This window comes from Melanerpes formicivorus, unplaced genomic scaffold, assembly GCF_026170545.1.
Source record: "Melanerpes formicivorus ecotype bairdi unplaced genomic scaffold, bMelFor1.0.p_v2 SCAF_3, whole genome shotgun sequence".
Lineage (NCBI taxonomy): Eukaryota > Metazoa > Chordata > Aves > Piciformes > Picidae > Melanerpes > Melanerpes formicivorus.
In genome coordinates this window covers 18,894,532-19,471,247 of record NW_027142355.1, presented here as the reverse complement: position 1 = coordinate 19,471,247, position 576,716 = coordinate 18,894,532, and the positions used below count along the sequence as shown (strand labels likewise).

The 576,716-nt window shown below is 42.4% G+C and overlaps 9 protein-coding genes across 18 annotated transcripts; 5 read left to right on the top strand and 4 right to left on the bottom strand.

Moving 5' to 3' along the window:
- Window positions 1–5,405: 5,405 nt before the first annotated feature.
- On the bottom strand, window positions 5,406–107,488 carry FAM107B (family with sequence similarity 107 member B). Of its 3 annotated transcripts, XM_068168076.1 has the most exons (5): window positions 72,343–72,507; window positions 70,273–70,395; window positions 15,081–15,264; window positions 10,916–11,069; window positions 5,406–8,533 (listed from the first exon to the last, which is right to left on the bottom strand). In XM_068168076.1, the coding sequence occupies exons 3-5, from the start codon at window positions 15,206–15,208 to the stop codon at window positions 8,417–8,419; spliced, it is 399 nt and encodes a 132-aa protein (XP_068024177.1). In that variant the 5' UTR covers window positions 15,209–15,264; window positions 70,273–70,395; window positions 72,343–72,507; the 3' UTR covers window positions 5,406–8,416. The 3 variants fall into 3 exon arrangements, with proteins under 3 accessions (XP_068024177.1, XP_068024168.1, XP_068024187.1); XM_068168067.1 differs by lacking the exons at window positions 70,273–70,395; window positions 72,343–72,507 and adding an exon at window positions 107,410–107,488; XM_068168086.1 differs by lacking the exon at window positions 70,273–70,395.
- Window positions 107,489–166,380: 58,892 nt separating this feature from the next.
- Window positions 166,381–181,668, top strand: HSPA14 (heat shock protein family A (Hsp70) member 14). 2 transcript variants are annotated; one of them, XM_068168052.1, is made up of 14 exons: window positions 166,382–166,467; window positions 166,651–166,731; window positions 166,832–166,914; window positions 168,577–168,625; window positions 169,432–169,525; window positions 169,653–169,743; window positions 170,861–170,965; window positions 171,862–172,023; window positions 172,850–173,005; window positions 174,779–174,881; window positions 177,169–177,381; window positions 177,771–177,944; window positions 178,869–178,939; window positions 181,020–181,668. In XM_068168052.1, the coding sequence occupies exons 1-14, from the start codon at window positions 166,411–166,413 to the stop codon at window positions 181,096–181,098; spliced, it is 1,518 nt and encodes a 505-aa protein (XP_068024153.1). In that variant the 5' UTR covers window positions 166,382–166,410; the 3' UTR covers window positions 181,099–181,668. The 2 variants fall into 2 exon arrangements, with proteins under 2 accessions (XP_068024161.1, XP_068024153.1); XM_068168060.1 differs by lacking the exon at window positions 181,020–181,668 and having other exon boundaries at window positions 166,381–166,467; window positions 177,820–177,944.
- A 1,685-nt stretch (window positions 181,669–183,353) lies between these two features.
- On the top strand, window positions 183,354–194,921 carry SUV39H2 (SUV39H2 histone lysine methyltransferase). The gene is made up of 6 exons (XM_068168016.1): window positions 183,354–183,433; window positions 184,586–184,731; window positions 185,712–186,383; window positions 188,224–188,370; window positions 189,819–189,948; window positions 191,668–194,921. The coding sequence occupies exons 1-6, from the start codon at window positions 183,412–183,414 to the stop codon at window positions 191,775–191,777; spliced, it is 1,227 nt and encodes a 408-aa protein (XP_068024117.1). The 5' UTR covers window positions 183,354–183,411; the 3' UTR covers window positions 191,778–194,921.
- A 274-nt stretch (window positions 194,922–195,195) lies between these two features.
- Window positions 195,196–234,745, bottom strand: DCLRE1C (DNA cross-link repair 1C). 5 transcript variants are annotated; one of them, XM_068167970.1, is made up of 15 exons: window positions 234,543–234,745; window positions 205,963–206,170; window positions 205,818–205,869; window positions 205,064–205,148; window positions 203,224–203,283; window positions 203,091–203,146; window positions 202,334–202,435; window positions 202,005–202,077; window positions 201,703–201,843; window positions 201,077–201,178; window positions 200,356–200,489; window positions 200,151–200,205; window positions 199,224–199,312; window positions 198,296–198,396; window positions 195,196–197,465 (listed from the first exon to the last, which is right to left on the bottom strand). In XM_068167970.1, the coding sequence occupies exons 2-15, from the start codon at window positions 206,069–206,071 to the stop codon at window positions 196,498–196,500; spliced, it is 2,127 nt and encodes a 708-aa protein (XP_068024071.1). In that variant the 5' UTR covers window positions 206,072–206,170; window positions 234,543–234,745; the 3' UTR covers window positions 195,196–196,497. The 5 variants fall into 5 exon arrangements, with proteins under 5 accessions (XP_068024071.1, XP_068024103.1, XP_068024086.1 ...); XM_068168002.1 differs by lacking the exons at window positions 205,818–205,869; window positions 205,963–206,170; window positions 234,543–234,745 and adding an exon at window positions 204,373–204,516 and having other exon boundaries at window positions 205,064–205,151; XM_068167985.1 differs by lacking the exons at window positions 203,091–203,146; window positions 205,818–205,869; window positions 205,963–206,170; window positions 234,543–234,745 and adding an exon at window positions 204,373–204,516 and having other exon boundaries at window positions 205,064–205,151.
- Window positions 206,202–214,175, top strand: MEIG1 (meiosis/spermiogenesis associated 1). The gene is made up of 3 exons (XM_068168038.1): window positions 206,202–206,351; window positions 211,842–212,005; window positions 213,968–214,175. The coding sequence occupies exons 2-3, from the start codon at window positions 211,868–211,870 to the stop codon at window positions 214,094–214,096; spliced, it is 267 nt and encodes an 88-aa protein (XP_068024139.1). The 5' UTR covers window positions 206,202–206,351; window positions 211,842–211,867; the 3' UTR covers window positions 214,097–214,175.
- A 130-nt stretch (window positions 234,746–234,875) lies between the features above and the next one.
- TMEM243 (transmembrane protein 243) lies at window positions 234,876–242,935 on the top strand. The gene is made up of 4 exons (XM_068168027.1): window positions 234,876–235,020; window positions 240,247–240,297; window positions 241,184–241,288; window positions 242,460–242,935. The coding sequence occupies exons 1-4, from the start codon at window positions 234,943–234,945 to the stop codon at window positions 242,580–242,582; spliced, it is 357 nt and encodes a 118-aa protein (XP_068024128.1). The 5' UTR covers window positions 234,876–234,942; the 3' UTR covers window positions 242,583–242,935.
- A 38-nt stretch (window positions 242,936–242,973) lies between these two features.
- On the bottom strand, window positions 242,974–281,216 carry DMTF1 (cyclin D binding myb like transcription factor 1). The gene is made up of 17 exons (XM_068167960.1): window positions 281,075–281,216; window positions 272,639–272,755; window positions 270,936–271,055; window positions 269,936–270,030; window positions 269,122–269,236; window positions 264,150–264,226; window positions 262,059–262,216; window positions 261,256–261,288; window positions 260,043–260,152; window positions 258,826–259,054; window positions 257,088–257,239; window positions 255,375–255,590; window positions 252,205–252,290; window positions 251,385–251,546; window positions 250,259–250,645; window positions 245,179–245,326; window positions 242,974–244,376 (listed from the first exon to the last, which is right to left on the bottom strand). Exons 2-17 carry the CDS (start codon window positions 272,745–272,747, stop codon window positions 244,267–244,269), a joined length of 2,307 nt encoding a protein of 768 aa, XP_068024061.1. The 5' UTR covers window positions 272,748–272,755; window positions 281,075–281,216; the 3' UTR covers window positions 242,974–244,266.
- Window positions 281,217–323,167: 41,951 nt separating this feature from the next.
- On the top strand, window positions 323,168–432,534 carry ELAPOR2 (endosome-lysosome associated apoptosis and autophagy regulator family member 2). 2 transcript variants are annotated; one of them, XM_068167951.1, is made up of 22 exons: window positions 323,168–323,480; window positions 374,953–375,073; window positions 389,060–389,255; window positions 389,855–390,002; window positions 392,357–392,443; window positions 394,800–394,905; window positions 397,536–397,688; window positions 398,721–398,809; window positions 402,969–403,149; window positions 404,235–404,363; window positions 405,316–405,406; window positions 406,870–406,972; window positions 408,942–409,079; window positions 409,355–409,618; window positions 410,516–410,689; window positions 412,526–412,715; window positions 416,908–417,004; window positions 418,524–418,625; window positions 420,770–420,896; window positions 421,704–421,882; window positions 422,888–423,053; window positions 428,797–432,534. In XM_068167951.1, exons 1-22 carry the CDS (start codon window positions 323,364–323,366, stop codon window positions 428,830–428,832), a joined length of 2,994 nt encoding a protein of 997 aa, XP_068024052.1. In that variant the 5' UTR covers window positions 323,168–323,363; the 3' UTR covers window positions 428,833–432,534. The 2 variants fall into 2 exon arrangements, with proteins under 2 accessions (XP_068024052.1, XP_068024045.1); XM_068167944.1 differs by having other exon boundaries at window positions 428,688–432,533.
- A 3,651-nt stretch (window positions 432,535–436,185) lies between these two features.
- GRM3 (glutamate metabotropic receptor 3) lies at window positions 436,186–554,120 on the bottom strand. Of its 2 annotated transcripts, XM_068167934.1 has the most exons (7): window positions 553,447–554,120; window positions 552,783–552,921; window positions 489,515–490,118; window positions 476,468–477,323; window positions 448,079–449,145; window positions 442,448–442,622; window positions 436,186–436,729 (listed from the first exon to the last, which is right to left on the bottom strand). In XM_068167934.1, exons 3-7 carry the CDS (start codon window positions 489,980–489,982, stop codon window positions 436,656–436,658), a joined length of 2,640 nt encoding a protein of 879 aa, XP_068024035.1. In that variant the 5' UTR covers window positions 489,983–490,118; window positions 552,783–552,921; window positions 553,447–554,120; the 3' UTR covers window positions 436,186–436,655. The 2 variants fall into 2 exon arrangements, with proteins under 2 accessions (XP_068024035.1, XP_068024025.1); XM_068167924.1 differs by lacking the exon at window positions 552,783–552,921.
- Window positions 554,121–576,716: the final 22,596 nt, after the last annotated feature.

The following is a 576,716-nucleotide window of genomic DNA, read 5'->3' as shown; positions in this document are numbered from 1 at the left end:
ATAATATAGACAAGACTCTCAGGCTGCTAGTGGCCTTTTTGTTTCTCTCTAGAGTTTCCCCGTTGCCTTCTTACAACACATTTCATAGCCTTATTTTTAATACAGCACTGCATTACCTTAAAGGCTCTTCAGAAAACTCTGCTTTGTTTCTTTGTACAACAACCCCATGCAATGCCCCAGGCTTGGGGGGAGAGTGGTTGGAAAACTGCCCAGAAGGGAAAGACCTGGGCATGCTGACGGACAGATGGCTGAATATGAGCAAGCAGTGTTCTCAGGTGGCCAAGAAGGCTAACAGCATCCTGGCCTTTATTAAGAATAGTGTGGCCAGCAAGACCAGGGGAGGGATCACGTGGCACTGATGATGCCACACCTTGAGTGCTGTGTTCAGTTTTGGGGTCCTTACCACAAGAAGGACATTGAATTGCTGGAGCAAGTGCAGAGAAGGTCTATGAAGTTGGTGAAGGGTCTGGAGAACAGGTATTCTAAGGAGGCTGATGGGAGACATCACTCTCTACAACCATCTGAAAGGAGGTTACATCAAGGTGAGTGTTGGTGTCTTCTCCCTAGTAACAAGTGACAGGACCAGAATCGCCTTAATTAGGACCAGAGTTGCCAGAATTAGCTCAGGGTGCACCAGGGTTTAGACTGAATATTAGACGAAACTTCTTCACTAAAAGGATTTTCAACAGGCTCCCCAAGGGAGATGGTTGAATCTCCATCTCTGGGGGTGTTTAAAAGACACAGAAAAGTGGTTAAGGGACATAGTTTGGCATCAGATAACGGTTGGCCTCGATGGTCTTTGAGATGTTTTCCACCCAAAACGACTGTGTGACTATATTGTCTGACACCCCGCTCCGCACAGCCTTGCCCAGGAGGTGGCAGCAGCGTGTGACAGTTCAGAGCTGGCGGTGGGACCCAGCCCGGCCCCGCCCCGCAGCGCTCATCACTTCCCCACAGTTCAGTAGCTTCCCCTGGTGAAGGGGGGGGGGGTAAATAACCCCCACCGTAAATCATCCAAAGAGGCTTTTTATTGTTCCAGAGGAGAGTTAGGCTGGACATTAGGAAAAATTTCTGCACTAAAAGGGTTGTCAAACCCTGGAAAGGGCTGCCCAGGGAAGTGGTGGAGTCAGCGTCCCTGGAGGTTTTCAAGGAATGCGTGGAGATGCAGTTAGGGATGTGGTTGAATGGCCACGGTGGTCTTAGGTTGATGCTTGGACTCTAGGATCTTACAGTTTTTTCCCAACCAAAACAATTCTATGATTCTATGATTTTGTCCAGGGACTGCTTCTATCACTTTTAGGTTGCTAATCACACAACATACTTTTTGCATTCTCCTTTCCACCCCCTTTTTGGAGGCTTTAACCATCATGGACTTTCTTTTGAAGTGGACCTGTGAGATTGAAACTTTGCTGCAACCATATCAGTTGCTCATTGCTGCTTTCTCAAACATACATGCAGGAATTTTTATTCCTAACAGCTCCATCCCCCTGCACTCAGAGTATTTCTTCTCATTTCCACTCCCCACATGCCAAGGGCTCCATCTGGGTTTCCCTTCACTCTGCATGGCAGTGCTGTCATCAGCCTCAAACACCCATTTTAGGATCTATCTGAGGATTGCTCACTAATTAAAAGCTTTTCTTTACAAACCATCCCTGGGAAATAACCCAAAGGCAGGGAGACCTGAACAAGCAGCAAGAGCACAGCGTGAAACAACAGGGATCAAAAACACAAGGAGGCTCCGAAGTCAGGGCGGAGAGGGAGAGTGTGTAAAACATACACGAATCGGATGCGAACACAGGAACACAATGCTGCACACAGGCTGTGAAACATCCTCAGACTTCCTATTTAACCTTGGGTACAAGGGGCAAACCTCCATTGGTCAGGCACTCACCTTCCACTGTTTATTCTTCCTTCTTAGCACATTTTCCTCCCTACCCAACCAGCAATCCCTGCTCTTCAGCATCAAGATGGAGCAGATATGCCCACAAAGGGCCTTTCTAAGGCTGCTTAAGTAGTTTGCGGTTCTCCTTGGGTCTGGCTATCAGCACCTGAAATGCAGGAAACAGAGTTCTGCACCTCAACACAAGGAGAAATTTCTTTATGATGAGGGTGCTGGAGCACTGGAATAGGCTGCCCAGAGAGGTTGTGGAGTCTCCTTCTCTGGAGACTTTCAAAACCCATTTGGATTTGCTCAAGTGTGGCCTGGCCTGCCCCAGGTGATCTCTGGAGGCCCCTTCCAACCCCTAGCATTCTGTGACTACTGGTGCAAAACAGACGCAAGTTCCTTGCAACAATGACCAAAAATGCACAATCTGTGTTTTAAAGACCGATCACTCCTTGGTATCAAATGAGTTACTTCAATTTGTATTAGAAAAGAGGAAACCTCCTCTCCCAAACCAGTGGGTTCAAAGTACTGAGCTCACCATGCTTAGCAAATTCCCCAAAGCCACCTTTTTGCTGAGCTCAGCTCATGAAGTTGGTACCCTGAAATAATACAGAGAGCTGGATGAAGCTAAGTGCTGAAAATACACATCAGGGAAAATCACTCACTGTGGCCCACGACTGAAGCAGTGAGAGGCCTCCCAGGTTTGACAGTGTATGTTTGAAGGGCCTCTCTCTCTTCCTGCATCTACTGATGAAAACAAGTTCTTGATTAACTTTTCATTGGGGAATCTTTCAGGTTTCACTGACCAAAGGAGAGTTCAAGGACAGGTATCCTGTTGGACATAAACCCTTTTTCAGGGAGACCATTCTGGATGGGCTGGGCTGCTGTTCCTCGACTGCAGGTGGGATTCATTGCTCCACAGGCTGCTTCCTCTGCCTTTCCATACAGAGCAATGCTTCAGATGAACCCTGCTGAGGGGCTTAGGCTCACTTGCTGGGTGCCCTTTCATTTTCAAGCACAACGAAGCAGACTTGGTATTTCAACTGCATTATGAAAGATTTGTTTCTGAACAGCTGAAGAGAGAGAAAGAAGTACATTTCTCCTTCCCACCTAATCAGGCTGAAGTTCCCCAGTGCCAGCCTCAATCTGTGGTTAAATTGCTAATGCCATCCAGAGAGATTAGACTTGGGTACATAATAGAAGTTAATTCCAAAAATGATTACTGAGATAAGTACTACAGCTATAGTTGGAGACTGGCTCTTGAACTTCCCTCTCAGGTGCTTTGTCCTCCTCCTTAGCCGAGATACTACCTTCCCTACCACTGGCTGGTGTTTGGCCTTAGGCAGGTCCCTTTTCCCCAGCCCCCTATGGAGTCTTCATGTTCCCCCCTCCAGTGTCTTCATGTTCCCCTCCAGTGTCTCAGTGGTTCAACTGAGGACTCCATGGCACCAAGCAACAGATTTGACAAGCACAGTGGAGAGACATCAGCTCTTCATCAGTTTATGAACCACAAAGAGATTAAGGGCCAAATTTACTAATGGTATTCAGGTGCCTCCTCCTTCCTGGGGAGCAAAACCCCAGGTACAGGTGGTATCTGAATTACCAATCTTAAAAGTCCTTGGAAAGCAGATGTTGTTCCTTCTGAGTCAGGCATTGCAAGCTTCTATGCAATCAAGGAAGGGAGCCCTGCTCCATAGGGCTGATTTCTCTGCACTGATACCAATGAAAAGCAGATGATTAGCTCAAATTCATCTGTCTGAGGTTCAGCAAAATGGACTCCCCAATTAAAGAAGCAGAGAAAGAGTCTCCATTTAACCTTGAAGTGGCAATGAGGCAGCATGATAGATTCAGTGCAGTCTTTACCTACGTCTAAAGCAATGCCAAAAAATGGTCTATGAAAACAAGAATCGGATGTCTATGCTCTGTTACCATCACTAAATACTTCATCTGGCCATGGTTTCCACCACCTCCATCAAGGACAGTCATCCTTAATACTGACAAAGGCATCACAAACCTTTACTCCAACAGATGAAAGATGTCAAGTAGAAGACAGTTAACACAGTGGGGTGAGGGAAAAGATATCTTGTGTTTCCACTCTTGCAGGTCTCACTGGTTATGATCTTTCTGTGTCTTAGGAGCCAAACTTAACCTCCTGCTTTCACCTTAAAGATACCAGTTCTGATTGTACAGAAATTGCATTACTGAGGCTGTTCTGTCTTCAGCTGTCTTGCTCATTTTAATTGCAACTGGTCACCATAAGTGCCATCAGCCATTGGAGGCTATGAATGCCATCCACAGACCCTGTAATAGCAGCTAATGCCACAACCCATCTGCATATGGCCACAGAAGCTCAAGCAAAGCCCCCAGCAGATCAGGGCTTGCAAAGCCACATGACAAAACATATTAGCTCAATACAACCTAAGAGAGCATACAGAAGGAAGATCTTTTTTGCTGGACATGCTACAAAAGCAGATCACATGCCCTCACTGTTTTCTTTCTTGAGCTGGAGTGAAATATCAAAGAATAATTCAAAAATACACTTGGATATAATTGAGGTAAGAGAGCACAGGACAGTCTCCCCATCAGGTCAAAGAAACCCAACCCTTATTAACTCTCTGTTCCTTCTTACCTCCTTCACATCTGACAGCTCCTGGAGAAGGTCCAGCACCATTGTGAGCAATACCACCAGGAGCTACTCCACATGCTGAGCAGTTTCTGAAGGAAAAAACATTTCCTGACATTTGTTCTGAATTCACTGCTCCTCCTCTCATCCCCCATTTTGTTTCACTCCTGCTCCTCTTCAGTTCTCCCTCCATCACCACCTGCCCTCAGCTAATCATGGATAACAAGTAAGAGCTGAGGAGCCTTGTGGAGAATTGATGACCCACACCTGTTCCAGCCTGTTCCTCTCTGTTCCTGCTAATTTTCACGGTCTGCTGTTGATGCAGGATTTTGCTTTTAGAAATGGCACAGATAATCTGACCCTAACCCAGCAAATAATTTTCACATGTCCAAGTTTTTCCTTCTAGAACCACAAGCTTGAGCACTGGATAAATTAAAAGTACTTTTGCAGGACTGAACTCAGGACCAGCCTCCTTACCCTTTCCTCAATTACTTTTAGTAATTCAGTTCCAAGACTGAATTTTGCCTGGTGCACTGTGATGAAGTTTGCTGGATGGAGAATCATTTCTGACGGGAATCAAGTAATTGTGCAAGTGTCTCCTCATGCACCACCTCACCCTGCCTTAGCTGAACAGCTCCATAGTCTTTGAAGATTTTTCTGCTTCAAAACTATTCAAAAGAAAGACAAAGAGACACAAGAAGTTGTTGGGTGGTTTTTTCCCCTGACATGTAATTTGCCAGTAACTTCATATACAAACAAGCATGCAGTTTGAAGGAACCAAAAGTCACCATGATCTTGATACCTCCCCTCTGCATTGCAGAATTCTAAATAACCTGGATCATCTCAGCACAGTCCTAAGGTTTTGGGTCTTGGCAGGACATAACAGACACCACCACATACACCAAGCATGTAGCAGATTTTATTAAGCATAACTTTGGTTCTAAGTAATCCACCCTCATTCTTGTAATACCTTTAGTTAAAAACAATTATACAAGAGCAAATACAAAAAATATTAAATATGAAAACAAATCCATTAAGGCTCCCTTTTTATATTTATATATATTTATATATGTACACTCAAACAAGTGCAGATATTAACAGAAGGTTAAAGCCACCAAAAAAATTATGAACATTTCTACTACTACACTATCAAAAGCAAGAGTCTTAAAAAAGTACAAAGTGGTAAGTTAGTAATTTTCAAAATCACCCAAGTATTTGCTGGATTGCTTCAAACCCCACATAGCTAAAGGGCAGACCAGGAATTCCTTACACTCACCAGCAAAGCAGTTTCCTACTTGAACAGCCACACAGAACACTGTGGTATGATCGCCCATTTGAGGGTTGCCCACTCTAGCCCAATTCTGACTTTAAGGGCAAGCTTTTGCCTATTGAATTGACATGAAGGTGGCTGGGGTTCCTAGACTAAAGGGTCAGAAGAATTCAAAGATGTTCAAACACACACATCAATGTTCTGTTCACACAGAGAACTAATTCCAACTGAAAACAAAAACCTACTTCACGCTCTATGTACAAGGCAGTTTCTGGCCTCCTGTGTTCAGAAAGTCTATTCTGAATCACAAGCTAAAATGGAGAGAGAGCACAATGACTTCAGTCTTGAAGGGCCCAATCCAACAAAGTCACTGAAGTCAGAGAGTTTCCTGTCCTCCACTGACTCCAGTGCCATTTGGATTACACCAACTTCATTTCACTGTGCATACATGGTAGGATTGCCACGTTCACCAAGTGGAAAAGGCTGAAAAGGCCTGCTCAAGTCAGAGGAGGGTTCCCTCACAAATTCTAGACATTCCCATATTGAGCAGAAGTGGAAACCAGGAGGCATGAAGTTTGGTAGGGTGAGAACAGCTAAGATAAAATACAAGCATGACACGGAAGGCTCATGTCTAGTGTTGTCTGAACAACACAAAACAAACTCCATCAGTGCAAGTATTTGAATAATGTGCTGCCAGAAAGGAAGAGCCTCTCCTTCCAGAAGAAGGAGAGCAGAGGGAAGAACCTGCAACACTCAGGGTGTTCCTTTGTTGAGAAAACACATGGAAGAACCTTACATTTGGCCTTTTGTATATCCATAATCTGAACAGTCTGGTGGATCATCTTCACATTTAATCTTCTAGACATGAGTCACACTGCAAGTCTAAATCAATGGCAATACACTTATCACAATTCAATTAACTCTCAATCTGATTATGTGCTCATAAAAAATGCGTGGATCTTGACATACTGAAGTCTGTATCTAGGAAACATTTCTAATAGTGAGCATTTTGTCCCAAGTGCTATGCTGAAATTGTATTTAAAACATCCAACACAGGAAAGGCAAAAGGAACTAAAAACCAACCAACAAAACCTCCCCCATCACCTTTCACAATACAAACACACCACTGCTGATATTAGTAAAAAAGTGTTGTCAAACAGTTATGTCAAATGTAATTACAAAGTAGAAATTGTTTTGTTTAGCATCCTAAGGCAAAGAGTAGGATTAGATCCTCAGCTGATACAGACGAACATGGCTTCAGTGAGAACTAGGGCTGTGCTGACCTAAGAAGATGAGGATTTCTCCCCAGCTCCTGAAGCTATCTGCACCCATTCACACCAGGTTAAGAATTCTATAATCCTACATAAGTAATCTGCTCCCCCTGTTCCACTCTCCTCATCTCAGGCTCTCCTGGATAACTAGTAGTCATAAGCATGGAGGATCAGATTCTGCCATCCCTGCGCAAGCTGAGCAATATTTTGTTTAATGGCAAGTCACAGGGCAACTTGTGGAAAGGCAGAAGGCAACAGAATTGGGCTCTAAGACTCAGTGGTAACACACTTCCCTTCTTCCTTGAGGCTAAAGGAAGGATGGGATAAAATGACCCCCATTTTATGCCTCACATTAGGGAAAAAAAAATCCATTTCAGTAGATTACAATGATTAGTTTGGTCTGGCTTAAATGCTGCTCTGTGCAGGAACTGCAATGAGTTCCTGCAAATGAAGAGCAGAACCAATGGCAGATCAGATTCCTGACTTCAGCCCCAGCAAATGAGTTTAAACACTATCAAGTAATGTGTTAGCACTGTACTCAGATCAGCATGTTCTTGCAGGAGAAAGGCCACAAGAGCAAAGTAGGACTTCAGTACAAAAAACTAGAATACAGGTCATTTTGCACTGAGAGGTAAATTCACAGGTAGCACTGTACAGGCCTGTACACAATGGTGTGAGTTTAGAGACAGAGATCAATCAGCTTCTGGATTCTCCCTGGTGAGAGGATCATTAGATTTCTGCTCTTTCATAGCCCAAATTCTACATGCCAAACAGAGAGAAATAGGCTTTAAGGCTGCTTAGCTTTTCACTGCTGGTGAATTTTAAGCATTCTTATCTTGCCCACACCTAGTAGGGATAGGCAGCAGTGATCAACATACCTCACATCCTCCCAGGTTTGATTAAAATCTCAAACACAAATCATTGTGGGATACACACAGGCTGTAGGTCTAGATGGAGGAAATGCACAGCGAAGCTTCTTAAGATACCACAGGAGGATTTTTGTTCTGTTTTAAAGCAAAATATAATCTGCGTATCTCCACTACACTAGGATCACAAGAGATAAAGCAGTGCAATACTGAAGGAGTTTCTCTAGTATCCCTGGTTAAAATCTCTGAGTAAGCACATCAGACTGGTGCATGACACTGAGCTGACAGACAGACTCCTGATCCATCCATCCTGGAACTGCATTTGGCAAGTCGATCTGTTTCTGGTACTGTCTTTTACTCCACATGTCCCAGGAATTAAAAATCTCTTCTTCAGTAAGTGTCAGCTGGATGCTGCTGTTTTCCCTCTTGAGGGGCAAATCGGAGACAACTTGCAAAAGCCTCTCTCTGCAGGGAAGCTAGAAGCCTTAGCAGGTGCTGGCTCTAGGAGTCTGGTGCTTCTGCTGTCTCCTGGACCGTCCTCCTCAAGTTGCCCTTGACTTTGACAAATTCAGGTGCATTTTCCTGCTCTTCCTGTATCTTCTGTTGCTCCAGTTCAAGCTTCAAAGGGAATCACATAGGGGAAAAACAAACAAAAGATTGAAAAACAGAAAGACGTAAACCTGATCATTGAAACACAAGACAAAAAATTAAAGGCCATGCAAAATTCTTTAAACAGCTTCCTTTTTCTCATGGAAAAGAGAAAGTTCCCTTTCTTCGGGACTGTCTGTTCTCATAAATGATAAATCTTTTCAAATCCTTGGCTCTAACTTGTTCCAGGTGTCCACTTTTGCCAGATGTATAAGAAATCTGCAAGCCCCGAACAAGAACTTCAAACCAGAGAAGAGTATATTTAGATTGGATGTTAGGAACATGAGGGTAGTGGAATGCTGGAATAGGTTGCCCCAGGAAGGTAGCTGAGGCCCCATCCCTGGAGATGTGAGGCTTAACAGGGCTCTGGGCAGCCTGATCTAGTGGAGAATGTCCCTGTTCACTGCAGAAGAGTTGGATGAGATGACCTGTGGAGTCCCTTCCAACCCAAACCATTCCATGATTCTATAAGAACAAGTTGAAGCATTTTGGAAGAAAGTCTTGGGTATCTTCATTAAAGAAACAACAAAATTTCCTTTCTCTCACTTTTACAACAGTGCAAGGACAGATGTCCCTTGTGGGAGAACACAAGCAAGCACCTACTACTGAGCACACTTGTAGAATTTATTTCTGAGTGTCTGGGTATGAAACTCTGTATCTAACTTGAGCCTCTTTTGGTGTGTCTGTTTTGTCTATCACAAACAGCAACTAAAAAAATAACTGTAAAAACTTGCCTTGGCCCCCAGTTGTTCATTTTTGAGAAGTCATTCACTGACATTTTTAACACAGTTGGAGCTCCTGCTCATGCAGACATTCCAAATTACTATTTGAGGTAAGATGCTCTGCTCTATGGGGTAAGGCTATGCAGTGCCCATACAGAACATGGTTTGCCCATCATAGAATAAGGATTGCTTAGCAATCACAGAATCACAAAATAAATCAGTTGTAAGAGACCTCAAAGATCTTCCAGTCCAACCCTTGACCCAGCACTGAAGAGTCAACACTAAACCATGTCCCTAAGTGCCAGGTCTACATGCTGCTCGAACAGCGCCAGGGACAGTGACTCCAATCTACTTCAGTGAAGAAATAGTTCCTAATATCCAGCCTCGACCTCCCCTGGCACAGCTTGTAACCATTTCCTCTAGTCCTATCCTCCGTGAAGGCAGAATAAGTTGGCAGAAAGGAAGAAATGACCCTTTAGAAAACTAGTGAAAGCTGCTCAAAGGACTGAAAGGAGCTTCTTGATGTTTTGTTGGTATTTTTTAACAGACCAAGGTCTCCTTGGTTAATGGGGACCACTTACAGCTCACCTAAATAATCTCTCCTCCTTTTCTGTTTCACTAGCAATGGACATGCCTTGTTACCATAAATCATGGCAACCTCCCTCCATAAGCTGTGCTGTCAATTAATGCCATTGCCATGATTACAAAGTCATATCACTGTTTGCAAATGCCAGGTTTTTCCTCTTCTAGCAGAATTTTCTATTCTACATTATGTCCTTGGACAGCTCAGTTTCAAATCAAATCTTTCCACAAGTTGAACCATTTGAAGCCGGACCCTTAAGAGCAGGAAGGAAAACTGACAGGATAATACACTTCAACATACAACAGCTTTCTCCAGCTTTCTAAGTCCCGTTAAAAAAAGTACCCCAAACCCAAAACAATCATTGGATTACACCTCACTTTCAGCAGTCATTATTTTGGCTGAATTGATTTCCATTGAGAAGGAAACAGAAGAGCCTGTTTTAAAGCACTCATTTATTTTAAAATAAACACACTGCAGACAGATTTCTTTGCCTTAAGAGGCACAGAGACATTTGACTGTCCCTGCACCTAGCAGAAGCTTCACCACAATGAAGTGAATGAACTCCAGCTCTGTATCACCTCCACACTCAGGCCTGAGAATCTTTTCCATCATTTCAAACACCAGTGGGCTCACATGTTTGAAGGCTAGAACAGATCTTTTTAAAGTCACCTTGCCTCTTACATAATCCATAATTCATTAAGCATCTAGTTTTGATGCACTGCAGTCTAACAACTCTTCTTAGTGGATCCTCTCTTACTAGTTAGCCTAAAAAAGTTGACTAATTCACCACTGTCTCAATGGATAGATAATGTTAGTTCTTCACACACTCCTGTTGTCTGCAGCAGAATTCATTTGACCAAGGCAGACACCATAGGCAGTTCCTATAGATTAAGTGACAACAAATAAGTCATTGTAGAGTGTGAGCTGACTTCTGCTCAAGAAGATGCCTGTGTTTGATCAGAGGAAGTGTGCCAAAAAGCAGCTGCTCTTTCCTTTCTGACTGCAAAGGAATGGAGATGTGTGAGGTTATGTTATTCCCCATCTTACCTGTTCCAGTTTCTGCTGCCTTTTCAGTAGCTCTATTTCCAGGTCTGATTTCTTCTTTTGTGCTTCTTCTTCTTTTTGTTGTTTAATAACTTGATCTCGTTTCCTTTTCTCCATCACCTTCTGTAGTTCTGGTTTGTTCTGAGGTGCAAGACCCCTTCAAATTCAATGTGAAGAGTGGTGGGGGTAAAACAGTGAAGAAAGAGACCAATTTTAATTAGAAGAAATTCACACAGAATTGTAGACAGATTTTTCTAATGGCAAGGTAAAAGGAATATAAATAATTAAAAGAAAAACCCACAGAGACATTTGCCTGGTTTCTAACCAGAACTCTAAATGAGAATTTAAGCCATATCATTACTGAGGATACTTCCCTTTAACATGCTTCAGTGTTATCCAGAATGATCCAGTATTTCTCCTGGATAAATCAATGTTGTGACTTTAATTTTCAGTTTTTCCTCTATTTTTTTTCATTCCAGACTAAAAGATGAATAAAACCATCACACATCAAGACTATAGCAGAGCTAGAAACAAACTGTGGATAAAAATCTGGGTGATAACTCAGAGGGACTGTGTTCAGACATCCTGTGTAGGGTATTATACCCACAGAAGTTTGCATAGACACAACGAAAAAGTGGAGTTTCCCCTCTGTATTTTGCCACATCGCTCCTGGAAATGGTGGATTCTGTCCTTCCTTGAAAATGTGAGAGCTTTACCCATGCCTGTCTGTGAAGCTATTTCCAGTGAGAGCTCCCACTCAAAATCACAAAGAAGCTACAACAAGAAAAATCCAGACTAAAAAAAGTTGCAATCACCTTGGAGACTAGACAAAGAAGATTCTCCCTCTCGCATGACTCCAGCAACTACATCAAATAAATGATTCAAGCGTGTTCAGCACAAATTGCTTTCCATGTCAACTACTCTAAAATGGAAAAGCTTGCTCTTTGGGAAGATGCATGACTTACTTTATACAGACACACAGAGAGATGCACAACCACTCCTCCTTATTTTTGTGATTTCAGATGTTTCTTTTACATCCCTTATGCTGTGATGTTTTCAAAATTGTGTATGGTAAGACTCAAAGCCCTCTCTGCTATTCAGGTACTAGCATCACTTAAATCAGAGCAGAAAGACCTGAAATTTGCCTTTGTTATTATCAGTTCAACTTTTAAAATAATAAGCTTTCAGAAAGTGTATTTCTTTACCCTTTTCTACTTGCTATATAGCGGTACTTGCCTAATTCTTGCATTATATGCTCATCTGACAGCATGTCCAATAATACACTAAATTGCCATTTTGGTGGCATCTATGAATTACTCCATTTACTATGCAACACTCTATCCCTGTACATACTCTGACAGTAAAATCAAATATTTAGCAACACCAAATGCTGTTCCCTGTTTCTTATAATAGATCTTATGGCCCGAGTGCAACAGAATCTAGAATATTGTGGCTGTATTTTATGTTTCATGTTATTTTAATTACATTTTAACACATGAGTCAGGCAGAGAAGAGCTGGAGTGATTTTTTTATTGTTACTACTGGCTGAGCTGAATCAAGAGAAACTTCCATGTTGACAATCAGCAATCAAGACAGCCAGGGGCATGCTGCTACATAGTTATTATTTTAGGTAAAGCTGCGCCCTAACAAAGCAGAAGCACAGGTCTGGTTTAGATGTGCTGTAGCCACAACAGAGGGGACTTGCAGAAGATTACAGTAAATACAACACCTCAGTCTAATCAAGTGGAGGTGGTAGGCAGATCTGTAACAGAACAACTGTAACATCAATCCTGTTTCCACTCTCCTATGTAAAATGGAAAAGCAACAGGCAGCTACTGGATTAACTCAAGAGTGTTGTATCACCTCCTAGTGGTTAAATAAAAAGTCCTAAAGCTTTGATACAGAGTGAGTCAAGTGTGCTACAACACAAGGTAGAGCTGATGGGGTTAAAACCTCTGGAAGTGACAGGATCAATGCTCTCCAGAGCAAAAGAAGTTTAAGGTAAGTGACCAGGGCTTTGAGGTACCACTACTGGGATCTTTGTTTGCCCAAAACAACTATCATTTCTGCAGGTAAATAGCTACATTGGCTCAAGACACCAACAGACACTGCTCACAGTAGGCATGGAGAATGATGAGACCAGCACTGGCTGGTATCTACTAAAGATTCAGAAATGTCTGTTTAGGGCTGCCTGGTCCAAAAAGCTAAACTGCTGGTTTTCACAAACCAGTAAGGTGCATGTTAAGCCAGATTTCTCTAAGAGCATTAGAAGTTCAGCAGACATAGGACAGCGTGCAATAACAAAGGAGAACACAAGCCCAGTATTTACACTACCAAAAAGCCTCATATCAGAGCTCTGATATGAGCACAGAAGCACAGAAGACTAACCCCCTGCTCAAAAATATCAGATCTTCTGCTGGTGAAGATCCTCAAAATATTTCATTTCAGCACCAATAAATAGGAATCTAAAATTAAGAGCTGCAGCTAATCAAAACCATAGTGAGAGCAGAGCAGGTACTGAGGGCTACACACCTCCTCTGTGAAATAGGATATTCTCCCAGACGAAAACAACTCCATACTATTTTAAAGTGCTTTATGCTTTCATAAAGTTACAAGAAAAGAAAAATTAGTCTTGATTTACTGCAGCCTTCACAGTCCTTAGAATAAGATCACAAGCCAGGAGTCTTCAGCTATCTTTCTTTCTTGGTGCTGGGAGCTGACTCTGGTGTTTAATCCCATTAACAAAAAATGGGACAAACACCTACTTAGGCCAGTTTCTTTCAATTCAGTCAGCATTCTGTAAAACATTTCTAATTCTTCATCACTAAATAAATGTGTATTGTGTATGCAATTCATTTAGAATTAATTACCTAAGCCTAGCATTTGTGAGGATTTTGCTACTGCATGTAGAAATGACTGCTTCTCCCCTCAAAATACTACACTGCAGAGGAGAAAAACACCGAACAAAGAGAAATTTTCATAATGTGACACTTCCTGTTAAATAGGCAAACCCAGCTGTCCTGGAGTAGCAAAAGCAACAGCTTCCTCCTCTCCTTTATCAAGACCCTGGATCTCAAAAAAGCTTGAATGGCTGTTTCCAGCAACTATTCTCAAATGCACTCTCAAATACTGTTCTTCCATGTCTGTTGTGGATCTCCACACTCTTACCCTTTGCAAGGTCCATTTTGAACTTTTATGATGCACCAAATCCCTAACTGATGTAACAGTTTCTGTTTGTTTAAATGAAGGAACATGAAAAGGCTCAGTGGCTTTTCCTCCATTATGTGGTCTGGTCACTATTTTCTTATTTTCAATAAATGAGTTCTCATTAAAGACATTTAATACCAGAATTTCAGCTATTTCTAGCCCAAAAGCCTGACTCTAAGGTTGCTGAAATCAAGTTCCAGTTATTTACATCTTTAAAAGCAATATATAGTGCAACAGCTGTGCATCCTATCCAAGAATGAAAGAAACAGCATTTGCTTAACATACAAAGAAACCTTTGTGAAGTAGCAGAGCAAGCACCAGACTATCACACAGCATTGCAAGAAAGACCAAGTAAGTAGAGAGGTTTCATATGAAATCAAATATATGATTCACAACCTCAGTGTGCTGGGAACCATGAAAACCCACAAACTGTATCATCCTCCTGGTAAGAGCAAAATTTTGTCAAATACTTGATCAGGAGTTCAAGAAAGATTATAGTGCCCAGGTGGTGAATATGAAATATGACTGGGGACACAGAACTGCTTCCTCTTGAGACTGACCCTTTGTATGTAGTCACCAAAATGAAAAGGAGAAGTCTTTTGCAGCAGGCTTTTGCAGAGCAACTGCAATTCAAACAGAAATAAATGCCACAGTTAAGAACCACGGGTTCACAAAATATAGCTGGTTGAAAAAGACCTCGGCTATCATCCAGGCCAACCTTAGACCCAGCACTGAAGGGTCAACACTAAACCATGTCCCTAAGCACCAGGTCCACACACCACTTGAACACCTCCAGGGATGGTGACTCCACCACTGCTCTGGTGGAGTCCTTTCATCTTCAAGACCTGAATCACCCAAAAGCCTCTCCTGAGTTGTGAGAAAAATGTCACTTTGATGAAATTAAAGTTCAAGCTGTGTGTTTGGGGTGGGAAGCTAATACAAGTGAGTTTTAGCCTCTTACCTTTTCTGATTCATAAGCAGCTCTCTATGGAGATCTTGATGATTCCGGGATGACTTCACAGGATTAATTAATTTCTGAGGTCTAATTAACTCAGGATTGTCATCATCTATGTAGTCTGGCTCAGCCATAATCTTTCTTGGAATGGGATATGGATCTTTGGGTTCAGTGTCCTTGTTTGCAGTATCTGTAAAACAGGAGGAAAATGCAGTAAATCTACACTGAAAGGCCTTTTAAAAACGTATTAGAACATAAAGGCAGCACTGGTAAGAGTTATGCTTTTATTAGATTAATTTTGTCTGTAGTACACAAAGGCTCTCAGAGCAAACAGTTTGAAATAGACATTCATTTCAAGATGACATCATCTCCAAGAGCCTATATTCATTGACTTGGAGACACAGATTCCCCTCTTTTTAAGAACCTCGCAGATAATTTAAGCACATGAAGAGCCTTACTGATTTTAATAAGCCTACTGAGATGAAGCACTTTTAGATGAGCAATACCAAGATCCTGAAGACATTTAAAATACAATACAATACTCTGAATGAGTACCAAAACCATGCAGAGTCTCATTTTCTGCCATCAGTATCATGCCAGCTATAGGGAAATCTCCTTCTGTAGATAAAGCCTGAACTATACCAAGCAAAAGCTTCCACGTGGAAACTGCCATATCTGCAACTGTTGGAGTCAGAGACAGACTTCTGAGTGGAAAGTTAGGGGAGAAGAAGTCGGGTGAGCTTGTTTCTTAAAGGCTTCATTTCACCTGGTGAAAAATCTACAGAGATTCACAGATCTGAAGGCAGAGAAGTCCTGGTGATTTATATCATCTGGAAATGTGGCATTTTCCTATAGAAAACCTATCTGTATACCAAATCATAACTCTTCTAAACAACAGCTGACAAGCAAACTATGGTGTTCAAATGATTGGTATGTGATCACTCCCATTCCCTTCCCTTGAAAAGCCTCAGCCACAAAAAGTTCCCCATCTAAAATAAAACACATTCAGAGCACTTTTGCCTCCGCTCACTGTTCTAGATACACATCCTGCATGCAGAATCTGCAATTATCAGTTTGATGGAACATTGGCCCCTCAAAAAGACCCCAAAAAACAATCCCACAGCATGTGGGTTTACAGAGATGAATCAATGGGACATGAATGAAAAGACATGAGACCTCCCCACGAGCCTGACTGGCAGAACAGCTGAATGCCCTGCACGGTACAGGGCTATGACACAAATCAGACACTCGCTGGGATTTACTGCACATTTTCCAGTAAAAACTGAGTATGTGCTTTAATATAGAGTCCAGTTACCAGCCCTTCTCTCCCTCCCTCTCTCATTTCGTGGGCTGTGAAACCTAAATTTAACCTCAGTTTAATCCCTAAACTATTTTCTTTCATTAGGAATCTCATATTATTGCTCAGGTCTGATTCAAAATACACTTGATGCAGTGGAAAGATTTCCATTCGTACTTCAGTTCATTAATACTGACCAGGGCCACCATCGCCCCATTTGGGCTGCATGTACGCTTAGAGATGAAGAAGCAAAAGAACAGGACCAAGTTTTCAGCAGATGTAGGCAACACATTCTGGATGTGAATGTGTCCAGTGGACCCAACATAACCCTTTCAGCTCGTTTGTCTGAGTGGATGATGTGAATTATGTGCTTTATTGTGCTGCATCTCACATGCAATGTTTCTACAGAGCAAATTTGCTGAGAAACAGCTTACCAATATACAGCACACTCAGGGTGGCCCCTGCATTAGTTTTTTCAGGGCAAGTTTATATATAATGGTTTTTAACTTAGTGGGGGTGTTACTTCTCACAGGGACCTCTGAAACTATTATAAAACTTGCCCACAAGTTCAAACCTGTGTAAGTATATTGATGGACATGACATAAACCTCTTACTGACATTGATCGTGCAATAAAAATAATTCTCCTGTCAGAGTCCTTCTTGCTTCAATCAGGCAATCAGCTATCACCACAACTGCCAAATACACAGGATCATTGGAGAATAGAGGTCAGAAGAAACTCAGAAAATTACTAATTCAACCTCTTGCTGAGAGCAGGAATAGCTATCAGATCAGATCAAGCTGCTCAGGACTACGTGGTAAGATCCTGAAGTCCTCCAAGGCTGCCTAGCTTCTGTTGTTAACCCTGCTCACTTGTCTTCACAGTGAACTTTTTCCTCAGCTCTTGTTTCAACTCATGCCCATTGCCTCTCGCTCTCCAGTCATGACAACACTAAAAGGTCCTTCCAGGACTGGGGCACTGTTGTTGGGTTCCCACAACCCTGCCTCTGCTCCTGGCTGACCCAGCCCAGGACCCCTGCCTCGAACACAACACTTGCCCCTTGGTGCCTCTGCCCACCCTAGTGACCCTTTCCTGAACTCACACCTTACATCTCTCACTGTTTCATTGCATGCCATATTAAAAAAGACCCAAACACCAGTAAAAGCCCCAAACCACAGCATACCTCTCAACGCGTACCACTACACCACTAATACAAAGTGTGTGGAAGTCTGTTTACTGCAGTACCCTTCTTTTTTAAAATAAGGACCAAACAATTCACAGAATCACAGAATGTTAAGGGTTGGAAGGGAACCCAAAATATTATCCAGTCCAACCCCTGCTGCCAGAGCAGGTTCACCTAGGGCAGGTCACACAGGAACACATCTCGACAGGGGGAGACTCCACAGCCTCTCTGTGCAGCCTGTTCTGTCTTTTGCCACCCTCACAGTGGAAAAGATTTTCCTTATGTTCACCTGGAACCTCCTATGCTTCAGCTTGCACTCATTGCCCCTTGTCCTATCATTGGACATCACTGGGAAGAGCCTGGCTTTGTCCTCCCAACACTCACCCTTCACATATTTATAAACATGAACGAAGTCACCCCTCAGTCTCCCTCAGCCTTTCCGCAGAAGGGAGATGTTCCACTCCTGTCATCATCTTTGTGGCTCTGTGATGGATTCTTTTAAGCAGTTCCCTGAGGTCCTTCTTGAACTGAGGGGCCCAGATGTGGACATAATATTCCAGATTCATACTTCCCCAGTGTTCACATCAGACTTATCACACTTAAACCAACTCAAATATTACAAACCCAAACAATTCTACAATTCTATATCCAACCTCCACCCTAAACAAACCTGCTCTGCAAATACTCAGTTTTGTGTATTCCTCTATCAGTTCTGGGGCATGAGATGGGGCTGCAAGTTTTCTAGAAGGCATTTATCATTGCCAGATCTCATCTGAAAATAATCTGCTGCTTCTCTAAGGCAAGTCTTCTGTTTGCTCAGGCCAAGATGAAAACCACAGAATTCCTCTAAAACTGTCTATCCTAAACAGTGTATTAGTTTTTAACATGAGCCCCTGAAAAACAATTTGATTCAATTCTTTCTCAGAAAGTCTGATATAATATTTTGCAGCACATATGTTTGCTTATGTCAAGCCCATAAAAAGAAGTCTATTTGTTCTTCTTTCTTCTGTCCCATCTCTGTTTAAAAAAGAACACATCTTCAGCTCAGAGGTCAGGAATTGTGGTTTCCTAACGTAACATGAACTCTGCGGGCAGCAAACTTGAATGAATAAAACTCCCTTGGGAACAGAAGACGCTTTCCGTGTGTGATTAAGCTGCAAATTACTTCAGCTAGGATTTCCAAACAGAGGCAGTGAAATAGGGCATCTTGCTCCCACTCAGTGAGTCCTCTCACACCCTCTGTAACCCTCACTTTGGCAGAAGGCCCTCACCCAGTCCTGCAGAGTCACTGCGTAATGTTATATGCAAACAACACAATTAAGATAGCAAACATTTATGAAAAAAACCAGGCAGTTTCAAATGAAAAGGAGAGTAAGGCACCAAGGGTTCCCCACAACAGTGACAGGCAGGAACAGGGTAGCCCCAGAGTTTCATTCTGAGATTCAGGCTCACACCAATAAACCAGTCAAGCGTGACGACAGAATCTCTTGGAAGCCCTTACACAAAGTACAATCAATGTGCAAGCAAGAACAATTTAAAAAGTATTAATTCCACGAGTCTCTAGTGCTCATCACCACCAAAGTCACAGCTCACAAAGCTGCTTTCAGATCATCACTAGGTGCAGCAGTGGGATATTAATAATCCAAATAATCACTTAGCAGGAAAACGTTGTCTTAAGAGCATCTGAGAGGCTCCTTTCAACCATCTGCTTTCACAGGATCAATTAAGAAGGCACAATCTATTTCTGTGGTTCCTTCTTACCTTGTTCCAAAACAAAGGAAGGAGATTTGGATTCAGGTGATGTTTTAGCTTGGCTCCAGTTCAATGCACCCACTAATTTGACAGGTGCTTTCCCAGGGGATTTGCTGAATTAGCTGTTGCTGCACAAGAGGCACAAAAGCATTTATCTACCCTATTTTGTCCTGCTGAAGTAGCTCTCACAGACTTTGTCCGTGACTTCGTAAGTACACATGGATTTTCCTGGAGAAAGAACTCCTCAAACAGAGCAGCAAAGCAATTTCAGTATCCCACTAGACAAAGAAAATGCCTCTGTATAAAAATAACTTTAAGTATCCTCCCAGAGAGAAGTTTAATGTTTTCAGACACACTGATGCTCTTAAAGCAATCAAGAAGTACCATACTTGTACCTCAGTCTTGGAAGGCCAAATGATCACATACTTGCAATATTCTCATTTATTTTCTTTGGAACACAAGTAAATTCAGGGAGAACAGAAGGAACCCTTCAAGTTGATCATACTGAATAGATACAATCAAAGCAAGGTGTGTCAGCAGCATGCTAGTTCCTCAGGGGGAACATATCCCAGTACACATGTTTTCAGAGTGCATTCCCCCAGAGCTGTGTAAATGTTGTTCCTCAGCCACCAGTCCTGGGCTTGGTGTGCTCTGCTCTCAGTGTAGCTAGGGAAGAGATCCTTGGTTTAATTCCCTCTTAGCATTCTTTTGGTCATGGTGTAAGAGCAGCTGAGATGGTACAAGATGATCTGCTGCATTATTTAGGTTTTGTTTTAAGCCTCTGTTTATTGTGGTGACATGAGGCAGCACTGAAGGCGAGTGTGATGTTCCTTCTGTGCCCAGGGAAGTATCTGTGTAAGGACTAGGGTTCATCAGCATGGCTTAGACCCCGCTAAAACTTGTTTTTAGAGCCACTGAAGGCTGAAATTCGTTTCTCAAAACCCAGGAGGCTCTGTGGGGAGGTCTGGTATAAGCATCTGTGCTACAGTATCACTACCACCTCCTTCTCATCCTGGGAAAGGGCTCTCTGGGGTAGTGTAGGAGGTAGAAACCAATAAGGCAGAAAGACTCTTAAGTGTTAGTGTTTTGAGCTCGTGGTACTTTCCAGAGGGACTTCTAATCAGTTTCCAGTGGGCTTTGAAGGTTGGACTGGATGATCTTCGAGGTCTCTTCCAACCAGATATATTGAGTGATTCTGTTATTTATTTTTTTCAATGTCTGTAAAAAGGTTTTGTTTCAGCAAAAGCATCTTAATGGTAGTAAAACTGGAAACACACATCCAAAGGTTTACAGAGAGCCACTAGTGCTTTTAACAGATTCAAAGTAGACCTTAACAATGCCTGGTTAAGGATTCAGCAGCTGGCAGAGTTTCTGCTACAACAGGGCTCCCATGGCTTCTGCAAAAAAACCCTTGTGTTTATATGGCCTCCAGGGAATTCTTCAGACCAGAAATCACCCTCCACATATGGAATGTGAATATAAAAATTCTTGAGACACCATATATTTATGGTATTGCACATATATATGGCATTTTCACCCTTCAAATGATTCCCACAACTATTTCCAGCTGTGAAAGCAAAGGTAGAGTTGAGGCCTCTTAAAAAGCACATAAACAAATGCCTAAAAATACTGATGAACATCAAAACAACAGGCTAGCCCAGGAGCCACTAAGGATAAACTCATGTGATTTCCTCTTTGCCATAATAAATTTCTGCATTAGTATCTTCCACAGAGGCATTAGCTCAGACACTGAATACCTCCTGAAGATTTTATTCTCATAAAAAGCTTCACCATCTGCTCCGAGCTGTGCTATAAGCCATCAAATGCTATTTTTTTAAGACTTAACATTTTTAGCTCTTTAAACTACTGCATAGACTTGTGGTTTGTGACAAGTAACCCAAAGGCATTCTTTGAGAAGAAAGATGGTTTTACTCTCCCCCTTCTGATTTCCAGAGGAATTGGAATATAAAAATCTTTATCGCATCTCTGCTCCCATGTTACAAAACCAGCACTGTCCCACACTGGCCAGCTTGGGTGGAAAGCAGAGCTACTTAAATGCAGAGTGGGCTTTCCAGGCATCATCTCAGCTCTGTGTGTGAAAGTTCACCACTGCTATCTTTTTTATCTCTATGTTCCTGGTGCGGTAAAAGGCACGTGACTAGAGAGATTAACTTGATTAATCCTTGATTAGAGATACCGTTAATACCTTCCCACGGTTCAACCTTTAATTCAAAGTAAGAGTTCCTCAATGAGAAAGCAAAATACTCTTTCAAGACAAGATGTTCAAGCCAGCCATCATCCAATGGGTCTGTCTCCTACTTGCACCATTCTTCATGGCTAAAAGGGATGACAGGGTTTGGATCATGGCAAAGCAGAGCCAGATTTCCTGCACAAGGAAGGAAAATTCCTCCCAGCTCCTCATAGTTTGTTCAAAAAGGCTGCCTCTTCCCAGCTACAAGAAATTTGCTTCTAAATCAGGTGAGTGTCTTCACCTGCCTCAAAATCAAACATGTTAAGGGCAGCATGTACCTACTCTGTCACAGGCATCACTCATCGCATATCAACCTGTTACCAGATTACTTACTACATTATTAGTCTTCAAAGGAAATGAAAAACATCAGACTTTTAAACCCTTTGGCAGGCACCTGGCTTTTGTTTATGTATCCAATGGCCTTACTGATCTTAGGTAGGTTATTTTATGCCTATGTGCTCACACAGACAAAAGAATAGCCTCACCACAAGCTTCATCAAGGCCAATTTCACTGCTTTTTGTCATGCACTTCATAATTTGGAGACCCCAACAGACAAAACAAAGTAGCAAGAGTGAAAAACTCCTGCCCATACTATTCCAGAACTCAGAGCACCTTCCTTACACTGGGTATATTGATTAACAGCTTCATTGCCAATAAGAATGGTAGAAAACACAGACTTCTCTTGAGAACAAGGGTGTTCCTCTTGTTCAGAGCAGCCCAAAGCAGTCTCAGTGATGCCAAGGACATGGAGAAAAGCAGGGTTTTCTGGCTACTGAAACTGTTCCTGTTGTCACTTCAGAGGATAAAATGAACTAATCCACTCAAGATCTCAAGGAAATCCAGTTAATGCTCATTTTCATTCCTTAAGTGTGGCTGAGAGTACAATGTCAACAAAGTACATCCACTAGATGAGAAAACAGAAGAACACGGGTCATTGTAAAGATGTTTGCATTGGCACTGACACCTAAAGAGAGACAGAGTGCAAGATTTGGGGCAGTGCTCCACACTGTTAGAAGTCTCTCAAATGCAGAGATTCTTATGGCTCTCATTCAATTTAAACACCACCAGGCAGCCTCTGTTCCAGTACTTTGAAGTTCAGTCAAGTCTTGGGGGTTAAGGGAAGAGCCTAGATGCTCCCAGAGGCTGAGTAGTAAAGTGCAATGCTGATGAGAACAGAACAGCTGGGTCCTCTTGGTCTCTACTCTACTCGGAAGAGACGCAAAAAGGCACAGCTTTAAGAACAGCCTCACCCTATACTAAAATCACTATACCAAATGAGCTGGAAATTGTATTAATCCAAAAGAATTTTCCCTCAGGCTGCAATCTCCCTGCCACTAGCTCTGAAACCAGTTGAAAAGACCAACTCTGAATAGCTCATTTCTTTCTTTTCTTGCTCAGTTAAAGTGTTGGAAAGGTATCAATGCAGTTGTGTAATTAGAGGTGGAAGATGAGAGAATAAAAGTGCCTCTCCTTTCCTACAGTAACAGGAGATCTCTATGCAAGGTATGCTGTAAGAGCACTGGTAGAGAAGAAGATGGAGACTTTTGCTCACCACTACCATCAGAGCCTAGTTCCCATTTTTGCCAGATGCTGGCAAAACTTGGATATAGGCTTTTCCTGCAACAAGCTACTTGCCATCAAAGTTTTAATACAGGCAGTGGACAAGACAGAAAGAGAGGATGAAGCCTAGCACACTGTGTACAGCACCCATTTTCCCTAAATCCTGGTCAGTGCTCAACCCACTGCAACACCATGGTTCCAAACTGAGACTCATGGAAGATAAAATAGACTATGCACCTACACCACTGATTTCCACAAAAGGTCCTGCACATTTATTAAGGACTATAAATTCTCCATGTTAATTTTGTTCAGAGCTTTGAATCGTGATTGCTGAATTCTCTAGACAGGGCTGGGGACATGGAAAGCCATTCTGATGGCACGGAGAAGAGTCTGTGTTTTGCACACCTCTCATATCAAAGAGGCTTTTAGTAACTGTATTGCTTTCTTCCTGCAGAACAACAGCAGGTTGTGCACATCCCCTCTCACCTCCATCTCATATAATGTCATTTATTTGAAAGAAATAGATTATGACTACTCTGCTAAGACCTCAATTGGAGTACTGTGTCCACCTCTGGTGCCCTCAACACAGGAATAACGTGGACCTGATGGAGTGCATCCAGAGGAGGGCCACAAGAATGATCAGGAGGCTGGAACACCTCTGCTACAATAAGACAGGCTGAGGGAGCTGGGATTGATCAGCCTGAACAGAAGGCTCAAGGAAGACCTCATAGTGTCCTTCCAGTACCTGAAGGGAGCCTGCAAGAAAGCTGCAGAGGAACTGTTTACAAAGGCCTGGAGTGATAGGATGAGGGGCAATGGTTTGAAATGAGAGAAGAGTAGATTTACACTGCGTGTTAGGAACAAGTTCTCTAGCATGAGGGTGGTGGAACACTGGAACAGGCTGCCCACAGAGGTAGCTATGGCCCCATCCCTGGAGATATCTGTCAGATATTCAAGGTCAGGCTTGACAAGTCTCTTAGCAACCCGATCTAGTGGAGGATGTCCTTGCTGAACACAGGGGGTTGGACTAGGTGACCTTTGGAGGTCCCTTGCAACCCAAACCATTTTATCATTCTATGACTAGCAAAGGCATGCAACAGAATAACTATCTGGCTTTTAACAACACACTACAGAGGTAATTACTACGCTGCAGTAAACACAACTGTCAGGAGAAGATCACTGAAATTATACCTCCTAGGAAACACTCCACAGCACAGTTTGCAACTAGATTAATCCTAAAAGGTAACTAGTAATTAATTTATACATGGGTCAACAGTGATCCATATGTGATTCTGAAATGATGCATTTTAAGATTAGAAAAGCAAATAAAATCACTTTATAATCCCTGTAGCTACAGTGCACCAGCAATGTGCTGGACCAGTCCGTTTGGAAAACTCAATTAAAAATCAGGGCAGGCTTGGCTGAATCGAATTTAACTACATTAAATTATGGGATTTCATATGAAAACTGAGCCTGGATTCAAAATCAGAAGTCCAAAAAGAGTCAGAGGACAGTTTCCTCAGGGCTTTGCCATTGTAAACGTTAAGAACTATCAAACAGTGTCACCCAGTGGTAAAGGACTTCCTGCAGGCAGGCATGGAGTAGAAAAAGTGAGCAGGGACAAGGGGAAAGACTGACCCAAACCCATGTTTATTACACAACGTTAGAGGTTGGAAGGGACCTCAAAAGATCATCCAGTCCAACTCCCCTGCTAGAGCAGGACCACCTAGAGTAGGTCAGGCAGGAACGCAACGTCTCCAGTGAATGAGACTCCACAACCTGACTGTGCAGCCTGTTCCAGTGCTCTGTCACCCTCACAGTGAAAAAACTTTTCATTATGTTCACCTGGAACCTCCTATGCTCCAGTCTGCACCCACTGCTCCTTGTCCTATCCCTGGACATCACTGAAAAAGGCCTGGCTCTGTCCTCCTGACATTCACCCTTCACATATTTGTAAACATTAATGAGGTCACCCCTCAGTCTCCTCCAAGCTAAAGAGCTCCAGCACCCTCAGCCTTTCCTCATAAGGGAGAAGTTCCCTTAAAACCCCACTAAACTTAAAGAGCAAAGAGACTAAATCCCACATCAGTTTTGCAGAAAGTCTTGCTTCTAAGTCATGCTATTTCTGCAAACAGTATTAGAGGACAGTTACTTTTCAATTATGAAATGTTTAACACTAAAGAGGTGTATTTCTGAGGGACAAGGGGAAATACAGGGCAGTCAGTAGCCCCTTATTAATTGCAAGAGTGGTAACACTTCAAACATCTAACTGGAGAAGCTTAAAAGCAGACTGATGAATGTTCTTGAAATGTAGTTCACAGGGCTCCAGCAAGACTCTTCCAGGGAAGAAATAAACAGGTTGATAGTGACTGTTTCTGCACTTGTTCTGTATTTTCTTCACAAGATCTAGTGAGCAAGGTAAGCAACATGTCCCAGCAAGGCCAAGCAAAGCCCAGGAACAAAAGAGTGCAGGTCACACTCGTGAAACAGAAATCTTGTTTGGATGTTATCACAAAGAGCCCTAGTAATTCTTCAGCTGGGCAGAAGTGATGAAATTTTGGAGCAAGAGAAAAGGCAGGTACTTGGCATCCATGTAAATATAATTGGCACAGCAAACAGTTTTCTTATTTATTAAAAAAACAGGAAGTTAAAAAGCAAACGGAGCAGTAACAGCTACAAACTGGAGAGCTGCATATTGAGGCTGTCTTAAGAGCTCTCTGCTCATCTGATTTTTAAAAGGTTAAGATTAAGAACAGCCTAATCATCCTCTAAGCAACAAGTGTGGCAATGGTTTGAGAAATGTTGCTGACTGGGAACTGGGGCTAGAAAACAAATTCCTAAAATAAGGTGCACACTTTTAAAGTGAGTGGAATAAAACTCCAGATGTAGTAAAAGATTTATGTTCAACTGGATGGAGAGACCAAATTACAGGATCCTAATTATCCTTTCTAGTTTTACAAATTTATAAGCCTATGAATGCAATTAACAAGTATTTGCAAGGAGGGGCAGAAGATTGAAATCTCTGCATTAATCAGGTAGTTATGCATTCAGTAGCTACAACTGCAAAAACAAGACCAAGCAAGCCAAGTACTTCACACGCTGCCTAAGTTCCACCAGTACTGCAAATCCCCAAGTCTCGCCAGGGCTGGTGAACCTCTGGATTTTGGGTTGTGCCATGTGCTGTTCCTTACGGCATACCAGCATCCTGCTTGAAGTTAGAACACAGCACAATCTGCTGAGCTGTCACGCCTTCCCTTTGGGTGTTTCTGGATGACAACTCAAAAGGAACTCTACCACCCATAAAAGAAGCCCATTTTCAATCCATTTAAAAAATCTGACGTAATGAACACCACAGAGGCCACTGCAACTTGCCAGCTTCCTAAATATATTCATAGGTAGTTATGTAAAAGTTAAGTATTTCTTCAGATTGGGCAGATATGTATCAAATCCTTGCCAACTCAAGTTCCCTTCATTTTCTAGGAAGAAATCCCTCTCCTAGGAACTAAAGAAAAAAAGACCTTCCCTCCCTCTGCACCACCACCCCTCCCCACACACCCCTCTCAAAAAGAAAAAAAGAAGAAAAAAGAATCTGCACTAGTAAAGATTGCTGCTTGCTTTTCTTCTTTCTTTGGTGAAAAACAGCTCAGAACAAGCTCTGTTTTGACTTCTTAACACAAGAAGTATCTGTTCTTGGAAACAGAAAAGGAAATTAAAAGAAATCACATTCTTAAATCTATTGCTACTCTAAGCTAACACACTCCCAGCTTACAGGAAAGAAATAAAACCTTCACCTCAAGGAGTTAGTCTTGGCTCAGGCAACTAACTACATCCACATTCCTGCCTGCATCGTGTCCACAAAAAGACACCCTTCCCTGCCCAGACCTGTTTTATCCACTCTCAGCTGGCAGAGATGTATTTTAGGTATGTGGCTCCTCATTTTAACTCGGTCAAAAAGAGCATGACTACAAAGGCAGGGAAGAAAGACCTGAAGGAAAAGGCAAAAATAAGATGATCTCATCTTCCAAAGGTGAGGTGGAGCAAGAAATCAAAGAGAAGGCTGTTCCACAACATACTCATGACCTTAACCAAAAGCATGGGTCCCTAATGGCTTTAAAAGGGATGAGGAGGGGTAAGAATGTATGTCAGCCACAACAAGCCTCCGGGAAACATACACTACAGGAGGCAGTGCATACACCATATATAGTTCAGGACAGACAAACCTGGTATAGATGAAGCTATTGAACTGCAACAGTGAACAACAGGAGCCCTGCAAAAGAACAAGGGCATGCCACAGGCCATTGAACAGAAGAACATCATCTTCTCACTGTTTGATGGAAAAAATGAGAGTTCTGAAAACTAAGAATTTACAGAAAAAAACTGCAGAAAATGTTGACACTGGGTCACATCTGTCAAAGCTGGTGACTTTTTACATGCTCTTTATGAGCATCTACAATGAGCCACTTCTACTGCAACTTCCTAAATCAGGAAGCTGTGACACCAGGGCAGGGCTGAGTATCAGTCAGCACACCGCACATAAAAGGGTAGCAGAGTGTGCCTTGCTTCTCAGGCGGAAGGGCGTTGGTTTTAAAGAAGCATTGCCTCGATCTGAAGGGTGTGTTGATTGACGTGTGGCCTTTTAGCCTCCCTGGAATGAAGAATCCAGAATGTCAACACCTAAACCAGAAGCACTCACACAAGCATAGCATGTACACAAGGTACTTTTTAGCTTATACTCTGGCAGAAGAAATTAAGTCATGTATGGTGACATAAGACTGTTCCTAGAATGTTTTCTACATTATCTTCCTCTTCTGTTTTTCTTAGAAAGACTTGGAACTTCTTGAAGAGGTTCAGGAAGGGAGAAACTGACCACCACTCCCTAATCCCTGCAGAGAAGAACTTCTCAACAATTTCAAGTTGCTAACAAACAAAAGTAAGAAAGCAGAAAGATGACCCCAGTCTCTCAACAAAGGGATTGTTTGTTGAGCTTGTGATCTGGTGGCCGGAAAGGAATTTCCTACAATTGTTACCTATCTGCTTGACAGACCACCTGGAGGAAAGTCTCAGCTTGTCCTTCCTCAGCAGCACTCATGAAGGGGGTCAGCCATTCCACCAGAGTTGCTAGGACTGCTCTTCTACTCACACCCTTCTGCAGGGCTTTTGAAAGAGCTTTTGCTTTATGCACCACAGAAGTGGAACTGAACTGGACTTAAACTTGAGCTGGATGAACTGTTAAGTACAGAAGTTGAACATGCAAGAAACCTCTCAGTAGTTCTAAAAGGAAATGAAGGGATCTCCAGTAAACTGTTAAAACAAACCACCTGCACCCCAAAACATAGAATAGCTTAGGTTAGAAAGGACCTTGGAGGTCATCTACCTCAGTCTCCCAGCCATGGGCAGGGACGCTCAAGGCCCCATCCAGCCTAGTCTTGAACACCCTCAGGGAGGCAGCATCCATAACCTCCCTGGGCAACCTATTCCAGAGTCCCGTGACCCTCATACTGAGGTCTCATAAAGGAAAACAAAAAGTGCATATTCTCATCTCTTCACACTCAAAAATAAAGAAAAACCTTTTAAAAATCCACAAACCAAAGGGCAGCAAAACAAAGCACAGAGAACCAAGAAAGGGGCTTAAAGTCTTTGTTGCACGAGAAAAAGAACAAATACAGAAAAATCGTAATTAAAATTCCAACCAGCCTAGATGACACCATCTTTTCTACAAAGCACACCTCTGGCTTGCAGTCAGAAGACACTTAAACAAATGGTCATGGGTGAATGCTTGGCACTCCAGAACACAACACTGCCGTGTCACATAGAATCATAAAATGGGTTGGGTTGGAGGGGACCTGAAAAGGTCATCTAGTTCAACTTTCCTGCAGTCAGCAGGGATATCCTCCATTAGATCAGGTTGCTCAGAGCCTTATCGAGCCTGACCTTGAAGATCTCCAAGGATGGGACTTCAACTACTCTCTGGGCAACCCTCACGCTAAAGAACTTGTTCCTAACATCCAATCTCAATCTCTTCTTTGCTAATTTCAAACCATTGCACCTCATCCCTATCATTGCAGGCCTTCACAAACAGTCCCTCTACAGCCTTCTTGTAGGCCCCCTTCATGTACTGGAAGGCTGCTATTAGGTTTCATGGGAGCCTTCTCTTCAGCCTGAACAACTCCAGGTCCCTCAGTCTGTCCTCCTAGCAGAGGTTCTCCAGCCCCCTGATCATTTTCATAGCCAGGTACTTCTGTGTTGAGGGCACTAGAGCTGGACACAGTACTCCAGGTAAGACCTTACCAGAACAAAGTGGCAGAATCACCCCTGGCCATGCTTCTTTTGATGCAGCCTAGGATGCAACTGGCCTTCTGGGCTGCAAGTGCACACTGTTAGCTCATGTGGCATCCCAGTGACCACTGCCTTTTATGTTTCCTATTGTTAAATTACTGTTTTTGTCCATGACTGTGTAACCTACAAAGATGCTATGGACTTCCCAGAAGGAGAGGAATTGTCTTTGTGCTCACGGGTGAAAAGGGAACTGGTATTTGTGTAGGCACCCCACACATTCTGGATTCCTATGGTTGTGCCTCAAATACAGGAGAGGTGGTCTGCAAATGTGAGCAGTGTTTCTAAAAAATAAAAGGAGGAGGAAACTTCTTTCCTTTACTGTAAATTCTTGACCTGATACCAGTCCTATAAATCTGAGTAAAACAATCCAGCCTTCCACAACACCTTCAAACATTTTAACCCAAGTTGCTCAAGTTCCTACAAACATCACAGCTTGTCCATTGTCTTACAACACAATCACTTTCTCAACCTGCTACAACAAGTAGTGGAGAATTCCAGATTGCCCAAGTAGAAAATTAACATCTGCTTCTGTTTCTTTTTTAATTAGACAATCATGTTTTGCTGCGATTCACTGAGGATCTAAGTTTTAAAACTCAAAAAAGGCTACTGAGCAAGCGGAATTCATCAAAATATAAAGTGGGACCTGTTAATTAGAATGGGCTTGGTCACAGCAGAAGCTCGCTCACTCAGCAGGAAAGCTGCCCTGCAATTACAGCAACGGATTGAGCTGCGACAGAAGAGAGAGGCTCTATTCTCAGCTTTACCAAAAATTGGATTTGTGATGCTGAGCAAGTCACTGAGGCCTAAACTAATCTGGAACAGGTTGTGGTTGTCATCACAAGCCAACATGTTGGATACCAAATGCTGAGAGAGCAAGACAGGATTTTTTGGATGAGCAGATCAGTGAGGAGCATGGTAAATGATGACAACGCTGGGCTTTGTTCTATTATAGGCAGCATTTCATCAACAGTTTTGGAACCACTTCACGTTAAGCATTCTTTTTTTAGGACTGAAAAAACCTTATTATAGAATCAAGAGGCAAAATTCAAATAGGTAATTTGCTGAATGAAGTTTAGAAAGTGAAATTGCTGATGTTTAAAATAAGCTGCAAAGTTATGGATTAACACATAGACAGAAGAAAGTGTAGAAAATATGTCAGAGGCTGTGAACTTCCTGGTGCTGCAAAAGAAATGTCAGGGATTTATGAGTTTTATGCCTGAAGGCCCGATGCCATTTCCACCTCAAGCCTATTTGTATGAATTTCTTCCTTTCCAAGTTATTACCCAAGTCCCTAGTGTGTTCTTTTTTTGTTATTTGTCTACAGATTTATCATCTCAACAACAACAAAAGACACATTAAACACATGTTTTTTAAGCTGCACTAGCAAATAAATTCTCAAAAACGATTCCAGGATGAAGATCCACATTGAAAAGCCAGAACGAGAGCTGGAAGCCTGAGGGCTTTCCTATCCCACTGGTGAATACAGCATGTTCTTCTTAGGCATGTTAGTAGTAAGACAGAGACCTACTTATCAAAACCTGTCCTCTTTAAACCAGCCATGTGCTCCTCAACAGACTCAGTACTCAGCAGGATGTAAATACTGCATCTTCTTGTAGCCACTGTATCGATATGAGCTTCCCATGAACACTTGTGTTTAAGGTTACCACAAATGTTTGCTACAGTTAAATCCTGCTTCATAGAGAGAACGTTAACAGTCATCCTTTAGTACAAATGTTAATGAGTCAGTCAAAGCTTTTTTTCATATCATTGAGATACAGGATTCCTATCCATGGCATTGAACCAAGCAGCCTGCCTGCACAGAGGATGTCCCACCTGCTTTACCATTGATCTCAAAAAAGGAGCAGAGAAACACAAAAAAGGCACCATTCTTACTGCCAGACACTAACAGGATACACTTCCAGTTTAGAAATGCATTTGGTTATGAAAGCAAACAGGCTTTCCAAAGTAATCCAGGAGCCTTCCCCTGCACAGATTTGTCACAGATACTTGTTCTGTCACCTATAGGTTTTGCCAGCACTGCTGAGAGCAGCAACAGCACAGGTACCAATGTCACCAAACTATGACTGGAAAATGTTTACACATGGTGAAGGTGGCTTGAACACGGTGTTCACTCAACCAGATGTGCAGCTAAAGGATCTTCCCAGCAGATGACAGCTTGCTCCAGCCAGTCCCAAATCAGCTAACTGTGTAGCAACAATCCTATGCTGTACCCACATGAGCAAGCAGGCCCTGCAAGGAAGCAGAACCCCCAGAAGAGACATAAAGAATCAGCTGGGATCATGCAACTTCTGCCAGTGTAATGCCCTAGTGAAAATCAGCACACCTGTCTATGTAACAGTATCACATAAAGTTATTCTGAACTGGGATCAGCTGTACCAGCACAAACACCATCAGCTATATGCACCACTCCGGCCCTACAGACGAAGTAGCACAACTTGTAGGAAAAGGTTAGAACCTCAGTAACAATTAAGATCAGACTAAAATGTGTATGTAGAAAAGTGAAATATCTCTGTTAAGACCAGCTCCTTCATCTTTCATGATATAGGCAGCAATGACAAGGAATTACAAAGCCTGGAATGACAGGATTCCAATCTGCATTATTTAAAGAGAGTTTAATTAGAGCTCATGTTATACATTCATTTTACAAATATCAATTAGAACAACCTAATTGTCTACACACACTTGAACTTCTTGAGTCACCATGCTCCACAAGCTTGCAGACTACACAGAGGGCTGAATTGTTGCCCCATTTTCTATCTGATCTCTTCCTGGAAGCCATTGGCCCTTGAGGATTAGAAAATAGGAGAACTTTTAGAATTTCTACCTTTGCCCTCAGTCAGTGTTGCATCTCTCCAGAGAGACATGACCTTCATCTTGTCTTCTGCACAACAGTAACATCCTGCTCACATTTGAAGTAACTCTTCAGTTTAGGTTTTCCACACAAAAAAGACACCAGTTGTCACCTTTGTCCCTAAATATGCCTTGCTAGTACTGAGAACCTGTTTGCTGCCATGTTGGGCTGTATGAAATGTATCATTAAGTGTCTTTGGAGCAAGGTGACAGTCACCTCCATGATTTGTCAACATGGCATCACCTTGCATATAGCTACTAAGCTAACAACTACATAGTGTCAAGTTAAACACACTCTCTTCAGAGCCATTTCCATTCACAAACACACCTAATTAGACATCCACCCCAGGGCTTGGTGGAACAAACAAGAAGTCTTTGTAGTTGTACAGGGACACAGATTTTGATTCAGGAAGTATATGTCTGCAAATGAATTTTGATCTGCATCCTGCTGTGCTTGGTGTTTTCCTATGGCTCCTACTCAAGATAAACATTTACTGCCATTGAAAACTCAGCTCTTCCAGGGAAACAATGTTGAGTCAAATTCACATAGTGATTAAAAAAACCGTAAGACCATTAGAAGTTTGAAGCGAATGGATGAACTTTGCAGTGGGCTTACTAGAGTGCATGTCAACCAATGTGCCTGTCCTCCATCAGAAGTACCAGTAGGGAGATTAACAAATTAGTCAGTCATTTCCAGTAGAGTCAAAAGGGGAGTCTGTAGAGAGTAAAGCATGGGCTCTATCAGGGGGGAAAAAAAGAGATTTATGCACCATTTCAGAGTTCTTTAATCTCCCCTGGCGACCATTTCTATTGCTAGAGGATGTTAACATCCATTTTAGAGCAAATCTCTGAATGTGTCTTTTAAGTATCCCATCTCAAAATAATTCCTGTGGGAGAGCTGAATTGTTCCAACCTGTGCCTTTAAAGCCAGGAGGAGACAGTATGTTAAATGAGTAAGGCAAACAGACAGATGCACAAGGTAACAAGAATGTCATCCAAATTCTCACATCTTATTCTCCCATCTTTACATCAGATAAATCAATATTGTTCAGATGCAAACACTTCCTATTAATCCCACCCAAGACTTCAACTACAAACTGAAGACATCAACCACTTGTCTCCGTCTCACTTAAAACCTTTTATATATCCCACTCTAACCCTTGCTTGTACCATTACGATTATTACCTAATTATAAACAATAACTTCATTAAAACTTACATATTTATAGAAGGAATTGTGCCACCTACCTTTAGGCCTTTAACTGCTGTAGCTAAAATGGGAAAGCAAGCTCCTTATAGCATTAGCATGGCTACACAGAGGGCAAATCAAAGCAGCTATGTTGAGCACTAATGTCCAATATCATCGCCCTCAAGCAGCTTCCAGAGACACTTGCTTTCTTCTGCTGAGGTCATGAGAAGTCCAGACTCCCAAATTGTTTTTAATAGCAGTGTGAAAAAACAACCTCTTCAAAAATCAATATAGTTTGAAATTCCATCTCAAATATCACAAATTGCAGGGATGCTGAATGAATCAAACCTTCACTGCTTTCTGCAGTATCTCCAGGATGCCAGTTGCTTCCAAACTTTGCATACTGCATAATATAAAACCATGGCAAACACTCAGTTTCATCATTTCCTATATTATTCACTGCATTGTTTGCAATACCTTGTGGATTAGTTATCTAGATAACAAAATGTCTGCAAGTGCCATTAATGATGTTGGTCAAAAGTTCTCATCTAAAGAACCAGAGCAACATGCTCCTGCAATCTTCAGTGTGAGGGAAGCTGTGATGAAGAATTTGCCTTGCTACACAAAGGTGAAAAAAGCTCACCCTTCCTCCCTGTGCTGGGAGGTGACTGAAACACTTTGCAAATGTGAAAGTTCCATGATAGGGAAAAATAAGAGATGAAAGAGCTTTTGTATCTGGAAGACAAACTATTGAATAGAATGGAGAACACGGTCACAAAGTCTAACACATCTAAATCATCTTCATCTGAAATCCACTGAGGAGCCAGAACTTCCTACCAATCACTATATGAACTTACTATACAGTAAGTGCTATACCATGAAAATTATTTCTTAGTCCTGTATGTCGAAGTGCAATGCCATCAACGGTTGAACTCACTGTGGAGCCCAGTGGATCCTCAGTACTGATTGCTCAGAGGATGCACATACCCCATCTTCTCCTCAAGCACCCAAACATTGCCAGAAATATTCATCTCCTGGCACAGAAGTGGCTAGATAAACACCTAGAGCAGAGCGTGGCTAGAACAAAAACACAGTCACTAAGTGGGATGACAGACTTTACTTAACAGTAATATCTAAAAGATATGTACCCAGGCTAAGCTGGTCCAAGTCAATTTAGAGAAATTACCTGCTGAAGGGGGTCCAGAAGAGGACCATGATAATGATCAGAGGGATAGAAAACCTCTGCTGTGAGGAAAGGTTGAGAGAGCTGGAATTGTTCAGCCTGGAGAAGAGAAGGCTCCAAAGAGATTGTATGTATATATTTAATATATAAAGGGGGCTTATAAGAAAGATGGAGAAAGAGTTTTTACCAGGGTCTGTAGTGACAGGACAAGGGACAACAGTTTCAAATTCAAAGACAGGAGGTTTAGACTGGACATCGGGAAGACATTTTTTATGATGAGGATGTTCAAACACTGAAATAGGTTTCCCAGAGAAGCTCTGGATAGCACATCATTGGTAGTGTTGAAAGTCAGGTTGGATAGGGCTTTGAGCAGCATGATCTAGTGAAAGTTGTCCCTGCACTGCAGGGAAGTTGGACTAGATAAAATTTCAAGGTCCCTTCCAACACAAACTCTTCTGTGATTCTGTGACTGACCACTTTTATACAAGGATGTGATAAATATGGTTTTGAAGGTGCTTGTACTGATTGACAAAAGCAGTCCAATGTTGAAAGATGTACCACATCCAAAGTGACAGAGCCCTCTTGGACACAGGGCACTCACAAGTGAAGCAGAATTACTGTTCACCCGAACCACATATGTGACCATGTGTACCATCACCAGGCTCAGCCTGCACAGCTGGAAACATTTCATTTCTGTGCATCCCAGTTAAGAAAAAGGTTTCTACTTGAAGGATGTATGAACTGCACCACTGGAAACAGCAGTGGAAATATTTATGTTATTTCCAGGCCACCAAACACTCTGGATTCCAATTTGAGAAATGCCTTTAATGGAAGCATACCAAATGCCACTAAACACAAACATGCCTAAGCTGTGTCTCCAAGAGAGCTCTGTTTTTAAATTAACTTTGAGCATGTTCCAGCCTAAAAAGGGAGAAGAAAACAGAAGAAAAAAAAATGAGAAAAGAGGAAGAAGGTCTCTTTTGTGGCACTTTTTTCTGTGAACACAGGAAGAAGTAAGTGTTGGTACAAGCAGAAAGGAAGACAGATTTGCATCTCCCAGTTTCGAAACAAAGTGCTACCAGCAAAAGTATTAGATTATTGATGCAGAGAGAAAGGAAGTTGCAAAGCTGCTTAACATTTCAAGAAGCTGTGAGGCTTTTCACTCAGTGCTGTAGCTGGGGAAAATAAAAACATTCTTTGAGCAAGATTTAGTAACTCAATAATAAAAGTCAAATAGACTAAATGTTGCATCTGATGTTATAATTAAATTACAAAGTACTGATGGAATCATGCATGTTTTCCCCTCGTGTACCATACCCTGGGCAAAGATATGCTGTAGCTGTACACATTTCCTGTGTTATGAGTTAAAAGACAAGCCAAAATCACCCTTCCTGCAATGCTATCAAAAATCAAGGAAAACTACTCCAGGGATAAATCTGTCCCACAGACATTTTTTCAACGAAAATCAGTTTCAGAATAAATGTTACCAAAATAGGTCTGTGTTTTCATTCACCTTCCTGAAGCACCTCTTAAAAAACATATTGGAACAGAGAATTGACAGTATTAAACAGGCAGACACTTAGAAGAGAGTGGTTTGGAATACTCTGTTTCCAGGTGATCAATCTGACATTCTTACAGTAGTCTGGATTTGTGAGGGGCAGTTTTGGTAGTGCTGCTTCCTCCCCACCCCTCATCTTTGTTTTTTTTTTTGGTGGGGGTGGGAAGGGATTATGGGATTTTTTAAATTTGGGCTATGTATGGTTTGTTGTTGGGGTTTTTTAATACCTCAGTATCTGCATTCTTAAAAAAGGGCTACTTTATGTGCAGCTCAAACTGGATACCAAAAATTGAGTAGCTCAGAAATTACAGGTGTACTAAGAGAATCAGACCCATGCATTCATGAGGTGTCAAGTTTTTAGACCAAGATTACACAATCTGATGGAGTTTACTATAAATATCATCAGGTTAGACGCTCAGCTGGCATGAGCTGAAGCCAGGCTACTAAAATCAATTAATCTTCCTTAGCTTATCTGACTCACTCAGGGAATGTGGACAATATTAATATTAGAGTTCTCCACAGAATCATCTCTGCAGAAGTGCTGACAAGGGCAGTGGCCTCAGTTAACCTTCACACACAGTAGCACGACACCAGAGACCTGCATGAACGCACCCGTAACACTTCTCCCACAAAAGAGTGCACCAACTAAAATGATTAAAGAAGCCATAAAACACACACGTTGCTGAAAGCAATTTATCTACAGTAATTTTCACAGGGAGCAACCATTCTAATCACATTTCTGCAGAATCAGACCTCCAGGAGGCCTTTCATCCCTTGTTTGTCCTGTAGCACACCTACACATCCCTGTCATTTTCTCCTTCCTCAAACGTTTTGGAGTCAAAATCTTTCATTATTGATCTCAGTCCAAAACAAGATGATATTTAAACCCAGTTCTTCATCTCATTTTAAGCTCCAGATGTTGGCCTTTAATGCTAATAAATATATATTACACGGAATCTTAGAATGGCTTAGGCTAGAGGGGATCTTGAAGATCACCCACTCCAACCTCCCTGCCATGGGCAGGGATGCTTTTCAACTAGACTTGGCTGCTCAAGGCATCATCAAGCCTAGCATTAAACACCCTCAGGGAGGAGGCATCCACAGCCTAAGCAGCCTATTCCAGTCTCTCACTGAAGAACTTCTCCCTAAGATCCAGTGTAAACCTACCCTGCCTCAATTTAAAGCCATTCCCTCTTGTCCTACCGCTGGACACCCCTATGTAAAGTCCATCTCCAGCCTTCCTCTAGGAGCTCTTCAGGTATTGGAAGGCAGCTGTAAGGTTCCCCTGAAGTCTTCTCTCAACTGAACAACCCCAGCTCCCTCAGCCTATGCTCACTGCAGAGGTGTCCCAGCACCTGGATCACCCTCCTCTGCACTCACTCCAACAGCACTGTGTCCTTTTTACAACGGGGACACCAGAACTGGATGCAGTTTTCAAGGTAGGGTCTCACAAGAGCAAGGTAAGGGGGCAGAATCACCTCTCTTGACCTGCCTGTCACACTCCTCTTGATGCAGCCCAGGACACCATTTGCCTTCTGGGCTGCATGAGTGTACTGCCAGCTCATGGTGAGCTTCTCATCAACCAATGCACCCAAGTCTCTTTCTTCAGAGCTACATCCAACTGTCTGGTTAGTTCCTATATGACTACAGAGCTGAGTTTTTCCTAACATGGGCACAGCACAAGATATAAACAGGTAGGATTAATGATTATTTTAGAGGCTCTGTTCAACAGATCCTCATTGCAAGAGATATTTTTAGCACATCTGGAAGAGACCTCAGAGGTCATGAGAAAATCTGCAGTACTCTCATCAAAGCCATCCCCTCCATGAGAGGCACTGGGAGGCAGTAGGTGCACATACCCTCCTACTGCCATACAGAAAAGGCCACTGTGTTCCCAGACAGCACTATTCTCTCCAGTGTTGCTCTGACCAAGCCCATTTGCCATCCTCCAGCTTTTACAATCTCGTGTGATGTCCCCTTGTAACGGCCCAGGAACACGTACTTCTCCACCCCTCTGTTTTCCCACCAGCAAGTCACAAGCTCAGAAAAAAGTCCCATCGAGCAGACAGCTTCCAGCTCCCCTGTCCCCCAAACCTCCTGAGGCACAAATCCTGAGATGGGAGTCTGTGGAGGGAGGAAAGGGAGAGGATGGCGGGAAAAAGCACTAAATGTGCCATTTTGCAAGAAGAGTACTTGGGACAGTTCTCATCATCACTGCGTCCAGCTCTGGAGCCCTCAACACAAGAAGGGCATGGACCTAATGGAGCTGGTCTACAGGAGGACCAGGAGAATAATCAGTGGGCTGGAACACTTCTGCTACAAGGCCAGGCTAAAGGAGCTGCTCAGCCTGGAGAAGAGAAGGCTCCAGGAAGACCTAATAGCATCCTTCTAGTACCAGAAGTGAGCCTACAAGAAGGCTGCAGAGGGACTGTTTACAAAGGCCTGAAGTGATAGAATGAAGGGCAATGGTTTGAAATTAGAGGAGATTTACACTGTATGTTAAGAACAAGTTCTTTAGGATAAGGGTGGTGGAACACTGGAACAGGTTGCCCAGGGAGGTAGTTGAAGCCCCATCCCTAGAGAACTTCAAGGTCAGACTTGACAGGGCTCTGGGCAACCTAATCTAGTAGAGGATATCCCTGCTCACTGCAGGGTGGTTGACTAGATGACTTTTGCAGGTCCCTTCCAACCCAAACTGTTCTATGATTCTGTGATCACAGAACAATGCAGGACTAAGTGCTAGTGATGGTGCTTCAGTGGTAAGTTAAAGGGAGAAGGGTCTGGACATGAGATCCTAGTCTTAGGAAAAGGTTTTAGTTATTAAAGCAAAGTGTCTGCTCTTGTACTAAGGCACTAGTAACTTATTTAAGGATTTTTTTCTTCTACATCTTCCAGGCATGGCATCACTGGGATTGGTTTGGAAATGTTTCTATTGCTTCTGCCACAGACCTGAAAAGAGATTGCAAAGAGGTGTAACCCAGTCTCCTCATTGAGATTCCAAACCAGAAGACAGATTTTTGTTTTCCCCATACATTTCTTTGCATGCAATTACTCAGACAATTCATACTCCTCAATCTCCCAGGACAGAGTTTATTCCAGTAACTGAGAGGGCTTTTATTTTTTCTCTGACGTTCTGTCTTTCAGGGCAAGGTTACTTTTTGTGTCTATGATCCTTTTTCAATTATGCAAAAGCCAAGGCAATATTTTAATAAAAAATGCAACAACTCTATTGCTTATTTTTGTGGTCTGACATTTTAATTTCATGTCATAATGAGTCTAATCAATCTATCCTGCACTATACACATATCACATTCCTAACCAGTAGCAATTACCAATAGATATCCGATTTCTTTCTTCCAGAATTGTATAAAAATTAATGTCACTTGTCACAAAAAGAATTCAGACTACAAAGAGCAGCATACAAAACACTAAGTATTTTAATTTGACACCATTCTTCACACAGTTCTCAAATCAAAAGCAACAATGTTAAATTCTATTATTAGTCCTGCTTAGATCATCACTGAATAAAGGCATTAATGAGAAGGAGGCCTGCAAAGCACTGTCTTAGAAGCCATCAAACATAAAATTAAAACTGAACAATTTGGTCATCATGATGAAAATAAAAAGCTCAGTAAATCACATAATCACCAAGAAAAGGCTAAAGTACTGAACAAGAAGCATCTGTAGGGGTTCTGTTCTACTCTGCAGAAGCGACAGGTGGGATACCTCTTGGGTGACAAATGCACAAGTCTTCCCATGACCTATGTTAGTGATGTTGTACCCTGTGGTCAGGGAGCTGCACTGGCAGCTTTCCATCCCACAGCTCAAATTCTCACAGCTGCCCATGCATGGGACTTTCCTGCTGTCTTCCAACACACTTGCCCTTATTTTCTGAGAGGCAACAAACACAGTTGGCCCAGTTAAGCAGGAGGTGTCCTACCCTCAAGCCCTCCTGAAGACCCAACTGGTCTCACATTGGCAGCTGCAATAAAAACAACTGCTCCACTTCAGCAAGGATGGAGCATTTGCTGCAACAGTCAGCTCCGCCCTAGCTGATGGAAGTGGAAATGGAAATAGTAACATTTCTTTATACTGGTTACAGAAGTCCTGTCTTTAATTTCACTTAAAAACTTATCCCTGCTGATGAGGTTTGCTCACTTGGTGTGCCAGCCAAAAACAAAAATCCAAGAGGGAAAATAGGCTGTACAAGCTGGAATACCACTGAGATGTTCTGCAACTATGGCTTTTGTACCTGTATCACTAGAAGAGGCCATATCCCTCCTGAAGTATGCTGGCTCACAATCTCCCAAGTCAGAGCATTGGCCCAGTTTCAATTCCCAGCTCTGCCCATCACTCAAATCACATGCCAACTATGAAATAGCTGGGCACAGACCAAAAACTCAAGTGACTCTGCCTCAGCTCTCAACCACCTACTCAGATGTCACATCCATTTCAGAAAAACATCTACCTGTTCAGCATCTGTGTTAACGGGGAGAAAAAAGCTGAGTCTTGCAGATGTGCAAAGCTCAGACAACAATAAAACAATCACTGCTCAGATAAACTCTCAGGACATATTCTCAGTGAAAGATGGCATGAATTTTGTTTCCTCACAAGGCACCAAGACAGGCAGATAGTAATGCCTACTGCAAAATTGCCTCACAAAAAGCAAGTGACACAATGAGGCATCCAGGATATTTGGACATAGACTTGTTTAAGCTGAATCCCATGTAGCATATACAGGAGTGGAGTTGCAAGAACTGCACATTACCTTAAGTCTTGGACAAAATGCCTGTGGCCAGACATTCCAGGGATTTCCAGGGCTGACTTAGGAAAGTCTAACAGCTCACCAACTGCTACTGAAACCTATGTTGAATAAGAGGTTAGAAAACCACCAGGTAATCTCATATTAGGTCCCAACTCACCATTAAGCAATGTAACACAATAGGGAGGATCCAAGGAGTCTCCTTTATTCAAGCAATCCCTTGAGACCCAGTCCCTACGAGAGGGACAACAATTAAAAAGCACTCAGTAGCAAACCATTAACTTGCATTTGCAAAACCCCTTAAGTTTAATTTAGTACATGAATTTCTTGTCATTCCCACCTAAGTCCTTTATAAAAATCTGTGTATCAGCAAGTGCAGATTACTGGTTTTATTTTCATATACAATTTCAAATACAATCTAAATATTAACCAAATAAAATATAAACCAAGTATAATTATAAACTGAATATGATTGAAATAATGAAACAATTGCAGATTGCATACTGATAGTTATTCCTTTTTATATGTGTCTTACAAATACTGAGTAAATCAAAACTCAGAGAGAAATGCACACTGTGGGCCAGATCTGTCAGCAGGTATAAGTCAGCATGGTCTGACTGACACTTCATACATAATTACACTGCCAAATATTTGATGAAAAGAACTGAGTAGATGTCAACATATGCTTCATGTGAAACAGACAAGAATTAAATTAAGACTCAAGAACTGCATCATATGGTTTAAAAGGAAACCACACTACAAACACATGTGCAGGCCTGAAAAGAGGGGTATAAAACACAAGGAGCAGCTGCGGTCTGCTCCTTAGAAGGAAGATTAAACAGTAAGGGATACTATCATCCACTGCATCCAGAGAACTGGTTTTATACAGCTAGAAGGCTCGTTGCTCCAAAGCAGCTGCTTGAATATTCAGCTTGAAAGACAGAATATTCCTTGTGTTTTCTTTTGTTTGTCTTTTAGCTGTACTACTCAACCACTTGTGTTTCAAAAGGGACTGCAGTGCCTGTAGGCTGAGCGCGTGCCTGGTAAAAGCTTCACGTGGTTTATCTGGCACATCGACGGCGAGACCACAGCACTGCACCAATGCCAGAGACGCCTGGTAGCTGTCACACAGTTTTTGAGGGCATGGCTCAGTATGTCTGCATCAGCAGGGTGGTTGCACAGGAGCCATTTTCAGTGCTGGCTACTTTGTTCTAGAGACAAAGAAGGAAGCAGTTTGGCAGGAGACGGAACCTGGTACAGTTAGGAGAGCAGCAGATGACTCACATACTGCATAGATACACACAAGACTAGTCCATGCTAGTCAGAGCTGAGTATTACAGATAATAACTCCAACAGCCTGCATTAGATAGATACCAGGTTTGCAGCCTACACATCTGCCAGTTTTCTTGCTAGATACTGAAAACCAGCATACATCTAATCACTCATCAGCAATGATTCCCTTTCCTGCTTCAATCTTATGCAGTTTCATCTGACTCAAAAAAATAGTAATTACCAATATCTGATCTTTTTGCTGGAACAGTGGAACTAAATAACTGATACACTGAAACTTAAAAAAAACCAAAAACCAAACAAAAAGAGAATGCAAAAAATATTGATGTTCAACTGAAAAGAATTTCTAAAGCAATGACTCAGCTTAGAGTGTGGTTTTAAACGCGCACACACAGAGATTTTCCACATACTGAACTAATGCTACCTTGAACAAAAGATGTGCTCAGCTTCCCTTTGCAAAGCCCATCACACAAGCATCTAGTAAATACACAAACTGTAGTCTGATACAATATGGTAATTCTAATATTAAACAAAAGCTTGCCAGTGGAACACAAAACCTTCCTGGCACCCAGGCTGAAGCTGCGCATTTTCAAGGAAAGCTACCAGACCTTTCCTGGTGCAAATATTTCCCCTTTTATTTTTTTTGAGAGGAAAGGGAGAATTTTATGTTTAAAAGTTACTCTTTGAGAGGCATACACTGTTCTCTTAAACACTTTGAAATTAGGAAAAATCCATTTGTAATACTGCTCAGAAAATCTCCAGCCCGCCAAGTGAAGCAAGAACTCGATCAGAAAACCTGTGGACCTGCCCAAGTGTGACCAGCCTGTTAAAGGCAGAATCACATTTCCACATGGAAAATTTTAACATTATTATTACTAAATATGATATCTCAGATTCTTTTCCCCTATTTAATTTACAGTAATACATATACAGTCATCTCTGCTTGTTCATCTCTGCTTCTTCCATTAGAAAACAACAGGTAGCAGAGTCAAAGCCATGTTTAGAATAACCTGGATCACTTGAACTTCAGTATTGGAATTACCTGTAAGTATTCATTGCCTTCTGGTGTCTAAATAGTAAACATCCAGTTAAGAAATAACTAAAAGAGCGAGAGTTTATAGAAGCTACTCTTAAAAATGCTAAAAGCAATAAAGACTAAGATGTAGGAGGCCTACAAAAAGGATGAGGAGAGACTGATAACAAAGGCCTGTAGTGATAGGAATAGGGGCAATGGTTTGACATTAAAGAGTAGATTTAGGTTGGATATTAGGAACAAGTTCTCTAGCATGAGGGTGGTTGAATAGATTGCCCAGGGAGACAGTTGAGGCTGCATAGCTGGGGACCTTCAAGGTCAAGCTTGACAAGGCTCTGAGCAACCTGATCTAGTAGAAGATGTCCCTGCTCACTGCAGGGGGGTTGGACAAGAGCAACCTTTGGAGATCCCTTCCAACCCAAACCATTCTATGATTCTGTGACTATGATTCTAGTTCAAAATTGCTTGGGATTTGAGCATTCCCTCCCAGGTTCCCCAGAGGACCACAAGGAAACAGGCAGGCATGCACAGGGAAGAGCACAACAGGAAATACCTGCATGCGCTTCTCAGATTCATCTTTATCATAGGTCTTGTCTGCAAGGTAGCCAAAATTCCCATACACATCAGAACTGGGGAGGGAGGAAGGAAAGACTCAACTCTTGGGATGTTCCAGCACAAAAGTGTCATTAAGAATTATAATTATGAGCTAATTTACATTGGGGGAGGGGGTAAAAAAAAAAATCAAGCAAAGAACATCTGTTTGATATGGTTCCTAGATGGCAGGGGAGAGAAGCATTTATTCTGCCCCACCGATAGATTGTATAATCAGAGTGGTGGCCACTGTAGTAAATATAGTGAAGGAAAGCATTGCAGCTTCTTCCTTCTATCATTCTCTGCTATGGCACCCTCTGCCATCCAAAATTCCCACTCCTACTCACACCTTTACAAAATGTCAGTGCAGTGACTTTCTAGGAATTTGGGCCAAGCTCAAGAATCCCCATCTGTGCCAGTTGGAGGGGAATGAGATCAGACTGTAAATGCGTGGCAGGCTCCTAGCAGAGAGACAAGCGAGCACAGTTTGGATGCCTACAAAAGTCAGACCCAGCTTTCTTCATTCCAATTACAAACTTTAGGCTCACCTTTGTCTCGCTGCAATAAAGCATTCATATATTCAGTTCATCATCTATTTAGATTAAGTGCATGTATAGGCAAGCACTCTCAAGACACTTCATTAATCTACATTTACCTTAAAGATCTTTAGAATTGTAGACATGCATGCACAAGATGAGTTTTTCAAGACTTCAAAGCAATTAGGTCTTGAGAAAAGTGGCTTTGGTAGCAGAGTTATTTAAATAAATTCAAATCAAAGGTGTTTAAATCAGCACAAGACTTCTCATTAGGCAAGAGCATTTTTTTTTTTCCACTTTTAAGAGTTTTTTTTTTTAATTGCTTTGCTCTGTATTTAGGAGCATGCAGGTAGTCAGCTTGCAGGATGGTGCTCCTTGACAAACATCATAAGGACATAGAGCTGCTGGAGCGAGGCCAGAGAAGGGCCACAAAGATTAGCCAAGGGCTAGAACATCTCTGCTATGAGGATAGGCTACGGAAGCTGGGGTTGTTCAACCTAGTGAAGAGAAGACTTTGGGGTAACCTTATAGCTGCCTTCCAGTACATGAAGAGATCCTAGAGGAAGGCTGGAGAGGGACTTTTCATAAGGATGTCTAGCAGTAGGACAAGGGGGAATGGCTTTAAGATGAGGAAGAGTAGGTTTACACTGGATCTTAGGAAGAAGCTCTTCAGTACAAGGATGGTGACGCTCTGGAATAGATTTCCCAGAGAGGTTGTGGATGCCTCCTCCCTGGAGGTGTTCAAGGCCAGGTTGGATGAGACCAAGGAAACCTTCCATTAGACCAGGTTGCTCAAGGCCTCATTCAACTTGGCCTTGAACTTACAATCCTTTGTATAACAATAGTTAGATATGGTAGTTGGTGGTATTGTGGAAATACATACACAAAGACAAAACATCAGTCTTTCAAATACCTTGCAGACACAAACAGCAGAAACAGAAACTGAAGAGTACAGCAGCACACCCCCTTGAATCAAGTGCTGGAGCAAACCTAGGTCAGTGATTCCCTGACTGCTTGGAAGGAAGCAGCCAGACTAGACAAAGGCCACTTATGTCACAAAGAGTGCGTAAGTCACCTTCTGGAGGTGTTTCTCCCCACTAACTATCATGGCAGTCCAGGGCTAAAGCCAGGCACAGAACCCTGTAGTTGTCTACTGAACACTTCAAACTTTTTCTTTGGCAAAACAATGAACATTAAAAAACAAACAAACAAATGACAACAACAACAACCAAACAAAAAAACAGCACACAAAAACACAAACAGGAAAAAAAAAAAGGAAGAAAAAAACCACCATACAAAAACAAACAAACCAACACACAAACCCAAACCAAACCCAAAAAAACACCCAAACCCCACACAACCAGAAATCAAGCTACTGCTCAAAGCTATACGAAAACTTTGGTAGAATGGAAACTGAAGGCACATCATGCTAGTCCCAGTTGAGTCCTGGAAGATGAGCCCTTCTGCATTTGACCATCTACCACACTTCCATATGTGCAGGATTGTCAAATCATGCCTCCTTAAACTTGAACCAAAGACCTGAATCTTTCCATCAGTGCAAAAAAGGACGACCCTAACTCTGGCAGAGAATATTAGATATCCTTATAATCCCAAAGCGTCTTTCTTGCTTCCATCTATTTATTTTCCTTTTAAGTCCATGAATGGAGAATAAAAAGTCCATTTCTAGGCCAAGTCCATTTCTTGGGCACAAATGTGGCCAAGAAAAACAAGTGTGATTACATTCTGCATGGAGTTGAAAGGCCTGAAGCCTGCTGTTGTAAAACATACACATAAACACACAGACCTGTGTGTACACATATATATAGCCTTTGTTAACAATCAGAACGGATCTTGATAAGTCACTTCTATTTGATTGCATTTTACAGCGATTCTTGTAAAAAGCAGTTCCCAAATGTGCCATCTATTAAGAAAATATGTGAAAAAACAGTCTGATTGGCAGACTAAAGATGTAGGCTGAATGAGACATGAGCCTCTTTAGCACTAATGCCAGAAGATTCCCTCTCAACATCTGACATACTATTTGTTCTATTAGCTCTAAATCAACCGTTAATGTAATTTACATTAAAAATAGGACATTAGAAATTAATACAGATGATTTAGAACTGAAGTCATGCAAAGACAGCAATTTTTTAATGGACTTTCAGTTTGGAAGTGAATATTCCTGCCTGCTGCTGAACTGCTACAACAGTCCACAAGGACAGCACTAGATGTCTGTTGATATAATCATTAAGACTTCATTTACTAATTATTACAGAGTTGATTAACTTAAGCTTCCTTTTCCACTAACTGAATAGCACAAACTGCTTCCAACTGTTATGAGTTTAGATCCAAGTATATGAGCAAGGAACAACTCACTCATGCACTATCTAGAATTACAGCTTCACAGATGAAGGAAACTTTTTCAAATGGGGAAAGAAAAAGAAAAACTTAATACTTCACCCCAATCAGAAACTCACTTCACCTCAGATTAATTTAGAATTCATGAACCTTGAGTCAAGAAACTAAAAAAATAAAGTCTGACCCTTAAAAGGCTTTTGGGAAGCACGTGGTCCAAGGTCACAGAAATGTCAATTACAAGTCACAAATATGCCACCAGTAGAGATCCAAGAGTTTCCCTTCCAAGATGAAGACAATAACCCAACAAAAGAGAAGACACCATTCCAGCACCAAGCTGAATCAAGTCAGCCAGAGGCCTTTATCAGCAATCACACTGATTAGTAATGACAACAGAGGAACAGCTCTGCAGCCAAAGCCTGGGGCTGGCACAGCTCCCAGTGGGCCATTAACTCCAGCAGAACATTACAGTCACTTACACTCCATACTCACTGCAGGAGCCTTGCTAACATTTGTGTTTACTACTCCAGGTCAACACCAATAACATCACAGTCCTTACCTACTGAAAAGTGCTGCTCTACTCTTCCTTTAACCTTGCCCATGTTCTTGCAGCATTAAGGACATGCCTCTTATTCTACTAAAGTCTACTTTAGTCCAGAACATTGATGCTTTCTCACCTTCCAATATTTTTAGTGAATGCAACATTGGAAGAGTCAGAAATTTTTTCTTTTCTTTACCTTGACAAAACCTTTTTCCTCTAAGTATTTTGTAACAGGGCTGTTTCACAGCACCATTACTGGAAATGAGGGGTTTACGATGGAAATGGTGATGTAACCTTAAATATGGCACCAAGCTGCATAAAAACCTGTCATGCTTCTGGAAAGAAAAATGCATTTAAGATCTGAAAGTCTCCATCTTCATCATGAAGTGCATAGACTTCTGATGTACGCTCTCAAAAAGTTTTACTAGATGGGTCTGAGCACAGTGGCAATGAGGTGCAGTCTCCCTAAATTTGTTCAGCAGGCTCATAACTACCGGCAGAAGTGACCATCCTCATGCTAACAAGAGAAAGCTAAAAATCAGCACTAAATTAGAAACTTAGTTTTATGATCAGAAAAAGAATAAGGGAATAAAACTGATGTGAACAGGAGCCAGAGTGTTGCTCTCACTACCTGTCCATTGTACACTTAGTTATTCTTTGCCCAGCAAACCAGTGACTGTCATTATTACCTTCATTGCTTTGTTGTTAGCAAACTAGTTGTCCTCTATGGAAAATTACCAGCTTCAATGAATAGTGACCACTGTACTTCACACAAACTTTGGAAATTTTCAAATTGAGACAGTAAATCACCACTAGTCTCTGCACATAAGGGACGAGGCCAAGTGCAACCGAGATATAATGATGCTATTCTACTAAATCAGTAAAAGAACACTGAAGGGAAGTGAGAAAGGTTTGGCCTTAGCGAACATCTGAAAGTTAATAACCCAGATGAATGCTGCTATTACAAAGGAATTTAACAGAGTAGGTTTTTGAAATAAAACTGCTTACAACTAAAGTGCTGTGGATTATTTAAGATCTATACAAGCAAGAGGCACAAGACCTCAGCTAATCAGGAAGATGCTATAATAACATAACAGAGGCTGCAATTTATTCTGTGTTCACAGAGTATGGAATGTGCCATAAAATGAAATAATATATGGCAGTTTAGGCTAAGTGCCTCCTATTGCTGCCACACAAACTACACCTCCAGTGCCATGAGTGCCCAGCCCAGGGGGTGGACACAGGAAATAGCATATTTCAAACCCATAATGTCCTGCACCCTCTAAATCTATCAGCAAGGTCTCACACTTCCTCTTTCTTCTCTCCCTACTCCCGTGAGAGATGCTTCCTATCTGGTAATGGTGGGGGAGCATTTCAAGGCCTTTTAGGCCTGATTAGGTCTAATGCCAGGAGGAGAATAGGGAGGGGCAGTCTCAGACCTGGCCAGCCTAGCAGTCGAGCAGGGAAAGGGGAAGAAAGAGCCCTGGGGGTTTTGAGTGTACCCTCAGGGAGGGAGAAAGGGAAATGCTGGGAGGCTTCTGGGTATGCTGTAAGGGACTCTGTATCCTTTGGGTTTGTCACAATGCTTGTAGTTTCTGTAAAACACAACTGCTTTTCCATTTAAATTTTTCTGTCACTTCTGCAATCTATTTGTGAGAGTCTCATTTTTCTGCCCCAGTGGGAAGCAAGAGAGGATCTGCTTGGCCTCTTAACCGTGGACATAATAAACAAACTACCTGAATGTGCAGTTCTGAAATGATAACTCCTGAATTCCCCTCTTACATTACTGTGTATGCTGCAGATGAAACAAAGCAATGGAGAATAACAGGGCCATTTCCCCTCTTTTGAAAGGAAAACTCCACCACCATGAAACAGTAATAAAGATAATAAAAGCAACAGGCAAGACTAAGAGAGCAGAGAATTAAATGTATTAGTATGGATTCAAGCAGTTTATTTTCTATTCATGGATATTCTTTCCAAAGGGTATCATAGAAGCATTTTATGCTTAATAGATGCCATCACTGTGCAAATGTTATCTAAAATAAAGACTGATTTATTCTCAAGTACCAAAAAAATAAAACTCTACCAAGACAATTAAGTGGCTTCATTTTCCAATCTAAAGCCTGCACAAAAGGACATATGTGAGGAACAGCTGAAAGGGCAACAAAGCCGGTGAAGGGTCTGGAGAACAAGTCTTATGTGGAGTAGCTGAGGGAACTGGGGTTGTTTCATATGGAGAAGACAAGACTGAGGGGAGGCCTTATCATTCTCTCTGACTACCTGAAAGGAGGTTGTAGTGAGGTGGGTGTTGGTTTCTTCTCCCTAGTATCAACTGATAAAATGAGAGGAAATGGCCTGAAGTTGCACCAGGGGAAGTTTAGATTGGCTATTAGAAAATTTTCTGTACAGAAAAAGCAGTCAGGAACCAGAACAGGATGCCCAGGGAGGTAGTGGAGTCACTGTCCCTGAAGGCATTAAGAAAACATGTAGAGATGGCACTGCAGGACATGGTTTGATGGCCACGATGGTTTTAGAGAGATGGTTGGATTTGACCATCTTAGAGGTCTTTTCCAACCTTAATGACACCACAATTCTACAAAATACACACAAGTCCTTTACAACAGTGTCATATAAGACAGCTATATGCAGAATTCAAGGAGCAAAATGAAGTGTGGACCATGTGAAAGCCCTTTGATGTCAAAACGATTTAATAGAAGGTGAGTGCTACCAATGCTGAAGTATCATTTTAAATTACAAAGCAGTTATTAAAGTTTTGTTTTGATAACCTTGGTTAATGTGTTGGTGACCCTTGACTTCTCAGAGGAGAAGGCATGTGTATTATTAACTACCCTTCAAACGGCTTCAAGGGAAAAACCTCATCTGGATACACAAATCCTAGTGTTAGAGCCTTACAGAGAGACCAATCAATTCTTACTTCTCTCCCTTCTTCCTGCTTCTGGTTTACATGCTTGCAATACTTATGTTTTGAATATTTATCCCCAAATCAGTCTAGTTTACAGATAATTCATAGAATGGTTTGGGCTTGGAGGGACCTTAAAGATCATCTAGTTCCACACCCCCTGCCATGGGCAGAGACACCTTCCACTAGATTAGATCACTCAAGGCCTCAGGCAACCTGACCTTGAATACCTCCAGGGAGGGGCCATCCACAACCACGACCTCCCTGGGCAACCTGTTCCAGTGTCTTATCACTCTCATTGTAAAGAATTTCTTCATAATATCAGTCTAAATCTTCCCTCCTCAAGCTTCAATCCATTCCCCCTTGTCCTATCACTACAAACCCTTATCAGAAGTCCCTTCCCAGCTTTCTTGGAAGCCCCCTTCAGGTACTGAAAGGCTGCTCCAAGGTCTCCCTGGAGCCTTCTTTTCTCCAGGCTGAACAGCCCCAACGCTCAGAGCCTGTCTCCCTAGGGGAGATTCTCCAGTCTTCTAATCATCTTCATGGCCTCTTTTGGTTCTGCTCAAGCAGTTCAATGTCCTTCTTATAATGAGGGCACCAGAACTGGATGCAGCACTCCAGGTGGGGATCATGAGACAGGAGGGCAGGGGTGGGGGGGGAGAATGACCACCCTCATCCTGTTGGTCACACTTCTTTTGATGTAGCCCAGGATATATTAACTATAGAACCCTAATTAGGCCACACTAAGTCTCATTGTTTAAAATGCAAATTTTAATCCATAATTAATATGCCAACCAAGTCCTCTTTTGATTCCTTTTGCATAAATTACTCTCCCCCTTCTCCGGTCTCCATGACAGAGAATGTGGTTTGTTGACACTTTACTTCATGTCACTATCAGTCTCTTTTACCTACCCCCCCTGGAGCTAGGTAGTGTATTTAGATAGAAATGTCTTCAGGGGCTGCTTAGCAAAAACCACAGCAATCACATCCAGTTGGAACCGAAAATGCTATTTCTTCTACTTCAGATTAATAAGGATGATGGTGGGGAAATCGTTCCAGCTTTGGAAGGATGTAATGTACTTGAGACTTATTTCCTTTATTTACTGAGCAAACATGCAAAGAACCATGTGTTTCCCTCTAGCAAGCCAAAAAAGTCAGGAGAGAGTCATAGTGACTGAGACAGGTGACTGTGCAGGAATAGGTCCCTTTCCTGCCTATGTGTCTTGTGCGTATCCACATTTCTGCTGAAGGATGCTGGCCAAGCACAAACAGAAGGACGGTTGAGAGTAGCTCTGAAGAAAAAGACTTGGGCATGTTGATGGTTGAGAAGTTCAGCATGAACAGGCAGTGTGCTCATGCAGACCAGAAGGCAAATCATATCCTGGGCTGCATCAAAAGTGTGGCCAGTAGGTCAAGTGAGGTGATTCTGCCCCTTTACACTGCTCTTGTGAGACCCCATCTCAAATACTGCATCCAATTCTAGAGTTCCAATCACAAGGAGGACACAGAGTTGTTGACATGGACCATCTTTGTGTCCTTCCTCTGGACTCAAGTGCTGGAACACCTCTGCTATGAAAACAGACTGAGGGAGCTGGGGTTGTTCAGCCAAGAGAAGACTCCAGGGGAACCTTACAGCTGCCTTCCAATACCTGAAGGGGTCCTAGAGGAAGGCTGGAGAGGGACTTTTCATAGGATATCTAGCAATAGGACAAGGGGGAATGGTTTTAAGCTTCAGTACAAGGGTGGGGAGACTCTGGAACAGGTTGCCCAGGGAGGTTGTGGATGTCTCCTCCCTGGGGTGCTTAAGGCCAGATTGGAGGAGGCCTGGAGCAGCCAAGTCTATTTGTGAGGCATCCCTGCCTATGGGAGTGAGGCTGGAGGAGATGATCCCTAAGGTCCCTTCCAGCCTCTGCCATTCTGCTTCCCTTAGAGGTACCGTACTTTATACAAACTTTTTCAGTGGATGAATATCAGATGGTTAATAGTTTTCTGTACCAAAGGGAGCCAGGAAGCAGACTGTTAATGAAGCCTTTTAAATGGTACTCCACAAGCCCACAGGGTACTGGAAAGAGGCAGTGGAATGGGATCAGCAATTTTGTCTCCAAAAAAAGAGCCTCACTGGTACACCTGATCTATATTCTCCAACTCTGTGTTGAAGGACTAGCATAAATAATGGATCCATATTAACTGAATCTACAGGCATCCCACACTGGCAAGAAGTAATTTCCTCTCCTGTACTACTCCGTCACCAGCCACAGATGCTAAATATGATCCCAAATCACATCTGGTTTAGCTTCCATAAGGCCTTTTTCAGACCAGACTGCATCTTGCCAGCATCTCATGTTAGATTGCCATTTATTGGTTAGGGTGGTGAGGAGAAATCCAAGGTTTTAAATGACCAACACAACCCTCACCTTTGAAATCTAATTCAAAACAGCTTTAAGACTTCCTTCTTATGACTAATTCCCTTTATCCAGACATCTAGTAGATTTAAAATATAAAAATAATTTAAATAAAAAAAATCATAGCAAGCCTCAATTTTCAAACTTGTTTTTAACCAAGGTAGTGGTTGTTTGAAAACCCACAAGGGTTCTTTGTGATTTGCACATCTAAATAAGTTCTTACAGAGCTAGAGGCAACTTCTGCATATTCAAAGCTTGTAGTCTGTGGATTTCAGTGTTTTATATCAAGAGCAAAGTATATGCAGGTTTGAAATAATCCTATGCCTCCATTTTCCAACTCAGCTAAAAAGGCCAAGACACATCAAAAGAGAACACCCTGGTGTTCATCTGTATCCTAGAAATGAACAGATGCTAAAAATGAAAACTATTAAGCAGAAATCTTGATTCTTAAATATTTGTATCATTTTCTGTTTCATTTATTCTCCGCAGAAGGGTTGCTGTAACATGAGCCTTTTGTTTGCTGAAGAAACAGATGACACCACTAATTGGCTGCATAGAACAAACACTTACTCAGATTCTTTATTACACATGGAAAATGACTCAGCTCTGATGTTCTAAGTGAGCACATTTTCAGCTGTTATTCCTGTCAAGGTTGCACCAGACACAGGTGAGGGCAAAGTAAGGTCACAAAGCCATCAAAGCAAAACTGATTTTATTTACTCAGATAAAATCACTTGAAGCAAGCTGGGCACAAAGTGGAACAGACATTTGGTTTATAAACCCAATTTACAAATTTATAATTAACCCAAGTTAGCAATTTGATTATTTTTGGTCCCAATTCCGAGATTTTAAAACTAGTAGAGTTACCCTTTTCTATCTCAGTCGCATTCCTGACCCTTCCTCTCTTTCTTAGCTTTGGAATAACTACTTATTGAAGTGAAATACCAAATTACTAAATTGAGTAATTTGTTTTTTTTAAACTTCAAAAATAGTGCCAACCTCTTTACCAGTACATCTTAACACAAATATTTGAGGCAGGGGAAACCTTAAGATGCTTAGACCAGGGAGGTTAAGTTAGACTGAGTATTTTATTATAGCTAAACTACTAATTTATTGTAAACTCACTTGTAAATAAGATTTCCCCCCATTACTTTTATGTGTTTCTATTCCAGTTTAAATTAATATTTTGATCTACACAATCCTAAAGACTTATCCCCACATATACCTTCAACAGAATACTCCAAGATCTCTAAATGGACCAACCAAAATCACAAGGTTTTTCATCCTGAGCCAGGTCTTTGCTATCTTGAATTTAGTTATTGTTTACATCTTATATCCACAACAGAGAAGATAAAATACACTCTTCTGACTTCTACTTGGACAAGACTCACTCCTGTATCGCGACACTGGTAGGATGGATGCTAATACCACAAAACAAAGGCACAAACGTGGTGGATGTTTCCATATGTCACTGAGCTACTGCTTAACAGCAGAGCAGTGAAGACCACAGCAGTGCACCCAGAGCAGGCTCAGATTCATGTCAGACTTACATGCAACAGAAAGTCCTCAGGCTCTGCACACCTACTCTTCCCTGGAGAAACAGAAAATGATTCTTCAAGAGGCACACTGTCCCAAGAGCTGAAGTCTTCTTTTTCTCCCTGTTACAGCCCAGCTACCTGCATTCGGCTGCTGCAGGCCCTTCTTTCCTGCCTACCTTTTAGCTGCACCTTCACTGGCAATAACAGAAACCACCTGGCTCTCTAGATCAGATAGCAGAAGCTGTCCTCATCACCCTGCAACAGCTGTCACCCTTTTCCCCCCCTCACCTCTCTTTTCCCACCACCCCATATCAGCCCTGCTCTGAGGGTCTAGCACACGAATCAGTAATTGCAGGGGGGGGCACACAGCTGCAGCCTGGAAGGTTCTAGTGTCTGAAGCAGTCCTGCACAGAGAGGTGGAACCACCTTGAAATCTCAGCCCATGTTGGCTAAAAAACACAAAGCAAACATTGGATTGCATGCCTCTGTGTACACACCAGAAGAGGAGGCAAAAGATGGTCAAAAAGATATGGCTGCGTTAAGTGACTGTAGGATGTTTGGGTGCAAATGACGAAGTGCCAGGGGGACAGGCCAGAGGCTTGTGAAGCACAGCAGATGGACAGCCAAGATGGGGTAACAGCGAAACCTGAACTGGTTTAATTGGTTCCTTCTTATAAAATAGTTATAAAAAGAAATGTGAGATTACAGGACCAGGTGAAACCATCATGCTAATAAAACACAGGAAACTATTGATCTCAGTAAGAGCCATTTACTGAATGCATACAGAGAACTAAGTGTACAGGACTCAAACATCATTTGCTTTTTTTTAAACACACACAGTTTCATGTAAAAGTCAAACAAGAATTGGAGAGAACTCGTACCCAAATGATTCTGCAGCAATCATGAATTCACCAACGTTCCAAAGGCAGAAGATACCAAAGCTTTTCCTGCTTGAATACAAGGCTGATCATTTTAAAAAGCTCTTCATGGCCTGACAAAGTGACTTAGACAACATGACACCATCTCAAAGAACAGGTAGAACATAAGGAGATCAGAGAGAAAAAGGAGGAGGAAAACAAGAAAGAAAATGAAGACATATACAATTAGTGTTTTTAATTCCCATGACTGACTGCACAACTGAGGTCCCTTTACATTTCAGCATCATTAACACAGAAAGCAAAAAAGCAAAACAAGAATACAAAAGGAGAAACACAGTTTACTTAACAAGGTCTGCAATAGATCCTGGCACATCTCTCCCTCAGGATAAAATCAAATATAACATTTTTAAAAGGCACTTACCACAGGATTTTGTAACTATGGGATGATGCTTTCATGCCACTGAGCATTACGTGTGGTTACAAAAATTCAGATCAGATGCACACACCCGAAGTTAGAAATTTAAGCAGGATTTTGCCAGAACCAGTCAAACATTTTCCTTTATTTCCACAGCTGCTGAAAGGTATTATCAGATCCACAGTCTACCATGTCCAAGTTTTCCTGGCTTTTGAAGTGATCCACACTTCCTGCTTAAGGCTTAAACTGGAATGGATGTTTAACTCATTTCAGAGAGTCCATTTAGACATCTCTCTTTATAAAAAGTTTAAATTGTTCGGCTAAGAAGCAGTGTCTTTTTACCCCAAGATGCTATTCCAGTAGTGGTTATATAAATAGCATGAACTAAAAACAGGGAAAGGAACCAAAGTGTTTTGTAACTAACACAGAAGAAGGTTTTGGGTTGTTTTCATAAAGTTCAAACTGGAGAAGTTTTATGACTTAAGTCAAACGAATGCAAAAGAGTTTGCAGAAGGAAGGTTTCCATTAAACAGATCTGAACTGGTTGAACAGTAATTTGAGCTCTGTATGAGCTCACTTTTTGCTGTGCCAGTCAGCAGTGAAGCAAAAACTTCACAAAACACAGGAGGGAACTGATGACAGATGAGAGAGCAAGAGGCAATGCAGGGGCCATCTCTGAGATAATTACCTAGCACTGTATCACAGCCTGCCATGACAGAGCCTTGCCCATATTTTAAAAGCAAGAAACAAACAGCACTTAAAAGGATATTATTTCACTTGAGTATCAAACCAGGAAATAAAAGAAGTGAGATGAAAGAATATGATGCATTTTCCTGTGCCTCAAGGAGCAGCCCTGGGAAGGGGTTCTCAACACAATCTTCATGATCACAAGGGCTCTCCATCTGTACAGAATAGGATGAAGCTTCCTTTCCCCCACCCTCTGTTGGCTGTCATCTGGGCTGCTATCAGCTGTGGCAACCCCTCCCCCCCAGGATATGGTGAAACTGTAAGGCAGCTCTGAACAGCTAACATCCAGCAAGCCCCAACTGCTTTAGGGTGTGAGAGAGAGACCCTGGCTTAGAGTCATCATCTACCTGCACTTGTAAGTCAGTTCTGATTCACAGCAAAATAATTTTCTTGGCGGTGAACAGCACCTACTAAACAAGCAAACTGGACAACAATAGAATCAGAAACAAACCTGGGCAGACTTTACAAGCAAAGTCAGCAGGAGTCCTGCTGCAGGATCCATACCTTTTGTAAAGAGGTGATTTTAAATACAGCTTGGCTAGATAAAGATGACTCTTCAGAACACTAGTGCAAACATGCAAATATAACCTGAATAACCCTCAACTGTGTAACCTTTTCTTTACATACAGTCACTCACTAGACATTTTTACATCCAATTGGATGAAAATGTAAATGGAAGTGTAAGCATTTTTGATAAGACATAATAATGACTTAGGAAGGTCTTTGATTTCTATTTATTACATGGGCAAGAGGCCAGAGAGAGCATTTAGTTAATTGAAGTTTTATGGATAGTAGAAAGTTGCCCATTACAAACACCCTTCTCCCTTCCCCACTCCCCATGTGGTTCTTAACATTCCCTTTCTGTACAAATCAAAAGGTAACTATGTAACTGCCTGCAAGATCCAAATAAAATAAGCAACTGCTAAAACAAATAAAATAAACCCCAAATTCTTCATTCAATGTAACCATCCTCGTAGAAAGACTAACACACAGATGAAATGGGAAAGAACCTTGCCTAGCCTGTTGAGTGGAAATGCTGTATTGAAAAGGTAAGGTAATAAGTAAAATAAATAAAAGGCAATAAATAAATAAAGAAGAAAAACAAACACAACCAAATAACAACAACAAAACCCAAAACAAAACCAATTTAAAAAAAGGCAGGAAGTAGGAAAAAATAATGAGATCCTTACACCCTGTAAGTTGGCCAAATGTATCAACTCTTGTTCTATTTGTTTTTCATGTGTTACTCACTAGGCATGCTGGTGCACTGGGAAGAACACCAGATAAAACATGTGGTTATTGGCCAGCAGAGACAATGCAGTTAGAACACCAGCTCGGGTCTGCAGACACTTTCCCTAATAACTATTTCCTATCTAAGCAAAGACTGATTTTACCTGATGTGACAGGCCACTGACACAAAGAAACTGCTTTACAATGATGTCTGACTGTAAAAAACACAAAACCCACAGCCAATGTATATTCACTCTGGGCCTACTGATTTCATATGAGTGTGTCTAAGTTTCCACTTCCTGTAAAGGTGATCTTTATCTTTCAGTCATACAACCCAGCAATATGTTGAATTCAGCGGTTAGTCTTTCAGCTCAAAGGCCTGCAGCTAGGTTACAAAATAGCCAAGTTTCCTATCCCTTCTAGTTTTCAAGACTTTGTGATGAATATGTCATTGAATTACAGGAGTAGCTCATCCAGTTACAAAAACCTTCCAAGAGGAAGTGATAAATACAGAATTAACCAGGTTGGAAAAGACCTTCAAGATGATCAAGTCCAACCTATCAACCAACACCATCTCATCAACTAAACCATGGCACTAAGTGCCTCATCCAGTCACTTTTTAAACACTTCCAGTAACAGTGACTCCACCACCTCCCTGGGCAGCCCATTCCAATGGTCAATCACACTTTCTGTGAAGAATTTCTTCCTAATATCCAGCCTAAACCTCCCCTGGCACAGATTGAGACTGTGTTCTCTTCTTTTGTTGGTGGTTGTAGCCAGGTAGGGGTTGGTCTCTGTTGGTCAATCTCCCTTCAGGTAGTTGTAGAGAGAATAAGGTCTCACCTGAGCCTCCTCTTCTCCAGGCTAAGCAGCCCCAGCTCCCTCAGCCTCTCCTCATAGGGCTTGTGTTCCAAACCCCTCACCAACTTTGTTGCCCTTCTCTGGACACGTTCCAGCAACTCAACAGCTTTCCTAAACTGAGGAGACCAGAACTGGACACAAGACTCAAGGTGTGGCCTAACCAGTGCTGAGTACAAGGGAACAATGACTTCCCTGCTCCTGCTGGCCACACTGTTCCTGATATAGGCCAGGATGCCATTGGCCTCCTGGACCACCTAGGCACACTGATGGCTCATGTTCAGCCTACTATCAACCAGTACCCCCAGGTCCCTCTCTGCCTAGCTGCTCTCCAGCCAACCCCAGCCTGCAGCACTGCATGGGGTTGTTGTGGCCAATGCGTAGAACCCAGCACTTAGATGTGTTAAATCTCATGTTGTTGGACTCTGCCCATCTGTCCAGCCTGGCAAGGTCTCTCTGCAGAGCTCTCCTACCCTCTAACAGATCAACACCTGCCCCTAGCTTGGTGTCACATGCAAATTTACTGATGATGGACTCCATCCCCTCATCCAGATCATCAATAAAAATACTGAACAGCATGGGGCCCAGCACTGATCCCTGGGGGACACCACTAGTGCCTGGCTGCCAGCTGGATGTGGCACCATTCACCACCACTCTCTGGGCTCGGCCCTCCAGCCAGTTCCTAACCCAGCACAGAGTACACCTGTCTAAGCCACAGGCTGGCAGCTTGGCCAGGAGTTTGCTATGGGGCATGGTGTTAAAGGCCTTGCTGAAGTCCAGGTAGAGCACTACCACTTCAGACTTGTAACAGATGAGGAGACTGAAATACAGTGGGGGTCTTCCCTCCTAACTTCATCTTTACAAACTGTTACTCAGAAATTTAACAAGTGTGAAAGCTTATCTACTACTCCTCAGCTCAGCTACCCACCAAATGACAGTTAGAGCTGAAGGAAATGGGTGTGGTTGCACAATAGGCTTTCTAAAAAGGTAGCAAACATGTTGTAAAGCTTTTAGGCACAAAGCAGAAATAATCTAGGGCACTACTCTGACTATCACATCTCAGTTAAATTAGCAAAAGCGGACTGCAAAACTGGGTTACTACAACCAAAACCAAACTCAAAGAATTTGAAACAACAGGAAATGAGTTGTGAGGAAAACAAAACCAAGATTTATGGAAGGCAAAACTGGAGGACCCGGATTGACTACATGTGAATGGGATGACATTGGGGACTTAGTTATGCAGCACAGAAGAGTTCAAGCTTGAGATGCTGGTATGAAAGATTTGTGCAAACCCTTATCTTGTGCAGATCAGCTTTGGTTTGCAGCAGAAATATATATAGTGCACACACATATACTGTTGGTTTGGCTTGTTTTAGGTGTTTTTAATATTTCTGCTTTTTCCCCAAGACCTCTAAAAAGCAATCCATGGAGTCCAGAACAGAGCTGGGAGGAGAAAAAGGCTGGTGCCAGCACAAGCAACAGCTGCAGGGCAGCTCACTTATTTAGTGCAAACATGTGTACACCTTAGCCAGATTACAACAGAGGGCATTTAACTTGTGCATCTGAATTTTCAGCTTCAAAACAGCTGGTTCTGGATTAAAAAAGGAAAAAAAAATCATATTCTTAAACACTACTCAGGCAAAGGGGAGAGGAACTGCACTGTAAATTTAAGCCTCCCATAAAAGAGATGTGGAAAATAAGCAAATCAGAAGAAAATCTCAATAAAGGCTATATTGTTAGAGAGTTGAGAGGAAGACAACAGAAAGAACCTGATCGTATAAGCTGACCCCCCTACATCTGAATAGTAGGTTGATACTCATGCCAGTGTCAGTATTTCATATACTTCAAACCCTAGATTCAATTATTAACCCTAGGCAAAGATAAAGAAAATCTTTTTTAAAAAGCTCTTCTACTCCTCTTTTATCAAGGACTCCAAAGTAGTAACACTTAAATCACAAAATGTTAGGGGTTGGAAGGAACCTTTATAATTATCCAGTCCCACCCTGCTGCCAGAGCAGGATCACTTAAAGTAGGTCACAGAGGAATGCATCCAGGCAGGTTTTGAATGTCTCCAGAGGAAGAGACTCCACATCCTCTCTGTGCAGCCTGTTGCAGTGCTCTGCCACCATCACAGTGAAAAGGCTTTTCCTTATGCTCACCTGGAACCTCCTATGCTCCAGCTTGCATCCACTGTCCCTTGTCCTGTCACTGGAGATCACACTGAGAAGAGTCTGGCTATGTCATGCAAACACTCACCCTTCAGATATTTATAAACATAGCCTAGTCTAGGCTTTAGATGTCCCAAACTTTAATGATTCAAGCTTTTAAACTTCAATTCATGTACTTCTCATTCAACAACTGGTTTATGGAAAGATTTTAGATTGTTTTAAAGAGCACCATGGCCGATTATAAGCCCTTTTGATTCTCTAGCATGCACTATCACTTATTTACATTAGGTTTTCCATTAGTCAGGTGCTGGCTAGCTCACATTCAGCTGAATCACGAGCACCAGAGCAAACAAGACTCTTAAAGCAAAGGAATCCAATTCAAACAGCATCCAGTACACAACACATTTAGAAGTCCAGAAAAGTTTGCTTTGCTTTATAACTTCATCTCGTTTTGAAACATGCTATCATTAGGAATGCCTGAAAATCACTTATTCAGAAATGCCACTAAAAACTCTTAATCTCTTACTTGTCATCAGTGGCACAAACGCACTGACTGAAAGCACTAAGTGTTGAAGTTAATTCAGATTATTTCTAACAGCATTCCCAGAAAACAGGGAACTGGAGGGTAGAGAACCCCAAACCCTGTTACAGGACCACATTGTTCTCCCCAAAATGCACAAAGACTAAACTCGTGCAGTAACAGGGAATGTGCTACTGCCCCTCTAAAAGGCAATTTAGAGAAGCAAGAGAGTATTGTGTGGCAAGACGCATTGTCCTTTTCACCCGGGGGGAGAGGGGGGTGGGGAGAAAAGGCCATGGTCTTTGTCATCCAGAGAATGGAACAATAGCAAAAAAAATAAAGTATAAATAAATGTTTGTTCTATACTAAGCCAGAATTTTAATGAAAAATAATATTTGCTCAGGACAGAGGGAAAACTGCAATTTAATGAAACCGCAGTTAGTGACAGCCCATAAAATTATGCCAATCACTTGTCTTTGAGTCAGCCTCATTTCCACATTTAGTGCAACTGCTTTGGGTGACTCACCCCAATAATCTATCTGGGAGATAAGTAAAGCAAATCTGTAGCATGATTTTGTTGCAGCTTTTCAAGATGAAGTTTAGTTTGGCTAGTACTCCTCATTTTAACTTCTGTCATCTGAAAATTTCATTTGAAGTCCAATTAGTCTTTAGGAACTTTCTCAGTGGGGGAAATGCAAGATGCACAACATTGGCATCATGGTCTAACCAGATCCTGTTTTCAGTAAGAAGCAGCTTTTTAGGCTGCCTCCTTGCCTAAAGGTCTTTGGGAAAAGACGATTTCTATATTGTGGTAGCAAGTTTATGCTTGAAACACAATGTTTATATTATATATTCATCTTGTTTGCTTTTCTCTTGGTTCAAAGTCTCAAGTTCAAATTCTATCCTTGCACTAATTGGTTATAGCTGTAGGCAAGTCAATTCAGCCTTTGTTTATCAACCTGAAAAAAAAACAAACAAGAAAGAAAATAATAAAAATGCGTTTACTTTAAATAAGATATTGGAAGGATTTGTTTACACAGTTTGGTTTTCAAATGTACAAATATACAGTGGCTCCATAAAATTCTATGCAGAAATTGCCTAGTTAAACAAAATTAACAGGAATAATTGTAATTTTTATGAGGCTTTACTGCTGTCATCGTCTTCCCTTCCTCAGGGACACCATTTCCTACAGTAGGCTTCTAAGTCTCCTGTTTAGCAAACTGCAATACTGTAATTTGAGTTCATAGCATCTCAGCTATGGGGGGGGGGGGGGGGGTGAGGGGGCAGAAAACCAAACCAAAATAACCCCAAAGAATCAGAATGGCTGTATTTTCAAGTACAGAATTTTTTTCCAGTCTTCTTCCTGGAGGAAAATACCCACTAGGAATGGGAGCTCCTTATTTCACTGCTTTTATAGTATGAGTTATCGCTGATATTCTGTGTGATATTCTGCCCTATGAGGAGAGGCTGAGGGAGCTGGGGCTGCTTAGCCTGGAGAGGAAGAGACTCAGGGGTGACCTTAATGCTCTCTACAGCTATCTGAAGGGGGGTTGTAGACAGGCAGAGGTTGGTCTCTTCTCCCAGGCAGCCAGCACCAGAACAAGAGGACACAGTCTCAGGCTGCACCAGGGGAGGTTCAGGCTAGAGGTCAGGAGGAAGTTTTACACAGAGAGAGTGATTGCCCATTGGAATGGACTGCCCGGGGAGGTGGTGGAATCACCATCACTGGAGGTGTTCAGGAGGAGACTTGACAGGGTGCTTGGTTGCATGGGTTAGTTGATTAGGTGGTGTTGGATGATAGGTTGGACACGATGATCTTGAAGGTCTCTTCCAACATGGTTTATTCTATTCTAATATTCTATGTAACCTGATGCTTTCTAAATCCACTCTTTGCCTAACTTTGTAGCACTCTAAACTTCTGCACTTCAAAAGTAAATTAACTACATCTGTGCCTGTTTTAGCAGACAATTAATCAGCTAATCAGCTTCCTATTAGAAAATAAAAACACCCTAAACCAAAGTGTGATTCTGGAGATAAAATACAGATGAATCTCCAGCCTTATGAACCATCAAACCTGAACAGGAAGTCAGCCAAGGCTTCTTTTTATCTTAAAGATGGAGAGGGGAAAAAAAAAAAAAAAAAGGGAATGAATTAACTCATCACCATCTCAAACATGAATACCGAATTCAACCAGTCCCGATGTTACTTGTAATGAAGAGATTAAGATCCAAAATGGGAGAAGGAGGTTTAAATGATCCCTTAGAGCAGTCATGTAATGAAGCACCATTTTATCACTGCATGGTATGCCTAATTTGATAAAATTCTTCATTAAATTCTATTTCAGTAAATGTTGGAAGTGGTAAGCCCTTTGAAAGCACATACTTCTCCATCCTTATGTTCATTCTAAACTCCTGCCTTTCAGCACACTGAACAGACATGACAAAAGAGAGCTTTCCTCCTACATGCTACCAGATGACAGTCAAAAGAATTACGGACTAAAACAAAGCCTTCTACCAATACAGGAAAAAACCACAGGAAAGTAAAACAGTTGATTGTATTGTGCTTCAGCACCTGGAGAGTCCTTTTTTCTTCAATAATTCTGACAAAGTTAAAATAGGCTCTTTAAAAAAAAACAAAAAAAACCAACAAAACCTATCACTGGAAGTCATCATGGGGGTGCTTCAGCAATCAAGAATTTTCTATGTCAGACACCAAGACTTAAATTAGCATAGCGTTATAAAGGGCATACTTCTGGGTGCAAAGTTGAGTACATCATGGACTGAACTGACCAAAACCTCCGCATCATGGAAATGAGAGCCTCTCCCTGACAGATGCTGGCTGTAGTCATCTCATGCTAGCAATACTCCAACAGCTTTGAGGAAAGGATGAGCTACTTAGGAAGTCATAGCAGTGTTTCAGGAAAAGACCAAGCAGATACTCAAATTATAATTTGAGCAGAAAACTCTGTTACGTAGGTCCCCATATGGCCCACAACTACAGCATCCAGGAATTCACTCTCCCTTCTTTTGAAGTCCTTCAGCCAGTTCCTTTAAAAAGCTACACCAGCACCACTGACCAGACTCTGCATTTCAAGCTATACTCCATATTTAGCCGTGACATCAGTTAAAGACATTTTCTAGCAAAAAGCACTGGTCTTTTTTTAAGTCCCATTTTCTTTGAAAATATTTACTATATAGAGCTGTGTTTCTCCTCTCTGTAATATTTTTGGCTGAAGCTAGAAAATGGATTACATTTAGCTAAAAGAAAATGTTATCTTGGATCTGCTAATCCTGTTAGTTACCTGGAAATAGGTAAGAAGGTTGAGGAGATGCCTTTTAAGTACTTTTTCAGAGAAAAAGTAGGCCTTAAGAACCTGTAAGGTGTATAGATCCCTATAGGGCAGCTTACAGTGTTAAAATTTGTGCCTGCGATGCAATAAACGTGAGTGAAGAAGCACCTTTACATGGATACATAAAGCTACATCTACAATGGAATTTAAAGAACTGACTCTTCATCAAAGCAGATGCATTCAGTGCAGAACTGATCTCTGGTGCAAGGAAAAAAAAAAAAAACCATACACTTCAAGTTTGCAAAACTACTAAGCTGGTGCCACTAAAAAAAAGAAAATCAAAAAACCATACTTGCCCCTTTTTATGTCTCCAGTGTCCATTCACTCACTCTCTCTTCCATATTTAACCTGTAAATTCCTCAGGGCAGAAACTATCTTTAGGACAGTGCTATGCAGGAAGGCCTCTCAGGCAACTGGAAAACAAAATGATAGTTGGCAAGCTTCTTTCCCAACTTGATGTACTAACTTGCCCTCACATCCTCGAGCATGGAAACTTATCTTATTCTGCTTGCATTCTACAAAAGAAAAAAAACCAAACAAGTCACTGCACATTCAGTAAATTCTGGGGTTTAGAGAGGAAACTTTGAATACACAGCACTTTTGCAAGATTAGAAAAAGGATGTAGCATATAACATGGCCAGTTGATGCCTCTTACATCTCCACTTATTTGCTCAGCTTCATTATTCACTAACTACAGAGAGTCAGGCCCAAGAACCCAGATTTTAGGTCCCCCAAAAGAATGAGTGTCTTGATACAATGGCATCTTTAACACACGCTTCAGACTGTTAAATTAAATCCTCCATCTGAGACTAACTGCCACGGACATTCACAAACTACAGTCTTCAAAACAAGCTCCAAGGCTGGCATTCTATTGCTGGAACTTCAGAAAGTATTTCTCCAAGTCTTTGGAATGAGATACAACTTCACTCAAAGAAATAAGCACTTTCTGTTTTCTTTTCATACATTGAATTTCTTGAAATCTGAAGCCAGCTTTTATGGTGTTTTCTGAAAAGGAGAGAACATGTTCGCTCACACTCTGCATTAGAAGTTCACATCTTGCTCAGCTTTATTGCACTTGAAAGGAAAAACAGGTAAATGAAGAGTAACAGGCACACTTTGGTTGTCTTCAGAGAGTCACCCTGCTCTCCACAGTCACTATCTGTGATAACAAACAGCACACACAGCCAGGGCTTGTTTCTAGAATACACAAGACTGCCTGCATCAGAGCATTTCTGAGCAGTTTGTGCATCAACACAGAGCTCACCATGATGAAGGACACAGGAGAAAGGTGGGAGAGCAACAAGACAAGCCATGCTCACTGCTCACCCTAGCAGCCACCTTTGGAAGGTCATCTCTTCACTTTGCAAAACCTTCTGCCAGCACAACCAGGAAGCCAGTCACAGGCCACAGTGCTCCAGTTTGATTTTGCATATTACATAGAAGAACAGCCTCAAAGGTAATTCTAAGGCTTGGAAGAAAAACTAGTTTACTTTTAGAAATACCCAAAAAATGCCTCCCACTCAGGGAAAATCCCAAATGCACCATAACTTTTTCCCCCATCTTTTCCTGCATTCTTTTCAGACACCTAAGCCTGGCTATATATTTCTGCCAGACTGATGTGCCAGGTATTAGGAGAGCAAAACAAGTGTATTACAGCTTGCATTATATGACATAGCTCATCTTCAAGGACAAGATACCTTGAAAAGTTCTAGGATGGAAAAAAAAAAATATCAAATCATAACATAATGCTGAGACTAGCATAACACAATCAAGCTTCTCCATATTCTCTCCAAAAGTAAAGCCCCAAATCCCAGTGGCTTCAGATAAGAATTGGCTTTCTGTCTCTACCAACAGCCAAACCTCAAATTGCATCTCAAGGTGAGCCCAGGAATCCACTCTCCCTTGAAGGGCACCAAGGAGCTGAACTATCGTGGGAAGCCTGAAAGACACAGCAGCAAGGCAGTGGGATACTTGGCAAGTCTTATTTATGCTATTGACACTGAAGAGGGAACTCTAGCAACACAGAAGAGCAGAGATGTATTTCAGTTGAGGCAGCAGAGCAGTGCACATATTTGAGGAGCTGCTCAGCAACTCATCCTGTCAGGAAGAAGAAAATTTCCTCTAGCTCTAACTAAACTGCTTGCTCCTCAGAGGTTCTGAAACAGTAAAGCTTTTACTCTCTGGTTACATTAACATGAAAAGCAACTCAAGACCATCCATGTGATCCCCCTTCTTAAGTGCTCTGCTCAGCAAGGGGTGCACTTCACCCATCCAACAACATAAACTCCAGCTCCCCTGAAATGTTTTCGGCTTGTTTAGAATCATCCAGCCCAGGCAGTGGCCTAGATTAGGAGTGCAGTTATGCACACATGAGTGGTCTTGACCCACTTCTCACCACATCATCTTGACTACTCCAAGCTGTGAACTCTGTTTTATTATTAGCACCAGAACAAAAGCCTGTGTATATACATGAGTTCTTATGAATGCTCATTCACTGTACAGGCAAGGAATGAAAAGAATTGTTCTATTATTTCCCATCACCCTCCTCTCACCAACCCACTGAAAGACCCATTGAATGCCATCACTATTGAAATACCTGGAACTGGCCATGTTTGGTTCGCATTCAGAGCAGATGCCACTGGATCTGGCGAGTAAGCTGGCACCAGTGGGCATGAGTATGGTGAACTGAATGTCCTCCCAAGGCATAAAGGAGAATTCTTAACATACAAGCAAGTAAAAGTGCCTTAAAATGGGTTTTCCCTCTACACAATGGCAAACAGTTTCAAGACAGTTTCCCCTCCCTAAAACACACTGTATTAAAAAGCAGAGGGACTGCTTCAACTGCAATCAAACATGAGGGCAGTTTGTTTCTCCTTCAGAAGCATTTGTGAGGTTTAGCTAGCTCCCCAGCTTACAGGAAAGGTGACTAATTTCTGGGTTGAAAGTTAAAAAGTAAGACTCATCCCACAATAACAAGCAGCAAGGTTGCTGTCCAGAGCATTTAAGCACCCCTTACAGAAAGGGCATGTTTCATGCTTTCTCATCCTAAAGACAGCTCTCTACAGGATTCTAATGCAGCTCATACAAGAGAAGGAGTAAGTGTAAGAGGCTGAGATTTGTTAAAGGACAGACCAGTGTGTCCTGCAGACACCTACATTGCCTGCTAATGCAGTATGAATGTAAAAACACAGAAATCTGTTTCATCTGAAATAATTTGTCCCACTCTTCCTCCAGTACAGTTTTGAAGAACATGTATTTGCACAAAAGGCAACTTCAGGCCTTCTCTTGCCAGAGAAAGTTCAAAAATATAAGCAAATGCAGGAGGTTTGCCTCTAGGATAAATAAAGCTAACTAAGGCAAAGGTTATTATATTTGTGCTCCCTCCTCTCATCATGAAACCAGGATCCTTGCCCCATCTAAGCAAGCTGATGACCTCTTGAAGACTCCAAATCAGACCAGAGATATACTCAAAATGAAACTGCACCAAGCCAGCACAAACCCTGACCTTTCAGCCATAGATACAGGCTAAAACCACCAGTAAAGTACTGAATTCAAATGTAATTTTAACTGCGATACAGACCAGCGGACAGAGGCTTATTCTTTTATACACACAACTTGGAAGCGCTGCTTTCCCACCTGTGAGTTTCCTACTCTTCATTGCACAAAACCCACAGTGTTGGCCTAAAGACAAGTAGTAAGCTGTCACAGAATCACAGAATGGTAGGGGCTGGAAGGGACCTCCAGAGATCATCTAGTCCAACCTCCTTGAAACAGGTTTTGAAACAAATAAAAACAATGACAGACCTTGCAATACAACAGCCAACCAGCAACTTGCTGTACAGAAAAGGTTTACTTCAAACTTCAGTTTCCCCAGCGTGATGAAACATGGAGTAACAGGTATCCTTTGGTGTTTTGAGTTACATAGAAAGGGGAAGAAAAGATCACATCTTTCCTTTTGTTGCAGATGTCAGTGTCCCCTACTCATATAAACCCTGTTAGATTTCTGGCACTAGAGAACTGCCACACACAGCTCCCTGCTGTCACACAGCCCTTCACACCACCATTGTGAAGAGGAAGAGCAGCTGAGTAAGAGCCACAGCTACACAAGTGTCTGTGCATAGCAAATCCAAGAGCAGACACTTCTCCAGAAAACACCATGTTTAAAAAAAAAAAGGCAGCAAGCACAAATCTGGTCTTTCAGGGTGCAGATCTGCACCCAGATCATCTTACCCAGCTGCTGGGGTCACAGACAAGCAGCCCTGCTCTTGCCATGACACTCATAGCTCTGCAAAGCTTTCTCTTCCCTTTTGCAGACACCTGCTGACATGCAACTGTACAATGAGCTATAAAAAAAGTATCTCTCCAAAGATCCACCCAGAGATCTGTAAAAACAAGCAGGTGTAGGAAGAAGAAAAATGTCGTGTCCCTCACTGTTGTTTTTTCTTTTAACCTCCTGACCTCCTGTGTATGATGCATGTCTTTATTTAAGCACTTATCATAACATAGCCATCCTGGTTTTTGTAGTGTAACAAAGACCAATGCACATGTTGGTGGCGGAAAGACAGTCAACCACTAACTGCATCACAGCCCGGTAACCACAATGATTTTCACAACATGCCTTTTGCCTTTCTACCTGTTCATAAAGGTGGAAGAAACAATAGTTCCAAGCTCTTGCACCACCACACAGCTCCTGTGTAGTCACAAATGACCCACTTACTTTCATGTGCTTTTACTTCCCATCTGCAAAGGGAAGGTGTCTTCCCCACATCTTCCCACTTCAGCATGGTTTTGAGAGGATTAATGTAAGTGAAGCTCACAGAGGTAAGCCTGACAAGAACAGGCATGATACGGAAAGAGAAAGTACCACTGAGAAATACAGTTCTAGCCAGATCACTTAATCTTCTTAAAAAAATGGGGGTTTTTCTTATAAAATGTGCAGTTCTGCGTTCAGGTTAGCATGTGATCAGTTCCCTTTCTACAGCTGCATCTTTCCATTTTCTTACGTTAGAATTAACACCAAAACACAACTTACATGGTCTTCAAGCAAACACAGATGAGTTGCAGGATCTTTGCAACCTCATGTTAAGCTGCAAACCACACTTCTGCTGGTACTCAGAACGTGCCGGGTCTGGCCAAACCAGAATAAACTTTAGACTAATGACTGAATTGACGTATTAAGCACATTTTTTCCCTTCCAAAGTTAAACAGTGTGTGGATCTTGCTCTTTGATGCTTGCATTTTCCAAAAAAGTCAGAACAGCATCAGCTGTGAGTTGTCTGACATGCTCTTTCTGTGTACATATGAGATGCAAACAGATCCAAAGTTGTACAGCAGAAAGATGTCAGATACAAAAACAGCTCAGGAGAGATGCTGCAAAGCTGAACGCTGAGACTTGTTCTGCTTAAAATTACCAGTGCCAGAAAAGCCTTGGAGTTGGCCATGTGTATAGAATACTGTTAACTACATACAAAGATAACATTGTTTTATTCAATAAAATCTGTATTTTTGAAACTTTGATAAAGCAAATTACTGGTTAAACAGTTCTATTCTTCTTCCCATCACTAGTAAACAAGACTATTTCCTTCTATCTTTCCCCATTTTTCCTTCTGCTCCAATTCGTAGATGTTTTTCCTGTCCTTACTGATGTTATGAAGGGGTGTTCTCAAAAGCAGTGGATTCTCAATGTCCCAAGTACAGCATAATGTAAGAATGGAGTGGCTCCCCCACCCCATGCCAGTCTGCTGGATGCTTCACTGTGTAACTGTCAAACAATCTGCCACTTCAGCAAATGCTCTGACCATAGCCACCACACAAAACAGTTTGTAAAGAAGAGGCATGTGCGAGAAAGATCTCCCAACTGCAACTGCCACACATCTCCTCACTTACCTTACCAGTTGTGCAGGGATGGTGTAGGGCTCAACAGTCAGTCTCAAGACCTTTAGGAGCTCAGAGGTGAACTGGAGTTTAGAGAAACTTCTTAATTGTGAAGAGAGAAAAAAGATGCTAAGACTGAAAAAGAAGGAAGAAAGTAAATTAAGTGATATAAGATCAGAAGCAGAAAGAAGAAAGCAAGTGGGGAAGTGTTTTGAGGACCTGACGAGGTGACTTTCTCATTTCTACCTCTTACTTTGGGAAGCATCAGCATACCGTTTCAATTAACAATATTTAAGTGTTGGAAGCAAAATAACATTACTCTTGAGCATCTTGAGCTCTGAAAAACAGCAGTGACACTTCACCTGCCAAAATCATCTCTGGCAAAACTCCACTGATACCAGTGGAACTACAACAAGCATGAAACTGGTCCACTGTTGCTTTAATACAATAAGGTTTTGTTTTATGAGATAGGGGCATTTGTGGGGTTTTTTAATAAAGCCCAGCAAACAACTGTTTATTGTCCCTATGCAAATATTGCTGACAATAAGCAAGCAGCTCTCACATTCATAGGACATGCTGTCTCTCCACATATCACCAGGAAAACAAACATCAATAAAGCAAGGGAGTCTCAATGTCCTGTTCATATCACAGAGAAACTAAAGCCAGTTTAAATGCCTTGTCAAATTGCCTACAAGATCCACAAGCAATTATTCCAGTTTTTAACAGAGTTCTTTAACAGAGTTGTTCCACACTCCCATTTCTCTGCCAAGCCAATGAAAGTTAAATACCCTCACCAGTGCTACAGGACTTATATGTGTGCACTGAGTACCACAGCGCAGAAAAGCACTGCTCCCAAAGAGTGATTCAACAATACTCCCACCACAAGCTATACACAGCGGCCACATTATGCTCACACAGAAGCATCTTTTCCTCATTTTGTTGCGTTTTTGTCTGACTATGCAAACTTTCAACAAATCCCAGAAAGTTCATTCCAGTCTCTCTTTCAAGTTTGCTACAAACATTGCCCTAGACTTGAAGGACCAGACTTTGTACACTGCATTTGGACTATATCAGTATACACCAGAACTCATCAAGCTACGAAAACTCCAATCCACGAAGAAGCAAACAAGTAGTTAAGTTCCACAGAGGTCCTGTATTGCACCCTTTCGTCTTGTGAACCCCCAAAACACACTTATCCATGCAGTTATCCTGGCCAGCTGCAATGCCGTTCAACCTAATGTACCGGTAAACGTGGACATTTGGACTCTCAGGGACGTTGGAAACTGACAGAACCAGGATGGAGGGATGGAGACACAGAAACGGCAGAAGTCCTCCAAGCTTGCCGTGCTCCCAGCTTTTACTTGTTTTTAAAGGATTTGTAAGGGAACATCCATTGTCCACACCAAAAGTTCAGCTGCTCTGAATTCTTATTTTACAGGGTAGGATGTACAGGAGATAAAATGTGTACATGTTGTATTCGCTTTTCCACCTCTTCTTCCCATCCAACACCACGTGGCCCATGTCCCACCAGGCTGCACCCCACGGACCCTACCGTGCCGTGGGGGTGCCCCCACCTCAGCAAAAGTCTCTAGAGAATAAAAGCTGCGCCATGGACATGCCGAAACGCCCACTGGCCTTACAGCCCCAGCAAGCCGGGGGGGAAACCTGCGAAGCAGCTCCTGGCTCGGCCGCGGGGGTCGCCGGGCGCCCGGCTGGCGGGACCGGCAGCATCCCCTCGGCTCCACAAAGCCCCCCGGGCACACTTCTACTTCGCGCCCGCTTAGTTTTCCTTCTTGCACAGCCACGACTAACCTCCCAGGTTTCCCTTCATGAATGAAGGGGAGAGTGGGCTCTCCGGCCAGAGCCCCACGGGCCGGTGGTGCCGCCGCCGCCGCCGCCTCCTGCCACGCACAACCCTCCCACTATGGGCACCCCGACAGCTCGGGGAGAGGGTGCGCTAACGGGACACCCCCGCTTCACACAGCGGACCTTCTCAGGGAGCCGCCTTTCTACCGCCACCCCCCACTGTCCCATCCCACCCCTCCAGCGCCGCGCCTTTGTGTGAGGAAACACAAAACGTACCTCGCCGGGGCGACTTTCCCCGCCTGGCAGCGCGGGAGAACGAGGGCAAGGAGAACGAGGGCGGGGAGACCCCGAGGCGCCCAGCGAGAGGAGGGACGGAAAGAGGCCAGCAGCCGCCCGCTCGCCCTCCGCCTGCCGGACTAAGTGCCCGGCGGCGCGGCCCCGCCACACGCGCGGAGCCGGCCCGGCCTCGCCTCGGGGGAGCGGCGGGGCGGTCCGGGGGCGGGCCCGCCGCTGAGTCACCGCCGAGGCCGCCCGGCCGCCTCCTTTGTTGTCAGGCGGGGAAAAATCTGGGGTGAGAGGAAGGTGGCTGGGTAGAAATCCCGAGAGAAACGGGGAGAAAAGGGGGGAATGTGGAGGCGGAGATGGTGCTGTGGAGCGGGAGGGCGGCCGGGGGCTGCAGCCCGGCCCAGGGAAGGACAACACGCGTGGGGCCCCCACGGCCGGTTTGCAAACGCCTGCTGATGCCGTGGGTCCTTTTGAGTGGCCCCACTCACCTGCACCAGCTACCCCTCTTCAGGGAAGAAGAATCTCCCAGCTGTGCCCTCGTTTAACTTTCCCCACGTGGTTTCTTTCCCTCTCCGTGATCCAGAGCTCCGTCCTCCGTGGAATATTTCCACCCGTCAGTCTGTAGAAATTAAAGTCCCCCCTCAGCAAGCAGACCCATCCAAGCAAGCGGTCAAGAAATTACGGGCAGCCAGTCAAAGTGTGCCCCAGCGTACCCAAATGTGCTTCCTAGTGAGTCGCGCACGACGGAGGCACCGCAGAGACAAAGACACAACATAGCAGGAGCAGACTGTGGGAGTGAACCCCAAAATGGAATGTGTGTTCAAACACTTAGATTGAATTACAAGGATTATTTTGTGTTTCTTCAGAGCAGATGACTTGAATCATAGTAGACGGACAGAAGCAACTTGACTCATCCCAGGGATGGAAAGCTTCAGACTGGTTTGGGGAGCTCGGTAACTTGAGAGGTTGAACATTCACCATCACATGGGCTCCTTCACCTCCCAAAAACCCCGACCCCAGAAGTCCCCGCAGGAATGGTATTGGATGCTCAGTAGACGGCGCTATTTCAAATGTGTCCTAAATAACCCGCTCCCCCAGCGTGGTACAGGGGAACAAGTGGACAGGGAGAAATATTTTTTTTTTGTGGGGCAGGGCTAAAATCTAGGGTGCTGGTATGTCCACGTCTTTATGTGCAGTTCTTCTTTCACTAGGATAAAAAAAAAAGCCAGCCTAAGTGAAACCTAACAAGTTGATGAAATCCAGAGCGTGGATGGTCTATCAGTTCTAGTTCAATTTGAGCTTGTTGCCAGGCACCAACATCGACAATCAGAGCTATGCTATGAACAAATAAAATGTTATAACATACTGGCATGCTTCTCAAAAAGTCACTTGTGGCAATGACAAGTTGGACATTCATCTGTGTTGTCAATGTTCACGGTGTCATCTTTGGTTATGGGCAACCTCATTCCCCAAACCCACTCTTTCACAGGACTGTTCTGAGGTACAGTGGTTCTGTATATGGAACCCATCAATACTGTATGGAGAAAAACCTCATAAAAATTGATTTTTATTTTTATTAAATGCAGTACAATGATGTGCCTAGATGAATAAGGGAGTATAAATATTGAATAGTTTTCTGTTCTGTGAGCAACCCTCCATCTGAAGTATGGAAAGGGAGAACGGTGTATGACCAGAGAATTACAAAAAGCAAAGAAATAAAAGGAACTGCAAGGCCAGCTGGAATGCCGGATTTCCCTATCTTTTACATTCCTGGCTTTATACACCTCTCCATATTTCTGTATGTATGCATTAACCATTTGTATTCCAAAACCACTTTGTAGTCCTGATCAAGTTATCTCTATTGTCTTAGAAACTGATGCTTTGCATCAGTGTTTCCCAACGCTATCGCAGTTCAGACAGCTATTTTACTGTGATGTGCTCCATCTCCCCAGCAGATCCTGCACAGCCACACCTTTAAATGGAATGTGACACTGAAGCTACCAAAAATTTCTGGATACCTTGCCAGGCTTGTCAAAGGAGCACAGGCATTTTTCACAGCTACTTTGTTCAAGTGTTACATGCATTTTAAGTGTGTGGGTGTGTGATGTAGTTGACCATACCAGTTGCGGATGCAAGAATGTCCTTCCCCACACAATCACCTTGTGCTCTGTGAAATGACTGCAATGCCATGCAGCCCATAATCTGTATCCAGACTTAAAAACTATTGCTGGACACAAGAGAGAAAGAAGAAGAGTTGGCAGAGGCAGAAAGTTGAAGGGACTCACTAAGAACATATCTGAGGACCAGTAATAGCTGACATCAACTTCTTACCCTAGTGTCTTAATTCCTCACAAAGTGCCTCATGCAAGACAATAGTCAGATGATAGCTTTGAGTCAAACATCTCACAAGTAAGTTAAGGGAAGGCTTGTGTCATCAGGTTGCCTGGTTTTGCTGCAAGAGCTGCTAGGTATCCCAAACCCCTGTTTGGGGAGAGAGTGAGTCATTCTAGCACAGCTCTAGACCGTAAGTGAGGAACAGGAATGCATGAGGAATCAGTATTGCCTCCCATCTGTGAGACATTCAGGTTCCTGGCATTCCCCTCCATTCTTCATGGCACAATGTATGTGCCTCATGCCTCTTGACCACAGGAAAATTACAGTGCGTGCTTCATGCGATAAAGAAATTTGGCCACAACAGCATTTTACTCATGACAGATCATCTTCCTCCAGCACAGTGGGTACTAAAACTCCAGAAAGCACTTGAGAAAGCCTCAGGGATCTTCCTCAATGAAAAGCCACTATCATTTTATTTTAAATTAAAAACAGTGCATTGGAATCCAAAAAAATAATAAACCGGCTGCACCTTAGAACAACTCTCAGACAGAATGATGCACTGGAAATACTTAACAAGATAAATTCCTTTTTTATTAACACCATAGCCAAAAGTATATAGTCTTTCTGTTGTATGAGGGACGTATGTAGTACATAGTTTGGCATTTTGGTATTTTCTGAATCAAGTAGTATGTATTTTAATTGCATACTTGTGTTTACATGTCCTTTTAGTCAAACTGCAGAATTAAAAGCAATGCCATCCTTTATTTACTTGAGTTGTCCTCTTTGTGGGGTAAAGAGTTGCATTTTACTTATGTCTGGACCATACCTGGCCTTTAAGTGCTATAATAATAATAATAATAATAATAATAATAATAATAATAATAATAATAATAATAATAATAATTTTACTGTGTGAGAAACACAGTGGAGTAGAGTCAGCTGCTGTGGGATTCCCCTTGTTCAATTTTAGCTGTCTGAAAGCAGCTGTCTCAGCTAAGCAGGTCAAGTAGGTGTGGGGAGAGATGAGTACTTCTAGAGGGAGATTCATGCCTCCTACCTGAGTGTCTGTGTTAAAATTGTATTGCTTCTGAAAGTCCTTGTGCTGGTTATACAAGGCAGTGGCCTGACAAGATTCAGTGAGACTCCTTCCTCAGAAGTTTTTAGCTTTATCTGAAGTGCCAAAGTGCCTCCCCATTACCTGCTCCCATTTGTAAACAAGAGACTGGTGCTGCCTGTATACCACTTTTACTGCTTATAACATGGAGAAGCACTGACTTACACCACAGAAGAAAGTGGGGATTTTATTCTAGTGTAGCCACTTGAAATGTTTGGGATTTTTTTCTAGGTTTTCAACTTAATCAAAGTAAATCAACTGGAATACAAGCTGCTATGAAGGCTTTTCCATACTACAATTATGCAGAAACAGGAGTTAAGTATCTGAAGAAACATCTGCTCTGCACATCAATGTATAAATATATATATATAGGAGCTGAACAATATGACTTTTGAATTCATAGGGTTTTCTTTACACAAAGCCATGGGCATAAAAGGGATTTCCTCCAAGTTTTCCTGTGTATTAATAATGAAGATCAGGATGCCACCTTTGTTTCCTCCCCTTCTGAGCATACAGTGAAAGGAAATGGTTCTGGATCAAGTCACAAAGAGCAGTGGAAAAAAACAGCCTACACTCCACGCTGGCATTCAGAAGTTTAATTATCCAGTGTACTGCATCTTTGTGAAAGAAAGAGACAGATAAATCCTAGATGTTAATAGTTGCCCCCCTGTGGCTGACCTTTTGCTCAAATATTCCATATTGTGAGTAATGTTGCACAGTTGGGTCCAAAACATGCTCTTTCCTGTGCTGCAGAAATGGGGGATTTAATTTACCTTCCAGTAGCAGAATTTCATTTGATCGTTATTTTGGAGATTGATTTCACCCCTGCCTGTAGGTTGGCCCCTGCATTTCTTCAGCTGAAGATCCAGCTTCTTGTACAGCCTCCACTACTGGCTTGCTGGACAGCCTGAAATAAGCCATCTTGCCTCAGTTTCTGGTCTAACAGAACTGTGAAAATAATCATGACTTCCTTGTTGACACAGTTTGAAATCTGAAGTCACTAAACAAGGGTCATTGTCAGACAAAACTAGATTCAGACATCTAGAATCTAGATGTCTCACAAGATTAAATCAGAAAATCATAGCTGTGCTTGGATCATACTTTTCCAGCCACCTTCTCCCCTTATCTTGCAGTTCTTATATGCCATAGTTTGTGTTTGCCTTCTCATGTCATCGTAGTAAACTTACACCATTCATATACCATAAACTGTACCACCAGCCCAAGCACAGAGAAACAGGCACCCAGGTCTCTGAGCATATAGGTTAATTTGATCTTGAAAGACACAGGATCCGTGGACACAGTGCACATCCCATATGTTACAAATACACAATGCAAAGCACTCAGTGGCACTTTTCTGGAGAAATCAGATCCTCAATTAGTAATAGGTTGGCTCAGAATTGAAATGCAGAAAATTTTAACAGACTCAAACATATGTCACTGCTACACCTCGAGGTGCTGCTGTTAATAATATCAGAATTCCTCCCCATTTGACTTTTCTAGATCAAGTCTGACACAGTATCTAAGAAAAGCCACTGCCAAAATTGCCAGAGTCTTCAAGTGAGTTTATACTAACCCCTCTTTTCTGCCTTCCTCCTAGATGAGATGAAGCAGCAAAGCCTGATGAAGGCTTGGAAACTACTTCTGCTCCTGTGGAGATCACAAGGAATTTTGCTTGGACTGGGCCTATAAAGATGTGCTCAGCTGTCTTCTAAGAGATGACAGAGAAAAGTCTATAAAAATACAGCTGTAATAGCTGTAATACAAAAAAACCCATGAGACAAGGCCTCTGAGGAGATCTGTCCATATCTCCAGCCAGGATACATCTGGACTGTTATGCAGCCTGGGCAAATTTTTCCACTTCCAAGCTGGTTTATTTACCAAAGATGACAGGCTGTTAGCAGACTGCACTCAGGATGGCCTCACATCAATTGAAACAGACAATCTTGTATCATTTCCCACTGAAGCAAATAACCAACTGCTTTTTCCCCCATGAAAGGAAGGACAGGCAGATATTCCCTGTGCTCTGGACCAGAGAGTACATGCAAATTGCAAGTGGCAAGTAGTTTTTTCGTGTATCAAGATTACACATCAAAGATTTTCTGTGGGCCACATACAGGCTTGTAGTGGAACATGCACATGGATCAAGAGTCTACAGCATCTTCCATTACAGGATCTCAAAGTGCTGGTTAAACCTAACAATTGTAAGAAATCAATAACCATGCCATTTCCACCATGTCTACCATCAGAATGTCTAATTTAGAGATGGAAAACTACAGATTTTCATTTTCCAACAACTGCTAATCCTAGCTGAAGTTAATGGGAACCTTAGAGATCATCACAACTGAAAACAAAGTGGGAAAAAACCACCCAACCATATCATATCAGATGACATTTGACGTCTAAAACCGGAAAGTTTAACCTCAAGGTGCTGAGTTCCCTGTATTTCTATGCAGGATTTCTTATGCAGATATCCATAAACATGGACCATGCTGTGCAGAGTCTTGTGTAAGCTCAAAATCTTAGAGCTTTTGTCTAAATTCTGCAGAACCAATGGGCACATGCACAGCATGTCAAAATAGTTTTGAGTGTGTGCAAGTCCCCTTGCATGAACAGACTATCCTTGCTTCTCATACTACAACTGAGATTATCCTTGCAACTTGTTCTACAACTAGGCTGAGCCCCTAGAAATCCTTATTAGCCAAATTGCTCTGATTTTCCAAAAGTTCCTAGAAAACCAGAAGAATCCACAGGATGACAGATGACTTAGAGAAGTGGTAGATTGAACAGAGCCTTTGAAGTCAAAATACTAGGCTACTAGCAATTCTGGGAACGGGATTCAGAGCTTCTGGTTCTAGCTAAACCAATTACAGTTACACTGGAGCTGGTTCAGGTCTATGGTGTGCTTGTGACATGTCTGACTCACTCAGGCACATCATTGCTAGTCACACCATGAAGTTCTGCCTGCACTATCTTTGACCTTGCATGGAAAGTTGTGAGAAAATAAGTTTTAAATCCCTCTGATTCTTTCTCAGTGAGTCATTCAACATGGAAGTGCTTGTCTTGGTGTTCTGAACACATTGGAAAAATATGGGACGGAACCGTAGAGACGAAGTGAGTGAGTTAGCATCCCAGGGAAAAGAAGAACCATGGCCTGCACATCCAACCATGGCTTCAAAGCTGGGTGAGAGCATACTGTAAATGATCAGGAAAGAAAATATGAGGAACACTGTATATGAGCCTTCAACAGTGGATAGTGAAGGCACAGTGTGAATGCAGTAGATCCATTTCAGCCTAATGAGACTCTCAGCTGAGTCTCTAGTCACCAATTCAAACACAAATAATAACAAAGTGTACCGACAGCAAACCAAGCAACTAACATAAAAAGGGTTTCAACTTTTTTACCTGATTTCCCACATGAAATAAATCATTATTCTGTCCAGAACTCTTCATTTTTATTGTCTACCCTCTGTGGTTTGGTAACCAGTTGGCATTCTTTGTAAAGAAATCAGCAGGTTGATGGAGGCTGTGGCTACCCTGAAGTCCTTGGAGGCTTTCTTATTGACTGACCGTATCTTAGATAAGGTTCCTGGTAAATTATAGCTCTGCTTATGAGTATTTGCCTCAGGGCTGCTCTTCCCTCATTATGAAACCTGATCTAATCCTGCATGTCCCTTCAATTATTGGAGAGCACAATTCAAGAAGTGGCTTTCCCAGTGAACTTGAAATGAGATAAACTGTTCCTAAGTAGGGTAAATATGAATCCTAAAGAGTGAAGCTGAGCATTTCCAGGCCAGCCTTCTTGTGATTGCCATGTGGTTTCCAAATGAATGACATCTCACCACCACTGTTAATATTAACTGCTGTTTCACCACAAAAATTAGTTACAAAGTAGATGTCCATAAACCTGCCAGGAGAATTACTTGCATCTCTGTCTGTAAGAACCAAGTATGTGACAATTCAGGTGACTACTCTAGGAAAGGTACTGAATAAGTCACTCGCTTTAGTCTTCCCTGTCTGAGAAAGAAAGCCTTCAGAGGTGCTTCATCTCCATGCCAAGATACAGGAAAGATACTTCATTGATGAGATCAATGAATGTCAGATAACAAGTGGAAAAAGAACAAGCTTATGATAACATTTTTATGTGTTAGGGAGATAAATTATGTCCTGAATTGCAACCTGAGTTCAACACATCAATGCTGATGGAGATGAGTTAGTTCAGCTTACAGTTCCATGAATGAACATATCTCACATTGTGGAAGTATCCTATTGTACCTAATAAAAGTACCTGCTCCAAATTCCAGTAACTGAGACAAATGCTGTCACTTTCTGTGGCCTTCTACATAACCATAACATCAATGTCCAGCTTTTCCTTGAACCTCACCTTTTGTAAGTACCCTTTCACTGAAGACAGCATTAAGTTGTCTTTATTCACACCTAAAAGAGTATGTTTGTCCACTTTTATTTACAGCTTTGTATTTTCATCTGCATAAGTAGGAAGAAGAAAAAGGACTGATCTCATACAGGGGCAAATGTGCATCTAGCAAGTAAATTAAGCTGTAAAACCATGCCAAGGTTCTATGGCAGTTTGACTCAATGTAACATTAATTACTTGTTCTAAGTGGGCATTAAATCCTCAGATTATGCTAATTCCACAGCATTTCTTTCTGTCTAAGATAACATTATTACTCATTCGGCTCCAAATACAAAGCGAATTTGCCATTTCCGGTGGGAAATGAACACTCTGTCTCAATGCTGGTATCACCTATGCATACTGTTATTTAGATCATTTATTTGTGCTAAGGAGGGCAAGCTAGACTGGGATGTCAGATGATAGAAGGAGGGGAACTGACCTGAGGATATGGTGGGACTACACACTTATCCATCCTCAGCCTCAACATACATCGCCAGCCCAAGGAAACACTGTCTGTCCTATGGACAGACCTCATAGGATCCTCCTGGAAGCCTCTTTCATTGCACTTCCTTCTGTTCACTCATAGTATAGAGACATAAAAAGACTGTAAGAGTGCCTGCAGTATTTACGTTTCAAATCTGTCTAGATTCATCTTCAGCAGCAAACAAAAGTAAATGCCCAGGGAACACTACAAGAAAAGGGCAAACATTCATCATGCCCCAGTCATAGCCTCCAGCCACCCACAGCTTCCTGAGCTGGGTGTAGATTTCTACTAATTTCTACAAATAGGCTTAGATTTCTATAAATAACTCTCAATAGGTCTTTTTCCCTTGGGCGTCCCCAGCAGGGTGATCCTGCTCTGGCAGGGGGGTTGGAGTAGATAATTTTCAGAGAACCCTTCCAACCCCCAACATTCTGTGTGTGATTCTGTGAAACTGCAAACCTCATCAGTCTCATGGGAGGGCATGAGAAGACTTCTCATGGGAGGGCATGAGAAGACTTTTCATGGGAGGGCATATTTCTTACCACGATTTAGAAATATGGTTTGTAAATGTTGATCACTATCACCTAGTACAGTTTTTCTTGTAGGAAATGTGTTCCTACAATCAATGGAGGCAAACATATACAGGCTTCTCTAGTGCTGGATCTCAGCAGTATTGTTTAACCCAAGCCTCCTCAAAATCAGCAAAAGATTCTTAATTTTAATCAGATCCAAAATTCCTGGCTACCAGAAAAATAAAACATTCCAAGTAATGACTTAGTCAAATTGAGGTTTAACCTCTCCTAAGTAACCAGTACCCTTTAATGCAGTTCTGGCATCGTAATATGGCTTGGGTTTCTAGCAGGATTCTTCAAAACATTGATTTCACTTCAAAAAAAGGTACAGACTATTTCTTTAGAAAAGATGAAAGGATGCATGGTGAGTGTGGCTGCCTCACTACCAATTAGAGAAACAAATAGGTCCAATAAAAAGCTTTGCTCTCACTCATTTACATAGCTACAGCACTCATCCAGCCAAACTGTGGCCCCTTTTATCAAAGGATTTAAATCCAGATGATCTCTTTGTATTCTGCATTTGATCAGTGAATTTTCTACTCTGCTATTAACTAAGGTACCCTGTAAATACAGTATGCTTCAGTGGAGTCCCTTATTTATGTATAGATAACTGCAATATTTCCCCAAACTAGTCGTGCCACCATGACCCACATAGTCCATATGTATTGCATTTACATTCTTGTATAATTCAAGTCAGTTGTAGAGCTACGTACAAATAGACCTCAGGGGGCCCTGGCATCCCAGCTGTATTAAATAAATCCCCTTAGCATAAAAAAGGGAAGAAAAGGAAACAAAGAGCATAAAAAAGGGAAGAAAAGGAAACAAAGAGCTTCCTGCTAGCTTTTCCTGGAAGCACAGAAATGAAATAATTCACTTTAGTGTCCTGAGGAAACAAAGGGTATTTGGAAAACATCAGAAATGAAGATTTTTAAAACTGCAGTCCTAGAAGTGAAATAGTAAATGTGCCTGTAGAGAGGAGTGGAGTTTTCCCAGTGCATCCACTCACCATCACAGCCCTGCAGAAAGCACTTAAATCTTTCCTCAGACTAAATGTCCTTGCACTGTGGATATCACAAGGGAAAACTCTCTGCCTTGGATGGATATAGTTATGGGATAGGTTTTTGGCAGTAGTTTGTATAAACTGCTCTGCTGTCTTTTACTGAGTTGCAAATTTGTGTCTTTATTGGTACACACACACAGGCTGACTCTGATCTGATAAAAGAAGATGTTTAGACATAATTTCTGGTTTTCTTGCAAGGCATTTGAATGAAAACTTGAAAATAATTTCTTTTCAGTTTAAAAGTAAACCTTTTTTTGTCCCCATTATTTGTTTATGTATTAACCAAACCCCACATGCTTTCTAAAGCTTCTGACAAATATTTCTTTTTAGCCTAAGAGCCCTTTTCTGGAAAAAAAAAATAAAAATCTTCTTTTGGAGATACCAGTCCTACAAAATCTGATTTTATACTTATGGTCACCCTAGGCAGCCTCTGTAATGTGGGAAATTCTCAGTTTGTTCTTCCTTGTGGGCATCTTATGGGGCCCTACTATGCATTAAGTCCTGGACAAATGGCATATCTATTCCCTTTAACACGGAGTCCTCCCGTGTGTATTTCATTGTCCCTGGCTTTAATGGCAGTAGAGGGATAGTTCATTAATCTCCTATCATGAGTAGTGTTTTTCCCATATGTTTCTTCCCAGAAAGACACAGAATGGAAAATCAGTAGGAGGTTTTGTTTGTGCACATGTTACAGGATGGATTTTGGAGATGGGAGTTCAGTGGTGTTTTGTCACCCTTTGGTTTTTACTATGGATTTTATTGTCCTGGTCTTACAGCATCCAGAGTTGAGACACTCATTTTGTTAGTAATTAAGTGAATGGAAAAAGGCTGGCAAAAGTTTAGTCCATGACACATTTCATTAACAGACCGTTGGGATCAAGGGATCAGAGAGAGCAAGCAGAAGCTTACCATGTGTCACCAGCTCTCCTAGGACCTGCCATGTCTTGCATGATTTTACCAATCCGAGCACCAGATCTGAAGCCCTGTTTGTTTGTGACAACATATGCCAGATGAGTTTTGTTTTGCAAAATCCAAAGTGGGAATGACTGGGATGTAATAAAAAATCCCTGACTGGGAAGTACTAGTTCTAGTTTCAATCCATCTTCATTGTTAATCTTATTAATCAGTGACTGCTTAGAGCTACCCCATGCTCATTTAACTAAACACATAACCCAATTAAAACAATACTAAGCTATTTATAGGTATAGAAGCAGGCAAAAATTCAGTGCTTCTGACATTGCATAGTTCAGATCTCCAGGGCAAGAATATCTATATCATCAGTTTATCTTCTCTCATCTCAACTGTGATTAATAAATTGCACATATATGTTAGGAGGTTCTCATGTTTTGTGTATGATGCAATAGTTCCAGCCAATTTCCCTAATAAACCAGCACCTAAAGAAACTACTGCATAGCAAAATCCCCCTGGTATGGCTCCGTGTCCCACTACAGGATACAGAACTTGGGTCTGCAAAACCACTTGGGTGCCTGGGATCATGGGAACATACTGAAGTGATGGTGAGACAGAATGGTGGAAAAGGGTGGTGTTGGAAAGGTCTGGTCCATCATCATGACTTTCCTAGCAGAGATGGAGAATTACCAAAGGCTTGATGACTCTCTCTGCTAATTAGAGAGTTCATCATGGAAGGAAACAAGGAGAAGAAGTTAGTGAGACTGAAATAACAAAATTTGTTTCTCATTAGTTGTACTTAAACAGATTGTAAAATTAAAACAAGCAAACAAATGGGAAAACACTTACTCATTATTGGAATAATTGCTATGCAATATGTTATGAGTTAGAGAGAACTCTTGATCTCCCAATTGTATCAGCTTGGATTGTGTGACTGTCATAATCTGAACAGTGTAACTTTGTCACTCAAGTCAGATAGCTCCTGCAGGACTTGGAACCAGCGCAGTTCATCTCAGAGGAGAACAGACAGGTTTGATGTGTCAAAGACAGAGGAGGACCTAGCAGAGCTAGACAGAGAAAGGCAACTGAAGTCAAGGGCATGGAGCAACTGCCTTACAAGGAGACATGGGAAAGATATGGACTCTCGAGTCTGGAGAAAAGGCAGCCAAGAAGTGATATGACTGAGGTCTATCAACTCACAGGTGGTGGGTAAAGTCAAATTACAAAGTTATCCCTTATAATGAGTACTTATCCCTGTAATAAGTACAGCACCCCAAGAGCACCAGCTTCTTCTTGGGGGGATCCACTGATCTGATGTACTGCTACCAAGAGTATTCGGTCCAGAGACGTGACAAGACCAGGGAAGGCAAGCAGCAGCTGTGGACAGAAGAGGCAGCCGGACCACTGGTGTGAGCATTCAGGCATTTCTTGTGTCCTCATTCCACTTAGTGTGGAGTGCGCTTCACACAGGATAACTGACTTGTAAAACAATAATTAGTTCAACTTGTATAAACTTGCACAGGTGTGGAACAATGTCTGAATGACACCATGATAGGTTTTTCCCACCTTGATTTTTGGTTTGAACAGTTCAGGTCAGGTCACACGTCCCTGCTCATGTTCTTGGACTAGTACATGGGTTCCGTCCTAGTCACACAGGAGTTGGGCTTCCCAACATAAGAAATGCTATGAATTAAAAGTGATTGAATGAGTAGAATTTCACTACTTTCATTAGAAGAACTTGGGTGGGTTGGATTGGTTGATGGGTTGGATGCGATGATGTTGGAGGTCTCTTCCAACCTGATTGTTTATTATTATTATTATTATTATTATTATTATTATACAGTAAATACAATTTAAAGGCTCAGCTGTGGGATATTCTTGTGCCCATCTCTTTGGTTAATAGCAGACACAAAGAACAAGGCGTTCATTAATCCACATGCAGCCCTCCACACTGTTTTTTCTCAGTTTGCCTTCCTGCTTTCCTAACATGGCTCTAAATTACACATCATACTGATGAAGGTCCTTCTTTTTCGCACCCCTGCCTTCTTTCACTCCCTGCACTCTTGCATGCTCCTTGAACCTGGCAGACACAGGTCCCTGCTCTGCAACGGTACCTTGCTTTTTTTTTATTTCCTTTTTTTACTTTTTCTTCTTTTGCACCCACAGATGACTCTGTGTGTGTTTCTCTGCCATGAGCTGTACAAAGAGTATAATTTGTGCCTCTCAGAGGGCTTAGGAAAACCAGAGGCACTGGTTCATTTGTGCCCAGTTCTGGAAAACAGAATGCACCAGCACTTAGATACCCGCGGATGCAAATTGTAAGAGTAATGCTTAGACAAGACTGGAAATTTTCCAGTGAGGTGGCTGCTGGGAAATAAAGAAAACAAAAGTGACCTACCTGAGCTGAGAGGGTTCTGTGGGAATGCTCACAGAATTTTCAATGATGGTATTTCTGGGAACAAGCACACAAAATGATGGGCAGCTTTTCCCACCTCAAAGTAGCAAGAACTCAGAATTTAGAGCATTTCCTTAAAATGTGGGGCCCAATGTCAAATCTCATTTTGCTTAATTAGTTCTGAGGTCACACATCTCCTGTCCATGCCCTGCCTGCAAGGCTACCAAAGATTCCTTCCCAGTGTCTTTGAAATTGTTTCATCTAAAACATTAAGTCAGCTCTAGGACGTCTGGATGACTGCCTCAGTGCTCACAGAAGTTAAGACTGAGGATCACAGCTGGGTCTTCATTTATAGAGGGTAAAGTCCCAGATGGTGCACACCCAAACTTTTCTGGCTAGCAGTAAATGACAGAGGTGAGGTTCCGGGTGATTGCCTCCCTCCAAGTGCTAACTTAGAGCTCTGGAGGTGTTCATGCTGAGCAAAGAAGCTCCCAGTGGGTCTTCACACCTTTGTGCAGTTACTTAAAGGCATATTACCTTCAGGCAAAGTCCAGAGACCTGACGTAAGAAACCCTTCAGTCTGAAAGTGGTATAAAACTACCAAAACGCTGAACACATTATGCATCACTCCATGCATCCCACCTTCTTGAGGCAGAACAAAAGAAAGCTTTGCTGGGGTTGGTTTCTTAAACTATCTGTTACAACCCATTTCCTTCTTCTGACAAGATTGTAATCACCTAAGAAAAAACCAGCTGGTCTAATGGCCAACAAATAGCTCTGGCCAGCTGTAGTTGAAGGAAACCTGGTAGGGAAGCCATATGAAGAGGTGTTTGTGGCCATACACCTGGCTCCTGCTTCATTTTCCATGCTGCAGCACAGCTGAGTTGTGGGGATGAGGCCAAGGCAAGGAGTGAGTTTTCACTGATGTAGGTCCTTCATCATGGGTGTCTTAGATTCAAGTGTGCTACTCTACAACCAGGACCACATAAAAGCACTTTCCCAAACTGAAGCTGCAGACTAGTCCTGACCTAGTTGTAAATATGGCCTTGAAAAGCTTTAGTGCAAAGAATGATGAGTTTGGAAGGATTTTTTTTGTGGTAAGAGTCTCTTACTTCCTTTAGAAGAACAGGATGAATCTTAACTTGACCATTTCTGAATCCTCTGAGCTTTATAGCTCAGTGATAGATGACATTTCTCCCCCAGTCTTGTCAAAAAAAGAACAGCACTAAATGGAAGTTCTGCCTCATTCTGCTTCATTAGAACATAATGAGGCAAAATTACAGGCTCTGTTGCCACTGCTCAGCAATTCAGCACCATGATCCTCCTCAAAGCCAGCAAAGTAAGAGAGCTACCAGCCCCAGTAAGGCTTTTCTTTGGGATCTGCCATCATGCCATCATCTGACCTACTAGCCAAATGATAAACAGTCCTAAAGGGACCGGGGCCCAACGGTGTAAACATAGCAGCTGAAACACACTGGAGTGGAGCTGCTCCAGCACTGCCATTCCTAAGGGCTGCAAGGGGTGTTAATGGGCCCCATGTGCTACAGGAATGTAAAGCTCTGCAAGGTCTGGGAAATTTATGCTCTTGACATGGGAGAAACTTCCTGACTAAAAGCCAATTGCTTTGGACTGTGAGTGTCTCTGCTCCAAATTACTGTAACTTTATTGAACAGCAAACCTAAGAGAGCATCAAAGCCAAAGACAGGCTCTTCTGTGTAAGATGCCAGTGGTTTAACTTCCCATTTCTGAGCATGTGGAAAATGAAGTATTACTTTTTCTTAAATGAAGTTCATATTCTGTCATCATTTAAGTTGTTATAAAAAGATGACTAATTCTTCAACAAGGGCCAGCAGTGAAGGTATGTGGAAGAAAATAAGAGCAGAGTGAACCTGTGGTGCTTTCCTAGTCCTCAAGAAGCACTTGTCTTTGTATGTTAGTAACCTTCAATTATTTCAGTCATTTATATTATTTTGACCATTCCTGAACTTCTGTAAACTGCTGGCAGCCCAAACATCCCAGTTTAACCAACTGTTATGTAAGAAAACATCTCCTTCTGTTTGTTTTGTACCTGCTGTTTTCCAATCCCTGCACTTCCTCCATGGCATTTTGGTGGTTGTGCAAGTTGTAGTACAGTTTAATTGACAGAATGATGTACTTGAGACCAACAGAATAATATACTTGAGACCAGAATCAGAGATCTAGCTGTCTCATTTTTTGTTCATCTCTGTCTGCTGACCAACAAACCTGAAGTTGAGCTCCTTCTGTGGAAAGAAACAATGTGAAGGATCTGCTTGAGGTGAGACCACCTGAAGACATGGATAGTCAGTCATAAGCTCAATGGTCTAAGAACTTTGCTTTTATATATGTAACCCTTTGAGGCACTCAACAAATGTTTGGATGCTCAAACATTGAGAAGAAACATGAAAGAAGTTAAAGAGACATACTGCAAAAGGTGAGGAAAACAGCTCTGTGAGAGGCAAAAGGAATGACTAAAAAGACCTGGAGAAGGCATGTGCACAGAGTATCAACAGAGATATCAGTGGGATGGAAGGAGAAAGAAGAACCGTGATGTTCAGTGATTTAGGCTGGTTCTGTGCTCAGTTTGCAGTAGTTTGATTTGAATGTGTACCCAAAAATTACAAAAACTGAGGAAAACAATGTCCTTTTTGAAGGGATTCTCCCATTACCACCACAGGGTTAACAGAACCTTTATTCCCCATCCCCATATTAACTCAGAATTGTCAGGCTCCACTGTGAATGTTGAATACTTCACATTCATTCCTGTGGTTCCCTGAATATCCAAATGAGACAGAAATTTAATGAGTGAACTTATTTAGGACGGCCTTCTCCACTTTTCCTGTACTGCTCACATTGCAGCATATTGCTGGCATTGTTGAAAGTATTACTGGCAAATAATATTGCTTTGTGCATTGTATATAGAAGTCAGGCAGCAAATGAAATTAAATGTGGGCTGAAAGGCACAAATTCCTGAGCAGAACAGTCCATGTGTCTGACAGGAAATAGACAAAATATTAAGTGTGGCCATGACCAGCTTAATTTGATCTTGGATTTTTATGTTGTGGGGTTTGTTTGCTTGTTTGGAGATTTGGAGGTTTTTGGGGGTTTTGTTTGTTTGTTTTAAATATAGTATGACATGTCTACAAAATGTAACACTTTCTTCAAACTGAAAATTAAACCACCAATATAAGGTCTATGCCAAATTATTTTAAGCTGAACTCATTTGACTTCCACTTTTCCAATGTTCTTGTGCAGCACATACCAATAAACAGCAGATTTAAAATACACTGCATTAGTATTACAAGGGAAAAAAAATAACAGCAGACATCTGTGAAAGACAGGTTAACAATAAATCCCTGCTTTGGTTAGAAATGCCTTTCATCCATAAGAAAGATGATGATGACAGGACATTCTTTGATGACTGTAGCCTGTTAGGAAGGCCTGAGATGCACCTGTCTAGATGACTCAAGGGCATCTTTGGCAGCAGGCTGGCCAACTTGGTTAGGTTGGCTTTAAACAGAAGGACTTAGGTGCTAAGGTCCCAAAAGTGGCAAGGATCAGCCATTGCAGCCAACTGCAGAGCCAGTCCAATCAGAGCAGTGATAAATGTTCCTTAGTTGCCTGGGAAGGTGTGAAGCAGAAGACCAGGAACCTCAAGAGCATGTATTCCAGTGAATGTTATGAGAGACATGTTTCACTCCCTGCTTTGGCCTCATCTCCACAACACAGCTGTGCTGTGGCGTGGAACGGGAAGCAGCAGCCCAACACATACCACGGACAGTTTTTCATATGCCTTCATTACCAGGTTTCCTTCAACTACAGCTGGCCAGAGCTATTTGTTGGAAGCTAGATCAGATGGTTTCTCCTTGTCAGTTTCTAAGAAGAGGGAAAATGGTTGCAAAACCTTGCACTATTTTCTCACATGGAGAAGATTCAAGATTTCAAGATTTCAAGATTCACCTGGACAGGGTGCTGGGCCATCTTATCTAGACTATGCTTTTCCCATAAAATGCTGGACTAGATGATCCTTGAGGTCCCTTCCAACCTGGTATTCTATGATTCTATCACAGTCCAATTCCTTAAACTACATAAAGCATTAACTATGCTGCAATCCAAGATGCCCTGCAGTTTGCTGGTGGGGAATCATAATCACCTTTCAGGATTTTCAATTGCCATCAGGTTCTGTACAACTCAGGTATCTTCCACATAAAATATGAAGCAGATGTAAAAGTCCTTACTGAACTTCTCAGAATCTTTAGTTTGTATTTGTATCTGTTGATTCAAAAGTTCTCACTGAACTTCTCAGAGTCTTCAGCTTATTTTTGTATCTGCTAATTTGTTGTGGATTATTTTTAGTTTTGCTTCCAGCTCTAGCTTTCTAACAAGAATATTGTAGACATTTTTGGTGGCAATTAGAGCAATGTATGTCAAGTTTCTAGCAGTGTCTATCATTTTCTGCTGGGAAAGTGAAGCCTTTTGGAAGATTAATCTTCTGTGCTTCCTGGCTCCTAAAGATAGCATCCGGGCTCCCCCATAACTGTACTACAAGTTCATTTCATAGCTAAAAGCTCTCTGTTATCAACAATCCATTCTCCCCCCCGCCTTGCTTCTTCCTCAGCTTGCTTCCTCTTTGGCGGTTTAGAGAAAGATCTAGCCACCCCAACAGTTTCCATACACAGGATGAGTTGCATGAGTCAAGTCTGGTAATTGCTGACTGGATGTTTCCTCTATAAGTATCTTCAGGGCTTTTTGTAAGCCCAAGCAATGAAAAAATGTTGAGTTAGAATCAGATAATTTTTAGTTTTATATTGCAAACCATAAAACATTTTTGGTGTTTTTTTTTCCTGTGAGATTCACGTCAGGAATTTCTTGGAAAATGTATTTCCTCCAGAAACATTTGGGTTTTGAAGAAGTCTAGGTTTTCCCTCCAGTTCTGTAAAAGCAGCAGAAACTGATGTCAGTTTTGCTTTGCTGAAGAAAGTAATTTCACTCTGCTAGGGGAGGAAGGGCTGCATGTATCCCCAAGACACAAGAAGTACATAGATATTTGAGCTCTTGTTTAACTTGGCTGGACATGAACCTCTCCTGATCTGAAAGCCAAGTGGTTGAGCATTCCCAAACTCCTTGTCTTTGAAAACCAAGTGCTCCTATTTTTCCATTTTGTGTAGCAAAGGAAGAAGCATCAAATGCAGACAACCAGCAAAAGTGGAGCACTGAGGCACAGAAATCACAAACCAAGGACTGAATCATACATAATTATGGCTGTGCTGATGTCAAAGACGTTCCTGTGCAGATCCAGAGATCTGGAGCTTATTTCATTGTTGCAGCCCAGATCAGTGTAGGTGCTCCTGCATGTCTGGCAATGCTATCATTGATACTCATTATATAGGGTGAGGACAGGAAAGAGCTGGGACTGAGCACATCAGAGAGCTTTACAAATATTTTAATTGCAACTCCTTGCTTTAAAAATGTACCCATGATCTACAGCAGTAATTTGTACTGCAGATTTGTAGTAAAAGTATTTCCCAGTTGGTGTGATACTGCAAATGGGAGTCTAATAATTGCTAATTACTTCTGAAATGTTGTCTTGTAAAAAAGACAGAAATAAGAGATAATCAAGGGTGAAGGGGTTACTGCTGTTCATTTAAAAGCTTGCTGCGGCAGATTTGAAATCCCAAAGCTAGAGTATTTGTTTCAGCAAATAAAACCACGAAGAACAGACTGATTCAAACAACTGGCAGGCAGGTAGCAATAAATCATGGGGGGAAAACATTCCTAAAATTTTCCTCTTAATAAACTAGCTGTTGTTTGTAAATTAACATGGGAGAACATGTTAGTAGAGAACTGCTACCTAGATGATGAGCCAAATCATCTCTGCATCTTGACTGAGTTGCACCAGGGATGATTTTGGCTCTGTCGCTCTATAAACATGGATCAAGCTGTTTGCATTTTGTCATTTCACTATCCCTGACCCAAGAGGATGCATGTCCTTGGCAACAACGTTTAAGAGTCTGATAAAACCACTACATATTATCTGCAGGATATTTTTTCCTCCTTAACAAAAGTTGCATTTTGCCACCCCTGCCCCTCCCGAAGTAAGGAAGATGAAGGGGCCCATCTAGTTTCCTGAGAAATTTAAGATAATCTTTCCACTGTTTTTCATAGCTACAGCAGAGCTTACTGCATTTTGTAGTTGTGCACTGGATTGATAGGCTAAGACAGGCAGCAGTCCCATCTCTGTTGGCTCTGGTACTTGCATTGGCATACAAAATTACTGTGGTCCATGGCAAGAAGAGGAAGTTGGCTGGGAGCCATCTGGGCTTCTAGGTATTTGGAGGAGGTGACAGCAGCTAACAGGGATTTCTTTGGTAAATTCATAGTTTCATAGTTTCATAGTTTCATTCAGGGTTGGAAGGGACCACAAGGATCATCTAGTTCCAACCCCCCTACCATGGGCAGGGACACCCTACACTAGATCAGGCTGGACAGAGCCTCATCCAGCCTGCTCTTAAACACCCCCAGGGATGGGGCCTCGACCACCTCCCCGGACAACACATTCCAGGGTTTCACCACTCTCATGGTGAAGAACCTCCTCCTCACATCTAGCCTGAATCTCCCCACCTCCAGCTTCATTCCATTCCCCCTAGTCCTATCACTACCTGACATCCTGAGAAGTCCTTCCCCAGCCTTCCTGTAGGCCCCCTTCAGATACTGGAAGGCCACAATTAGGTCACCTCGGAGCTTTCTCTTCTGCAGACTGAACAGCCCCAACTCCTTCAGCCTGTCCTCATAGGAGAGGTGCTCCAGCCCTCTGATCATCCTTGTGGCCCTGCTCTGGACACGTTCCAGCACCTCCACATCCCTCTTGTAATAGGGGCTCCAGAACTGGACACAGTACTCCAGGTGGGGTCTCACCAGGGCTGAGTAGAGGGGGAGGATCACCTCCCTTGACCTGCTAGCCACACTTCTCCTGATGCAGCCCAGGATCTGATTGGCTTTGCGGGCTGCAAGTGCACACTGAGAGCTCATGTTGAGCTTTTTGTCCACCAGCACCCCCAAGTCTCTCTCCTCAGGGCTACTTTCCAGCCAGTCCCTGCCCAGCCTGTATTTGTGCCTGGGATTGCCTCGACCCAGATGCAGGACCCTGCACTTGCTCTTATTGAACTTCATGAGGTTGGCTTGTGCCCACCTCTCCAGCCTGTCAAGGTCCCTCTGGATGGCCTCCCTTACCTCCAGCGTGTCTGCTGCACCACACAGCTTGGTGTCATCAGCAAACTTGCTGAGGGTGCACTCAATGCCACTGTCCATGTCACCCACAAAGATGTTGAACAAGACAGGTCCCAGGACTGATCCCTGAGGGACTCCGCTTGTCCCTGGCCTCCACTGGGACATGGAGCCATTGACAGCCACTCTTTGGGTGCGCCCATCAAGCCAGTTCCTTATCCATCTAGTGGTCCACCCATCAAACCCATGTTTGGAGACCAGGATGTGGTGCGGGACAGTGTCGAAGGCTTTGCTCAGGTCCAGGTAAACGACATCAGTTGCTCGCCCCTCATCTATTAATTTTGTCACCTGCTCATAGAAGGCCACCAGGTTGGTCAGGCAGGATTTGCCCTTGGCAAAGCCATGCTGACTGTTCCAAATCACCTCTTCACTATTCTTTTGAGCGAGTAGTGACTCCAGGAGGATCTGCTCCATGATCTTTCCAGGCACAGAGGTGAGACTGACTGGCCTGTAGTTCCCTGGTTCCTCCTTCTTACCCTTTTTGAAGATGGGGGCAATGTTTCCCCTTTTCCAGTCTGTGGGGACTTCACCAGATTGCCATAACTTTTGACCAAATGTAAGAGCTACACAAGTATTCTGTGATCACATCATATTTAACCAAGTGACAATATGCTTAAAGGCTTTGCTGCAATGAAAATTTTGGTGAAACTGAGCTTGCTCTGGTGAGACTTCACCTGGAGCACTGTGTACAGGTCTGGAGCCCTCAGTATAGGAAGGACATGGACCTGACGGATCGTGTCCTGAAGAGGGCCATGGGAATGATCAGGGGGTTGGAGCACCTCTGACACAAAGACAGGCTGAAGGAGCTGGGGTTGTTCAGCCTGGAGAAGAGGAGGCTCCAGGGAGACCTAATAACAGCCTTCCAGTAACTGAAGGGAGCTTATAGGAAGGATGGGGAGAGAGTGTTTACAAAGGCCTGCAGTTACAGGACAAAGGGCAGTGGCTTGAAGCTGGAGAAAATTTAGATCGAATGTTAGGAACAGATTCTTTACTCTGAGGGTAGTGGAACACTGGAACAGGTTGCCCAGGGAGGTGGTTAAGGCCCCTTCCCTGGAGATACTCAAGGAGAGGCTCGATGAGGTTCTGGGCAGCCTTGTCTAGTTGGGGATGTCCCTGCTGACTGCATGGAGGTTGGAGAGGTCACTTCCAGCCCAGACCATTCTATGATTCAGTGATTCTATGATCTGTGCCTCAGAGCTTGGATCCTGGCTAGCCCTTTAGAAACAGCTGTAATCTTCTCCATTACCCTTCTAATGTGACAACTACAGAAGAAAATCAGTATGTATTATCTCTTTTTTTTTCTCTTTGTTTTTAAATTATTCTCTATAAAATATTTTTATTAATGTAAACCTGCTCCCAAACCTTTATAAGGCTTCTCTTCCTGATCCAATACAAACCAAGACTATAAGTATATAGCTAATAATTGCAGGTATTTCCATCATGGCTTTTCCCAGCAAAGGAATGAGAGGAGCAGTATGTATATCAGTTATAAGATACTACCTGTTGAGCATCAGCAAACCTCTGCTCATAGCTGTACAGAATGCAGTCCCTGTCTTTAAGGAATTTTACATGGAAAAAAAAGATTGCAGTGAGCTGAGTTGTCGGCAGTGCAAAGTGACTAATAAATGCTCACCTCTGCTTCTGCTCACTGCAGACAGCTGAACCTAACTCATATTCTCTTAGCTGTCATTGCAAGGAAGCAGGTAACAGTCATTCACATCCAGTCACTGCAGTCAGTGAAACAATCTCTAGTGACTGCATCTGAGAAACCCACTGAGGCACCCTGTGAAGATTTTACCTGATGCTATGCCAGGAACAAAGCAAGAGAATAAAACAAGATCTCTTATCCTCCTCTCTTGCTTATTTGTGTGGCAACATGGTAATCCCACTATCAGGATCAGCAGCCCTTTTCCATTAGCAAAACTAAACAGTCATTACCACCACACTGTAAAAGAGAGCAAATATGCTTGTTGGTGCTTTTGAGCAGTATGCTGGGAGGGATTTTCCACATCTGTTTCCTCCATCCACCTCTTGTTCACTGCCACAGGGCAGGAAACACATCACTCCATGCACCAGCTGCTGACCCCATTGGGAGCCAGCTTGCAAACAGAGCTGGAAGTCCTTCACACTTCATCTCATGGAGCTTTGAAAACATGGATTGCTATTAAACCCAGTCCAACTTGCTGTGTCAGAGGAGGAGTCTGAAAGGAGAGTGTGTTTACTTTGGGTATTGTAAAGAAAAAATGAGAAAAAAAAATACTTAGTCAGTGAAGGGGAAAAACCAAAAGATTACCAGGAATATCTCAATAGCTGTGCATGTCAGTGTGAGCTGGCTCTCTTGTGGCTACGCCCTGGATGTCCTGTCACACTGTGCTAGTAATCAGTGCTGCCAAGAGCACTCTTACTGCCTGCCTCTGTCTGCCTCATAAATCTGCTACAGACAGATCCCTAAAGATCTGTCACCTGGGTGGAATACCTTCAGCGCCTTCCCTGTCACATTGCAAAAAGCACAGCCCAGACACAAGGTCAGCCCCTCTATGCCCTTGCACCCTGACTACCATGAAGGTCCCCCTCAACCTTTACTTTGGAGGCTTTGGGGTGCCACCAGACAAGTGTGCTCCTCCAGCATGATCTGCTAAGAATCACTCCCCCTTGCTCCAATGGTTCCTTGTTGCATGTCTGTTGTGTCTTGCGAGTGTGTCTGCCATAAGGAGGATGTCTCTCTTTTTCTAAGGCTGCTAAGCACAGAATCTGCTGCCAGTTCTTCCCCACCATCTCCTCATGACAAAGAATGTTTATGGCCAATGAAAGATAAATATCTGTCATTCAAAACCTCTTTTCCCAGTAACCTCTAGGCATCTGGGCCCTGCAAGGCCAGATAAGTTTCCTTCCTGACTTCATCCAGCTTGTTTTCACCCTTTCCAAAACTTGAAACTTGCACCATGATGAGCCAGTGAGACTGATTAAAAATAACCTATGTTAAGCAAAAACACCAGCCAGGTCTTCACCAGGCAACAGCCTGTTCCAGAATCTCACTCAGCACCTTACCAGCGTGACATATGGAGAACCATACTGAAGGCTGATTCTCCTCATCAGCAAAGGATAGGAGACAAAAGAGGGAAAAGGTTGTAATTGTAAGAGATTTCTAGGTCCTACAGCAGAAAATGAGAAGACAATACCAAAGCATTCAATGGCTTCCTTTGTGAGTCAGGCAGAGTGTGCAGAGACACCACTGAGGTCTTCCTGTCATTGCTGTGCCCTTCTACAGACTGCGAAGTGTGCACAGATGCCTGCTTCTGTGTAGCAGAGGAGAGTCTGCAAGGTAAGCAGGAGAGCAAGACATGTGAAAGGTAGTAGCAGAGCAAGGCCACAACAAGGTACTCTGAGATAATATTGTGACACCTTTCAGCATTTGTCACTTCATAAGCAAAAATCAGTGTTGCTTATCACACACTGGACAGGATGTGCTTTCATCTTCATCTCAGCCCAACCATTTGATCCCCAACATTCTCCTTATCAACATGTGGTCTGAATGCTCAGCAAGTGAATACCTGGTGTGTACAGAACTTCAGGGTTCAGGGTGGGGTGTTCACTGTAGCTCTAGGATTATATACAATTGGTCTGTCTAGCCACATTTACAGGGAATGTGAACAGTGTGAGGATATTCAGTGAGAGAGTAGGGAGCTAGGATGGGATAGGGGAGGAGGCCAAGTGGAAATAGAAGAAAGCACCAGATTAATTGCCACTGGGATGGATTTTATAACATATGCCCTCAGCTTCCTTGCATTAGCTATGTCCTGTGATCCTACAGCAACATCTGAGCTCTTTGCAGTCTTGCGTGTTTTTTCCTCCACATCCATGTTAGCAAGAAAAATGATGTTGTCTTCTATTAACACTGAGTCAGCCAGTAAGACATGAATTGGGTGCTGATGATCAGCTATGCTGAGCTTCACCTCCCATCTGCCTTCTCTATGTGGAGAGCGGCCAGGCAGAAAGGGACCTAGGGGTACTGGTTGATAGTAGGCTGAACATGAGCCTGCAGTGTGCCCAGGTGGCCAAGAAGGCCAATGGCATCCTGGCCTGTATCAGGAACAGTGTGGCCAGCAGGAGCAGGGAGGTCATTCTGCCCTGTACACTGCACTGGTTAGGCCACACCTCAAGTACTGTGTCCAGTTCTGGGCCCCTCAGTTTAGGAAGGATGTTGACTTGCTGGAACGAGTCCAGAGAAGGGCAACAAAGTTGGTGAGGGGTTTGGAACACAAGCCCTATGAGGAGAGGCTGAGGGAGCTGGGGTTGCTTAGCCTGGAGAAGAGGAGGCTCAGGGAAGACCTTATTACTCTCTACAACTACCTGAAGGGAGGTTGTAGCCAGGTGGGGTCTGGTCTCTTCTCCCAGGCAGCCAGCACCAGAACAAGAGGACACAGTCTCAATCTGTGCCAGGGGAGGTTTAGGCTGGATGTTAGGAGGAAGTTCTTCATAGAAAGAGTGACTGACCATTGGAATGGGCTGCCCAGGGAGGTGGTGGAGTCACCATCTCTGGAGGTGTTTAGGAAGAGACTGGATGGGGTGCTTGGTGCCATAGTTTAGTTGATTAGATAGTATTGGATGATAGGTTGGACTTGGTGATCTCAAAGGTCCCTTCCAACCTGGCTTATTCTATTCTATTCTATTCTATTCTATTCTATTCTATTCTATTCTATTCTATTCTATTCTACTGCTTTGGAGACATCAAGCTTGGATGTCTCTTGGACATAAAAGCACATGGTCCTCTATACATGCCCATTTTGTCCTCTTGGTTCATACAGAGGGTCTGTAGCAGACCAAAACCTAAACTGTGGCTCCTAGGCCATTCTTATAATCCATGCTTCCACCCTTTTTCTTCCAATGGCCTGGGATGTCCATCTTATTGCCAGGTGTAGGAGTATTCCTGAAGAAATCAGTACAGTCTCATGACCTATTTAATATGCCACAGTGAGTATGTCTTACATTGAAAACAGAAAAATATCCTGGTTTGTTCCACCTGACATTCCCTGCGGGTGACTGAGCCCAAATCTATCCCTGCACCAGTGCTGAATATCAGAGACATGCACTAAGGAGATGATTTTTGCTTTCTCAGCCTGAGAGTCATGGCATAAAGATTGTTTTTCCTGGGGCAAATCACAACAGTATTTAGTTTATCGCATCTTGAGTTATAATACCCCAGGGTTACCCAGCATGACATCACCTCTCCTTCTTTTCTGCCTCCCTGGGGTATTCTCCAGAAAAGTGGGTGGAGACATCCTTTGTGAACACTTTGCATGGGCTCTGCTGGAACATGGTGGCCATAGACCAGCCTTGGCGGATCACTCCTCATCTTGCTCCATTGTGTTGGACCATGCTTTGCCTGGTGCCAATGTTTTGGAGCCAGATGGTCATGCAGCTTGTTGCTTCTTGCAGTTGGGCTCTGCCAGCCTGAGCAGACAGATTGGAAGGACCTCAGCAGGAGCAGGAAATGTTTTTGCTGAAGCATAGGAACTATTTTAAACACATCAGCAAAGTCTAGTGTGGAGAAGACCTTGCAGCTTCAGAAGCATATTTAGGCAATCTGATACTGAAACCTGACCATATTTTACAGAGCATATAATTTACTCTGCTCCAGACAAGACCTGGGGTTGGGAGGCTTCATGCAGTTCCAGCCATTAGCAAGGAAAGCCCTGTCTCTATCAAGCCATTGAGGAAAAAAAGGGTTTTCACTACATGAGCTGGAAAACCAAACACCTACGCTCATGTGGTTCTTTATTTACTCCTCCACCAGTGTTGTTGGCTGACCTACAAGTATCTCTTGGCATCACTCTTGTCCTTTCCTACTCTCCTCCATGAAATGGGACAGAAGTTTTGGGGGAAAAATAAAAACTTTTGCAAACCTCTTTAACTTCACAGACACCACAGCTTACTTTTCAGCTGAGTCATTTTATTTTGGCATTTGTAGTAGTTAATAGTATCATCTGGCTGAATCTTGACCCATTTGGATGTGATCTGCACTAGATTATATGGTCCTGTTCTCGCAGGAGGAGATTGGACTTGATGATCTCCAGAGGTCTTTTCCAACCCCTAACATCCTGTGATCCTGTGTAACTTGTCCATGCTGACCCCTGTGGGCAGCATCCCTGCATCAGGTGTCCTGCCTGCTCTGACCGTGGGGCACCAGGGGCCTTCATCCCTGCCTGGGCTAACTAACTGGTCCTATGCTTAGGGCATGCCTTGGTGCTAGGGAGTGTGAGTGCTTCTATGCTGTCCATAACAGAAACTACAGAAACCCATTTCTCTCTCTCTCCTCAGTTCTTTCACATTGCTCATATTACACAGTATCCAGTTTTTGTGGTTTCCAGAATGACTTCTTGACTCTGTGTAACATCTCGGTGATTGTCTCCTTTTGGCCCTAAGAAGAGATTCGCTGCACTGCTCTGACCTCCTGCTTTCTGCAGGGTGGATGCAGGAAATACTTGACTAATCTTTTTTGGCACTAAGGAGGCACTTTCCAGTCCTAACAAACCTAAAGAGACTTGGGAGTTTATTCTCGCTGCATGACAAGCAGCAGGCACCATAGGTGTGGGGTGTTTGAGATGTATCCCACCACACCACAGCTGGCAAAACAAATCCTTCCTCAAAGTTTTCACCTCCTGTCCAGCTTCCTCCCTGAAGGAAATGCATCCTCCCCCACTCCTGCAGACGATAGTCACAGCTTTGTTCACAGCTCAACTTTCACAAATAAAACCAGCACTGACCAGTAAACACAGTGCTACCAAATAGGCAAAGCAAAACTCAAATCTTGGAAATAAAATATTTTAATTTTATAGACTTGAGTAAGTCTGCTTTGAACTGCTTGCAAATAGCTCCTCATTACTGCAATTGGCTCTCCAACAGCATCCTAAAGCCCCAGCTGGGACTGAAGCTTTGCTATGGGAGCAATGACTTTGACCAAACCTCACTCATCAAGAAGAGTTTAGCTGCAGAAGGTGTAGTAAGCAGGTGATCTGATCTGAAGCCCAGTTAGCTCAGTATCCAGTCTCCAAGCAAGGCTGAAACCAGTGGCCTCAAGGGCATGTAAGCATGTGCCTTCATCCATGAGGATTATATTCCTCATCCAGAAGTGCTGATAACTTAAAAATACTTAGATTTGCTCATTTTGTAGATCTCCTGCCTTAACTGGCCCCACACAAGCTCTATATCTTTCAATTAAAAAAAAATACTCAAGGCTGAAGAAATTGAGAAATTTTAACATAATATGAACCTCAATTTATCACCTCAATATATATATTTATTGTCCTGAGTTAAAAGAATAAAGACTATATGATAAAAAAATAAAAGACTGATATCAGATATTGGTAGGCCTTTAAAGGAATGAGCAAAAAGTGTTCACTGTGATGGAGCCATCACAGACAGACACACACACACAACTAGAGAAGAGTTGATTTAGATTGGATGTTAGGAGGAAGTTCTTTACCATGAGGGCAGTGAAACTCTTGAACAGGTTGAGGCCCCATCTCTGGAGATATTCAAGGTGAGGCTCAACAGGGCTCTGGGCAACCTGATCTAAGTGAGAATGCCCCTGCTTACTGCAGACGGGGTTGGACTAGGTGACCTTTGGAAGTCCCTTCCAACCCAGACCATTCTATGATTCCATGAATATCCCCACAGTCCCATTCTTCAGACAGACAGGAGGAACATCCCTCCTTGCACAGGCAGACTCAGGGAAGAAAAGTTCATCTGGATCCTTGCAGACAGATGTTCCTGAAGTATATCATGGTATGCAATGTTTTAAATATAAAAACACAGGGTTGGTTGGTTGTTTTTTTTTTCTTGTGAAGTCTTTCTTCTAAGAACTCTGTTAGCTTGGAGCTGTTGGGGAATCCAAAGTGAGAGGCTGATACCTGAACCAAGTTTGTAGTGGAAAAGAGTCTGATCTTCTCACTGAGTGCAGGGGAAGACTTACTTCTTGAGATGAAAATTGTGTGGCATACAAATAGGCTGAAGGAAAACTCTCTGTAGAAGCTTCCAGAAGACAGTTTCTGTTTAGTAGGTCTGACAGAGGTTCTGTGCTACTTGAAGGCCAACAGATAGTTCCCCTGGAATTTGCCTTGAGAAACAACTTTTATGATTGAAAGCAAAAGTCACAAGTTTTACTGACTCTGTTTCAGGGATACTGCTGTTTTAACTGAGAACATTAGGTTCTCCAGCAAGACTTTCCTGATGGCTAGGAATCTGTGGCAGTCCAAAGGGAATTTAAAAATAAGTGATTTACATTTTCTGTAAAAGAAAAGCAGGAGTGAGGAAAGTTTCACCGAGCACAACGAAAGAGCTCTGGGTTTATATGGAATAAAATAATAACTGGGCTGAACTGCCAAACCCCTTAATGACCATGTTCCCTTTCCAGAGATGGAAAAAAGAAGGTCCAGCACCTTTTTTTGTTTGTTTTTGTTGTTGTTGTTGTTGTTGTGGTTTGGGGTTTTTTTAAACCTCACATTTCCAGGAATCTCTATGCTTTGTTTTTCATATCAGGATTAGAAGAGGTAGGGTTAAGATATTAAGATAATGTCATCCTCAAGTGTACTTAGCCTAACTGGAAGAAGGAAATACCAGAAATCCCTCCAGATACCCAGGCTCCATTTGGTTATTTCAAGAAACACAGATAAATTCCCCAATATATGCTTGCTTACCAGCCCCACCAAAGTGAAACTACAAACCATTTGCTCCTGCGTCACCTGGTGCTCCATGCCAGCTACCAACGGTAGGGGAAGGGACCCTGCAAAGGGACATTCACAGCTCCTTGGCATGACTTGCATCTGATGGAGCTGCTAAGGAAACCCCTGCCTCTGCCTGTTCACCTTCATATGAGCTATCATGAAGGCTTCTGTTCTCAGGATGGCCAGTCAGGGCATAGCTCACTTGAAAATAACATAAAAGGATCTGATTTCTGAGCCCTGAGGTGTTACATGGTGTTTGAGTTTTGGATCATGTCACATGTGCCATGGGTTGTTACTTTTAAGTTCATTCAAGGTATGTGATGTGGGTTGGCATTCTGCACTTCAGGAAGGGATGTTTTTAGAGTTCTTATTTTTGTCTCAACATAAATAAATGGCCCATAGCCTGGAAGGGTGTCCATGATGCTGAGGATGCTTTGAGGAAAAAAAAATACATTTTTCTTCCTGGAGATTATGATACCTTGAGGGAGTTCCTTATAGTAACACTCACAAAGCTCCTGCTCCCTCTTTCCCTTTAATTCTAGCATTCCCTGGGATTTTTCGTTTCATCTTTACATTTGTACATAGCACTGCAGAGAGAAACATACATACCCTAAGATGTGGGTGCTATGTGAAAGGGATGTAAATAGAATCCAGATCTTCCTGCCCACAGCCTCATGCTCATGTTGCAAGGTCACAACTGGCTCTAGCATGAATCACACACACAGGGAGAATTGTACACATGTTTGAGGGAAATGGAAGGCAGGTAAATCTGTAATGTGGGATATTGTCTAGTTTGCAGAACCCAAATCCATCTCTAGTTGAACTCCACTTGGCTGTAGAGTTCCATTTCCTGTTCCTTTAACCTGATGCTCCACTTCTGCTCAAGCATCCTTTTGGCCAAGGATATAAACATCCTGGCTAGTTTAGGCTTGTCTCCTGTTAGCTGCTATCTTAACAAAGGACAAAGTTCCAGATGACAAAATGTTTCATTCTCTAGTAGCTGAAGAAGGAAGTTGTGGCTTAATGGAGAAGTCCTGCCAGCAGCAGAAAGCTGTGAGAACAGACCTGCTGAACCAGGCAAACTATGACCTTTTTGTGGCTGAGCAACAATGCAGTTGCTTCAGCATTGGTTAAAAATACCTGTGGCCTGACCCTACTGCAATCAAAGGAAGTCTGGCCTGGCTTAAGAAAGGCATGAAAAAAAGTCATTTTGCAACCATGCAGATGCTTGCTGTAGTGCCACCAGCAGCATAGGCTGGCCTGAAAGACAGCAGAAATGAGCACACCCCTATGTCTTACTGGGCAGCTCATCATCCAGCACTGGCCTTTCCACCTTCGTTAGCACTAGAAGTTGATTGAAGTATCTTCTTTCTCCGATCCTGGTACAGAAGCAGATGAGCAGCTTGTCCAGTTGGAATCCTTAATATTTTAAAGTACTGCAGCTACATTCACTTGCCAGTTACCTGCAAACTCTCTGATTTCTGCTCAGAAAAATGCTTTCTGCTTTGTTTGGATCATAGCCAGTTCACTTCTTGTGGAGTGTGTAACCACACCATGGCACCAAGAAGAGAGGAGCCACCCTGTGGGTTTTCTTTAGCAAGAAGCCTCCGTTTCCCTTGTTTTCCCACTTTGGTTTTGCTTTCAAGGTTTGTGGAGGGACATGTGGTTTTCAGCTGGCCCATGGAATGTACCTTTCCCCAGACACTGTGTCCCTGTGGCACTGACAGCCAGTGCCATCATTACTCCTGGTGTCAGTGACAGGAGAAGCACCAAAAGATGGGGCTTGTGAAGAAGCAGTTGCAAAGCAGTTGTGAGAAGGCTGCCAAAACTTGTTTTTTGTGTTGCACAGGGCTTATGCTAAAGCTGTTAGCACAGAACTCTATGCCCCAGATATTTAAGCTGTGACCCAGAGCTAAGGTGGGACCTGAATCTGGAGATCAAGAGGAAGAACAATGTGACAGCCCACTGTAGCCCAGCAAGTAAAGATAGAGCAGTCCTCTTGCAGTAAGGTTTTGAGACACTAACATGAGGAGTTTGTAGCAGACCTTGCTCTCCCCTTTTGCTCTTTCCTCTTCCTCCTGGATCTGCCTGGGGGTGCAGTGGACCCCAGCTGATCCCTCTTCCAGTCCTCCCTTCTTTGCAGCTTGCTGGGACCCATATGCTTATCAGTAAAGTGCACAGCAATATGTGAGTACTCCCTGGAGGCAGAGGTAGCTCCTTTTTGCCAGTAATAGGTCATGGGCAATCACAGTAGTGGAAGATATTAACTCAGTCCTTACCTAGAGGTGAGTCTAGGGAAGTGCCAAGGGGAAAACTCCCTCTGCCTTAGCATGAAGGACCCAGAAAGCAGCTGCACATCCACCCAGCATATCATCATCTTCACACCAGCATCTTACCCCATCCCACAGAGGCCTGGATGGGGAAAGGCTGTTTCATGCTGCAGAGTCACCTGCGGGCAGTCACAGATGGCAGCTGGACATCAACATGTTTCCCTGAGCTTCAATTTCTCCTCCCAGTTCCTCTTGGCATCCTGCTGGACAACTGGGTTTCATTCAGGTATTTGTGAAAAACAACCCTTTGGTGTGTCTGGTTTTTTTCAGAATATTTTCTTCACAATCTTGCATTTCTTTTGTCATCATCTTTTTCTTAAGCTAGGAAAATATTCAAGCTTTCATTTTTTAAAATGACAGATCCCTGTGAGAGATGCTAAAGCCCAACAACAAAATGATGGCTGAACTTTTCAGACTGTAGGTGGAAAATATTTGCTATTCTTCTGCTCAGAACACTGTCTTGCTCACATGCTTTTCTTTAGTGGAACTCAGATAAACCACAAATCAGAGGGCAACTCTTCAGCTCAGTATTGATCTCCAGTTGACTCTTTACACAAGTGCCAAGAGCTGTGTGTTGCTCAGGGCATCTCTGCTCCCTCATTTGTCTGTTGGATGGCAAATGCAAGAGCTCGGAGGTTCACTTTCATGTCTCTGCCACAAAAAATTAAAGCAACCTTGCGACTGATTCTAACTGATGAAGGGTAAAAGCTACATCAATGAAACCATTTTGTTTCTCTGATCTTTTCTTACATTACTGATTCCAGGATGTGCTACAGACATTTCACATGAACCACCTGTGTTGATGTCAGGCAGTATCAGCACAGACATGAGTGACAAAAACAGGAGAAGAGTTTTCTATCCTTTTTTTCCTCACTACAATTTTTCCATGGCTGCAACAGCTCAAATGTAGAATCCCTCAGAGGCTTTATCCTGCCACATTGCCCTGAGCAGCCTGGGCAGCCCCACTGCAGCAGCAGCTCATTTGATGCCATGGCATTTTCCCCTCTCCAGTCAGCACATCCACTGTGGCTAGTAACAACTGTTATACAAGGCTCATATTATCATAAATAAACTGGAGGTTCAGGTTAAGAGTTCACATATGTTCCAGCACTGCATATTACTGAGTGATTAATTCATGTGCCCAGAAAATTTTAAACACTGCAAATAGATACCCAGGCAGCCTTTCCAGGATCCTTTTCCAGCTCTGATCTCTCACTTGCCATCTGGGTGGGCCCATTGAGTCCATCATCAGTAAATTTGTGGACGACACCAAGCTGGGGGCAGGAGTTGATCTGCTGGAGGGTAGAGAGGCTCTGCAGAGGGACCTCAACAGGCTGGACAGATGGGCAGAGTCCAACAGCATGAGATTGAACACATCCAAGTGCCAGGTTCTGTACATTGGCCACAACAACCCCATGCAGTGCTACAGGCTGGGGTCAGAGTGGCTGGAGAGCAGCCAGGTAGAAAGGAACCTGGGGGTACTGGTCGATGGTAGGGTGAACATGAGCCAGCAGTGTGCCCAGGCAGCCAAGAGGGCCAATAGCATCCTGGCCTGCATCAGGAACAGTGTGGCCAGCAGGAGCAGGGAGGTCATTCTGCCCCTGTACACTGCACTGGTTAGGCCACACCTCGAGTACTGTGTCCAGTTCTGGGCCCCTCAGTTTAGGAAGGATGTTGACTTGCTGAAACGAGTCCAGAGAAGGGCAACGAAGTTGGTGAGGGGCTTGGAACACAAGCCCTATGAGGATAGACTGAGGGAGCTGGGGCTGCTTAGCCTGGAGAGGAGGAGACTCAGGGGTGACCTTATTGCTCTCTACAGCTATCTGAAGGGAGGTTGTAGACAGGCCGATGTTGGTCTCTTCTCTCAGGCAGCCAGTACCAGAACAAGAGGACACAGTCTCAGGCTGCGCCAGGGGAGGTTTAGGTTGGCTGTTAGGAAGAAGCTCTATACAGAGAGAGTGATTGCCCATTGGAATGAGCTGCCTGGGGAGGTGGTGGAGTCACCATTATTGGAAGTGTTCAGGAGGAGACTTGATGGGGTGCTTGGTGCCATGGTTTAGTTGTTTAGGTGGGTTGGATTGGTTGATGGGTTGGACACGATGCTCTTGAAGGTCTCTTCCAACCTGGTCTATTCTATTCTATTCTATTCTATTCTATTCTATTCTATTCTATTCTATTCTATTCTATTCTATTCTATTCTATTCCATTCCATTCCATTCCATTCCATTCCATTCCATTCCATTCCATTCCATTCTATATTAAATGCTGGCCCCACTTCAATCTATAACCACAGATTCGCTGAGAACATTTCATTTTATTGCTTTGCTTATTGCAAACCAGGCAGGGAGGGAAAGGCAGAGGAGACCCTACACAGATGAAACCTGTAGTGGCCTCTTCTTTGTTTTGCTTTATCTAGAAAGGTAAGATGCAATACCTCCTGGTCCAATCTCACACAAGGGGTTCCCATGCAATCAATTTCTGCTCAGCACTTGTAAAAATTATGGGAACCCATGATAATAAGCATCTGTGCAAGGAATATGTTTGTTCACAGCTGTATCCATCTGGGATCACATATCTATCACCTCATCCTTCTCACTGCTGGAAAGTGGAGTCCATGTTTCAGAAGATGAGGGCATTTCACCTTCCACCCAGCCAGCTCCTACATTCTTATAGTTTCATCAAATCACTCCAAATTTTAAGACAGTAGTAGGTCTCTTTTAGTAGGCCAGAAGACTTCTCAGGAAATACTTGTTGCCCACTGCCTCCAATACATATCCAGGAGCAAGAGGTACACAAGAGTTCTCAAAACAAGTCTGGGAAGGTAAGGGAAGAGAAGCAGGAGCTTAAGCAGGAGCTTCCCACCGAAACAGGTTTGGAGTGGCAGGGAACAAACACAGCTGGATATCTTTTTAACAGATGTTTTGGGAATTACCAATGATTTTAACAGCCAGATCTATCAAACTGGAGTAAACAACCTTCAGCCTGGCTGTGATTCACATCAAATACTTTACAGAGATATTTCTTGTACCATTGTTTCTTGTTAGTGAAAAGAGAATGAAATTTAAAGGAAAAGATGAACAAACTCTTTCTCATTCACGCTGTAAGAACATGTCTCTGCAGTGTATGGATTGAAGGGTAGATCAAGTGCTACATGTACCCATAGTCACTATCTTTTGAAAGGGATAAGGCCAAAGCATTAACTCCAAATGTCTGTCCCATAGAACCACTGTGTTAGCAAACCCCAAGACAACAGCCAGGCTATAACAGAAACACAAGTCCCAGGTCTATTATCACAGATGTCTCACTCTTCCATCTGCCAGTATCTGAATGTCATCACATTATCATCCCAGCTCAGGATAATTTAGAAAACATAGGCTTTAATTTGCACCACAGAGTGGATGCAAGCTCCACATGCCACTTATACCTGGTAAAGATTCATTCTCCAGGACTGGTGAATCCAGCTCCTTCTTGGACTCTTCTTCTTCTTCTTCTTCTTCTTCTTCCTTTTATGTTTCATTTCCCAGGAGAAGGCAGGGGGGTGGTATGGTGGTGGAACGTGGAAGGGGGAGGGAGGGAGAAGGGGGGGGAAGAAAAGAAAGAGAGAGAAAATGCAAACCATTAAACTGTTTGTGAAAGAGGCAGAAAGATTTGAATTATACTAATACCAAATAGGAATATGAAATACATCTAACACATCTTTCTTCGGTCTTGTAATTCATGCCTAGCATGAAAGCAAGGCTTTTAACAGCCTTGTGTCAGACATCATCACTTCTCCATAATGCCACTAATACAGATGGAGAGTGTGAAGCTCAGAAATCACATGGATCCTCACAAAACTCACCCAGCATTTGAATAGTAGAGCTGGTTGGGAATGAAAACTTAGTTTGGGATAAACATCAGAGATTCTCCTAAGACAGACACACAACTTTCATATACCTGGAGCAAGACCAGATGGACCTTGTCATCTCCTGTATCAAGAACAGTGTACGCCTCACTGGCAAGGCTGCACCTTGAATACTGTGTTCAGTTTCGGGCCCCTCACTACAAGAAGGACACTGACATGCTGGAGTGTGTCCAGAGAAGGGCAACAAACTGATCAAGGGTCTAGAGAGCAAGTCTTATGAGGAGTGGCTGAGGGAACTGGGGGTGTTCAGCCTGGAGAAAAGGCAGCTCAGAAGAGACCTCATTGCTACAGCTACCTCAAAGGAGGCCATACTGAGGCGGGGGACAGTAGAACAAGAGGAAACAGCCTCAAGTAGTGCCAGGAGAAATTTAGGCTGGACATTAGGAAAAAAAGTCTTCAATTAAAGTGTTGTCAAACACTGGAACAGGCTGCCCAGGGAAGTGATTGAGTCATCATCTTTGGAGGCATTTAAAAGATGTGGATATGATACTGAGGGACATGCTTTAGTGGTGATATGGCAGTGCTGGGTTAACAGTCGGAGTTGATGATCTTAAAGGTCTCTTCCAGTCAATTATTCAATGATACAATACTGTAACATAAATCAGTGCTGGACACTGAACAGATGATACATGGATGGAACTTTGCAACTCTTCAAGGCTCTGTCCTAATATAGTGAAAACTGAACTGCAGTTACCATGGTGAGGTGTAACCGAAGATGAGTGCAAACTAAGTTTTTTTCTTTCAGTACTTTCAAGGCTTTTGGGGTAATGCCCTGTCAGAAGTGTTCATATGATTGAAAAGGGAGAAAAGCAAGACACGTTCAAGAGATCCGGATGGAGGTTTGAGTGTATGATGGTGCATGGTGCCTCAAAGATGAATGCTGTCCTGAGGAATTAAGAGCAGATTTAGCAACACCCAGAACCCTTCCTTGGTGTAAATAGCTTTCTTGTATTTAAAATACCAAACACGTTTTGCTTTATTTTGCTTCATTACAGGTAATGACACAGACAACTTGACCTCAGGCAGCAGATACAGCCAAGCAGACATTCATCAAGAAAAACAAAAAGGTGTGGTTTCATCCAACCTATCAAGACAGACAAAAATACTATAAGCAGTTTTCTCAGCAAGAAGAGCAAAAGGACATACCATGGATCACAACTGATGCAAATGTGTTTACTCACCATGGAACAGCCCAGCAGTCAGCCTGCAGGCTGGTTTTCATCCCCTCCTGCTCACATTCTTCTATCTCTCCATGCCTCAGTTTTCCACCCACAAGCAAAAAGCCAACAGGCTTTACATCATGCATACACCACTGCTGGCATATTCTGTGGTGAGCTGGCCACGGCTCTGTGTGTGAGCAATGAAGCCTGCAGGAGTTGGTGCTGGTAATGGCATGATGCCACACAGCTACTTGCAAGGGAGGGAGGAGCTGCTGATGCATAAAGCAGGCAGGAGATCATTTTCATCTTTCAGAGTAGTATTTCCAGATTAAATATAAGAGGGAAGCTCAGAGAGGTCAGAGGCTGAGATTGAACAGTGCCTTTGACGTCCAAAGGGGGAGGACAGCCTTATTAAAAACGCAGTGTGATTGCAAATCTGTCACACACCCAAGCCACCACGTGGAGCAGGAGGATGGATGAGGCAGTTATAGAGAACCTACTGGCAACAACAGCCTCTCAAGTGACGGGTCAGTGAAGAGTTTGCTGCTATTCAGCTTTGTTTTGACAGAAACTATACAAAGCAACTGTGTGGGCGTTGAGAAGCAAATGTTCACATCCGCTCAGAGGTTTGTTTATAATCTTGCAGTAGAGAAATGTGACCATGAATGAGAATTAAGCCCTGCATTGCCACAGAAGAACCAGTTTAGTGAGGCAGAATGTGGTGGGAAACATGGGAATGGAGGAGAGGAAATGACAATATCAATGATGGAGAGGAAGATCAGGCAATGCTGTTGGGACATGCTGGGTGAAGGCTCCACCAGCTGCTGCTGTGCCTCTGGCTTTCCACTGCTGTGCCTGTTCTGTACCACATTGTATTTCATCTGCTGTGCCATTTCTTGGCCACGATGACTTTAATAGGTGAAAGCTGACAGTGTCCAGCGCAAGCAGGCAGCCACCCTATCTGCAGGCAAAAGTCTTGCATGTCCCCCACTGTTTCACTCCCTCTTGTCTTTCATCTCCAGGATACTGCCTGATAGATGCCTCACCACCTTGTTGACAACACAATTGACTTGTGTCCCAAGCCTTCCCCACAGAAGTGAGGAATTCTCAGTGGAGAATTCTTCATGTTTGATGAAAAAGAAAAAATCAAATGTTTTCCTCAGACATTGAAGGCAGCAGCTCTGGAAATGTTGCCAAGATGCCTCATGGGCATTTAGTTTGGGTTTGAGTTTGAGCTTATAGATGAGTGGGTTATACTAAGTATGAGTGCACTGCTCTCGTTTTATAAGAAACACTGTCTCCAAAACCATCTCCCTTTTTCAGGAAGTGGAAATTTCTGTCAGTGAAGCACCCAGGAACATTGAAGCCAGGATCAGGATGCAGTGGGAACCTGAGGTAAAGGAATTCTATACATGAGTCCTTCATGCAGCATACCGAATTTTTGGTAAGGGAGGCATTTGTTGTAGTTGCAAGATGTATCATCAAAGTTGCAGGTAGATGTAACATCAAGGCATCCAGACAACTGTGACTAAATAAGGCCACCACCTTCTCCTGGTAAAGTTTAATCAGACTTAAGTGTCTCAGACTGATGGAGTGATTTGTTTTTATAAGGGAACTGAAGGACACAAAGGATGGGTGGCTTCATGCAGGTCAGCTGCACAACTGCACAGGACAGAAGCCAGACATGGGTTCCTGAATACACAGGGTCTGCCTTCAACTCAGACTGTCCTTGCGCTGACTGCAGCACATCAGGGATGCACCACGTGCACCTGCCTCTGCTCATGCACCTACCATGCACTAGCACTGATCCTGCACTAGACACCAGCCTCTGCAAATGCCCAACTGGATGGGTCAGGCCCTTTCAGGGAAAGAAAATCCTCTCTCTAAATTGTGTCTAGGATCATTATGAGCATGCCATCATGGTAGCAAAAAAATTACTCTGAGAAATGCCTTGTGCAGTCCACTTCTGCTGATATATAAATATATCTCTCTAGTAAAGGTAGTTGTAGGTGCAGCTTTAACAACACCTAAGAGAATAAGTCACTCCTGATAAACCTACTCCTGTGCAAGTACCCATTTGTGCATTTGGAAACAAAATCTATTGTGAAATCTTTTTAGGACTCAGCAGCCTGGCCTTGCGTGACTTTCTCCAGGCACCTCCTGGGATAACAAGCCAAGTGGCCCAGGCCCAGTGTGTTTTTCATTTGGGAAAGCTTTTTCTTGTTCTTATTTTCTGTGGCTACTTCACATGTCATTTGTCTTCCACCATCAGTGGATTCATAATCACAGTGAGAGTGAAGAACAATGTAGGACTTAGTCAGGAGCTGCTGAGTACTATTCTGTTTTTTGCAGAATAAATGTATTTTTGTATTTCTCAGAAAAGCAGCCACCTTAGGCACCTAAAGGGGAGCTAGAAGAGAAGCTGCATAGGGTAACATACTTCCTGTCCAGTAACTGTCTTGTCAATGCCATCTACTGAGAACCCTTCTGAGAGAAAGAAGGAAAGCATGTCCCCAGTGCTTACACCAAGTAAAAGTTTAGCCTACCTTGGTTCCCAGATAAACTTTTCCAGCTGAGCAAAGACTCTGAAGTTTGCAAGTGCTAAGCCCTGTGTTTCACCTTGCAGAGGGTCACAGATCAACACAAAACTGGGGTCACGTGCTCAGTGGATCAGCAAACAAAGAGGGACAAGCAATACTCCTCCCTGTTAGGTGTGGGCTGATAAGGAAGGGACAACATGGGTAATGACATGCCAAGGGGATGAAATAGTGTCCTGAATCAAAGCGTGGTGATAGGCGAAAGCCATATTTATGGGTGCACAAGGCAAGTAATGTTTCATACATATTTCAGTACTTCCAAGATCAAAAAATAAAAGGTTTTCTTAGAGGTCTTCTGGGATAGATAAGGGGATTTGTAATAGCTACATTTCTGGCCCATAATCCTTACAAATACGTGTATTTGCTGTGGATGCCAACTATGACATAGAGACAAACTACATGATCAGCTTATTCCATTGTGTAATTCAAACTGTAACGGTTGCAGCTGATTTTTCTGTGTTTCCCCTCAGCCCAGCAGTGCATGCAACTGTACTGCCCTGGGGAGAACTCATCATACAGCTAACAGTGGACTGTGGTTCTGGCAGTAGGGTGTACAACTCTCAAGCAAGCACATGGCTGTTTAGCTCTCCCTTCTCTTTTCTCTACTGACCCACTTCCTCTAGTAAGTCACCTCTGGTTTCCCACCACCACAACTGGTTTACATTTAGTGGCACCCTTCTCATATGAGAGCTATTTGGGGATCCATCCAACAGGAGCTCATCACCCCCATATCTCTCCTGCAGCACAGCTGCAACTCACCAAAAATTTGGGCAGAGGTTTCACAGAAGGGGAGAGGCCCAGGGAGCAGAGCTCTCAGCCTCTCATGAACTGGCCCCACAGAGAGACAGAAGCTAGAAGTGCTCTGCTTGGGGAAAAAGCATCTTCAGCTGCCTTTTGTAACCATGGGCTAAATCTAAACCCGAAGTCAACTGAGACCTCCTAGCAGCAGACCAAACTCCAGCACTGGAGAGAGGACTTTCCTTCACTTTGGCTATCAACAGATTATTTAACTCTGAAACATTAATTAGATGGTCCCTTCCCTGCACATTAACATGAATATATTATATTGTTATGCAGCACAGAGTTATAAGAAGCTTTCCTGCTCCAGCCCATGCAGTGGTACCTGTGCACTCAGCAGGACAGCTACAGGGTTGTACATCGAAACATACAGAGGAAAGTGCTCTGTTTTTTCCCAAGCAGAACAAACTATTGCCTCTGGGAAAAGCAGCCTGGCAAAAACTGTCTTGCCTAACAAGACTGAAGCCTCTGAAACAGCAGCTAGGTGTGAGTCCAGCAAAGCCCGCCTTGAACACTTCAACCAAGCAATGATGAGGTGTGTGCTGGTGCTGGCTGGGTCTGTAAGTTCACAGGACTGAGCAACAGAGAAAAGAAAGTAATGCTACCTCTGTGCATCATATTTCTAAGAGGGCCCTTAGGGTCATCTTGTCTTAGATCTTGCTGTTCCTGCCTGTCAGGAATGTGGAAAAGTGGGCTTACAAAGTGTTCTGGAAACAAAACTTGGTGTATAAAACTTATGCCATTCTGTTTAGCCTGGTTAAAAGATGGAGAGGTGACTGATCAGAGAGACAAATGCTTGTGAAAAATATGACTTGCCCAGGGTTCCTTTGGTGGGGAGCATTAGAGAGGTTTATTTCCCCTTCCAAGTCATTCCCTTGCTTCATTGGGGTTGCTCGCTAGCCCTATGGGATGCAGTAACAGCATCCACTCTTTCCTTCATGGGATTAGGGCTGTGCCACTCTCCCTAGATCAGATTTGGGGGTGCTTCAGTCTCACGGACAAAGACCTGGTAAGATTCAGAGACTGGTATCTGGGGCTGGATAAATTCAGTCTTGCAATCACACAGGACTCCACCTTGTATGCCAGGACATTCATATCCAGTGGGTTCCTGAGAAATCATGCAACCCTGGAAGGGGCACCCAGGTTACACACTCTAAAAAGGAGTCCAAGAATTCAGCAAGTGGTAGATGAGTCACCATTCATGAAGCCTGAACAAAGGGTCACTTTGAAACTCACCTCTCCAAGTCCATGTCAAAAGGAAGCAAGCAGATGATAAAAGGACCATGGCTCTGTCTGGCCTTCCAGCTTCAATCACTACCTCTTTCTGAGGTGCTACTGTTGCTCACAGACAGGCCACAACATTTTTCCCATGGCAGGAAATCTCTGACACTGACTTTGTCTCTTTGGTTCCTGACACAGAAAGAACCACTAGGTCTCCAGGGATAAAAGGAAAATTGGAGAAAGCTGTGGTATCCTGAAAAAGCTGTAGATAATGGGATGCACAGGAAAGCTGGAGGATGGGTGGGTGTTCACAACATGCTGCCTGCCATATCTTTTAACAGCCCACCAGGCCAGCAATAAGCACTTGTTCTGACAGATGGTTTTCTTCAGCCTGAACAAGCCATGAGGGACATCACACCCACCCACACTTCCCAGTTTCTGCTCCCAGGCTCTCCTAAATCCCAGTAAGGACCCCACTGCCCTTTCACACAAATGCCTGGAGACTACTAGCTGCCCTGGAAACATCCATATTCTCCTCTGAGAACTGCCAGAACTACTACTCCTGAAGAAAAAGGAGTTTTGGGCTTGTCCTGGCCAAAGCCCCAACACAAACATAAGCTCCAAGTGTCCCTTTCCTGGACACTCCCTGAAGCAGCAGGAAGTGCCACTGCGAAGGTCACTTTAGATCCTGTATTTACAGCATGACTATCACCACACTGAGCTCCAAATACTTTAGGGCAGTCTGTGACTTGCTTGTGCAAATTTGAAATTGTCCACAAGGACCACACAACAGATGGCAAAATCCAAACTGGTCTCCCTAATCCAGGACCCAGTAGGTAAGGCACACTAGTTACATTCGCTCCACATGCTCTGGAGAGTTCTCCACAAAGAATGGGGAGAAAGATGATGAAATGGGCAGGAAACCTACCTAACCAGATCTGTCTGGATTTTCTGCATCATTGAGGTAAAGTCTGGAAAACACCACAGTGAAGTGCTCAGTGGCATCTCTGGAGCTGGGTTTGTGACAGACAACTGAACTGCTGATCCTACAGCAAGGATCTGAGTTCTTTCTGCTTAAAATCCATAAAAAGCCACTGGGGAATTTCCTGGACTCCTGTTGGCTTCTTCCCTTTTTTTAATGCACAGATATGTACAGAGAAACAAATTGTAGTTCTCAAAATTAGATTTGGAGAAAGTGTATTGATTTTGAGAGGATTCACACCTCATTTCTTTTAATTTTTGGCTGGTAGAGTTATGTGGTGAGTGGCAAAATCATCTTTATGGTAGAAAGGCTTCTTACGAAGAGGGGAGGCATTTTAGGGGGATTTAAAGCTGGTCAGACTGGTCTGGTCTGATCTCCTCCAGTAGCTTGCTCCCTCTGACTGGTTTTCCTTAAGCAAGAATGCTTTGTCACTAGCTCTCTCCAGCCTTGCCCTGGGCTCCATGATCAAATGCTGAAGCCCACATTAGCAGCTTTTGTACTTTCTGCCTGGAAAACCTTTTTGTCTTCTTACAGAAACATTTTCTCACAATTTCTTTGGGCAGAAACCACTTTCCAGTCAAAATAAAAGCCTCACTTTGGCTGTCTCTAAGCCTGCTGATTGTATTAAATTGCACATCAACAAATTCTAATTCCACCTCAAGATAAAAAAAGGCCTCTCAAACACTTAGTGTCTCAGCTTGGGCTCATATTCCAGGCTCCATCCTTTTTATCGAAAGCGGAAAGCCATCACCATGTTTTTAATAATGACAGAGTGGCTAAAGTCATGAAGAGAGTAGGAGAAACTGGATAGATTAGAGCTATGTGTCACTACTTTGGGACATTAAGGAGACAGGAGGCTACAATGGAAACTATTGCTTAATATTTGTGCAAATGAGAGCTCCTTTTATATCCATTTTCTAAGACATTTACAGCATTGTGATGAGTTTTCCCCAAATCAGAAAGGGAGCATAAAACTCACAAAAATCAATAGTGAGTTATCCCAGTGCCAAAGATGGTTGCCCACTGTATTACACACGTGGGGAGGCCTGCTGATGTAGTCTACCTGGACTTCAGCAAGGCCTTTGACACTGTCCCCCATAGCAAACTCCTGGCCAAGCTGTCAGCCCATGGCTTGGACAGGAGCACACTGCGATGGGTTAGGAACTGGCTGGATGGCCGAGCCCAGAGAGTGGTGGTGAATGGTGCCATATCCAGCTGGCAGCCAGTCACTAGTGGTGTGCCCCAGGGATCAGTGCTGGGCCCTGTGCTCTTTAACATCTTTATTGATGATCTGGATGAGGGCATTGAGTCCATCATCAGTAAATTTGCTGATGACACCAAGCTGGGGGCAAGAGTTGATCTGCTAGAGGGTAGAGAGGCTCTGCAGAGGGATCTCGACAGGCTGGACAGATGGGCAGAGTCCAACGGCATGAGATTGAACACATCCAAGTGCCGGGTTGTGCACATTGGCCACAACAACCCCATGCAGTGCTACAGGCTGGGGTCAGAGTGGCTGGAGAGCAGCCAGGCAGAGAGGGACCTGGGGGTGCTGGTCGATGGTAGGCTGAACATGAGCCTGCAGTGTGCCCAGGCAGCCGGGAGGGCCAATGGCATCCTGGCCTGCATCAAGAACAGTGTGGCCAGCAGGAACAGGGAGGTCATTCTGCCCCTGTACACTGCACTGGTTAGGCCACACCTCAAGTACTGTGTCCAGTTCTGGGCCCCTCAGTTTAGGAAGGATGTTGAGTTGCTGAATGTGACCAGAGAAGGGCAACGAAGTTGGTGAGGGGCTTGGAACACAAGCCCTATGAGGAGAGGCTGAGGGAGCTGGGGCTGCTTAGCCTGGAGAGGAGGAGACTCAGGGGTGACCTTATTGCTCTCTACAACTACCTGAAGGGGGGTTGCAGACAGACAGAGGTTGGTCTCTTCTCCCAGGCAGCCAGCACCAGAACAAGAGGACACAGTCTCAGGCTGCACCAAGGGAGGTTCAGGCTGGAGGTCAGGAGGAAGTTTTACACAGAGAGAGTGACTGACCATTGGAATGGGCTGCCTGGGGAGGTGGTGGAATCACCATCACTGGAGGTGTTCAGGAGGGGACTTGACAGGGTGCTTGGTTGCATGGGTTAGTTGATTAGGTGGTGTTGGATGATAGGTTGGACGCGATGATCTTGAAGGTCTCTTCCAACCTGGTTTATTCTATTCTATTCTATTCTATTCTATTCTATTCTATTCTATTCTATTCTATTCTATTCTAACAGCGCTAGCAAAATGGGGCCATGAGGTATGGCCAGGTACTTGTCACTGAGGAGCCTGACAAAAGCTTTCTCTGCATAAAGGAGAGTGTCAGAGGCAGAGCAGAAGACACCCATCCAAAAGTTGTCAACAAGATGTCCATGCAGCAGTTACACAGGAGTTTCTGGGCAGTGGCAAGAGGAAATAAAAATGAGAGCTGGACAAAGGCAGAGGGATGAGATGGGTCTCCCTGCATGTACACAGTAGACACACAACACTTTCTATATACAGGACACAAAAATGTATCCTGTTTATCACAATCAGAATCATAAAATTGTTTTGGTTGAAAAAGACCTCTAAGATCATCCAGTCCAACATTCAACCTAAGACCACCATGGCCATCAAGCATGAAGTCCTGAAGTGCTGTGTCCCCACAAACAGTATTTGCACAAATTTTTCACAAAGAACAAGTCATGCAAGGCTTCTCTCCACATCCCCAGACACCAATTCCCACTTGACATTCAATAAGCCTACAGATAGCCATTTTGATTTGATTGACCTTCTTAAAAATCTGGTTTTCTATCTCCAAATGCTTATGCTTCTCTGCTTGGAGGAAAAAAAATCAATTACTCTTTTCAGGAAACACACTGGAGGCCATTAGGAAGCATTTGAACATAAATTGCTAATTCAAACACATTCTGTATTCCCTTCTGTGCTAAAGAACGACCCCAGGATTGGTTGACTCTTGTCCTTCTGATAGATAGACCTTTATTTGGCTTGGTGAGGCTCCTCAGCCTGTATCAGCCACTTCACAGAATCACAGAATGGGAGGGGTTGGAAGGGACCTCTGGAGATCGCCTAGTTCAACCCCTCTGCTAAAGCACATTCACCTAAATCAGGTTGCACAGGAATGTGTCCAGGCAGATTTTGAACCTCCCCAGAGAAGGAGACTCTACAAACTCTCTCTGTAGCCTGCTCCATGTTATTTCACCCTCAAAGATGCTACTGGATGCTATTACCCAGCCCTGCTTGGCACAGCTATCCCACCAGCTGAGATTACTCTATGCTGTCTCACCATATTTATTATATCCTTCATATATTTCCACCTGAGGTAATCTCAGTTAGAAGGGTCAAGACACAAAAATTGTTCCCATGCTGTCATCCTACATGTGCCAAGATCTATATCACCTGTGGAACTGGATTGGCTGCATGTACTTGGACAATGACTGTGTTGGAAGAGCTCACAGACTTTAAGGGTGCAGCAGCTTACAGAACCCTTTTAATTAGCCACCAACATAAAATTAAATTCAGCCTCCTTGAGAGCAAATGTTCATGGTATCCTAAGGAGAGCAGATTGGCAAAGGCAGGCAAGGAAGTTTACCCAAAATAAGCAACAGAGTTGAAAGCCAAAAAGGAAGAGGAAGAAGGAAAGAAAAGCAAACCCTTATCAAATCTTCATTTGTATTTGCACTTCATGCAGCAATGCTGCCAGATGACTAAGATGTGACACCAAGTTGTGCAATCCTGCAAACTGCTTTGCAATAAAAATTGAGAAAGCAGAAGTGCTAGTTTCTGTGGTCAAAGACATCTGCCAAGCAGCCAGGACTGGAAAAAGTCTCGTATCAAGGCCATATCTGCCTCATCTCAGGCCTCTGACATTCCAGCCTGTATTGCAGGTAACTCTCCAAACTTGCAGGAGAGACCTACAGAGAGGAGCCTTCAGGGAGCTCCCCTCTTCCCTGGGAGTGGATTGAGAACCTCCAGACCCACTCATACCTCTTGCTCCTATCCCTCCTCTAAAAGCACCCTTTGCCCACACTGCTCCATATGGGCTACTGCTGAGACCAGAGTCCCCACATCAATTACAGACCAGAGATCCCAGCACCTTAAACACACCAGAGAAGCAGAGGAACATGAAAGATGCAGAAATAGATGGATACAGGCTCTGTGACACACCATGATGCTCCTATGCTTGATGAGGGGAAGTACCAGGGATATATGGCAGAGCTTCCAAACAGGGACAACACCACAGTCCACTAACTGACCACCAACAAGGCAGCAAACTGCCTTCAAGCCAGTTGTGCAAGTGCATTGACTGGCTTAGCAGAGCTCAGGGATTTAGGTGGGGCAGAGGAAGGTACAGGTGGCAAAGATGAAGTACTCTCTTCTTTCTTAACTGGAGTTTGTTTAGAAGCAAATAAATGTTTGCTCACTCATTTTCCGTTCTTCCATCCTTTCATGCCACTATTCAAAAGGAAAAAATTCAGCTGGGAGGGGGAGAAATGTTTCAGTTCTTGGTTTGATCAAGAACTCAGAGACTTCAGAGAATTACAGGGGACTGTGGAGGAAACACTTTCCAGAAATGGAGCAGGAGTGGAGGATGGTTTAGAAAAGCCAAATCAGTCACTTTTCCATTACCAGGAATTAAGATCTTAGACAATCCCCTGACCTGCAGGTCACCCATGGACCATCCAAAGGCCATGTGTGTGTGGGTGGCTGACGCAGCATAGGCACTGTGCTTGCCTTGCCTTTGCTAGAGAAATCCTGCAGATAATCAGATTATAAAGGCAAAGCTTGAAGTCTGCAGCACTGTCCTGTCCCATCACTGCCTCATGGCAGCTTTTAAAGTGCTGGGAAATGTTTATCATTTCCCAGTAAGTCCTTTTCCAGAAGGTAGGAGCTAAACCTACTCACAGTTGTTCCTATGCTCCTGCACAGCAGGGGAACAGCTGAGACATTTTGCCCTCTCATTTTTCGCTTTGTAACGTTCAGCTGATCACCCTTGGGCTACTGCCTCTAGGATGGCAGAGGGTGCCACGTGCAAAGAGACAGGGAGGCTTGGTGCTTTTGTGTCCCCACATGCCGTCATCCAGCCTCCCGTGCTTCTTTGCCTGGGAAGGCTTCATACCAGGATGGCCCAGCTGGGATGCAGGATGAGCATCCTGCTGAGCACACTGTCCCCTTGTACCCTGTCACCCTCTATCCTGTGGGGTGGGAAGGGTGCTAACAGGGCTTGCAAGGGATCACTGCAGTTCCCAAGGGACATCAGAGCAGCCCAAAGGCTCATCCAAATCAACCTTAATCACAGATTTGGATATGAGTGTGGGCACACATTACCTGGCAGGCAGAGAAGCCCAGCCCATGAATATAGAAGCACTACAGAGCAACATAAAGGCAAAAGTAGAGGCCACAACCAGCTTCATGGGAAAATGCTTCTGGCCTGAATCTTCCTTATTTTCTGGACTTGTCAGCAAGACACCTGGCACACTGGAGGCCTCAAGTGACACACCAATCTAGGTGTCACTTGGGTCAAACAGCATTGCAGAATGGCTTCTATGGACCATACAGCACAAGACATAAACTTCTTGAGATTCCTTGCTTTGGGCTGCACATGTGTGGGTACCAGTAGTATTCACCAATGTAGATCTTCCTGTTTAGAAATGCATTCTCCATCACCTTCAGTAGCTCTGGGCTTTCCCAACCAAACTCAGATGGAGCAGAAGGCGGGGAGTAGATATCCCTGCCCAGCCCTGATGTGTGGGTTACAAGTCCCAGTTCCGATTCATGTTTTACATGTATATTCCAATGTCCCATGTGTACAAGCCCATCAGAGTCCCCCATGGCTATTGCTTCCTTTCCCTTTTCCCAGGTTTCCCCATGGCTTTGCTCACAGTCACACAGCACCTCTCCTGTGCTAGTTAGCATTGGGGTATTGGCTTTAAAACTTGAAGCAAACTGTCTCTACCTCCTGCTCCTCACACCTTTACCGCACCCCATCTCCCTCCTCTCCAACACAAGTCTACCCCACTGGGATCCCAGAGTAGATACCTCCTCTTTGGCCCTGGGGACACACTGAGTCTCTTTTACATGTTCCTCAGTGGGTTTTCTGACCCACATCTACTTATTTTAAGCGTCTCTCTTCACCACTACAGACTCCTGGACAGCCTCTGCCATCCAGCTGTCCCAGCCCAATGCATCCAGCAATGTTCTATTCTTAGAATTATTAAAAAAAGAAAAAAAGAAAAAGAAGAAAAGCCTTATCCACCAGAACCAACCTCAAAAAGACTTTTGTTGTTGTTGTTTGTTTTCAGAGTTCAATGATCCAGATCCTCCTGCATCTCACAAAACTATCTGTGAGCTAAAAATACATGACCTCTACAAGGGGAAATACATAAATCTGTCTGGCCTGCACAACTCTCCAAACTTTCAGGGTAAAGAGTGTTCTGCAGCCTCTGGTTTATTTTTCAGCTTCACTTCTGCAATCATAAATGTCCATTAGTGCTGAAAAGCTGGAACTGAACTGTGCTTCAGAAAAAGTGTTGTAAAATAGACCCAGATTTGTGTACAACTTGGTCTGCTTAACAGTGCAAATTAGTCATGCAAGGTTAAAATGCTCAGATAAATGTCTCAGGCCAGTATCTTTCTTTCCTTACTGGTATTAATAAATGAATTAGTGTAATACCTGTGCTTCTTGACTATTAATTAATCACTTAAATAGGGATCACTATACACTTGTCCCAAAAGTGACTTGCTTTAAATCTGTTATAATCTTAGGGATAAAGGGATTGGAGAGCAGCACAGTGGAGAGCGATTTGGGGGTCCTGGTGAATAGAAGGATGACCATGAGCCATCAATATGCCCTTGTGGCCAAGAAGGCCAATGGTATCCTGGGGTGTATTAGAAGGGGTGTGGTTAAGAGGTCGAGAGAAGTTCTCCACATCCTTGACTCTGCCTTGGTGAGGCCACATCTGGAATATTGTGTCCAGTTCTGGGACCCTCAGCTCAAGAAGGAAGAGTTCTGCTTGAAAGAGTGCAGTGCAGAGCCACAAAACTGAGGACGGGAGTGGAACATCTCCCTTATGAGGAAAGGCTGAGGGAGCTGGAGCTCTTTAGCTTGGAGGAGACTGAGGGGTGACCTCATTATAAGTTTGTGGAGAGTGAGTGTCAGGAGGATGGAGCCAGGCTCTTCTCAGTGATCCAATGACAAGACAAGGAGCAGTGGGTGCAAGCTGTAGCATAGGAGGTTCCAGGTGAACTTAAGGAAAAACTTTCATTGGGAGGATGACAAAGCCCTGGGACAGGCTGCCCAGTCAGGTTGTGGAGTCTGCTTCTCTGGAAACATTCAAAACCTGTCTGGATGTGTTCATGTGTGACATACTCTAGGTGATCCTGCTCTGGTAGGGCAGTAGGACTGGATGATCTTTTGAGGTCCCTTCCAACCCTTAACATTCTGTGATTCTGTGAAAGATTTCTCCAACCTGCTCTGTTCTTATTGTGAAAGTTTGACCAAACTGAAACCACATTAAGTGTTCCATTTCCCACAGAGTTCATGCTCCACTGTAATCTCCTTATTCTGACCAAACAGAAGATACACTAAAGTCCATGGGTCCCCAAACCTGCAGATCTTGAAAAAGCCCAGCTCAGCCTCAGTCATGGAAAGTGCAGTGAGATGTCATCCCAGCAGAAAACCTAATAATCTCCCACAAGTTGCGAGGAGCAGGCTGGTGTTCTTGCAGTCAGAAATGGGTTGGAGAGATAACTGCCAGAACAAGTCCCTGCATGCAACAGTAGCACATTGGTGTGTCAGGCTGGAAGGCCTCTCCTGAATCATGCAGAAATTACGCCCCCCAAAACCTCCTGCAACCCTATACGGAGGGATGAGCCAGCCAGCAGTGAAACAGCAGCAGTCTCTATGCTTTTATTTCTGCTGAAACTTAGTAGAGCTTTTGGGGGGAGGAGGGATGAGATCTTTATCAGCAAAGCAGCTTTAACAATTCTAACAATAAATGTGTTGTCTCATGGAACAGTCCTATGGGGAGCATGCAGCAGAGCTTTTTGAACAGCAGAGGGGAAAACCTATGGGGAGTAAACATCTGAATAAGTTTTGAGCTGAATTCAGAACAGTAATAAAAAGCAGAAGGAAGGGGTCTGAGCCTGCTCACTGGGAACTTGGTGTGACATGATTTTACCCAGAAAAGTGGAGACTTCTAAGCAGTGTTCAATGTAAAAGCATGGAAATTGGCTGTGGTGCATCTTACTGTTTAGACTCTTAGTTGTCCTCTCCACATGAGAAACCAGAGCTACACAGTAAATGTGGTCAGGCCACTCAGCAGGAGAGCTGTGGACAGCCAAGAGTAGTGCCAGAGCCTGCAACACAGCACATTGAGAAGCAAGGACAACTGCATTCTGCATGGTGTCACGGGCCACAAAACAGTGATCCTTACAATCTGGGAGAAGAGGGATAACTCCAGAGAGGGATAGCTTAAGTGCAGGGTGGATGCTGTCTTCCCCTCTAGATTAGCACCAGCACTGAAAGCCATGGGTGAGCTTCAGAGGAGCAAACTGGCATGGAGCGAGGTTCTTCTCTACTACAGACAGTGTCTGCATTGCAACCCTCTAGCAGTTCCCCATCCCTGGTCATGATATAAAGGCACCAGTCTTAATGCCAGCACAAGAATAGCAACATGGAGGAGGAGAGGGGAAAGAGTGGACTGCTCCTTAAGATGTCATCCTAGTCTGTAACAATAACTTTGATCTTGAAGGATCTCTGCAGAATCCTTGAAAAATGGTTTCTTGCCCTGACCTATTCTGCCTTTTCCCTTGCCTTGTTGTAGCCCTGTCCCTACAGTTCTGACTGGCCCAGGATTAGGGTGACATGAGGAGACTGGGTTCCCATATTCCTAGCTGGGATTTGACAAGTGGAAAATTCTTTGTTATAGTTTGGGAGCTACCTGATGGCACATGTACAGTGCAAGGAGCACGGGCAGCCGCAGCAGTGGTGGATTGGATTCTCTGGACACCCAGTACCTTGATCAGAGAGGTTGCACTTCTCTGCTGGCATTGGGAGAATGCTGAGAGAAAAGGCAGCACACCTTGAGAAAACTCTTTCATCTTTAATCACCAGCAATGCTGGTAGAAATATGATCTAAAAATGTTCTGCTTTCACAAAACACAAGCATGCACAGCCCTACAACGTTAGAGTGCGGGGGTTTGTCACGTCCCTCTGTAATCGGCACGTTTCTTCTCAGCGATTTATCCCCAACTTCACTCCAGCCCCCTTCTGTGCAGGTGGCACGTGGATGGGCTGAACTGTAGTCAGCTGCAGAGCTGGAGGCAGACTACAGCTTGCATCACAGTGAGAAGCGTGCAAAAATGCAGACCACAAAAACAGTATCTGGAGAAAGACATCCCCACAGTGAGGTTGTGTTAAAGCCTGTGAGCCAGGAACAACCCATATAATGTGCATGCTGGGGGAGGCCCCGGCTGTAGTGGGAACATCATTGTTAACATTGTATGACTCATCAAATGCATCTTACACTGCGTAGCAGCAATGGGGAGAGCGTTACCCCCTCCTTTATTGCCCCAGGAAATCCATCTTTTCACCCACATGCAGGAATATAAGGAGTTCATAAGAAAAAAGACTGAGGACTCCCTGTGTCCCTTCCTGCAAAGTCATCATTACCTGTCCATGGGAGAGCACTACCACTTCTCACATGGTCTGTCATGTGCATTTACTTTAGAGCATCATGAGTGCAAAGGGTTAGGATTTCATAAACCAGCTCCCAGCCATGACAACTGGCAGAGTGAAGCTGGTGATGTGCTCCCACACTCGGGTGCTGGCCAAGCTACTGGGTTTTGGGTCCCATCACACTCAGTCGACATTCTCCATAGAATTATAGAATCAGTAAGTTTGGAAGAGACCTCAAGGATCATCAAGTCCAACCTGTCACCCAAGACTTCATGACTACTAAACATGGCACCGAGTGCCACGTCCAGTCCCCACTTGAACACCTCCAGGGATGGTGACTCCACCACCTCCCTGGGCAGCACATTCCAACAGCTAACAACTCTACCTCTCTGTGAAGACCTTTCTCCTCACCTCATGCTCTGGTTGCAGTCAACACCATCCTTTCTCTTGACTTTGATCAAGAGATTTTCTGAACTCTGCATATAAAATCCTTTGAGGGAAGTGGGACTTCACTGTCCTGCACCAGAACCAACACTGGTGTGTCCTTTCAGTTATGCCTATGGTTCACAAACAATTTAAGTCAATCTAAAACCACATTTTCACCCCAAAGTGTGGTCCTGCCTACTCCCTGCCTTGGCCACATGTTCTTGCTTGTTTGTTTGTGTCACACCACTGTTTGTGCAGCTATCAGCAAGCTGCTATCAGTTTGCTGGGTCCTTTTTCAGCCAGATTAATAGGATGACCTGCCTCACCATGTGGTTTCACAACCGCAAGCCTGGCACAGTGGCAGTGGCAGTGGCAGGAATGCATTGCTGGGGGTGGGATGGGATGGGATGGCGAAGCATGACTGTGCCTTTTGGCAGCCAAGCAGAGCTGGGTTGGCCTGAACTTCTCATGAAAGCCTGCTTTTAATTTTAAACCCATTGGTAAATATGAATAATTCTCTTTTAATGGGAGAGTTGTGAGGCTCCGTTGTGCTCCAGAGGTTCTCTAACCACAGCTTCTTTCTGCAGATCATAACCCAGCTAAGTGTGTTGAGTAAATAATATTTCAGCTGCTAACAATTGAGTCAACAGCAGGGTGATCACGATTTAATCTTCTGTTTCACAGGGGGAGACCACACTGATATTTCACAAAGCTGTTTTAATCACAATAGGTCTCCCTGAATCAAAGACTCACAGGTGTGATCTTTGGCTGGGAACAAACAGTTGCATTGCTATCAAAAGTATTCTACTTTCCAAGCACAAATAGCCTTGAACACCAATAGCCTTCAACTCCTTGCCCAAGAGAACTGCTTTCCAGAAAAGGAAGGTGCTGTCTTCCTGCAAGTTCAAAGGCTCATCTGGAATGTGATGGTTAGGATGCTGCTAACAATGCATTCTTCATTACCAAAGAACAATTCCTAGTAGTTTCCAAGCAAAAATGCCTGCATAAGGCTAAATCAAGTAGAATTTGGAGAAGGAAGAAAACCAAATTAGCCCATTAGCAATGAGAAGGCTGCCTCTCCTTTTCTTTATTTGCAGTGACTGAATAGAGAAAATATGTTTCTAGCTCTAAGCAATGCCCCTTTCAAAACTGATGGAGTAAAACAGACATCTCTTTCAAAGACAAGCTGAAACACTGCTGAATTTTCTTGTTGGTCTTTGTGGGGATATTAATATATAATAGTCGATGACTGCTCTTTGTGAGGTAAGATTAGATGCACATAAGGATTCCTTCTGCCATTTCAGGCTATTCATTTTGTTGTATGGATTTCTTTCCAAGTGCCTTCTTTTTACTGCATCAAAATTCTGAAGAGGCAGAGATTTTTAATTCTCTAGAGGATTTTACATGGTCATACCAGCAGAAATGAACAATTCTATCCTGCAGGGATGCAGGAGCACTATAAATGAGAGGCTCCCACTATGCAGGATGCAAAGGAAAGCAGTTCCTTTCCCAGGAATGTGAAATGGGCAAGCCTTTAACAGTCAACTATGGTCTCATTTCAAATATCTCATGAGATATCAAAGGAGTTTGCTACACATTCACTTCTTGAGAGTTTTAGTATTGATAGGATTCCTTGCAGAATTTACGCAAGCAGTGGACTCAGGCCAACAGATCATCTGAGCCTGCAGACCATCTGCCAAAGTGTATCCTGGATTAAGTCAGGAAGGCTGAAATACAAGCATGTAGCACTCCTTCCATGTGGGTAGGATTTGTCCATATTTCACTGGTGCTGCAGTATTGCTCTGTAGGGAAGTCAATCACCTAATTCTTTTAGGACAGCTTCTTAGGATTTGCTTGGGACAATCTTAGGAGACACAAGGTTAAAGACCAGGGCACTCAGTGGGGCATAGAGCCTTGTATCTCATCAGCTGTTGTTGACCATGACGAACCTCAGTTTTTGCACAAGGTGGAGCAGAAAACTGTTGCAACACCAGCTGTAGCAGTGGGGTTCTTAAGGTGAAACTGCCCCCTGCCTCACAAAAACCTGTTTCAAACCTCCTCAGTCCCATGATGCACCAGGAAAACCGAGGTAGCAGGAGCAGAGTGGACAAAATGAGAGGGCAGGAGCTCAGACAGGGGCAAGGCTGGGAGGAGAAAAGGTCCTCCCCCTGCAGCAGGGCTCTGGAGGGGAGGAAGGCTCTGCTGGGGAGGAGGGGAGGGATGGAGCCACTGCACAAATATGAAGCATGTGTTGTTCTACAAAATCTGGGTTAAAAAAAAAAAAAAAGAGCCTGCCCAAACTGGAAGAAAGCATTTCCTTGCAGTTCAGATCTAATATCCTAGAAGGAATGATCATTGTCATCACAGGCAGCACATGGCAAGCCTGGGGTGCTGAAGTTGCAGTCTTCTCTGTAGAAGACCGTTTGCAAATACAAGGCAGGAGATTTTGTTCGTAAGAATCTCACACAAGAAGAATCTGCTTAGGAGGTGTTCAATAAGTTGAAAACACCACATTGCTCTGTACTACATACTTTTTTGCTTAGAGAGAAGAAACTGAAGATAAACCACTAACAGAGTTGTAGCAATTTGAGGGTGCAGCCAGCAGAGCCACTTATACAAAGTGCCTTGACATAGTGGGAAGTGGGACAAAAGAGGGGAAGCAGAAAAGGAATTAAGCTGCTGGAAGGGGCAAGCTACCACAACTGCTTCTCTCAGCAAAGCAGAGCTTAATGCCTTCTTTGGGCAAAGAAACAGCCTTCACCCACTGCCCCTTCCCAGGCCAGGCTCACAGCAGATAGCAGGGTAATAAATCTGTCAGTTCCTCACTGGTGAGATGCCTCCCTCCACATTCCTGTGTGAACCTGCAAAGGATTAGTAGCTGAATATCTCCCTTTGAAATGGAAGCTAAACTTCCAGAGCTCCTAATCTAACCCTGGCAATCATAGAGCTGCACAAGTCTCCTGGTAATAATAGATATGATATGATATCATATCATGTCATTTGCAGTAAAGAAAGATCTGCATCAGATAGCTGCATCCCAGTTACCTGGGAGATTCCTTTCCAGTCATCCTCATCCTTGTTTTCAAGACAGCTGAGGAATAAAGACACAAAAGGGGTTAAAAAATTGAGTAATTTAGCTCTAATTTATTCCTGGGGGAAAAAAGCAAACAACTTTATCTTGCCATATTAGATTATTTGTGTCCCCTGAAAGACCCAGGACACCTGGAATACTGTCCAGTTTTGGGCTCCCCAATTCAAGAGAGGGTTCTGCTGGAGAGAGTCCAACAGAGAGCTGTGAGGATAATTAAGGGACTGGAACATCTCTCCTATGAAGAAAGACTGAGAGAACTGGGACTGCTTAGCCTTGAGAAAGCTGAGAGGGGATCTTATTAATGTCTGTAAATATCTGAGAGGTGGGTGTCAAGATGAAGGTGCCAGGCTTTTTTTGGTGGTGCCCAGTGACAGGACAAGGGACAATGGGTACAAGCTACAACACAGCAGGTTCCACCTCAACACAAGGAGACACTTCTTTACAGTGCGGGTGATGGAGCAATGGAACAGGCTGCCCAGAGAGGTTGTGGAGTCTCCTTCTCCGGAGATACTCAAAACCCACCTGGATGCATTCCTGAGCAGCCTGCCCGAGGTGATCCTGCCTTGGCAGAGGGCTTGGACTTGATCTCTGGAGGTGCCCTCCAACCCCTAATATTCTGTGATTCTGTGATATGTACCCCTTAGGTAAGAAGAAAGAAAATGCAATGCCAAATTCGTGTATCAGTTCAGTAACTTTGCTAAGCTGTTCCTTATTCTGCTTAAAGAGCTGACATGCAAAGTAACTGGTTTGAGTCCTTGTGCTCTAGCTCCATCTGCACAGAGCAGACTGGCAGGATGAGTGAAGCACAGCACTGGAAAACATGCACCCATTATCTTATTATCCTTTGCCATTGCCAGAAATCCACAATGACTGTGGTCCAAAATGCATTAAAAGCCTTTGAACTGATGATTTACAGAAAATCATTGGCAGCAGTGTGGTTGGTTACTTCTAAAGGTTAGCAGGTGTCATGCTGCTGCTGTGAGTCATTTGATGAGACAACCAGGAAAGGCAGAACTGCAGAGCCAAAATATCCACACTGGCATCAAACATCAATACTTTAAGAAGCCTCATTATGAAACTAGAGTTTTCTGATGCACAGCCATAATGAATATTAATAAACTTATTAGAGCTGATCCAAGTTTTCCATCTTGGCTTTTTGCTTTGCTTTGTTTGCCAAACAGCAACAATAAAAATGTCTCTAGCAGAAAAAGAAGTATTTTCAGGCATGGTGAACGCTTGTGCTTTGTGAGAATGGAGCAAAAACTGAAATTACAAAATACATATCCAGGTCTCTCTGCTGCTCCTGTTCAAACCACACTGGCTTTGGAAGGAATGGGAGAAGAATCAGGATCAAAACAGGTTTTGGTAGTCTCCCCAGACTTGTCTCGATTCCAGTTTTTCAGCATTAAGAGCATTTCCTTTTCCCTTCCATACTTGTCTTCCCACTGGCTGTGCTCTAGGGCTGTGATTTCTCAGGTGACAGCCTGGGTTAAGGATTCTCATCCCTCTGCATTTACCTCTCAGCCCCTCCCCTCCTACAACAGTCCACTACCCCTGCAGATGAGCTTGAGCCAACCACACTTGGTCTAAAGCTGTGAGTGAAAACAGTTCAGGGACCTACATTATTTGGTTTGTTTTGGAGGTGGTGAGAAGGAAGTGGGGGAACAGCACCATCCAGATTCCATGTCTAGCATTTCTTGTTATACGTAACACAGGTTTGCTAAGGCATTTTGAAGGTCAGTTTAGGGTTTACAACAGCAAATGTGCTTTAGGGAGAAACACTAAGAAATAAAAGATAAAAAGCAGGCTCAGAGGAGAGGAGAGAAAGGAGTATGGGAAAGGACCAGCAATGAGCTGTTGCTAGTACTGCAACAGCTATCAGAGCAGAGGTTTAAGTCACAGTGACATTACTTTAGAAAAGAAACCCATCATGAAAATCCCATTATATTATATTGTATAGACTTATTTCCTCTAACATCTTGGTGCATCCCACAGAGTAGCATGGAGTCTTTAAAAAGCCTACATGATTTATGTGCCCCTGAAAGCCAGGGTGGTCATCCAGGGTATGCAAAAATATTCCCCCTCCTGTGCTGGAGCATGGCTGTGCACACACCGAAGGCAGGCACAATCAGTGGCTGCTCTGTGGCGCCACCTCCAGGGCAGGGAGACAATGAGGGAGCCCAGCAAGAGCATCCGAACATTCCTCCCTCTAAAAGAATGGAGTGGCAGCACATCTTCTCTGGTAACATGCCCATATGGGCTGAGGGAGGAGCCACTTCAGCATGTCAATGTAAACTACGAAAGTGATCATAGCTTTGTCTAGCACACAAAGTAAGTCTCCTAGAAACAGCATTAAAGCAAGATGGGCCCCAGATGCTTCCTCACATCTAAATAAGTGCATTCCTCCTTCTCGGGGTTTAAGGCCTAACTAAGCTTTGCTTCACAAGAGCTACCTCTTCTTGCTGTCCTTGAAATTGAATAGCAGAGCAATATAATAACCAACACAGGCAACCCATACTTATTTATCTGTCTGTTCTCCAGGCTGAGAAAGTGCAAACTCATAACCTGCCAGGCCTGAGCTGCCAATCCTGGGACATTCCACTTGTGGTAATGTTTATTTTGTTCCTTCAGCTGGCAATCAGGGCTGCTATTGAACTGATAAGTGGGTGAGAAGAGAGGGAGGGAGAGCTGCTGACTTCGGGGCAGAGGAGGGCTCCCTCCACCTCCTTGCTCTCCCTTCATCTAGACCTCTGCTGCTAGGATGCCACTGACTTCCAAGTCTCCCACTTCACTCCCTTTCAGACAGTACCTGCTTTGGGATTGTATCTTTTCCATTTTATTGACAAACAATGCCTCTATCCAGGCAGATCTTAGTGAAATATTCTGCCCTCTCTCTGCATGTGCAATTTTGCTGATTTTCTTGGAAAATCAAGCTCCTTCCTGTTGCCGGTAATGCTTGCTCTTAGTCTGAGAAATGATGGCTGAAGGGAACTGAAACAATAGGATTCAAAGAGCATTTGCATCTGGAGGGGGATTTCTCTCCAGTGTAACTCCATGAGCAAAACTAATGATGATGAAAAGTGACGTAAGTGTTAATATTATCTCTGAGAAGATGTTAAATTCCGCTAGCCTGGGGAGCTAAAAGAATGGTTTAATTAAAATCCGCTTGTGTCAGCTTTCTTTCCTGGGTATACAAGCAAAGCCTGACAAGCAAATCCTCCTACAGAAAAGACAAATACCTCTGAAAACTGGAGGGTAAAAAAAAACCTGGAAAAGAAAAGCAAGTAAGATTTAAGTCTGCTTAAAGCCATTGGCATCAGACAGCCTCGATAACTTGGTCCTGCTGTTCCCAGGGCAGTACGGGGGCTTCACAACTCTCTTTGCACTCTCCCCTCTCCCCTTCTTGAGGGGCTCAGGATGGTAAGATGCGATTTCCTTCCCTTCTCAGGAAGCCTTTAAACACTGAGTGTGCATGCGTGCATGTGTGCATGTGTGCATGGCTCCAGGGATGCTCAGCTCAAAAGCCAGGCATGCTCTGAATAATGATTTTTGTTTTGCTACTAAAGCACTGCTAATTTTATTTGCTTCCTCTGCCTCTAGGGCCTTCTTGCTCTCCTCAGTGTCCATGAGGACTTGGAACATGCTCTAGTCTTTTGAAAAACAGCGGGGACTATCATCTGTCAATGGCTGAATGTCAGGCATGACCATCAGCTCCAAACCATCTTGGATGAGATGGAGAGGGAAGAGAAGGGCACGTGGCCAGGAAAAACACTGCAGAGATGGCGGTGAAGGATGACCAAGCAGACTGCCATATCTTGCACAGAGAAGCAACAGCTTTTATTGAACAGCCTGCAATGTGTGGCAAGAGAGCAGACGAGCTCTAAGGTGCATAAGCTCTGAGGTGCATAAGCCTCCTCCTGTGCCTATCTATCACAGCTGCAGCTCCAGTTTCACCCTGCTGAGGACAAGTGAGGGAAAAGCATGAGCAAGTCACAGTCTGGAACCAAAGAGGAACTCCTGAAACCCAGTAACTTCCACCTATGATTATTTCCTTTGGGCCAAGAAATGCTGAAATCATGTAAGAAAAAACCACAATCCCAACATAAAGGTGAGGAACAGAAGAGGCTATGAGAGTAACTAGTTTCTCTCCGTCTGTCCCCAAGAAGCCACCAGCAAGAGGGACCCAGGCTACATCAACCTTTGCCCTGGGCTGGGAGGAGCACAGACCCTAAGGATATGAAAGCCCAAAGCAGTAAAGGTTCATGAAGTAACTCTTGAACCTCTGTAGATTTGTGAGCAGTAGCAGTTTCATTTGTCTGGGGAGACCAGAAAGGCCACAGTTATATGTGAAAAGAGTCTGAGCAATGTCCCAGCATGTCATGATGGTGAATCATTTCAGCTTTCAAGTTTGGACCAGGTAAACCTTGTCAAGGTGAGAAGCAAGTGAAGAAGACTTCTGAGATGACACTACTTTGTTTGTACCCCTTTGCTAAGCTAGAGCAAGATGTCTGGAAATGTTCATATACAGTCACGTCAAGAGGTCTATCGGCAGTTATTGTGATTTTTTGAGAGGATCTTGCAGACAAATAAATTGTCCTGTCCTCCTGCTCTCCTACCTCTATACATCTACCTTTACATATCATAAAAGGTGGAGGTTACATATAATGGGAATTGTATAGCAACAGCATAATTAGATGTGTCTGTCAAAGATCATATCTGATTGAATAATAGTAGAGGAATCGGAAGAAAAATTCTTATGTAGGTCCTCCAGAGAATGGAGAAAAACACAGGAATGACTGAAGGTCTCTCAAGTTTTGAAGCTAAATAGAAAGAAGAACAGAACTAGAACATATTTTTCATTAGAAGACATATTTGCTTTTCAGCTCTAGAAGGCCACATATCTTCTAGTAGGGAGACAACTAGCAGTGAGAAATTTTGGCATGTAAAAGGAGTGGACTGTGAAGATCTGGCAGGTCTGTGGATGACACTGACAGCAGGCGAAAGAGCTTTTAGACAGACTTGTGGAAGCAAAGGGGGATTTGGGCTTAATATTAGAAAAGGACTTGCCCACAGAAACATCCAGAGAAGCTGAAGATGCATTACTGTGGTCCTTAAAGGGAAGAGGGTTAAGTTTTGCTACTCTGGTAGAAGATGCACATCATCCCATGCAGGTATTGATGCTTATCTGGATCACTTGAGCACTTGATCTTACCAGTGAAGACACCAGTCAGTCAGCAAGAAATTGTATAAGGCATTTGAAATCTCACTGAGCTGAAACCTGGATAGCAAAGTTATGCTACATTTAATTACTTCCCACCACCCAGAGTCTGGATCTTACATCTGGACTGTGAAGATTTAAGTCTACCATTTTAATGCCCAGTTTTTATTAACTGGAGTTGATTCCTACAGATGCCAAGTGAAGGACTAATGTTCCTTGGCAGCAAGAAATATCTGCCCAAATTTCCCTTTAGGTACCTCAAAATGGATTTAATCTTTTGGCACCCAGCTTCTGTCTTTTCCTAATATACCAAAGGACAGCCACAAATTCTGTTTCTAAACAGATCAGTTGAGATCTTTTTCCCCATCCCTATCATAACAATCAGAATCTGAAAAGCAAGGAACACGTTTTGTGGCATTTGGATCTAAACATTATTCAACAGCTTTTATCCACTGAATCATTTGTTGTCTGTGTTATATGCCTTTGCTTAGCTTCTCTTCTTAAAGCCAATACAACAGCAGGACTGGAGGCAACTATGCATGTGTATAGGTGAAAAGACCATCCTGTCTCCAGAGAAGGCATCATCTTTTTAGCCACAGCATATGTCTGCTTTGCAACAGAGCAAGAAAGCTATGGGTCCCTTCTGCTATTGCTGTGGCACTCTTCTGCTTAATTAAAGTGTTACCAAATAAAGCACTAATTCAAACAGAGCCACTGGAGATCTGTGGCCATTGGTGTATGGAAAAGAGGGTGACAGAGTAAGGCTATATTCAAAATGTATAGCTGGTCCCAAATCACATGAACCTGTCATTTTTTGAGGGGTTTTAGTCTCCATGTAGAGTCCTTACCCAAAATAAAGCTCCATGACATGTTTCGAAGCCTGACAAGCTCAAACAACAGCAGTTTGCATCTGATGCTCAGGCACTGAAATCAATAACAATCTCTCTTGGGATGGCCCTGCCACATCAAACACTTAGGTCTGATTGTGCCCAGTTGTTTCATTAGGGGAACTAATGGCCCAGATGATTTGTTTTCTGCTATTGTTGGCACACCTAATGGTGACCTAAATGCTTCCATTAAAAATAATAAAGAAATAACACCTTTTCTCTTATGATTTAGATATGACTTCTCTAAAGTCAGTATTTAGGCATGGTGGTAGGGGAGAGGCTGAATGCTCACATCATTGTACAGTTGGACTACTGCCATGCCATTGCCTTTCAGATATATATTGTGTGGTACCACCTAGCCCAATCTAATTGGTATTACAACATCTCTAGGTACAGTAGTCTTCAAGCTATGACTATGGGACAAATAAGAAAAGCAGAAGCAAAGATAAATGCTGTCAGGCCAGAAGCACACAATGCCACAGGGAATGCCACCACTCATTGCCAGTTTCCACTTGGATGTTGAGATGTTGACTGTGGCTCTACAGCCAGTTGCTTACATGTATAATAGTCCATCCATCAAATCTATATCTCTCCAATTTAGAAGCAAGATGCTGGGGGACTTCCAGAAGTCCAGGCAGATGATTTCTGATCAGTACATTTTCTCTTGTCCACTGATGCAGTCACTCCATAATAGAAGGTCACTCCTGTGGCCTCTCAGGCACAATTTGCCCCTGGTGAAGCTGCATCAACCTTTCTCTCCTGCTTTTGCAGCTGAAGAGGAGGTGTCTATGGCTGTATAAGATGGAAATACTACTCAGCAGCCATGCCTGGCTCAGTAAGGATGCACAATATTGACAGAGTTTGCTTTATCAGTGATATGAATGCTGCTGAGCCACAAACCAGCAGAGCTGCGATGTGTCAAGTCATAAATAACTCATCGTGAGGAAAGTGTGCACTCTCTGGGCATGGAGCCATAGCATTCATCCTTAGATACGCATTCAAATCAGCTCCATTAGTATCATATTCTTCTGTAATTACTCCATTGATTCAAACTGCATCTTATCTCCCCCCAAGAGCCACAAACACCATTTAATTTACTGAAAGGCAAAAGGAAGGAGAATACTAACTTAACATCCACACCGTCTTCAGAGCAAGGCTATGGAGAAGATGAAAATGGGGCATGAAAGCCCACAAATGCTGAACAGCACCAGTTCCACAGGTGCTAGAGTCAGTCAAAGCAAAAAGATGAATGCTAATGGGATTACAGTGTTTGTTTATGTAGAAGCATCCCAGTACCCTCATGCTTACCCTAACTGTAGAAAGGGTATGAACTCTTCAGTGACCCTGGGCTGTTCTGTGTTGGTGATGAAACCCAAAACCTGTCAAGTTTCATGCAGTCTCCAATTTCCCAGTGGAGGTTTCAAAGTGCTCTTGTTACAATATCTTGTTTTCAGAAGTACCTTTCATGAAACTTTATAAAATCTCCTCTTTAATCCCCTTTAAATGAGGGTCTCATGACTTCCAAGAACTACCTCAAAGCTTTACTATTTCTACTGTTATTCTTGGCACACAGGAAGGTCATTACTAGCAAGAGCTGTTGGAATAGGTTTCAGGGTGAGAGGGGACATGAAGGAAGCTCTTAGGCTGGACCTCATTACTCTGCTATGCAGGAGCTGTTGCAGAACAGCAGCTGAAAGCTGCATGACCCCCTGCAAAAAAATAACCCAGCAGATGAAAGCTGGGAAATGAAAGGGTAGGAACTAGATTCAGAAAAGGAAAATAGAGTTTCTTCTCAAACAGCAGAAAAGGCACCATTTCGGTCAGGGTCACACCTGGAGCATTCATGTATCAGCTAAAGCAGTGTCACACGAAAGATGAAAGAGAAGGTTGCTGGATGTGGAATCCCGCAGGCAGGGGAGGTGTGGTGGTCCTTGTTGAGATGTACCAGCCTACTGTTGCCAATGCTGCTGGGCACCGTCCTGGGATAGGGCACAGAGTTTCTGACCAGAGCTTGCTACTTTTGACTACTAGGATGGATTTTATGTTGCATGTACGTAGTCCACAGAGGTAAATGAGTTGCGATGGCTGGGATGAAACCCTGCGCTGTGGAGTGCCATTACCTCTGTGGTTTGTGGGAGTGGAAAGCAAAGTAAAAAGGTAATAAGAAAGTCTGGTTTCACTTAGGTGCTGTTTATACTGAGTCAAGAACTCCCAGCCCACACAGACTCTCCCCAGACAGCTGCCAGCTAGAGTCAAGAGAAATAGGAAAAGATGAAGGGAAAACATTACAGTAGCCTACACTACCAAGAGAGGTTTTGGCGGTGAAGCACAAGAAGGTAGTAAAAAAAATATAAATTAGTCTTGTCCCAGGACTCTCTCAAGCTTCTTGGAGGGCTCTGGTCAAGTCACGAAGGCCATAACCTCCCAGCTGCATTTGCCAGAGCTAAAATGTAAATGTGATTTAAATAAGTGACAACATTTTATTTGAGGTGCTAATGCTGGTGGAACCAAGGGTGTTAATGTTTCTCTGGCAACCACAGTTGAATGCACCTTGAAGGGATGGCCTTTGCCCTCTGGATTGAATTTGCATAAATTAAAGCAAATTTGCACCAGAGTAAGTTTGGAGAAAAATAAAGGTAGCTTTTTCTTATTCTGCTAGAGAAAAGGCTGTTCCCATGCAAGTTCTGTAGTTGCACTGTGGAATGTGACTACAGTCTTCTGTGGAGGGGTAGAGTAAAACCTTTGCAAAGGTAAGCAAAGGAAACAGTTCAGCATCAACTAGCTACCATGCACTGAGTAATGCTGTTCACATCCTGTTTTTTACCTGCTAACTAGTCATCAAAATATTTAGCAACTCCCAGATTATACCTCAAATTCTTCCTTCATCAGTTGGACACTCAGGCCCATGGGGTTATCCAGCACCAGGGGACACCTGAACACCATCTCACTCTTGGCTCTTTTCCTAGAAGAGCATGAGCAGTACAAGGAATCCTCCTGAGGACTGTGTCTGTAGGAGATGGTACTACAAAACCATGAGTACACGTGAGTCTGTCTGTAAGAAGTCTCATTATTTTTAACAGGCTGTTCATATTTTCCATGTATTTATACAGTCTACCTATGGGGTTGTGGCAGTTTAGGCTGGGTGCCTCCTGTTACTGCCACATAAGTTACACCTCCGGTGTGCCAAGTGTGCAACCCAGTAGGTGGACACAGGAAACAATGTATTTCATACCCTGCGCCCCACAGATTCATCTACAAAGTCATTCTCTTCCTCCTTCTTCCCCCTCTGCTCCCATGGGAGATGTGCCCTATTGGGTAACGGTGGGGGAGTATCTTAAGGGCTCTTAGGCCTGTTTAGGCCTAATGCCAGGAGAAGCAGCTGCGGGGGGAAGGGAGCAATCTCAGACCTGGCCAGCCTGAGACTAGCCTAGCAGTGGGGGAGAAGAAAGAGCCCTGGGGGGTTTTGGGTAGACCTTCAGGTGGGGAGAAGGGATGTGTTGGGAGGCCTTCGGGTGTGCTGTAAGGGACTCTGTATGCTTTAGGGTATCTTGCCACTATGCTTTGTAATTTCTGTAAAACACCAATTGCTTTTCCATTTAAACTTTCCATCGCTTTCCACTCCATTTGTGCAAGTGCCATTCTTTTGCCCCTTTCAGGGGCAACAGAGGATCTATCCAGGCTTAAACCAGGACAGGAGTATAAGTTCAGTGAAGGGCTTCACCTAGGCAGCTACAGATATCTTTCCTCCATCTCAACTGTCCTCATCCCTTGCAGTGCTGTATCTCCATGCAACAAGTGCTTTCCACTTCTGTAAACATGTGACAGTGATCAGACTAGTTTACATTTGAGCTGCATGGGTACAAACAATTATGCAAAGTGTCAAGCAAGGAGGACTCAAGCTCTCAACCCCTTAGATATGAACCATACCTACAAACTGGCCAGAGAAAGATCCAAAGAACAAAATGAGGATGATAATATCAGTTTGTCTTCAGTGCTGGGAGGGGTACTCCTGAGGCTTCTTTTCAATTTCCCAGAAATCTGCAATCTCACCTTTGAATTTGGGACTCTGTCATCACTATCTTGCCATTCAGATTGGTTCTGGTTAAAAGCTTGGTAAAGTCATTGCGAGTCAATATAGTCCAAACAGCCTGCCTGTTGGCATCCAGAGACTTGAAAACTTGAAGCTTCACTGGGTCAGATGGACTCTCAGGCTTCTCTAAAGAACCACCAACTTAGGTATCAAGAAGATACATGTGAAAAAGAGACAAAGTTATACCTTCAAGGTTTGACAGTAGCTATGAGGTCCTCTAAAGAGGTATACATACCCTAGAGGTATGACTGACACTTCATATAGAACATCACAAATGAGGCTGATTACAGTGAGGGTCCCCAGGTGCAATGGGAAGCACAGACTACTTCAGCAGATGTCTTGCTCCCAGGATCTCTCTTTTAAGTTTTCAGCTATGATTTTCTGGTGTCTTAGCCTGAAAGGGAAGAAGGTATTCCATGATGATATTTGGGTTCCTGTTGCTTCAGAAGAAAACCCAAGATGAACTCTGCAGGTCAACAGAGTTAAAGTCAGATGAATGACCTTGCTAGTAGAAAGGATTGCTAATATCTTTTTGTCATCACGTTTATTGAAGTCCAGGCACAGTTGTTGGTTCAGAACAACAAGGCTTTCCTCTAAGTTTCCAGCCCAAAGTTTATCAACAGCTAAAACTGGACTTGGAAATAAAAAATGAGCAAGTTTTTGATGTTGCAGCTGAGGCTGAAAGACTAATCAAGCAAGTTTCAGTGTATAGTTCTGGCAGCTTTGATTTATGGCCTTGTAAAGTCTGACAAAGGCCCTCCAGGCAGAATACAAAAGACAAATGATTTAATTCTTTACATGCCAGAAGCAGAACAAATATACTAGATGTGAAGAACTTCACTGACATTTAATCATGTTTTATTACTGAGGCAATGTCTAAATATTAAAGCGATGGTCAGTTATTTACAAGCAGATTTCTGCCACAGTAATTTGTGACCAAATGAGTCTAACTCCATCTCTTTGATAATTATATTAAAATCTAATTTTTGTTGGGATCATGCTTATATTGGATTTAAGGCTGACTCCATCTGGAGCAGATGCAGTCTTCTCATGAAAGGAATAACTGATCAAATTCTTGATTTGCTTACATTCACTCAACTCCATTGTAGTCCAAAAGGAGTGCTTACGCATCCCAGAGGGGACAATCAGCTGGAAAATCTTGTTAATTAGTATGTTATATGCTCAAATTAGAATTTGATGCTGCTCTTCCAACCTTGGTGATACTGTGATTCTACTGAAAAAACGGGCTGATCCTCTGCTTGAAAAGGATTATGCTGACAGGTAGACAGCAGGTCTCTTGGTGCTGAAAATTCTCTGCGTATTTTTTGTTAGCCCCTTGCTGTTGTCACTTTGAAAATGAAAGAGCTAAAAGAGTATGGACATCTTTCCTGACATTACCTCAGCTTTTTGGAAGAATTTGATGCAATAACATGAATAAAAAGTCTCCTGAATAGGACTGTGAGTTTCCTGTGTTGATACAGCATGCTTGCTTCTTGCACCTTAAGAAGTGTATGTTACTTTAATTTCTAGATTTCAGCATGATTGCATAGGAAAGAGGAGAAATTTTGTCTGTTTTACAGCTGGACAAACTGAGATACAGAGGAGGATGGAAATTTGTGTCGGCTCTATTAGCTCCTTTAGTGATGTCTGGATATTATTATTTTAGAACAGGCATGAGCTCTGCTTCAAGGACTGAAATGCCTCCAGCCCCTGTTCTCAGGCAGGCACCCGTGTACTTTCTCCTCTTCTTTCCAAGGCCACCCACACCCTGTTCATGGAGACCCTGTGTTCCTCTTTTTCTCCTCATGGCCCATGTTTTCCCGCAGCCTCATGTTCCTGTCCCTTCCCTTAGATGTATATCAGAAGTCCTGTGTGTCTCCCACCCACCACCTTTTCTCCATCTTCTTCCTCTCTCCCAAGACAGCAGCTGTGTGTGTGGTCTGAGTCCATTACACCCTATGACTGTAATGTCTCTCTTTTCATTACAGGGCTCTCCCCCACCCTCTGCTGCAGTCCTATTGCTGAAACCCTCTTCTTCCTCTCCATGTTTATCATGTTTCCTCCCCTACTACGGCAGAGTCGAAATCCTCCAGTATCTCCATGTGCCACACTTCTATTCTCTCCCCATCAGAGTTGGTACACATTCTGCATGTTGTCTTACACCCACTGTACTTCTACTTCCAAGCACTGCACCACAAAGCCTCTGTGACTAGCCCCATATTCTTACTGTACTCCACTAATTTATTTTGTTTTTTGCTTGGGAAGGCAACAGTTTAGAGTACTGACATTTTAAAACTAGTGTTGCTGATGAGCAGAGCTGAGATGGAGGACATTGTTGTGTATTAAGGTACCAAAGGCTGCCACTAAGCAAGTCTCTGATGTGTGCACTCTCACAGAAAGCTGGACATGGATACTTGGACATCAAGACCTCTGTGAGTCTCAGGTTTCTCTCCAGCATGCCACCAAAACAGGCTCAGTTCAGCCCACTGGTAGTAGATTGCCCTGAGAGCTTAAGAGTGATCAGATGCAACATCTGGGCTTGCATGTCATGCACAGAGAGGTGCTCCTTATGCGTGTGGAAATTCACAAGTGTCACCACCAACACCCCACAAGGCCTTCGCAGGACAATCTCAATGATGAAGGGCAACAGAAAGCCAAATTTCTAGCTAGTTTCCTCACAGGTCTCCCCAGTGACAAGAAAACATCAAGTAACTTACAAGCTGTTTGGCAGAGACTTCAGGGCAGGACCACATGTAGCCTGATGAATGTTTTTGTAGCTTGTTCTTTAAAAAAAAACAATAAACAGTGACAGACAATTTGATGTGGTGACCTGGGTGACTAAATAATTTGAATTATCAGGATTGTCCAGAGTGTCATGGCTTATTCTTCCTAACTAAACCTTTGATTAGAGATTGCTATAAATCCATACTTCTAAATCTGAGCATGTGACTCCTAGAGAAATCCCTAGTGCATGTCAGTCAGTGCAATCAGCGCTCCACCACTGCAAAGGCATAGCAGCATCTTTGGAACAGTACAGCATGAGCCCTTCAGCACTGTCTGCTTTAGTACCACTGACCTGGGGTTAGAGATGTTTGGGCCCAGCAGAGGCATACTCTTCTGCTACAACAGCGATGATCTTGAAGGTCTCTTCCAACCTGGTTTATTCTAAATAAAGCTTCTAAATAACAGACACTCAGAGGATATGAGCAGTGGCTTTGATAGTACAGAGCAGAGCAGCAAAGGTGAGCAAAGGCAGGGTGAAGCGGTTGGAAGGTAGAAGAAGGAGAGAAGAAATTTTCACACAGCTGTTGTAATGCCAAGGGCACCACTCTCTGCATTGCTGTCTCAATGACACCAAAGTGATGCCTCACTGATCCTTTTTCCTCATGCTTGTAAGAAGCATACATGCATCAAAATCCAAACATCACACAACCACAGAAGCATTGACTGGGAAGAGCCTCTTGAGATCTCTTGTCCAACCTTCTGCTCAAAGCAGGACAGCTGTCAACATTACATCAAGTCAGCCATAGCTTTCATAGTTTCATAGTTTCATTCAGGGTTGGAAGGGACCACAAGGATCATCTAGTTCCAACCCCCCTGCCACGGGCAGGGACACCCCACACTAGATCAGCCTGGCCAGAGCCTCATCCAGCCTGCTCTTAAACACCTCCAGGGACGGGACCTCGACCACCTCCCTGGACAACCCATTCCAGGGTCTCACCACTCTCATGGTGAAGAACCTCCTCCTCACATCTAGCCTGAATCTCCCCACCTCCAGCTTCATTCCATTCCCCCTAGTTCTATCACTACCTGAGATCCTGAGAAGTCCTTCCCCAGCCTTCCTGAAGGCCCCCTTCAGATACTGTAAGGCCACAATTAGGTCACCTCAGAGCCTTCTCTTCTGCAGACTGAACAGCCCCAACTCCTTCAGTCTGTCCTCATAGGAGAGGTGCTCCAGCCCTCTGATCATCCTTGTGGCCCTTCTCTGGACACGCTCCAGCACCTCCACATCCCTCTTGTAATAGGGGCTCCAGAACTGGACACAGTACTCCAGGTGGGGTCTCACCAGGGCTGAGTAGAGGGGGAGGATCACCTCCCTCGACCTGCTAGCCACACTTCTCCTGATGCAGCCCAGGATCTGATTGGCTTTGCGGGCTGCAAGTGCACATTGAGAGCTCATGTTGAGCTTTTTGTCCACCAGCACCCCCAAGTCTCTCTCCTCAGGGCTACTTTCCAGCCAGTCACTGCCCAGCCTGTATTTGTGCCTGGGATTGCCTCGACCCAGATGCAGGACCCTTGGCTTTGTCCAGCCAAGTCTTGAATCACAGCATCTCCATCAATTTTGGGTGATCTCTTCCCATGCTGCATTACCCTCCGTGTGAGAAAGCTTTCCCTAACATCCAACCTCAACCTCCCAAGCAAAAAAAAAACACCCAACAAAACATAATGCAAGTGAAACCACAGAAACATGACATGTTGGTGAGGGACATCTTTATAGCATATGGTTTGGCTCCTTGAATGACAGCCAGACTAAATGCACTTGCTCCATCCCAGATTTATTTTTTTTCCCCCAGGTAATTGTCAGTTAGCTCACCTTCAAAATCTCCTGTGAAAGAAAGATCCCAACACCTCCTCAGCCAGCCCAAAGCAAATTACCTCTCTCATGCAGCTCCAGTTGTTCCTTACATTCTACACAAGGGCTGTAGATGATGGCAACAGGGTTGAAAGAGTGTTCTACAGGGCCCCCAGGTCTGGTAGTAGCAGTATAGCCCACCTGGAAATCCTGATTCCTATATCTCATATTAAGCCTTTTTCTAACACTTTTACAAGGACAGAAATCCTTGCCAAACACAATATTACATGACTGTGAAGGGGAAGCAAGGAGAGGCACTCTGAATATATGTGATTTGGCAGGGAAATTGATAGAGGAAAGGACTATTAAAATAAAAACTGTGGTATAAAGAGGTTGAGTTCCACATGTGGCTTCTATTCTTCACTGTTTATCACAGGGGGAAAAAAAAACATGTGATCTTGTTACCTGATGAAAAGAAAATGAGAACAGTGCTATTTGACCATTACTATTCAGTATTTTAGTATGGCAAAATGCCCAACTTTATGATTTTGTGATTCAGGTAAGAACAAGCTGAATTCATCAAAACTGTACTCTAAACCTTACTGTTGCCTCCAAGCACAGACAAGCTAAAAACAAGATGGAAAAAGGGTTCTGCAGTCACTGATGCCACAACCTTGAGGCACCAGGCTGAAGGGGCAAAAATGAAGCATTGACTCAAATCAGTGGGAAAAGAAATGCCTGTTTATTCCAACGGATTTTGGATCAGGTTCAAAATAGGAGAGGGTCATTAAAAGACGGGATGACTGAACAACACCTACTGTATAAGTGCCTGGGATTTTTATAAGCCCCCTCTAAGGCTTCAGATAAGAGTGCAGGAAAGCTCTAGCTGTCAGATTACATTATTTTAGTAAGAACAGTCGTTAGTCCTTCCTTGACTGCAAGCCAATCAATACAAGATAAAGACTCCTTTGGATTTTCCCCCCCTCCCTTTTCATACTTTGTTAAAGTGAGTCAATTCTCTTACCTTGTTGCATAGCAACTTCTGGAGCACTCACCTTTGGCACGTGGATGATGGATGGTCTGGGGATGTGAGTACAGAGTGCAATAACCTCATGACTTATCTCGTTAGCAGCAAACACTGATGACTCCAAGGTAGTAGACACTGACTGAGCAGCAGTGTGATTGCTAGAATTGCTGCTTTTGTGACTGTGTTTTTCAGAGCTTCTGCTGGCTTTGAACATCTTACTGTCCCTTTCTCCTCCTTGCTTGATGCTGCTGGCAGCTCTTGCAGATGGCTGCAAGCACACCGCTGAGGTTGCCTCCGTGCTCTCCTTCTCCATGGCCAGAGGGCTTGCGTTGGGCTGGTCAAGTGGAGTGTTTTCGTGTGTGTTTCCAAAGCAGGTGAGCAGAGCTGAGCAAGGGAAAGGATGCATCTTGGATGACAGGTTATCGGATCCGCTTAGCCTGCTTTCCACATCTGCATAATCAACAGGCTGCATTCGCACCGAAAAGAGCACCCAAAGTGAAAGCCCAGAAATAATGTCATTCCAGCCTTCCTAAAAGAGAGCACCCCGTTTACTGCTGTCAGCAGCATTCAGAAAAGGGGTACTAAACCTCCTGCTCTGTCCTCCACAGAAGTCAGCCCACTAACTTCTCGCCACCGCCCACTCCTATTGTCTGTCAGGCAAAGAAATGCAGGCACAATAAGAAGGTTTGCAGCCCTTGCATGCTCTTCCTGAGAGCTGTCAGCAGCTAAACAAAGCCCTTGCAATAGCCCCATAACCCCGGCGGGCTACGGTTACAGGAGCGGACGCTACAGCACCAGGCGGTCCTCAATCAATAGTGCCGCGGCCTCAAGTTACCTGGTGAAAGAGGCAAAAAGATAATGTAGCCTGAGCTCCCCAGCCATAACATCATCAATACGTGTATCAGTGTCATCATAACAATAGTAGGGCTGGCTCCAATTACGCCGTGCAGATATTTATTAGTGATAAACCCCCAAATTGCTCATCCATCACTGACTCACATCATAAGTGTACTTTCAGGCTCTGGCTGGGCGGTTCTTTGTTAAGAAGGGAAAATGACCGGCTGCTTTGGTCAAAGAGGAGAAGATAGGGTACCGTGTGGGCACCCGACGTTCTGTCAAGTTATGGCATAGGTGGGATCTGTCCTTGCAGCTCCTCTGGCTACATAGCGCTCCTGGCCACGCAGCCTCACCTGAACCAGCTCCTCTCAAAGACACCTGCAGCTCCTCCTGGCTGCCTCCATTCTACACGAAAAACCCGGGAAGCATCCTACTCAAACTCATCTGCTTTCGGGCAGGTGTAAGGGGAGACGTTTCCTTTTTCAGTGTGCAGTGGCTCAGGGCTGGCTGCTAAAACAAAAATATGTGGGAAGTAAGGGAAGGAGGGAGAGTTTGTGGTTAGAGCATCTGCCTCCAGAAAATCCCAGCTCCTTCTTTTTTGCACTGCTACAGGCTTCCTGTGTGACAGCAGAGATGTTACTTGATCTGTCTGTGAAAAGAAGGAGAGTAATCACTTCTCTTTTTTCCACCCACTGTCCATATCCTGTCTCTTTGGAGAAGGCTACAAACTATTGAGAGCAGCAGCTTGCTCTTATTTGCTTTTAAGCTGCTCTTACTTTGCATCCATCAGGGTGAACATGGATCACTCTGGAAGTGAATCCCTTGCAGATGGATCTGTTTTGTAACCACCTGGACGCTCTGATCTTCTGCACAGCACTTTGGGTGCCTGTTGGAAAGTATTGTGCTTTGCTTTAGGCAGCAAGTAAATAAAAGTGGGTTTAAAGTGGTTTTTTTTCTCTTTAAAAATCACTTCATTTATTTACTGGATCTGACCTTGGATGCTGCTTTCCCTTGGTTTCTAATTGATCAAAAGCAGATAAGAGTACTTCTCTCTCACACATGTGTCAGACATTGTGAGTTATTCCAGTATCACAGCAGCAGAAGATCGGGAGGATCAATCAGGGAATTTCAAAGGCAATGGAAGTATCCATAAGCCTGGGTATACATTTGAGTTTTATAGACCCACTGAGGATATGAATCTGAACTTGTGTCACACAAGATTTCACACAAGATTTTTATACTAATTGGATTTCCATACTCAGTGGGAAGTGACTACTGGAGCAAAGTCTAATGGAGCCCAAACACCAGGAATGAATTTACAGAATTTACAGAATTCACCAGGTTAGAAAAGACCTTTGAGATCAAGTCCAACCTATTATCCAACACTAACTTATCCACTAAACCATGGCACCAAGCACCCCATCCAGTCTCTTCCTAAACACCTCCAGTGATGGTGACTCTACCACCTCCCTGGGCAGCCCAATCCAATGGTCAGTCACTCTTTATGTGAAAAACTTCTTCCTAACATCCAGCCTAAACCTCCCCTGGTGCAGCTTGAGACTGTGTCCTCTTGTTCTGGTGCTGGTTGCCTGGAGAAGAGACCAACCCCCACCTGGCTACAACTTCCTTTCAGGTAGTTGTAGAGAGCAAGAAGGTCTCCCCTGAGCCTCCTCTTCTCCAGGCTAAGCAACTCCAGCTCCCTCAGCCTCTCCTCATAGGGCTTGTGCTCCAAACCCCTCACCAGTTGGGTAGCCCTTCTCTGGACACATTGAGCAACTCAACATCTTTCCTAAACTGAGGGGCCCAGAACTGGACACAGGACTCAAGATGTGGCCTAACCAGTGCTGAGTACAGGGGCAGAATGACCTCTCTGCTCCTGCTGGCCACACTGTTCCTGATGTAGGCCAGGATGCCATTGGCCTCCTTGGCCACCTGGGCACACTGCTAGCTCATGGTCAGCCTACTGTCCACCAGCACCCCCAGGCCCTTTTCTGCCTGGCCTCTCTCCAGCCACTCTGACCCCAGCCTGTAGCACTGCCTGGGGTTGTTGTGGCCAATATGTAGAACCCAGCACTTAGATGTGTTAAATCTCATGCTGTTGGACTCTGCCCATCTGTCCAGCCTGTCAAGGTCCCTCTGCAGAGCTCTCCTACCCTCTGACAGATCAATACCTGCCCCCAGCTTGGTGTCATCTGCAAACCTACTGATGATGGACTCAATCCCCTCCTCCAGATCATCAATAAAGATATTGAACAGCATGAGATTGGCTGAAGGTTGACACTGAATACACCCCTCTCTGCCTTGCCAGGAAGGGTTAGCATTTTAGGGGACTGTGAAAATGTGTATTCCCTTAGGGAAATCATTCTACTCATGAGTAGTTTGGAAAAAAAACCATACAGATAAAAAGTAAACCAAGCTGGTGAGACTACAGAGGGCTAGAAATTAAGAACTAGACTAAAATCAACCAGTTGTGCTGTCCTACTGAATATTTAAAACCAGGATGATTCCCAGAGCTGGAAGGATGCATGCAGGCACTCCTAGAGTTAAAGAAAGTCATTGTTTTGTATTTTTGGCCATGCAAATAAGATTCGTACCAAACCAAAGTCCTGGGCCTGGGAACCAGAACCCAACCTTCTACTGCTGAAATGGGTACAGTACAGATTATTACATTGACTTAGCTCTCTTCCAGATTGCTTCCATCAGTGAAAGCTGGCAACACCTGAAGGCTGCTTAATAAATTAATTCTTTTACAACATGAGCCACTAGTTTCTGAGGTGGATTTAGAGTCTTGTTCTTAAAGCTGGCTTAACAACAACTGAAATGAAACTTCTGTCTGAGCACAAGTTGTCCTTGAGACAGGAGCAGAATCTTTTCTTTTGTAGTTTAAAGGATTCAAGATTAAAAACCATATCATTGTTCTAAAATGTCCTTTTATGCACTAATGACACTTGAAGCTTCTAAGCCAAAGTAACATTTTAATATAATTGGCATTTTGTCACCGATCAGCTTCATTTACTTTCTGCTCTCTTCTCTGTTACACAACTGGACAACTTTACACTTTGATAGAAATTGTCCATTTTTCACTCTCCCCCACTGCTATTAACTAGTGTGACTGTAAGCATTGTGTAAAACAAAGGAGCAATGACAAAACACTTCCTTAGCTTCAATGACTTTACTTGACAGAAAGTTTTCTTTTGAATTTGCAAATAAGCCTCTGTGCAGCCCTTTTAAAGCAACAGAGACCTGCCTGGTGGCCAAGTTTTAGCAGTCACCACAAAATAATCCTCACTTTCAAAAGGATTATCTTGTTTGTAACTTAGAATCATATAATGTTTGTTGGAGTTGGAAGGGACCTTTAAAGGCCATGTAGTCCGGCACCCTTGCAGTGAACAGGCTCATCTTTTAACTAGATCAGGTTGGTCAGAACAACCTGACTTAGAACGTTTCCAGGGATGGGGCATCTACCACCTCTCTGGACAACCTGTTGCCATGTTTCATCATCCTCTTTGTAAAAAATGTATTCCCTATTATCTAGTCTGAACCTCCCCTCTTTCAGCTCAAAACCATCACCCCTTGTTCTATCACAACAGGTCTTGCTAAAAATGACTGTCCCCATCTTTCTAATAGGTCCCCTTCAAGTCCTAAAGTCTGCAATAAGGTATCCTTGGAGCTTTCTCTTCTCCAGGGTGAATGACCCCAAATCCTTTCCTCACAGAAGAGGTGTTCCAGCCTTCTGATCATTTTCATGACCCAGATCTGCTCCAACAGGTCCATATCTGTCTTGTACCAGAGTCCATCAATCTGGATACAGTATTCTAAGTGGGGTCTTATGAAACCAGAAAAGAGAGTCCTCTCCTTTGACCTCCTGCCCATGCTTCTTCAGACTGGAAACATATCTTAGATGCAGCAGATACATCTCAGGATCCTCATGGCCCGATCCTCATGGCCTGATCCAGTGCCCCAGAGCCATCCTCCATCCTCCCAGCCAGTCGTGGAACGACTGCTCTGCTTGTACAGGTCAGCACATGCATGCAGCAGATTGCCAGATGCCCTTTTGGAAACAGATGAGTTGAAGGCCACTTTTCCAGTGGGAATTTCCCAGATGGCTCTGATTTTCCCAGCTTTTTGCATAACTGGCTTGGGAAAGGGGATGGGGGTCTCAGCCTTCCCTTCGCTGGTCTGCAGCTGTTACTGTTCCCTGCAGCAACAGGCAAGCTCCACTAGGGTGTAAACAGAAATGCCAAACGGGCCCTGATTGTGGGAATCATTCTCCGGCTGCCCCTTTCCTGCTCCACTGGCTGAGACAATCTCCCTTCCAGTTGCACACCACAGATGGCTAATTAGGATCATGAAGAGAGGAAATCTGCTCTGTGGCCTTCTGTGCTGGGAATGGGCTCTTCTTTATGCAGATGAGATCCATCGCTGTGCAGTTCTGCCTTTACCATATGCAAATGAAGGCAGACAGAGGGAGTCCAGCCCACACTGCAGCCCCAGCTGCGGCACAGTTCTGCCCTCAGGGACCAGGAACTTAATTTTGGGCATGGACAAAGGGGAGAAATGGGGCATGCAAAAGAAAGGAGCAAAGTCTTGGAGCAGAAAAGACAGACCTCTGGGTTCTTTTTATCCCCTCTGATGTCTTCTTTGAACTCTCCCCATATCTACCTAAAAAAATATTTAGTGCTATTTAACTTCAAGGCACTGTCATTATCTCTCACTCTTAAAATTGCCTTTTGCTGCTCGACTGTGCCAATTACAATGTGGCAACTACCTCCCAGTATAAATTCACTCAATTCCTTTGACTCTGCAAGTCTTTAGTTGACCAAGTTTCTGTGGCTAACAGATGGATTTGCTGATCTGAGAGCCACAAGGAACTCTGCCAGGTACCCTATGCCACACATGGGCCACAAAATTTCACTCTGAAATTTCTGATGCAGGGACAAATACTTCTATTTCCTTCTTCACCCACAAAGAGAGGCCTGAAAATACATCATCAGACAGGATTTCAGCCATACATATTGTTCTTTGCATTTTGTAGGGCTGCTGAACAAAATCTGGTCTTCATTTCCAGTGCAGCAGTGGTCTGTGCATAATAAAAACCAGAATCAATTTAAAAGGGCAACATAGAGAGATGTTTTAAAATTTTATAATTGTACTTTGGTTTGTATTTCTCTGTAAACCTTTGGGTGTTTTGTAGAAACACCCTGAAAATGCAAACATTTTGTTTACATGAAGAAAAACTCTTTTTTCTCAGTATTAAGAAGTCATCTATCCTGCTAAAAACAGTGTCCTAATGTTCAGAGGGAACCTCCAGTGTTTCAGTTTGTGCCCATTGCCTCTGGCCCTCAGTCTTCTTTTCTCCAAACTGAGTGATCCCAACTCAGCCTTTTCTCATAGAAGAGATGCTCCAGATCCTTAATCATGTTAATGGTCTTTTGGTCAACTCCCTTTAGTAAGTTCATGTCTGTCTTGTACTGGAGACCCTAAAATTGGACAAACTACTACAGATGGGGTCTCATGAGAACAGAGTAGAGGGGAAAGATCGCTGCCCTTGACCTGCTGGTAATATCATTTGTCTTCTTTGCTGAAGGGCACTGTGCTGGCTCAAGTTCAACTTGGTCCTTTTCTGCCAAGGTCCTTTTCTGCCAAGGTCCTTTTCTGCCAAGGTCCTTTTCTGCCAAGCTGCTTTCCAGATGAGTGGCCCCCAATATGTTACTAGTGTCTGGTGTTATTCCTTCTCAGGTGCAGGACTTTGCACTTTTCCTTGTTGAACTTTATGAGGTCCCTGATGGGAAACTGTCAAGGTCTGGATAGCAGTATGATCTGTTGGTGCATCAGCCACCCCTGACAGGTTGGTGTCATCTAGTTTACAACTACATAAAATCTATTTCAGGCAGAAGTTGGTGACATAAAAAACTTCATGCACCGAGTCAAAGAACAGCAGTCAGCAGTCAGACCAACAGGCTCAGGTGCAACAGCAGAAGCTGGGTACCAACTGCTTGACCTAAATCAGTGTGTGCAGCTGGTGGACAGTGCTGCCCTTCAAGGTTGTGCTGCCTGCCTGCACGTGCAATACAGGCAGTTTCTGACCACCTGGCTGAAATAAGAGTGTGTGGGGGTGTTCTGATGCAATCCACTTGTTTGATGTTCACTTACAGTGTCTGAGCTAAACATGGACAGCAGAGTTTGCTGTTGCCTCTGCACTGAGGCTCTGCAGGCATTTCACTGCCTCAGCTCCTTACTGAAACCTCAGAGGTGATGATCCAAAGGCACCTCTGTAATGCCCTGAAAGCTAATCATCCAGAATTTCAGGCAATGGGAATGGTACCCCAGATAGAGAAGCATTAGTAGGAGGTAGTCATTTTTACATTTAGAATTTTCCCTAAGCACAGCTGGCTCCTCACTACCAATCACTGAGTCCATCCTCATCTGAGCCTGCAAGATGGTCTATAGTGGAGCTATTGCCATTTAACCTCCATACAGCTTCCACACTTCAGGTTTCATTTGTTTGATTGAGCCTTTACACTTTTTTTCATCTTCCCAAACCCGCAACAGGCACTTACACAGCTCGCAGGTACAGCTTTCCACTGCTTGACTTGCCAGGGTCAATTTTGCTGGCTGCATCTGGCTGCCTGATTAAACAGGCAGGAATTCCCACCTCAGTGCCCACAATGAATCTAACAGCAGCCTTGCTCTCATAGACTGCTCTGATTTCAATGAAAATGTTTTTTAAATAGCTGCTTCCCCCTCACACCCACCCTTCAACTTCATGGCAATATAATCAGGTCATGATAAAACACTGCCCAAGTATGTTTGACTCTACCTTTAAGAACAAATATTTGGCAAGAACAAAAGTCATGTGCACAATCAAGGTGCTTCAGGCTTGGGAAACCTGGCCATTTAATACACATGCCTCAAATGTGAAATTAACAGCAAAATCTGAGGAGCAACTCTGAAAATCTTATTGCAGCAAAATGTCTTCTGAAGATGGGGGATAATGGCAACCAGAGTATGATTTAGGTGTGAAAGAGCCAAGCAAAACTGTTATAGGGTTGTTTAAGGCTTTATGAATGAGTCAGTACTGCTACAGTTAAAACTCCTAGTTCCCAGAAGCACATGAAAATGCCAGAATTGCAGATTCCACTTTTAAAATATGTTTCTGAGCCCTTGGGCTTGTACAAGAGAGTCTGAAGACTCATCCTGGGAGTAATCAGTAACACACTGACATATGCCTATAGCTCTGCAGAGCTTTCGCAGAGAAGAGACAGTGAGTGCCCTTTAGTAGGGAGGCAACAGATCTTTCACCATCACACAGAAATGTGCTATCAGGCCAGTGTTCCATGTTGCACCTCTCTTCTGTTCAGCACATGATCACTCTATTGGTGTCCCACTGGATCTACCTGCATTGAGCATGGGGTGACTGCAGGGCAGAAGAGCAGTGGAGGCTCCTGGGCTCTGGATGCATCACATCTCCTATGCCCAAAGGCAGCTCCTCCTACTGCTCTGCCATTGTGGAGCTGATGGTGCACAGAGAGAGGACAGGCATGCAGGGGCTATTAGAAGGCATATTTTAACAAATAAAAAAGATGCAAATTTGGCAGCCTGAAAGCTGCTAAGTGCGAGCACTGCTCCCCTGCTCTTGCTCCCCTCCTACAAGATATTTAATTCAGGATAGCTCCCAATTTCAAAGCTGCATTTTCTGCCCAAGAAATCTCTCAGAGGAAAGAATGAGGAGAAGCATTGTCCATGTTTCCAACACAGACACGGACCCCTGCCCCAGCACTAACAATAATGTTAACTTACAAGGAGTTCTTGTCTTGGCTCAGCAGCAGCCTGCCTTCAGCACTCCCTACAAGAGACAGCTTCACCTATATACACTAGCTATGAGCACAGAAAGGGAGGTCAGATCCCAGCCTGTGTCCTTTTGGCAGAACCCTCCTTTATGGCTCACTTGCCAGCAACAGTAACTAGTGTTCCACAACTTTCTTCTCTGCCACTGGCTCTATTGTAGGCAGACAAAAGGCTTGCTCTTGGCATGTGATGTTGGGAGACAGAAGGCACCTCTTTTGCCAGAGTCCATGAAATGGTGGTCTCAGCAGTAGGGAGAAAACAGCTTTTCAGGCTGCTGAGTTTGCTAGCATCAGCAAATGCTGACTTACAGAATGAGATAGCTCCAGAGCATTGCGGGCTGATGGCAGGTATTTCTGCATCAGTTAATCGAGTGCAGGAGTCCCACCTGGTGCACAAAACATTTCCACTCCCATGTTTTGTCCAGAGCAAATGTTTTCCTTCTCTATTTCAAAACTGCTACTTAAGAATGTGTAAGACTTGAGTGTCTTTCCCTCTGAATACTTTTACATACAAACCCTTATCAACCCAGGTTCTAAATATCTATAGATCTTTATATATACATAAAAACTCTGAGATCCAGCCACCTCTTCTGAAAGTGAAGGAAGATCTTGTCAGGAAGATGGCTGAATTAATACCTGATAATTAGTGAATAAAGAGAAGCAACCTGATGCCTCTTGGTGATTATAGCTTTCATTTATTTTCCCCGAGACTACCTAGAAATGAAATTTTTGTGTTACATGAAAGATTGCTTCCCCATCCCATTCTCATTTTAAAGTTCTTTTCAGATCAACATGGTTGTGACATTTTCTAGGCCCAGGTGAGCTTGGGAAATCTGAAAATATTAGAAGTCAATGGAAAACTCCTAACTAGAAGAACAATCTTGAGGAGATTTCAACTGCTGGGCTACAACTGACTTCAATGAAACCAACAGAGAAATAAGTTGCTGCTGAAGTTGAACAGGATTATATAAATAGTGACTACAGTTTCAAGGGTCTGCATTTGCTGATGGCCTCCTGACACTTGTGAACTTCTCCTCCCATCTGAACTTGCTGATCTGTGGAGATCCCTTCCAAGCCCTCCCTTCCAACCCCTCCCTTCCAACCCCTACCATTCTATGATTCTATGATCTGTGAGGCCAGAGTGCTATCCTTAAGAATCCAACACTTCCCACCATCACAGAGGAACTGCGCCAGTGGACGGATTCAAACTCCCATTAGCTAAGGATAAGCCAACTGTTTGTAGTAAAACTAGCAAGCCTTAGTGTAAAACCTGTTGAGAGTCTTTACCTGATCATCAGAGGACTTCAGCCAAACTAGAGAGATTAATTTTCAGGTAGTTCACCACCTCCTTTTTAAAAGCAGATGTACCCAGATCACTTACAAATATGTGTATATGAGTATAGATAGTATATATCCATCAAACTGTCTACCTATGTTTGTAACAGACATCTATGTTTGTAACAGAAAATACTGAAAATTCACTGAAACATCAGACAGGACAGGCTTGATTCACTGGCCTCAATACATGTATCTAAAGCCACTTCAAACTCTCTCAGCTGAGAGATGTTTCAGTGTGGGCAGACGCAACATAGGACCTCCAGGAGATGCACATCCTTCCAGCCCAGCTCGAAGTCACACAGGATTTCCTCAGGCATCCCAAATAGCACAGGAGATGTATGCTCAGTTAAGTGATTCAAGTCCAGGTTTTCCAGATGAGACAGGGCTGCCAAAGTTCCGATGTGAACTCTTAGGCATTTATTGAAGCATGTAGTTCATTTATTGAAGTATGTTAATACTAGAAGTTTGCTTTGTACCACTTTTACTGTTGCATTTAACCAGCTGCAACTGGAGTCCTTTTTCTACTGGTGTTTGACATGGCACTGAGTTGCAGAATTAACAGCATATTTCAAGAGCCTCCGATGCATGATCTAGCTTCTTTCCCAAGTACTGCATTTGTTTTATTTTGTTCCTCTAGCTAGTAGAAAGTAGGTCTCACTTTTCCCAGGATGGGTTAGGTTACCAGAGGAAGCTTTCTTCCTGCTATGAAGTGATCTCCTGCCAGTCTCAGACTTTGGGATCAGGTCAGATCCCACATGTCAAGACTGAAGCTGTTCACTTCAGGATTCAGTATGTCCCAATCCATCCTGCTGACACCCACATCTTTCACAGTATGAGGGTGCCTGAGCAGTGTAACCCAGGATGGGAGACAACCTTTTGGGTGGAGCTGGAGGGGATTCTGCTCACTACCACAAGGAGATGAGACATTTTTGAGGCAAAAGCATGATTAACAAGCCCTCTGCTTTGATTTTATGAGCTGTACCAAGGCCTTCTGCTGGTCTTCTGGGTCCCACATGTTCTGTACTTACAAGTAAGCTCATGGGCTCTACCTGTATACATCACAGAATCACAGAATTGTATACATTCCTTCAAATGAGCAGAATGTCCTGGAGTAGGGCAATTTTCTAGCTATGCTGCCATCCATTGTATAAATCCCTGATTGCAGGGGATTTGAAGAATGCCAAAACAAGAGAGTTAAGAGATCAAATTCTTCGAAATCTTCTGAAAACTTCAGTTTAGCAGAGTAAAATGAGGTGGCAAAGCCCTTGGGTATCTATAGAATTTGGCTAAGTATAATACACCAAGACGGGAAAAGATGCATTTTGAGTAGCAAAAGGAAAGCAAAGCAAAATCCAGGCTTGTTCAAGAATTATTCCCAAACATCAAGGATCTATGGATTATGGACTAATCCCCAAAAAGGAACATGTAGGTACATTTACAGTACATTGACTCTCCCATCCATTATAAGACTACATGTGCAAGGTGAAACACTTCAGTTTTGTCCTTTGTGCTCTACAATCAGATACTGAAAAACACTCAAACCATTGTTTTTCAGGATTCTGCCTTATTCAGTAGTGTTATCCACAGGGACCCTGCCTCTTTTCCTTCACTGCTAAGATGAAAGGGACATGCCTTCCAGGATAGACAAGATGGATTTGTGGCCAAGGAACTGCCTGTGGAAGTTCCAACCAGTACCAAATACCTTCATATGAGATTATAAATTGATGTGATTTATGGCTGCTGCTTCTCAGCGCTGCTTCTCAGTGTTAGCAGCTAATGCTTAGACTGAGACTTCTGCTGGTCAGTGTACTCCTTGCCCTGCCTGGACCAAAGTTAGGGCATTCCCATATGGTGATGGCACTGCAGGCAGTCCCTTGCTGCCTCTGTGAGCAGGACACGCTTTAAACTCACCAGGAAACAAACCCCAGGAAAGCAAACTCCATTATTTTTGCTAAACTTCATTTTCTGAAGAACTCTGTGGGGAAGGAGTCACATGTTGTGTTTTGTTAGGAGACTTCACATATTGGCAACCATCAGCAGACTGGGAATGTATCATTGGAAATGCTGCGCCGGCTCCCAGCTAAAATCTTAGCAGAGCTTGGATGCAGCTTATGCAACATGGCCAGACAGATTTAAAGCTGCCTCACACCAATATATCTTGTGTTTGTAAATTACAAACTCTGCCAGCATCAGGCACACTTAGAATCAATAAGGAAACAAATCCCCACTCTGCTTGGGTATTGATTTAACTACACTGACGTAAATTCAAATATAGTAAAGCAATAGAGCTCCCTAGTATTGACATAAAAATACAGGTCAGAAGTACTTTTAGTGGTATCTCTTGTCTTAAAAAAAATATTATTTTATCAAGATTAATTTTTTTCCCCCATAGGTTTCCCTCTGAATATGGCTGAACAGTCACAAGCAGGCAGGTTAGTTCCTGAAAAGATATAAGAGGCAACCCAAGAACATCACAGAAAAGAAGAAACCTCCAGGAAAGGTGGGAAAACCATAAGGCAGTACATGCTAGTTCTGTCCTCCAAAGCTCAGCTGTCTCTGTTTGCCTATATCTGTGTGCATAAACAGGCATGTGAATTCTACCAGTTTTCTACCAAACTAAAAGGAACTGAAGCCACTTGCACCTGCAGTCCAAGATTAAATTAAACTATCATGGGACCTGGAGAGGACTGGATTCTATGCCAGTTTGTAGTAGAAATTTCTTACTGGGTCTAAGCCAAAGAATATTAATAAGAAAATCAGAAGAGTGGATGCATACAAATGGTAGCAATGCACAGCAAGAGGCAGATTGTTTCCTAGCAACACAGGCTTTAGGCTGGTTAGTTTTGGTTAGCATATTCTGACTAATAGCTGCAATTTTTATTTGTATTGCTGCTCACTTGCCTAACTGTGCTGGAAGACAGAAAAAGCAATAGAGAATGTAGGACAGAATACATCTGTGCTAGACTACATGTCTGAAGGTAAGATCTCTGCATGTGAGGGTCTTGCCCTATCTTTGAAAACCAATGGGCTTGAAAGCACCTCTGCCACGTGAACTAGTCCAGACCTGGGCTTTGTGCTTCAGGAAGCTAAGCCAGGGTGCAAGAGTTTCACCTCCACTGTGTTTTGGCACTTCCCTCCCTATGCCCATTCCATAGTACTCCAGGAATACCTCATGGCTAATTCTGCTCTCAGTATCGCAGCGAGCGAGCCTTGACTTCACTGCTAATAGGCCCTTCCCTTTTATTTTATTATCATTATTTTATTTTTATTATTTATTTATGGATTTTGTCTTGCCAGATTGAGACCTCTGCTCACCTATTGCACAGGAAATAATTAGCAACGACAGGCCTCTTAGTAACCTTTTCCAAAGATGTTTGAAAAATGCCTTGCACTGGCTAGGGTGCTACAAAAGCAATTCTTAGCAAAAATCCCAACCCTCCCTTTAGACAGTATCTGTGATTAATATGGGCTTGATATCAGTGTCAGATAAAGGTCTGAGTGGAGATTTTCAGGTGTACACTTAATCAGGTTACACCAGCTCCTTAGTCAAGCTCACAAGGTCTGCTCCATACAGACCCTGATCACCTCTCCCCAGCAGCCAGTACTTCCAGAGCTCAGCATCTCTCAGCCTTCTGGAGAGCTCCATGTATTTTAAGTCCAATTTCCTTTCTACAAGGGGAAAGAATGTGAGAGATGTTTTAAAGAGCATGCAAGTTTTCACATTGTTCTTAACTCCTCTGTGCTGCTGGAGAGGAAAGAATCACAGAGTTCATGCAAATGCTGTGGGGCAATTGCTGCAACACAGGGGATGGTGTAGCCAGGGAGACCAGAGGTTTCACCCTAAAGGATGTGGCCTTGCAGTCTTGTGCTTTTACAGTGATCTGTCTGCAGGTCCAAGTATTTAAAGACAAGGACCAGGGCCTTGACAGCCTTTGACATCTGTACTGGTGATGGCAACAGCACCTCTGTCTCACTTCTTTCCCTGTGTTTTGGGATCACCACAGCCTTCCCCTTCACAGGAGAAAGGCTGTAAAATAAATCTTTCTAGGAACCAGAGAAGTCACAGTGGAGAATGAATCATGAGAAGTGCCCAGCCATGAGAAAAGCTTATGCTACCCCTTGCACTTCACTAGGACAAAAACAGCAGATCCACAAGCCACTGGAAATGAGGTTTCATTCAGTCCACAGGACTGACTATGTCTTATATTCAGTTTTTATATGCTGTGAAAAACTGTCTGGGTAAGAGGGAAGCAAGCAGGTTTTTGACATACAAAGAAAGACAGCCCTGATCAGCTGAAGAAGGAGAAGAGATTTCATTTATTCAAGTTATTTAAAACTGCAGTCTTTGTTAGCAGCTGCTCAACTTGAACAAGCCAGCTCTCTCTGAAGGAGCTGCGACTGCTCCTCCTGCACTGCAGAGCTGGGAGAGTGCCACAGGCGTGACTCATCCACACAGGCCTCCAACAAAGGCTTCTCTGGCTAGGAGGAAAGTGTTAAGCCCCCAACTCTTTACTTTTCCTGGCCTAAGATGAGCAGAGGGAGGGAAGGAGAGTACAGAACTATTTATTTCCTTTTCTGCTTAGATTTAGAAAGGCTAAAGAACAAAAAGTGTCTGCAGGCAGGAAGGGATAAATGAATGTGACTAGACAATGAGACCCCAAAGCTCAGCAATTTGCTTTGAAACCTCAAGCTACTTTGAGCTCATCAAGAGCCCTCTTAAACTTATCATAGATTTTTGGCAGGAGCATGTGAGCACCCACTGGGCAACTGATTTCAGGTACAATTTTTGTGGGTGTGTTACTGATGGCTCCACAACAACTGAACCGCAAGTTGAGGCAAAAGAGAGAGGATGCTGCCAAGTGGGAAATGCTTTCACACCCTCAGAAACCCATGGCATAAGATGGCACCTAAAACCCCAGGGGTGTTGACTGCCATAAGCCACTTGAGATCATGGGACTCCCTCTTCAATGGGGTAAAACTCATGGCAAAGCAGAGGGCACAGCAGCTCTAGACCTGCTTGTAAAGGGTGTTGACAATAAACAAACAATGTATTTTCAAGGCGATATTGAACTAAGTCATCACTATTTGGCAATGTTTTGTTTAATTTTGTACCTATAATGAACCCCAAAGTTAAGCCTTGGATTGTGTCAGTCTGTCACTTGAGTAAGAAGCATACTGACTGTACAATTAAATGAATTAATGATTAAGGACTTCTCTTCATGGCAGAATGCATCCCATTGAGAGCAGTGGGGTATTCCCACTAGCTTTTACAGCATAGCCAGACCACCTGTGGTTCTGTGTCAAAGATGAGTCTCCCACCTCTACCCATCTAGTCTGTCCCACCAGGAACCATGGTGGATAAGTTCTCTTCAGCACAGGGAGTGGAAGCTGATCCACCAAAATCTCTGTATCTCTTTCAGCCAGGCTGATTCACTGTTTATTGGCACACCAGGGAATTCCCAGTGGTTTGGCTCGTTTCCTAACTTCTCCCTTAGTATGACTGTAAGTTCTTTGAGAAGATCTTGTCTTTTTGCTCTGTGTTTGAACACCACTCAGAGGAATAGCCTCTGGGCATGAGAACAGACCAGAAAAATCCCCAAATGATAACCTGGGAAAATCCAGAGCTGAAAAATGCAGAATTCTTCAAAGAGCAGGCCTCCAGAAGAAATTAGTTCTGTACATGTGTCAGCTGAAGCTGGCCTAAAACTGCTTCTTAGTGAAGTAAGGGACAGAAAACTTGCCCCTTGTAAGCAGTGCACCTTCTGCAGCACCTTCTTCTGCACCCTGTGAAGATCCCAGGGATTCCCTTAGTGCTTCTAAAGAAGCGGAGTCCCTGCAGCATGTGATTAACAGCAAAGCATGGAGAGACTGTACAACACAAACCACCTCACTACACAGAGTTCCTGTGGTAAGATCACAGTATCACCAAGGTTGGAAGAGACCTCAAAGATCATCAAGTCCAACCTGTCACTACATACCCCATGACTAAACCATGGAACCAAGTGCCACATCCAATCCCCTCTTGAACACCTCCAGGGACAGTGACTCCACCACCTCCCTGGGCAGCACCTTCCAATATATCAGTTGACAGAATGTGTCCCAACTGTCTGGACCCCATGTCTGCTCTGAATGCCAAGTTTTTCAGTCTCCATCAATACATGTAGCATTCCACAAAAGGAATAGCTATTCTTTCAGAGACAGTTCTCTGGATCCAGGTCACTAAACCCAGAATATTCCACAGTAAAAAATATTGGGTGCCTACAATACCTCTGAAGCCCTGAAGTTGTCATGAAGAAAGAACAGTGCAACTGTCTGTCCATCAGCTGCTCAGCCTCCCTCCTTTGCATCCCTGGCCTTTTCCTGTTTCAGTCTGGAAAGGTAGAAAGGGATTTCAGTGTATCTATTCAGTCATCAGCTGATTAGCTGCCAATAATGATGTTAATTTTCCATTGTTGTAAGAGGCTGTTTAGGGCCTCAGGCAGTGACCAGGGAAGCTTCTGGAAAGAGTCCCACTGATTTCAATGGCTGTCAAAAAAAAAGAAAGAAAAAAAAAAAGGCAGCTATATATGCCAAAAATTAAACACAGATCCTCCACATTCACTTCACACAGGCCACAGGACTGGCCTCTGTTACTCGTAATTGTCATTATTATTGTCATTACTAGATTTGAATTAATGCCCATAAGTGCAGATGGACAGAGATTTTTATTGAACACAAATTCTGCCATTTAACTAAGACTTTCTCAGAACTTAAAACAAAGGAGAGTGGTTCTAAATGCTGTGCTTTTACTTTTGCATCCCCCCAGCTGCTGACCAGCTAGGGGTATCCACAGCAAAACCTGAATTTCTTTTAAATGAATTGCAAAATCAGTCCAAAAGTTCTTTACATACTGCAACAAATAAAATAAAGACAAATACAATAAAAAAACTTAAGCAGCAGAAACTGGTAAAGCTGCTGCAGGAATGTTAACAAGACAGGGATCATTAGCACTTACAAAAAATTACATCACTTGCTCTTTAAAAACCAAATTATAATTTCATCTTTTAACTTTATAGATAATGGGGAGTTTGTGAGAAAGGAAATTGTTCTGTCAGCTCTGCATGTGTCCCATTAACACTTTTTTAATAAAAGGAGCTCAGAATCTATCACCACTTTGATCTCAGTTCAATAAAGCTCATCTTAGCACTGGTTTTAACATGGGCATTTAATTGTGTTTAATCATCTTCTGCAAAAATCAATTTAGTTGACATGATACTGACCAGAGCTGGTCAGCAGAGATACGGAAGAGCTGTGTTCTAGCCACCCCATCCAATTACACACACCCCTACACAGGCAACTGATTAATGTGGTTATCCTCACAACACCCTCGGGAGGAAGGGAAGATGTTACTCTTGGTTTGTTGGGGTTTTTTCAGTAAAATTCACTTCCTCAAGGTCACATAGTAAATCTATGACAGTGCACAGAATTAACTTCTTGTTTCAAGCTGGCACACTCACACCTAAATCAGTTCTTTGCTTAATTTTAAGACATCTGTCACTAACCAACCTGAGGCTGATCACAACCTATTTTGGTAGTCAGCTCTTCTTAAACTGCTGATTCAAACACTGCTCAGTTTTGGATTGAATTTGTCCTGGAGAGTGCAAACTCCATGCCACTGCTTAATGGACACAAGGTTTTGCATCCAGAGCAAAAAAAAAGTTAATTTCAGGCATATTTTACCATGGAGCTTGCTTGGAAAGCTCTGGGCTTGTCTCATGGCACAACTTAGATCTGCATTATTAACCATAACATTTTATATTTATAGAGCATCCTCCAGCCAAGGATCTCAGTATACTTCCTATCTATTATTAAAAGCTTTCAACATTCCTGCAAAGTGAATTTGACATCATTTAAGAGATGGAACATCTAGGACATGAAGAGGCCAAAAAATTCAAAAGAGGCTAGTTGAAGATTTGTAAATTATTTTCTTTGGGGAAAAACAAACAAACAAACAAAAACCAACCAAAAACAAAGAAAGAAAGAAAGAATTTGTAATATGTCTAAAAGTTCTGAGACTTCACAACAGCAATGAAGTTGTTCAGCCAACCATGACCAGCACAGATGTGCCTAGAGATGATAGTGCCTGATGCAGTCTACAGTAATTCCCAAAACAGTCATGAGAATATTACATATTTCTTGTTTTATAATCACAGACTGTACATGCAGTTACCTGTGGCATGTACTTATTCTTATGCTAAAGAAAGTCACACATATTTGATTTTCATAACAGCCAGCTAAGTCTTGCCAAAGGTGACTTGCGCTAGTTGTCAGCTCTAGCTACAAAGTGTGTCTGCTGTGTTTAATTGGTCTTTAGTTCACAGAATCACAGAATGTTAGGGGTTGGAAGGGACCTTGAAAGATCATCCAGTCCAGCCCCCCGCCCTGTCAGAGCAGGATCAGCTAGAGTAGGGCACACAGGAACACATCCAGGCAGGTTTTGAATGTCTCCAGAGAAGGAGGCTCTACATCTTCTCTGAACAGCCTGTCCCACTGCTCTGTCACCCTCACAGTAGGAAAGTTTTTCCTTATGGCACCTCCTATGTTCCAGCTTTTACCTGTTGCCTCTTGTCCTGTCATTGGACATTACTGATCAGAGCCTGACTGTCCTCCTGACACTCACCTTTCATATCTTTATAAACATTAATGAGCTCACCCCTCAGTCTCCTCTTCTCCAAAGAGACCCAGCTCCCTCAGCCTTTCCTCACAAGGAAAGTTCCTCCTTACTCCTGTCCAGAATAATCTGCAATTGGCTGAATAGCAGCAAAGAGGTGTACCACAGTAGCTTGGAAGAGGTTGGCACCTTAAGGACAAAGCTGCTTCAAGACAAACTTCCTCAGCTGGAGTCATTGGCTGATTCCCTCAGGATACTTCAGCACGGGTCAGCAGTTCATCTGGTGAACACTGATCAATGCCACAGGTACAGGCTGAAGGTTTGTTTGTTTGATGTTGCAAGAAAATAGGATTTTTCTTACTTTGTAACTCAAGTTTGTGATGTGAAGTGCAATAAAGAATGATTTATTCTGCAGGCACTCAAAGGTTTTTCATGAAAAGACAGAAAGAAAAGATTTTTTACTTACCAGTAAAACTAAATAGACATTTAATATGCTTTATGTCATCTAAAATATTAGAAAATCTTGGGATATTCTGCAACAAACACTCTGGTGTAAGTGGGAAAAAAAAAGGCATCAACTTTACTACAAATCTACTGAGCAGCCAAACAGACTAAACATCACAGAGTTGTTGCACTGCAATTACACGCAGCGTTTATGCCACCTACAGGCATCAATACCAGCCTGGCAACAGGTTTGCCTGCCAGACTTTCTAAATACTTCATCTTTTTTGGACTGCTGTGAGAAACAGTTAGCCCTGACCTCGACCCATAAAAAACATTCTGTTCAGCTAACTAAAAATTAACACAAGCATTTAATTAATTTGACCCACTAAACAAACTTGCCTTTTTCCTATCACTTAGGTACTGTGACTATGAAGCAATGAGGATACTGAATTTAACTTTATCAAGTGACTTTTATTACTTGTGTTGGAATGGCCCTTTAAAGGCCACCTAGTACAATCCCCTCTGCAGGAATATCTTCAACTAGATGAGGCTGATCAGATCCCGCTCCAACCTGACTTGGAATGTTCCCAGGAATGGAGCAATCTACCACCTCTCTGTGGCAGTTTCAACAGAGTCATTGCAAAAAAAGTTTCTTCCTCATATCTAATCTGAATCTTCCCTCTTTTAGTTTAAAACCATCACCCCTTGTTCTATTGCAACAGGCCATGCTAAAAAGATTGTCCCCATCTTTCTTATAGTCCCCTCCAAGTAGTGAAAGCTCACACACAATAAAGTCTCCTCTAAACCTTCTCTTCTCCGGACTGAATAATCCCAGCTTTCTCAGCTCTTCCTCATAGGAGAGATGCTCCAGCCCTCTGATCATTTTTGTGGCCTCTGAACCTGCTCCAGCAGGTCCATGTCTTTCTTGTATGAGGACCCCAGAGCTGGATACAGTACCATTGGTGGAGTCTCACCAGAACAAAGAAGAGGGGCAAAATCATCACCCTTGACCTGCTGGCCAAACTTCCTTTGATACAGCCCAGGATGCAATTTGCACCTGGATTGCAAGAACACATTAGGAGCAGCAAGTGCTAGAGCAAACCAAGAAATAGACTACAGCCTCCTTTGAAACCCAGCAGCTTTGTGGGTGATATACAGATATCCCAGCAGCACATATTCCTGTGCCCAAAATAAGCAATGCAATTTTGGGGACAGATCTTTATGAGTTTGAGAAGCCTCTTTTTATGCAGATAAAATAATTTGTACTTACTTTTATGAAGACAAGTGATGAGGATGGAAGGTTTCCAATAAAAGTATCACCTCCATCAGAACTGTACAGTGTCATGTCACTGTGTGGGGGAAGGGGTTATTTTCAAAGCTGGGGGGAGGGGGAGGCAGGGGTGCCACCTGGAGGACCACTGTCCATGTTCCCATATAGCCAGGTTCTCCCACATCTCTCCTGAGAATTGACTCCACTTGACTGTTCATTTTCCCAGGCCAGAGATGATCACAGGCCATGATCTTGCAGCTGCCATTTCTATCTTCCTTGGAACTAATTTCCTCAGAATTAAGTCAGAACACATACAAGATAATTAAAAGAAGTTCTCTTGACATTCTTTCCTCACCCCAAGGGACATTTTAGAGTGTATGCTATTTACCAGCCACAAAACAGTCTATTTTGTTTGCTTCCACTTTAAATAACCCAGCAGATGTTACTGCCTTTTTGCTGTAATCTCTGTGATTTTCCTACAGTGAGTCAGCTATGGACAGTGCCAGAGGGATTCATTTTTGCATTAATGCCTCTCGGGCTGACTGCATGCTCTCAGGACAAAGAGGTGAGCTTGTGATATATGGTGCTAACAGCTGGTCTGAGAGTGGCTGGTCTGGGTTTTGGGTGCCTGAATTGTACCACAGACTGGGACAGGAAAGGCAGCTCTGATGTTGTGCAAGTTTGTGCAACTGCTTTGTCAGCTGGAAAGCAATACTAAGAGGTTTCAGTACACTACCTGGCTAAAAGAGAGCTAAGTTTCTTGCAAGGGGAGCATGGTGGGCTTGTTTGATGTAGGTACCTGGAGATGTGCAGGAGTTGTCAGATTTGGGCTGAATTAATTTCCTTCTGACTCAGAGGTTTAGCACTCCTGGAGGTGTGAAGGTTAAATTCCCTTGCATCCTGAACCTTCAGTGTCTCTTCCCAGGCTTAATTCATGTTTATATTTGACAAAAGAATCACTTTGGTCATCACTTTCTTCTACAATAAATTTCTCCAGTTCCCACATGTCTCTCCTGCTCACCTCTACCCTTCTTCTCATAAAAGGAGACAGAAAGGAGCTACAGTTTGGACACACATCCAAGTTATTGTCTTTAGCTGTACTAGTTTCATCTTTATCAATACTGTGATCATTCTTCACTGAGAGAGTCATTCACCATTGGAATGTGCTGCCCAGGGAGGTGGTGGAGTCACTGTCCCTGGAGGTGTTCAAGAGGGGACTGGACGTGGCACTTGGCCTAGTCATGAGGTCTGTGGCGACAGGTTGGACTTGATGATCTTTGAGGTCTCTTCCAACCTTGGTGATACTGTGATCATCTCCCAAGAACAGACTGATGGGAAACTGAGCTCCAGCCTTTGGCCAGACTTCAGCCAAGCTCCATTACTGAAAGGAAGATTATGCCATGACTTAGGAAGCCCATGATCAGTTTTGGGGCGCAAAATCCCTTTGTGACTCTGGTTATCCCCTTTAACCTCTATGTGGTCTTCATTCCTTTATCTCTTCAGCGTATCCTATATAAAGCAAGGACAATCTTTACTTTGGAACGATGCAGTGAGACGGTACTGCTGAGCATTTAGGTTCCCTGTAGAAATGAAGCAGTTGAGTTCCCAAACCTACAGAAATGCTGTCATTTTGTAGTAAGAGGACACAAAGCTGCATATATGAGGCGACCCGCTCCCCATTAAGGTACACAAAGAAATTTGCTATGCCTATGACAGGACTGTATGAAATCTAAGGAGCCTGCTGAAGGCTCTGGCCCAGATGAAGTGAATTCTGCATGAATCACATTAATTGCTCCCTGAAATGATTTTTCTTTTTTTTTCCTGCAGTCAATGCCAAGACTAATTTCTCCAATGGAAGGGCAATATGATTAGACACAGAGCTTTGCTTTCAGACACTGGCCATGCCTGGCTAGGTTATGCACAATCAGCACTTCTACTTGGCTGCTTCGCGAATAACCATAACGCTTGGATAAAATCTTTACGCCGTCTCTTAAGTGCTTCATTGCCTGCAAATAGACGACGTGACGTGTCACTGACATAAACCACACGCATAAAGCAGCTCCATTCGCTTTTCCCCACTTCAATCCCGACATCCCGGGCCGCGCGGGGAGCCGGCGCCCGCGCTTTTCTCAGACTCCGCCCCATTGCCATGCCTGGTGACGTAGCCTTTTAAATATTTTTCCTCATTGGCTGCTCTGCCTACGACAGCACGTCTAAGTGCTCCTCTCCGTGATTGGTTTGTGGAGAGAACGCGGTACGGGGTTTGATTGGCAGCCGGGGAGAAGAGGCGAGCGGGATTGGTTGTTGACTCGTGGACGCGCGGTGCGTTGTGGGGCGGCGCGCGCACGCGTGGTGAGGGGGTTTCATGGCGGCTATCGGTGTTCACCTGGGTGCTACCTGTGCCTGCGCTGCTGTCTATAAGGTGAGAGGCTGGCCCCGCGCTGTTACTTGAGTGGCCGGGCCGGAGGCGTTGTGGCCACTCTGGAGTCCCTAAGGGGGGGTGGGCTGCGGTCACCTCTGTTCTGTCAGGGTGCTGCAGGGTTAGGCTGCGCGTATAGCCGTGACGGGATGCGGCTGGATTCACGAGTGGTGCCTCTCTCTACAGGATGGCCGCGCCGACGTGGTCGCCAATGACGCGGGGGATAGGGTCACACCAGCGGTCGTCGCTTTCTCGGAAAGCGAGGAGGTGAGGCTTCCTTTCTAAGGTGGGGGTTAGGAGATAGGGGAAGGCTTTGGCTTTGACTGATGCTTACTTTCTATTTTTTCTTAATTTATTCTTCCTTCAGGTTGTTGGCTTAGCTGCAAAACAAAGTAGAATAAGAAACATTTCAAACACTGTAGTGAAAGTAAAGCAGATCCTTGGGCGAAGGTAAGAGAACTGGTGTGAAAGGGGAGGTAAGAAGTGTAGTTTTCTCCATTAAAGCTGGTCAGTCAAATGTAGTCTCAGCACTGATATTGAAGATGTTTTAATGTAGTGTGGTAGTAGTAAAGCTAACTTGCCATTGACAGTAGCATATGCTTTGAAAGTTCACTACCTTATGTTACCATAGGATAGCTTAGGTTGGAAGAGACCCTGAAGAGCATCTACTCCAACCTTCCTGCCATGGGCAGGGACACCTCAACTAGATTCAGCTGCTCAAGGCCTCATCCAACCTGACCTTGAACAAGCCCAGGGAGGAGGCATCCACTGCCTCCCTGGACAACCTATTCCAGAGTCCCGCCACCCTCATATTGAAGAACTTCTTCCTGAGATCCAGTCTAAACCTCTCCCTCAGCTTAAAATCATTCTTTTGTGTTCTATTGCTGACACCCTTGTGAAAAGTCTTCCTTCAGTCTTCTGCAGACTCTCTTCTGGTATTGGAAGGCAGCTGTAAGGTCCCTTCTGCATCTCATTCAAGCAGTAAAGAGATACATAATATTTTGTGTCTAAATTTATCTGCAAAAACCAAGTTGTGAAGCTTAGTAACAAGTTGCATATATGTTTTATATATATATATATATACGCTAAAGTTCCTTATCTAAAACATCTTGTTACCCAGGTGTTTTACTGTGGCTAAAATCCACTGTGATTCTACTTGTGTAGAACTTTGTGTCATTTTTATTGTAGTTGTGAAACACATTCATGTAATAGGGGATAATGTGTTTTAGAGCAGCCCTTTGGAGAAGGAATTGATGGTAATGGTGAATGAAAAGCTGTACATGAGTCAACAATGGGCACTTGCAGCACAGAAGTCCAGTCACATCCTGGGCTGTGTCAAAAGAAGTGTGGCCAGCAGATCAAGTGAGGTGATTCTGCTGCTCTGCTCTTGTGAGACCTCACCAGGAGTACTCTGTCCAGCTCTGGAGCCCTCAGTGCAAGAAGGATGAGGACCTGTTTGATCAGGTCCACAGGAGAGACACAAAAGTAAGCAGAAGGCTGGAACACCTGTCCTGTGAAGGCAGCCTGAGAGAGTTGGGGTTGTTTGGTATGGACAAGAGAAGGCTCCAGGGAGACCTTATTGTAGCTTTCAGTACTTAAAGGTGGTGTGTAAGGAAGGTGGCAGCCTTTACATTGAAGGTGGTGAGACACTGGAACAAGTTGTCCGGGGAGGTTGTGGATGCCCCCTCCCTGGAGCTTTTCAAGGTCAGGTTGGATGAGACCTGGAACAACCTGGTCTATTGGAAGGTGTCCCTGCCTATGGCAGGGCAGTTAGAACTAGATGATCTTCCAGGTCCATTTCAACCTGAACCATTCCATAAATCTTTTTAACAGGACCTGTTCTTAGAGGACAAACTGTGATGGTTTTAAAGTAAAAGAGGAGATTTAGACTGATACAAGGAAGAATTTTTTTACAGTGAAGGTGATGAGAGACTGGCACAAGTTGCCCAGATAGATGCTCAGTCCCTGGAAACATCTGTACAGTGATAACAGGAATTGTGGCTGAAGTACAGCTTCGTATGCTGTAGAAGTTACAAGGAATAAGAGCAAGATAAATTTGTGCAATTAGCCTTGAGTGTGTGATTTACTTTGTTATTTTGAATTTGTGGACAGCTCTGGTGACCCACAGGCAGAGAAATACATTGCAGAAAGCAAATGTTCAGTAAGTATGATCTAGGTTTTTTTTTTTTGTTGTCGTTCTTCTCATAGTAACTTGTATAATTTTATTCCTTTTTTTTTTTTCTTGGTATTGTTTGTGCCACACCATGAATGTGTTCTGTAGTGATCAGCTCTCATTATATGAGGTCTGGTTGCTGTTTAGTGGAATGTTTCTCTTGCTATAGAGAACTTTGACCATGTTCTGAAATCTGCCACCATAATATAGTCCAACGGAAAGATGCTACATATGTCAAAAGGGATGATTCATGATACATTTGGGCAATAGCACTGTGGTGATTCTAAATGCTGAGAGATCCTTAGGTTACAGTGTATTCTGATAAAAATGTTTAACCCCTTGGTTAAATCTGAGTATGGAATTTGGATAATACTGTTAGTAGAAAACTTTCTGCAAAAGGAGAAAAACTACCCTGGAAAATATGGCTCTAAATTTCTGGGGTTTGACTGTTGGTATTGACGTGCTTGTACACATAGTTATTTTTTCATATGGAATATAAACAAATAAGTACTTTTGTTGCAAAGTTTCTTTTGCACTAAGGAAAGCTCCATGGAAAAGGAAAAGTCTGGAGTCATAAATTTTGTATGAATGACACTCTCTTGTCTCTGGGATTGTAGAATTGTTTTTGGTGATCTTTGATAAGGAACTTGGAGGCATTTATTTTCATGTAGTAGAGTACAAACTCAAGAGTGTTTACATAGTCTAGCACTTATTACTTTGAAGAGGAACTAATTAAACATTACCTTTTCTTAATGATTTGGTATCTAACAAAAGTGTGTTGATTTTGCTTACAGGTAATTGAGAAGAATGGGAAACTTCAGTATGAAATAGATAATAAACTTATCAGCCCAGAAGACGTGGCGAAGCTAATTTTCAGTAAAATGAAAGGTACCTAATAAGTATGATCATTAAATTGTTCAGGTTTTTTTAAGCTCTTCGTGAACTTTTTGAATGTGTTATATTGATTTTATTTATTTATTTTTAATCCATGTGTTCTACCTATGTTTGTAAACAGAAACTGCTCAGTCTGCAGTGGGTTCGGATGTGAATGATGTTGTTATCACTGTACCATTTGATTTTGGAGAGAATCAGAAAAATGCCCTTGGGTAAGAGGACTAAGATCTTTCTGGGGGTTTTTAACTTGCCTAAAGCAGATTGGCTGGCAGTTTAGCAATGGGAATTCTGCTGGATTGCAGTTTACGGCCATCAGTCCAGACATTTGGATGTTGTTTCAATTGAGAAAATAGGTAAGCAGGAGATTAACTCTTGACTTCAGCAACTTTTCATGGAATTTACTATTGTAACCAGAATGAAATTGAGTCAATTAGAAAGCGAATTTTGCTATCATCAAAGATAGAAAGTCATTTCAGGTGTAGATGTTCAGTGTCCCCTTTGAAATACAAATAGTTTCTCATCCCTCTTTCACAATTTCCCATCCTCTCGTACAACAGTACTGGCTGAACCAAGTCATTTTGAGGACTGTTTTATCAGAGAGCAGATCAGAATACACCATAGTACTCTACTTGGAAGTTCTGCTTGGAAAAAGTTATTCTGTAAAATTCTTTCATATGAAAAGGAGTGCATTTAAAGCTGTAGTTGGCAGCATCTGTTTCTACTTTGTGATATGTAGAAGCTCTTACATTTAACTGTCATGTCACTGTACTGAAGGTACACTTAAGGTTGTTCATAAAACGTTAGCAAGCTGCGTGTTTGCAGTGTGTATAATAAAAACATGCTTTGCTTAGGTGCACAGGTTTCAAAATAACTTGGAGGAATCAACTTGCAGGGCAGTCACAGGGTTGCTGAAGTTTCAAGACATGTAAAGAAAGGTTAGAAGTGAGATGCAGTAACTCGATTTGAAACTTAAATCAATTTTCCTAGTATGACATCACTTAAACTTCTAATGCTGCATTGGAAGATAGGTTGCCAAGTTTGATTGAGCGTGGAGTTTTCCATCTTTCAGTGGTTTAGGCTGTTTTTTATGGTACATAGTGATCCATCAGTGTTTTCTCTGACAATGAGCACACAGCAGATACAACTACCTTAAGAACACAGTAGCAACTGAACTTCATGATACCTTCCTTTTCCAGTCACTTAACTTTGCTAATACCATGCTGTAACCAAGTTCTAAGTTGGTGACAAATGTAGTTCAGATGAAATCTTAATAGCATGTGTAACTATGGTGAAGTCTTTAAAATGAAATGCTGTTCTACCTTATCATAGGGAAGCAGCTGCAGCTGCTGGATTTAATGTTATGAGATTAATTCATGAACCGTCTGCTGCACTTCTGGCTTATGGCATTGGCCAAGATTCACCCACTGGGAAAAGGTAAAATGCTAATGTTTTACTTTTCAAATGGCAGCTGCTGTACTTAAATCCTGAGAAGTCTTAAATGGTGAAATGCTATGTTGCCTTAGCAGTTAATACAAAATTAATTACGTGAGGCTTGTTTTTCTTTTTACTCTCAATAAAGCAAAAAACTATTTAGAATTTGTAAATCCTTAGTGTTTAAAATACCTTTGTTCAGGTGTGGTTTTATTTTTTTAATGGTTTTAAGAAATATGTTCCCAGATTCTGTCTTGCTCTTTAACAAGCAGATTGGCATGAAGAAAAGTGCATAGTCATTTTTGAATAGTGGGAATTGGGGTCACTTTACGTGTGGTAGAACAACTAAAGCAGATCCTGGGGTGCAGTAGGTGCATTGGGTTTCCCTATATCCAGGGGAATAATCCAAATAATTCACAAGATGTTCAGAATAGCAGACTGCTCTCAATGCCATCAGATGTGTGGGGTTTGGGGTTTTTTTTTCCTGCTTGGCATTTTTTAACCCTTCTTACATATTTCTTGCTTATTATCTTGAGTGTAATACTCAGTTCTTAATTGTGTTGTACAAAAAAAGATTTGGTTACTCTCACTGCATAAAACAAACTAATTTTGTCCTTTAGAGAATGTTGTCAAGTAGTCAGAAGTGCTAAGATACTTTCAGTATTCAGTATCACTGAGGTTGGAAGAGACCTCAAAGATCATAGAGTCCAACCTGTCACCACAGACCTCATCACTTGAGTAGGGAGGACACTACTGCCCACTGCAGGCTTGAACTCACGACCTTCCCATTAATGTCTTATGCACTACCAACTGAGCCACATAAATACATACACCCCAAATCAAATTCCCATGGCAAAACTGATCAAAATATTTATTTTATTTTTTTTTATCCATGGCAGCAATGTGTTGGTTTATAAACTCGGAGGAACGTCACTTTCCATCACAATCATAGAAGTAAACAGTGGAATATATCGGGTGCTTGCTACAAACACAGATGACAGCATTGGTGGAGTTTGCTTCACAGAAGCTCTAGCACAACACTTAGCTTCTGAATTTCAGAGGTAGGTTTGGAATTCCAAGCATGTTGCTGTTAGGACAGGAACGTTAAAAACAAATAATTCATACTAGTTTGCTAGCTCTAGCAGACTGTCTGCATGTGGAATGACTTGAAGTTATTAAAGGAACAGTCAGCTGTTGGGAGTCAAGGAGCAAGGCTGCAAAATTGTCGGTTTTGCATAGGTGCTGTACAAGCTCAGCTATGAACTGTTGTGTTTCAAGTGATGTGTGTGATTACAGGCTGCTTACATCATTTCAGTTGCAAGCTGTTGGGACAGTTTGTTTTTCTTATTGGCACGAAGGATCATCAGTTTGAAATCTGTGTGGCAAGTCACCCTGTGATGAAGAAAAATGAAGAAGTGTGTTACCATTAAGTTAACTCTAGTGATGTTGAAATGGTTATTTGTGTAGTATCACTGAAGGAGACTTTTTGGCTGAAACAAAACTATTTTGTTGATATGTCTGATGGCTTTATGTTTTATTTCCTATGCTCTGGTTAAAACCAGGTAACTTGTTGGCCTTTCTTGGTGTGCTCTTTGCAGTCATTTGCAGGATTTGTTCAGCTGGATAACTGTTCAGAAAGATTTAAATCTGTATGGTAAATCTGAACACCTGAGTTCAGGGTACCTCTATGCAGTGCATTTTAGTTGAAATTGAAATAGACTGGCACTTAAAATTCTTTGTGATCTTTCAGTAATGGCATTTTAAATAATACTAAAATGTCTACAACAAACTTCATTGCTTTGACCTTTTTTTCCTTTCATAAATTTGGCAGTAGCACTCAAATGCCTGACTTTATAAACTGATACTTTTTCTATTTTTTTTATGTAGATCTTGTAAACATGATATCAGAGGAAATCCCAGAGCCATGATGAAGTTAATGAACAGTGCTGATATTGCAAAGCATTCTTTATCAACCCTGGGAAGTGCAAACTGCTTTGTAGATTCATTGTATGATGGATTGGATTTCGATTGTAATGTGTCCAGGTAAAGCAAATCTTGAAGCTACTGTTTTTCTAGAAAATCATCATAGAATGCACTGGGTTGGAAGGGACCTCTAGAGGTCATCCAGTCCAGCCCCTCTGTAGTAATGAGGAATGTTCCCAGCTAGATAAGGTTGCTCAGAGCCCCATCAAGCCAAACCTCAAATATCTCCAGAAATGGGGCCTCCACTGCCTCTGGGCAACCTGTTCCAGTGTTCTTACTACCCTCATAGTAAAGAGCTCATTCCTAATGTCTAATCTAAATCTTCTCTTCTGGAGTTTAAAACCATTGCTCCTTGTCCTCGTACTATATGCCTTTGTAAATAGTCCTTCCCCAGCTTTCTTGTACTGGAAGAGTACTATAAGGTTTCTCTGGAGCCTTCACTTTTTCAGGCTCAGCCTGTGTTGTGTAGAAGAGGTGCTCCAGCCCTCTGATCGTTTTTGTGGCCCTCCTCTGGACCATCTCCATCGGGTCCATGTCCTCCTTGTGTTGAGGGCCCTAAATAGGGACACAGTTCTCCAGGTGAGGCCTCACCAGAGCAGAGAAGCAGAATTGTCCCTTTCAGTCTGCTGGCCACACTTCTTGGGATGCAGCCCAGGATTTGCCTTCTGGGCTGCAAGTATGCATTGTTGGCTCATTATGCTTGAAATCCTTTTAGGTGGTATTTCATAGTTTCAGTAAACTTTATTTTTGGTCCTGTTAATTTTAGAAACAGAAGTTAAAACAGAAGACAAACTTGCTTTCAGCTTTGTTTCATACTGATTGATTCTGTAGTAGTTAGGGTAGTAACAGCAACAATGTTGTCTTAGTGGTTAGAAAACCTGCAAAAAAGGCTCAAGGAGACCCCATCTTCAGAGTCTGTTTGTTGATTAAATAGATTGTGCAATTATTCAAGGCAGTCTGCCCCCCATTATTGTGTTCGTTGCTGAATTTCCCTTAAAGAAAAGAAGGCTTTTGGAGTTTTTCATTCAAGTGAGTTCCAGAATTGTAGGAGTCATGGAAGTCTTGGTGTTGCCTTGTTCTGATAACTGGAGTACAAAGAGGCTTTTTCTCTTGTTCATACTTCCGTGCCCTGCTCTAGGTCTTCTCTCTCTTGGGGTGATATTTTACTGAGATGTTTACTGATTACTCTTCTAGTCAGTAGCAGCTTTAGTGAATTGAAGTAGACTTTGCAGTTTTAGAACTCTGCATCTACTGCTGTAGTGCTGGATCTGATAAAATAAGATGCAGTCTGTTTGCAAGTGTGGGAAGCAAAACTTGTTCTGGCTTAGCTGACTTGCTGTATTTGTAGGGGGTAAAACTTCCTCTTTAGGCTTCAAAGAGGCTGAAGCAAACACAGGTTTGCTTTTTCCATTTCCTTAACCTACTTCCTGTGCACAAGTCAGGACAAGGCACATTTGACTGCCTGTCTTCCCATTTTAAAGATGAAGAAGCAGTTCAGGATATTTGTTGTTTTTTTCAATTTAGTTTTGCTGCATAGGAGTCAAGACGACAATGGTGGCTTTTCTCCAGAGCACACTGAAGAAGAATGAATGCGCATTCCATGTGGGCGTTAATGATGGAATCAGTAGCACAGACGTTTTCACAACAAAATCACTTCTTCAAGATACATCATTGAGAAATATTTGTATTCTTTTGTTGGCTTGCTTTTTTTTAATTCCCTTAGTGCCAGGTATAGCTAGAGAACCTAAAAAGGACTACATTTTCAGTTATTTGTCTTTGGTGGATGAAACAACATTGAATTGTATTTTTACTTTTATTTCTTTTTCCTTCTAGGGCCAGGTTTGAACTCATCTGTTCTTCCCTTTTTAATAAATGTGTAGAAGCAATTAAAATGCTCTTGCAGCAAGTTGGATTTACAGCAGATGATATTAATAAGGTAACAATGGAAATCACTTGTCTGTAGTACACTTTATAGCTCCCCAGGAAGAATATTTATGGGGCCTGTTTTGCTTGCAGACTGAGATTAGTTCATGATGTGTTTAAACAATTTTGGCTTAGAGACAGCAAAATATCTAGGCTGAGGACCCTTAAAAGTCTTGTCTTTGCTTTGATTTTAGCTAAGTGTAAGTGTGGTGGGTTGAAAGGTAGAGTAGAGTAAGGTAGAGTCAGTCAGCAGTGTGTTTTTACTGCTGCATATTGAGTAAATGGCAGAGGATTTGTCTCTATTTGGTGTATTTGTGTAACTCTTGGTGGAGCCAAGGAGTACCTTCTTTAAGTTTAGCATATAGACTTCTGTGTTCACTGAGCTTTAGATGGGGTTTGCTGAAGAACGCTTGAGTCTTGAGGCTTACGAGTTCAGCAGATCACTTGGTGTCCCCTTGGTGCCCATGTTCCTCCTTTTTAGCTTAAACTTAGGAACATATTAGGTGCCAAACTATAGGGTGTTTTAATACCAAAGATCATGAATGAAGTAGCAAATATTACTAATTTCATTCCAATTCCTTTTTTTTCTTTGATCAAAGAGAGTAACTTTGTCCCAACCCCTGTGCACCTGTGTGTTGCAAATAGTACTGCATTCATTGCTTGTGGAATTGGCACATAAATTCTGAGGCAGAAGTTAGCTGGCATTTTTAATGATACTTGATGCTGCTTCAGGCAGTGTTTGCTGTGTCACATCTGAGTTTCTCTGGTAGAATAATCAGACACCACAAGGCATTGTCAGAGAACAATGTGGGGTTTTTTAGGTGGCAATGTGTTTCAGGTGGCTCAGTGTGCTGTTCTCCAAGGTCTTAACATTTTGGGATGTGGGAGGCATTTTAACTGTATAAATAAATGAACTTACTTTACAGCTTTTAAGTTAAGCTTTATGTAAAGAAAAGTGGGAGTTAGCTTTATTTCCAGATCTGGTTGCCGGTTGATCTCAGCAACATTACTCTAAGGGTTTAAGGTTTTTCTTCTTGCAGAAGATCAGTAAGTGACAGCTGGTTGTCAGTGACATCCCTCAGGATTTCATAGAGTCATGAAATGACACAGGTTGGAAAGGACCTTAGAATCCATCTGCTCCAACCTCCCTGCTATGGGCAGGGACACCTCTCAACTAGACTTAGCTGCTCAAGGCCTCATCCAACCTGGCCACAACCTCCCTGGACAACCTGTTCCAGAGTGTCACCACCCTTATACTCAAGATCCTTTTAAGATCCATTCTGAATCCACTCTCCCTCTGCTTAAAACCATTCTGCCATGTCTTGTTGCTAGATACCCTTAAGAAAAGTCCTTCATGAGCCTTCCTGTAGGATCCCTTCAGGTACTAGAAGGAAGCTATGAGATGCCCCAGAGTCTGTTCTTCTCTTGTTGGACAACCCCAGCTCCTTCAGGAGAGGATACCATTGGTACCATTTAATGTCTCAGTAACACAGAGGTTGGGGTAGCACATGCTCTCAGCACATTTGTGGACATTACCGAAACAAGGGCAGCAATCAATACTACTGCACACCAAGACTTTGGAGCAAGGGCAGCCAGTTACATGCTGGGATGCAATAGCAAGGGTGTAGCCATGGGTGTAGGAAGATGTTTGGCACTTGGATAGAGTGTCCAGATACAGTTTCATAATTTTGGGGCTTCATGAGAGGTGGAAGGCACTGACCCTACTGGAGCAAATCTAATTGGAGAGCTATTGAGATGGTTCAAACTGAGAGCTGGGTTTGCTTATCTGTAGAAAGCGGCTTAGGGCAGAGTAGTGCTGTCTGCAGTTCCCTAATTAAGACAAAACTTGACATACCTTACTATAGGTGCATGATGGAAAGAAGACTGGTAAGCAGTGGAAGTTATGACATGGTCAAGTTTTAGACACCAGAAAGGAATTTGTTTGATTTCCTTCACGGTATACTGAAACAAGGGCCCAGAGGGTTTGTGGAACCTGTATGAAAGGAGATAAGGTCCTGAGCAGCATGTTGGTACTGGACCTGTTCTGGACTAGATGATGTTTGGAATTAATTTCCACCCTGATATTACTTCATGATGAATCCCTCCATTTTTGAAATTAAAAACCAAAATCTAGCTGATGTTTACACTTCAGGACACCATTTGAAACTTGCAAGCTATTTAATTTCAAATACAAAAGTAACAAGTGAAATAAAGATGTCATCATTTTGTCTTTTAACAGACAGAGTAGTTTGCATTTCTGTCTTGCAGGTTGTGACCCATCTGTTTCATCTGTTTTCCAGGTAGTTCTGTGTGGTGGGTCTGCTCGAATCCCAAAGCTACAGCAGCTGATCAAAGAAATTTTCCCAGCTGTGGAATTACTGAATTCAATTCCTCCAGATGAGGTTATTCCCATTGGTGCAGCCACAGAGGCAGGAATTCTGTTAGGGAAAGAGAATCCTTTGTTAGAAGACGACGCACTTATTGAGTGTTCTGCCAAAGATATTCTTCTCAAGGTAATGCTGAAGTTACTGCTCTTGGAAAATTTTCTTGTTGCAGTAAATACTCAGCACTGCTTTTGAATGATGAATGTTAGAGAAACAGTATTGTTTTATCATAGTTCTACAGGTTGGCTGTAGGTCAGCAGTAAGTGGTAACTTAGGTTTATTAACAAAAAAAAAAAGACAGAAAAAAATGCTTGATTTGTAAGGAGAGAGAGACTCTGTCTTTGCTGTCTTGTAATAGCTGGAGTTTTTCATGTCTTTGTAGGAATGTCTTTGCTTTGATGGTAAATGTGGCAGACAGAATGAATCTTGGCTTTCTTTTCTGTTGGAGCACTGTTGTAACCTTCCCAGCTCAGTAAAGTACTTAGAGAAAGGCATGAACTTTTTTTTTCTTTTTAAAGGGAGTAGACGAGTCAGGGGCTGACAAATTCACAGTGCTATTTCCATCAGGGACTCCATTACCAGCTCGAAGGCAGCACACCCTGCATGCTCCTGGAAACACCTCTTCTGTCTGCCTTGAACTATACGAGTCATTGGGGAAAAGCCCCATGAGTGAAGAAGGTAAATTTGCACAGGTGAGTGTCTTCATATTTATAGGCACTTCTAAAATTGGAAATTTTAAACTTGGAAATCAAGTGGATCTGGGGTAAAAAATCCCAAAACAAACAATTAAAATCAACCCAACTGACCACTCCTACCAAAGCCTCTTGTTACAAAATTAGAATGACATCTCTTTGGGAATGGTCTTTAAATGTTCTTTACATGTGTTATAAAGTATTGAAGCACCTCAAGAAACTGAAGTTTCCCTTTTGATTCCTAAATCACTGCCATGTTACTGTGGTAAGCTCACCTGGGATGAGAGATCAAAACCAGCCATTCCAGTAGTGGACATCTCCAGCGTGTTAGAAATAAAACTGCTAGAGGTAATGGTGTAGTTATGTACTGCCAGTTAATTTTTTTATCTTCTTAAAGTGGATAGGATCTTGGTATTAAATGCCACATTCCATTTTTCACAGTGGTAAGATGTGATTAAATCCTTAACTGATACAAAGATACTACTCAGGAGTCAAGCTGTTGAGAGAACATAGCTTCTTAATGATGATGTGCTTACCTTGGCTTCAGTGCATCAGGGAGGGGCTGAAATGGAGGGAATACTTGAGAAAATTGGGTAGCACCAAAGTGAAATATTATGGGCATAGGGAAATGATGTTGCCTAATAATTACAGAACTGGTCTTAAGTAAAGGAACATGCTCAGGTTTTGCTTGGAGTTGTGGTTACTCTGGCTACCTAGGTGATAGACCTTGAAACAAAACCAAGAACCAAAAATTTGCGTTACAGGTGAATGAAATCCACTTGGGCGTGCTTTGGTGTTAATAGTATGAGATGCTGAACAGAATGATTTTCACACCTTGGCTGTGGTGTCATTTCCATGAAACTGCTGTGTGAGGATTTAGAGACTTGGATTATAACTGAACGTTTGTTTTTTTTTTCCCCATAGATTGTACTTCAGGATTTAGATAAAAAGGAGGATGGCCTGCATGATATACTAACTGTTCTCACTATGAAAAGGTACTCAAAACACTTACTGTTCTGCTGTTTAACTTGCTGTGTCAGGCTAGTGACAAGTGGCCTTTTTTACCCTATTACAGGATGGTGGTTGTCTGGGCTGGGTTTTTCTGTTTGTTGGGTTGGGTTTTGGTGGTTTTTTTCCATTTGCTGGGGTGGTGGTTTTTTTTTGAGAAATTTTGGCATTTCATTGCCTGCAAGGGCCCTGTCCTGACAGGGTGTGCTGGGTTGAGACAGCCCCCTTCCCCACTTCACTGGCAACAATAAACACTCAGACAAACAGATTGCAAAAGTGATGGAAAGTTTAAATAGAAAGCAGTGAACTTTTACAGAAAACCAAAAGCGCAGTGACAAAAAAAAGATCCCAAAACAAACCCAGAGAGATCCCATCCCCACCTGAGGGTACACCCAAAACCCCCAGGGCTCCTTCTTCTCCCCCCACTACTAGGCTAGTCTCAGCTGGCCAGGTCTGAGACTGCCCATCCCCCCGTGGCCTAGCCAGGCCCAAAGCCAGGAGGCATCTCCCCCAGTTACCGTCTGACGGAGGAAGAGAAGAGGAGGTGCTAGACTCCGCACTGCATCTTATAGTGGTGCAAAGAATTGTGGTAGGAAATACTACATAATTTCCTGTGTCCACCCCTCTGGGCTGGACTTCTGGACACAGGAAGTAAACATTGCAGGGGGGCACCCAGCTCAAACTGCAACATAAGGTAAATTCTGTAGGAGAATGGTTTCCATGCAGTACCTTCTGTGCTTTCATTGTTTTATTCATAAAGAAGTAAAACTGAACACAGTTATAGATGATTTTTAGCAGCTTTTGAACTGTTAAGTGCTTTAACCTTGCATGAGAGTAGTCAGGACCTCAGATTTCCTGTGGAAGGGGGTCAGGTAGTTCTGCTGGGTGCCCACACTTAGGAAAAACTGAAATAGAATCTGTCTTAGTAGTTGCTAAGGAATCTGTGAAGGGTTTCTCACATGCAGCATCTGTGCTGAAAACCTGTGGAGAGACCTTGTCTGAGACAGGGTTGCTAAGAGTGAGAAACAATGCCACAGGAAATTTGCCTTCATAAATCTACTTTTTACAGAGTTACTTCATATTTTCTCATAATAAACAGGTATGGCAGGGTGGAGAATGGGGATTGCATGATGTTGAATAAGTTTTCCTAACTTTCTTGGGCCTTAATAGGAGTGCTTGGTCTGATTTGAAATAGTTAAAATAATTTATAAGGATTATCAGGAGGTGGAATTCTAAGCAGTCAGAGTATGTTTGTCTTCTGAGGACTGTCCTGAAGTTCACACTGCTTTTCTAAATAATAAGAAAGCTGAAAAAAATCAAACATTACTTGCTGTTTGATTTCAAAATACTTTTTCTTTTAACTGTCCAATGCATCAATGCTCTGTGAATAGACTTCACCTGAAATACTGTTACTCATACAGATATTTGCACTTGACATTGGTAGGATAAGTATATTAGAGATTATATATGCAACTGTGTAGTGCAGAAAACTAGCATTACTTTAAAGGAGTACTTAGTAACATTTAGGCGGAAAAGACAGGGGAAGTTCACTAGAATCCATCTATTTCTGTCTAAATATTGCCTGTCGTATGTCTAGATGAAGTGGATTTTGAACATTAAGGTTTTCCTCATTGAAGGAGATCCTTGGTATCTGAAGACTACTACTTTTTAAAAGGCAGATTGTTGTGCTTTGACAAGACATGCTTATTTGTTGGTTGGTGTTACTCAGAGTTCTCAAGGTGAATATTTTGGGTAGTGTCACTTCATTGTCTATTTAGAAACCTCTACTAAATAAATCAGTTACAATATTGAAACATGTGTCTGCATCTGTTCCAAACATGTGGAGATGATCCATGCTTTAATGGAGAGTAAGCAGCACATACCTAAACACTCTAAAGTTCATAAATCAATGTAATCTGTATTGAAGAATGTTCTTCCCTGAGTATTTTGATGGTCATCTTTCTTCTTTCCCTCTGTGTGAAGTCTGTTCATCCTCCCTGGAGCATGCATTAACATACGAAGTACTGTGTTGAGATAGCCCTAAACGTATCTGTCTCTCTTATCTAGGGATGGGTCCTTACATGTTACCTGCACAGATCAAGATACTGGAAAATGTGAAATCATCACTGTTGAAGTGGCATCATAGTCTCTTGATCGGCAACACTTTTTCTCAGCTGATTTTTGTCTCTTGTTGGCTTTTCTGTCAAAGTGGTGACACTCTGAGTCTGTAATGATTCTTAGAGGACTGTAATAAACTGAAGTACAACATTAATTTGCCACTAAGTCTGTTTGGAGTGGAAAAACATGGTGCAAAATACTATCAAGACACCAACAGTGGAGCATGGAATTATCACCCAATGTAAAAAAAGAGAACAAATCTTTGTGCCTGTGGTTCAGCAACAAGCATATTACATAGTCTAAAGATTTTTTCCTTGGACTACTTAGGTTGTGTACCCATTTAACCAGTGGATTCAACAGCATTGCAGTTAACCAGTGAGAGCTAGACTGGTAAAGGTTCACTCTAACTGCCAAACTGCAGTGGAAATCCTTTGCGCTCTCAATGCTGCCTGAAATCCTGGCAGTGGCTCAGTGTGGTAGCCTCTTGAGCAGGTTTGGGGTTAGCCTGAGTATTTTTCTGGAGTTACCTTAAAATGGTTTTGTGGTGTGCAAGGGTTCTTTGTGCTTATTTATGTTATTAATAAAAGACATCTTTTTATATGTGGATCCTGACATCCTTCTTCTGTAAGGAACTGTTCTAGTCTGTGTCATAAGGTACTGTGGCACCTTGTTTTACATTTTGGTAGGGGAGTGGTAAGGAGGGGATATAGTCCATGAGTGTTGTTACCAGAATTGAGGGCCTCGATATAATGTGCCCTTAAGGGGCTACAGTTCAGCATTGAGGGCCAGATGTTCCCTTGTAAAAATATTCAAAGTGGTAGAGCCTCACAATCAGACAGAAACTAGAGCAAGAGATGGCTGGCTGGATTTGAAGAGACCTGTGTTCAGTTACCTGTGTTATTATTACAGGTTTCCCACATTTTCTTGTCTGTAGAGAATGCGTTGCAAGGTTCTTGCTACCTGACAAAGGCAATAGATACTGCATATCTCAGACATTTGTTTGAAATGCAGTTAGAGTTTTATATTCTGTGGTTTTCTGGCAGAGACACAGGGTTGAATTTGTGAGGCTTTCTTGAGTGGACAACGTGCTGGAAAACGTCTCCCTTATCACTAGAAAATAAGTAAATGAGTCACCTGTTCCTGTGTAAACCCTTCTAAAAGCAATCTTGGTAATCCCACAGCCCTTACAAATAAAAGAGCATCCAGATACCTTTAAGGAATGTTTTATTGTGCAGAATAGTCTCAGTTGGCATTTATGGGGTTTCCTAGAATGGTTTGGAAGAGACCTTTAAAGGTTGACTAGTCCAGCCTCCTTGCAGTAAGCAAGGATATCTTTACCTAGATCATGTTGCTCATAGTGTCATCCACCTGACCTTGAATGTTTCCAGGGCTAAGCTGTCTGCCACCCCTCTGGACAACTTTTGCCAGTATTTCATCACCTCCATAAATTTATTCCTGACACCTAGTTTGAATTTCCCTTTTTTGTTTAAAGCCATCATTTTTTTGTCCTCTCACAACAAGAAAATCTGTCTCCATCTTTTTATAGCCCCCTTTTTAAGTACTGACAAGCCACAAGGTCTCCTGAGGGCCTGTTCCAGGTTGAACACCCCCAACCACTTCAGCCTTTTTTCTTAGGTGTTCCAACCCTCTGACCACTTTTGCAACCCTCCTCTGGACCTGATCCAACAGAGCCAGAGCTCTTTCCGGCACTGAGCTAGATTCCGTACTGGGCGGGGGGGCGGGTCTCGCATGAGTGGATTAGAATCACAGAATGGTTTGGGTTGGAAGGGAGCTTAAAGTCCATTTAGTTCCAACCTCTCTTGCCATAGGCAGGAACACCTTCCACCGGACCGTGTTGCTCAATGCCCCATTCGGTCTGGCTTGGGACTTACATGAAAGCTGTATTAATAGGAATCACCTGAGAAGTGTGTTGAGATGACACCAATTAAAGAAAAAAAATCATTTCTGCAACCTTTCCTTGTGATTCTTACAGCTCTGCAGCTGGCAGACAGCGCTGAAGGCCCGGTGGAAGCCTTCCTGCTGCTCTGCGCCTCCCCCACCCCGGGCACGGCCACCCGTGCCGTACTAGAAACGAGCAAACCGCAATCGCTTTGTATTTTGCCTCCGTTTTCCTTCAGTCCAGCCCTCAGCTCCGCTCCGGCCCGGGCTCCGCCCTCACGAGGCTGCTCTGGGCTGAGGCGCGCCCGCCAAAACCCCAGCGTGCGCCGCGGGGCGGAGCCGCCCTCGCGCCGGCGCCCCTCCCTGCCTTCCGGAGGGGGGCGGAGCCGCGGGGTCCTGCACCCGCGCTGGCGCCTGCGGCCCCGCTCGCGGGCCCCCAAAGATGGAGGAGGGTTGGCGAGGAGGTGAGGCAGCGGTGGCGTGGCTGGGCACGGGACCGTTCCCAGTGCCTCGCTCGAGCTTTTCTCCCTTCTCCTGGGGCTGAGTGGGAGGGCGCAGGAAGGCCTGCCGTTCGCGCGCGGCGGTCCTTTCGCGATCAGCTCCGCTCAGAGTATTGCCCCTGTGCCCTATTCCAGGTGTCAGCCACCCGGCCGTAGCGGGGTGGGGAGAGTTGGGGACCCTGCCCGCTACCTTGGAGGGGGCCTTGCCTGCTGCCCGGGGAAGGAGGGTGGGGAAAACCGACATGGAGGAGGGGGAGTGAGGGGTAGGCGCTGGGGCCCCGGGGCGGCCTCGGGAAAGGCGCCTGCCTCCCGCTTTTCGTCTAACAGAACTTCTGGCGGTGCGGCCTGGAGGTGTGCTGCTCTGGGGCGGCCCTGTCCCTTCACGGGCTGTGAGCTGGGGCGGGGGGGCCTGCGCGCCGCCGGCGGGTACGGAGGCATGAGTGCACCACGGTGCCCCTGCTTGCGCCCGGGCGAGGGAGGCGCGGCCTTGGCCGCATTTCAGCGCGCGGCCGCAGCTCTCCTCATCTTCCCACTGTCCCTTCCCACCCCGGCTGTTTCCCATGCTCTGGCAGGGAGATGGCCCTCTGTCCATGCCTCTGTGCCGAGTGTCGTGTCCCTCTAATCCCGCCTAACTGACGCGGCACCCGTGACTCTTTCTCGAAGAGCCCCCTGGACCTTTCTTTCCTCGTTAATTCGTCGTGGTTGCATGGCAAGTTCTCGATTCCCCTTGACTAACTACAGATATTCAGCAGCCTTTCTAAAGAATGAGGATTGCCTTGTTGCTGTAGTTCAGTTATGGGATGCTGTAATTGTTGGAAAATTATTTGTTTCTTGCAGCTTTCACCTGTGGAAGTCTGATCTCCAGAACGCTTGTGCTTTATAAATGTACACACTGGACAGAATAAAGGTGCAGGGAGTAAAACATTGAAATAATTGATGTGTTTTACTTTACCTGTCAGAGAAAGGTTGAGTTTGGCTCACTGAGATGCTGTAGATGTACAAGCAAGTCGTGGACTGCAATCACAAATGATAATGTGGGGACTCTGGGATAAGGAGTAATGATTTCAATTTAGCTGAGACATTAAATAGGCTTCTTTACTAATTTTCTTATTGTAGCTTGGTATGTGCCATGTCTAGCTTCACTTGAGACCCTCCAAGAATTTTGTAGGAAGGAAAATCTGAGATGTAAATCCATTGGAATCACCAACAGGAGTCTAAAGAGATATGAGGTGGAGTATTTATGTGACTACAAGGTAGAAGAGGTAAGAGAAACACAGACCAATTTGATCACTCTTTCAGCTGAAGTTTGGAAGTGAGCCAAAGGTAGTTTTGCTCATAATATAAAGTAGTAGGCTGTGAGGACGAAGCTCTTGCTGATGTCCAATGAAACATCGTTCAAACTTTGAAATGTAAACAGACAGCAATGTACCTGCTGCTTTCAGGATATTGAAGGAAGGTCTTCTTCAGAAATTGCAGATGTTAGAATGTGAAATGTTTCCCTTTTGAATATCTAGAAGTTAAGCAAAAAGCTGATGCATTTAGATTGTAGCTTGGTACGTGTTATCATGCTTCTTTATTTGCAGGTAACAATCTAGATGTTTCTCTCTTGACTCTTGTAGTCTGATGAAGAGTCAGAGCCATGTGCTGCAACTGGATTTCTGTGGCTTCATTGTGCCAGTGAAATTCAGTCTCAGGGTTTGGCCTTGTTTGGTTATTCAGCCTTTTTAAAATAAGTGCCAAATGTATGCTTCTTGGTTATAAATACAGTATTGCATGGTTTGAACGGATTCTTCTTTTGGGAGGATGGTGGATATTAAAAATAGTGGGGTTTAGATAGTTAAGGGTTTTTTTCCACTAAATTTAGAACTTCTTTTTCTTTTTTTTTCTGAGTGTGATACAACAGTTCTGCTTGCATATATGAGTCATAAAGCTAGTTAGCATAACTTGTGTAACTGTCTTAACAAACTAGCTTTCTTCAGGTATGCCATTTGTTCATCCCAGCTGTTGTGTTTCTTTGCCCCTAGAGATGATATATCAAGTACCCAAAGTTATGCGATAGATAATTTGCCAACAGAAGACTTGATTTTTCTTTCTCCCCAGTTATAATTGTTAGTAGGGACATCAAGACCTTCTGCCATTTCTTGTCTCTGTGGGACTCTTTGTGTTTGTCTCTCTTCTATGTGATGCGTGATTTCAGCAAAAGGAAATGTGGCTAAATCTGCATCTGTTTCTGTATTTCAAGGGCACAGAATACTATCTTGTGAAATGGAAAGGATGGCCAGAATCTTCAAATACTTGGGAACCTCAGAAAAACTTGAAATGCCCCTTGCTTCTTCAAAACTTCCTTAGGGACAAGAATGAGTACATGTCTCGAGCGAGACAAGGCAAACCACTGAAAGTGAGAAACCACGTAAAAGTTTTGCAGCCAGCGGTTGCAGATTACATTGTAAAGAAGGCTAAGCAAAGAATAGCTCTGCAGAGGTGGAAAGAAGAACTCAACAGGAAAAAGAATCATAAAGCCATGATTCTGGTAGAAAACACAGTGGATCTTGAAGGCCCTCCTTTAGACTTCTACTACATTAATGAGTATAAACCTGCTCCAGGAATAAATGTAATAAATGGAATAACGACTGGCTGTGAGTGCACTGACTGCCCTGCTGAGAAGTGCTGCCCAAAGGAGGCTGGATTTATTTTGGCTTACAACAAGCGAAAGAAGTTGAAAATCCAGCCTGGCTTGCCCATCTATGAATGCAATTCATTTTGTAGGTGTGGGCCTGACTGCCCTAATAGGATAGTACAGAAAGGTACACCGTATTCACTTTGTATCTTCAGAACTAACAATGGCCGTGGTTGGGGAGTGAAAACCCTCCAGGAAATTAAAACCAACAGTTTTGTGATGGAGTATGTTGGAGAGGTATGTATCTATCTATCTCATACAGATAACATATTTACAGTGAATGAAATGGAGAAAACGTTGGCTTCTGCTGTGTAACAGATAAGTCTACTTTTGGGTTGAGAAATACAGTAAGGAGGCATGCAAGATGATGACAAAATTATATGATCCAGGACTTCCCTTCATTCCAGAGCAGCTGTGAAAGGCTGAATGTAAAAAATGTTTACCCCTTTGCATCACTGAAGAATTATTGTGGGTATGTTCCCTAATGGTGTATCTCGAGGCAAGTCTTTCTTTTTATTCATGGCAGTAATACTCTTTATTCTTCTCTGGTCATCTTTATTACTGTAATTTTTGCTGTTCCTCAGGCACAGTTGTTGCCAAACTTAGCACCCAGTCTCCCAGTCAGTCATTTCTCTGATATGAATTTCTAAGGTAGTATTTCCAAATATTTCTATTACTTTTGATTGAAAGCAAGAATAAGACTGGGCACTATCTGGTTACTCAGTCACTATTTCAAACAGGCCTTTCATATTATGAAATACAGACCTTCAGTTAATCTTGAGATTCTATGTGGTTCTCTGTTTATCTGGTTAAGCCTCTGCTCTGCTTCAGGACTCTTGACATCAGTAGCTCCTGTCAGACTCTGATCCTGTCTGTTGTATTTCTGACACAAATCTCCTTTGGTGCCAAGTTGACTTAAAATAATTCCTTTTGTCTGTTCACGTAGATGTCTTAATTGTATTTCTTCCACACTTCCTGCCTCAAAACTTCTGCTCACACCTTTTATGTAAAGATACAAGAAAGGATATACTCATTCAAAATACCTCTGTTGTGGGGTTTATGCAGAGGTCATTATGTAATTTTGTGGCTTAAAGGAAACTCTGTGTATTTTACCCTTTCATCTGAATCTACTTATTCCTGGCTGCTGAGTAAGTTCTCAAATCTGATGTTTTAGAGGGTTCTTCTGTCCGATTCCACCACATTTGATACCTGTCTTGCTGCCACATTGCGATTGCTGAGTCTGCACAACAGAATGTGTTTAAACATAACAGGCTGCAGATGAAGTTGTTTAAGTTGCTGCTCCTGTTGAAATGGACTGTAGTTCTTTCCTTCCTTTGGGGAGTTTCTGGATTTCTACCTATGCCAGTACATGCTATCCATTTGCACAGATTCAGCTTCCTGAAGTCAGTGGTTGGGGTTGGGCTGGCCACTAGACTAATGACATTAACCCCTCTCCCTTCCTGCAAGGGAAGAACTGGAAAAAGGGAGAGAGACTTACAGACTGGAAAAGAAAACTAAACCAGGATGTGTATCTGAGTTGTCAGGAATAGGATCTTTCATTGCAGTCAAAAATAGCAGCAGGAGGAGGGAGGAAGAAGATGGATACTGGACTGTCAGCGTGACTAGAACGTAATGACTGGTACCTGTTGATCTTTGTGCAAAGGGAGAAAGTTGGAACTTTATACACTTATGTGACTTCCACAAGACTTTCTGGGTCTAATGACAAAATTGTGTGTATAGAAACTTCAGGTAGAAACAGCTGATTGTATCTGTCATCATCAAAACTTAATATAAGGTGTTGGCATTTTATTTTTCTCCAAGACAAGGTAGTGCTGTGGTGTAGACAAGTTGGATCCAGAGAAGCCTCAGTCACTAATGACTCTAGCTGCATGTATGTATTCTTTATTCATTAGAGGTGGAATGCTATTTCAATAGCAAGAGGAGAATGGGATATTTTTTACTAAGCAAAGTTGGTTTTTCTAACTTGATTGTGGTGTTGGTTGGTTGGTTGGTATTTTTTTTAGTAATGGTTAACAATATGATGCAGGCATCTTTTTCCACTCTTTTTTTTTTTCAGGTGATTACAAGTGAGGAAGCAGAGCGACGAGGCCAGCTCTATGATAACCAGGGAAATACATACTTGTTTGATTTGGACTATGACTCAGATGAATTTACAGTAGATGCAGCTCGATACGGAAATGTGTCCCACTTTGTGAATCACAGTGTAAGACCTTGTTTTGTGTACTAAGAATTTGGAGATTATTCTACATGTGCCAGAAATAACTTCTCCTATTGTAAACATTTTCTTACCATATTCACAACTTTTCTGGAGTATTTTGTCTCATGCCAGAGCAACCCACCCAGTTAGGTGACATCATAAATAGAATGGAATACTCATCCTTTCTAGAATTGCCTGCAAAAATTTGGGAGTGACATGCTGCCTGAAGTGGGCATCTGCTAGGACTGAGCTTGTCACTGAGTCTGCTGGTTTTAGGTAACCAAAACAGAATTGGCTTTGGTATATTTTTTCCAAGTAACTAAAACACCTGATGTGTGAAAGGTGCATGATCAAAGAGTCAAAGAGATAGGAATCGATGCATTCTTTTGTGGCGGGGCAGGATGAATTTTTGTCATTCAAATATTAGTAGTAGAAAAAAGTGAAAATTCCTGTGCTTTCTTTGGCTTATTTATTTATTTATCTATTCATTTTTCCTTCCCTGTTTTCTCTCCTAAATCTAAATTTGCCAGAGAACTCAAAAGTAAATTTTAAACAGAAAATTTTTGTATTGTTTTATTTCTTGTTCATTTGTGAGGATTCCTGAACTAAAAGTTACTGTTTTTCACTGACGTAGTGTGTGTGATGCAGACAGTGTTCTACAAATACAGAAAATCCGTGTTTTCAGGTTTGTGAACTGATGTTTGTGTTTGATATGGGCTCACCAGGGAGAAGGACAAAGAAGGGTTTTAGATACAGCCAACTGCTCTTTAATTTTGGAAATGAGAGTGAAGTATTCTCACTCTGGTGTCAGTTGAATGCCTTCACTTTTGGTTCTTTAATGTGGGATATGTTTTATGCTAAAGATGAAAAAAGCATGCAGAGTTCAACAAACTGACTACTGACTTCTGAGAATCAGAACAAAAAAGTGTTTTCTAGTTCCTGGTAGTGTTATTTACCCTCTCTCTGCCACCCAGTTAACAGCAGATAATTCAGAAGCAATTGAAAAACAGAAATTTATGCCCAGTAGGAAAGTACTGTGACTAGCCAGGAAGCGGTACTTAAATACAGAAAGTAGGTTGTTTTTTCTTTCCTTTCAATGTTAATCCTTTTTATGGGTGTTGTAGGTGAATACTAGCCTTTGAGTGTAGCTTTGATTGCTTTGTCATCTTTGTTTTTGTCATCTTTTGAAGGCACCTTATTTTTCTGATTAGGCTGTTGTATGTCAGTGTAGCCTGTGTACTGCCTTCTTGAGAGGGCTTCAGCTATGAATGTTCTCCTTTAATGCTATTGGAAGAACATGATTTGTCGATTTCAGAAGGTACCTTAATTTCAGACTCGTGTCCCTAAGAGAAGAACCAGTTCTTCCTTTTTTGTGACCCTGGTTTACTTACCACTTCCATGAAACATAGCCTGTGTTTTCCTTAACAGAAACCATGTTGGTCTTTGCCTTACAGTGTGATCCAAATCTTCAAGTCTTCAATGTGTTCATTGATAACCTCGACTTGCGTCTTCCTCGAATAGCGCTGTTCTCTACACGAACTATCAAGGCTGGAGAAGAGCTAACCTTTGATTATCAGATGAAAGGTCTGCAGAATTTAACACTGCTCTTGTGGGAGGGTTGGGCACTGGTAGGTTTTGTGGCAGCCTGACTGATGGTAGCACCTTAGGTTGGGCTCTGTGTCCCCCTAACACAGCTCTGTGGATTCTGGAACAGTCATTGCTCCATTGATAGGCAGTGCAGACAGGATTGCACCCAGAAGCTTTTGTGTGCACCTCTAGTTCACTGCCTCCTTCAGCACTCCTAGTTCACAGCACAGGATTGTAGTTGGAATGTATGATGAGGCAAATTATTTTGAAGGTTTGTCACAGGAATGCTCAAAGAAGTGCTCAGGCTACCATTAAGAAAACCTTCCTTTATTCAAATTGGCACTTCAAGCAAACAACTTCTGAAGCAATCTGGTAGTGATAGTTACAGATAGTTGTAGCAGCTGAATGATCTGAAACACCAGGGCCTTTCTGTGGTTTCTGGTGTCGTTTTGCTGGGTTAGGTTCATTGATCATTGTGCAAAGACTTTGGGAAACAGAAGTTCTTGGTGAAATACTATTGCTGCTTCTGTGATTAAGAAGTGTTCTTAGAATGAGAGCCATGATTCACTGGAACAGCCTCTCCAGGGACATGGTTGAGTTGCTGTCACCAAAGTTTTTCCTGATGCTGTTGGAAACGGCACAAGATAATCTTACCGAGGCTCCCTGTCCCACAAGAGGTTGGACCAAATGGCTCTTTGAGGTGCCTTCCAACCTGGGCTGTTGGATGATTCTTTGATAATTGCCCTTCCCTTCAGTGTTGAAGGCCAGGTTGGATGGGGCTTTGAGCAACCTTAACTGGTGCAAAATATCCCTGCCTATGGCAGGGGTCTTTAACTAGATGATATTCAAAGGTCCCTTTCAACCAAAACCATGATAGAAGGGGTTAAAGACTTCAAAATAAAAAATTCTTGAGGTTTGCTGGCAGGGGTGTTGTGTATGACAAACTTCACATGCAAACCATTTATCCGCAACAAGGTATGGTTCACTCTGCTATTTTATTTTCAAAGAAACATCTCTACACTCCAGAGCTCTACCTCATTCTTGTCGAAGCTCTGTAAAGTACTGACAAATTGATCTTACTTGAATCCTTCAAACTCCTTATTTTGTGGTGGCTGTGATACTGCTATTCAAAACAGGTTGCACTCTCAGCCAGTTGGTGTGGACACAGGCCTGAGGGTACAAGGCAGGAGCGTGGCCTTCCAGTATCTGAGAGGGGCCTACGAGAAAGCTGGTGAGGGACTTTTTTTGGTGTCAGGTAGTGATAAGACTAAGATCCAAGCTAAAGGAGGGGAGATTTAGATTAGATGTTAGGAAGAAGTTTTTCACCATAAGGGAGGTGAGACACTGGAACAGATTGCCCAGGGAGGTGGTGGAAGCCCCATCCTTGGAAGCTTTTAAGGCCAGGCTGGATGGGGCTCTGGACAACCTGATCTAGTGGAAAATGTTCTTGCCCAGGGCAGGGGGAGTTTGGAACTAGATGATCCTGGAGGTCTCTTCCAACCCTGACAATTCTGCGGTTCTGTATTGAGCTTTGGATTCCGAGATGTCTACTGGGTGTTGTCCAAGTAGTTGTAACATGGGTGTTGGTAGAATTTGAGCATAGCTTCAACAAGTTCTTTTAAGGACTGGGGCGGTAGAAGGCTTTTTGAAGCCATTTGAACACGTAGCATGGTTTCAGTCTGTCTTTTAAAACTTTCTTGGTTTTCTGTGTCACAGGTTCAATAGATCTGACTTCAGACTCTGCTGATGGACTTAGCCCATCCAAAAAGAGGATCAGAACTGTCTGTAAATGTGGAGCCTTGTGCTGCAGAGGTTACCTCAACTGAGCTTGGATATCCAAAGTCACAAATACTTTATTCTCTTCTACAAAGACTGTCCTTTCACACATGTGTTGAAGTATTCTTACATCTACTGTAAATAAGTACCGTGAAACCAAGGCAATTACAGTTGTAATTGAAATGGCATTGGCCAAAGAAAGAGATGTAGTGATTCAGGCAAATACAGAACTAGTAACAGGGATTAAAACCTGATTTTTCTAGATCTGTTGTTTAGGAAGCAGTAAAATGTTTGTGAAGAAAACTCTTTAAAATGTACCTGGTTGAAATATTTGAGTGTAAGCTTGCAGCTGTAGGCCTGGGATAAAATGATTTTATGTATTTTCTATACCTTGGAAAGTTTGAAGGCATTTGATATGAATTCTAAATAATAATTGGCGGTTCTTGTGGGTTTTTGTGTCTAAAAAAAAGCTCCAAGAGATTAGCAATAATATTTGTGGCACTTGGGTGAAGGGTTGAGGACAGCTATTGGACAGTGTCTAAATGAAGGTTCATAGGAACATAAGCTGTAAAATGTCCATTGAATTCCATGCAAGTAACATGGTTGGTTTTAGCGGATTCCAGATGTAAGATCAAAGTCTTGAATGTTTTTTTTCGGTTGATGTTTTATTAATTAGGAATTTTACAAACAGTTTTTTGACTTGTGTTGTTCTGAGTTAAGATGCTGCAGGAGACTTGCAGTTCCACGGAGAAGCTGTACGTCCCGGGTGACCCATAGTCACATATGCGGTTTGTTTTCATTGCAGACATGTGGCAGTCATTGCTGAAACAAAGTGCTGCCTACAGTTTGGAAACAGATAAAAGAAAGAGCAGGCCGTGGTCTAACAGAGCTGATGAGTTAGGGAGACACGCTCAGTTATCTGTTAGGTGCAGAAATACCCTAGGAATTGTGTTCACAGCTGAGTTTAAGTTTTTACATACTGTGACATTTTTAGCTAGAGACAGACTTTTGAGATACTTGCAGAAATGTTAACTTCAGTGAAGTTAGGCTAGGGGATGTTACCCATTTGCTGTAGACATTTGTAAGATGTTCTTGAATGTAAAAGCTGAGAAATGTACTATTCTTCAGCTGCTTGGAGTCGTTGTCTTTTCTTCTTTTTCCCTGATCATCTTAGAGTTTTCTTGATCTGTTTACAGTATGTGCTGAGTTTTGCTTGGCTTCGAAACACTGAAGACCAGTTGAGGTAGGTTATGAGGGGAGTAACAGCCAAAGGATGATCCAACTGCTTTATTCTTGTGGATTAAAAGCTTGTAAAGTCCTAGAATGCACTGGGTTGGAAGGGACCTCTAGGGGTCATCCAGTCCAAGTCCCCTACAGTGAGCAGGGACATCCCCAACTAGATTGGGTTGCTCAGAGCTCTCAAAGCCTAACCTTGAATATGTCCAGGAATGGGGCATCCACCCACTTCCCTGGGCAACCTGTGCCAGTGTTCCACCATCCTTATGGTAAAGAACTTCTTCCTAATGTCCAATCTAAATCTACTGTTCTTTAGTTTAAAAAACAACCTTGCATTTTGCTTACAAATCATACATATGTTGATGGGGTCAGGCAGAATAATGTTGCTGCACAAATGGATGCTAGCTATGTATCATAGGCTAGTTACCTTTATAAGGTGCACAGCTGCTGGCTCAGGTGAATGAAGTCAAGTACCCAGCAGATAACAGTTTACTTTAGTTAGAAAATGCCTTAAATTTCATGTTGGTTACTAGCACTCCAAAAAGAGTGTCTCAAGGGATAAATCAGGTTGGTTGTTCATTAAGAAGCACAGTGGCATTTGCACTGAAGATCTGGCTGTATGTCAGAAAGTGAAATTTTAATGCTACTAGCCAAAATTATTTCATGGTTGTGGTGAAGAGAGGGGGGCATTGAAGTACTGTGTAAGTTTCATGATCTACAGTACAAGGAGATACACCTTGAAATAGCTACTTAGTTTAATGACTAGGAGAGTGTTGGCTTAAAGTGTTTGATAGTACCAGGCTCACCAATATCCACACACTTGGATAAATGCTGAATCCAGTCACTTTTTATTATGCCACATCTCTAACAAAATTTTGTTTTTTATATATATATATATAAATTTGAAGTGGAATGTGGAGTTTTAATATTGGCAAACTCCAGATGATCTTGTACCATTTGGAGTCATCAGTGCTCTCTCTTGCCTGTGGCCTGATGCAGCCATGCATTCCACGTTGATGGAATCTGCAGTCTCCAGCTCCTCAGTCTGCTGCTTGCTCTGTCAGGGTGGCTGCGGCAAGAGAAATGGATTCTGTACCAAACGTGTTTCTCTGGTCTCTCCCCTGCAGACTGGCACAGGGCTGGTTTGACACTTTGTTTACCTGTGCTGTGCCTGTTTCCATTTGATTTTAAAACTGCAAGTAAATACATTTTAAAAGGTAAAAATTCTAGGGGTTGTACTTGAGTTCAGTGTCTGCCTTTTTTCCAGTGCAGTTTGTTACCAGCAGCACTGGAATAACACTGCTGTTGGTTAAGGGTGTTAACCTCTTGTATGGTAAATAAAGGACCCTTCATGTGCTAGGAGGTAATGGCATTTGGTATTTAATGGAGGTAAACCCATCTCTCCAGGCTCCAAGGTAGAGCCTTGAACAGTATTTACCCTATTTGCATATTCACAGTGCATTTGGATTGCAGCAAGTGAATAAGCCTAATGGGACATCATCATTTTTAAAGCTCCTTTTGCTCTGGTTATGAGTTCGGAGAAAACTGCAAAATTAGAAAAGGAGAAAAGCTGTTTTCAGTTTCTCAAAGAGCCTAAACCAGCCTAGCTTCTGCCTTTGTTTTGCTTCGTGGTCTGTTAGCATCACCATGGCCACCAGTTGAGTGGTGTATATGCACTTAGAGACTGGTAACCTGTGATCTATGCTCTAGCTGGTCTTTCTTTTGTTGGATTTCATTTCTTTTTTTTTTCTGTAGCAAAACTGAAACTGCAAGATCACCTGTAAGGAAAGCTATTTATCTCAAGTCAATATTTTGGTTATTTTTAGGTATGTTTTAGGACTGTGTACATTAGAAGATGCAGTTTGTAAGCTCAGGAACACTTTCTTTTCATAATGTGTGATCTGTAGTATTGCTATCTTCCTATAGATTTTGATAAAATAAATTAAATTTAGTTTTTCTCTTGTTGTTGTGATTCTTAAACAAACAAACAAAGGGTAATCAAAGCCTGTTGCATTTGCTTTAAGATTGCAACCTCTACGTTCCTGTCCTGTACCCGCATTTTCTAGCACTGTAAGGAGTGTAGTAGCACGATCATGAGGAAGTTGTGTTTGCTATTCAGTTTATAGCTGTGACTGGTATACATTTACACTGTCAACCTGTCTAAAGCAGACTGGTTTCCTATACATTTAAGAACACAATAAATAATGTCCTTAGCCTAGAGGTATAAGGAAAGAGGCGCACTGAAGAAATTCTGCTGTGTAGCACTTTATTCCCAGAGGTAGTTACAACAGTATCAGGCTTGCTGGAAAACACCTCAAACCTGACAGCAGCTTCCAGATGTGGTCTAACAAATACCAGGAACAGTGATCAAGGTAACAGTGGAGAAATACATGGATTTGAGTATCCTTAAACCCACACATAGGTGACAGCAATATGTCTTTGTTTTTCCCCCTCCTGCTATTTCCAAAGCTGGCTGGTTTAACACCAGAGGTTGCTCAAGGTGACAAAGACTGAATGCATACTGTCATACCAAAGGTCTGTTTAAGTCTGGGGGCTGAAGATCACACACAGGGGAAGCATTGTGGATTTTTAGATGACTGCTGCTCAAGCACTGCAGTTTAACAAAAATCTGGCTAAAACTTCTAAAATTTCCATTTTAGAAGAATTTTGGCAAAGAGTTGGTTACTAGGGCATGTGGATGAAGAGTCTTGATTTGAGGTCTGAATTCAGTGAAGTCACCAGAATGTGGCAGAGGAGGTGACATTTGTTGCTCTTACAGAGTGAGCAAAAAAACCTGCCTGGGACAAGAAGGTTAGCTTCTGTTGCTGTGAGTTTGCCTCCAGAGCAGACTACTGCTGTTGGCTTTGGAGCCACATGCCACAGGATTTTAAGTTGTTCTGAAAACAAATTCAGAACAGACCAAAACACAGAGGAGCTGATGACAAGTTGTTTGCAACAAGTTAGGTTAAAACCATAGACAAGAGTGTATAGTGCCTCGTTCAGGAATTAAAATTAGGGGACCAAACCTAATTGATCTGTCCTGCAGTTGTTTTATAAAAATAACTGCAGTGAAAACTCACAAAGTGCAACTGTTGCATTGTTTGCATAGTTGTTCCTGGAAGGTGTGCTGTTCCCCATAACAGTTAAAGCTGTGGTATTTTATTCAAACCTGAGATCACGCGTATGTCAAAAGCGAGCTCTTAAGAGCTCATTATAAAAAGAGAAACACTAAATTTCATGTAGTGTTCTACCCTTATTTTTTTGTCTACTTACTGTCCTGGAAAACTGAACCTTGGAATATGGAAGGTTTTTACAGTCCCTCCTAGAAATACTTCCTTGTCGGTATTTCAAAGAAGGAACAATAAGGTTGTAGAGGCTGCAAACTCCTAGTTCTGACAGGAAGGTATTTCTGTAAAAAACCTGCATTCATGAGCACAACTGCAGATAGTAATCAGCACTAAAGAGAAAATTAATTCAGAGGTTAATAATAAATTTCAGTGTTTGCAAGTGTGATGGAATCAGTTACACTTGTCTTCAGGAGGCTTTTTTCTCACTGAGTATGTTTTCACCTGCTGCTAGCTTCTTATACAAAGAGTGCAGTTTATCTGGCTGAGGCACTTCAGCACCAGGAGTCAAGGGGATTTCAAAGTCAGAGGAGCTCTGGGAATCTCTCCTCAGTTCTAGATCAGGAGTTCTGGAGTTGTCACTTAATTCCAGTACATTGTGTATGTGAGCAGTGCTAGCTCCTTCATTTTTCTCAGTGTCTTTGCTCTTCAAGCAATATAAAGTGTCACAGGCACAAGATTGATTTTGACCCAGTGGCTTCCACTCACTGTTGTCAGGTTGAGTGTCTTTGGCAGTGTCCTGAGATACAGAAGCAACTGTTCTGCTCCCACCTCTGCTGAAGTAACTGAAGTCCAAAGCACTTCTCTCTTGGGAGGTAATGAGTACAGTGTCCATTTGGCTGTCCAAGCCCTGGCTCCCCTGCTCTGATATGTGTGTTGACTGAGAAGAATTTTGGGAGGAGATATGTGTGGAGTCGCTTACTCCATCGGAATCACTGAAGAGTGACTGGGACCCACCCGTGTCTGCTGAAGAGGGGAAGTTCTCCTCATTTTCAGAGCTTTCTTCTAGTTTGTTACACTTAAAAAAAGCATCCCAGCGAGGGACACTGGCATCAGACTCCTGGTCACCAGTTGCCCCATTGAAATTTGTGGTGGAAGTGGCATCTGGTTCATTGGAAAGAAATGGAACTGTGTTTTTTTCCAGTTCTTCATCGTCATCGTCATCATCACCGTCATCATTCGATTCTTCACAGTCCATGAAGTCTGCCTTGAGTGAGGTGTAATTTGTGGTAGTTTTGTAACTTTCTGTGCTCTCATTAATGTTTCCTTCAGCATTTTCAGATTGTCCTGTGCTGAAGGGTCTGCTCACTTCTGTCTCCTCTTTTGGAATCTTGGGCCTTGCAGAAGATAGTTCTGAATCAAAGAGATCATCTTCATCTGTCAAGGGGGGAAAAAAAACAAAGAGGAAAAATACAGAAAAGTCATTAAGAGAAGTTTGCATCTCTCCTAAAATTTTGTTAAGAGCAAAGTTTTAATAAAAATTAATTTGGTATAAAGAGAAGACCAAGTATTGTAACCCAGATGGAGACTCAGCAGGACTTCACTGCTAGCGTTTACCTTGCTTGTCTCACACAGTGCCTTACAAGGAAAGCTGCCAGTTGCCATCTTTCATGTAAGCCACAGCAGAGCAGATGTAGCCTGGGTAGACAAATTATTCAGACCTCTGATGTTTTCCAGGTGTGGTGGGTTGAAAATTCCCACCAACATTAGGGAACTACCTAGCCCCTTCATACTTGATGCTTCAGAAATAGCTGTAAAGAATACTGCAAGCCCAGAGCTGTCTCCTAGTTCCCAAGTGGCTTCCTAGAGGTTGTGTACAACATCTGTTTACCATAGTGTTAAAGCCATGAGGCACTAAAAAGGCTGCAGTGTAAGATAATGAAGAGTAATTCCACTGATACATCACCCTGTCCTCCACAACATAGGATGGGATAAAAGTGAGGTTAGAACACCCTTTACTAGGGGTGGTGTAGGGTTGTTGGATGGAACTCTGCCTGGAACTTGCAGGACTGCTGAGCATTAATTGTGTATAAGACTGCAAACAAGTGTGTTTTCACATAATTAGTACTCTTATATCCTCCTAAACCCAAGTTCATTTATCTCTCTCCTTTCTAACTATTGCTTTGAACAGTGGTGAACACTATGGCTTTTAGAACCTCTTCTTAGTCTTGGACTTCAAGGCACAGTAGCACCAGCAGAACCTTTACCTGTATCCGAAGAGTCTCTCTTGTGGACTCTCTTCAGTGTTCCTAGGGGCTTGTACCTGGGTTCCATGTTTCTCCTGTATGACCTGCATAAGGGCTTTAATCTGAGATGAATGAGAAAAATGGTTCATATTTACAACTTAGAAGTTTTTTCAGGAGCAAGAATAAATCTTTTAACTTGATTTAGGTACACAGCTTCATGCCTCTCACAGGCACTGCAGCAAATGTGTCATAGCAAAGGCAGCAGCAGCTAGGGAAAAGTTCTTAATTCATTGGTGAGCTTCGGGAGCTTAAAGGTAGAAATCTCTCCTTTCTATATATTCACCTTAATATTTGGAAACTATCTTGCCTAGAGAAGACACCAGGTTCAAAATCTGACTGCAGTTTTATTCAATAGCTATGAAGTATCCCCTTTCTTACTATGGAACAAAAGCAAAAGGAACAAAGAAACTTAAGTCCCTATTTTGTTCAGACCAAGTGACAAGACTTCTGCTCCATAACAGCTCTACACTGCCAACATCTGTAGCAGGGCAAGAGCGGGCCTCTGGAATGCTGTACAGAGGATAGGAGTTAAAATCCTAACAAAATCCTCTGTAAAAGAATTTTCTGAGAAGTAGCAATCACAACTAGAAATAGGTCATAGAATAAAGTGATATAAATGTGTATTCACATTCCACTCAGACTTAGCAGCAAAGCCTCTACGTGTAGACAGAAGGAGCGTGTAGAATACAGACTCAGCACAATGTACAAATGTTCTTCAGGAAGCTGAGGTCTGCAGGAAGGGATATAGAAACAAAAAAGGTATATCTGAATTATCAGGTAAGTAAAGCAAAGGGCAGTGGCCTGCTTGAGAGGCTGGGATTCAGGAGAAGAGTTGTCCTTACAAAACCAGAGATACGTCAACTCCATTCTGCAGTCACTGGTGACTTACATTTCCATCACCTTGTCTTCTGTCCCACCCACTGGCAGTACATTGGGATAGACATTCACAGGACAGATATAGCTCAGGAAATCTTTAATCTAAATTGAAGAAAAGAAGAAACAGTTTAACAGGTTACACCAACATTTAATAATTTCACATAATAGCAGCACTGATTAAAGTACACTCACAAGTGCTATCTGTTGTCTCAGGTAAAGTCTGCAATAAGAAAACAGGGCTGAAAAGATGCCAGGGACTCAGTCTCACCTAATCACCTCACAGCAGCTGCCACCCCTACCCAGATCATCAGCGTCTCTGGAAGAAAAGGCTAGATAGACTTGTTCCTAGGTAACACAATCCTGTGCTTCACTGCTATACATCTGTTTTGACCTGCATTTTTCTCACTGGACTCCAAGTCACTAGCTGTGCAGATTCCTTCTTCCAAAACTTTACCTGAAGTCCCCCTTCAGCCTATTATGACAAAACATCACTTTGTCCAAGCCTCACTCTGTTGTCTTCCAGATACTCTCCAGACCATTAATTTTCACAAAGAATCACATCAGGTTTGGGGGCACTCCACTTTGGCTGGGGTTTTGTCAGTACTGAGCACAGGAAACACTTGCAGGGTTGCAGACTGAGCTTCTGCCTACACAGAGCTGGAGGACTCACCTATTTTTGCACATGGAAGTGCGAGTCTGTTATGATACACTGCCTCCCATGCTTTGTCAGCAATGATGCAGTGCTCTATGTACTATGGCTTGTAATCCTGCCCTACTTTCACATGCTCTTCAGCAGCTGTATCAAAACACTCTTCTGTCCTTCAGCATCCAGAACTTCCTATCCCATTATGTCTTGTTACAGAAAAGATTTTTTTTTTGGTGACATCATTCACTCCAAAATAATGAAAACTTTTATGCTGAGTACTACAAGTATACAAACCTCACTGTATGATGAGTGGAAAGAGAAACAAGCCCTGTATGTACTCTCCCCAGTCCTGAAAAAGAGGGGAAGCACAAACATTAGGTAACTGATTGCCATCCTCATTCAACAGACTTAAGAAGTCCAGTTTGAGACTTCAGTTACACAAGCATCAGGCAAGATATGCACCTGAAGCCAAAGGTTTCTGCATGGTCCAAATGCTCACCTCACTATTACATTGGTCTTCTTGATCCTTTCCCCAAACCACATAGTAGAGGGCTTGATACTGATTACATGCAAAGGAGTTCCATTTTGGCAAGTCCCACAGGGGAGTCTGTTCCCTCGAAAGCAATCATCATCCTGTCAAATGCATTATGAAATTAAGTGCAATCCTGATCTTTTCTCCCCTAGAAACAGTATGTAGTCAGACCATCATCTCACTTCCAACTCCTCTGAAACACTCTTTATTGTTGCATCTTGCTTCCACAGTACAGCTGACAAAGCAAATCAATCATAGAAACCCCAAAGTTTGTCTTCCATTCTACCTGCATTCCTCCAAACTAGAACCTTCAGCTTGATAGACATCCTGGAAATGGAAGGCCATGTAAGCACACCACGCATGGCTGCAGATGGTGTCATCTGAGGCACTTTTGATAGGTATTAACAACTTGAATCTGACTGATCTAATCTGCTGCTTACTTCACTTAAATATAACTCTTTTTTTTTTTTCAGGCTTCAAATACAATTAAACTATTTTGAAGATCAGTTAGTATTTTTTCCCCTTTTATTTTGGATTACAAATTTCAACCCACTATCTAGAAGTCCTCCCTCTTCTTTAAGGCACCATTTAGCCCAAGTCTTCATTAACACAACAGGACCAAGACCTTAGCACCTATAAGCAGTTTTTCACAGCAAAGCTGGCAGAGGCTTTGCAAAGTGATACCCACCCGAGGGTGTCGACAGGCATGGATCTGAGTGTGTCGATCTGTAGTGACATGGTAGAGGATTTCTGGCATGTTTCTGAACATATCAAGTTTGTTCACGTGCACCTAGAGAAAATGCAGAGTTTACTCTTAATTAGATCAATGTGCTTCCAGCCTGCAGCTGGAGTAATTATACAGATGTGGTTCTGCTCTCGACAAATGCTGGCAGGCATTTAAACACTACCCACTAATAATGTCTGAGCAGAGCAGTATCAGCCAAGAGTAACTCAGACATCTAGAAAAAGCAGAACATAAATCCCTGTCTGAAGAGGGATGAATATTCATCAAAGAAAGTCAGAAGGTATCCTGGTAAGTATTAATGTCATATGTAAATGAGAAGGCTTTTATCAATCACAAGATAAAAGGGAGCTTGAAAACCAGGGGTTAACTTCTACCTGCAGGGCTCTCATGCTCCAGACTCAAATCTAGTGAAGTAATTTTGAACACAACTGTAGCTTTTTAAGTGAAGCTAATGAAAACAGGCACATCCTTCACATACAGTAGTCCTCTGAACAGCCACCTCCAGCTTGGTGACTGGCCACAATCATTCCTGAAGATCTATTCTAAAGCAACAACTACAAAACTATTACCTTAATTCCAAGCTCTTCACTGAGGTTTATGAATAAATATTCATATCCATAAGCAGCTTTGCAGTTCAGCCACACAACGTGATAGCGAGACAGCGAGGTCCAGCTCCGCACTAACTCCAAGATCCCCTTTAGACATTCCTCCTGAAAAGTTCAGAGAAGGTTGAGAAACATCTTTGAAGATGTTTCCAAAGTGCCGTGATTTGGTAATGCCAAATGGCATCACCTTACAAGGCTAACCTAACAAAGGGGTGGTTAATTAATTAGCAGCTTTACCAACCTTTCCTCTCACAGCTTAGACTTACCCTGCTTGGTATATGATAAAATTTGGGATCACAAAAGGTGGTGTCCAAATATACACTCTGGATGTCTTTTACTCTGAAAGAAAGAAATGTGATACCCGAGTGAGCACTGACTGCATCGCTGTGCTAAGATACACCACTCCCTCTCTTCCAAAGCAGGCAATTCTTCCTCTTTCTTACAAAGAGAGGCTCATAACTGCAGTATTGCCTGACTCCAAATATATTTAAGTCAGAATTTTGAAAGTGAGTGAAGAGAGTACATAGTTCCTGAATTGCCCATGCTCATGTGATCTTTTATTCCCTCTAAACCCCATGAATGACCAAAGTCTAACCTGGATCCTGAATGCAAAAGCTCCATTCTGGCTGCTTCTCCTTTTGCAAGCCTGAAATCCCCTGTATAGAGCACAGTGCCATTTTCACCTTCAAACAAAAACCTACAAACAGAAACATTTTAGTCAAACTCAACAATATAAAGGTGTCCATTGACTGCCTTGCTCAGGGCAGACTGCCTGTTTTATGATGTGAAATAATCAGCTGTCTGGTCCTAGATAAATTTCAGATAAATCAAGTAATTCAGACTCAGTATATCTGGGGAATAACCTAAGCTGGGTGGAGTTGAAGACAAAACCCTCCCTGTGAGGGTAGCCCAGTTGCAGCAAATGGAATCTATTTGGCATTCATACCAGGAAGTTAGGCACCTTCTTTTTAATATCATACTCGAGTGAAGAATTTATTTTTACTCCCAGGTTTTGTATGTCATTTTTAAGCACAGTTTAAATCAAGAAAACCAGAGTCCAGAGGCATGAAGAAAAGTAATCTGTCCCACCAAGGTAACAACTTCTATCTGGACAGATCCCGGGTAGTAGAGTGTTGTTCCAACCTTGACCAAAGCTGGTGGACCCTGCCACAAGAGGATTATCTCTTATCTCCACATAAGAGTTTAAAATTCACTAGGTTTTTCTAGTTAAACAAAACCAAACAAAAAACCCCACAACCAACCAAAACAACAAAAAAAAAAAACAGTACTGAGTGAGAACTCCATAGGACAAAATTCCCAGTAGAGAAGTTTAGGGTATTAAAGGCACATACATGACTGATCCTGGACAGTGACCAGCTGGTAGCAGTGTCACTTCTATATCTTCTTTCTGGAAGAGATGGCTTAGCATTATTTTCACACTTCAGTAAGTATACCAGTATGTATGTTTGTTTTCCTATAACATACCTCACCAGATGTTTCATCCACTAAAGAAATCTGCGTTGGAGTTTCAACTTCCAGTGCAACCTGTAACAAAATGAATAAATGCGTCACAGGATTTACTGAACATTCTGCCTCATGCTTGTGGCTAAGTGCTCACTATGTAGACATCTTCAGCACCTACTGTGGCTAATGCTGTCTGTAAAATCAGACTCATTTTCCCTTAGCAAGTCATAAGCTTCCATTTCCAGTGGAAAACAGTTTCCTAAAAGTTGTCTGAAAATAAATGGAGATATTTCAATAAAGTGTGCATGCTAAAAAGGTGACAACATGCTGGCCACAGCTTTGGTCTCCCTGCCTGGATCCCATGCCTTATTTTTGTATGACTGCAAAGTGCAGTCCCAGAACACACCAGTGGATCTTGCTAGGACAGATCTCTGTACTGCAGTCCTCCTTGCTGTTCCCTATTATCAGAAGCAGAGCCAACAAATCACAACCAGCAAATATTTCTGTGTTTGTGCAGAGGTAATTAACATATAGACTGCAATCAATCTCCTCTTTTCTCATACCCATTACTAAAGAGTCCTGCGATACACATGCTCTGTGGCTGTCTGCATGGTTAATTCTCTTAAGGCTCCCCTCCCATTCTCCTGGTTTTTTTTTCCTTTGTTTCAATGTTTGTTCTTCCACCCAAAAAAAAGCCAAAGTGAAAGGAAAGTCATCTACCATTACCTTCCTTAGGTATAATCTCTAGCTTCTCTCAGCTGAGTGATCTCAACACTTTGGATTTCACTGGATTAGATAGATTCACAAGACACCACATCACACACCTAATTTCTAGGCAGCTCCACAGGATCCCTTCAGTTGGTACTCACTCACACAGAGGTGGTAACATTTGGCTTCTCCACCACATCCCTGTATCATGCTTACTCTCCAAACCACTCAGTTTCTTAAGGTTTCATATAAAGTTAATTATCTTCTCCCTCAGCTTCACAATTAAACTAGGACCTCAAACAGAAAAGTTCCCTACTTTGCTTTTTTATCAATACAAACTTACTTTCCAGGTCCCACACATAAGAGTTTTATTGGATATGGAGCTTAAGACCCACACTTACAGCCTATTTAAGGAAACTGAGACATAACTCCCCACCCCAAGAAAAATAAGTTCCAGCTTGCCTGAAGCCCTTCTTGACCTTCCACTTGCCTAGAAAACTCTCCTGTCCTTGTTTGGGGGATTCAGCAAAATCTTTATGCTAAGTGATGCTGTAGTTACATACAGTAAGATGTGGAAAGAAACATGCTGGATTTCAAAGCCCGTATCTGCAAAGGGAAGGAAATAACTACAAGTCATACCCATACATGACCACTGATCACTTGAAGTTTAGCTCCAAACAGTGGAAATCAAGTAAATTAAATTAAGTTCTTTAGTGATTTTATACCACTAAAGCATTTTCATGATACATTGTCCTTTTCCCAAAAAGCAAAAAAGAAAATAATATAGCTAAAAGAATACAAACATTCCAAGCAACATAGGACTTTAAATGATGCAAAGGGAAAACCAATTAACAGGTGCAAAGAGAGATGAGCAAGGTAAGGAAATAGAAGAGCAATACAAATGAGAGGGGACATTTAAAGCTGAAGCTGAAATAAAAGGATACATTTTTTTGGAGGGGAAAAGGCAGATTAAGCAGAAAACCACAATAAACCAATCCCACAAAGCAACCAACAAGGAAGAGCATACTGACGCAACTACTTCAGGCCTGGAACACTGTACCAACACCAACATTTAGACATTTCTGAGCTTCCCCTTTCCTAGAATCACTCATTGGAAAGTATTAAGTTAAAACACAAAATGAAACAAACTCACAACATGATTCTCCCAAAATTTGTACTTCCAGTTAGTCAACAGCAATTCCTTAGTTACAGGCGAGCAGTACAGTTTCACTTTCAAACTGTAGAGAGAGAAAAAGAACACAGATAAGCGTTTTTTTAAAGCAGAGGCAGGGAACAACCTAGCAATACATCAGCACCCAGCACCTTGTACATGAAAACATTCCCTCAGACTCCTCTCTCACTTGAAGAGACCTGCAGAGCAGTAAACCTGCAGGATCTGTTTTGTTCCAGGAGCCTCTGAAGATCATCTAGTCCAACTCTCCTGCTAGAGAAGGATCACCTAGATTAAATCACATGGGCACATGCCCAGGTGAGTTCTGAACAACTCCAGAGACGAACACTCCACAACCTCTCTGGCCACTCTGTTCAGTACATTGTCACACAGAATTGGCATCAAGATGAGCTGCTCCACTTTGTGGAGCAGACCTTTCTTCAACACACAGAACCCCCGAAGGCATACCTGCGCGTGCCCATGCCTACGTGGTATTGTGCAGACGTTAGCTGTGTGGTATACGGTCACATGCACGCAGATCTTTGCTTATTTCTACAGCCACTAAGGTCTATTTTGTTCACGCTTTGCTTTGAACCAGCCACTTCCTCCGCCGGGCTCCTGGCCCGGCAGGCTGCGGTGCAGGCCGGGACGGGGAGACAGCGGCTGTGCCTGGGCCATTCCGAGGCAGCCCCCCCGTCCACTGTCTCCCTCAGGCAGCCCCGCCACCAGCCCCTACCTGCTCTCCAGTCTCCTCTTCAGGGCTGGCGCCCGCAGCCCCTTCATGTGATCTGGGGAGAGAGGGCACGGCCGTCACTCGGGAGGACACAAAGAGACACAGGGGGGAAAGTGCAGGCGGCGCCACGGGGACGGGCGGGACTCACCCTTGTGGCAGTGCGAAAGGAAGTAGGCGCGGGCGCGCAGGTTGTGGCGGTCGAAGCGGTCGATGGACACGGCGGGGTACTCGTGCACCCGACCCTCAAACCGGCTCATGGTGACCAACGGTGCGCCGCTTCCGCTAACGTGGCTCCGCCTCCTTGGCCTTTCAGCCAATCGTGAGGCGGCACCTCCTCCTGACAGCCTATCAGAAGCCTGGCGGGAGAGACGGGGAACGGCTTCTTAAAGAGGCAACAGCCGAGAGTTGCTTAGTAACGGTGCTCGGCGGCTGCTGCTGCTGCTGTCGCTGTGAGGGGCGCTGCGAAGAGTACTGCCATCGCGCTTTGTCGCTGCTTTCGCCTGGAAAGAGTCTCTGCTCTGCAACCCTCGCTCGGAGGTGAGTCATCTTAAGGGCTAGGCGGCCGGCTTGTGGCTCTGGTGGTAGTAGAGTGGCGTTGCGGTCACAGAGGCGACTCAGAGCCTAATCATCTGCGTGAAGGCCATGGCCATGGGTAGCAGTAAAAGGTCACTAGTGTAGGCACACACATGCTGCTGTCTCGGTTCATAAGCACACACACATTTGTGCATCCCTTGAGCACCAGCACACCCCTTTTTTCTGTCCAGCACCCATGCACAGATCCCAGGTCCCCCTACCTGGTTCATGGATCCCCTACTTGCCTGGAGGTCCAGCTTGATGTTCACTAGCAGACAGGCACTCACACTTGCTCACAAGTCCCCTTGGGTGTACCAGAATGGTTACTCTGCTTGCTTGATACCCTGGCCTGGACCTGAGGTGTCTTTTCCCCTCCTCACCAGCTGGTCCTGCTTAAAACTTGCTAGTGATCCAGCTGGCAGCCAGGCACTAGTGGTGTCCCCCAGGGATCAGTGCTGGGCCCCGTCCTGTTTAGTAGCTTTATTGATGATCTGGATGAGGGTTTTGAGTCCATCATCAGTAAATTTGCTGACGACACCAAGCTTGGGGCAGGAGTTGATCTGCTGGAGGGTAGAGAGGCTCTGCAGAGGGACCGCGACAGGCTGGACAGATGGGCAGAGTCCAAGGGCATGAGATTTAACACATCCAAGTGCTGGGTTCTGCACATCGGCCACAACAACCCCATGCAGTGCTACAGGCTGGGGTCAGAGTGGCTGAGAGCAGCCAGGCAGAGAGGGACCTGGGGATGCTGGTTGATGGTAGGCTGAACATGAGCCAACAGTGTGCCCAGGCAGCCAAGAGGGCCAATGGCATCCTGGCCTGCATCAGGAACAGTGTGGCCAGCAGGAGCAGGGAGGTCATTCTGCCCCTGTACACTGCACTGGTTAGGCCACACCTCGAGTACTGTGTCCAGTTCTGGGCCCCTCAGTTTAGGAAAGATGTTGAGTTGCTGGAGTGTGTCCAGAGAAGGGCAACAAAGTGAGGGGTTTGGAACACAAGCCCTATGAGGAGAGGCTGAGGGAGCTGGGGTTGCTTAGCCTGGAGAAGAGGAGGATCAAAGGAGACCTTCTTGCTCTCTACAACTACCTGAAGGGAGGTTGTAGACAGATGGCGGTTGGTCTCTTCTCCCAGGCAACCATTACCAGAACAAGAGGACACAGTCTCAAGCTGCACCAGGGGAGGTTTAGGCCGGATGTTAGGAAGAAGTTCTATTCTATTCCCTGTATACTTGCATTGGGGAGGGTACAGACACTCCTCCTTCCCAGTAGATGGCACCAAGCATGCCACGTATGACTCAAAGTACTGCTCCAACCATTGGCATGGATTCTTCCCCAGCAGCTGATTTTTCAGGATATGTATAGTTCCTGCTCCAGTGGCTGAAATTTAAAAGATGCCCTACTCACACCAGCCAATGACATCACTGGCCAGGGGCATCCATGCTGCCAGTCTGATTCCAGGAGCTGGCACCAGTTTTCACTTGCATATAGAGGTTTCACTGGTAGCTGGCACTTAGTCCTTGCAGCACACACACACATGATAAAGCACAAGATTATGCAGGCAGACAGTTAATAAAAGATTTAATAAGTTATATGAAGGCAGGACAGATTGTGACAATCAGGCACAGGGCTCAGTCAGATAAGTGTACTTGACTGGGCCTGTTTTACACAGGCACAGCCTCCTTTTCACTGCTTTGTGTTTATTCTCCTCTTCGTTCCTCCCTGCTCCCCTTCCCCTGCACACCCCTCCTGGGTTTGTATAGCAAACACCTATTCCTACACCCCTCTGAGCCTGGGCTTCCTTGCTTTGTTTACATTCTCATCAGCTGCAAAGTCCAGGCTGATCCTCTGGAAGTGGTAGCCCATCAGTTGTTGAGTGGAATGGTCTGCTGTTTTGTCAGGGCGGTGTTTCTAGACTGTTTCTGTTTCCTGTTTTTCCCTTAGTTTCCCAATTGACAAGGTCCCTAATTGGATAACCCTGTGGCAATCAACATTCTCATACTCCCACATGCCCCTATCAATTAGTGCAACTGAGTAGATTTGGCTCTCATCTCCACCTCCCTCATAATTTACTGGTCAGGTTTGTGTCCCCATATGTTCCTGGTTTATGGCTTCCTCCCTTATTTCCCTTGCTGCACTGAAAAAGGCTCTTGACCAGACGCTCTTAAGGGGCATGCTCCTCCCATGTACCCTTGTAACTTATATAAGCATTAAGAAAACTACCATATGCAAGCCCAAGCTAGTTAGAGTTCCCTAGAAATTGTGCTGTGATTGACATTAGAAAACTGCTTTCTGACAGCCAAAACAGAGGTATCTGAAATCTAACTATTTCCCTTATATTTGCAAAGTCCACTCCATTGTAAGACAATTCTCTTTAAATGAAAAGTAGTCATATTATGCTGGATATTTTGTTACTGTTCTCGTGTTCTTTAATTTGCCTATGTCTGTCTGCTGCCTTTTGTCTCTTCTCTGAACTGCAGCTGTCTGGAGGACAGCTCATCTCATGCTCTCACACAGTGACTCCAGTTCCATGCCTGGAACTCAGATGCACTGCGATGAACAAAGAGTACCATTTTTGAAGGGCTTGAATAGCAGCCTAAAAATATCAGGATGGCACTTTTATTATTTGAAGTCATCAAGCTGGTACTTTAAATATATGGTCTGTACATGTGTTTTTTAAGCAGGAACACCTGTGGACAGGCCAGCTGAATTAATGGTGACTCAGGAAGTGCTACACAAATCTATGTATCTTGGAAAGAAGCACATTCATTAGTTGAATTCAGAAGTACTTAACACTAGTAATGTACATGTTATCATAAGACACTTAATTTCTTTGTAATGTAGCATTTACTAAGATCTAATATTACTGCTAATAATGTTGACAGTCTAAAGCTCCATATTGACAGTAGTTTGCATCAAGTACTGACGAGCATATACAAGGCATGAGAAAGCTGTAAGGGCTACAAAAGAGCCCTGTGCAACAAGGGAGGGAAATAAATGGTGTTGAGATCAAAGACTACACTAAAGATTTACAGCAAGGCTTTATGCTCAGCATGTTAATTTGTATGTGACACCTCATAACCGGCTGGGAAAATAACTTTTTTCTTTTAGTAAATGACTGCCTTCAATTATGAAATGCTGCAGAGTCTGGTAAAAGAATGCTTGGAGTGCTGAGCTGCAAGAAATAGCTTAATGTTGCCAGAAAACCAGAAAAGAGCCCTTGTGAACATTTTTATTGATCTTTAATATGCAGGAAGAGATGAAAGGCTCTGACTTTGGCTCTTAGACAATTTAGACAACAGAGATGCAGACTTCTGCTATTTCTACATTATGTCAACAGTAATTCTTGCTATCATTTCCCCAAGGATTTGTATCCTGTGGTACATTTTTTTCCTCCTTTTCTGCCCTTTTAACCATCTAAAGGCATTTGTACATGTGATACGACATCAGCATTCAACTTTTCAAACTCTCTGTTGATACAGAGAGTTGCTAAGGAAGGAATTTCTGTTTTGTGCACAGGGCTTGGAGGCAGCATACCCACAAGGAGTGGGGCTGTCCATTTTCTTACTACAAAACTAGAAACTTTCTCCTGCCTTGAAGCTATCTTTCTAATGACAAAGCTGAAGCTTGGTGACATTAAAGAATTAAGAAAGGGTGATATTTCTGATCTTATGTGCTAGACATGATAGTGTTCTGCTTGCAAAAGCAACATAAAATTCTATTTTAGTAGCAGAATAAGATACACTGAAGAAATCAACTGCAGTGAAATTCAGATATTAGAAATCAAATGATTGATTTTTTTTCCCAATGTGCTTCAAATCCACCCCTAGTGAGTTTCCTCTGATGGCATAATTATTATTATTATTTTTTTTTTAACAGTTTGTGTTTCATCTTGTCCCAATTCTGCCCTGGTCAAGTTTTGCAGATGCCTAACCTATTTACTATTTCTCAACAGATGGAGTTTGTGTGAGAAGTAGTCAGTGACAGATTTTGATTGGACAAGGGTAGAACAGGATGAATTTTAGTACTCTGCTATGCCTTCATATTCACAGTATCACAGTATAACTAAGGTTGGAAAGGACCTCGAGGATCCTTGAGTCCAACCTATCAACACAGACCCCATGACTAGACCATGGCACCAAGTGCCACGTCCAATCCCCTCTTGAACACCTCCAGGGATGGTGACTCCACCACCTCCCTGGGCAGCCCATTCCAATGACGAATGACTCGCTCGGTGAAGAACTTTCTCCTCACCTCGAGTCTAAACCTCCCCTGGCGCAGATCTCTTGAGATCTCTTTTTGCCATCTGCACTGTGGCCTTATGCCTTGTCATATATTTCTTCAGAGTAATAATAATAAATAAAATAAGGCTCAGGGGTGACCTCATTGCCCTTGACAACTACCTGAAAGGTGGTTGTAGCCAGGAAGGGGTTGGCCTCTTCTCCCAGGCAACCAGCACCAGAAGAAGGGGACACAGTCTCAAGCTGCACCAGGGGAGGTTTAGACTCGAGGTGAGGAGAAAGTTCTTCACCAAGCAAGTAATTCGTCATTGGAATGGGCTGCCCAGGGAGGTGGTGGAGTCACTGTCCCTGGAGGCATTCAAGAGGAGATTGGACGTGGCACTTGGTGCCATGGTCTAGTCATGAGGTCTGTGTTGACAGGTTGGACTCGATGATCCTCGAGGTCTCTTCCAACCTTGGTGATACTGTGATAAACCAGGTTGAAGAGACCTTCTTTCCCCTCCTCCCCCATCCTGACTCTCTGCTGCTCTTCAGAGCCCAGCTATTCATTTTGTGGTTTCCAGTTTAGTAGGAAGAAAAAAACAACCTGAGGAACTGTCTGCCCTAAAGGGTTCTCAGCTGCAAAGGTGTGAAATTTAAAAATAAATAAATAGTGTGGGTTGGTTATTTTTAATGCATTAACATGCACAAATAAATTTCATGTGGCTTACATCAAGGTGTAGATGAATTTACAGCAGTAGAAATTAGTTCATTTGAGATCAAGTAGTTAATTTAGTTTGGTTCCAATTGCTGACAACATTTTTCTTTACTAACCTCAGTCTTTGAGGAGAAGATAATAGTGTACTGCTTGTAATTCCTATAGCTTGAAGTTTTCATAGTATCATAGTATCAGTTAGGGTTGGAAGAGACCACAAGGATCATCTAGCTCCAACCCCCCTGCCATGGGCAGGGACACCCCACACTAGATCAGCCTGGCCAGAGCCTCATCCAGCCTGGGCTTAAACACCTCCATGGATGGGGCCTCAATCACCTCCCTGCACAACCCATTCCAGGGCCTCACCACTCTCATGGTGAAGAACCTCCTCCTCACATCCAGCCTGAATCTCCCCACCTCCAGCTTCATTCCATTCCCCCTTTGTTCTGCCCATTTCTATACATCCCTAACAAAATTGCTTGCTTCCAAATTCTCCATTGAACTGTTAAAAATCTAATTTCAGGAAAAAAGTTTGAAGTTTCTGGAGCTATGGCTAAAGCTGACATCAAACCAAAATCTGTCCATCATGCCAAAGAATGGTCGGATGTTGTAGAGAACTTATACAGATTTCAGCAAGCTGGATACAGAGATGAGGTTGAATATAAACAAGTAAAACAAGTTGATACGGTAAGATTTAGTATTCTGCAAGGGTCACTACTTTGAACTTCTATCTCATGCTAGTCAGTTAAATACAAATGGGGGTGCTGCTTCATTCCTTTCATCTAGACTAATTTCTGATTATTCTTTTTTTCTCCCAGTGCTGAGCTATTATTAACTGTGCAGGATAACAAAGAAGCGAAACCCAAATGCTGCCCAGCCTGTGCTTTTGTTCCCCTGCACTTATGCCTTCAGAAGCAGTATAGATTTCTTTGAATAGATGTAGCTGCTATGTAAAAGAATAACTCTGCTTTGAGGAAAGGAGTGCATTAGAGGGGGTTTTCTCTGGTCTTCTCATTACTCTGCTAGTAGAGCTGATGGAAAACTGTTGTCCAGAGTCAGTCCTGTGTCATTGCTGCCCACTTCAGTTGTACAGCTGAATTGCAGGGTAGCGTGATCAGACTGTGTGCACCCTCAAAACTTGGCTTCTCTTGAAGCTGTCCACAATAGAAATATGTGATGCCAGCTGTGGTAAAGGGGGTTGTGACACAGGCTTTGATTAACTCAGAACATCAAGGACTTGGTAATTTTCTTGCTATAGTTGGTGGCAATATTCCCTAGCACATCAAATGAACTAATGACTAATGGCCAGAGATTCAGTGGTTGCTTGAGATTCAGAATGGCAACATATTACCTTGATTAGACTGCTGTAATTTAGCTTCCAAAGAAGCATATGTAGTATGAAAAAGTCTACTTTTAAAACATCTTAACCTCCTGTGCACATCAGAAACAGCAGAATGTTCCTAAGAAAGTCACTCCTCACCCACTGAAGTCAAAACACTGTTGTGGATAGTAAGATGCATTTTTTATTTTGTTGTGGACTGGGATACCACTGTAAAGCTGTGGTGTAAATTCATTGAACTGTGTAAAAAAGGAAATCCTGCAATTAGTGTATTGGGATCAGTCTGCTTAAGATTTATAGCAGGCCATAACCGTAGGCAATTAAACAGTGATAAAAGTACCCCACTTCCTCAGTGAGCATGCATTCTGTTTAAATTTGCCAGGATCTGGCAGTGATTCCCTTTCATCTGAGACATTTTGAAATGTCTTATTTATTCCATAACAACAATGCAGTTGTTATTAATCAGGCAATTATAATGCAGATGGAATGAATATGAAGGCTGTTTAGACCAAAAACTTAACATAACTCAGCTGTATGCCCAAGCCGATAAGGTCAGTGATGAAACTGCCACTTCTGGGGCACTCTGGAATGCTCTGGCTTGACATCCTATTGTTGACCTTGTCTGGAAAAGAAATAAGGTCCTTATTAACTGTTTGGGGTTCTGGTTTGGTTTTTTTTTTTAAGGTTCAGTTTGGTCAGAAATAGTTATATATGTTCAAGCTGCAGACAGCTACTAAATCCACAAAGCTACTGAATGTAGGAGTGCTCAAGCCTTTAGCTTAAAGCTTCACATTATAGAATACTGAAGAAAAGCAGGATGGTGCTTCAGCAAGACTAATTCTGCTGCCTTTGAGACTGACACATACAGCTCACTTTATTTTTATGAAATTGCTAATGAAAGGCATATTTTTAATGGTCAGAAACATCCAGAAGAAACCTTTAAGTGTGTGTCAGTAATACAGAAGCAGACTCTTTGAGCCTCTCAGATTACTGAATAATTGAACAGCATGAATGTTTTATTCCTAAATGAGGAATTTTGAAAGCTTTGACTGACTTTTAAAATTACTCTACCAAATATTCCTACATCCCTATCTCTAGACTTTTCTGGTCACATAGTTCTTTATACCAGACTACAAAAGTGGTTTCTGACATCTTAATTGTTTTGTTTTGTTTTTAAAGTTAAGCAAATTTAGATGCAGATCAGGTGTTCCCATGGAAACACACCCTATGTTCTTTGCAGTATAATGCACAGATATTGTACAACATGAGCATGTTCAGGTGAATGTATGTAACTTTTATTCTATGTGTAGGTAGAATGTTGGCCAGAAACTGGATTTGTAAAGAAACTTCAGAGAAGGGACAACACATTTTATTATTACAATAAGCAAAGAGAATGTGAAGAGAAAGAAGTCCATAAAGTGAAAATTTATGTGTATTAGTTTTGTTATTGTTTCAATTTGTGTTGTATTTGAAATCTGTTTGTTAGAACCTGTAAATAAATGAGGCTGTGTAATCTGATTTATCTGTGTTGATGTAATTCTTGGACAGAAGGGGGAGTTCTGGAAATTTAGAGATGCCTGGAACTAAAGATAGAGGAGTTTCACTTTTTTGCCTGCTGTAACCAAAAGTCTGGTTATCCTTAATTTCCCTAGTTAGAGATGTTTTGACCCAAAGATATAAAAGGTGGTAAATGGGCATCAGAGATTTGGTGTAAGTCTGTGTAAAGTCAGTTAGATCACAGGCATCAATCTTTACTCAGAACAATGGAATCTTGTTGACACTGGCCAATATCACCCACGGTCTCTTGGTTTGTGACTACAAAGGGCCAAAGTAAGGCTGAAATGGTATCTAAAACTGCCTTGGACAACAGCAAGAACAAGCAGCAAATCATATAGTGAAATACACTGAACAATTGAGTAGTAAGGACCATTGCTGGGTTGCAGATCTAAAAACGAGTTCTTGTCATAGAAACAATCACAAAAAGTGACTCAGGCTTTCTGAGCAATAGGTAAGGTATCCCCTAAGTATTTTTGTTAGGTGCAAGTATGAATTACTAGAGGAGGAATTATTAATTGACTTGGTAGCAAATGCTTTCTTATGGAGGGGAAAGAAAAAGATTGTGGATCTACACATGGTGAGATCAGGGAGTATAAAATTGCAGGGAGAAGATAAAATCCATACTGTGTACTCTTTAAGGTTAGGTAACTTACGCAGATGATATGTGGGATTTGCATCTCATCTAACTTCAAATGTCAACATCTACACCTGGTCCTGTCATTTGGGTACCTGTTGTTCCAAATGGAGAGAAATTGGCTCTTCTGGGCACAATTTGTTTCATTTAAATGTAGATATGCAACATTTGCTTTCAACATGTTGCTGTGACATCAGCTCAGCACAAGCTGTCCAGATGTCTGCCACTCTGAGACACTTGGTAAATGCAAGGTACCATACATACCTTCACTCATTTGGGAATATAAGTAAGTGCCAAAACTGTAGAAAATTGACCAGTAGGACAGATTATTGTTATGTAAATTTGTAGATGTGTTCATGGTAGTTACACAAAAAATATTAGTATCTCCCATCTCTGGACTGTAAGCCAAGGAGTAGCTTAACAAAGCTTCAGGCATGGATTAGCAGTGTACAACTGACAGCCTGTTTTGTGGATATTATTCCTCTGTTTGAACCAAGGATGATAACCAGCTTGGGGTGTGAAATGTAGGAGAAAGGCTGTTTTCAGATAGCTTTGGAAGGCTATGTTTAGTCTTTGACTTGGAAAAGAATGTAAACACCTTGTAACTGAAGGAGAAGAAACTGGGCAGAATTTGGTTGGATGTGTTAAATTATTGTTTTGTTATTTTAGCCTATTGTATGCCTTAATTACACACACGCCAGTAGACAGTAACCAGTTGAGATGACACATGTGACTTCTGATAGACTATATAACCTTGCTGTGTAATGTAATAAATGTCTTCGCTTGCTTACATCTTGCCCTGGAAGTTGTGCTTGGGGTGGTCGAATACCTATACAACAACAGTGAAACAGAGAACTTGCAGCTTCATGTCAAAATTAGTGTTCAGAATATCTCATTGATAATAGGTGATGGTGATCTGGGCACCTTATTTAGACTGCTTGGAAGTTTTTTCCTTAAATTTGTATGAGCTTTGTTAGAGAAATGACTGAAAGGCACTCAGAGGCCACTGTGAAGGTTGTTGTTGTTCCAGGAAGGTTCTAATGGCATGACAATAGCTGCTGCAATGACACAAATAAAACATTGCCACAGTACATTTCACTTCAGATTTTAATTATGATTTCCTTTTTATTTGGGTTGCTCTGGATGTACTTTTTAAGAGAGGGGGTTTTGCATTCTTTGCAATCACATGGGGGAACAGAACAATTATCAGGATAGCCTGTGTATTTTGTACCTTTAAAATAGTGGCTCTCACTTTAATTTCATAGATTCCTAGAAAAGAACTCTTCCAGTGAATGTGAAAAGGGCCTGAAAGATTCATTAAAGTAGATGTGTGGCCATCTCGAATTTTTTGACATAATTGATTTGCATCAGAATACACAAAGTAAGTGAGACTGCTTGGTACAGCTGTTTTCTCAGTTTCTAAAAGATACAGTTGGACGCTCAGCAGGAATTAAAATGGCAGGTAACCTTTTAAAAGAAAAACTTCGATAATTAGAAACAACTTTTAAATATTATTCTGGGCTTCCCCCATTTTGCCTGACTCCACTCTTCAATGGTTTTTGCAGTATTGCTGGATGCTTTCTCTCTTGTATTCTGTTTTAAAACAATGTGTGTGTGTTTCATACAAGTCAATGGAGATTTTCTTTCCAACAAGTAGCTTGGAAATTCCTGTTCCACTTCAGAAATGCTGATTTTGTATATATTGTCAGATTCTTTGCACTTGGAGAGAGTGAATTCCCTAGAATTTATTACTTCCATTTTCCAGCATTGTCAGTAAGGTTGACTCTCATTGTGATATTTTAAAGGCTAATGGGATAAAAAGGAAACCTAAAACTTATAATTGGTACTGAAGGCCAGTTTACAGACAGACTGTGATGATTTTCATAGTTTTCTCACTTCAGCAGGTTTTGTAGTGGCAGTGACAGTTTCAGATATAATTGTCCTTTGACATCCAGTCTGTGTCCATATTTCATTCCTATTCTTGCTAAACTCAAGGTTAATACCAGTCTGTTCTTACAGACTGTAGCTGTGGCTGGCCTTATCTATGAAGCTGAAGGGGTGCCTTTCTTTAAAAAGAAACAGCTACAGGGTTGTTGCCTGAGTTCGTGTTTGTCTGTGATCACAATATAACATTAATCTAGTATGAGGCCATTTGCTTAATTCTTAAAATTATAGAATGGTTTTGGTTGGAAGAGTCTTTAAAGATCATCTAGGTCCAACCTCTTGGCCACAGGCAGAGATAGCTTTCATTACATCACATTGCTCAAAGCCCCATCCAGCTTGGGACTAACTGGAAAGCTGCATTAAGAGGAAGTCTCTGTTTGTCTTTTAAGCATTGAAAGACTGCAATAAGGTATTCCTGGAGCCCTCTCTTCTACAGGTCAAAAACCCCATCTGTCTCAGCAGTTCCTTACAGGGAGGTGTGCCAGTCCTCTGTTTTGTGGCCTCCTCTGGAGCTTTTCCAACAGGTCCATGTCTGTCTTGTGTTGAGGACTCCAGAGCAGGCAATAGTACTTCAGGTGGGGTCTCACCAGAGCAGAGTGGTAGAATCACCTCCCTTGACCTGCTGGCCACACTGCTTTTGATATAGCCCAGGCTGTGGTTCACTTTCTGGGATGCAAGCACATAATTGTCAGGTTATGCCCAATTATTTGTCCATTATTTACCCCTCAATTTAAGGTCATCAAGTTGTGAAAAAGTATGGGAAGGAAGCAGTCTGGGGTCATTTCAGGGGTGACACAACAGTTCATATCAAGATAAATAACTTATTCCCAGAGGCCATTACAAAAACTTTTTAGTGAAATTCAGTAACTTTTAAGAGAGATAAAATCACATCTTTCCATTTTACTGCTAAGAGATGGAAGTACCTGCTCTTTGGCTGATTAGTCTTGTAAATCTGTGAAAATACTTGCCAAGGTACTTTTCTTATCTGACGGTATTCCTCTTGTCATGGAACGCTGTAATGATTCCAGTGACTACTTGCAGCAGCTCCGTAAATGGATGATGGCAAAGGTCCCTCTTAAGCAAGTGCTTACCAGCTGCCCAGGTCTGCTGGACTCAGCCAATTTCTAATTCACCTCATGGCTTTGTACAAGACAGGAATAAATCCTTCCTCTGCCTGCTGAAGCTCATATAAGGAGGTAAAACAACATTTCCAAGACCTACTTTTCAGGCTTTGTGTTTGACAGCTAGAAGTGAAATGGCAAGGTGCAACCTCTCTGAATTCATCCAGTTACACTGGGGAAATAAAAGCTGTGTTTGTGTGTTGTAGGCTGGTTTTTCTCTGTTTTCAGCCTTAACTTGAACTTGTTATGGAATTGTGTTGTCTGAAAGTGGAACTATGATTGTTTGATTACTTTGCAGTCACAGCAGCTCAAACCACCACAGAAAGATGGGAAAAGTGTTTTAATTTTCACTTTGGTACCCCAGTGGACAGTTATCTTGCCACCTAAGTAGACAGCTGAACATGAACTTTGGATTTTCAAACATGGTTTCCTCATTTCAAGGTTTTGAAAATAGTTGTCTGGCTTGGAACTGATTACAGATATAGCACAGAGTGGCTTAGGTTGGAAAGGACCTTAGAGATCATTTACTCCAACCTCCCCACCATGTGCAGAGATGCCTCTCAACTAGACTCAGCTGCTCAAGGCCTCTTCCAACCTGGCCTTGAGCACACCCAGGCAGAAGGCAACCCCTGGCAACTTCCCTGGGCAACCTATTCCAGAGTCTCATCACCCTCATACTGGAGAACTTCTTCCTAAGTATGTCTAAACCTACTCTCCCTCAGCTTCAAACCATTCCCCCTTGTCCTATTGCTAGACACACTTATGAAAAGCCCCTCTCCAGCCTTCCTGTAGGATCTCTTCAGGTATTGGAAGGCAGATGCAAGTTTCCCTTGGAGTCTTCTCTTGGCTGAATAACCCCAGCTCCCTCAGCCTATCCTCACAGCAGAGGTGTTCCAGCCCTTGAGAAAATTTCTAACTCAAGAGCTGTTAATGCTGCTGTTCCTCACATTGTCTGATACAAATGAAGTCTGTCTGAAAGCAGATTGATTGGTGTTGCTTTATGGTCATTGCAGGTTCTCTCCTGTTACCCAAGGTCCCCTGGATTCACATTTATTTGTAGCCTTCTTAGTAGCCTGCCTGTGCAAAGCACCTCTTGGCAAGCTGTAATTACTTACAACCCCACATTTTCTCTCTTCTTGCAGTTGAGACTTTGCATTGGCTTCAAGTCTGAAGTGTGGCACACTTGCAAATAGCTTTTGGGAGGGTCTCTGGTGAATGTCTACTGCCAGGAGAGTTCCAGGTCAGCACCAAGAAACCCTGCAATGTAACTCTGAACAAACATCGCATTTTTACAGATACTCTGTTCAACCAGTGCATTTACATGTCTCAGTGTTGGAACAGAGTATCTTTTCTGTTTGGTGCTTTTGAGGCACTCTTTTTCTTCAATATTCTTCCATATTTTCTGCCTCCACAGGCACCCCAGGACCATGAATCTCTTGAAAATCCTATCCAGTATGCTGTTCCCTGGCTCCCTTACCCACCCCTAGCTCAGACCTTGAGTCTTTCTTCCACTTCCCATATAGTGAGCTTGACATTTGCTAGAAAATTAAATGTACATGGGATGAAATTCACTAAGGAAAACAGAAACAGCCAGGCTGCTGCGAGTGCTGGCACTTACATACCTCCAGTAAGTGTGTATAGCCTCATCCCTCTGGTGCTGGTGCTCAGATCTGTGGTTCCTGTCACTCCTAGCCCCTTTTCCAGGGGCTGGCCCACAGGTTAGTAGGATGATGACATGGAAAAAGTAATTAAGAATGGGAATTAAGAAGAAGGCAGGCCAGACTACAAGGATCAGTCACAGGATCCAGCCAGGTCAATGTCCTGCCTGATAGCCTGCCCATGTCTGACCCCTCCAACCTTCATCCTTGCCATCTTCCCATGTTTATTCCACTCTGATATTTCCCTTTCTATGTCTCCTGTCCTTCCTTTAAAAATCCCATAGTAAGTTCCATGCAGTATCCCAAGCTCTCTCAAAAATTCCTCAATATTCATACTCTGTTTCTTCCTTTTTTTGCAGTTACAAAATCAAGGCTGGTGTACTTCTTTTAATGGCCTCATGAGCTCTGACCTCATTTCCCTCTCACATCACCTGCTCATTAATGTCCGTATGCTTAATTTGGTGTTTTCCTTGTTATTTGCTATTTCTTTGGTACAGAAGAGTCCTTACCCAATAACTTATGGAACCAGATGCTTTCATATTTCACAGCTCCTTGTGCCAACTTTCCCAAGGCAGGCAGCTTAGCTGCAGTGTGACAGATGACGCTATGTAGAGGCACCTACACACAGCAGGACCTCTGTGGTGCTGCTGCTGCAGATATCCAGGCAGGTGGCAGTTCTCAGGACATGGACACAAAATGAAGGGAATGCCTGAAAACAGGTGGAGGATGGGGAAGGCAGGGGGAAAAGAGCCTGAATTCAGGGAAGGACAAGGGTGTGTAAGGATTCAACCACATAGATGCATCAGCATTTTGCCAGCGATCTTGTACCCGCAGAAACCTCCTCCCTTGCTGGCAGGGGAAGCAGGATGCAGTCCCAGCTCTTCACTGCAGATGTTCATTCTGCCTGGGCATGAGTGCCAGCACGCCTTAGCCAAGGGGAAGATGTCCTGCTTGGGTGGGTAATCTGGCAGCTGCTCGGTTTTGCAAGGGGGATGGAGCAAAAAGGAGGTAGACTGGACGTGTGGCAAGTTCTTCATTTTTGCCCAGGCTGCCTAGAGGATATCAGCTGAGCTATGCAGGCCTGCAGAACATCCTTGTGCCAAATACAGAATGCTTTCAAGGAACAGCCAGTGCTGGGAAGAATCAGCAGGTGGGCTGTGGGTGCTACAAGATAGGTGCTAGAATGCTGTGCATGGAGAGAGCCAGGCAGGCTTGACACAGGGATGTGTTGTGCAGTATTTCTCCTGGAGGAAAGAGCATGATGGCCTCACAGATCTGCTTCTTTCCACAGCTCTGGTCTCCTAAAGCTACAGACAGCAGAGCTCTTGCTCTGTAACCTTGTTCTGTGGCTGCAGTGGGTAAAGCCTGCCAACTCCTTACCTCCCTGATGAACCTATCTTCATCTTGTTCAGAAGGAACTTGAGTCACAGCCCAGAGGAACCCTGCTTCTGTTCATCGACTCTTCCAAAAAGAAGTAGTCTATGTAGCAAGGGCTGAAAGACCACTGGTTTGAGGAGAGGCTCATTAAAAATAGGATGGTTTTTTTTTTTTTAAATAGCCTATCACTTACAACTTTGGTCCCAACAAGTGAAAAAGATGCAACTGGATTAATATTTTGTCAGACCAGTGCAATGTGTCAACAGAGAAGAGAGATTTATGTATGTGAAGGATGAGTTTACATAAAGTGTTTAGAAGAGATACTCACTGCTAGTATGCATATTGCAAGCAGATTGTTGACAATGCAAAAGAAGCAGAAGAATTATATTAGCTTAAGTATGCAACAGACAGAAGACATTAAAAGGTCATTGAGAATCTTGGTTTAGGAATAGCTTCTCTGTTATTTACAATTTTACCATTTGTATCCATCAGACAGGAAAAATACCACACCAAACGTTCATAATTCTTGTTTTACTATGACAGGGCAAAGTAGCATGATCTACATCAGATAGAATAGAATAGAATTAACCAGGTTGGAAAAGACCTTTGAGATCATCAAGTCCAACCTATCATCCAGCACTATCTAATCAACTAAACCATGGCAACAAGTGCCTCATCCAGTCTCTTAAACACCTCCAGTGATGGTGACTCCACCACCTCCCTGGGCAGCCCATTCCAACGGCCAATCAGTCTTTCTGTGGAGAACTTCTTCCTAATATCCAGCCTAAACCTCCCCTGGCACAGCTTGATGACATTATTTGCCATCCATAACCAAGGAGGATGTGAAGCATTACTTACTACACGTAAACAGGTCAGAAGTCTGGGTTCCTGGTCACTCTGAAACTTAAGACCAGTAGCTCAGGACTCTGTAATTCACTCATTTAACAAACTTTGGAGAGGTGCCAAAGGACTGAGCAAGGGTCAACATGCTGTGGTAAGTAGGAGAGAATGACACCAGACTGGATAAATGGCTTCTAAGCAGGGAGATAAATTAAGAGGTTATGAAAAAGGAGTTGCAAAGTATTTTCCTCTCTGCTCAGCTGATCCTATTTTAATAATTTTAATATTTTTGGGCACTTCAATACAGGAGATATGTGGAGGTGCTGGAGCAAGTACAGAGGAGGGCACTGAAGCTGGTGAAGGGCCTGGAGAATAAATATTATGAGCAGTGACTGAAAGAGCTGGGGCTGTTTAGTTTGAAAAAGAGGAGGCTGAGGGGAGACCTCATCACTCTCCACAGCTACCTGAAAGGACATTGTAGAGAGGCTGGTGCTGGTCTCTTCTCACAGGCAATTAATGGTAGAACAAGAGGGAATGGCCTCAAGCTGTGACTGAATAGGTTTAGACTGGACATTAGGAAAAAATTTTTCACAGAAAGAGTGGTCAAGCATTGGAATGTGCTGCCCAGGGAGCTGGTTGAGTCACCAACCCTGGATGTGTTTAAAGGTCATTTGGATGTGGTGCTTGGGGATATGGTTCAGAGGTGAACTTTGCAGAACAGGGTTATCAGTTGGACTTGGTGATCCCAAGGGTTTTTCCAACTTGAATGTTTCTGTGATTCTGTGAATATCAGTGACAGGCCACAGGAGAAATGAAGAGATAGATACTTTGGAGGTTGGTGTGTGGTTTTTTGTTTTGTTTTGGGTGGGTTTTGTTTGTTTGGTTTTGTTTTTCTTCTCTGAAACATCTCATTTTACTCCCTGAAGACTCTCACAGTTTCTAACCACTATCATCAATCTCAGTCTAGAGTTACCTAAATAAAAGCAATGACTGGTGCTTTGTGAGCCCCTGAGATAAGAGGTCCAAACCTCTCACATGGGATGGAGCTCTCCATCCTCAGACTCATAAACTTAGGAAGATAACAGCTCTCCCATGCAAACTGAATCTAAATTACCCATTTTTCAATTCAGAGGCTGTAGCTGCTGCAGGTTTTGAATTGCACAGCTCATGGAGAGGAAAAAGCTGGCAGTGAGAGCTGGAAACATTTCAGCACAGGAGGCAGCAGTCTGGATTTCAGGCAGGTGTTTCAGTCATGCTGTGGCTAACTGCCGTTTAATGGAGCATATGCCTCAGGGACATTAAACTTGGGGAAGGAAACCTCCTCCTGCATGTGCTTGGCTGCCAAGTAGTCTTAGAGTGACTTGGGAAGATGCAGGAGTCATGCAGACCCTCGCTGCTGGTGTGATGACCTGTCCTGGCACAGTGAGGAAGACCTTTCATCTCAACCTGTCTGCAGAGAGCATCACCAACCGCTGCATTTGAAGGATGTGGTGGTGCCAAGGGGACCATATGTGCATAATGAGGAAGAACAGAGACAGGGAGATTTTTTTTTGTTCACCCTGCTGTGGAAAGCTCAAATGACAAGACAGACCTGCAAAATCAGGAGATGGTACTGTTGTTCTGTGTCCTTGAGATTTACTAAAAGTACCATTTTTGTCCTCTTGAAAAGACAGCAACAATCCAGATTTCCCAGTTTTGTTACTGCCACCCTCCCTGCGCTGACAAGCGACACTGCACAAGTGGAAAAGGCAGCAGATGAGAAGGATGCTTTTGTTCTTAACCTTCACCGTTGTCCTCAGTTCAGCTGCTACACAGACAGCAAACACAGAAATGACTGATGTCAGATTGAGCTTCTTTCTCCTGCTCTTCAAAGAGATGTTTTGAAACAGGTTCACAGGTGCTGCTTCACTTCAAGTTTGCCACCAACCTGGATGTTGTTAAATTGCTTATACGTGCAACAGAGGCTCAGAGAACATATATTTCATTGGACATATATTTAGTGAAGCAGTTATCTTTTTGAAGACTTTTTTTTCCTAAAAAACCAAAATCTTGAAGGTAATTTTTCTCAACATCTTCTATCAAAGGTAGTGACTTCCAGCTGAGGTTTTGAGTATGAAGGAACAGACGGGAAAGCTTCTGTACTACATTAAATAACATAAAAGAGGAAACTCAAATTGTTGGAAAACCAAAAGGAGAGGGAAGATTATAATAAATAACTTGGATAACACATCCCCCAGCTCTCATTGTTTCAGTTTCTTGGTTTATCCAGCCTCTCATCTGATCTCCAAGAGCTAAACATAAATGTGGAAAAAGTGAAATAGTTTTGCAGTACCATTTAAAGGCTATTGCCTCTATGCCTATCTCCAAGGGATGCTGCAGGGCTGAATTTGTGAACTCATGCCTCCCCCTGCTGACTGCCTCCCCTAAGCCCCTCCTTGGTTGCAAAAACCAAAAGACCATGATTTTCCCCCTTCTGTTGAGCTAATGTCGCTCCCTGTGTCCTAGGCAATGACTGCAATGTCCAGGGAGCTGGTGGATACAGGCTGCTTGAATCAGCTTCAGCCCTGCAGTGCCAGTGTTGGTTGCTCTAGCAGTGCCATGTTTCCCTGTGTGGTGTCTTCTCCCTGGGTCCCACTGCCACTGGAGTTCTCCATCAGCACTAAAGTATTGTGTGAACCCCTGCTTAAGAGAAGATCTCTGAAAGGTGTAAGGTAGAGGCTCAAATAAAGTTGCTGGAAGATGAAAGAGACAAGAAAGGACCGTAGGCTAAATCACTAGAGTGCAGCTTGAGTGTGCTAGAAATACTTTTGCTGATTTTTTCCCCCAGTTTGAATATGTCTGTAACACCAACTGGTATCAGTTTAAGAATCTCTTGGTCCTTACAGGCAGCTACTAAGTAAAGACAACAATGGGAACAGCAAAACATGAAGGTTTTTTGTTTCTTTTTTTCACAGGGAACCCTCAGAAACCCTGTGTCCTTGCAGCAGACACATGCCCTTAACACATGCAAAGGCAAGAAATTGTGCAACCTCAGCACTGCAGGATAAAAAAAAATATCATGCCCCTTGCTCTGGATTGGCTAAGCAATGGTGAAACTCCTCAGACTGGCTTTCCTCTTTGCCTGGCAGGACTGGGTGGCTTTTTCCATAGAGGGAGACAAACACAACTCTTCTGGGACAAGAGAGGGATCTCGGTGTTATAAGTGTCCATTTTACTTTGCCTTATAGAGCATTTCCTTGACTTAGAGGCTGCTGGATCATATTTAGCACAAAGATGAGTTTAAAGTCCATGGTAATGAAGCAAGTTTGTTAATGGGTTCCCTTTGGGCTTAAAAACACAGGTGAAAACAGTTCCTCAGTCCTCCAGGAATTTTGGGTTGTGGAAGTTTTGTTAGAAGGCTCCATTGTATCCTTTCAAAGTAAAGCATGCCAAATGAAATAGCCAAAGGGCCATGATGCTGGGAGCTGAAGGCTGATTTAATGGTGTAAAAACCAATTACCAGGCTGTAATCACTGAGGGCTGAGTTGGGAAGCTGAAATTGCCGTGGGGAAGGAAACAGGAGAGCAGTGGCTGCTGTTGCTGGAGCCGTGACTAAGATAAATTGCAGCAGAAAGCCAGTGTTAACAAAGAGTTATGGAATAAATGGATGCATTAGAAAACCCAGCACATTAGATCACTTGAAAGGACATGCAGAGCATCAGAGAGACAAGCTGGTGAAGAGCTAAAGACAGCACTGCCTCCACAGATGAGTTACTGACCTCCACCTCAGGACTTGAGCAGCCAGCTGGTGAGTTACAGAGGCAGCAGCCTCAATGACAGTGATGTATAATTAGCCTTGGGATAGATTTTTAAATTTTCATATAAATGCTGAATTAAATGTTTGCACAGAGTACAGGAAAAAGCACATGATGGCCTTTAGAATAAATAAAATATTAGGCAGGGAAGAGCATTTCTTTTTTTTTCACTTGTCTGCAGTTCTGATATTCTGAAGAGACTCCAAAGGTCTCTGCAATTTATGGGCCAAACCTATTTCTTGATAGCCATGCCAGGACTATTTTTGAGAAAAGAGAACTACAGCTCAGCCTTTAAACCTTGGAACTGCTCCTAACAGTTAGGCACAGCCAGCTGTGATAAATGTAAAGAACACCAAACAACAACATGGGAAGGGAAATTGTGTGCAACCTGGGTAGAACAAACTTTTGCAATGTTAAACCATCTGAGATTTCCTTTTATATTATTTCTTGCATTACAAATCAGGTTGCCTTTTTCATTTCAGACCTGAAAAGCATCCATACTTTTCACTCAATAATGATATACTTTAAATTGAGAGGTCAGTCAGTGTTATGGGGCAGTCATGGATGCACTTGTTTTGAACTTGGTATTAGCAGCTTGTCTATATTCTTAGACAATACAGCTTGATAGGGTTTCTGGAAACAAACAAACAAACAAAACACACAAACCCAAAAAGCTCCATAAAACTAGTCTCTGTGAGAAAATTTCCAGCCAGCTGGGGCAAGTTGTTTTACTATTTGCTCAATTCCACTGGGTAGTAAAAAGAGAACAGTGGATGGCAGAAAACCAACCGCCCTGTTGTGTCATCTGTCCTGTGAGTGAGAACCAGCAGATAACAGGCTTTGGACCCCCAGCACACCCACCTTGCAGCACTGCCCAGCCAAGGAGCATACAGAGTATCTGTGAAGACGACTGAGAGCATTCTCATGTATTTTGAGCACCTGTGTTTTGTTAAGGTAGGAAGGTCTGTAACCACATGTATCAGGACTACAGGAATGGTCTCATTTTCCAAGGGAGAAATTTGATGAGCTCTGAAATACAAGCTTCATGGATCCTACATCTTGAGTCATGTGTATCAACAGGGTTTGCTCCTAGAGCTCTGGGTACAGGAGAGGTCCACACCAAATACATCCTATTCCATGGATGGAGTAGATCTCCTGGCAAAATATTTTTTTTTCCTGACTTTGTGCTTGTATAGAGAGGACTTCATAGTGAAAATGATGCTTGGTTTCCAGTGCCAATCCCCTTCCCCCCTTTTATAGTGTTTTTCACAATTCAATGTGACTCAATCTTTAATGGAATTACAGATTGGTAAAGTTTGTAAGGGATCTCTGGAGATGATCTAATCCAACTCCCCAGTGTGATTTTTCTACTTCCCACAACTCTGCCTGAAAGATTGTCCTAGAGCTACTCTCTCCTTCAATTAATTGAAATCCCCTACTCTGAACACAACACTCCAGGTGCATCCTTCATGGCCATTTGTTCTTGGGCCAGCAAAACCCATCAGCTTAAACATGTTATATCACATTTCACTCCTCTTCATGCTGTGTATAAGAACCACAGTATCCATTCTAGACATCCATTTGGCAGGACTAACCAAGAGAAGCTTTTCAGTCTTCCTTTGGAAGATAGACCCCATTGTTTGGCTTCTCCTAATGCCTCTTCCTGAACAAAATAGGTTTTCCTGAGCTTGAGTGGCCAAAAGGATGAATACCATCCAGATGGGATCTCACTAGTACCCAGTACCATGGCAGAAATAACTCCTTTTTCCTGTAGAAATTCCTCACCCAGGATCACATCAATCTCTGACATTTCTATACCACATTGTTTCATGAATATTGTGTGACCCATACCAAAAGCTTTCTCCTCTTTTTCCATTTCTGATGGGGGGAAATCCTAGCTTAGAGTAGAAGTTCCCATTTCTCCTGAAGTGGCCTCTACTCTTCTGAGACTCCACCTTGAATACCTCCATCGTAAGGATACAGAGCTATTGAAGCGAGTCCAGAGGAGGGCCACAAAGATGATCCAAGGGCTGGAAAACCTCTGCTGTGAGGCTAGGCTGAGGCAGCTGGGGTTGGTCACACAAGAGAATTCTCCAGGGGTGACATTTTAGTGCCTTCCAATACTTGAAGGGATCCTACAGGAAGGCTGGAGAGGGACTTTTGATACAAGTGTCTAGGTCAAGAGGAAATGGTTTGAAGCTGAGGGAGAGTACGTTTGGACTGGATCTTAGGAAGTAGTTCTTCTGTATGAGGGTAGTGGGGTTTTGGAATAGGCTGCCCAGTGAGGTTGTGGATGCCTCCTCCTCAGGACCGTTCAAGGTCAGGCTGGATAAGGACTTGAGCAGCCAAGTCTAGTTGAGAGGTGTCCCTGCCCATGGTGGGGAGGATGGAGTAGATGATCTCTAAAGTCCCTTCCAACCTGAGCCATTCTATGATTCTATGAACCTTGAGTCTTGATATATCCACACCCTTTTTGTTGCTGTTGTTCCTGTATAGCCATAACTCCAAGCATACATACAGTATGCAGGACTCTCACAGTTGTTCCCCCCCGGGAACCCAGTGCTTCCCAGGCCCCAACCAGGTGCTACACAACCCTCAGTATTTAATCTGGGCAGAGCCAGAGACTGCTCAGGAATATAACACGTAAGTGCTGAAAAAGTGAGTGTAAAGCCACTCATAAAGTTTTGGTAGGTCAAGAGCTCTTGTGTGTCAGGAAGTCACATCCTTCACCCCATGGGATTGTTTTTTTTCTTCGGAGTGACTTGAGATGAAGAGCCTCTCCACTCAGACCTGGAGAGACTTCACTAAACAGCAAGTGCGGGAACAAATGCTGGAGGGTTACAGGAGCTAATATGATTTTCCACCCAGTACTTCAGTTCAGGATGGAGTCAAGCTTGTTGAAAGCTTAATAATTTTCTGGCCTTGCATGAATTTAATAACTTTTGTCTTTGAAGTTGTGGTGCTTTGGTCTTCAACAGGATGCTGAGAGGAAATCAAGTGCACCCAGAGCCCTGTGTACACAAAACTTGCCCCAAGCAGCCTTGGCATCACTTTTCACCTAAAATGACTGAAATCTTTCACAAGAAAAATGACTGGTTTCACTGGACTGTTGTTCAAGAGTTGGGGAGCTCCTGTGAGCTGCAACCAGGCAGATCTCAAATGACTAGGGGTGAGCAGGAATTGATCTTCAACCAAGGCACAGAAAATTAATATTTGCAGCTACTTTTCTTCTTTCTGGTCTTTTCACCTACAAATTTGACCTTTACATCTTTTCTATGCAGCAAGAAGGAGATTTCTACTAAATTCAATGAGTGGAATTTGTCTTTCAGGGCAAGAAGCCTCCAGTGAAGGTGTATGGTGGGAAGAACAGTGTTGAGAGGAAAGAGCAGAGCCAGTTTGAATGGACAAGTAAAACCTGTCCTTTAGTGGACATTAAGTGGTTGGATTTTTTGGTTTATGTTTCTCCCTCTGGAAAACAAAGTTAGATCAAGAGACGCATATAATAATAGATAAATGGAGATAAAGAAATGGTACTTTTGATAGTGCAACATTATCACTCCTAAATTAAGTAGCTGAAGGGTCTTGTACAAAAGACCAAGTACAGGGCATAGCAGGAGAAGCAGAGAGAACTGACTAAACCATTGTTAGTAACTGTTGGAAATGAGAGCATATGGGGAAGGGTTGTACTATTGTACTAGCTGGAGATTCACCAGTATGTCTCTTGGGAAGAGGCTCTGCATGTGGAATAAAGTTTTACACCAGAAGGGACAGATTTGATTATCATGGTGGGCGAGCAAGTGTAACAGAAGAGTAAGGAAGATGCAACCAGAAATTAATAGAAATCACCTCAGAATTAAAGGAAGTTCCAAAAGTATTGTGGATTCCCATGAGCATGGGTGTAGGGTTGTTGAAGTCAGCACACTACTTGCAGATAAAAACAAAGGAGGTTGTTCCACCAGCAGTACCATTGTATCCCATCCCAAATGAAGCACATCCTAATGTTCAAAAATAAATCCACGAGGTTTTGACAGAATGAGAATCACTGTGTAATGCTCCCATGCTGCCAGTTACCAAACCCAGAACTGATGAAGAAGGTAATCAAGAGTCCAGAGTACAGAGCTGTACAGGACTTAGGGAAAATCAATGGGCGTGTGATAGTGTCACACCCTTGGTACCAGATCCATCAACCTGTTTATTGCAGATTCTGCACCTGGGCAAGAATTTTCCCAGTTAATAGATTTAACTGCTGCATTTTCCATTGTAGTGGTCAAAGCTAGCTGCTACTTGCTTTCACTTGAGAAGGGAAATAGTTAACGTGAATGAGGCTGCCACAGGACTTGTGGGTTCACCAACTATATTCTCATGAATATTGAAAACTGATTTGGAAGATACAAAATTAGCCAGACGCTCAGCATTGGTACAGTATATGGAAGGTTTGTTGTTAGTGACTATTTGAAAGAGAACTGTTTGGCACACACTGCATGCACATTTATATACACAACTGTTGGAAAAGGAATACTGTGCATCTCCATCTAAGTTAGAGCAGTGTAAGGAGTGAAATATTTGGATTTATCTTAAAGGGCAGGCAGAGGTTAACAGATCCAGAGAGAACTGAAGCAATCATTAATTTACCCCAGCTTGTAAAAAAAAACCAAAACAAAACAAACCCCCAAGCAAAAAACAAGAACCAACAGTTAAGAGGGATTTTAGGATGAGTGGGATTCTGCAGAGCATTGATTCTAGGAGAATTAATCAAGCCTCTTGCCAGGAGACAAGAGAAGTTAGAACCCCTGGTGTTGGGCCCAGAAAGAAGGTGGGCATTTGAAACTGTAAAGAGAGCTTTAATGACTGTTCCAGCATTAGGCTTACTGGATTATACTAAGCCTTTAAACTTGTATACTCATGGAAGAAAGGGAGTAGCCAGTGGAATGATTACGCAGAATGTGGGACCACGTCACTGGCCTGTAGCAAATTACTCAGCTAAATCAGATCCTGTTATAAATGATACTCCTCAACATCTTGGAGCACTAGTGGCAGCAGCCACAGTGGTAGAAAGAATCTGTCCTTTGATTTTGGGACATCAGTTAAATGTGGTTGTGCCACATGAGGTTGAAATATTATTAAAGCAATGTGCAACTCAGGCTTGATCACCACAATGAGCTCAAAGGTACAAACTTCTTTTATTAATGGTGGTCAGCATAATTTTAAAGCATTGCAATACCTTAAACCCTTCTGCACTTTTGCTGTTGCCAGAGGATGGTACCCCACACCATGACTGTGAAAAGGTTTTTATGACTACTACTAGCTGCAAGAGGATTTAAAAGCTGAACCTATGTTAAACCCTGATTTAAATTTATATGTGGACGGATCCTCATATTACCAGCATGAGAAATGGGTGATTGGATATGCAGTGGTGGACAACAGAGTGTGATAATCAGGAGCTTTACCAGCAGTAATAAATACCAAAGGAATAGAACTGATAGCCTTAGCACAAGCAGCAAGCAAAATCAAGTGAGTAAATATTTATACCAACTCATGATATGCTTTTGGAGTGTGCCATGCCTGAAAGATGGTCCTGTCTCCCAAGGAAATGCCTTAGCTGGTGCCTCTGCAAAAGTAGTAGCCAAACAGCAGGTCCTGTGTTTTCGTGCTCATGATTCAAAATCCAGAGGGACTGAGCTTCTCATGTGTGACAGAAACATACCATGGGGTAAGGCCCGAAGAAAAAAATAACTGGAAAAAATGGGAAGAGACCAAAGACACAGACAATGGGGGGAAGCCTGTCATACCAAGAAAACATGTATTGGTCATTGCTAGATGGTTCCATGATAGATCTCATGGTGAAGCAGAAAACATCAGGAACCAAGTGCAGTGGATTTGGGCAGCACATGGAATTTATGCTGCTGCAGAGGTTTGCAAGTAAGACTTATCATCAGCTTGCCACTATCAAAGGCCCCAATCACCAGAAGAGACAGATTCAGACAGGGCCTCACATTTTGGGGCAGCTCTACATGTTCAAATGTCTAAGTCACCAGATCTTACAACAAATACATATCAGCCCAATTATCAAGAAAGTCAGACAGAATAAATAGGACAATCAAAGTAAAATTAGTTGAAATATGCATGCACATGGTTTTAAAATCATCGGGAGCTGTGAATTCAGCTTTATGGGACATAAGAAATATGCCCAGGCATCCCCTGGGATTATCTCTGGCAGAAATATTATTTGCAGTCTTTTGGCAGTACCCAGAAGCTATATTCTGGATAAAGGCCAACCTATAGTTGACTAACTATGAGTTGGCAGTGTGCCCAGGTGGTGAAGGTGGCCAATGGCATCCTGCCTTGTATTAGAAACACTGTGACCAGCAGGAACAGGGAGGAGATCATCCCCTTGTGCTTGGCATTGGTGAGGCCACACCTCAAGTTCTGTGTTCAGTTCTGGGCCCCTCACTATGAGAAGGACTTTGAGGTGCTGGAGAGTGTCCAGAGAAGGGCAACAAAGGCTGGCGAAGGGCCTGGAGCACATGGCCTATGAGGAGTGTCTGACGGAGCTGGGAGTGTACAGTCCGGGGAAGAGGAGGCTGAGAGGAGACCTCATCACTCTCTACAACTACCTGAAGGGAGATTGGAATGAGGAGGGGGCCAGACTCTTCTCCTTGCTGTCAAGCAGCAGGACCAGAGGAAATAGATACAAGCTGTGCCAGGGGAGGTTCAGGCTGGATGTTAAGAAATATTTCTTCACAGAGAAGGTTCTCAAACATTGGAATGGTCTGCCCAGGGCAGTGGTGGAGTCACCATCCCTGTGGGTGTTCAAGCGGTGTGTAGTCCTGGTGCTTAGGGACTTGGTTTAGTGTAGACCTTGTAATGCTGGGTTGAAGGTTGGACTGGATGATCTTGAAGGTCTTTTCCAACCAAATATATTCTGTGATTCTACAGGATGGAAAAAGGTGAGTAACCCAATATATACACCAGTACATACTGTACGTGCAGTACACATATCTCTATCTATCTTCTTGAAGTTTATAGGCACCAAACTCATTGGCATCAGGGAGTACTGCTCAAAATAAAGGGGTATGGCATTGAGCCTAGAGATTAAGTATGGGTAAAAATTATAATTTTTAATTTCTTTAAGGAAAAATAAATTTAAGCCAAAATGGGAAGGACTTTATACTGTATTATTGTGTACTTACTACTCAAAGTTAGATATCACAGAATCATAGAATTGTTTAGGTGGAAAAGACCTCCAGGATCATCAAGTCCAACCATTAACCCAATGCCACCATGCCCACTGAATCATGTCCCAAAATGCCAATATCTACATGGGTTTTTTTTTTTAACACCTCCTGGGTAGGTGACTCCAACACCTTTCAGGGAAGCTCCTTCCAATGCCTGACCACTCTTTCAGTAAAGAATGTTTTTCCAACATCCAATCTAAATCTCTCCTTGTGTAATTTGAGGCCATGTCCTCTTGTCCTATCACTAGTTACTTGGGAGAAGTGGCTGATCATCACCTCATTACAATCTCCTTTTAGGTTATTGTAGAGATCAAGAAGTTCTCCCATCAGCCTTCTCTTCTCCAAACTAAACAACCCCAGTTCCCTCAGCCACTCCTCCTAAGACTTGCTCTCCAGACCCTTCACCAGCTTTGTTGTCCTCTGCACCTGCTCAAGCACCTCAAGGTCTTTTTTGTAGTGAGGGGCCTAAAACTCAACACAGTATCCAAGGTGGAGAAAAGGATTCCTGGATTTATCATTCCCACATGAGGAAAGCGGAAGCAGTACTGAAATTCTGTCTGTAGTGGAGTGGAATGGAAGTGGGGATAAATATATAAGGGCATGATTATGGAAAACATCCATTGGACTTGTCAGTGACTGATTCTTATGGAAACCAAGTATTATACAAGCACAGAGGCTGCAAAAATCACCCAGTGAATCAGAAGTCTGATTGGCAAGGATTTCAGAAATTGCAGTGGCAGGCTCAGTTTCATGCATTCACGGGAGAGAAAAGGGCAAAACGAGGAATACATTTGTTCCAAAACTCAGTGTGGGATATGAATTTGCATGTGTCAATGGTGGAATCATTAAAGCAGGAAACCTGTTGGATATGCATCCACATTCTGAACCCATGGTATTGGTTAGTTTATCAATTTCTGAGAAAAGCAATGGCAAAAATATTGGGGTTGTTGAGTGATAGTGTTGGAGATAATAAACAGTGGGATATAATCAATCCAAACCAGGAAAAATCCTGTGCAAGATGTGCATGAACATGCTACCTTCCCTCTCCAAAAGCAGTGATAGTATGCAAAAATCACACCTTTGTAGGAAATGAGATGCAGTGCAATAACTTGTGGGTTATCACCAGCTTGGCTTGCTCCCTCTACACAGGGCATCTATTGGCAATGTGGAGGTACAGCAGGTAAGGGGATACGTCAGGTTGTGGAGGCATTTGCAGTGGACCCTGATGGCACAGTAAGACCCAATATGCTTAATCAAGGTTCATGCTTGAGAACCCTTTTAAACTACACAACAAGGGGAATGAATCCTCTAGTTCAAATCAAGAGGATTCTTCTCATTCCAGCGCTGAAGTTAGTGAATTAGGAAAGGTCAGGAGTTATCACTCTGGGAATTATCGCTCTGGGACATGGTTTACTGGCCATGGTGATGTAAGATTGATGGTTGGACTTGATGATGTTAAGAGGTCTTTTCCACCTACGATTCTATATAGATAACATATGTAGGTGACTGGGAAGCTCATTGTAAGCCTATTTTTTCAGCTCTGCCAGTCAGACATTTAAAAATTATATGAAATGAAATTGAATGAAATGGAATTAAATAAACCCAAAATGAAATGGAAGTAAAATAAAATGCATTAAGTGAAATAAAATCAAATTAAATAAAAAGGTTAATTTATCCAAATCACAACGGACTCTGCTTAAATAACGCGACTTTAAGGAATGATACCTGAGCACAGACGGTAACAGCCCGGTGACCTTAACTCCTCTCCACGCCACAGCAGAGGTTGGCGACTCGGCAGCTGCGGAGGTCCCGCAAAGCCGCCCCGCGCCCGCGTACGTCTGCGCAGGAGCGCAAGCCCGTGCGCCTACAGACGCGCGTACCTGCGCGCAGCTAGCGCAAACCGAGCGCCGCGGCAGGTGCGCGGCCCACAACCCTCCGCAGCCCTGCCGCCGTCCACTCCCAGCTCCCCCGCGGGGCGGAGGCGGGGCGCGGGGGCGTGGCGGGGCGCGGAGCGGAGCAGCGCGGGGGGTGGGGGGGGCTGCGAAAGAACGCGGCGGGACGCGGCGCGGGGGCGCAGCATGAGGGCGCGACCCCCGCTGGCCGCCCCCCTTAGCGCCCCCGCGCCATGGAGGGCTTCGCCGCCCGCAGCTACGGCACCGGCGGGACGGACAACCGGCCGCTCTTCGGGGAGACCTCGGCCAGGGTAAGGGCGGCGGCGGGCGGGAGAGGCGGTGTACGGCCCCGCTTCGCCGGAGGAAGGGTAAAACACTGCCCGGAACCCAAAATGGGGACCCCCTCTAAACACTCCCTCCTATTCTTCCCCCAACCCCTAGCAAAGAAAATGCAGCGCTAAGCTGCCCACCAGCGTAAGTCCTGCATAGTAATGAACCCCCTTCCTCAGCACCCCCCCGCATTAGCGGCAGCCCTCCCCACCCCCCGGGCTCAGCAAACGCCAAGAGCGCCGCAGGCAGCGGGAGCAGCCAGCCCCAAACAGCGAGGAACCTGCCGAAACCCTGCAAACAAATTAAAAACCACCCCGAAAATATGAGCAGCCTCAGCGCCCCCACCCCCCGAAACCGGCCTCAGAAATCGGTAAGGCAACAACAGAGCTGCGCCCCAGTGGGAAAGGATAAGAAGCAGCCCTCCAAATTCCAAAAAGAAGAAATCCTTCAAATTGGCAAAATTATAAAAAAAATAAATAAACCCAAACTAAAGCCTGCTGCTCAGTGTCCCAAAACAAGGCAAAAATAATCCATCAAAACTGCCCCAAACAAAAAGAAACAGCCACTCGAGTTTAAATAAAACCCCACAGCCTCACAACAGTCCCCCCGAGTGACAACTCCTCCTCCAATGAAAAAGATTTCCCCCGCTGCCTTCCAAATAATCGCTCCCAAGCCAACCCCATGGTAGGGAGCAGGGGCTTGGGGTGGAGAGAGCTCCAGGGTCGCAGGGTCGGGGATCCCTCTGAGTGGGGCTCGGGAAGGGGCTTGGGCACAGGTAGGCAGTCACTCTAGACAGGGTGTAGGTTGCCCCACAGCCCCCCAAACAGGGCCCAGGGTTGCACCCTGCAGCCCCCTGAGCTGCATCTGTCTAATTCGGGGGGAGGGGAGGGAGGGCGGGCTCTTTGCTGGGAATGGGGGGCTGCTTTTGGTGCCCTTCTGGTAATCTTTTCCCTCGGTGGCAGACCTGCAATGGTGGTGACTCTTCAGGTGTCAATCCCGGTAAGCTGCTCAGCCAGCAGCTTCCACTGCTGCTGTGGGGGGCTGTGCTGGGGAGGGGGCTCTTCGGGGCACTGCCTGACATCTCCATCCCTCAGGAATTGCAGCACTCGGCAGTGCACACCTGTTTGCAGCAGGGTGACAGTAGTTGGTGGCTTGGCGTTTGTCTGCTGGTGACCCATTGTGGTGTGTGGGGGTTTGGAGGGGGCACAGTGGGAGCTGTGCTGAGTTGTTGACAAGTGTACAAAATGCATCATCCCTCCCCCAAAATACTTGGAAATGCTGCTGAAATTATGATGTTTGATAAAATCATACGTAAAGTGATACCAGCCAAATTTTGGGGGGGAACTGGGATGATGTGGGATTAGGAGGACAGGCAGGACCTCTGAGAATGTCAGGGGGGACAGGTCTCCCCTGCCAGTGGTTGCTGGCACTGACTGGGAATACTTGGAAGTGATGGGACCTTCAACAAATTGGTGCCCTGCACAGGTTTTGTTGGCTGGTCCTTGGTTGGGGATTTTGGGATGCTTCCATGGAGGGGGATTGGGATGTGCTGTGGTTGCTGGGTAGCAATCCCCATCCCTGAGGACTTCCCATCCTGAGTGAGGCCTTTGATCCCTGACCCCTCAATCTCTTTCTTGCTGCAGCTCTGCTCACAAAGGAGAGCAGCAAAGGATAATGACAGGATGCTAATTCTGGTTCCTGTGCTTGAATGGGGACCCAGTGTCCTGCACATCATCCCTGCCTATCTCCTGTGGCTGGTTTTGGAACCCAACAGCAGCAGCTGATAGTGTTGCTGCTGTGCCCATGCCCGATGGACAAGGGATCCCTGTGCTGGCCTGGGGTGGTTTCCTCTGTGATTTGTTGGGGTTGCTTAGAGACAGACGCTGGTGAGGTCTGGAGCTGGAAATATTCTGTCTTGGAAATGGTGAAGCTAAACTTTGCCTTAAAATGGGAGCAGGTCGGCTGGGAGAAGCACATGTGTCCATGCCCTGACTCTGCTTTTGGGCCATTGCAAGCAATGGCTGGTGCTGGGAAGCTGGGACCTTCTGGGTATGGGGAAGGGCAGGGGCAGTGCTCATGCCTCAGGAAGCTCTGCACCTATATCAGGGATCTTGTAGCCTTGCTGGTGATTGGAGATGGATTTAGAGATGGGGATGCCCTTTTCTCGTTGCCTTATGTTCTTCTAGACTTTGAGTTGGTGGCTTTGGGGGTAAAGCCACCCCATGGGGATGAGAGGGCTGAGCAGCAGCACTGGTTTTCTTCCGCTGCGGTGGCCCAGCTACTTCTGCCAAGCTTGCCCTCCCAAATGCTGGCTGCCAAGCAGAGGTTAGGGTTGAGCTGGTACCACAGAAGTCTCTGTTAGGAAGAGACTGGTGTGTAGCAAGACAATGGTGATGAATGCCAAGCACTGTAGATTCATCTGTGGTTACTGGGGATGCAGCACTGGCAGTGAGTGGATATGAGACAATACAAAGCAAAGGAATGAGTGGTAAAGTGGCAAAGAGGAGAGAGACTGAGCATAGCAGATGCAGGACTTCTTAAGTTGAAAGTAGAAGCTCTTGTGAGGGGAGTATTTAAATTTAAGTATGTGGGTTTTAATTGCTGTATGCTGGAAGCTGAAGGCAATAGATGGATACCGAGCAGCTCAAGATGGGGAATGAAGAGCCATTGAGGATACAGCAGTGTTTCTGCATGTTGTGAAGAGGGAGAGTGGCCAGTGTGGCCCTGAGCATGGCTCTTCTCATGTATAGCATGTGCTGTCTGCTATTCCATGCCAGTTAACCTGGCACTAGATTAAAGTGTTCCAAATGGCTGTGATTGCTGCTGGCCATCTGGACTTACTGATGTAAGGCATAAAAATGGCTTTTCTGTCATGCCTGCAGAGATGGCACCAGGTTCCCACTCTCCAGGGGACCAGCCCATTCCCCCATTCTGGTCGAGCCTCTGCTGGGAGATTGTTCCCTGTGGGCTTAGCCAACAAACTGCTTTGTGGAGAATGCAAAGTGTAAAGTTGGAACAGAGTGAAGAGCTAAGATGTCACAACATCAGAGCCCATGCTGTGGGGAGTGTGATATGGATACAACCTCAGCAAGTTCCCTCTTGCTCAGAAGAACCCTGAGCCAGATCCCAAAGGAAGGATTGTGCCCTCCTATGCTTCCTGAACTTGTCTCTCTTGTCCAGAGGCAGTTGGAGGGAGTCCTCTGCACTGCAGCAGCTCCTTGGGACAAGCCTGGTGCCCCAACCCCTGCAATACCCTCCCTGGAGGAGGAGAGGGCAGAATTTCTCCTGTTTGGAAATGCAGCTTGTGCAATGCTGAAACACAGAAGTCATCATCTGTCTATCTTGGTTGCTGGCTGGCTGAGCAGAGACCCTCATCAGCACATGATGCACTGCTGGGCTGTAGAAAAAGTTTGTGTCTGTGTGTGAGCACAGCAGCCTCCAGCAGCCTGTGTGCATGGTGCCTTTTGTCTTTTACTCTGGCAGCTATCATAATACAGAGTAATGCTGGAGAAAAGCCCTCCCTGAATCAGCTGTTCTGGTTGCAGGACTGTGCCAGCTGGATGACATGGTTTGTAGGAGATACAGCTTGTCAGAGCCCATTTCTCTGTGCCCAGTATCCACAGGTGTCAGCCCTGGCTGGGCTGTGCACTCGGGCGCGGTGTGGAGGTGAAAGGCTCCGTCATCCCCAATCCCTTTAGCTGTCTCGGCCTCTGCTTGTGTATTTTTAACCTTTTTGCTGTGCTAAGCTGCCTGGGGCTGAAGTGTCAGCGGGCACCGAGGAATGCAGCCTCTGGCTTCTTTGCCAAGCCTGGGATTTCAGGATCAGTGGCTCTAATCCCCAGATCCTGAAATACCTTCCTCTGCCGGTGGGTCATTTGGAAAATTTCCGTGACCGTGGGTTTAAGCATAGGGAAGGGGATGCCCTGACCTGTGGGGACTGGCTGCCACGTGGCAAAGCTGCTCCACTGCTGGCATCCAGACCTGATATGGCTGTTGGCATAATGTCCATCCCTTAGTGGCCTCAGATGAGAGGTTCCTTGTGCCTGTGGGAAGCTCTCCTGCAGCCTGTGAAACAGGTGGTGAGAAATGCTCTGTGATCAGTGCTGAGTCCTACCCCTGCATTTTGTCTCAGGAAACCAGTCTCTGCCCTGGCAAGACAGGTGAATACTCACCATCTTAACACTGCCACCCTCCAGTCTCTAGGCAATTAGGAGAATCCTAATCATGGCTAATTGTGGGTGGTGTGTGCTGTCCATAGGTATGTGGCCGTGTGTCTGTCCCTGCAAGCCTTTCTGTGGAGCGCAGCTGTGACTGCTCACCAGGGTAGCTGTATGGGATAGCTCTGCAGCTGGCTCCTTGGCTTTCCCTCCTTTTCCTCTGCAGTTCAAAACCCACCTTCCCCTGGCCCTAAGGAAGAGAGGATCCAGCTGCTTGCCTCCTGCAATCACTTTTGTCCCTGGGGAGCTGAGCCCAAATGCAGATTTTGGTCCTTCTTGATGGGCTCAGCTGGGTCTGCAGGGCAAGGGCACAGCAAAATTCTGTGTGCCGTAGTCCATTCTCTAGGTTCAAACACAACCAGGACACACATCTGCCTGTTACTGAATTGCAAGCTCTAGTAGCCAAGCTCCACCCAGCTCAGGGCTGGTGGTCTCCTGCTTTGCTCTCTGATTTCTTCTCTTCTTTGTTCTCTGCTTTGTTCTCCTGTCCTACTGCTGTTCCATGAGTTACTTCTTCATGACCCGGGGCTTCTTTCTCTGCATATTGTCTTCAGAAAATGTAATGCTAGGAGGGAAGAAGGTGTGCAAGACCGGGTGGAGGGAAACTTAGGTTGCCCTGTCTGTGGGCCAGGATGTCTCGGATGAAATGCTTTTACTGCTTGAACTCTTTTCTCAGTTTCCTTTAACTGTTCCTGCTTAATGACTTTCAGAATAATTGGCTGAACTTCTGGGGGTTTTCTCTCTGCACATCTTTTCTGCTGTAGCTGTTCTGCTAGCATTTTATTTGGAGAGCAGCTGTCAAGGGTGTTACAGACTGTGTGCAATCCAGTCTGACTGATAAATAGTGATACTTGGAGCAGGGAGCTGCTGGTTGTGCTGGGGATAATATGGGTCTTGGTGTTTCTGGCTGCTGGTCTGCTTTACGTGGGGTTTTGGTTTGATTTTTGTTTTTGGCAAGGTGTGCATTTAACTGTGCTCTCTTTTCTTCAGGACAGAGTCATCAATCTAGTTGTTGGCAGCTTAACGTCCTTGCTGCTTGTAGTAAGTATCTGCCATCCCATCCTGTGTTTTGTGCCTCCTTCAGGTGATGGGGTGAAAACCAGAGTTCCTTTCTAAAACGGGTGGTGAAACTTAATTGACCCAACAGACTGCAGCTTGGGGCCTAGGTAGTCCCTTTGGGGCACATCTGTCTTTTGAAACTCCTGGACAACAGGAGAATACTTTTCTTTAAGCTGTATTTTAAGATCTGACTGTGCAATAGCAGGCCCCAAGTCCATGGGCAGATTGTCCATCCTGGCTGAACATAAGGCAGAGTGAGATGACAAATGCTTATGAGCCAGGAGACCATGTTTGTTTCCCTTCATTTCCTTCTGTTTACCATTTACTTACCTCTATTTATGGTTTATAGGAGTTTTTCCATTGCTTGTTGCTTTGTTTTGAGCTGGGCTTTGCCCCAGCTTTAGAGACAAACCCAACACCATCACAGCTGAAGAGCATCAGTTCTCCAGTCCAAGGTGACCAAGGCTTGTTTGGAAGATGAGGTGTGGGGAGAGGAGGTAGGGAAAGCCAAAGTGCCAGCTGGTGGAAAACTTGACTGAAGGGATGCTCCTACATGGGCAGTGTGCACCCTTGTGTCTGCTGGCTTTATGGATGCTTGAAGGATGATTTCTGGCAAGAAGCCAGAGTAGCAAGCCTTTTATCTTTGTCCTTTTTTTTTGTCTTTCCTCACCTCTCTCTATGGTTGTTTCAAAGTGATTTTCCTCCAGAACTGTACACTACCCTTCAGCTCTTTATGGGGTGGGAGTTGAAGAGCAGGGAGGGTTGTGCAGAACAGGGTGAGTGCTGCACTATGCCAGCTGTCAGGGTGAGCCTCTTGTGGTAGCTCTGATGGTGGACAAGAGCAAAGTCTTCGTTTTCCTCCATACAGGTCACTCTGATCAGTGCGTTTGTCTTCCCGCAACTACCTCCAAAACCTGTGAATATATTTTTTGCTTTCTGCATCTCCTTGTGTTGCATTTCTGCTGGCATACTTGTAAGTACCATGCAAGCTTTTGAGTCTGTGACCGAGGAGGAGATCTGAACAGGATCTATTTTACATGCTGCCGCCTTGTTTTTGCACTGTTCTAGAAAAGCTTTCCTGCCTCCTTAAAAGAAGTTGGCAGTGGGAAAATAGTCACCAGTTCTGTATTTACTGCAGAGTAAGCATGTGGACTGAGCCAACTTCTGCAGGCCAGCTGTGATGCAAGACTTGTCACCTTTGTGACAATGCCATCTGTAGCTGCCAGTAAAGTAGAAAACCAGGGAGCAGAGCAGTGATATGGGAGTGCAAAGGTGGATTGTGCTGCAGACTAAAGGTAGAGCAAAACACTTGAACTCAGAAGTGGTGGGGCCAGTCAGATGCTTGCAGAAGTCCTTGGCCTGTCAGGCACAGGGTATAAGTTAGTGGCAAGTTAGTGGCTACAGCAGGTGCCATTTCAGTGGGAGAGTGGCAGAGGTTCTTCTGTTTAACAGTTGTGGCATCCCAAGAAAGTTGGCCACAAGAACTGGCAAAGGGAACTGGCAGGTCAGAATTCATGGAATGGGCTGGGGTAGATGGGAGCTTTTAAGATCATCTAGTCCAACCACTCTGCTGTGGGTAGGGACATCAGTGACTCCTTCCTCTGCTGTAGCTTTCCATACTCAGAACATTCTCTTTCTTCTAGCTGTGACCTGGAACAGTCACAGCCTGATCCTGTCTCTCACCGCTGGGTAAGCTGGGAAGGTGTTGTGTTGCCTGGTCAGTACCAGAGTCTTGTTCTGTGGCTGGTGGCCATGACTCTGCCCAAGACGCTCTGTAGAGTGTAGCCAGTTCTGAGCATTAAAAAACCCTAACCACCCATCCATCTTCTTCACCAATGCTGATTATACAACCCCCGTCTTCATAGCTAACCTAGCACCCTAGTTTCACAAACAAACAGCCTTATTCTGGGGAGAAACACCTTGCCAAATTCTTGTTTGTGTACTCCACAAGCATACTAAGAAAAAGGTGGCATTTCTTACTTGTTAAGAAAATGAGTGGGACTCTACCCCCAGTCTTCTCTAAGCAGATGAAGCAGGGCTGTTTCACCAAAAGAAGTCTGCAAGTTGCCAAGTCAGTTGCCATAGAAAGTTTCCCCAGAAGTACACAGCTTATTAAAGTAATGCAAACTCCTTCTCTCTTCCAGATCTACTGGTATCGGCAAGGAGACCTGGAACCTAAATTTAGGAACCTAATTTACTACATATTATTTTCTATTGTCATGTTATGTATATGTGCCAACCTGTACTTCCATGAAGTGGGCAAATGATGGACATTGGGAATACCCAGCGCCGATGCTACTGTGTCAGACTGCTTTCAGATCAGCTCTTGGCTCTAACAGAGGCATTGGAGTGAGGACAGTTTGGCCTGAGAGGGCAGAAGTGGGTTGTGCAAGAATAAATCAGTACATGATTTTCATGTAAATGTATATGTAATGTCCCTCTTGTTGGGGAGAATTATTGCCATAAGAAGTGACATTCTGCTTTTTTTTGAAGAGCTACTGTTGCACTTAATGAACATTCCAGTTGTGCTGATGTTTTCAGAATGGCACAAGCTTTTTCATTTTGGAAAAAAACCTGCATTTTTTTATTACTGTACCAATAAACTGCAGCATTGCAAGGATCTGTAGCAGTATAAATAAATGGCATCTTACAGTTGCGTAAGACAAATACTCTTTATTTTGTTTAAACTGAATATACAATGATTTCTGTTCCCTAGGCAACCATTTGAAACTACAACTTGTTTTTCACATTAACAAAACCACAGACTGAAAAAGACCAACTCTTGGTTATGAAGAGCTAATTACAGAAATAAATAAAATAATTTATACATGAGTCTTTAGTTTCTCTATAGCTTTTTCTCTTGATTCCTAGCTAACAGGCTGCTGCTCAGCATAGTGTCTGTTTCAAACCCTTTAATTAATGCAGGAATTAATTAGCTTCCTTTGCCTCTGGGCCCTATGCCCAATTTCTCACAGACTTACTTCTTCAAAACTTTGCCACCTCCACCTCAGCCACCAGTGACTAACTTACTGCATAAATCACCTCTGGAGAGGTGGATGGTAGTGTCATGTAAACAACACAAGACACAAAGGCTCCAGCCTACTCACAACAGTCTTCAAAGAAGGTAACAAGCTTGTGTAGAGGGAGGCTGGTGGGTCCCAGTACTTCCCTTTCTCATAGCCCTTCCCTTTTCATTCAGCTTGCTGTAGTGATGAAAAAAAAAGAAAAAAAACCAAACCCAACCAAACAAAAAACCCCAACAAAAAAACCCAACAAACCAGCCCAAAGTTTCCACAAGTGATCTTTCTGAGCTCTGTCCATTGCCAGCAACGGACTCCTCAGGAACCAGCGGACCAGGCAAGTCCCCTGCTCATCCATGTCATCTTCCTATGCTGTAGATGTACTAATAAGCTATATGAGATGGGAACACATCCCATTTCTTCATGATGCTGCCCCTTCTCCCTGAAGTCTTTGATGGAAAACATTTCTTCCTGAAATGTAACAGTCTCTTACTCCGTGTATTACAAGAGTCAGTAAGTGCAGAAATCTTCCCCCATTCTTCGTGAAACATGTGCAAACTAATCCTTGCTGTGGCACTAAGAGGCTACAGTCCATGATCCTTGACTTCAGTCCAGTTCCACAGATGTGCAGTTCAGCACACCAGTAACAAGTCAGATCGGAGCTGACCACGTGGATCCCAGCAGTGACCACTTTAGAACACTGGAACACCCTGGCTGAGACGCAGTATGTCAGGCTTCGGTTGGCTGCTCTGTCACCCTTGCAAATGAGGTAAAAAGGCTGAGCAGAGAAAGTGCACGGTAGTCACTGCAAACTGGAAGGGTCTGTGTGAAGACGGGGACCGACTGCTTCCTTTGGAAATGTGGCACAGGGTTGTAACTAATTTCACAATGCAAAGGCGGTCGATAGAAAATGGATGTTGGTTACTGCTTCTCAGTGACAGCTCACTAAATCTTCAACATCCTTTGAATCTTCTGAGTCAGGACTGCCCAGTGATGAGCCAATAATGTGTGACCCATCTCCATGATGCTGTAGGATAGGATCTGTCATGAGACATAGTTCATGAGAACTGTTATTTACTGTGCCATTGCAAGAACATACATACAAAACACACACTTAGGAAATGGTCTGGCATTTTAGCCACTTTTAAGCAATGTTGCTCAAACTGGGCGGTTCTCAATTTCTAGTTTCCAGGATAGCTATGATTAGTATGGATGCAACTGACATTTGAATTCATCAGGTATGACTATATCTGGCCTAGTACTGACACTGTGGTGGCTCTGCAAGAAGATCCTTCCACTGGAAAGGAGTATTTTTTTAGGTGCTGCAGTGGGAGAATATGTATCAGTGCTGCTTCCTTGTCTGAGACGACTCTTGGCAGTAGGAAGCATGGCAGAAGCCAGCATGCCTTTCCAAGTGAGCCTGTGCAAACCCTAAGCAGCCCAGCCCTTTACCATGAGAGGCATCAAGTGCATTTCTGATGCCTCTGGTCTTCTCTCAAATAAACATTTCATTCAAGCACAAGACATGAAGAAATGCACACTAGAGAGAGAGTTACTTATTAGGCTATGTGTGCTCATTCAAGGCTCAAGAGCAATGGAAACTGCTCAGCAAGCGATGAAGCAGCTGCTTGTTCCAATGCTTTTCCCACGAGGTTAAGTGGGACTTTCTTCTACCAATAACCAGTTGAGCAACTAACTTGCTTAAAGGTTCATAGCAATGACATGGGAAATTACTGAAGAGAAAGCAAGGATCTATAAAGTGTTCTTTGCAGGAACTCCAAAGTGCCATAATGTTTGCATGAATCCTAACCCCAGCATCAACTGTACCAAGGGACTGCTGTACCTGTTAGTGTTGTCAGGGGCAAGACTGATTCGCTGTCGATATCATCTGCTGTCTGGATAAAACTATGGGAGGAAGGAACAATAAGCACAGTCTCATCATCTATTGTAGGCTGATCAACTTGTTCTTCTATTGTTGGAGAACCCAAGTCCTGCAGAACACAGAACAGGACATTAAGAGTGTATTCTTGGTAGCATAAACAGGAAAACCTGCTTTGCTCAGTCATAGTCCACAGTAAGCAACAGATTCCCTGGATGAATTTTATCTCATTAAATTGAAATATCAACATTTGAGCTAGTTCAACATTTATAGTGCAGGCACAGAAAAACAAGATGAGAATAATCCTACCCTGTGAGCAGTATGAGGGTAGGGAGAGAGGAGAGACTGCAAGGTGGCTTTAAAATGTTTTCTTTTTAAGCCAAACGTTTGGAATCATTTAGCTTTTCCACTACTTGCTAACTAGATACTCTGAGATACTGACACAGTACCTTTACAGTACTTACCAGCTCCACAAATGCACTAGCATTACCTGAACTTAATACACTCACAACTTCTGTGTCAAGTTCTAACTACTGAATAGAGCTCAAAACACCCATTTTAATTTCTGTACCATGCTTGCCCTGTCACTTGCTGACTGTAGGTTGACTCCACTCTCTTTCAGCTGAGGCTCATTATATAAAAAAGTTGACAACACACTGATTCCTCCCAAGCTGTCAGTGCCCCTGCCCTCTTCCAGTCCCAAAAGAGCTGCTACTGCCTGCTGTAGTATGGTAATGGCAGGAATATACCTGGCTTACTCGGTCTCACAGCACACTCTGGTGACTCCTGGTTTTGCAAACACAAATATTTGTCTTTTGAAAGAGAGGTTACAGAGTTCTCTGTTCAAGAAAATCCTGTAGTTCCTCCACCTTTTTTTGTTTTTAGGAAAACTTGTTTCCCTGCATAGTTTCACAATGTTTTTGCAAAGGCAGCTGCCTGGAAACTCTCTTCCTGCTGCTGCTGAAGAGGAGTTGACTACCTATGCTGCAGCTCAGTGAATCAGTCTTGGTCTAAACGTGTACCCATTCATGCAAGGTGCAGTGTGCCTGACCTGCAAAAGCAGCTTCCTGCAGAGAGCCCAGCTGAACCTGCCTACGATGAGCAGCATAGTGCTAGGCTGGAAGCTGGGAAGAGGCGGCGTGAAAAACTGAAGAAGCCATTGTGGCAAATGGGCACCTTTCCCAGCTACACAGAATAAAACCCTGCAGCGTGACTGCCTACTTCCCACTGCTCACACCCACAGTGACAGAACAACACTGGCAATCATTTAAAGCAAGCAAAATGTAGGTATGTCACTCTAGAGTGACTTTTCACAGACAGTTCACTATTTCCTAGAATTTAAATACACATGTCAAACTAAATTCTTACTAGGAGTGTAAGGCAAATTAGAATTACAAACTCAGTTTGGTTTTCTGTATAGAAAAAAATGTTTAGTATCTCTTTATATCCTGCCAGCTCTAAGTGATTTCTAAAAAGTTTAATTAGGAATGAGGTTTACAGAAAAGTTTTAGTAATTCTATCTCAAGAAACTGAAATTTTAAGCTGAGAGCAGAAAGTTGATGAGCTGCCTCAGCTGTAGAGAATCTTACCACAACTATGTCAACCATGAGACATGAAAGAGGAAAATGGAAGAAAAATCCCCCACTTTGAGTGTATTCAGGGTTCAACTGCTTCTGTTGTAGCAGGCTGCTGAAACACCGAAAGATTCTCCTCTTTGTAAAAGCATAATGGATAGGCAGTGGCTGTGATACACTTTTTCAAAGGGAAAGCCTGGCAAAGTCAAAGCATATCAACAATAGATTTTCAAGACTGGTACAACAGAATTACAGCAACTGTAGAGAACAGTGCCTTGGAGAACATGGTGGAGTATTTGAATCTAACTCAATCTCTTCCAACAGTCTAACCTAATCAAGCTTTCACAGAAAGAGGTATTTTCTACCCACTAAAAAGAGTTCTCTTCTTTTTAGCATCTCTACTCCTGCTTCCTGACACAGCTGTTAAGCGAGCCTACCAGGGGACAGGCTCTGCTTGACCTGCTGTTCTGCAATAGGGAAGGGCTGGTGGGAGACGTGATCGTGGGAGGCTGCCTAGGGTGCAGTGACCACGAGATAGTGAAGTTTTCAATATGCAGGGAGATAGGGAGGAGCACCAACAGGACCTTCACCTTGGACTTCTGAAGGGCGAACTTCAGCCTGTTTAAGAAACTTGTCTGCAAAGTCCCCTGGGTACCAGCCCTCATGAACCAAGGGGTTCAGGAGGGTTGGACCTACTTCAAACAGGAGCTCTTGAAGGCACAGGAATTGGCGGTTCCCATGTGCCGGAAGGCAAGCCGGCGGGGAAGGCGACCGGCCTGGATGAGCAAGCAGCTCCTGGAGGATTTAAGGGGGAAGAGGAGGCTGTATCACCTTTGGAAGGAAGGGAAGGCTTCTCGAGGTATGTTCAAGGAAGCTGTTAGATTATGTAGGAATAAAATTAGGGAGGCTAAGGCCCAGCTGGAACTGAAGCTGGCCACCTCAGTCAAAGACAATAAAAAGCATTTTTATAAATATATTAACAATAAGAAGAAGGGCAGGAAGAACCTGCACTCCCTAGTGGACCTGGAGGGGAACACGGTGACTGAAGACGAGGAGAAGGTTGAGGTCCTGAACACCTTCTTTGCCTCAATTTTTAACAGCAAGGCAGGAGTTCAGGATGAGTGGCCTCCGGAGCTGGGCGTTGGGGTCGGGGAGCAGTGTAATGCTCTGGAAATCCATGAGGAATTACTTTGGGACCTGCTGAGCCACTTGGATATTCACAAGTCCATGGGACCGGATGGGATCCATCCTAGGGTGCTGAGAGAGCTGGCAGATGTGCTAGCTAGGCCACTCTCCATCATTTTCCTCCAGTCCTGGCTCACCGGTGAGGTCCCAGATGACTGGAAACTGGCCAACGTGGTCCCCATCCACAAGAAGGGTCGGATGGAGGAACCTGGAAACTACAGGCCGGTCAGCCTGACCTCAGTGCCAGGGAAAGTGATGGAGCAGATTATCCTGGCGGCAATAACTGCGCACCTGAAGGATGGCCAAGGGCTCCAGTCCAGCCAGCATGGATTTAGGAAGGGCAGATCCTGCCTCTCCAACCTGATCTCTTTCTATGATCAGGTGACCCGTCTGGTGGACGTGGGGAGGCCTGTGGATGTGGTCTACCTGGACTTCAGCAAGGCCTTTGACACCGTCCCCCACAGCAAACTGCTGACTAAGCTGTCAGCCCGTGGATTGGACCATTACACTCTGTGCTGGGTTAGGAACTGGCTGGAGGGCCGGGCCCAGAGAGTGGTAGTGAACGGTGTCACATCCAGCTGGAGGCCAGTCACCAGTGGTGTCCCCCAGGGATCAGTGCTGGGCCCTGTCCTCTTTAACATCTTCATCGATGATCTGGATGAAGGGGTAGAGTCAGTCATCAGCAAGTTTGCAGATGACACAAAGTTAGGGGCAGATGTTAGTCAGTTAGAGGGTAGAAAGGCTTTGCAGAGGGACCTCGACCGACTGGACAGATGGGCAGAGTCCAATGGGATGGCATTCAACAAGTCCAAGTGCCGAGTGCTGCACTTTGGCTATGGCAATCCCATGCAGAGCTACAGGCTGGGGTCAGAGTGGCTGGAGAGCTCCCAAACAGAGAGGGACCTGGGTGTGCTGATCGACAGCCGCCTGAATATGAGCCAACAGTGTGCCCAGGTGGCCAGGAGGGCCAATAGCATCCTGGCCTGCTTTAGGAATAGTGTGGCCAACAGGAGTAGGGAGGTCATAGTGCCCCTGTACTCTGCTCTGGTTAGGCCACACCTTGAGTACTGTGTCCAGTTCTGGGCCCCTCAGTTTAAGAATGACATCGAAACACTTGAACGTGTCCAGAGAAGGGCAACAAGGCTGGTGAGAGGCCTTGAGCACAAGCCCTATGAGGAGAGGCTGAGGGAGCTGGGATTGTTTAGCCTAGAGAAGAGAAGGCTCAGGGGTGACCTCATTGCCCTCTACAACTACCTGAAAGGTGGTTGTAGCCAGGAAGGGGTTGGCCTCTTCTCCCAGGCAACCAGCACCAGAACAAGGGGACACAGTCTCAAGCTGCACCAGGAGAGGTTTAGACTCGAGGTGAGGAGGAAGTTCTTCACCGAGCGAGTCATTCGGCATTGGAACGGGTTGCCCAGGGAGGTGGTGGAGTCATCGACCCTGGAAGCGTTCAAGGGGAGATTGGACGTGGCACTTGGTGCCATGGTCTAGTCATGGGGTCTGTGTTGATAGGTTGGACTCGATGATCCTCGAGGTCCTTTCCAACCTAAGTGATACTGTTATCCTATTATTGTTACTTCCCTTGACTGACTTGTTAGCACAGTTCCAGCAAGTGAAACATGAGGGCATTCAGTATAAACAATCCAAATGCCCCAAATCATATAAACTAATGTCTGCATCTCAGGTGTCTGAGCTTAATAAAGCTGAGCCCAAAGAAACATTTTATATGCTTTAAATTCCAGTTTAACAGATACTTAACTGGACTAGCACATTTAATAGAAATCCTTGAAAATGGTAATTGTTGTGCACCTCAAAATACATTACTAGAATTCACACTGAAAAAACTAAGTAGTCTACCTCACCTCCCTTGCTCAGCAGTTTACCTATCTGCAAAGTGTGTGTGCTTGACAATTAAAAGTGCAGTTTAAAGGAAGAATGTCAGAGCAATCAGATGAAGGCAAGTGACACTAATAGTCCCACTTTCTACAGTCATCATGCAATAGTACCCTGAGTAGTGAAGCAACCCCACAGCTAGTAAGGTATTCAATGCTCCAGGGAAAGTCAAATGTAAGCCTAAGTACCAAATTAAATGCTATCACTTTCACACCCATAACATATTAATAAAGCTCAAGGATAAGCTCTGAACAAAATGCTCACAGAACTCTGATGTACATAAAATCACTGACATATTTCAGATGAATAGCTTAACATAAAAGTCAAAGATGCAGTTAAATCACTCTCCATGCAGAGACAGGAAAAATATCAAGTGTCACACACTCCCTTACCTCAGTAACATAAGTGCTGGGCAAATGAGAGTGAGAATCCTCTCCCTGTTTCAGACTGGCATCTGAAATCTCCTCTTCAGTTCTTACCATCACTCCATCCATCAGTTCACTGCTATTCCTGTTGCTGAATTTGGAGGCATCATCTTCATTGTAGGCTGACTGTTCTTCATCACTCAGCTTGGACTGATGGATATCATCTGGGAAAGTATTGGTTTCTAGGGTATCGGGAGGATCTGTCAGGTCAGCTGACTGAATATCTGAATCAACAGTAAGTTCTGCCTGAGTGACAGAGGAGGAGATATCTTCAGCAGCAACGGTGCGGATTATGACACTTGGTGTGTGGCACTGCACTGTGACATTGTCACTTGTATTTAACAAATGCTCTGGCTGTAAGCAGGATTTGCAAAAAGAGACACAAACAAAACCCAAAAAAAGTCAGAGACTTTCCTCCTTTCAAATCTTTCATCTAGTAAATGCAAAAGGATTCACAGAATTCATTAGTAAGTGTAATTTAGAATTTCAATTACATAGTATGTCAGTCCAGATCATCTGTTGGCCTTTCCTGGCCTTAAATGATGAATACATAGACTGAATTTCATTTCAACTGTTCTATAAGTCACAAATAAAACAAATAGATTGTATGAAAAGGCAACTGTTAGGTGAGGATCACTGTAGATTTAGAAGATCAGAGGTTTTTTTTCCCCTGAATAGTTTTACATCCCATTTGCCAATCAGTCTGCAGTTTGTTCCCCTTCCCTCCCTCAAATAAAAAGGTAATACACTCACTACCATGCAAGTTTTGTGAACACCAATATTAACTTGTGAGAGTAAGTGGAAATACCAGGAAAGAGGAGAATTTTGTTTTGCTGGGGGGAAAGCCACTAGATGGAGACACCACGCTCAGCTGTAGTAAGAACAACTTTGCAGAGTTTCGAAGCAACTTGAAGTTGCTTTTTAGAAACAATACAAAAAGAGATTCTCACTCTTCCTTATTTAAGCAAAGTAACACTGTTATGACTTAAGAAATGCCTGGGAAATGTAGCATGCACACAGAGGGGCATGCATTATTATGTTTCCCTCTCTCCCCTGCCCAAACTCCAGTCTTTTCACAGCTCAAACCACATACCGATAAAGCATGGACTATGATCTGTTCTGGGGAGGCTGGAGCAGCAGCAGCTGCTGTCAGGGTCATGGTAGGACTAGCTGTCAGTGTTAGAGGAAGGCCTTGGCTTGAGCTTGTCTGTAGTAAGTATGTACCTGGTGTTCCAGTTGGCTGGAGGTGGAAAGACTACAAAAGGAAAAAAAACAAGTTTAATACGGAAACATGCTACCTTCCTGGGTCACAGCAGCACTCAACACTGCTCATTTACATCAACAAGCCTAAATGTAACTCCTCTGGAAAACAAACAAATCCAATCCCTGCTGCATTGGTAAGAAGCAGAAAGAACTCACAGCCTTAGGCTACCAATAAAAGTATTAAGGCTAAGACCTGAGCAGGACTGTATTACGCTGTACAACGGCAGGTAAGAAAGGAGGAAATTCAGCTTACTCTTGAGATGAATGTGAAACTGTGCTATGAATTACAGCACAATGCAACTGAGAGAATCTTTGCTTGCTGGGAGCTTCCTGTAGCTCTCTTAAGTCAGATTTCAACCAAGAAACCCAAGCACAAAGGAAAACTTCATAGCACTAAGGCATTAAGACAGATGTAAAGCATTTAACTGTAATTCATGGTTTACTCTACAGCTCTAATGAATTACACTTTTAGAAACACATTTTGCTTTGAACTTTCAAGTTTCTCTTAACTTTCTCTTTGCACTTGAGAACTTGTTTTCTTTTGTTGTTTCTGTTTGCTTTTGTTCTTGTCTTTTTGTTTTTGAAAATGCATAGAAGCAGCTGTGGTTAAAAGAAAAAAAAACACCGTAATAAATCTCAGTTCTACTTACTGGAAGGATCTCAAAGGTCTGCAGCGTTCCACTGTTTAGTGTTATTGTCTCAGAGTCAACAGTAGCAGCAGGGGAATCAGATGAAGCTGGAAAAGGAAGAAAAGGAAGAAAAAAGAAAATGTGTAAAGCAAAATGCTTCAACCCTGCAGAGAGCATAACACCCTATAATTACTACATAGCAGGGCACTGTTAATTCCAGCAGTAAGAAAAGAAAAACTGGCTACAATTCTAATGACAAGGTTCTCTAATTAGTACCCAAGCTACAACTTAAAGAGGGCATTCTGCAGTGCAAAAGAAAGGAAGTATGGTTTTAGTGCCCAGGGATAAAAGCAGACAAATAAAGTTATCTGATGTGATCTAATTACTTTTTGTAATGAGATTTGTAAGCGGTTATGTTGTAAAGATATCCTTTGGATCATGTATTGCTTGTTTTTAACTGGTGTCATGTTTCATAGTGCTGCTTCCCACAGACCTCTTGAGGACTTTTTTTACTTTTAACCTTTTCTGCCCTCCACAGAATGTCCATCACTGATGAAACATCAGATGCTCCCCGAGATATTTGCCTACCCTGTGTGTTATGACTGCAGTGTATAAAAGCTGTTAAGTATTCTTACTAGTAGTGTGTAATAACTAATGCAATTAACTCCATTAATTTCAAAAGTAATGAAGAGCAGCACTGAAAACAGTTTGTGTATATTTCAAGATCATGAAACAGCTCACACCCAAAGCTTTATAATATATCAAAGAAGCCTTTCTGAATCACAATTATGGCTTTCACTTTTAAAGAAGTCACAAGTTCCTGAAAGCTGGAGGTAAATTAATATTTTGCCTGGGATTATCCAGCATTTCCATGAACACTAAAAGGGAAAAAGATCCACACAATGACAGCAGTGTTCTAAGCACTGAAAACATGGCCATCTCTGACTCAGGGGCTTCAAAGTAGAGTAATTTTGGTCTCTTAAAAAGGTACAAGCTTGTATTGGTGTGTTTAAGGTTTCCTGCTGCAGATTTGCTGAGACCTGATAGAAGACAGCTCTAAAGCATGGCCTGTTACCTAGACAGTTATGTTCATAAAGCTTACAGGAACTATGCCTTTGAAACCTTGAGCCCTCTATCAAATGCAGCTGCAAGTGGCTCATAGGTTCAGCTCTCAAGGGACTAGGAAAGACACAATACAAAATTCTCTTTGATTACACAAACAGAAACTCTTCAGGAAAGCAGACCAAGTGGGGGAAAAGGCAGACAGGCACATGAGGCACATGACATTATAGCATATGGGCTGGGTGCAGAGTGGGTTGAGAGTAGCTCTGAATAAGGAGACTTGGGTATAATGACTGCAGAGAAGCTCCCCATGAGCCAACAGTGCACTTATGCAGCCCAGAAGGCAAATGGTGCCCTGGGCTGCATCAGGAGGAGTGTGGCCAGCAAGGCAAGAGAGGTGATTCTGCCCTTTTACTCTGCTCTTGAGAGACTATACCTCAAACACTGTCCAGTTCTGATGTCCCTATCATAAAAATGATATAGAGCTGTTGGAGAGAGTCCAGAGGAGGGCCACAGAGATGGTCCAAGGGCTGGAACACCTCTGCTATGAGGATAGGCTGAGGGAGCTGGGGTTATTCAGCCTAGAGAAGACTCCAGGGGAACCTCAGAGCTGCCTTCCAATACCTGAAGGGATCCTACAGTAAGGCTGCAGAGGTTTTTTTTCCTAAGGGTGTCTAGCAATAGGACAACGGGGAGTGCTTTTAAGATGAGACAGAGTATGTTTAGGTTGGATCTTAGGAAGAAGTTCTTCATCAAGAGGGTGGCAGGATTCTGGAATAGGCTGCCCAGGAGGGCTGTGGATGCCTCTTTCCTGGGAGTGTTCAAGGCCACACTGGATGATGCCTTGAGCAACTGAGTCTAGTTAAGAGATGTCCCTGCGCATGGTAGGGAGGTTTGAGTAGATGATGTCAGGGGTCCCTTCCAACCTAAGCCATCCTATGCTTCTATGTTGCAGTTCACAAAGGTATAAAAGTTACAGAACACCAGCACATCTTGCCTGCTCATCAAAACCCAATGGCTTTGAGCACTTTTTGGTTTAAAGTCTGAGATCATGGATGAATTATGAAAGATAAAAAATTCTTAGTGTCTGGTGTTGCATGTCATTCTAATTAAAAAATAAACCAGATAAAATGAAGACGGCACTTCAAATGTAAATTAAGATAGGCTAATTTAGTGGTATCATAAACACCAGATTGTTTACTAAATGCCTACATATTCAGAGTCTGAAGAATCAGTTCTTAACCTGATTAACTAATTTTGAAATCAGCAAGTCCAAAGCACTAAATTTTCCTAATCAAATTCACAAATGACAAACAGTGCAAAATTGTATAAAATGGAGAAGATAGGCTGCATACAGGATGACTAGTTCTGAACTAGAGTAACTGGAGCGGCTTAATAAGATTAATTACAAAAATAAGCAATAAGCAACAGTCCAAGTAGACCTCCCAATAAATGTTCATCTTTAAAAGCACTGGAAACACCAACAGTAGTTAAGAGTAGATTGTCAGCTGAATGTCAGCGTTGAGTTGGCAGGTAACGGTTCCCAGAGTGTATGTGCCTTGAAGTAACTGAATACTAAAGGACAGGAGTAGGAAAAATATTATTCACCTTCCCTTCAGAGTCCTTCATCAGAAGTTAGGGACAGCAGTGCACCTATTTTACATGATAATCAATGCTCTGGACAACAGCTATCAGCAGAAATGTAAGGAACAAACATACATATTGTCTAATTAAGAAGCTTGCATACTGAAACCTTTTCAGAGAACATGTTATATGGCAGCTCGTGTGCATGCACACAGATACCTGCAACCCCTAGGTCCAGGCACTCCAATTGCAGCTTCTTGGTACAATTAAAGAATCACAGAATGACAGTGGTTGGAGGGGACCTCTGGAGATCATCTAGTCCAAGCTCCACACCAGAGCAGGTTCAGCTAGTTTTGTCACAGTAATACCTACACAGTTAGAAACAGCCAAATGGGATTCTGAAATCCTTAAACTGAAGTTATGACAAGACCAATAATAAAGTTCTTTAAAGAAATCTAAGGAGCCCACTGCTCCTTTGCCACCTTAACATAAGAAAGCTTTGGGTTTCATGAGAGGACAGCGAGTTGTTCCTTCCAGTTACTTACCTACATGTGTGATCTGGACTGGAATCTGCAAAGCTGCCATAGGGCTTGGTGCATTGCCTGCATTCTCCTCTAAGCGAGCCACTCGAATCTGCACGTGCTGAACACCTGAACTGGAATTGGGGTTTGCTAATCCACTTCCAGATTTGTTCTCTGAGAGCTGGTGTCCTGGATTGTTTTTTTGGTTCTCATGAAGTTGTTTAAGACCCTTTATCAGCACTGAGAGAAAGAATACTTGTGTTAAAGCACAGTGAAGAAGGACATTTGAAATGCAGCATGTGAGATTTATCTAAGATTAGAAAAGTAACCAAAATCCTTCTGAATTTGGGACCTAAACAAATTGGAAAAGTAACCAAAATCCTTCTGAATTTGGGACCTAAACAACTTGCAGAGATACATCAACTAGAAATTTAGCACATATATGAAACATATTTACACTAAACTACTGGAATTAACTAAATTTTCTCAAGGAATCCAGACATTTTAGGATGGTTGGAAAGAGAAGAACAGTTCATAAAGTTCCAAACCTCTCTACAAACATGCCTGCTGTTCCCCCAAGCACCAATCAAGTGCCAGTATCACCAGTTGTGTAATGCTGCCACTAGAAATAAACCCTCCAATCTTACAAAACATGGAAGCGGATTTGTTCAAGAGATTGACACTGGAAACAGGAAGCAAGAGAGAATTAATCTCACAGTGGCTATACCACAGTTCCTTGTCTCTGCATGAAGTGGCCCATTGCTCCAATAAAACTACCCACCTTTCTTCCCTGTGATCACTTTGGTCCCACTGAGAGAGCAGTTAACATCTCTCACATTACAAAAGCTGAGATCTCTGCTTTTCTATCATTCTAAAGAGCAAACTGATTAAACATCTCCCACTCTTGAAAGCATCACAGAAATACTGGGGCCTGTTGATTCAGTGGCATATTTATATTATGGATTATCAGATACACCAACTGCCTATTAAGGCATGGTAAATGTAACAGGGCTGCCTTCTCAATTGCAGCCTCTGGGCAGACTACAACCGCTCTGGTGACCACAGCAAAAGTGTCCATTAAATTATACTTTTCATTACAACATGGCTAATCTCTCTGACTATTTTTTCCCCTCTGCCCAAGTCAGAGAAAAGGAGGACTGAAGGTCACAGAGATTAAAATTTTCTTTGGCTCAGGAGCTAGTTTCTCTGACCAAGAATGAAAAACACTTCAAGAGACATACTTGGGGAACTTTATACTCCTAATTCCTCCCCTTCTCCTCCACACTGTGCAGTTAGATCTACTTTCTGTCTACAGCTAAGGTTCTGCACCTCACAAAGAGTACATGTTAACATTTTAACCTGAAGTGATAGGCTGCACATAAATACTCTCTTTCACCTGAAGAGGGCACTGCCCTCCATACCAAACACCATCATCTTGAGATCTGCCAGCTGAGCTGCATAGATACATGCACTCCCTTCAGCCAAAGTGACGGGAGTTGGCAAAAACTAGTGTTTAGTTGGTATACATCAGCTTGGCTTGTTTTGACTGAAACATTTAAGGATTGCTTGTAGGAGCAATTCAGGCAGCAGATCCAAGGGGCCATTAAGTTCCAGCAAAGGAGCAATATGCTCTTTGGCCAGCAATCCCGTGAATAGGCAACAAAGTGCAGCCTTATTTATTCCTTTGATATTTGTGAAAGGAGCTTTCAGAGGAGAAGCATGCAGATAGTACATTACCAGGGAATGACACATCTTTGTGGTTTGCAATCTGTCTTTTAATGGTCCACCATTTACTCCGAAGCCACTGTGGTGAGCGGACACTACTCCATCCTTCTGCTAGTAAATCCCAGTTGATGTCATTTTCATCAGAAACTTCAAGTTCCGCTATCCTGGCAGGACAGAGAAAATATTCCCCTGTTAGAAACTACCCTCCAGACTGGAAGGGGTGTTGCACATCTCTGTTCCTGTCACACATAACGGCAGCAAAATGCCATGCCAGTAAATAGTCCACCAGAGCTCATGAATCGACACAGACTTCCAAGGCACCACGCTGCCAGAGGTCAAGCAGAATCATAAAGAAAAGAAGATGGACTAGACCTGTTAAGATGATCCAGTCTATCTCCTCGCCATGCAGGATTATTCTCCTTCTTTACATACACATTAAGACTTTGATCAGATTAATGTGAATGATGGTGCTTGCATCTTTTGTCTTTGAAAAATCATTCCCCAAACACATCTCCAAGGCAGGAAATACTTCCCGAGATTCACTCTGAACTTTCATTTAATTAATCTTGTGTTATGATATTTAGTTCTATTTTCTCCTAAATAACACTTGTCCCTCCTTACAATAGATTTTGGCCTCCTCTCAGATGCTTCTTAGCCAAAGCTAACTACAGCATGAAACAGTTTCTCATAAATCAGTCCCATCAGGCTCTCCAGGGAAGGTAAAACTTTACAAAATTTTAGCAGGTCATATGCACACACTACCAGAATCTATTTAAACATCTCTGAATTGTCTCCAGCTTATCTCTATGTGGAGCATATCTAAGAGAGGTAAACAGTGAGAGTGGTAAATATTTTTGTGGAAGAAAAGTTCTCTTTGCAAACCAAGCAATTGCACTGAACAGACTTAATAAAAAAAAAAAAAAGAAGAACAGAAAAAAAGGAAAAAAGTAAAAAGCTACCAAACCCAACCCTGCAGGACGAGTTAAGTGTATCTGGACAGACCATAACAGAAACCATCACATTCTGAAATGTGGAATCAGGTTCCTCATTTTGAGTTCATGGAATATTGCTTTGTAAATAACACTTAGGTACCCTGGACGTCTTGGCTTTTTCTGCCCACCCAAAACTATCAACCCATAAAATCCACTGGCTAAAAACTCTGAGTTAAAGGCATTCAAACTGGGAGGAGGACTGGAGAGAGCAAAACATTTCCAAAGTTACTACCAGGTTGCTAGTTCAAATGTTGGCAAAGATGCTGATATCCAATCAGTGTTTGGTGGCCTACATAAAATTAATTTGCAGTCTCATTTTAGTTCTTTGTAGACAAGATGTCCACATCACAGAAACCACCACCACACTTGGCCATCCTTGTGGGTCATCTCAGCAGAGAGGCCAAGGACTGAATGGGCAGGGAGACTGAACTACCCTCCAGTTAAGGGTTGAAGCGCATTGGTGGGGCAATGTGTGGGAAGCTCAAACAGTTGCTGCCTCTGCTGTACCTTTTCTGTGGAATAAAGAAGACTTCAGTCTCCAGGGTTTTCAATCTGACACCTTTCACGAACACTAACATTCACTAAAAAAACAAAAAACAAAAAGTATGTTCAATAATAAATCTCTGGGAACTGTACACACAGCTGTGATTTTTGGAGGGTTCTAGAGTTTTTAGTGTCTAAGAAACCAGCAAAACGGACCCCAATGAAATCCCACTAGCAGTGTGTATTATGAGCCTTTAAAAGCAACAATAACAAACCTCAGGATCAGATTTATTTCATCTTCCTTGGTCCACTCAGTGCCCCCACTTTGTTTCCAGTTGAGATAGTTGAGCCATTTAGAGCGGCATTGCTTTTCAGAGCGCGTCCCGACCCGTTCTGCCACGGCTGCCCATGAGACACCTTGTGTGACAATGTCACCTGGTTCTGTGCTCGTGAGCTCATGCACTACTTCTGCTAGTCTTTTTTCTTCTTTCTCTGTCCACTTTCCTGAAAGAAAAGAAGCCCTCCAACTTAGCTAACATCAGATGCCCCCAGTTCTGATCCATAACACATCGACATCTAACTTCAGAGCCTATCACCTTATTCCAGATGCAAAATGTTGACTTATGAAGAAGATATATACTAATTTATATTATATCCATTCTTAATTAACAAATGTTGAATTACACTGGTTTGCTTCCAAGTTTCTCTTATCTTTCTCTTGCAGATGACTGAAGCCATACAAAACATCAAAATTTTGACCAAAGCAAACTGGTCCAAGCTACCTGAGTTGTATTGAAATAAATACAACTATTTAATACACAGTAATTAAATGAGGTCTGCCTAAATTTTCCTTCCATTTGAATGTATACCCTACAAAATAAACATTATTTAATTTGTAAAGTGCATCTGTCTCTCAATTAACACCAAATACAGAGCATGTGTTTATAAACACAGGATGAGGGGGAATGGACTTAAGATGGAAGAGGGGAGACTTAGACTGGAGATTAGGAAGAAATTCTTTATCGTGAGGGTGGTGAGACACTGCAACAAGTTGCCCAGGGAGGCTGTGGATGTCCCCACCCTGGAGGTGTTCAAGGCCAGGTTGAATGAGACCTTCAGCATCCTGGTCTAATGAAAGGTGTCCTTCCACAAGGCAGGGGGGGTTGGAACTAGATGATCTTTAAGGTCCCTTCCAACCCAAACCATTCTATGAATCTATAAATAAACAGTAAACCAAGCGAAAGAACTTTTTAATCCACCTCAATAAAGCATGCTCCAGTGACACAAACCAACAATAGATAATGGACTGCAAAAATAAAAGTAGTGTTCTGATCTTTAGGAAATGAAACTGGAGAAACCTATACCAAATACCAAAGATGACTTCAGATTTCACATTGTAAGCACCTCAGTTCGGGGAAAATAGCACTGACAGAGGCAAAGGTGATAGAATTTTAACTGGAACATCCGTTCCTGCCACTAGCATGTACCTCACCTGTGTTGCAGGTATCCTTCATCAGCCTACATCGATCTTTTACAGATGAAGCACTTCTGCCCAGTGCAGCTCCTATCGTGGCCCAATCGTTACCATGCTTTACTCTCAGCCTAAACAGAAACATGCTCATCAGCACTATATCCAGATTACCAAATATCAAATGTACTCTAACGAAAGCAAACTAAGCCTACAGGCTTAAAGACAGGATAGGGAAACACTTTGATACTACACTACTAATATTTTCTGTCATCACTACTAATTTTTCTCTGTGTTTCTAGAAACCTTCCGGGCCAGCTACGCCATAGGATAGTCACTTAAAAAATGCTTACTCATCTAACTGTCTTGTAGGAATGTAGTGAAGCTTAATGGACATTCATATTGTATTTAACACAACCATTCTATACAAGTTCCTCAAGGATTTAGAAGTTGTATAGAGCTCACTTGAGAAATCTAAATAATGCCCAAAGGAAACCCAGGAACCCTAGAATTGAAATGAAGCAAAACACTGCATAATCATTTTTGTAACTTTAACTATTGTTTTTCTCCCACACAGGACACAGGTTGCTTAACAAGGTGAGCCGTGACTACTTTTGACACTTCTGGAACCACAGGCACCTTGCAAGTGACATGAGCCAGCTAAATTGATCCAATTATGTCCATTAACTCAATGACATATACTCCCTTCCTTCCATCCAATCTGGTTTCTTCAAACTGCTCAACCCTAGAAAGCTGCAAGAGAAGGCAAGTCAGCAGCCCCTCCTTAATCTGTCAGGTTCCTTGTCAAAATCAGAGAGCCTTACTAACAATTTACTCCACAGGGGAGAGCTGACTCTGCCTGCTGCCTTCTTTAGAAATAATCTAAGGAAAGGTTTCCTAGGGAAAGGGAAATTGTTTTTCACAAACATAACAGCAAATGTTAACTGTGCTTGTGAAAATCTGAAACATGACTAGTTTCAACAGAAGGCCTGCTTTGGAATTTCGTTGCATATTGCTTATGTCCCTAATAACACATGAGAAAATGTTAAAGAAAAGTAATTCAAATATAGTTTAATTTTACTTCAAATTACTTTAGTGACCATTATTTCCTGAAAGAGTTGGAGCAGTCATATTTATTGTAACTTTTCAGCAATTTCACTTAATAAAACCTGTAAAAACTAATCAAGCTATTAAATACAAACAAGACAGCATGATATTTATTAATACAACTACTTACTCTTTAAGTTTTTCAATTTCCTCAGGAGTATACCTAACCAGAATGAAAAAAAGACATTATTTTAAATAGAAACTATAGAGCATAAAGACTTCTGCTTTACTAACACAGTAAACACTTAGCTACAAGACATTAAGGAAGTTCAGCTGTAAAAAATAAGCTAAGTGAATGCTTCAACAGAAAGGAATATGCTAATGTTATTAGTGCATTTCTAAGGTATAATGTTCCTGTCATCTGCCAGCAAAATTCCTCATTCTTGGTCACCTTAGTACCAAGAACAGAATCAGAATTTTGTGTATTGGTCTCTCAAATAAATAGCTAACTTTCCCTTCCCACCTGAGTTCACAATCACCATAGGGCTGACATTCTGTTAAAAAAAAGTCAGTATTGAGATGGTAGTTTTAACTTTCAACTGCTTTCAAAAACTAAACTTGAACATCTTTCTCAGGACTTCTGGATGATGCCATACCCATTGCTTTACAGATAGGCAAACTAAGGGCACAGGGAGGGAGATCATTTGGCTCAGGGCATCTGTTCTAGAAAGAAATTACATTTCAGCAGGTCTGTGTCAGTCTTCCAATCATATCAGAATGCTCTGTGCACCTTTGGTGGTTTGTTTTGTTTTGTCTTCTTGCTTCAGTTTAACATAATTACTGTCAAGGTTGATTAATCAGAATTGAGCATAGGTGACTTATGATTAGGAAACACTAGGTCTGTTGGGCTTGAATCTTCTGTCTCACATAGAACGTGTCAAACATTGACCCTACTCATACCAATAAAACCATGCAGCATTAGAGTTTTCATACTTTCCAACATGGTTTCTGTCATCATACATGCGAAGAACTCTTCTATAGACAGCAAAGAGAGGCCGATTCAGCCCCCAAGCTATTGTCCTGTAGAAATCTTTTCTTTCATCTTTTGACATTTCGAATATAATTTCAGTAGCATCTTTTATTCCACGGGCCTAGAAGAAAACATTTTTTATAAAGCACTTAAGAAAAACATTTAAAAAGGAAAAAAAACTAACAAGAAACCACAAAGCACCTTAGATAAAATCTCCTAGGAATCAATAAGCAGAACACTTAAGAAGTGAAGCCTAGCATATTATTAATCAATTTTCTACGTATCTCAAATACTACAGTTCAAAAGTTAAAACTGAGTAGTTATGAATTAGCTATCCCTTGAACATTATTAGGTTTTGCTTGGTTGGTTTTACAGCAGAAACAGAAACACTTTACTTTCCATCTGTCTAATGTGTATTTTAAAACACTGAACCATCATTTGGAACACCAGGGAAAACAGACTGTGGTGGAATTAGCCTGGGGTCATAGAGGGGGAGGCTGTCAAAGAGTGCTATATCAATTTATTACACAATTTTGCATATTCCTTATCTGAAAGTATTTTTTTTCCAATTAAACTACTCTTTTTGTTTTGATGGAAACTCAAAGTCAATTTGATATAAAACCACTGGAGTTAATTTTAAAAGGAAAACTTTAGTTTAACTTCAGTCTAAACTAAAAAATAACAGTATTTCCATTATTCAAAGCAGTACAATAAACTAGATAAATGGGGAAATAATTAATTGAATGAGTTATCAGTAACTCAAAAGAGGTTATTTAAGCTAGCTTTGTAAAAACTTCTCTACATTTAAAAGAATAGTATTACCTATGAATGATTTTGTGTCATAAATGCTAATACATGTGTGGGCAGGCACACTTCATATAACTAATACTGAGGATTTTTATACCAATGAACACCAAATTCAGGGCTTTTCTTTTGTTCCACAAATGAAGGATGGTGAACCTGCAATATCCAAGCTATATATTCTTAACTCAAATATTCTTAGCTGTTAGCCTACCATAAATATTGCCACACCTTGAGTACTGTGTCCAGTTCTGGGCCCCTCAGTTTAAGAAGGACATTGAGACACTTGAACGTGTCCAGAGAAGGGCAACAAGGCTGGTGAGAGGCCTTGAGCACAAGCCCTATGAGGAGAGGCTGAGGGAGCTGGGATTGTTTAGCCTGGAGAAGAGGAGGCTCAGGGGTGACCTCATTGCCCTCTACAACTACCTGAAAGGTGGTTGTAGCCAGGAAGGGGTTGGTCTCTTCTCCCAGGCAACCAGCACCAGAACAAGGGGACACAGTCTCAAGCTGCGCCAGGGGAGGTTTAGACTCGAGGTGAGGAGAAAGTTCTTCACCGAGCGAGTCGTTTGTCATTGGAATGTGCTGCCCAGGGAGGTGGTGGAGTCACCATCCCTGGAGGCGTTCAAGAGGAGATTGGACGTGGCACTTGGTGCCATGGTCTAGTCATGAGGCCTGTGTTGACAGGTTGGACTCGATGATCCTTGAGGTCTCTTCCAACCTTAGTTATACTGTGATACTGTGAAGTATGACTTATGAGCACCTAGCATTGTCACCATCTTTACCTGCATGCCTATTTTTACACTGAACTCTGACACCAATAGATTATGGGGAAGAAAGCAGATAAAGGCATCCTAGTAATAAATAAATACACATATGCTATCAGGTGCGGAAGTTGTATTCAATTCCTTGCAAGGAAAATTGGCCCTACTTCTAGTGGAATTTTTTTCTGCTGTCTTCACCAAAGGTTTCATGAGTGATGCATACACACAGAAAGGGATTAAGTCACCTGACCGTCCTGTTAAAATAATTTATATTCAGTACACAAATTAAAAGCAATGTTATATTCATTCATCTTAAATCCTGTGTATGAATACTATTTTGTTATGTATTTCAAATGGACAATGACCATTTCTACCACAAACGAATGAGAATCACTTATTGCATCTTCTGAGAACTACTGAAGAAAGCTGGTTTCTAGCAGGAGGTCCATAACCACACCAAATAGCAGGTAAAGTAGTCTTACACATACATACCTTTAAATAACGCTCAATGTTACTCATCAAAATGTCAATTTCTTCCTTTGACCACATCCCTTGCTTCCACTTATGGCCTGGAAATAGAAATGACAAACTAATTACTGAAGTGAAAGTCAGCAAAACAAGAACAGAAATATGAGAAAACACAACCCTCATTACTGTAATTAATGAATAAAAAGAGTAGCCGCTTTAACTACAACTAATTTTAAACAGATGTTATTTCAGAATTGATGAACAAACCCCAGCAACTGTCAACTAATGTTTACATAATGTGAGTCAGACCCCTCTTCAAAAATATCCACTTTTTATAAACAGAGTATGAATTCCTCTATTTGCTGTCAAGTCACGTTTTCAGGCTTTTCATTCACAACTACAAAATTTGTCTTTAAACTGACAGCAGAAATTTCCAAGCACTCAAATGATTCCAGGAGTTGGGACTTACAATGTGACTCATAATATTACTTGAGGAACTGGCAACAACGTGGGGCTCTCTTACATGCCTTGTTATCACCGCCCAACATGTGAGTGATGCCACCTATGGCACTTTTCATAGAGATAAATGCTCTACCTAGTCTATTTTGACAAGCTGGTCTCTCTCTCTTTTTCCTTGCATTGGGAACAATGCCCAGCAGTCACAGTAAAGATAATGAATCAAGGCAAGTGTTTTATTTTGCAAATAAGTGGTGCAAACCAATAGAAACAAACATGTTTCATCTTTGTCCCTGCCTTCAGTAACTACAATGCCTCAGCTAAGCTTTGAAAGAAAAACCAATCAACTTCAGTTTTAAATTTAGTGTCTATCAATAAACCACTAAAACATTCCTACCCTCAATTTATACTTAGATTCCTCTATTACTCCCTCATGCTCGTACCACATTTAATATTAATGGCCACGTATAATTAAGATTATGGTGCTGTCTCAGTTCACATACTAGTGTGTGCTGGCTACCTGCCCATCTCTGCTCAGAAAAATCAGGGTACTTCCTCCTCAGCCTGCTAATTACTAGAGCTGAGGGGCAGAACACACCAAAGAGGCTATTTACTCAAATCCGATTAAAATGAAAAGTACAAGCATTATTACTAATTCCACTGGAACTGATGAGAGAAAACTCTTCCCTGTGCCTGATGGTTTAAATCTCTTCTTCCAACACTACAAAGACAGAACAGTAATTTACTAGAAAAGATTAGAATAGAATTAACCAGGGTGGAAAAGACCTTTGAGATCATTGAGTCCAACCTATCATGCAACACCATCTACTCAACTAAACCATGGCACTAAGTGCCATCACTTCTAGTGATGGTGACTTGACCACCTCCCTGAGCAGTCCATTCCAATGGCCAATCACTCTTTTTGTGAAGAATTTCTTCCTAACATCCAGCCTAAACCTTCCCTGGTGCAGCTTGAGACTGTGTCCTCTTGTTCTGGTGCTGGTTGCCTGGGAGAAAAGACCAACCCCCACCGGGCTACAACCTCCCTTCTGGTACAAAGTACTCAAGGTGTGGCCTAACCAGTGCTGAGTCCAGGGGCAGAATGACTTCCCTGCTCCTGATGGCCACACTATGCCTGATACAGGCCAGGATGCCATTGGCCTTTTTGGTCACCTGGGCACACTGCAGGCTCATGTTCAGCCTACTGTCCACCACTAGCCCCAGGTCCCTCTCTGCCTGGCCGCTCTCCAGCCACTCTGACCCCAGCCTGTAGCACTGCATGGGGTTGTGGCCAATGTGTAGAACCCGGCACTTAGATGTGTTAAATCTCATGCCACTGGACTCTGCCCATCTGTCCAGCCTGGCAAGGTCCCTCTGCAGAGCCCTCCTACCCTCTAACAGATCAATACCTGCCCCCAGCTTGCTGTCATCTGCAAACCTACTGATGATGGACTCAATCCCCTCCTCCAGATCATCAATAAAGCCATTGAACAGGATGGGGCCCAGCACTGATCCTTGGGGCACACCACTAGTGACTGGCTGCCAGCTGGATGTGGCACCACTCACCACCACTCTCTGGGCTTGGCCCTCCAGCCAGTTCCTAACCCAGTGCAGAGTGCTGCTGTCCAAGCTACAGGCTGACAGGAGTTTGCTGTGGGGGATGGTGTCAAAGGCCTTGCTGAAGTCCAGGTAGACTACATCCCCAGCCTTTCCCACATCCACCAGGCGGGTAACCTGATCATAGAAGGAGATCAGGTTGGCCAGGCAGGACCTGCCCTTCCTAAATCCATGCTGGCTGGGCCTGATCCCTTGGCCATCCTGTAAGTGCTGTGTGATTGCACTCAAGATGACCTGTTCCATAGTCTTGCCTGGCACTGAGGTCAGGCTGACAGGTCTGGAATGCCCTGGCTCATCCAACCGGCCCTTCTTGTGGATGGGCATCATGTTGGCCAGCTTTCAGGCTTCTGGGACCTCTCCAGTGAGCCAGGACTGTTGAGAAATGATGGAGAGTGGCTTGGCCAGCTCATCTGCCAGCTCTCTCAGCACCCTAGGATGGATTACAGGGGAACTATACTGCTGACTCCACCTGCCAGCTTAGGAGGCAAAGAAGGTGTTAAGTATCTCTGCCTTTTACTCATCCTTAGTTTTAATATTCCACTCCATGTCCACCAAGGAGTGAAGGTTGTCCTTGCCCCTCCTCTTGCCATTAATATATTTATAAAAGCATTTCTTGTTGTCCTTCACAGCAGTGGCCAGCCTAAGCTCTATATGAGCTTTTGCTTCTCTAATTTTTTTCCTACATGACCTAGCAACTTCCCTAAACATTTCCTGGGTAACTGCTCCTTCCTTCCAAAGATGATACACACTCTTTTTACCCTGTAATTCACTCAGAAGCTCATTCCCCATCCAGGCTGGCTGCCTGCCCCAGTGGCTCATCTTCCAGCACATTGGCACAGCCTGTTCCTGCGCCTTCAAGAGTTCTTCCTTGAAGTAGGTCCAGCCCTCCTGGACCCCTTTGTTTTCAAGGGCTGTTTCCCAAGGTACCTTCTGAGTTAGTTCCCTAAGTAACCTGAAGTCCACCCTCCGGAAGTGCAGAGTGAAGGTTTTGCTGCTGCTCCTCTTAGCTTGACTCTGTATCGAAAACTCAATTATTTCATGGTCACTGGACCCCAGACAGCCTCCAACCACCACATCTCCCACCAGCCCTTCTCTATTGGTAAAAAGAAGGTCAAGCAAAGCCTTACCCCTGGTAGGTTCACGCAGCAGTTGCAATAAGAAGCTATCCTCCATACACTCTAAGAACCTTCTAGACTGCCTCCCCTGATAGCCTGTTCCAGTGCTCTGTCACCCTCAAAGTCAAGAATTCCAGCTAGCATGGATTCTCAGATATTCTTCTTGTTGTATTGTACTGCAATGTCTTCCTCAAATTATTAAACTCTCAATTATTAAACTCTCAAAAGTATAATCTGATTATGACCCTCATTCATTCACAACTGTATGTGCCACTTGTGATACTGTCACTTGATACACCTGTGAGACAGCTACAAATGCACTGTTCATAATATATTTAACAGGACACATATTAAACATGAGGTCACCAAGTCACATGAAGACAGTGATTTCTCTGCCAAGCTGCCAGTCACAGCTGAGGATGTGCTGCAGCCAACCAATGTGCTTTACTATGGGGTACTGAAAAAGATTGTAATCCCTGTGCTTCCTCAGCCCAGTGCACTGCAACTGCAGCAACATTTCTCACTACTTCTACCCTGCTGCCTCAAGGCTTGTGTTCTCTTTGCTAACTCACCTCTGCCCCAGTCCTTGGGCTGACCAATGAATACCTCTGAAGTTCTATAAATCAACTAAATAAGAACGCCACAGGAAATGAGAAGAAATTATGTACTTGCTGTTAGAAGTAACTTAGTGCACACTTGGGATCAGTGAGTGGTCACTGACAGAGCTGCTTAGCTCCCTTTCTCTGAATTTTCTGTATTGAACACTCAGGTTCTGCATGCCTCACCCACATTTTTTCACTGACTCAGCACCACACTCAGCTCTCTGGAACAGAACTCACTGGGTAACAGGTCATTGTTATGCTCCTGTGACAGAAAATTATTACTTCTTTTCCTAACTATACCCTTTTTACCTAACTTTTTCTAATAAAAAATTGAAGTGCTTCAGACTGAGAGAAAAAGATGCCATTTCCACACACACCCCCACACCCCCCCGTAGAAAGAGTAAGAAAAATAGTAGAGACTGAGGATACCAGGATATGTCTTCATCTGAAAGTAAATATTTTTTCTAGGTTTAGAAAGGCACTGCCCCTGGGCAGGCTGTGTGATGAGGAAAAGCTCTCAAGTTCAACAGCTACTACATGATTGCACAGATACATTTTGAAAGGGTGGAATGCCAACGGAGTGTCCATTTTTGGAGTAGCAGTGATTAATTCAGTAGATCCTGGTTTGCACTGGTCAGGGTGGATGGGGCTCTGAGCAACCTGATCTAGTCAAAGAACGTCTCTGCTCACTGCAAGAGGATTGAACTAGATGACTTCTAAAGGCTCCACCCAACCCAAAATGTTCTATGATCCCTCTTTTTCAGAAGAAACTCCATTCTAGAAACTGTTTAATATAAATCACAAAACTAGTAGCCTGACTAATAAATCCTATTTGGAGGAAGATGTAGTAACCTGGGCACAGCTGGTTTTTTTTCACCTAGTGTACTCCCCTCTGACTGCAGCTGCTCATTTCCCAGCCAGGCAGAAGTGCAAATGGAGAAAGCAATTGTCCAGTCTGTGTCCACACACATGATCCACAGTAGTTCTCTACCATGGCCACTATAATCACTATCACACTCTCTCCCACAAAGCACACTTGGAGTTCTAACTTTCTTCATGCATACTAAGTGGAATGGTGAGGAACTAACGCATTAGATCTCAGCATTTTTAGAACTGGTCCTCTCAAATACCATCACTAAAAAATCCAGAGATTACATTATACATTCTGAGACATCTGCAACATGTTATGTTTTTGAAATATCCTACCTTTATTTGTCAGAGAATCCTTATCCTCTTTGGTTGTGAACCAAGCCTGACTGACAGCTGACACTTCTTCATTGCCCATTGGGGAGATTTCATCCAGTTGTTCATTCTGAAGAATCTTGAAAAGACCAATATGAAATCATCCAGTAAGACCTTCAGTTCTGTCTACCATCTTGCATTTAGCATGGAGGCATAACTTGGAAGGCAAATGACACCAGCACACCTAATTACCCGCTGGCTGGTCAGAAAGTGCCACTTTTTAGATAATGTACTAAAAGTATGTTCCTATTTCTTAACACATCTGAGTAAAATTTAGCATCTTAACATATAAATGTTGTGAGAATTAATTAGATAACAGTCTCACAGGCTTTGGTGGAAAGAAGACTATGTCTGGCATCTCCAATTTAGAATTTTGAAATATGATACACCCACAATGAGAACTGTATGTAACTGTTAGGACTGGTAATAACATAAAGCTTACTTAGGCTTGCTATAAAGCTTAATTTATCATCAAGGAATGACAGAAATAACAGACAAATTTGTCTTCTATGCAGATCACCAGTAATTATTGGTTTAGTACTGTTTACTGTATTGCTCTTTAGGCATTAAGTTACACTACAAATAACCTATTTTATATCTAAAATGATTCAACTGCACTTTTATAGAACATTGTACAAACAAGATGTGTGCTCAAATACATTAGTTTCATAGTAAAAAAATCTCACTAATTAAGCCCTTTCTGGTATTTGTTTCCCTTTTCATTTTGATTTAAATAAAAATGTACATCAAATAGGTCAGTGTTGAAGTTTTACTGTACCTGGATCTGAGTAACCGTCCCTTCGTCAATCTCATCTTCAGCTACCTCAGTGGTTGCAGTCATGGTCACCTCAAAGCTCTGATCATTTTCTGAAACTTCAGAATGGGTTAAGTTAGTTGTACACCTTACTCCTGCAACATTTTTCATGCAGGCTACAGGTTTTACAAATTACTGCCTTTGTACTGGAAATTTTTAAAGAGGCCTTATTCAGTATTTACTTGTCAACACAGTAAAATAATCAAAACAACCACTCCTCTACATAAAATTTAAAGATGGGGTTTGAAACCTTCCCTTTTACGCTTTATTATAAGTAAAACCTAATGTAAAACACACAAATAAATGGTGTTTGATCTGGTACAGCCTTTTGGCACTGTATTAATTCTTCCTTTCCACCTTGTCTTCAGTATTTTCCAGCTACTAAAGGACAACACTTAAATCTTTCAGCTGCATTCCTTTCCCCTAGCTTTCCTTCACCACAATAATGTTCTTATTTCTAGGAAGTTGCTACTAAAAGTTCCACCCTAGGTATTGTAAATTGCTATTTACAATTGTTAGGTGGAGTTTGCCTCTTGTGAGATTATATTGAACTCTCTAATAGTCAATTCACTTCCTTAAGACTAATTCAATATTCAATCTATTTTTTGTACAAAAATTTCTATCTGACAAATCCTATATCTCAGTATTACAAAACACAGAAATGCTATACTGTCTGGTCATTAAAAAAACCCTAATGACTCTCTGAAAGAAGAGAACATCTCATTTGTTGTTCCTGTATCCTTCAAATTAATCACTGCATCTGTGTCTGCAGTCCTGCATGTGTAAGGCAGGTTTATTTTGCCAGTACTGCACAATTTCTACAAACTCATCCAAGGGTCTAAGAGGTAAAGAGAATACCTAAGTATATTCATAAAAGTTAAAAATAAAATGCAAAATATTCTTAGTGTGCTCCAGAGAGTCACCTTTAAACCTTTACCAACAGAAACATTTGCTGCAAACATACTTGGAACTGCAACGACAGAAATACATGGGGTGGAGTCATCCAGGCTTTGATCATCCTCTGATAAGCAAAGCCTCTTGTGTGGAGGTTCAGTGCTGTCTTCAGAGTCTACTTCATCAGCTTCTAACAACAAAACCAGAGACAGGTTACTTTCTGTTAACAAGATGGATCTTTGGACCAAGTTCTGTTAACAAAGAGGACCAAAACAAAGGATAGAAGCAAAAGTGATAGGCTGGTTCAGTGCTTTACTACTGCTCAGGAACAAGTTACGGGCATCAACGGTTCATTGACTTTCTTCAACTTATCTTTTCTCAGAGGGATTTTCTTTTTCAAAAATCCATCCATAGGCCACTACACACAAACAAATCCCTTAAGTCTACAGAAAAATGCTTGGTTCCTGTGAGAGACTAAAAGTTGACTCTCCTGGTGTGACTCAACAAAGATAAAATCACTTGCTGCTTGCCCAGACAATAGCTGCTATGTGTTGGGCAGAGCCACTGGAAGGAAGGTGCAAAGATCATGTAGGAATCCTGTCTACCAATCCTGGATGCAAATCACCTTGCGATTGCATCATGATAACACTGGACTGCAGCTGGCCTACAACAATGGCCCAAGGACTCAGCCATCAAGCCTTCAGGACAAGCTAATCTCCACCCATCAAGTACCCTGGGAAGGGAGGATGGTGAGACAAGGGATTCACCACCTGTTTCCTGAGGTGTAATGAGTGTGGGGGCATGTAGATGGAGAAGGAGAAGGCGGAGGCCCCCCCCCTCCATCCAGACCTCTGCCCAAACACACAGAAATGCACAGAAGGATTTCCTGGGGAACGATACCTGGATGTTTACCTAGGAATGATTTCCTGGCCCCAGAATTCCTGAGGGACAATACTTGGACACATACCTAAGGACTAAAAACTGTATAAAAGACTTGGACCACTACTGGCTACTCAGAAGAAAAACGCAGAAGAAAAATGGAGATGAAGGAAAACACAGGAGATGGACCATGCCGCTGAGAAGGAAAAGCCTGGGACAATGCTGCTCCGGAGAAAAGAGGCCGTGGAGCCTGGAGGAAGCTCTCCGTGTCCTAAGTTCCACCTGCTGCAACTCATGGAGCTGAAGAGGCTGCCCAGAGGACCACATCTCTTCTCCAGCCAAAGCCTCAGCACCCTTTCTCTACAGACCCAGGCTGCCCAGAGGACCACATCTCTTCTCCAGCCAAAGCCTCAGCACCATTTCTCTACAAACCCAACATCTCCTGCAGCACCTTTCTCCACCTCCACAGACTCAAACTGTCTTGAAGGGGGGGGGGTGGGGGGTGAGAGATGTGGTAATATAATTCCTTCCCTCTTCTCTCTCTCTTCTCTCTCTCCCTCTCTATTTTCTCCCTCTCCCCTTCTTATTTCCACTTTATTTATGTAATAAGTAGTCTAGCTGTTGACATTTTGGCCTCATTTCTGCCTCTAATTTCACAACACGGGAATATTTAAAAGAACTGAGTCTCTTTCCCTCTCCGGACCGAGACAGTTCCAAGAACCCATTTGCACCGAAATAAATCAAAACAGCTATATCCTTGTTTGGACCATATAGAGTATTGTCAATTAACACCTAGTTTGACAAGTAGTCATTCTTTAAACTGAAACAGAACAAAGTAAGCTGAAACCAATGAAGGAAGAGGAAAAAAAACTACTATGCAATACAACTGCATACCATTTTGAGGGCAATGAAGTATAAGATTTCCTTCAGTGTCCTGAGTCAAAGTCACAGAGTTCACGGTTTCTACTGTCACTGTATCAGACTCTTCTTCAACTGTGCTCATACTCAAACCTGAAAGAGCAATACAAATTAGTTTTCTTCAATCAGACTGCCACTTTGACTATAACATTGCTTCTTTTATCTCAAACCACCAGCACAAACTCCCATGAAGAATGTCAAATGTCTGTATGCTATTTTACATGAACATGCCACGTTTAAGACATTTACCTGCCTTTTCCTACATACTTACATATCATGCAGGGGTAGCATCAGAGTTTCAAAGCTACTTTTCCAATTAAAAGTAGTACCCTGCAAGGGTCTAGAGTATAACTTTTACGAGGAGTGCCTGAGCCTGGATAAAAGGCGGCTCAAGGGAGCCCTTACCACTCTCTACAAGTACTTGAGAGGAGGCTGTATAGAAATGAGTGTCAAGTCCCTTCTCCAAAGTAACAAGTATCACAACAAGAGGAAATGTCCTCAACTTGTGCCAGGGTAGGTTTAGATTGGACATTAGGAAAAAAATTCTTCACAGAAAGGGTTGTCAAGTATAGGTACAGGCTACCAAGCGAAGGGGTGGACGTGGTAGTGCCAATTAATGTCTGGACTCGATGACCTTAAAGGTGTCTTCCAACCTAAAGGATCAGAGAGATTGGAACCTGATGATCTTTAAGGTCTACTACTCTTTCATATTTCTTAAAACACAAATCTATTACTTTTCCACGTCTGCTACATTTTTGTGTCACTGCTCATTTAATATTTCTACCATTATATAACATAAAGCTAGTTAGGACTGAGAACCATTCTCATAGCATCACACTACTGATAGCTGTGCTATTTACAGATTGCTAAACTGCATTTTTATTCTCCTTCCATGCACAGAACTCAATGTGAATATAGAATTTTTTGTTCAGCATTAAAATGTCATGAGCAACACAGAAGTTGGGTAAAAGCAATCACCAGTATAAAGAAGTTATCTAGGGTAAGTAGACTGAAGTCAGTGAACTAGGCCAAAACAAAGTGCTTCTGATGATCTCACTTCCACTGTGGAAAGTAGTATGAAGAAATTCAAAGCTTATACAATTTTCAATGTAAAACACCACTGTGACTAATTTTGAAATAAACCAGATCACACACACACACAAAGTTCTAATCCATGAAACACAAGTAAGTGATTCCGTGAAATGTAGCTTTTTTCTGCCGCACAAGCTAAATGGAATCACATCTAAAATATCCAGGAGCTTTGCAATGATCTTGTGAGTCTTGAGTACCCAGGTTGTGACCTTTTGAGGCTGTGCCTTTAAGAAAGGGACAGCGCTGGAGCACTGTGGCTGAATGTTTTGTAAACAAAAGAGAGGTCTAAACAAATTTAGTGACTGTCTTTGGCAATTTGTGAAAAAATAAAATAATCTATTTCTCCTTTTGGTGTTCTGTCCTTATGTTTTCTCCATACAAAGTAATTATTTGTAACTTTCATGTTAAGGTCAAAATATTGTAACCAATATCAGCTTATGTTGTTAAAAAAAAAAATCATTGACTATAGCCTTAAAAAAAATAAATCACAATGGCAATGACAAAGCTTCCCTGTACCAGGCAAGGATAACCATACACTTGTAAACAAGTGGAATTCACAACCTGGATTTTAAACCCCTTGTCTGATGGTAATAATATTGTTTCAGCAGGAAATGATTTAACTTTTAATTAGAAAATCTGTTCCTTGCTATTGAAGATTCCCAAGAGCAGCGTTTTCTTAGAAGGATAAAACTGCTGCCAACCTCTCAATAAAATTACTTATTGCCTCTCCAGCTTGGTGAAGATTTCACATGTCTTTAAGCACATGTAGTGCCTGATTGCTAGAACAAAGTGATAGTACTCTTCTGAACGTGTCAAAAATTTCAGATACCGTTGACATTTTCAATCAGAGGGTTCTCAAATTTACTTTCATATCTATCATCAGCAACAGATTCTTGCCACTTGCATGTGTAGGAGGCGTAACTTCCTTGGCGCTCATCTGCTTCTGAGTTTTACAGCCTCTGCCCTATTCTTTACTACAAGTGATGTTTGCTGCACATCTAGAGCACGCATTTTTAAGAACTGAGCGACATCCATAACTCTGAAATATGAAGAAAGAAATCCAACCTGCTTTAACTTCAACTCAGTTGTGAGTTATTCACGTAACTTTTTGGGAGTGAATAAATCAGGTAATTCTGGAGGGGCAAAAGAAATATGTAAGATTCTCATATTCACGTTTATATGTGTATATATATATATACACACATATATATGTACGTATATATAATTTTCACTATAGGGAATGCTGTAGCAAAAATTCCCAAAGGTACCATGGAGGATTCTTCTTCACTTCTATCTTAATAGTGGTAACATTTATTTTGTTATAGTGAACTGGAAGCACCTTTCTTCTCACCACTCTAAAGGCTTGAAAAACGTTAAGTTTTATTTTTATAAGACATGTTATGTCAATCATCTACTTCACTTAAAGCTGATCTAGATGCAGTGGAAACGGATCTACAGCAGAAGATACAGAAAGCCACTCCTTTTTTATTGAAAGAATAGTGAAAACTCAACAGAGAGACAGCAAAGCTGGGTCATTTTTTCATCAGTTACTGAGGATTTGCTGAGAATAAAAGGAGATGCTGATATGATTAGGCTCTCAAATGAAAACCAGAGTAATTAGTGTTATCCATTTGCATTCTCTCCCTCACTGGTTTGCCATCTTAGAAAAGGATGCAGGGTGGAAGGTGTCCATACATCCAAACTTGGGATTTCCATCAAAGTTGGGGAGGAAGATAAATCTCTATCAATGACTGCTACTCTGTCACTTCCATTCAAGCAGAACTGTAACAGGACTCTACATGAAGAAGTGTGATTTCCTAAGAAGTACTCCTCAGTGTAACTCCAGCACTTGGAGGAAGGTTTAACAACTTTTGCCAACCTCTCAAGACGGATTTATCCCAACAGTAAGTGCAGGCTCTCCAGAGGAAAAAACAAAGAAAAAAAAGATAAAAAAGTCACCTATCTCAAGTTTTGTGAATAAAAGCACTAATAACAAGCCTCAATAAAAACTTAGAGAAAGACAAATTCTTGAGTTGGAAAAATTCCTATCAACTTTAATGGTGTTGGACCTTAGTTGAAAATCGTCTGCAAAGAACATGAGGATCAAGTCAATACTAAAGAGGTATTTTGGAGATCAGATTTTATTAAGACTACAAAAATACAAGAAATCTGAAGGAAGCACACAAAGTGCACCCTCAGCAAGTTTGCTGTGTGGTACAGCGGACTCACTTGAGGGCATGGATACCATCCAGAAGGATCTCACAGGCTTGAGAAGTGGACCAAACTGCATGAGGATCAACAAGTCAAACTGCTAAGTCCCGCATCTGGGTCAGGATAATCCCATGCACAAAACCAGGCTGGGTGCAGAGTGGGTTGAGAGCAGCTCTGAAGAAAGAGACTTGGGGGTGTTGATTGAAGAGAAGCTTTCCATGAGATGGCAATGCACTCATGCAGCCCTGAAGGCAAATTGTAACCTACGAAGTATAAAGAGGAGTGTGGCCAGCAGGTCAAGAGAGGTGATTCTGCCCCTTTACTCTGTTCTTCTGAGACTCCACCTCGAATACTCCATCCAGTTCTGGTGTTCCCATCATCATAAGGGCACAGAACTGTTGGAGCGAGTCCAGAGAAGGGCCACAAAGATGATCCTGAGAAGGGCCACAAAGATGATCCAAGGGCTGGCACACCTCTCTATGAGGATAGGCTGAGGGAGTTGGAGCTGTTCAGCCTGGAGACGACTCCAAGGAGACCTTGTAGCTGCCTTCCAATACCTGAAGGGATCCTACAGGAAGGCTGGAGAGGGACTTTTGATACGGGTGTCTAGCAATAGGACAAGAAGGAATGGTTTTAAGTTGAGGGAGAGTAAATTTAGAGTGGACCTTAAGAAGAAGTTCTTCAGTATGGGGTGGTGGGACTCTGGAATAGGTTACCGAGAGGTTGTGGATGAGCAGTGTTCAAGGCCATGTTGGATAAGGTAACCCAATGTGGCTGAGATGCATCCCTGCCCATGGCAGGGAGGTTGGAGTAAATGATCCCGAGTGCCTTTCAACCTAAGCTGTTCTATGATTCTATGAAGTTTTTATTCCAAGATACATCTACATCAGTACAGGAGGGTTAACCTGTGAAGGCAGGAATTAGTGACTGAAAGGTGGAGAAAAAAAACCATCTGGACTAACTTCAGTGGTTCCTCTGTGTTAATTGGAAGTAATCTCCAGATCTCATAAAAATCACTGCATTACCCTAATGATGGAACTACCACGTATGCTGAAGGCAACATCAAATATGACACAAGATGGGTCCTCTTGGAGGCTTAGGGTGAGCTCAGTGGTGAAAGCACAGTGCTTCTGCAGGAGACAACGCCCTCTGATGCAGGCTTCAATACTGGCTGCAGTGACACTCTACTCACCCTGCATGTCCTTGATTTGTCACAGGATGACAGCCCAAGCCATGCTAAACAATGCTGTATCACTGCAGAGGTCTTTTAGGATGTGCCATGCAAATTGTTTAATACAGCCACTTGCACATCCACTACAGGTCTGCTCTTGAAAAAGATAAATACAAAGTTAATGACAGCCAATGCTTCTCAATTAGTGAGAATTAACACACCAGTAATCTCATTGCCTCCAAAGAATCACTTTCTTTTCATAACTTCACTCAGTATGCTTTTGGGAATGCATTTTCTATTTTTTAAAAAAAGAGCTTGCTTTAATTTTAAATGCATGAGAGAAGACTTCCTTAACCCTCCATTTGCGACATATTCATTATAGATACCAATCTACAACTAATATTTTATGTTCTGAAAGAGTATGTTAGCTTGGTGGGGGGAGCTCTGTTGGATGCATCAATATTACCTATGGATATGTACTGGGAAATGCAATGAAAATTGCATCATCTCAAATTTTTGAGAGTGCAGCTTAAAAAGTAGTGTGAATTTCACAAGCACTTTTGGGTGCCTTTACAAAAATGCAACATTTTTATGAGTTGCATTACAATTTTAAGCAAGTTTCAATATGTAACCAAACAGATAAGAAAATACTTTGCCTATAGGAACCATTTAATAGAGTCTTCCAACATAAACTTTCAACTAAAACCACATAATACAGCAGTTCTTATTTATTTGGGAAACATGCAGCAGTTTCAGGCAGAACCCCCCAACAAATCTTGTTTTGTGCTTAGTTAAAAAGAAAACTAAAAAACCCACCAAAATCCCTGTAATTCTAAATCGTCTTCATCAGGCAGATGGGCTCAATTATGCTGTGGGCTGTAAAACTTAAGTACTTAGAAACAGTATTTTTACCCTTGCAGACAGAATTCTGTCACTATGCCCAGTTATTAACTGAATGTTATGTCTAGTCCTTTGTGGGACTACTGTAAATCTTTCACAATTTCTACATGAAATTGTTTTAAAGGATGTGTTCTCTGCACTGGACACAAAGTAAATTTCACTAAATTCTGCAAGAAGCAAAAATGGAAATTTATAAAGGGAAGCTTTCAGCTACTGAGGTATTTAACTGAAGAATTACATGAGATGCACTGGGATTTCAGGGCGTTCATTCAAGAGTAACACATAAGGAAATAACTCTTTAGTGAACCTCAGATTTAAGGAAGCCTGCATGTTTAGTGTATTCCGTATCATGGCTCTTACTGAGCAAATACTTTCAATACATAATCAGGAATTTTTACTCTTCAGCTAGTTCCAATTCTCTTATGCTATTCAACAACAACAACAAAATCTTTTATCCACTCAGATCTAAAAATCCACCAAGGGATTGTCTAAAATCTGCACCAACAGACTTAAGGGAGCAAACTCGACAGGCACCAAACAGAATGATCCAAAGACCTGAGTTTAAGATGCAAAAAGATTTATTAAACTCTATCAGCATGACATTACAGTCCTCCAGAAGGAGTTGCATTCTACTCATCAATGGTAATTACAGAAGTGAGACATCACAAAAATGGAATATATGAGACACAACAGGACAAACTGTTCTTATTTGCATTGATCCAAATCTGGCAGAACTCCATAGGTTCTAGCCTATCCATTGATATTTTAGTAAAATGAACTGAGCATGCTTTACATGTCACACAGAGGGGAACAAAAACAACAACAAAAAAAAGCCAACTCCAGGCTCGTTCCAGAGAAAAGAATGCAGAAAGCTGTATGTTTTCTTTTTAATAGAAAATGTCCCTCAGGTACAAGGTTATGCATATGAGTACAAGTCTTGATAAGCCTTATTGGTACTAAAATAAGTATTATTTTTCTTTCATGCAAATGCAATTTCATTCTAAGAATTGCAGTAGTAATTTTATCTTAATAAACAACAGGCAGGAATTTTGCATGCAATAAAATACCAAGGAAGATACTAAGGTGCTGGAGTGGGTCCAGATGAGAGTGACAAGACTGGGGAAGAAACTGGAGGGAAAGTTTTACGAGGAGAGGCTGAGGGAGCTGGGGTTATTTAGCCTGGAGGAGACTTGGGGGGACCTGATCATACTCTGCAAGTACTTAAATTTGTAGTAAGATGGGGGTCAGGCTGTTCTCCCAGGCAACTTGTGATGAGAGGGCATGGCCTGAAGCTGCATCGGGGAGGTTTAGGTTGGATGTTAGGAACCACTTCCTTACAGAAAGGGTAATTAGACACTGGAATGGACTGCCCAGGGAGGTGGTGGAGTTGCCATTCCTGGAGGTGTTTAAAGAAAGAGTGGATGTGGCACACAGTGACATGGACTAATCGACATGGTGTTAGGTCATAGGCTGGACTTGATGTGAGAGGTCTACTCCGGCCTCAATAATTCTGTGATACTAGCTGTACCTGAGATTGATAGGCAAAGTCACAGCTCTGTTGCTTTCTAATGGATAATGACAGAATTAATGCTGATAAATAAGGAAAAGGTAAAATACAGTACAGACACGTAGAGGTCTTTGTTACACACCCACCTTCTAAAATTTTGAATGGTTAAGACAAAAATCAGTGTTTTTAAACACTCAGTTTAAAATGTTTTAATGTTCACTCTTTTTGGTAAGTTATAGAACATTACCTAGAAAGTTTCTGTGCCTGGAAAACAATCATGAAGCTGCTGCTATTATCATACTTATGAGCATTGATGGAAATCAGAATTTCAATTACAAGCATCAATCCCATTGCAAAAGCTTCATGACTTGGTTTTGCAAAGGGACTTTATGTCGTCAAGAAGCCAACTTGTATCTACGGCCAGAGCAATGCTGGCAAACAAGAAGTGCTTTCTAGATTACTTTAACACAGAACTCACAATGCCTACATGGGGCTGAACAATGGTAACTGTGAATAAATGCATACAAATATTGCCTGTTAGCTAACTAGGCAGACAGTAGAAGTGTGCCCAAGTGCACAACCAAGAATAGACCTTGAAAAGAAAAAACAAAAAGGTTACAAAAAAAAAAAAAAAAAAAAAAAAAAAAAAAAAAAAAAAAAAAAAAAAGGGCTCCTGTGACCAAATTCTTTACTTTGGCAAAAAAAGCCCCAGAAAAAGCCCCAGTGTAACTCGCAGTGCAAAGAAGCCTGGTACTGCTTTTAGGTGACACCTCTGATCCTGGCAGGGCTACACATTTCAGACTCTACTTAAAGCCCCGAGAAACCTTAAATCACAGGCTCGCGGGGGTGGGAGGGAACAGATAAAAGCCACAATCTTAGGATACGCCAGCCCTAGACCCTGCGATTGGAAATCGGGAGATTTAAACGCGTTCCTACTTGTGGCCTTTTATTACAGGCATCAAAGTAAGGGCAACGGAGTTTAGAACAGAAATATTTAAACACAGAAAACCTCGCACACCGCCCTCTCCTTCCCCCTCCCTCCCAATGGAGCCAAGGTTTGGTTATTTTCAAGTCTTCCCCTATTTTGCCGCGACGCTCCCCTTCCACATTTCTTTCTGCGCAGCGCCGCCGGGGCCCAGCTGCACCCCGGGACGGCGGCAATCGACCTGAGCGCAGGAAACAGCCACGGCAAAACAGCGGCCTTGCCCCAGCCCCCGGCACTGCCCCCAGGGCGGCGGCTCCGTGCCTCAGGGCCCGCCTCAGCCCCCCACTGCCCCCCGGCCGCCAGCGCCGCCATTTGGTCCCGGGCCGCCATTTTCCCTTACTCGGCGGGCGGCAGCGCTGGCCGAGACCGCTGCCAACTGCGCTGCTAGCCCGACCCGGCCCGGCTCAGCCCAGTCCGACCGCAGCTGAGGCGTGAGGTCGGACATGGCCGCCTCCCTCTCCCGATCTCCTCAGTCCGCCGAACTCAGCCTCCGCGGCGGCCCGGCCGCTCCCGGCCCTGTCAGCCCGCAGGCCCCCGCGCACTTACTTCCTGTTTTGGGTCCGGGCACTTGAGAAACCAGGATGGAGACTCCCAAGTACCAGGATGGAGGCGCCGAGCGGCAGCGAGCGGCGAGTGGGGGAGGCGGAGGCAGCGGCGGGGCAAGGCGCAGGCAGCCCGCGTAGCCCGCCGGAAGGTTTCGCCGCCCGCCCTCCCGTCGCTTCCGCTCCGTCGCCGCGCCAGAAAGCGCACGGCACCGAGCCCGCAGCGGCGGTGGTGCCACAAAGCGCACAGCGCCTTTCCCTTCCTCGCCTCGGAGGAGGTGGGAAGGGCCCCTCGTGCCCGGCCCTGAGAAGAAGCTGCTTTTCCCAGCCACGCTTCTTTCGTGGCTTGGTCTTCATTTCCCTCCTGCCTAATGGCCTGGGATAAAAAGATTTAAAAAAAATAAAAAATGGTATTATAAAAAAGGGTCTGTGGTATGCGGGTTGTGGCAGTCTTTGCCTCACGGAGTGGGTGCCTGCAGACACCCTAACCCTTGGCAACAAAAATAAAAACCCACCTGCTGTGTCCCCTTAGAAACAATCCATATTAGTAAGGATGAGAGGGCAAGTGGCACCCTATGTCTGCAATTCTATGTGTAAAGCCTCATTATGCTTCTACCACAAAGATCCTTTTTGGCTGCCTCCCTCATGGCAGCAGACATCCATCTGCATCTTCCACCCAATCTTGCTCAGGAGTTTCAAAATCTGCCCTTGTCCCCTGTTAACAGCTTTTTCTGCAGACCTTCGTCACAGTCTGCAGGGATGCCAAGAAGCAGAATCTCTTAGCCAGGCAGGATTTAGTTATCTGAAACATCTGATGCCTTTTAGTGTCTTAAAACCCCCAAAGCATCAAAGATGCCTGTAAAGGACAGGTCAGCATAGCAAGGAAAGCCCTTTTTGCTTCTGAAGCACAAAGAAGGCAGAACAGATGCCCCATCTAGTCTAGGATATGTCAGATGGGTCTACAGTTAGGTAACTGCATCTTACTCATCATGGTTCAGGTATCTCCATCCTAAGCATGCTGGAGCTTTTGAGATACAGGATTGAACAGGGTCCTCCATGCCTGGCTCTTCACGGGGAGTTTCTGTGAAAGGGAGTGCAGCAAAACTTGACTTCATTGTCTATTATTTTAGAATAAAACACAGTCGTGAAGAAAAGGTGGAGATTTGTATCTGTAAAACAAAGCCTTGTAGTTTGGATGCGGAAACAGGGAGGCTAAGACTCAGAATTGAAAGGAGGAGACAGGGCAGGATGGGGAGGAGACATTGCGCATACGATAATGGTGGTGAAAGAACAGCATGAAAATGCATAGGCAGGGGACAAGGAGAATGTGTTTAGGGTAAGAGCTCTGAAAGCAGGATTTATATTACATGCTTTGTGAAAAGCACTCTTTGACTCTGGTTTCTCTGTACTTGGTCTTTTTGGACATCAAACCTCAGATCTGAAATGCTCTTTCCAGTAGTTGACTTCTGTGGAAAAATGTGCTTGAAGTGCCCAGTGCCCAGCCACTCCATGGCCCAAGCAGAGGTACAATTTGTTTTTCCAGTATTGATTACAGCTCTTGGACTCACCAGCCCATGGTGTCTTGCAGCTCCCACATTTTTTTTTCCACACTAACCTACCTTTTTCTTTTTTTGAAGTACATTTCTGGTTTGGGTTTGCAGGTTTTGTTTCATTTTTTAAGGTGACTATGAAGTCGCTTTAAAAATTAACAGGATCTCATTGAGTTGAGCTGTACCAAAATGCATAACCAAGAGGCTGAATTCAGAAAACAGGAAGCAGTAATGTTGCCATTTCATATATGCCTTCATACGAAAATTTTTGGAAAGACTTCACATGTTAAGCAGGAAACATGAAGAAAGCCCCTTTCATACAATGCTTCTTTTCTCCATATGTTACCCCTCAGTTATGAGATTTTTATTCATACTGGCTATAAAGTCTTTATTCTCTTTTTGGTTTATTTATCTGGATGTACCTTGTGGAAAATGACATTTTAACTGCAAAATTGTTGTCTCCATTTATGTCATCCTGTTCTGGGATGTGATGTAGTGAGATATGAAGATGATAAGCTGCTGCTGTCAGGTCACACAGCAACACTTTGTGGACTGGGGTACTGGGAATTGTATGCCACCATCCCGTCTCTTAGTCACAGATCTTCAATATTTATTGCACAATTTTGGGGATTACGATCTCTGTTTGTGCTTCCTTTCTCATTTGTACAATGGGAATAATATCACTTTCCTGACAGATACATGATATAACCACACTTGGGAACACTTACATTATGCCAAGTTCAAGATATATGTAGGAAAAGCAATGGCTGGAGTTCTTCAGTGTTTCATCAGCATAAAATCTTACTCTGTAATGGATTCTTGTTCTGTGGAACAAATTAAGTTCACATGTCCTGAGTTGTCTCTTTTTTAGGGAGCAATTACATGTGTATATACCTACTTAAGATCACAAACGACTCAAACACAGAATTTGCTATGGAGCTAACAAACAATTTTTTTAAAAGTAGCTGTTGTTACTCACCAATGCAGGGTTTTCTTCCAGAGGACCCATGTTCCTGGTAGCCACCAGGTGTCTCTACTGCAATGTGCTCTGGACCTCTCAGCTGCATCTCGGATGAAACTTTTCCCTTTGCTGTGATAAATTAAAGCTAAACTAGCATTAGGGGAAAAGTGAGACCGTGGCACTGCTTGATAAGAATAAAACGTGAGAGGGAGAATCATCAACATGCTGATGACACTATGGTGCTGAGTAAATCCTGAAGGCAAACCATAAACTCTTAATAATCCTAAATCTGATTACATGGACAGTGACAGGAAGTGTGGAAGACTGAAACCTTGGTGTAGATCCTTTTTCTTAATAAAAATAAAAGGTTTAATCTGAAAGATTCAAGAGAAGAAAATTAAAAAGTAAAAGAGAAGGCCTTGAATTATATGTATTAAATACTGGGAGGTGAGCAGGGTGGATGATGTTTAAGATGAGAAGCAGTGAGGTTTGCTTTAGCAGCTTGCTCTTGAACTAAGGGTTAAGAGTGTGTATGGCGTAAATATGAAGTAGATGACAGTGAGGGGTAGTAGTCAGTATAGGGAGCCCTGGAGCAGATTCTGGTGTAGAATCACAGAATTGTTTCAGTTGGAAAAGACCTTTAAGATCATCAAGTCCAACCATTATCTAACTATCAAGTCTGTGCAACAGCAGTGCTCATCTATGTGTCTTTTAAAGACCTCCAGGGATGGGGATTCAACCGCCTCCCTAGGGAACCTGTTTGGGTGTTTGATAAGGATTATGGTGAAGAATTTTCTTTTAATATCCAATCTAAACCTCCCATGGTGCAACTTGAAGCCATTTCCTCTCATCCTATCACTTGTTATTAGGGAGAAGAGGCCAACCCCTACCTCACTGCACCCTCTTTTCAGGTAGTTGTAAGAGTGCAATAAGGTTTCCCATCGGCCTCTTCTTTTCCAGATGAAACAATCCCAGTTCACTCAGCCACTCCTCATGAGGCCTATTCTCCAGACCCTTCACCAGCTTTGTTCCAGTCCTTCACGGGTATCCTTGTTCTAGCGTGGGTTGCCCATGACTGCACTCTGTCAGGAGGGCAACTCTTTGGCATGGAATATCACCTTCCAAGAGCACATTGCCAGGCACATGTCTCAGCTGTCTCTACTTTTACCTCTCTCTTTACCTCAATTTCCTACTTTTTCAGCTGTCCTGCTTTCTTAAATCTGTCTGAGAAGGGACTTCACATTCTCCCCTGACCATCTGGTGTTTTGCTATACAATGGCTCATTTACAGCAGTTTCAGAGCTAGCCAGAACAGTTGCAAGTGGCCCAGTACAGGCCATAGCCTTATCTCATGCAGGGCACCTGCAGACCCCAGCTGCTTAAACCCTGCTCCTTTGTGCCTCCTGCTTCCAAGGCAATATGGCTTTCCATCCCCTGTGTTGCAGAAAGGTGAGGATCTCAGGAATTTTGTCTTCTAGAAATTCTTGCAATGCATGAAGTGATTAAATGTAGAAAGAATACTGATTTCAGTGTATTGGGTCTCACAAGGGAGATCTTTGATTGTGTGTCTCTGCACTGACATCAGAAGGAGCTTTGGTGCTCACAAGGGGAATGGTCCTTCTCAGCCTTTGTGTATGTTCCTTGCTTAATGCAGTCTGGTGCACTGGTCCCAGTTTGGAACCTAGACTGGTTTATTACTTTTGTTTTCAGTTTCATAGAGCTTGTGCCTTTCCCCCCTGCTTTTAGTAATCCACACCTCCAGAGATTCTCCCTGTTTGTCTGCATTTAGTTATCTGTTGTGCCCACTTAGCATGAGACACTTCCTCTATTGCTTTGGGCTGGTAGAGCTGAACCACTGATCTGAACTGCCAAATGTGCTCTCCTGCAACTCCATCCATTCCCAATTGTGCTGACAGGTGTCAGGGTGCAGAGCAACAGTTCAGGATTCACATTTCAAAAATGCATCTTCATGTTAGTCATAACAATTTTGCTTCAAGCAGAAGGCAAGTCCACAGATTTGAACTCCCACAGACTATCCCCTGCCTAAGACTTTGTATGTGGGGTTTCCCATCCTTTCCCAAGGAAATGGACCTTGTAGTCACAGATATGGAGATATTATTCTCTAGGGCAGGGATTTTCTGTGTGGAGGTAGTGGTTGGCACAAGGTGGGGGGGAAAAACCCAGCAGGAAAGACACCTTTTTTTACTGCACTATCCTGCAAACAGTCTGATTCCTGGGGTGGGGTTTTTTTTATTTTTTTTTATTTTGTTTTTGTTTTTGGTTTTTTTTTGTTTTAAACTCATATTTACATAGATTTCTATCTATGTATCTAATTCCATATGGACATAGAAAATATATTAATGACATTTATGGATATTTTTCATACATAAAGAATCTAGTATTTATATAATACTTGTTTATTGGTATGCTCACAGTTTGGTAGGTGCTGACTATGGGAGATTGCTCAGGCTCTGAAAGGCTGCCACAAAAGAGAGCAATGCCAGAGAAAGAGTAACAGAGCATGCATGGTGTGAGCTTGTGTGGCTTCTCCACTGCAGAGTGAATCTCCTGGAAGAAAAGTTATTACCTTGGGGCCTGGCCTGAAGAATCCTACAGAGCTGTCACTGATTTTGAGACCTTGTCTTTGGCGACAGTCTTGTACCAGAGTGAGGCTGTAATGGACATCATGACCCACCTTGAAAGCCTCTGATACATTTTCAATGCCTGCTATGTCACTTTACCCTCTGTCAGAGTCCAAGAAAATATTAGAGAATGCCAGTGTATTCAGGAGCCTCAATACACAGCCTATGGAGCAGGGAAGGAGGGCATCTTCCTCTCTTTTTGTTCCTGAAACCTCCACTGAGATACCTAAATTACAATCACAGTCAACCTAGGCTGCAAGGGCAAGCACACTTACCACCTGGATTGCCATCTAGAAGTGCCCAAGGTAGCTCCTTGAGTTTCTGAGCCCTTCCTTGCCCTCTTAGGTGAGTGACTGCGCTGGGCCCTGTGCTCTTTAACATCTTTATTGATGATCTGGATGAGGGCATTGAGTTGATCATCAGTAAATTTGTGGATGACACCAAGCTTGGGGCAGGAGTTGATCTGCTGGAGGGTAGAGAGGCTCTGCAGAGGGACCTCGACAGGCTGGACAGATGGGCAGAATCCAACGGCATGAGATTTAACACATCCAAGTGCCGGGTTCTGCACATTGGCCACAACAACCCCATGCAGTGCTACAGGCTGGGGTCAGAGTGGCTGGAGAGCAGCCAGGCAGAGAGGGACCTGGGGGTACTGGTTGATGGTAGGCTGAACGTGAGCCTGCAGTGTGCCCAGGCAGCCAAGAGGGCCAATGGCATCCTGGCCTGCATTAAGAACAGTGTGGCCAGCAGGAGCAGGGAGGTCATTCTGCCCCTGTACACTGCACTGGTTAGGCCACACCTCGAGTACTGTGTCCAGTTCTGGGCCCCTCAGTTTAGGAAGGATGTTGACTTGCTGGAGCGTGTCCAGAGAAGGGCAACAAAGTTGGTGAGGGGCTTGGAACACAAGCCCTATGAGGAGAGACTGAGGGAGCTGGGGTTGCTTAGCCTGGAGAGGAGGAGACTCAGGGGTGACCTTATTGCTGTCTACAACTACCTGAAGGGAGGTTGTAGACAGGCAGAGGTTGGTCTCTTCTCCCAGGCAACCAGTACCAGAACAAGAGGACACAGTCTCAGGCTGTGCCAGGGGAAGTTCAGGCTGGAGGTTAGGAGGAAGTTTTACACAGAGAGAGTGATTGCCCATTGGAATGGGCTGCCCGAGGAGGTGGTGGAGTCACCATTGCTGGAGGTGTTCAGAAGGAGACTCGACAGGGTGCTTGGTTGCATGGGTTAGTTAGTTGGGTGGTGTTGGATGATAGGTTGGATGCGATGATCTTGAAGGTCTCTTCCAACCTGGTCTGGTCTATTCTATTCTATTCTATTCTATTCTATTCTGGATCATTGATCAAAAGCTTAGGAATTCTTAAATCAGCTGTGTAGTATTAGTTTTATTTGACAGACATATGAACCTATAGTTTACTATGTATGTTGGAGTGCTAAACAGTTTTGATTAGTGTGAATCTTGTAGAAGGGACAGACAAAAGTGGAGGGTTGCTCTCTGCATGACATCCTACACAGGTTGTGCGCAGTGGCTATGGGTTAGCAGGGGGGTGGGAGATGTGTGGGGGAGAGAGGGACAGCATGGGGGGATAAGAGGTGGTTCCTTGGCCTACACATCTCATAGAATTGCATGGCCCTGGTCTTAAAACTCTCTTAAGAGATGCAGGAGGAGAGTGATATATTCCACACTGGAAAAATGCATCCTGCTTTGGAGCTGCAGATTGATTTAATTTTCATGTAGGTCTAGAATTTTTTTTTTGGCAGCGTTTAACAAATGCTGGTTAGCATGAAAGCAATGACAAAGCTCCCGTGCATTTGAAAGGGCCAAAACGTTTTCCTCAGGGAGGAAAAAACAAAACAACCCCTCCCCTCCACCAACAGAAAGAGTACCGTTTCTCATGTAATTCTGCTCTCTGCTGGCAGATGGTGCTGCAATATACCCAGCAGCTGGGAACCAGCTTCTTGAACTGGGAGGGGATATGAGCAAGTAACACCTACTTTGTATTGTCATTCTACTTGGTTCCTAAGTTTGGTTTACTATGAAATGAAAGTCTTCTCCTCTTTGTTGTTCTGCTTCCAGCTTTGACTATGTAAGCAGTTTTATTTTTGTCTCTTTGGATTAGCATCAAGCTGGCAGGCAGGACTCAACTCCAAATGCTCTTCTGCCCTAGTTTTTAATATTTCTTTTTATCTCACTTGTTTGATACTATGGCCCATTGCTGATTGCTTTTCTTGCAACATACAGGGTGATTAAAGGTTTCTCTCAGTGGTTTCTTTCTGGGAAATAAGTGAAAAAAAACCAAAACAAACAAACCCAAAACCCAACCCAAAACCTTTCCTATTAAAAAAAATAAAAGGAAAAGAAAAAAAATAATATTTGGAGATATTTGGAGGAACTAGTGATGGCTGGGATCAGCCTATTTAATCTCAAAATTTAGAGGTCTAAAAGGCTGCCAAAAAATGAGTGGTGAATCTCATCTGCTTTCTGGAATTGCTGTCCAAGAGGGCTTAAACTCTTAAAATGTCTTGCTGCCTTGCATGAGGGGTCCCTGGAACCTTACACCCACATTCTTGGAAAAAGGCTGAAAATGCAAAAGACTAGAAGCACCAAGATAAAGAAATATCCTGTTCTGGCAGCCAGCATGCTTGAAGCCAAACAAGGATTTCTGTGACTGGTCTCAGATTTCTTCAGCAAGGGGGTAATGTGAAAGCCTTACACACTCCAGGGAACTGGATGCGAGACTCTCATTTTGTCCTGCCCAGCTGAACATCAGGCTTCATACTCTGGGCCCATCATCAGACTCTCTGTAAGAAGAGAGGGAGCAGACTACCTTGCCTTCACTATCCTTGCCAGAATGCAACATGACTGAAATGATGTAGATTATGAAAAATGTCCAAAATAGATTTTTTTTTGTTGTTGTTTTTCTGCTTTGGCCTGAATCTTTTTAGTGACCTAGTTTTTAGCACAAAGACACAAAGCAAAGCCCTAGGAGAGAGCTGCAGGACATGTGAATAGAAGTGATTGCAGGTGGAGTACCTTAGAAACCTCCTTAGGTGGCTTCACTGCTGAAGAGAGCATGCCTATGGACTCATGCCCCACACTGAGGAGGAGCGGGTTCTGGGCAAAGAGACTGTGCCAGAAGCTCTCATGCAAAAAGAAGAGAGCACTAGTGTGCCTCTCACTTTCTTCCCTTTTACTGGGAAAAAGGAATCATTAGGGAGGTGTTCTGAGGCTAGGTGAATGGGCTCTCTTAGGATGTGTCTAACATTTCCTCACACTCAAGAAAAGACAAAGCCTAGCAGAGGCAGAAATCTTTTCTTTCTCCTCCAACATCTCAATAAATGTCTGCATTTACATCAGAAGGACCAGGGAGAGGCATCTGATGTTCAGGTAATAGTTTTCAAACTCATCACTTAATAAATAACATCAATAATATCAAGTCCAGTCCTCCATGACTAAGTTCTTTAGATAAATTTACCTTGCTGATTATGATTCCACCTGAAGTCACAAAGAACTGGGGAGTCTCAGTGCAAGATTGGGCCCAGTGCTGGAGCCCAGTTTCAGTGGTGATTTGAACTGTCTCTTTCCCTTGTCTTGGGCTTTCTTGTGTGTTCTGAGCAAGGCTTAGACATGCTAGGTACTCTGTAGAGTGGACTTCTGAGCCCTTATGCCGATTCAGTGATGTTGGGGAGCTTGAGTAAAAGTGCAAGACGTTCAGCTCTTGGAAAATTCATTCTGGGATAGGTCTTGAAATCTGAGCCACAGCTGACCTACTTTTTCCCTATCACAGATGTGCAAAATATAGTGAGAGTAATCATCAAAAACAATCAAAGCAGCAAATCAAATCTGAAAATTTACAGGGCAGTGTCCAGGACAATACTATCCATTTCCAAAAGTGACAGATAGGCCCTCTATCTGTCTTAGGCCTTAAACAGGCCCTCCATTTCCATGCAATTTAGCACATTCTAATACAATTTCTGAGGCTAGAGAATAAGTGACTAAATGAGTTGGTAATACCACCTGGCAGCTGTCAAATGACTTTTTGCCATCTAGAGAGAAAACGGAAGAACATATGTTCTGAACTCCTGCTACTTAAGTCAGAGGATGAAAGAAATAGAAGGAGTTTAAGTTGGAAATGAGATCATGCATTATGCCCTTTGGACAGCATGTAATCTGGCTAATGGCATCAAGGAGCTATATAAATAACTTCATTAAAATGAACTTGCTTCAAATGAGCTAAATAAATCAGACTCGTTTGTCAAAGAGCTGGGATGAAATAATCAGGTTAATTTAAAGCTGCTCGCTGTGGGGGCAATTCCTGAATTTAACCTACGGTGGAGCTGCACCAATAGCTTCAGGCACCAGTGGGAGCCATGAGCCCAACATGAAAGCTGTCAGGGCCCCCTCTTGAGGCCTCCAGAATCCCATGGCTGAAGGTATGTCTTCTAGGGCATTTGAAGGATGGTTTGAGACCCACTGGATCTAAATCCTTTTCTGGTGGTTGTGAGCTGTTCAGCCTGTTATTCTTCACTCTGCTCTCTAGTCTTTAGCTCTGAAAAGTGAGATGAATTTCCTGGAATTAATTGCTTTTGGAACCTATCCCTGCCTTGGAGTGAGGGAGTACATGACACAGCAGGTCTTTTTCCCCACAGTTATGTCAATGCTTTGTGTCTACATTTTCCCTTTTTTTCATTAAGCCCTTTGCTTTAGCAATTTCTGACAGAGTCAGAAGGATAAGTTCATTTCATCAGGCTTCAGACTTGCTCCTTTATTGTCCCAACAACTTCTCTGCAGTGCAGTCAGTCTGTGCAGATTTATACTAACTAAGGATGTGATTGTGTAGAGAGTCAATGAGTAGGAAGATTGTGCCATCCAGATACAAGCTATCTCTCTGTCTGTCTTGTCTGGTTTGCTGCAAATTTGGATTGTGCTCCAGGGGAGCAGGAGCTGCACATACACCATCATTACAGAATCACAAACTTACAGGAAACATCTGGTTGGAAGAGACCTCAAAGATCATCCAGTCCAACCTTTGACCCAGTTTCAGGTCAATCCTAAAACATATCCCTAAGTGCCACATTCCCAGGCTGCCTAAACAGCCCCAAGGACGGCAACTCTACCACTGCCCTGGGCAGACCATTTCAATGTTTGATAAGCCTCTCCATGAAGGAATAGTTTCTAGCATCCAGCCTGAACCTCCCTGGTGCAGCTTGTAGCCGTTTCCACTAGTCCTGTCGCTTGACACCAAGGGCTGGCCTCCTCTTCACTCCAGCTTGCCTTTGGGTAGTTATAGAGAGCGATGAGGCCTCCCCGCAGCCTTCTCTTCTTCAAGCTGAACAACCCCAGCTCCCTCAGACTTTCCTCATATAGGCCATGTGCTCCAGGCCCTTCACCAGCCTCGTTGCCCTTCTCTGGACATGATCTAGAACCTCGATGTCCTTCTTGTAGTGAGGGGCCCAGAACTGAACACAACACTCAAGGTGTGGCCTCACCAGAGCTGAGTACAAGGGAATGATCCTTTCCCTGTTCCTGCTGGCCACAGTGTTTCTAAAACAAGACAGGATGCCATTTGGCTTGCTTGGTCACCTGGGCACACTACTGACTCATATAATCAACTGTCAATCAATACCCCCAGGTCCCTCTCTGAGTCACATCTTTCCAACCACACATCCCAAGGCTGTAGCTTACCCGGGGGTTATTGTCACCCGAGTGGAGGACCTGGCACTTGGCCTTGTTAAACTTCACGCAGTTAGTCATGGCCCATTGGTCTAACCTGTCCAGGTCCTGGTGCAAAGCTTCCCTACATTCTAGCAGATTGACACGGCCACCCAGGATGCTTTGTCCATCTTACCTGTACAATATTACCAATTTTCTGCCGTGTTGGAATGTGGATACCTTTCTTCTGCATTGTGGAGGGGAACAATGAGGACATGGGTCTCATGGAAAATGAGATTGCAGTTATCATTTACAGACTGCCAAATTTCAAACAAAGGAGTGAGAAATTGATTTTTCATGTTTTTATCTGCCAAGATCACAGTTGGGGATATGGCACATTGTGCTCTTACACATCGAATCTGCCCTGAAGTGTCTGTAGTTGACAGCTATGGATTTATCAAATGAGAAACTGGACTGTGAAATCAACTTCCAGAAATAAAAATCCTTTCAGCTCTTTAATATATCTTAGTCCTGCCCTTTGGTTGTGCTCCAGCAATGATCCTCCAGCTCAGGTAAAGGGTTGTGCAAATGACTTCAGGCTGCAAGACAAGTACCTCATTCCTGGGGTGCTGATTTACCCAGCTTTGTTGCTGATAGAAACCTCTAGGCTACTCTAGCCCAGTGAGATGAAAACAACTTCAAGTATCTGCTCACCAGTGACATGGTGGATGCTCCAACCTCACTTTCTCCTTTCATCTCAATCAGCTACTGCTTGAGCACTGTTCTAATCATGGCTTATCCTCTTGTTCCCAGCCTGGTCTGAACTTGTGGCTAGGTGCATAGCTGTGCTTCCCAGTGGAGTACTCTGGCCCTGTAGGGTTCAGGTTCTTTTGTTTTAAGTTCAGTCATGTATGTTTTTAGTGGTTTGGGGACTCCTGTGGTTACAGAGAAAGGCATACCCATCACCACCCACCTCTCAGTGGGGTCTGCCATGAGCAAGTGCTGTATGGAAGCTTAAATGCCTTCCCAGTCTGAGGTTACAGCTTGCAACCAGTCCAAACAAGACTGAACTAATAAATCCTAGACTTTGTTATCAGGATTTTCCCACTGGCAGGGAAGTCTGAATTATAGGGCAGCTTTCTCCTCTGGTAGGCATTAATAACTAGATGAGCTCGCCTAGGCCTGATGCAGCTGCAGTGTTGTCCATGCAAGTTCCATTGATATCAAATGGCAACCATCTGTGTGGGGCTGGAGGTTATCCTGCTGTGGTGTATTTGATGTGATGTAGAATGATGTGCTAATCCATTAGTAAATGTCAGCATGCTGTCTGCAGTGGAAATCCAATCAGAAAACTTCAGGTATGAAAATTATTTATGATATTATGGGATTCTTCATTATGATAATGTAGATAGTGGCAGTTCCTTTCTGCAGGGCTGAAACACATTATTCTTTCTCTTTTATGAGTGGAAAAAAGTGCTCCTCCAAGGGATTTGAATAAATGTGGAAGATTTTTTTTTAATACATCCTTTTTTTCCTTTTTTCTGGCTGGGTGGGTCATATCCTCCTGATTTATACTGCTGTAAATCTTGATTTATTGCATTTGGCTGACTCTTGTCAGAATCTGTCCCGTATTTTTTTAGAAGATTTTTAGTTTATAGTGATAGAGTTAGCCAGTCAGGTATCAGACTCATTCCTTTGATTCATTTGTAAAAGCTTTCTAACCATCTTAAGCCGCCCAGAATGAAAATAAAGCACAAAATATGACACTCACAAACATATGGCTGGTTTTCTGCATTGTAGCTGTAACTGCTCTACTGCAACTTGTTATCCTGGTTCCTGTTATAATTTCTCTTCTCATCTGCTCAATTGTTTTTAAGATTAATTTGTTCTCAAATTAAATTCACACAAACCTTTCACTATGGTGTGTGGTTGCTGGCGGGGCATCTTTCGTCTAGAAGGAGCAGGACACAGATGAAGGGGATGATCACAGGATCACAGAAATAGAAGTTGGAAGGGACCTCAAAAGATCATCCAGTCCAACTCTGCCTGCCAAGTTCACACAGGAAAGCATCCAGGCAGGTTTTGAATGTCTTCAGAGAAGGAGACTCCACAACCTCTCTGGGCAGTCTGTGCCAGTGCTCTGTCACCCGCACTGTGAGAAAGTTTCTCCTTAGTTTACATGGAGCCTCCTCTGCTCCAGCTCACACCTGTTACCCCTTGTCCTATCAGTGGACATCACTGAGCACAGCCTTGGTCTGTCCTCCTGGCACTTGCCCTTCACATCTTTATAAACATGAATGAAGCCATCTCTCAGTCTTGTCTTCTCCAAGCTAAAGAGCTCCAGCACCCTCAGTCTTTCCTCGTAAGGGAGATGTTCCACTCCCTTAATCATTTTTGTGGCTCTGTGCTAGCCTCTTTCAAGAGGTTCCCTGAGGTCCTTCTTGAACTGAGGGGCCTAGAGCTGTACACAGTATTCCAGAGGAGGCCTCACTAGGGCAAAGTATAGGAGGAGGAGCACCTCTGGATCTACTAATCACACCCATTCTAATACACAGTGATGACAAAGGTTACTTCATGACACTAAGAAATTTGGAAGGGACATTTCAGCTAGAAGCAGAATCTGTATTTTGATATCACTCTCTCACTAAATCCAACATGTCCCTGAAATTTAGAAACACAGCTTTTTCAAACATTTATAACAAGGGAGAGGTACTGTCATTAAACCCCCAGTTTTAGCTGTCAGTCTAGCAAAGTGAATGGACACCTGGCCTGTCTGTAACAGGTGATTCTGAGTTATCTGTGTAGGATATTCTTTTTTATCTCTGCAGCTGATGAGGCATGTCACTGGTGATCAAAAAAATCCGTGCTCAGGGGGAAAAAAAGACATCTTTGCTTACAGGACTGACAAGAAGGAAAAAAGAAATACCAAACCAATTTTTCCTCCTCAATTGAACAGTAAGCCAATTAAAATATTCTGCCAGCAATCGCCTAGTTTGAAATGAAAGCCTAAAGTAGTCAAATGTTAGGATTGTGAGCATCTATATGAGTGGGAAGAAATGTGCATTCAACATCTGCAGAATCTTTGCCTTCTTCAGCACAGTCCTGCTGAGAAATTAAAAATATCAGCCCTCACATTTCCCAGCATGTAAATACCTATAACTATATACTTAATTCAGTCATAACTTGTTCTGTGAATTTACATCAAGAACATACATGTCATATATTTTTAATGAATATTTGGGTATTTAAGGCCTTTTCCAGAGCGGCTGAAATCCAAGGAGTCATATTGCTTAAAGAGCCTGAATTTGAGGTCCTTGCACAAGCAGTGCAAATCCCTCCTTAGACTTTTCCTTGCAAATCTCCTGATGAGAAATATTGTCATTGATGGCAAATAGACACATTTGCCATATCTAATATCAGAAATGTTGACAGCTACAACAGACAGCTTCGCAACTCTTAGTTATTTTTGGAGGGGAAAAAAAAAAATCAGCTCTGGTTACATAATGTATGGTTGAAAGAACCCCAATTGTAACAGGTATTTCAGAGCACCTCAGCCCTCTTAAAAAGAATGTTTTTAATAATTCATATATACTAGATGTCACACCCAGCTGTGAAAAGTAAAGGGGAAAATATGGAGGCAAAACCAAGAGAAGGACATTTCAAGTGACAGTAAATATTAACATTTTAATCCAACAAAAGAACAAATAAATACTTTTGGTATAGGTGCAGTAATGTGGCTGAAACCAGTGATTTAATTGTTGTTTGAGTTTGTGCTGGTTTTTTGCTTTGTTGCTTTTCTTAACTGTGGCTTTAATCTCAGAGTTATTTGCTGCCTGTTGAGACAGCAGCTGTGAGTCAGGCCTTTCAGGTCTGATGCAGGAAACTGCGCACCAAGCCTTGACTTTTCCTCTGTCTTTCCCTTTCTAATGATGATTTGACCATAGAAGCCCTTCAAATTGCTGTTGGAGAGAATCTAACTTTTCATATCCTGCTTGTTCAAGCTGATTAAATTGCCTTAGCTCTGTGACACTGTTCATTGGTAGCAAGAAAGTCAGACTCCAGCATTAAAAACAAGGTTTCAGGTGCAGATTTCCATTGTGTTTCAAACTCAGCTCTGAATATTTCCTAAATTAGAAGCTGCTCTTATCTGAAGTCAAGACTGGGAGGCAGCAAAGGCCACTTGTAGAGATTAAATGTACATTCAGCCTTCTCCTAGTTTTGGTGGCATTCAGATGAAGGAATTTGGATATGTCCAAATTCAGTAGGATGTTTGCCTGGAGTACCCGTGTGAAATTGCGTGAAGTCTCTCTCACTGGAATTTGCCAGTCAAATTTAGTTTTTTATATGCAGCTATTTTTGAACCTTGCAGTGTGTAGTAGCTCCATTATGTGCAGGAAGAGCTGGGAGAGATGTGAATACAGCACAAAAGGAGTGACAAAACCATGATGTATTTCCCCAGCAATTATTTCTATGCAACTTTATTACACTGGTTAGTCTACAAAAAGAAAAATAAAAATCAAAAACTTGCAAAGATAATTAACTTCGTAGTAAATTAACGAAAAATAACTACTTTGTGTAGGGAAAAGGTGAGTCACATTTATTACAAGGAGAAAGAAAACCCTGAATAAACATTTCACCAGCAGCTCAGCAGCACATACAAGAGACAAACAGATGTCTTTTAAAGTGTCTCTGTTTGCTCATTGCAGGTAATCATTACAGCTCTGTGCAAATCCATTTCATTCTGCACCTGTAGGTAGCAAATGCCTGACTACTGTAAATATATGGAAAGAAGCATGCTGTAGTGGTAAGGTCACACAGCAGGGAGCCAGGAGTTCTGTCTCCTCACTTACCTTCTGTGTTGCTGCTTAACCTTGCATGAAGTACTTATGCCTTTTCCTGCTCAAAAATTAGAACTACTCAGTTTTCAATTCCCTCATATTAAAACAATAAGGCTTTCCTCTAACAAGATGTCATTGGTAATAATATTTGTATTTGATTGCCAAAGGGAAAAAAAAAAGTTTCAAGCTCTATTTTCAGTAGGAAAAGCCTAAACAAAACTATCCTTTTTGTATTGTTATTTTTCTTTCTCTAAGAAGGAAAAGTCTAAACTGTTATTTAAAAATATATTAACCTCTGGGACATCATCTGTAACGCAGCTGTTCTCATGGGCAGGTGGGGCTCCTGTACAGGTTGTCAGAACTTCATAACATGGTTATAGCACAGTTTAGTTCCAGAGATGTAAAACCAGTTCTAAATGCCAATCCAAACATGGTCCTATTGCAGTGTGTTTGGGCACCTCTTTCCTTTCTCTCATCATTGTGAACCTGTCAGGTTTTCCATTTTTAAAATAAAAAGAGCATTATTTTCTGTCTCAGGATGCCACGATGTGTGACTAACATTGATGCAGTATCTCCAAGCTACGTAACTAGCAAATATTTGTATTGATTTCTTTCTTGAATTTGAAATGTTCTCTTTAATTTTGCCTTCTAACATGGCCACTTAGGTAGCTGTTGAGAGTTTGAGATCATTTTTGGTGCTGAATGACACATGGCTTACTGCACAGAGTTTGTATGTCTGTTCAACCATTTGCCCATCACAGTTTGGGAACCACAATCCTCATTAGAGCATGGGAGATGGAGAAGAGCATCATTACATTAATCTGTCTTTGCCTCTGAGTTTTAAAAGTAAAATTTCCCTGTGGCAGAAACAGGACAAATAGGTGTGTGACAGCTCCAGGCTTCAATCCTGACCCCAGGCAGTGACCTGGACCTCAGCCTACCTCCTGAATGCCCCAGGCACACAGTGACTGTTGGCTTCCTGGGGTAATTCTTAGTTTCTGTGAGATCTTTTATACTTTTTTTCTAATCAAAGAAACTGTCATTGTGTCAGTCAGAGATTTCACTGTCTTGAAAGTAGCCAGTTTCAAGACAGTACATTTATCCAGCCCAAGTGAATGCTTTAACACAAAGTTCTTGGATATGCCAAAGTTGTGGGGTTTTTTTGGTTGTTGTTATTGGGGTTTTTTTCCTTTTCCTTTGCATTTTCACGAATAAGCTTGTCCTGTGTTACAGAAAGCAAGATGAGATGTCATATGATAGAAAAAATATTTCCTGACTATCTGTACTCAGGTTACTTTACTGGCAAACAACAGAAGAACCAGCAGGATGAAGCTCATGAGGTTCAACAAAGCTAAGTGCAAGACCGAGCACAAATACAGGCTGTGTGATGAGTGGATTGGCAGTAGCCCTGTGGAGATGGAGTGCTCTGTCTTGGGGTGCTGGTGAATGAAAAACTGAATACGAGCCAGCAACGTGTGCTTGAAGCTCAGAAGACCAACAGTCTCATAGACTGCATCAGAAAATTGTGGCTGGCAGGTTAATGTAGGTGATTCTGCAGCTCTTCTCCACTCTCATGAGAGCCTACCTGTAGTACTGTATCCAGCTCTAGGGCCAGCCAGTGCAAGACAGACTTGGACCTGTCCAGAGCAGGGCCACAAAGATAATTAGGAGGCTGGAACACCTTTTGTATGAAGATGGGCCGAGAGAGTTGGAGTTGTTCAGCCTGGAGAAGAGAAGGTTCTGGGGTCTTTAAGCAGTACTTTAAGCAGGCTTACAGGAAAGATGATGAGGGACTCTTTATCAGGGAGTCTAGCAATAGGACAAGGGATAAAGCCTTTAAACTGAAAGAGAGTAGATTTAGATTTGATGTGAGGAACTTGCATTCTTCACTGTTAAGGTGGTGAGATGTTGGAACAGGTTTCATAGTTTCATAGTTTCATAGTTTCATTCAGGGTTGGAAGGGACCACAAGGATCATCTAGTTCCAACCCCCCTGCCATGGGCAGGGACACCCCACACTAGATCAGGCTGGACAGAGCCTCATCCAGCCTGCTCTTAAACACCCCCAGGGACGGGGCCTCGACCACCTCCCTGGACAACCCATTCCAGGGCCTCACCACTCTCATGGTGAAGAACCTCCTCCTCACATCTAGCCTGAATCTCCCCACCTCCAGCTTCATTCCATTCCCCCTAGTTCTATCACTACCTGAGATCCTGAGAAGTCCTTCCCCAGCCTTCCTGTAGGCCCCCTTCAGATACTGGAAGGCCACAATTAGGTCACCTTGGAGCCTTCTCTTCTGCAGACTGTACAGCCCCAACTCCTTCAGTCTGTCCTCATAGGAGAGGTGCTCCAGCCCTCTGATCATCCTTGTGGCCCTTCTCTGGACACGTTCCAGCACCTCCACATCCCTCTTGTAATAGGGGCTCCAGAACTGGACACAGTACTCCAGGTGGGGTCTCACCAGGGCTGAGTAGAGGGGGAGGATCACCTCCCTTGACCTGCTGGCCACACTTCTGATGCAGCCCAGGATCTGATTGGCCTTGCGGGCTGCAAGTGCACATTGAGAGCTCATGTTGAGCTTTTTGTCCACCAGCACCCCCAAGTCCCTCTCCTCAGGGCTACCCTCCAGCCAGTCACTGCCCAGCCTGTATTTGTGCCTGGGATTGCCTCGACCCAGATGCAGGACCCTGCACTTGCTCTTATTGAACTTCATGAGGTTGGCTTGTGCCCACCTCTCCAGCCTGTCAAGGTCCCTCTGGATGGCCTCCCTTCCCTCCAGCGTGTCTGCTGCACCACACAGCTTGGTGTCATCAGCAAACTTGCTGAGGGTGCACTCAATGCCACTGTCCATGTCACCCACAAAGATGTTGAACAAGACAGGTCCCAGGACTGATCCCTGAGGGACTCTGCTTGTCACTGGCCTCCACTGGGACATGGAGCCATTGACAGCCACTCTTTGGGTGTGGCCATCAAGCCAGTTCCTTATCCATCTAGAGGTGCACCCATCAAACCCATGTGTCACCAGTTTGGAGACCAGGATGTGGTGCGGGACAGTGTCGAAGGCTTTGCTCAGCTCCAGGTAAACGACATCAGTTGCTCGCCCCTCACCTATTAATTTTGTCACCTGCTCATAGAAGGCCACCAGGTTGGTCAGGCAGGATTTGCCCTTGGCAAAGCCATGCTGACTGTTCCCAATCACCTCTTCACTATTCTTTTGAGCGAGTAGTGACTCCAGGAGGATCTGCTCCATGATCTTTCCAGGCACAGAGGTGAGACTGACTGGCCTGTAGTTCCCTGGTTCCTCCTTCTTACCCTTTTTGAAGATGGGGGCAATGTTTCCCCTTTTCCAGTCTGTGGGGACTTCACCAGATTGCCATGACTTTTGAAATATAGTAGAGAGGGGTTTAGCAACCTCATCTGCCAGTTCTCTCAGCACCCGTGGGTGTATCCCGTCAGGTCCCATGGACTTGAACACTTTCAGGTTCTTCAGATGATCACGAACCTGATCTGCACTTACAATGGGCAGTTCTTCCTCCCTGTCCCTGGCATTGTCTTCCATAACATCAGGAGTGTGGCTAGAGGCCCTTGCAGTGAAGACTGAGGTAAAGAAGTTAAGTACCTCAGCCTTTTCCTCATCACTTGTGACCATATCACCATTTTCCTTTCTGAGGGGGCCCACACCTTCCCTAGTCTTCTTCTTCCCATTAAAATACCTGTAAAAGTTCTTAGTGTTCCCTTTAATCTCCCCGGCTAGATTCAATTAAAACTCTGCTTTGGCTTTCCTAACCAGGACTCTTGCTGCTCGGGCAGCTTCCTTATATTCCCCCTGTTCTACTCAGAGATGTAGTGAATGCCCCATCTCTGGAAGTATTCAGGGTCTGGTTGGATGGGGAACTGAGCAAGCTGGTCTAGTAGAAAGCGTCTCTGCCCATGGCAGGGGAGTTGAAACTAGGTGATCTTTATGGCTCCTTCCAACTCAGACCATTCTATGATTTCTATAATTAGATTTTTCTTGGGATAGGCATGACATTTGATTATTATCACTTGCCACTCTCTGTGTGCTAATGCTTCCCATAGGAACTGAATGTCCGCATCAGTATTGACATTCATATGGCTCAGCATCCTGCTTCTGGTCTGTCTGCGCAGCTGCATCCGAAATCTAATACAAGCAGATTGGGAAGAAGACAACTCCAGCGCTGACCTCACCAAGACTGACTTTCCCTGGGTTTTGTCCAGCAGTGATTGAATATCCTAGTTATCTGTGTAACTACTGAATCTCTTCCCTGAACAGCAACGCCAGTGTGAGTGCTGTATATTTCCGGGGCTCTACACACTTTAGTGATTGAGGATGAAATGTTATCTGTTACAACTGCTTCCATAGATCCAGAGTGTCAAATTCAGGACCAGAATGCCCTTGTTTGACCCACCACATAATGAAAGAATAAAACAACATTTTTTGCTCTATAAACAATTTACTATCTGTTTATCAAAGAAGAGATGGTAGGGAGATACCAAGCACAGACCAAGGAATGCTACACAACAGGGAGTTTGGTCAGAAGGATCAGCAGCAATTTCATTCTCCCACATGTTTTTTGTCTGCTGGTTTGTTTGGAGGCAAGACTCTACACAGAAACTGAGTGAATTCTGGGATGGGAAGAGCTGTCTTCATTACTCACAGAATCCATTTTTTTTTTTTTAATTTTTATTTTTTAATGTTTTTTGATGGACCAGGCTTTTGTATTACTTGTCATTTTGAGCAAAACCATGTTGTTAAAAAGCAAGATTTGACCTTTGTTCTCATTTTATTAGCACCCAGCACTTCCAGCCTGTTGTTTATGACCATTATGTGATATTCATATTTGTTGAGCCAGCTGCTGTTTCCTTTGGCTCTTGCTTGATCTTTTTCTGTTAGAGTTGCAATAGATCTTTTATTGACTTCCCCTTTCCACAGTGCTCACTGAGAGGAGCAGAGAGAGAATTTCTTTACTTACAAAGTGGATGGCAAACAGTTGCCATAACATACATTATTGAGTGTACTGAAAACAACTTTTCCTGGCAGGGTTTTTGTTCTCCCCGTCAAGCTTTTAGCTCCTGGAGGGGTGCATGATTTGCTGAGTATCATCTTCTGCTCAATGAAAGTTTATAAATCAGATTGTGAGGCCTCATGTCTGTTATTACTGGTATCATTTTGCATTCACGTATGCTTTCATCAGTGTCACAAAACTGGGGTTTAACAAGGTTCCATTGTTGCTTCTAGTGAACTCACTCCTTGCACAGCACATACCTCTCCTTCCCACTTAGTAACTTCTGCATGGAGTGGGAAATTTTGTTTCAGCTGTAGCAGACCTTTCAGAACAATGTCTGTCCATGATTTAAAGATTTTTGGTAATATACAACCCACACAACCCCACACACATTGTTCCATGACTCACCTTTCCTGTCTCCTTATCTTATTTTTAATGTGAAGTTATTTAGCATCAGCTTCCAGCTGGAGCTAGTTCTCTTTATGTCTCTTTTTAGGGGAAGGAACCACCTAGAATCCAAAATATGTTTCTCATACAGTATGTTATCAAGGCACCAGTGAACAAAGTACCTTTTAACCTCCTTTGAATAAATGGAGGGACAGGGTTATCTTTCCCCTCTTGCTGTGATTCTTGATTTCCAGACTTATTTAGATTAATTGGATCTTTTTTTCAATTTCAGGTAGGATTGGAAGTCTTAAATGCCTGTATTTAGGTTTCACCATTTCACAGCCTCAAAAAATATGTGTCTATGGCTGAGCTGACAGTCTCTACCTATGAGTTCTGTGAAAAGGTACAAACCATTACACATGCATCTATTATAACCATGAAGAATCAGGGACACCTGGCACTCCAGCTTCCATGCATCAAACAAAGTCATTGCCATTTTGAGGAAGGAAGTAGTCTCCATGCTGAATCAGAATTAACTTGAAGAGCTGTGATTTCAGGAGCTGTGGAAAGGCAATCATTTTTTATTATAATTGTTTATGAAGAAATTAAATCAGGAGTATAGCTACTAAATGTAGGCATTGAATTCTGTCTCTTAGGTCACAAAACCATCTTATCAAGTTCATCTTCAAGCTCAGCATGAGGTGGCAATGCACTCATGCAGCCCAGAAGGCAAACTGTATCCTAAGCTGTATCAAGGGGAGTGTGGCCAAGCAGGACAGGAGAGGTGATTCTTCCCCTGTACTCTGCTGTTGTGAGACCCAACCTTGAATATTGCATCCAGTCTTGGTGTCCCCATCATGAGAAGGACTCGGAGCTGTTGGAGCAAGTCCAGAGGAGGGCCACAAAGATGATCCAAGGGCTGGAACACTTCTGCTATCAGGATAGGCTGAAGGAGCTGGGGTTTTCAGCCTGGAGAAGACTCCGGGTCTGCCCTTGAACACCTGAAGGGATCCCGCAGGAAGGCTGGAGAGGGATTTTTCCTAAGGGTGTCTAGCATTAGGACAAGGGGAAATGGTTTTAAGCAGAGGGGGAGCAGGTTTAGAGTGTATTTGAGGAAGAAGTTCTTTGGTATGAGGATGGTGAGCCTCTGGAATAGGTTGCCTGGGGAGATTGTGGATGCCTCCTCCCTGGGAGTGTTCAAGGCCATGTTGGAGGAGGTCTTGAGCAGCTGAGAGATGTCCCTGCCCATGGCAGGAAGGTTGGATGAGATAATCTCTAAGATCCCCTCCAACCTAAACCATTCTGTGGTACTCCGTCTTCAGCCTCCCGGACTGGTACTTGCACAAACCAGTTCCACAAAGATAAGACTTCATACCAGTGTGGAGTTTGGGGAAACCTTCCTGCCAAATCAATGTGATGTGGCCTGGGTTTAATTTGTCTGAGCCACACTGTGGCTGCAGGCTGGGTCAAGCAGGGCTATGAGAGCAGCAGAGCCAGGTTCACAGGGAGTGAGACAGGGTCAGTACACATTTTTACAATAATGGCTGGATTGTCACTCTATTGCTAGGAGACAAAACAGCTTAATTCTCTGTCAAACCCTGCAGTGAGTGCCACACAGTCCAGGCATTTATATTAGCAGTTTGGAAGGAAATACAGAGAGGAAGAAGGGGGAGGGAAAGAAAAGGAAAGAAAAAGGTAAGTTTGTATTTTAATTCTTGCTAGAGTCCTAATATACCTGAATGGATAGTGCTGCATACATTGAAGAAAATTCACTCACTGCTTGTGTTTAAGTTTCATGGGTGTTTTAATGCCATTGGGATGTTTTATGGGGTCAAAGTGTTTCAGAATTTAGCCTTCAGAAAAATTGCTGATGTGAAAAAAAACAGTGATTCTTCAGGTCTGTAGATGGAGAGCTGATATTTAAAAATCATCCCTGAAGCATCTGTGCTTGCTTTACTATTGCATTATTTCAATTTTTAATGAGGACGCATCCAATATAACAAATGTAATTGCACTTAAAAAGATTACATAGGAAAGAGATGGGAACAGGTGAGCTTCTTCAGGATGGCTGCACCAGTGGGACATTTTCAGTGTTGTGCATTTCCACTGACTTCAGTAGGATTGCAGCAGAGTTGGCCTCAAGGAAGCTGCAGGATATCTATGGAGCCAGCACCCCACTGGAGACCTCATCTGTAAGGAGCTGAATCACCCAACTCACATCATCAGTACCCCAGTGTGTAGAGATGGGCAGAATTGCTATTTGAACAGATGCTCCCTCTACACAAATTAGCCTTCATACCAAAGAGAAATTTCATGCCTGGTGTGCAGCTATTTCAACCCTGGTGTTCAGCTTTGTGCTTTATTCCCAGAGGAGAAAATGGCTTAGGCTTTATCTTGCCAAATTGGGGAAAGCTTGCACAGCTGGGAGCGCCAGAATGACACACGAAAAGGCCAGACATGACAACTCAGCTCTGCCTGCTTCCAGGCTTAGCTTGCATCGATTTCTGTGGACATCCAGAAGGAAAGATAAAAGGAAATTAAGAACTGAAGAGGGAGTTCCCCTCTAACCTTTTCTCTCCCTCCTATCAAAGCTTTCACCTGCATCTTTATTAGCAATATGCTCTGCATGCTTTGAGTTTCACTAGTTGATGGTACTCTTCTGAAATCCTATGTGTGGTTTCAACAAGTGCCACCAATGTGTGTGATCATTAAAATGAAAAAGGAAGTGTTTTTTTCCTCTGGAAATGTTGCCAGAATTTTAGCATCCTACCAATTATCATTGCAAACAGTCACCATGAATATTAATCTATTAAAAAAAAAAAAAAAAAAGGTGATGAAGGGTGATGTGTGTCTTCCATTTTTTTCCTGAGGCTTTCATAGGAAGGCACTGAGTGTGTTGGGAAAACCAAAAGTATATTTCACAGGAATTAAATATGACATTCTTAAAAATGTCCTCGTGATCACATCTGATCAGCCTTTTTGTCTTGGCAAGGGGACAGGGTTTTTCTATCCATGTGCCCACCTTGTGTCATTAAACAACCCTAGGGAGGAGGTGTCCACAGCCTCTCTGGGCAACCTATTCCAGAGCCTCACCACCCTCACACTGAAGAGCTTCTTCCTAAGACACAGTCTAAACTTACTCTCAGCTTCAAGCCATTCCCCCTTCTCCTATTGCTAGACACCCTTATGACACCCTTTGCAGCCTTCCTGTGGGATCCTTTCAGGTACTGGAAGGCATCTCTAGGGTCCCCACAGAGTGTTCTCCAGGTTGAACAACCCCAGCTCCCTCAGCCTATCCTCACAGCAGAGGTGTTCCAGCCCTTGGATCATCTTTGTGGCCTTCCTCTGGATTTGCTCCAACAGCTCTGAGTCCTTCCTGTGATGGGAAAGACAGAAATAATGGAAATAATCTTAGTCTAGTCTGATCTGCAATATTGTGATATGAGAAGCATCTGGATGATCCAGAGAGGTGTTTCTTTTTTTTCCCTGCTTTTGCAAGCTTATGAGCATCACATAAATGACTATGTCTGTATTTGGGGTGGAAAATGGTTTTGAAGATGAGGTTTGAAAGTAAGAGGTGGATATCTCCTTTCCCCTGTAATGTAAAGAAGTGGCCATTTTGTCCTCATCATGCATGAGTGAAATGGCAGGATTGCTAGTATCTTCAGAGATTTAAAATGTACTTGTATCCACATGCTTTGAAAGTAACATAGACTGAATAATCTAAAAGTCATCTGATTTCAATTATCACTTAATCTAGGTTAACAAATCCCAGGGAAAACCATATGGCATTTGCTTTTCACTGGAACTCATCTAGAAAATGAATTTAATTTAGCTTTTCCTTAACCGGGTAAAGGGAATAAAATGCTTTCTTCCTTTGAAAGGTTTATTTTTTGCCAAAGCTGGGCAGGGCACAAATGTTTGATTCTAACCCCTTATTTCCAAACCAACTATAGAAAAGGGTATTAAATCTGAATATGTACCTTTTGGGAACCTGGGGTTTTAAATCACAGAATCACGGAACAGCTAAGGTTGAGACCTTTGAGATCATTGAGTCCCACCCCTCACCTAGAGCTCACAATCTCAGCACTGCTGCTAAATTACTACCACTAAACCTCATCCCTCAGCACCACATCCACACTCCTTTTAAATACCTCCAGGAATGGTGACTCCACCACCTCCCTGGGAAGCCTCTTCCAATGCTTGATAACCCTTTGTGTGAAGAAATTTTTCCTAATATCTGACCTGAACCTCCCTTGGCACAACTTGAAGCTGTTTCCTCTTGTCCTGTCACTTGTTGCATCTGAGAAGAGACATTCCAGCATGGATTTAGGAAGGGCAGGTCCTGCCTGACTAACCTGATCTCCTTCTATGATCAGGTGACTGCCTGGTGGATGTGGGGAGGCCTGTGGATGTAGTCTACCTGGACCTCAGCAAGGCCTTTGACACCGTCCCCCACAGCAAACTACTGGCCAAGCTGTCAGCCCATGGCTTGGACAGGAGCACACTGCGATGGGTTTGGAACTGGCTGGAGGGCCGAGCCCAGAGAGTGGTGGTGAATGGTGCCACATCCAGCTGGCGGCCAGTCACTAGTGGTGTGCCCCAAGGATCAGTGCTGGGCCCTGTGCTCTTTAACATCTTTATTAATGATCTGGATGAGGGCATTGAGTCCATCATCAGTAAATTTGCGGACGACACCAAGCTGGGGGCAGGAGTTGATCTGCTGGAGGGTAGAGAGGCTCTGCAGAGAGACCTCAACAGGCTGGACAAACGGGCAGTGTCCAAGGGCATGAGATTGAACACATCCAAGTGCCGGTTTCTGCACATTGGCCACAACAACCCCATGCAGTGCTACAGGCTGGGGTCAGAGTGGCTAGAGAGCAGCCAGGCAGAGAGGGACCTGGGGGTACTGGTTGATGGTAGGCTGAACGTGAGCCTGCAGTGTGCCCAGGCAGCCAAAAGGGCCAATGGCATCCTGACCTGCATCAGGAATAGTGTGGCCAGCAGGAGCAGGGAGGTCATTCTGCCCCTGTACTCAACACTGGTTAGGCCACACCCTGAGTCCTGTGTCCAGTTCTGGGTCCCTCAGTTTAGGAAGGATGTTGACTTGTTGGAGCATGTCCAGAGAAGGGCAACAAAGTTGGTGAGGGGTTTGGAACACAAGCCCTATAAGGAGAGGAATGGGCTGCCTGGGGAAGTGGTGGAATCACCATCATTGGAGGTGTTCAGGAGGAGACTTGATGGGGTGCTTGGTGCCATGGTTTAGTTGTCTAGGTGGGTTGGATTGGTTGATGGGTTGGACGCGATGATCTTGAAGGTCTCTTCCAACCTGTTTGTTTGCTTGTTTGTTTGTTTGTTTGTTTTTTATTCTTTACTCTATCACACCATCTCTCTCCCACCTCCTTCGAGGTAGTTGTAGGAGACAATGACGTCTCCCCTCAGCCTCCCTATGGAAAAGCAAACATTTCTGCTCTAATGCAGATCCTAAGTAAAATCTATCCATACTCTAAGGAAGAAGCTAGAGAAACCAACAGTACAACTGTCCCTCCAGGATCTCTCCCTCTCATCCTTCTCATGCCCATTTCTGCATTCCTCACTGTGTCTGCCCTATTAAAGGGCTTTTCCTCCTCACCAAAGAGGTCTGCCTGTTTCAAGCTCCCTATTCTACTCTGGCCCCCTTAGTCCCCACCTGGAGTACTCCATTCAGCTTTGGGGCCTCCCAGTACAAGACAGACATGGACCTGCTTGAAAGGGTCCAGATGAGGCTGTGAAGGTATCAGGAGGCTGGAGCACCTCTCATAAGAGGACAGGCTGAGAGAGTTGGCATTGTTCAGTCTGAAAAAGAGGTCTCTGGAGAAACCCTATAGCTGACCTTCCAGTACTATAAGGGGGAATTTGGGAAAGATGGGGAGGGACTCTTTATGAGGGAGTGTAGTGATAGAATGATGAGTAACAAGGATAGATTTAGATAAGATATTAGGAAGAAATTCTTTACTCTGAGAGCGGTGAGAGACTGCCCAGAGACATGGTAGATATCCCATTCTTGGAAACATTCAAGGTCATGTTGGATGGGTCTCTGAGCAACCTGGTCTAGTGGAAGGTGCCTCTGTGGAGCAGGCAGAGGAGTAGGAACTAGAAGATCTTTAAGGTCCCTCCTAACCAAAACCATTCTATTATTCTAGATGCCTGACCATGGCATATAAAGATTTTCCATTTTGAAGATCTACAGAAGCTTGGACACCTCCCATTGGAGTACAATCCCTTTACAGAAGGGCAAGGTTGGGCCACAATACCTGCCCAAGGGCAACAGCATGTGTTAGTGATACTGGAGAAGGAGATATTCACCCAAAACAGGGTCCTGCTGAGTCCTTGCCTAAGAACACTGCCTTCTTAAGATGGTTCCTCTTCCTTGCTTTTGCCACAAATGATTGTCAGTCCTTCCATTGTAACTTTGTCTTAGCTCCTTTTTGTAGCTCTCTCAGCTTGTTAGTCTCTGAAGATGCTTCACTACTAATTCAGCTCCTTCATGGTGGTCTGCTTCATGTTCCCACCTCTGATCAAGTCCTGTTTCATGTTTCTGACTTAATCCTGAACATGTGTAGTGTTCTGACCCAGCCTAAAGCAATACTAGATTTTCTTGCCCCTTCACCTGGCCATGTCCTACCATGACTGAAGAAATCCTTGTAAGGTCACAGCATCTGCAGTCGGATGTAAACATTTAATTTGAAATGTATCTGAGGTTCCTAATCTTTTTCCTTGGGGTTAGAAAGGCATCTCTCTGCCATTTTAACTTTCTTCTCAAACTTCATTTTGAGGGTTATTTGTTTTGCAGTCTTCTACATTAGGATATTTAATTTCCATTTACAGTCTATAGGAGGAGGCTCTTAAATGCTCCTTCTTTAAGTAGGATTCAGACTACGAGCCAAATCTGATGTTTAAAACTGCAGATAGTCTAGAGGTTCTGTGCTACTTCTGTGCTTATAACAAACTCAGATTGGTGGGGAAATGGTTTTTTTATTGTTTTCATGGAATGAAATACTGGTTTGTTTGTTTGTTTACTTTCTAAATTGCCATGGGAAGGAGCTGAGAAGCTATTTTGGAGATGACAACTTTTTGTGAGGCTGGAATACTAATTCAAAACTCTTAAAGTCACATTAAACATTTGATCAAACTGTTTTGGGTTCCATTATCATGGATTTCTTAAATAGAACCAGATGGTATTTTACTGTGTGAAAGCACTGAGATTCCTTTCCTTTCAGTTTTATCTAGGGGGAATATTATTAATATAAATTATTATGTAATACCTAAAAACCCCCAGAAAACCTAAAAGAATGAAAAATCAATCCTGGTTCACAGAACTCTTCCTAATGAGGAAACTTGCTCATCTCTGTATCACTCACTACTGTATCCCACAGAATCACAGTATTGAGGCTGGAATAGACTTCTGAGGTCATCAAGTCCAGCCTATGACCTAACACCACCGCATCAACTAGACCACGTCACAAAGTGCCACATCCAATCTTTCCTTAAACACCTCCAGGGATGGTGACTTCACCACCTCCCTGGGCAGTCCATTCCAGTGTCTAATTACCCTTTCTGTAAGGAAGTGGTTCCTAACATCCAACCTAAACCTCCCCTGATGCAGCTGACCCCCACCTTGCTACAACTTGTAGAGTATGATAAGGTCTCCCTGTGAATTTACTGAGGGTAGACTCAATCCCCTCATCCAAGTGATCAGTGAAGATGTTGAATAGAACTGGGCCCAGCACTGATTCCTGAGGGACACCACTGGTCACTGAACACTGAGTGGATGCTACACCATTCACAACCACTCTCTGTGCTTGGTCATCCAGCCAGTTTTTAACGTGAAGGGTACACCTGTCCAAGCCATGGTCTGCCAGCTTTTCCAGGAGGATGCTTTGGGAGACTGTGTTAAAGGCTTTGCTGAAGTATGGGTAAACCACAACCATAGCCCTCCCCTCGTCTACCAGGCAGGTCACACAGTCACAGAGTGAGATCCGATTGGTTAGGCAGGACCTTCCTTTCCTAAACCCATGTTGGCTGGGCCTGATCCCCTGGCTGTCTTGTACATGCTGCTTGATGGCACTCAGGATGATCTGCTCCATAACATTGCCAGGCACTGAGGTCAGGCTAACAAACCAATAGTTCCCCAGATCTTCCCTTCTTCTGGATGGGCATCACATTGGCCAACCTCCAGTCATCTGGGACCTCCCCAGTTAGCCAGGACTGGTGATAAACGATGGAGAGTGGCTTAGCCAGCTCTTGTGCCAGCTCTCTAAGCACTCTAGGATGAATCCTATCTGAACCCATTGACTTGTTAGGATCTAAGCGGCACAGCAGGTCACTAACTACCTCTTCCTGGATTACAGGTAGGATATTCTGCAAAATCACAGTCACTGAATAGCATAGGTTGGAAGGGACCTCTGGAGCTCACCTAGTTCATCTAGAACTTGGAAGCCCCTGATTCTTTGTGATTAAATACTGGCACATAAATAGGTTTTACATGGTTTGTATCTTCTGGGACCCTGACAATAAAATTTGACCAGGAAATTATGACTTAAGCACTGCTTAAGTCCTTAAGCACTGCTATGGAGGGGGACTTAGCTAGGAAGCAAATCCCACTTTGCATAGTCACACTGAGCCATAGAATCATAGAATGGCTTATGTTAGAAGGGACCTCAGACATCATGTATTTCAACCTCCCTGCCGCAGGCAGGGGCGCCTCTCAACTAGACTCAAGGCCTCATCCAACCTGGCCTTAAACAACTCCAGGGAAGAGACATCCACAACCTCTCTGGGCAACATATTCCAGAGCCTCACCACCCTTGTACTGAAGAAGTTCTTCCTTAAATCCACTCTAAACCTGCTCTCCCCCAGTTTCAAGCCATTCCCCCTTCTCCTATTGCTAGACAGCCTTATGAAATGTCCCTCTGCAACCTTCCTGTAAGATCCCTTCAGGTATTGGAAGGGAGATCTAAGGTCCCCCCAGAGTGTTTTCTAGGCTGACCTCAGGCTACCCTCATAGCAGAGGTGTTCCAGCCCTTGGATCATCTATGTGGCCCTCCTTGGGTTTGCTCCAACAGCTTTGTGTTCCTGTTATGATGGAGACACCAGAATTGGATGCAATATTCAAATATTTTCTCTTACAATTTTAATAATAACCTAAAATTATGTATAGGATGAAATTATCCCATGCAAGTGAAGGTGGGACTCAACCCAGAATTAAAACTCTGCCTATGCAATCAGCTCTCTAGTAATGGGCCTAAGATCAGTGTTTATGTATTTTCCTTCTATCTTTTCTCAACCAACCACAAGTGGGACATTTCTCCCTCCCCATCAGCTTTGCTTCTGCTTTATTTATTCTTGCCCGAGAATTACAACTCAGTAACTTTGTGAGTCTGCAGGTTCCCCTCTACTTTATTTTATGAAGATCTGTTGTTATTATGCTCCAGGGTACAATGAAGTCTAAGAGAGCAGTCGATGCTGTTTTCTGCCTAAAGTAGCTCTCTGAGGCAATCCAGGGCATTTCTGCATTACAGCAGATCTGAGAGGTGATTCTCCTAATGACATGATTAAAGGCAGAACTTCTTAGGGTGACAAAAGTGAATTCTCATGAGATGATTTTGTGAATTAAGCAGGCAGGATGGGTTCTGTTATCCAGGATTTGCCCTATCTGGTCTAAATAAAAATGAAAATGGAATATATAGTTTTTTCTTTGCTGGATGGAATAATAAGGACTTGAGCTCTCTCCATTTCTATGAATTTTGCATAGAGGTTAAGACAGATAATGATCTTAATAAAAGCAGCTCCCAGAACCTCTGCACAAGGCCAGGAGTTTCAGTGCCTGGAATGTGGATGAGGTATCCACTGCCCTGGAGATTGCTTCCAGACCTGCATTTCTAAGATTAGCAAGGGCTCTGCTTTTGGTTATCCTGCATAATGGTATCATGTCAATGGAGCACATCAGTTTAACATAAATTGTACACAATGGCTTTGCATTTCCACTAAAAAATAGGGTTCGTTTTCCTGGCCAAAAATCAAAGCACTGCTAAAACTTGTATGGCATTTAAAATTCAGTTTTATTGCAGGCAAAGCTGCAGGATTTCACAGTTCTGGAGAATGAGGCATTCCACCCAAAGCTGGGCCCTGGACAGTTAGCTTCTCCAACATTGTACTGGGGTGACTTGTGGACCCTGTTTTGGAGATGGTGATAAATGATTTTAAAACCACGGAGGTCACATTTAATCCTTATTGTAACAAGTGGAAATTTTAGCAATGTCACAGAATCACAGAATACCAGGTTGGAAGGGACCCCAGGCTGAAACTAGCACTGGTTTGGAATGCCTGTGGGCAAGTGCATATCTGCAGTATAGACACCTGCATTTCAATGACCTTCCTTGACCACTCTAGTCAGTGAAGTATCTTTTGGACATAATTCCTCCTATTTTTGTGCAGATGTCTGAAAATAGCCCTGTGAATCCAAATATGCAGCAGATGGCTCTGAAATGTCTGATATTCTGTCTGTTCCACCTTAAAAATCAGAGCTTTGGTCTATTTTTAGCAAATCAGTGTAACAGGACAAAATCCTTCAATAATTCAATACAAAACAATCATCTTGCAATCTTTTTCAATTAAAGCTGTGGTTGGTACAAAATGCTCATATTATTAGCTCACTGACTAAATATGTGTTATAAACTCAATGCTACAATTGCATGGAGATTCCACAATCTCTCCCCTCACAGCCTTGTTGAATATTACAGCAGCTTTGGTTAACACTTGCTGGTAAGAGTCCCTTCTCCATAGATTCAGTTGACAGCTTTGCAGCAGCTCTGCAATTGCCAGCTTTGGGGACTTCTGACACCACGTCAGGATGTTTGGCGCAGCAAGCTGACTTTGTTTTAATATTGCTCTTCCTTGGGTGATGCTCTGCCAAGAATTTTTAAAATGTCTGAAATGATTAGGGAAGCTTTAAGGTAAGAGTAAAATGAGCATCACTTAGTAAAATGCAAAATAAGAAATTGGTTATTAGATTTAGAGTGACATATCAATGGACACAAATTTTCTCTCTATAAAAAGGAGATTTCATTTGATATATATGTGTGTGTGTATATATATATAAATAGATATATAAATATGTGTGTGTGTGTGTATATATATGTAAAATATATTAAAAAACCTTATAGATTCCTCTGTGCTGGTAATGGGATTTCTGAAACTTAGGTGGTGAATATATTAGAGATGGTGAAGGTCCTTGTCAGCTGGTCTGATCCAGGCTTCCAATCCATTAGCAGAACAACCCACAGTGTGTTGGGTGGCAAAAAGTGGAATCAGACTTCACAGCAGCTGTGCTACTTTGGGTCTGGGGGATTTTTTATCCCATTGTTCTTGCACTGCCTCCAGATGACTTGCTTTTGGTTGATACTGTGTTTACTGGAGGCACATCAAGGGGTAGCCTTGTGGAAAGCGGGTTCTTCACATGTAGAGAGGATAACCGCAACAGGAACACAAGTGTCCACAAAATGCCTATATTTTTCCTTACTATCAGGAACAAAAGTTACAGTTGTCCACTGTCATGGACAGCCTCCATTTTCTTCCAAAGGGGGGTTGAATGTTCCCCTGTGATTTCCTGGGTGGAGGAAAAGTACTTGGCAGTATAAGCCAGATATATTGACTAGACTGGAAAGTGTTGTACTTGGAAAGAAATTATAGTTTACTTATTTGGTATTTTGGACATAGGACCTCAAGGGGTTTTGTCTTCTGTGTTCATATTGTGCTCAACAAATTAATGACATATTTTCATCAGCCTCAGGCATTAATGAATTTCTTATACAGTGGCAGGCTGCACATTCAGCCACCCAGCTTATTGCCTGTGGCCCTGTCTGTGAAGGTGATGGAGGTGACATCTGTCTCTCTTCAGCTGCCTGTGACACAGCAGAAAGAGGACTGAGTCACCTCTGTCATCCCTGTTTCTCAAAGCATCTTTGCCTGCCAGGTCATTTGGAGCATTTGGAGGTCAGCTGCATTACCTCTGTTGTCCACTTCAGTCACCAGAAATATAAAGGTACTTATATATTGCATATATATACCTTAATTAAATATAAACATGTATTGAATATATGTATATTTAATTAACACTATAGTTTAGCAGAAATATGCTGAGAAAGAAGGATAATCAGCCTGAAGGATTTGCTTGAGCATGCAGGAAGGTGATAGAGAAGTGAGCTGTCCAGCGATGAGAAAACCTCCTAGTTATTATGACAGGTGAGCTGAGTACAACCTCTCATCTTTTGAAGAATCCTGTAGTATTTTCATTACCTTGATAAATATCAAGGGGCACTTTGAGTGTTAAACCAGAGATTGCTTCAACAAAGCTTTTAACTTCAGGCTGACATTTTGCCTTACCTCCATGGTGAAGCATGGTTGTAGAGATAAATTCAAACACACTATTCACTTTGCAAGGTTAATTTCAAATTCCCTCTGTCTGATCTCTTGCAGGTCTCTGGGTTTCTAATGATGTTAATGCTTGTATTTTTTAAAGCCAGAGGTACTAAATATTCACCTTGCCCTCACCTTCACTATTTCTTGGTAATATCTAGGGAAGAGTTAACACACAGCCTCACAAGGGTTTAAAAAAAAAAATCTTTCCAGCCCTCAACAGGTAATGAAATGTAGTGGCACAGCTCTGCCATCTCTTTCCACCTGGGATGGCAATGTGTCAGCTGTTCTGGTACAATCCTGAGATGCTTGGTCCTCCTCATGACTCTGGCCCTGAGGAACTTGTGCCAGGACCAGGCTTCTCATGGACCATCCTATATCTCTCCTTGGGCAGGTCTAGGCTTGAATCCATTAAGCATCCTTGTATCAAGGACAGACAAGTGCTCCAGCATGAGCATCTATGGTCCAATGGAAGCTTGTATTAAGGAGACTTGCAGTCCACCTTCAGTTGCAAGATACTGCACTTTTTGGGCCATAATCAACTGGCAGATAACCCTTCCTGTTCTGTCTTAAGTCCTTCTCATCTAAGTATCTCAAAGGCTGAGGAAATGCTAATTTACAAAGAGATCGAAATGAAGTATAAAGTGGCTTCCTCAGGAGAGCAGAAGCCACTGTCCAGTCTGGGGAGGAAGACCCCTAAAAGCATCATTCATCTCTTCAGTCTATTAAAATCCCATTTTGAGCCTTTAACTAAGATGTAAATTTCAGCTTCTGCAAAATAATATTTTTTACCTATAATGAGTCAGTGGCAGTGAAGTAAGTAGAAAACATGTTTCTAGAGTGCTAGTTTTACCCACCAGACACAGCTTTCTTGCAGGGACTTGTCATCTTCATGACCAGTGGAGCTGGCACATGAGCTGATTCTCTGTTCAGCCAAGTGGGCTCTAAAATAAACTGGAGTGCCTCACAGACATTGAAGTCAAAATGCTTTCTTTCAAGTGAGTTTGTAGGGAAAGAGGGCAGTTGGAAAGATGCTAGGGAAAATGCATCTTTAGGTAAGGAACAGTTTAAAGAGGATGAAAAAAATCAGACAACAAGAAAAGTGGTAAAGAGGAAAGCGAATCCATGAGGGAACAATTATAAAGCACCAAAATTACATTTACTCAGCTTAGTGCCATTTGAGCACTACTATTAATGTGGTAGGATATTTATAGTGCAATAAGTCACTTTACCCCTTAAGCTGCAAGTTTACATTTGTGTATTTTGAAGGCTGTGGTGGTTACCAAATGTAAAGGCGCAGACAGAGCAACTGGTATTTTGTGGAGCAAACAGAACCAAGTCTCTGTGTCAAAACATCATCCTAAGGGAGCTGGGGAAGTAAACCTGCAGCCAGAGGTATACTCCTTGTTTAAATACTGCCATATTCCCTGTGAGTGAAACAGCTTGTACTCCTGAAGACATCACAATACTCTTTAATCTGTAGGACTCAGGGCATCTGCTTAAGAGACAATTCACCCTGAAACCATGTGTGCAGCAGCCAAGGCTAGCTTGGCAGAATCTCCTCAAGGTGGGGACAGGGCTGCTGTGTGCAGAAAGGCACACAAAGCCCAGCCATCCTCCAGATCTGTACTTCCTTTTCCCTAGATGAGTGGTTCTCCCTCTTGGAAAGGGGTGAAATCCCCCAAGCTGGGGACTTGCTTTTCTGCTGGATCTGGCCCCAAACTTTCCTCTTTCCTTGAAGATCAGTAGAGAGACCTAGGTTTAATGAATGAAAAAAAGTGTGGTTTCAGGAGACAAAGGCTGAAAACTCAGCAAGATGGGCAGAGAGTTTCTGCAGTCTTTAATTTTGAGCATGCAGGCATCTGCCTGCAGCACCTGAATGCCTACAGAAATTAAACATAACCAAGCCCAATGTGCTGGGTAAATACTCTGTGACTCATACAGAGCTGAATTACAGCAAACCTGAAGCACCACTGTAACAGTGTTAGGACAAAATAACGTCTCAAATAGACGATGCATGTGACAGTTAGATGTGCTCATCTCATTGCAGTAACCGACAGAGATAAGAGGTCATTATGGAATGTTTTGTATTAGTGCACACATTTGATGGTATTTCTTACTTCTGGGACTGGTGATGATGGAAGAGAAAGGCTCCCAGATGCTGAGACAGCTGCTAACAGCACTATGCATTTTAAGCTTTCCCTGCCATAGCTGCAAACCCATCTAACATCACATGCTGTGCTTTACCTTTATGTAGATCCTTACCCACAGAAGTACAAATTCACAGCATTAAGAGTCAGATGCAACATGCATGGCTGCAGCCTCATTACAGCTGAAGCCCCACAAATATAGATAGGACTTTACATTGACTTGTAGGTCTGCCTGTCAGGTTATATCAGGCTGCTTGGTCACAGCACCACCTTGAAGCATCTTGATAAGACCTATTTCAGCCACTTGCTCACATAAAGTCAGCACAATTTCATACCCATATGTGAGATCAGAGTCAGGCTTCTCACATGATAAATTACATCTCTGCCTTATACTAAAGTGGCTTTGTTACAGTCTCTGACATTTAGTTGGGTGCTTTTTATTTGAAAAAAAAATGGGGTTTGAAAGTTTACAAAGGCTTTCCTGGGTGCAGAAAATCAGCCCTGTTGTTATGGTTGTTTGCCGCTGTTGTGTGTGTCAACACTGTTGGCACTGTCAGCTCAATTAATTTTGCTGCCAACCATAGAAACAGTATAGTAATAAAATACATCATATCTACAAAAACCAAGTGAACAAACAAACAAAACCCCTGTTTATCAAACAGGTGAGACTTCCAAAGCACTTCAGTGTTGGCTTAATATGGCTCCCCCCAATTTTCCAGGGAGAGTCTGGCATTGCTTTCTTTGAAGTTTGGAAGAGCCAGGATTCACTGAAAGCAGAAGGACCTTTAAGACCCTTGTAAGTGCAGCCTTTTAGTCACAAAAGCCTTCGTTAAGATCAAGCAGATCAATCAAAAATATGAGTCCCTTTTCTTTCTAGGGGACATTATCATAGAATGGTTTGGGTTGGAAGAGACCTTTAAAGATCATATAGTCCAGCGATGTGAAAGCCTTGTGACATTTTGATTTTGATTTTCCTGAAGAAGCAACATGCTTCTGGTGGGATGGATGGGAAAGGGAGTTCTCTCCACCACACCATGAGATAGTAACCTCTGACACTTTGTTCATGGCAAGAGGTACAAACGGTGGCTAGAGATGTTGGGTAATATAAAGACTGATGGGACAGGGATACAGCACTGTGTGGAGGCAGCTCTTTCCCAGAGCCAAAGATGTGCATTGCAGAGCCCTTGTTAACCTACAGTCAAGATGATTGACATGTCTAGCATCACTGTAGAAATAAATACAAAATTAGGCCAAATAACCTTTCCTCACTGCAGGAAGCTATTTACTGTCATTCATCCTAACTTAGTTCACACACCAAATCAGCACAGCCAGAGTCTGTAGATTTTAACTTTCCAATTGTTTTTGCTTAGTGCTCTATGAATCAAGTGATGTTACTCTTCAGATTGTTCACCCAGCCCCCACCGGATAACATGTCCTCTTTGGACATAACCATATCATGATGGGTCCCTGAGAGTCATCTAATGAGGCTCTGTTTCGCACACAAAGTCAAGGGAATCATCATTACTCAACACACTCATGCTGCCCAACAGCAGATAAATAGGTCTGCTGGGAAAAGGCATCTGTGGATGAATGGCTAAGAAACTCCAGTAGCAACAGTAAAAGGCTTTGGATGCTGATCTGGACATCTATCATCTGTTATCTTGGAAATATTTACCACTGCTGTTCCTCCTTGCTCAAAACAAACATACTGATTTTAATGCAGTGACCACTGCTTTTTATTCTATATGGACTGGGGTGGTGGGAGAGAATCAGCTGGTCTGTACTTTTCCAAACGCAAAATTAGTATTTTCACCTTCATGTAGAAAGCAAAGGAGCAGCTGTCAAATCATGTGGCTATCACAAAAGCCGATAAATTCTTATGGCTGAATTTCTTGTCATTCAGATTCAAGCAAGACAGTTTGTCTCTCTAACCTCTCTTCTTCAGGTCTATAGATTAAAATGGTGCAGGAGTGTTTTGGGTCTTTATAACCTAACCTTTGCACAGCTAATATTAAATTGTATGCATTCAAGGAGCTTTTCCAGTGCCAAGCCAAGAGCAAGATTTACAGGAAAATTCAATTAAAGTCACAAAGAGGGAAAGGATGAAAAGAAAAAAAGAGATCACAACTGGAAGGCTTCCAGAGTTTTAAAAGGGGTCCAAAAGATGAAGTTTGCTAGAAAAGCAAAATACAGGCACTCTAAACATCTCCAGGGAGAATAGGAAAAATACAGCATTCAGGAATGAGAGTATTAAGAAAAGAGGGAAAGGGATAAAAGCTGAGTGTTACATATAGAAGTGAGGCTTATGAAAAAGGAGTACAGGCTGATCCTAGCTTGTCTGTAGCTAGAAAGCCTTTTTCTGTTTGTTTTCTTCTCTCCCTCCCCCCTGCCCAGGGTTCTGCAGTTGTAGGCTTACCTAATGAGGCTATGGCTGTATGATGGAGTCTGCACAACCACATCATGTAACCCAGCAACCACTGTCCCAGATGTCTCTGTTTAACCCATATCTGGGTCTAAACCATAGCAGTTGGCCTATCACCAAATGACCCCCTCCTCAGCCAAGAAAAAGAATTAGGAAAGGACATGAGAACCAGGGATGAAATGAAAACATATTTAATGGAACAGCCAAACTAAGACCAATGCCAATATAAAGTGTAAAAAGCTATACTCAGCCCAGTGAATGTGTGGTGGTCACAAAAAATGGGAGAACAGTCCTCAGGGGCAGAATGATGAGTGAACCTCTTCAGGGCTGGAAACACTTGGGAAGAGGAGGATCCAGAACCTCTGTCCTCCGCAAACATCCTTTGTTACAGTGAATGTGACATTTGTGGTATGGGATGCACCTGGCGTCACCTCAGGTCAGCTGCCCCATCTTTGACCCTTTCCATCTTCATCTCCTGGCTGACTCCAAGATGCTAATGGCCTGCAGCCCATGGCTGATTCTGGTCTAGCAAAACTAGGACACGCAGATAAAGTATAAAGTCATGGGTAGTGTGCAGATGACTAGGCTATATGGGAAAAGTATATGGCTCATAGAAAAAAGGAGATGTCTGAGCAAAACATACTGTGGTAGAGTCCGTAGATGGATGTGTTAGCAAATTAAAAGAACATACTACCTTCTGGGGGAAAACCAGTTACCCTTGTAGAGGCATCACGTAATTTAATCACGTGGAGAGTCACTAGTGGTGGAAAATGAGTTGCAGAGAAGAAACTCCATGAAATTGCTTTATATTGATTACCTTTCCTAAAAGCTGCAGTGAAATGCAACTGCAGCTAGTGTCTTTAAGGAGTTTTCATCAAAAGCAGGAAATGTGAAAAAGGGTTAATAGTTTCATTTACCCTATGATGTATTCCCAGGAAACCCAGTGTCAGCCTACAGCCCTGACTAATCCCAAGTGTAGTTACTAATTGCTGTCATCCAAACAGTAGCTGGCAGCCATTTAATTTTCCCTTTCACTTGGTGTCATTAACATTAGTGACATATGGCTGCTTCCCTGCCATGGCTAAATGGCTACTGGAGAAACCTATTGCTTGTGCTCTGCAAACATGAAAATCCATGATTAACTTTAAGCATCTCACTGATGCCAGGAGGAAACGATTACAGACCTGGATCCTACGTGCTTGAAAGCTGTTGGGTTTTCCTGGGCACAGCTTACAACAGTGAAAAGGTACACTTTGAAAGAGCATCTTTAGCAGACCAGACTAACAGAGGGGCACAATAAAACACAGGCAGTTCTGAAGGTGTAGCTTGAAACACTTCTCACAGTTGTTGCAGCATAAATTATTACTTACCCTTCTTACTCTCCTTTTCTTTTGTACTTTAACTTAGTAGAGTAGGGCAAGTTTTTTTTAACTCAGATTGCATGATTCTTCTGAACTGCTTGTTTATCCTATTGGTTGACTCAAAATATTAGGTCAAGATTTCAGGTACAGGGCTCAAAATTTCCAGTATCTGCTTCTGCTTTTACTAGATTTAAAATCCTTTATCTTTGCTCCCTTTATATATAGACATTACTTTCTTTGGTGTTAATGTTACATGATGCTTCTCAAATCCAGCACTGCTTTCTTCTACCTCCTTTGTTCATGTCTGTCTAAGCTGATTAATTTTTAAATAGTATATATATTTTTTTTTCCTGTTAGCTTCATGCTTACTATGCACTGCAGAATTTTTGCTGTGCTGCCTTCAGGTAAGATTTGCAGGATTTAATATCACAGGCATTTCAGATCCTGTTCAAATAGCACAGAAACTGAAGTGACAGCATTGCTTTTAAAGTTCAAGAAATCTCTGGACCTTCTGTCATTTGGAAACAAAGCAAGACAAAAAAAAAAATCTCAGATCTTAGTAATTTTTCTTGTTAGGAAGACAGCAAGTCCCACAGAGGTCAGTAAATAATTTTTGTAACATAGAGTGAGCACTGAAGATGAGTATCTAGCCTTTTATTTGTAAATTGAGTTCTTCCCATTCTAAGTTTTAAAATTAATAATTTAGTAAAACAAAAGAGTGACAGAGCAGCTGACAAAGCACACTCTGGTACTCCCTTTCCTCACCTATCTCTATGCTATACAGGAGGTTGGCTCACTTGAATTGACTCTTGCCCCTGCTGTATTTGTCACCCCCTTGCCTTCTTGAGCATTCCTGGGAATCAAGAGCACTTCATACTGCAGAAAGCAGTTCTGTGAGCAGCCCCTGCCAGGTCTGCTCCCCTCTCTGAATTATTCAAGGAAAAGAAGAGCAGCAAGATGTGTACTTTTCTGGAAGTTGACCTTGTACCCAGGCTCAATCCAACCAATATAATTTTTTCCTATGCCTTTTCAGGGTGAGTCCCTTGCTGCATATCTAGGAATGCCTGCAGCTTTGTGTATTTTATTTCAGCAAATGTAAAAAGAGCCACTGCTCCAGCTGAAATTAGTGTTCCTCAAACATTGGATTTTATCCCAAAGTTTAGGTGAGCAGTGGTTCTTTGGGACCTGACTTTAGGATCTATGTAGTCCAGGAGCAGAAAACATAAAGCCACATAATGATGTCTATCCTGTTCTCCACTTTTCTGGAAAGATAATTAGAATTTTTTTGGGTATAACAGTTTACACAAGCTGCTTCATTTGACACCCTGGTGAGGGATGGGGACTGTCAGTGGAAGAACTGGTAACCCATTTTCTTTCCTCCAGATACAGCTAAAAGCAGAGCAAGGCTTGGTGTGAGAACGAAGGGAAATTTCAAACTCATCTCTGGTAGCAGAGTGTGACAGGGCTCCCTGCAGATTGCTTCCATAAGGCTCTCAAATGACATAAAACAGCATACAAAATAATTTTTGTGTTAGCATACAGTTGCAGTGATGATACCAGCTACAGATGGTGAGAGAAGTGACGTGATGCAGACAAAGATCTGACCCTCAGACTCCTCTTTTCAAGAGGTGAATAAAGGCTGACTCAAACCTGGATCATGACAAGAAGGAATTGCAATGAATTGAAAGAGAAAAAAAGTCACTGGACAAGTCAGAAGTTAAAAAAAAGAAAAAAAGGTGCTGTGTATTGAAGTGGGAAAAGGTGGATCAGTAGGGGCAGGAACACACTGTGCTAGAGATGAGGAGCACTGTGACTGTGCAGGGTTAGATAAGAGGAGGCCGAGAGAAGGGAAGAAACAAGACGAGCAGCGCAAGTGAGCAGGTTTGGCAGAGATGCCAGGGAGGCAGAGAACTGTCAGTGCCTGAGGCAGTAAAGCATTTCGTTAGGAATGAGGAGCTGGACATTGCTGGGGAAGAGGATTAAAAATCCAAACGGAAAGGCAACCATTGAATGAGAGGTTTCCATGATTCTGGGGTTAATAATTTTGATCAGGGTACGAGTAAGCTGCTTTCCTGTTCTACTGAGGAAGGTCTCTGTCGAGCTCGGGTTGTGAGGAGAGTGGCCCACCGCACATCCCACTGGGCTGGATGTCACCTTAAAGAGGGACAGGGACATCCTTAGGATCAGAGAAGGGGGTGATGGATGCAAGCACCCCGCATCGCCTGGCGCTGTCGGCACAAGTACGGGGAGCGCCGGTGGCAGCAAACTAGTGAAGGGCTGCAGGCCAGCACACCACGGGAGGGCCAGGCCTGGGGGAGGTTTCACCACTCCCACCCCAGAACCTTTTGGGGCCAAAGTGGTGCATCCGGAGCGTGCTGTCGTGCTCCCCTGGCAGGGCCGGGGCTGCCGGGCGCTGCCTGCCGGGGTTTTCACCCCGCCGGTGTCGCTTCTACCACAGATCTTTCGGGGCTGGGGAGATGCAACTAGGAGGGTGCTTTCAGGCTCCCGCTTGCCACACTGGGACTGGATGAGCCTCGACAGCATGCGCCTGCGCTGCGTGCCTGCCTGCCTTCCTCCACCCTCCTCCTCCTCGTCCTCGTCCTCCTCCCCCTCCTCCTCCTGGCCCCTCCTCCCGGCTTTGGCGGTGCCGGGTGCCGGCTGCCGGGAGCGGGGCCGCTGCTGTCCGTGCCAGCCCCGGGGTTATGCCCAGCTGCCAGCGGGGCGCAGGGCCAGGGGCAGCCCGACCCTCCGGCCGCGGCTGGGGCAGGGAGGTCTCCGGCAGGAGCAGGGGGCGGTGATTCTCCCCTTGCCACCCCGAGGAAAGGGTGCCCGGGCGCTTCGCGGCGGAGGATGAAGACGAGGATGCGGCGGGCCATAGCGAAGCGCGGGTACCCGGGCAGTGCCTGGGTGTGCTACTGGCTTCTGGGCTGGCAGGCGGCCGCCCTGCAGCTTCCTCCCTGCGAAGAGGTGAGATTTTCCTGCTCCTCTGGGGATTTCCTCATCCGTAGGGCTAGGAGCGAGGGATGCACCGGCTGGGGTGGAGCGTAGCATCCCGAGAGGGTGGTGTTGCTGGTTCTTGCTGTTTTCCTAGGGCTGTCCGTGGGAAGATAAGAGGGGTCAGACCTGCAGAGAACTACCCTTCGCCGCAGTGCTGCCAGGGGCTTTGCGGGGCGGCCGAGCCCCACTGTAGCACGCATGGAGCAGCCTCCGTACCTGCGCCGCCCCCCTTCCCCCCTTCCCCCCTTCCCCCCGCTTGTTGCTTCTTTCTCCGGTGCGTGGAAATAGAACGGACGAGGAGGACTCGGGTGGCTTCTCAGCTTTTCTAATTACTCACGTGAAATCAGTGCAAAAGGCAGAGTTAAGGAGGGGGGGTGGGCGGAACTGTCCCGACCCCCTTGTGTCAGCCCGAGGTGTCCTAAGATGAGCCGAGCGTGTGACGTGGGGAGAGAAACTTTCTGCCTCGTTTCCTACTATTAAAACCCGACACGGAGGGGACTCGGTGTCTTCGGAGCAGGGACCGCTCTGCAGGGCTGTGCAGGGTGCAGGAGCGGAGGCTGTGGGGTACGGATACCCAGCACTGGGTGATCTAGAAGGAGCCCTTCTAGAGATGACCAAGTTTGAGCCTCTGCTTCAGCGTTTCCATCCTCACTCTTACATGATAGGAGATCCTTTCTGCTACCTTTAAAGAGCAGGTCGGTCTTTTCTGTGTTTTAAATCTAGGTATAATGGTGAGGAGGCTATGTACCACGTTCCCAAACAGGTCTTGGGGGCCTGGGGCAGTGCTCTGTGTACCAACCCTCTAAGAGGGTTGGTAGCATTCTGCTACCCCTCTGAGGATGCTCTGGGCACACCGCTTCCTCACCTCTCTTACTGCAGTTGCACTGTTTAGCAATAAATAATTTGTATATCCTCAGACTAGACTAGGGGCGGGAGACTGCAGCCATGTCAGATAATCTGGCTGGCAAAGGATCCTGATCCATGCGTGGGGACTATTGCAGTGTGGAACCTCCTGAGCTGGGGGTGCAGAAGCTCATGTCTCCTCCCTGTGGTGAAAGAGGGCATCCCTGACCTGGGGAATATTCCCTCTTTTTGGAATCTTTTTGTCTTCCAAGTAGCGGATCCTCAGTGAAAGAGCTCAGCCCTAGTTTAGTGTGGAAATCTTGCAGCAGAGGGGCATGTGGGATATCCAAATCGGTGGCTGTTTTGGGCATGTTTCTCCTATCATTGGCCAGCCTCAGAGTGGAGGATTTATGTAGCCATCTGCTTTGATTTGCCTGTTTCCCTTTTCAGTTAGTGAAGGGAAACAGGCCCTTCTAGAGCTGGTCTCACCCTAAAGTCTTCACTTGAAAAAAATTAACCTTTGAAGATGGTTAAAAGTGACAGCTGAATCTGAGCAGAGATACCAAAGGCCTAGAGCTGGTATTTTGAGCATTCTGTATCTGGGTCTTTCCCGAGCTCCACTTCTGTGACCCTTTGGATCTGGACCTGACTGCTTTTGCTTTCATCTCAGAAGGATGGCTAATGTTCTTTTACTCTAGGCAGAGACATCCCTCACTTGTATGGTTAAAAAGCTGTATGTTATTTGTGATGGAATGTAGGTGCAGCTGATGCAATCTCATGTCCCAGGAAATATAATTACAGACATGTCTGGATGGAAGGGAAAAAAAAAAAAAAAAGCTTCCAAAGTACCAGGATAGCAGATCAGCTCATTTGCAAAAGGGAAGAACAAAAGTTAATAGTTTATGTAAAACATGGCTAAACCCTGGTTATTATGTGTTGGTCTCAAAACTTTGCCATTTGCCCAAGTTCAGCCTAATTGGGGTGATCTGGATGTATTGCCATTAACATCACAACAGCCCCTGTTGTGACTGACTCTGGTTTGGGCAGCCTCAGGCAGGGATGGAGTCATTCAATGAGAAAGCACAGCCTGTCAGAGGGTATTGCAGTCCTTTGAAGTTTTGGTGAAGGTCTTGTCGTTTTACACCCTAAAGGCTTGAGAAGCAGGAGACTTAATGCCCTATCAGGTGGTTCCTTTTGAATCTATGCGGGATCCTTCCTTTAGCTGCATTCCCCTCCCCACTTCCTTGACAGCTTGTTTTTCTCTCTCCTCACAGTTATGAGAAATATGGATATCTGCCAGTTTGTGAGATTTCTGCTCTGGTACAGACAGCATTTGGAGCAGTGGGATCTCTGGCTGTGCCTGAGGCTCCATGGTGCTCTGATTACATTGATAGTAAAAATAATAATGTACATCAATGTCACTTTCCAGAAACCTTTTTGTCACTGGTTTCTTTCATTACAGACTTTAGTAGTTCAGCACACTAGAGTTAGGATAGGTGTGTTTGTACTGCAAACCAAATGGACAAGAATCTTTGATGAATGTCCGTAGGAGTTTTTGGAGTAAACTGATACAGCCATGAGCTTCTGGCATAACAGCATGGCTGCAATGCCCATTCAGTCATGAGCTTTCCCTGAGCTCCATAATGCTAGCATCTAGTTTGGAGGTGCATTCGGTACATCTCCAGGAGACACAGGGAGGCTTGGCTTGGATGACTGGGGTATCTCTGGGGTGCAGAAGCGGGGGAGACTAACTGCTGTATCCTGCACTCCTGGTGACTTGGTAACTCAAATGAAGACAGTGGTAGAAGAGTAACTGCTTGGTGAACTCTTTCTACTTATGCCAATGATGAACAGGATACTAATGCAAATGTTTCATGTGCTGCATAAATTATGTCTTCAAGTGAAGTTTTCGCTATTAAATGCACATTCAGCTGCTGTGATGGAAATTAGGATATATTCATTAGGAGACATCCCTCTGCCACTGCAAAGAGCATCTTTGCTACATACTGTTTTCTGCTGTTTAGTGCTTTTCCTGAACTTTCCAACTGAATGATTCTTCTTTGGTTTCCCCTTAGAGATTCACCCAAATCTGAACAGATATTTCATTTAGGATGCTTTAAATGATACTCAGCCTAAGTGGATCTTTTATTCATTTCATTAGTCATTTTTCTCTGCTGCTTTTGCAACCATAAAAAAAATAAATAAAAAATAACCCAGTGACTCTTCTCTTACTTCTCATTCAGCCAAATTATTTGTGAAGAGAGATGGGGAGTATCTAAGCTTCTGGCAAAAATGTTTTCTTTCACATACCCTGTGTGATTCTCAGTTACCATGCAGACTGAGAGCAAACACATCTGTTTTTGATACAGACAATAAATGTGATTCTGTGGTATTGGATGGTTTGCCTCATATTTCAGTAGGCAGGTAAAGCAAATACAGAGTTGTAAGGTGACTAAGTGAATAGAAATGACAAGTTCCTTCTATGAGGGAAAGTACTTTTGTACTAGTCTGTTGGAATACTTTTGGAGAAGACAAAAAAGATAGAAGAAATATATTTGGACAATGAAAAAAAATAAAATTGTAGACTTATTTGCAAGATTAAGCCTTCCAGGAAGCCTCAGGAAGGGAGGGGAATCATGAACTTGAAACTCGGTCAAGTACAGTGAATTAAATGCAGTGAAATAATGTTAATTTTCATGATGAGAAAAGAGTTGAAAAATAGGATGTATCTGAGTTAATTGGGAAATATTTAAGTATGTTAGTACATTAAATCAGGATACCACGTACTAAGCTAAGCAGCTGGAGAAGCAAGGTGAAGTTCTGTCTTTCTGTGTAAAGGATGGAGAGAAGATACATGACATTCTTGGAAGGATGTTATGTAACAAAGCTAGATAAAAATCAGCATACCTGTCACCAAATATATGTAGCAAGAATAACAGGGATGTCTGCCAGAAAATACGAGTATCTGAAATATTCTTCCCTTGTAAATGAACTGTACCTGATTGGAAAAAGAGTTGGGATCCTTGTGGATGGCTCTGCAGAGACAGCCCATGTGCTCATGGTGAAATAAGTTGGGTGGATGATTGAAAAAAAAAAAAAAGAAAGAATAAAGAGTGGGGTTTTATCTTACCATTAGTACTTGGGAACTGCAAATGTTGTGTTTGATCTTTAACTGGTTAATAAGCACACAGTGATCACAGCAGACAGTGACGCTGTCTAAATAAGAAAGGAATAACAGGAAGAGAAAGAAGAATATGCATTAATTCATGGGGTAGAGAAAATTAATGAGATTCAATTCTTTAGAGAAAGGTCTAAGTAAAAAGCCTCTCTGTGCACTTGAAAGATTACATGTTACACTCTTAAAAGGTAATAGTTTTTTTTAATTTTCATGAAACTGTAAACAACCTCTGGGACTTCTGAGTCTTTGGGATTCATTTAGTCTCTGTTAGCCTTAAAACCTCTGAAGGAATTAGCTCATTGCTAAACATTTGAGGAAGAAATTCTTCAAAGTGATCTCCCTTGCTGTCCTTATTGGTAGCCTTGTCCCTTTCTTTGAAGCATCTGCACTGGTTATTTTGGCAACAAAGCAGGAGCTATCTACATTGGCTGCTGGGATGATCCGGTGTTGTATTCCCTGATTTGTAACTGCTCTGAAAGATCTTAATTTATAACCAGTTCATAGGCAACAGGACAGGCTATGGAAAGATTTTTATCATCTCTTGCTATGCAGACTTTACTCTCTGAGGTGAAAAGAGAGATGTACAGCTTTCATTTGCCACTGTGATGGATGGTCATAAAGATGAGGAAAGAAGAGAAAAAAGCCATGCTGTAAAACTGCTGACAGTAAAGTTGATGGAGTGGAAACAGGTGCACAAAAGGTGAGAAGACAGATGCTGAAGTTCAGATACAGAAGCAGAAAACATCACCACCACCGCACACAGGCAGACCAAGGTGGAGCTGGTAGAGGAAGCACAGAGAAAAAGAGAAGAAATGGGTGAGGTGTGAGAATTTGAAACCTGAGAATGAAGACAGATGCTAGTATAAAAAATGGATAATAAGCTTTGGTTGTAATGATTCAAGCGTAAGAAAATTAGGCATGGTGGAAATTGCTATAACAGACCATAAACTCAAAAGAGTAGTAGACATTAAGCCAACACGTTGTATTTCTACTGACGTCAAACACCACCTGATCATTCAGGTTGAATATTTGTAATCTAAAAAGGCCTATGAATTTATTTTCATTTCCTCCCTTTTTTGTTCCTTCCTTTGTGTAGCTTTATAGAGGGAAAGTGAGGAGAAGAACTCTGCTGGGACTCCTGACACATCCATTTGTGCTATTGGTGGGGACCATCAGTGAGCTGGGTGCTGACATGGGTGGTAAACAGTGATTTGGGTTGGTAGCTGCCTCCTCCCGACCACAATTTCTACTGGGTATTGGCTGGGAAGGCTTTAGCAGTGTTGCTCACTGCTTTGTGCTGGCTGATGACCAGGGTCAGAAATGCTGGAGTTGCTGGAAGGGAAATCCTTGCCTTCAGTCTGACCCTGTGCTCAGTGAAGACATTGGCAGGGCTTCCACTGACTGCATCAACCATGGGGCAGAGCCAAGTATTATTTGGACTTGCAGGGCTTGCTCTGTGGGAAATGGGGAGATGCCATCAGACTTCCCCTATGTCATCTGTGTAAGTCGCTATCAATGCCTGCTGAAAAAAATCATAACTACCAGTTAAGTAGAAAAAAAATAAAGAAAAGTGGATAGCGGATAAAGACTGGTAACAAGAAAGCAGCCTTGAGCTCCCCATGCTTGAGATAGGAAAGAAACAGTTTTTGGGAACAAGTCAGGGAACAGGTCCCATGTGCCTCCCAGGCACTGCCAAGGTCTTTCTAGGGGCTGCTGTTGTGAAGGTCCTCTGCTGGTAATACCAGCATGGCAGTGTCTTTCCTAACTCTTACACCTACTTGGAAAAGAGATGTAAGAGTTCCTCCTGCTCTCCCTTGGCTATGTTTTAGTTTTAGCCTGAATAAGAGGATTAGTTAAACCCCCCTTAAAAAAAATAAATAAATTAAAAATATCCAACCAACCAACAAACCAAATTATTTCAGTTACAAAACCTGAGGCAGATCTAGTAATGAACTTGTTTCACAAGCATTGTGATACTCACTTTTATAAATTGTGCCAGGCAGTAAATGCTGTGCTCTTGGGACATGGGCATACAACTGATTTAAGATGATATAAGATCACATGTGCAGCTGAGCTGCTGGCTGGCTCCCCTGTAGTGGTGCTGATGATCCTGGCACTGTGTGCTGAGTCAGAGTAAATGCTGATTGGGCTGAAAACTAACCTGCCAAGAAAAAAGAAAAAAAAAGAAAATATAGAAATGGGTGTTTACCTGTGTGAGTTGCAAAGATGACTGGTCTCTGGAGGGCTAGAACAATTGCAGGAGAGGTTGGGACCTCCCAAACAGCAGGCTGCTCTCCTTTTATTTCTAGAACACAAAATTGTGATTGGATAGAGCTAACCTGGATTTACACTGACATAGTGGCAAAGGAATTGTATTTCCCAATGTAGGAAGAAGAAAATGAGAGGAGGGGTGTGTGTGTAAAGGGTGTGAAAGAACTGGATTGTTGCTGTCTGTTGTGGAGGTCTGTGCACTGGCTTCAGAGATGTAGCTGCCATTTCTGCAAGGAAAATTATTTGCTGGCTGTAGGATATCTTTTCAATGACAAAACAAACAAACAAACAAAACCAAAACCAAACACAATTAACTCTCTCCTCCCCCTCCCCCCCAAAAAAACACCACCCAAAACCAACAGAAAAATTCAGATGATGGGCTATTCTCAAGTAGAAAAAAATCTTTGACAAAGAATTTTTACTGCTACAAAGAGGGCAAATCACTCATCCTTATTTCCCTTGCTGATATGACATTAAACTCTCTTACCTGTTTGTGCTTTATGGTCAAGAAATATAACACATAACAGAGATGGTTTAGGGTGATCCTTGAAGATAATTGGCAAGTACCTGCAAAAAATTACAGGAATCATATGACTTCATGGTTAAAATGCTGGGAAGCTCAATTTTCATTTGTTTGGATTTTGTTCCATAGTAGAGGTGCAAATATTTCTCAGGGACAACCCATAGGAACATGGCTCAGGGTGCCTGGGATTGGTTGAAAGGATGTAACTGAGTACAGGAGCATCAGGAGAAGAGATTCATGTAAACAAGGTGAGACAGTTCACGACACTGACCCTTTTCTAATCACCGGGGTAGACAGGCAGAAGAGCTGTTTCCTATACAGTAATTACCAATGTGGGTTACTAATGTTAATCTCATAATCCAGTTTGATGAAAAAACCCTGCTTTGGGGAAAGGGTGAACTTCCTCTATGAGGCTGGAACTGACCTGAACATGTTTAGAGGTATTTTTGATGTAATTGAATATGGTCAGAAAATTGAAATGCATCAGTTGACAAAGCTAGAGGAAGAAGTGATGGTGAGTGCAAAATGTGAAGATCCAATTAACGTAGTTGCCGCTGGCTGGGTAAGGTACAGTATACATTTAATAGCAGAGAAATCAGTGTCTAAATGGATCATACTGTCCCAGAAAACGAAAGTGCACCGAGGTGATGAATTTTAGCAGCAATCTCAATGGTAAAGGAGATTTAGACCTCAGCTGCTGACTCCTAAAGCGTTAATTTCCTGTAGCGTTCCTTGTGGCCCATGAAATCCTTCTGGTGTTCTACTCCAGTCTCTGAAGTTTCTCAGAAGAAGATCTTCACACAGACCAGCCATTTTGTACACACATAGGGGTGGTGCCATGTCTTTTGAGAGATATACGTCAGAAGTGGATGACTTCTGATTTTTTTCCCAGGCTTTTATATCCATGGCTCCCTCCTGCTGGTAGGTCAGCAGTGCCGATCAAATGCTGCTTGTGTCTGGTTAGCTGCTATTTATCTCCAACTCGGTGGTTTCTTAAAGCAAATGAAGAAAAGGAAAGATTTTTCGAAGACATTTCTTCTCTATTTTGTTTGGTCTTATTTCATCCAACCTAAATAAAATAAAATAAAATAAAACTTCTCTTGAAAGGAAAGAAACAGGGGCCTTACCCACTCTCCTTTGCAGCATGATTTATGCTTGCATGGAGGGAATATGAGTGGATGTGCATCTCAGGGATGCTGTGGGGCGGGGGGTGGTGCTACTCAGTAGAACTGGAGTGGAGAAATGATTCTGCTTTTCATGCTGCACCTTTCTTGGCAATCACATGCCCTGCAGACCTGCTGATGAGCAGCTTGTCTTGACTTATGATGAATGTCAAGTGTTCTGGTTAGTAAGTTAATGGCTGTCTCCTCTACAGCTGCTCAAGTAACAGCTGAATCCCAGCCAACTCTCTCTTCTTCCAGAAGACCAGACAGGGTGACTCTTTCAATTAATGCCTGGTTTTGATTGCTGAATATAGGATTCACCAGAGCTCTGAATTATCTTTTTTTTTGGCTGGAAACCCACTGCACCCTTTGTTATCCTCTTTGTGGTGAGACATATGGGATCAATCCTGCACCAAAGTAACATGTCCTGTTCGTGTCAAGGCATCCTTTTAGGGATGCACAGACCAACTATAACAAATAGTTCAGCACTGAGCTCTGCACTCCTGCTGAAATAGCTGTGATTGACGATCAGATTCCCATTCACCCTAGTTACAAAGAGCCATCACGTAAAAATGAATCAATTCCTCTGTCTTTTTTTCTGCAGAATTTTTCGCTGAACTTAAAGCCAACCCTACTTAAATGTTTGTGGACTTCTCTGAAGAGCCATCACTTATTTCCATCTTTTAAATGAAAAAAAAAAAAAATAAAAATAATAAGAATTTGCAGCACTGCCCAATGCAATGCTGACCTGTGGAACTGCTTTGCTAAACAAAGGAAAATATTTCCTTAAAGCCTCATTATGTGGTTGTTCAGGAGTTGTGGCCTTCATTGGAAAAGGGAGGGAAAGAAAAGTCAGGTCCTCAGTACTGCAGAGAAGAGTTGAAAAATGTGAACCTTGAAAAGCTAAAATCTGGGAAGTTAAATGAACTGGAGCTAAATTGCATAGTGTTTTAAGGCCCTGTGGCACTGAAATAAGATGTATGAATTTGATGGGGTGTAAGCAATGAGGCCTGACTCAAGGTTTTGGGAGGCTTTATGTGAGTTACTGAAAGTTCAATTTAACAATCTTTGCTATTATTCAGCGTTATCATTTACACTGCAGATGGGCGGGGAGACCCAGTGACACCTTATTGAGCATGATACATTCTGGAAGTAGAAGTAAATTACTGGGGCATTACTCTGCTTTCATAGGAGTTTCTAGCCAGCTGGCCATAACAGCCCCAAAGAACTCTGGTTCTTTGTCAAGATCACCCCAAAATGTGTTGGCATGCTCCCTGGCATGGACTTGACAATGAAAGCTGGCACAGGATGGGACATTGCAGAATAAGCTGTGAATGAACTCCCACAGCAGTCCTCGAGTTACACAGTAAAGATGAGTGGAAACAGTTTTGGCATGGGATGACTATAACTGGGTACAGTTACTTAAAGACCTACTATGTTAGGAGGGCACATAGCACCCTCGTAGTTCTTCAGGACAGCAGAAAAAGAATGTGAGCAGAAAACATGCTCCAGTCATCTATACATAGTCCAAGCCTGAGGTCCTGGTGTTGTGGAAGTGGCTGAGAACTGAACAGGATAAGCATTTTATACCATGAAAAGAACTTACTTAAATCTCTTATAACTATGTAAGTTAGTCACCTAGTCTGACCTAAAAGTCCAGTTGTCAAGACAGAGACAATCACCCTTTGAGATTAATTTTTCACATCCTGAAATGGTGGTGAAGTGATTTTTCTGCTGACTGTGCCCACTTTTTTCCCCACTGATGTCCTCATTTTGCTAGGACAGAATCATAGGCCATCCATGGGCTGCAGGCCATCAGCATTATATTGGCATTAGTGTTAATATTAGTTTTGCTGTTTCATTGAATCTGTTTTCATTTCAACCAATAGATCTCCTTTCTTTTTCCCCATCCCCTTCCCGTCTGGGGAGGGGTCTTCAGGTAATAGAGCAACTGTGGTAGTTTAGCCAGACTGCAGAGGGACTGTGTCTTATATCAGGTAGATGTTTAATTTTTAGCTATCTAAAGTAAAATAAAGTGAATCTAGGCCCATCATTTGAATTAATGTCCACTGAACTAAATTATATGAGCTGTTACACAAGCTATGAGGTTGCTCTGTAGTGCTGTGTAAGCTGTGGGGGTGAAGATGTGTTGATATAGCTGGGACATGGCAGTGGTGGAGCTAGGTCTCTACAATGACCAAATTACTATGGTGAAGGGACCTAAATCTTTGCTTCTGAATTGCTGAAATAAAATGGGAATGCAGCAGGAGCACAGCCTTAGTTCTTAGTTCTGGAGAACTATTTGTAAGTAAAGAGTTTTATTGTTTTGCACCAAAGGTGCATTATCGCACAGCAGATCCCTTCCTCTCCAGGGAATAATTAACACCAGGCTCATGTCAGTGTAAGGTTTTGTCTGTGCTATATGTGGTATTAAACCTAACACGTAAGCTTGCGTGCAATGATCAACTTGTAATTTATTGCAACTGTTTGTCAGATGGGCTGGACCTTGTATCTGGATTTACTTTCCCCGGGCAAGAAGGTGGGTGTTTACAGGCTGCCTGCATTACCTGGGCAGGAAAGCCATCTGTGAGTGCATTTCTTCATGTTGTAGACTGGATCATATCTCTTGGCCTCAAATAAGTAGTAAGGGACAGCCTGGGAACTGTGCCTGAGCAAAACTCTGACCTCTTTCTTGTCCTGCCTTTCCTCCCAATATGTGGGTTGATGAGTCACTTGATTTGACTGGTATAGCTGCTGATATAACACATTAGCCTGCTTCTTAAAGAGTTGAGTTGCTGCATCCAAAACTCTGCCTACTGGTGTCACACCCCCAGCTCATACTTCAACCCAGCCTTGATTCTAGAAATACTGATAAATTCAAATTTATATCTGCCTAAAAAGCTGTCTTAGCACTTTGGGTGAATCTGAACTTCAGAGGAACTGTGCACTGAGCAGGGCTTGGCTAGACTGTGCCACTGGAGATCATTTTGACTGGGGTTAGCAGCATGAGTAGAGAAGAGTCTAGGAGCTGAATGCAGCTGAGGGCTGAGTTAAATCTAAGATGTGTTTTCTCCATCATTTATTTAGCTCAGGGTGCCTTGGGCTGCTTGTTCTTGGTTTTATTTATTAGTTATTCTTGAAGTGGAAATGGACTCTGTCAGCTTGGAGGCAACCCAAGAGGACAATACCGGATGAGACTTCCTTGTCAGATTATACAGTTACATATTTTTTTCTTTCAGGCTGTGATTTAAGATCTTGCTTCGTTCAATCGGCAGGTCTATTTCAGATACACAATACAGTTAAACACTCACAAAGGGCATGGTCCTACCCTGAGACAAGTGGTTGAAAGTCAGACAGAAGTTCCTGAGCTAAACCTCCCAAACATGACCTCTCTCTGATGTTACAGGTGCCACCGAGTCTCATTTTTACATATTTTTTCTTTCTTAAGGAGGGAATCATCATAAAACCAAGGAATATTCCCAAAGCTGAGTATCGATGAAAATTCAGCTAAAAATTGTGAAAAAATCTCTTCTTTGCTATGAATTGCCTTTTTTGTTTCTTCCTTGTTTGCAAATATTCAGCCATCTGGTCAGCAAACAAATAAAATACTGCATGATATTGGCAGCAAAGCATACTCGGAAAAACAACTGGTGGGAGAAGGAAACAGTTCACAGTCTTTCTGTAGTCTGGTAGATTTTGGTTTTCCAAGGTGGTTTGTTCTGTTTTGTTTTGTTTTTTCTTCTTTTTTTTTTTTTTTTTCATTTTCTTTTTTCTTTTCCTCCTGGCCCCCCCCACAGAAGGCTCTTGAGTGAAACTGATATTTGTAAAAAACAGAATCTGGTCTGGTCATCACCTTCAAATAAGTAAAAGCAGCTCTGTTGATTAAAATATTTGTATTTTCACTTCCCCTCAAGGATTAATTAGAGTCAGTGGAAGAACCACACCTTTTTGTCATTATCAGAACCCTTACTTTGTAGTACTGTGTAGAAGTGTAACAATGAAAGTCCTAGCTAGAAACACATTTTCTGTCAATGTGACCACTTTGGTTAAAATGCTGTCTCAAGGCAATTATGTGAGTTGAAGTTATCCTACAAATCATTTCAGCAGAAATTGCTAATACCCATAGCTATTATCCCTCTTCTTTTGGGGACTATGTATGTTGGTATATATGCTGGAGACTTTGTATTGGGGTAGAATTGGGGTAATGCCTTTGACATTGAAAGCTTATTTTATTATATCTCTTCCCATCTGTACCTAAACCTCAGCCTTTGACAAAGTCAGAGGCTGAAAGGGAAAAGCTGAGCTCAGAAGTGAGCCAGACTCATGGTATAAGTGATGAACAAGTCAAGAGCACACAGACTTGGGTCAATAGTGATGAGGAAATGAGGGATGGGCTTGCCATAGTTGTATCCTTATCTTGCCCTCTGAAAGCCAAATAGCTAGCTGATAGTTTTCCATATAATAACATCTCTCAAGAGAGAAAAGGAAATGTAGAGCAAATACATTTGCTAGGAAATTGTAGAGGAGGTGACAGGGCAGAAAAATTATATGAGTTGAGATGAGTGAACATCACCTAGACTTCCCTCTTATAACACTATTGTTCCTTTTCTAATATTTTTCTGCTGCCTAGTGCTGTAAGACAAATTCACACACCTAATAGAAACTGATAACCAAGAGCTGAAAGGCATGAGTGGAAGCTTTGCAAAACTCACACGTGTGTGTCTGGTTTTAAGTACATGAATAATTCCACTGAAGTTTGAAAACCAATGTCTTATTTAGGATGAAATTCATGCTTAAATACTGTGCTGGATTAAGGTCAGGGAATTCTGCGCATGGCAGGGTCAGTACTCTGGCATAACTGAAATGTTGGGAGTTCTGGTGGATGAGAGGCAAGACATGAGTCAATAGCGTACACTTGCAGCCCAGAATGCCAATTGCATCCTGGGCTGCATCAAAAGAAGTGTGGCCAGCGGATCAAGACAGGTGATTCTGCCACTTTGTTTAGGTAAGACTTCACCTGGAGTACTGTGTCCAGCTCTGGAGCCCTTAACACAGGAAGGACATGGACTTAATGGACCAGGTGCAGAAAATGATCAGCAGGCTGAAACACCTTTCTTACAAGGGCAGGCTGAGGGAGCTGGGGTTGTTCAGCCTGGAGAAGAGAAGGCTGTGAGAAGACCTCATAGTGACCTTCCAGTACATGAAAGGGGACTGCAAGAATGCTGCAGAGGGACTGTTTACAAAAGTCTGTAGTGATAGGATGACAGGCAATGGTTTGAAATTAGAGGAGATTTAGATGTTAGGAACAAGTTTTTTTACCATGAGGGTGGTGGAACAGTGGAACAAGTTGCCCAGGAGATGGCTGTGGCTCCATCCCTGGAAATATTGAAGGTTAGGCTTGACAGGGCTCTGAAGAACCTAATCTAATGGAGGATGTCCTGGCTCACTGCAGGGGAGTTGTACCAGGTTACCTTTGGAGGTCCCTTCCAACCCCAACCATTCTATGATTCCCTATATTGAATTTAAGCCTTTTACTTACAGTACACTGAAGATTTTCCTTTAGGTGCAATGTTGAAAACAATACATCGGTTGGTGTTCTTTAAAAATATTTACATATTATATCAGCTTGGTGCTCATTTCTTACTGCCTTTTGTGGGTTTTCATAAAGATGCCTTTTTTTCCCCCTGTGTATATTCATCTGACTTTTAAAGACTGATGATGTCCTTTTCTGTGCTTTAAAAAAGTGTAATTGGTGTAGCAGAGTGGGCAGGATACTGCTGTGGGACTCTGCTACGGGAGAGGAAATGCAATGAAATGGGCCACACTGGTTCCTGAGATGATTGCAGTTGGCTGTAGTTCAGGTTCTCACCAGATTAAAGTGGATAATGTTGTTGTAAAATTGATTTACCTTTACACTGCCCTACACAAACCTGCTGGGAGCCCTGTGAGGATGAGATGGGTGGTTTGGCAGTAGTTTGCATACTGAATCCTTGAAGCTTCATATTCCCTGTGGATACTGTAACTGCAGAAGTTAATCTTGATTCGAAGTGATGACTCAGTAAGGTAGTGGCCATACAGAAGGAGATGCACAGGCTATAGGATGCACTTGCACATGCCCCAAAATGTTTATGTTACACTAAATGGTTTGTGAAGATTGGCGGACCCTCATAGATAAACATACTGTATTTACCTTAGCATTTGATCCCTTTCTTTCATTTTTCTCAAGTACATGGATATATTTTCCTACCAAAATTATCACAGAATCAGAGAATTGCCTGGATTGGAAAAGACCTTTAAGATCATCGAGTCAAATCATTAGCCTAACACTGACAAGTCCTCAACTAAGCTATATCCCTGAACACTACATCTACATGACTCTTAAATAGCTCTGTAGATGGGGACTCCACCACTCCTCACATAAAGTAAATGATTTTACCCTATTCAACTGGTTTATGTGTAACATAGTTCTAGTTTGTTGATTGTACAAATCTCAGGAGTACCTGAGGTTTTTGCTATGTCCTCTATTTTGAGAATATGTGAAAAAAAGAACCCAAATTTTTCATCTTGTCTTGTGTCTGACAAAGAAAAGATGTGACAAGTCATGACAAGAAGTGAGTTCACCTGGCTGGTGCTTAAAGAACTGCTGAAGTTTGGCACAGCATTGGTGTAGGGATTCAGCAGGAGAGCAGGGCATAGAAATAAAAAGGAAAAAAGTTGTCTTGGGGGATGGGAGGATGAGTGCCAAAAGGAAGCCTGAGGAAAGCTTGTATGTCTGTTGAGTGGAGGCTGTCTGAGGCCAAGGTCTGTTCATTTATCTGGTTGCTGTCCATCTCAGGTCTGGAAACTTCTGAAGGCCTCAACTCCATGACAAAGAAAAGCTCAGCAGTTTTTGCTGTGGCTTTAATACATCTGTTGGGATGCTGCAGGTCACTTAGATGCCTTCTTAGGATTTGCTTCTGGGCTATTAAATGGTTACACCCTGAAATATTTTTGTGCAGACTGCCTTCTGAATAGGCGACAGTTAGCAACATCTATACTCAAAACCTGAGAAGCTTCTCTTTTCATTTATGAGTCTTACGCCTTGAATAGCTGGGAATAAAACATTGAGGTTGGAAAGGAGGAGGAATGAATAAAATTCAGCATATTAAAAGTTATAATTAGAACTGTGATCAACTTTGATACTGTCAGGCATTTTCAACTGTAATAACTGCGTAGCTCTGAAGAAAAAGCCTAACAATATTTGTAGTGAAATATAAATCGTACTCTTGGAGAGGTTTTGGCTTATTACACAGTGCCACTGTGTATGAAGCAGAGTTTGCAGTCCTGAGATCCTGTGGGTGGCTTCATCTTGTGTCCATATGCAAACAATGTTTGTATGAGATATACAATACAGTTGATGTTTGTGAATAAAAGGCATTAACATTTAATTTTGTGGAAACAAAAGCTTGTTTGTGTGTATGGAAGTGACCTTGCACAAACAGTTCTCTGCCAGTGTGTCTGGAAGTTAGTGTGGCAGAGTGTAGGTAAGTGGCATCTGGACAGCTGGGAATTGTCCATCCTGATGACGTTGCAACACATGGGGTACTGGAGCACTTGGCATCTTGGAGCATTTGAGGAACATCTTCCACTGTTGCCTAAGGCTTGTTCTGATGTTGGGAGGACTGAGTATCATCATGTGAATGGTCTTGGAAGACCTTTTAGTAGTCAGTGTGGACATCACTTTCAGCTCCTGACTAAAGCAGGATGTGGAAATTCCTCACAAGTGTGGCACATGGAGTCAATGTATCATTGTTCCCTCTGCAAGGCTGCTTATTTGCTTTGTACTCTGACTGTTGAATACTACAAAAAGAGTACAAGAGGAGAGGGAGGAAAAACATTATCAAATCTAAGGCATGAGGCACTACACTTCTTTTTGTTGATATAAAAAAGTGGATAAGGGATAGATTCCCATTAGTTAACAAAGCAAACACTTAAGCTATGGATGGGATCATTAAACAATAATTTAAATGCTTTAGCCCATTAATCCTACTTGTGATGGGCCTGCATGGGATCATGAATATTGGCATTAAACTTGACATTTTTTCCTTAAGCCTAACATCTTTCTTAATACTTGATCTTTCAAGCTAGTTGACTTCTATATTGCAGGCTTAATTCCTGAGAGCCTCCTTCAGCAAGACATTCAAGGGAATTGTCTTTTTGCATTGAGGTGAAGATATGCCCTGTACTACTGTGGCCCTGTTCTCCATCACAAACTTCCATATGCAGTGATCTGAAAATCTCTTGTCATAAGCAAGAAGAAATTTAACAATGTTATTTGAATATTGAAATGGGGATTTCTGTTTTGGGAGAGGTAACCTCAGGAAAGACATTGCTGTTGAAAAGGGTGGAAACAGTGGAGTCACATAACTCCTGGAAAATCTGGTTCTTGCTGTGCAGAAGTGAAGGGAAGTGAATATTTGTAGAGTAGTAAAATCATAGAATCATTTTGGTTAGAAGAGGCCTTTAAGATCATTGAGTTTAACCATTAACTCAGCACTGCCAGGTCACCACTAAACCATGTTCCACAGCACCACATCCACACATCTTTTAAGCCCCTCCAGGGATGGTAACTCAATCACTTCCCTGGCCAGCCTAAATTACTCCTGGTAGAACACTACTAGGTAGGGGATAGATCTGAAACTTGTTCCTGGTCTGGTAGTGGAAACAGCATCTTTTCTTTGAGAAAGGACATTTGGTTCAGTTTCTTTCTGGAGGCAAATGTCTTGGAGGATTCATGCCCAGATCCTTGGATAAGAAGAGAACTCAGCTAAGTCAATGATGAGTCAAGAAACATGGGTAGTGTGCTGAAGAGGAAGGACATCAAAGAAAGTGTTTCTGTCCTCCTGAAAGGTGATAACAATACACCATCACATATATGGTGCCACAGATAGTAAAAGTGTCAGTGAAGAAATGTAGCCATCTAGGAAGTTTTGTGTGTGTTTATTAAAGTATTTTTATATGTGCATTTAAATGGTTGTAGCAAGTAGGACTCTTGGAAAAATGATGAAAGCCAAACCTTCATGGATTCAATCTTTTAGCTGTAAGATTTTCATATCATGAATAGTAAAGAACAGTTGTAATGTATAGGCTGGTCATAATAAAAGTCATTCTTAGTTTGACACACTATAGATATTTGGCTTTAAATGTGAGAGGAAAACTATAAAGACTCATAGGAAGCTCATTTCAGTTAATGGAAAAATATTCACTGCATGAAACTGGATTAAACCTGTTCACATATTACTGCTAGGTAACTGAAAGACCAGATGACTCAATAACATTAGGACACAAAGAAATAGATTTGAAAACATTTGTTACTACCATGTTTTTCACTTCAGTTTTATTTTCAATCTGACTGGTTTTAGTCAGAAGATTTAGCAGCTCACTTAAAAAAATAATAATAAATTCCTGACCACTCTTGTCTAAAACCTTTTGGAGGAACAGTAGACATTTGCAGATAATTTGTTAGATTTTTGAGACTGAAGAGTTTAAAACCCCAGATTTCTGGGTTCATCAGAAATGTGTACCTGGCAGCCTGGAAGGAATTGTGGGTCAAAGGAGGGTTCTCAACCTGTGTGCTGACACTTGCATTGATTTAAATATTTGTTTTTTTATTAGATCTCGAATTCTTAGCTTCAGGCTGAGTAGGAAGCTTGGATGTCACAAGTGGAAAACACTGAGGAGTGGGAAAATCTTGAGCCCTCCTTTCTAGCTGTGGAGCTTGACTGGGTGGATATGCCTCACCACAGCCCTTTCTTCTGTAGACTGTACCCAGGTGTGAACATAGGTGTCACATCATATTCAAACTTGCCCACTTTCTGGACTCTGTTGTAACTTGTTAGTGGGATCTGTGAAGCTTTATACTAGCAGATCTTCAGGGCAGTCTTATGTTTCATCACCTCATATGACAGTCTTGTTTCCTTCCTGCTCTTGTGAGAAAGGCATATAGAACATGATGGCTGAGGTGAAGAAAGGGATTTGATAACAGAAATTGTTAGGATTTTTGCTTTGATTGTGGAGTTAACTTCAGTCTGTGTAAATGACACCAAAGAACTCCCTGAGAAGAAAGACTGGTCAAGTGAGATGATGAGAATGTAATGGTCAGGTTTTCTGTTAAAGACAACTGCAGTCTCAACTAATGTGTGAACAACAGGGTGCTTTAGAACCAGAGCTGTTTGGCTTCTTTCAGTGTGTGAAATGGAATAGGATTTATCTCCTTGAGTGCTACTTCTGCTGTTGGTAGCACTGACATTTCCATCCTGTACCCCACTCTGTCCTGTACCAAGTCCACTCTTCACATGTGTTGACCACTCAAGACATTGCACCATATAGATGGCTGAACATTGAATGAGCTGGATCCATCCTTCTTCTTCTGGTGTTCATCCAGCAATGATGGTGAACAGTCACAATTAGAGAGCTGGGGAAGTTGTGTCTTGGAGGTGTATAAAGGCTGTGGTATGTGGACACTGTGAATGCATTCAAGGGGATGTTTTGACTCCTGGAGAGACGAAAAGGAAACTTGGTGTCCTGTGAATGGACATGAGGCTTGCCCTCTGGTTCTGTCCTCTCACTGGATGGTAGAGTTGCCATCCCTTGTTGGAGTATGTAATATTTGCTTCTAAGAGCTGTGGTGCCAGGGACTTTCACTGACACACTCCTAGGAAGAAAATGGAGAAGCAAGATGGACTCAGAGTGAATTCATTTTCATAGAAGTTAACTTTCAAGAGGAAAGGCTCTGAACTCTCCTTTGGGCTCCTTTAATATTTGTAGAGCTTTATGAGGATGAAAGGCTGTGTGTGTAAGTGCTCAGTGGTACAATTCATAGAGACAACAGATAACATGCTGCTACCCTACAGTAAGCCAATGTGCTGCTGACAGGTCTATTACAAGTAAGGCCTGGCTGTGGCTTGTTGCATTCAGCATCTTTCTACAAAGTTTTAGGAATTCTGTGGGAAAGTTGTGAAAAAATGTTTGCACCAAAGTCTTTGCCCTGCACCAAAGATAATACTAATGTCAGAGTAGCTGACCTCCTCACAAATACAGGCTGGGTGCAGAGTGGGTTGAGAGTAGCTCTGGAGAGGGAGACTTGGGGGTGTTGATTGATGAGAAGCTAGCTGTGAGCCAGTATATTGTGTCCATGCAGCCCAGAAGGCAAATTGGATCCTAGACTGCCTCAAGAGGAGTGTGGCCAGCAGGGCAGGAGCCACCTTGAATACTGCATCCAGTTCTGGTGTCTCCATCATAAGAAGGATACAGATATGTTGGAGTGAGTCCAGAGGAGGGCCACAAAGATGATCCAAGGGCTGGTGCACCTCTGCTATGAGTATAGGCTGAGGGAGCTGGGTTTGTTCAGCCTAGAGAAGAGAAGACAGTGAGGGGATCTTAGAGCAAGGCTGGAGAACTTTTCATAAGGGTATCTAGTGATAGAAAAATGGGAAATGGTTTTAAGCTGAGGGAGAGCAGGTTTAGAGTGGACCTTAGGAAAAAGTTCTTCAGTACGAGTGTGGTGAGACTATGGAATAGACTGCCCAGAGAGGTTGTGTATGCCTCCTCCCTGGGGGTGTTCAAGGCTTTGTTAGGTGAGACCTTGAGCAGCTGAGTCCATGGCGGGATTCCTCCAAAGTAGTTGTTATTTAAGGCCAGAAATCATAAAATTTGCCCTTACAATCAACTCCAGTGTAGTATTTAGACTGCAAAACCCTTTGAGAAATGTCCTCTGGATCAGGAGGAGCAAAACCCTCAGTGGTTTACGAATTATGAGTGTATGTCAGAGGTATAAAGTGTTGGCGCTGGGAATCCTGAATGGCAAACCGATAGACCTCAGGTTAGGAAAGACTATAAAAATATTAGATGTATTCCAGGGATAGGAAAGAACAATAATTAAATGTGTGGCAAAACACTGACTAGTGAGAACTGGGTTGTTATGTCTTGCCCTTGAGGTTTCCAAAATTGTAGCATGGAAGTTTATGCTCAGATGAGAGCCTGGGTTGGAGCCATGAAACTGGGCTTTAGAGATGGGGATTTTGGGTAGCAGTCTGACTGAGTGCTGCATTCTGCAATGTGCTTGAGCTGTCTGCAGTGAACACAGAAGTATAAGCCATGAGGTACAGGCAAAGATGGTCAGTTTTTGGCTTGTAAGTCTAAATCAGGCATCTTAGGGCAAGTTTGGAGTTTCACTCCTGTTAAAATATTACTGTTAGTTTTCATTTGGACAAAATGCTGAGGTATTTCTATTCTGTTCCTTACCACTTTAATGAAAAGAAAAATCTGAAGTATTTCAGAATTTATCTCTTTTTAATTCAAATAGATTTTCACTTTCAGTTTCTGAGAGGGGAAAAGAAACCTTCCTGGAGTTTCTAGAGAAATTCTGAATGACCAAAGCTGCTTCAAAGCTTTGATTTTGATTATTTTTCCCTGCATAGCTGATTTTTTAGCTTCAGCCATCCCCATTATTAACATTAACCTCCATGCTGTACCCTGATGGATGACATCTTTTCACTGAACTCCCTCCACCATGGATGCTGTGCCATGGCTTTTACCTGTCTAGAGATGTGTTGTGTCCCAGGCACATTCATCACCACCCAGGCACTATCATCAGCTGTGGAGAAGCAGTTTTGTGCCAGTCCACCTTGGTCCCTGAGCTTTGGGTTTCATCTCTCACATTATCACCACACAGGACATGAGGGTTTGTGTGCTTGGGTGCTACTGAAACACCTTGTTTGGATGGGAAGATGTTTGGAATGACTAGCATAAAATAATTTAGTGTTTCCTGAGTAACTCCAGCTAAAGGGACAGGTATTAACATGCACCTCCTCATTAAGGGATTAATTAGCTGTGCTTTTAGAGATGTGTTGACATTCTTGAAGTCTTTGCCACTAATTATTATTATCTCACTGTTGTCTCAAATGTTTCACTGCTTGAACTGGGCAGCATTTCCCTGCCTTTAGGCAATTTCAGTGTCAAAGTTGTTACTTTCACTCAACATTATGACCTGAGTAGAATTTCTGCCTCTAATTCTACAAAAGAGGAAAATTGGCATCTCAGTTTCTCAGCCTCCTACGCAAGGTAGCACAGTATTTGCCTTTTATTCCCAGAGCAGCAGAGTTAGTTAGCAGTAGTAAAATATGGTCCTGTTCTCTGTTACTGGAGAAGTAATAAAAATAAAATTATAGAGGGTATTGTTTGCTCGCTTGTTGTTATTTTGCCTTTAGGATTAATGATGTGCTACCAAAACAGGAGACTTAACAATGGCTCGTTCTCTCTCTGTTATTGGATGATGCCTTTTAAATCAGTCTCTAGGTTTTTGAGCCAATTATTTTGGGAAGATATGATGTTGTCTAAGTGTTCTCTCCCTTCCCCCATGCTGGCATGGCCTGTGTGGAGGGAAAGGACCTGAACAAAGTCTGATATATGCACTGGCCCTGCCTGAGTAGGTTAAGAAGGAGCTGGAGTTACTGATAGGAGTGTTGGACTCCATAACCTGAACAAGAATGAACATTCAAATAATGAGTGCTTTGCATACTTAGTTGAATCTGGAGTGAACTTTTAATTATGCCCTTTTGTGATAGGCCTAAATTGCTGCTTTAACAATTTTCCAGTCAGTAAGGCTAGATGAAATGGTGCTAAGTAATGTTAGTGTTTTGTCAATGACATTTCTTGGGAGCAAGGCTGCTCTATGTTAATTTCCATGAGAAGCACACTGTGTCATTTTCTGCTTTGCTCCACCTCCCTCTGATGCTGTCAGGAGGTACTTGCCCAGGTGCTGACTCTGTGCCATGGTCAGGTAGCCACAGTAGGCACATGAGTTGCCATCCTCAGTTCAAGAGCATCAGGGCTGATTCAGACTGTTGGATCTCCTGGGGAACCCAGGCTCCCAAAGTAATTGGGATAATTGGAATTTTTATCTGAATTTTCTTATTATAGGTGCACGGTTTAGGTTTTGCAGCTATTTGTCTTCTCTGACTGTGTGGGGTAATGGATGGGGATAAAACCTGCATTACTGCCTGGGAGTTCAGCAGCCTATAAATGATTGTGCCTTGCCTTTGAGGTTTGTGTGTTTCAAACAGTGAGACATAGCACAATATGCTGCAGCCCTTAACCATTTGCATATTAGGACATTAACAATTCTATGTGTGAACCTATAGTTGTAACGCCTGTGTCCTGTGATGAAGGGCTTTGAAAGAGTGTGCTTTTAAAGTACTAGAGATGCAGAAATTTAGGTGTGAGGCCCAGTGGTTCTCTTAAAGCCACACAATAGCTCAAGCTGGTGACAGAAGGAGGATCAGGAGCTGTAAGCCCTATTCCCAGCGCTAGCTCTAAATGCTAATAAACATGCAATTTCCTAATGCAAAGCCAAAGCCCAGTTTGTGTTGTGAAATATCCAAAGGATGTTTGTAACCCTCTCAGATATTTAACACAGAGTCTCAGTCGTGACTCACTCTTCTATACTGCTGTGAGGAATCAAGCTGGTGGAATGATAGCATTATCTCTAATTATTTGTATCAGTTTCTTGTATTCAGCAAAAAAAACATGCAATGAATGCACACCTTAGGGTGACTACCAAAGCTACCTACAGCCCAAAGAGCAAACAACGGCATTCATTCTTAGATGCACATTTTCATTGTACTTACTTATCACACCTCAGGAAGGAAAATAAAGCAATACAACAGATTAGATGGGATATTGGAGAAAAGTGGGTAGAAAATGAGTCAGTGACTCTCTAGTTGTTATGGTTCCCAGATGTGTATGTTGTGGACATGTCTAGTAGCTTCGTTTGGATAAATACTTGTGAGTAATTCCCTTCTGCCATGCAGAAAAGAGCATCTGCATTCTCATTATTTATCGATGAGCAATGCTTTTCATGTCATTAGAAATGTCAAGGGAAAATGATCTTTTCTGGGAATAGAAATGGCTTTTGTACATAAATATGCTTAAAAACATTAACACATTTTAATTAGTGAATATCATGTTAAAACTATTGTACTGCACCAAACCATAGAAATAATGTTTTGGAGGAGATGACAACATTTGATAAAAAAACCCTTGATATTTTTTGTCAGCCTTAGCATTCTTTTATTAGTAATTAAAGTGTGTTCTTTTTATGTGGTATAATATCATCCCTCTGTGTTCTAAAGCTCTTTGTGGGTGCAGATGAAGTGTAGTGTGTAGGAAGAGATGCACTGCTGTATCATGCCTATGCTTGGCATTCACCCCTGTTTTCATCTGGTCACTTCTCAGTTTGCTGTGCTGATTGTTATCCATAATTAAATTCTCCGCAGCAAATTCAATTTCTGAATGGGCGTGGAGTTGAATGTGTTCCTCCTGCATCTTCTTAGATGGTGTTGCAGAGAAAAGCAGGGCAGCAAGCAAAAAATGTCAAGTGTCTCTAGTAGGAGGAGTGGAGGAGGGAAGCATAGAGCAGAGAAGGATTAGTCCTGCCAGTCCTACAGACCTGAAGAAAAACACCTACTGAATTCAATGAAATGGCAACTTGTCTTTTTGGGATATGATCTCCATTCTCTTTCTCCTGGCAGCATGGTGCTGGTAGGATGGATGCTGCAGGTGCAAAACCTTTAGTTCCATGACAGAAATACTATGGCAGGACACTAACAGAAAGGATGCTATTTCTAGTGTTAAATGTCATCAGGGGACCATGTCACATAAGGAAGGATCTTCTCATTCATATTAACCTTGGGATGCTCAGACTCATGTGTGCCATAAATAGACCTTACCATGTGGCTTCTCATTCCTTTACATGGACAAAGAGGAGTCTCTAGCCTTTAGGTTGTCAATATTTGGTAGATAACTCAGTTTCAGTAAATCTTTTAACAATCTTTTAAAAGACACAGCTGAAGTAAGATTAATAAGTTTGAAAGCATCAGTTGATGAGAAATGCTGTTTTTCAGCAAGGCTTGCTCACAAAGGTAATTTCTCTGAGGTCAGTGGGATGACTTGCTTGAATAGAGGCCATTAGTCATTGTATCTGGCTCTGTACGTCCTTAATGAAGCATGTGTTGCTAAAGGAAAGTTGGTGCTTCTGAAAGGAAGGGACAGTTTCAGACTTGCTGAGTAGATGTTGTGGGCTAAGTAGTTTCATCACTTTAGGAACCATGACTCAAGAAACTCTTTCTGTCAAAACTTCCTTTTAATTTCACACCCCCCCCCCCCCCCCCCCCAATAGATGCATAGAATGGTTTAGGTTGGATCATACACTGATGATCCTTGTCATAATTGTAGTGGTATCTGATCATGGCTGGAGTCCTCTGCTGAGGCCAGAGCAGCAGGAATTTCTCTACAGTGTGCCTGTGCTCTTACTGGAACTGGGACCACAGGAGAGCAGCTGAAAAAAATCCAGCGGTAGTAAAGGACATTTTTCTTAATGTATTTGTGGAGCAGCTAACCAGAGTTCTTTTGGAAAAGGAATAAAAGCAATGGTGTTATCAAAACAGGGAGCATAAAAATATCTGCACTGGGAAAGGTAAACAACCAGGTGAAGATCTAAAGAGGGGTCTCTGACTAATATGGGGAAAATAGCAAACAAAATTGAGGAATTATATATATCATATAAAATAGGTGATGTTGCCTGGTGATGCTGGCCAAAGTGTGTCAAGGAAATGGAGAGAGCTCTTAGACTCCTAGAGAAGAGAGAACAATGTTTACTTTACACTAACTCTATTACTGATAATGTCATAAGTATTTTATGATGAAGGGATAGTCATCTGTGAAATACCTATGTGAAAGATAATTAGAAAGTGGTGAAGAGCTTGTGCAATAATTGGAAGGATGATCTGAGTCCAGAAAACAAATGTTTAATTAATTTAGATGGAGTTTGATACAACAATGAGTAATGGGAAATGCTGAGAAATGGAAAAAAAATTGCAATCCTGCTGGTCCATAAACCTGAGTGTAACAAATTATGGAGAAGAGATAATCATTATCTAGCAAACAGCAAAATCATGGTTTTCACTGGAACAAATGATGTCAGACAAAAGTCATTGCTTTTTGTGATAGAGACAAATCAGTAGATGAGAGTGACTGCAGCTTATGTTATTTATGTCTGCCCTGTGATAAAGCAGGACAAGACAATGCTATCTTATTGCATTGCAACCCTCTCATAAAACAAATCCAGCCTATGCTTGGAATTCTATCACAGAGATTGATGAGTAGCTGAGGAGCTATAAACAAAGCAATGATGTGTCCAGACAGATTCATAGCAGGGTAACCAGTTCACAGAGCAAAAAGCATTTCTATTTAACACTTCTTTTGATAAGGGGAAGTTTCAACTGTCCTCCAAAACTGTTTAGATGGTACTAAACTGGGAATACAGGGAACAGTGAGGAAAAAGGAATAATTCATGACATGATGATATTTGATTGCTATTTTTTTTTCCTCCTTGTGGGGGAGAGAAAGCTAGGCCTTCTCTCTCAACCCACTACAATGTGTAACTTAGTGGCAGAGCATTCAATACATTATTTTTACATTGTCAGTGTTTGCTTTATTTCTTTAGGATTTTAGATGTGCATGTTGAAAAATGACATTAAACTCTTCCTTGTTTCTGTGAAAGAGAATTATTTGGCTAGTATGCACTGAATTGACTACTTGTGTCTTCACAGAAGAATTGTGTTGCTTTACTTGGAAGCAAACTGAGCCATTGTTGACCAAATTTACAATGGCAATCCATTTTTTTCCTTACATCCTTTTCAGGGTGACCAGGTTGCTCCTGGCTATTTAGACAAGTTTTAGTCCATAGACATTTAATAATTTTAATTTGAAAGTTCCATCCCTCCTATGAAGGATCTGATACAACATGTACCAGGGCTTTCAACTGGTAGTCTACTAGATCTCTGTACTGGTAGTACACAGATCATAGCCCTTTAACTGTCAGCTCCCTTCAGATGCATGCTTAGTTCTGAGGCTGGGCTTGGTACTAGAAGAGTACTCTGTATTTTGGTGTTTAAATGGAGGATATGGAAATGTTGACATGTGCTGGAGTGCTCTGCCATGCAAGTGCAAATGAGAATTGTTTCCCAAATTACTTGATTCCTGTACACTAGCTAATATCTACCAGTAATAAAAAAAAATTACTTTCTAATGACTTCTTAGAGAAGGGAGAATTATATTAACCAGAAACAAAAATAACAATTGCTTCCAGTGAATAATTCAAGCACCTGTAATACAAGGAATCTGAAAGATGTGTTCTGTGGAAAGAAGAAACCTGGAAATGAGGAAAATCTGAAGAGATCCAGGGATAACGGGTAACAAGGTAACAGACTAAATTTGCCAAGTAGCCCAGTGAAAAGATCAGTATGGTGACAGAAAGTGCTAGTCTGTCTCCTGGTGGCTTTGCCTGAAGAAGTGAAGGGTGTGAACAGAATAGAATAGAATAGAATAGAATAGAATAGAATAGAATAGAACAGGTTGGAAGAGACCTTCAAGATCATCAAAACATCAATAAAAATTCAAATTTGATTCACACTCAATTCAAATTAAATTTAAAAATGCGACTAAAATTCAAATAGACTGTAAATGATTGTAATGAAGAGGGAAAATGCAACATCAGTTTTATTCTGCAATTTATGATCCTCTGAATGCTGAGTTGAAGCTGAATTGCCTGAAATACCAACAGTGTGAGATGAGAACATCTTGCTTCTAATAGAGTGATTAATTTGAGATGATCAAGGTGAATGAGATTGGATCATGGGCCGCTGGGTCCACCTCTGCATCCTGTGATGGCATTGATGGAGGCTTTCCATGCTTTGTCTTTTCCCCTGGGGAGAAAAGGTGTGGCATAAAAATACTTTCCTGGGAAGCTGGGGTGGATTTAGGCATTTTAAAGTAAATACAGTTGTCCTGAGGGACACTGCTGATGGAACCACTGCCTTTTAAAAACCCCTTGCAAATGCAGGTAAGACAATTGCTGAAGCAATTTTGGCACAGCCTTTAACTTCTTTTCAAGTTGCCTTAACAAAGCACCTGCATGTGCCATGGTGGATCCAGAGAATCAGCTGCCTGTCATGGCCATCCTGAAGCATGCATCCATTAAGGTCCAGCTCTGATAGCACCCCATGTTACTAAGGCTTCTTGAGGGCTGAAAGCTTTGTCCCCTCTGACAGATAGCTCCGCCAGTGTCTGAAGCCCAGAAGATTTTAATGAGTCTGCCTCTCATGAAGTGAGAGGAGACGAAGGGCCAATTATAGGCAGCGTTTAGGTTTCGGGATCATTAAGTTAATCAAGAAAATGCATCCTAGTTCCTGTGAGGATGTTGTGTTTTGCAGTCAAAGAGACTGTTCTAACTGCTGCTTTTGTCCACTACCTAGAAACAATGACAAAAGCTTTAAAAAGGGAAAATAATCCCATTGGAGGGAAAATAACTTAATGTAAAATTCAGAACTGTAAGATGAGGCCAACCATGAATGTGGTCTGTTCTGCTGACTTCATATAATCATGTTGTAGTATTATCTGCCTTTGCCTAGTTTACTCTCAGAGTGATAGGTAATGTATTTTTCTAATGTATTCCTTACAGGCATGGGTGTGTGTCCCTACTTCTTTGACAGACATGACCTTGCCTTTTGCCTCCATCAGGGTTTTTCTTCTCCTTATAATTCTTTCCTTTGTCTCATTTCTCTACAAACCTTGTGCTTCCTCCTCTGCTATAGCATAGTCAGGTTGAGGAATTATTTTTTAAGTGAACTTCATAGAGATGAAGAGCCATCTCCTGCAAGTTTCTGTACATAAAAGACCAATTAATCTTGAGACTCAATCTTGAAGGAAGCTGTGGAAGATTTCTGCTATTCATAAGCCTGTGGTTTGGTTTTTTTTTGGTTTTTTTTTTGTTTTTCTCCCCATTTTCTTTGAAATATATTATTCAGTCAAGCTGTAAGGAAACTCCATTGACTTCAGTGGTACAAATGAAGTAGCCTTTGAATACTATGTTTGACTCATCAGAAGAATATATGTTCAAGGAAAAAAGCATTCTGACAAACTGTATTTTCAGTCAGCGTGTAACAGGGTGAGTTTGGAGTAGAGAAACTTCTTTTAATCAAGAGAGTTGCAGAAATCTTTGTGATTTAACATTTTGTGCTGCTTGCTCTTTGGAGCAGAAATGTAGTTTTCTGAAGCTGGATGTAAATGCACCAGGGGTCATTTCACAGACTGTTACTGTAGATAGCAGCTATCAAAACAGAGCAAGTCACTTGCTTAAAGAACAAGTACACAGACAACAAAGATAGGGAAAGACAAATACTGGCAACCAGATTCTGTTCTTTTGAAGGATAACTTGATGACAATATTAACAATTTAAATGAAAAAGGGTTTCTAGAGGTGGAATGGAGCCTTTGCATTTACACTTAAGCTATGAAATACACTGGAAGCTCTCATTGCTTTTTAAAAGCACTACATTTACAGAGCATGTATACATATTTTTAACATACCAATGTGCTGCATATTGATGGTCTTGATTTCGGCTAAAAATTGACTCTTCTTTAGAGAGCATTTTGCCCAGTCTAAATAAGATCTCAAGTTTGACATCCTACAAGTTGGGATTTGTATTCAACTTTTTCTTCCTCTTTTCTCTCTTACAAGACTTTATTAAAGTCAAGGTAAAGGAACAGAATTATCATTTACATACTGAATCATTCTTTGGAGTTAAAAAAAGAAATCATTAGGGAAATCCAAGGAAGGAAACTCTTACTACTAACAGGAAACTGATAAGAAACCCTATGTGAAGCCAAGTTGGACTAGGAGCCTGGAAATTCACAGATATTTGCAAATTGCAGTGTAGCAGTCCTGAAAAGCCTTGAAACTATCCCTGAAGTTGATACGAAATGAGAAAGTTTCATTTCCTCAGATGAAATCCAGGACAGCTTTGAGCTCTGAAGTAAATATTTGTAGGGTTTCATTTAAAGAAGTCTGAAATGTGAATCACCCTCGGCTTACACTGAAAGAAAAGGGATTCAGATAGTAATGAAGGCAGGGAAAGTTTTCCCACTGAATTCAGGGCTGTCTTGATTTGCTCCATGTCCTTCTCTCCTTCTACCTCTTGCAATCCTTGCTCTCATTTCTGTAGTTGTGTCATGATTTCATCACAATGAAAACACAGAACCACTCTTTTTATAGCTGATTTTGCCACAGTGTTGTAAGATGCTCTAAGACTAGAATACACTAAAATTATGAAGGTATATGAGCAGTTCCAAGCTATAATAAACCTTGTTTTCAGCCTATCCTTGCGTATCTGGTCATGCTGGATATTTCCAGCTAGACAAAGGAGTAAGGGTGGATGACAGACTTTTATCATTTGGGTAGCATAAAAATACTGTGAATTCAATGAAGATCACATCGCTATTAAACCTTTTCACAAGGCATTTTGGTGGCAGTGAATGGGCATAGAACTTTCTCTCCTCCTCTCCACACTTCTTGACCCAGTGGTGTGATTCCCCTTGGAGCTGGTTCCTGCCCCAGAGAAATTTCTTCATGTGGGATGTGGTGTGAAGAAATGGGTTCCACCAATCCCTTTTCTTTTGCCCTCCCGAGATGTGGACACCCCTGTTTCAGACACTGCAATCATAATATCTTGATGTTTCATCAGTGGAACAGAGATTGCCTTAGATTGTGGTAAGGAAAGGAGGTTGTAGTGTGGCAGGGCTTCTGGTTTCTCAGTGGGTGTAGCCTTTTCCCCTTTGCACCTGAAGACTGTGCATTCTCTGTGGATGCAAGTGCTGGAGGGCTGCTATAAATGTTTGGCCAGCCTTCCCCATACTTGTCATTTTACAGATGATGCTGGTTGCAGCTGTGCCTTGTTCCTCATAGGTTCATATAAACGCCAGTTGACATTAAGGCAATATATGCCCACTGAGGGACTCATAAGGAATGACATCCTTGAGGTATGTGAGTGGGCACAGGAATCCTCCAGTAGTAGGATGGTGGAGCCTCATCTCTGCTGAGGGTTGATGTGATACAGAGCACCAAAGTGACAGATATAGGCAGCTGTTAATTACTGATTTCCCTGTCAGCAGACGACTGCCACTTTTTAGGGCAATCTGTTCTGCTTTTCGTTGTGGCTCCAGCTCTGTTGAAAACCAAGCTGAAATCTGGGCTGGGTGGTTTGTCTTCCTCACATCTACTTTGGCCCCCCCCCATGTGGAGAGCTTTCCTTTAAAAGGATTTTTCCTTCTCCCATTTAATTTCTGTGTCCATACTAGATTTATAGGTTGACAGAGTGAGGGTACTGCTGTCAGCTTTGCTCTGTTCATTTTGACTTGCTTAATACTGCAGAAATGTGGCAAATGCAGTCAGACAGAAAATAGCAAAACATGAGCTTCTTCTCCAGAAAAGCAGAGGACTCTTCCAGCCACTTAAGAAACAACACATTTTAGCAGAGATTGTTTTTTTCTGTTGAGAGATCCTGCTGCATTGTTTTTCTTTTCTTACTAATTGACATGAGTGCCAAATCCGTAGTCAGGAGGACCTGTGGGCTAAATCCCAATTGCCCTTTTAGATCTTCATCCTTTAAAGGGTGCAGCTTTCTTATGGCAGTGAAGATAATTCGGTGTATCGTATAGCTTGGTCCTAAGATAGTCCTTTCTTTTCAGTTCACCTGCCTGAAATTGGTTGAAAAATAGTTACTGACTTAGTGAATTTGGTTGGTGGCCTTTGTCTGAGTCAGTTAAAAGCTGATCATCTCTGGAACCAGCTATTTCATTGCTCAGCAAAAGCACTGGAAACTCAAAAGAAGTGCACTCAAGTGCATTGTCGGAATCAGTCTTCATATTTTAACCAAAAAGTGAAGAGAAAACTAGAAAAGATAAGACTAAATGGTAAGAGTTGATCTGCTGGGAGATTAAAGTATTTTCTACCATTTCAGTGAAAAAGTGGGTCATTTATTTGTAGAATGTCTAACAAGGGGATGTGGACAATAGAGATTTTCTAAAATGGTTCAATTTGAGAAGTTTACAAAAAATGTGGTCACTTCCTACAAAATACATCAGGGAGCTAATACATTCCCAAATAGCAGGTTTGCAACCAGAAAGTCACAGTTAGTTCCTGCCCATATGTACTGGCCTTTCTGAACAGAGCTTGTGCCATGGTGTAAGGTCAGATAAGGTCCTCCTGGGTAAGAAACTTCTTGTGCTGTGGTCTGGAGCATCTTATCACAGCAGCAAGAGCTCTGAAGGTTCCTGAGGCCCTGGGACAGCATGTTTCTGAGCCCTCTCATCACTGTATTCCCTGTTTTGGTAGGAGGAGAGGAGAGGGTCTGTGTACTCTGGATCTATTGATGGAGTAAGAATATATTCTTTGAGGGGTGATCATTGTCTCTGGTAAATACTAAACACCTCCTTTCCTAAGTTTAAAACTGGTTACTTTGCCTATAGTTCTCTTGCTTCTATTTCCTGAACACTTTATTTTCTTCCTTTCCATGCATTGCCTCTTAGCATTAAGCTTACAAATGTGCTGTGTTTGTGCTGAATATAATCCATTTAATAGAAAATGATTGCTGGAGGCTACAGATCTTAACGAAGAGTTAGTCAAACCTAATTCAGCCATGCTGCCTATTGGCCTGCAAAAACCTTCCCTCCCCCTCCCCCCCATTTCCCCTTTCCTTGCTGCACAAATCTTCAGAGTATCCTCAGTCATGTGCTAAAGCTTGTTTGACCTGAGGAGTTAATCCTTTCTAAGACAAGTTCTTTCTTTCATGAAATCACAGTCTAAAGCCAGGAGAGTTTTCGTTAGAAACACATGGTCTTCTGCTGAGGAAAGTACATTATTCACCCACAGACCACCAAAACCACTGTCATTCACATTTTCCTCATATATGATAACCTTAATTCAGACCCATCTCTGTCTTCACTTTGGAAAATTAAATTACTAAACTGATGGAAATTTCATTCTCTCTCTAAAACAGGGAACACAGACTCCTCTGCTTAATCTTCCTAATCTAACCCCAAACTGACCTCCAGCAGTTAAGAACTATTTTGCATTCCTGACTTCTATAGGAATTTGATATACCTCTTTATCTTTCCTGCCTAAAATTCTGCTCATGAAAAAGATTTTTTTAGCTGTTTGGGCTCACATTCATTTCCATGAATTCACTCAGGTTTGTCAGGACTTCTGTAGGAGACTGATCTTGAACATCCTTATAAAAGAGCACTTTTTTTGGGGGTGTGTGTGTCTGAAAGGATTATGGTTATGTGAACTGCAATACTGAATAATCAGACCATTTATAACAGGAAGAATTATGTGAGGTCCTTCAAGGTAAAAGGACAAACTTTGCTGGTATAAAAGTACTAGAAAATCTTTGTACTTTTATGATTACCCAATTACTTCAGAAATATTCCTCTCTGAGCTATTTAGTTATGGTTGTATTAAATCCATGAACTCCAGCCATGAGTAATTACAGGGCAAACACCCCAACTGTGTGATCAGATATGCAACCATCCTTTTCCTAGAGAGGCTTTATAGTCCTAAAGTCTTTGTGACTCCAAGTACAGCTCTGTGGGCTACTTCTTCCTTTTCAGCTATGTGTACAGCCTCACAGTTCGTCTTGCCCAGCCCCACAAGTCTGCCTCCAAGCCTTCAAGCCCTTCTACCTGCTACACTGAGGCACAGCCTGCAATATCAGTTATGTCTGGATTTCCCAAGCATGTTGTACTCTGCTTGTTGCCAAATGGCAGCAGAGATATAGATGTTTAGCTGCTAATTCATGTTCTATACTACACTGGGTGTCTTCAGATGGTTTACCTCCGTGGAAGCTCTGCTACAGTCCAGGACCCAGGTGGGTGAAACATCTGTGAGTGGAAATATCCTAAATCATCCGGGTAATAGGCTGTGCCTCAAAGGCTGTGCGTTTCTCACTAATCCAAAGGTGGGACCTCATTGGGCAAAGAATGACAGCAAAAGGCTGCTTTCTGCTTCTCTCTACCGTCATTGAGCATGATAGAGCTTATGATTGGGTAGCGTGTGGTTGGAGAAGAAAAAAAGTAGTTAGAATTTGGTTATGGGCCTGGTAGCGTCATTAACACCATTTTTCTTTCCTTAAAAGTCATGTTGAGTGTTTAAGTGCAGTGGCCCTGTGCAAACAACTGTTATTGCTATTTCAAATTATAGAGGCTTGCTCTCTGTGCAGAATACAGGAATGGCATTTAGTGGTCTGTTACACCCATGTCTGTCTGCAAAATTTAGGTCCTGGCTCTTCAGTGTTTATCTATTTGGGGTTGCTTACAGTGGGCAGTGGCACGTGGGTGTGTGGCTCCTGGCAGCTGAGGGGCTGTGGGCAAGACGGATATTGGTGCTTAGAAATTGCTTGTGGGCAGGGGATTATGATGATGGAAATTGGCTGTCTGTCTGCAGCAGGCTTCAGTGCACAGCTCTGGTGAATGGGGAAGAATAAGAGGGGTCAAGGTGTTCATCATGGTGGTGGAGCACTGGAACAGGTTGCCCAGGGAGGTGGTTGAAGCCCCTTCCCTGGAAATACTCAAGGTAAGACTCGATGAAGCCCTGGGCAACCTGATCTAGTTGGGGATGTCCCTGCTGACTGTGGGGAGGTCAGACTAGATGACCTTTGGAGGTTTCTTCTGGCCTGGACCATTCTATGATTTTATGATTATCTTCCAAGGGTGCACTTATCACCACTTTCAGGCAACGAAGAACATTTTATTATCCTTTCTGTGAGTAAAACAAGGACATCTCCTCATTGCAATGCTGAGATTAGGCGAGGCACCTCCTAAACCCACAAGAGCAATGGTTTTGGTTGTTCCTCCATGATATGCACTGTTGGGGTGTGCCTCTCCACCAACTGGCTTCTGCAAAGCATTTCCCTGGCATAAACCCAAATATAATCCTGGGATTATGCCGCCTTCTCTGCTCTACAGGGCTTCCGCCACCCACCTTTGCTATCACATGTTCCCGTGGTCTCCACAAGGTGAATGTGGCCTTTGCCATGGACAGGACTGGGCCATTCCCAAGGGATGCTCATGCCTTACCATGCCTGAACCCATCTGTATCCCCTAGCAACTCTGCTTCCTGGCCATAGGAAATGCCATGCAAACAGCCACGTTGCTCTGCTAGCGCAGGGAAAACAGCTGCTATTCTCCTCTCCACTGGCCTGACTTCAGTACGCACTGCTGCTTGCTGATGGCTCTGCCATTCCTCATATGTGTTTTTATCCGTAAGGGCCAATTAAATCACTAATGCCATCATCTATCTGCTTGGGATGACTCCCAAGCACCTAACATTTTACTGTATAATAGCACAGAGGCACTGAGATCCTTGAGACTGCCTCGTGAATCATTGTAATATATTTGCACAGCAAAAGGCATTTGGGATTAATGCAGCCCAAATCATGGCTATTGATTTAGCCCTCCTTTCTGTTTGACACTGTTTATAATTTTTAACAAGGACATATTGGCTGTGCAGTTTATATTGTGCTGAATCATTGTTCATAAATCACCAGGTTTTTATTTTAATCTCCTGCTTGGTGGAGCGGGGATAGCAGGACACTGGAGGCAGCTCAGCCTCAAAGGGATTGGGTCTCTCCTGGGTTTAATTTTGTGGTGATTTACGCAGCATCACACAGAGGGGAAAAAAAACCAACCAACAAACCAACAGCAAACCAAACCAAGCAAAAAACCCAAAACAAAACCCACAACAAAACAAAACAAAACAAACAAAACCAAAAGGAAAGCAAAACTCCAAGCTCGGGCAGATGGCCTGTGCTGGTAATCCTTCATTGTAATGGCTCCTGACACTGCAGCTGTGGTTCACTGCAAGGCAGCATTTTCCTTCAGAAACAACAGTTTTCCTGGGATATGAAACTTGGCTGTAGTAGTTTGCTTCACTCGAGAGTCTCTTCCACAGAAGAACAACACAGAAGAGGGAACTACCCTTTTGGAAAGCAAAGCAATCTCACTCCGATCAAGATAATCTGCTGGCATGTGGATTTTGCTCTCTGCTTGTGCTTATGTACTAAAAAAAATCTCAGCCTCTAAATTTTGGTATTGGAAAACTTTTGTAGAGGCTGGAGATAAAAGCCTACAAAAATAAAACAGCTTCAGATGGTCATAGATCTACATAAAAGACCAATGTTGAAGCAGTCGTGAATTAGGGAGTCTGGGGCTGCTAACAGAGGATTTGATTTAGCATTTTGTTCCCTCTCTGTGAATCCCATGGATGCACAGCTATTTTGTTTTTCTGCAGGAAACCCCTGGAAGTTTCACTGACTTTATCACTTCTCATGTTGGATTTTTCCAATCTTGCTTAAGGTGTCAGGCAGATAGAAAGGTTGTAACTGAGATTTATTGTGTTTGGTTGGTGCCTGCATGTGTGTATGTGTAACAAAAAGAAATAAAATCACACGCTGGACAGAGTTACCACTAAGAGAGTCAAATGACTGCCACCTGACAGTGGCAGAGGATTCAGAATTACTGCTCTCTGTGCCTAGCAGTGCATAGTTGTATATTGATTTGCTGTAGTTGAGGTGAGCAGACTAATTATGATGATTCATTATGAACACTGAATTATGGCAGGCAGATGGTTGTTTACTGTGTGACAAATTATGAGTAAATAGGATAGGATGTTGCATAAAGAAAGGCATGTGAAAAGGAGCAGGTTGGAAAGGCTTTGGACAGGAGTTAGCAGCAAGCTGAGTGAAATTCAATGCATGTGTTGTTAGCTGGTTGAGAGCTCACAAGATGCTGAACTTCCAGCATACTTGGAAAACTTCTGCTTAATGGAGACTGACTTAAGTATATATTGTGATCTTTCCTCACCTCCATGCCTCAGCTGGTGTTCTGCTTTTGGAGAGAGGTGTAGGTTTGCTGTTTTAATTTCAGGCATGCTTTAAACTTTGCTTTTGGTGCTTTTTTGGGGTTGATTCTGGTGTTGGGGTGTTAGCTGCAATTCATTCCCCAGCTCCATGGCAAAGACATGGAACCTGGCTACATGCCACTGGTGACTGTGCAGCAACACAGTGAGCCTATACCTTCAATTATATAAATTCCTGTTTGATGAGGAGTTTCTTCTGCTTTTGGCCCAGAATTAATAATGTTTATTTACTTCCTTGTGCAGGGAAAATGCCTTATAAGCTCAGGGGGAGTCAAATGCAAATTCTGCAGCCCCAGGAAAAAATATCACGCCTCTTTTAGCTCTGCATGCAATCAAGCCTGTGCAACCCTTTCTGCACTCTGTTGTGACAGTCAGCACGATCTTGTTTCTATTTCAAGCCTTGACTGATTGAACTTCTGTTTGCTGGAGTTTGGCTCTATTCCTTCATGCTACCTGAAAAGGAACCAAGGGAGCAAACAGCTTTCCTGATCTATTGTTACTGCCTGGGGCAGATCTGAGAAACTTGGCTGCCCCAAGTGAATCATGAGCAGTGATCCTGAGGGGTAGCCAAGGGGACAGGGACAAGATGGGGAGTCTGAGTTCTGCTCTTTGCTGGAAAGATGAGGCTGTTCTGGTTTGGCAGAAACACAAGGCTAGGAAAATTCTCATGAGCATCTCCAGTGTGAAGAGGGCTGTCAATGGCCCAGGAAAAAGATTGAAACTGGATTTTTATTGCTGCTCTGCTTGCTGAAGACTATCTCTGTCAAAATATTTTGCATCCTTTTCCTGTGGGAGTTTTGCATAGAAATAGGAAATGGAAATAATGAGAGGGGGAAATTACATGGAGCTTGTAGGGAATTATTAATACAGATGTTTTAAGTGGAGCTTTAGGTCACAGTCCATTAAGATAAGGGAAGAGCGTTTGGTTGATCCTGGTTTTCTATGTGGGTCTGAATGCCTTTCAGTTTTGATCCCAGTTGTTGTTTCTACCCTACTGTATTTCTGAGGCACCTGTACCCTTTCAGTTCTCCATAGACCTGTACTTGTCTCAGGCCAGGTTAAAGTGGTCTGCTGGAAACCACTTGAATTCAGAGCAGCACATGCTTCACTTGAAGTGTAATTTTCATCTTACTTGAGTCACAGGTTTGTCTCCATGCAGCTGAGTTGAAGCCTTTGGGGTACAGAAGGCAATTGCATTGCCTCTGTGATGTGTTTCACTCTCAAGGTCCATCACAATGTTTTCCATCCAGCTTTACAGATATTAGGGGCTCAGATACTTGTTTCCTTGCTATTTGAAGTCCCTTATCAGGCTAGTCTGAGTCCCTGTGTAGTGGTAATCGGAGTCAAATTTATGTGTGTACATATTTGCTGGGATTCCACAGAGACAGAGGTTGCAGGAGAAAGTAGAAAGCATGAGGCTGGAGTAGTGAAGAGTGAGAATAGATTTGGAATTGACAGAAAGGAACAGATGGCTTTGGTTGTAATGCCTATGTTTATATTAAATGTTAATATTCCTTCTGGAGCACCAGCACTCCATTGATATGTACCACAGCATGAAGTCATCTGGGAAGGGGGGATAAGGTAAATGGGTCTGTCGGATCCTGGGATCAAATCTGGCCCTGGATTTTGCAGCACAGTTTCTGTGGGTGTTAGCAAGTGGAGAAGGCAGGAGTTAGATACAACCCTCCTTCAGAGCACTGTGGGCATTGCCTTGACATGCCCGTGCTATAGACCCTGAGGAACTGAGGTAGCACATGGAAGGGAGCAGTATTTGTGCCCAGTACCTTGGCTGTAGTGAGAAGCTGCATTGTGAAAGTAGCACTTTGTCAGATTTTTTTTTTTTTTTTAATTCCAAGATAGGGAAAGACAAGAAGCTCCTGCTCTGTCACCCTTGTTGTCTGTCTCCTGGCAGGTCATTCCAAGCCTCTCTGGCTAGATTCTAGAATCTCCTCACACTCCTCACACTGGTCCATGGTGGGTGTGACCATTTTAGGCTGTGCCTTTAAGAAAGGGGCAGTTACTGGAACACTCTGGCTGAATGTTTTGGTGTAGAATGAAAAACAAAGATAAAGTCTAAAAGAATTTCATTGGTAGATTGGTAAAATGCAACTTTAAGTTTTAGTTCAGTTTGAGTCTCTCAGTTCCAATCTGTTCTGTCTTTTCAGCCTGTCTCTCTCTGAGCAAGTAGCCAGAGCTGACCTTGAATAACAGATAAGAGAACTAATCCTTGCATACGCTTTTAGGCTAACAAGAATTTCCTCCTTAATAATTTCCTTTTCTCTCTCTCTCTAACCCTTTTGGGTAAAAAGGGAGGTAGGGGGAGAGAGGGGGTACGGGGGGGTGGAACCTTCCTCTGGCTGGAGGAGGAGAGTTTTGTTCTGTATTACTTTCTTTGCTGTGTATTTCTGTATATATTGTAAATATTGTATATTGTGTATATGTTCACTGCATTTCATCCTGCTTGTAAATATAGCTTTGCTCCTCCGACTGAGTTAGCTGTGGTTTCTTTCTTTGTGGGGGAGAGAGAAACTTTCTCTCACCACCACAGTGGGATTTACTGGTGTGCTTAGAATTCTTTCTGATTCATTCTGTGAATGCAATTAATCACCATCAGCACACAGGTGGAAGATGAAAGTCAGTTCTGCAGCACCTAATTAGCTGTCATTGCTGGAAAGGTTTGGAAGCACAGAGACAAAGAGTTGCAGTTCTGGCTGCACAGTCAGGGGGTCTCATGGAGCAGCAGAGAGATGCACCAGATTTCACCTGAGCCTTATGTGTTACCTTTAATGATCTTTTGCCTTTCTGTTAAAAATTAAACAAGATGCTCAAGTCCCTGTGGGTGTAAGTCAGTGTAATTCTGCTGCAGGTGGTGGAGCGGTACCAAACTTTGTCAGCCGAAGAGAGATGGAGCCTGTGGGTTAAATGATGACACAATTATCCTTGTGTGAGTTTTTGTGTGTGTGTATGAAAACGCACAGGCAGTGTGTACGTGCCCACACACTAGTTAAAAGGGACTGTTTTTTTTTTAAATTTGCTTGTATTTGGTGCACCTTGGAGGCCCTTCCTAGTTAACAGTTGTAAAAGAAATGTCATCAGATTGTTAACACACCTCTGACTTGTTAACAACATAATAGTATGATTTGTAGTTAAAAAAAGCCACTTGAAAGATTCACTGAGTAATACTCCTTTGAGTGCCCTGACATGTGCATATATTAGAAATCCATATGATAGAAAACACAGGACAAAAATGATCAATAGCAGGTTGCAGTGCTCCTTATTACAACAAATTAATTGATCATGTCTAGCAGATTTCTCTCCCAGCAGAAGCTCTGGGTATTGAATGTGTCTCTCACTTCTCGTCTATCCTTGCTGTTGGAAACATGCCAGATGGTTTTATACCATCATTTAAATTTATTTGTGACCTGAGAAAGTTGTGTCATCCTTGAGACAGTTAACTTTCAGCTAAAAAGTTTGGTGGCATTGTAGGAGATACAGGGATGGATATTATGAAACCTTTTCTGATAAGGAGGTGATACTCTTCAATCCAGGCCAAAGTTAAAAGGTCCCACCTGATGCCTGTGTTGAAATGCTTTGCCTGGTCCTTGAACCACTCCTGTCTGACTGGTATCCTATTCTGAACCAAACATAGTCTAAAGGTATTGCATTTCTTTTCATAGTCCTGTGCAGTGGAACACAAAAGCAGGGAGCATCCCTTCAGTCTAGAGAGAAGACTTCTGTCAGGTGATGACAGGGATGTGTTAGTGGAGAAATGGAGTGGAACACTTCTGCTGTTTTTTGTGCTGTACTATTTGACAGCTTATGCTCTCTTTCTAGTAGGTGTTTGTCAGTTCTCATTTGTGGAATATCTATTAGAGCTACACTAACAGGTTATTAAGCTTTATTCTGACAGAAGTTTCCTCTTTGAGTCTCCTGTAACTGGCCTGTTACAGAGTCTTAAATGTAAAGAAAATAAGTGCCCCAAGCCTTTCATTCTTCTGAAGTATGCAGATACTGGGCAAGATGCTGTGGAATTACATTAGTTAACTTAGATTTGTTAGATGGTTGCTCTTTTCCAGTACATTAGGAAGTATTTCCTGTTTAAGAACTCAGCTTCTGCATTCCACTCCTGACTTGTCTCATAATTTGCCATTAGGTAAGACACTCAAAAATGGTCTGGCTCCCAAAATACTCTGCAGAGCAGGATGTCATTTCCGGCTATGTAAAATGAGATTACACTTGTAGGGCAAGTGCATAAAGACGACTTTGAGACTCTGCAGGAAGCCAGAAGTTGATCAAAAAGGATTTCTGCCTCTGGTCCATACTAACCTGCCTATGTATTATAGAAATGCCCTAGTTCTCCCAGCCCTCATTCCCACATCTCCAAATTACCCACCAAGCTAGGGGGTTGGAGGGGAATGGAGCAGGGTGGGAGGGTTTAACTCCTACTTTCTCCTTCAGGAAAAAAATGTCTTAGGGCTTGAGATACCATGCAAACATGCATCATCTTGTCTGACTTTCCTGATGACAGCTTTTCTGCAAATTGCTTTATGTAAAGCAGGAGGGGGGTGGGGGGTGGGTAAAGCATTAAAACAGGAGTCAGCATTTCATGAAAGCTGCAGTTGAAACACAGATTTTATTCTTTAACTCTCTATTTTTTATGGCCTGACTGGCATTATAAAGGCTCTCTTTGATGAAGACTTGTGAAATTTTGTTTCTATGAACCAGAATATATATTTGGAAATCCTGTTGAATGGATCCTGTTGAGTGTATCCCTAAAGACTGTTGTAATTTCCATATTCATTAAACCGTTTGGTGGTACCTAAGAGAGACCCAAACCATTAGATAACACAGCTTTGAAAGCTGTGAGAGGAGCTATCAGGATCAAAGTACACATTCACATCAATTTAATCTAGTCCAAGTCTGTGTGGCCATTAGGTCTATTCTGCTCTTTCATTTTTCCCCGCTCGCCATATTTCTACCTTTGCCATCCATTGCCACTTTCTCCTCTGTGTCCACATCAGTGCTCACATAGTATGGGATGAACTGGGATGGGGAGCTGTTCTGGCTGAAAACTAGTAAAAGAAAGTACCTTTATAATGGAACATATTTCTCTAAGCTGTACTGCTGACACCAGGGAAAAAGGAAAAGTTTGGGACAATATCCCAATATCCCTTATTAACTTATTAAGCCATCACTGGAGATGTCTCAGCACATATAGTTTGACTTAAAATAAATCTTTTTGAGGACCATTTTACACCATCCTGTAGAATTTTGTGTTTGGTATCCCTACCCATGAAAGCCAATGAGATGATCTTAAAAGGCAGAAAGGTCTTTTCTTTCTCTAGTTTTACTTGAAAGGATGACAATGCCCATTACCTGTTATTTATTGCTGGCTGATTATGGCTCATTCTGGTGTTCTTTGAAGTCAATGGATATCTTCTATTGACTTACCTGGATAACAGATGAGGCTCTGGATGAAAAAGCCACTGTTTTACTAATATCTATATGTCTCTGTAGGTTGCAAAAATAGATAATCTCAGCCACTTTCAAAGATGTCTAGGGTAGGGCTGCACATAGCTTGTTTGTGAAGTTTTATTTAAAGGAAAAATAAATTTCTCCTAGTCAAAGGGCTGTTGGGTGACCTGACCTTTTCAGACTGAAAATGGTCACTCATAAGATAAATAAGATGATAAGAAAAACTCTCTTAGTCATTATGGGACTACTGCTGAAAGGGATTTGGCAAAGGCTGAAGAAATGTCAGAGTGAAAAAGTGCACTGTTTCTGCTGAAAGATGATTGTATCTGACCCTGTCTGATGCCCAGTGAGGCTGCTGAAATCTTCCACTTATTTCAGCCACAGTGAGGGTGGCTGAAGGCCAAGAGAAGACACTGCACAGAACAGCCCTGAAGTTTCATACAGGTGATTTGTTACATGGGAATGCACAGTCTTTAACAAGCTATATAGTAAATGTATAGTATAGCAAACACAGTTTCTTGGAAGGACACCTTTTAGTGCCAGCCATGCTTTCTGAATCTGTTTATATGTTGAAATGGTACCTTTTGGGCTGTGCTTTTCAACAAATAAATCCTTCCTCCTCTTGTATTTCTCCTAGCTCTAGTGCTCAGCTTCCTTTGTGATGATAACTGCTGCCTGATGAATGGTCTGTGCACATTAGCATCATTTTATTTAGCTGATAACTATGAGCTCTACCCTGTGAAGCTGCATATCACCCACCACTGGGGTTTCCTAGAGGTTAGGCAAGCTTCTCTCAGGAGTGGTTTAGATATAGAGGGCAAGAAGTTGGACTAAATGCCTTCTGAAATACCCTTCTAGGGTTGCCATCTCTTCAGAACTCTGCCATGATAATGACAATGTATTATTTCTATGACAAGCATCTCTGGGGGGACTCAGTTAAGGGTGGGTCCCTCCTGGACTTGGAGCTATTCAAGGGCTGCACTAATGCTTTCAATATTGAAATGGCAGCCCCACATACTACAGCTGAGCGACGAGGTACAAATGGAAGAACTTGTCCCACATGAACTCAGATGCTTGTGTGGAAATGTGTGTACAAACTAGGCTAGATAGCTCCTCTAGCTCTGGAGTGAGAAATGGGCTCTGCTCTGAATATCTCAGATGTGCTGGAAGCACCACCTCTCTCTGCTGACCATCATCCTATGCTGCAATATATTGTCCAAAGTCAAAGGAAATCCTTTGACCTGATTGGTGTGAGAGCTCAGTACCTTTCTTATCTCCACTAAGGCACATTCGAACACTTTTCTATCAGCTGTCTGTTTCTAAATGTTGATAAAGGTTGCCTCTGTTCTCCTTCTGCTGACAGACAAGCTCATGGTTCTTTGCACTAACCCTGTCATTCTGCAGAGATCTGTCCACTACAGGTCACTCCAAAAACTGGCCAAAGACTAGACATTTTAACACATCTGGGTTAGAATCCTGGGAATTATGTTTAAATAGGTCATATAAAAATTTACCTAAAATTTAGTTTGTTCTGATTATTCACAAATATTGATGATATATTTTGCTGAATTTTGGCTTTCATCCAGTAAACCTCTTCAATTCATCTTTAATTTGCAGATGGCTTTGGCACTGTTTCAGCCTCAGGTTCTGGTGGTTGAAACCCTGTGCTTGATTTAGTCTCAAGATGCAAACAGCCTGATTTTCAGAAAGTCTGAATATATGCAGCTGCTTTGTGGAATTCTGAGTAATGAAATTAGGGCTGGGTTTATCTCTCACTGCCAAAAACCCCGCAAATGAATTAGGACTCTGGAAAGAGAAATGTGGCAGAATACACATAAATGTCTTCAGGAATTTGGGGATGTAGAAATACAGATGGAAATAATTGAAAGCCTAGCTCAAGTTTTCAGCTGAAAAGCAGTGATATAATTTCAAAAAGGAGATTAAAGAGGAACATGTTTATGTTGAGGAGAAGAGCTGGATGTGATGTCTGAATGAATGATGGAGCCCTGCTGATGAACCAGTCTGCTGCTCTCTCATGGGCTGGGGATGACAGGAGCATAGAGGGGAAGCAGGGATATTTACTGATGCCAGAGGATATAATTAGAAATACTCAGTGCAGTATAAGAGGAGCATGGGCTGGAAGCCCAAAACTAATAAGAAATGGGAACTTGCATCTTCTCTTTCATAGCCTATATTAGAAGCAACTGATAGACGTTTCTTGAAATCACTGGAGTAGTCTCCCAAGTGTTGAAAGCATTGTCCCTGAGTGTGGTTATGCTACTGAGGCCAGACATGGGGAAATAGCTGTGCACAGAAACTGTTGTGTTCTACATCTGCCATCTTTTTGGAATATCATGTCTTAGTGCACCAGGGAAATGGAACTGTTTTCTCCTTGTCTCTTACTGTATTCATTCTTTCCTTAAAGAAGCTTTTATTTGTGTGTGTCTCCTTTTTTTTTGTAATTTTTTCTTCAAATACACAGATAATCCTGGTTGCACATGTAAATATAGATAGCACAGAGGTCTGTAAAGATTACGGATGTCCCTTTTGGCAAGCAATATCTTTTAATAGCATTGTGTGCAGTTAATCGGGTTAAGCAAAAGCAGCACTGGAGCAAGTGGTGCAAGTTCAGGGAAAGAATAAGTGACAGACCTCTTGGGAGTTTTTGTGTAATGTTGTGGTGGGGTAGGGCAGAAACTTGTTTTCTGTTTCCTTTTTTTTTGTGTGTGTGTGATTTCCTCCTCCCTCCCCCCGCTTCCCCCCCCCCCCCCCCCCCCCAGTGATGTCTGTGGTTGGAAACTTGAGCATAGCAAGCTGTTAAATTGCAAAGACTCTTGATATCACATTTCATAACTGAGGCTTGTGCCCTCTCTGCATTTCAGTTGTAGTTAAGTGGGAAGGGCTACAGGGTACCTTTCATTTAGGTGAAAAGAAGGAGTGAAAAGATTAGTCCAGAAAGATTGGAAAGACATTGAATTGGTGTTGCCCTTTGGCATGGAGAAGGAGGAGCTACAGGAGGTCTTCTAGAAAACTCTCCAGTTAATGGAGAGAAAACCGATGCTTCTAGAGTTTTAGAAATGCTTTGAAATGGGCACTTACTTTAAGACAATAAGTGTTGTGCCTGGAAATGCCAGTGCCTGTCAACTGTGGTAAAGGACCAGGAGATGGTTAGCTCAGATGCAGAAGTCTACACTGCAGACATCTAACACTGCATGCACTGAGTCTGGGGACCTGGGCAAGGAGGAGCACTCATTGCCACTTAGTCAAGCCAAGGATTGTATAAGAGGGACAGTGAAGTTGGAGGACAGACTGAGTAGGGACAAGACTCACTGAAGTCTTGCTCAGCCAGCTTATGGTAGTTTGGGAGCTGGAAAAGCACTGCAGGGTGGAGATGCAGCCTCCCCCTGGGAACCAGGAAGTGTCTGCTGGAGTTCTGCACAGGCTGTGTGTGAGGGTGGCAGGCCCACACCATCAATTCCATAGAACACTGGACAAATTTGTTTGTTTTCTCCCCCTGGCAGGGCTATGAGCAGTACACTGTACCTTTGACATCACATATCTGTGCAAGGACGCCTTTTCTGTACATGGTGTCCTTCAAAGAAGGCGTACATACGTCAGAGAGTTTCTTATAACAGCTTTGCACAGTAGTGCAGATGTTATTTCACCAATTCTCCAAGAACAATAAAGCAGAATTCATCATAGGGTAAAACAAACATATTTGCCTATTTTTAGTGTCATTTTCCAAGTTACTATTAACCTTGCATTTGAAATATAACACTGAGGACTACACATTGAGTCTGAGCAGCTTCTTGGAACAGAATCAATTTTCCGTTTAGAAAATTGCCCTTTTTTTTAAAAAGCTTAACCCTATATGAGGTGTTATTATTCTTTCCCTGAGAGATACTTTCCTATGGAAACCCACTCTCTGCACCTGAAATTCAAACCAGTTTGGCCAAAGGCTAGGAATTATGAGCAATAAATTAGGAAGGGTTATAGGAAGTAGCAGCTGAGCTGGGGGAAGGACATATTTAGAATATAAAGACCAAGCCCAGAAAAATAATAAAATAGAGTCAGAATTACAGTTAAAATTAATACAGGCCTATGGCCAAATATAAAGATACTATATGTCTGGATGATAGTAGCCAAAAAACGTTGAAAACAAAAACAGAGTAATAGCTGGCAACCGATAGTGTCTGGCAATGGATTTGCCATGATACTAATTCCAGAGAACTGGTGGGTGAACAAATTTCTTCATCAGGGAAGAGAACTCCTCCAATATAATGCAAAGGCATTTCTCAGTAAAAGGCAAAGGTGTTCTAAGTGTCCCACAGTGCTGAGGAAGCTTCTCTGTCAACCTTCTAAATTTGGAAGTTCAAATTGTTGAGGCAGATTAGAAGTGCTGAGCCTGGTAAGCCAGTGTTAATGGGTGATTTCCAGGCATGCTTCCAGCTTGTAGGGATGGGCCTGATATATGCTGGACATGGCTGCTAAACCAGTTTCAGATGAACCAGAGTCCATACAGTCATATCCACCCACTCTAAGTAGCCAGGCTGTTTAATTTAAAGCTGGCCAGTGGTGGCCAAAGTGGTATGCTGCTGCCATGCCTATGGTGTAGTGTGGTTATACAAGAGGAACACAGCTAGGCTTCTGGTGGTTGTTTCTAGCTAAAACTATAGTATAGAGGAGAGGAACTATAGCATTGGCACAGTATCGTATTTTATAGTACAGGCAAAGCAAGGAAAAACAGAGTTATAGCTGAGCTTGCCTAGGGACATGAAAAATAGCAAGAAGGTTGTGTTCAGGTACATAGGGCAACAAAGGAGGATGAAAGAATCTGTACCCCCATGAAAAAATGAATTTATGAGACTTGGCTATAACTGACAGGGAGAAAGCTGAGGTACTCAATCACTTTTTTTGGTCTTGATTTCCACCAGCACCATCTCCAACCACAATGCTCAAGTGGCAGAAGGTAAAGTTAGGGACTGAAAGTGTGAAGACCCACCCACTGTAGGAGAAGATGAGGTTTGAGACCATATAAGGGACCTGAAGGTGTAGAATTTCATGTAACTTGATGAGATGCATCTGTAAGTCCTGAGGAAACTGGCAGGTGAAGTGGCTAAGCCACTATCCATCGTATTTGAGAAGTCATGAGAGACTGACAAAGTTCTCAGTGACTAGAAAAGGGGGGAAATAATCCCCATTTTAAAAAGAATAAAAAAGAAGACCCTAGGGAAATATAGGGCAGTCATTCTCACTTCACCTGGCAAGACCATGGAGCAGAGCCTCCTAGAAACTATGCTAAGGCACATGGAAACTAAGAAGGTGATTTGTGACAGCCAAGATGGCTTCAGTAAGGACAAATTTGCCTGAAAATTTTGATGGCCTTTTACAATATGGTTAAAGCATTGGTGGGTAAAGGAAGGCCAACTAATGCCATCTACCTGGATTTGTGCAAAGCATTTGGTACTGCCCCCCACACAACATCCTTGTCACTAAGTTGATTTTGACAGGTGGATGTTTTGGTGGATAGTGAATTGTCTGGATGATCACACTTAAAGACTTATGGTCAATGGCTCAATATCCAGATGTGTCAGTACTGTGTGATGTGTCCCTCCCAGCTGCACCACTTCTGAGACCCCCTTGGGCTGCAGAGGGAGTGCATGTTGGTAGACATCCGTGAAGTGTATTTTGAGAGCATAGCTCTGAGAGCAGTCTGGATCATTGGCACCAAACTGCTGTATATAATGGAAAATTGATTTGAACATGAGTCAGCATCAGAACATTTCAATATCCTTCTCTTTGTTTAACGCTATTCTTGCATATTTAATTTACTGGATCACTTTTTGTCTTATGTGATATGAACTATGAGATGGATCTGTTACAATGTATTATTTATGTATTCTAGTTGCCTCATGGGGAGATTTCATACCAAGATGATTAAAGACTTTTTTTTTCTTTTCCTTTCCTTGAAGATTGTAAAATGAGATGAAAGGGAGGAAATGCAGATTTTAATTGAGTATATTTGTAGAGTTGAAAGTGTGGTCTATTGTATTTCATGTGTGGCTCTGAATTTGATAGCATATTCTCATGCCTCGATTTATTTTTGAGACAATTAGTTTTCCTTTCCACTGTGATGTTAGTTATGTTTGTAAACCATAGATTGAGCCACAAAGACATTTCTTGAACTGTGAAAATATTAATTCCAAAGAAATCAGAATATTATTTACACTTGGATGCATAACACCCAAGGTTTAAAAGATGTTTAGATAGAATTTTATTAACATCCCAATATCTCTGGAGGGCTATGGCAAGAGTAGGAGAAATATTAAACTCAATATTGTTTGGTTTCCTTTAAGTAAATGAAGAGTATTATAAAGTTGGTGAGGGGCTTGGAACACAAACCCTATGAGGAGAGACTGAGGGAGCTGGGGTTGCTTAGCCTGGAGAAGAGGAGACTCAGGGGTGACCTTCTTGCTCTCTACAACTACCTTAAGGGAGGTTGTAGACAGGCAGAGGTTGGTCTCTTCTCCCAGGCAGCCAGCACCAGAACAAGAGGACACAGTCTCAGGCTGCACCAGGGAAGGTTTAGGCTGGAGGTTAGGAGAAAGTTCTACACAGAAAGAGTGATTGCCCATTGGAATGGGCTGCCTGAGGAGGTGGTGGAGTCACCATTACTGGAGGTGTTCAGGAGGAGACTTGATGGGGTGCTTGGTTGCATGGTTTAGTTGATTGGGTGGTGTTGGATGATAGGTTGGACATGATGATCTCGAAGGTCTCATCCAACCTGGTCTATTCTTTATTCTATTCTATTCTATTCTATTCTATTCTATTCTATTCTATTCTATTCTATTCTATTCTATTCTATTCTATTCTAAATCTTCTCTATTTATGAGGTAGTTGAATGTTTGCAGGGATTAATTAATCCATACCAGAGCCAGCATGGACTGACTTTACCCACCTGATCACACTTCTGCTCCGTTATGAAGGATTTAAGGACTGCAAGGGGTCATAGAAGGAGCAGGAAAAAACTGCTCCCAAAGTGTTCCTTGTGAGCACAAACTACCTCCTCCTGGGGTAGCATCACCTGGGTTGAGCCTGTGGCTAAAGCTTTGATCTTGTTTTCCTCAGTTGCACCATTTCAGTGTTAGTTTTATGAGCTATGCAGGGCCATGCAGTGTTGGAGCTAGGATTCCCCTGAGGAAATGGAGAAGTCTTCATCCAAACCAAGTGGCTGGTCTCCTGCTGTAGGCAACAGGGAGGAAGCAGTGTTTCTAGGATGTGTATTATCTCCTTGTCCTCTCTGTAGCAGATGTCTAAAACAGACATTTGGTCAATGTCTTCCTTTTGTTGACTGTGAAGGGAGCTGGGAGTGGACTTACCCATGTAGAGACATCTCATTGCCATGTTGCCATGTGTCATTTTAATATGGATCTGTTTCTTCTGAAGAAAGTTTTGCACCAATTCTGTCAGCTTTACTCAATCTCTGTCTTGATACCAGTCTATTTCAAACATTAGGTGTTGCTGAGGTTTATTTTAATAGTAAAATTCTAGGCCATGAATTTGGAAACAAAGCTACAAAAGCAAAACTAAAAATGTAACCAGATGTGAGAATAGATTGTACGAGGGATCTGAATCAATATTATTAATGGGATAAATAGCTAATATTCTTTCCTAGCTGATGATTGGAAATTTCTTACTGCTTTTCACTTAGACATCTTGAGGCTTCTCAGTCCCAGAGAATATGGGGCTGATGTCCCCTCAAACCAGCTTAATCTGGCCACTTCTGTGAAATACAATAAAAACATTTTTATAAACATAAGAGAGTTAAAAGAGAGGCAAGGAGAACCTCCACTCTTTATTGGACTTGGAGGGGAATATTGTAACTAAAGATGAGGAAAAGGCTGAGGTACTAAATACCTTCTTTGTCTCCATTTTCAACAGTAAGGCAGGAGAATGTCAGGATAACTGGCCTCCTGAACTGGTTGATGGGGTCAGGGAGAAGTATAATCCTCCTGAAATCCATGAGGAAGTAGTTAGGGACTTGCTGAGCCACTTGGATACTCACAAGTTCATGGGACCAGATGGGATCCATCCTAGATTGCTGAGAGAGATGGCAGATGAGCTGGCCAAGCCACTCTCCATCATTTGACACCAGTCCTGGCTCACTGGAGAGGTCCCAGATGACTGGAAACTGGCCAATATGATGCCCATCCACAAGAAGGGCTGGATGGAGGAACCTGCAAACTACAGGCCTGTCAGCCTGACCTCAGTGCCAGACAAGATTATGGAGCAGATCATCTTGGGGGCAATCAAAGTGCACCTGCAGGATGCCCAAGGGATCAGGTCCAGCCAGAATGGATTTAGGAAGGGCAGGTCCTGCCTCTCTGACCTGATCTTCTATGATCAGGTGACCACCTGGTGGATGTGGGGCAGGCTGTGGATGTAGTCTAACTGGACTTCAGCAAGGCCTTTGACACCGTCCCCAACAGCAAACTCCTGGCCAAGCTGTCAGCCTGTGGCTTGGACAGCAGCACTCTGTGCTGGGTTAGGAACTGGCTGGAGGTCTGAGCCCAGAGAGTAATGGTGAATGGTGCCACATCCAGCTGGCAGCCAGTCATTAGTGGTGTCCCCCAGGGATCAGTGCTGGGACCCATCCTGTTCAATATCTTTATTGATGATCTAGGTGAGGGAATTGAGTTCACCATTAGTAAGTTTGCAGACAGCACCAAGCTGGGGGCAGGTGTTGATCTGTTAGAGTATAGGAGAGCTCTGCAGAGGGACCTTGCCAGGCTGGACAGACGGGCAGGGTCCAACATGATGGCATTCAACAAGTCCAAGTTCCAGGTGCTGCACTTTGGCCACAACAACCCCATACAGTGGTAGAGGATGGGGTCAAAGTGGCAGGAGAGTAGCCAGGCAGAAAGGGACCTGGAGTTACTGGCTGATAGTAGGCTGAACATGAGCCAGCAGTGTGCCCAGGTGGCCAAGAAGGCCAATGGCATCCTGGCCTGTATCAGGAATAGTGTGGCCAGCAGGAGCAGGGAGGGCATTCTGCCCCTATACTCAGCACTGGTTAGGCCACACCTTGAGTCCTGTGTCCAGTTCTGGGCCCCTCAGTTTAAGAAGGACATCGAGACTCTTGAACGTTTCTGGAGAAGGGTAACGAGGCTGGGGAGAGGTCTCAAGCACAAGCCCTATGAGGAGAGGCTGAGGGAGCTGGGATTGTTTAGCCTGTAGAAAAGGAGGCTCAGGGAAGACCTTATTGCTCTCTACAACTACCTGAAGGGAGGTTGTAGCCAGGTGGGGGTTGGTCTCTTCTCCCAGGCAACCTGTGACAGAACAAGGGGACACAGTCTCAAACTGTGCCAGGGGAAGTTTATGCTTGAGGTGAGGAGAAAGTTCTTCACAGAAGGAGTTATTTGCCATTGGAATGTACTGCCCAGGGAGGTGGTGGAGTCACTGTCCCTGGAGGTGTTCAAAAAAGGATTGGATGTGGCACTTGAAGCCATGGTTTTGTTAGTCATGAGGTGCTAGGTAAAATTGATGATCTCTGAGGTCTTTTCCAACCTTATTGATTCTATGGTTCTATGATTCTAACTTGAGGAATTCCTCAGAGTCGACCTTGGATGGTATTTTCAGATATTGCAATACAGGTGTTATGCCCCTTTGTTTTTCTGGGCTTCTGAAATTTATGAAGGAAAGGCACTTGCACACGGTGAATAATTCCATCCATCTTAGACACCCAACCTAACATGGGATGACTTGTGCTCTGGGTATGGCTTGCTCCATTGACTAGACTGACTGGCTGTTGTAGATCAGGTACTGTGACAGACAGAAGTTTGGCTTTTCTGAGACTGGGGGAAAAAAAAAAGTGGAATCTATGTCCTGTCTCTCAAGTGTGTTTGCAAATCCCACCCTCTGCCTTATAATTTGTGCTGCACAGCATCCATTGTGCTTTGTGCTTTCTCTGTGATGATACATGGTGATCATCAAAGCAGTGAGAGTGCTTCACAGTATGTTCCACACCAGCTACTTCCTTTCTGGTTTAATTATAACTGAGTTTGCTAATACCAGTCTTGATTAATGAGCTTAATATGCAAATGTTGTGATGAAACTGAAACTCTTTGTAATTGCTTGCAGACAGATTACCACTTCGAGTACACAGAGTGCGACAGCAGTGGCTCCAGATGGAGGGTGGCTGTCCCAAATCCTTTGGCGGAGTGCTCTGGACTACCTGATCCGGTGAAAGGGAAGGAATGCAGTATGTTGACACTTATAATTTTACAGATTCTTACTAGCTGTTTGTCCTGTTTACCCTTGTATGGCTTCTTAGCTTTGTCACTAATGTCCTGAGTATCCCTGAGTTAGTCCCTCCTCTCTAATCCTTCCTGTTTCTTGGAGCTGCGGAGCAGGGATTGTCTTGGCAGCATACTTGTAGAGCTCAATATCTGCAAACAGGTACCCTTGTATGCTACTTCACAGAGAAGGCACATCTTGTATGACACCCCTTGGAGATGTAGTTGCTTGTCTTGAGCTGCCATACTCTTGCATTTTGCATTGGAATGTGCTGCCCAGCGAGGTAGTTGAGTCACCAACCCTGGATGTGTTTATAGGTTGTTTGGGTGTGGTGCTTGGGGATATGGTTTAGGGGTGAACCTTGTAGACTAGCGTTATAGGTTGGACTTGATGATCTCTGAGGTTTCTTCCAAGCTTGTTGATTCTGTGATTCTATGCTTCTATGTCTTATTTCCCTGAGTTATTTTCATAATGATGTTTTTGCATTGTAATTACCTATGTATTTGTTTGTAACAGCTTTTTGTGTTATCATCTCACTTGATACTGCTTTTTTTTTTTTTTTTTAATGCTAAAACACTTTTTTGCATCTGGGGACGTATGTGAACTGCTGCTCTGCAAACAGACTTAAATGGTTCCCTCACTGGTTTGTAGCTTCCCAGGCTAAATGCCTTTTCCCATCATACTTCCTTGCTCTAGTGATTTTCTTTGCAGATCTTACCCATGCTTTACTTTCTCAGCAATTTGTACCAGGGGATATAAATTATTGTATCTGACAAACAGCATGAACAATGGCAGCATCCTTTCAGTTGCAGAGGTGAGATTTACTCACTTCTGACTTTCCTCCTATAAAGGTTTATTGTTCATTTCTTTATGACATATGTTCCACTATGACACACAAGAGTGTTTTCTGTAGCAGTGTTGACCACTGGAAGATTTCGGATTGCTTGCAAGCATCATTTGAGAAGTTGCCTGTGTTGTTCCTGGTATTTGGTTCAGTTGCTGAGGTTTTAAATGTGACATCTCTGTATATCCTGAGATTGTACTTTTCATGTATGGACATACAAATCTAGGAAGCACCTCAGTTGATCCCATAATTCACCCCCCAGCCCAAGTAGCAATAGCAGCAAGGACTGTCATTCATTGCTGATATTTATCTGTGCTGTTTTCAGGGACCTTCAGTGATGAAAAATCCGCAAGCACTCCCGATATTTGTCCATTTATTTTGTCTTTTATTTTTCCATCCTGCTGCAGCTTTTCCTGTTGTTGAATATCCCTCTTTATACTTCAAGCCTGTTACTTTTTGCTGCTTGCACTACAAGGGAGAAGATTGTGTTATCCTTTCTGCTTTCAGTTACTCTGAAGTACATAGGTAGAACTCTGTTTTTCCCCCTCATATACACTAGTTCTTCTTAAATCTTGTGATAAATGGTTTAAGGTCCAACAATATTACACAACATTACAATCTCCTTGACTTTCTGCTACAGATTTAGACAAATGGGGCACTTCCCTCTTCATCTCCTCTTATTTGTGTGCCTGTCTGGTTATAAATCAGTTCCATCAAAAATGCAACTGGTTTATAATAGTAGATGAATCTCAGGCGTCTTCAGATCTGCTCCCCTGCTAGACTAGGATAAAAGTTTACCCAGTAAACTGGATGTGATAGTATACATTTAAATACAGGCTTCTGCTAAATACACTGAAAAACTCATCTCTTTTGATGCCTCTCCCCCTTGTAGTGTTGCAGTTAAGTCTGCTGCAACTGAGCTGGTTTGAGACACAACTGGATACATGGTGGGGTTTCTTTTGTTGTTGGTTTGGGTTTTGTTTATTTTGGTTTTTGTTTATTTGTTATTGAATCCTGCAGATCTCCTCTCCCTGGGCTCTTGAGACTGCAGCAGTGTTAATGTAGTTATGTCTTTTTTTTTTTTTTTTTTTTTTTTTTTTTTATCTGTAGTAGATTATCTGGCTTCAGGAGCTGTCTGGCTGTATTCTGATGGCAGAAGTAATTTTAGGTTTCTTATCTCTTAGTTTTTTTACTTTTTACTTTAAGAAGAATCATCCTTTCAGGCTGGAAAGTTATGATGTAGTTGCCATCACAGAGATGTGGTGGGATGACTCACATGACTGGAGCGCTGCAATTGATGGCTACAGGTTCTTCAGGAGAGACAGGCAAGGGAGAAGGGGTGGAGGGGTGGCCCTGTACATCAGGGAAGCACTAGATGCCATTGAGCTGGAGATCAGGGATGATTGGGTTGAGTGTAGTGGGTAAAAATTAGAGGGAAGACCATCAAGGCAGACATCCTGGTTGGAGTCTGTTATAGACCACTCAACCAGGATGGAGGTGTTGATTAATCATTCTATAGGCAGCTTATGGCTGTCTCAAGATCACCAGACCTTGTTCTCATGGGCGACTTCAACCTGCCTGATATCTGCTGGGAACTCAGCACAGCAGACAGGAGGCAGTCTAGGAGGTTCTTAGAGGGGGTCCTGAAAATACTGTGGCAACCTCTCCCAGTTCCAGATTCTCAGCAGTCATTCTCTTTCAGTTGTGCATGAACCAGGAATTAGAAAAATTGTATAACAATACATCCAAATGTCCCAATCATCTCTGTAAATATGTCTAGTCTGTGGTCTCCAGGAGAGTCAAGAGCCACTTGAGATTGCTAAAATGGTATTAGGCCAGGTGCTTCACATATCTGGAGCAATCTAACTGTGGCCTCAGAGCTCAGTCCGTGTCTCAAGATGTGCTCATTTGCAGGATGTTGTTTTACTGCTTGTCGTTTGAATGAACCCATTTACAAATAGGTTTGGTCTCTCTGTGCTCTGCTGGATGTTGAAGTGCATGTCGACCTGTATAGCACAGCTGACTGTGACCTGCTGAGAGTAGCTGCCAGCATTCCCTGAAATGGCTGCAGTTTCCAAAACATGTTGGGATTTGGCTCTTTTTTTGAGTCTTCAAAAATGTAATCAACAAAGTTTTCTTGCAGAGAAGACAGGGTCCTCTGAGAGATAAATAGTCATGGGGTTCAGAGTAGAAAGGACTGGTATATTTTCACTGTGTTATGACCTAGATATTAGAAGAAGAGTATATTTTGGCTTTCTATTACCATGACCACAGAACAGCATGATGACCCACCTTCCCCTCCTGTTACCCTCGCCTCCAGATCTCTTTCATCCAAGTGGGAGGAAAGATGGAACCTCACATGATAAATGTTTGTGACACTGTAGCATGTGTTGCTTTGCAATGATGCCAGATACAGCAGGGAAGGTGCAGGATCAGCTCTGCAGCACAGTATCTTGCTTGCAACACATTGGGGCAAATAGCCCTTTTTATATTTCCCTCCTCTCTCTTCTTCTGATCTCCTTGCCCTGTGGGGCTACATCCATCACCACTTTCAGACCTCATATCAGGGTGTCAGCCTGCATTTTGGCATTCTGCCCAGTATTGGTACATTAATGCTTTCACCGTGAGGCACGGCCATGCCAGACTACTGGCCACCTCTCTCAGGCTTGTGTTTGTTTAGAGATGCGTCATATTTGATGCTGCAACATCATGACTGCAAGGGATCCTGCAAAGAGACCTGTTAAAAATGCAACAAAGATCTTGACTAGGAAAAGGCAATATTTATTACACTTAAAGCTACTCTGTGTGGCTGTCCATTGCTTCCCATTTAACATATCCCCTCCAGGCATCCTCCCAGAACGATTTTGGAGGTAGGGTGCGTACATGGAGGCAAGGAGTGTTGCAGTGGTGGAGGTGTTTGACAGAGAGCATAAAAAATTTGAATCACTTAATTACATCTTGACAGTTGGGAATGTGATTAATTTGGTTTCATTCCGTGTTAATTACCACAGATCTCACTCTCATGTCCATATGAGTCAGAAAGGGAACTGAGGTGATAAGGATGACTGCCATCAGGACAGTCATTTAAGATTTTACACAAGAAATATTTTTGGTAGTCAATGGAAACCATTTGCTTTCAGGTCTAAGCCCTTGCCTGCTCCTCCTTAGAGCTGGTGCCTCTGAAAACCCATTGCTTTGATGTGAGCCTGTATGCAACATCTGACTGAGAGCTTTTGGACCTTGGTAGTGGGAGAAGGGCTTGGCATCATGCTTCTGCTGTCAGAATACTGCAGTCTGTTTCGGTGGCCACAGTAAGGCTTTTCTGCCAGCCTGACCATATGCTGCATGTTTTACACTCAAATTAGAAGTCTGAATTTGGAACCTGCTGCCTTCTGTCCTTGTCTCCTTCCCTTCCTCTATTCATCTAACTTCACTCAACTACAACCCAGATACCTGATGTGTCCTTGCTATGCCCAGGTGCACTGATAATGCTCCTGGTTTGTGACCAAAAAGGGCTTCAATGGTTCATGTTTTGATCTTTTCTTTCTTCAAAAGAGTATGAGTACCTTAATTATAGAATTGCAGAATGTTAGGGGTTGGAAGGGACCTCGAAAGATAATCCAGTCCAACCCCTCTGCCAGAGCAGGATCACCTAGAGTAGGTCACACAGGAACACATCCAGGTGGGTTTTGAATGTCTCTAGAGAAGAAGTCTCTCTTATTCCTTAGAATGTGAGTTATTTTTGCCATCCTGAACAAGAATTACCTCTTCATTGTAGTGGCACTATGAGCATAACAAAGAAACAGCAGTGACAATAATAGAGCAATTTCAAAAGGAGTTGAATTTGCCACATTTGAGGGGAAAAAGTGCTGGTAGGGTGACTGTTATGGTTGTGATTCAAATGCCAGTTATAATCAGCAGGATTTCTTAGTAAAGACACAAAAAACATTGATGATGTGAAAGAACTTGACCAAGTATGGTGCTGTGCAGTTATTAATGACTCTGCTTGGCAAACTTCACCTTTACTTGGTGCCATGATGGCGGGAGCAAATTCCTTGAAATCAGAAATGTGCTTCAGTTTTCAGGTGAGGTGTGTGAGCATGTGCCAAGTGGTGAGCATGTGAAAAGCTCCACTGGCTTCAGAGAATAGATTGTCTTTAATTACAATGGACTTCACTGGGACCTGTGAGCAAAGTTTGTCCTGATTTATTGCTACTGAGCTGTGTTTGTTGAGCTTATTCTAACCTGTGTAATCTGTTCCTAGGTTGCCACAGGAGGAGCTATGGATTTTTCTGCTAATTGAAATGCACTTTAGAGGGCAAATGACCTTTTTAAGACTTGTAGGTTTTATAACAATTTAAGGTAATTTAGGTGATGTGCAGGAGTTTAAACATTCTGCTTTTGAAACAGAAAACTTAAATAGAAGGCTTTGAGTTTGATGTTCTCTGGGTCTCTGGTAAGACTGATATGGTGAACAAGTAAGAAGTGAGTCTGATCCTAACTCCCTCAAAGTCAGTGGGTATCTGCAAGTTTTATAACATGGTGTTTGCACATACATATCTGTGTAGATGCATAATAAAAAGTGAGTGTTATGCATCTGGAAAAACCGGTGTGCTTGTGTTACAGCCTTCTGACATAAAGTTTATGTCTGTTTGCTGCTAACTACATTTGTAATCAGACAAATTCTGTCAAGTCTTTGTTTTAAAGAATTGGTTCTTTTGGAGTTTTACTTAGAATTTCAAAATTTGAAAATAGTGGTAACAAGTTTTAGTAGTTTCTTTAGTTATTGCACAGTTGGATGTAAATGTACATAACAATACTGCAATGAGAATGGCACTCTTGATAACAGACACATTTATCTATGTTATCTCAAAATAGTTTGTTATGTAATCAAAATGTGTTATTATCAGTACAGTGTCACTGTCTTCACGTATAAATGCATGTAAGAGCTCCTTTTCATGGGCCTTACTGTCTCAGTCTGGAGAGGGAAAGAGACTCAGTTCTTTTTGAATATTCCCGTGATGTGAACTTAGAGGCACAAACGAGGCCAAAATATCAACAGCTAGACTATTTATTACATAAATAAAGTGAATGTATCAGAAGGGGAGAGAGAATAGAGAGGGAGAGAGAGAAGAGAGAGAGAAGAGGAAAGGAGTTATATTACCACCCCCCCAAGACAGTTTGAGTCTGTGGAGGAAAGGTGCTGCAGGAGATGTTGGGTTGGTACAGGAACGGTGCTGATGCTCTGGCTGGAGAAGAGATGTGGTCCTCTGGGCAGCCTGGGTCTGTAGAGCTTCCAGGCTCCACGGCCTCTTTTCTCCGGAGCAACATTGTCCTGGACTTTTCTTTCTCAGTGGCATGGTCCGTCTCCTGTGTTTTCCTTCATCTCCACTTTTCTTCTGCGTTTTTCTTCTGAGTAGCCAGTAGTGGCTCCAGTCTTTTATACAGTTTTTTAGTCCTTAGGTATGTATCCAAGTATTGTCCCTCAGGAATTCAGGGGCCAGGAAATCATCCTTAGGTAAATGTCCAGGTATCGTTCCCCCGGAAATCTTTCTGTGCATTTCTCTGTGTTTGGGCAAAGGTCTGGATTGGGGTGGGGGGCCCTCCGCCTCCTCCGTCTCCATCCAGACATGCCCCCACACTCATTACGCATCAGGAAACAGGTGGTGAATCCATTGTGTCACCCTTCCCAGGGTACTTGATGGGTGGATATTATCTTGTCCTGAAGGCGTGATGGCTGGGTCCTTGGGTAATTGTTGTAGGCCAGCTGCAGTCCAGTGTTATCATGATGCAATGACAGGGTAATTTGCATCCAGGATTGGTAGACAGGATTCCTACATCATCTTTGCACCTTCCTTCCAGTGGCTCTGTCCAACACATATTGTCTGAGCAAGCATCAAGTGATTTTATCTTTGTTGAGAACCAACTTTTAGTCTCTCACACTTACATAGGTCTCATGGAAGAGAGGCGACATCCTCATAGCTCTGAGGACTAGGCACATGGCCATTCTCAGTTTTTCATTGGACCTTGTTTTCATTGGTCTGATACACCAATTTATTTTTTAATTTTTTATTTTTTTTTTAATTTTCAGTGTCATTCAGACATTGCTTCTTCAGGTATTCACTTTGGGTGAAACAATGGGGTCCAGCTATCAATGGCTGCTGGTGTTTAACTATGTCATTTAGGTGAGCCACATGCACATATATATACTTACATAAGATGACAGACACTATTCATTATTCTTAGGTGTAGGTGTACTATTTGAGAAAATATGAAAATATATATTCAGGAGATCTCCCCTTTCATTCCTCCATCCTTGAGATTACTCACTTGAATGGTATATGCTGATCTCCCTCATTTTGACAATACCTTTCCTTCTCCCTAGTCTTTTGAACAGTCATGTGGCTCCCGTGAAGTTTCCTCATCATATGGAAGGTTGCTTTTTCAAACCTAAGTAACAAAGAGGTGGACATGAAATCCAGGAAATCTGAGAATTTCTTGATGTGCTCTATATTTAGCCCTTGGCCAGTTGTATATTACCTAGCAATTAAGGGTGTCTGACAGAGAACATCATAAATCTCTGGAGATACCTCTGACATAAACAGCAAGATGCGCAAGAATTAGCTTTCAAAGTTGTGATCTTTGTAGGGACGCTTTTGCGTGCATGGGCTGCAGGACCGAGCAACTCAATTACTTGAATCTCTTCTGTTTCTCTAGGAAAGTTTAATTTTTCTTCTGAAAGGCAAAGGAAAAGCTTTCCTGCTAGAGCACACTGGGGAGGGGACTAGCACACAGCAGTGGAGGCTGCACTGGAGAACATTGTAAAGCTGAGGAATTAATGCAAGGCTGTCAGGTAGCAAAGTTGTTACGCTAGCAGTGGTATGCATAGCATGGTTTGAGAGTCATTACTAAAAGACTCTGATTTAGCAATGCACTCAAGCAGGTGTTTATTCCTATTTCTCTTAAAGCATCCCTGTTACTGTATGTTCCTGACTCAAATTAGGAAGAGGAGGCCTATTATTGGCATTAGGTTTTTTTAACCTGGACTAAGACTCCAGGCTACTTTTTGCCGTGGCATTTCCATCTGGATGTTTTCTTCATCTGTACTGCTATCTTGAGAGATACCCTAGTTTTATGAGCAGTTTTTCCAAATGTTTTGCTCTGTGCATCAGTAATACAGTGTCTTTGCAGAAAAAGTCTCATTGTTTGGCTTTTTGAAGCACAGATTTGTAGTTAAAAAAAGCAGAAGAGTTGGCACTGAATCCACAGAGGTTAATTCCTGGAGAAGTTATTTGGAACTGCGTGTTGATGTGTATATTGAGTCTTCCAAGAGAAAGGTTAGCCTTAGTGTCTTCTGATGATTTCTTTACCCTATTTGTGTACACAATATAATTAAATAAGTCAAACAGAGGTTACTCTGAGTCACTGAATTCTCTTTTGATGGGAAAGCAGCTGATGAAACCTTGAGATTTGCTATGGCTTGGTTGAGGGATGGGAGGAAACCCATGTGTGCATTTGTGTGTGTGTGCAGAGGCCTTCTCAAGTGGCGCTAGAAGCCATCTGCGCCAATCAAAATAAGACTGATGGAGCCAGTGGGGCCTGGAGAGCTACTCACTCACCTTGAGGTATGTTACCTGCTCTCTCCAGGGCTGAGCCACCTTAATGGCTGTTGTAGCCTGGCAGCTAAAGTGCTTGCTAACCTTTTGGTGATGACTGCCTTCCTCCACTCTACACTACACTTTTATCAATGTATTGAGCATTCCCATTCCAAACCCACACCTGTTAGTGTTAAAATTTTTCAATAAAAGTAATAATAAATATATTCTATGTGCCAGGCCAGCTAGGGAGAATGGTTCTGTTCCTATCAAAGAGGCGATCTGGAAAATGCATTGCTCTACTTTGTAATTTCTTGGACAAAAGGAAAAAATATTTACTCTTAAGAAAAGGAAGGATCTCTTCCACAGAATGCATTCTTCTCCAAGGTACATCAGTTTTCAGTGTGATCACATTTCAAGCCTAAACAGCCTTGACAGACTTTTTTTCTTAAATTAAGATTCAGTCTGGTTCCTGGTAACACATTGAGATATAATGACTGAAGAAAACGAACATCAATTATTCACAGTCTATTGGAGAAGCCTCATATAAATTATTCATGGAAGACATTCTGGAGCTGGCTGAGATTATAGGAAAGATTAATAATAGAGTGATGATTTCCCTATATCCTTTGGGCTTCTTTTATCTTCCTCATCCCATATTTTGGTTGGTCCCTGGTTTCATGCTATGTGGACCCTGATGTCCCTGGGTATCACTGAGCAGATGCCTCAGTGTACTCGTCCTTAGCCACATCTTCCCCTCCAGGCTTGTGGCACGTGTTTGCTGAACCCAGCAGCTGTTCGGAGGGACAGCTGCATGATGCTGCCAACCTTGTATTTCCTTTCGAGCTACAGATTTCACTGCTGCCCATGGGAGCCTGAAATAATCCATTCCAGACTCTGCCTGCAGGAGATGGCAGCATCTCACCTGAATCTCAGACAGTGGAGATTTGGATGAACAACATAGGAATGAAATGGGGAGAGATGGAAAGCCAGTGTTTGAGAGTATTTTCCCTGTGTATTTTCACTGGTATTGATAGAATTGCTTCATTGCTACCTCCTTCTAATGTTGTTATAATCTGGCAAAATTCAGACCTGTGTCTTTGTAAATTGTAATGAATTGAGAGCCAAAGGGACAGAGAAGGATACACAAGAACAAGCACATGCTTGGTGGCAACAGAATAAAGAGTAGAGCTGAAGTATGTTTTGATATCATAAGTAAGAAATATCTGGAGAAAAATGTCTGGTGACATTTGGTGTTGGAAGATGCAGGTTATTGAGGCAGCTTTTATTAATCTGGTAAAGCCACAAATATTCTAATATATGTCTCAGAGTGTGGCAAGATATCGGAAGATATTCAGCATGAGAAAACAGACCTCAGCGAAAGTTGAATACACATATACGTGTGAAGATTGACTCAGTCCGGCTGTGTTCATGGTAAGCCTGTCCTGTCTCCCAGCATCAGAAAGTTAGGCAAAGTGAGATTGTTAGCGGCAGTTACTAGAAAATAAATGTGCCAACCAACGTTGACCCCAGTCCACTAAAACTACTGGGAGAGCCACAGCTGTACTAAAATGAAGAACATGATCATGGAGCCTTACAATCAAAGGGCAAATGAGGCAATCTTGTTTATGATCTGTTTTCCTCTCTGGGGAGACATTTCCATGTCTGCAAAGTGATTACAAAGTGATATCAGATCCACAAAATAATCTATTGTAAGCACTCCTTGGAAATGGCCAATGGCATCCTGGCCTGCATCAAGAACAGTGTGGCCAGCAGGAGCAGGGAGGTCATTCTGCCCCTGTACACTGCACTGGTTAGGCCACACCTCGAGTACTGTGTCCAGTTCTGGGCCCCTCAGTTTAGGAAGGATGTTGACTTGCTGGAACGAGTCCAGAGAAGAGCAACAAAGTTGGTGAGGGGTTTGGAACACAAGCCCTACGAGGAGAGGCTGAGGGAGCTGGGGCTGCTTAGCCTGGAGAAGAGGAGACTCAGGGGTGACCTTATCACTCTCTACAACTACCTGAAAGGAGGTTGTAGACAGGCTGATGATGGTCTCTTCTCCCAGGCACCCAGTACCAGAACAAGAGGACACAGTCTCAGGCTGCGCCAGGGGAGGTTCAGGTTAGATATTAGGAAGAAGTTCTATACAGAAAGAGTGATTGCGCTATGGAATGGGTTGCCCGGGGAGGTGGTGGAGTCGCCGTCATTGAAGGTGTTCAGAAGGAGACTTGATGGGGTGCTTGGTGCCATGGGTTAGCTGTTTGGGTGGGTTGGATTGGTTGATGGGTTGGACACGATGATCTTGAAGGTCTCTTCCAACCTGGTTTGGTTTATTCTATTCTAAAATGGTTCACAGTGGGCAGGACTCTTGCTTCAGGATGTCCCACTTCCATCCACAGTGTGTCCCAGAAGGAGGTTAAGGTACCATCGCTTTTGACTCACAGTTCAAGAGGAGGGGGATTAATTAGATTCCCTAGATTGACCTCACAGGCCATTAAAATGCATCCAGTTAGGTTGATGGTGAGGCTGATAATTTGTATTTAGTGTGAGCTTTTCTTCCACTTGGTGTCCAGTTATGGTACGAAGCACTTGAGACACAAAGGATTCATCATATGCCATGACAGATTGTTCCAGTAATCACTACTCATTCTTCCTGTTAAAAATGTGTACATTATTTCCAACTTGAATGTGTCTGGGTTCAGCTTCCAGAAGGTAGTTCTTATGCAATTCTCTGCTTGATTAAGTAGTCAAACAGGATCTTCTGTTTTCTCTCTATGGAGATGCTTGTACATTAATCAAGTTGACTCTCAGTCTTTTGATAAACTAAATAGACTAAACACTTCAGATCTCTTGCTGCAGGACATTACCCCTAATTTTAAAAGTATTTAAAGTTCTTTTGTTTTGCACTGACCTCTTAAAAATGCCAAATCACAACCATATTCAGTATTATAATGATCTTCTTGCCTGTAATAAACACATTTCATCCTACTTAGCACTACCTCCACCTTTAAATACATCCACAGATCTCACTAGCACCCTTTTGCATGTCTTGACAGTGGAAGCTCTTCATGAATGATGGGTCCACTATGACCCTCAGGCTTGCTGCTGTCCAGAATGTTTCAGCCTTTCTGCAGGCAGGGCCAGCATTCCTTGCCCTTAAAGGCTTGCCTTTATATTTGACTCTTAAAAGTCTCTGGCTTGGAGTGAGCTCAGTCTTGACAACAGTCTCTCACCTGCCAATTTGAATAATGTTCCTTTTCTTTTTGCCTGCAGATCATGGATTAAAATGCAGACAGCCATCAGACTCAGTCCTGAAGCAGGCACCAAGTGCCACGTCAGGCAGGCAGAGCTGGGCAGGCAGAGCTGCTCGTCTTCCCCCCGCTCAGTGATGGCTTCCCACCAATAGTCCTCTCTGAGATCTTTTACTCAGGCCACTTTTAATCCATTTAAGATGTGCCATGCTGGCATTGTGTGAAGTCACTGTCACTGGAAGTGTTTAAGAAGAGACTGGATGAGGCACTTGGTGCCATGGTTTAGTTGATAAGATGGTGTTTGGTGATAGGTTGAACTTGATGATCTTGAAGGTCTTTTGCAACCTGGTTAATTCTATTCTATTCCATACCTTCTTCATCAGAATGACAAGGAAAGCTATGGTAACTGTATTAGAAACCTTCAATCTATTACATTCACTTAGTCACCTTTATCAAGTGACTTATAATACTTTTAAAGAATATTTACTGAGATATGCAATGCTTTTGATGGGTATTAGTATTGTAGTTCTTATCGATGTTTTATGAAATGAATCTGGTATCAGGTTTATTGCATGCTTCTATGAATCTGTGCATGTCCCTCTGCAAGTGCCTCCTAGCCATCATGAGGGACATTTGCTCTGCAGAGTCCCTCTGGGTATGGCCACAGCCTGCCTGTCTTCAAGATAAAAAAGTAATTGGCCTGGCTTTTGTTCTCCCTTCTTGATGGAAGAGCAACTTGTGCAATACTAGGAGAGGAGACCATCTCCATGCTCATCACACTCCTTGTTTCCTCTTCATCCCCCTCCAGCTGCTCCTGACCGCCTGGAATGAGGCCAAATGATGCATCTGTTCCAGTGTCGAAAGTGGTTTGTGTTGCTATTAGCCATGCTCAGCCCCAAATTGAATGTGGCAAGCAGCTGGCATGTTCAGAGCTAGTTTACTTGCAGCCGTATGTGTTTTGATGGGAAATGCTGCTGTCTTTGGAATACAATTCTTAGAAAAGGGAAACAAGGTAATTCCCCACCAAAATAAGAGAAAGGCTCATCTCCCTCCTGGAAGGTCTGGCAGTGTCCTGTGTGGCAGCCTGCCTGATCTTTTACACCTATTTTTTTTCTCTGAAAATCAGGGTGTAAGGAGTTGAATGATATTAGCTTGGTAAAGCAATGATCTCTGCTCACATTACTGCAGTGGAGCAGGAGGCTCTGCCGCCTTCTGTGTCTTCATTATGGCAGCAAATTACTCCTTATTTTAAATTCACAGCAATTCTACCACCCTCATGGTGAAGAACTTCCTCCTAACATCCAATCTAAATATCCTCTTCTCTAATTTCAAACCATTGTCACTTGTCCTATCACTGCAGTCCTTTGGAAACAAAGGACTTCATCCTTCTTGTAGGCCCTCTTCAGGTACTGGAAGATCATTATTGGGTATTCCCAGAGCCTTCTCTTCTGCAGGCTGAACAAGCCCTGCTTCCTCAGCCTGTCCTCACAGCAGAGGTGTTCCAGCCCCCTTATAATTTTCATGGCTCTGCTCTGGACCCACTCCATCAGGTCTATGTCCTTCCTGGTTAAGTATTGTCGTTGTTATGTTAGCAACCAGCACTGATTTTCTCAGCATGTTAATATCACCTCTGCCAAACATCTTCATTTACAAGATACAGTACTATTAGCAATCTTTTTCAAGACCACATGGTCTATCAGCCAGGATATTCAAAGCATTGTAGGCAGTCCATGTGAGAAGAAATGTGGAGAGAACCTTGGATTAGGTCTGCAGCTCTCATCTGAGGCTTGTAGTGTTACTGTCAGCATGTGGCTGTGCATTCTTAGCTACCATATGGGTGGGTAATATGAGTCTGCTCTGGCTTTCAAGTGCTGCTGATTTTAATTGAATTCAAAGTGCAACAAGTGGGTGAGCAAGGGTGAGGAGAACTGCGTTACAAGTCCATGGTTTTCACAAATTGCTTTTGGACAGAGTCTGTTGGTAGAGATTTAATTTCTAAATCTTGTTTTGCCAACAGAGACAAGCTACAAATCAGGACTTGTCATCTGAAATTTGGTTTCAATGCTGCTGCATTGTTGAAAAAATAGGCACTAGTGAACACCTCCATTCTGCAACCAATGTTGGTAGTTCAACTTGGACTCATGGGACTGGGTTAATTCGTATTTGGTTCACTCTGAATTAATTAAGCAGCAAATAATTTAATGGAAATTAAATGGGGATTAATTTCTACATTCACATGTTGGAAATTATTGCCTCCCCAGCTTTCTCCTGTGCTTCTGGCGAGTACCTGGAGATGAAGAACCAGGCGTGCAGCAAATGTGCGGAGGGAACCTATTCACTGGGGAGTGGGATCAAGTTTGATGAATGGGATGAGCTGCCAGCGGGATTTTCCAACGTGGCAACTTTCATGGACACGGCGGTTGGCTCGTCTGAGAATAAAGCTGACAGCTGCAACAAGTAAGTTTTGTTTGCACCTGGGTTACACAGCCATGGGTAAACCTGAGCCAGCTCAGCAGCACAAAGCCAGCTTAATGACTTATCTAAGATCTTCAGAAGGTAATCAGCCCAACTAATGGCAAATGAGAGTGGCTGGGAAGTGAAATTTGTAACCCTCTTTTTGCTGTTGTCATCCTCAGGCTCATCACCAGCTAGTGAGCTTAAGACCGGCCTGGGGCTACTCTTATTTGTAACTGGAATTCTCCAGGTCTAGTAACTGTGTCTAGAACTTTCACAGCCTATTCAGTTATCCATGGTGGTTGCAGAAGGCTGTTCCTGAGTAATTGAATGTATGTTTGACCCACGGATAATGAACCTTTCCTGTGTAGGTTAGGACCTAAATTTCTAGTCCAGTATCTTTTTCTGTGCAGGTTTAGTGAAAAATATTATATTTACATGAAAAATAAATGGGAATCTAGTAATAAATTTATAAATTAACTGCAGTTACCTACTGTGGGATTCTGGGTTCTTTTTTAAGTACCATGTTTTTGTATAGTAGTGTAAGAAAAGTCTCCTGGTGTCTGATCTCAGCTGAGGCTTGTTTTGTTTATGTTCACCAGCTCTTCATGGACACCTCGAGGGAATTACATCGAGTCAAACAGGGATGATTGTACAGTTTCTCTCATCTACGCTGTGCACCTGAAGAAATCTGGCTCTGTCTTCTTTGAATATCAGTATATTGACAACAACATCTTCTTTGAATTTTTTGTAAGGCCTTTTATGTGGTGAATCCAACCTTAAATTGTAAGATTTCAATCCATACAAAGACCATCAGAAACAGCTTTTCTCTCCCTTTGCATTCCCCATTATCTCCATAGCTTATTATTATTGAACAAGATTAAAAAAAAAATCTTCTGCTCTTTCAGTTACTTATGCTGCCTTTTGGCATTTATTTAAGCTTCAAAACTTAGACTAAACTGATCCCATCTACCATGCAGTGGAAGTTTTCCATTAGGTATCATTATTGTTCCTCAGAGAGTTGTTAGCCATTGGAATGTGCTGTGTTGCCCAGGGAGGTGGTGGAATCCCCATCCCTGGAGGTGTTCAAGAGGGGAATGGACGTGGCACTTGGTGCCATGGTTTAGTCATGAGGTCTATGGTGACAGGTTGGACTTGATGATCTTTGAGGTCTCTTCCAACCTCGGTGATTCTGTGAAATGTTGGTGGTAGAAGCTTTGGTTCAGGGATGCTTGACTTGAAATGGCTTTGAAGGGATGTGATGTCTAAAAAGACTCATTCCAACAGAGACATCCAGAACATGAAGTGTTCCAAGGTGTTTGTATGTGAAAATCTTAGCTTCAGTTTTGAGTCAATTTGGGTCATAGCAACTAAGACAAAAAGAAAAGCAGAAGAAAAGACAAAAGGCTGATCCTTAAAAAAGCCCAAACAAAAACACAAACCACCCCACCCCCCAAAAAAAAAAAAAAAAAAAAAAAAAAAAAGAAAATAAAAGAAAATAAATATAAAGCCAGGACCAGCAATTCTCCAAAGAGATATAGGAGTACAAATTCCATAGGTATTAGAATCTGAGGACATATCTGCACTGTGAAATGGAGGATTTGGGGACCAGAAATAGGAGCAGCCTGGCTGGACTTGAACCATGCTGTACCTAAATAACTAAACCAATCTGATCAGCAGTGACCAGAATGTGAAAGGCAACCATGCTCTGCCCATATAGATGGATTGGTTAGGATCTAGTCAGCTGGGAGTTTGGGGTGTAGATGCCCCTGAGATGCTTTGGAAGATTCCACCAACACCTGCACTGCTTTTCTTGGCATGTTGTACCTGCCATTTGGAACAGAAAATAACATAATAGGAGAGCAGCTCAGAAGAGGAGATGACTGGAAATTTTCTCTCTCATCTGTTGCTACCTCACTATCTAGTGAGCTGTGTTTTTCCTCCAAAAACAGCTCATGTTATCGCACAGGAATGAGAAGCCTTAGCTGGTGTTGCTTGATGTTTCTTGAATATTGGAGAACAGGACAATGAATCCTTCTCCTCAGTAGAGATGGGGAAGGAGGACAAAAATAACTTCTTGCTGCTACATCTGTGCAATATATTGTTATTACACTTTAATAACAGACAGTGCAGATGATATTACTTAGTTATTTCAGTTTTATATTTGGCTCCTCTGCCTTCTTCACAGGGAGAAGGCAGGAAATAAGGTTTGTTGCTGTCAGATGAATATACCATGATTATGAATCCCAGCTCCTGTTGCGTGTCTGACTGATAATACTGGAAAAATTATGTAGTTTCTTTGAGCACTGGCTTTGCAAATAGCTTTTTGATTATTACTTTTATTGATATCCCACTCATTCCCCTCCTTACATTTATCATCCCCTCTTCAAGACGCAGTGAGTGATGCAGTCCTTTGTAGAAATGCCTGCGTAAGTATTTCCTAGTCAGCCTCAGTATTTCAGTGAAACCATGTTTAACACTTCTCCAAAAGTCCATTTTTCATCTTTATGCTTAAATGTATTTAATAATTACACCAGCTCTGCACAGTGGCATTTCAGTGACAGTGGTGTAATGAGCTGCACTGGATTTGGGAGAAGTAGAATCAGCATCACCTATCTGTCAGGGCAAACTCTCCATGGCATGTTGCCTCTCCCTTGATAATGTTACTCTTATTCCTAGTGAGGTCAGGTGGAAGAGAACCAAAGACTGCAGATATTTGTTGTAGAGAAGGCAGTTTGTTTTCTAGCTTTGGCCCATCCATTCTTAAAATCCCTCTCACTTAGGAACACATGGATTTTAGAGAATTGGATCTTGGAAAGCTCAGGAGAAGGAGCAGGCAGCCAAGGCAAGATGTTCAACATCCAAGCCTGACCACAGAGTAAGAGGACAAGGCTGAGATCTCCTCTTGCACTTTTTATTCCCCATTTGCATCAGAAAAGGAAAGAAACTGCTAGCAGGTTTTGAAAGTTGGGGGTTTTATTTTGCCAGAAGTAAGGCAGCTGTTGTCCTAATATCTAGGCAAAAGGAACCAAACAGAATGTCTTTCCCAGCCAGCAATGATTATACTGACTGAGAGATACACCTGATTGTGTTTTTATTAACAGATACAAAATGATCAATGCAAAGAGATGGAATCCACGGCAGACAAGTGGGTGAAGCTAACAGACAATGGAGAATGGGGCTCTCATTCTGTAAGTGTGCAAAAAAGTCTTTCATATATCTTTTTTTCCCATTTATAAATGTCTGTGATATCCTCTCAGCAGGCAGCAAATGGGTGCCAGAACCTGTGAATGCATTTGAAGCACAGCTTTCTTAGTACTGAGGGCACTGTGATCTCTAAAGGGATGATCCCAAAGAAAATCATAGAGACGCCAAGACTTTGTATTGATTTTTCTGGGCTTTAAATCAAGTGCTTTCTGAAGTTCAAGCAAATCCTCATGCCATGGTCACTCTGCATGATTGCAAAAGAAATCTTCTACAACAGTTATTTGTTCATGAGAACATGAGATCATTCCTTGTTGTTCAACAGAGCAGTGGGAGCCATGTGTGCATGTGGAGGCAGGCAGGACTCCTGTGTGTGCTGAAGAGCTGGTTTGCAACCCGCCTTCTGCTCCATAGTGACTTACCCAGTTGATAAACAAGCTGGCAGCACCAGGGTAGCTCCTACGGCATTGATATGAGTGTGTCCATATTGGGATAAGCATTGCTTTGGCTGGCTTGTGACCTAGCTGAGTTTGTTCAGTGCATAGACCATGGGTAGACCAACTCATTAGCTCATGGCCATGCCTGGCTTCCACTGTATCATTATACCCTAATTCCCAGAGACATTATGGCAAAGACCCACCATAGGCAACATTATGCCAGAAAAAAAGGGGCTTTTTATGGGCTTAGACAGCAGCACTGTGTCTGTTTTCCATGGACCGCTTACTTTTCTGGAGGAGAATTCATATTCCCAAGCCAGTGCCTGTTATCTCAGGTGCAAGCCCCATGTGAGTCGGTCACATTAGAAGGCAGAAGAGCTGGGTGAGGAGGGGTGAGTAACACAGACTGAGAGGTAGATCCAAGGCCAGGGCATCCACGTGGGGGAGCTGAGAGATGTAGACAATGTCTGCATGGAAGATGGGTGCAAGCTGAGATCATCATCTGGAATGTACAAATGTCTTCAATGACTATGAAGATTACTTGGATGCCTAGTTGAAATACAGACACACAAGTTAGGTGAGATGACCATTCTGTTTCTTCTCAAGGTACTCCAAATCCTCCAAATTTGTTGGCACTCCAAATCCTGCCATGGTGGCATTTTAAGGTCAGGTTTGCAGTTGTTTCAACATCTGCTTTCAGCATTCTGGTCCTGCTGCACCAGGGCTGATGTTGAGTATCTTCACATCATGCAACATGATGTTTGGTTCAGTATAGTCCCAATTCTGTTCTTACCTGTAATAAACCAACTTCCCTCTACTGCCCTGTATGATAGTTGTTTGGGGAGTGGGAGATAGAACATACTGTATTTCACTTTACTTGAATTTTTGGACTCTTTTTTCTGGGTAAAGAAAAAAATAATTGTTGTCCTTCCAGGTGTGTAAATTTCATTGTCCTGGACACTTATGCTGGTAGAGTTTATCCCTCTTTTTGTGTGAAAATATAGCACCTTCAGGCCAGTATCACTGTGTTGGCAGTAGATATTTTGTACTGGGCTAGCAGACGTGGTGCAGCATTGCAAGCCAGGCAGGGTCTTGATAAACTTGCTGTGTTTAGTGAATAGAGTGATAGTGTTACACAGGTGAGTTAAGGGCAGCAGGCACCAACACTGCTACCCCAAGAAGTGATCCTGCCTTCTTCCTGTTCCTTATCCCAGCTGTGGATCCCAACCACCTTTGCTGTGTTGGCACAGAGGTTATGTGGCTACTTGCTGAACCATGCCATGAAGACAAGTAGGTCAAGGCAGTTGGAAACTGGGTTGTTTTTTGCATCTCATCTCCTCTTTAGGGTCAGAAATGAGCAGGAGGGATGCTGCTGCTGGGGTCATTCATGGTTTGTGCCGAGCTTACTGATCACCTTATGTAGTGTTAGAAGCAGGCAGAGTCTGACCTTTTAAAGGCTATAAACAGAACTCACTTCTGAGCCTGGATTTTTTAACTCTGGGTCATGCTGGGTTTCTTTATAGAAATGTATTGCAAGGCTTTAAAAAAACAAACCGATTGACTATGTCTGAACACAGATCTAGAGATAGAAGCTCCTGAGTGCCAGGGGTAGATAGATAAAGGCAGGAACAGTTTTTTCCAGTTCTGCTTACAGCAAGGTCAGAAACAGCTCTTGGGTTTTTCTATAAAACTAGGGTGTTGAGAAGCTTTTTTATGAAGCATACTTTGGCACTCCTCAGAGATGTCTCTACAGCATCTACCTAGCTGTCTCCCCATTACTTCTTGACAGCTTGGGTAAAAGCAGGATTGATGCTAGGATGTAAGAAATCAGAGTAATGGAAATAAGAAATAAAACAACTTCATAGCGAGGTGCTATCTGCTAACTGTCATGCGTGTGTTGTTGCAGGTAACTCTGAAATCAGGCAGCAATATATTATACTGGAGAACAACAGGGATTCTCATGGGGTCCAAAGCAGTAAAACCAGTTCTGGTGAAAAACATCACCATTGAGGGTAAGTGATACTTGCTTTTTAGGTCTTATCTCACTTTTCCCTCCTGGTGTTTGGCAAGTGCCATTTCTATTGGTGTTTGTACAGCACTGAAGTGGCATTTTTCAGCCCCGTTGTTCACTGTGTCCTTCTGTGAAGCGTACAAACAGCAAAACTTCACGCTGTCAGAAAAAGGCTGAAAAATTAAAGTAGCTGGTAAATGGCGCCATCTACTGGTGAAGACTAGCTTAGCAAATAGAGGCCAAAAGGAATAAACAGGTTTTGTATTATGTAGAACAGGGAGACCATACTTATATAGAGTAAGCTATTCGACAGTAATAAATGGATATATACATCATTCACCTACGTTAGACAGTTCCAAGGCCTGGCTTGACAGACTGCTGGACCATCTCATTTAAATTATATTCTTACCCTGAAAGGTTGGACTTTGAGGTTCCTTCCATTCTGGTATTTTATGAATCTATGAATCATAACACTGACAAATACATTACCATTTAAATAATTTAATTAATCTGGGATTGCTCTTTTGGTGCTGTTCTAACTATAATCAAACTTGGAGTTACATATAAGTTCCTTACATGGGTCAGACTTGCACTGAGGAGCAAAGTTTAAAGGACAGCTAGAATGGTGGGCCTACCAGGAAGCTGTCCAAGCAACAAGAGACCTGGTTAGAATTAAATCTAGCCAGGGAAATCAAGGGGAATAGCTAAAGTTTCTACAGGTACATTAATAGCAAAAGGAAGACTAAGGAAGGTGTAAGTCCCCTCAGAAAGGAAACAGGAGAACTGGTGACAAGTGATGTGGAGAAGGCTGGGATTCTCAATGACTTCTTTACCTCAGTCTTAACTGGCAAGGACTCTGGCCCACACTCCTGAAATCACACAAGATAATGGCAGGGACTGGAAGAAGGAACTGCCCTTTGTGAGTGAAGATCAGGTTTGTGACCATCTGAAGAACCTGAAAGTGTTCAAGTCCATGGGACCCGATGGGATACACCTAGGGGTGCGGAGGCAACTGGTGGATGAGGTTGTTAAACTGCTCTCCATCATGTTCCAAAAGTCCTGGCGGTCTGGGGAAGTCCTCACTGACTGAAAAAGGGAAACATAACCCTCATTTTCAAACAGGGAAAGAAAGATGCTCCAGGGAACTATAGGCCAGTCAGTCTCACCTCTGTGCCCAGTAAGATTAGGGAACAGATCCTCCTGGAGGCATGAATAAATGACTGGGTACAATCAGCACAGCTTTGCCAAAGGCAAATCTTGCCTGACAAACCTGGTGGCCTTCTATGACAAGGTCACAACATCAATAGACACGGGGAGAGCAATCAATAGTATTTATTTGGACCTGAGCAAAGCATTTTACACTGTCCTATACCACATCCTGTTCTCCAAGATGGTGCAGTAAGGGTTTGATGGATGGACCATTCAGTGGATAAAGAACTGGCTTGATGGCTGCACCCAAAGAGTGGCTGTCAATGGATCCATGTCCAAGTGGAGTCCCTCAGGGATCAGTCCTGGGACCAGTCTTGTTTAACATCTCTGTCAGCAACATGGACAGCAGCATTGAGTACACCCTCAGCAGGTTTGCTGATGACACCAAGCTGTGTGGTGCAGCAGATACACTGGAGGGAAGGGATCCATCCAGAGGGACCTTGACAGGCTGGAGAGGTGGGCCCATGCCAACTTCATGAGGTTCAGCATGACCAAGTGCAGGGTCCTGCATCTAGGTCGAAGCAATCCCAGCCACCAGTATAGGCTGGGCATTGTTTGGCCTGAGAGCAGCCCTGAAGAAAAGGACTTGGGGGTGCTGGTGGATAAGAAGCTTAACATGAGCCACGAGTGCGCACTTGCAGCCCAGAAAGCCATTCAGATCCTGGGCTGCATCAAGACAAGCGTAGCCAGCACGTCAAGGGAGGCAATTCTCCCCCTCTACTCTGCTCTGGTGAGACCCCACCTGGAGTACTGCATCCAGTTCTGGAGCCCCTATTACAGGAAGGATCTTGATGTGCTGGAGTGTGTCCAGACAAGGGTCCGTGAGGATGATCAGAGGGCTGGAGCACCTCTCCAATGAGGACAGGCTGAGAGAGTTGGATTTGTTCAGTTTGAAGAGAAGGCTCCAATGACACCTTATTGTGGCCTTCCAGTATCTGAAGGGGGCCTACAAGAAAGATAGTGAGGGGCTTTTTTAGGGTGTCAGGTAGTGATAGGACTAGGTGGAATGGATCCAAGCTAGAGGAGGGGAGATTCAGATTAAATGTCAGGAAGATGTCCTTCACCATGAGAGTCGTGAGACACTGGAACAGGTTGCCCAGGGAGGTGGTAGAAGCCCCATCCCTGGAGGTTTTTAAGACCAGGCTGGATGTGGCTCTGGGCAACCTGGTCTAATATGAGGAGTCCCTGCCCATGGCAGGGGGGTTGGAACTAGATGATCCTTGAGGTCCCTTCCAACCGTGACTATTGTGTGACCTAAATTAGGAGTCAGCACAGCCAAAAGTGTCTGAAGTGAGTGGTGAGAGTTTGTGAATTTTAAGTGGTGTTATGCAGCTGGCTTGCTTTCCCCCAGAAGCAAGTAAACAGTAGTTATGGAGCATAACTCCCTGTATTTCAGTGCTTTACCTGTAATTTACCTTACAGGAGTTGCATATACATCTGAATGCTTCGCATGTAAGCCTGGTACCTTCAGTGACAAACCAGGTTCATCTGGCTGCCAGGTGTGTCCAAGAAATACTTATTCTGAGAAAGGAGCAAAGGAGTGCATCAAGTGTAAAGAAGAAATGTATTATGCAGGTACTGAAATCAAATTAAGGAAAACTAGGAGGGTCTGACTATGTAAGGTCATAAGATATTTCTGTGGGCAGATGTGAGAATGGTTTTATCCAACAAGGAAGTTTAGCCTATGGTTGATATCAAAGAGAGAAATGAATGCAGGACTTATCAAAGGCTGCAGAGGGCACATACATCCATAATGGGCCATGGTTGATCTTGGGTAAAGTAATCTGTGCTAACATGAAGGGATGAAGATGGTTATGACCTCAAAGGGATCAGTTCTTCTGCAGGATTATAACAGTTGTGCTGTGCCCTCTCGTGGTAATTTGTGTTATCAGTTGGTAATGAATTGGCCTCATCACTGCCTTCAGATTTATCATGTTTGGAGGAATTTCTTTTCCAAATGCTCACCTGACCTGTCCCTGCCTCCCGTGTCACAGGAAGATGTGATGATCTAATTGCAGACTCTAGTCTCCAAAGCCTGCATTCCTCTCTGTCATTAGCTGTGATCATCAAATAACTGGCACAATCCATTCTTCATAGTCAAAACATTTTCAGTGTTCTTCCTTGTAGTCATTTGATAAGAAAGCGTCTGCTATCACAGATTACTGCAAATGCCTGGGAACTTGTGCCTGTGTTTATTAAATGGAAATTTCAGACAAATATCTGGGTAGATGAAAAATGGGGTCAGTGTTTGTAAGGAAGTTTGTATTAGGTTAGATTATTTTTGCTCCTTATCAAGTGAGAACACATTCCTATGCTTGGCAAACTACCCGAGTTACTAGCTGAAAGTGAAGGGGTGGGGTGAGGGTTTTGGGTGACTCCTTGATTATACTGAATCAATGAATTTCAATGTGACAGTACAGGCATATCTGGTATTTACCCTGTTCCCATACTTCAGTTCAGGGGAAGGTTCTTTTACACTCCATTAAAAGTTTGCTTTTTCATTTTTTTGTTTGCATTTTTCTGCTGACTTTGATCTCCAGATTTTCATCTTGTTTCCAGGGACCAGTTGGCTACTTTACTGTCCTGTTCTTCACCCTTTCTTTTTAGATGAGGGATCCAGTGCATGTATAAACCGTCCTCCATGCACAAACAAAGACTTTTTCCAGATCCATACCCCATGTGATAAGGAAGGAAAAGTAAGTAGAAGGCATTATATTATTTTTAAGCTCATTGAACTTACTGGTTTGTCAACAAGTCAGGGTTTCTAGGAAAGTCTTTCACAATTGCTTCCCCAATTTTGCATCGAACATTGAATCTCTGAGGCTTTGTGCTTGTGCTGCAGCTGCCTTCTCTCCAGCATTTATCTGTCTGTAAAAATCTGTCTGTCATAGGTCTGCTTAAGGAATGTGTCATTGTGAAATACTAAGCTCCTTGCACTTGTGCTTAGCATGACTGGGCCACTGGTCCTACCTTCATGCTCATAAAAAGACAGAGTTGGAACACAGGATGAAATACTGCCACAGAATAAACCCTGTTGTTTTTGGTTAGCAATCTTCCCTGGTATACTTTTGGCTTGCAGCAACTTGCTCTGTCCCAGGAGTACCCAGGTATAATTGAGGTGCTACTATGGCACAGGAGCGTTGGAGATGACTCTTATCTCTTTCAGGGAGGAGTATTGGGCTGAATAGGTTGACATGTATCATGTCAGTTAGTTTTCCTATCAAACAAGAGCCTGCAATCTCTTGAAACAATGGCATACACATAGCTAAGCAGAGTTTAGCTGCTAATGCTTCAAAACACCTGGACTCTCAGACGATTATTTCACCCAGAGAACTTAGATCTATTGGATCTCTCATAGAGGTACCTGCTGGTGGAGCAGGCTGGTGTTGGAGCTCTCCTGCTGTTTGTCCCAGCAGTGAAGTGGGAGTTTTGGTGGGATTCTGAGAAGACACTCCTATTTATTTGAATATGGAGTCCACAGAGTGGTGGATGTGTGTTCAGGTCTCTCTTTTCTTTTTTTTTTCTTTCTATTTTTTTCCTTTTCGATATCTCTTAGATCCAAATAGGCTGGCAAGTAGTCAAAATCCATAGCACCTGTAGGTTGCTAGCCTAATATTTGCTGACAGGATGGAGTATTTTAGAGCCTCCTTGCCAGCCAGTTCTAAAATGAACCTGAGAGTTTGTTTGCTTTAATAAGGAAACATCAGTGAATTTAGCTCCAGACATGGCAGGCTTTGCAACCTGGTCTTGACTTACTGATTCTTGCTCTGTTAACCGCCTGTTATGACTTGACGAATAAGCAGCAGTGTTCACTGCCACACCCCTGGTACGGCTTTAATTGCAACCTCCTGCTGATCACCTTGTCACTGCTCTGTGCAAGTCAAGGCTCCCTGGCATTGAATAGGCTCTCACTGCTGACCTTCTTTCTGCCTCCTCTATGGCCTTTACCTTTATTGATGGGCATCATCAGAAATCAAAGCAGGTCTTTCTGCAGGCACCCTTCATCTTCCAGTTACGACACACAGGTTCAGACTGCTTTCACCATTTAGTGCTCTCAATCTCTGGAAGTTTGCCCAGGCTTACTGTACTCCCCAGCTGTGTCTCCATGTGATTCATCTCAAGGAGAGGGCCTGACGCTCCAGGCCATCTTCAGGTTGAACAGTGGCTGTAAAGCACTAGCCTAAAGGTCTATTGATCCATGGGTTAATAAAATCAGCCTTTTTTTTTTTTCACTGCTGTCTCCCTCCTGCTGTCCCCACTCCTTGTGTAGAATAGACTTCAGGAGATTTAAGCACTCCTACTGAGTTTTCACCTTCCAACTGCTGTAAAAATCTCAGATTATTTCAACCTCAGTCTTAAAAACCCTCACCTGTGTAACTGTGGGCACTTGACCCTTCTCCCTCTGCTCAGACACAGTCAGGTTAGCATGGACACTGTGTCTGAGATCCAGGCAACCACACAGGCACTTTGGCACCTCCTGACCCCTTTTATTTTAAATGCTGGGCTCCCTGATGCTGCTGAAGTGTTTCTGGAGCAATACAGACACAATGAAGGTCTAAGTGTTGAGGAAAAGCAAGGGCAGACTAATCCATAAGGAACAGATGCCACAAGGACAGCAGGAACAGTCCCATGGTACCTGAGCAAAGCAAACAAAACAGAGCCAGCATCACTGGCCAGACTAAGCTGAGGTTGCCAGACAAGTCCATAAAGATGAAGCAGTGTCAAGCTGGGACATCAGGTCCATGAATCAGTCAGGATGGGGATCAACAAGGGTACAGAACCTGGCACAAGTATGTCTATAAGACCATGCAGGCAGGGACAAGGTCAAGAGCCTCAGCTTAATTGCAGCTCCCAGGAGCCAGAGCCTACAGTGAGGATTTTTACAGCTTTTTTAAAAAACAGTTTCAAATATAATCAATACTTCTTGCTCTGTGTTGTCAGAAAGCTAACCTTGAGTGCAAGTGCAACACCCAAGAGGACAAGTGCATGTACTCAGTCCAGGATCAGATTCAGAAGGTGAAATCTTTGAGCTTCTGAATGAATTAAGGAAAAAAAAAGAGGGTGTATCATCTTTGGAAAAAAGGAGAAGTAACCCAGGAAATATTTAAGGATGTTGCTAGGTCATGTAAGAAAAAATTTAGAGAGGCAAATGCCCATTTAGAGCTTAAACTGGCCACTGCTGTGAAGGACAACAAAAAATGCTTTTATAAATATAGTAATGGCAAAAGGAGGGCAAGGATCATCTCCACTCCTTAGTGGACATGGAGGGGAATACTGTTACAAAAGATGAGGAAAAGGCAGAGGTACTTAGCACCTTCTTTGCCTCAATTTTTAATAGCAGGACAGGTTGTCTTCCAACTGGCCTCCTGAGCTGGCAGGTGGAGTCAGGGAGCAGTATAGATTCCCTGTGATCCAGGAGGAAGCAGTTAGAGACCTGCTCAGCCGCTTGGATCCCAGCAAGTCCATGGGACCAGATGGGATCCATCCTAGAGTGCTGAGAGAGCTGGCAGATGAGCTGGCCAAGCTGATCTCCATCATTTTTCAGCAGTCCTGGCTCACTGGAGAGGTCCCAGATGACTGGAAGCTGGCCAACGTGATGCCCATCTACAAGAAGGAGGAACCAGAGAATTCCAGGCCTGTCAGCCTGACCTCAGTGCCAGGCAAGATTATGGAACAGGTCATCTTGAGTGCAATCACACAACACTTACAGGACAGCCAAGGGATCAGGCTCAGCCTGGTATGTGCTGTTCCTAACTCATACAAAGGAAAAGACTCTTGAACAGTTTCACAGGGCACATTTGGAGCTAGCAAAGGAAACTGCAGATGAATGGAAGTCACTTCTGATGGTTTTGTTTGCCATCTCTGAGATTAAGGATCAAGTATGGCTGTGCTGCAGAGCTCAGGGCTGGCCTTCGGGGGACACAGCTTGCTAGAGCCATCCTAGGCCTCTCCTCCTTGCCTTCTCTCCATCAAGCTATGACCCATCAGTTAACACAAGTATGCTTCCTGGGTTTAGTAAGTGTCAGATTCACTTCTCACCTGGACACTGCTTGTGAGTTCTTCTCTGCCAGGTCCCTCCTGCTTGGTTATATCTTTGCTGCTGAGCTCAGTACCTGTGCTTCTGGCCTGAAGGATCCTTGATGGCACTGCTGAGACCATAAGGTGGAAGTACCCAGAAGGGCAGCTATGGCCAGGTTAAAGTCTTACCAGTTGAGTTTCTCAGCTTCACGAGTGATGCATCTCACCTACGCCTCTTTCTGAACACAGAAATTCATGTTAGGGTTCATAAAATGCTCCTTATGTGATGTGGAGGGACTGGAGGGGGATTGGGAGAGCTCCTGTGTGGCTTTGGCATTTGCTGAGTGGGTGAAAATGGCTGGAGAGAAGTTGAGGACTTTTTAAAGAACAGGCAAGTATGGAGAAAGAAGCAAAACTTGTGGTGTTCTTTGCTAGCAGCTGCCTTCCCAATAATGGGATTTTATAATGCAGAAGTTATATTTTGGGTTACTGTGGTTACAATGCAGAGATTGCTTATGCAGTTGTTACAATTATTTATCTACAGTCCCCAGAAACATTTTCATGGGAAAATTCACTACAGAAATTGGAATGAACAGTAGTAATTTCTTTAAGCCTCACATTTTCACTTTGCTCTTAAGGTCTTATACCTTGGAATTGCCTGTGAACCCAGTCACTTCTGTTTCCCTTCTCCACCCTTCCCATACTGTCCTGAATGTGTGAGGCCTGGTTTTGGCCTGACATAATACCCTAATTTCATCCACAAAGGAGACCTTGATTGGTGCATCTAGTCCTAAAGTTTCACAACAACATTGTTCATTGATCGTTGTCTTCTTCCAGACACAGATCATGTACAAATGGATTGAACCTAAGATCTGCAGAGAGGATCTTCCTGGTGCATTGACCCTACCTCCTTCTGGAGAAAGGAAGGATTGTCCACCCTGCAATCCTGGCTTTTACAACAATGCCTCATCTTCCTGTACTCCTTGCCCACCAGGCACATTTTCTGATGGGACTCAGGGTAGGTTTCTACAGAAAAACCCTGCTTGTGTCCCCAGAAGCAGTTGTCTACTTGTATATGACTTAATTTAATGACTCATCATCATAAGCCAGAATTCATTTTTCATAAAATACATATTAAATAACATTGGAGACAGGGAGCTGGATATCTGTTTTCTCTCTGAAGTCCTTCCTCATCAGGGATTTCTGCTCTAAGTTGACATCCTGTGTTCCAGATGGATTTGTTTGTTGATATAAGCATCCTAAGGGTTATTTTAAGAGATTCTGAGAAGGGAAAAAGGAGTTTCACAGTCAGTAATTCCTTCTCACCCTTTCTTCTGTCCATACCAAGTTCTTCCTTGTGACAATATAATTTTAAGCATTGTAAGATGAGTACTCAGCCTGCGCTGTCTAGGCTAATCTCTGGCTTGTTGATTCTGAGATGTATTGACCTAGTGGTCACCTACAACATCTTGTGGGAACTCATAGTTTCATAGTTTCATAGTTTCATTCAGGGTTGGAAGGGACCACAAGGATCATCTAGTTCCAACCCCCCTGCCATGGGCAGGGACACCCCACACTAGATCAGGCTGGACAGAGCCTCATCCAGCCTGCTCCTAAACACCCCCAGGGACGGGGCCTCGACCACCTCCCTGGACAACCCATTCCAGGGTTTCACCACTCTCATGGTGAAGAGCCTTCTCCTCACATCTAGCCTGAATCTCCCCACCTCCAGCTTCATTCCATTCCCCCTAGTCCTATCACTACCTGAGATCCTGAGAAGTCCTTCCCCAGCCTTCCTGTAGGCCCCCTTCAGATACTGGAAGGCCATGTTTAGCAGTGTGATCAAACCTTCATGGAAAGCCATTAGAAAGGAAGTGTGGCTTGGAGGATAAATTGCCTATTATTTACCATGAGGTTACGTTCTGCAGTTTGTAAAATGCTGGTCTTGGTTCCACTCTTCTGGTCTTGATAACTCTTTCATGACTTAATTATAAAGAAATAAATTATTTTCTTTGCTCATTACTTGCCTCAGTGTTCTTTAAAACACTGTTTGAGATGTTCCGTGGCTGCATGATTTTTGTTTCCTTCCCTCTTGCCTTGTAGAATGCAAAGCCTGTCCTGCTGGGACTGAACCAGCTCTTGGGTTTGAATATAAGTGGTGGAACATCCTGCCAGCCAACATGAAGACATCTTGCTTTAACGTTGGCAACTCCAAGTGCGATGGGATGAATGGTGAGCCAAACTCCCAGTGTTGTTATGTGCCTGTCTTTTTCTGGTGCTGACCACAGCTGTAGTGGAGTGCCCATCAAAATGAGTATGTGCTTGGTTGTATGAGTCACAATATAGTTTCTTCCTCTTTTATTAGTTGCACCAGGCTTGAGATTCACTGTAGGATGCAGTGTCATGATATCATAAAGAAGAAACAGAAAATGTCTTGTGTACTAGAAGAGTGCAGGAGCTGCAGCCCAGGTGAAGTTCCCTCAGTTAAGCACCTATTTCACCATAGATTGTGGCATATGAGTATCCCCACTGAAAAAACAGAACAAAATAAAAACCAACACAACACAATTAAGTGACTTCTCTCTAGTTTATCTCCTTTCATGTTTTGTAATGACTGTGGTCCTTGAAGTCACACATAACTCTTCTGGAAAGCTTAATTAAAATCTGTCATTTCATTCATTTAGCACTCAGAGCTTTCTCTCTGCATGTGTGCTGGGACTGCAGTAGAGAGCAGTCACAGCTCACTGGTGAAAATGATCCTGTTCAGGACTTCTCCCATCTCCAGCCTTCTTTGAATGATTGTCCTCAGTCTGATCGGCCCTGTTGAGCTGATGTAACTCAAGCTTTGAATTATGCATGTTGAGCAGAGGGACACTGGAGTATATGAATAACACTTAACACATAGATTCATTTGATTCATCTGTTTTAAGGCTAGAACAGATGAGATGGATCATCCCCCTTGAGCAGTGCAGCAGAGGTCAGGGAATTTCAATTGCTTTGCTGATTTCAAGGTGACATTTGCCTATAAAATCTGCAGTTCATACAATTACTGGAATTATTCATTCAAAAGCTTAAGTACTGAATTACTTAAAAAAGTATGGTAATGTAGAATAATTTTTTGCCATATGACCCAGAAACCATCCATTTATTGATTTTTTTTTTATGTTTTTTCGGTCATGTGAAGGCTGGGAGGTAGCTGGTGATCACATCCAGAGTGGGGCAGGAGGCTCTGACAATGACTATCTTATCTTGAACCTGCACATCCCAGGATTTAAGTAAGGAACAGGATTTTATTTTATTTTTTTCATCTATTTCCCTTTTTCCCCTGTGTCTTACACCTATTTCGTGCTACCCTTTCTACAATATGAGGTTTCCCTTCAGAAATGCAATGATGTTATGAATGAGAGACAGGAGGAACGTTTGATTTTATTTTTATGTCCCAATCAGCCCATTGCAGCAGACAGTTCTGTAAGACCTTGGGTTTTAGCAGTTTTTTTCTGCAGCCTGAGATTTCATCTGGTTAGATGTGTGGAAACTGAGAAAAAAGATTTCTATTCCTCTGTTTCTGAATTATCCCAACATAACCATCTATACTTTCTGTGGAGTGGATACTCCTGCCTGCCCTGAAAGTATTTTGCAGAAACCCAAGTGTGCTGTGACCCCAGGCAGCCTGCACAGTTTACAGAGTCACAAAATGAACCAGGTTGGAAAAGACCTTTGAGGTCATTGTGGCCAACCTATCGTCCAACACTATATAATCAATTAAACCATGGTTTGTGCTTCATCTTGAGATGAAGAGACACAGGCACTACAGGAGAACAGGACATCCCACCTCTCCAGGACGCTCAGACAGGATGAAATAGCTGCTTGAGGCTGTGTCAAAAACGTGAGCTTAGACTTTTAACTCAGACCAAGTGCCAAATACTGTGACAGGAAAAATTAACCTCACCTTCCATTTGCTATGTCTGAGTGGAGAGGGTTGTGGCTTCTTACAACTAATGTACAAACCCTAATTTTTCAATTAATCAATCAGTCATAGAGTGAATTGCAGAATACCAGGTTGGAGGGAACCTCAAAGATCATCTAGCCCAAAACATTCTTGGGAAAAACGTAGTCTAGATAAGATGGCCCAGCACCCTGTCCAGCTGAGTATTAAAAGTGTTCAGTGTTGAGGACATCACTGCTTCCTGGGTGAGATTGTTCCAGTGGCTGATTGTTCTCATTGTGGAAACCTTTCATCTTGTGTTTAACCAGACAGTATGGGCAACAGCAAGTAAATTAAAGAGAAGCAAGAAACATATCCATGGAAAAGCTTGTACTGTTCAGTACTTTTCAGGAGAGCGCCCTGAATACTTCTGATTTGCATGAAACTCTTGAAAACATCTGTCACCAGGGGGGACTCAAGCAATTAAATTGGTGTAAATCTCTTAAAACATGTAATGCATTTAAGCCATAAGATTCCATACCAATATGGTCAAATGTGAGTGTTGATTATAAGGAGGGAACTTTACCATAAAGAATAATAACATAAATTTATAAAACCCAAACAAATAGACAAAAAAACCCTGCTGCACCTGATACCCAGTGCAGAGACCCTGTGCAAACTCTTCTGCAAGAGTAGGTTTTATGTGACAGGACTTCGATAGTTTCCTCATTGTACAAAAAACAATTTAAATGATTGACTGCTGCCTGTCTGGAGAGCACCTTGTAAATGTTTTGTTCTTTCTCTGTTAAACAGACCTCCAACATCAGTGACAGGAGCAACTGGGTCAGAACTAGGACGGATTACTTTTATTTTTGAGACCATCTGTTCAGCAGATTGTGTGCTGTACTTTATGGCAGTAAGTGAGACCTCTCTCTCTGTGCCTGAGGACTGTGCCTGCTATTCCACATGTCACTCTAATATCTCTACATAGGTGTGATTAGTAGCACTTGGTTTATGATGACTAAGATTAAGTATGGTATGAGTTTAATATATGCAATGATCTTGCAGGAAGGATTTAATGAATGATACAGCAAAATTCCTCCACCACATAAGTTGTGAACCATTCCTGGGTATCACTTTATTTTAGAAGAAATCACTGGACACCAAAGCACCAAATTTTCCCTTCTTAATCCAACTGATAAAATTCTCAGTATCTCTTGTGCAGTCAAGTTAGCCTCCAGAAGTTTTAGTTACAAGTGAAGATGTGAGATGGAGGGATGGGAAATGGGAAAATTTAGAAATTTAGATTTGATCCTGTCAGTGACCTGGAGGATCAGCAGGGCAGTAGACACATGTTTATTTGTGAAAGCAAAGTGCCCTGTGTTTTACTTTCCTCCTCTGCTTATTGAAAGACCATCAGTTGAGGAATGTAACTAGATCTGCAGTGGCTCCCTGACCATTTCTCTGCCTGCAAAAGGAAATTGATCCTATTCTGTATTTACTGGTACTCTAGAGGAACATGATCCTAATTTAAAGATAATTAATTAGATGGCAATTTAAAAGGAATCTGCCTTTAGAGGTTATTGAAAGGAGTCTGTTTTAAAGGAAAAGTATTTTTCACTGGAACATTTACAGCTGATGGAGAATAAGAAAGAGAAATTTTGGTTAGATTCAACAGGTTTTCCTTGTGTAAACTTTGATGCTGTCTTACTGGCCTCAGTTCTGTTTCACACCAACAAAGCAGGCATCCAAAGATGGTGGAAACTTACAATTTTTACTTTGAATTTGGCTTTCCCCTTTCTGTGCTCTGACACCTGCATGTTTTATACATGAACAGAATTTCAAGTCTAAAAGTAAAACTGTGCTTGAACCCATCCTTATTACAGTTATAAACTCCTGCTTTGGGACTTTGAACTTAACTGTTGTGTGAACTAGAGCATCTTTTGGAACAGAATCTTAAAATCATAGAATGGTCTAGGTTGGGAGGTACCTTTGAGATTATCTACTCCAACCTCCTTGCCATGGGCAGGAATGCCTTTCAACTAGACTTGGCTGCTTGGACTTGTCCAACCTGGCCTTGAGCAACCCCAGGGAGGAAGCATTCACAACCTCTCTGGGCAGCCTATTCCAGAGTCCCACCACCCTTGTAATGAAGAACTTCTTCCTAGGACCCAGTCTGAACTTGCTCTCTCTCAACTTCAAACCATTCCTCTGTCGCCTTGCTAGACTCACTTACAGAAATGTCCCTCTCCAGCCTTCCTGTGGCTTCTCTTCAGATATTGAACAACCCCAGCTCCCTCAGCTTATTCTCATAACGGAGGTGTTCTAGCCCTTGCATCATCTTTGTGGCCCTCCTCTGGACTCGCTCTAACAGCTCTGAGTCCTCCTTATGATGGGGACACCAGAACTGGATGCAGTATTCAAGGCGGGCTCTCATAAGAGCAGAGAAAGAGGCAGAATCACCTTTCTTCACCTGCTGGCCACAGTCCTCTTGATGCAGCCTAGGATATGATTTGCCTTCTGGTCTACATGAGTACCCTGCAGGCTCATGCTGAGCTTCTCATCTATCATTACACCCAAGTCTCTTACTTCAGAGACACTTTCAATCCACTCTGCACCCAGATTGTTTGTGCCTGGGACACCCATTCACAATTAAATTTTTGTTCTGTTTGCTCTCCTTTATTAAATGTTGAATGTAATTGTAAAGTCCGTTATATATTAATATCTTTATATTATAGAACATTGGGGTTTAGTGTAGTATAACATGAGGTGTTGGGTGACAGGTTGGACTTGATGATCTCTGAGGTATTTTCCAATCTTATTGATTCTATGATTCTATGACCACACATTAAATATTTTGTTTCTTATTGATGTCCATTTTATAGGATGTTAATCGAAAAAATACCAACGTGGTGGAATCATGGGAAAGAAGTAAAGAGAAACAATCCTACACTCACATAATTTCCAAAAACGCTTCCTTCACATTCACCTGGGCTTTTCAGAGAATAAGTGAGGGCCAAGATGTAAGTACTTCTTTATGTACAGAGCTTTACAGTACATCTTGCCTTGGACACCCACTGCCAGAGCTCTTGCCTTCTGCTGAAGTTTGCAGATGGGGTGAGCAGCTGTCACCATGTAGCAGTCCTGGGGAGGCAGCTGTGGATCCCTGGGTCTGTGGAAAGGCAGACACGTGTATAAGTCAGTCCCTGAATTGGTGCACTGGTGCATAAAGCTGTGGTTAGTGTCTAAATGCAATGATGTGATGACATGTTGTTGGTTTCCTTGTCTCTCGCTTCAGAGCAGACAGTTCATCAATGACATGGCAAAGATCTACTCCATCACAGTGACCAATGCAGTGGATGGAGTTGCTTCTTTCTGTCGAGCCTGTGCTCTGGGCTCTGAGCAGTCTGGCTCATCCTGTGTGCCCTGCCCAGCAGGACACTACATCGAGAAGGAGACCAGCCAGTGCAAGAAGTGTCCAGCTGACACCTTCCTGTCCATCCACCAGGTCTATGGCAGGGAGGCCTGCATCCCTTGTGGGCCTGGCAGCAAGAGCACTGAGGTACGGAAATGGAATGTCTCTGAGTGATAGGCAGACAGGGTTTATTGGGATATAAGCTATCAAAGGGCCAGTTTTACTGCAGGTATATGCCTTGTGAGATTTAAGTATAATTATAATCAGTGATCCCACTCTTCCAAATACATCCCAAGTCTAATTTCTGTTTGCAAGTGTGCATCAAGAAGGTAAAATTGACTACAATGGCTTACAAAAGGGTTCATTTTGATAAGCTGTATTGGGACAGTGTATGATCAGGGCAAGTATAGGCACTATTTCCTCCTAAAACTGTCTCAGACTCTTCCTGTTTTAAACTCAGGAACTTCCACAGCTAGTTGGTGTTTCTGTACCTGTTGAAAACTGTAACAACTTCCTCTGATATGGAATTGCATTTAAACCTAGATAAACTTCTATCATGTGCAGCATCCTTTGGCAAGGTGCTAAAAAGGGACTTGAAGAACTGCTCCAATATGGTCATATTCTGTCTTCAGCTGGGTTCATATCCTGCCTCTGTTTATTAAGCTGTTTTTTGTGTTTCCTTTGCAAGATGCAGGTGTAACTGGGGCCATGCTCTGGTCTATCTACAGGGTTTTAAGCTGGGACATTGGGATCCTAAAGGAACCCACAACAAAACAAAGCTAGAAACTACATTTTCTTGGATAATGCAGCAGATAGGGATAGGCATAGGTAAAATTAAAGTCCTGATATGTGATTACAAGGGACTGAAACAGTAATGGAAATTCTCCCAAGGGATAGGTGAATTACAGGAAAAGGACAAAGTTCCCTGCCTTTCATTCTTGTAAAAGAAAGCAGTCCTGTCTGCACTTATTTGCTTCTTTAACTCCCAGGTGAATGCTGCTGAACCATAACTGCTCTTTAATGGATGCCTCTCTTTCTCTAAAGGACCACTCTGCCTGTTTCAGTGACTGCTTGCTGTCATACATCAAGGATAACCAGAGCCTGAATTATGATTTTAGCAATCTCAGCCAGGTGGGCTCATTGATGAGTGGACCCAGCTTCACCTCCCGAGGGACCAAGTTTTTCCACTTCTTTAACATCAGCCTGTGTGGGAATGAGGTGAGCTCAGCTGGTGTTGAGGGTTAGGAGGATTAACCAATCTACTGCTCTGTGGGGATCACACTGAGACAGGATAAGGACATCCCTATAGCTATAAGGACATCCCTATAGCTGTGGTGTCAAAGCAAGAAGACTTTTGAGCAGCCAAGTGATTTTCCAGAGCAGAGATAACAATGATTTAGGCATGAATAACATTCAGAAGAAAAGCCCTGTCACATCACTACCTTTTCTTAGTTCTCGTGCCTTTAAATCACTTGGGTCACAACCCTGACCTTCTGTGCTGCCACTAAGGGACTCAAGTGAAGACTCTGAGTCTTTCAGTTGCAGCTTCTTTCCATGTGTTTCCCTTGTGACTTGGCTACAGATGTTGCTGTCACCAGAGTTCCTGTGCACCCTGCTTTATGCCAGTGGCCAAAGTAACAGGATATTACTTCAACTGCAGCCTTCTAAAGTGGTGGAAAAATGTGGTTTTGTCCATGAGTGTAAACACTCTCTGCCCCAGAGTCAAGATTTTTCTGTCTGGGCTTGGACTGTGCCAGAGCGTGTTGTCACACAAGTTTCAGAGCAGTACCAGTGATGTGTGTTGTCCTATGAAAGCCAATGAGTAGAGTTCACATTGTTTATCCCTGTAAAGTTCTTAACTTTCTTTCCTGTGTACCAAAGGGTTTGCATGCATTGAGACAAATGAGTACTCACATTTCTTTACACAAAAAAGATCAGAAGGCTGGAACACCTCTCCTTTGAAGATAGGCTGAAAGAACTTGAGCTGTCCAGCCTGGTGAAGAAAAGGCTGTGGGGAGACCTTATAGCTACCTATGGGAAGATTGGGGAAGGACTGTTTAGAAGGGCTTATAGTATTAGGACAACTGGAATGGTTTGAAACTGGAGCAGAATAGGTTTAGGTTGGACATAAGGAGGAAGTTCTTTTCAGTGAGAATGGTGACATACTGGAGCATGCTGCCCAGGGATGTGGTTGAGGACCTGTCCCTGGAGACATTCAAGATCAGACCTGATGTGGCCCTGGGCAGCCTGATCTAGTTTGAGGTGTCCCTTCCCAGAGCAGGCATATTAGACAAGATGACCTCTGAGGGTCCCTCCCAACCCAATGTAATCTGTCAACCTGTGAATCTGTTTTGCATACTTTTATAAGTGCATTGAAATACTGTCTGGGTTAGAGCTGCTGACAACTAAATCCATAAAGGTACAGATAGCTCACTCCCCTGTGGATGTGGTCGTTACTTCCCCAAACTGCTATGATGGTACTACAGTACTGCCAACCATATGAATAGGTCATGAGTGCTTGGCATTTCACCAGGACAACCCAGTCTGGTGATTTATCTTTCATTGCTTCTGCTCTGAGGTTTTAACACAGCTTGTGACATATGGCATTAATGCAGCCTTGAGGGCTATATATCTGTTTAGGGATTTCATGTATTTGTGCTCTGAAAATACTTTATCTGGAATAAATCCCAAATAAGTGTTCTACAGTATATTATTTAAAGACAAGGGAAATATGGTTTCACTTTGCAAGTCATTCTGGTTTGCTTTGCAAGTAAGCACTGTGCTGTCAAGGTAAACAAAGAAGAGTGCTTTGTAGCAGAGGTTTCTGATAAGACATGCCAGACATGACACCATGTTCCAGAGTCAGTACAAGACTTTAATCAGAGCTTTCACAGTCATGCTTTTTGTTGTTTCAATTTGTCCTTCTCATGACAGTAACATCAGGTTGTTTCTAAGGTAGGGTAATGAAACTCATGCAGTCTGCAATTTCTCCAAAATTTTTAATGTCTTATCAACTATCAACAGCTTCCCCTTTTTATTGTTGATTGCCCACAGGGGAAGAAGATGGCTATTTGCACTGACAATATCACTGATGTCACTCTAAAGGACATGGTTGCAGAATCACAAGATTTTTCCAATTTTGTGGGAGCTTTTGTCTGTCAGTCCACCATCATCCCATCGGACAGCAAGGGTTTCCGAACAGCCCTGGCTCTGCAGTCCAACAGCCTTGCTGACAGGTTCTTAGGTACATGATTATTCTTCTGCTTGTTGTTGTTGTGGATGTCCTCATGTATTTAGGGCTACAGAATAAATCCTCAGTGGTGGTACATTGCCTTGGAGGAAGAGTGTAGGGGCAGCCCAAGACTCAGTCCCACTTTGTTCCTGAGCTGTGAAGCAATCTGGACAGATGCCATTGCCTTTTGCTGCTATTTCTGTTCAGCTGATGGCTGGAGGAGAAGACTGAGAGCTGCCTCTACAAGCTTTTCATGCCTGTATTGATTATTTAGTGTTGAATGATAGGTTTGACTTGATGATCTCAGAGATATTTTCCAACCTGGATAATTCTATTCTATTCTATTCTATTCTATTCTATTCTATTCTATTCTATTCTATTCTATTCTAGACGCTTCCTTGTGTTTGATTCTGATGGATCCCATATTGCATAGAATTTCAGCATAAAAATCTGGAGAATGTAATTTAAAAGTCCTGGTTTTCCTTCATGTTTCCTACCCACTTCATGCAGGGCAAGACCAGTCACTCTAGTAGTCACATTAGTCCAAGTGTTTCTGCCTATGCCAAGTCCCCAGTTAGCAATTTGAGACGAAGAATCTGGTGCTGGGACATAATTAGGCAAAGAACAGGGAGGCTTAGGGCAGCATGAGGCCATACACATCATTAAGTCTTGCACTGCTCCAACTCACCAGTTCCCAGAGTCTGAGGCCAGATTAGACAATGAAGTCATTTAGCTGCTCACCTATCCATTACAGGCACTAAGTGCTTGTACTTTCTCCCTGGCACTGAGCCCAGAAACTCATGTTTGACAAAAGCATGTCTTTGGAAGAGCATTCAACGTGGACTTCTGAGACTGCCAGAAATAAAAGCTTTGCCACAGCCACTGGTATTTTTTCTCACTGGTCAAACACTGTCTCTGTATTTTGTTTGGAAGCAAATTTATTTCCTGTTTGAATTTGCCTGGCTTCAGTTTTCAGCTCTTGCTTCTTGTTATTCCTTCTCCATTCCACACCTACATTTTCCTCCTTGGAAAAATATTTTATTTACTGGAATCATCACACCCTCCCCATTCTGCTCTTCTGGTAAAGTAAGCAGACCAAGTTCTTCTAAGTGTCTTGCTAGCATGTATTTCTCTTAAACATCTGAATGCTTTTTGAGCCTCTTTCTGCAGCCTTTAACTCTTTATTATATTTCTTAAATCACGGACATCAGAATGGGATACATTGCAGTATTTAATTTATTATAATGGCAATAAAATAATTTTCATGCTTGTATTTATATGCAAGGATAGAACCTCTGAGTCCATCTTTCTCCAGGCTGATGTCATTTAATGATGGCTAGTTGAATCTAATGTGCACTCTAGACTTTTTTTTTTTTCCCTGAAGTTACACTTTCCAAGGAAAATATCTCTCTTCCCTAGGACTGACCTTCATCCTTTACTGCACTTGTCTTGACAAAAATATGTTTAGTTTGATTTGGACTAGCTGACTAAGTCAACCAAATTTCTCTGTGTTTTATTCCTGCTCCTCTTTGTCTCATTGACACACTTAACAAACAGTGATTATATAGTTGTAGATCCTTGATGATAATCTTGAATTTTGGGACTCTGATACCAATACTTAGAGAAGCCTGGAGATATTCCACATTTGATGACAATTTCCCATGTCCACATAGTTTTGTAATTAGTCAGTTAAGTAATTTTTAATCCAGAGTGTGCGCTGAATTGATATGATACTCCTAACTTTTTAATTAGAATCTCATCTGGTAATTAGTGAATTACTTGATAAATTTACATAATTTTCTTTAGCAACCAAATTTATCAGCACACAAGGAATGAAATCAGATTTTCTTAACAAGAAAACTCCTTAAACTCATGTTGACTGTCACTCATAATGTATCTATCTGTTAACTGAAGCCCATTTCTACTTACCATTGCTGTTACTTTGCCTCACTGTTTTATTTGCATTGCAGTTTGGCTCACCATATCCCCCCTCTATCAGTCTTTTGACCCTTTGATATCATTAAAGTATCTTTGAAAGGTCAGTCTTGGGTACAGGTTTGCTAGTTTCTAAGCATGCATGCCAAGTAGATGCCAATATCTTTTTCTGCCACTGAAGGAATGAGATGTTTGGTCATTGACTGAGAAAGAAAGGTGATTCATTTGTTTTCCTAATAGAGGGATAAGATGTCAAGTTATTATGCTGCTTTTTCTTTATCATAATTGTTACATTTTGAAATGGTTGAAGTTTACCTTTCCTATCTATATGATGTACTTTATTTCCAGTATTTCTGAAAACCCCTCCAACTTAAATTTTTTCTTGTTCTGCAAAGCAGAGGCTTTTTCTTGAAGCCTTTAGCTTCTATTATACATTTTTCTGTAACTTATAACTTTTGCTTTTATTTGAATCTCTATTTTTCCTCCATTATATTTATGCCAATATGTTAATTTGCTCTTTTACTGCTGTTCTATGATTCTGTGACTCTCATCCAAGGTGGGCTCAGTTAAAGCTACTGTCATTCTTGAGAGAATCACTGTGGTTTTTCATCCCTATAATTACAATTATTATTATTTTCACACTTGACTTTGCTTCCAGTGTTCTTTCTTTTGAGAAACTACACTTTGAGATGCCATCTCTACAGTACTGCACACTGCATATGAATATGCTCTTACTGCCCCTATTGAATATAATAAGGTCCCTAAGAGCTATCATCTTCCAGCCTAGTGAGTAATTAATCTTTGTCCATTGTCTTTCAATACTAATTTAATTTACCCTGCAGTGTCTTTGATGAGAGGAAATTATCATCCTTGCTGATGCCAGCATGCATGCTCAGAATGGAAGCTCTTCCACAATAACCTGACATCTTTCTGCACAGGCTCCTGATAATTGCTGCAGCACAGCTCATTTTGTTCTGTCGTTGCAATGCTCTGTAGCTATCCCTCACTTTCAAGCCCTTCTGAGCAGTGTTACCGAGCACATGGATCCTTTTGCTTTCACAATCCAAGGCTCTGATTTGTCCTATTACAGGTAGAGCTACTGCAAACTGCCATCTTTGTTGTCTACTATATTTACATTTTCCAGCTGTGTGAATCATCCTCCCAAAGGATTTTAGGCTGGAGGTTAGGAAGAAATTCTACACAGAGAGAGTGATTGCACATTGGACAATTGCCCATTGGGAATGGGCTGCCCGGGAAGGTGGTGGAGTCACCATCACTGGAGGTGTTCAGGAGGAGACTTGACAGGGTGCTTGGTTGCATGGATTAGTTGATTAGGTGGTGTTGGATGATAGGTTGGATGCGATGATCTCAAAGGTCTCTTCCAACCTGGTTAATTCTATTCTATTCTATTCTAAAGCCAAGTCAAAGTCAAGCTGAAGTCCTAAGAATGCAGCTAGAATTGTTGCAAGAACAAGTGGAAAAGTTTTCTTCAGTCTTTCCAGACTTCCAACCAGCCACTGGCTGCTACAATTTTTTGTTCTTGTTCTAGCAATTTTTCACTTCTCTAGTAGGATGCAGCCTGTGCCATTTATACAGCTCCCTCTCCTAAAATGTTGCAGTGCAGCACCAGCATTTTCTGTCCTCTTTGTTTCATGGATTTGGAAAGATCTCTAATAACTTTGGTTACTTAATTTTCATCTTTTTAAGTTCCTCTCTAGTATCCATTGTATCCATGCAGTCGTGTGTAACCTGTGTTGTTTCACACGCCAGCCTGTCATTTGTTCCAAAATGTGCCATCAAGGCTCTTCATAATCTTGTCATTTTAACTTTCAGTTTTCCCCATTATAGTACTGAAGATTCCTCAGGGTGTTACGTGGTTATTGTATGTTAGGGTTATACCTTCAAGGCCTAGGCTTTGAGCAGTTGATTGGATCAGATTTTTTCAGCAGTCCTTTTCCAGCATAAATTATTCCATAATATCCCATGATTGCTTTAAACTCATAAAAAAACCGAGCAAAACATATTTACGCTGGTGCTTTTTATTAATTTCGTGTTTTGTTATATCTATGTGAGGAACCCAGCCTGTGTGAGGAACATACAAATCTGCAAAATATAGTTAGATTATAAGTTGTATACTGCATAGTCATGTCATTAAATGTTGTTGACACCCATACTTTTCAGACACAAAAAATGTTGTATGTGAGCCCTTCCAAAACCCATTTTTAGCTTGTTCCTCTTTTTAATTCTTTTTCTTCTTCCTATGTTTTAGGAGCTACTATTGAGACAATGCTGGAAAACATAAGCATCAAGACAGATATGTTTCCTCCCTCTCCAAACAAAATACCTGATGTACATTTCTTTTACAAGTAAGTAAAATATACTATTTATTGATATGCCAAATTTCTTTATCTGTTTGAAGGAAACTAAAATTGTGAGGGGAGGTCTTTAATCCTCCTTTATTCTTTATCGCTTTAATCATATCTAGATGATATTGATCGAAATGCTGAAGAATATCTTATGAAATCAGTAAACATTGTTTGCTCTAGCCTAAATTAAACTTGATATTTACAGAGTAATATCAGAGCTGAGATACTGTTAGGTGACACTTCTGGTGTGGAATACTTCAATTTGGGTAGGAAGTAGCTCAAAGATCAACTCTTCTGGAGTACCCTCTGGTACCCTCCACATAAGAAGGACATGGACCTGATGGAGTCCAGAGAAGGGCCATGAAGATGGTCAGGGGCTGGAACACTTCTCCTACAAGGACCAGTTGAGGGAGTTGGAGTTGTTCAGCTGGGAGAAGAGAAGGCTCTGGGAAGGCCTAATAGTGTCCTTACAGTACCTGAAGGGGCCCTACAAGAAGGCTGGGAAGGAGCTGTTTATGAAGACCTAGAGTGAAATGACAATGGACAATGGCTTGAAGTTAGAGGAGAATAGGTTTAGTTTGGACATTAGGCACAAGTTCTTTACTATGAGGGTGGTGGAACACTGGAACAGGTTGCCCAGGAATGTAGTTGACGCCCCATACTAGGAAGTTGTCAAGATCATACCCAACAAGGCTCTGAGCAACCCGATCTGGTGGAGGATGTCCCTGCTCACTGCAGGGCCTTTGGAGTAGATGACTTTTGGAGGTCCCTTCCAACCCAAACTACTCTGTCATTCTATGTTTACACACTGGTGTCTTCATGTGAACTGGATTTCTAAGCTTGGGCTCTGGAACCCATAGGGCTGTTCAGCCCATGCCTGTATTTATGTGTTCTATTTATTGGCTGTCTAAATTGTGTTGGGTTTAGTGATTGATCTTAATTTGCTATAGCACTTTGGATATCAAACTTAAATTATATGTCTGATTCTGCAGGCTGAACCCCACACCAGTGACTCTATTATGAACTTGGCTTACAACTTTTACTGTGTTGAAATAAAGTTCATTTTTTTAATCTTCATAAAGTTAATTTTTTTAATCTTTTTTTAAACCTTATGTTTTTTCAGGACAACATGGTTCTCAGATTACTAGGCGAGGAGGGAACCATCATAAACTCTCCAGCAGAGTAACACACCAGCCACAGCACCTGTGATTCTCTTTTTAAAATAATTCTATTCTTTTTCTGGTGCATTCTTTGACTCTGCAGAAGTCAAGCTAGATAGAAGAACAGAGCAGTTCCCGGAGTGACATCTTAGAGCACTTTGAGATTCAAATGAAGTGGTGAAACTTAACCTGCTACTGTTGCTCCTTTTTTTTCCACCTTCCAGCTGACAAAATCAAAAGTACTGTGGAAAAGGGTATTTCTTTGGTATTGCAGTTCCATGAATGGCCAGAGACCTATGGAAGAGCAACTTGTGTTTACTGTAGTAGAGACGCACTACATTTCTTTTTTTTGACATTAGGTCTTCAACAGTGACAACTTCCTGTGAAAATGGTCGTGCAACTGTTGTAACAATGAGATGCAACAACAACAAACCAGACCAAGGAGAGCTTTCTGTGCCCAGGTATTTAAGTATTTGTATCTTAGTAGTGCCAAATAGCTTTTTCTCCTCAAGTAATATTTACAAAATTAATTGTTAATTTTATACTTAACTACCATGAGTGTTATCTTCCTCATCATCCACACAGGAGGTCTCATTCATTTCTCCTGGGTTAAGGACATGTGTGCCCATCACCTCCCAGCATACCAGCTGCTCTGTATTCAGGCTGTGTGGTGACAGAGTTTAGAGATCAGGCAGGTCATTCCAAACTTAAAGTCAAAAGAAAATGTAGTGATGTTTTTCATGTCTCCACTTCTTATTTTGATCTTTGGCCTCCTGATTAGAACTGCCTAGCTGGGACTTTGAGAGGTTGTTTTTCTTCCTTGACCTTCATCAGTGGCTGTGTACAAGGTGATTTGGTGGAAATCAGCCTGTCCTAGGAACTATGAAATCTGCTATTGCAATGCTTATGTGAGCCCTGACTCTAACTCAAGATCTGTATGTATTTATTTATGCATCTCATCACTCCACTTTGTATCCGGGACCCCTTGTACATTTGCTTTTATTTTACCTGACCTTTCTCCCCTTTGCTCTGATTCAAATGACTTCTTTCTTCCTAAGCCCTGCTTATGCCTGTACTGAAAAAGTTTCAGAGGAAAAACAGTGTGATTCTTCGGAAGTCCCCCCTCTTCTTTGGCTGTCAAGGCCCATCTTAGTCTGTCTGGACTTTACTATCAGCAGATAGCCCTCTCACTCATTCCCCCTCATGAAAGTTGAATCTTTTTCCCAAAAGCAAAGTGTGAAAAGTGTGCAATTCTCATTGACCCCTGTCCCTCTTGGGAAGGCTGAACCATGCTCCCTTGGTGATGGATGAGTGATTGATATTTGGACACCTTTGGAGATGCTTACCCCAGTTTCTCAGGGACCTGACACACTACAAATTATGCTAGGCAACAAACCACTGTCTGTCAGCTGCTGTATGAAAATCCTGCAAGTGTCCTTCTAGTGTTACAGGTTAAACAATGTGAACTGTGATCATTTACTATAAGGGGTGGTCTGCCTTGCTTTTAAAAGTGTGATCCTGGAAAGAAATGGCACACAGATGACATGATGGACCTTATCTCAGTTCTTGTTGAATTCTCCCTTCTGAGACCCTTCTGGCTAGCTCAGCAGTTGGACAGTTATTTCCAGTGAGATATCTGATACACGCCAAATAATCCTGCATGTAACTCCTGGATCTCCAGACACAGTGTTTAGTATCACATGAAGCTTGAGAAGAAAGAGGTTGAGAAGAAAGATCTGCCAATGCTTTTGACATGTACTTTGAAAAAATGTTCCATAATCCAGAGGACAGTTGTCAGTTATCAAAATCATGATAATTCAGCATAAACTTTTAGAGCTTTGGATTTTTCAGTCCATCAGATCAGGATAAAAGAGTTTCAGATGATATAGAAACACTCCCCCCACCCCCATTTTTCTCTATGTATCTATTTCACATTTACATGATCTAAATTCTTACACTGACTTTTGGCCACTGCTGCTATCAGATCTGATGTAATTGTCAGCAGCAAAAGCTATGTGAATGTCTTGCCATTGCCAGTACAACTTTCTTCTGCAGGCTGAATACACAATAGGGTCATTAGTCTTTCTCAGACTAAGAGAAGCTGTTATCTCTTTGTTAACTGGTGAACATCCTTCCAGTAATTAACCGTGACAGGACAAGTCCATTCCATATGGACAAAATCACCCAGACATCATTAGAGCAACCGCAGGAACCAGATAGCAGCATTCAGATGGAACAGTCACCCAGTGCAGAACAATGATAAAAATGCACGTGGGGCTAGCCTGTGCTGGTGAAACACTGGAGCAGTTCTGCTGGTCTCCAAGGTTTGCTTCTTTTTCTTCATTGTAGTTATTATGAGTAGCACTCACTGACAAGAACTGAACTGTTATTGTAGACTTTGGCAGTCCAGTGTCTGTTTTCACTTGAGAAAGCGTTTTACAAACCAGGAAAAATTCTTCCTCCAGATTTTTCCATCTGCTGACTTGATGGATGTTTACTGATCTGTTGGACTTACCATTACCAGCCTTCAACAGTAGAATGTGTAGTGAGGATGCAAACTCCAGAGTGTTTCATACTTGCTAACTAAGCTCTGCTCTCCTCCTAGCTCATGCCCTGCAGGCACCTGTGATGGATGCACTTTCTACTTCCTATGGGAAAGTGCAGAAGCTTGTCCCCTCTGCACAGAGCAAGACTACCATGAGATTGAGGGAGCCTGCAAAAAAGGATTTCAGGTATGGGTCCAATGTCTCCAAGCCGCAGGGATGAATTTGGGTGTAACTTGGACTCTGCTGAAAATCAGTGAGCAGATTGATATGTAAGTACAGGTAGAACTGGGAATCATAGAATTATTTTGGTTGGAAAAGGCCTTTAAGATCTGAAGCTAGGTGGGTGCAAGTCTTAATGGTAGGGTTCTGTGTTGACAATCAGGGATGTTTGAGCCAATAGCAGCATGGTTCATGGAGGAGAGCGGGCTTGTGCTGACCAGCAATATGCGTAGGAATGTGAACTTTGTATGCATTCATATACACAGGCAAGTAATTTGTGAAGGATGGAGTGCTCAAAAGGCCCAATCCTTTAACAACCACAAACATCAGAGGCAGGCTAGGAAAGGATTCAGAGTTTCAGCTCAGAAATTCACCCTTCCTTGCTTGCATTTATTTATTTCTTTTTCCTGCTGCATTCTCTAGTCAGATATAAGGAAGTCCCTTCACAGATTCAGAACTTTACTGTGGATCAACAGCTCCAATGCAGGCACAACACATTGACAACTGCTGCACAATGCATATTGTGCCAGGTGATGAGCAATATGGAAGAGGGAATCCTTTTGCCATGCCTGAATCAGCAGGCACAATCAAGGGGACAATTGAACAGACAATGTGACTCCACCCATAGCCTGAAAACCTGAAGTACAGGATTTGGTTTGATTTCATTGGAAAGATGTCTAATCTTTCTAACTCAAACCAGCTTGTTTTCTTCAACTCAAAATAGTTCTCTCTTTTTGTACAAACAGCTCATTTTTGGTGTTTTCTGTTTGAAAGGAAACTTTATATGTATGGAATGAGCCAAAGCATTGCATTAAAGGGGTTTCCTTGCCAGAAAAAAAGACCAGCACTTGTGAAACAGTGGACTTTTGGCTAAAAGTTGGAGCTGGTGTTGGTGCTTTCACAGCTGTTCTGCTCATAGCCTTGACCTGCTATTTTTGGAAGAAGAACCAGAAGTAAGTACTGCAAATTGTATTCCATATAAAAATAAGCTAAAAGCTTGATACGATGAACAGAAAGACATTTCATGGGTCTGACCCATGCTGATGAGAAATACTATATTGAATCAGTCCATTAATCCACCAAGCTGGTGTTTCTGCCAACAGTGGCTATCAAAAATGCTAGTGAGGAAAGTATAGGAGGTCCATAGTAATCTGTTATAGCATATTTTCCCAACAAGAATTGGTTTTCTTTATCTTCTGATAGTTTAAAGTTGACTGTAGGTCCTAATGCAACATGGTTTTCTCAGTGTCTGAAGACCAAAATGATCTCTCTTTAGTCTAATTACTCCTTTTCAGTTGGGTTAAAATAAGCTTCTTGACTATATATGACTTAGGTCCATTTTGGCAGGACAAGTCTGATATACACCCAAAAGATATCTTCTTTTTGAACTGAACATACTGACTGTTCCCCACTCCCATTGTCTTATGCTTTCCAAATCTCATGTCATAAGCTTTCAAAACCCAGTTCCACCTGCATGGGATTTCATAACCCACATAGCACATCAGGCTTCATGAAAAACATCCTCAACTATTATGGTCCCTACCTCTTGCTGCCTCCTACCACAGACTGTTGCATATCTCTACTTTCTCCCTTAGCGTCCTTGGGCAGGAGCGTGATGCAGATTCTGATACAGGCTGAAGTCAGATCTGCTATTGCTCTAATTAAGAACACATGCCACACTTCATGCAGGAAATCCTCCTGTCCTACTTGTGGTCAGAAAACATGGCTTGTGGTCAGAAAACCTGGCTCTTTTGCAGGGATAGAGAACTAATATGGAGAGCAGGAGCTCAATGTATTGTTAATTCTATTTTGGTGACATATTTTTAATTATTGAAAAGTATCTAACTTCCAGTAAATACCTCAGTGGAAGGATTGGAAATAATCTAAATATAAACTCCTTGCATATGGGACATTTGTAAAAAAAACAAATCCATGATGATCTGGCTTTACATCTTCAGGCTGGAGTATAAATATTCCAAATTAGTGATGACAGCAAACTCAAAGGAGTGTGAGCTGCCAGCTGCTGACAGCTGTGCTATAATGGAAGGAGAAGATAATGAAGAAGAAATAGTATATTCAAATAAGCAGTCACTGCTGGGGAAGCTCAAGTCCTTGGCAACAAAGGTGAGTAGTAATTACTACCATTAATACTAAAAAAGAATTATTACCTTTATTTACTACTGGACCTGATAAAGCTCTGATGCTAATTTGTGCAGTGCTTTGTGCAGCCTCCCATGCATGTGTCACCTAGCCTATAGCTGATCTGCTGAATTCCAAAGTATGGTATGGATGTTGCAGAGAAATGTTGTAGGGTGTCAAGGAAATGCTCCCTCTTCTGCAGTGAGATTTCAGTAGCATTTTTTATTGTATGGGTGATACCTAAAAAGAGCAATTAATGGCAGGGGGAACTTTTCTGCTTGGATTCCTACTAGACACCTCCATTGATGAGGCAAACACAGTTATTATGGATACATAACATTGGGAACATAACCACCAACCAGATGCATGCAGCTCACCTGGACTGGCTTCATGGCTGATCTAAGAACCATTATTTTGAGTACTATGAGATTCAGTTCCTATAGTACAGGATAGACATCAGCCATAGCCTTACCCAATTCATACCCCACCTCCTCCATTTCAGTAGGAAGCACTGGCAGAAAGCTTTATTTTTTTTTCCACCTGCAACACATATGATGTAGGCTGTTGCATATTTGAATACCTAGCACAAAGGTCTTTTGTGCCCTTTGAACATTTCTGAGATGAGCAACAAAGGACCATCAATGGTAGATCCTGCAAGCACTTTGATCTTTCTTCCAAATGCCTTAAAGTCTATGGGAAGGGTAGTGTTGTCTTTAAGGGCGTCCAGCTGGGACACTTATGATCAGAATAAAGGTGGATGACATTTTCCCTTTCCAACAGATTCACTGAAGTGTGTCATTTCAAAATAGGAAGATTCTTAAAAGATCATAACTAACTAACTAACTAAATAAAATCACAAAATCACTTCTTTGTGTCTGATCCAAAGAATATTGAATTTTGAGATTTTGTTCTTGCATTCATCTTTTCCCTTTAGTGAGTGCAATGTAATAAAAACATTTGTGTCTCCTTTCTTTTCCCTTATTTGTTCTTATTTTGTTCTTTTATTTATTTATGTATTTATTTGTTATTATTAGCCTTCTGTCCTCTTTCCATGATACCATCTCCCCAGATCTCCCTTCTGGGAGATGTTACCATTACAGAGCTAATATGTGGAACTTCCTCTTGACCCCAACCTGACTATGTGTCTTTCAAAATCAATAATATTCCTTGTGGAAAGCAGCACAAATTCAATATTAGTTCTTAATTCAATAATGAGAATATTGAATATGTAAATAGAATCAAATCACATCAAAGTCTGTTGATGGTGTTGCAAAAATGGAAGTTGATTCCATTTTGAATTCTATAGGGATTGATTTTGAAATGGGCTTTTGTTCATGAAATTACTTGGCTGGCTGTGGCTGAGCATAATGACCACTGCTCTTGGTGAGGGAAATGTTTTGCTGTAAGTCTGATAAGTGTAAAAGCTTTGCTGACTCCATTTGCAGCACCAATGTCTCCTTCTTGATTAGAAGTATAGAAATGAGAGTGTGGGAGGAGGTTTTTTATTCCTCTTTAAAGTATGCTTTAGTACTTCAGTATTCAGACCTCTTTAATGCTTATTTGGACTCAAAAAGAGGGTTTTTTTAAAGTTCCTAAATCCATTGTAGCAGGCTGTCTGTGTATTTTCTTCTTTTTAAACAAGACTGTCAGATATTTCTAAGCTTTTTCCTTTTTCTTCCTGATAGATAATCATATCTGGCAAACTCAGCTCCCAGCACCTCATTAGCTTACTGAAATCTGTGTCCTGTATCCCAGCAGATAACTGGAATTCAATATGTATTTGTCCAAAACAAATACTATGGGCATCACTTTTCATTTATGCAAAAGATGAGGAAATTCATCTCCTGCTGCATATGCATGTAAAATACAGAAAAAAACATATGGAGTAAAAATGGGGAAAAAAAGGAGAAATGTAAACTGAGAGTTCTGAAGTATCCTAGCTATATGTTCAAGCTTCAGGCAATGGCATTTCTATGGAGCAAAACACCTCATGAAGCTCCATGACGTGGTTTTGAGTACCGAAGGAGCTGATGACTGGGCTTGTAATATAGAAAGAAATGACTGCTATAGTTAATGAGAATATAGAAATTAAGGAATTAAGAAACCACTTCAGATTGTAGACTATTCTAGTTCTGTCTGTCCAGCATAGCAATACCAAGAGATTCAGAAAAAGATATACAGAATCATCGAGTCACAGAATTTTAGAATCGCAGGATCATAGAATGGTTTGGGTTGGAAGGGACCTCCAAAGGTCATCTAGTCCAACCTCCACTTCAGTAAGAAGGGGCATCTTCAACTAGATCAGGTTGCCCAGACCCCTCTGGAGACTCACCTTTAATATCTCCAGGGATGGGACCTCAATTACCTCCCTGAGTAACCTATTCCAGTGTTCCACTCTCACGGTAAAGAACAAAAAGTCCTTCTATAAATACATTAATAGTAAGAGGAAGGGGAAGGAAAACCTCCACTCCTGGGTGGATACGGAGGGGAACATTGTAACCAAGGATAAGGAAAAGGCAGAGATACTTAACACCTTCTTTGCCTCAATTTTTACTAGAAGGGCAGAACGTCTTCCTGACAGCTGGCCTGCAGAGCTAGCAGAAGGAGCCAGGGAGCTGCACAGTTTCCCTATGTTCCATGAGGCGGTGGTTGGAACTCTCCTTAGCAGCTTGGATCCCCACAAGTCCATGGGACCAGATGGGATTCATCCTAGGGTGCTGAGAGAGCTGGCAGATGAGCTGGCCAAGCCACTCTCCATAATTTTCCAGCAGTCCTGGCTCACTGGCGAGGTCCCAGAGGACTGGAAGCTGGCCAACGTGGTGCCCATCCATAAGAAGGGCCGGTTGGATGAGCCAGGGCATTACAGGCCTGTCAGCCTGACCTCAGTGCCAGGCAAGATCATGGAACAGGTCATCCTGAGTGCAATAACACAACACTTACAGGATGGCCAAGGGATCAGGCCTAGCCAGCATGGATTTAGGAAGGGCAGGTCCTGCCTGACCAACCTGATCTCCTTCTATGATCAGGTGACCCGCCTGGTGGATGTGGGGAGGCCTGTGGATGTAGTCTACCTGGACCTCAGCAAGGCCTTTGACACCGTCCCCCATAGCAAACTGCTGGCCAAGCTGTCAGCCCATGGCTTGGACGGGAGCACACTGCGATGGGTTAGGAACTGGCTGGAGGGCCGAGCCCAGAGAGTGGTGGTGAATGGTGCCACATCCAGCTGGCAGCCAGTCACTAGTGGTGTGCCCCAAGGATCAGTGCTGGGCCCTGTGCTCTTTAACATCTTTATTGATGATCTGGATGAGGGCATTGAGTCCATCATCAGTAAATTTGCTGACGACACCAAGCTGGGGGCAAGAGTTGATCTGCTGGAGGGTAGAGAGGCTCTGCAGAGGGACCTCGACAGGCTGGACAGATGGGCAGAATCCAACGGCATGAGATTGAACACATCCAAGTGCCGGGTTCTGCACATTGGCCACAACAACCCCATGCAGTGCTACAGGCTGGGGTCAGAGTGGCTAGAGAGCAGCCAGGCAGAGAGGGACCTGGGGGTGCTGGTTGATGGTAGGCTTAACATGAGCCTGCAGTGTGCCCAGGCAGCCAAGAGGGCCAATGGCATCCTGGCCTGCATCAAGAACAGTGTGGCCAGCAGGAGCAGGGAGGTCATTCTGCCCCTGTACACTGCACTGGTTAGGCCACACCTCGAGTACTGTGTCCAGTTCTGGGCCCCTCAGTTTAGGAAGGATGTTGACTTGCTGGAACGAGTCCAGAGAAGAGCAACAAAGTTGGTGAGGGGTTTGGAACACAAGCCCTATGAGGAGAGGCTGAGGGAGCTGGGGTTGCTTAGCCTGGAGAGGAGGAGACTCAGGGGTGACCTTATTGCTGTCTACAACTACCTGAAGGGAGGTTGTAGACAGGCTGATGATGGTCTCTTCTCCCAGGCACCCAGTACCAGAACAAGAGGACACAGTCTCAGGCTGCGCCAGGGGAGGTTCAGGTTGGATGTTAGGAAGAAGTTCTATACAGAAAGAGTGATTGCGCTATGGAATGGGTTGCCCGGGGAGGTGGTGGAGTCGCCGTCATTGAAGGTGTTCAGAAGGAGACTTGATGGGGTGCTTGGTGCCATGGGTTAGCTGTTTGGGTGGGTTGGATTGGTTGATGGGTTGGACACGATGATCTTGAAGGTCTCTTCCAACCTGGTTGGTTTATTCTAATAAAGGTTTTTTTTTATTCTAACTTCCAAACATCCAGTCTAAATCTACTCTGCTCTAGTTTGAAACCATTGCCCCTCATCTTATAACTATAGGCCTTTGTCAAAAGTCCATTTCCAGCCTTCTTGTAGGCCCCCTTCAGCTACTGGAAGGTTGTAATTAGGTCTCCCCAGAGCCATATTTCCTTCACGCTGAAGAACACCCACTCCCTCAGCTTTTCCTCATTGCAGAGGTGTTTCAACCACCTGATTGTTTTTGTTGCCCTCCTCTGGGCCTGCTTCATCAGGTCCATGTCCTTCCTGTATTGTGGGTTCTAGAGCTGTATGCGGTACTTCAGGTGAGGTGTCACCAGAGCAAAGTGGCAGAATCATCTTTCTCAATCTGCTGGCCACACTTCTCTTGATGTAGGATGCAGTTTGTCTTCTGGGCTGCAATCATACGCTGTCTGCTACACGTCCAGCTTCTTGTCTATCAGCACTCCAAAGTCCTTTTCTGCAGGGCTGCTTTCTGTCACCTCATCCCCCAGCCTGTATTGATAGTGAGGATTGTTTTGACCATATTCTGCAGTAGGCTAGCATAGGGCAATTTTCTCCATGTTCTGTCTCAGATCTCCTATAGGCTGATCAGAGCAAGATAGCTTTAAAATCAGATAATGAAGTCAGTTTCCAAACTGAGTACATCAATAAGTATAAAAAGTAGGTATATGACGCAAGAGCCAGTATTTTCTAGTGAGTGGTTTTATTAGGGCTCCTTCATTTATTGCTTCTACATGAACCATGGGGTTGTTCACACATGTAGTAACACACAGGGTACTTTGCACCCTGAGGCCTGCCAGCCAGATGGCCTAGGCTGGCACCCAACCAATAAGGAAAACTCAACCCATCAGCCCTGATTTTTAAAACAGTAGAGGATTTGTAGACTCTTTTTTGTTATTGTTGATTGTTTGTTTGGTTTTTTGTTTTTTTGTGGGTATCCCAGTAGAGGAGTTGTGATGGGAATTCAGGAGTGAGGCAGTGGTGTTCACATGCACAGACTTTACTCCAAATAATTAATTCTAGGAAACACATTAATAACTAATAATACCACAGATATGATTACCTTGCAACTCTCTGACTACCTGTTTTATACTACGAGTATGAAATGGCTATTTTTCCTGTACCCTCTCAATTAAGTACTGTGAGCAATACATATGTCCTAATTTATTGATTTTGCAGATTTTTTTTACAGAACTAGTAGTGGTGTTAAGTAATAAAAGGGTCAAACTGCATACTTAATGACTCTGGCAGTAATAAATCACAATCTTTGGCAAAGACTTCTTTGGAGGCATGAGAAGAAAGGACAGTACTAACAGTTGGGGTGTATTTGAGGAATCCCAGTTGATAGGAACCTCTGTTTTCCATTGCAGGAAAAGGAAGATAATTTTGAATCTGTTCAGCTGAAATCTTCAAGATCCCAAAATATATGAAGACTTAACGCTGCCTTCAAAGAAACAAACCTAATTTCTATTTTTACAGGACCATATTTTAAACATATTCTGGCGCACATTGTAGTGGTGATCTGGTGAGAAATGCTTGGCCATTTAGGAGGAAAGAGGACTTCAGGAAGCAAACCAGAAAATTGGATTGCCTTACCAAGTGATTGAGTATCTTGCCAAAAAAAGAAGACACTCGGATTCCATAGTGGGAATGAAATTCAACTCAGGAAGAGATATACATACTGCAAATAACATGAATTTTTTGTGTTCACCTGGGCATGGCTGAGGCATGCCATATGATTTATAGGAACCTTTCATTTCCTATTGCTCCTCCTACACATAGTCATAAGAAATTTTCAGAGAGGCCTGGAACCTCCTGCAGGGGCTATATTGTCCTTTAGTAGCATAACTATGAGTCTCTCTTACAATCAAAATTGTTAATGGTACTTGGAATGAGCCTCAGGTGAGTTTTGAACTTCGGAAAATACTGTAGACTTTGTTTTGAAGGGCTGGATGTTCTCTGTTAGTCTCTAATACAAGAGGCATAGTGTTGCACCTGCAAGTTGAGCCCATTCTCATGCCTAAGTCATGGCCATCAGGGTTGGGTTAAAACCTGGTGCTGTTAAATTTAAATGTGCTAACTGCTGTTGTATGAATCATAGGCCCGGGCCCATGAATTTTGCAGGTTGTAGCAAGCTCAAACTCCATAAAGAGAAAAATAGTGATACTGACAGTGCAGGTCATGTTTGTACCTCTCTGTGGAAGCTTGTCCTTTCAAGAGAGATCATTGGCAGCTCCAGTACCCTCCCTTGGGCTGCCAATATGTCAGTTTTCCCTGGGTTGCAAACCAACAAAGCCTGAACTGTACTTCTGCAGAGATCAGCTTTGTTACTTGGGAAGCTTATCAGAAATACTCAGCCAACGTTATTCCTGGACACACACAAGGAATGAGGACAGATGCCCATGGAGCTGAGCGTGAGTTACATACTTGCACAGCTCATGATCTAAATGCTTTCTGCTGTTAGTGCAAATACCTGCTATGGAGGAAGGGCACAAAATGGTGCCTGGGGAACTGGAGAGCAGTGGACTTTTTCATAAAATCAGCCACATTGTACTTAGCATGAGATCTTCATAACATCCACTGGAATAATTTCCTGATATTCCCATTGAGATCAAACTCAGAGGAATCTGAAACTTAGGCAAAAAATATTTGAGTAAACTTATGCAAGACTTGTATAGATCCAAGAGAAAAAGAGGAACAATTCTTATATTGACCTCTGGTCAGACTTCAATTTCCATTATCACAAAATGATGTGAGTTGTGGAATGCATAAAAAACAGAAAAGACATAACGGGCAGAAACGGTCTTTTTACTATAAGGAATATAGATTTTTGATTTTGTATGACTGAGCTAGATCTATCAATAAAAGAGGGCCCACTTTTAAGTAAAATTTAAATTAAACTGAATTTTCTGCACTCTAAATATTTTATTATACTATAGATGTGGACAAAAAAAATTTATGAAGTTTAGATACTTTGTTTTTTCCGTTAATAAAAATTCAGCTTGGTTATTTTATATCTCCAGTCAAAGGCTTTACTCTTTTGCTGGGAGATACTTCAGGCATTTTAACTGAAGTGGTGTACATTTTTTGTTGTTCTTGAAAAGGCACTTCACCTTCCCAACAAAGATTCTTATGGAGTATTGTTGAATGTATATTAAATGCACATTCCTTTTTGTATATTTTGTACCATTGCACACTTATTATTGTACATTGTATTTGTTGTCATGATGTCATTTCTATATGGTTGTCAAAGATGATATGCTCATTGAGTAAATGGTTATGGCTTTGGGATTTCACTTCTTAGATCTTTTATGAAGACGGTTTTTATGTTGTTGATTTTTACTCAACTAGTGTGCTGTAGCATCAAAGTTATATACCTGATGGGCATTCATAAAATAAAGTGAAAATATATTTGAAATTTTGGACTTGTGATGTTTGGTGAAACTGCAGACTGGTGGCTAGAACTTCTCACTGTGGTCAAATTGAATCTATATGCATCTCCTTTACTTTTTTCTCTTCTCTCTCCATATGTTTTCCAAGCCATAATTACAGTTAATTCTCCAGAATATTGTTTCATCTTTTATCATTGGGCCCATATCTCTGTAATGTCAAAATGCCTTAATTTTTATGACCTATATTTAATTTGACTTAATACCACAGGGAGTTTATTTGGTTCCTTTCTCTTTCTTTTCCCAAATAAATCAGAGAGTGGAATTTTTTTGTCAGCTCTGACGGATGTTGCTATGTGATCCTTCCCAGCTATGCTTCTAAATGGTTTGACATGGTATTGCTGAAAATTCTTCCAGGCAGTCTAAGAGCCTATCTGGTGTAATAGCGGGTTTCAAACCAATGATGTGCACTTTATTTACCCTAAAATAAGAAACAATTAAGAAAGTTAAAACTTGCACATTTTAGCTGACTTCTGATATTCTTTTCTTTCTGTTAAAGCTAGAGAGGGAAAGTTTCCATTTTCCCATATCAGGCAAATTTTGGAAGCCTTTAACACTTCATTAGGAACTCAGCTGTCTGTGACCTCTTCTAATATTCTGCCAAAATATACTTACAGCTACCTCCCTTTTTCTCCTACATGGAATCACATCAGAAACTGTTATGTGATGCCATAAAACAATGTGAATCAGTCTGTTATGTGTTCACTTGATTAAATGGAATGCATTTTATTGCTGCATTTGCATGCTTTTCTTTGAAATCTGGAGTCAAGCAACTGAATCTCTTTGAGGATTAAGCACATTTTAGTGGTGTCTCTGTATAAATTATTGGGAAATTAGTAGAATGTTATTGTCTCAGATTTACTTGCTGTGGGGGAAATGTGCAAATAATGTATTTTGTCTTGGCTCTGATTATGTTAGAGGATATTTGTAGTATATAATATGATTGATTAGGACTTGAGGTTTGGGGAAAATTAAGTGTCTTCGAGCCACAATGGAAAGTTGAGTAGATTCAAGGAGCTGTCATCTTTGTTCAAAGAAAAGATTTCACTATTTGCTCTTGATAAAGAGGTTCTGAGATTCTTTGTTAGAAAAGGGGAAAGTTTGCAGTTTTGGGTTTGTCTGTCCTGCCAGAGCTGGTAGTACCCACAAGATCAAGATAACTTAATTATAATCAGACAAGACAGCAGCAAACACTGCCGTTCAGGAGGCAGTGATTGTGGCTCATCTCCAGCAGTGGCCAACACAAGTGTACAAGAGTAAAATGAGCTACGGCTGGTGCTGACATGAATGAAGAGGACATTTCTTCCTAAGCATGGAGTCCTTAAATAGGTGTTCTAGGTGTTGTAACAGGGAATGATTACCTCCAAGAGAAATCTTATTCTGCTTATCTTCGGTGGTGTTTCTTTTAGTCTTTTCCCTTGTATACTTCTGTCACTGAACCCACTGTTTTTTTAATTTCTTGCTGCTTTTGAATTCTTGTGAGCTGTGCTTCTTTGGCAAGCATGTAAGGAGACAAGAACAGAAGTAAAAGGAGGTCAGACTCACCCTAAAATATACAGTGCATGTCACAGTGTAGGTGACAATATCCAGTCATGTAGCTGGATGTGCCCATGCTGAATATATGCATCAGCAATGAGGGAGACAGGAAAAGAATTCATCATAAATGGTCACCATGTTTTGTTTGCTTCTCTGGATGTATAGGGTTGGATCTCATCAAGAAGAAGACTCTAAGGTCCCATGTTGTGGGAGGTTGGTCCTCTAGAAACACCTAAAAGACAACGATAAGATGCATGGATGTGTGCTTGAATAAAAGACATGAAAGAGTGACCTCTCAAGGCTTTGGTGTTATCTACAGCTCAATCCTAATTTGACGCTTTCTGTATTTAAAATCCCAGTGTACTGGAACTTCTTTCTCTTTAGCAGCAACATGCTACGTTTTCCAGCTGGCTGTAGACAGGGGTGAAGTTGTTAGCTGGCTTGCCTTGTTGACTTTGTTGATGTGTGTAGGGAAATGGCACTTCTGGGGAGAGGGAAGCTCCTTCTTGACCCTGCCATTTCCTTAGAAGCAGAAGTGAAAAGACTGGCACCCCAGATTTCCCCCAGCCTTTACCTTCTACCCATCCCCTTCATATTGCAAGAACAGCCCAATCTGGCCTTGACCACTCCTTTCTGTGGCAAAACTCAGCTTTGCCTATGATACTAAGAAGCTTAGATGTAGCTCTGGATAAAAATTTTCTGCCCTTCATATTGCAGACTGCAAGCATTAATGAGTAATCAATGACATGAAAATTAGACTGTGTTTGGTGTTGAGCTGAGAGCTTTTTCTGGTCTACCTTGATCTTGGTGAACTAATTGGTGATGGGTTGCAGTGGAAACCTCTTTAACCAGAGCTGAGATATTTCAGACATTTTGCACTGATTTTGGGGAGGATTTGTTTTCTTCATGTAGAACTTGATATTTTTAAACAGGTTTTGATCATTTTGAAACAGGTGCTAGAGTTTTCAATTTGAAATGACAATTCCTTTTGGAATTTCTTTGGCTATGACTAAAAATAATTGTGCTTAATCAATTGCGGGAAAAACCCCAGAACCACCACTGCTTTACCATGGTGGATTTTGGTTTTGCTTTCAAATTTCACTCGAGGGTTAAAAAAGAAACACCTCACCTACAAAAAAACCCAACCCAGCCCTACCCAAAACCAAAACCGACAACAAAAAAACCCAAATAAGCAAACAGCTAAGAACAAAGAAAACCCCAAACCTTCAACCCCTGTTTACTTCACTTTGATCTGCAATGACTTTTTTGAGTCTTATTTTTTTCACAAACCTTTCTGCGCTCTTGCTTTCATAGCATAGAGCTCAAGTACTCTCAAGTTATGGCTCATGAATGAAAACCTAGTATGCTCTGCAGCCTCCAGTAAGGCACTGTCAATTCTGGGCTAAGCTTTGCTCTTGTCCCAAGAATTTTGCCTGTTTGGCTGCATGTGGGGCTTAGAGCTGTGTAATGACTCTTCACACTCATGGCCTAGGTACATGGAGATCCCATCTATCATGCAAGGAACTATGACTAGACCAACTGTGTTTTGAGGAGAATTACTCATATCTTTACATATAGAAAGAAAAGTCTTGTACTCTAAAGCCAAGTTTTACACAAATGGGAACAATACCTGTGAACTGTTTTAAATAGAGAAACTAAAATGACAAAGTGAGACAACAGTTAAAGAGAAAGAAAGAAAGAGATTTTCGTGACAGTGTGGTGTGCAAAGCCTCTGCCAGGCTTTGACATTTTCCTTTTTCTTTTGTTGTGTTTTCAACCTCGGTTACTTAAATCACTGGGCAATAGATGCAGATAATCTGCATCTTTGGACATCCAACAGAGAGTAGCGAAAATCTTTCCAGACAAAGCCAAGTACAAAAATGTCAGGAGCATTGAGTGAGGCTGCAACTGCAGACCTCCACATGCCCTTTTGAAAAAACTAAATAAATTATTTTTCTATGGAAAGTGGATATGCAAGTGGCTTTCAAAACACCTAAGTATTCACAGTGTATGTTCAAATGCAGACATTGGGTCATTTCTGAACAGTGCTATCAAACTGAATGAAAACTCTGGAGCAGTGAGATCCTCACCTGCTATAAATTAGCTTCAGTAATGCCAGTTTAGATTCTAGGGATGGAATTCATCTGACACAGTCCTTTCATTGTCAGTGCAAACTGGGATCTGAGCAAGCTGTGTTAGCCTTTTTTTTCTCTTTTTTTGAGATATTCATCTCAGCCTAAACTAACAGTCTGAGATAGGATAAGGGAATTGTGTCTACTTGACTGAGCACAAAGGGAGAAGAGGTTGAAAATCTCCTACTGCAGACAATGAATGTTAGGTGAGGTGGATTTGACCTTGATTGTTGCTTTCCATTAAATTTCTGAAGAAATCCTCATTGACTTAGGCGTTTTTAAGAGCTCCATAAAGATCATGTAGAAGCAGGGGCATCAGCATCATCATTAAATATTCTGACCTTTAGCCATACTGTGAACTGCCTCTCGCTCCATAAAAGATCACACAAAGGTCAAATATAATATAGCTGCCCAAGCTGAGATGCTTTAAAGAGGTCTTGATTTAGAAAGAAGCTGTTTTGCGGAAAGTCAGAGGACTTTTTGTGCTAGGCATGATGTAGAGACTTAAACAGCTGCCTGTGAAGCCTGTTGCAGGAGTGTAGATATCAAGGCATCTTTGCTGGTGGACATGTGGATGTCCAAAAAAATTAGGCATTGATTTGTGAGGAGGAATTTTTAGAACATGCATCTTTAACTTTTGCATTCACATTAACAACTACTTTCTTTGCAAGTTCAGCACTAAGGATTTGAACTTTTACAGAAATGTGTAAAAACTTCTGTAAAATACCTTCTGTAAAAGAACTGGGGTCCAGAGAACTTGTGTATCCAACAGCATGCATCTGTGGTGTCTGTCTTTCAGGCTTTAATGGTGCCTTTGAAGTCAGTGAGAATTTAGCTATTGACCTCAGCTGGAATGCGATCAACGAGAACAAGCCCTTAGGTAAATATGCCCAGACACATTAATCAAAGGTGTATTTGTTTCCTTAATGACTTTTTGGGCCCAGAAGAAGAGGATTTCAAAGGGTAGGGCAGCTTTAAGAGTGCACTTATAAAAGCCTTTAAACTTATTTTGCAATTGTCTAAAGTAGGTGGTGTATATGTTAAATTTTTTTGTTTGAATGTAAAGGTCACCTCAGTGATGTGCGTAAATGCCTCCTGGATTTCTCTTTTTGCCTTTTTTGGTCTCTATTTCTGTGTTTCTCCAATTACCTTTCATAGCACTCTTCACACAGACAAGCTGAACCAGCTTGTTTTGGTTGGAGGTATGAGACAGTCTTTGCTAATTTTCCGGCAGATTTTCTTCCATCTCTTAACCACCCTAATCTAAAATCTCTGTGGTTTTCCTATGTCACCAATAACTTGTGAGCATGATAGCATTAAGTCATGCCAACCAATAATCAAAAATTTTTTGTACCTTGTTGAGATGCAACTGGGCTTTTGTTCACTTTTGAAAAGTACCCCTACATTTTAATAACAAAAAGGACTCCTTTCAGCCTCCTCTTCTGCAGACTGAACAACCCCAGCTCCCTCAGACAGTCCTCATAGGTCATGTGCTCCAGCCCCTTCGCAGGCCACATTGCCCTTCTCTAGACAAGCTCCAGCACCTCAATGTCGTTTCTCACTTCAATGTCTTTTCTATAGTGAGGGGCCCAGAACTGTACACAATACTTGAGTTGTGGCCTGGGGGATGATCACTTCCCTGTTCCTGCTGGCCACCATCTTTTTATACGAGCCAGGATGCCATGTCCTGTCCTGGTATCTAGAGAAATGTAATAATCTTGAGGGCAGAAGAAACAAAACTGAAACCATGCTGAAAAACTTTTATCTTTTTATTATTGGTGCCTTTACATCAATACTGCTGCTTTGTGCTGAGAAAACCAATCTGTTACACGTAAGGTAACTGTAATATACAACATAGAAATGAAGTCTAAGTTAATTACAACAAGGAGCTACAAAAAAATTTCGTAGGAAAGAAGTCACCTAACATTGCAACTGTGCTTGCAACAAATCACTCCCTTACTGCAGGACTATGCACATTGTGAACCATGGTTATTTACATGTCCCTTACAACCATTAACAACAGAAGGGCTAAAATCAGTCTAAAAAGTTCCAGAACATCACTATATACTGTACAATCCTGAAAAATAATTTATTACACTGTCTCTAAAAAAAGGTACTAGTTTTCTTTTTATTTCATTTTCTGATGTTTTCTGGAGTGCACAACATGTGCAAAATTTCGCCTAACAGTCTAAAATCTCAAGAACCAAACTGCAAGTCACAATCACAGAGATGAAGTGGTGGAGTCCAGAACTTCTCTTCCATTGCAGACTGTCGGTACGTACATACTGGCCGATGCTGAAAGAGAAAGAGTGGGGAAAATCAGTGATTTTAGAGTGATTAAAAACTTACAACACTCACAACTGGAATTTGTAGTGGTCTGGACCATCTCACCCAGTTTAATCTGGATGCCAAATGAAAAGACACTGTAACATGACTGTCAGCAGTGAAACTGGTGGAGGTACTGCTTGCACATCTGGGAAGTGATTCAGATCTGAGGCTGAAGCATCCTCTGGAGGAACCTGATTGCTCTTTCCTGGCCATTGATAGCACTTAAGGTGACTAAGCTTCTCTGAGAAGTGTCTGCATAAAATATATATCATATTTTTTCTGGTGATTTTGTGCCACTGGGTCTCAGTTTATAGTGTTTTGCATGATAGTGTGGGTTAATATAGGTAGATAGCCCAGCAGAAGAAAAAGTGCACCTTTGGATTTATTTTTTTGTGTGTGTTGCAAGACCTGCTACAGTTTGATCCTTTGAACTTTCACATAGTTGGAATGCACAAGGCTGCATAGGGCAACAAGGCTGGTGAGAGGCCTTGAATACAAGCCCTATGAGGAGAGGCTGAGGGAGCTGGGATTGTTTAGCCTGGAGAAGAGGAGGCTCAGGGATGACCTCATTGCCCTCTACAACTACCTGAGGGGTGGTTGTGGCCAGGAAGGGGTTGGTCTCTTCTCCCAGGCAACCAGCACCAGAACAAGGGGACACAGTCTCAAGCTGCGCCAGGGGAGGTTTAGACTTGAGGTGAGCAGGAGGTTCTTCACCAAGCGAGTCATTCGTCATTGGAACCAGTTGCCCAGGGAGGTGGTGGAGTCACCATCCCTGGAGGCGTTCAAGAGGAGATTGGACGTGGCACTTGGTGCCATGGTCTAGTCATGGGGTCTGTGTTGATAGGTTGGATTCGATGATCCTCGAGGTCCTTTCCAACCTAAGTTATACTGTGATACTGTGATACTGCACATTCCTGAAATAAAAACTCTGCATTTTTAAATCCAGAAGATAATCTACTTCTGCATGTTAGGGCTGTGTTTTGATCTACTTGAAAACTCCCCAAAACATTTCTAAGTACATGCTGGATAGACTGATGAATTTTTATAATAACTGAATTTGAAAACATGAGTATTTATAAACTTATCTGAGAATATTTTCTGGCCATAAGCTATTTAATTCTAGGAGCTCTGGATCAGAACTGAATATGCATCCAGATGTGAGGACCACATTCTGATATGCTTGTTGGCATTGTCTAATATTTTATACAATAGATTTTCATTGCTTCGGTGACATGACAATTGACTCTGAATACAGGAATCTGTTTCTAAATGATTGAATCTGACCATAAGAATCTGTTTCTATTTGAGTTTTGACTGTAGGATACATTATCATTCTGCTAAAGCCTTGTGGATTTTAATTTAAAAGCAAGCTGGTTTGTCCATCTTTTTGTTTTCAGATAGTCCTGTGACATCTCTGCTCACAGCACCATAAAGCTGTTTTTTGAAAGATACATTAGGTTAATGATAACAGTGACCCAGAGAAATGTGATGCCTTCATCAAAGAAAGCACACGGCAAGCAATGACTTAGTAAACTCAATCATCCAATGTAAAAAGCAATTTATGCAGCTGACAAGGGTGTGCTCAATCTTCCAAAACTGGTGCTGGCTACACTGTTAGTTGTAGACTGGTTTTTCAAAGGTGATCAGTATCAGTTATACAATAAATCATTCTTCCTTCAGATCAGCTACTATTTCTAATTATTTCATTCACTGAATAAATACAAATGGAAAACACAACTGATTTAACAAGAGAAATTCAGAGGCATCCACTGGACTAACCTGCTACAAAAGGCAGAAAGCGTTGCTGATAAACAGGAGAGCCAAGAATGAGACCCTGCTCTGAATCCAGGTTGATGGAGTTTGTTTTCTTGTATTTGTTGTGGGTAAAAGATATGAAAAGAGCCATTTGTTGGTACAAGGACACAGGGCATCATGTTTATGATTTTGTGAAACTGAACCATCAGGTTTACACTCAGCTTTTAACTAGATATACTATGACACCACATTGACCTGAAAATTTTATTATTGTTATTATTTTTATTTCTACCTGTTGCTGGCAAATAGAAAAATCAATTCTGCTTAGGAGACCTGATTCAAATATGTGTTCTACTGCAGTATGACTACAGGCAAAAGCATTTTGTATCTGTGAACATCAGTCACCCATCAAGAACTTTTTTAGCTTCAGGGTTTTGTTGGTTTCTTTTTAAATCCAACGCACTGAAGAGCATGTATAGCTCAGATGAGTAACTGAGTCGGCAGGTGGTCAAAGCTGGACAGAGAAATATGGTGACAGGTGAGAAATGAGTGGGCTTGCCTTTTACCTCTCTTGTAGTGCTGGGAGACAGTTATTAACTCTGCTAGATGTAGTAGTGTTCACAGTGAGTGCCCAGATCTCTCTGAAACTGAACAGATGATTTTACTTTTCCTTACAGACCTCAGCAATGTCAATTGCTGGCCTTGTAGGGTTTTGAGTTTCACGTTGTGTCTTATAGCAATAGCCAAGGGGTTTCCCGAAATACTGCTGGGTCTGCTAGAGACACTTCACCTCCATTTTACCTTGCGTTGAGGCCAAGAAAACATGTGTGACATGACCAGAAGCCTTGATTTGGCTGCAATTCATGGTTTTGATCTCCTCTTTCTTGGCACTTCCTTATTATGCTTTGATAACACAAGGCAAAAGAACAGAGGTGAAATGCATGAGCCCAGCATTACTGAGGGAACTTTGCAGTATGCCCACACAGTGAAGAACAAGCAGGTTCAAACTTGCTTTCTCTCTGCCTCTACTCATGCTCACAGCTGGGCAACTGTGAATTAATCATGATAAAAGCCATATATCAGGGGTAGTTTGTAACAAGGTCTGGAAAAATAAATTCTGAGAGAGAAAATTTACCAGCCTGGCTATGAAAGGTGACTTCAATTATTTATATGCCCCTGTAGAGAACACCTGGAGGAGTTTGAGCCAGTGTGCAACTCTCCAGGTAGACACAACTTGGATAAACAACATCCTCTGGGTGTAAAGGCTCAGCCTAAATCATGTAAGTACTTAAAGAAATCCTGCACTCTTTGATAGGTTTTATGAGTGCTGACCTCCTGCTTTTTGGGAACATCTCTAGCAAGCCCAGGAAAACTGGGGAACTTCCTGATGGGGGAAACACTGCAAGGGAAGCAGAAATTATACAGCACTATGCCAAACATGAAATTTTAGATTTTAAAAAACCACAAAAATGGATATACAAGTTTTAAAATATGCCATATATCTAGGTAGGCCTGTATCCTGCCTCTCTTCAACTTAAATCTATATTCTTCTGTATTCCAGACTTCAGATGTCAAAATGATCAGAGCTCAGTGCCTTTAAAACAAGTTTCCTTGCTTAGCAGTCGAGTATTCATCTCTGCTTGCTTTCTGCAGATCATGTAGCAGAGAAAAGGAGCTGTATTTAGATGGCTACATGAGGTGCTCAGTCCAGCTTTCATGACCACCACCATGCTGCAGCTTATGAAGTTGACCATTGACTTAGGCCCTACCTTCGTGCTCAGTTTAGGGACATAACTGTGATACACATTTAGACATGAAACTTGACATTACTCGAGAGCATCATGTGTGTCACTTGCCTTTCCTCATAGTGTTTGTTGAGTTTTTATGGTTCAAGGAACTGTGTTAAAATCTGTCTGAGGGTCACTTGCTCTTCATGACCCACTATGCTCATGTCATTAATGACTGATGGGGTGAAGGGGTGATGGAAGCCCTGAGATGCAGTGCAGCTGGGAATTCATGGGACAGGAAACACACTGCCTATTTGAGCAGCTTGAATACTCCTGTCCTCTAAAGCTCTGATAATGAACAAGGTCTTGAGTTTTGGATATTGTTGTCACTAGAATATCCTGGAGCTAATTTTGATCAGTTTCACATTAAGCAGTTTCTGATGAAAATGCTATCAAGAGGAAAATAAAACCAAGCTAACAAACCCAGGACTGATGAGAAGAATATTTTAGGCATGAATTCAAATCAATTTGGATGACAGTCTTTTTGGAAGTTTATAAATTACTAAACAGTTAAAGGGGGGAGAGGGGGAGCTGGGGGTGGGGGTGTGTAGAAAATGTATTTAAAATCATGCACAAGTAACTGAAATGCAGTAAAAGAAAAGTTTCTTTCCTAAAAATGTTGGTGTTGTGATAGTGAATTCCAAGTATTATTTTCCTAAATAATTGTCCTAAATGGAAACTGCAGGGTTTGCCCCATTCTATGTTGTGGACATTTTAGTCCTACTGCTAGGTCCACGTTTTGCCATTGCCCAAAAGGACTGGAAAAGACATGCAGCTCTTATTCAGCTGGGTGAAAGCAGTAAAAGTAAATGACGGCAGCCAACTCTCTAAACAACAAAGTAGCAAGAGATTGTAAGTTTGGATTTTTATGCCTTACTGAATGTCTTAAAGCTACTCACAAACCTGAAGAAGTAGGCTTTTAACCATGCCTTTCTGTTGCATGAATGCTTGTGCACACACAGGTATCATTCAGCCATTATTATAAACAGATCGAAATCTGAAATGCAATGCTGTACAAAAGTTTCCATGAATCAGAATGGTTTCTGACTAAGCTTATTCTGTATTATAAAAGAATTTAAAAAACTTGGAAAGACCATTTATACAGAATTCACAAGGAATGAAAATAATCTTATGGGATTTACCATTTTATCAAGGGACATAGCTTCTAAAGATTACTGGGAATGCACTGATTTTGCAAATCAAGCTCTTTTGGGAGATCTCAGCACTTTGGGTGCTTAGAACCATCTCATCTCTCTTAGTTTAAGTTGTCTATAACAACAAGGAAATATTTTTTGTTGTCAGGGCTTCATGCAGACCTGACTCTGAGGAGATTGGAGATGAGTACAGCCACATGGCTGTCCTTTTCTTAAGAGACCCTGCACAGAATAGTTTGTGGTGGGAGAGCCAGAGATGGCTGGTATCACTTTTCCTCCTAATCGCTGACAATGTGACACACACACAGCAGGGTCTCAAGCTCCTTCCAAGTGAATTTATTATTATTATTTTAAATCCCCATAAATCCCTGAGCGATTTACCCAGAAGGGGAGTAACGGCCTTGAAACAAGATCACAGACATGAATCTGCTTGGGCTAAAGTGACTGAAGGTGAGGGAAAGGAGGGAGAAAGAGGACATGAGCTGTCCTTGCAACAGAGCACTTACTGCTTCTCCTGGCTGTGGCACTTAAAAAAGGGTATTGTCCAGGCTTTGCATACAGATAAAGGTTTTGGCATCCCTTGCATGCATTTGCTGCAGACTTGGAGCCTTTCCTTATAATGGAGATGGTAAGAGCCATTGAGGGTGTGCTGCACTGTGGCCCAGGTCCTCTCAGTGTGTCATTTTGACAGGAATACTCCAAGGCAATCTGTTTCTGTCACTGCTGTAAGAGTGACAGTGAGTGACAGGCTCTACTTGGTTTGTGCAGCAGGCTGGAGTTGGAGCTTGCTGAAAGCTTTCTACTGACTTCAGTGAACTTCAGAGTGGGCTCTGAGCTGTTTCCCATGGGAAGAGGATGGGTTTTTCTCTCCAGACACAAATGAAGTGGTGCTTCTATAAGATGCATTGTCCAGCCTATCCAAGTCTTTTTGTGGTTGGCAAAACTGACATTTTGTCTTTACCCAAACTCACCACAGTTTTGTTACTTACACTGGGAGTAATTGGTCCCGGTCCCACTGACACTGAACCTGTTGAGATGGAGTCTGTGAGTGACCACGTTCTTCTGGGGCTGGAAGAGGATGATGTGTACCTTAGGTGCGAACAAGCAGCCCAGCACAACGAAGCCACTCAGACTCACAGAGATGCACATGGTGGTAGTTTGCACCTAGGAGAGAGCAGGTGCAAAGTGCAGTGTTTCAGAATGGGAAGCTCTGAAATGCAGAATATTAGAAGCATTATCATACAACATCAGGAGTTAAAACTCTAGGGATTTGAGCTGGTACATGCTGGCTTGAACATCCATCTCATCCTTATCTTCAACAACCCTAGGATCATATCAGTGAGGTGCGTGGTGCTGGTGGTGACCTGTGTCTCTGCCTATCAGGGCAGATTAACTGTGCTCTTCATTTAGTACAGAAAGTATAGTTCTGGTCTCTTTTCCTCATATCTCATGCTATTGATTTCTAAACTGATCAGAAAATCCTTTATAATGCCTCTCATGTAATATATGAGCAAAGCTGTCTGCAGTGGAAACCAGCTTGTACTTTATGTGAGTTTACATTAGATGCCTCATGCAAACTTCCATTTGAAAACTAGTTTAGTCCCCAGCCTCAATCCCAGTAAGAGAACTTGAGCAATCCTTTGATGAATGTAAGTGTGATTTTGAGTAAAGATAAGAACTGGTGACACTTGTGAGACTTGGCCTGAAAGGTGCCCTGAGTTTGAGATGTAAGTTTTTTTGGCTCAGAAACGAATCATTTGTAAAGTGGTTGGATTTTAGAGTAGTTGCCTCAGGGCTTTTGTTAGTGCAACTTTGCTGTCACTTTCTTTCTGTTCATTAGTATCACTGGGTACCAGTTTACTGCCTCATTTTTGGTTTATATTCCTTTCTTCCAAGTAGATTCCTTAATTAAGATGTTGAATTAAATTGCTTTAAACTCTACTGCTTAATTTGAATTATTATACATCCATGGCTCATTTTTTCTTAGTTAAACTCTTGTAGTCCTTGGAGGTTAGCCTTCTTCCATGGGAATGCTTCTCATATCTCTTTGTCAGAAATAATTGGTGCAAATTGAAAAACAGAGTTGGGAATGGATGTTGTTGCTTTCTATGTATACTGAGCACCGACTCCTTTGTCAGCAGTGAGTATAATTAATGTAATCATATCATAATCACTCTACCCAAGGTAGATGTGACAAGCATCATGGGAAGATTCTTAGCTTTCACAGGGTTGAGTGAACACAGATGACCCTATGGAGACAGCATGAGAAAGGGACACCTTAGTTGTTTCCAGCTGCACTTTTTCCTTCACTGCTCTGCATTTCATCCACAGGGCTCTGCAATCAGTTCAGGGTAGGTATGGAATTCAGCACTGCCCAGGTAAAACAGGACTGGGAGTTTTATTATAAAACAAGAATAAATGAATGTAGCAGTTTCAAGGTGAGTTCTCTTCACTAACAATGACCTCCTCCCTGTCCTGCTGTGCTACAGTGTTTGCCTCCCTGAGCAGCTCAGCTGTGCTGACATAATTATACATTCAATCAATGAAATGATTTGGGTTAAAAATAGTTCCATGCTTCCGAGTTCCTTTTAACCCAGGTCACTTCAGTGGTTTGCTGTGTAACCCAGCCTCATGGACACCAGTGTGCTGGCAGAATGGAAGCAAGCATGCTAGACCAGGCAGGAATGACTACAGTAAGCTCCTTTAGACAGAATTACCCCCAAAGAAAATGCAGGGAGAAACTTTTGACATTTGACTTCATTATAACCAGTTTAACATCCAGGCTTTCCCCCTCCTATGTTATTGCTGTATTTCTTAATATTTTTTTTCTCAACACTCAGATTGAAATTGCCTTTAAATATGCTAGATATTAAGGCTGCTTTGATTGTATCTTATGTTTGCTTATTTAAGCATATCAGGTTTCATTTTAGTTTTGATTTTGATATCAGTGTGGATCTGTGCATGAAAATTAGTGGCATCAGAGAAATCTATCTTTTTTTGACAATAATGACAAAAGAGAACCACCAAATCAGCTTCTGGCCTCTTCTTTGGGATCTTCTAGACCTTCTGGCAACAATTTCTGGGATTATTGGAGAAGTCTTGGGACTATTTCAAGGAATGTCAGGGTGGCTTATGGCTGAGAGAGGATTGCTGCAGGATACTCTGACTTCTAACAACATCCATCAGCTCCTAAGGATCTCTGTCAGCAGCTCTTGACCAGCTTGAACCATTTGTCTGAGCTGATTCTTGGTTAGATGAAGCTTGTTATTCTTGTTGCAAGTGCTGAGAAAAGCCCTCTGAAAATGCTGGGTAGCTAACAGGTTCAGCAGCATGCAAAAAACATGCACAGAAGAGGGCTGAACAGAAAATTTGCTGAAGGCTGTTTGTGTGAAGAGCAAGGTGGGTGCCACAGGACACAATGTCAGTGTCTACTATTTCTCTCGTTCCAGGATTGACCTAGACTGAGCTCCTGAGGGAGGCCATTCTGACACATTTAACATGTTGTCTGGCACCTATCATACAGGGGTCATACAAGGCCGTTTCTGCTTCAGCATTGGTAGGGATGGATACTCTCCTGAACTACCTTTTTTCCTTTCTTTTAAAATATGTATTCTTTAACTGATACAATGAAATAAACACCAAGTCTCTGGATATGAGCTCTCACTTTTCTTTGAGAAGCATGAGTCCTAAGTGGTGTTTGTGCTAACAACATCTCAAGCTAGTCAACATGCATTTTTTTTTCATTTCTATTGATTGTGTTTCTAGGGGTGGTTATTGGTGATGCCACTAGTGTTGGTCTACATTGGGATGGCATAGATTAATTCAGAGTCAACATGTAACATTGTATGGAAATGAAATATGAGCTTTTCAATGGAATCTCAGAAGTGTTGACATCTACAAAGGGATTTTAAAAATCCTCCTAACATGTCATAAAAGTATTTAAAAAAAGTGTTAAACACATTTTCTGTCCATTTGCTGGCACTCTTGTTGGCTTATTTGGAACCCTGCATTTATATTAAGTGCCTATAGCTGGTTTTGAAAATCCCACTCAGGAGATAAGGCTGAAAAAATGCTGCTTGAACAATCAAGTCATGCTCTTCCTAGCCATTAGTGTCTGCACTGCCCGCTCATGTGACTGTCTGCACTGACATTACCCTCCTTGTGTCTGTCTTCATGATTACTTTGGGTGTCAGGAGTTGTTCCCTAGTGCAGTCCTTCCTTAAACTTTTCCTTCATTAGCTTCAATCCATTACTTGCCATTCTAATTTTGCCTGAGACTCAATAATCCCCTTCTCTCTTTTTGTTGCCTTGGAATTATTTATAGTCTGTGATCATGTCTCCCTGGGTTTACTCTTGTCTAGACTAAATATATTTATCTCTTTTACCGTCACTCTGCATGCCTTACTACGTTGTTTGTTATCTGTCCTTGTTTTCTTGAGGTTTTTAGCACCTTTCCTAAGCTCAGAAAAATAGTGTTAAATATACTGTTGCAGGGCAGTCATGACAAAAGCATTATTAGATCCATAGATTTACATGATATTTCATGTGCATACTACTGGTAATAATACCACCCTAAATTAAGGGTGGTCAAAGGATATTCTCCTCCACCTGATCTCTGACCCAGCGAGACCACATCTGGAATATTGTGTCCAGTTTTGGGCTCCCCAGTTCAAGAGAGACAAGGAACTTATGGAGAGAGTGTAACAGAGGCCTGCAAAGATGATTGGGGGAAAGGAGCATTTCTCTCAGGAGCAGAGTCTGAGAGACCTGGGGCTCTAGCCTGAAGAAGACAGAGGGGGGATCTTATCAATGCTTGTAAATATCTAAAAGGTGGCAGTCATGAGGATGGGGACAGCCTCTTTTGAGTAGTGCCCTGTGATAAAACAAGGGGCCATGGTCACAAATGAGAGCACAGGAAGTTCCACCTAAGCATATGGAAAAACTTCTTTTCTTTGAGGTTGCTGGAGCACTGGAACAAGCTGCCCAGAGAGGTAGTGGAGTCTCCTTCTCTGGAGACTTTCAAAACCTGCTGCGTATGTTCCTTTGCAAACTACTCTAAGTGAACCTGCCTTATCAGGGGGATTTGACTTGATGATTTCTAGGGGTTGCTTCCAACCCCTATCATTCTACGATTCCATGGTTCTATAATCTACCTTTTTCTGGGCAGAAAGTTGAATTAATTCACTGCAAACTGCTGTAAAGGCCAGCTCCAGCAGTCACTTCTCACATCATAATAGCTGTGAGATTTCCAGTGGAGCAGACCTGAATCTTTTCCTGAGTCAATTTCCTTTTGTCCAAAAAAATGATTTTATTGAACTTGAAGCTTTACAACACTATGTGACAATTTAAAAAAAATAACATTTTTTTAGTGTTTGCTGGTGAAGGCTGGCCAAAATTTTCTGCTCAGTGGTCTGTGTTTTATCCCCTACAAAGTGGAGAAGCAACAAAATGTCTGTAGTCAAGCATATTTGTTGTTTGTTGTTGTTTTTTTCCCCCAAACAACCCTGATTCACAGGAAATTTTGAAACTCATTCCTTATCACTATGAGCCAGCAGTGTGCTCATGCAGACAAGAAGGTGAATCATATCCTAGGCTGCATTGAAGAGGAGTGTGGTCAGCAGGTCAAGAAAGGAAATTCTTCCCCTTTACTCTGCAATTGTGAGACCCCATCTTGAATATTTCATCCAGTTCTGGTGTCCCCATCATAAGAAAGGCACAGAACAGTTGGAGCGAGTCCAGAGGAGGGCCACAAAGATGATTCAAGGCCTGGAATACCTCTGCTGCATGGATAATTGAGGGAGCTGGGGTTGTTCAGCCTAGAGAAGACACTGGGGGGACCTTTGAGCTTCCTTCCAATACCTGAAGGGAACCTACAGGAAAGCTGAAGAAGGACTTTTCATAAGTGTGTCTAGCAACACGACAAGGAGGAATGGTTTGAAGCTGAGGGAGAGTAGGTTTAGACTGGGTTCTAGGAAGCAGTTCTTCAGTATGAGGGTGATGAGACTCTGGAGTAGGCTGCCCAGGAAGGTTGTGGATGCATCTTCCCTGGGGGTGCTCAAGGCCTTGTTGGAAGAGACCTTGAGCAAGTGAGTCTAGTTGACAGGCCTCCCTGGCCATGGTGGGGAAGTTGAAGTAGATGAAGTCTAAGGTACCTTCCAACATAAGCCACTCTAGGATTTAAAGTTCTTTGTTATTCAGGAGAAAATATGGTTGAATGGTAGATTATTTTGTGGAAAGAGACTAGTTAGTTTGTTTTTTAACTTAAGGCCCACTTCTATCAAATAACTCATTATGACTTATTCTAGCTCATGATGTATAAGGTTTTTCTGTTAATACTTCACATACTGATATACCAGTAAAAATATTTAATCCATATGTGATATTTCTATCACAGTCAGACTGGACCTACTTATCCCTTCAATGCTCAGGCTGAAATGACATCCACTTTCTTAAAAATGAACTAAAATTTAGTCACATGCTTAGCTGGACATTAACATTGAAACTGCTTTTTTGCAAGGGATCTGGGGGACAAAACCAGTGAAAGAAGCTTTTAGCAAGTACCAAGGCAGTCCCTTAAAGTGATGGAAACAGTTTATGGCAACAGATATCCAAAGACTTACTCTGTAGTCACTGGATGTCACATAAAATATGGGGAGAAAGGCCAGCCAAATGATGCACGTTGTGTACATTGTGAAACCGATAAACTTGGCTTCGTTGAAGTTCTCTGGACATTTCCTTGTTTTGAAGGCGTATACAGTGCATAAGACCACGAGGACTACGTCATATGTTAAGGAGATTAACATACTGGAATCTTTGACATTGCATTTCAATATGACAGTTTCTCTCTTCTCAGGAAGAGTGTACCGCCTGGTACCAGGGGCCTCCAAGATAAGCCACACGGACACCACCACAATCTGTACCAAGATGAGGCTCAGGCAGATGAAGACCTGAGAACTGGGACTGATGAACTTGGGCCTTTGAGCACCATTCTTTACACCATCAAATATTCTGGCTATGCAGTTCGTTTTTGTCAGAAGGGCAGAGTAGCAGACAGCAAAGGAACTTCCTAGCCCCAAACGACGCAGAGTGCAGATAGCTGGAGAAGGTTTGGCTATGAAGAAGAAAGTCATGCTGTAAGACAGGAAGACCCCGAAGAGCAATATGTAGCACAGTTCACGACCAGAAGCTTTGACCAAGGGGGTATTGTTGTGCTTGATGAACACTGCAATTACCATAAAAGTGCAAATAAAACCCAGGCATGCAATTGTAACAGGACCGATTGCCCAAGCATCTTCCCATTTGATGTAGTCTTCTGGTAGGTCATAACAGCCAGTCAGGTCAGCTGTGGGCCATTTTCCAGGTCCACAGTCTGCACAAGTGAATTCATCAGCCAGGTACTCATAGGTTTCACAGGGAATACAGATCCAACAGCAGACATCTCCTGGTTGCATATTCTTCATCTCGTTAGGAGCACAGGGGTCGCTGCACTGGGAGACAGGGATGGAGCTCCTGGACCAATGGATAGAGTCAACCTCAAGTGACAAGGTTTCAGCCCACTGACCAACCTTCACATACGAGTATCTGCCTCCAGTGTACTGGAAATTGAACACGTTGTATCGTCCTATTCCATCTCCATAGGCATCAAATTTTACCATATTGTCTGCAGCATTGGGAGGGTTGAATGGAGCTGTGAAAAGGAAAGAAAAAATGTTATTTTAAAAGATGTAGATGATTTTTTTCCCATCCCTTTGCTGAGCAGACACCTGACATCTTAGAATAGAATAGAATAGAATAAACCAGGTTGGAAGAGACCTTCAAGATCATCACGTCCAACCTATCACCCAACACCACCCAATCAACTAACCCATGTAACCAAGCACCCTGTCAAGTCTCCTCCTGAACACCTCCAGTGACGGCGACTCCACCACCTCCCCAGGCAGCCCATTCCAATGGGCAATCACTCTCTCCATGTAAAACTTCCTCCTGACCTCCAGCCTGAACTTCCCCTGGCGCAGCCTGAGACTGTGTCCTCTTGTTCTGGTGCTGGCTGCCTGGGAGAAGAGACCAACCTCTGCCTGTTTACAACCCCCCTTCAGGTAGTTGTAGACAGCAATAAGGTCACCCCTGAGTCTCCTCCTCTCCAGGCTAAGCAGCCCCAGCTCCCTCAGCCTCTCCTCATAGGGCTTGTGTTCCAAGTCCCTCACTAACTTCGTTGCCCTTCTCTGGACTCGTTCCAGCAAGTCAACATCCTTCCTAAACTGAGGGGCCCAGAACTGGACACAGTACTCGAGGTGTGGCCTAACCAGTGCAGTGTACAGGGGCAGAATGACCTCCCTGCTCCTGCTGGCCACACTGTTCCTGATGCAGGCCAGGATGCCATTGAATAATAACATTCTTGTTTTGAAGGCGTATACAGTGCATAAGACCACGAGGACTACGTCATATGTTAAGGAGATTAGCATACTGGAATCTTTGACATTGCATTTCAATATGACAGTCTCTCTCTTCTTTTTCACTTTGCTGTGTGAGATATATTTGTGAATGTTAGATTACAAATGTCCTTACTTTTTTTTTGCCCAGGATACAAACAAATTTCCAATTATTCCCCCCCAATATACATGACTGCTATGTTCCACATTTTCTTTTGAAAGAAAGATCTGCTTCTTACTGAGATTCAGCATTGTTTTGTCAAATTCAGCTGCCATGATATAAAGAAATCTAAATGGTCAATTTTGAGGCGAAAAGTCTGGAATGCAGTGGAATAGAGGATTCAGTTTGAAGATGGTTGAGAGGTAACTATAAAGTTCTCAACAATTTCTTACTATGCCTTTTTCAGTTCTTCCTGTGTTATATGAAGTTTTAAATCCCTTTTATTTTGCTTCAGCCTTACCAGTTTCTGATATTTCTTGTTTGGTTAAAAGTTCTCAGGATGTGCTGCTTTGGTCCTGTATCTTGTTTAGGGAATAGATGAAAAAAGCACAAACTGGGTCTGTGACCTTCTGTGAAATCAATATTATAACACTTCCAGCTGGTAAGCTCCAGAGAGTTTTTGTTTTTCTGCCACATGAGGGTTGTGCAGAGAATGAAGAAATATTAAAAATGTAGGAGGAAATTGCATTTACTGCATGATTTATTAGACATTTGCTATAACATCATATGTGAACAGCTTTATAGGCAGGAAGCAAAAGGTTGGGTTTATTTTTTTTGTTGGTGTCTTTTTGTTTGTTTGTTTGGGTTGTTTTGTCATTGATGAACAATTAAGGTGATATCATTCTCCTGTGTCTTTGGTTATAGAAGCTGTTTCACAGTCATGGCTGGAATAAATCACTTTTCCTGCTTCTGTGCCCATATTGTGTTTGACCATGAGCAATATTGTATAAGAATGCAATATCTTCCTCCATTTCAGCCTCCAGATACTTTAGATTTTTTATAGTAGATTTATTTATCTTCTATAAAGCACTGAAGCCAAATTCTTCCACCTTTACTCCTTCGGAATATTACCTTCCTTATTTTGAAGTACTCCTGCTAAGTTTAGTAAAAGGGACAGTGTTTTTTTGGCATGGAAGCCCTAACAGATGCATAACCTGCACCTCTGCATGTGCTGGACTTGGAGCACTTTTCTTTCCCAACTTTATTCTTAGTTTAGGACAAGGCTGGAAGATATTTTTTTTCTCACAGTCTTTTCTCAATTTGAGCCACAACTTTTTCTTATCTCTGCCCTCTTCTTCACTTTACCATCTTCCCGGTGTCAACCTGTGTCGATGACCTGTAAGCTCCTGGCTTGGATAGGAGCACTCTCTGCTGGGTTAGGAACTGGCTGGAGGGCCGAGCCCAGAGAGTGGTGGTGAATGGTGCCACATCCAGCTGGCAGCCAGTCACTTAGTGGTGTCCCCCAGGGATCGGTGCTGGGCCCCATCCCGTTCAATATCTTTATCGATGCAGTGCTACAGGCTGGGGTCAGAATGGCTGGAGAGTGGCCAGGCAGAAAGGTACCTGGAGGTACTGGTTGATAGTAGGCTGAACATGAATCAGTAGTGTGCCCAGGTGGCCAAGAAGGCAAATAGCATCCTGGCCTGTATCAGGAATAGTGTGGCCAGCAGGAGCAGGGAGGTCATTCTGCCTCCGTATTCAGTACTGGTTAGGCCACACCTTGAGTCCTGTGTCCAGTTCTGGGCCCCTCAGTTTAGGAAAGATGTTGAGTTGCTGGAAGGTGTCCAGAGAAAGGCAACAAAGTTGGTGCGGGGTTTGGAGCACAGCTCTGCGAGGAGAGGCTGAGCGAGCTGGGGTTGCTTAGCCTGGAGAAGAGGAGGCTCAGGGGTGACCTTATTGCTCTCTACAACTACCTGAAGGGAAGCTGTAGACAGGCAGAGGTTGGTCTCTTCTCCCAGGCAAGCAGCACGAGAACAAGAGGACACAGTCTCAAACTGTACCAGTGGAGGTTTAGGCTGGAGGTTAGGAGGAAGTTCACAGAAAGAGTTATTTGCCATTGGAATGGGCTGCCCAGGGAGATGGTGGAGTCACCATCACTGGAGGTGTTTAGGAGGAGACTTGATAGGGTGCTTGCTGCCATGGTTTAGTTGATTACATAGTGTTGGATGATAAGTTGGACTCAATCTCAAAGGTCTCTTCCATGCTGGCTAATTCTATTCTATTCTATTCTATTCTATTCTATTCTATTCTATTCTATTCTATTCTATTCTATTCTATTCTATTCTATTCTATTCTATTCTATTCTATTCTAAACTTCAGTGATGTAGAGCCTTGGTTTGCAGGATTTCACTCTAGGTCTGGGTAAGTGAGGAATATGTCAGAGGATTATTTTATGTTTTTTCTTCACTATTGGCATCTCGTTGTATTGCTGTGTAGGTCAACAAGACCTCTGAGAGCACAGAAATGAAAGGCAGCATAACTCTTCCCAAAATGACCAGTCTTCTTGGAAATAACATTCCCTAACAACTAGCTAAATTCAAAATATAGGTCAACCTTAAGCACATTAAGCACGTTCCCTTCTCTCCCTCCTCCTCCTCCTGCACAATGATGAAAGCTCTCTCATCCAGAAGCAACATTAAAGTGAAATCATAATGCAGCACTTAACAGCTCTTCAATAATATGTTGTCATTGGCAGTGTCTTACTTCATTATTCATAATGCTTATACAGATTGTAGAAGCTGTTAACACAGCAGCGCTTTTTTAAGAGCCAATTTATTTTCTTCAGTGTTATACAGGCCAACTCCTGAGGTGTAGTGGCACCAGTGGAGCCACAGGTAAGCAAGATGAACTGCAGACTGGTCACATGGCTTATCTTCTGTCAAATGCACAACCTCAAGTGCACAGGTACCCCAGTGTAAGTTACGTAGTATCACAGAATCATAGAATGGCTTATGTTGGAAGGGAACTTAGAGATCATCTACTCTAACCTCCCCATTATGCGCAGGGAGGTCTCTCAACTAGACTTGGATGCTCAAGGTGTCATCCAACCTGAGCTTGAACACCTGGAGGAAAGAGGCATTCACAACCTCCCTGGGCAGCCTATTCCAGAGGCCCACCACCCTCGTACTGAAGAAGTTCTTCCTAAGATCCATTCTTCTTCATTTGAAGGAATGTGATTTGTTTTCCTCTATTAGCAGCCACTAAAAATGAATATTTGATCACCCTAGAGCACAGCTTCCAAGACAAGATATTAGCAGGTGAAGATGTTTATTACTTTACATAGCAAAATTATATAGTTTATCAGAAGGCACATGTGTCACATCTTAATTGATTATTTTCTACTGGCATGCATGTAATTAAGGCATACAATAGGTTAAAATAACAAAACAATATTCTAACACATCCAACCAAATTCTGCCAAATTTCTCACTTCAGTTACAGGATGCTTACATTCTTTTCTAGGTCAGAGAGCAAACAAACCTTCTCTAATTTGAGCAAAGCCATTTCCCTCTTTCTCTCACTCAGTTACTGATAAGATGTGCTTTCCTAACTCAAGGGCAAAACATAGCTGTTCCAAAGCTATTCAAAAACAACTCTTCTCCTACATCAAACCATTCCCTCTTTTCCTATTGCTAGACATCCTTATGAAAATTCCCTCTCCAGCCTTTCTGTAGGATCCCTTCAGATATTGGAAGGTAGCTATAAGGTCCCCCTGGAGTCTTGTCTTGTCTAGCCTGACCAACCCAAGCTCCCCCAGCCCTTGGATCATCTTTGCAGCCTTCCTCTGGACTTGATCCAATGTCTCTGTGTCTTTCTTATGATGGGGACACCAGAACTGGATGCAATATTCAAGGTGGGGTCTCACAAGAGCAGAGTAAAGGGGCAGAATCACCTATCTTGCTCTGCTGGCCACACTCCCTTTCATGCATCCTAGGATACAATTTGCCTTCTGGGCTGCATGATCATACTGCTGGCTCATGGTGACCTTCTCATCAATCAATATACCCAAGCCTCTTTCTTCAGAGCTACTCTTAACCCACTCTGCACCCAGCTTGTATTTGTGTCTGGGAATGGTTCGATGCAGATGGAGGACCTTGCACTTCAACTTGTTGAGCTTCATGAACTTCCAGGAAATAGTTCCTCCATGTAACGCGTTCAACAACTTAGTTCTGATGGAATATTCATGATTTAAATAAAGTATTTGCCTGGGACTTTGCAGGCAAGTCTGGAATGCAAAGCAGGCACTCTCACATATAGTTATCTTGAAGCTCAGTACTGTCTTCCATGTGGTTATTCCCACACTACAAATCTGAAGAAAAGATATTTGTAGGGCAATATGTTTTATGTCAACCACAGCTTGTTGCTTGAAACATTCATTTTTAGTGGCTGCTAATAGAGGAAAATAAATCACATTCCTTCAAATGAAGAGGATGAAATCTTTTAGCCAAACAATGATGCATTCGATTATAGTATGGTGAGCCAAAGCCTACAAATGAGCACACTGGATGGCAGCAATTAATATACCTACCAATTACATACAAAATCACTAAGGCATTTTAGTTTGTTTATCAACATATTCTAGATCCTGTGGAAGCCCTTCCAAAAAGTAATTTTTGTTTAGAAAATAAAATGCAGTGATAATTATACAACTAAAATGTTTATAGGGAAGAATATAATATTGTAAGAAAACCGGCCTTTATGTTTTAAAGTAAAAATAGCAATATTTGCATATTGGTTGAAGATTTTCCCAGGTCATGTCATAAATCATTTTAAGAATTTATTGTTATTTTTTTTTCTGCAGGTGCATTTCAGCTTTGAGAGTAAACCTACAGTCTTTATAACAGGTAATTCTGGCAAGTCTCTTTCACGGTTGTAGCTAAACTGGCTTGGATTTATCCCTTGAGAGATGAGACACAAGATTCTCTGGGTCTACCCGTGCTGTTAGCTAAGAAGCTGTCTGAATGGCAAGAGCAGCTTTGTTTCCTGTGAGTAGTATCTTTGAATCTTCTCCTCCCCTTGCAGTTCACAAAATAAATTACCCTTATGTAAAGCAGTTGCCCAGAAGAAATTCCATAATAGAAGTTATGAAGGAGAAGAAAGGGTAATTAAAAGTGACATAAAGATAAACCAGCAATACTTGGTGCTCCAGCTTGCAGAAGTTCAGCAATGAAGATACAATACATTAATGAGATCAGGAGAAACAGGTGTACAGAGTGAAGAATACAGTAACCTATGGAGGCAGTCCACCTTTTTCTTTCCGTGTGGCTTGCCCTAGGTGATCCTGCTTTGGCAGGGGAAGTGGACTTGATATCCAGAAGTCCCTTCCAACCCCTACTATTCTATGATTTTATGAAGTATGTGCTTTTGTGCTCTTAGAAACAGTTTTGGACACCTCAATACAGGAAAGATGTTGAGCTGCTGGATCGAGTACAGAGGAGGGTAATGAAGCTGGTGAAGGGCCTGGAGAATAAATCTTATGAGGAATGACTGAAGGAGCTGGGGCTGTTTAGTTTGGAGAAGAGGAGGCTGAGGGGAGACCTCATTGCTCTCTACAACTACCTGAAAGGATGTTGTAGAGAGACTGGTGCTGGTCTCTTACAGGTGATTAGTGATAGAATATGAGGGAATGGCCTCAAGCTATGACTGGGTAGGTTTAGACTGGACATTAGGAAGAAGTTTTTCACAGAAAGAGTGGTCAGGCACTGGAATGTGCTGCCCAGGGAGGTGGTTGAGTCAGCAACCCTGGATGTATTTAAAGGTTGTTTGGATGTGGTGCTTGGGGATATGGTTTAGGGGTGAACCTTGTAGAGCAGGGTTATTGGTTGGACTTGGTGATCCTGATGGTCTTTTCCACCCTGAATGTTTCTGAGATTCTATGATTCTGTACTGCTTCCATTTGGAAATCTGTAATTTTTGGTGCCACTGATGGACAGCTCTTGGTGACATGAAAGAATTCAGAAAGAAAGTTCTGAAGGGGGTATTTATTTTATTTATTTTTTTTTTTAAACCTTATTTTTAACCTTCTAATTCTGCATATTTGCTCAGCTGGGTGAAAAATACAGAGGATTTTTTTTTTTTTTTTTTTTTTAAGCAGATGAGGAAAAGAAAACAGGTTTAATCCTATTTATGCACTGGGAAACTTTGAGAGACAGAACAGCCTAGGAAAAGATGAGCTCCATCTTAAATGGCTTGGAATCAGACAGGGTTTTGTTTGCCAGCAAAATCTTTGGGCCAGAAAGCATATCTTGCATACAGTCTTGCACGTGTCTGGTGCAGAGATGAGAGTGTATAGATGTCTTATAGTAAATATCAGAAACACTTCCAGATAGGAATGAAGACAGGCAGGCCTACATCTGAGAATATCCTTCACATCCAATAAAAAAGGCATCCGTTCTACCCTTGCAAAGTGCATTCTTTCAAAACAAGGTACAGATCAGAGCACAGCTCACTAGCTAGGAGGCAATTCCTTAATAGCAAGGCTTGATGAAAGCTCTGCAGTTTTTCAGTTTGGCAGTTTGAAAAGCTGTGGGATTTTGTGTGGTTTGGAAAGAAATGTAAAAAGAACTATTATGTGCACCAAAGGCACCTTCTTCAATAGCTTGCTAGGCCCATAGACTTTCATCAAATAGACTATAAGGGGATCATGTTTAAAAAGAAATGCAAATGTGAATAAGAAACAGGCTGGAGTTTCTGAAAAGTTGAGTAAAGCCTCCCTAGATTCACTAGATGGTGCTGCAAAAACTCTGACCTTCTGATTTAAGAATGAAAATCAAGACATTTGTTTATGTAATGGAAAAAAAACCCAAACATTTTAATGCTTCCTACTCCTTTCTGTTACATTTCCTGGGCAATACCTTTTTAAAGTACTGTAAGGATTGCCTTGAAGATAATATAACAGGATGTAGTGTGTTTGTCCACCAAACATGTCTGTGTATATAATGACTGAACAGTGTCACAAGGAACATGTTTATATTTTAATTTTCTTGTACTTTTAGCTAGATATGGTTTGTTGAGGTCAAAGTGACTTATTTTTGCTTGGCTGAACATTCAGATTGAGTAATGGAGACCTGATACACTCACTCTAGCTTCTATCTCAGCATAACGCAGCTGGTTTCACACTTAATTGGCAGAAGGGACATAGAAATACAGCAACTTAAAAGTTAATACAGGGAAAGCTCAGAGTGAAGTGTCAATAGATTGCACATTTGCACAATTATTAAATAATGAGCAAACTTAAAATATCAGTCTTTTCACAGTCACTGATATTTTTCAGTCAACTCCTTCACTGCCATTTCTGGATGTATTTGGGTCATATCTAGTATTGCTTCATTCCATTCAAGGAATGAATGAGGCTGTTTAATCTGGTACAAATGTAATTTCTGAGTTTAGGTCTACAGATTTTCCATTGAACTTTATGGTCTGTCTCTCAGATGAGAAACTCAACTGCTGTAGGGAATTTTAACACAGGCCATTAACCCCCCAAATGTTTGCAGTAGTCAGAGACAGAAATGTTTCTCCAGGCCTAGTTGCAAAGATCTATGGCATGGGTATCTGCATATAAACTAGGTATCCAAGGATTCTGTCCTACAGAAGTGAATGGGTATTTCTAGGATTTACCTTAGAGTAGTACCTGGATTCTACCTTCTTTTTCCTACTGACCATCATGAATATGACTAAGATACATCTATAATATATGTGTCTGAAGTTAGATGAAAGGAGTATCACCAAGGTTTGGAGTATGCAGGCTCGCAGTAGGAGCACCAAGTCATAGCCTCTTGTACAAGCTCTCTGCAATGTACTGCAAAGGTGTGTCTCTTGCAAGCTGTCAGCATGGGCTGCTGTGAGGCTATTGGATAGAGCAGGCCAGGAGAAAAGTAATGTGGATGATGGCAAAATGAACAAAGAAGGGCCTGAAAGATTAGAACAACTATTTTAACTTGTCATTCTCCTCAGCCTGGCTGAACACAGATCTCCCTATCTACCTTTCCTATGAATCACTTGTCTGAAGCACAATGGTTTAAATTTTCAGGTGTGTGCTGTCCTCTTGTTGTGTGGCCCTTGGGCTTATGTGTAGTCTTTAGAACTTGGGGAGTAAGAATGAGACAATAAGTTACTGTCCTGGTTTAAGACAGCCTGCTCTCAGAAGCAAGATTACTCTCCCTTCTACCCCTTGATTGGGAGGGAAAGTAACACGAAAAGCCCTGGGTTGACATAAGGAGTTTAATGGAAATAATATAATGTGCAATTACCTTAGCCTATTTTGCAGCAAAAGAAGAAGCAGCAGCAGAACCCAGTGACAAAATGACCCCTTTATCCCCCAAGCCCACAGCCTGCCCTTAAGAAAAGGCCAACCCCCCAACACCAGGAACCGAAAGCAGCAACCAGAAACCTCTCAATGTTACAATTTGAACTTGAAGACTTTGCTCTTGACAATGCTTTTATTTCAAAGCTGGCATAAGGTCAGCACAGTATCAAACATCCATCAGCAGATTCAACTGAAGCCATGGCAGTTACATGTGTTCAAGGACATGATGAAATCACTCTTATTTTTAAAGAAAATTTAAGGAAATAAAATGGAATTTCTAATTTCTTAGTTCATAGTTTCATAGTTTCATAGTTTCATAGTTTCATAGTTTCATAGTTTCATAGTTTCATAGTTTCATAGTTTCATTCAGGGTTGGAAGGGACCACAAGGATCATCTAGTTCCAACCCCCCTGCCATGGGCAGGGACACCCCACACTAGATCAGGCTGGACAGAGCCTCATCCAGCCTGCTCTTAAACACCCCCAGGGACGGGGCCTCAACCACCTCCCTGGACAACCCATTCCAGGGTTTCACCACTCTCATGGTGAAGAGCCTTCTCCTCACATCTAGCCTGAATCTCCCCACCTCCAGCTTCATTCCATTCCCCCTAGTCCTATCACTACCTGAGATCCTGAGAAGTCCTTCCCCAGCCTTCCTGTAGGCCTCCTTCAGATACTGGAAGGCCACAATTAGGTCACCTCGGAGCCTTCTCTTCTGCAGACTGAACAGCCCCAACTCCTTCAGTCTGTCCTCATAGGAGAGGTGCTCCAGCCCTCTGATCATCCTTGTGGCCCTGCTCTGGACACGTTCCAGCACCTCCACATCCCTCTTGTAATAGGGGCTCCAGAACTGGACACAGTACTCCAGGTGGGGTCTCACCAGGGCTGAGTAGAGGGGGAGGATCACCTCCCTCGACCTGCTAGCCACACTTCTCCTGATGCAGACCAGGATCTGATTGGCTTTGCGGGCTGCAAATGCACATTGAGAGCTCATGTTGAGCTTTTTGTCCACCAGCACCCCCAAGTCTCTCTCTTCAGGGCTACTTTCCAGCCAGTCACTGCCCAGCCTGGATTTGTGCCTGGGGTTGCCTCGACCCAGATGCAGGACCCTGCACTTGCTCTTATTGAACTTCATGAGGTTGGCTTGTGCCCACCTCTCCAGCCTGTCAAGGTCCCTCTGGATGGCCTCCCTTCCCTCCAGCGTGTCTGCTGCACCACACAGCTTGGTGTCATCAGCAAACTTGCTGAGGGTGCACTCAATGCCACTATCCATGTCACCCACAAAGATGTTGAACAAGACAGGTCCCAGGACTGATCCCTGAGGGACTCCACTTGTCACTGGCCTCCACTGGGACATGGAGCCATTGACAGCCACTCTTTGGGTGCGGCCATCAAGCCAGTTCCTTATCCTTCTAGTGGTCCACCCATCAAACCCATGTGTCACCAGTTTGGAGACCAGGATGTGGTGTGGGACAGTGTCGAAGGCTTTGCTCAGGTCCAGGTAAATGACATCAGTTGCTCGCCCCTCATCTATTCATTTTGTCACCTGCTCATAGAAGGCCACCAGGTTGGTCAGGCAGGATTTGCCCTTGGCAAAGCCATGCTGACTGTTCCAAATCACCTCTTCACTATTCTTTTGAGTGAGTAGTGACTCCAGGAGGATCTGCTCCATGATCTTTCCAGGCACAGAGGTGAGACTGACTGGCCTGTAGTTCCCTGGTTCCTCCTTCTTACCCTTTTTGAAGATGGGGGCAATGTTTCCCCTTTTCCAGTCTGTGGGGACTTCACCAGATTGCCATGACTTTTGAAGGACATGGATTTAGAGACATGGAAGGCAGAAAGCATGCCAGTGTTTTGTAGTCTATTTCTTCTTAAAAGTACAAAACATATTGTTTGAAATCAAGAAAAATTCTTTAATTTCTTTAGTTAAGATTGCATGATTCCAACTTGAAAATAAATCAAACATTCATGGAAAAGGTGTTTTTCTTTATTTAATAGATCTGCTAGATTGATAATTTCTATGAATGATTGGTGAGATTCCTATATAGCAATTCCTTTGATATAATTCTTTTAATTCAAAATTATCTACTTTAGGAAATGTCTGACATTAACATTAAGTTTGCAGTTACAAAGGAGATTAAACCATGACTTTAAACTACCTAACTCCTCCCGCAGGCCAAGTAGTCACTTTGGAAACAAAAGCAATGGAAACTTATTCTGCTAAAGAAGAATTACAGCCAATGCTAGGGTGATGACACAAAAGATTGGGAGCTGGATCTCTAGGTTCTGGGCTGGCTTTGTTTTTTTTTTAAATGCTTTGTTCTGAGGTAAGAATGAGTTGGCTGGTGAGTTTCTGCCAGTTGCTGGACAGCTGAACGTTAACACTGCTTCTGAGCTTGAGATTTTGTCTGGTATCTCCTACCAATCTTGAAGTAATAAGTTCCCTGTGTCTGGTTTGAAGGATGAGGGACATTCTCATTTAACCCCAGCGTTGGGTTAATCCTCTCTTTTCAATACATCCAGAGTGCAGCTGCAAGAGCTCAAAGCCGCGTTTTAATTTTGCTAAAACTCACTTTTGGACTAAGTGAGGGATTTGGTTATGTCACAGGGACATGAATCTTACTCCTTTTGGAGGCCACATTGTGCTAATTCCACCCCCAGACTACATGTAGCAACTGATGGCTAGAGAAGTTTTAAATACCTAATAACATTTCTTTGTCATTCTTTGTCAGCCTGAAGGAAATATGAAGAGATTCAGCTATTAAATTAAAAGAAGTTGGTTAAAACATCCTCTCCTCTGTGGGGACTTGAGGGTTAGAGAGGTGTTTCTAGATAGTGCTCTGAATAATTTAGTTAGATAGTTTTTCCTTAGAGATCAGAACAAAATGAACCATGAAACAGACCCTCTGGCTGTTATTTCCTAATTGGCTTGATATGAAGACACCCTCAAATCAGATGGGCTAACATAGATTTAGTTACTTACAAAGCAATACTACTGTCTAGGAGTAATGACACTGTAACTGTGATGGTCTAAGATATGAGAGATTTCAAGCCCATAGGAAAGGAAACATTTTTTATTAGGCTGGTATATAGATGAAAGAAGGTCACGAGCTCTCAGAACAAGGTCACTTCATTAGGTCACTCTCATTAGGTCATCAGAAAAATTGTTCAAGAAATTTGACCTTCAATTATTTTGGAAGAACAGATCTGCTTGAAGTTCGGTGTATCAGGTGTTTATTTCCTCCTGGAAATTCAAGTTCAGTTTGCAAACAGCCTCATTACTATCCATTTGAAGAGTAATTGCTGAGAGCTTTTTGTTCACTTCTTTAAAAGTGTATAGTTTAAAACCATAAGGCCTGATCAAGATTCATGACAAGACACAGCAAAAAGATGTTATGCCACAGCTCCTCTGCTTCTTCCCGCCACCTCCCCAGATATGTGGGCAGTTTAATAAAGGTATTGCTGCTTCCTACAAGTCTTGTGAGTCTATGCTATTATTTTTCTTAAGAAGCTGCTGAAAACTCTCAGCAAATCACCCTGCAAATTACTAATAATGGGGTAATTTGCAAAATGAAATTGTATTTCCAGTAGGAAAATAAAACCATAAGTAGTGAATTCTGAGAGCATCTTTTTAAAATAACTGAAGTTCAAATGTATTGAACATTCTGTGGGAAAAAAAAAAAGGAGTTGTAGGATGCTTCAGTGCTGGAATAAATTAAAAAATGCTACAGTGAAACACACAGAGGAATCAGTATGCTCCAGCATATTATGCAGCTCAGTTACGACACTGCTGGCATAACGCTGGAGGAAGACAAAGCTGGAAATGTAGATGTTTCACACATCTCATGGTGCAAGATTTTGGAGTGGACCAGTTTTCTCTGAGAAAATAATATGAAAAAAGTAGTTTACATTCCTTTAACATAAACTTAATTACAGTGTCTATATTGGAAGTTTAGTTTTCTTACACAGCTGCTATAGTCAGTGGAGGGAAAAAAAAAGCTTCCAAAGTGGGCTTTAGCTAAAATGAGTTGCCCTCAAGAAGATGGATATCTTCTTCCATCAGTATAGTTCTCCAGTTACTAGATTACAAAGTAAGTTGTGTCAAAGAAGAAACATAGAATCACAGAATGGTCTGGGTTGGAAGGGCCCTCCAAAGGTCATCTAGTCCAACCCCTCCACAGTAAGCAGAGGCATCCTCAACTAGATCAGATATGAGAGCTGTGTACATTTTGGCCACTGATGGAGAAATCAATGTTTTCAGTAAGGCCTAACACATATATTAAATGATACTCATCTTTCTTTGAGAAAGTTTGAGTCTGTATTTTCTTTTTAACTCATTTCCATATAATAATGAAATGGGTATAAATGCATAACTACAAAAAGGACGGGTTAAGTCAGTATTTAATAGAATATACTTCATTTATGACCAAGTGCGGAGTCAGTCAATCAAGAGGTGAAAGTGGGCTACTCACAACAATGACTTTCAATGAAAAGAGTGAAATAAAGGGTAAAAACTCCTGCCTTTTAAACCTATTCATGCATATCACACACCAGCTGCAAAGGTAGCATGTCATCCCTCCCAATATCATCAAGTGTTCACTGGTGTGTATTATCCTACAACATGAAAACTGCATGTCCTATTAATATTTGCAAATTCCTCTGCTCTCAAGAAGAAAAGATAAGGCTGAGAGCACAGAATTATTTTTGCTAATGTTTTGCTCCACTGAATCAGTTTAGCAGCAGTCACAGCAATCACTGGACCTCAGGGGAAATGTAAAATGAAAATGTTGATTTATTTGCCTGTTTAATGGTAGAAGCAGAGACACATTGATAGGCTTAAACTGATAAAGTGTTTCAGAGATCTAGAAAGGACATTAGCAGCATTGCCTCAAACCTCCATCTGACTTGGGATATTTTCTTCTCTAAAGAGTCTTTCAAGATAAGCTTTTTAATCTTTCAGTTCCTGGACCATTGACTAACCATTAGCTATTTGTTCAAATGTGCAAATGTAAGAGAGGAAGTTTAACAATTTTTTTCAGCACATTTTTGTCAGTTCCCAATAGCAGCTCCATAGAATGGCACATTCACTACTGTCTGGTGGAAATTCATTCTGGAACAGCAGGCCAGTCTCTGGTACCAAGCTGGCATCACGACCGTGGAGCAGTGATCAGCTTTTCCATCTGTCAAGGCCATAAATACTGTGGAAACCCACACTCAGAGAAACTATAACTAAAATGTATTTGTAGGGGCACATGATCTATAGTTAGTTATGGCAAGAGAAGGGACAACAAGAGCACAACCTTCTTCTCTTACAGGTGACTATGTCACTGCTGCATAGACTAGAAGATTCTGGCAAACCCATCCCATACACTTCAATATATGACCAAGATCTTCTAGTGTATTGTAGCAAATTTAAGACCTACCATAAAGGAGAAAAAGTCACAGAGAACGTGTTCCTACAGGAAGACAGCAGGTGAATTCTGTAGCAGAAGCACAGGAAGATGCTTGGGGCTCCAAGAGCTACCCACAGTCAGCTACCCATCACTGAAGAAAATAATTTTTGGCAACAAGAGGGGATTATTTTTAGGGTATAATCAATAGAAAGAAGAACATGTACCCAGCATATGCAAAATATCCTCTGTACAGTGAAAAGATAAAAGGGATAACAAGGAGCCACAAGGATGATGGCCTTTGCACTTTTTGTCAGTGCAAACCCAACAAGTATTATCTTTGACTGTAGAACTGTTTTAAATCTGAATTTAAAGAACAGTGAGTGAGCACTTTAGAGAGTCCGTGTGTGCATACATGTATGTGTGTGCGTGTGTGTATGCATGCTTGTGTCTGGGTTTTCTGATCCAAACCTCCTATACAATAGTGCGGCTGAAACAGCCTCAAGAAGTCAAAATGATGCCAGATGCCATTCCAAATCACAGTTCACTCTGAAAGTCCATATGCTCTCAGTTATTGAGTTACATAGGATTTCTGTGGCACACACATTCTGTGTGAGGACTTAGTAAAAGACTGCACTTCACTCATATTCATCCAGTACCCCAAAGAGATCCTACAGGAAGGCTAGAGAGGGACTTTCCATAAGGGTGTCTAGTGATAGGACAAGGGGGTATGGTTTTAAGCTGAGGGAGAGTAGGTTTAGAGTGGATCTTAGGAAGAAGTTCTTCAGTATGAGGGTAGTGATACTCTGGAATAGGCTGCCCAGAGAGGTTGTGGATGCCTCTTCGGTGTTCAAGGCCAGGCTGGATGAGGCCTTGAGCAGTCACGTCTAGTTGAGAGGTTACCCTGGCTATTTCAGGTAAGTTGGAGCAGATGATCTCTAAGGTCCCTTCCAACCTAAGCCATTCTATGATCCTATATTCTTTCTCACACTAATACTTTTCCTGTCCCCACTGAGCACCGTGCAGTTCCATCCCTGGCTATAAACTAGTGTCTTCTTATTTGAATCTCATATTTCAGCCACAGAAGTGGTAAATATTTCAAACCTAAAAAGGATTTCACGCATTAGCTTGTTCTGCTGCCCATCAAATTGTCTGGAATCTGTGTATGGCAGCAAATGGAAAAATGTACTGCATGAAACCTGTATTGAATTGAGGAGCAATTGCACATACACATTTAGAAAGTGAATGTCTCACATCTTTCAGAAATACTTTTGAATTTCTTCTGTAGGAAAAGTGCTAGATGTGTATGTGCCATTAGTCTAGAAGAGATGATTCATATATTGGCAAGTAAAATGATGGGTTTGTAACAAGAAAAGCAAAACTATAGGAGATGAAAAGTGGATGCAAGACTGAAGAGGCAGGGACCTTCATAGTGTGAAGTACATTAACCTCTGCTTTCTATTTACTGGGTGTTTGCAACCACCATGTACATTGTCACCACTTTTGACTCTGTGCTATTCTTCCTATACAGTAAAGAGATAGTGAGTTTTGTGTGTAGACACTCTACAAACCAAATTAGTTATCTTGGTAATTATTTGATTATTTTTATGCCTCAAGTTTAATGACTAATATTTGGAAATATCATTTTAAGCCTGAACCCCTCTACATGCCAATAGAAAGCACATAAGTTGATGCTGCTTTACTGCTCCATGGCTGGAGCAAGAAGTGAGAAAGCACATCAAAGGATTGCTCCTGTTTCTGAGCTATTCTACAGATAGGATTTTGTGGAATAGAAGTCATTGTACTTTTGATACATCTGTACATGAGTATCTGTGTTCTTCCCACTGCCTTGATGAATTTTAGTATTCTTTGTATTCACTTGTTACATCCTCAGACAAGCTGTGCTTTCATGGCAGGAAGAAGGAAACAAAAGGAAATGACTCACCCACATATCAGTTACATAATATATTTTTACATTCCATTCTATATCTGCTAATAAAATAGCCATGCATAATGCAGTGATGCCAAAGCACACATAGTCTGAGATGCTTTTAGAGGTGTTTAGAAACATGGCTCTGACAGATGAGACAGCAAAAGGAAGTCACTCTTTAACACATCTGTCTGACAGGTCCATCCAGTTTGCAGTTGAAGGTCTGTTTGTGAAGAGTACTTACATGCAAAATGAATTTCTGCTTTATGAAAGAGACAAAAGAGTAGATCTGGCTGCTTTTAAAATTAGCTTTTAGAAAGTAGATGTGATCTAGGCTTGAATGGATTTTTGATAAAAACATTCGCAAAGACTTGCACAAATAAGAAAGATGAATTTGTGTCAGGATCTGCAAAGCCTTTCAGGCATTGCTCTGAAACCTTTGTCCTAAGTCCTCCTTTTGATCCATGAGACAGTTACACCAATGTTGTGAATTTTGGGGAAAAATATAGGTTAGTGCAAAAATTTGCACTAACTAGTTGAGGTTGGGCCCAATTCCTTTCTTCCTTTTAGACAGGGAAACATGACTGCATTATTAACCTGCTTTTTTTCTGTACTGTGAGTTAGAAAATGGGCAAAACAAGCTTGAAGAGAACAGTTCAGGCTGGAAAGAAAGTTAAAATAGATTCATATGCTCATCTGGGCTGCAGTTTAAAAAGTATGAGTACAGCAGCCAGCTTGTGACAGGTTTGCCTAGAAATATACTATGTGGAAGAGATGTAGTTCAGATCAAGAGTCATGTCCAGGTTGCAGCAGCAGCCTGGACTGAAGGTTAGTATCACATTAATGCAGCTATACTGGTTTGATACCAGTTCCCATTTAGTCAGTGTTAGCCTGAAAATGCCTACACACTGTGCTCTACTGGGTGAAGTAAATGTGTCTTCTAGGAATGTAGAGATATTAAGATTGTATGAGGAGAAAATATACTTTTCTGAAGATTATGAATTCAGTTCTGCCTTTCTAGTATAATTATTAGCTGCCAACAAAAATAGAGGTTTGGTAAAAATAGCATTCAGTTATCATCAGGATTTGGCATTTGTAGTTTGACTTTCTGTAGTTTTCTTCAGCACCTTTTGAAAATACCATTTTTCTCAGGATTCTCTGTAAATCCAAGACACATCTGGATTACTCAAAAGAGCAATTTATGTTCCTAGTGTGTCCCTATGCAATCTCCTTCTCATGTCCTTTTTCTCATTCTCAGTACTACAGTAGTCATGTTTTGAGCATAACCTTTGCCTTTTTCAGATCCTTATATAACACCTCAACGTGCAAGTTGGACTAATTCAGATTACTTCTGGAAGTGCTTTTCCATAGTATGTAACAGAACATAATCTGGTCCTCCCATTGGTTTTCCAGAGCCACACTACATGATAAAACGTAAGAGGTAGGAATGCTGAGCCAATCTCTTTTCTCACGTATCTAGTTCTTCCAGGTCACAAGGAGAAAGAAGCAGACCTGACACATTTTCAGCTATGTGTGGATGTCTTGCACAGGTTAAACTGCATGAAGGGTAAAAACATGGTTGTCCTGAGTTGTCCCCATGTTGTAGAGATCAATGGGACAGAAAAAAAGAATGTGCATAGCTGGGGGATGAAAAGGCTGCATGAGTCTTCCTACGCCTCCAAGCAGTTTGACTGTGCAGACCCTCAGTGTTAGGGATTCACATAACATTTGCTAGCGAAATAAGAGATGAAATAATAACTATTATAAAACAATCAGCAGACAAACACACAAGTCTGTGATTTTGAGAAATTAGGTTACCAAACATTTTGTCTCTCAAATATGCAATCTGGAAGAAAATAATTGCTCAGTTTTCAGTCATGTTTCTCTCTGTAAACACAGGGTGCCTAATCTCATCCTCATTTACACACCCCCATGGGTGCTGTGCAATCTAGAGATTTATAAGTTGCCTAAAGGCGGTGTTATTAGTATGACAAAGTAGCTGACTATGAGTTACATTCAATACACAGACTGTATAACTTAATGTTCAGTTTTTCATAGCTCATCTGAAATGGAGGATTATGTAAATATTCAAGCAGAGGAAAATGAAATGGAGAGCTATTTGCCATTTTAGGGATATCATAGTACCTTCACTTAAACGTGCTACCTTAGCAATTTTGGAGCTATTGCTGGCCTGTGGCTTCAGCAGATTTTCTAGGACAGGCACCCATCTGTGTAAAGGCCAAAGGCAATATATTTCCAGAGTCTTCCTGAGGATTTGAAGAAAAGTTGTAGCTGCTCTGTGCTTTGCTAAAGCTGCATTTATCATCTTTTTGTCTATGGGAGCTCAGCTCTGAATCAGCCAGTGGTGGCAGTGGTGGCAGAAGGCAGAAATACCTTGCTCCCAAATTAAATGGGAAGCAATGGTCTAAAACACCTTGGCCTCTGCTGCTAAAGCTTCTCAAGAGACAGGAACACAATTTAATCTCTGCCTGTGCTCAGGCCAATTACTGTTAATTAGTACCAAATGAAGGCATGAAAAGACAGCATTTTACGTTGATCTCTGGCTAGTTAACAGGCACCATTAACAGGTAGGTCACTGACCTGTCATCACAGCAAGAAAAGTTTTAATGAAAATGTTATTTGCAAGTTGTGCTCTAGAGATGAAAATGTTTGTGTCCTGATGCCAACCCAAGTACCATCTCACATGGTTCAGTGTGTGGCATGCAACACATCCAAGGTGCAAACTGTTCGGCACTGTGCTACTTCAAACCTAAACTAGAATTAGAAAAAGTTCCATAGTATTTTAATTTCAGAGAGTTTACATCTATAAAGTTCTGAGTGACTTGGTCTGCTCCTACATTTGACTTTGTTTTCACTAGGAGGTTGAACTAGAGACCTGAGGGCCCTTTCAATCTGATTTATTCTTTAATTTTATGATTCTGTGTTTTACTAATCTATATTATACACAATTAAATATATATTTAAATATGCATGTATATTAAAAAAAAAATACATAAATGTATTAATACACACAGGGTGTAAAAGCTTCAGGAAAAGCTAACTGGAAAGTTCTGCCTGGAAGCCTCTTGGAGGATTGAATTTGCCCAAAGATCAAGGATGATCAATTTGAGTGCCTGTGGGTGAAAATTAGAGGGAAGACCAACAAGGCAGACATCCTTGCTGGAGTTTGTTATAGACCACCCAACCAAGGGTGAAGAAGTTAATGAATTATACTATAGGCAGCTAGAGGCTGTCTCAAGATCACCAGACCTTGTGCTTACAAGTGATTTTTAACTTGCCTGATATCTGCTGGGAAGTTAACACAGCAGAGAGGAGGCAGTCTAGAAGGTTCCTAGAGTGTATGGAGGATAGCTTCTTATCCCAGCTGCTGTGTGAGCCTACCAGGGGTAAGGCTTTGCTTGACCTTCTTTTTACCAATAGAGAAGGGCTGGTGGGAGATGTGGTGGTTGGAGGCTGTGTGGGATCCAGTGACCATGAAATAATTGAGTTTTCAATACAGAGTTAAGCTAAGAGGGGCAGCAACAAAACCTCCACTCTGGACTTCTGGAGGGTGGACTTCAGGTTACTTAGGGAACTAACTCAGAAGGTACCTTGGGAAACAGCCCTTAAAATCAAAGGGGTCCAGGAGGGCTGGACCTACTTCAAGGAAGAACTCTTGAAGGCACAGGAACAGGCTGTGCCAATGTGCTGGAAGATGAGCCACCGGGGCAGATGGCCAGCCTGGAGGGGGAATGAACTTCTAGGTGAATTAAGGGAAAAAAAGAGGGTGTATCATCTTTGGAAGGAAGGATAGGTAACCCATGGAATGTTTAGGGAGGTTGCTAGGTCATGAAGGAAGAAAATTAGAGAGGCAAAAGCCCATTTAGAACTTAGACTGGCCACTGCTGTGAAGGACAACAAGAAATCCTTCTACAAATATAGCAATATAAATAATAGTAGCAAGCAGAGGGGCAAGGACAACCTCCGTTCCTTGGTGGACACAGAGGGGAACATAGTAACAAAAGATGAGGAAAAGGCAGAAGGACTTAACACCTTCTTTGCCTCAAATTTTAATAGCAGGATAGGTTGTCTTTCAGACAGCTGGCCTCCTGAGCTGACACATGGAGTCAGGGAGCAGTATAGTTCCCCTGCAATCCAGGAGGAAGTAGTTAGAGACCTTCTTAGCTGCTTGGATCCCGACAAGTCCATGGGACCAGATGGGATCCATCCTAGGGTGCTGAGAGAGCTGGCCAAGCTGCTCTCCATCATTTTTCAGCAGTCCTGGCTCACTGGAGAGGTCCCAGAAGACTGGAAGCTGGCCAATGTGATGCCCATCCACAAGAAGGGCCAGAAGGAGGAGCCAGGGAATTACAGACCTGTCAGCCTGACCTCAGTGCCAGGCAAGATTATGGAACAGGTCATCTTGTGTGCAATCACACAACACTTACAGGATGGCCAAGGGATCAGGCCCAGCCAGCATGGATTTAGGAAGGAGAGGTCCTGCCTGACCAACCTGAACTTCTTCTATGATCAGGTGACTCCCCGGTGGATGTGGGGAAGGCTGTGGATGCAGTCTACCTGGACTTCAGCAAGGCCTTTGATACTATCCCCCATAGCAAACTCCTGGCCAAGCTGTCAGCCCATGGCTTAGACAGCAGCACTCTGAGCTGGCTTAGGACCTGGCTGGAGGGCTGAGCCCAGAGAGTGGTGGTGAATGGTGCCACATCCAACTGGCAGCCAGTCACTAGTGGTGTGCCCCAAGGATCAGTGCTGGGTCCCATGATCTTTAATATCTTTATCAGTGATCTGGATGAGGGGATTGAGTCCATCATCAGTAGGTTTGCAGATGACAGCAAGCTGGGGGCAGGTATTGATCTGTTAGAGGGTAGGAGAGCTCTGCAGAGGGACCTTGACAGGCTGGACAGATGGGCAGAATCCAAAGGCATGAGATTTAACACGTCTAAGTGCCGGGTTCTGCACATTGGCCACAACAACCCCATGCAGCACTACAGGCTGGGGTCAGAGTGGCTGGAGAGCAGCCAGGCAGAAAGGGACCTGGGGGTGCTGGTTGATAGTAGGCTGAACATGAGCCTGCAGTGTGCCCAAGTGGCCAAGAAGGCCAATGGCATCCTGGCCTGCATCAGGAACAGTGTGGGCAGCAGGAGCAGGGAAGTCATTCTACCCCTGCAGTCATCACTGGTTAGACCACATTTTGAGTCCTGTGTCCAGTTCTGGGCCCCTCAGTTTAGGAAAGATGTTGAGTTGCTGGAAGGTGTCCAGAGAAAGGCAACAAAGTTGCTGAGGGGTTTGGAGCACAAGCCCTATGAGGAGAGGCTGAGGGAGCTTAGCCTCGAGAAGAAAGGGCTCAGAGGGGACCTTCTTTCTCTCTGCAACTACCTGAAGAGAGGTTGTAGACAGGTGGGGGTTGTTCTCTTCTCCCAGGCAACCAGTACCAGAACAAGAGGACACAGTCTTAAGCTGCACCAGTGGAGGTTTAGGCTGGATGTTAGGAAGATGTTCTTCATAGCAAGAGTGATTAGCCACTGGAATGGGCTGCCCAGGTAGGTGGTGGAGTCACCGCCTCTGGAGGTGCTTAGGAAGAGAATTGATGGGGTGCTTGGTGCCATGGTTTAGTTGATTAGATGGTGTTGGGTGATAGGTTGGACTTGATGATCTGGAAGGTCTTTTCCAACCTGGTTTATTCTATTCTATTCTATTCTATTCTATTCTATTCTATTCTATTCTATTCTATTCTATTCTATTCTATTCTATTCTATGGAAAGGAATTATTGATCCTCATCAACAGCTAGGTCTGCAAAAAGGCAGCTGGAGGAATGAGAAAATAGAGAGGATCATCAAGAAAACCAGGCTGTCAAATATCTTGCTACAGCTCTATGTGCACATATACCTGGGTAACCTTAGTATAGACAGAACTGTGAAAAAATACTGTACAGGTTCAGTTGGTCCTCTGCTCTGAAATAGCAAGGATCAAGGGTGCCTTCAGAGACTGTCCCTCAGCTGCTTTCAGGATTTTAAATGCTATGACATCTTTGTGGTCCCAGGAAAAAGGCAGCATTTTTCCCTATAAATCTTAATTCATATCTTGGGGAATTCACTCTCTTTTTTCCCTTGGGTTTATTAGCTACAAACCCTTTGTAAATTATACTTTAGAATTTTTATTACTAGCAAGGTATTGGATGCCATGTGCCCATGAAAGTGTTATGTTCATTTGAAAGCAGTGTTCTGGTTTGTTTTACAGGTAAGTGTCACTAAGAAGGCCAGCAGGACCTTCCAGCTGATTCCAGTGAGTGTTGGAGGAGGAGAGTATCTGATCTGATGAGGAGGAGCTCATTGGGTGAGATAATGGAGTATTAGGACAATCAGCTGCAGAGCATGGATATGAGCTTTAGCTTCAGCCTGCACATCTACTGACAGTCACTCCCTGCTGTAAATTTATACCTGGGCTTTGAAATTTCTGCATCTGTCATCTGCTTGTTATAGCAGATGCATCATCTGGGCTCCATGCAAGCTTGGCAAGACATTAAGCTTCAAAGTGAACTTTTGGCATGAAATAGTTATGGCTAAGTCCCAGAGCAGGGATTTATGTGATGCTGCTGTGCTCAGAAGTGAGGTGACATCTGTGTGTTGTAGACCATGAGTTTTAAGCCCTTTCCTACTCAGCTAGAGCATGGAAATGATCCATGACAGTATGCTCCCACCACAGAAGTCACCAGTGTTCAAGTCTAGATGAGAATATGAGTTTGTGTTTCTGCTTTATGTTATTTGAGTGTTGAGTGGGTTAGAGTGGGGAATAAGAAAAGAAAACTGTATAGAAATTTAGGGTCTGACAGTTTTGTGATAAAGTCTAGCTGATGAAAGGGGTCAAATCAGACCTGACTTTTCCCATTTTGAGTAGTTATTCTGTTCAGCCATTTTTTCCTGGTATATATTTGATGATATAGGCTTCATACAGCCCTAAATCAAACCTTCCTCTGCCCATATGCTCCCACTCCAGACTCACAGCAGAATTAGTCCTGCAACCATCACCCCTGCTAACTGTGCTGTGAGAGAAGGTGAAACCCAGATCCGCAACCTTGAGTGACAAAGTTGTCATCCTGCAGCAGCCCTGGTACAGATGAAGGTAATGCTGGTCCTCAAATGTCATTGCTGATATTCTTCACACCTGGTTAACCTGGAGCCCAGCACCCCAGAGAAGCAGCTACACCAGATAACAAAATGTGGAGCACAGGTGTTCAGGACTCTACCATTTCATCCCAAATGATGGACACACCTTTCACACTGCCGGTGCTAACAACTCACTCTCTTGGCACATGCCAAATGCACTAGCACTTTAGGCAATGATAACGATGATTTTCTGTGTCATCCTGGTGGGTTAAAGGAACCAAAGCAGCTGGCAGATCTGTTTGTTGTACTAGCCCCTCCATCCCTCTGAGGGAGGGTGCCTTCTAGATATGTGGAGCTCTGCCTCCTGTTGGGGTTCATTCCTGGATTCATAGTCCTCCCAAGAGTCTCCTCTAAATGCTACCCTCCACCAAGTAGCAGCTGGTTGCTGATGAGAATTTGATTATACTCTGTCCTCTCTCCCATGGAGTCTTTGCATTTGTTCAGCACTTCTTCATAGTTCTGGTAATATAAACTAACAGCCTCTTGAACCAGCATCTCTTTATCAGCAGAAGAGCATCACGATTCAGAACATCAAGTGCTGCACTTGTGCCCTTGGGAGGGAACAGAGAGGATGGAAGGATCAAGAAGATAAACCAGCCTATATCTCTTTGAAAGGCCAAACAAGCACTGAAATGGAGCAAGTGTGTTTATCAAGGGGCTGGGCTTTGCATTCTCAGATCCTGCTGCTGAGAGAGGGAATTAGGTAGAGGCGTCTCTTTTCTCCCTCACAGAAAAGATTCAGGATATCACAATATTTGTCATACATGTCTTACTGACTTGCAAAAAAATTATCTGCTCTGTGTATCTCACAAACAATAGGGAATGAAATCTCACCATGCCTTTGTGTCACACTTCAGTTCCATGGAGTTGTTTCAATTTAATAAAAAAGGAGATATAAGTAGGACCCAAGAGATGTTAATACAATACCCATCACATAACATGTCAACAGCAGTGGTAGCGTGAGAGTGCACAAATCCTGGTCATTCCTCTAATCCAACCCTGCTGTTAGCTGGTCCCTAAGTATTTCCTTGCAGATCCCATTATTGCTGTGCCTAAGAGTCTCACTTGAGGCTCTCAGCTAAATGACAAGTGAGAATTTTAGTTGCTCTATAGTCAATAGCAAGAGATGTAGGGGAAAACTCTATCTCATGCAGGCTACCTCACGTGGACTGAACCACACTCTGTAAGTTCTGATCCGCTCCATCAACTATAATCAGAGATTAACCAAAATTAATTTAAGCACATAGGTTAAATGTCTAAAATTGCACAGTCCCACACCAGTCATATAAATGTCCTGTACCATTTACTCAGACTGGTGTATTTCAAATGCACCATCACATGTTCCTGGAAACTGGGTGAATATATTCAGGACCATTTATCAGATTTCTTTCATGGCAAGCTGCAGGTTATGCATGTCAGGCTCATCTCTTTGTACCTCTGCATTTCAGCAGACAGGAGGCATTGCTTAAATAACTGTTTGTCTGTGGGGGAATATGGTGTCACTTGTGTTCTCCTTCTTGACTGTTTTCTGTTGGTGGTAGTGGATCGTTATCTAGGCTAAAGAAGAGAGAACATTCACAGCCTGACTTGTTTGCAGTGCACCTGATGGGCTGGTAGCTTCCATGCCATCCCACCTCTGCAGTGGGGATTTGTTCTTGGATGAGGAGCTGGAAATATGAGAACATCATTGATCAAATGTACCACAGAGCAGGATCCTGACATTGTATAAATTACAAACCCAGAGATTTCCTCCAACCAGGAAAGAGCAAAGAAGAATTCTTCATCCCATGGAAATCGGTGATGAGATTTGCATTAAAATTTCACACCTCTCTGAAAGGTAGAAGGCATGGGAGCTTTGCTGATTCTCTCACTACCTAAAAATAACTCATGTGCTTAAAAAGTGACTGACATTAAAATACAGATTCACATTATAGTAGAAGAACTGATAACAAATGGACAGGAGATGAGCAAATCATACTTCAAGCTAGTACCAAACAAAGCCATTGTTAAAGAACTCAACAGTTTTTTTAATGCTTTAAACCCCAAATTAACTGCAACTAAAGCTCTTCATGATTTCCATGTTGATTGTAAAACAATTTAATTTGATTTAAAAAAGAGCCTTCTTTATTCAAAACTGCAAAATAGCAGGCTTGGTGGTTGTTTATTTAGCTGGAACAGCTTCAAATTCCAATTAATGACAAGTGTCAAAGATTTTTTCAGCCCAAATGAAAACATTTTTTTCTGGCTTTGCTTTGCATAAAACAGTCAGATGAAGGTTTTGAAGCATCTCAACTTCCAGCTGCTATCACATTTTTTTTCCTTTGTTACTAAATCTATATGACCAGAGGACACCCAAGATCCTGGGTCGTTTTGAAGACCCTCCTGAGAGATGAGCTAAGATGCAGCAAGTGACCAATTCCATCTGCCCTTTCTTGATTTCCATAGTAAACAAACCCAGACACGTTAACTGCGGGAATCACTGATGTTCTCTAAACAGGTCAGCTAGTCAGCAAATAGGATGCCAGGAGACCAGGGGTCCTAAGGAGCTCTTCAACATGCTCTGGGAGGTATGCCTACAAATACTCAGGAAAATCAAGAACTTAGCTACCCTACTGAGAGTGAAAGAAGCACTAAGGATGTGGTTGGTAGTATCTAGAGATGGTTTGAATTAAATGCTGAGAAAACCCCTGAAGGAGCAAAAGTTCAAGTTCCAATCTGACTTTTCCACATAGTTTCCAGGGTTATTAATGTTGTAATGTGGTAATGAGGGTCTCCTTGAGACTGAATATATTGTATCATACATGTATTTTTCCTTAATGTCTCTTGGAGCTATTTCTCATACAAAGCACAGCGTGATGTTTCCTTACTACCAACTCTGTCAGCAGAGAATATCAGTTTAATAATAAATGCAAGCTCAACCTAGATACTTCAGAAAAAAGTTAGGCATTTAACAACAACAACAACAACAAAGGAAGTGATAGTCTACACTGCTTATTTCCTCTGTAAATCTATTTACCCTTGCAATGGTGTAATATTAATAACAAACATAAGCTCAGCCATATGTAGTGGCAGAAACACAGGTGTCATGTACTGCACATCCATTATCCATGAATTCTGCTCATGTCATTGCCAGATCATCCACTCTTTCTCCTCAAGTCCCCTGCACATAGCCTGTCTAGCTTTTTATACTTCATCATCAGGCTTAAAGTTCTGTAATACAGGTAATGGCACTATCCCGCATATATAAATATTGTCTATTGATCTGGTTCTGTGGCTAGAAGCAATTCTTTACTATTGCAAGGACATTGGTCATTGGCTATGGTCTAACTTTTATGTAAATTCACAGTACAATGAGATAGAGAAGGTCAAGTCTTGCCATAAGCATAGCAGGCAGTTGCCTAGTGGAGCAGGTGTTGAAAGGACCATTGGTCTCAGAACATACCCAGCTGAAGCCAAGATGGCTATGAATTAAATGGAAGTGTGTGTGTGTTTTAAGTTTAGAGGATGGAGAGTAACATTTCCAAGACAAGATGCTGTCACCTTCATCTCCCTTCTGTTGAAAACAGAAGGAGCCTCAAGCTGTTTTTCTAGGGTTTTTGTCCTGTTCTTCTTTCTCACTTCCTGTGGCAGGAGTGGCTTTGCCTGGCTGCCACTCTGATTGGAACTGTGACAATAGGTTCTGTTGGGAATTAAGGTAACTCTTACTGTGACTGTAGAACATTTAATGAATTACACTGACATTTCATATGTACCAAAAGAGACATTGTTACCTGTAAAATTTACTTTCAGGAGATAATCTTTGTACAACTTCCTGCCGTCCAAATGCTTCATGGCATCACAGAGTTTGGTGGTGTTTGGACAGAGAGTCCTCTGCATTTTATGCAAGGCATGAGCCATTGCATATACTGCATTCACAACAAACATGATCTTGGATTCTTGCTCATAGTTGGAACTGTTGATGGTGAAGTGCTTCTCACAAGCCTTTTTATGAGTTTTTTTGTTCTGGAGATTACACTGAAATTTTTGCTCCCAGAAGTCCTTGAACCAGGGGTTACGTCTATTATTGTGAGGGCTGAGGCTTTGGAAATATGTGTCAAACTCTTTAACTGGATGAGAAGCAAGTTCCAAGGTTATTGCCCCAGAAGCTATGTGCTCATTGCCCTTGACAATACTTTCTTGTGCTCCCCACCCATCGCTGGCAATCCAGGTAAAGGAAACATTGAAGCGGTTGGCAGCTGCGATCAGCTCCCGTGAGTCATCACCTCGCATGAAGAGCACCACCACTCTGGCATTGGGTTTCTGCAGCAGCTCTTTGATCACACCATCATAGGACTTCCGGATGTTGGACCGACCTACTTTCTCAGAGGTGGCGATGCAGATGTTGCGGAGGCGAGCTTCCTGCTCAAAGGCTTCGATCCCTGTCTCCCCATAGTCTCCTTCTGAAGCAACCGTTGACACATAAGTCCAGTTGAAGTACCGTAGGATTTCAGCCATGGCTTTTGCCTGGTAGAAGTCAGGGGGCACTGTCCGCGCAAAGTAGTCGTAGCGAGATTTGTCACTCAGCTTGGCACTGGTGGAGGCATAGCTTATCTGGGGTATCTGGAAGAGTCTGAGCAAATTTGCCACCTAGAGAGAGGGGGAAGAAGACAGATTTTGAAAGGGTGGTATTTATAAAACTAAACAGGAAGATCTGGGGACAGCCATGAACAGTTTTTTGATATGAAGTGTTCTCACAATCACAGATAGAGGATGTTGGGAACATACTTTGGTGAGATCAGTGCACTGTGCAGAATAGCTGTTCTGCTGACCACTTAAGTCCTAGGGTCCTACTAGGACTGTAATGGACATTTTATTTCTCTCAAACTGAGTCTGTTTAAACCAACAGAGAATCATAGAATCATTTAGGTTGGAAAAAACCTTCAAGATCATCGAGGCTAGCCATTAACCCTACTCTACCAAGTCCACCACTAAGCCATATCCCTAATCAACACCTCTACTCACCTTTTAAACACATCCAATGATGCGTGACTCCACCACCTCTCTGGACAGCCTGTTCCAATGACTGACAGCCCTTTCAATGAAATGCCTTTTTCCTAATGTTCAGTTAAACCTCCTCTGGCACAGCTTCAAGCCATTCCCTCTTTTTCTATCACTAGGAACTTGGGAGAAGACACAAACAGAAAATATACTTCAGTTCTGATCTGTGTTCTTTACTAAAGTTTGGGGTCTTACATGCCTTTCACATTTGTAGTGTGATTCATCTTCTCCAAGACTCGTTGTATTTGATAACCAAATATACAAACAAGACATAAAATTCACTTTTATGCAACTCTCACAGATACACATGTACAGACCTTTCACAGAACTTTTTAGCTTCACTTATTCAAGAGCTGAGTTCCCACCTTTCCTATGTTTTTACTATTTTAAGCTCATTTTGAGCTTTTCTGACTGCAGTCGTCCTGAGAGGACATGTTTGTTGCATGTTAGCACTCACAGAATCACAGAATATACCTGGCTGGAAGAGATCTCAAAGATCATTCACACCAATTGTGCACTTCTCAAGAGTTGTACAATGTCATGTTGACCCATAAGAACTACAATACTAATACCCATCAAAAGCATTGCATATCTCAGTAAATATTCTTTAAAAGTATTACAAGTCACTTGATAAAGGTGACTAAGTGAATGTAATAGACTGAAGGTTTCTAATGCAGTTACTATAGTTTTCCTTGTCATTCTGATGAAGAAGGTATAGAATAGAATAGAATCAACCAGGTTGGAAAAGACCTTCCAGATCATCAAGACCAAACTATCACCCAATACCATCTAATCAACTAAACCATGGCACCAAGTGCCTCATCCAGTCTCTTAAACACCTCCAGTGATGGTGACTCCACCACCTCCCTGGGCAGCCCATTCCAATGGCCAATCACTCTTTCTGTGAAAAACTTCTTCCTAACACCCAGCCTAAACCTCCCCTGGTGCAGCTTGAGACTGTGTTCTCTTGTTCTGTTAGTGGTTGCCAGACTAATGCATAAAAATACATGCACAGTGCCTTTCCCAACAACCTTTGCCATCTGAAACAGGGGACTTAAGGAGATCCTTGTTCTACTATCCTCCTGGGATACCAAGGAAAAGCAGACAGGATGATATGGCATCTCAGGCCTTTAGGTGACTGTTATCTGGGGAGCTAAAGCATGTCTTCATAAGTCACTCACAGTACTTTATTTTTTTAAAACCAAAATAAAGCCTCATCTATGCTGCTTGGAAGAAGTGTCCTGACAGAGAGCTTTAGCAACCACTCTGCTGTTTTGCCCATGGGTGTGGGCATGTGGTTGGGAAGTGCCGTGGCTGGGAAGTTAACAATTAATTTCCATTGTGGTGACTGAAACAGTTTCAAGCAGCAGGGTGGGACTGAAAGGCTTGTTTTGTCACCAAGCTGCAAGGGCTGCTTTGAGCATTGTTAGGCTTCTGTGACTTTGTAACTATTGATTGCATGCCCATATATCCACGTGGTTGGCTTCACATGTCCTCACTCAAAAAGAGCACTTTGATTTGGTAATTAGAATGTCCTCCATGCAGCTATTCAGGAACATTTCTTGCTGAACCATGAGGGCTGGAATTGCTATTCTTGCTTCAGTTTATTCTAGCAGAAATGATTATATTTGAGCTAAACCACAACAAGCATATGCACACATATTGTTCTGCATTTTCCCTCCCAAACTCATTTAAAAAGAAGTCAATTTTCTAGCTAAAGCACTGTTATTAAGTGTGTAGTCAGGCCTTCAGCTCACAGATACTCCTAACAAATATAGCAAATTGCTAATTTTTTAAAAACATTTTATTTCTAATTTCTTTCGGTCTAAGCAGCAAAAGTATCCACATACGAAAGAGAACTACACTCTCATTTCACAAGGGGACCCCGAGCCTTAGAGGTGACTATATTTCCTGGGTCTCTGCAAACCATCTTGCATTTCTGCTTCCTGTGCTACAGGGAGAAAAAAAGCTTTCCTGTCACAATACTGTTTACAGTAACACTCTTCACTACTATGCTGCCCAGATGAAAATCAGATTCTGATTAAATGAGGAACAAGATAAAGACACAGGTAACAGATTCTGCAGAGGAACTGCTGTCTAAGGCTATGTCAGCTCTGCAGTGTCTCACTGTAGTAGAGAACAGTGAAATGTGAACCCGAGTTCTGTATGCTAAGATTGAACCACCTGAGGCATACTACAATATAGTTCCATGATGCCTTGGGACATGTGCTACAGCTTCAAAATGCAGTGTAGATCCAGCTTTTGCTAAGTGAAATAATCTATTTTGGCAGAGCTCCAGGCAACAATTTAATCAATCCATGGTGCATGCAATTAGAGCCTGAAATCCATATGTTAGCACTTAAGAGCAGTAGTAGCCTGGGTTTTTGTTTGCTTGTTTGTTTTCTTTTTCTTTTATTGTTTTTCTTTTCCCCTGCTAAAACCAGTGGGTTTTGCAGATACTTTGCACCTCTGAAAATAAGGCTGGATGTTCTGTTTCTGCAACCTAAAACAACTGCTTTGCACAGCTTGCTTTGAATAAAGTGTTGATAGAATCAGTTTCTGGGATGACAGAAAAATTTAATTTGCCCTCACACTGCTGACTTAAAGGTCTTTTCCAGCCAGAATGATTCTATGATAAGGAGTGCCCAACATAAGTATGACAGGAAGTCCATATCTTTCTGAAGGGAGAGACCACACCAGCAAATCCTGAAAACTGGGTGGCCAGAGCAGTTCCAGAGGAGACTGATGTCCTTCTCACAGTGCTGGAGCCACATCTATCACTTCCATTTCTGTGTTCATCACAGGCAGGACAAGCACTTGTGAGAAATTGCCAGTCCAGTTTATAACACTGAAGATGACTTCCTAATACCTTTCTGCAAGGAGCAGGGAATTAGGTACAGCCATCAAACATGTGAATTTGGTTTCTGAGCATATTTGTGGTCATGGTGATAGATGGGGTCAGGTAGGTAACACCTCTGTGTCTCAGAAAGTCGTATATGGATTTATTGACTATCATCAAGCATTCTACCTCTCTTTCTCAGGACTTTCATTGCTGGATTTGTTGTGATGCTTTTGGTTAAAATTTCCCTTCTTAACAGCTGTTACATGGGTTGTTTGAGTGTGTGCAGGGATGAGAAGCACAGGAAACACTTTGGGGAATAAAAAAAGCTATCTCAAGAGTGTTAGAAGAGACAGGATTTCTTCAACACAGTACACAAGTGTGCATTGCCCATTATTTGGACAGAGGACATCCCTTGTCAGACGACAGTGCTCTCTGCACTTCCATAATTTTACCATGTGAGAGTCTCATGGCACTTAACACGGCTTAATGAATCTAATTCCACAGAACTCCTCTGAGACAGGCAAGAACTCCCATGGCTGTTTTGAACAGATAGTAAATTAAGCTTCTGAGCAGAACAGGATTGAGGTAAAGGAAGTTTGTCTCTACTGAAAAAATGGAGAACCCCCTGTCTGAACTGCTATCTATCCTAATGAAAACTCAGTTACTGCCTTTGGTCACCTGACCTCATGCCTCACCTATGTATGAGCATAAATTGGTTGTCTAGATTTCCACAGTGAGACTATGGCAAAGCCATGTCCCAATAATTTTCTAAAGTCTGGGTCATTGCTAGAGCTAGAACTGAGATTTTAGAATAGAATAGAATAGAATAGAATAGAATAGAATAGAATAGAATAGAATAGAATAGAATAGAATAGAATTAACCAGGTTGGAAAAGACCTTCCAGATCATCAAGTCCAACCTATCACCTAACACCATCTAATCAACTAAACCATGGCACCAAGTGCCTCATCCAGTCTCTTCTTAAACACCTCCAGTGATGGTGACTCCACCACCTCCCTGGGCAGCCCATTCCAATGGCCAATCACTCTTTCTGTGAAAAACTTCTTCCTAACATCCAGCCTAAACCTTCCCTGGTGCAGCTTTGAATAAATCTGTACTGCTGCCAGTGTATGCCGTATCTAGTTCTACACTGGTAATCTACACTGTGGGTTTTTTATTATTATTTGAGCAGTTGCAGGTCAAACTGCAGCTAAAACATTTGCTCCAATAATTTATTTAGTTTTCTTACTTGACTTTTATTAAATCTGCAAATATTTTAACCAAATTTTATCAAAAAGCATTATTTTAGAAAAGCGGGGAAGAAACATTTGTTCTGAATGGGCTGGGGTGTGGCTATGTGATAAATCATGGCCATAAATCTAACATTAAAAACCATTCAGGTAGCTGATGGCCTTCACTGGCCTGTACACCGTTCCTCATGGTCCTATCTCCTGGCTTTTACATCTTATGTCAAGTTAGAACCTCCTTTCCACCAATTCATAACCATTTTCTTCCATCCTCCTCTTACACCTCTCAGTGGAGACATGTGCTTTGTCTTCTTGAGAACCAACCCATGCATGCTGAAAAGCTGGTGTTAGGTTCTGACCAAACCTTCTCTTCTCCAGTTTTCTTGATCTCTTCTTGTAGGGTGTGTTCTGCAGACTTTCCTCCCTGTAATCATCTCTGTATTTACTTAATCTTTCTTTTACTGGAGAGCCCAAAGCTGGACATAGTGTTGCAGATGTGGTCCAAAGAGAATAGAATAAGTAAAAATAAATAAAATAAATAGAAATAATCATGACCATCTGTCTACTGGCTATGTTTCTGTAGACACTGCCTAGCATGTGGTGAGCCTGTAGTACTGCCAGGTTTCATTGCTGGCAATAAATATGAAGAATATCGAAGAAGAAGATTCCATTATAACTTTCCCTGGCCTCTCAGGACTCAAAAGGCCTAAAGACATGGCTCTCACCTCATGACTCAGCTGGAGCACTTCTGATATACGCACATGATTTGGGAGTTTTGGGGAGGTGGAGACATCTGTCTATAATGCAAATACAGTTGTTCGGCTTGAACATGAGAAAATACTTTATTGCAGACTGATTTAGTTTCAAAGGGAAATTAGGAGCTTAAATTTCATACTGATTTCAGAATTGAAGTACTTCTATTAGTCTGGAATGTCTGGTCTCATAGACATTCAGGTGTTGGGGTGGGCAATGAAGGTGGAGAAAGGTCTAGAGAACAGTTCTCATGAGAAGCAGCTGAGGAAATTGAGATTGTTTTAGTCTAGAGAAAAGGAAGTTGAGGGGAGACCTTACCAGTCTCTACATATACCTGAAAGTAGGCTGTAGTGAGGTAGGTGTTGGTCTCTTTTCCCTAGTAATAAGTGATAAGAGGAGAGGAAATTGCCTTGAGTTGCTCCAGGGGAGGTTTAGGGTGGAGATTAAAAGGACCTTCTTGACTGCTTTCAACACTGCTTCTCGAAGACTGGAATAGGCTCCCCAGGGAGGTAGTTGAATTGCCATCTCTGAAAGTGTTTCAAAGAAGCAGAGATGTGGTGCTAAGGGTGCTAATGCACCAGATTTAGTAGAGTTAAATAATGAACTTGATGACACAATCTATGATTTTAAACCTCACAGTTTTAAGACGTTTTGTCTGGGATATTATAATATGCATAGAAGACAGTGTCTACATGGGGCTTTTGTCACCATTTGCAACAGAAAACAGCCATTTGGTTTCAACTCTAACCCACGAGTGTATCAGTAAAGCCATCATCCCAGTCCTGTTAATTGTTAAAGGTCAGTTGCAAGGAGCTAAGCCAGAAGCAGCGAAATACAGCCTGGCTTGCTCTGCTCTGCAATCTTCTGGCACACTGCAGGATTGAAGCAGTGGTTTTCATCATCTTTCCCTCTTCAGTATTAAGTGTGGTATTTGCTAGTTAATGAATATTGCTCCTTAATAAAATTATTTCCACAAGGTAATTCAGCAGAAAGAAAGTCATTGCCAAACAAATAAAAATGCCTGGCATTTTGGGTTAGCAGAGGGAAGGGAGAAGATAAAAATTCTTTTAGCCTTTCTCTTCTGAAAAATTTGGCAATGAAGCTGGAAAAATGTAGCTAAATATTTGCAGTGGTCTCAATAGCTGTCACATCCAGAGAAGCAGTGTTTGAATAGTGAAATAATTGAATCTGCAAAATGAACATCAGAAATAGGGAATACTGTCAGAATAAGATCCAAAATTTCTGCAGAGGACCCAGGAGTTTCTTTTGTTTTGTGTAATCAAAAGTAAAGCAATAGGGATGTGCAGAGAAAGGTATTTGGAAAGAAGAATTGTTTGGAAGCCTTTTTTTTGCTCTTGTTTTCCTGCAGGGTATAGCACAGTGAGCTGTCACGTACGCACTCTGCTTCCATACAGCATTAACTATTGAAGTGAAGTAAGATAAGCACTGCACTGCAACACAGAGAAGGGATCTGTGCAGAAGGTCTTTATGCAAGGAGCACAACTCTTCTATGAGACTTGGTGAAGTTGACTGAGTGACTCATGTTACATTTACACATGATGAGTAAAGGGACTAAAATTGAAGCTGATGGTTCTAAAAGCATGAAATGGCTTCTGCAGTTAAGAGAACTATCATTGATAAGTATGGTTGGTTGAGACTCATTAACTAATGCGTAAGGCCTTGTCATAAGGGACAGAATGAGTGTGTGCAATGTTAAGATGTCCCTAGATAGTTCCTATTTTTGGCTATTTTTCTTGTAGTCGTGTTCTTTTCCACTTGTAACCTCGTAGGGTTACTTTCTTCTTGCCTGTAGTCTCATAGTTTACTTACCCATCCCTGTCAAATGGTATCATTTCCCCTTAGCAAAAGGATAAAACATTCATACTGAAGGAAAAAAAATACAACAATCCCAACCCTAAATAAAATAGAATGCAAAGGAATTAGTTATCTTGAGATTTTCAAAGAAGCCAGTCAGAAGGAGGTATGCACATGCTTTTTAAGTCTTTAGGAAAGTCATGACTGGGCTCTTTGTAAATCTCAGCTTAGTGGCTGTTCAGTTTCTGAATGTGGAATAGAAATAACAAGAGGAACAAATAGCAAGGATCTTGATGAATGGTAAAATAGGGAGAGAAAGAACAGTGATAAAAGATGTAAAGTATTTAAAAGAGGCTCTGGGAAGTTAGCAAGTGCATGTGCAGCTTAAATGCCAGGGATAGCTGGCCCGTTGCATAAAGCAGACCTTTCAGTAAGGATATGGCATAGTTTTACAAGCACATTACCAGAGGCTGCTGTTGCACAGCTGAATTCAAAGTTCCTCTATAAGCATGGCACAAACTGGCACATGTGGTCTGTGGTCCCTGGTGAAACCCTGCAGCCCACTGCACATTTCTCCTGCCCATATTCCTGGTGGGTCCATGCACAGGAGAACAGAGACCCCTACATTATTAGAAGGGATTTTCTGCATGTAGCTCTTCTAAGGATTTTCCCCTCTTTTCAGTTGTTATGGAAGTCACAAGCTACTGCTAAGACTGGTTGGAAGATGGTTTATCCTTGGAGGAATGAAATGGAGGTGATTAGCTTTCAGGCTCCATGAACCCTTGGCAGAATTGTCTGGCTAAGAAACAATGACAGCCAGGATAGTATTGCCAGTAAGTGAGATCATATTCTGAATTTCATGCCAGATAGCAGATCATGCACTCAGTTTTTGTGATAGTAGCAATGTACCTTTAAGCCTTTTCCAGTGGTTTTGTTACCATTTGTTTGAGATATAATAAGGAATTCAGAAGGGTACTGATTTCTATTCTGCTGTGTTGTGTGTTTGTGTTTGGTTTTGGGTTTTGTTTTATTTTTTTTTCCTGGATGAGGCTCTAGTTTGGGAATAACTTTCATGACCATGGTCTGTGGATTGGGAGCATAAAGGAAGCTTTATACAGGGATGAAGCCCTACATCAATATGCATACAATAGATATGGAAATGCAAATCCCAGCCCACCTAGAGAATGTTTCTAAGACATAAATGTAGGGAATGGACCCCAACCTTCATTTTCAGAAGACTGTTTCAGTTTTCAGAAACAGAGAAGAACGGGTTACACCCACGGGTACTGAGAGAACTGGCAGATGAGGTTGCTAAACCCCTCTCTATTATATTTCAAAAGTCCTGGCAGTCTGGTGAAGTCCCCACAGACTGGAAAAGGGGAAACATTGCCCCCATCTTCAAAAAGGGCAAGAAGGAGGAACCAGGGAACTACAGGCCAGTCAGTCTCACCTCTGTGCCTGGAAAGATCATGGAACAGATCCTCCTGGAGTCACTACTCGCTCAAAAGAATACTGAAGAGGTGATTGGGAACAGTCAGCATGGCTTTGCCAAGGGCAAATCCTGCCTGACCAACCTGGTGGCCTTCTATGAGCAGGTGACAAAATGAATAGATGAGGGGCGAGCAACTGATGTCATTTACCTGGACCTGAGCAAAGCCTTCGACACTGTCCCACACCACATCCTGGTCTCCAAACTGGTGACACATGGGTTTGATTGGTGGACCACTAGATGGATAAGGAACTGGCTTGATGGCTTGATGGCCGCACCCAAAGAGTGGCTGTCAATGGCTCCGTGTCCCAGTGGAGGCCAGTGACAAGTGGAGTCCCTCAGGGATCAGTCCTGGGACCTGTCTTATTCAACATCTTTGTGGGGGACATGGACAGTGGCATTGAGTGCACCCTCAGCAAGTTTGCTGATGACACCAAGCTGTGTGGTGCAGCAGACACGCTGGAGGGAAGGGAGGCCATCCAGAGGGACCTTGACAGGCTGGAGAGGTGGGCACAGGCCAACCTCATGAAGTTCAATAAGAGCAAGTGCAGGGTCCTGCATCTGGGTCGAGGCAATCCCAGGCACAAATACAGGCTGGGCAGTGACTGGCTGGAGGATAGCCCTGAGGAGAGAGACTTGGGGGTGCTGGTGGACAAAAAGCTCAACATGAGCTCTCAATGTGCACTTGCAGCCCGCAAAGCCAATCAGATCCTGGGCTGCATCAGGAGAAGTGTGGCTAGCAGGTCGAGGGAGGTGATCCTCCCCCTCTACTCAGCCCTGGTGAGACCCCACCTGGAGTACTGTGTCCAGTTCTGGAGCCCCTATTACAAGAGGGATGTGGAGGTGCTGGAACGTGTCCAGAGAAGGGCCACGAGGATGATCAGAGGGCTGGAGCACCTCTCCTATGAGGACAGACTGAAGGAGTTGGGGCTGTTCAGTCTGCAGAAGAGAAGGCTCCGAGGTGACCTAATTGTGGCCTTCCAGTATCTGAAGGAGGCCTACAGGAAGGCTGGGGAAGGACTTCTCAGGATCTCAGGTAGTGATAGGACTAGGGGGAATGGAATGAAGCTGGAGGTGGGGAGATTCAGGCTGGATGTGAGGAGGAGGTTCTTCACCATGAGAGTGGTGAAACCCTGGAATGGGTTGTCCAGGGAGGTGGTTGAGGCCCCGTCCCTGGGGGTGTTTAAGAGCAGGCTGGATGAGGCTCTGTCCAGCCTGATCTAGTGTGGGGTGTCCCTGCCCATGGCAGGGGGGTTGGAACTAGATGATCCTTGTGGTCTCTTCCAACCCTGAATGAAACTATGAAACTATGAAACTATGAAATCCAGCACTTAAATAACCATACTTCTGCTTGCACATGCATATTCCTGACAGTGCTGACCTAAGTATTTTAAACATGGCATTTGGATTAGCTATGCAGGTGCTCTTCTGTGCAAATGAACACTGCTTTTTTCTTATTCTTTATACAATGTCATTGAATATCTCCAAAGAAAAGAAATTTTTCTTGTAAACTAGAAGAAAGTAGATAATCTGTCTCAAATGAAAAGCCTTGAACCCAAAGCAAAGTCCTTCAAACTTTGGAGAATTCACCTTCTGATCCTAGATTCAGCTCAGGTCAGAACTTTAAACAGCTTATTTTTTCCATGAGCCCTTCCACTGACTGAGAATTCTGGCTTGGGTTCTGAAGGATCAAATGCTGTGCAGATTGAACTTACTGCTAATTTAAATGCAACATCTAAAAACTAATTATCCAGATCATCATTAACAATAATAACCTAGTCTGACCAGAAAATAATTAAGCATTCTGCATTCTCTTGTTGTTTTTAGTGTCTGCAAAAAGTGCCTATTGTGCATACTGACTCAGTAGGGAAGGTGTTCATTGCTGATTTACCAGGAAATTCTTTTTTCCTTGGTGGAAGGATAATGAAAGAAGCAGAAATCTGACAGTAGGAGCATCATGAAGTGATTTGGCAGGCAGCTGTCCAGACAACAATGTGGAGAGGAAGGGTGAAAAGGGGGGAACAGAAAGTGTTGAAACACAACAGAAAATTCATAGGGGTGAAAAAAAGAAAAGGGCAGAAATAATTTCTTGTCTGAAGAGCTCAGCATGGCTTATTTTAAGGCTAAGAAACTATGCTGTGGACTTTATGATGTTTACAGCTCACTGCAAAAATAAAATGCTTGACAGGAGTACCCTGCATGCTGTTTGAAAACATGGGAAGCAGAGGTGCTCAGCTTTGTACACATGCCTGCTGAAGCTGTTTGACATTCAGTGGTGGTGCAATTCCAGTTGCTGCTGGAGGTACTCTGTGCAGGTGACTAGCTACAAAATTTGACAGTCTTTTTCTTTGGTGTGGCATCAAAATGAACGGCTTTAATATTTTGAAGTACCCACATCTTCAGGCTTGACTCTGCAATGTCTTTATTCTTGACAAGGATTTTCTTTTGAAACCAATACCATGACTGGCCGTCTCAATGAGAGGAGCAGAAGGAGTGAACACTTTCATTACATCTATTCTAAATAATGTGAAACCTACAAAAAAAAAAAGAGACTGAAGGAAGGCCAACCCAACCTATGATATGGGAAAGTAAATCAGCCAGATATATCTTTTCTATCTGAAAAACGCAGGATGATACATTGCTTAAAGTCTTGCAGGTATCATTTCTCCTCTTCAGATCTGCCTTTTTTCCAGTCCTGGAACTTGTGCTTTGTGCTCCGAGTGATCAGACCCATGTAACTGCTGAAGGATACATCCCTTCCATGCTAGTTTATCTGCAGTGTGACAAACCCACTCCTAGTATGAAAGATGGCTGTGGTTCCGCTCGGCAGAAACTATTCTCCTGTGGTATGGGTAACCATATTCCTTTCTATGAATACACAGATAACCAATACATAGGAACATGGAAGAGACTAAAATGTAATTTGATGAAATGCCTCTTCCATGCTCACATGTATCTTATGGAAACTGACCATGTTTCTCTACTGATGGGATTTATTGCCTTGACAGTAGTTATTTCCCAAGTGCAATTCTATCTCAAACGATCATGACCTGTCTGTGAAACAGGTAAATGAAGCTCTGTAGGCTTTCTGTCACTTCTGGAATGGTCTGTAGCACAGAATAATGTTTTTATTCTTGGGCATGGATGAAGTAATTAGTGACTATACTCAGTCTGGACAAACTTATTGCTTGTAGTGGTGCAGCACTGTCAAGGCTTGGTGCCTTTGTAAACCTACACCTGATCATTAGGAAATAGTAGATGCAGGGTCTTAGCCTACCTGAATCAGGTCTTAAGACAACATTCGCTTGTGGTTAAGAATGACATGGGTTGGTTTACTTATTTTAACCCAGAATAATGCGATAGATGTAGATTTGGTAGCTTCAGTGAAGCTAGGGGGCATTTTTACTTGTAAGTATTGCACAATGACAGTGGCAGGGAACTTAACAACACCTAAAGCATTAAACTACAACAAATGTTTTGAAGCAAGAATAAAATTAATGTAAACTCAGTACAAATAATGTACTAGATTGACTCCTGAAGTGCTCAAGCTAAGACTTGCTTTATTGACAAACAGTGGTTCTCTCACAGGAACTGCAGACAAGTGACTCTCACCTGATCAGCTCCTGTGACTTACCTGTATGGAAACGCTGCTATAGGAACCACCTATGACTCCTGCAATGAGTAATGGTAAATTCTCTTGAATGGCATACGAGCCATCAGGGCACATATACTCTGTTTCATCCACTTTAGTCAAAGATGCCCTGACAAACTCCAGAGACTGTTCTAAGGCATATGTATCTCTGGAACATGTGTCCAAGATGTGAACTCCAAGTTTAATTCCTGGAAGCAAGTAGTTGTCTTTGTTGATTTCATCAATGGCAAACAACATGGCCTCCAAGCGCTGGATGCCTCGATCTTCATTGATTCTCCCACATTCTTCAATTCCAGTGCCTTTTTCATTGATTGGAAATAAGCCACCTAAGACAAGGTCTCCTTCTATCTTAATTTCCTTCCTTACAAAGCTGTGGTCACTTAGGGATAGGAAAACTCCTTTGGAAAACAAAGCCAACACAAGGACTTGGAGTCTGGTGAACATCTTCATTGGTCCTGTTTTAGCAGCAGATCTAAGAAATACTGGTGAGAGAAAAAGTGCTCTTCAGTCCTTCTGATCCATTTCCAGATTTGAATTGGTGTCCCACAAGCCAGTGAAGAACAAGCCAAATCTTTCCACTGGGCCTCTAAAGAAGAGATGGAAGGAATCAGAAAAGGCAAAAGGAGATGTGAGCTGTTACAAAGCTTTCAGGAATAAAACATTCAAAAGCAGTGTTAAGGGACCATTGAATAGCATAGAGCGTAAGAAATACAGCTATCCTGCATTCTCACAGAACACCTTATCCCATTAAATCAATAACTCATTGCAGTCTAAGCATCTACTATGACAGCTATGTCCCAAGACCACAGACATGTGGAGTGATATATTTGATGATGACCACTGCTTGACATTGTTTCACATTTTGCAAAGACAGAGACCACTTCTAACATGTTTCTTGTATCATTCCCTCTTATTGCACCCTTCTGGACTGGGAGTCTTATGGACTATGAGAATCATAAGACCACTCCCAATAAACAATTTTGATGTGGTCACAGCATTTCAGCCATTTCATGTTAGTTGGTATCACCAACAGAGAGCAGTCCATGGTCCATTTAATTATTAGCAGCACTGCAGTTCTACAAGGCACTTTATTAAGTTAATATGTGGAAGGCCTAGAAGTTGAACCTGGATCTTCACCAAATGCCTTAATCACAAAACCATCCCTCCTTAAGGCACAAAAGATTATTTTTGCAAGTAAATGAAGAAAAAAATAAAAGATAAAAGGGAAGGTCCTGACAAGGAGGAGTCTTATACTTGATGTTTGCTTAAGGCTGGAAAATGCTTATGGCTGGACTTGCTCTCCACTGTTAATCACAGTTCAGTGCTCAGATCAAGGCAGAGAACATAGTAGTGATGCACATACTTAGGATATGATTTTACTCTCATTAAAGCCAAGACAGTTTGCCAAAGACCTTAAAATGAGAAAAATGCCTCAGAGTGAAAATCACATTGTAACAATTTTCTATCTAAATACATGTGCACAAAAATCTATTTATGCAACATAGATGCATGACTTGTTCATAGACTTGTCAATAACTCTTCCAATACCACAACTGCTGCCTTGACTTCCAAATCCCCAGGTAAAACAATTGTGCTAATATTTAAATTAATCACTTCAATCATTTATTTCTGTACTTACCCATTCTTAACACCATATGTATTATTCTTAAAATTGCAGTTTTATTTATGGTTTGGAAGCAGTTAACACAAAGAAATTGGAATGAGCAACAATTAAGACAATACTAAATGATGTATGAAAAGTGTTTTATAGCAAGACAGTTGCTTGCCCTTGTACAATTTCAGTATTGCTGTACCAGCTTGTATGAAAATATAGCTTTTCATTCATACTTAGTCCAACTTTGTTCTCTCATGAATTAGTAATGCATTGGACACATTGTTAAAGGTCTTTCTCTGCAATCCTAGTAATGTGTAGTTTGAGTTGCAGGCTGTCTCAGCAGAATTTTCCATGCAGAGATAAGTGATATGTCAATGCAAATCGAGCTTCATCATTCCTCAGTGATCTATAAGTAAGCTAGTTTGCAGCTTACATATTGTTTATTAAGCAGGTACAGAAAATATATTTTCTGGTAATCTTAGGAGGTAACTATCCTCAGCTGTACTTTCTGTGTCGGACTTACTATTATATTTTGAACAATATTAATGCATATACAGGGATATAAAATGGTGACATTATCCCACTGCAAATTATTATCAGACAAAAATGTGGCATTTGTCACATAAATAGTTGTGTGTTAATAATGTAAGATCATCTTCCATAGTTCTTATCACTAATCCAGTGTTTGGATAAAAAAAGGGTTTGGGATTTACCTTTTTTTTTTTTTTTTTTTGTTTAATGCAATATACCTTTCATTTACTTCTATAGCTTCTGTCATCACTTTGTCTCAGCAAATATTCACACATTTATCCTTACAACACTGGCAAAATATTTATTTTCTCTGGTTTACACTTGGGGGGAAAAAAGAGACACAGAAAGAGGAAATGAGATTCTCAGGAGTCTAAATTCAGATTTTGATTTGCTTGGCACTCACAATCATTAAGAAACTTTGAAAAGGTCTTTACTTCCCTCTAGGAATTGAAGAGCATGCTTTCAACCATGCACTGCAATCCCTGGTTCCCACTGAGGCACTGACTCTGAGAAAACTTCCTAAGCAAGCTGGTTTCTTTCCCAAGACTGTTCCTGAATGATTTACCAAAGGTCATCAGCACAGCCAAGAATCAAACTTTGATCTTTTCCTCTGCCCCTCTGATATCTTAATGATAAACCTCTCTTGTTTCCCATTGCTCCTTCTGGCTTTTATGTGAGCTTTTATAAGGTCATATGAAAACCACCCAATTCTCAACAGCCCTTCAACACTTCCCAGAACAACTAACTTTGCCATAGAAAAAGCTTTTAATTGAGGTCCTTTATAACATTCTAAAACCTACTGAAGACCTTTAAATCCATCCTATAGTGGATTTACCCTGAACAGCAAGGAGGCTGTTCTTATCACCCTGACTTCTTCACAGGTGCTGGTTTCTAAAGATGGCATCACTCTCCATGTTGCATCACATCTGTGTCTCAGGGATATCAGGAATAGAATAGAATAGAATAGAATAGAATAGAATAGAATAGAATAGAATAGAATAGAATAGAATAGACCAGACCAGGTTGGAAAAGACTTTCCAGATCATCAGGTCCAACCTATCATCCAACACTATCCAACACTGTTGTGGCTAACGTGTAGAAAGGTACTGAAAATTATTTCAACATTGCACATAAAAAGCATATGTGCAAAATGAATGATGCTACAGATAACTAATTTTCACTTCAAAGAATGCAAGAGATTTTTATATTTTATCACTTAAGCTTTTACAGAAACCCTGCAGAGGGAAACAGAAGTCAGCCTTGGCAAAGCAGAGAACCAGTCCCAGTAGAAATGAAGGACTGTGTGAGAAGGTGAGGACTGAGAATAGCCATGACCATTTCTCTGTTTTTTCCTTACCTCTGAGAGCTGAGAGATCTGTTTTAAATGAGGTGATGGTGGGAATCCCATCTGGATTGGATAGTACAGATGACCCATCTTCATGACTCTGCTCTATCTGGGGGCACACTGCTTGGGGGGCCACCCAGCCAACACCAATTATCTTACCCTCCCAACTTGGCAATTCCTGAGAAGCACTGAGCTTTTCGCGGAGACTTTGAAACTGTAGGGAGACCACACATGCAGAGTCCTGCTTTCCAGGGAAGCTTGATTGTCCTATTTTACATGTTCAAACCCTTTGTTTATAAATAGGAGCATTGCCAGAAACCTACCATTAGGTACCAGATATGCTTCTCTCCTACTGCAGGCTGTGAAGACTGCTGCCCATGCAGTGGCATCACAGTGTCCTGTCAAAGAGCAAGTGTGAAGAGGAAGAGCTAACAACGTTTGAGCTTGAAGCTGTTCTTGCTGATGAGGATTCACAGATGTTAATTAGGCTCAGGCCTTGGGAATAGTAAAGAATTAGAAAAGAGAGAAGGGCACAGCTGCATGTGTTTCAAGTGGGGTGTTTTTCACTCTGTTATTAGTGCAAAAACTTGCCCTCTGTATTGCTAAGATAGTTGTGCACATGTTGGTGAGGCATTAATGCAAGGGCTGGTTTGTTAATGGAGGTTTCCCTTTTGGGTTGTATGGAGCAATGCCTCCAGGAGCAATGGCTTCTCAGCACTGGGACTCCTGAAGGAACTTGCAAGGCAGATTTGGGTGGCCTGTGAGCAGAGTCACTATGGTGACACTGAACAGGCAGCTTGACGTGAAGAAGAGATTATTTTAAAACAGCTTGCAGTGATGGGCTAGCAACTCATTTATTCTCCTGTTCTCTCTGGTGTGCACCTCCCACGTGCTTCTTCTGAGGCTTGCATAACTCACGACTATATATTCAAACGTTTTGTACCTATTCCAAGCTGATACAGCCCATATTCCTCCTCTTAACAGTGGTGAAGGTAGCATCATAGAGTCAAGACATGACATTTCCTACCAGAAATTATTTCACTGCACTGACCACACCATTTTGGCTTTACAATACCCTTTTCTACTAAAAGCATGTTTCTGGGATGTTTCAAAAAGAAGTACCTGATGATCAGGTGCCATTCATTGATTTTTCATTTGCATTTAATATTGTAACTCTAGCTGCAGGCTGGGTTATATTGTTGTAGGTGCTCTGTTTGTATTAAATATATGTACACTCCAGCTCTATGGGCTTTAGATCCCTGGTGGAAATAGGTGTAGAGCCTAGGTGTGGAAGTGATCCAAATATTAAAATGAAAAATAAACAGAAATAGGCAGAAAGGGAAAGATTTCCATGCCTTACCAGGTTTCTGCCGGTATTTCCCTATGTGAACATTAGGCAGCAGCACTTGGCTTGTGAAACCCTTCACTTAGCAGTCCAGAGGCCCTTCTCTTTCCAGTAGGAATAGGGGTTCATTGGCAGCGCTTCCCTCAGTAAAACCAACTCATTTGCTTGTGTCAAATTGCAACTGTTCTGCTCTTGTTTAAAATACCCTTGTCTCTTGGCCTGAATAATCAGTTTTAGTGGACTATTTCTGTGTCTGTAGAAAGCAGGTTGCACTGATTCGGTATTTCTTAGTGCAGGTTTGCTTGCTTGCTTACTTACTGAGGATGTTCACATTCTTGGTTTTGTGAAGCAGCTAGAATAAGAAAGAGAATTTTTGGCATTCTGCACTCAGTATCCAACTGATATAATCTCCAAAACTTAATTCATCTTTCATGCCTTTTTTTTCTAGGGCTGTGTTCACATGACAGCTCTGGTCCTCTGCAGGCATTGTGTTTGCAACTCACAGAGTAGCTCTACCTGTGCTATCAGTTCAGTGATGAATTCTGATTAGCTGGAGTGTCTTCAGTCTACTTTTCTAGGTGTCAAACTCTAAAAAGAAGTGAAGCCGAATCTTTCATTTAGCCAGGTGACTTGTAAATGGAGCATGATTTTTCACACACTAATGACAGCTTTGCTGATACCTTCCATCATATCAGCCCCAATGGTTGTCTCTGTCAGTCTATCCAACAGCTGTAGATTTCCCAGTTTTGCACTTGCAGGGGTGAAATGGGAAACTTTATTGAGAGCTGAGGTATCTCAAATATCCTAGTTATATTTCAACACCATTAACTATTAAATAGGACAACCTACATGACTTGGTTAAAACTCTGGAGGGTTTTTCCCCTCATGTCTACCATGTGCTGTATCCTAAAGTCCCGCACAATTGTTCCCCTTTGCAGTATTTTGCAGGGCTCAAGTGTTTACCCAGCTTTCTGAGAAAGGATGCAACAGGAGCTGATGTGGGTGCTGGAGAAGATTATGTTTAGCTTTGTTGTGGGTGGCTCCCTCCTGCCAGTCCTGGATTTTTACTGCATTATTCAGGACTATAATGTGATATTTTGGTGCTTGGAGCCATATGTCAACTCAGTATCACCTACCACCCTTAGTAAACTTTCTTTGGAGGATTTTGCTCAGTGGAAGGTCAGAGGAAAGGTTTTCTAGAGCTGTGCTCTTGAGGCATATTACAACATTGAAGTTAATAGTTTCATCCACCTGTCTCCAAGGACACACTCTCAGAGATCTATCCTTCCTCAAGCTCTTGATGTACCCCTTGAATCATAGAATCATAGAATGGTCTGGGTTGGAAGGGACCTCCAAAGGTCATCTAGTCCAACCTCCTCTGCAGTAAGCAGGGCTATCTCACTGGAGATGAGGTTGCCCAGAGGCTTGTTGAGCCACACCATGAATATCTCCAGAGATGGGGCCTCAAGTACCTCCCTGGGCAATCTGTTCCAGTGTTCCACTACCCTCATGGTAAAAAACTTGTTCCTAACATCTAATCTAAATCTATTCTTCTCTAGTTTGAAACCATTGCCCCTTTCCTATCACCACAGGCCTTTGCAAAATCTTATCATAGGAAATCTGATGACTTCAATGAAGAATTAAACAAAACAAAACAAAAGGAAACAAACAAACAAAAAAAGAAAACAAACAAACAAATGGAACCCATAAAAAACCAAAAAACCAAACACAAAACCTCCCTGAAACCCACAACCTAACAACAGTCAACCAAACAAACACCAAGAAAACCCAAGAAAAAGTTGCAGAAAAACATGATGTGGTAGAGAAATCAAGCAAATTTCTTCCATGGAAATACAGAAATTTCCTTCATGAAATGTTAATCAGCTGCTAACATAAATTTGCTGAAATTGAAACAAAATAGCTTTAAATTTCAACTGCCTGCTCTTATAGCTCAGAATTTTTGTTTTATTGCTTTGTGAGAAAAATGACAAAAATGGCTTTACAGCTAGGTAGCTTTGTGCCTTTCATCTCAACTTAGAAATTCATACATAAACCCTGTTAATGAATACAATTACCACTGGCAGCATACAAACCATGCAAGTTCATCCCATGCCTAGAACATTGTAGAAGAGTTCAAAAAGTTCTAAAATTTTTGTAGGACTTTCAATATAAAGAATGACATATAAGGTGAGAACTATGTCATTGTCGAAGGAGACTGTTACTCTTAAAATACTGACCTATGAAAAGAAAAAAATATCAGAAGACTGCATTACTGTTTGTACTGATAGCATCAGCAAGTGATGCTTTATGTTTTCTCCAATGTCAACATACAACAGATGCCCAGCCCTTTCCTCAGAAATCTATGATATATTTACCCTGTTTCAAAAAGCGAATTAAAAATACTAATCACATGGGAAAACAGATGTCTCTGGCATGATGCTCTTGAAGTTTCCTGATCCCAAAATTCTCTATAGATTAGAAGAAGTCCTATTAATTTAGCCTGGTGAGGAACAAGGAGTGCCTGGAGATTACTGGACATTAATGTGGGGAGGAAATATGGGTCTTTGCTTCTCATTAAATCACATGAGTGTATTTGGCACTGCCTGAATCCTTCTAAAGTGAGTTCAGTCTCAGGAGAGGGAGCTGCAATGAGCAGACCACCAGAACTAGAAATCTGGGTCAGGCTATACAGTCTCCTTACCCATTAGAGTTTCTTTACTTTGACAATAAGTATATTCAAATGTATCGAGAAGTCCAGCCATGAGCCTCAGGCTTTGTGCCATCTGGACAATTTGTGGTGTAATGATCTTGATGTAATGCAGGGTTAGACCTTTGAAAGTCCCACCACCTTCCCGTCTGTCTTTTTTGGATTGAGCTGAATCCTACTGCTTTTTATCCATCTGCTTGTTTCTTCCAGGCATTGGTGACAGCTGAAAGCACACCAGCAGAGATAGCAAAGAACAGACAAGCGCTGTCTGCTTATTGATTGCATGTTAGTCGACTTTAGTCTCAGTCTCTCTGTGTGGTCCCAGAAAGACACAGAAGAAGAAAAGTGTATGGTATAAAGACTTAAGAGAAAAAGCAGGAGCTGGCTTCTGTGACCTGTAGATGTCACAGCAATTATTCATTCCTGCTAGATGTTGCAAGGACACCATCATCCTGCTAAGGTCAGAAATGTCAAAGGCTGGGTGAAAGAGGTAAAAGAAAATCTACTTTTGTAGAGTAGTCCTCCAGAAAGTGAACCTTGACATTTTCATCATGATGTCCCGGGAGGAAACTTTTAGATAAGAGGAGCTTTAACACTTCTGCAGCTTAATGCAACTCAAGCTTAATTAAGTGAACACCAATTTAACCCCCCAAGGTGTATCTGCTGCGCGTTTTATCTTTGGACAATATTTAGCCTTTCTCTTTAACTTGATTCTTCAGTATCTATTTTCTTTTTTTTTTCCTGCCCTCAGAGAGCTTGTTACTGTCTTTTTCTCATAATGATTTTTTCGGCTCTGTGCAACATCTGCAGGGTTTTTCTTGGGCCCAGCTCTCTCTGTGAGCTTCTGTCCATGCTCCAGCTGAGGTGCTGTGCCTGTGCATTCTTGGCTCCTTCCAAATGGTAACAGCATGAGCTGCCAGATTTCATTCTCATCACCTCTCTGCCAAGACATTGCCTTCATGTTGCGGCAATGGGCAAAATACATCTAAGCCTCTGCATATGTTGAGGGCAGAGAGTCCTTTCTCATTATTGCTTCTGTTGAGATTCAGTCTGGATGCCAGGATAGGCAGCCTTGGAGTCAAACAGGCCTTGAAAGGCATCTAAGTGTGCACCCTTTCTCTTTTCCATCTCTGTGTGGGATTACTTCTGCTGCTGCCCAATCTGCTCTAATGCAATGCAGTCCTGGCTTGAATCCTCAAGTAGTGGCATTCAAACCTGGCCTGTTCTCCAGATCATTGGTCAGGATAGGAGAAAAAGGAATAGCAAAGCTGATGGTCAGCACTGGACAAATCTTTCTCCTTGGCTTCTCATCTCCCCCATGATTTAGTCATTAATCAACAGCCTTCCCAGTTTGGTACTCCCATCCCTGTCCAGTCTGAGCTGTATCTCCTAGTTTGTCACATCAGCACTATGCACTCAGCTGGGAATATTTCAAGTTAAGATGACTCTTCTCATTTGTCAAATGAGACAGTACTTCTCCTTCTGACAGACGTACTGGGAATGCTTCAGAATAGGAGCTGTTGCTTTGCCCATGGCTGTCCAGTGCTGAGGTCTTGTCTCATCACTGCTGACCATTTATTGATGAGGTTCATCTGACTACTTAACATATGGCAACATTTTAGGCACCTTTGACCTCCCCCAGGAGAATCTTTGGGCCTATTCTGACTTAACAGAGACATAGACTGTCTCTGGAGACCTCCAAAGGCTCAAAAATCTTTCTAATGAAAAATGTCAGCACCTGCTGGACTAGTTCAGCTGGTATCAGATCAAGGAAGGTGCCTGATTACACAAACAAGGTTTTACCTACCTGTCATAGAATCCCAGAAATCTTTTGGTTGGAAAAGACCTTTAGGACCGTCGAGTCCAACCATAATATATCATAAATTTTGTTATGTTATTAATAACCACACAAAGCAATAGAAAGGGATCAAAATATGGAAAGACTGACCAGATTTTTAAAGAAAGGAAAAAATCATTTAGCATTAGTTTGTAGCTTTTTCTGCCCTTTTTTTTTTTTTTTTTTTTTTTTTTTTTAAACATGAAAGAATGACAATATTAACAACAGTAGCCTCTCTTGAGAAGATCCTTTCTCCCCCAGCAGAGCCCAGACTGGTAACTCTTCCATCAAATGAATGTTACCTCCAGGCTGCAGCATTCAGTGGAGTGTGAAATCACAATTAACAGAGCAAGTGTTTTGTAAGTGAGCAGAGTTGGCTGCAAATTACATCCTGCTATTAGCTGATTTTAGAACAACACTGTTGAACAGCTTCATGATTACTGGGCTGTAGTATGTATTAAAAAAACATTAATAAAACATAATTGATTGTGAATTGTGCTTACTGCCTTTAGAGTTCTAATCACAAATGTCACAGAAGTTTACTACAAACAAAAGTTGCCCTCAGCTATCTACAGGAATTAGATTGTTTGAGAATTTTTACTGAACATGATTTGCAGCTGTTGTAAATTGGGGTTGGACTAGATGATCTTCAGGGTTCCTTTCCAATCCCTACCATTCTGTGATTCTGTAAATCAGTCAGCCACAGAAACCTATGGATTTTGCTGACTTTGAGATACACTTTGCATTTTTTATTTCCAGACAGCAAAGAAAAGTACAAAAATGCCTTGCCTCTGCAAGAAATTACCACTGGAAGCTTGATGGAAACAATATCCTCAATCTCACAGACCTGCTGTTCACTTGACTTGCCCCTAGCAGCAGGTAATGTCACTGACAGGGAACAGGAGCTGGCAGTGTCTCTTTGCTGAGGAACAAGCAGCTATAGAAAGCTATACTTAGAAAATGCCTTTATTTCTCTCTTTTGTGCCCCAAATTATTTTCAAACCTTAAATCCTGTATTCCAACAGGAACTCACTAATGTTTAATTCTGATCCATGACTGTCTGGGCTCACAGACGGACAAGGTATGCCATGGGAAGTTTATGGCTGCATTTTTCAAACTTGGATACCCTGCTAAGAATTTATGGACTTTAAAAAGGCCATTCACAATCAGTCTAATCCAAGACTTTGACAGAATTTGAGTCCCAGCCACTGATGTAAACTGCCTGATGTTCTGCATTGGTTAGTGCTATGGGGACCTTAAACTTACTTTCAGGATGAGATTTCCCAAAGCACTTATCTTCAGGCACTGCCTGCATTTGCTGATCACAATGACACCTAACTCCACTTATTAGCCGAAGTTAGTCAGAGTAAGACTAAACTCTGATCAAGTCCCCAGGGAAATATGATCAGGTATGTTGGCAGAATCTTGCCCTCACTATAGGTATTTAAGTTCATATCATTTTCTCACTCTACAGAGAGGTGGCATAAAGTAGGGAATAAAACTCAGGAGTTCTGACTGTCTCTTGCTATGATTACCAGAAATGCTAGTACTAGGAGTGGAAGACAATCTTAGAAGATGACCTAAAATGGGGTAATACAATACCTGCATTATTTATTGACTTTTTGTCAGCATGTGCCCTGGCAAACTCACTCATATAGGCACTTGGGAGTAGATCGCTGAAGAGCATTTCCTGCTAAAGAGTTAGCAGTAAGTGGTATTTCAATAAAAATAAACCCATGAAAGCAAATTTTTCCTGTTTCTGTCAAAACATATCCTACAAAAGTAGTAACAAACATGCCTTGTCTTGACCAAGAGAGTGATTTCTACTGGTATGAAAGGAAATATTAAGTCAGTCACTACTCTGGCTCATTTCTGTTTCAAAGTCAGCTCTTTGTAGGTGAAGGTGCACCCTCAAATAAACATGTCCAAACTGCAGCTAGCTGCTCCTTTTTCCTTGTGCTCTGTCCATCCCTCAGATCTGATGTAAGCTGTTTGTTTGTCTCCTTTCACAGAGCTCTGGAGCAGTGTACATACACTCACATATGTTTTTATGTGTAGAGTCAGAGCCTCAACTTGTTCACTGCCTTCCCTCACTCTAAATGGCCATCGCTATGGCAACAACTTCTTAACTCACAATTTAGAGAGGCACTTAGCACAAATTATGAAAGAAGAAATGCAACAGTGTTCTGTGTAAAGTGACAGTTTGATGGCCCACTGTGGCTCCAGGCACACCAGGGACCTTGCCACCTGTGGTCTGACACCTGCTCAGCGTGGCACAGGAAACAGCTTTCTGTAATGCTGGCTTTGTCTTAATTCTTCTCTGTGCTGACAGTACATAGAATTTCAGGAATTTAAGCAGCCACAGAACTGAATTTGCAATCTGCCCAGTCTGGTCCTCAATATCTCTGCCAAAATACTTCATGGTTTGATAGCATGAGAGGGAATTCCTTGCTAACAAAGGCAAGGAAGTATGCAGGCCCTATTTTAGAGTCTCTTGAATAATATTAGTGTTCTGCATCAGCATGCCTGATGGCAAATGAAGGGTCTGGCTGAGGCATAGGACAAAGCAGGATGCATGTTTGTGACACTTCTTGCAGGTTGTCACTCCATGGTGCCAAAATTTAGACAAGGTGATAGAATAGGAGAAAGTTCAGAGAAGGGAAATGAATCTGGAGAACAGGTCTTACAAAGAACAGCTGAGGGAACTAAAGTTGGGAAAGAAGAAGGCTGAGAAGAGACCTCATTCTTCTCTACAACTACCTGAAAGGAGGTTGTATGAGGTGGTGGTTTGTCTCTTCTTCCTAGCATCAAGTGATATGAGAAGAAATCACCTCAAACTGTGCCGGAAGAGGTTTACATTGGATATTAGGAACAATTTTTTTACTGATAGAATACTCAGGCATTGGAACAGGCTGCCTAGGGAGGTGGTGGAGCCACCATCCCTGGAGGTGTTCAAGAACCTGTATACACAGCACATTAGGACATAGTGGTGTTAGGGCAATGATGGGACTAGATGATCTCAGATTACTTTTCCAACAAAAATAATGCAATAGTTCTGTGACCCTATGATTCTGTGATTAATCTCAAGAATTCCTAGTGAATTTAGGAGATTTATGTCTTTCTAAATGTGTTAACTTTGTTCTCTCTTTTTACATATGGCTACATCTTGTATAAAGCAAGATGAAGGGTTTGCTATTCATTCCTTACTCCTTGGATGAAGCACACTAATTTGTAAAAACTATTCAGAGAGAGAAATGTTGGTTACCAAGCTCCTTCTTCATAAAGAGCCCTTAAGAAATCCCTTCCCAGACTCCAGTGCACAAAGATGCCAAACATACTAGGACCTGAAACAGGCTGGAAGAGTGAACACTTATAGATAGGGACAAAAGGATTCTTGATTGACTTCACTTGGAAGACATGAAGGCAGTAGCAGAGAGAATCAGGACCTTAATTTGTAAAGGGAATGTGAACAGCTGCAGTGCATGAGGCCAGCAGTCCACCTTCTCTATATTCTGCATCAGTGTTTAATGTTGATGCCTGGGAAAATGAGAAAAAAAAAATGAACCAGTGTTCATTGTGTTACTTTCCATGAACATTCTCCCAGCCTCCAGCAATGTACAGTTCAGGGTCATCCTATGCTGGGTGTAATTTTTTGGAATTTATTAAGCATCAGTACAAATCAGTACATTTTCCCTTTGAATGCATAGAACTGTTAACATCTGCCAAATGACCTACAGAGCTTTGAAATGGGATTCTTGAGCTTAGCTAGAAGAAAACTTTTCCCTTGATTGAATCTGCCTCATTCCAGCTTTGTCTGATGTCCTCTCACTCTTATGATGGAAAGACAATATGGCTGAATGAAAATTAAGAGAGATAAGGCAACTTCCAAAGATGTCCACTAAAGAAAAATGTTCATATCCGGTTTTAGAGATTTAAAGTGAGGTTTCTTAGTTTTGTTTCCTTTACAGTGGAAGAACAGAGATAAGAACTTATAAATGGCAATTCTTGTCCTGGGTAGATGGGATGCAAATGCTACCTCTTCTGTAGAAAACAGAAGCTTATTATGAAAACAACCCTAACTCCTCTGCCTCAGACAGAAGCCTAAAGCTAAGCAGGTAGAATCTAACTATCATCTGTGGTCCTTTCATCCCTCACTGAAGCCAGACAAAGAGGTTTTGTCAGGGAAGAGTTAAAACTGTTTTTCATGGCTGTTTGTATAAAGGTTTATTATTTCTTGGAAGGTACATCAGAGATGTGCTCTTCTTCCCCTCCAGGAAGAGTTAGATCTGATTTATTTTGGGAGGACCAGGGCTGAATATTCTTTCTGTGTGGCCTGCATGCCTTGTAATAACAATATTTCTTGTTATTACAATTCTCATTGCAATTTAAGGTTAATGCTTGTATCCTAAATTTCACTGAGGCCAGCACGAATGAAAAATAACCCCATTAAAGAATTCAGGACCTGGCCAAGAGTCACTACTTGTGTTTGCTGACAAAACTGAACCAGAGGTGAGGATTTCAGTACTTTGCTTGTACTTTTTGGCTTTCATTAGGTAGAAGCTTCATGTCTGCCAACACTTCTGCTGACCACAGGAACAACAGCAGAACCATCCATGCAGCAGTAAGCACACAATGAATACTGTTCTGTGACAACTGCCCCAATTTTTTTCTGACAAATAGTGATTGAAAAATGTGAGCTGAGAAACCACAAGACCAGGTGCATCCAAAGAAAGTAGGTTAGGAATTGTACATGCCAGATTGTGATCCAAGCTGCATTGCCCTCAAGGGCATACTGTTTTAGATCCACAGGTTGTTTCATGAAGCAGGAAGATGACACAGAAGAGCAATCTCCACAGAATATTGAGTGTATGCATGAGGAGTGAAGGGGCAGGAGGAGGCTGTGGTGCTACCCTTACGCCAGTGCCATGGCTTTAAGAGAATAAGGACCCTGTCTTCCAGGTGATAAACTGTGAATGTGCCTTTGAGCAAGGAGAGAAATCAGGAAGAAAATGGGAGTAGCTCTGTTCCGGCAGTATCTCAGTGGCAGGTCAGGCCATTGTTGAGCCTGGAGACAAATTCTACTGGTTCTGCACCTGGGCAGAAGGGAATTGTGGAAGGAAAAGAATCCCATAAATGTGAAGGAAAATTTTAAAGGAGGAAACATAAAAATTCATTTTTCTAGGGTAAAATGGTAATTTTGACAAAATGCTGGACCTTTAAGCTTGATGACAGTTTGCAGGTGAGAAGAGCTTCAGTTCATAGTTTTAAATTAAATAACCTCATGTACTTTAAGGACCATCACACTTGGTTTGGCAACAAACAGTAGAAGCTGGGGATTGGACTAGCCCTTTGGAGGTCCCTTCCAACTCAAACCATTCTGTGATTCTGTGTGTGATTCTGTGAAGTACTCTCCCTTCAGAGATCAGTCCCAGCTACCTGGCCACAGAGGGTACTGTGACAATTTTTCTCAAAAAGGCAGAATCAATGTGGTCAAAATTCTCAGCTTTTTCCTATTACAAACAGAAATGCAGAACATACATGCATAACAATAGAGTCCTGCGAAAGCAAGTGACAATATTTTAAATGGTAAGTGCCATGACATTTCTCTAATAGAAAGCAAAGAAAATACTTGTGCAGCACCTTCCCTTTGTTTTTTTTCACGGGCTGTATGTTTTCAGTCCATCTTAGTGGCTTGCAGAACAAACACCTTCATCTGAAACATGGAGGTATCTCATGTAGAGGTAACAGGTATCAGAGATGGTTAGTCACCCTGACTTATCTTGGATAAGCTACTGAATGCTTCCCGTGTGCCCTGACTTCAGCTTTCCTCTCAAAAAAAAAAAAAAGCTGCAAGGTGTGAAATTGGGGTATATGGAATTTAAATTCTAACTTAACTGATTACATTCAAACTCAGGCTATTGCCAGATGGCAACTGAGTCTCAGCTTGTGTTTGTCTTATGACATTGTATAAAGACAGGACATTTGATTTTCTGCAGAACAGATACATCACCTGGTGGTTTCCAGATGATGTAGGATATGTTATAACAGTGATATAGCCTATTCAAGGAAGAGAGCTTATTGAAACATCTAGTTTTCTGTGCCTTTCATCAGGGAGAATTCTCCACTGCTATTGTTCCTGAGCTCACTCTACAGACTTTCCTTTTAAGTCAGATTTTAACCTTGTTTTCCATTCCTTTACTCAGCCACCTTCCTTTCCTTTAAAGGAAACCTGTAACAAATTAATATATTTGAGGTCTATATTTTGGATAATTTTGATGGAACTGGCTAATATTCAAACTTTACTGGAAGTGCAACTAATGTAATTGCATAAGCCCTATTTCTTTAGGAAATCAGCCTTCAATCAGAGCATCCTGTGAGCTCTCCTTTATCCTTGTGGGGTCCCAAGCTGTAATGTTTAAAAATGTCCCATGGTTATGTAAGCCAATAGTGCAGTTTTACTCCTGGAATTAGTCAATTATAGGATGTAATTAAGCTAATATATTTTAGACATTGGGATTGGATGAAATAAATTGCAACCAACTCTCTTCACTGACAGCAAAGAGGGCCTGTGGTACTGCATTGAGTGAAATCTTCAGACACCCATTTAGCCAGTGAGGTCAGCATAGCCAAAAGAGGTCAGCATGCAATTCATTTCATCAAACAGAGGTGTCTGTTTTAGGCTGAATCACACCCTACACTCTATTTGTTATATTGATGAAATCCATATTAAGCCATTTAGTTCACATTCAGACATTTACAACACAGAAGTCTAGAAAAAGTGGATTCCCCTTCAAACACTCGTAGCTTTTTGATATAGATAAAGACTGGTCCCTTTGTCACATTACTGTCAGACTCTGATGTGCCTTATTAACAAAAGGTCCCCCTCTGTGTAGGAGCAATACTATATGAAATAGGTAGAGCTCTCATTTTGCAAATCGATTCCCTCTATGGGTAGTGTTTCATTTTCATTCTGGAATCATTGATTTGCTGGCTTTGCACTGTTTTCTTCATCAAACCCAGAGGATAAAGGTTTTTTTGCACTGCATCTTTTTCTCTTCTATGTTCAAATCTTATGTAGAGCTTTTACAGGGAAAACCAGGTATCTGTGATATGATATTCAGATTGGATTTTAACAGAATAAGACAGAATAAAGTGGAATATTGTCAGTGTCTTTTGCTAATTACCTGGGTTCCAACCCACAGGAACATGCAAAGTCGATTATAACCCACCAAGTGTAATAAATATGTTTTTTGATTCTGTCAGCATGTCTAAAGATGAAAGCTAATGGCAAATCCATAATACAGTCATACAGATCAAATGATCTATCAATCTGCAAGCTTGTGTTCATGACAGATAAATGCTCTTATTTTCTTTATAGCATGCACCAGTTAGTACATCGTGGACTTGGTGAGTTAACTTGGTACTCTGTAATTAGGAAGCTTGCTTGTGGAAAGTTTGCTTTTTACAATAGAACTGCAAATACTAGCAGTTCTATTTCTTCAGACTGTGAACTGTTTCCCTTCATTGATTACTGCTCATCTCAGTCAGTCAGCAGTTTACATGTATCCCACTCTTAGTTCCCTGTTGCAATGGCCTTGTGTTCCTCTACCAAGACTTTTCCCTCTTCATGCTAGCAGCCTCTTTCTCTCAAGCTATTTGTACTCGGCAAGACACTTTGGATCCCCTTAGCATTTCAGTGGCATAGGTTTTTTTTATCTCATTCTACTTGACTGTGCTGACAGTGGGGAAGAGACTCTTCTGGTGGTCAGCCCTACAGAAATTGCAGTAAAATCCTGTCTTTGCCTCTGTGCTTTCTTCATTCTTTACATGGATAGGCTGGTCCCAAGCAGACACAATGAAGCAATGCAGGCTTCTTCTCTATTGTGTGGGATTATTCTGGATGGCACTAGAACTAATGAGAGTCTCAAGTATTTTCAGTAAGGACAGACTCAAAGGGCTTCAGCTACTGGTCTCTTAAGAAGATTTTCTGGAGTATGTGTAAGTGGTGATTATGTTGAAGGGCTGAAAACAGTCCAACTTCTGGATATTCTTAGAGGTTTAGCAAAAGACTTGACCAAATTACTCTTACGCTCCCTCTCAGTGCCCTGTTTCAAAGCACAAGGTACTTGCTTTTTGTTGAAAATCTTGCTAGAATTGTTTTAAAGGGCAAAGATGCAGTATTTCCATCTCCATTTGTATCTCTTACACAATTTCTGATTTAAAGTTTTTCACCCTCAGTACTCTCAGCTCACTTTAAACTGAGCCTCAAGTAGACCATACTCTACATTTCCACTGAGCACTAAGAAAGCACATTTCACAAACTTATCATCAGGTAGCACTGAAAGGGTCTCTTACACTGGGAGAAGATACATATATTTTTCAGGCTCAGTACCAGAATTTTTGTTAGTTGCCGAATTAGCATCCTTTAACATGAGACCTTGAACTGGATCCACCGATTCATTAAGTCAGGGGCATTATAGGCTTGAACTATGAGCTCTTGTGTACCAACAGACTGTTTTGAACTATGACTATAATCAAAGGGAATAAAACTCTGTGCAATACAATGGCCAAATTAAATATCAATGAAAGAAATTCCATTTGTGTCATGGTAGTTATCTTGTTGATGGATCTGCACCATTGTTAATATTAAAATCTTTTTGTTCTCTTATTCCAGCTACTCAGAATTACTCACTCATCCTGAATGAATATTTTGTACTTCAACTACATCTTAGGACCTTATTTAGAATCACTTAAATTAAATATGAGTATAATGTGGTAAGACATGGTAATGTAAAACAAAGATCCATAATTTTTCAAGTGGAAAAATTAAATTCATCTCTTCTTCACGCTCTTATTTAATGGATCTAGTGCGAAGTATATTTAATTTGAATAGGTGTAGCTGGAAATTCAGAGTGACTTTATAGATATCTTCACATGATGTAGAGCTGAACCTTGTCCTCAGGCATATGGCCACAGTAGCATTCACTGTCTGGGACAGCAGTTTACCTGACACGTATACAAGTGAAAGAGTTGTTTTGTCAGATGCCTGCTGATGCCTCTGAGTAATTGCTGCAAGTCTAGGTAGATCCTCACTGTAAGCATATTGAGTAAAGGAGCAAAGAAATCTGCAAAATCAGCACATGGACTATATTAATATGGTTATTGGATGTCCATATAAGTACACCAATTGACTATTTCAATTTCTGATAGAAGGTGTAAGATTTCTCCATTGATACTTAAAGGTCAACATGAGCTACTAATGATTTGTTTTTCTTGTATCTCAGGAGCCACAGAGTTGAAATTGTAAACTCATCAGCTGGCCAGCATGGAGACTTGGAACTTGGATGTTTTCAACTGTTAAGCCTCCTGTTTCACAGATTCCATTTTCAGCTCCTGGATCTGCTGCTCAAATCAATGTGCTGATGCTGGGTTGGAAGCAATAGAGCTCCAGACAGGGTAAGCAATTTATAAAATTTCATCAGCCTAAGAGCAGCAATGAGCATATATACCTGTGGCTGTATGTGGGCTTTCTGGGTGCTTTCAACAGTCAGAAAAAACTACTGGAGAGTATTTGCTATGCTTCAGTAAGTAATCGCATAATCTTCATTCAGTGATTGTTAGTATCTTGAATGGCTCAGCAAAGCAAAAGGGAAGCAACCTTGTAACACACCTCTTTTTCTTCACACAGAAAAAATTTTATGTGGAGTTGGTAAAAGATCTCTCATTTTTCACAGTTGAGCTTATAAACAAGAATATTTTCTACTTCTTCACCAAATACAAATCCCTTCATGACTGGGGAGAAGTATCATGCCTGTATTTTACCAACGGGAAACTGTGGAGAGAACAAAGTGTGGTGTGAATCAATGGCAGAATAAGCAAAGATCACTTTCTTTTTCAGTGCTGGGACCTAACTCTCAGAGATCATTAGTGTCCAAGAGTAATGAAGAGAACAAGAAGCTGGAGGCAATGGAATATTACCTTCAGTACAGCTCAGCATATACACAAAAAAGTGGTTCCTGTTTTAAGACTGATATGGCTCCAAAAAGTAGACATCATTAAGAGTATCAAAATTCCTTTTCAGGTCTTCATTGTCCAAAATGTATTTGTTTCTCCTCAATAACTCCAACTGAATTCTCCTTTCCCTTTACAAATGCTGCCTCACTTAAAGCAGTCCGCTATGGGCACAGCACTAACCTTTTGCAAAGCTATTTGTCCAGAAAGTGATGAATTTCTATAGGAAAGTGACTGCACGGCCAGTAACAGAAACAAAAGAAAAGTGTTCTGCAACATTAGATGAGAACCATTCTAAGTTTCCTGAATATTCATTTTATATTTTTATAAGAAGGAGAAAATCCTGGCATTTTTTTACACAAGTGTCTTTCAGCACTTTCTGACTTCATGACAATCTCTAATTCAATGTCTAGCTTGCCAGCTGTCTTAGGAACACTCATGAATACTCCGTATTTCCTGTGGTCAACTAATTAAAATCCATGAGGTTTTTTTTTACTGACTTTGAGTTAATAATATAATATTCAAAATCCTCTTCCATTTGTTGGAAGAGTTCCAGTCTAGTAAAGCAAGCAGTGCACTGAAACTAGAGTCTAGTCTCATCTCTCTCTTTGGCTTGCCACTTCCTGACTATATGAAAAAATGATAATATTACTTTCTAACCTTGTGATTGTTTCCTAAGAATTAATGCTTGTAATATGCTACAGTCTTTTCATTGGATGGTATTCTAGTCAGTGAGTACACTCTGTTCTTTGCATGGAGATAAATTAGGCACGCCCCTTGTTGCAACAGATATTTGGCCCTCTTTGATAGTAACACTAATCCCATCTTCTCCAGGCTTCAGCCAGATTTATTTAGCTGAAGACATGCCTCTGACCAAGCTACAAATTTGTGACATATCTTACAAGGACAGATTTTTTTTTCCTGGGTTGTGAGAGGTAGGTTGATCAAGAACTAGAAGCACACGATTCAGTAAAACAGGAGATATTCTCTAGACAATTACATTGCCTACACCCTCTGAATGGATTGATGGAAGAATAATTAAATGAGGTATGTGGGGTAATTTCTGCTGCTAGCATGTAGAGAAAAAGTCATAAGCTAGCCAGTTTCACAGAACTTCCTCTTCATACTGGAAACATGCAAATTCCTTAAGAAACTCTCATGAGATTTTCAGAGTACTTGTGTCTAGCTCCTGATGCAAAGTGTGGGAAGGCATGGCGTGCCAACTGAAATATGAGAGTGTCAATAGCTTCTATTGAGTTGAGTCTAAATTACTCTGGGATAGAGCCACTGACATAGATGGACAGCATGTGGGAATGATGCTTGCCAGGCTGATAGTGCTTTCTGAAGACAGCCCTCATCTTGCAGCTGTAATCAGGTTGTTGCTGGGAAGTCCTCCTCACTGTACTGAGAAAAGCTAGTCAATTGCTCACAGTGCATCCCACAATGTGCTGGGGGATGTGCACACTAAGGAAGCCTTTTCTCCAAACAACCCTTAGTCCTTGACCCCAAAACATGACAAGCTTCAAATAAACCCTCAGCATACACTTTTTAGGCAAACACAAGCTATTATTGATATGACAGTATTATTAATATATTTCTGTTTTATTTAACAATTGACTTACATCCATGTCCAGATCACTGTCCTGTTACTTCAACACTAACACACACCCAAAGGGCATGCTATAAATACATCTAATTCTTCCACAAATGCAAATATTTTTGATTATTGTTTGTTGGTGCTTACTTGCTGTTACAACAGATTGTGAAGTGGGATTCATGGCTGGGTAAAGATAGTTTGCTTGCTTTACAGCACCAAGATAAATGCTGGTCTGAAGCACCATCATGAGATCAATCAGGTCTAAAATTTTAAATGCTGAAAGATTTACAGTTTCATTTTGACAACCCCTCCACTCCTCCTCCCGTTTCCTCCAGCAATAGGGCTCATTTAGAGCTTTAAAATATGGGAAGCAGTAAAGAAGTCATTAATTTTACTTACACAACAGTATTCGCACTTGTAAGGTTTTGACAGTTCCACTAAACCCAAAGGAATTCAGATAGCTGGAGCAAATGGATCCGTATCAATATGCATAAAGGAGGTAGCTTTCAGGGTTGAACATACATTTTCTTTCTGCAGGAATCTAACAGTGATGAAAATATGTGGGATGTTCTACTACTGAATTCACGTGGTGCTACTTAATATTTTTGTTTTGTTTTTTTCCCCTCTCCTGTTCAACATATTATCTTTGTTGTTCTGTAATCAATCGAACTGCAGCAAGTCAACAGATTATTTCAATATTTGCTAGGATGCTCTGCCCCTACCACCACACTTAGTACCCATTGACTTTGGCAAGGCAAATAGGCTCTTTATTATATTTGCTACTTAGAAAGTTCAGTTGTTGATTGTGTCTTCTTTCAGGATGAGAAATCCAACTACAGAAAGCTGAACGTATATACACGGAATGGAATGCTTTAGGAAACAAATACTGTGGGACTTTATTTTTTTATCACTGTCATGATTTTGGATGGAAAATGGAAAACTTGCAGTGAATTCATAATAGGCTGTTTAATTTCCATTGAAGACAGAAGGAACGTGCTTACTTCCTCAAAAGGGAAGACAGATGAAGGCAGGCAAGCTTCAGAATAAAACAAGAATTAAGTGGTAGCCACTTGCTGATCATTGTTGTGCTATGTGTCCGTTATCTGTCTGGATGAAGGCAGTAAATAACACATGAATTTAAATAAAAGTCATTACTCACACTCACTCACAGACATGATGATAGGAGTCGCTTGACAGATCTTAAACAGGAAACTTGGATGTTATTGAGCCCATTGCTCTGTTGATTCTCCTCCAGTAAAATCCCCTACCTGTGCAGGAATATTTTAAGACCTCACTAAATTATAAATGGTGACAGTGTTAGGGTTTTTCACTTATTTATTTTTTTGTATCATTATTTGGTCTCTACAATAACAGATGGTGAAGTCTCTCCTGAATAAGCCAAATGCCAGTGTTTTTTTCTTACAGGATGTCATGCAAAAGCACTTACAGCTCTGCTACTATTAGTATTAGAAACTGATGGGTCTGCTCCAGCAACTTCTAAAGTTCCTGGGTGTCTGGATCAGCTCCTTAGCACATCTGACTGAGACAGGCAAATCTGCTTTAAACAGTTCCTTATTACTCCTACAGGTTGTGTTGGACATGCTCTTAAACAAGCTAATAATTTCTTATAAAACAGTATTTTCCTGTTATAAGGCACAGAGTGCCTTATGAAAGGTCAGGGAAGTTTGCAAGTAGGTTTAAAAAAACCCTTTGCCTTTCCTTCTTGAATGAGGGACTGCTTGTTTCTGAGATGTCAGTGCCAGTAGTTTGTGTTTGCTGGCAGCAAGCACCTGCAGTGTTACAGCTGACTGAGATTAGATGGGAGATAATCATCTTGACCAGGCTTATCTTTCCTTGGTTCTTTTCCTGTGTCTCTTGCTGTGCCATATTGAAGGAACACGACTTAATGGCTATAAAGGGATATTCAGAGCTATTTCTTGCTCCTAAAACTGTTCTAACGACTTTTTTCTCGCAACATGATTAACTTGAGTTGCTGATTAGAAAATCTTGACTGAATTCACAGTTCTGTGTAAAATGTGATTGTAGGCATGTTTCTCCACTCCTCTAAGTCCTATATTCCTCGCTGGTGATGTGAGACAAATTGGAGTCCTTTCATCACACTGATGGGCTGTGAAAGTAAGTTTGGATATATTTATAAGCACAATAAATTCAGATTTTCATCTATTTATATTGACCTGCATTTCATTGTAAAATTTTTGGTATCAAGTATATGTATCTATTTATGTTTAGAATACTTTTTGATATACGGATCAAAAGGTTTCAGAAGATCCATTGCTTGGAACACAACTGTGAAGTGAATGAATTGAGAAGCATATAGACATCTCAGAACTGTAAATACTAGCATCATCTGCCTTGCATTTGTTGGGGGGGGGTGGGGTGGGGTGGGGTGTGGGGTGTGAAGGGAATGAGTAAACAAACATGTTTGAGAAGTACCTGTAATAAAAGCCCACAGTGAATGGCTCTTGGTTCACAGTCCTCGATGTGTAAGTGCACACAAACAGAACAAAAATCCAGAGCCCTAGAATAGAAGCCAGACTATTGGCACACTGAACATGGGTTTCTTACAGCTGACAGGGAGGGACAAGATGCCAGCTGGATTCGTCCAAGATACCTTCCTCAAACCTGTGTGGAAGTAGATGCATCCCTTTAGTCCATGTCATTGATCCTTCTCTGCATCCATTCTCTCCTCTCTGAAAAGCTTGCATGCACTTCACTTACATCTTCTCAGTGTCATAGGAGGAAGAACTGATGGGGCTTTGCATTGTTAGACCTCTGGTCTGAACATGTCCCATACAGGGAATAAAGCTCAAGTCTTTCTCTTGCACTTAAATAAAAATGTAGATAAATACTTCTCATTCCCTCCCTGGTTCTTCAGATGAGATACCTGAATTTGTGACAAATATTGTAGTTTAAACACTGTGTAAGTATAACTAGGAGTTCTAATGTGGCAAAACAGTCACATACACGTGCCAAGAGGGAATCCTTCCCTGTTTATCCCTGGGACTGTATCTGTTTGGAACAGTAAATAGTTGGCTATGAGCCACTGAGTAACAATGGGGACTCAGTATCTGCAAGCCTGATACAACCCTAGTTATATGCAGATGTTCACGGGTTCAGGCTTTCATTATTCTAGGCCACTTTGTTTTTAAGCAGGGTAAGCCCTGGATTTATCCACTTTGGCACTTTCATGAAGAGAGAAGACAGATAGCAGAGAGCTAGAAGAAGGAAGGTGATTCATATGAAATGTCTTAAAGAAGAATAAATTTCTTTTGACAGCTGCCTGTGGAATTTTCATATTTATTGGGAAGGAAATCATGCTCAGCAATTGCCATTGCCTCCCAGAGAAGTGCTGCATCCATTTGAAGGCACATATTGTGTCAAGCTCACTGTCTTTAAGACATGACATGTGACAGGTGAAATCACTTGAGATGCTCCATTGAAAGGTGCCAAGGACCAAACTTCCAGGGGCAGTGGACAGTGGTACATAAAGCTCTCTGAATACTGAGGGGATTTTTCAAAAGCATCCAAAATATATTTTACATGCTCTCATAGAGTTAATTCTGCAATCTCTTGATGACACAGGCATTCACAATATCCAATCAGTTTGGCCATAATTATCTTACAAAGTAAGATGCATCCTGGACTGCTCTCTGGTGGTCTCTCTCTGTTGTGCCCTCACAGCTAAACTGTCCAGCACTCCAAAACTGGATAGTAATGTCCCATGAGTCTGTTGCGAATGCTGCTGGGGCTGACACAGTCTCCAGGGTCTTCCTGAAGATATCTTGGGAGAGTTATCAGGGGGCGTGACAGCAATTAAGTGATAGGTTTTCTTATTCTGGTGTCTGTCACTGTTTAAGAACTGTAGTTGCAACCTTCGAGCTTCTGTCATGAATACAGATAATCAGCACTGTGACAGTGCTTCAGATGAGGAGTTGTACACTGCTGTCAAAGGCTATGCCTAGTCTCATAAATCAAATTTAAATGGGGCTCTTTTCAGGCAATAAGATCACTGGGCCCACAGTGGTGCATACCCATACAGCTATCCTCTCAGCCTCCAAAACAGAGTTCCCACAGTGAAAAACTATGGTGAATGATCCCCACTATGTGCTAAGTCCCAAGATACATCTAGGAATTGTTTAGGACAGTGATATGTCCTAGAAAACCTCCATGACTCAGATCTGAACTATGCCAGAGACTATTCTAGCAGTTTTCAGTATAAGCGATTGGATCACAGAATCATAGAATGTTAGGAGTTGGAAGGGACCTTGAAAGGTCATCCAGTCCAACACCCCTGCCAGGGCAGGATCACCTATACCAGATCACACAGGAACCCATCCATGCATTTTTAATATCTCCAGAGAAGGAGACACCACAAGCACCCTGGGCAGCCTGTTCCAGTGTTCTATTCCTCATGGTGAAAAATGTTTTCCTCATGTTTCCATGGAATTTCCTATGCCTCAACTTCCACACACCACCCTTTGTCCTGTCATTGGGCATCACCAAGAAGAGCCTGGCTCCATGCTCTTGGCACTCACCCTTTACATATTAATAAATATTAATGAGGTCATGCCTTAGTCTCCTCTCCTCCAAGCAGAAGAGCCCCAGTTCCCTCAGTCTCTCCTCATAAGGAAAATGTTCCACTCCCTTAATCCTTTTGGTGGGTCTGCACTGGGCTCTCTCAAGCAGTCCCCTGTCTGTTTTGAACTGAGGGGCCCAGAACCGGATGCAATATTCCAGATCTAGCCTCACCAGGGCAGAATAGAGGAGGAGGAGAACCTCTTTCGACCTACTAACCACACCCCTTTTAATCCACTTCAGAATGGCATTAGCCTTCTTGGCCACAAGAGCACATTGCTGGCTCATGGTCAACCTCCCATCTACTAGGACTCCCAGGTCCTTTTCCCCTTCACTGCTCTCCAGCAGGTCATTCACCAACCTATACTACTACATGGGGTTGTTCTTTCCCAGGCGCAATAATCTACACTTGCCCTTGTTGAATTTCATCAAATTTCTCCCTCCCCAGCTCTCCAGCCTGTCCAAGTCTTGCTGAATGTCAGCCCAACCCTCTGGTGTGTCAGATACTCCACCCAGTTTTGTGTCATTAGCAAACTTGCTGACAGTGCACTCTGTTCCCTCAGCCAAGTCAATGATGAATATATTGAATAGTACTGGTCCCAGTACTGACCCCTCAGAGACTCCACCAGATACAAGCCTCCGACAAGACTCCATCCTATTGACTACAACTCTCTGACTTCTTTTCTCCAACCACTTCCCATCCACCTCACTACCCAATCATCCAGACCACACTGCTTCAGTTTAGTTGCAAGGATGATGTGGGAGATGGTGTCAAATGCTTTACTGAAGTTAAGCTAAATCTATCCACCTGGTTGTGTCCTCATAAAAGGCTCAGGTTGTCCAGACATGACTTCCTCTTGGTAAAACCATGTTGACTGCTCCTAATGACCCTCTTGTCCTTCATATGCCTAAGGACAGCAGTGAGGCTAAGTTGCTCCACCACCTTTCTGGGGATGGAGGTGAGGCTGACCCAGGTCTATAGTTACCTGGGTTCTCCTTCTTACCCTTTTTGAAGATTGGAGTGATGTTTGCCTACCTCCATTCCCCAAACACCTCCCCTGTCCACCATGACTTACCAAAGACAGTGGAGAGTGGTCTGACAAGGGCCTCTGTCAGCTCCCTCAGCACCTGTGGGTGCATGTCATCAGGACCCATTTATGGATGTCCAGATTGCTTATCTATTCCCTAATCCAGTCCTCATCAACCAAACAAAGCACCTCCCTTGTCAAGTCCTCCTCTGGGGCCTAAGTGGAGTAGGGATCTTGAGAGCAGTCTTCAGCAATATAGATGGAGACAAAGAACACGTTTGGTAACTGTGTCAGTATCACTAAGGTTGGAAGAGACCTTAAAGATCATTGAGTCCAACCTGTCACCACAGACCTCATGACTAGAGCAGGGAAGACACTACTGCCCACTGCAGGCTTGAACTCATGACCGTCCCATTAAGGGTCTTATGCACTACCAACTGAGCCACAACTGCCTTCTTTGTATCCTCTGTCACCAAAGCACCCACTACATTCAGCAATGGGTTTACATTGCCTATAGTGTTATTTTTTTTTCCTGCAATGTATTTGCAGCCCTTTGTTGTCCTTGACCTCCCTTGCAAGGTGAAATCTAAGAAGGCCTTAGCCTTCCTAGTTGCTTCCCTACATCTTCCAACAACCATCATACACTCCTCCCAAGTGGCCAACCCCTCCTTCCATTATCTGTAGACTCTCCTCTTCCACTTGAGTTTGCTCAGTAGTTTCTTATGTAATCATTCAGGTCTCCTGTCTTCCTTTCTCAATTTCCTACTTGTTGGAATGCCCTGATCTTGAGCTTGGGAGAAGTGGTCCTTGAATATTAGCCAACTATCTTGGGCAGTTCCCTGGAACTGTTTACACACACTGTAATACACAAAGATAATCATAGAACAGCTTAGGCTGGAAGGGACCTTAAAGGTCATCTATCCTCACCACTTCTGCCTGAGAAGTCTTACCTAATGCATCCTAGTGTTGAGTTTGTTTTGCTAACAGCTGCATGAAGATTGTTCCTTTGGATTTCCTCCTATATGAGAAAATTCATCTCTTCCTTAGGGGACTGCAGAACTGGCTTCCAGGTTCCGACAGAACTTCATCACACTTTCCTAAAGCTCCTTTGCTGAAAATGGAGAAGACAAGTTGGGTGCATGCAGCGCTTGGTCAGTGAATACAACTTCCAGGCTATAGGCAGAAAGGTATTTTCTGTAGCTGAAAGGGAATGTTGGTGCCATCGCGCAGGACATCATTTAGCACTTGTGTGTAATCCATGTATTATTGTGGAAATCATAGTTGAAATTGGAGTAGGTGCAGAAAAGTCCTAGAATAGCCATGGGATTGCTGAGCCTGTTTTAAGGGAGGAGAGCATTGTGGCTTAACTTATTTAGCTGAATAAAATGAAAGCTGAAGTTTTTACAGTTATCAATAAACACTTCAGGGGGCTGAGTAATAAGAAGAGAGGAGATTGAAAGACATTTCTGATACAACAACAAATGACTATAACCCGGTCCTGAATAAATGGACATTAGAAATTATAAAGCTTTTAACAGCAGAGGAATAAAGTTTTTGAAAAGACTTTCAACAGTAGGAATAACAGCCAAAAAATCAAAGCTTAAGAGAGAGCTTAAGAAATCCATAGAAAAGATTATATGACCTGATAGCTCACGACAGCAGGAGCTGAACCCAGTAACCAAAGAGTCCTATCTCTGATGATGTGAAAAATATCTAAGGAGACCCATGTCCCAGGAGACTGAGTCTCGATCTCTCCAGAGCTAAATGTAGGATGATGCCTTTAAGCAACAGTCCTGCCATTCCCTATAATAGGAAAAGAAGCCTGGGAGTACCTTCTGTGGAGACACACAAGGTAAGTTGATATAACATGGCTGGGAAAGAATAGACAGAAATAATTATTTATCCTAATCTGTATATGCAGTGTCCTTCATCCTGGGTACGCTGTAAGCATGAGAAATAAATAGGCAGATATCTAGATGCTAATTTAAATCCATCAGAACTTAAATTCAAGAGCATTTGTATCCAAATGGCTGCTTCGTGCCCTAAATTCTCTGAGTTGTGCTTAATTCTTGCAGTACATAAGGCATGCAAAAACCACCCACCCACTACTTCAGAGCCATTTTTCTTCATCTAAATGAAATTTCTTTAGTTCCATTCATCTTTACAGCTCATTCAACAGGTCCCTCTGCATCAGTGAAGGGAAGCATGTTTCAATGTGCTAATCCAGCTTGGAGATGGATTAATTGACTCACAGGTCCCTCTGATCACTAGCCAGATGTCTCTTCCCAGCTGGCAAGCCTTATTAATTTTCTTATTCTTGTTGTTGTTAATTCTGGGTTTCCAGCCAGCAGGGGCCTTCCTCTACTCAATCAGGGGCAACATGCCCTCTGCTGACATTTTGTATTCTTTGGCCTGCTTTCCCTTGGGCAAAGATATTCAGCTATAAACCTCTTCTCTTGGCTCTTTGTCATCTGGCCTGTGGCCCTTGGAGAGGTCTTCTAGTGCAGTTGCACTTGCGTGTCTGGCATGTTGGGCCATCATGAGGCAGCGCTGTATATGCTCAGGGTGGGTGGCAGAGGCATGTGGTGTAGGCAGCACCAGTTTCAAGAAGTGATCCAAAATTTTAGGTCTGTGCATTGAATTTTCATGGAAAAAAAAAGACTCAGAACAAGAGTTAGAAAAATTTTCTTCACTAAATTTTTCGGGACATTACTATGACTACATTGAGTGGAAACTTATTCTACAATAATTCATCTGGATGGTCCAATCTTTATTCACCTTGAGGAGAGGATGAGAGACTTGGAGAAGTCTGAGAAAGGATTTAATAAATGTTTATAAATATCTGGAGGCTGGGTGTCAAGAGGGAGGAGACAGGCTCTGCTCACTTGCTCCCTGTGATAGGACAAGACGTAATGGATATAAACTACAACACAGAAGGTTCCCCCTCAACATGAGGAGGAAGTTCTTTACTGTGAGGGTCACAGAGCACTGGAACAGGCTCACCAGGAAGGTTGTGGAGTCTCTTCTGGAGACTTTCAAGACCCATCTGGGTGCATTCTTGTGTATCCTGTGATAGGTTCTATGGCACTGCTCTGGCATGGGGGTTGAACTTGATCTCCTGAGGTCTCTTCCAATGCCTAGTATCCTGTGATCCTGTAACTTCCTCACAAAGTTATGGAGAGTAAGTTGTCACTGAGGTCAGCTGAAAGTACTGGCAGTAATAGGAATATTTGAGGACTTGTACTATTTAACATTAAGACTCTGGAGTCCAACTCACAGACTCACAGAATCATGGAATGGTAGGGATTGGAAGGAACCTCTGGAGATCATCAAGTCCAATTCCCCTGCCAAAGCAGAATCATCTAGGACATGTCACACAGGAATGCATCCCATGTGCATCCTCTCTAGAGAAGGAGACTCCACAACCTTTTTGAGCAGCCTGGTTCAGCACTCTGTCACCCTTACAGTAAAGAAGGGTCTCCTTATGTTGATGTGGAGTTTCCCATGTTCCAGTTTGTATCTGTTGCCCCTTGTCCTATCATAGGACACCACTGAAAAGAGACTGTAATGTTCTTCTTGACCCCTACCCTTCAGATATTTGTAAGCATTAATAAGATCTCCTCTCAGTCTTTTCTTCTCGAAGCTAAACAGCCCCAAGTCTCTCAGCCTTTCCTCATAGCCCTCCATTGGAAACTCTCTTGTATATCCCTGTCCCTCTTGAATTGGGAAGCCAGATCTGGGCACAATACTCCAGATGTAGTCTCAGTAGGGCAGAGTAGAGGGGGAGGAGAACATCTTTTGACCTTCTGGCCACACTTTTCTTAATGAACCCCAGCATAACATTGGCCTTCTTGCCTGCCTTCCTGATATGAGATAGCAGAAAAGAGTTCCCTAGAATAGAAAAAAATATAACAACAAACCCAACAAAACCCCACAAACCAAATGCCTCTCCTTGACTGCATGGTTGTGGGTTTTGTTTGGGATTTTTTTTTTTGCTTTTTTTTTTTTTGTTTTCATTAGAGAAGAATATGCAATTTTTTATTTTTTTTTTTTCATGACAAGATCAAGGAGAGCACAGCTTGAGGAGCGGGAAGTAAGGAGATAATGTAAGGTGTGAACATAAGAGTTCAGCTGCATTTGTAATTGACCAAACACTTCCTACTCCAAGGAAAAAAGAGGAGGAGGTAATTTCTTCAAGCGTCAGAGCAGTTGCTTACCATTGATAGGGATGTAAATAAGAAGAAAACCTCACTCATATTGTTTAGCACTTTGGTCTTTTTTAGGTTAGATATGTACCTTGTATGAATATCATCACTAATGTCTTCCCACATTAGGTGTGGCCCCAGGGAAGTTGTTTTACAGGGAACTTAAGGCTCCGACCTTTGATCACTGTAACCTGGCTTCTCACAGTTCTGAAAACAAGTGTCTAAAAAATGAAATGTGAACAACATGCACTATCAGTATCAATTACTGCATTGTTATCTAGTAAATTTTCCCCACAGGGGGTGAGCAATTCACTTGACGCATTTGGCAAAGGGTTTGATTCTTCTCCCCACTCGCAGTGATGTGATGCTGACGCCTCTGTACACCTCAGTGGGGTGCAGAGCGGAGTAAGGAAGTGCAGAGTCAGGCCCAAAGCCTCTGCCAGTGCAGAGAAAAACAGTCTCTGTCAAGAGAGTTTATGCAGTCTGAACAGCAAGCTGTAATCTTTGAAGAAAATACTTCAAAGGGAAAAGGAGAGAAGAAACAATGTCTAATCTTCATAAAACTGTGCTCAGGGGTCTCTGAAACGCAGAATCTTCCATGAATTAAGAATTAATTATCACTTGCCAGAAGCAAGCTTTATTCACAGGTAACGGTTGCAGCGATCTGAGTCCTTCACATGTAAAATTCACAGAATTATACTGCACTGATTACAGCTCAGTAAATCACCATATTTCTCTTTGGTGTAATTGCAGACTTTCCAAATGTTTGATGTTATCCTTCACACTGTTTATATGGAATACATGACAACAGCTCCTAAAATTTCATCTTTCAAAGGAGATACACTTGGAAATGTTTTGGCAGAAAAATTGTGACCTGCATTAAAACATGCAAGAAAGTGGTTTAGCTTTTCAGTTGCTGTAGAGCAATGCAGCCCTCTTGACTTCTATTTACTGTAGCCAGACAAGACTCCAAATCACTTTTCAGCTTCACAGCTGTATAAATAACAAGTGTGAATGACTGAAAGCAAAGCAATGCTATTCTGATTCATCTTGGTAGAAGCAGTGTAGGTAGACTGTCCATCAGGCCAGTGGAGGTATTCAGGATATGTCAACATCTTACAAGCTTGACTTTTTTTTTAAATTTAATGTTTGGTTGGGTGTGGGGGTTTTGTTTGTTTGTTTGTTTTTGTTTTGCTTTGTTTTGTTTTCTTTTGTTTTTTCCTTAAAATACCTTTTTGAATAAGGATTCCCATTCTCTTTCACATTTGGAGTTTGGAACCTAAGGAGGTGATAAGCCAGAGGTAAAACCAAGAATTAAACATTTAGGTATATAAAAGACTCAGTTATGTGATGGACTTATTGTGTTCACAAAATTGAGTGATTTATTGTAGACATCTGACCAGAGAAATACTCAGGTCATGGTAACATGTAGTTTAAATCCTGCATTTACCACAAACTGAAGGTGTAAACCCAGCTGTCTGTTGTGGCTCAGCTGCTGCACAGAAAGACATTAAACTACAATAATATGATTGTGTATCCTAGCCCTCTCTTCTACAAAGCACTATCTGTCTTTCATCTTTAAGAATTCAGTGAAAACAGGTGGTGCAGAAGCTCATGAGAGAGCTGCGCCACTGCAGGAAAACAGTTCCCAGACATGAGTCTTCTGGGTTCCTTCAGAACAGCTCTATCTGTTATGCAATTAAAAAAAATTCCTCCTCCTAAAATGTCAGCGAGCCAAGGCATCTGTAGAGAAAAGAAAGTGAATGAAAGACAGGGAGCAGGTCAAAAGCAGTCATTTGAAAGAATGAATCTCACTGGCAAAATTGCAATGGCTTCATTTTGTGTTATAGCTCTACAGCTTTTGAGATTAGATGGAATTTGTCTTAATATTTGCCCACCAGCAATCAGAAACTGATTGCTGATTCCTTACACACATGGATACTTTGCATCCCAATAATAAGAAAGCCTAACCAATATACACCACTACCATTGTCAAATAGGTGGCAAACGTAGATCTGCTGCTGCTTCGGAGTCACTGGCCATCACAGAGGATCCAAAAACCACAAGGGCATTGCATGTTAGCATCCAGAAGGATGCAAAGAACAGAGTTTGACCCTGGTGTTGCATTACAGGCAGGGCTGTTGGTGTTTGTTTTCAAAGGAAATATTCTTCTGTGAACATTCAGAAAAATCCCAGGCAGTCTCCTCTTGCTGATTGTTGCGGCTCCCAAGATAACAAAACCAAAGGTAATTGGTACTGCCTCTCCCTCCAAACGGGAAATGTTGATATTTCAAGTATTTGTTTAACTGTAGATAGTTGACACAGTTGTGAGAAATTATTCTGGGAAGAATGGAAACCTACCAAACTCCTCCGCTTCCTTTGTCCCAAGCTCTTCTCAGCTCCCGCTGGGTGCTCTGAAGCAGCCCACCAGGACAGTCCCTGCCCCAAAGACAGCTCATCCACCCCTTCCTTGGGATTCACACATTCCTGCAACCATTCCCTCCTGTTGGACCTGGGGATCCAAGGGTGGACAGTGAGCAGATCTTTAGTGACTACTAAGGGGTTCAGCTTTGTCGGCATCAGTGGGATCAAGCTGCAACATCTCAGCCCAGATGGGGGTAAATCAGGCAGATTCTGGCCCTGAGTAACTTTGTACAAAAACAGGCAATCTGGTACTGAGCTATTTTTGCCCTGTGGGGGATATTTGCTGTGTTTGTTGTAAGATTTTGATGTCACTTATCACATGCCTGTTATAATGCTCTGCCTGAGGCATAATTAAATTCAAAAGGCATGTCTGTGCTGAAAGGGAGGGTTATGATTTGTTGACATTATGATTTTTCATTAAAAATCAAAATATTTTTTCTGACTGTTAGGAGCAATGGTTATAGAACAAAAATGCTATTAAAAAAAATAAGAGAAGATAAAGATGTTTTTTACCCCTAACAACTACCTGCCTGACATTCCTGTACTGAGTTGGAATAAAGCCCAGCATTTCAAAATACCAGAATTGTAACAGCAAGACAAGGCAAAAAGAAGAGCCACGACATTAGGAAAGATCTGGCAGGTCATACATATAGCTTATATATATATGTGTCTGTGTGTGTGTACCTCTGTAAACACAAATTACTACATCTGTGTATCTGTGCATATGTTACAGCTCCAGATGATATATTTGCCTTTGCTGCTGAAACCACCCTGAAACTCAGTTCATTAGTTCTTGTAATACCCATGGTGGCAGATATTAGTATCATTCTTATCTGCAGATGAGATAGGAAAGAGCAAAGGAAGAAGGAAACACAGAGAGGTTAAGGGATTTCTACTATAGTAAATTCAATCTAGAGCTAGGAATTTGGTCCATTCAGCAAAATCTTAACGCTATTAAAAACAATGGGGGATTTGCCTAAAAGATGCCTGGATTTGTCAATGTTGTCTGCTTTATTCAAGCCTATCACAGTACTATTGCATAGTAAAATTGCATCTCTGATTGTCTATAGCTCCTCCTCAAATCTCAGATGACTCCCTTAGTCTGAGAGCTTCAAAACAGGGGCTGAATTGAATCTTTCTTTGAGGAACTATGCACTATACATTTACACAGATCTCAAAAAGTTAGGCTGGAGTGATATGTAAAATAATTTAAGACCTTCCTAAATTGAATGCTATATTCTCCCAGGACACCAGGGTCACAGGAATAGAGATTCTACATCCCTAGTTGCTGTGTTTGACAGAAGAATGCTATCAAGATATGTCTGGAGGGTTTCAGCTAAACAGATGAGCTACATTTAAAATAGATTGGGCAAAGCCAACTCATTAAAGTTAAAAAAAAAAAAAAATTCCTCATTTTATAATGGCTTTCTTGTCTCCTTGCTTATATAGTTGTTCCAGGGCAATATTTTCATGTTATTAGGGTGTTTTCAGCTCTTCTTTTTAAGATCACTTCATTAATGTTGGGAGAACACTTTGAAGTAGAAAATGTAAATGCTAAGTGGTATCACTGACACACTTTGAAGACAATGCTGCTGCCTTCCCAGAGGTCATGTGAAGCAAGTGTGTCACACCTGCAAACTGCATAAATTGCTACTGGCAGCAGAGGGCCAGATTTCCCTCCAATCTGTTGCCATATGCAGGCTCAAAGTTCCTGGAAGAGGATTTGCCTTTTCAGCAGGGAACTGGTCTTCCAGCTAGAGACCGAGTCCCCAGTTCTGCTGTGAGGAACTTGGCAATGAAGCAGCTGTGGGGCAGAGCTCTGCGGTCTGGTATCTGCTGAATAAAATTTTTATAACTCACTGAATGTTACTGAAGGACTCCTTCAGTGTTTGGCACCAAATCTTCAAAGTTTCTTATTTCTCAGCATGAGTGAATGGTTGGAGGAGCGCAACACATACTAGGTAATGTGGGAGAGGAAGGGCATCTGGAGTGGGCAGCAGGTGCATCTGCTGCAGCATCTTTGGTCCAGCTCAACAAGGCTCTGAGCAACCTGATCTAGCGGACGAGGGGGGTTGGACTAGATGACATTTGGAGGTCCCTTCCAACCCAAGCCATTCTATGATTCTGTGATCTTTGAACATGGGAGTGTTTCATAGGATTTGTACCGCTGCAGTGCAGTGCTGCTGAATGCTGGGCTTTGCTGCTTGCTTGCCTCCAGCCTGGAGTATCACAGAATAGTAGAGAGGATAACCACACCTGAGACAAAGGCTTGTCTGTGGAGCACGGCATCTGTGGAGTCCTATGTGCCATCCGGGTTAATTTTGAAAACCTGTTACTGCACCTGTGGCACACTGTATCCTTTCTCCATTACCCTCTGGGATGTGCTCATACAGGAGGAATCCTGCCTATTGACCACAGCTTACAATCTGGACACACACACTGCTGCTTGCAGAGAGTAAAGTGGGAAGCTGTCATGACGCAGTATAGCAGCCTTCTTGCTAAAATACAATACACATCCACCCCTCTCACCCACAGATGTGATTTATTGCCTTGTCATATTTCAAAAGCTAAAGCAGGTTGAGCTTGGTCAGTTCTTTGATGGAGAGGTCTCCAAGGAAAACACAAAAGCTGAAGGAAGTGTTCCATGACTTAGAACTGGGGCAATAGTCCAGCATGGTGTCAAAGATGTTGCTTTTGGACTGATTGTAAAATCAATGTATTGGCCATTAGTGATCTGTGGGGAGGGAAGGTAATACCTGACGTGACTGGACAACAGCAGCCAGGTATTTTCTTTCCTATAAGGGCCAGCTCTGCAGCATGTGCAATTTGGATGAACCCCAGTGGATGAACCCCAGTTGATGAACCCTGCTGATTGCTTTCTCTGCTGTATCTCTTATGTGGATTTAGAGGCTTGGTTGTTTTCCTTTGTTCTCTTCCTCTGTGTTACATAATTCCTTAAATGGCATGGAAGCACACAAACTACAGGATCACGCAAATGCAGTTATTTGGTTTTTTTCCCTTAATGGAGTTCCCAGCTTCTGGAAACCCACAGCTTTTCTACTTAAGATTATTGGTTATGTAGACTTGAACTTCCCCTCTTCATTCCCACAGAAATATCTGAAAGTTCTGGCTGTTCACTGATGTTTGTAAGGTTGGATTAATTACCTACCAGCTTCTTACAAAGGGCAGTAGCTTAGTGTATCACCCTCAAAGATAGCGATCTACATCTGTTCTCATTAACTCTTTAAATGTAGTGGTTCAGGTCCTGGGTTCTGCCTGCCAGAGCCCTGGGACAGTGTGTTTTTCCATAAGAAAGTGTGCATAGAGATTATGTAGTTTGCTTGAAACACTGCCAGCCAAGGAAATTAGACATTTCCTTTCTGTGAAGAAAGCTACATGCATGTAATAAAAGACATGATCCCTTTTGTAATTGCAAAAAGTATGTTAAAATACCACTGATATGAATTTAAAGTGACAACAAAAATTACCAATTTCATCCATGCACCAGTCTGGTCCTTCTGGTTTCTAAACAAACACATTTTCTTGGTTCATCCTCTGTTTGTAGCACAAACCCAAATGTTTTGCCATGGGATGATGGAATTCACATTTGACACTTGTGTTTTCATCTCCTGTTTCCATGTTAACAAACTGCAAACCTGAAGTAGGAAAAGTCATAAATGATCCCATACTAAAATCTGCAAATCAATTGAAGTATCTCTACCAACTGTGTTATTTTAGGTTGTCAACAAACCCAGCACCTTTGAGGTGTTTAAGAACCACCACTGCAAGCACTCTGTGACTGTAGTAATTAACTGTGGCTCTCTGCTGGGAGAGTGAAGCTTGATAAGCATATTACAAAACCATTGTGAGGAGTACAGGTGATTTGAAGAGAGCACTGAAAGGTTTTGTTTTTTGTTTTTTTTTTTTTTTCAGAATATAAGAAAATATGTAATGTGAGATTTGTCAAAGGAGAAGATTACGCTGTATTTGGGCTTTTCTATACAGACTGAGAAACAGAATGTGAGAATACTTCACAATTTATTTAGGATTGCAGTCTGGACTGCACCCAAGTCTGATCTAGTCCATCATCTTGTATCAGAGAGTGGCCAGCACCAGGTGCTACAGGGGAAGGTACAAGAGAATTTGTATAGGTGGTGCTTTTACAAGTGGAAGAAATATCTTCCTGGTTTCCAGTTGTTGTTGTTGCTACTGTTACGTGTAGTTATAATTTCTATCTACAGGACAAAAATAAAGCAGAGAGAGACCTATTTCAGAGTTTAGATGTAATTGTTCAAGGCATAAAATGCTTCCTCCCAGACATGCATTGTATGATTATAATGAAACCAAAACCCTTGACTTCTGCCCATGCAGAAGTTATTCCAGTGCATGTTTACAGTACAGACATCCATAACCTACTTCAACTTGCTGGCATAAAAAATGACCACTTTCCTTTGGTCTCATGGCAGTCAAGGCAAATGAGAATCTATCCTATGTTTTTGAATGAGGTACAGGACTTTTCTGACTGTCATGCCAGTAGATCAACACTGAAGTTCCATAGCCCTCATAGAGGAGACATAAAAGAGTCATGGGTCAGGTTGGGACACTGATGATGGGGGTCCTTACTGCTACTGGCTGCCTATGGTCATGTTGTTTCCTGCCTTTGTACTGCCTCTAAAGAGCACAGGTACTGACACTTGCCTTCTTTACAAAGCAGTGTAATTGATAGCTGAGACTCAAAAATAAATGTGAAATATAACAGAAGAGATTGTTTTTCAGGATTATCAGATCCTTGAAACTACCCACTTCCTTAGAGAAGAACACATGCACCGCCATGCAAAGCCTCTCCTTATGTTCCTTTTGCAGAATTAAGCTGAACATCTGAATGTTATTTGTTGGCATTGGTTTTTTTTGTTATTATTGCTATAGAAAATGCACAAACTTAGCTGTGGTCAGATCACTCACTGTGGTCAGATGACTGCAGTGGAGAAGGAGTATTTGCACTGGAAATTAATATGTCTGTTATGTCTGCCTTGTTTTTGAGGATAGTGTTTTCATGCTCTTTTTTCTTCTTCCCCAGCTTTCTTCTCTTTTGTGTCTGCCTGCCTCATGTTTGTTTCATAGTTGTTATTTTTGCTCCAAGCAACAAAATCCATCATGCTCTCACCCTCTCATAGGCTCTATGTACACCTAAGGTCAGGCTAGCAAACCTGACTGTCTCTGGAGACAGATTTTGTATCCTTCCCTTGTCTTTTCCACACCCTCACAGCTTTGTGTCTCCTATTTCTGGAGTTTTTCCCTGAAGGGCAACAGTTCCTCAGAGCTGGCACAGTGGCTAACTTGGATGCTGTTACTGGCTCTACTGCTGAGCTCCTGTTGGACAATGGGCCAGTCACTCATCTCCTCTCTGATGTACTTTATTCATTTCAAACATATGATTTTCAGCAAAAGGGACAGTCTGTTACTCTTTGTCATTACCCACTGTAGCACAACACATCTCCCCTGTGGTTCAAAGCACCATATGTTGTTTCTTTAATACACACAGTCATTTTGATGTGCCCTCACATTTCTCTTGAACTCACTTTGCCCTCCTTCCTCTTCTCTCTACTGTTTTTTTACTACTGTTTTCCTTTTCAGCACTTTGGTTCTTCCTTTTCTCCATGCTCTCATTGCCCTCCTCCAGGGCTGTGCTGTCAAGCCTTGGGCAGCTGTCCTGTAGTTGAGATGGGGCTGGGACCAGGGTCCAGGAAGGGTCTACCAGGAATGATTGAGTCACTTGGATCCCTATGCCTGATCCTAGATGGGCAGGGAAATAAAGAGCCATCTAACAAGCTCAGCAGAAGTGGCATAGCTTGTAGAAAAGCTTGTGTGAGCAATGGGGAGCAAACCTTGCCGGATGGAGTGTTTAACATCTGTCTTGCAAAGCCTCATTCATTGGAGGTCTACAGTAATTTTATCGCTTTCTCTGGCTTTCATTTTCATATCTGTCCTAATCTGTATGCCTTTTTGTTTATTGTTTTCTCCAGTACTGTTCAATCTTTCATCCTACCATTCCTATCAGTGTGGCGAATGGGCTTCTTCACTCCAAAGCAATGTTCCTAAAATCCCTTGATTAGGATGCTCCAATAAGGCAACAATTAATTCCTGTATCTGTAATTTGTTTATCTTCTTCTATAGAGTCTTAAAACAAGCCTCAGGAGAAGGATATAAATGATGAATGCAGGTTAATAACATGGGAGTCTGTGGAAAATTGCGTTAAGATGGCACAGCAATAACGGGTATAAAAACAACTGAAGCATGTGCTGAAGTCTCTACTATATCATAATATTTCCACTGGTAATATACATTGTAGTTTGTGCTAAAAAATCTGAAACATAAAAGAGCTAAAGAATTAATGTCTCCAAACTGCTACTGTGAAGAAAGAAGTTGAAGTAAATTACTCCCAGTTGTTACAATAGCTGAAAAACCCCACAACCCACCACCAAAATTGGTGAATTCAATTCTGTTTCATTTTAATGTATACCAACACTCTGCAGTGCAGAAAGGCAAAGACCTCCAGGTGACAGATTCATCCCAATCCAGGAAAAATGCTTTAAAAGGGGTGATCTGATGACTCTCTCTCTCCATTAACTGGAGAAGATTATTTAGTCTTATGTAGGCAAGATGTGTAACCCTTTCTTGGGTGCTTTTCCTCCTTGAAGGCATTTTAAAGAACCTGGCCTAAGGTCACTATGGCATGACTAGAATTAGGAGAATTATTTGTGGTTCCTGCTATTCTCAAAAAGAAGTAAGACCATTTTTATTTGTTTAATTAGACAGGGACAGCTAATGAATTTCACTAGATTCACTGCAAATTCTCTGCCAGATGCAAAGTATCAGAAGCAGAGTTACAGAGCTGTACCAGATGTTCAGGATGCTCAACAAGCTATATATCATCCTTGTAAACATTTTGTGTATTTGTGTGAGCCTAAAGGGAAGTTACCTGTGTGAGCTAATATCACAGAGGGGTTTAAGAACAGCTGCCATAAATCTTCAAGCAGGCAAACACACCAGAAAAGCCTAGCACTCTCGTGAACAGTTTATCTTTCTGCTTTAGCAGGTTGAAAAAAAGGCTGACTAGAGGTGATGTGGAAGTGGTAAAGTAACACTGATATGAAAAGGGAAATCTGCTTCACTTGGTCCAGTAACAAACCAACAGAATGAGAGCTGGACATCACCTTCTGAATGTCAACGGGACAGATGCATAGGATAACCCACCCAGTAATTACAAACAACAGCACCTTCTATGTTAGGATACAGACATTGTAGAAATGTAACTGCCGGGGTAACAGAAAAATTATGAGAGTTACCTGCTGAAGTAAGAATGCAGGTAGGGTTTGTAATCATGTTGAGATACGTTTCTACTAATATATTTCAGTATAAATAGTACCAATGTTGTGCCATATTCCTCTTCAATGTGATAATGTTGAAGAAAGTACTGTGGAAAAGCAGCTAGGAAAATAAAAATGTAATCCATATAATTGTCTACTCTTCCAACATCTTAGCCAGAAATCTGTCTGAAACACTGTTTTTCAGGGTGTGCTCTGATACCCAGAGATGGATCTTAAGGCAAGGATTTTGATTTATTTAAAAAAGGCTATTTCCCTGTAGCAGTAAAAGGCAATTTTCAACATGCAGTCTGTGAATCTGCATGAGTCCAGGATTAATTTCCCAGCATCCACACTTTTCTACTTTTGTGAGAAAATCAACTCTAATGACGACATACAGAAGAATCTGCGTCTGTGGGGGGAAAAAGGAAGGGTTTAGCAATGAGAAAAGGAGTGAAATCCACTTGTAGAAAACAAACATTTTTGAACTTTAAACAGAATCAAGACCCTTGTGGCTTTTTATTTTTTTAATTAAAAACAAAACAAAACAACACTTTTCTTAATGGAGGACTATCTGCATTTGAAAGATTGGTATGCAGAGAAGCTAGATGACAGCAGTCACTGACACTGTCGTTGCCCAAAGAAAATTGCATAGAAGGTGCTGAGACGAAGTCATACTTGCCAATTTGATCACCGGGAACTGGAGATTTGCACTGTGTCCTGTATCTCCAATCTGGTGTGCAGCTTGTGGCCCTCTGCTCTGAGAAATGGGAAACCTGAAATCCTAACATCACCCAGGATGACAATGAATATGATTCTATGATATAAGCCAGGAGGCAAGAAAGCAGCAGTTAGGAGGGGGAAAGCGCTAAGTGCCATTTTTTATTGCAAGAGCATAACATAGCATGGCTTTCTGCAAGTTGCTAGCCAGCTGGTTGTAGATGATCATGACATCTATTTTAGCACAATGTAAATTTGGGGGGGTATTTTAATATGCTGCAGGGTAACTGATCTATAGAAGTTCTGCTGGATTTGGCACAGAAATATCAGACACCATCACCAGCCAAGTGTTAAAAATATGAGCATGTTAAAGGTGTTGGGAATTCCGACTGATCCAGCTCTCTATGCAGATGAGCCTGCAAAGTGCATTTCCTTATACCTGACTGGAAGCTCAGTGGAATAACAGTCTGTGAGCTAAAAATAGCCCATTAGTGGTGAACAACAGCCAGCTTTCTCCCCAGCATTGTCTGTATTCCTCACTTGCTGCACATTGAGCTGCTGTTCATTTCTGTAGCAGGTCTGTGCAAGGAATCTATGTTGAATACCCAATAGAGAATTAGCAGGTGGATTGGAGATCAAAGGTTGTTTGTTCTGCTTTATATCTGTGGCATTTCTCAACTCTCAGATCTGAACCAAAAGAAACCAAAAAACTGTCCAAGAAAAGGCTCTGAATTGGCTGATAAACCCCATGATCTGTGGGAACAATTAGACAAAATCCACATCTTAGAGTAAATCATGATGGAAGGTACTAAAATCACAGAGCTTAGAAGTGTGATACAATCTATGGATAAAACTTTATGAAATTACAGTCTTTGATATTGTCTTAATAATCTTTAGCTTCTTGTTCATTTGTATTTGTGGAAAACACAACCTTAACTCTTTCAATTCATTGTGCCCTTTTAAAATATTCTCCTAGGGCTGTTTTGTCTGAGCATGACATATTTATTTGTCAGACAGATGTCCAGTATTATGAAATATCTAGCCTAATATCACATGGTATTTTTAACATGACATGACATTATGATTGAATCATTTTTAGACATGAATTCTGTACCTCTAGTCATTCATTGACAGTTAGGATTAATTTTAAAAATATATTGGGTCTGGACTGAAGCAGTTTAAGAACAGTTTGGATCTAGTAACATACGAATCATAAGGATAACTGTTTCCTTGGTTAGCAAGTATTTTTTGACTGATTTTAATAGTAAATACATATAGATAGGTTTATCTATGAAAGTAACCCCCTTAGTCTGCTTAGCTATGACCACAAGAAAGTTATTGCTGGTGGATTTATAAATTCAAATTCTTCAAAAGGTTAACTAGGTCTGCATCCTTGATGTTTATGGTGTGATAACTTCAAAGCAATTCAGCAAAAATCAGTGGAGATCCTTTAATTTCATTTTGGAGTGACATTTTCAGCTGTAAAGACATTAGGAAAAATGGACATTCCTAAGCACAGAAGGAATAAGATAATACTAAATTTGAACTTTTGTAATGCAATTCTAGAGAAGCAAAACCAAATCATCATTACTGAATCATCACAAAATCACAGAATTATAGAATGGCTCAGGTTGGAAGGGACCTTAGAGATAGAATAATAATAGAATAGAATAATACAATAAACCATGTTGGAAGAGACCTTTGAGATCATCACGTACAACCTATCATCCAAGACCACCTAATCAACTAAACCATGCAACCAAGCACCCTATCAAGTCTCCTCCGAAACACCTCCAATGATGGTGACTCCACCACCTCCCTGGGCAGCCCATTCCAATGGGCAACCACTCTCTCTGTATAGAACTTCTTCCTAACATCCAACCTAAACCTCCCCTGGTACAGCCTGAGACAGTGTCCTCTTGTTCTGGTGCTGGTTGCCTGGAAGAAGAGACCAACTCCCATCTGTCTACAACCTCCCTTCAGGTAGTTGTAGAGAGCAATAAGGTCTCCCCTGAGCCTCCTCTTCTCCAGGTTAAGCAGCTCCAGCTCCCTCAGCCTCTCCTCATAGGGCTTGTGTTCCAAGCCCCTCACCAACTTTGTTGCCCTTCTCTGGACATGTTCCAGCTTGACATGGCTGCTCAAGGCCTCATCCTACCTGGTCTTAAACAATTCCAGGATGGGGACATCCACAATCTCCCTGGGCAACAGTCCTCTGCCACATTAACAGATATTGATGGAAGGGTCTTTGTGTGTGTGATCACAGACAAGGACAGAACATAAAGTGGTAAAAAAAAGGGAGGGAGGGGAGGGGGAGATCCCCAAATCCCTGGACCACAAAGCATAAATGCAGCCCGGTAAGGACTAAGTGATGCAAATGGTTCATCCTCTTGAGGTTTAGGGTGGGAATGTAGTTGTAATTCTTGCTATTACCTGGTTATGCCATTCAGAGTCAGAAGGACCATCTTGAACTAATAAGTAGGACAATTTGAGTATGTAAAGGAATGAACCATATTAAATCATATCAAAGGTGTGGTGACTGTGGTGAAGATCCATCTAACATACATACAATATATGTTTTAATGACCCTGCTCTGATCCTTTTAATAGTCTTGGCTTACATTCCACTGGCTTAGTTAGAGTTAAAACTCAAACAGGGGGGGAAATCTTTACAAAACTACAATGCATGGGAATTTCCAGGATGCTTTGACAGCTGTAGGAAAGACTTCTCCTAGCTCTAATTCAGCCAACCTCAAAATGAGAGACACTATAAAGTGCAGCAGGGTAGGAGGAATAAAAGGTAGCTTTGAGGAGGAGAAAGGAGCACATGAGGGAATCCACTCCTGGGGGCTATAAGACTCAGATTCATGCTGTTTAATGAAGAAGGGGCAAAGTCTAGCTTTTTATCAGAGAGCTTCAAATGCGTGACAGCTTTTAACAGAAGACATCAAAGGCTAAGGAAAGAAAAGAAAGAACTAAACCCACCAGGCACTGAATTTAAAGTAAACTAAACTCTGGTGACCTCTGTCAGGGAATCTGTGTTCAAAAAGGAAATCAGGGCACCTGAGGTCTTAGGAACTCTTGACTTGTGGAGGAAGAGCAGGTATTTATGATACTGCAAACGCCTCTACATGAAAACATTAAGTCTAGCAGAAGTCACTTTCTGACAGCATCACTTGGAAGGAAGTCTATTTGCTTTAATTTGTGCAGTGTATCCTCCTCCACACTCAAACCACAGAAGCTCTGAGCCTAATTCAGCTTTATGAACAGGAAGCAGTGTTTTAGTTTAAGAATGTTAAGCTTTTGGCTTAGGAAATGGTTGGTTCAGTCTTCATTATAACCAAGATGAGAGATGACACATATGTATGGTATGTAAACCGAGAAAAGTTTGCATATTTCAGGACTTTAATATTGGACCAGAGTGTTGACACTGTGAGATGACTGGAAAAATAACCTAGCATTTTCAGAAAGGTCTGAAATGCAAATATTTCAGATCAACAAGGTTGAGATGAACAGAGAATCTAGATTTGACTGCTTGCCAGGTTTTCTAATAATATTTTTTTCCTCACTTTAGCACAATTTTAATTTGACATCCCTGAGGATTATGAATAGCTAATTCACACATCTACTGACTTTAAAGGCATAGGGGCCATAAAGGCCTCCCAGCTTAATCTCTCATACAAAACAAGAAGAAAGATTTCCCTATATTAATTCCCACTTAACAGTTTAGCGCTAAGAATTTAAGAACCCTTGGACTGGGTTAAAACAAAGAGCTCTGCAGCCCATTCTTTCACTATTCAGTCTCTGACAGAGGTCATCCGTATACACTTAGAGAAGTGTAGATATAACAATGCATATATGGAGTGATGCTTTTGGTGACATCCTTTGATGACAAGTTTTTTTAAAAATGCATCTCTTAAGGTTTTGGATAGAAAAAAACTACTGTGAGCAAAAGGAAGTTGCTACTTTAATGCGGTAAAACAAGTAAAACTCAGGGGAAAGTCAAATGGAATTCTGGAAAAGAAAATTCCCTTTGTAAGATAAATTTATCTCCAAATAATAAAGAAGGTGTTTTAGGGTCTCAGACACATTTTACCTTCCTCCTGCCTCTGATCTTGTGTTGTGGAGAGATTTCCTTTAAAAGAAATACAGAGCAGATTCTTGTGGAAATAAATGAGGGAGGACAACCTGGCAAAGATCAGAGGAAAAACAGTAGAACCAGGTTTTCCTTTCTTGCTGACATGGCATTTTGTTCAAGGTCAGTCACAGAGTAGGCTCTGACTGAAATTATAACTAAAGTTTCAGTCATGCAAGAAATATGAATAAAACTGAACCTGGTTTGCTGGAGTCCTGGTCTAGATATTTAGATGAGATTCATTTAACCAGACAGCCAGATTATGTCTTCTTACACGTGATCTGGTTATTCAAAGGTCCCTTTATGAGAAGTTCATAGGAAAACCAAAAAATTTTTGGACATGATTTCTCCCTTCCTATAGTAGATGTTTTAAATATTAATCACTCCAAAGATATAGACCTCTATACTGTCGTTATCTCTCTCTTCATGCTACACCTGGTGAGATAAATCCCACCTTCAAATGCTTCTTTTCCTTGTTTGGAAAAAAGAAAGAGGTTGTAGATGGAAATGACTTAAAGAAGTCTCAATTCCTCTATAGTCACAGAAGACACTAAAGATACTCTTTTTTTCCCTCTCTGTATAGTTTACAAGTTCCTTATGACCTGGCAAAAGGGAGATTATCTCATAGAAAGAGCCATGGAGAAAGATTGCTTGTTCTTCCAGGCATATGAGTAGGAGTCAAGATAGTTTTGGCATTTACAAAGGATGTGAAGCAAATTAAATATTGCCTTCACTGCTGCATTCATCACAAGCAGAAAGATTCAATACAAATGCATTTATTTGATATGAATTAAAAAGGACTACTTGTTTGCTTAGTAAAGGTTTTCACATTATATAAGTCTGAAAAGGTGAAATGCAACTATCTGGTTAACTGGAAGAAGTTCTCAGGGAGACTAAAAATACGAAGTTTAGACCTAAAGGCAAAGCAATTAGCATAGTTATGCAGTCAGCTGAGCCCTTACAGTTGCTTTCTACGTGCTTGGTTGGGCTGAAGTCACATATGACCCCAATGGTTCAGGGCACAAGGTTCCCAGTGCTACAGACAGCAGGAGGCTTGTGGACAAGAGGAAGAAGACAACTGCCTACATGACAGGCACAGATCCAAATCATACTGTACTCTCTATAGACCCCAAGGTCCTCCAGTGTGTTGTAGTTTTACTCCAGAAGAATGTGTCTGGGTAGAGAAAATACCCTGGTTTGTAATTTTAGGTATTCTTCTCTGCTGTCACTCTGAAAATGTCAGCATGGATGTTAGAAGGTAGAGAGAACCAACTACCTAAAATGCAGGTGGCAAAAAGGAGCTTAGTAGAAAATTTGTCCATAGTCTGGAGGCTATCAGAAAATTTCAGGGAGAAAAGTTGCTTGGAAGAATCTGAAGAACAGCATTCAGGTGGGTTCTGCAGAGACATAGGAGGATTAGACAAGTAGAGGAAGAGCTTCAGGCCCTAGAGCACGGTTGACAGGCAGCAATGAGGAGAACAGGCCTGGAACAGTCTGCATGTATCTCTGACCAGCAGACCTGCAAAGGTCCTTTCCCCTCCATCAGCAGAAGGGAAGTGAAGTTGCCCTATCACCAAGTGGAGGCTGAGCATGGGTCAAGAAAATACTGTAGTAAATCTCTTTGGTGAAGAAATATCCACCAGCCTGAGGCTTAGTCAAGTTTGCTAGAGAAGACTAAGGCCTAGTGAAGAACAATGAAGAAAGAGGATGACAGGTGTTGAGACGCATAGGCTGAAGTTTATCATTTCACTAAGGAGCATCAGATTATTTGGTGCTACAACTTGGAAAGGAAGCATTATCCCACTGAGGAGATTGTGTCATAAAACAGAAAGAAACACTTTCCTTTGGAACACACTAGATTAATAATTTCATGAGTAGTCTAAAACATGTCCTTGTTTCTGTTTCTTAAATTAAACACCATAGCAGAATGTCTCTGCAATAGATGACAAAGAAAAATAGATTGTAGGATTCTGGCTGTTCCACAAACATTACTTTGAGTCTTTCTTGTGGGAATGAATGTTTTATGGCTTGATGGCCAGTTCACCAGATTGGAAGATATCTCAGACTAAGAAGTGGGCCAGTTTCAAAAAGCTAGAGAAATCATAGATGAACCAGAGAGAGTCTTCTAGCTCTTATCTCAGGGTTAGCACAGGTGTAAGCAAATGCAAATCCGCATCGAGTTCAGGAGGTGAGAAACTATTTGGGATTTAAGGAGAATTTTGGCTGCAGTAGTTAAAGGAGAAATGAACCTAAGCTGCGAAAAGACATATTTAGGCTAGATACTAGGGGAAATGTCCTCTTCAGAAAGGCAATGAGGCACAGGGACCTAATGCCTGGGAAAATAATTATTTTATTTATTTATTTATTTATTTATTTATTTATTTTGTAAGAAGTGATACTATAATCCTGAATCTGCTTCAGGGCAGGAGGTAGACTGAACTGTCCCTTCTGGTCTTATGTTACACAACCCCTGTATTTCCAATCTGTCTCTGTCCTTGGAATTTACAACAGTGTAGTTACACTGATTTACACTAATTGGAGGATCAGGATAACATGTTCATGACTCATGTTCTCATTCCATCAACTCCTCATCAGCTTCCCACTGTTGAAGACCAAGCTCAGGATGCAGCATCCATTGTCGATTAGACAGGCTAGTCAGCAGGCCTGAAAGTAATACATTATTGCAATGCAAGAATTTTGCTGCAGTTCTCTCTAGTGCTTGAGCAAGGGTATGGAGAGCAAGCATCTGAAAACCCGAAGCTGTAGAGCTTACTGATATCTTGAAGCTATTAAATGATTGAAGTGTAGTACCCCTGACAAATTGAATAGCACTGCTTGTTGGTGTAACACAGAGCAGCTCTGTTGACTTTGTTGCTAGTTTATCAAAGTCTAGGATTTGACCCATTGAATCCTGACTTAAATTTTTATATATTCATGAACTATTTATACTGTGTGGAAAATCAATACCTTTTATTGTTCACCTGATTTAGAATGTATAAAAGGAATATTTCAGTACTCTCCAGGGTCAATGCAGAGGGGCCTTGAATGATGAAAGATGCAGTAGCTTTTGAATGGAAGAAAAATATCAGGGTAGGAAGGAACAACTGCAATTTTTAGGCTAAATATATGTATATATATATTTTAGTCAATTATATAAATATTATTTTTTCACAAACTTAAGACAAAACATAATGTTCTCATAGAAGACCATATATAATGCTTTGTGTCTCTTTAAAAACCGACATATTAATTTAAAAAAAATCTTCTTTCTGAATTTCTTTGCATTTTGCATGAGCCACGAAACCTCCAAGGAGATATTTGAATTTCAATACTGTCTCAAACTTTTATTAAAATATACTCTATCTCTGCTTCAGTAATTAACATGAAGATAGGGCCCTTATTTCTAATGACTGAAATCTCTCAGTTAGTTCAGATTTTCCTTAAGTATACTTTGGATTAAATAATTGCTGGGTAACAGTATAGGCAATTTGTCTATGATAGGGAATTTATCACAAATTCCCTGCTCCTGTTTCTGCAGTTTATGCTTTTGCCAATGTGTTTTATGAGTATTTATTAAAGGTGATGCCTCGACTTAATAACATAAAATATCTACTAGTTTCATAATCATCACTGCAGTGCAGAAGGCATTAGAGTTTCAGTAGATCTGCATTGACGACATCCATAGATTTACTGCATTCATTTCCTTATGCAAATATTGCAAAAACATACATTACTTTATAACCTTATGTAGTGTGTTGCCTACACAAGAGAGTATCAAAGCCTGTGAACATCCAGAGTAGCTTCTAAAGCTGACAGTGCAAGTCATGCTGCTCCTTCCTTCTTTCTCTGTTGTCCTAATATTAGAGTTCGTTTAATATTGGGTCTTGTAGACACAGATGCTTCTGCAGAACCCTTACAGTGAGAGGCAATACTGCAAATGGTCTTCATATGACAGACTACATTACTATCCATATTGAAAATGATGCAGCATGCTGCTGCTTCTAAGGTAGAGCAGGAACTGAATAGATGCTCATAATGAGTTTGTGTGTGAATTAAGCAGAGACTTGTCAAGCATTCTCTCCCTGCCTATACATATGTGCCTCTGGATGACAGAGCTTACTTCTGTCTTGCAGGACAACCTTGCTTGATTTTGAGATTTGTTCATTTTTCCTCCTCTTCTTCAAGAGAAGCATGGTGTTCTGCTCTTGCTGCTTCTGCTTCAGCTCACACAGGGAGCAGTGGAAGCTCTGCTTTGCTGGAATAAGTCTAGGCTGTCTCCAAGGGAGATTGGGGTATGCATTATGGAGTGCTATGTTGTAGTATCCAGGGGTAGGAACCCTGAGTGATGTTGTCACTTTGAGGAGTGTTGGAAGGGGCCTTGAAAAGTCTTGATTTTTCCCTTGCTATTACCCAAAGCAGGATCAGCTTAACATTTTACCTAACTTGTGTCTTGGATAACTTGTTTTTAAACACCTTTGGTGATACAAACTTCCTAGATTCTCCAGCAGTTGGTTCTTTTGCTTTACTTCCCCTATCATTAAAAGATTTTCCTGAGTTCTATTTTTTCACAGCTCTAATTCCTCTTGTTGATATTCTCTGAGCCTTCTCTCAGTGATTTATATTTCTTCTTAAATCATAGTGCTCAAAACAGGGCACTATGCCCTAAATGTATCCCTACTAGTGTTGAGTAGAGAATAACATTTACATTCTGTATCTTGCAGACAATGATGCATGATTACAGCATCACAGGATCACAGGATCTGGTTGGAAGAGACCTCAAAGATCATGCAGTCCAACCCTCAACTGAGTACTGAAGGGTCAACACTAAAGCATGTCCCTAAGCACCAGGTCCACACACTGCTTGAATGCCTCCAGGGACGCTAACTCCACCACTGCTCTGAAAAGACCATTCACATGTCTGATAACCGTCTCAGTGAAGAAGTATTTCCTAATATCCAACCTAATTCTCCCCTGGCACAGCTTGTAACCATTTCCTCTAGTCCTGTCTCTTGTCATCAAGGAGAAAAGGTTAAGTCAAGTCATGTTCTGCTTCCAACCTTCTACAGCCTAAGATCCATTTCTGTTAAACTGCTGTCCTGTTGCTCATCTTCCCGTATTTGTGGCAATACCTATGTGAATAATTGTATGATGAGTCTACCTTCCTCCTAGGGCTATTCTGCAAACCAGAACAGCCAATATTACAGTGTAGCTCATATGAAGAAAACAGTACTTTCTAGAACTAAGAAGACATGATAATCAAGTTAGATATCAATAATTTTCTGCCCTCTACTTGTCTGGCAAAGAGATTGTCGGTTGCACATCCAACTAATGCAGAAATAATATGTGACAGTAGCCAACAATCAGAAATTAATTTTAGAATAATTCTTTTGGCTCAGGTTCAACTTTTCATAGGACATTACATGCTCTTTCATAGGACATTACATAGAACTACGTGTAATTTTGCAGAATAATATTTCTTAATTAAACATAGAGAGTATCTGGAATCGATACAGAGGGAGAATGCACTCACATTAATCTTATTGAAATAATTTAACTTTTATTTTAGAAAAAGATCAGTAGAGAGAGTTCCAGTCATACCTTGAAGTCCTGCTGCTGCTGCTATCATGGCAGTTTTACTTGAGAAAGGACTATAGGATCCAGTACCTACATTTCAAGTGAGTTCCTTTATTAATAAACACAGATAGATTAATTAATTCATGCAAAAGAATTTTGGCAGGGATAGTAATTGAAACAGAAAAAATATTGAATGGATTAACACACATAATCGGTCTTAGGTTGTCTAATGAACAATTAGCCTAGTATTTAATCCCCCTCAATCCATTCATGTTTGCAGCTCTTACTCTCTAAAGATAAACACAAACGATTCCAAATGTACTTTTGGTTTTTTTTTTTAAACTATTTATGTTAGTATTACATTATGATCATTGGCGTGGAATCCCTGTTATAAATGGGAATAGACAAAAATGGGACATCCTGAAGCACCTATTACTTGATGATTCAAAACAAGTGTTGCAGAAATCTTACAGCACTCTAAAATAGGACTGTGATGACTCCTGTTGATTAAACATAGATGACTTTATATGGAAGCTGTTGTTTAAGACCTTGGGAACACACTGTTGACCATCCAATAAGGGGTATTAGAATGATAGGCTCTGCTGAGGCAATGCATTTTAGGTGCTTAACTTAGCATGATGGAGGTTCAAGAGACAACACATCAGATGAGTATTTGGGACTGTTAAATGTTGAATGTATGTATTGCATCAAGCTGCATCCCATGGATTACTTCCATGTGTAGCCCTGTGTCTTTCTGTCCCAGACTGCAGAGTCTTTCATAAAGAGAACATTACCCTTCACTCAGTGCATCTAAGTAGTGTTTAGCTAGCAGTCCAGTGTGACCAAGTTAGACAGAGAGTGGAGGAAAGGGACTACTCTCATGCATAATGATGGTGGCTTGCACTCTAATAAAGTCACACTAGTTGAATCTTCTAAGCAGCTGCTTACCTGTTCACTAGAAATTCAGGGCTTGGAATTTAATTGTCAGGAACTGATTAGGTGGATTGAGTATGTTTTAATTTACTGAGATATATTAAAACACCTTAATGATTAGTTTGAAGGCTAGAGTGGACATTTTTGCTGCAACCTTAAGGGGCTCCATGTATTGCTACAGATACTAGAGTGAATTATTATCTCCTTCTTTCTTTCTTTCTGAAGCTTGGAGTTGGTCTGGAGGCTTCCAGTCTCTGACTTGTGGACAATCAGGCTGCCAGCTGTTGTTACTGTCATGATCAGGGAATCAATCACAGAATCACAGAATATTGGGAGTTGGAGGGGACCTCAAAAGATCATTCAGTCCAAATCCCCTGCCAAAGCAGGGTCACAGAGGAATGCATCAAGGGAGGTTTTGTATGTATACAGAGAAGGAAACTCCACAGCCTTTCTGGGCAGTTTGTTCCAGGGCTCTAACTCCCTCACAGCAGAAAAGTTTCTCAATATATTTATGTGGAATTTCCTGTGCTCCAGCTTGCACCCCTTGTCCTATCATTGCCCATCACTGAGCAGAGCCTGGCTCTGCTGACCTCCTGATACTGGCTTTTCACATATTTATTAACATGAATGAGGTGACCCTTCAGTCTCCTCTTCTTCAAGCTAAAGGGACCAAACTCCATCAGATTTTCTTCATAAAGGTGATCCCCTCCATTCATCATCCCTGTGGCTCTGGGCTGGACTCTTTCAAGCAGTTCCCTGCTCTCCTTGAAGTGATTGGCTCAGAACTGGACACAGGGTTTCAGGCCAGAGAAGAGAGGGAAGAGATCTTCTCTTGACTTACTAGCCACACTCCTTCTAATACACCCCAGAATATCCTTGGCCTTCTTGGTCACAAGGGCACATTGCTGGCTCATGATCATCCTTCTAATGGCCACTTCATACTAACATGCTAAACATGATACATGCTGGATTAAGCAGCAATTAAGCATCCCTCTGTTTAGTAATTATTGAACCAACAGAAGCCATCAGCCCATATAGATCTCCGTGGCAAAACCAAAGCAACAGGTTTTTCAAATTACCTAAGACATTTTATTCTGAATTGCTAATGTGCCTGTGAAGACTAACAACTTTTTGGTTGCAGTTGTATATGTTTGTGAACTAGAAATGACCAGAAGCAGACAAGAAAAAATGTAGCAAATTGGAAGATGATGAGAAAAGTACATCACTACAGTATTGTGAGGCTCTTTGGAGCTTTTGGGGCAAACTACTGGCTGGAGTGAGGCTTGGAGCATAGACCAAAGAAATAGCACAAAAGATTTCTTTGAGGAATGTTATGTTCAAGACAAGTGAAGTCAAACCATTCATGAGCTGCACTTGTCTTTTGGGTACAGGTCCAAATGGGCAACTGGAGAAGGTCCAAAGGAAAACAGTAAGAATCACAAGATTCGAAAAAAAGACATAGCTATAAGAAAAAGTTACTGAATTGAGTCAAGAGGAGAAGACTGGGGGGAGCATTACATAAATGAATGTTAAAAAGCCAAAATATAATCCCTTTGTTATATAAAAGCCGGGAATGGAAAGTACTAAATTGGTTTAAATTTCCATAGCAGAGAGGACAGGAGTGATAGACTTGATTGAAAAATGTGGGATTTAGTTAAACTTCTGGAGTCCTTCTGTCCATTAGACAGTGAAGCACAGGCATGTGCTGTTGTAGGAAGCTGTGAAATCTCTGTTGTTGGAGATTTTAAGGAAATAATTCAACGTATATTAGTTATTAAAGATTTAGAGATAGTTTAGGACAACTTTGAAGGAAAGGTGGATCAAGTGAAGTCCTTACTTGTGTCATTATCTGTGGAATTAGAAATGCATTCAGGAACATGGAACATTGTGTACAATCTTAAAAAATGAAGAAGTTGACATTAAAAAAAAATAATTAAAGAAAGAAAGAAAAAAAGGAAGGAAGAAAGAATGAAAGGAAGGAAGGAAGGAAGAAAAAAAGAAAGAAAAAGAAAGAAAAGGCCTCTCTCTATCCATTTCTATCCTAATAGATACTGGACCCTTTCAGGATAAGTTCTAATTGGGACCTTGTGCCCTTGCCAGGAAATCACAGGAACTAAGAAACTCTATTATTCTCTGTAGCCGCTCCCTGGACATTGATTTAAGGTACCTGGGTCTAAATGGAGCTATTTGCCTGCTTCCTTCCTTAAAACTGTTGAATGTGGAATAGGCAAGGCAGATTGAAAGTAGAATGAGGAGCCTTGACTTTACTTTCTTAACTTGTAGTCGAAGTATCTAGATCAGTGACATTTTAGGGCGTGAAAACATGTCCCACAGATAAGTAAACAACATGTTATTGCTGGGTCACACCACTCCCTGCTGCTACAACTGGAACCATCATTTTACATTTCACCTTTTGGCCAGAATACCTGGGCTTGGAGTCATCCACCAGGTCTTGGGAGCTGGCATTACTTCCAGACAAGATACTTGCTCCTTTCTTCATACTGACAAATGCCACTAGAAAATGTTTATCTGTGATTGGTATTAGCGTTAATCTCTCAGGTTTCTCCTGGATTACTGCTTCTGGGTAAAAGCTTGGTCAGATTGACTGATAGAATTGAGAGGGTTCTAATGCTGCTCAAGTCTTTCAAATAGTCTCTGAAACTGTTAAAATAAAGACACCTTTCCCATATTTTCCTTCTCTGCCTTTCACAAATGATGGTTCTTTTAACCTCCTTCTCCCCTCTTTGTTTGCTTAGAGGATCAAAGCTTTTTTATTTATTTCCTTTTTCCTCCCAAACAGTTTCTGCAATGTTAAGAAGCACCACCGGTACACTGAGTTTACATTACAAACAAGTTAAAATTCTCAGTCTGTCAGAGCTTCTCTCCTAGGATACCAAGGAAAGCAAAGTTCAGCTAAACTGCACAGTTAATTGGAGATCACTTACGAGTGAAGAAGAATAGGTTGTTTTAAGCACAGCTATTCCCTTCTTGGAGATTTAAAGTCCATTTCACTAAGTAAAATTATTATTCTATGAAAGTTATCTCACTTTATCTGTATTCTTAGAGCTATCCCATTAGGTCATCTTCCCTTTTCACTCATAAAATCATCCTAATGAATTGATTGTGGGATTAGCTGTATGTAAACACATCCTTATTGACAGCCACATTGACAAGCGAATGGATGAAAAAGGGCACGGACTGCATATTGCTTCTGCTGGAATAGCAGTTGATTTTATTCCTCTTTCAAGTCCCTGAGGTAGACAGTTTATTTCTTAGTTATGAAGAAAATGCTCTTTTTCAAGGTAAATATTTCCTGCAATAATGGTAAGATAAAGAAGCATGTGCTGGGTGGTTTAAGAGTATTTGACTGAAAAAGACTTCAGTGTTGATCTGTCCTTCTCACACAGAAAACTGCTACCCTTTTTCTCAAATTTTGAGAGCAAACACTAGCCTGACTACTCAGCCTAGTGCCTCAATCTTGTGTAGGATCAGCTTGCACCTTTTTAAGAAAATGCACTGTCTATTGATTTCATCATCTGCTATTGTGAGGGCTCTTGTAAGTCCCTGATGGTTGCAAAGAAGAAAGTGAGCAAACACAATTAAGAGAGCTCAGTGGAACACACTGAAAACAGTGGCAAGGTGGATTTGACAAGTGTAATTTAGTGTGTTCTTACAGTGGTTGTAAAAAAATGTCAAGAAGATTCCTATCAACTTTGTAAATTGTCTACCAAAATGTCATTTTGCCAAAGTGCTTGGAGGACAAGTGCTTAATACCAAGGAAAACCAGACTTTTTATTACTGTCTAGGCAAACAACATGCTGTAGAGACCATCACTTTAAGGTGCTTTCACACAATTTTGTTAAAATTAGATTCAATATTACTACATTAATGTCCTATCTGTTGGGTTTTGTTGTTGTTGGTTTTGGGGTTTTGGTTGGTTGGTTGGTTTTGTTTTTATTAAATGTTTTTGTTCCCCCCCCCCATATTAGAAGGCAGAGTTAAATATTGCCAAACTACATCTGTTTTAAGGTAAAATCAAGATCTTTAATCTGTTGTGCACTGAAATATCTGCAGTGTTTTATAATGGAACCAAATCAGGTGTCAGTTGATGTATAGTGAAGATGTCTTTCTGACTGAGTGAACATTACTAAAAATGCCATGAAAAATCTATGATAATAAGCAAAATGTTTGCAGTTATATTCTAAAACACACTCATATGCTCACTAATATACACTATTATCACATACTATTATATCATAATGTGCTCTAATACCCTCACATAGGTAATCTCACAAAAAATTATGAGGCTTTTGATAAACTCCTTTTTCATGCCAAATATAATCATATTTTTCACATAAAATCTCAGTTTTAAAATATTCTTGCAGATGAAGATAATTTTTGACATATATATGAGCTGATCCGAGCAATCAAACTGTTCTAACACCTCAGAATCAAACTTTAAATGTCATACTGCATAGTATCGTTCTCTTTTTCTCCATCTTTTTGCCTGTTTATCTATTTTATTTTCTTATGAAAATGCACAGAACTGAGGGAAAAATAAAAAAGGAAAAGTAATCATTCTATGAGTTCTGAAAACATCCCTGACACACACTTGATTTTTATCAGATCCCTAGCTATGTGATTCTAGCAGCAGGGCAGCAAATTTCTGCTAAGCATCACAAATGTAATATCTTTAAACACTAGCAGAACAATGTATTCTCATGCTTTTCTAATAATTTCTTCACTAGATGATGCTACCACTGTGAATTAAATTAATAATCACAATATAAATATATCATAATTATAAAACAATGGGGAAATTGCTTGGCAGTATGTATTGGATCACAAAATAGCCCAGCCAAAGACCTCCTGTAAAACATACAAATAGAAATGTTTACTCAAGCACAGCTGCAAGTCTTCCCATCAGGAAGGCAAGACATATCCAAGCTGGAGCTGGTGTCAGCTCCAAGGAGCCTTAATCACAGCTCAATTATAGAAAAGAAAAAAAAGACAAGCATCCAGTTGCTGTGAGCTGTACTTTGAAATGGTAAAGGACTGCAATGCAATGGTGCCCCTACATAAGACAGCCAAAGCCAACAAGGTGAAGTATGGTCTAGGAACTTCTCAGAGATCACACTGATTTTCTGTAGTGCTCCATTACTCAAAAATATGGGAGTGTATCAGGCCTGCAGAATCCCTTTATTCCCTTGACAGAAGACTGGGGTTGGCTGACAGCTCCTGCACCATGTCGGCTATGCTGTTACATGTCCACGGAGCAGGAAGCCATGCGACTGATGAAACAATGGTTAGGGATAAAAAAAAAAAAAAGATTAATTAATTGAGGGAAAAATTTTAGGAATTTAAGAATTAAAGATTTTCAGATGTTTTTCAAATGGTGTCCCATCCTTTACTTCTTATGATGATGTCATTGATTTGACCACAAAGTATTCAAAGACTGTCACAAACCACTAATGTCCCTGAGGCATGTGACATTCTAGTTTTGCTGTGTGGTGGGTTTGAGAGAAGGGCTCAGCCTTCTCCCCCCCCAAAGAGGAAGAAAGAAACCACAGCTAGCCAGCCGGAGAAGCAAAAGGGAAAATGCTATATTTTAAACAGGTTTACAGAGTTGTACTGCATAACCAGGCAGCCCCTTGTTGGCCAGTTATCCCAGCCAGTCTCTTGCAGAACTAATTCCAGAGAAGAGACCCTGTACTGCCAGGTGTCAGACTTGGTAAATTGCCTTCAGCATCCTCCCTCGCAGACTGCAACATAATATCTTAGTCAAACAATGTGTGCTTTGAGGACCAGCCACCACAAATCAGAGAATCAGAGTCTTTTCAAAGCTACGTTTATGTTAACCTCTCAGATGCAGCATTTAGATAACATAAAAATTGTCTCTGATTTGAGTGTGGACTGATCAGTGGAATTTCCTATATATACTTAATATACTTCTCAGTTGAGGGTGCACTCTCATTGCATCCTTCAGACTCTCTTTTTGATCTGTTTTCCACTAGCACATCATCTTCTAGACAATAATTTTTCATAGTTTTCAGGTTCCCTTCAGTTCCTTCCACCTGACTAGCTCAGGCCCTGTCTCCTCCTCTGTACAACTGGGAGGTGACTTCCCAGTACAGTTCCTGTTTCCAATCTTGGTCTGTACTTTTCCTCTGATTTAATCTCAATCCCAACCCTTTAATTTTTCTTCCCAGTTTTATACTTATTTTCATCCTCTCCTCAAATACCCATTTTCATAGACTGGTAGAATCATAGATTGGTTTGCATTGGAAGGGACCTTTGAAAGTTTTCTGTTCCAGCCGCCCTGCAGTGAGCAGGGGCATCTTCAAATAGGCAAAGTTGTTCAGCATGACGGAAGGGGAATTTATTCAGGTTAACTTTTGGCTGAATGTTTTTTCTTCCTGACATCCATACAACCAGCTGCCAACATATTTCAAAGAGAAGCAGTGAGCAACATACCCAATGCAGCCCCCACTGGGGGCTAGTGTTATTTGTACTGAGTCCCAGTCATGATCATTGCCTAGCTGCTGGTGTAGGATGTGTGACAGGAGGTGGCTGAAGGACAGGTTTTAAGGGTTTGCTCCCTCTCCCAAGATGAGCTCCTAATTCTTTCTGCATCCCACACTTTCTCCTGCTTCACCCTTCTCTGTGACACCCATCACAGAGACTCTCAGTTGCAGGAGCTGTCTCTGAAACACACGTTCCAGCTCAATCACTTCCAGCACCCAATAAATGAGCTGTCCTGTTTCTTCTCCCTGCATACTTTAACTCCCCTTCTCAGCACCCACCCTCTCAGACACCCTTCTTCTTCAGGGGCACTCTAACATGTCAATTCTTCTTCAGATGAATGCCTTCCTTTTAACACACTAATTCTGCTAATACATTTCTGATGTATGAATTTGCTGACATCGTGGGCACTCATTGAGCTATTGACTTCATTCTTCTCTGTGTGCACTTGGTTGGGTTTCCTCTGGAATCTGACAATCTCTCCAATGACTTCCTAAGAGACTCCATCAATCTGTTTCTGCCCATGCATGACTGCAAATTTCCCCTTCCACCTTTTCCTAAGGTTATGTGTATTTTGTTGATGTATATTCATTGTATATTGATACCTGGTAAGACTTCTTGGTCACCTAACTTATTTAAGTTTCTTATTACTTCAAATTGCCTTGGAAAAAAAATCAACTTTATATTCACCTTTTCCTATATCTGATGCTATTCCCATTCTTAGTCAATAAGCCTGAATGGAGTCCTCCCCTTCCTGGTTAATTTTTGCATTTGCCACTTCCATAACATGGTCTATATTTTCTTCCTCTACTTGGATCACAGGATAATTTGTAATTTCTTTAAAGACAGTGCCTTCCTTCACTACCTTCACCTGCTTTACAATCTCTTCAATCCAAAACTGACTTACCATTCCCTTTACCTTTGTTCATGCTTGAATACTTCTCTGCTTTTCTTCTCTGTCTTTCCTTTCCTATCAAGCTATTTTCTTTTCTTTATTATTCCCATTTTGTCTCCTACATATCTATTTTCCTCAACCTTTTTTTGGTCTTCACAACATTTTTTTCTTTTCATTTCACTATTCTAATGAAAAATTTCAAGGTCTCACATCACCCACCAAAAGTCTGCTCCAAGTTCTCATTTCATCCATGAAAAAGTTCATCAACCATACCCTCTGTATACACCTTTCTTGATGCATATTTGCTGTAGTTTATATACTTGGTCATCATCCTGTATGTCTTTGGATGTATTGGGAAAGGGACATTCAAGGTCAAGACTGTCAGCACCATCAAGGTCAAGCCACTTGTTACAGTTTAAAGTGCTGTGGAGGAAAACTACCTCAGTATGTGGGGTTACAGATGTGGTTTGCCTGTGGGTCAGACAGGAAGATTTGGAAAACCTGCTGTACAATCTATTGATTTATGTGAAGAGCCCATATGTTCCTATATAAGCAGGACAATTACTAACTACATAACTGCTCCCATATTCTCAACATAGCTATGAACAATAGCATGACAGTAGTTCCAACTCAATAGCATGACAATAGTTCAAACTCAGTATTTTATATTTGAGAGGGTCAGTATGTGATAAAAGCAGTATAGTTCTACAGCCTTTTCTTTATCTTTTTGGATTGATTTTTTTTTTTGGGTGCAATTTGCCATAGCACTGGTAAATTCTCTTCTTTTTTTTACTTTCATAGGTGCAGAGAGATTTATCTTCTACGAAAATTCACTACAATATTTTGGAAAGATGACTAGAAACAAGACAGTGTATTCCTTGCAGTATGTTGGAAAAACTGAACATCCCTGAAATAAAATGTCTGAAAGCCTCATAAGGCAAGAAATAAGCCAGCAAATTCATTTAGGTCACACACTGAATTCTAGGCTTACCTGGGAAAAGAACCAATGCAACCAATCTGTAATAGTTAAAAAACACTTCTAACAATGAACTGTCTTAGTGGAAATATCTGACAATTGCACTAAAGCTGCTCCCAGGCATCATTGTGCCCAGGAGGAATTTGTTGGTTTTTTTTGTTGTTATTTTATTCCTGCTACTAAAATAAACTTATGATTTTCAAGACAATCTGTATTTTCATAAGATGAAATGTGTCCCAGATTTTTCTGCCAATTCAGGACTAGATTATCACAGTGAAAGTTGGCCTTATTAAGTTTATAACCAGGAACAGGCAGAGATTTAGGAATATGGTACCAGCTGATGACTACAGTCCTACCCTGCAGCCTTTGGAACCCAGGTCCATTGCAGCTGTGCTCTGGATATTCAGCATTGGGTGTAGAGTATATGGATACACTTCCATTTCAAAAGCAACCCGCTCAGGGATTAAACACGTAATTACTGTCCACACTAGGAGAGAACAAGAAGACAATCTTCTCTTTCATACTCTGACCTGGACTGAGACCTTGATTAAGCTGTAAACTGGTTGTGAGTTTTGTATCAAAAAGCAGAAAATGAAGACAGTTAAAATGACATGATCTTCACAAGAGCTTATGGAGCTTACTGGACTTCTGCATATTACACAGAAGCTGTAATGCTCTCTGATTCTGGAATGTGCCAAGCACCTCTGGTTTGTTCTGTGGGTCTTAAGAGTGGTAGGACACATAGAATGTTATCAAACAGAAAGATTCATACTAACAGGCCAATAACTATAGTAAAACAGACAAAAAAATTTATAGGGCTTTGGAAAAAACTTTTGAAAGAGAGTGGTGTCCTTTTGGCAGGATGTTGTTGAAAAGTTCAATGGACTCACAGACATGATTTCACATCCAGTAAAAGCTTTAGGCTGGATTCTTAAATCACACTGATCAAACAAGCTCTTGGTAAGTTCACACTTCATTTGAACCTACCAAATTCTTGTAGGTCAACAGAGAATTTAGCCCAAAATATTAGAAGATACAATTTTAATTTGATAGTAGAATAAATGACATTAGAACTGGGTAATTCAGTTCTTAAAAAATTTTATATGGGACTCTTTGAGCTTCAGAATTATTTCTGTTCTGTAGGACACTTCCACGGGAGAGTTGTGTTTGTACAAAACACATTCTTACAATGTTGGTTAATCTCCTTACGTTTTCTTCATTTCCAAATTCAACTCTACTTACGTAACACAGACCACTGAGCTGAATGATGCCACTGATGATGTATTTATTGTCTTTTGGTTTTCCAGTCTGTTTTAATGCTTTGCTTCATCACATATTAAGTAAAAGCCAAAACAAAATTAAGTGAATCAAGAAAGATACTTTATCCCTGCAACTTGCCTTAGATTCACTCTTTCAATGATAAAATTAGAACCTTACTCCTAGACAAGGTGCCAACATTTGCCTAAAAAAGTTTATTTGTAGACGCTTATAAGTAGGTCATCAGCACAAGTAACCCAGACAAATATCAACAGCAACAGAAAAGCATCTCAGCTCTGGGATAGAAGTTTTGGTTTAATATGTGTGATACCAATACTACTTTGTTTGGTTTTAAATTACAGAACAATAAAGCATTTGGTGGATTTTCCATTTTGAAGGGTGTTTTGTATGTAATGCATAAGTCTGGAAATATAAAGATCAGTAGTTGATGGCATCATTCCTTAAAAAACATAAACAAGGAACCGAAAAAAATAACCCCAGAAATTAAATTACAAAGCATTCTAGCAGAGGACAAATTAGCTTGCATTGCTCTTCAGGTAATCAATTAACAAGGATTTGCTTGCATTGCTCTTCAAATAATCAATTAGCAAGGATTTGCATGGATTGTTACTGATTTCACTCAAAGAGTGAATGTTACAAAAGCACATTTTTTGTGCTAAAAGTAGCTTCATGTGTAATTTCCCCCAGTATATCTGAGGAAGTTACATTTGCTTGCAATACTTAACATTTATCAACATAGTTGACAGCAGAAGTCAGAATGCTTTAGGTGTATATGAAGAAGATGAACATTTTTTTTCCCCTAAAATATGCATTTGATCAGGTGGATCATGTGCTTTTCAAATTGTTTTCATGCATATTTAATCACCACGAGACATATACTTAATGCAAGCTGAAATAGGTCCCAGTCCCAGGCTGTTCTGTTTCATAGTCCTTCCAACTGGATTTTTTCCACAGTTGAATTAACTATTTTAAAAATGAACTAAGATAATCTTCAGCAGGTGGTATAAATAAACAAAAATGAAATTCATCACAGTATTGGTAAAGTGCCTATTTTTTCAAGAACTGACTTTTTTAAAATCAAGATTGCTGAGATACGAGGATGTATGTGTAAAATGATCCATAGAAACACTATGATAACCCTTGGGGAAAAGACCCCCAAATTCAACATACACCCCAAATTTTATCTACACACTGGCATAGGGGCACACTTTCTCACACCCATATGTGTATCTCAGCAGATACATGTCTGACACACAGGGATGGAAGATGTGCACTCACATACCTTAGGTCTACACAGAGTTAGATAAACACTGTCTAGGAACAAAATCACATTCTTATGAATCTATAGTACCACTATATGCATCCAAGCAAACAGATAGACACACATACAAACCTAGAGACATATGAACATGAGCAAGGCACACACATAAGCACCAACAACTCTAGAAGCACACGTATATCTATACAGCTGGATGCATACTCACAGGCATACATGGAGGACAGTTTACATTGGCCCTAGCATCCCTGCTACTTTCTCCATGCTGTTTTTTTAAATTTGTTTTAATCCTTTCATTGTTAGGATCCTGGAGTGAGCCAGGACCCTGAAAGGGAAATACCTCAGGAGGAGAAAAGCACTCCCAGTTTCTTTAATGTTCCCCACATTTCTCTTCCTCTCTCTCAGCAGCAGATCCAGGGAGATGAGCTGAGTACCCAGTACGGCTCTTCCAGCTTCTGCCTTGGCACTTTCCACCCCACCTTAAGGAAGGGTATAGGACAGCAAGCTTAAAATCTTCTCCCTTTACTCCTACAGCTTGGGGAAGTACGAACCTCTGGGCAACATCTGGACACCTCTGCTTTACCCATTTCTGCCCACGCACCCCTAGCTGTGGACTATAGGTGTCCCTCTGCACCTTACCTGCCGTCTGCAGGTGTGAAAACCTTTCTTCCCTGCTCCCCTCGTCCGTCTTCCCCGCTTCTCCTGGCCCCTGAATCCCGTCAACAAACCTCTTGGCAAACCACCACTCCAAACTTTTTCCCTGGCTACACAACCCGCAATCCCTCGGGCAGTGGCTGCATCTCCTTGGGAGGAGAGGATGGGGGTTACGCTTTGTAGGGACCCAGGATACAGGGATCAGGGCTGCAGGGTGTGGGATATGAAGAAAGAGATGAGAGAACTAGGATTGGGGATGCAGGGACGTGCGGACCGGAATGCACGAATCCGAGACGCAGGGTGTGGGATGCAGAGATCAGGACGCGGGATACTAGTGCCCAGCTTCTTACCGTGCAATGAAGGTAGGTCCCGGCGAGGGTCTGCAGCTGTTCCCGGGCATCGCGGGCCTCCCGATGTGCTCGTTAAAAATCCACAGGGGAGTCTCAGCCCCTAAAGCTGCGTGAGCTGCTCCTGGGAACAGTCACGCTTTGTCCCCCCCTCCTTGGATCGGATCCCGATGGAAACTCATCAAGGTCTACTAAGCGGTCAGAGGTAAGGCTGGGAGAGAGGAGGTGAAGGGAGAAACAGGAGGGGAAACCCGCGATTACTAAGCAGTGATTCCCTTCTCTTCCCTTCTCCTCTGGAGCACCCGCTTCCCACACCTCTGAGCAACTTTGGCTCTTCTCGGCCAGGCAGCGCCTGGTACCAGAGCTGGTAAGTGGGATTTCCTTTCGCAGCCTGGCATCTTTCTATATTTCCTCTCCTTTCTGGGCAAAGGGTACTGGCGCAAAGCTTTAAATCAGAAGGCGACCTAGAGTTGCAAAGACAAGGAGCAAGAGCCGGCTGGCATTTGCAGGCTGTCTCTCCCGGCACTCGGAGCGTGCTGTAGCTCTGCAGCTGGGCAGAGCCTTATTCATACCATATTTTCATTGACAGCCTTTCTATGTCTAACTTTGAAGCTGGCTATTGCTGTTGGCACGGCCAGGAGCGGGGCTGTGACAGGGACGGGGACGAGCCGCTGTCCCCATGCTGCGGGGCTCCCCGCGGCTGTTTAACTGCGCCGACAGCGCGGGCAGGGGCGCAGCCCGGTCCCAGGGGGAGGGCACGGAGGGAGGAGGGGGAGCGGGACACGGGGACGCTGCTGTCGCCTGGCAACCCCGAATCCCTGCCCCGAGCATCCCTCCCCTACTGTCCTGATTGGACGGGGCAGGCGGGGAGGAGGGGTGGGAGAACGCTGGGGAGGGGGGTGGGGGGACCGGACGCGCCCTCTGAGGATGCTGCGCTCTGGCGTTGCGACTTGTCGCATCCTCAAAAGCCAGGAGCGGGCAGAGGGGACTGAGAGCAGACGGGAAGGCCGAGCCAGTTGAGGGTGTTGCATCACCGCCCTCCTGCCTTCTCTCTTCCAGCTGGCTTGATAGATTTGCTTCTGCTCTGCATCGCCAGGGAAAATAATGTATTTGTGGATAGATAGGTAGGTAGGTAGACAGACAGAGAGAAAATGGGCATTGGGGGGTAGGGAGCGGGGGGGGGGGGGGGGGGGGGAGAAGGAAGGTATCTATATACAGATATATGTAAGAAAAGCATATATATTCTATACATTTTTTGGTATAATTTATATTCTTTATCTCTCTATATTCTAACTATTTCATATGGGAAGACAGATGGAAAATAGTGGGGAAAGATCACTCCAGAGTGCAGCAAAGCTGGGTGCAAAAGGAAAAAGAAAGCTACATTTTGTGTTATATGTGTTTGGAAAAAAGGGTTTTCATCATCTGGTGTGTTAACAGGAGGTCATGGTCCTAAAGAGAATTAAGCACCGTGAGGTGAGCGAGCTGTAACAGTCAGTGAAAGTGGATGTAGTCAGAGAGGGTAAGCTTAAGCCTTGCTGCATGGGGCAGTGCTGGTATTACACGTGGCTTCATTGCTCATTCTCTGCTACGTGGAACAGTGAGCATATGCTTTCTGTTGGTTGAGTGAAGTATGGAGAGGGTAATATCCTAATATTTTCCTTTCCATCACAGCTCCATTTGGCACTTCTGACTCTTTGGCAGGAAGAAAACCATCATCCATTTCTTCCTGAATGCTCTCCCCCCCTTTTAGACTTGTCCCCAGCCCAGCTTTCCACACCATCAGTGCTTGGGTAAAGCAAGGAAAGAAACACTGCAGTCAGGAGCTGCAATCCAGCAACTCACATGGGGCCACTATTGTTTCAGCAGCCATGATTCTGATAAGTAATTAAAGCAAAGTAAAATGAAATAAAACCCTACCCCATCCCCCCCCCCAAAAAAAAATAAAAAAAAATTGTTTCTGTGTTTTAAGAGTTCATATTATTATTATTTTTTTTTTAAATCTGCTTATTTGTGTGATCTACCCATTACATTTGAACTATTTAGCTAATTTTAGAAGAGTTTGTTCTTGGTAGTCAAGAATATTTACTAAGATTTCCATGTTAAACAGCTTGATTAAGGACTTCAAAGTTAAGCAGGGAGCAAAATGTAGAATCCAGTTCTTCTCAGCTTTAGAATAGAATAGAATAAACCTCCAAGATCATCGCGTCCAACCTATCACCCAACACTGCCTAATCAACTAACCCATGTAACCAAGCACCCTGTCAAGTCTCCTCCTGAACACCCCCAGTGACGGCGACTCCACCACCTCCCCGGGCAGTCCATTCCAATGGGCAATCACTCTCTCTGTGTAAAACTTCCTCCTGACCTCCAGCCTGAACCTCCCCTGTAAAACCTACCCTACTGTAAAAGGGGTTTAAATATACATTAGGTATTGAAGTAACATTAGGGTAAACTGGAATTCATAGGAAATCAATCTTGTGTCTTTTAAATCATAGAAAATTTGTCAAAGAGGCCTGGGATATTTTTTTTGTCATGATCTTGCAAGGTGACTCCCAGGAATGACTAGTGGAGGGAAGGATCTGATTCTGCATTGCCTCGTACGTAGCAGTCATGGCTCGAAGTGGGTGTGAAAGCAGTTTTTCGGTTGGCTTGAATAGAAAACCCATTGTATATGAAACTGGTCACAACGGTGACCAAGTGAAATTTGGCTGAGACATATTGTATGGTTTGCAGCAGGTCACTTAGAGGCAAGCAGGTGACCTGGTCATTCATGTCTTTGCTTTGAGAAGTATGGTTAGCACTTATGGTTAGCTCTTTTCCCATGCCTGCTGATGTGTCATGTCTGAGAGTGGTCCCTAACTCTGCTACTACTGGTGTTTACGTATGATTTATGGCTACCGAGAATCAGGGAAACAAACTTGACTACAAACCTGACTACAAACCTGACTAGCTGGCCAAGCCATAGGTGAAGGCACAAAGGTCTCAGTCCTACTTAATGACAGTGTAGTTCCTCAGATAGTTCTCTAGCACAATGGGGTCTCATTATAGCCACAGGAGAGCTTACCCCCCAAGTCTTTTCAAAGCAGGATTCTGGAGACCTTATTTTAGTGCATGGCTGTCAAAATTATCGCTATTTTTATACAGACAATAACTGTGCCTCAATTTGCTTTTGGGACAACATGCACTGCATCCAGAGGATGTTCTAAAGATTCAGTCCCCTGCTGAACATGAGTTTTCTGACAGATGCTGAGACTTATGGGCACACACAGTGGTCCGATGCAGGGCAATCCAAAGATCTCAGTGAAGCTCTGTACTAAGCTTTGTCTGAGTGTTAGCAGTCAAATTACTCACTTAAGGCTAAATTGTGCACCTTATTTCATTGTACATATACCCATGGTTAGACATGGCAATGAGGCAACAGGAGTTCTGCCAGGGGACAGCTTTGAGAAAACAATCACAGCCTCAGTGGTTTTGACCTGAATCTAAAGAAGAAGTCTTAAGATGGAAAATATTTATTCATTTATTTAGTTAGATCTCTGATACAGAGATGTTAGAAGAATGTTAAAAGAAAAGAATATGAAAAGTTTCTGAAATGAGAATATTTTTCTTTTACAAATTATCTGTTAGTGAAGTAACAGTTATAGCTAATATTCCTTCCAAATTGATTTCCCCAATTGCACCAAATGAAGTTTGTAGAAAGCTTTGATGAGCAGAATTTGTTTTTACAAAATTAATGAATGTGATTAAGTAACAGGCTGGCCACAACAAAAAACCAAATGCTTATTTTTTCTTACATGGAGTTTTAGCATGAGCCTCAAGTTTGTACATGTAGGAACTCTACAGTTTTACATTTGATGGTAAGGTATTGTTCCAGCAAAACCTTTTGTAGGGTTGCCTAACTTGTTATAAACAGATGTTTTGAGACATACTCAAGCTATTTGCTGATTAAAGCCTGAAGGGTTGATTTAGAAAAATTGCAAGTGTGCATTGTACAGCCAGTGAGTGATCTATGGATTGGGCCCAACCCACCTGAATAATGCATGAGGCCTGTGATCTTTCCTCCTTTTCTGGGGACCTCTCAGAAAATGGTCAGGGAATATGGCCATGGATCAATGATTTTTTTTCTGGTAAATTCCTCCCTGTCACCTGACTTCCAACAGTTCCACAGATGCTTCTTTTGTCTGTAGCTGGACATAATCTCATTCTGCAGCAGATTTTCTGAGCTAATGGTCATCACCAGGACACCACGCCTGACATGTCTCAGTGGTTTTGGGTACACATCAGCAGCACCTAGAAATGATACCATATTCTCCTGGGAGTCTCCCAATCTCAGGGTGCAAAACACCAGCTGGATGGAACAGGAGTGATACTCTTCCATTTTTGGGTAACTACAGGGCATTCGATGTGTCTTCATTGCACCATGGTCATGGCATTCTCCAGCTTTAGAGATACAAAGGCAAAAAGCTTATAGTGGCTGATGCAGAGATCTACAAAACCACATCTCTACCTCTCATTTGTAGGTGATATGGACATAAGCCAAAGGAACAGTGGACATAAGCCAAAGGAACAGCACAGGGTTTTCAGAGAGACACATATCTCTGTATCCTGGGGAGATCCACATAGTGTCACTCTCATACGCAAGGGCGTCATGGATTCCAATGGAAAATTATGCACTTTTGTGCTGGGTTGAGCCTGGCTGGATACCAGGTGCCCCCCATAACTGCTCTGTCACTTCACTTGCTCAGCTGGACAGAGAAGAGAAAATATAATGAAAATCTCATGGATTAGGGGAGGAGGCTAGATAAGGATAGGGAGAGGTCACTCACCAGTTGCTGTTGGGGGAAAACCAGACTTGACTTGGGGAGAAATAGTTTCATAGTTTCATAGTTTCATTCAGGGTTGGAAGGGACCACAAGGATCATCTAGTTCCAACCCCCCTGCCATGGGCAGGGACACCCCACACTAGATCAGGCTGGACAGAGCCTCATCCAGCCTGCTCTTAAACACCCCCAGGGACGGGGCCTCGACCACCTCCCTGGACAACCCATTCCAGGGTTTCACCACTCTCATGGTGAAGAACCTCCTCCTCACATCCAGCCTGAATCTCCCCACCTCCAGCTTCATTCCATTCCCCCTAGTCCTATCACTACCTGAGATCCTGAGAAGTCCTTCCCCAGCCTTCCTGTAGGCCCCCTTCAGATACTGGAAGGCGACAATTAGGTCACCTCGGAGCCTTCTCTTCTGCAGACTGTACAGCCCCAACTCCTTCAGTCTGTCCTCATAGGAGAGGTGCTCCAGCCCTCTGATCATCCTCGTGGCCCTTCTCTGGACACGTTCCAGCACCTCCACATCCCTCTTGTAATAGGGGCTCCAGAACTGGACACAGTACTCCAGGTGGGGTCTCACCAGGGCTGAGTAGAGGGGGAGGATCACCTCCCTTGACCTGCTAGCCACACTTCTCCTGATGCAGCCCAGGATCTGATTGGCTTTGCGGGCTGCAAGTGCACACTGAGAGCTCATGTTGAGCTTTTTGTCCACCAGCACCCCCAAGTCTCTCTCCTCAGGGCTACCCTCCAGCCAGTCACTGCCCAGCCTGTATTTGTGCCTGGGATTGCCTCGACCCAGATGCAGGACCCTGCACTTGCTCTTATTGAACTTCATGAGGTTGGCCTGTGCCCACCTCTCCAGCCTGTCAAGGTCCCTCTGGATAGTTTAACTTACTAGCAGTTAAATCAAAACAGGATAACAAGAAAGAAAACAATCTTAAAACCCCTTTCCCTTTACCCTTTCCTTCCTCCTGGGCTCAACTTTACTGAAAATATTATCTCCTTCCCCTGCAGCAGCTCATGAAGACACAAAATGGTGGTTGGGTCAGTTGATCATACATTTTTTCTGCCATTCCTTCCTCCTCAGTAGGAGGACTCCTTATACTTTTCCCCTGCTCCCCATGGGAGAATGTTCTCCACTAACTACTCCAGTGTTTGTGATACACCTGTTCTACAGGGTGTAGTCCTTCAGGAGCAGACTGCTCTGGCATGGGTCCTCTGCAGGTTCACAAGTCCTGCCAGCACACCTGATTGAGTGTGGGCTTCTCTTTCCAAGAGTCCATGAGTTCTGCCAGGAGTCTGTTCCAGATCAAGGTTTCCATGGTGCCACAGCCTCCTTTTGGGTATCCACCTGCTCTGGTGTGAAGTCTTCCATGGGCTGCAGGTGGATGTCTGCTCCATCACTAAACTCCATGGGCTGTGGGGAGACAACCTACTTCACCATGGCCTTTACCACATGCTGCAGGGTAATCTCTACTCTTGTGCCTGGAGCATCTCCTCCCTCTCCTTCTTCGCCAACACTGCTGTCTGCAGATTTGTTCCTCTCACAGTCTTAGTCCTGCCTTTGGCTGTAATTGTTGTTTAGTGTGGTGTCTTTTTCCCCATCTTATCCCAGAGGTGCTACCACTGTCACTGGTGGGCTTAGCCCTGGCCAGTAGCAGGTGGATCTTGAAGCCAGCTGGCACTGGCTGTGTCTAACATGTGGGAAGCTTCTGACATATATCACAGAAGTCACTCCTGTAGCTGTACCAGGAAGTGGCAATCTAGTGGGATTCTCCTGGGATAAGTATACACTTTCTTCTCTTTTAACAACATTGATGGTTGATTAACTTCATCATGAAGTTTACCATCAACCCAGAATGTCTTCTATTCTTATATTAAGAGATTTTGAAGAGGTTTTAAGTCAAAAGTCACAGTACAAAAGTCCTTGTGCATATTACTACTAACTGCTTCTCCTCTTCATAGAATGATAGAATCACATGATGTTATCAAATATTTTACTGTATTTAAGATATTTACAGCTCAGGAAATTGCTGACCCAGAGGTGCTATCTATACATAGAATCATAGAATGGTTTGGGTTGGAAAGGACCTTTATAAGTCATCTAGTCCAACACGCACCATGAAGAAGCAGTAACATCTTCAACTAGATCAGGTTGCTCAGGGCCTCTTCCAACCTGACCTTGAAAGTTTCCAGAGATGGGACTTCTACCACCTGTCCAGGCAACCTGGTTCAGTGTTCCAACACACTCATTGTGAAAAACCTATTCCTTGTGTCTGTCCTAAGTCTAAGCCCAAATCTACCTTCTTTTAGTTTAAAAGTGCTACCCTTTTCCTATTGCAACAGACCCTGATAAAGTCTCTCTCCACCTCTGCATGCTGGGCTGCATCAAAAGAAGTGCGTCCAGCAGGAGGAGGGAGGTGATTCTCCTCATCTACTCTGTTCTTGTGAGACCCCACCCGGAGTACTGCATCCAGTTCTGGTGTCCCCAACACAAGAAGGACATGGAACTGCTGGACTGGGTCCAGAGGAGGGCCACAAAGATGATCAGAGGGCTGGAGATCCCACACTGTTGGGACAAGATGTGAGAGTTGGGGTTGTGCTTAGGCATTTCTTGGGCAGCCTGAACCTTTGTTACCCACAAAGACAGTGGAAACTTTCACTACAAGGCTCAACACAACAAAACCCTGGGCTTCATGTGGTATCATGTGGTATTGTGTGGCACATGGAAGGAAAAATGTATTCAACACTGTGTACATGCAGCAACATCCTCCCCTTTGTTTCCATCTCCCATCACTATCAGTGTTTCTACATGTCCTTTCTCATCTCCTCTTTCTCCAGACTACTTTCCCACTTTCTTTCAAAGTTTCCATCTGACTTTCTCACCTTCTTCCCTTTTACTCTTTAAAGTGTTGTCCCCCTGCTCATGCTTGTTGGCTATCTCTCCATTTAACCCAAGGTTTCTTTCCTTCTTCTGAGAACAGAGACCTCTTTCCATGGAAAAATCCAAGCAGCTGTTGTTCATCTTCATCAGCTACAACAGGGGAAAAGGTCTGGCTTCACTGTGGGAACCAGCTGCCCTTGTTCCACCTCTGCTTCCTTCTCTGAAGTCAGGTTTTGCAACATACTGCTGGGGACACACATGATACCCAGCTGTTGTCCAAGTGTGGGTTCTTCATATGAATATATGAACAATCAAGGCTTCCCGCAGGTCGCTGTCACATATACATGTACACACACTCCTCTTGCCAGAATTATGCCTGATATGTGCAGCACACTTTGAACCACCTCCAGTTTCTGTGGCTCTGGAGCAAATATCCACCATCAGTCTGCATCTTCTCGCTTCATCCTCCCCTAAGTCTGTGACACAGGAGGTGGTATTTGTCTTCTGAGAGGAGATTAGTCCCAGAAGGACCAAAGGCCTTAGTCTTAAGGGGACAGGGCATGGCACAGTAACACATTCCAGTCTCTGCCATACTCTTTAATACATGCAGATGACCCTGTTTCACAAAATCCTGGCTATCTTTTTTTACCATGTGAGCAGATACAGGAATCACCCAACACATCTTTTGCATATGACTGAAGTCACCTTTATATTTTATGTGCATTATTACTATCTTTATTAGTATTTCACCTGCTAGCAAGCTGGCTTCTTCAAATTACTCCTTCTTCCCTAGCCCCCCCCAGAAAATCCCATGATAACATTTATTCTCCTTTGAAACACTCTCCCTTCCCCCATCTCTCTTCTCTGTAGGAATTACTGCATTTACATATTTTGTTTAAGGTGCTTAGGAATTATTGACAAGTTTCCTTTGCCCTGGGTGGGGTATGAGGTACAGTCAAGCTGTGAGCCACTTAAAGCATTGACTGTCTGCTTGAAGGGATTTCTTGAGCCCCTGAATTAGGGCACGGGCCAAGAAATGTAGCACAGTGCTGGTGGGTCTGTTACACGTAGAAGATCTATTTCTTAATAATCCTATTGTACCATGACCTACCACATACAGAACAAGGCAAGATACAGGCTTCCTGCAAAATAAATTTACTCACAGCCCTTATGCTACTGCTTTGCAAGACTAACCCCCCTATTTTTATTTTGTCGTTGTGTGTATTTCAGACTTCATTCACACTGAGAATCCATCTGGATAAACTACTGTCTAAATGTCCTGCTGAGATTATGCTTTACCACTAGTTAAAAATGAATGGCTAATTTTATAAACAGGAAGTTTACTGTGCTTGTCTGCTGGAAGATATTCTGGATTTTATCTCGCCTGGGATTTTTATTGGTGGTGGGCTTAGTTGCTTTTTAATTTTTTTTTTTCGGTGTTGGCTTTTTTCCCCCAATCATTTCATTTTACTAGCACCCCTGAAAGAAACAGTGAGATCAGAATTAGAAAGATGAAATAAAAGAAATGAAATTCCTGGAAATAAGACTTGGGGGGAAAGGAGGAAAAAAGAACAAACCAGTTACCAGTTAAGGATCTCAACTTTCCCTTACAAAGCAAACAATTTTCCAGCAAGGAAGACATATCTGTGTTTGAAAAATACAACTAGAACTGAATATAATTGAGCAGATGGTGATAAAAATAGCACTTGGACTGTTTTAAAGCCTTTTATTGAATGCCTTTTTCTTTTTTTTTTTTTCCTTTTCCCTCCAAATCTGTTGTCCTCTCTAATTTAAGAAAAGAGAGGAAATACAGGCAAATTGAGACAGCTGTATGTTTTTCTTCAGCTTGTTCTGTTTAAATTGCATGCCACTAAATATGGTTAAGAGAATAACAAGGTTGCAAGGCAATCCAATTTTAGGAAATATGGGAATTAACAGTGACAGAGGAATCTTAATTCAGCTCCCTCATGCGTGTGAATGTTGATACACTCTTTAATTGGTGTAACACCATCTTTTTCAGAAAACCCTGACACATTCAGCGCCCTAAAGAAACGAGACTTCGCCAGTAGTTGTATGTTTCTGCACTGCTCTGTGACTGCATTGCGTGCTGTGCACTACTCTCACCCTGCTTTACAGACAGAATGGTCTATTTCTGCTGCAGAAAAGCTTTCATGTGTTTTGCAAACTTTTTTTCTTCCCCCCCCCCCCCCCCCCATTTAATGTTACTACATTCCCGAGGTAAGGGCTGCTACTTTGGTTTTCCATTTTACAGATGGGATATAGGTATTAACACCTGAAAGCACCAGTGATTTCTGACTGCTTGATTTTTCACATTTAGGAGGTATATACTTTCTGAATAGTTTGCATTATACCTTAAAACAATGGCTGCTGATTAGCTTATTTGAAATTTGTGCTTCCACTTGTGTTTTATTGTTTTCTAGAGTTTGACTGGGAGAACAATATAGTTTTCTTAGACTCATTCTCATAAATGACTAAATTTTTTGTGTGTGTGAAAATTCCACTTTTTTTGCATTCACAGAGATCAGACAATCAATATGCTGATAACTAAATATTGACAAAGGTGTAGGCCATCAGTATTAGAAATGCAGTGTCCATCAGGAGTAGGGAGCTGATTGTCACCTTGTACTTGGCACTGGTGAGGTCACACCTTGAGTATTGTGTCCAGTTTTGGGCATCTCAATACAGGAGAGATGTGAAGGTGCTGGAGTGAGTGCAGAGGAGGGCGACAAAGCTGGGGAAGGGCCTGGAGAATAAATCCTATGAAGAGTGTCTGAAGGAGGTGTGGCTGTTTAGTTTGGGGAAGAGGAGGCTGAAGGGAGACCTTGTTGCTCTCTACAACTACCTGAAAGGACGTTGTGGAAAGGCTGGTGCTGGGTTCTTCTCCCAGGTTAATTAGTGATAGAAGAAGAGGGAATGGTCTCAAGCTGTGACTGGGTAGGTTTAAACTGGACATTAGGAAAATTTTTTCACAGAAAGAGTGGTCAGGCATTGCAATATCCTGCCCAGGGAGGTAGCTGAGTTACCAGCCCTGGATGTGTTTAAAGGTTGTTTGGATGTGGTACTTGGGGATATGATTTAGAGTTATCAATTGGACTTGGTCTTTTCCAACCTGAATGTTTCTGTGATTCTGTGATTATAATCAGAGCTTCATGAGGGGACAAGCTCAGTAGTTAGACTACTACTTGGTATTTCTGGGAGTTCTAACAAACTTCAATGACTTGCTATTAAATAATGAGATTTTGGGTTAAAATACCAATTAACATCAACAAGGTAATGATCATACATTATCCAAAGTTTATCGATATGTTCATTACAAAACCAATTTCATGAGTCCTGTGAGATGTCAGGGCAGCAGTTGATTTGCTCTTTTATTGGTCTCTTGTCTCTTACAGGCTTTTTGACAAATACATATTATTTTCAAGCTTCATAAGGATGTGTCTCTGTGAGTCTTTCCTTTCTCCTTCTTTAATAAGGGAAGGATAAGATCACTTGCAGGTGGTTGCTAGAGAGGGTGAACTTTGCTCTGACTTCCTACTAGAGAGGGTTGCCAGTGTAGACTCTTATATAGCCATAAGCCTCAAGCTACATATCAATCCTAGACAGTCTGACTGCAGATACACCATGGTCATTCTGCTTACGCATCCTAATTTCCCATGCAGAGTCTTAATGAGAAAATCCAAACACTCGATTTTCCAAGAAATAAATGACAACCAACATCAACATTTCTGGCTTAAATGTTCAGTGCGCTCTAAAATGTCTTGGTTTTGAACTATTGTGGAATTAAGGGTTTTGGAAGGGGAGAGAAAAGAAGAGTGAGAATATCTCCAAAGTACACATCCTAGATGGGTTATGCCTTGGTAGGTTTCATATGGTTGGAAGAATAGAAATAAATTGATAAGAATAGTATTATAGGATACCTATCCAGGACAGTATTGGTGTGTTTAGAAAAACATAAAAACTTGAGAAAACAGATTTTTTTTCTTTTGATGGACCACTTATGGTTTCCAGTAACCTATGCTTTAGGGACTTTAATCTTCTGTTGAATCTATTGTTCTGTTTACTTTTACAAAAGCCTGCTCTGGGTAATTCCCTCTCTAAATTAGGTGGTGTGAAAAAAAAAATTTAAAAATGTTTGGGGGTTTTTAGCATTTAAAGCCTGCTTCAGTGAGAAAGCACAAATGCATTTTACTTCCTCACCCTTTGCACACTGTTCATGGCTTTTGATGTTTGCCATATACCTCCTACGCAAAAAAAAAGTTGATCAGTTCTGGGTGGTTTAGTTTGCTTTTGACCACGTTTTGTTTCTTCTCTATTCTCTTTTCAGTTTCATAGTGACTTTTTCTGAGGCCACCATTTGGGGGCCTTGAGGTTTGGGAGAAATAATGATTATATTGGTTTTATTTATCTGTATTTTTTCTGTTCTTTCCTAGTAATTTCTAACATTTTTCTCACCATTTTGACAACCAAATGGATGATTTCAGAGAACTACCTTGAACAGTAATATTTGAAGTTCTTTATATCATATTCATAGCCTGAGTTATTTTTTTTCTCATCTGCAGAGTTTCACATTCACCAGCAGTGACTTCCATCTGCAGTTTTATTGTTCAGTCAATATTATGAGATCCTTTTGTGCCTTGTAGCTGTTAGCTTTACTATTTTACTATTCTGAACATCTCTCTATATGTCTCATTAATCAATAATTTTCCAGATCTTTCCAGACTATGTTAAGCAATGTAGGTCCCAGAAGAGACATTTGGGGAACTCTGTAAGGGTCATCCTTCACAAAGAAAATTGAAATCCCCACTCTTTGTTTCCTCATTTTCTGGCACCTTCTACCTCCTCTTGTCTTTGCTAGATTTCGTTGAGAGTCTTTTATGAGGTAATTTGTCAAAAATGTTGCAAAGATCCAAATATAGGTCACCTGTATCTGTTTGCCTGTGGACTCCAAAGTGTTTTTCAGCCACAAGAATCCATTCCAAACAGATTTTTTCCACACATTAATTGCCATAGTTTTCTTAGCAATTTTCTGGTATGACAGATATTTATTTTCTGCATTTCTCCAGATCACCCCCAAAACACTTTTAAACAACACTTGACATATTCCATCCCTTTGATAACAGGATTGAGTCAAGAAATAGGTCAGAGAGCACAGGTCAGCAGTTTTTTATCTGGATTCCTTTATCACTTGGGTCTGGCAAAATTTTAGTGTTCATTTTATCATTCTTTTATATAACCCTGCTCATGACAACTAGATTTGAGACAGTCCCTCAGACTTGTCACCTATAAAGAAAGGCTGTAGTGAACACTGATGTAAAAAAATATTGTGTTTTCTGTTACAGCTTTAACATCCTTCAGTGCTTCTATACGTGGACTATTTACTGACTCCTGGCAGATTTCTGATGTAGTAAAGAAAAAAAAAATATCCTATTTGCCTTCATGCCTTTTTTTTGCACATTATACCTCAAAACTTTTTTTCTGTTTAAGGTATGACACTGAATATCATATACATTACAAAGCAATTGCTTAAGTCCTATCTCTAAGGCTAATAGGCAGTCCACTGCCACAGAGGGAAAAGTGTAAATAAGCTCTGCTGAAGATGAGGTATCCAAATATTTGTGAAGGCAGGGATATTTGTGGCCATTTGGATGGTATCTGAAGTGACTTGTAAATGTGTAAGGTAGATGCTAGGATTCCTAAGGTCAATTTAGTGCAATCTCAAAGTACACCTCCAGTTACCTCTTCCATTGGTCCAGCGACACAAGTTTACTTCATCAATTCTCATCAGCCTGTCAAGGCTTACTCTAGAAAGTCTTGCAGAGAAATAAATGGGAAATACTTCGCTGACCCTGCTCAAAAGAACACTCATTCTTTGGACTGGTTGTTTAATTTCTGGCTCCTTCACCTTTCTGGTCATATTTCTAAACACTAAGAGTGTCAGAGATACTACCCTAGCAGTAAAAAAGACCTTTTTTCTTCCTATCTCAGATTCATATTTCCTGAATTGCTCTTATGAGAGCAGAAAAGAGAATGGGGAGTGAAATGTCTAACTTCACACCAGACTGATCAATACATGTCTTTCTTTTTTTTGCACTACAGTAGAAAGATCATAGACTCATAGAATTGTCAGGATTAAAAGGGGCCTGAAGGATCATCTAGTTCCAGTCCTCCACCATGGGCAAGGACACCTCACACTAGATCAGGTTGCTCAGAGCCCCATCCAGCCTGGCCTTAAAAACTGTCAGGGATGGGGCTCCTACCACCATTCTGGGCAACCTCTTCCAGTGTCTCGCCACCCTCACGGGGAAGAACTTCTTCCTAACATCCAATCCAAATCTACCCACTTCCAGTTTTGCTCCATTCCCCCTAGTCCTATCACTACCCAACATCCTAAAAAGTCCCTCACCAGCTTTCTTGTAGGTCCCCTTATGATAGTGGAAAACCACAATAAGGTCTCCTTGGAGCCTTCTCCTCTCCAGACTGAATAGCCTCTCAGTCTGCCTCCATAGGAGAGGTTCTCCAGCCCTCTGATCATCCTCATGGCCCTTCTCCAGACATGTCAGGGTAAGCTGAAGTTGGCTGACATGGTTTCATAGCTTGCAACTAACTTTCTTTACCTTAGGCTAGGCAGATTTGAAGGAAATGTGTGCATGCCAATGAATAAAAAGGCTTGATGACATCTGCAGAGAAAAGGTGCTTCCCTCTGGTTCCAGCATAATGGATCCTGTTCACATAGCTCATCAAGAGAAAGAAAAAAACTAGCACCAAGTGCTTGCAAAAGGCTGGATTTATTACAAATACCATTTACAACTACTTCTATGTAACATACAAACACATGCTCATAAGTACCTGAGACTATTCTATGGTCAGAGGTGACAGAATAACTTTAACTTTCCTAGCTTGCTAGTCATAGACAAATAATGAAAAACTAGTCAAAGGTATAAATGCATATGAACACAAAGAAACCAAGAAAAGGCATTTCTGAATCATGTGATGATGCTGAATATCTCCAAGTGGAAATGTACATCTGTGCGGGGTTACATCCATCCTGGGGGGGGGAGGATTGAGAGAGCCCTGCTTCCCCCAGGGGACAAAAGAAATCTGATCCAGGTGGACGCGCTTTCTCCCTCCTGGGAGGAGGGGTCCCCCGGGTCCAAGTTGATCTGTTCCACTCTCCCTTTCTGTCCAGCAAGATTATTAAGGGGGGGAGGGGCTGTAGCAGTCATCTTTCTCTTTGCTCCTGCCTTGCCTGTTTAAAAGGACCCACAGCTGCTGCTGGCCTCCTGGTTCTGCCACATGGTTGGGCCTGATCTTCTCCCTGCCACATCCACACTTCTCTAAAGGACTGAAATCCACATACATCGAGGGAAATATAAGGCCATCCAAATTTGGTTTTGTATATTTTCCTATTCATCCTTATTCCTTACCCTTGTAAATCCTCCCTGTTGTTGCTATATACATATATAGTTAAAAAAACTTACTTCTACTTCCAAACCAACTCCAGATTATTTTTTGGTAGATTAAACTCCAGTGAAGGCTCAAACCACCACAACATCAAGGAGATGGCAGTGCCTTAGAAGTAAAGCTGTGGAAGGACAAAACTGGAGTCAGAGTTATAGCTGATAGATAGTTCTCAAGCTTATGATATTATAAGGACTGTTATAACTAACATTGTGTATAATATATGTTATATATATATTGCACATAATGCATAAACATAGTACATAGAAGCCTTAGCTAACATGTGGTGCCATCACAATAACTGCTTTATGTGTTACCCTGGGACTTGTCTTTTCTGAAGTTGTGTTCAGTCAAACCATACAAACACAATTGCTTGTACAATGTAGTGGTGCTTGTATCTCAAACTGGATGGCTCAAAACAGGGCCAAGCTTCAAAACATGAGTGCAACTCCGTAACAGATATGATCTCTCAACATATGCAAATGCTGGTTTGTACCCCTACACTGAGTCACATGAGTCCTGCACATCCTTTCCAAGGTTCCCCTCCTAAACAGTGCACTGCATAAGTCATGAACCCTATAGCAATGCTGTGAACCATATCTCTTGGCTTCAGGGGTGATTATTACACACACAATGAAGCACGATTTGAAAATCAAAGTTTGTATGGCTTCACCCAGCTGGATGTGCCTTAGGCAAAGCAAATGGCTGAGGAGCAGTTGCCTCAGGTTGCAGTGAAGAAGCCAGAGATGCAGGAAGAAATAAATGCCTGCCACTGCTGAGGTAGATGAGACAGGCAAAGGAAAGATTCCATTTGCCATAGACTCCAAACCAAGCAATTGAAACAGACTGAAAAAGGCCTGAAACACAGCTGACACTTCAGCTGTGCATTGTAGCATTGAGAATTAGACCTCGAGTGGGAAACACCTGTGGCAAAATGGGTAGCGTGTTCTAGCCACTTTTGGATCATTATGCAGCCAGTGGAGGGATACAACACTTTTTTTTTTTTTTAAATTTTATATTATTTTTTTAAATTTTATTTTATTTTTTAAAATTTTATTTTATTTTTACAAATTTTATTTAAGGAGTGCAGTTCATCTTACCCATTTTGGACATATGTTTTTAGATGTAGGGTGTTAGATAAATCATGTCCTTTAATTGCTTGTTTCCTTCTGTTAATTGTAAAATGAGTCTTTGAGGGCTAACTCAAACAGAGTTGCACCTTAGACATTTGACCAGATGTAAATGATGTGGCTGGTCAGACAGGAGGGTCTGCAGCCTCTCTCCAGCAATGCTCATCCTCTCCATGTCATGCAGGAGCAGCCCTGTGGTACCCAGTGCTGCAGGTCACGTGGCCACAGCACAGCCAAAACGCCGTTTGTTCCCTCTGCAGTGTTACTAACATTGTCATTTACGGAAGCTGAGATGATTATCAAAAATAGAGAAAATTCCTACTGCTCTTTGCCTTGGGGCAGCAGAGAACTGCAGTAATGGACATGCCAGGATCACCTTGATTTGTAGAGTGGTTTCCTATTCAGTCTTATGTGTTTAACACTTCTGTTCCATCAGGAAGTTGGAAAGTCTGGACTGCAAAATGTTTAATTACATACTTACAAGAATAATTTTAAAAAGGAATTTTAAAAAAGGGCATTTTAAAGATTTTTTAAAAGCTTACCTATTCTTAAACTACAATGTGCCTGAAGGCATTCCTTTAGCAAGTGTGAGGAAGCAACATTGAAATGGGAAACAAAACCTTTATGTTGTATGGTTTTCATTAGTTGTTTATGTCCTATTGTCTGCATAGAAATAGAATCATATAATGGCTTGGGTTGGAAAGGCCCTTAGAGATCATCTACTCCAACCTCCCTGTAATGGGCAGGGATGCCACTCAACCAGTAAATATTTTTGTAATAGACATGTTTTGTTTTGCTCTGATGCACTCATGTTCAAATTTTAATGATGCTAACAGCTATTCTTTCAGAAAAAATGATTTTTTTTGTGCTTATCTTACATTACCTTTTACAGTGTTAAAACATCTGTATACATAGCTATGTCAAATACATAACAGTAATACAATCTGAATGAGATGTATTGCAAAGTGTTTTGATGACTACATGTAAAATGAACTTTGCAGTCTTTCACTTGCACTGTTTCCTAATCCATTCCATAGAATCACAGATTGGAAGGAGCCTTAGAGATCATCTACTCCAACATCCCCACCACTGGCATGGATACCTCTCAACTAGTCTCAGCTGCTCAAGGCCTCATCCAACGTGGCCATAAACGGGGGGAAGAGGCATTTCTCTTAGACTAGTACTGTAAACCGCTGAGATGCTCCTAATAAAAACATAACAAACACAGTAAATCTTTATCTCAAAAGTGCCTTTCTTTTAAATGAGGATTCTTCACTTTTTTCTTTTGCTCTGCTCCCAGTATTACACTTATCTGAAATCTAGCAAAAGTGAGATCTAGCACAAGCCACCTTCTATTCTATTTATGTTTCTTTGCACACACTCCTCTACCCAATTTTTTCTTTTTTTATACATGTCTCTTTTTAATGTAGAAGGGAAGTTTCTACCATGAGAAAGAGACTTACAGCTTTTTTAATATGACTTACTATTTAATTTAGTATAGGAAATTTCTAAGTATTTAAGTTTATAAGCCCTTGTCTTATTCAAAGAAAAATCATTTTAGGTGTTTTGGGAGTTTATGGAGGAGATTTTCAAATTAAAATTAAGGGCTTGAAGACCTACTAAGATATTATCTAATGCAGATTCCCCTGGGAATCCTAAACCTCATCACCCCACCTAAAACCCCTTCATTTTAGATGTGTCTGCAAGGAACTCTGGAACCTGCACTGGTGCAAATGCTGCAAGTATGGAGATAGTCAGTGCTCATCTCTTGTTTAAGTCCCATTGGCACCAATGAAATTATCTGCTTGCTAAACATTCTCTGCCTTAGCTATGAAGCCTGATCCAAACTTGATTTGACTGTGAATTTCACAAATTCACTTCTCCAGAGCCTATTACACTGGCAGGTTGTGAGGTGCTTGTTCTGCACCTGCAAATTCTGCAGACATCAAGAGGGTAGCTTCTGCACTGCTGACAGATGCAATGTCTGATTTCCCCTTGAGTCTGTGGCTTGTGAGTTTCTGTTTGAGGACACTGTCAGAATAGGTGGGATTCATGCGATTAAAAAAAGATATTGGTAACATAGGCATAGTTCTACGAGCTACTTACCCTGAGCTTGCTTTCTGTATATTTATCTTGGGATTAGGTAAAGTGGCTTCTGAAGGTGCCTTTTCCTCTCCACTGCCTCCCAAAGCAGCCTCAGGCAACCTCAGGCAAAGGTGTCTATCCTGAAGAACTGGGAGGGATGGATCCATTCCCTAGTAACAGTAGTTTATTCATCCAAACACTTACATACAGGGCTGCTCACATCTGCAGGTTAACTCATATACTTCAGTGCTTCCTGCATGGGTGCAACCTGCAGAGGCAGGTGGTGAGATCTGCCCCTGATATGTTCAGGGATGTGTTCACAAAAGACAGGAAAGCAGTGTGGCGTTATCATTTCGGACCTTGTCACATTGGAAATGATAATTTGTCTTAAACAAGTTGTACAGAAGCATTCATTTGGAGAACTTGCCATGTTTTGGGTCCTGTCCCTTTTCCGTTTCATCCATCTTTTTACATCTGGGGTAGGACTTCTATGTTCTCTCACTGTCTCCCAGGCTCTCCATCCTTCCCACTGAATGTCTTTTCAGGTTCATAGCTTTGGACTCCAAGACTTTAAAAGCTTCCAGCCTTCATCTCCAAAATATCTTTTGCTATGCATCAATGTTTTGTTTTGTTTGATGGATCCTCAGATACTCAATGCTTTGCTTAAAGGTATATGAAAATGTTATACAACATGTTTCTTCACAATTTCAGGGGTGAACAGGGAGACCATCATGTTCCCCCTTCTGCTTCTTTCTCCACTGAATAGCTATATGAAATCATACACATAAATCATGAAATTTAAAAGCTGATATAATTCCAAACAGTTATGTTTCCCCCAGAAAGATGTACAGTGTATTTTCTCTGTTGTACAAACTCACACTGCTAATCAACTAGACTATTGATAACAAGCATAGCAGACAGAGAGAAAAGCTGTGATTTATTATGTGCATTTAGACATGGTGTGGAGAAGACACATTAAAATGATAGCTCTGGTTGGGTAAAGTGTTACAATATGACCACACAGAAAATCAAGAGTAGATACCAATTACTTTACAAAGCTGCTGCATAAAAGCAACCTGACTTTTAGTTTTCCCATGAAAGAAAAGACACAACTGTATTTGAAGGTTAAGTCAGATTACCCAGATCTTTCTAGTGTGGAAGGAACTTGGGAGTATGACCAGGAAACTACCCTGGCACTGCAGAGTAAAAGCTCCAAAGTGACCTTAAAAGTTCACTGCTCCCATTTCTGACTGTAGACAGGATCTACTGTGCTTAAATCAAACCAAGCAACTTAAAAATGACATCTAAGCAAAAAGTAAGGTAAGAAAGATGTTACTGCACTCTTTCACCCTATTTTAGGACATTTTTTGATCCTAATGCTAGAATAGAGAGGCCCTACCACCTCAACTTAGGCTGTGACCACAAACCATGCTATCTCAAATTACAAAATATTTTTCTTCTTTCTTCTGCTTTGTTTATAGTTATGACTCCTAGTGGCAGCTGTTCCTCATGCTGCCTAACGGAAAGAGGGTTGTATGCAAAAAAACAGCACACTACTTTATCTATAATTTTTTTTCTTGACACATTTGACTTTAAATTTTTGTGTATGAATAATCCCCTGTTCTGCTGAAGACATTTCCTACAAAGTATATGACAGAATCAAGGACCTAAACCCTTCTTTCCTAACTTTATTGCAAAGCCTCACCACTCCACATCTGCACTCCCAAGACAAACAACATTACCAGAGGTTGCATTTACTATAGTTAGTAACATCCCAGAAAGGAAGGGTGGGAACTTGCAGTGCTTACAGCATGGATGGCTACACCTGGCTGTGTAGTCTGTATATAGGGAGGAGGTAAGTTCTTGAATGGCATTTTTCTCACCTTTTGCAGAACTTAACAATGGGAAGACTCATTCTCTACACTTTATGGACTCCTTTGATTAGAATGGGAGATTAAGCAACTGTCGTAAGTGTAGGTGACTGACATACTTCAGGTGCATAATTTCAGGCATGTGCTGTCATGTCAGATACCTTGAAGCAACTAAGCCACCTGTATGCCTGTAAGACACAGGAATTACCAGATGTCCATACCTTTTCAAAGCAGCAGCTAGAGGCCAGCCAAAACACTACAGAAATACGTGTTGATACTGCTGATTTGCATCCCTATACTTCAGACACCCCTCATCTTGAATTTAGTCAAGAGGAATCCAACCCCACATCTCTACATGATAACACTATGATATAAATAATTACAGAAACTAGCAGTTGCAGTCCAGTTAATGGTGGGAGATGTGGATGCTTTTGCTTTTTTCTAAAATATTGTTCAAAAAAACTCCAGACAATCAAAGCAGAAAATGTCTTGCTCATCTCATTCTATCTAAGGCCTATCTCTTGGCTTCATCTTCAGCTAAACTATTAAGGCTTTGGTCAAAATCAAGGAAATATTGCCAGCTGAATTCTTGTAGGTATGTCCAAAGCTTAATCAGACCACTTGTAATAAAAAGACAAGAACTTCCAACCTTAAGTTTGCCAGGTACTAAATTAACTCATACAGTGACTGTGAAATGTTGTGTCATTAAAAATGCACAGGGAGTGTTAAAGCCCAAGTTGCTACTCATGCCCCAAATTAAAAATAGCCTTCAAGTTCATTTTAGCATGCAGTATAATGCTTTTGAGCCACAACCCTCCCCTCCTGCCCGCTCTCCTCTCGATATGTTGTGGAAATTTAAGTTGTTATGGAGGAACAATGGAGTTTCTGGTGACAGATGACCAACCTGGTGAAGTCTCTGGGGTGAACTCCCTTCTACTGATGTGAAGTCGAAAGTAACCCTTAGGACAATTAAAGGAATTACGCAAGTCAGTTACATTTATGTGGGAGTATACCACAGGCAGAATTACTTCCTAATTCACACCTGGATTATGTTAATGAGGGAAAAAGAACTCCATATTTTAACAAGGGAGAAGCTGTCTTAAAAATTCCTCAATAAAATATGCATAATATGCATGAGTGGATTCTTTACTGAATCAAAGCACAAACAAAAATCCTTCACTTTATTTTCGGGGAGGAAAATCATGACATTTAATCTATATTACTTTAAATCTACCATGTAAACATGTTTTTAAAAGCCTTTAAATTTGAATGTAATTGCTACAAGCTCGTGATTACATACAGGCTACATAATCTATCATTGAATCAAATAATCGCTACTACTACTGGGAAATAGGGAATTACACAAGAGCCTGAAGGAGAACATTGCATGGCAGGCAAGAAACAAACAAATCAGTGTTGGGTAATCAATCTCTGTACCATAAAATGCTAATGTTGTCCTAATAAATAAGAATTCCCTTCCACTGCTTGATATGCTCCCTACCAAGCATGTCACTTAGCCTGTGGTATGCTTCACTTTAGTTTAAAGTGGCACTACCATCATAACTTTAGCAAAATAATAATACTTTTATTTTCATAAAAGTAATTAAACTTATCAATTTTCTTGTTAGTGCAACAAGCCAACCAATAAATGGGCAAAAGAAATTTAATTCATGGTATTTTCAAATTAGCATCCTATGCACCAGGGATTATTCAGATGTGAGGTTCTGAATGAATGATTTTTATTAAAAAAAAAAAAAAAAGAAGAAGAACAAGAGAAAAAAAATAGAGGAAATAGGCTTGACACAGGAGAAAACCTATTCCTGTCAACTCCTGCGTTGGCAAAACCATAATAATTATAAGATAGTTACTAACATTGCACTGCATGTTCACAATTCATTTGCATAAATCTAAGCCGATGACTCCAGAATGATAAGAGAAATTTAAATTGCACTCAAATAAACAAATAGCTTACCATGGTGAGAACTGAATGATGTGTTAGGATGGACCTGGACTTTTCAAGGTACATTGAACACAGAGGATGCAGTGAATGGAAGGATGCATTCTGCTCATGGAATATAAATTAAAGATCTTTGGAAGGAGCTGAAATCTTCTTAGAGATACAGCAATGAGTTAAGAAAGGAAATAACATTCTCGGGGAATTTACATTGACAAAATTTTGATTCCCTCATGAATAAAAACGTTCAATATATTTTAGAACAGGTCCTAACATATTACTCAGAGACTGGAGTAGAAGCCTGCATTTGATTTATGATCTTGGAGAAGAAAAAGACAGAAAGATTGGTGGTCTCCAAGTTATTTTACCTAGGTGATACATTCTCCAGTCTAACTTGTAATGTTCAATATGATGAGGCTCCTTATGCCTTTGAAGGTCACTTATGGTAGAACAAAAGTCCAGTAGGCACTTTCTGCTGGTCTTCCAGCCATAAGCTATCATGTGAAGGGGGATGGATATCTGCAAACTCAGCTGCTTCACTATACAAGCGAGAAAAGGAAAATCGTGTGTGTTAAACTCATGATTTCATCTCATTGCACCACGCTGCCAGAAAAGGTCAGGGTTTGGATGTGCTATCCCTGTCTCTCAGTTGGCAGATTATGAACAGGGAAAAGGAAGCTGTTAGATGCACACCTATCAAATAGGATATTTCTGATCCGCAGGTGCTGAGACTTAGGAAGGTTCATGTGAATGTTGCCAAATTTTCTGAGTAGCTTCCTGACCTGGGAAAGTGATCAGTGAGTCCCTTTCTGTGTTGTCACACCAGAAGATTTCAGGGTTATTGAAATCCCCTATAAGGACCATGGCTTATGAATGTGAAGCCACTTCTATCTGCTTATGTAGGGCCTCATCTGCTTGCTTCTGCTGGTCAGGTGGCCTGTAGCAGACCCCTACTGTAACATCTCTTTCCCCTGTCTTCCCTTTAGTTTTAACCCATATGCTTCCAACCAGTTCATCATCCTTCCCCAAGTGGAGCTCCAC

Excerpts from the sequence above, each read along its gene's own strand:
- FAM107B (XM_068168067.1), bottom strand. The coding sequence starts at position 15,208 with ATGGCTGAGCCAGACTACATAGATGATGACAATCCTGAGTTAATTAGA. Across the intron at positions 11,070-15,080 it reads CTGCTTATGAATCAGAAAAG|GGGTCTTGCACCTCAGAACA; the intron begins GTAAGAGGCTAA and ends TTGAATTTGAAG. Across the intron at positions 8,534-10,915 it reads GGCAGCAGAAACTGGAACAG|CTTGAACTGGAGCAACAGAA; the intron begins GTAAGATGGGGA and ends TTCCCTTTGAAG.
- HSPA14 (XM_068168052.1), top strand. The coding sequence starts at position 166,411 with ATGGCGGCTATCGGTGTTCACCTGGGTGCTACCTGTGCCTGCGCTGCT. Across the intron at positions 166,468-166,650 it reads CCTGCGCTGCTGTCTATAAG|GATGGCCGCGCCGACGTGGT; the intron begins GTGAGAGGCTGG and ends CTCTCTCTACAG. Across the intron at positions 173,006-174,778 it reads TTCGATTGTAATGTGTCCAG|GGCCAGGTTTGAACTCATCT; the intron begins GTAAAGCAAATC and ends TTTTCCTTCTAG.
- SUV39H2 (XM_068168016.1), top strand. The coding sequence starts at position 183,412 with ATGGAGGAGGGTTGGCGAGGAG. Across the intron at positions 183,434-184,585 it reads GGAGGAGGGTTGGCGAGGAG|CTTGGTATGTGCCATGTCTA; the intron begins GTGAGGCAGCGG and ends TTCTTATTGTAG. Across the intron at positions 184,732-185,711 it reads GTGACTACAAGGTAGAAGAG|GGCACAGAATACTATCTTGT; the intron begins GTAAGAGAAACA and ends CTGTATTTCAAG.
- DCLRE1C (XM_068167970.1), bottom strand. The coding sequence starts at position 206,071 with ATGAGCCGGTTTGAGGGTCGGGTGCACGAGTACCCCGCCGTGTCCATC. Across the intron at positions 200,490-201,076 it reads ATGCCTGTCGACACCCTCGG|GATGATGATTGCTTTCGAGG; the intron begins GTGGGTATCACT and ends TGCATTTGACAG. Across the intron at positions 197,466-198,295 it reads GAGAGACTCTTCGGATACAG|ATGAAGATGATCTCTTTGAT; the intron begins GTAAAGGTTCTG and ends CCCCCTTGACAG.
- MEIG1 (XM_068168038.1), top strand. The coding sequence starts at position 211,868 with ATGGCTAAAGCTGACATCAAACCAAAATCTGTCCATCATGCCAAAGAA. Across the intron at positions 212,006-213,967 it reads AAGTAAAACAAGTTGATACG|GTAGAATGTTGGCCAGAAAC; the intron begins GTAAGATTTAGT and ends TTCTATGTGTAG.
- TMEM243 (XM_068168027.1), top strand. The coding sequence starts at position 234,943 with ATGGAGGGCTTCGCCGCCCGCAGCTACGGCACCGGCGGGACGGACAAC. Across the intron at positions 240,298-241,183 it reads TAACGTCCTTGCTGCTTGTA|GTCACTCTGATCAGTGCGTT; the intron begins GTAAGTATCTGC and ends TCCTCCATACAG. Across the intron at positions 241,289-242,459 it reads GCATTTCTGCTGGCATACTT|ATCTACTGGTATCGGCAAGG; the intron begins GTAAGTACCATG and ends TCTCTCTTCCAG.
- DMTF1 (XM_068167960.1), bottom strand. The coding sequence starts at position 272,747 with ATGAGCACAGTTGAAGAAGAGTCTGATACAGTGACAGTAGAAACCGTG. Across the intron at positions 261,289-262,058 it reads GACAGAAACCATGTTGGAAA|GTATACTCCTGAGGAAATTG; the intron begins GTATGAAAACTC and ends CATTCTGGTTAG. Across the intron at positions 252,291-255,374 it reads AGTCCAGATCACACATGTAG|CTTCATCTGATTCCCCTGCT; the intron begins GTAAGTAACTGG and ends TTCCTTTTCCAG.
- ELAPOR2 (XM_068167944.1), top strand. The coding sequence starts at position 323,364 with ATGAAGACGAGGATGCGGCGGGCCATAGCGAAGCGCGGGTACCCGGGC. Across the intron at positions 404,364-405,315 it reads CAAGTGCGATGGGATGAATG|GCTGGGAGGTAGCTGGTGAT; the intron begins GTGAGCCAAACT and ends GGTCATGTGAAG. Across the intron at positions 410,690-412,525 it reads TCAGCCTGTGTGGGAATGAG|GGGAAGAAGATGGCTATTTG; the intron begins GTGAGCTCAGCT and ends GATTGCCCACAG.
- GRM3 (XM_068167934.1), bottom strand. The coding sequence starts at position 489,982 with ATGAAGATGTTCACCAGACTCCAAGTCCTTGTGTTGGCTTTGTTTTCC. Across the intron at positions 477,324-489,514 it reads ATAGCAGCGTTTCCATACAG|GTGGCAAATTTGCTCAGACT; the intron begins GTAAGTCACAGG and ends CCCTCTCTCTAG. Across the intron at positions 449,146-476,467 it reads CCTGAAAGTAAATTTTACAG|CTCCATTCAACCCTCCCAAT; the intron begins GTAACAATGTCT and ends TCCTTTTCACAG.